This window comes from Phodopus roborovskii, unplaced genomic scaffold (genome assembly GCF_943737965.1).
Source record: "Phodopus roborovskii unplaced genomic scaffold, PHOROB, whole genome shotgun sequence".
NCBI classification, from domain to species: domain Eukaryota; kingdom Metazoa; phylum Chordata; class Mammalia; order Rodentia; family Cricetidae; genus Phodopus; species Phodopus roborovskii.
This window is the reverse complement of record NW_026126436.1, coordinates 3,388,381-3,965,096: the sequence shown is the minus strand read 5'-3', so window position 1 is coordinate 3,965,096 and position 576,716 is coordinate 3,388,381. Positions and strand designations below refer to the sequence as shown.

Sequence of the window (576,716 nt, the reverse complement as noted above, 5' to 3'; positions counted from 1 at the left end):
CACACACACACACACACACACACACACAGGACTTTAATAGACCCCCTTCATGGTCCAGTTAGCTCTTGATGACTATCACTACCCATTTCAGGAGTCCTGGGCCTGCGCCTGTGATGCAGACAAATTATCCCACAAGTCCTAGGTCCAACAAAAGCACCTGCAGACCAACCAAGACAAGAGTGGACCAACCCCCCCAGAGCAGCTCTGCGCTGTTATCTCTCCCCATGCCCAAGACAGACAGACTCTGAACCCAGAAGTCATCTTCAGGGGAACAGAATGTCCCAAAAGGTCCAGCATTTCATCGGCTGTCACAAAAGCACAGAGAAGTACACGTACAAGGTCTGTCTCTGACGTCACCCCCTCAGGATCCACTTCAGTGACCTGTTCTTCTGGTCAGAGTGCCTGTCCCCATCCCGCCATCCCGCCACTTTCATCTCACCTCCCCTCATCTCTGGGAGGGCAGCAACTCAAATATTCCCTCCCTGAAAATGCCCGTGTCCTCCAAATTCCTCTTTCCCACAGCATCTCATACCTGCCCCGAGTGCCAGCTCGAATCTGCCTCCACCGCCTCATGAAGGCTCCCAGATGCCCTCACTAAGGAAGGACTTTGTGAGGAGAGCTGAGCAAGTGGGAAGGGAGGGAGAGAGAGAGTCTTCCCCCATGGACTGCACATGTGTTTTACGTAGAGGGCATGTCAGGGTAAAATCCATACAAATTTTCTAGGGTGTACACACAAGCAACCCCAAACTTGCAACTAAACAGCAGAAATGTGTTCCCAGTTCTAGGGGCCAGAACTCAAAAGCCAAAGTGTCAAGACCCCACTCTCCTGTCTTGTCTTCCCTAGCAACAGAATTTCCTGGTGTCTATGCCTAGCTCTGATCTCTACCTTCATCCTTGTATGGCCACCATCCCTGTGTTGAATGGCCTCTTTTGTCCCTGGGTGTAAGGCCTACTCAACCTGAGATGATGTCATCTCTAGTTAATTACATCCACAAAGGCTCTTCTTCCAAATCAGGTCATATCCACAGATGCTCATGGGTTAGACCTTGTCTATAACTTTTTGCAGCACAGACTTTCACTCTACAGAAGTGATCTCCACCTCCAGGACCCCCAATGCCTCCTCTGTCTTGCCAAAGGAAGTGACTGTTCTCAGCCTTCCCAACCGTATCTACTTCACAGCACCCTGAACACCAGCACAGCTGCTTATGGCTATGGCTGCTTTGAGGGTATATGGCTGATCTAAATCTAGCCCTGTGTCTCCAGGCAAAGGAGAATTATAATTTCTATAGGCTTGTGAGCCATTCCCAGAAGCTAGAGCCACCAGTATCCTGTAAACGGAGTTATAAACTTGTGTCATTCATAGTATAAGAAGTTCTCAGAAGGCTCAAAAGCAATGTTTTATTAGAAACACCCTCTGCCCCTGCTCCCCCCAATCAAAAGCACTTGCTTTTTTGTTTGTTTGTTTTTGTTTCAGAGACTCAGCTTCTCTGTGTATCCCTGGCTGTTCTGGAACTCACTCTGTAGACCAGGCTGACCTCTAACTCACAGAGATCCTCCTGCCTCTGCCTCCCCAATGATGGGATTAAAGGCATGTGTCACCACCTGGGTTGGCTTTGAGAGGAGAAAACAAAGAGTTACCAGAGGGGCTGACCTCTTTTCCCTGTGAACTTTCTCCTGCCAGGCGGCTTGGATTGACCATCTGTGGGTCCAGCGTTGATCTTCCAGGTCCTCTAGAGGGTCCTAATGTGCATGGAGCTGGGGACCCCATGCTTCCATGTCTGTGTGTGTCTTGGGAAGGTATTGTTACACAGCAGTGTCCCCGGTTTTTTCTAGGGTCTTGAGAAAAGGGAGATAGGATTTCCCTTTGAGGGAACACTTCTACTGGCTTCTCTATGTGATTCTAGAAAATATGTTTCCTAGGCAGAATTCACTTCACATCTCTATTTTGTATTCTGACAGCGAATGGGGCATAATCCACCCTCCCTAAAGTGCTAATCAACTTACTTGCCAAGTTCTTTCCTAAACAAACTGAGTGCTTCTTTCTCCACAAGAAATACAGAATCCACTGCTTTGAGCCTTGCTGATGAGCCCTGAGACTTTCATTTCATTATTGGGTGTCCCTGCCCTCCAGGGAGGGCTGCCCAGAATATCTAAAGCTTTCTATTGTTGAAGTTCATTTCATTTCACTCCTGTATACTGCTTTCATTGTGATCCTGAACATGGGCTGTATACCAAAATGCTACCAGACGGGAGAGAAATACATGAATAAGATGATTGTGATGGCAAAAGAATACAATCAGTTTAAAATGCCCACTTATCTTTTCAGATTTAATCTCTCACTCCTTGGTGGTCACCGATGGCTGGTCATAAGGATCATCAGTTAATTTCTCCAGGAATATACGGAAAATTTTCTCAACTGTTCTGCATAGCGTACGTGGCTCGGCTGTTAACACTCAGACAGGCAGCTAGGCTAGTTTGTCTAAGAGCAATTGCTGCACAGGATGAATATTCAGTCTCTGAGAGAGCTAGGGAGGCCTCTCTGGTGGGCTGAGTCCTTCAGTCCAGCCCAGGCCTCCACAAGGCCCCTGGTAAACCCTGTGGATTTGACAGGGCTCATTTGCAGCTTCAAAGACAGGAATCGTTTAAATTTGCAGCCTCAACAGCAGTCGGATATAAGAAATGATGATGACATTGACACTTGCCCCTTTACTCAGCTGTGAGTCAGAACACAAGCATCGAAGTGCCAAAACTTCAAGGAGATGGTGTTCATGTTCTGGTCTGAATTAATATGAGCAATATATATGCTTGTCCTATGCCCCATGACCACTCTGCAGCGATGGTATAATTCATCACTCAAATGCAGACTCCTCTGAGAGCAAAGGGAATATGCTTTTAACAAGTTCAGGAAAAATATTAATTTGCAGGACCATCCCAGGTAATCTGGAAATGTCCAACCATCCAACACCACTTCTCACTTTCCTTACCCTCTATCATGTCATCTCTGGATGTCCACTCCTTCAGACCTTCAATGACCTGGTGGGTAGTGATGACCATGGATGGGGGTAGAGTGGGGATAGTTGGAAGCTGGTGGCTGCTACTTCTACAGTGCCTTCTGCTATTCTCACATTCAGATTCTCCCACCATCCCCACGTCAAACTACATGGGGACTGCTGAGTATGGGCCTCGGCAGGTATGCATGGGACTCCAGAATGGATTTGGGAAACTTGTTTCCATCTTCAGCCTCCTCCTCCTCGTTGCCATGCCCTGCCTCATAACACAATAACCCCACCAGCTCCTACTACCCAAGCGTGTCAAGGAATCTAGGAACATCTGAAGTTACACTAGGCAAACAGTATCAAACACTTCTGGCTGAGTCATGTTTAGCCTTGGAGACAGAAACAGGTTTAAGATCATAGACATGGAAGAACCCTTGAAAAACACAGCTGTCCTGTCCACTAATCCCAAAACATCTAAGTTCAGTCATTCAAAGATTATTCAGGAGAATAAATGATATTGTTAGAATTTGTCTCCAACTAGAGCTTCCTAAAATTATTTCAATAATTCTAGTTTCCCATTTGCTGATCCAGGCGGCAGAAACTCCTTGTGTTTCATGTTCACTGCAACTCAGGGCTTGTTTTTCACCCGTCCACAGAGAGCACTTCTAGGGAGCACTCCCTTCTCTGTGCTCTTTCCTAACACATCTGTCATCTGCTTTGTTTCATGAGGTTTCACAGTAAACATCTGAGGGTTGGTCCAGGAAGAATCCATGGATTTTCTACCTGTCACTTCCACAGCCTGGTGACTTGACTCTGCTGAGACACTAACTGCTGACCTTGTTCGTCTAGCCAATTCCCACCTTTACGACTTGTTTCTAAATACAGAATTCATATCTAGAGTTTGAGAATGCCATATCCTGATGGAAAAGGTCCCTAGGACTGTGGCTTCTAATCCCTTCCTTGGTTAACCTAAGACATTTGGGTTCATTATTACATCTGTATTAATTAAGCCAATTAAGAGGAAATCCATCACAAAGGTAGTTAAGCAGACCTATGAGAGCCTTGTCTTGGGAAAATGTGTAATCTCTTGCAATTACTAGACACTAAATTTGTTTAGTGACTTGAATTTGTTTCAAGCCCAACCTGTGCTTCCAGAAAAAAATGTTCACACATTTGCAGTGTCTCCAGTGAAGACTCTTCCATCACTTACCATGGAGTGAGAACAGGATGAATGGTATCATTAGGAAGGTTTTGCTTCTAGCCCATGCTTGTGATATATGTTGAAGCTGAGGCCCTAGTGTGGACATGAATTATAACCTTAATGAGACCTGTCCTGTGGCCTTAAAAAATTATCATACTTCTTTGGGCTTGGCATCCTCATTCATAAACATGGGCCACAGATTAGAATTAGAGTTGACCTCCTGGATCATAAATGTCATAAATTCCATTCCCATGCTCAGGCAAGCAACACCATTTCCTTAAATTCATAGAACAAATTGTTCACGTGAAATGATCAAAATATACAGAAAACTACAATGGGCACTAAAATATTTCTTTGAGACTTTATGAAGGAAAAATTGAAGAAAAACGGAAGGAGAATGAGGCAGGGAGGAAGGGAGGGAGGAGGAAGGGAGGGAGGGAGGAGAAAGGGAGGGGAAGGGAAACATCAAACAGTAATGCTCAGATGCACATTTGAAAATTTCCCTAGGTCCTTACACTCCAGCAACTCAGACTTAACAGCGTCGGAGCCCCTGTGTGTTATCTCCGTCTTCACTCCTATACTTTGATGATATGGATAGGTGTTTGAAGACAGTGATGGCATTTTGTGTATTGGTTCTAGATTTTTATACAAATGATGTCATGTTAAATTCTCAAGTTCCTCTCACCTCTCACTTCAACTTCCAGGAGCTTCTGAATCAGCACTATTATTGGATGAGCCTGTGAGGTTTCTGTTGAGAATTTATCTCACCTATCAATCCCTTACTCCATTAATCGCTCTTGTTTTCCTCCTGGGAGCTCACTTGGATTTATCCAGCTTCCTCAACCTCTGCTATCACCTGTCATAATCTAACAGTGTGTGTGCTTGAAGGAGAAGGACAAGTCTTACCCAGATTTTAAATATTAAATGAGAGTAGCAGTTATGAAAAATGATTCCATGGTATAGCAGAGCTTCACTAAAGAACTGGTAACAACCTCCTGTTTGCCTGTCACGGAGAGAAGCACTTTCCACAGGATGTAAAGAATGATGGTTTCATTCCATTTATAGCCAGTGTCTGTTGGGAAGGCTCCAAGGATGGCTTACTAAAATAAACACTTGGATGGACTGGTAAATTTCTCACACTTACTTATCAACACTGTTGCTCTTACAAAGGTAAGCACCAGGGAACTCTTTATCTTTTTGAGTGTGGTAGAGAATATCAATGCATAATAAAAGTTCTGTGAAAATGGTGGTGACAGTCTGTTCTGGAAGCAAGGCACTAGGGAAAAAAGGGACTGAGACAAATAAAAGCAGATTGTAACCTTTATTTGGACCAGAATTACACACCCTGTAATCATCAGACCAAAAGAAAATTAGAGTCAGCATTATTAAGTCCCCTTCAGCTAAAAATGGGTGAGGGTGCTAATGACCACTTCCTTCTGAACATCTCACATGAACACAATGCAATAATCCAACATCTGGCAGGAATCTCACTTTCTGTGTTTTATAACTATTACTGTTGTAGGAATACTGAGAGTCCGGGCTATTGAATAAAATTATAGGAGCCAAGCCAAGATATGAGCTCTAATGGAGAGAACAGTATTAACTTCTCAGAGAGGCCTTCTGCCTAGACAACAGGAAAAAAACCCAACACCAATAAGCTATAATACTTCCGAAATAAAGACCAAATCAATTTTCCATCTAGGTACATCTGCCAGTTTGGCAGCCACTCACCTGGGAAAAGATGAACTTTTCTGAGGTTCTAAGAAACTGGAAATGCAGTTTTTGTTGTTGTTTTTCTGATATGAGAATTTAATAAAGGTTTGCTAAATAAATGATTGCATTAGTTTAAACAAAATGCATGGGATTAATTCATTTAACAATTTATATATTAATGTCAAAACATAAGTCCATGTGCAGTTTTTCCTTAAACACTAACAAATTTACATCCTAAGGAACCCATTATAAATTAAAAATATCCCACATCGAAAATGCATGGCACAATGGCTTGGAAACTCAGTGCACTTATAGGAGTACTCTCTTCTCCCCCTCAATCCCCCTATCCCCTGATCATAGTGTTGAGAGGGAAATACAGCCTGATGCTGCTTATCAGACTGGGCAGTGGGGGGAGGGGGTCAGCATTCAAAATTCAAAGCATAGTTTCTATTGTATGTCTCATAAAGTCAAGAACACCTCAATCCAGCCACCCTATGGAGGGGAGAGGGGGGGAGAGAGAAGAAAACACTCAGATCAGAGTCAGGTTCATTATTGAAAAAATGCCAAAAGGCTCAGCACTCTAATTCTGAAAATGTAAATATTGTTTATTATTATTATTCATCTATTTTACATATTAGCTGCTACCCACCCGCCTGTTGTCCCCCTCCCTCCCCCAATCCCCTCCTCTTCTGTCTTTCTCCAGGAAAGGGCAGGTCTCCCATGAGTATCAATAAAACACGGTGTGGTGGTTTGGAAAGCAAAGGCTCCCAAAGGGAGCGGCACTATTAGGAGGTGTGACCTTGTTGGAGGAAGTGTGTCACTGTGGGGTGGGCTTTGAGGTCTCTTGCTCAAGCTTCCCTCAGTGTGAGACTGACACTCCACTTCCTGTTGCCTGCCTTTCAATATATAAGGACTTTCAGCTCCAGCACCGTGCCTGCCAGCATACCGCCATGCTCCCCGCCGTGGTAATGGACTGAGCCTTTGAAACCGTAAGCAACAAACTCAATTAATTATTTTCCTTATAAGAGTTGCTGTGATCGTGGTGTCTTTTCACAGTAATAGAAAACCCTAACTTAAACACATGACATATCAATTATCATCACAGGCTCCATCCACCAACTGACAGAGGCTGATGCAGATCCACAGCCAAATGTTAGGTGGAGTTCAGGAATCCTGAAGAGAAAGGAGTGTAGGAGCCAGAGGGTCAAGGACAACACAGGAAGGCTCACAAAATCAACTAACCTGGGCTCATAGGAACTTACAGAGATTGAACCAACAACCAGGGAGCCTGCATTGGACTGATCTAGGCACTCTGCATATACAACACAGTTGTGTAGCATGGTCCTCTTGCCTGACTCCTAACAGTGGAAACAGGGGTTGTCTCCAGCTCTTTTATTGGCTTTTGGGATCCTACTCCTCATACGGAGTTGCCTTGCCCAGTCTTAGTACAATACATGGAGATGTGTGTTTTGTTTTGTTTTGTTTTAATTTCATTTTACATTCCAACCACACTGAATTAGTGGCCCAGAGACTATGTCAGACAAGGCATCGAGTTACACTGTTAAATGATGTGCTGTCCTCCACCTCAGCCTCCAAAGTCAGAATGCCTTCTGAGAATGTCTTCTGTGAATACCTTTCCAATCTAGCAGTGGAGTGACAAAATGTCCCTGGAGATCAGAGATGATGCAGAGACTTTCTTAAGTATAGAGAAGTAATCTTTACACATGAGTGAGAGTTTCTGGTCCTCTAGAAAACAGGGAAAGGAAATCCACCCTTGGTTTTACTCCCTCATAATTCCTCAGCATCCCCAGCATTCATTACTGCACAAAGCAAGGCTCTGTTTCATTGGTAGAAAGAGTATTGTTTAAAATGATTAAACATGTTGATTTAATCTCATCCTGCTGTGACTATGGTAACGGTTAATATTTATTGACTACTCCCTCATACAAGGTACTGTAGCTAAGGACTTTATATGTATTTTCTGGAAACCATGTTGTCATCCCTGTAATCTATATAAGTAGTATGAAGGGGTGTGAATAGATAACCCATTATAAACTAACTTAGTAAAAAATACTAATAATACAGCCCAAAGTCCCTGGCCAGCTTATGCAGAGCACAGTGCTAAGATTGACTACTGTTGTCTCTCCCTGGCTATACTCTCTGCTTGGCTTGCGCCAGAGAATCCAATCATGCCAAACCTTATTTCTCGTCAGTTTCTAGGTCTAATTTAGGTCTCTTCCATCATTTTTTGCGAATGACCCTGGTTCTGAGAGGGTCACCCTCAGGCCATGGACAGTGCCTTTTTCTCAGGCCCAGTGTCCATGATAGATCCTTGAGTAACAGAATGAATTCCACAAGAGCAACTCAGGTGAAAATAGAGAGGGCTATGCTGAGAAGGAAACTCCAGAAAGCAAGATGGATGCTGGGAAAATGACTGCTGCAAATCTTTTTTTTTTTTTTTTTTTTTTTTTCTGAAAGGCTGAAAATATTCTAGGTGAGAAAAATGGCAAGGTCCAAAAGTGTGAAAGAAAGTAAGCAAAGTGTTACTACCAAGTGAGAGCTGATTACACCAGTAGAACACAGACACTCCGTAGGGGATTGATTACAGGGTCTTGAATACCAAACCCATAGGTGTTCAAGCTTCCAATATGAAATATTGTCATGTTTGCATGAAACCCAACATGTCTTTCTAAACTGCTTCAAATCATCTCTAGATTACTTATAATTCCTAATGTATTATGCAGGACTAAGTATACAGCATTCATTTTGTTTAGGGTATGATGACAAGGGAAAATGCCCACCCAATTATTTTCCAAAAGTACACACACATACATAATATTTTGAGTCAGAGTCTCCTGTATCCCGCCCTAGTCTCAAATTCACCTTATAGCTGATCTTGAACTCTTGATCTGCCTGTCTTTACCTCCCACGTGCTAGAATTACAGGCATGTACCATCATGCCAGGTTTATGTAGTGCGGAGGATTGGACCCATGGCCCTAGGCATGTTAGGCAAGCACTCTACCAAGTAAGCTATATCCAAGCTCTAATATTTTGTGTCTCTTTGGGGGGTTTGGTTTGGTTTGGTTTTGTTGAGTCACAGTCTCTTATAACCCAGGCTTTCCTCAAACATGCTGTATATCTAAGGTTGGTCTTGAATTCCAGCTTTTCCTGCCTCTGCATCCCAAATACTGGGATTACATGCATGTGCCATGAAAAGTTCTTCTCAAATATTTCTGAGTCACAGTTGGCTGAATCTGTTCTGTGGAATCCATTGATAACAAGAGCCAACTGTACTGTGACTAAATAGAAGGAAGCCCCTCTAAAGCAGGATGTCTAAACCCTGAATTGTGTGCCAGAATAACCCTTTCTCCTCTGAGTTGCCTTTGTGTGGGTATTTTGCCATAGCCATAGGAAAGGCAAATAATAGCTTCTGTTATTTGAAAAAGAAACCTTACAGCAGACCCACAGTGAAGCCCCCATTCAGTTAGCAATTGCCATTGTATAGACTTGGAGAAATAAGGTTAAAAAAAAAAAAAGTCTAAGCTTTCTGAAAAGCTTGAAAGATGAATGAAGAGATGTGATTCAAATTTGCCTTCCTGCTCCACCCCTGATGTCTCCACATTACTGATGCTCTTTGGTTTGAGAACAAGGAAAACCAAGGGACTTTTATGACGTCCCTATACAGCCAGGTATGAGGCTGCACACCTGGAATCCCAGTTCTTAGGTAGTGGAGGCACAAAAACCAAAAGGCCATTCTCAGCTACATAGTGAGTCAGAGGGTAGCCTGGAACACATAGACCTTGCCTCAAAAGACAATAAGTTAATTAGCTAATTGGTTAATTAAATATTCCATTAAATGGTAGCTTATTAATGTGGGACCCATTAATGTGGATTCTTCTGAAATAACTCCTGAGACTCAAGGGCATGACCTTGACAAAAACTGTTTTTATTATTGATGAAGGAACCAAAAGAAATTGCACTAGTATGTGTTGTCTGCCTTCCCACTGCATGGCTTCTTGACTCAAGTGAGACTTTTGTAGCTGAGATGGTTTGCACTAATTGTCAACCTAACAGGGTCTAGGATCACCTGGAATATGGGCATGCCCATGGGGTATCATCTTGGTTGCAGCATTTGATGCCAAAAGGAAAATGTCACTGTGCAAGAGACTAGTCCCTCAGCAGGGGGTCCTAACCTGAGTGAAGTATGGAAAGCAAAGCCGAGCACTAGGAAACATTTGTTGTTCTGTGTCCTGGCTGTGGATAGATGCATGCGAGCAGCTGCTTCAAGCTCCCATTGCCATCACTGCCCCCCACCATGATGGGCTGCCCCCCACCCTGAATTGTGTGCCAGAATAAACCCTTTCTCCTCTGAGTTGCCATAGCCACAGGAAAGGCAAATAATAGCTTCTGTTATTTGAAAAAGAATTTCATTGGATTTCACAGCTGTAGATAGAGGCTTCATGACAGAGACTACAAATGAGGGACAGGAGGGAGTTTTCTGCCCATCTACATGCCAACTGTGATATCCATGACAATTGTGACTTGACTGTCATGATTGGCCTCCAGAAAGGGCAGTATGAGGCCAAAGGGAGGAAATGTGGGCTAAAAAGAGAATACTTGCTACAGATTATATAGTTCTTGGTGTAAGAATACCAAAATTTGGAGGAAGAATTTGAGGTATGCTTGTCAACGGAATTCCCAAACTATTTCTTTACATCTGTTTCCTTAACAGGCTAGTTCCAATTTATTCCCAGTAAGCTATTCCAAGGCAAACATTTATGGCTTCTCCTGAGTATACCACTTGTGTGGGTTACTTTTATGTCACTGTGAGAAATGTCTGATAAAATCGGCTTAGGAGAAACTTGTTTGGCTCACACTGTCGGGAGACAAGGAAAGGACAGCAGTTAGGTGGCTCTGCTGTCAGTGGCAGGAACATGATGCCGTGGCTTTTCACATCTAGGTACATCTGGATACAGACAGACCAGGAGCACAGTCATGCTATAACCCTACAGAGCTGCCCCTAGAGGCCAAAGACTTTTTGTCCCAAAGTTTCTAACACCCTCTTCAACAACAGTTCTAGAGAGCAAGTGTTCAAACACATGATGAATATGATGGGGACATTTCTGTGTCAAACCATAACATCAGTTATGGCATCAGGCCATTTAAGGTCTCCGAAGGGAAGGAAGGATTGGGAGCAGGAAAGATTCCTGCCATCTTCCTGGGACCTCTAACATGTAGGAGTCCATGGGTCCCACTAAGCAGAGCTGCTGTAGTTGGAAGTAGAAAGTCATCCATAGACAGAGAAGTCCTCATTTACCCACTGAACTTCTACTAAACCAGGGACATAAATAGATCCGAGAGATTTTAAATACCATCTTCACTCATTGGGAACAAGCAAAAAGCACTTGTCCTAAGCACTGCCATTTGGACTTCTGACCCTATTTTACCTGCAGGGTTTAACAACGTTTAGGTTCCCAGGCCCTAGGGGAGCTGAGAACCTTCCAATGGCTGACCCACCTCCTCCCTATGCCATAAAAAAACAGTCTTTATGCATCGTTAGTTCTCTAGAAACACTGTGGCTGTTCCTAACAACAGAAAGAACAAATGAATTTGTTGGGTGAAAAGTTTGCCTTGTATGTCAGTTGACAATGACAGAACACTCAAGGACGCCTCTACTTCCTGGTTGGTGAAAATTGTAACTATAATTTGACAACAAATGATTTGGGGGCTTAAATATTTGCTTCAACTGACATTTAGGGTCACAGTTCAGCTTCCAAATCTGTTCTACGTCCCTGATCGATCACCCTTCTCTCCTTACCCACTTCGTTTGTGCCTCCCTGCCTTGTGGTAACCTCTTGTGTCTGCTTGAGTTGATTTGGAGCCTCAAACCACACTAATTTATAAAGGGGGGGAAGAGGCCAAGCAGGACACCGATTCTTAGTCAAGAACTGCATTTGGAGTTATGTTCCAAATGTATGTACTAAACAGTGTCCTGGCATGTAGACCAGACTTGGTGATGAATTGGCAAAAACTGTTCTGGAACTAAAAGTTGAGTTTAAATTATGTTCTAATTTTTTCCAGCTTCTGAAATGATAACATGCTTATGTTAGTAAAGACATAAATATTTGCTTTCTAAAACTTCTATTTAAGCACTTGGGAGGCAGAGGCAGGCAGATCTCTGTGAGTTCAAGGCCAGCCCACTCTAGAGAGTGAGTTCCAGGACAGGACAGCCAGAGCTGTTACACAGAGAAACCCTGCCTCAAAAACCAATTGATAGATAGGTAGATGATATGTAAGTAGATAGATAGATAGATAGATAGATAAATAGATAGATAGATAGACAGACAGACAGACAGATAGAATAAAAATAAAACTTCTACTTGAAACAAGTATTAAGCCTGGCACTATAGAGTGCCTGAACTTCTGGGCTCAATACAGTCAGAGGAAAAGAGTGCTTGCAACAACAGCTCAGCTGCAGCAACAAGCACCTCACTGCATGCTACCTCACTGCATGCTTCCAACATGATCTGGATGGGAGCATTGCTGACCAGGCTGGAGCTCTGGCATTCTGCCTAGCACCTCCAAAGCTAGACAGCTTAGAGAAACAAGTGATTGTTATCATTATTATTGTTATTATTATCATTATTATTTAGGGTGTATGTGTTTCTTTGTTTCCTTTCTCTTGGATTTGTTGCCTTTACTTGAGGATTGGGGTACAGTTTCTTCAGGATCTAAGGACCCATGCTCATGAGAGTGAGAAATCAATGTCCCTCCCTGAGTTCCCCTATAACAAATAGGGAATGGTATGGAAAATGACTGTTGTGGAGGTTGTGGGGGGGAGGGGACGGGTATGAGTGAACAGAGATCATAGCACTGAACACCGAAAGAAAGGGAGCATTAATGACTTCATTAGAAAAGATTTCTTATTGCTATTTTTAAATGTGTTGGAAACTTAAAATGGGCTCAGAGCATGGGGACTCTGCCCTCCTAAGTGGATTACTCAATCAACCAAAGGAGTAGGTTAGTATACAGGGCTAGACCCTGATAAAAACATGGAATTCCTTCACTGTCACTTTCCCTTCTGCCATCCACTGTGGGTTGGTGCAGCAAGAAGGCCTTGGCCAGATGTGTTCCCCTCAACATCGGACTTCCCAGTCTCTAGAACGTGCTACTTTGGTTTCTGTCAACTTGGCACAAATCTAGACACATCTGGAAAGAGGAACTTGCCATTGAGAAAATGCTTCCTCAGATTGCCCTGGAGCCAAGTCTGTAGGGAATTTTCTTTACTAATTACTGCTGTGGGAGGACCCATAGCCCCCTCCCCTCCACTGTGGGAGGTGCCAACCCTGGGCAGGTGGGCCTAGGGTGTATAAGAAAGCAGGCTGAGCAAACTATGAAGAATAAGCAAGCCATCAAGCAGCACTCTTCCATGGCCTCTGCTTCAGTTCCTGACTCCAGGCCTCTGCCCTGAGTTCCTTCAGTGATGGACTGTGTTGTAGAAATGTAAACCGAATAAACTCTCTCCCTCACAAGATGTGTTTTGTCATTGTAGGTTTTGTTTTATTTTGTTTTGTTTTATACCACTAGAAACCTGATTAAGATGAGAGTCATTTTACAAACGTTTCTTTATGTTACCCAGGCTTCCACATTGTTTCACAGAACAGACTGAGACCCTTTCAGAGAGAAAACAAAGGAAGGAGGAGTAGCCAAGACCCACTGAAGAGATTGTTACTCAGAACATTATCTCAAGAAGCAGAGTCAGGACAGGCTCAACAATGTGTCTTCCAGGCTTTGTCTGGAGTGGAACAAGTCCCCATATCCATTAAACCTCCCTATGAGGAAACATTGAGCCAGCAGCCCATGCCCCACTAAGATCTACCCATGCCAGGGAAACGAACAGTGGTATAGGAAGCACATCTCAGAACAAACACTGAACAAACCAGTACGGTCAATCACATGGGCCTATTTTCTTCAACCAAATACAATGATCACCTGGAATGCTGGAGTGGCAAACAGGTCAAAGAACCTGGTGATCCTTTGCTGTTCCATTAGGAGCCAGCCTCCACCTGAATCCCCCGATATCCTGAACCTTGTTTTTCAACTAATAGAGCACACCCCCACCAAAAAGGCCCCATGTGCTTTGCATCCTCCACCAATAGACTCTATCCTTATGCTTATCACAGATCCTTCCTCTAGGCTCTGTTTATCAGCCAATAGAATTCATTCTTATTGTATAGATCACAGGTGCTTTGCCACTTTACAAATGATGTAGCCATCCCTGAAGCCTTGCTATGTGAATTGTCCTGTGGAGACTTTGCCCCCTAACATTCTACTATGTCTAAATGTGTAAGAAAAGTAAGCCATGAGGTCAGTCTTGGGGAAACTTTGACCCAGTGCTTTCAAAGATGGTACTGACTTGAGTTTCATCCTTCACCTCACAAGTAAATTGTCTCTCCACAGGCTGTGAGGCTTTTAGAGTTCCCAGCATAGTGGGACAGAAAGAAAAATAACTGAACAAACATAACCAAAATTAGGAATGTATTAAAAAAAAAAAAAAAAAACCACTGGAATTTCCTCCTGGTAGAGAGTTTTCACCATGCCTCAAGATACTATGCAAGCTGAGGAGGGGTTCACCAATGGACTTAATGCAATTCTGCAATTCTGACCTGCCAGGAAAGATGTGCCAATGGGCACTATAGTGGCATGATAGTTATGGGTGCAATTAACTGCTTTCTGGTTGGATTTGAGGCCACAGGAGATAATTTATGCCAGCTACTATAAACTTGGTTAAAAGTTCACAGCTTGGAAGGTCAAGAGCTCCATGGGGGAAACCTACTACTGTTTTGCTAAATAGTTATGTTTATTTCCATAGATTAGTGCCACTCTCAAACTTGGTCAGAGAGCATCTATTGGCAGTGGGCAGCAGTTCAAAACCTATCAGATGGCTGAGAACAAGTGACCCCTACCCAAGGCTCAGGCAGCATTATAGAAGAGGGGGCAGAAAGAATGAAAGAACCAGAAGATGTCAGGGAGTACTGTGACATGCTGTCTTCTGGACATAGCATAGTCATTGTGTTCATGAACTCATAGAAGCTACTATTGCTTCAACAAGACTTGCAGGAGATCAAGCCACTCAACTTTCCATCATGGAGGGACTCAGGAGGCTCTCCCCCCGCCCCCCAATAAGCTACTGGCAATTCATTGCTGTGGGGAAGGGGAAGCCATCGGGGGACAAAATATGATCAAGATACACTGTGTACATCAATGGAATTGTCAAAGAATAAGTAAAATAATTTGAAAAAGAAACATCAATGAGAAAGAGACCACGGACTTCTATAGCACTACCCTCAGCCTGCTGAGAGGAGCCACCACCTCCCTACCATGCCTCTTCACAGAAAATAAATACTACACAAACATAGGAGTAGCTATCCAGGGTGCAATATATCAAGGTTGACAGGTAGCCAAGTCCTCAGCTCCAAGTGTTTAAACATCTAAACTAAAGAAAGCAGATTGCATACAAGGCTATGGGCCATAGGCCAGCTCTGTTCACATGGTCCACAGCCTTTAGGAGTGTGCATGAATATTCCCTAAGTGGGAAATATGACTGCTTCAGTCAAGCCTTCTGGAACAATGATGTAAGCACTAGTCAGATTCCCCACAGAACAGAACCAAAAACTATCCGGAACAATGTACAGCAATCCACAGAGCTCCATAAGAAACCTAGAGACTTCACAGGAAGCCACTCCAAGAGAGGACATTTCTTTCTGGGCTGAGAGTCATAACCCATAAAACTATTCTCTACTAACCATGAGGAAGTCAATGTCTCCCCAATGTCTGCGAGAGTGCTCTGTGGGGAGGGGCACTGCAATCCCTCATGTTGACCCACACACAGCCCATCAGCACAAGCTATAGCTTCCCTTGAACATGTGTTTATCTTAGCTAAGGAAGTAGGACAGGGACTTGTGGAGTCAGAAGTCAGAAATTTGAGAGCTCTCTCCTCTGCCCATTCAGATGTAACTGTTCACTGCTGTCTAAAGAGCTCCAGCTGCTTAGACTGAAAAAGTGAAGTTTAGCTTACAAATATTTTCCCCTCACCTCTCAGAAGAGGCTATGAAATTTAACTGGAAGACATTTATGATTCCTGATGAAAGGTAGTCATTAAGTATAATTGTGATCATTATCTGGGTTCTATTTTTACTTTTGTCGTTTTTTAATGTATAGAAGGTATGCCTGGTCCAGAGAGCTGCACGATTTGCAATTTCCCTCTTCAGCACTTATCTCAACTTCTGTCCTAGCCTACAAGATGGGCATCTCAAAGTCCCAGGTCTGATGGCCGCCTAGCTATTTTGCTTCTTCTGTAGGTAGGGCAAGCTGAAATTTTCATTCCAAATGAATGCACCAATAGTTGGCTGGCTGTGGGTACAATTAGTCACTTTCTCATAATAAGGAGCAAAGGGCTAATTGTTCTGCAAGTGGACAATTGCTGCTGTAATTATTAGCCCCTGCAATTTTTCATCCACACGTAATTGCACGGGTGGATGGGGAGGCTCGGCGGGCCTCACGCATTCCACCCCAAGGCTTCTTTCTCGTGCTTGGGCTCAGGGTTTTTTCCACTCGTCTCTGCCACAGTCAGTTGTGCTTTTCCATGATTGTCCTTTTCTATTCTATGAAGTATAAATGCAAAAGCAATTTTGAAAAAGTTCCCCAGAATAATTTAAATCCTGAATCAGCCCTCTAGTTATGTGGTTTTTGTTAAAAAGTAATTTGAGTGTTTACAAAGGCAGGCTGCTGGCTGGCATTTGGGAATCTTGGAAAAGAATGGAAACTCGGGAGCATACCCTCTCCCCTGCTCTCCCCAGGAACCGGGCTCTTCTCAGGAGCTTGGGGGCCAGCCTCTCTCAGGGGTTCTACCACAGAATACGGAATGTTCCTAAACGAATTCATTCCGGGCGTCTGGGATCATGGTAGTGGCAGGAAGTTAGTTTTTAGTTGCTCTGGGCATGGTGGAACATGTTGTCCCTAGCCAGCAGCTACCTACAGGTAAACTAATTGGATTTAGTTTTACAGGTGAAACTTCAGATAAAATGGTTTTGGAAGCAGCTGATGTTTGTCATGAACTCACATCCTGCATCTCCAAACCCTGAACTCAGAGCAGACACTGGGGCGTCTGAGGGAGCACAGGGCAGCTGCCTCCGCCTAATTTGCAAAGCTGCTTGAGAACGCCTTGTACCAAAGGGCATCCCACTGCTCTTCTTCCGGAGCCTGGCAAGACAAACAAGCTCGCTGACACCCGCAGTGCTGCAGACCTCTCTTTAGAAGAAAAAGCTTTCAGCTTCCTGAGCTCTCATCACACAAGCAGTCACAAAGCTTGGTAATGCGTGGAAAGGCAAAATTGATCTAGAGGATTTGGGGAGAATCATGCCATTAGGCAACACTTTGACTTTTTTTTTTTTTTTTTTTTTTTTTTTCTGCCTTGTTCTTTCACTGGTTTCAAAGGAAAAGGAAGTCCCAGGAAGATACAATCTGGACCTGATGAAACTGAGAAGTGGACTTTGGCCAGATTATTACCTGTATGCTGTGAATGGGGCGTGGGGGGGGGGGGCGCGTGCGTGTGTGCGTGTGCGCGCGCGTGTGTGTGCGTGTGCGCGCGCGTGTGTGTGCGTGCGTGTCCGTGTGTGTGTGTGTGTGTGTGTGTGTGTGTGTGTGTGTGTGTGTGTGTGTCCTGGCAGCCCCAAAACAACCTCAACTGCTCCTTCCCCTTTGACCCCCAAGACCTATGTCCCAAGCTCCCAGGGGAAAATCCTCCTTTTCCTGCTCAAATGGGTAGGAGCCTGAATGTGCTACATTTGCTTTTGTGAAGACAGATTTGCAAGTCGGACAGGTGAGAGAGCAAGTGTTCCAACAGCACTAACAAGAGAGTGCTGATCTGAAGAGCCTCATTTTGTTCACCCACAAAGGAAGTGTGTTTCTTACTAATAATAGAAGACAAGGCCAAAACCAGAATCTATTGATTGTCCAAGTCCAGTGGCCAGGCTGACGCTTCCTTCCCATCAGTGCAGCACACTCAGGAAGACTCCAGCAATCCCCCACGTTCCCATTCGCCTGCCTAATGAACCGGGCTGGGGGTGTCCAACTGAGGGTCAAGCTGACAATGAATATGGTGAAAGAACTACCATTTATTGTGCTAGGTGCTGGATGCTGGTCCAGAGCTTGGTGAGTTAGTGCTAGCTCATCAAGTCGGGTGCAATTCACAACAAACCCAGTGCCACAGGAGGCGATCCTCTATGGTTATGGAAACTAACCACAGAGTAAGAATGTTGCCCAAGACCACACAGCTAGGAAAGGGTGCCCTCTGGAGATGCTGCCTGTGTGTAATGCTGCCCCTGTATCATGGCTGTTACAGGGTTGAAGATGTCATGGACTGATGCATGCCTTCAGTTAGTGTCAAAAACACATAGTAGAGCAGAAGAGCTGTCTTCCTAACCCTCAAAAATGCAGCTCCCCGGAAGGCCCCTTCCGTCACTCAGTGTATGTGTGATCTCTCTTGAATTCTGATTTATAAGTCAGATGTGATTTTTAACAACATAGTTGTGGGCCTTTATCCAGCACAGTGTCTTCCATCTTCACTTGGAGGTCCCTAAACACATTTGCAGTATGGCACATGTGCTAGACAGATGAGCTTGTGATCAAGTGTCTGTCACACAGCACAACACATCAGATGTATAGCCAGCAAGGCCCCAATGTGTCACCTCACCTCAGTGCTGGCTGCTAATCTCTCATGAGCTATACAATGCCATGGGACAAGTAGACCGTGCTACACAAATGTCATTGTCTGACATCTTACTCCTCTTTGATTAGGCCCCTCTGCATTTCCATAGAAAAATGATTGTTCACTATGTACATGAATATTTTATTATTTTAAAACAAGTTTCCAGAGGCCATTTGGGCTTTGCAAAAATTAGATGGTCACTAGTTTGTTATTGTATTTATTTGTCTGATAAATGAAAACAACGAAAAAACAACTCTTAGGCATTCATTTTAATATACTCAGTAGGATCTCTATAGATAATGATCAGAGGGAAAAAAATAAAAATTGACAAGAATCCTAATATGAAGGCCAGGAGACTGTGCAAGGGCTGAGCATATCTGTGTTGTGGCCTTCCTCCTGAAGTCAGCAAAACCCACTGCTCCAGCTGACATCTGCTGGCTGCCTGTTCCCTTCCCAGGATCTGACTATGAAGCCAGAATGCCATAAGCAGCCTTCTCCCCAACCAGCATAAAACAACGGCAACTGGCTGGATTCACAGAATATCTTTATTTGTCAGAGCAGGTTAGACTGAGTGTGGTTTTTAGACCAAAGGTGCTTTCCTCCGTGTGAGAATGAGAGCAGGCTGTAAACCATCTTTCTGCATTCCCAGCCTCTAGCTTCCAAGTCTTTTCTCAACTAATAGTGTTTCTCTTCATAGTAATTAACTCAAGGAGAAGCCAGCAATCTGCCGGAGCTTAACCTTCACCAGCTTCCAAGTAAAAACAAAAGGAAAAGAATCCACCATTTGGCGAATAGCCCAGTCACCATTCCCTGCCAGGAGTCCTCTCAACAGGTGCTGGTGCAGCCGGGGACCTGAAGACACGGATTCTGAGCCGCCAACGCTATTTCTCTTTTGCCTCCAGCTTCCTGGGTCCGGAGATGATTGTGCTTAACCAGTGGCCTACAGATCATAGAGGAGTATTTCTTCTCTTCAAGCAAAGGAAAGCACAAAGTCCGGGCTTATTTTTTTTTAAGGCAATTTCTAACAGTGCTCTAATTAAGTGTTAACCTTTCTGTGAATAATTATAAATTGAATTAGGTCACAAACGTCAACCAACGACATTTAAGACCCGAGCTGAACTTATGCAAGGTTTCCAATAATAAGTGTGTCTATTTAAGTTGTCATTTAAAAGTTCAAAACCTTGATTTGTGGGTGCCACCAAAGAGCAGCTGGGGCCCACACACTGGGGTCTTTGGAAGGATTTCCAGAGAGGTGAAATGCTTTCATCAGAACTGAAACTTGCTTGTGGCCTCAAGGCTCAGGATTTCCATTCCCGCCTCCCAGGTGCTTGGGGAAAGTTAAGCGATGCGATGGTGTGTTTACAGTCGGACCGTCAATTTTACAGTCACAAGCTATAATGCCTCTGTCCCTTCTTAACAAGATAATCCCCTGACAGGCACCCCTCACCCAGGAGTGATGATCTTGCTTCCTCTAATCTCCCAGAGACCTTTCCATCTACTTACCGGGAAGAAATGGCTTTCACTTCTGACAGACGCTACAAACCACATTTGTCACCCCTGAAGTCAGGGCATCAATAACTTCTTTGGAAAAGAGTTGGTAATGATCTACTGGTATAAAATTGTCTTTTAAAGCATGAGACAAATGTAAACCTCTCCACACTGTCAGCAACCTCAGTCAATGTTGCTTTGTGGGTTCTGGCAGCTCCTGATGGCGGGGCACACTCCCTGCCATGTGCACATTAGAGCCTATTGCTCTTCCAGTGCCTCCTCCTGTATTCTGGGCAGTAAAAGCAGCCCCATGATGTGCTTGCCACACCTTATCCCTGAGCAGGCCTGGCAGTCCTGGCGCCTCCTGTCTCAGTCTGCAAATCTGCTGACATGGATGAGTGAATGACTAGCCTCATTCCAGGGATATCAGCCACATTGTTTTTGTTAATGTTCAAGAAGTAAGAAGAAGCAGTGACAAAGAAGGTCCAGCTTGAACTGGGATATTATTGTCACTCAGTTACAACCTACACCAGAGTTTTGTTTTCAAAGATTTACTTTCATTTTAATGGCCTGTGGAGGCCAAAAGAGGGCACAGATCCTTTGGAGCTAGAGTTACAGGGGTCTGCGAGCTATCTGACATGGTCGCAAGAGCTGATCCTGCTCAATCAATAAGCATTCTTAACCACTGGACCATCTGCCCCATCATTGGAAGCTTTGACTTTTAAAAGCAGAGCCTCAGTCCATATTAAAAAGCAGAGCCTCAGTCCAGAGCCCAGGCGGTTCTTGAACTCACTGCCCTACTGATGCAGTCTCCTGGCTGTGCAACTACAGAGTGCACCACCACACTTAGCTGCAAAGTCATCTTAATTAAAGAAATGAACATTTTTAACATTTGTCTGAGGGGTGTGTGTGTGTGTGTGTGTGTGCGTGTGTGTGCGTGTGCACACGTGTGGGGTATGCATGCCACAATTCACATGTGGAGGTCCGAGGACAACCTTTGGGTATTAATTCTCTCCTTCCACCATGTGGGACTCAGGCTTGAAGGTCATTTTCCTGGCCCCAAATGGAATTGTAGGGCCTAGGAACTGGACCCTTTCTTCCAGTCGAGTCTAGGTTCCAGGCAGGACTGCTCCTGGCTTTCTAGATGTTTTCCCTAGTAGCTAATTCCACTAATAATTATCCAAGAAGAGACCTCTTTCCTCTGGATCAAAACTCTCTTGCAGAACTTAACATCTTTTGCTGAAAGTGGCTTTTTCTGTATGTGTTCTCCAGCAAGCATCGATGAGGATAAAGATCCCATCTCCCACAACAGGCACCTGTGAGTCCACATATGGGTGTTTAGGGTATGTTAGAATCTATGTTAGAATCACACACTGGACATGCCAAACTGGTCCACTCTTTAAGAGCTGTTCACTGAGATTTAAGGTTTCATGGGTTTACAAAGATCCATAACTAGAGCAGATTAAGAATAGCTTGCAACAGTTCTCTATTTCATCCAACGAAAGAAGGTCGTACAATAGTCTTCAAAATCTGAAAACCCTCAAGACATACATGCATGCACACCAGCGCACACACATACACACACGTACACACATGCACACTCATACATACAACATTTTCCCCAGTATCCTATTTCTCCTCACCTACCTAACTCCAGCCACACCCTGAGCCCTTTAGTCCACTTTTGGCCACTCCTTCTGCCTGGGACTCTTTTCCTAAAGCACCCTGAGCTTACACCTACACCTGCTTCAGATCTTTAGTGAAAAGCCACCCTTTTACTAAGGCCCAGCCTGACCACTATATGCCATACTGCTACCTCATCGTACCCTACACCCACACCCATGAGCCTCTTACCCTACTCTGTGATATTTCCCCCATATATTAGCCATTCTCCCAACAATTTTGTCAACTGGACCACAGGGTGCTAGATATTTGGCTGGACACTAGTCTATGAGGACAGAGAAAGTAAAGCCGATTGACCTCCTCAGTGTTGGAGAGCCCTGGCACTGGAGGTCCAAACAGGCCCAAAGGCAGAGGAAGGAAGACCGTGCTCTTCCTCCTGGCTGACTCCTCTGTCCAGGGGCTGCGGACACTAAGGATGCTTCTGGGACTGTTAGACTTGGGAAGAACTGCAGCTGACGCTCTTTGCCAGGTCTGCAGCTTCTTTGAAGTCACGAGACTTGTCAGCCCTTAAAACCACGCCCCCCCCAGCTCTCTGTGATGAGTATGTTCATGTAATAGAAATGATATTTAGAAAGATGGTTGCTGATATGGTCTGCCAAAGGCTCCTCTTAGGGAAAGCTGAAAGACAACCATCAGAAGACGGCTGAGCCTAACTTTTTCTATTCTCACTTAGAAGAGTAAAAATTGAGAACTTTGCAAAGCAAAATAGAAAGTCTGGAACCTGTTCCAATGGGGCTGCCCCAGTCAGAGATGCTCTCTCCCCCAGAGGCAACACCCACAGCAAGCTTGGGAGCCAGGGAGGTTACACAGTCCACACTGCACTTATAGCAACAGACATTCCAACCCAAAGGAGGAAGGCTGCAGGCAGAGCAGCAGCCACATTAGCAGGAGGCTCTAGAAAAAAAGCCTGCTGTCCTCAGCCTGGGTACTCAGCACTCTACAAAGCAGAACCCAGGAGGTGTTTAAAGAAGACCCTGCCACACCACCACCTCTCAAGGAACCCAGAGCAGGTTCTATGGGACTGGGTGTTGTCCAGCCAGCAGAACACAGGTAGACTGAGGGGAAGCCTTCATCAGAACCACTGGTGCTCTGTACCTACTGGTGCATATAGTACTTTATACCTATGGCAGATTTGCTCACTGTCAACATTGCAGTAGACAGAGGAAAGGATCACAGATAGGGCTAGCATTTACAACCCATACCCCAAAGGAACACAGGAAACTGAGTAGCATCTGACTCCACCCACTGACTAGCCCCTGTAACTAGATCATTGAAAACCAAGCCCAGAGCTTGGCAACCCCCCCCACTCCCCCCCCACCCCAGGCAGAGGAACCCCTGAGTGAGACTCCTGTAAGCCTAGGAAGCAATGCTATCAGGCCATTCCCTATGTCCCATTTTGTCACCCAGCACTCTTCCTCCTTCACATCTATCCCTCCCTTACACAATGGACACTGTCCATCTAGCAGACCATTTCGGTCTTTTTTTTTTTTTTTTTTTTTTTTTTTTTTTCTTTTTCTTCAATAAGTGGGATAACCAAATGAGCAGATAGTTCTCAAAAGATGGAATGCAAATGACTAATAAAGACATGAAAAAAATGTTCAACCAGCCTCAGAGAAATGCAAATTAAAAGTTCTCAGAGATTCCAGCTCACTGAAGTTAGAAGGGCAGTATTAAGAAAACAAATGATAACAAATGCTGGTGAGGATGTGGGCAAAAGCAGCCTGACACACTGGTGGGGATGTAAACTGGTCCAGCCAGGACAGAAGGTTCTGAAGACACTGAAAATAGACATATAGCATATGACCCTGCTATATCTCTTCAGAGTGTTTATCCAGAGGAGTTCAAGTGAACATAATCATAAAGGCAGTTGCACAGCAATGTCCACTATAGGAAAGTTACAGAACCAACCTAAGTAAGTGCTTGCCAAGAGAGACATGTGTAAGGGTGTGTGTGTGTGTGTGTGTGTGTGTGTGTGTGTGTGTGAATGTGAACTTTTCCAGCCACAAAGAGAATGAAGTCATGCAGAAAAGAGAAATGATGCATTTTAAAGAATCATATTAAGTAAATCGGGTCAATTATAGAAAAATAATATATGTTTTCCTTCATTTGTTGTTCTCAGATTTTACATAGATACATAAAATCATATATGTAAATATATATGTAGAATTAAAACTGTCAGAGGGGACAGAGGGGGTCAATAGAAAGGAGAGGAGAAAGAGGATGGGGGCGGGACATAAAGAATACACTCAGCACACAACCTCCTTATGCACGCACTTGGCCTCGGTGCTCCCCAGATGGAAGACAAGCCATGAGGGCAGAACCCTGGGGTGTGTCCTCACATTGCCATCTTTGCAGCAAGCTAAGAAGTGCTCAGGAGCTGTTTGCTGGCTGTGTGACGTGCCTTGCAGGCTGCTACAGTGGAGGAGGAACTGGAGAAGAAGTCTGTCCTAGGAACAAAAGAGCACCAGGCATCCTCTTCAGACAGCCTGGACTTCCAGAAGCTTCTCAGTTGGCTTACAGTCTGTTGTCTTTCAGCTTGTCACACCTCTTTGGTTTCTCTGGTAATATCTTCCAGCAACACTTATCAACTCCACCCAGTGCCGAGCTAGCAGTGGAGGAAGAAGCTGCGTCTGAAGAATGCTTGCTTAGCCCTTAGCCCTAGCACCAGGTGGCATCCAGCCCATGGGTAGACATTCTTTTCTATTCACACAACAAGACAGCATGCACTGGTAGACAGCTCTGAGGCTCCCACAGAGACACCAGCATTATTGAAATGATTGATGAAACGAATTCACTCCTTCTTGGGACATCATGTTATGATGAAATATTTAGGTCTGGGCTTGGTACCAACTGTCTCAGGAAAACCATAGCCATAGCTGATAAGTTGGGGAGAGTGTTACACAAGTGTTACACTCCTTAATCCACAGGGTACACATCTCCTAATAGCAGCTCAAAGACCGGCATCAGGTCTTTGCCTCCACTCAAAGACTAAAGTGGCAGGCAGGAACAGTGAAGGCAGAATAGAGTGATGTCCCAAGTCCCAGTGTGGTACCTTGTGCCTGCCCATTCCCACCCATAGGCATAAGAATCCCTCTTTCCCATTAACCAGCCATCTCCCAGGGTGCAGGGGATAATATCCTCCCAGTGGCTGCTCCACAGGGACAACATATAAGAACCATCCAAAGTGCAAGGGGATTGACCCTGCTGGCAGCGAGCTTTTGGCTTAATAGGAACAGCTGGTCAGTGAAGTGTTTGCCAGCAATTTAACAAGGCTCAAGCAGCAAGAGGCGTCTGCCGATAAATCAAAAGGGAGCGTCTAGCTAAATGAGGTTTAATTTAAATTCCAATCTCGAACTCAGAGAAGAGCTTATTGTGCCTCCTGGTTGTATTAGCACCAGCAAGGCCTCGAAACCTGGCATCCATGCTGACCCCCCCCCAAGCCCAGCCTCCTCTCACCAGGCAGTGCCCCCCCTCCCCAGGAGTGAACTATCAAAGCCAGCCCACCCTGCTGATAGGAGATGGAGAAGCAAAGGACGAGACAAGATGTCATTTCTTCTCAAAAGAAGTAAGAAAACAAAAGGCTCCGCGTGGAATATGTGAGTCCCTTCATGAATGTCCCCAGTAAACCCAGGGATGCTACAGAGGGCTGAAGGCCAGTACTTGAGCACAGGTGACCCCTCGAAAATGTCACCAGTCAGCCTGCTGTGGGTGACACCCTAAGAAGATCTGCTTTCGTCACAGGAAACTGGACAGACTTCACCACCCACACACCAGCCAAGGGCTGAAATACAGCCTTCCTCCCATGCTGCCCTGCCAACAGCTGGTATTTTCCTATGCAAACACTGATCCTGAATGGATCTGCCACATTCTGCTTTTAAATTGGGGCTCCTGAACTTTCATCAGGGATGAGCCCGAGCTGACTCATCGCCAGGGCAGATGGCTAAGGGGGAACAGGAAGTTGAGCTGCTACAGCTTCCGGTGAGTCCTTCAGCTAGCGGTCGCAGTCTCCCTTCTCCCAGTACTCATCTCACTGGGACCAGCAGTAGCTTCTGGATGGGCAAGGCCCCCAGAGGCACCACTGCATAGGGAGGCTGCCTCTGAAAACTCCCCATGAGGACAGCGGGCAGGGCAGGGCGGGGCGGGCAGGGCATGCCAGCTGACATCCAAAGTCGGTCTTAAAGCTCACATCTAGTCAATCGCCATCCAGAAGGTATTGTGACTATGCCAACTGGGATAGAAGTACAGAGTCGCTGGCACAGGCCTGCATCCTGATGGCAAATGAAGTCGGTGGCCTCCGTGAATATTTCCTAAAAACCAGAAAAAAAGAATCTTTCCTCCAGAACCAATGGGCAAACAATAAGAAGTGAATACAGCACAGGGCAGCTCGGTAGGAGTCCCCAAGAGGAGGGGGCTCAGAGAAATAAGGACCTCAAGTTATGATCTGGTCTGCGTTCTGATAATGGAGATGGTCCTGACACCTGTGGGAGCTTAAACATACAGAACACCAACGCATAGCAAGTACACTGCGTTTCCTTTCCCAGACATTATGTCTATACTAAGTGAACAAGTACTGATAGGTCGGTATTAGCCACTGAGCTCCATCCCTTGTTCCAGTGGAGTCGGCAAGGAGAAGCTGACAGGGACCTCATGCTTGGGACAACCTCAGATTCTTTCAGATATCTGGGGTATGTTAGTCTGAAGGGCTCTCAAGTGCTAGTTGAGGAACTGGATAAATTTAATTGGCCCAAAGTGAGGCAGGGGAAGGCTGCTGGCCAGTGTCTACCACACTGGACCAGGAGCACCTCTGGCTTTCACACAGTGAAAGGCAGAAATTGGTTCTGTTTGTGTGTTTTCTACTTTGAGATTTTATTTTAATTATGTGTTATATGTTCATCCACATGGCTAGGTGCACGTGACTGCAGTGTCCGAGGAGGCTGGAGGTGCTAGGTCCAGATCCCTCTAGAGCTAAATTATAGGTGGTTGTGAGCAGCCCACTGTCTGTGCTGGGAACAGAACTCAGATCCACTAGGTCAATGAGTACTCTTAACCAGTGAGCCCGTCCTTATAATGGAAGATTGTAACAGACTCCACGAAAGCCTGGACAAAGGGAACTCAGGTATTTATTGGGGAATCACTCACGAATAACAAAGCAAATTAGAGAACCACCGAGGTCTTTTGCCCTTAAGCGCTGGAAGCTGCCATCCACTCTGCAACCACCACCCAAGAGAGTGAGCTCGCCTCCTAGTCCACACTTAGCAACTGAGACCCCACTCAGAAGGGGCCAGTACCTCAAAGATTATTGGCTGAATGAGTTCCCACAACAGCTTCCTGTTTGGTTTTATATTGCTTTGTCTTTCACTATGTACTTTTAAAATGTTAGGGTTAGAAGACTTAAAAATAGGCAAGAATCCCCATGTATCTTTCACCCAAATTCCCCAAACTATAACATCTTTAAAAACCATAGGACAGTGGCTTCCAACCACCCCAGACAGACTTCCACATGTTCCTCCAGGTTCTAGCCCAATAAGGGTCCCTGGCTATCAGCTTCTCCCCAATGATCCAGGTCTAGCCCTAGTCCCATATCCAGCATCCAGGAAAAGCTGAAGCCATGCCTTCCTGCTCAACAGCCAACCAATGATGGGAATGTCCTTCTGTATATATAGATGTTTCTCTTATTGGTTGATGAATAAAACATTATTTGGCCAATGAGGCAGAAAGATAGGTGGGACTAGGAGATGTGGAGAATTCTGGGAAAGGTAGGAGAAAAGAGCTCACCAGAATCAGATGACATGTAGCTGCCAAAGACATTCTCCAGTAAGCTAAGACCATGTAGAAATACATAGATTTATAAAAATAGGTTAATAATTAAGACAGAGCTAGCCAGTAAGAAGTCCTAGCCATCAACCAACAGTTTCATAATTAATATAGCTTCTTTGTGTGTTTATTTGGGGCTGAGAAGGGCGGTAGGACCTGGCAGGACAAGAAAGACCCTAGCAACAAACCAACATCTAGATTTCCACTAGGACTGGTCCTCCTTGCAGCCACTCACAGTCACTTTTGCAACACTTCCAACTACCACACCCAACCAGACTATTAAATTCCTTCACTAGAACATAGTCAAATGAGTCTCCCTGACCTTCCTATCCCTGCCTTCTCTGTAGCCTGCCAGATGAAGCAAGGGCCCCACATGCAGTGTGATAGCCTGGTCTGCTCTCCCCTGCCTGCACTGCAAACAATCACTAGGCTTTGACTAGGACCCACACTGCCTATCCACCAACCCACAGGACCCTTCCACAACATACCCAACCTTTTCCCTGGGCCACAACTAATCCCACACTCCAGACTAAAACCAGAAAGCACATCCCTCTGTCCACCTAACTTCATTCCACTCAAACCATTTCCAACTTCTAGGCCCAGCACACCAACACATCCTCTCTCCCACTCCAACATATCAGAACTGTCCACATCAGAACTCACAAAGGAAGTCCACATGCCCACCCATCTTGTGGCAAAAACATCAATAATATGACAGAGCAGGCCAGTATCTCCTCTCCAAAACACACCAGTCATATAAAAATTGTTGCCAATGAGAATTACCTAGATGAACCACAGGACACAGTATTTAAAAGAAAAATCATCAACAACTTCATCCAAGAGGTCGAAGAGCTTAAAGAAGACACAAAGAAACAGCTCAATGAAGCTGAGGAGAAAGAACTTAAAAAAAAAAAGTTCAGAGCAATGCCCAAGAAAACACAAACATAGGGCTGATGGAAATGACAAAGACAATCAGAACAGGAACAGAATTCAATAATGAGAAGAAACACTGAAGAGGACTCCAGTTAAAATAAAGATGTAATTGAAAACCCAACAACTCAACTAGAAAACTCATACATAGAATGAATTAAGCAGAAGATAAAGCAATAGATTTGAACCAAATTTTGCAATGAATACAAACACATGCACACACACACACACACAGAGAGAGAGAGAGAGAGAGAGAGAGAGAGAGAGACAGACACAGACAGAGAGAGAGAGAGAGAGAGAGAGAGAGAGAGAGAGAGAGAGAGAGAGGAAAGTAATACCCAGGAAATGTGGAGCACTATGAAAAAGCCAAACCTTTAAATTATAGGCATCGATGAGAGAGAAGAACCCCAAGTCAACAAGATCATAGAATGTTCTCAAACTAAGGAAAGACATATGAATATAGACACAAGCACACAGAACAAATAGAAACAACCAGAAAATACTCATGGCATATCACAGATAAACAGTAAGTGTGGTGGTTTGAATATGAATGGCCCCAACAGGCTCATATATTTGAATGCTTAATCATCAGGGCATGACACTATCTGAAAAGGTTAGGAGATGTGGCCTTCTTGGAGGGAGTATGTCATTGGGATGGCTTAGCCCATGCCAAGCCCAGAATCTCTCTCTCTCTCTCTCTCTCTCTCTCTCTCTCTCTCTCTCTCTCTCTCTCTCCAGCACCACACTTGCCTGCTACCATGCTCCCCAACATTATGATAATCATAGTGTCTCTTCACGTCAATAGAACACTGACTAAGACAGAAATTGGTACCAGGAGTGGGATTTTACTGTGAAAGGCCTAACCAGGTGGCTTGTTGACAGAATATAGACTTTGGGAATATGGATTAAGAAAGCAGTTGAATGCTTTAAGCAGGGCTTAATGAGCCATGTTAGTAAGACATGGTAGACAGTGGAGCTGAGAGCAATGTAGATTATCATGGCCTGGTTCAAGAGGTATTAGAGAAGAAAAATATTAGTAAGTAGCCTAGAGACCATTCCTATGGTATTTTGGCAAAGAATGTGGATGCTTTTGCCCTTGTCCTAAAAATCTGCCTGAGGGTAAATTGAAAAGTTTTGAATTAATGGTGTTAGCAGGGGAGATTTCAAGACAGCCTGGCATTGACAGTGTTTTATGCAGATCTCTAATGAAAAGAGCAAGTAGAGCAAGGAAAACACAAGATGTACAGTTTAAAGAGAAAAGGAGCAACAGGAAATGTAATATTGGAGACCACAGTCCAGTGCTCAAGATGATAAGTTTAAAGAAAATCCTGATTAAAGGGAGTGGTGACCTCAAGGCAAGACCCCACACAACTAAGCTTCCAACTTGTGAGAAGATACTAAAGAAATGCCAAAGAAGTGAAAGAAACCATCAAAAACAAAAAGCTGATGCAAATGTATTTGAAATAGGGAGCCACATTCCAGCCTCATCAAGCAGCAGAGCTCAGCAGCTTCAATCATGTGGTTCTGGCTTTAGAACTAAGAGTACAAGAAAAATGTTGTAGAGACCAGACATATCCTAGGGAAGTCCTTGCACCAAGGCCCAGAGGAACTGTTGCATGAAGGTGTAAAAGTGTAGCCTGAATTCCATGGAAAGACCTAAGATGTTGGAAAATCTAGAATCATGGGATACCTGCCAAGCACTTTGCAGACTGGGTATGCAACCAGCCTTAGAGGAAAAAAAAAATGTAACAGTCAACAAATCTGAAAGTAGTTGGAGATCTGAACAGCATTTTGACATCAGATATGGACATGTAGAGTTTGGAGTTTTCCCTGCTGGTTTTCAGTCTTGCTTTGGTCAAGTATTTCCTTGTGTGCTCCCTTTCCTCGATTTTGGAATGGTAATGTATATTCTGTTCCATTGTCTTTGGAGTATGTGATCTGCTTTTTAATTTTGATTTTATAGTGGATTACAGTTAAGAGATTGCTATGAGTCTCAGTAAAGACTTTTTTAATTTTGGACTTTGAAATGGTGTTTAGACTGTGATAGTCTATGGGACTTTTTAAGTTTGACTGAATGCATTTTTGCATTATGATATGGCTACAAGCCTATGGAAGCCATGGAGTAGAATGTGGTGGGTTGAATAAGTTAGGACATCTTAGTTTCATATATTTGTATGTTTAGTCATCAGGGAGTGTCACTATTTGAAAAAAAATTAAGAGGCATGGTCTTGTTGGAAGAAGTGTGTCACTGGGGGTAGGCTTTAGAGTTTCAAAAGCCCATGCCAACACCTCTTCCCCCACCTTTCTCCCCCCTCCATATCAGGACATAGCTCTCATCTACTTCTCCAGCAACATGCCTGATTGCCACCATGTTCTTTGCCATGATGATAATGGAATAAAACTCTGAAACTATGAACAAGCCCCCAGTTAAAGCCTTCTTTGACAAGAATTGCCTTGGTCATGATGTCTCATCATACCAATAGTAACCCTAACTAAGATACTAAATATGAATAACAAAGAAAGTGTATTGAAAGCTGCAATAGAGAAAAACGCAAGTCCATAAATGAAGTAAAACCCATCAGAAGGACAGCTGATTTCTCAATGGAAACTTTGAAAACCAGAACAGATTAGAGCATGCAATTCAAGTCCTAAAAGATTATGATGACCAACCTAAAGTAAAATACCCAGCAAAAAATAAGTGCCATACTTAAAGGATAAAGAATTCACTATATAAAAAAAAAAAACCCTGAAAATTTTATATCAAACAAAATAATTTGTATCAAACAAACTGAACCTATAAGAAACATTATTTTAGGTGGAGAAAATGAACAAGGATAGCAGAAACAGTGTGGAAATAATTTTGAAGCCATAATCATTAAAACACAAACTAACACAGAGAACACAAACAACAAAAGAAAAATACAACAACAAAATAAATACAATCAACACATACATTTCAATAGCAACTTTAAACATTAATGGCCCCAATTTGCCAACTGAAAGACACAGGTGGACTAAATGGATCAAGAAACAAAATCCATCTGTCTGCTGCCTGCAAGAAACACATGTTAGCTTTAAAAATAGGTACTACCTTAGAGTGAAGGGATGGACAAACTATCCCAATCAAATGGGACCAGGAAGCAAGCAGACATAGTTATCCTAATATCTGATTAAATAGACTTTAAACTAAAATTAATCAGAAGAAATTCCAAGAAGATGTTACTGTCCTAAATATGCATGCAACAAACTCTCAGGTGACCAATTTCATTAAAAAAAAATTATACTCGATTCAAGGACACAAATTAACATCAATCCATTAATAGTAGGTGATTTTGATACTCTAAATCCTCCAATAAACAGTCCATCCTGGGGAAAAAAGCAAACAGAGAAATATCAGAATTAGTAGACATTATACATCAAATAGACTTAATATATATCAATGGAAAATTCCATCTAATACCAAATAATATAACTTCTATTCAGCAGTACATGGAAAATTTTCTAAGAAGAGCATATCCTGGGACACAAAACAAATGTTTACAAATTAAAAAAAAAAAATTGAAGGCACTCCTTGTTTCCTTTGTGACCACAATGCAATAAAAATTAAAATTAGAAGCAAACAAACCTCTAGTAAATACACAAACTTATGGAGATTAAATAATTCCTTACTGAATGATGAATGAATCCAATAAGAAAACAAGACAGACATAAAAAAAATAACCTGGAAGTTAAATGAGAAAGAAACACAACACAGTAAAACCTCTATAACACACTGAAAGTCATCTTACAAGAGGAATTCATAGCTCTGAGTGCCTATATTTAAAAACCAGAAAGAACCCAAATACATGGCTCAATGATGTAATTCAAGAAGTTGGAAAAACAAAAAACAAAAAAAGAAGGAACTACACAAAAACCCAGTCAAAGCAAGCAATAATATCAGTGAAGAAACCTGAAATACAGAGAAAACAATACAAAAATTTAACAAATCTAAGAGTGTGTTCTTTGGGGTATAAACAAGATGCACAGACCCTTGACCACCCCCCCCAAAAAAGAAAAGAAAAAAGAGAGTACCTAAATTAACAGAATCAGAAACAAACAGGGAAACAAACATTACAACAGACACCAAAGAAATTCAAAATACTATAAGGAGGGCTTTACCCTCCTTATTTAGTTGGAAATCCAAAAAGAAAAAAATAGATTTCTAGATTCAATCAAACCACCAAAATTTAACAAATAGGAAATCAATCAGCAATCTAAGCAGACCAATAACAGATGAGGAGTTTGAAATAGTAATGAAAAGCTTTCCAGCCAAAAAGAGGTGATTCTACCAAAGAAATCTATAGTCAATCTTTCCTAAACTATAAAAAAAAAATTAGGAGCAAAAGAAGTACTCCCAAATTCCTTCTGCAATGCCAGTGCCACTCTAATACTTAAACCAACTACAGACACAACAACCACACATCAATTTCCCTGATGAACATAGACTCAAAAAATACTCAATAAAACACTTGCAACAGAATACAGACATATATCAAAAAAAAAAAAATTATATACCATGACCAGATTGGTTTTACCCTGGAATACAGGCATGATTCAACATACACAAGACAATGGCTTACAAGTATCCCAAAAACTGTTCATTGTCCTTAGTGATTAGGGAACTATAAATCAAAACAACTTTGATATTTCATCTTACTCCAGTCAGAATGACAAAAATCAATGGAACAACTGACAATAAATGCTGGAGAGAATGTAGGGAAAAGGAACCCTCATTGTTGTGATTGCAAACTGGTGCAGCCACTGTGGAAATCAGTGTGGAGAATTCTCAAAAAAGTGAAAAGTAAATACACCATATGACCCAGTTATACCAGTCTTTGGCATATGTCCAAAGGGCTTGCTCTACAGATTCTTACTCAGCCATGTTCTGCTCTCGTCACAATAGCTAGGAAAGCAACTGAAATGTCCTTAGACATGAAAATGAATAATGAAAATGTGAAACATATACATGTTTGCAAAGGAAAATGAGCTCATGAACTTAGTACACACATAGATGGAACTAGAAAAGATCATACCAAGTGAAATCGCCCAGACCCAGAAAGACAAATGCTGCTTGTTCCCTCTTATTGGAGGTTCTAGCTCCAAGTCTTCAGATGTGAGTTCATATCCTGGAGTAAATGCAGAAATCAGTAACATAAAAAAGACCATTGATGGGGTGTGGGGAGCAATAGGAACAGGAATAGCAGGGTCCAAATAACCTGATCAAAAATGGCAAAAGGGGGCTCTTGGGGCAAAATAAATACAGAAAATGTGGGAGGGGTAAAGCAGACTAGCAGGATACAGTGATCTGATAGGGAAATGGGAAAGAGGGTCTCTTTATAAAACAATAAGGATGTCTGAAAAAGTCCAAAAGAAACATACTATTAACTTCTTACCTTTTAAAACCCATAACACACATAATTCTGTGAATAATTGTGCATATATAGTTTAAATGAACCTTTCTCGTCTGAACCAACAATGCTCCCTCCAACAGCAAAAGACCACTGAACAAAAACCCCAACCAGGCATGAGAAGCCCTCTTTGAGTTGTGGGTCAGAGTTGTGCAAGAAGATCCCCAAACATACAGTTTATTGCTACTACCTTGGTTGACTCTCCTCCTCCAGAGGTGAAAGATTAGTACGTATTGCAAGAGACATTATGCACTTCAGACACATGATCCAGAGGTATCTTAGCTGGAATTGACTTGAATGTTTCATCCCTGTGGATTAGCTTTCATGGTACCAGAAGGTGCCATGTAAACTTCCAAAGGATGGAATCAAACAATATTCTTACCAGTCCCCATGATGCCTATGAAGCACAACAATGACCAGCATAGCACAATAACCATACAGGGGCCGTAATGGCATATTTAACTTGGTGGTAACCAACAGCTGTTTAATTGACCTAAAGACCCACTCAACAGGAAGGAGATCATGTCTGGTACTGGAAACCTAGGCAACTATCCAGGGCTAGTGAAGGCATGGATCTTGGAGGAGAATTTAACTCGTACTTTACTAAACTAGCATAATTCCTAAATATATGTTAAATGTTTGTTCTTATGCCCACAGATAAATGTGGTTCTCACCCCTCATCAAGGAAACTACTTTTTACAACAGAGACCATTAAAGAAAACAATAACTAATCAAAATGCACTGTTGTGGATCCTAGTCCCAGTAAATAAACTGCAAAACATTCCCACACCTAAGGCTCAGGGAACATTGCAGAAGAGGGAACAAAAAGGTTGTAAGAGGATAATGGAGTTTGCTGTGAAATCGTGGCTCCTACTAATATCAGAAGCTATACCCACAAAGTCTCACCAACTTGACTGCCCAAACATAGGCTGAACAAAAACAACACAAATAGACACTCCACATAGGCCATGCCTGCCAGAAAACCAGGTATGCTGCCCCAGACCTTCTCCTCCTCTCTGTTCCCCCAAGTCCAGTCCCTCAGTCTCCTTCCTAGCACTGCAACAGATCACCAGCTGCAGCTTCCCCTCCCCACTCCCACTTCTCCTGTGGAACTCACCATTCCCTCCTCCTAATCTCCTTCCCCCGATTTGCTGCTTTGTCCCAGATGCCAACTCCTACTAATCCAAGGGCTGCTCTTCCCAGGACAAGTAAGTTGAAGACAGACCCATATCTTTCCTACTGCTCCTGAGATCCAGTTCCCTTAGCCTCATCCTCACTTTTGTAGCCGGAAACCTGCTATGCTCTCCCATTACTCTCTCAGCCTTCTCCTCCAACCTTCCTTCTTACAACTCATCCCAATAACCCAGCCTCCAACACCAACAGACCACCAGCTGTGAACACCAGCTGAACAGGCCAGGAAAACAGGCAACACACAGCCACCATACTCTCCAAAATTCAGAGAGAAAACACCCACTTGACAAAGATAGATCTAGACCTCAGCACTTAGACCTTTAATCATCTCAAAGCTAGATTCCAAGACACTAGCATAAAAACACAACAGCCGGGTGTTGGTGGCGCACGTCTTTAATCCCAGCACTCAGGAGGCAGAGGCAGGTGGATCTGTGTGAGTTCTAGTTCAGCCTGGTCTACAGAGCTACTTCCAGGACAGGCTCCAAAGCTACAGAGAAACCCTGTCTCGAAAAACAAAACAAAACAAAAAGCCCCCACAACAACAGCCAGGGCAGTATGTTTCCATTAGAGACCATCTATCCTACTGCAGAAAGCCCTGAATATTCCAACATATTCCAAACACAAGGAAAACACATTTAAAAAACTTTTATGAGTATGATAAAGCAGCAGATGGAAACAGATGCAGAGACCCATAGCCAGACATTATGCAGAGAGGGAGTCTAAATTGGAGGGCTCCATCAAATTCTTCTCCTCAGAGCTCAGGGAGTTCCATGGGAGAGAGGGGGTGAAAGAGTGGGAGAGCCAGAGGGGATGGGGGGGGTCACCAACAGAACAAGACTCTCTGAGCCAACTGATGAAGGCTTGTGTGAACTCAGAGACTAAATCAGCAAGAACAGGGCAGGGCCTACACCTGTCTGCACCAGGCCCTCTGCATGTATGTTATAGTTTTTAGCTTAGTATTTTTATGAGACTCCTGATTATGAGAACAAGTGGATCTCTGACTCTTGTGCCAGCTCTTAGGACTTTTTTCCTTCCTGTTCAACTTCAATACATTTTATTATATTTTATTTTGTCATGTTTGGTTGTTATCCCCTAGAAGCCTGTTCTTGTCTAATGAGAGACGGAAAGGGAGTGGGTCCAGAGAGGAGGGGAGGTGGGGAGGAACTGAGAGGAGTAGAGGGAGGGGAAACTGTAATCAATATATATTGTATGAGAAAAGAATTTCGTTGTTGTTTTTTTGTTTGTCTTTGTTTTTTGACACAGGGTTTCTCTGTGGCTTTGGAGCCTGTCCTGGAACTCTCTCAGTAGACCAGGCTGGCCTTGAACTCACAGAGATCCACCTGCCTCTGCTCTTCCCCCCCCACCAAGTGCTGGGATATATGCCACCAAAAAGCCTCAATTTTAAACAAAGAACTACAGGCAGGTAGGAAGTGCTGTGTGGAAGAAATAGTCTTCCTCGGGGAGGAGCACACTCGTTGGTTATCAAATACCCAATAGTTGTTTCTGAACACACATACAAGTAACATTATACAGGCTGAGCAAGTTATAATTAGGAATATATGTATATACATATGTGCATACAATAATGATTAATGACAAAAGAGAGCACTGAGAGGTATATTGAGGGTTTGGGGGAAGGAATGTGAGAATAATGTAATTATAATGTCTTAATTAAAAGAAACAAACACCATATGACATTCTAAAAATCATACAATCCTTGTTAGTGTCACTACTCATTCAGATTCATGGCGTCAGAACATACATATATTCTGTAAATATCATAACTGATAACTGGGTAAATGAATGTCCCACTGCACCACTATAAGACCTCTTATGGTCTTCCCTTCATCTCTAGCCCTTGGTGCCCACTGTTTATTCTCCCTTACTATAATTATGGCATCTTAAGATCTCTGATACACAAACTCACAGCACGCTACCTCTCAGGGTTTCTTCTTTTACTTGGAACAATACTCTTAAGATCACCCAAATGAATGTATGTATCCACATCTGTTCTGAGTGTAGTGTCAGACACAATGCTCAGCGGGATAACATAGGAGAATCATAAGCTTAGAATAGCCTGGGCCACGCAACACAATCCTGTCTCAAAGCATACAATCACGGGCTGGGGAGAGGGCTCAGTCTGTAAAGGCAGTAGCTCCTCAAGTGTGATGACAGACACACGAGGTCAGTTCCCGGAATGCACATCTTTACGAATCCCATGCAGTGTGCTGCATCTGCAGTCCTGGCCACTCCTACGGGGAGATGAAAACAAGAGGATTGCAGGGAGCTCCGGGGGAGGCAGCATACAATAGTCAGTCCAGAGCAGAAATAAGAAATTCTGACTCTGCAAGGCAAAGGTGACAACTGACCACTGAAAGTTGTCCTTGAGCCTCCCTACACATGCAGCCTGCACTCACATTCTGGCATGAACTTATACACACACTGAAGATTTAAAAGGGTGAATCCATGCACACACAATCAATCTCTTCCTCTCTCTTTCTCTTCCTCTCTCTTCTCCACCCTTCTCTAAGGAAAGGGTGTACCAGAGTTTATTTAACAATTTATTACTGAAGGATATCTGGATTGTCTGGTTTTATTATGAATAAGCAGTTAGTATTATGGATGAACAGTTCTGTAGGGCTATGAAAATTTGTGTTTAGGTTGGTATGAAAGTTCAGTACTGTAATCGCTAACTCATATGATATATATATATATACATATATATATATATATATATATATGACTTTCAAGGTAACTGTTTCTCTCTATAGACCAGTCTGGCCTCAAAATCACAGAGATCCTCCTGCCTCTGCCTCCCAAGGGCTGGAATTAAAAGCAAATGTGCCACCCCACCTCGCTATCACATCCTATGTTATATTTTACAATCAGCTTTCACTTTCCATTTAGATCTACCACGCACATTGAGATCATTTTCATGCAAAGTGTGGCTTTGGATGTAGATGGTCAATTTCCCCATTAACATCTGTTGAAAAGACTTCCTTTTTTCTTTGAATCTTGCAACTTTAACAGTCAGTTTTACATTTTCCCAAGTCTACTTCTGAACTCTGCTCTGCTCCTCTGACCCATGTGACTGTCCTTCCCTGTCATTATGGGCACACAGTAAGTCTTAGAACCATGTGGTACTATTGCTCCCTCTTCACTTTCCCTTTTCAATGTTGTTTCTGCTGTTCCAGATCTTCAGTCTTACACAGGAAATTTGGAATTGCTTCGTTGATGGGGGGATGTCCTTCTGTATATATCTTTCTCTTATTGGTTGATGAATAAAACACTGTTTGGCCAATGAGGTAGGGAAATAGGCGGGACTAGGAGATGAGGAGAATTCTGGGAAAGATAGGCAGAGAGAGCCTACCAAAGGCAGTCACCATGTAGATCAACCAAGGAGTAACAGGTCATGACCCTTTTCTGGTAAGATAAGACAACATGGAAATACTTAGATAATAGAAATTGGTTAAATAATTAAGAGAGCTAGCCAGTAAGAAGCCCTAGCCACTGGCCAATAGTTAAATAATTAATATGTCTTTGTGTGTTCATTTGGAGCTGGAAAATGCAGTGGGACCTGGCAGGACAAGAAACCTTCTGCAACAGTTAGTCTATGCTTACGAAACAACCCAGCTGAGTTTTCAACAGGAGCTACCCTGAGCCTGCAGTCCAGTCTCTGAAGAGCTGGCTTCTTTGCTGGATGGCCAGCTATGCCACTCCAGCTCTTTGAGTCAACACTTTGCTGTTTCCAGCAACTAATGCTGTGTCCTAAGGATTTCTGTTTAAGCTATTATAGAGTTTTTGTTTCCAGGTTGATGAGCTTTTTGTGTTGACTTCGTATTTTGTGTCTTAGTGTGGTTCGCATTTTAGTTTTAAGAGCTCTTGTCTGGATTATATCCTTTGTAAATGAGGGAACTATTTTTATTGGTGGTGATATACCATTATTTTCGTATAGATACAAGTTAGCCGTATTTTATTGGTGTGTGTGGCATCTTACCTTCTGTCCCCTACTTCTCCATCTTTATCCTGGTTGGTTGTCAGAGTAATGCTTGCCCCGTGACATTAATTATGAGGTGTTCCCTTTCTACTTTCTGTAAGGGAAGATGTAAAATACTGTGATTTCTTCCTTAAATGGTTGGTAGGGACAGTAAGAGCCTGGAGATATTTGTGTCCAGGAAACCTTAACTACTGGGCTGCTGCTCCAAGCGCTTCTCCTCTTTCCTCTACTGAGTGCGCAGCCTGTGGCTCTGGAGCTCTGGTCCATTTCCTTCGAGCCTTTAGTTCTACTTGCGCAGCATTGTTTGTGCCCTCCCTTGTTATTTCAGAATAGGAACGATCTATGTGATTCCCCCTTTTCTCATCCTGGATATTGGTAATTTGTGTCTTCTATCATTTTTGTCAGGCTTGCTGGAGATTATTCAATATTATTGATCATTTCCAAGAACGAGCTTGTCTTTATAAACGCCCCTGCTCTCACCTTTGGTGTGACCAGTCTCTTCCCCATTCTTATCTTCTTGCTCATTTGCTCTCCTCTGCTGGTGTTTCCAGGCAAACCCTTAAATCGTTGGTTGCGGTCCTTTCCTTTTTTCCACCATGATCTTCCAATGCTCCTAGCCCCTCTGAGCACTGCTTTGGCTGGGCATATAGAGCTGATCAGCTGATCAGTTGTATTTCCATCTCATCCCATTCTCTGTATTCAAAGCATCTCCCGAGACTTGCAAAGGAAGATGTTGGCCTGTTGGGTGATGGCTCTGCAGTATTATTTAGAGCATGCTGGCTGATCATATGGTTGGATTCTCACATTCCTCCCAGGGTTTTATCTATAGTCCTCACATTTACTGAGAGAGCAATGATGTCATTGTTGTTGGGGGGGGGTTATGTTTGTCTGTTAGGGAGGAGGTGGGGTTTTGTGTGTTTGACTGGATTTAGGAGGCTTTTGGAGGGAATGGGATTAAGTATTCACAAGCATGCAGAGGCCAAATGTCAAGGTCAGGTGTCCTCCCTCAGGAACCTTCCCCTTGTTATTTGAGACAGGGTCTTTCACTAAACCTGGAGTCCACCCATTCAGCTAAAGTGGCTGATCAGTAACCCCAAGCCTGTATCTGTCTCCACCTACCCCCACAGTGATGCATTTTTTTTTAACCTATTGCATGGCAAGCACTTTACCAACTAAGCCATCTACCCAGGCCTAGTTTTTTATTTGTTGAGACAGAATCTTGCTGTGTAGCTTTGGCCTCTGGCCTTGCAAGACTCTCAGCTCAAAAAGGGAGTGTATCCTTCGGATATTTGAAATTGTGTGGTGTGTACAGCAAAATAAATATGTCTTCTCACAATTTTATAATACCCTTCTTTTTCTCTGACAGCTTCTTATGCACAGCAGTCTATGTTGCTCGATAGAAACACATTCTGTATTCCCTTTGATTCATTTGCAGCTTTTTTCCCATGCTTTTACATGGGAAAAAAATCCTGTATTATTACTTTCAAGTGATTATCCACAGAAAACATGAGTTAGGCCATGGCTTTTTAATCCATCCTGCTAATCTCTATTTTTTTTTTTTAAACTCTTTGTGTTTAGACTTTACACTTAATGAGTTTGTTGGTATTTTAAGATTTAAATTTGCTTTGGGGAGGTCCCCTGGGTCTTTTTAGAACAGATCCCTCCTTTCCAGGATCGATACAATGGAATTATCTCCACTTTTGCTTTTGAATATGCTACAAACTCAGCGTTCTGCTCCCAGCCCTGGAAACTACATAAAGAGCAATGCACACTCATGACCATGTAGACATTTACTCATTGCTTTCCTTCACAACTAATGTTCCCAGTTTTCTCTGTTATCACTTGCTTTGGTTAAAGTATCCCTTTGTAATTCTTTAAGAGGATGTGTAGACAACAATCTTAGTTTCCCTTCATTTGAGAAGTTTTTGCTTTTTTACTTTACCTTTGTTTCTGAGGGAGATTTGTGAAATATAGAATTGGGGGCTTACAGTTTTGTTCTTTGAACACTTGCAAAGCGTATCACCCTTCTTCCTAACCTTCAGCTTCGGGTGAGAAATATTCTACCCTTTCCATTACTCCTCACCCCATGCTGCATGCTTCCCTGTGGCTGCCTGTGAGACATTTTGCCTTTACCTTACTGGAATTTGATTATGTGTGAGTATGGATAGCTTATCCTGATTATGTTTCTCTTAGCATTTTGTTGTAGAATAATCTTCTTGTACACTGTGAAGATGTATCTCTGCCAAAACACCTTCCTATTGGTTTAATAAAGATCTGAATGGCTAAAAGCTAGGCAAGAGAAAATAGGCGGGACTTCAGGAGAGGAACTGGGGGGGGGGTGTGGAAAATCAGAGAGGGAGAGATTGGTCAGATAGAAACAGAGGAAGTCTGACGTACAGTATGGAGGAAGTAATGAGCAACGTGGGAGAACATAAGTTAATATAAATGGGTTAATTTAAGTTACAAGAACTGATCGGGAACAAGCCTAAGCTAAGGCCAAGCTTTTATAATTAATAAAAGTCCCATGTCATTATTCAGGAGCTGGTTGTCCAAAGACCCATTATAACATTTGACCTATACATTCATCTATTTCATCTAGTTTCGGGAGGGAGGGTGTCTGATATTATTTCTTACAGTGTTTGTTCCGCCTCTTACTTAGTCTCCTCTTCTAGGACTTTGACAGATTCTATCTGCCACTATTTCACAGATCCTTGAGTCTCAGTTTATAAAATACCTTTTTTCCTTGTTCAGTTGGAATCATTGGCCTATGTCTTAGTTTACTAATTCTGTCTTTGTCATCCTACTCTGCAGTTGAACCCCCTGCGTGAAGGTTAGAATTCATTTTATTTTTCATTTCTGTAATTCCTACTTATATATTCTATTTATATATTCTATAATTTTATTCTATAATTCCTATTTGTCCTTATATATATCTGACATGTTTACTGAGAATTTGTTTCAAGGGTGTTCATAATTGATTATTGAGTCACTTTTATAATAGTTATAAACCCTGTAAAAATGTTTTGTTGTCTTTGCTCCTGTTCTTTCTATAAGGAGTTTGTCCTGAAAAGTTGGGGTGTCATGTCATGAGACTCTGGAGCCTAGTTAATATTCCACTTTCATGAAAAGTCAATCTTCCAGGTTCAGAGCACAGATCTTAGGATTCTTTTGTGGGTGTGTGGCTGGTTTTTATTGCAAGGTCTTTGAACCACTTTTCTCCTCTGCCCTTCTCAGATGTTGGGGATCTCTTCAAACACTGTGGCCAGCAAGCAGAGTGTCAATCCAAGGGAGACAAGAAGGAATTTCAATTCAATACAACACAGTAGCCAGTGTTGGTTCACACTTGGAGAGTCTGCCACCAGGGAATTTAGGCATTTGGAAAAAAGTTTCCTGGTGATAATTAACACAGTCCCCATGAGCACAACAAATCTTAAGACATGACTACACTGGAACTCATTTAAAGTACAAGTGACAGCTTCCATAAAGATACTCAATAGATTAAGGAAGATCAAGGTAAACAATGGTTATGGTAAGGACAGAGGTCAGCAAGCTATTAACCATATCCACTACCAGCCTTCTGGGTGAAAAACAGGTTATACATCTCTTCTTCAAAGAGACAGCCCTTCCTGTTTAACATTCCTGGCTTCCTTAATGCTTATCTGTGGGCATAAGGACCTATATGCCTTCTACATTTGGAGTACTTGGGGCTCAGTCTGAAACTAGTGTGGTCTGATGTTGGTTCTCAAACTTATTTCTTGGTTGATTCTGATCATTTTCATTCTTGAAATACTTGAGGCCTGCCCATAGTTCAATAACAGATCTTGTCAATCTCCTTATTCAAAGAAGAACACAAAAAGGTCACAATGATTGTTGTTCTTTTGCTGCAGCTATTGCCTATGGAACACAAACACAAGACTCAGCGCCCACGTGGAGTTTATTGAGAGAGGGGAGAGAAAGGAGCTGGTGGCCAACCGAAAGCAGGGGAAGGAGAGAGGGGGGGGGGGGGGGAGAAAGAGAAAGACAGAAAAGAGCAGAGAGAGAAGGCCAGAGAGAAAGAGCAAGAGAGAGAAGGCCAGAGAGAAGGGGGCCAGAGAGAAAGAGAAAGAAAGAGGCACGCTTGGCGGGCTTGCTTTAAAAGGGAAACCTGCGCCTGCGTAATTGAGTCCTCTGGCTAGGTAAAGCCTATCATCAGGGCCCCGGTCAGCAGACTGCTGGTTCCCAACAATGATGACAAGGGATGGGTATCTCTTCCTTGTGGGAAGATCTTCTTCACTTCGGTTGCTTTGACAATGGCTCACACTGAGGAAGTCAAGGCAGAAAACCAAAGCATCCACAGTCCAGCAAAGGGAGAAAGGGATGTAGTGGTCCAGCCTCCAGGCTGCTGCCACTGACCTTTTCTTTCCTCTCACATGAAGAAAGGGGCATTTGCCATAAAAGGGCACCTCACAGTGGGCCTGAGTCTTCCTACATTGGTAATAACCAGGGCAATCCCCCACAGACATGCCCAAAGGCAGCCTGACTTACCTTTCCCTGGGTGATTTCAGTTCATGTTCAGTTGTTATTTAAAGCCTACCATCACAGTTGAGGAAGGAATAATCCAGACACTTCAGGCCCCACCCCTACTACCACAGCGCCCAGGGAGAAGGGTGTGGCCGTGTGCTATCCTGGTGTAAGGCAGGAACTGCTGAGAGTTCTATCCTGTACTGCCTTCCTTTCCCAGGGCCTCAGCTAGAGAAGCCATATTTAAGAAGTCATTTTTGTCTGAGACCATTGACATTTCAACATCTTGGGCCTCTCTAGTGCACAAGCGAGGATACTCAGGAGCAATCTCTCTCTCTCTCTCTCTCTCTCTCACACACACACACACACACACACACACAGAGAGAGAGAGAGAGAGTGTTGTTTGGCTGCACAGTCTTTCTTGTATAGTATATAATTTTCTGGTAGTTATTTTTTTGTGTATTTTGTCCAGGATTTTCCATTGTAACTAGCAGAAGTAATGGGGTATTCTTATTTCATTTTTCTGGAATCATAAATCCTGTTTTTAATGTTTTCACCAGAAAGTGAAGTGTCAAGGTAAACTCAACCTTGCAAACAAGAGCTACCCTTGACCCATAGGATTGGGGTTTAGCAGTTTCCCTATCATACAGAATACCACCATCTGAGGGTCAGTTTTGTTTTTATAATTTTTATGTTACATCAGAGGAAAGTTAATTAAGTTAATTCTTTTTTTTTTTTTTTTTTTTTTTTTTTTTTTTTTGGTCAAGAAGATAATGCATTAGACACTAGCAGACACTAGCATTGGTGAGACTTGAAGTATGGCTAGATAGACAAAGCAATGAGGAAAATAGGAGTCTCCTCACACTCAGAAGAGGTCACATGAGAGACATTTGTAATGTCTCACTTGCAAACCAAATATCAGCAAGAGGCTGAGCAATGAGACATTCTTCTTTGAAGAGTGAGCTTAGGCTCCAGGCCACATGTGCACAGACCACACACACCACACCTTCTCCAGGGAGAGACTATGTGATTGTCATAAAGCTGCACACTTCCAACTCTGCTGAGCAAGGGCAGCTTGGCTTTGAATTGGAATACAAATTGGATCTAGAAACCCACTTCAGGCAACAGCAAACAAACAAAAGCAGAGAGCCCTGTAGGAGGAAGCAAGCCCAGGCCCTGTGGCTCTGTGGGAAAGGCTGGGAGGGGTGTGAAATGCAGTCTGTCACCTCAGTGTTAACCTGCTGAGGAAGCCTGGCAAAGATGCCCAACCCTTGTGAGCATCAGGAATGCCACCTGCTAGGCAGCGCTGGGGATGCCCCTCTTCTGAAAAAACACAAGTTCTTTTCCTGAGCAGCTGTGGCAAAGGCTGTAGAGGGAAGCGTGAGGCTGAGCTGAGCATCCTTGGCGTGCTATCCTAACAGAACATGCTTTCTCCTCTCTCTTGGTGTTAAGTGAATTTACATTCCTGCCGCTTCTGTATCTTGACAGCCAACATTTTCAGTGTGTTTTTGGTGTGGAAAACGATCATCCCACAATTGGCATGGGGAGATTCTTCCTTAGGCGAGGAATTTCCTTTGAGATTGAATTGCCATTTGTACAGTTTTGTTGTTGGAGACGACACATTGCCTGGCTGCTCAGGAAACAGAACAGTGTAAGCTGACAAACTTCTTCAGAAATGTGAGAACCATTCTCAGGTTTTGCAGAGAGAAAACACTGGAATCAAGGAGCATAGGCAGGGAGCACACATACCCCCACCCTCGCCCACCCCACCCCTGCATGCACACACACACACACACACACACACACACACACACACACACACACACACCCTTCAGTCAGACCCCACGGAACTGTCACATGCCAGTCCTGGTCTTTCATCCTTGCCTCCCAAAGAGCCCCAGAGAAACTTCCTGCTCTGGTGTCAGCCACATTTCAGAGGAATGTAAAATCTGAGACAGACAGAGAGAGAGAGAGAGAGAGAGAGAGAGAGAGAGAGAGAGAGAGAGAGAGAGAGAGAGAGAGAGAGAGAGAGCCTGCCTTCTCTCTGAGTAACTCCCTGAGGTGTTCCATGCTCCTCACTTTCTGGCAATATTGGCTTTCTCATTTACATTCTCCATGGGCTTGGGATGTGTTTCTGGGGGAGCACAGCTGGAATAACCATTGGTTTTTTAAAATACAGGCTCACACATCTGTGAGGGGTGTGACATGAAATGAATTTGTTCTGTGGTACTTGGTAATCATGCCCTTAGAGGTAAAGATTTTAACTCTGAGTACTCAAGAGTTTTGTTTTGCTTGTTTTAATTCAAACCCCACCTCCAAAAGGCGCCCTTGTGGTTCTGCTAACTTTCCCTGCCTCCCCACAAAGTAATGTTCCTTCTGAGATTGCAAAACTGCAGTCCTGTGGAACCGACCAACTCTACAGGCCTTCAAGGTGAGCTGGGCCTCATCACCGACTCCTGCTTCCTGGATGCCACTCCATACAGGTGAGCTTTCCTTCAGTCACAGAAATACCTCAGACTGAGTAAATCACTCACGCGGAAGCTACCCCTCCAGTCATGTGCCAACACAAGGTTCCTGAAGAGAAACTGTATGAGTTACTTAGATGGGTAAATGCCTGAGAGCTATGACAGTTGGGTGAACGAATGAATGGACAGATGGACGAAAGGCGGGAGGATGAATAGAATGGATAGATGAATGTGTGGGAACACAGGAGATGAATGGCAAGGGGGTGGGGTATGCTGCTTTATGGTGCTTGGAAGCAAGGGAACCTTTCAACATTGCTGTCATCAGTGTCCAGTAGGAAAGCCCAGTCCCTCCTTGGCTCTGGTCTTGAATGATAGATGTAGAAATGAGTTGGACTTGGAGCTCTCTCTCCCACGCTGACATCTGTGTCTCTCCTTTGGCTCACACAAGAACATGGCCTCTCCTGGGAAAGGAAGAAGCTCAGTGGAAAAGGCCCTTGGCCAAGCCCCAAGACATGGAGCAATTCCATTCCAAAGCCAAGACCAACTCGTTACCGCTGCCCTATTCTTTAGGTAAAAAGTGAGTCATCAAAGAAGAAGGAAAACAAATCTGTTGTGCTGGCACTTCGTCTCTCTCCCAGTGAACCCCAGCAGAAATGGGAACACCAGTGCTAAGAGTGGATGCCAAGCAGAGCCCCTCCCTTCCCAGCTGTCAGGAAGCATGGCCAAGAGTCTCAGCCTGGCAGTGGGCAGGAGCTGGCTCCATGCCAACATGTGTTTCCTGGCTCTGAGCCTGAGGTCACTGCTTCTGGGATTCTAGACAGCAGGGCCCCAAAGGAGGAACGCAGCCAAGGAACTAGATTGCAGGACTCAGGGTGCTCCTGCCATATAGTGGGTTCTGCAGGGACACGACTATCTTTCTCCAGCTTCGGTGACCATTCCTTCATTGCCATGTGTCATGAGGGACATGCTCTAAGCTGGCAGATAAAACCAGCATGTTCCCTCTGGAGGCTAAGCCACTGAGTCCAGAAAGAACACCCTTGGGATAGATACAGCACTCTACAATTCTAAGTTCTGTCTCATTCTACAGTCCCAAACCCTTTCTTCATGTGGTCTTGCCGGCTGGTTTCTGGGGTGATAAGAAAAGCCTTTCATATTATTCTGTTTGTATTTTAGTCTCAACTATGTGAGATGGAAAGAGCACCATTTCCACCCATTCTGACAAGTCTCCAGGGAGTTCTGTGCGTGTGTAAGCATGCACACATGTATACACACGCACAAACAGACACACACACCAGTGCTTGAATTTCAGAACTGGAGAAGTCTTAATGACCCTGATCTGAGTTGTCATCCCCAGGGTAACCCCTTTACTTCTTTCTGAAATGTAAGCACTAACTGTGGGTTAAGAAGACGCACCCCCCCCCAAGTCCCCAAACACTGTTCCTTAAGCATCTGATGGCCGGTTGTCACCACTATGCCAGGAGACTTCTTCCAGAAACCATGCCTATGAATTCCACATGCGAGGGCTGGAAGACTCAGAAAGGCAAGGGAAGAGGCTGCAAAGCTGTCTCAAGGAGAAGCCAGCCAGTCCTGTCCTCCAGGACACCCATTTTAAGATATGCACTCTGAGAGTTTTCCTAGCCAGGGTAGGTTAGGTGGGAGGTTGATTGAATTCCCAAGCCAAAACTTGTAGGCTGGGAAAAGTGCCTACCTGGATAGTTTCTTAGATGCCCTCTGACTTCGGTCTCACTCTTCCATCTGGTGGCACCTGAGTCCCTTCATGCACAGTGCAGGAACTCAGGAGACACATACTGTCCTTGATGCCAGCTAAAGATGGGGTATGACCAGCTAGAAGGAGACAGACCTCCTCACTGTGGTCAGTCCCTCGAGGCCCAGGTTCTGCTCTCACAGACCCAGGAAGAGCCTTGTTGTTAGCCCTTTGCTGGTCCTTTGAATTTTCCTCTGTTGGGTGGAACACTGCGGGTCCTTCCCACATGTCTGTACAATACTCACAGAACACAATACTCTTTTTGTTGTTGTAGTTGTTTTTTGTTTGAATCTGGTTCTCAAAACATCCAATAGAGGTTGAAGAAAGCCCTTTAAGACAGTCTATTGGTGTGCTCCATAGAGTCCCCTGGACAGAACAGGTGAGGCTTCCAAGTAAAGAATCAAGTAGCAACAGATGGAGGTAACATCGTCAAATCTGTGCTCACAACATCCAGCAAGAGCTGACTAGGGAAGTTAAGGCAGTCAGAGTTAGGGCCACCAGCCCATCCCCAGACAAGAGGTCTTAGAGAGCACTTTGCACAAGCTTATTTGGGTCTGAAGCAGAGGTATGTGGGGTGCGGGGCAATCAGACTTTCAAAGTTAGTTCCTCAGTGAGCTCAAACGGCATGTGACAATGTGCATTGTACCACCCAGCACCCCTCCTGCCCCAGCAGGAGCACCCCTCCTGCCCCTCCTTCCGGCCTCACTTTGCCCTCCAATGCTGCATTTCTCACCTCCACCTTGACCTGTCTTCTCATGAATTCATTTATGGTGGCTATGTCCCAAACAAGGTTGCCACATCTGTTCTCCATACTCTGCAGAGAGGCCTCTGCATTACACCACTCCAGCATTTGGGGTAGAACAGTGTGACCTCCTCTCATTCCCTCTTGGTCTTGCCGACACGGTGACCAATATTCTTTTCCCCAAGTCTCTCTCTCTCTCTTTCATGTCACTGTAGCTTTCAGGTCACCGGGTGTCCTCCCCTTCCTGCTTGCTGTTACCCAGATCCACACCCAGAGGCTTCATCCAATAACCCACTGCCATGAGCCTGCCATTGTAAACCTTCTCTAGCTCTCTTCGTCATGGTTGCTCCTCTGTATGTGCTGCATGCTCCCCGCCCAGCCCCACCCTTCCCATGAGTCCCTCTCACCCATCACTGCCTCAGAAACCACAGAGCCCAGTGGCTCAGCACACCACAGTCACCTACTATTTTTCACGGCCTGACGTTGACCCAGCTTATCTAGCTTGAATATCTCCTACAAGGGACATCTCTCTGATGTCTAACTGTCCTATGGCATCCTCACTGGGTACCCACCTAGGCCTTCCCACATGACTGTGACACAGTGCCTCAGCTGCTCAGGTGTGAAGCCCCAGGAAAGGCCCATGTAGAAGCGAGATTGTCTTCCAGAAACTAATATTGAAAAGTCACATGGTGCTTCTTCTTTTGAACTATGGTCATTGGAAGCAACTCGTTAAGGCAAGCCCGCTTCATTTCTGGTCACAGTCCCAATCTGTATCACCCACATTCTCTTGGGTCCACAAAACAGAACAGAATAACTCCACTGGCTCCTTTCTTCATACTCCATGCAGTGGTACCAAGGCCTGCAGACTCCACCCCCCAAATGCCTCCAACACCTCACCTTTTTCCTGTTCAGCCCCATACTGTCCTCCCAGTCACCTCTGGACTCCCTCCTCCCCTTCAGTGCTCCCAGACACCCCTAGGGTACACTCAGTCCATCCACACTCCTGTGCTTTCCTCACTGCGTCTCAAGACTGCGTGGCTCCCTAGAGGCAGAGGTTGCTGGGATACAGGCCTTCCACCGGTCTCTGCTTGTGGGTGGGAGACAGAGGTGGGAGTGGGGGGTCAGGACTGGATCTTTGGTTGTTTGTGGAAGGCATTCTTCCTCCAGAGACCTAGGATGGTCTCTCAGGCTTTTCAATCCAGGTCTGAATGATGGGTTTTGCAAAGAAATTGTCACTGAGGAAAAAAAAATTGTTGATTTTTAAAATCACTTTTAAAATTCTAACTTATCATTTAAATAGGCATGTCTAGATTTCCGAGTGTCATATCATGAAGGAACTATTCTTGATGTTAAGGAACATCCATGCTAAAATTGTGCACGACTCAGACAGAGGAGATAGACACACAGAGAGAGACTATGTTTTTCTTTTTTTGGTAAGGGTTGGGAAAGCACAACAGAGGGACAGAAAATAGAAAAGAATAAAGAAAGATCAGCACCATGGCAGACAGAAATAGCCAAGAAACAGCAAAGAACTTGATGGGATCCGTCTCCAAGGAGAAAGGATTTCAAAACTGCACGACCATTTAATTATTTTTGCATTTGAAACTAGCCATTTATGCAACAAATAAAATCAAAGAAAATTATGCCAACTGGAGTTGTAGTTCAGGGCTGAAAGTGTGGTCCTTGCACAGAGAACTCCCTCTCACAACATCTGAGGAAGCTCCTGGAGCCAACAGCCTAGATACTTGTGAACTTATTGCTTGTCAAAACTGAAAATGCTGATAAGATCCATGCTCCTCCAGGGGCATTAGCAAGTCTAGACAAGATGCAGATTAGAGGCACACCCAGGGAAAGTAACTTGTGGCATTTTCCTGGTTCACTGTTGGCCCAACTCTGGATCTAAGAAGTACCCCTCAGACCTGTGGAACTGACCAGGGGCTGCAAGAGGAAATGAGCACAGCAAGTACCCCTGGATGAGAGCCAACTTCCCTTCCTACTGCATCCTCTAAAGTGAAAGCCTTCTGCTCATGCACCACCCAATCCGTGGGCAGCCTGAAGCCAAAGGGATAGAGGAGGTCATGGGAGCCTTGGTGAGCGTGTATGCCGAGTTTCCTCTTCTCCACATCGCTGTCCTTTGCCAATCTGGTCCATAATGAGAGGCCAGATGGACCTGTAGCAGGGCCAAGGACAGGTGACCTAAACAAATTGAGTTTCTGCTCTGAATCTGGGGATTCATACCCACTAAATGCCAGAGGCCATGACAGTGGCTACCTTCCTGGACTGCAGTCCAAGTTCAAAAACTGCCTGCCTTAGTGACTACTACCTTTATTAGTACCGGAATCAGCAAAAACATGGGCGTGAGTGCCTTACACAGCAGAATATTGCTGCTGCCTTTCCTGAAAAGATCCCAGAATCTGTTCTAGCAGGTTGAGACCGGCTTCCATAGAACCATCACACATTGAAACAGGCCATTTACCTAACCAATGACTTCAACATCACAAGCTCAGACATCATAGACAGAATATAATTCCCTCCTAAAAGATGTGTGCAACCTGTGAAGACCCTCTACAACTGCACACTGGACTCTAGAATTAACTTCTTCCTCACTAACACTCAGGAGCATCTCTCCTCCCTGGGCCTGGAACACTCCGCCTTCAACTGACTTCTACTCCTGTCCTCTTTGGCAGCCAATATCACAATCAAGGTTTCTTCCTTCCTTTCTGCTTTTCTTTCCTTTTCTTTCTTTTTTTCTTCCTTCTTTTCTTTCTTTCTTTTCTTCCTTTCTTCCTTCCTTTCTTCCTTCTTCCTTCCTTCCTTCATCTTGAGGAAGCACAGACTTCTGTCTGGTGTCACAGCATAGCCGTTAGTGCTGGGAAGGTGGGAAGTGTTCACCCCACATCCCTTTCTCTAGGCCAATGCTGACTGCTGTGGTCCGTTTCCTCTCTGCTTGGCTGGACTTGTGTGGGAAAACTGCAAAGCCAGAGCTGGGTTGAGTGTTCTTTCTGCAAGAGCTGTGAGGCTCCACATTACATCCTTGCCTGGTCCCTTTAGCTCTTGTGAAGGGCAGTGGGGCTCAGGCCCACTGCAACCTGAGAAAAGAACACAGGGCACTCTGTTATTTGTTTGTTGTTGGCCAGGCTGAGAATGGAAGCCAGGATCTTTCAGGTGCTAGATGAGCACTTTATCACTGAGCTACACTCATAACTATCCCAGATCTCACATCCCAAACTTTATAAATATCAGATGATGGGTCAGGAGTTCTCTGAGGGATGAGCCTGAGGCCTGTTGCTCCCTGGGGGATGAGGACCAGGGACATGGAAAGCATGGGGGAGTGTTTAGCAGGAAAGCTATAAGTATCCTGGCACCACCCTCTGTGGGTGCAGCTAGCTAGTAATGCTCTAGAAGTCTGCCAAAGCCATGAGTCCCTCATGCTTCCTCTGTCTTTTGAAACCTTCCTTTGTTTCCCATCAGACTGGGGTTGCCTTTGTCCTTCATTGAGTTAGGCGAGCAGAGACTGAGTCAGGGGACTTGCTGGAGAATGGGACCTAAAGAGAAAAAAGAAAGACAAAAAGGATTTCTTTCCTATTGATTTCCAGGAGGAGTGTCCCAGGTTTATATTCATTGCCTACTTGACACTAACTAGTCACTCAGGAAGAGGAACTTCAATTGGAGAATTGTCTTCATTGCATTGGCCTGTGGGCATGTCTGTGGGGAAATGTCTTGATTATGGAGAGGGGAGTGGTCTGCTCAGTGTGGACAGGACCATCCTTAAGCAGGTGGGCCTGGTCTGTACAAGAAAGCCAGCTGATCAAGTTGGAAGGGTCAGTGCTCATCTGTTCTAGTCTGCTTGAGTTTCTTCCCTGACCCCCTCACTGATGGACTGTAATCTGCAAGTACACCCTGAAATAACCTTTCCTTCCCTAGGTTGTTTTGGTCAGTGTTTTAACCAAAGCAAACTATGACAAAAATCTAGGTACCAGGACTGGGGGTGTTGCTGTGATGACCAGACCATGTTGTTTGTTTTGGGGGTGTTGCTGTGATGACCTGGCCATGTTGTTTTGGGGGGAGCACTGAGAACTTTGGAAAGGAAAACTCATTGAGCACTTAAAGCTTAGTGGGTTCTTCTGCGGTTGCTTGAGAGATAAAAGTTAATAGAAATGGAGACAGGGAGGCCTTCTGATCTATGCATTTCGGAGGGAAGCAAACTCTTTGAGGACCATTTGTGTGACATTTCAAATTAGGAATCTGTGGTTGCTTGTCAGCTGAGGCTGAAGAATCAGACATGATGAATGCAGATCGATGTCAGTGAAGTGAAGTATTCTGGGAAGTATTTCCTCAGGGCCAACACACACACACACATACACACACACACACACACACACACACATACACACACACACACTGCAGTATTCTGGGAAGTATTTCCTCAGGACCTACACACACCCACACACACACACACACACACACACACACACACACACACACTGTACTGATTGTAAAAACATAAAGTGGCCATTGTGGTTGGTCGTTTTTTACTTTTTCCTCTTTGCTCTTTGGGGGCCTGCCACTTGGCTCTCAAATACACGGAGGCTTATTCCTAGTTATGAATGCCTGGCCTTAGCTTGGCTTGTTTGTAGCCAGCTTTTCTTAAGTTATCCTATCTATCTTCTGCCTCTGTGCTTTTATTTTTCTTTACTTCTTTCTCCATGGCTGGCTGTGTAGCTGGCTGGGTGGCACCTGGAGTCTTCCTCTCTTCCTCATTTTCACTCCCGTCACAGACTGGTGTTTGTGGGGCTGTAGTCAGAACCAGCTGGTCAGCCCCAGGTCAGCTCCTGAGTGAGGGCATGTGAATGAAGGAAAAGCTAGCTACAGATGATAAAAGAAAGACAGAACTATAGGATAGGCATCAGGAGGGCAGATTCAGTCCATACTGAATGCACCCCAGTTTATTCATACACCATCTTAAGTAACTAACCAAAAGTGGGGACAATGGTAGAAGATTTCTATTATCATGTATAAAGGGCAAATAGCAATTACTCCCTTAATCCTAAAGACACTCCATAGCTGCATATACTACATTGCATTCAGGCACTCTATAGCTGCATATATTACCTCACCTTCAGGGAAAGAGTAAAACCTACCTGGGCTCGTCTATTGTTATTTAGATAGGAGCCATTCACCAAGGAGGCATGGGCATCCTATAGCCATTAAGCTAATGTCTCAGACTCACCAGGAATGATTTGAGCTCTCTGAAGGGTAGGATGGAATGGATTCCACATATGGGTTCTGACACACTACTTCTTCCAGATTTCTCCTCCTATCCCTTTTGCCTGCCAACCCTGCCCATTCTTTCTCTTGCCTTGCTATTGGCTGTTCAGCTCTTTATTAGACCAATTAGGTGTTTTAGGCAGGCAAAGTAACACAGCTTCACAGTTCAATAAATGCAACATAAAAGAATGCAACACATCTTTGCATCATTAAACAAACATTCCACAGCATAAACAAATGTAGCACATCTTAATATTCCACAAGGGGGCATAGAGAAAAACTGAGGCTTGACACCATGTTGCAGAGACAGGGTCTTGAAGAAAGGCCAGGAAAGGCCATCAGTGAAGGGGCAGTCTCAGATTTAGTGATGACTCCAGGATGTGGGAGATTTCAGGACCATGCGATGTCCACCAAGGGCAGCAGCAGGTGTGAAGTGGAACTGTCTAAGCCTATAAAACAAATTGTAGTGCTAAGGATGGCAGAATTGTAGAAATGGGGATGGCTAAGACCTTTGGATCATCAGTGGATCAAAGGTTGGGCATTGAGCTATCTACACTGATGGATTTTGCTTTGCTTAAATGTGATTGTTTTTTGTCCTGATTCTTCCCTTTTGGAGTAAAAAGTATGCAGTGTTTTTATTATTATTTTACAGGGTGCTACAGTTAAGAGACTTGGGACCTTTAAAAAGACACTGAAATTTTTAAAGACTGTAAAACTTTAGAAGTTCAGTATCTATCTTTTACATCACATCATAGTAGCATGAGATCTTGGGGACAAACAAGGAAGGAAAGTTTATGGCTTAACACTGATATATTTGTGAGTCAAACAAACAAGGAGTGGATTAAAGAGGGCCATGAAGAGAGGCAGATAGGGCCCATATCACAGCAGCCCTGGAGGACATGGATTTTCTCAGGCAGGTGATGGAAAGCCTTGGAGATTTGAGACAGGCTAAAGCCACAAAGTGCTACATTTATCCAGCCACATGTACTAAGGAATGGTGATTCTGTTTCTGTTTTTGGTAAACTAGTAGACTGTTCATGTCTTGGCTTATAAGTTAAAGCCAAACAAACTGGTCTTCCATTTGTTGATCTTTATTCTGTATCAAAGTATCAATTATATATGGACTTAAGAAGTCAGCCTGGTCTACAGAGCTAGTTCCAGGACAGGCTCCAAAGCAATAAAAAAAGCTGTCCGTCTCCATTCCTTGTTCCAATCCCCAAGCCTTGGTATCTTCTATTATCTACCTTCTCTGGGACACATACTTAGGAAATTTCTCACTTCTCTCAGACACAAGCTGCCTCCTATCCACCTTCTCAGTGCCACAGTCTCTGCCCCAGGAAGGCTGAGCTTAATTCAATTATTTCACAGAGCCAAGCTTCTCATGGAAAAGGAAGTTACTGTCATCTCCACTATGTTTTGCTTTCTGTCCTAGGGCTAGAGTGGCAGTGGCTTGGCCTTCTGTGCTATTAACACGTTTTCTTCCCTGCCCTCTCCACCTCATCCACCTTGCACAGCTCCTGCCTGGCTCATTCTGAGAGCACTTCAGCCTCAGAGGGAACTTCCAGGGGCCCTGCTTCCTTGGGCATAAAGAGCAGCACACATCTTTTCTTTTTGTAACGTAATAATTTTGAACTTTCCTGACAAGTTCACTGGAAATAACTCTTATCTTCATGCATACACTGGATTTCTGAGGACACAAAATCGAACCCCATCTTTGGTTTCAAATTTGCTACCGCCTCTATTTTTACCAGACTGATTTATACAATACCCATAAGAAAATGCAGCTGGTATTCATTCCTTCCAGGTGCACAGCAATTTAACTCAACACGATCAAATCCTTCCCAAGTAAAAAGGCATCCTGGTCTTGTTTTAATGAATAGATAAAGCTAATTTGTAATTAGTGTACTCAGTCGTTAATATGCAAATGAAGCCTGCTGTTATCTGTAATTAGCACCAAATACTTGATTGGTAAGGATGCTGCTGAGGTCCTCATTCAGGTCCCCAGTGGCATGAGGACCCTGGACCTCCTCCAGCTGCACTCCTGTGGGCACCCTCCCAGGGACCTGACCTCTCTCTCTTGCCATCTGCTTCTCTTCCCTCCCCCTCCAGCAGGCTTCCCATGACTGGACATAGCACTGTCCCTCTGCAGCCACCCTACTCTGAATCCAGGGGCCTCGTTGCCACCTCTGTGTACTCCCTCAACCATACATGGCCCTAGTTTCCCAGGCTGTGGCCAAGACACTTGGCATCCACCTCCTGTGTTTCCCCAAAGCCACAGCACACTTTCCTAGGAGACTTGTGGGGGAGGTCTCTTTCCTCAACAAGCCTTTAGTTTTGCCATCTTTTCACGTCTGATCTCAACTGCAATATGATTTCCTCTGGAAAGGTGTTGGAATTCCTTCCTACTTGTCATAAGCATAGTGGCCTCCATTCAAGTGAACCTCATATGCCTTTCCCTTAGCCACAGAAGTACTCAGCCAGTTTGCCTGCTGTCTCTTTCCACCCTTAAGCACAGAGTGTGTGCTGCTGTCCTTATCAGCAGACACAGCGGCAGAACATCAGTAAGTGCCTGTGAAGAATGATCACATCTATCAATTTTAACAAGTTAGCTTGGCAAATGATCTCTACCTACCATGCCTTCACTTACACTTCATCAGCTGATTGGGAATTCTAAATCAGGAGACCCTCCCCACTGGGGGTGGGTTGGTTGTCTTTACCTAGTTTTACTCCTGCCTCTAGGTGAGCATTCCTGGTTCGGTCAGAGTTAGAACCTTTAGGGAATCTGAGACCTTCCTCCCTCTGGGCTGTGACACCTCAGACAAGGCAGTGGGCCAACTACCCAAAGCCAAAGCCTGGCCATCTTGGTCATGTTGTGCGTAAGCCTCACATCTGCAGCCACTGGCCCCACAAGCATATTAAGTCTTCTGGCAGCAGCTCTAAAAACAGGAGGAAGATTTCCTCTTTGGCAGGAACATTTGGAATAACATCTTTTCAAGTGTGTAGATCAGAATATGAATAGGATGGGGGAGTGTAGGAAGGGGTTTGGAGGGAGGGGCCGGGCCCACAGCTTGGACCATTCTGAAAGGGCTGGCCAGCCAGGAAGCTTGCTTTCTTTCTCTACAAAATGACAAAATCACTGTGGGGACATTTACAGCCAGAATTTCTTTGACATTTTAAACATCTCTGAAATCATCACAACTGAAAGTGTGGGTGCCATGTGTGCTGGCAAGCCAACTGCTTATGGCAAGGGGCTCATTTGGACAACACCCCTGGGGCCTGCTTGCTTTAGGCAGGTTTGTTGTCTGGGTTTTACATAAGGAAAGCATTTGTCAGTTTTCAGGGCAGCTTTGACTTCATGTAGAAGCTGGGGAGGAGGGCCAACGGTTCATTTACAAGTTGCTCTGCATACATGTCTCCACTCTCTGTTAACAGAGGGGAAGGACAGAAATGGGAATATTGTGGATTCACTAGAGACAGATGAAATTAATGAGTCCAACTGATCTTCATAGTCTGCACTGAAGGCTGTCCTAGACTCACAATGGGCTTAGGGCTTTGGAAGAATCAGTAGCCAATCCCAAATATGGGCTCCCACAATCCCCTAGGACCCTTAACACCACCCCCACATCCCTGAGGGTCCTCCGGTCTTGACTGCCTCCAGGCTTTGAGAGGTGCTGTGCTTTGCAAAACTCAGAACCAAGCATTTGGCCCAGAAGGCAGAAATAAGTTGGCTTCACCCCCACTCCAACCATGGGCCTGCCTAAAACATAGCACCCTACTTTCTGCTCTCCACCCGAGAAGCCTAACAGCCCTTCCCTACAGAGTCTTCCTCCATTTGTCATGTGCTAAGATCAAGTGTAATGTCAACACCTAGCAGCCAGCAGTTAGCAGCACTTGAGGAGGACAACTTCCAGCAAAGATGGTCATGAAAGAGACTCTGTCCCTAGGCTGTATATACTAGTCTTCCTGTATACAGGCAAAGGAAAGGAAGGAAAAGAAGGAAAGGAAAGCAGCCTGGGATTTTTGTGATTCTAACCTCAGAGAACAGGCTCTTCAGCTCAAGTCTGAAGCAACCTCCTCAGCCCAGTGTGACTTTTTCGAGAAGTCCAAGACATCCTGTGGGCAGTTCTGAGGAACTCAGTCCACAGTGCCACACTGTGCTCCACTTTATCTTCAGTGAAGCCAAGCACTGGGACCAGAGGTCACTACTGCAGGCTGGTATATTCTCAAACAGGAAGTACATTAGCTTTGGGACTGGCATTCCTTCTCTATCACTTTTACAGGTGCATATAGAGAGTGCCAAGAATAAGGAGGCTGCCAATCAAAATTTTATCCCATAGCAGTGGCCCATGCAAGGAACAGTTCCACACTTGGGTATGCACAAACACCCCAACTTTATCTATACCCAATTGCTTGCCAAGTCTGGAACTTCCAGAATGGAGAATCTTTAGGGTGCCAGACAAAAACTATACATTGCTTCAGAAAGATTCTGCCCAGAATGTCTCCTAAAAACAGGACCGAGGCTAAGTCACAGCCTTCAGATAAGAGCCTGGCTGAGAACTTGACTGAAATTCTCTCCAAGGGGAGGGTTCTTGACGAGCATATGGCCTCCAAGTGGAAAGGCTGAAATGAACTGGCTTTCTCTATGATTGGCATCAATTGGACCCCCAGGTCTAAGGAGAAGTCAGAGTTGGCCCATCCTTGGCTCTCCTCAGGTGGCTTCTGGACCAGGGTGTGGCCAGTGAAGCTACTGATGGCCTTTAGTGGCGATCATCTCCAATTTATACCTGGTTCCTTGGGCTGACTTTGCATGGTGAAAGCCAAGATCCAGCCTTCAGGTTCAACCTCTATTTGGAAGCCACCCATTCCCTGTATCCCAAATGTAGTATCTGGACCAGTCTCCACAACCAGGTGTTTTAGTTTGCATTCACTATTTAGATGAAGTCAATACTAGTCTTAGAAAATGTTTTTCTAGGGTTGGCCCAAATAGACTAAGATGCCTGTAGGGTGCTGGCACATCCAGAGAGAATGGAGAGGGATGAACATGCCACCTTGTATAGCTAGTGTCCCACTAAAGGGCTGCCTGGCACCGTGCTGCTGTGACCATGAGGTATCTGGTTGCTTTGGGTTCTGCCTTCTGCTTAACAGTCATGGATGCCAGAAGTTCATATCTGAAATGACCTGAGAGTTACCTTCTCTTAAAACCCATGAAAAATGCCATCTTAGGGTCATGTGGAGAAAAACACCAAGTCCCAGCTCCTCAACCATGGATCCTTGGCAAATCACCAAAGACCTCTGAGCACAGGTCTCTTGCAGAAGTACCACTGATAACCTCCCCAGAGTAGCTTACAACTCAGTCACAGGGTAGACACCCAGCTCTCACCAGTGACCAAAGCCCTTCTTCCAAAAAGTGGGTTCTACAGCCATGCAGAGGCCACCCCGCTTCACTTGACCCTCTACAGCAATTCTGTCTCTTTAGTTTCTTGTTCAGGTATGTCAGCAATGTAGTCACACAGGCCATCTACCCCTGACCCTTGGCCCTAACACACACCTCTTGTGTAGATTCTGAGTTTCTAGCATGATTCAGGGTCACACCGGCCTTGCCTGGGCTGAAGCACTGAGTGCTGCACCGGTAAATGTCCAAGCACCAAGGATAAGTGGCAGCCACATGGGTGGAATGGTGGAGTGGGCCAAACTCCAAGATTTCCTCTACAGCAGTTTCTACCAGCAGCGCTTGGCTAGCCACGTGAGTCATTTTAAACAGCCTGCAAAATCACCATCGATTTCAAAGCATTGATTTTCTACACCACAGTAACACATTAAGTCTCTTTTCTGAAAAAGACAAAAGAAAACTAAAAGAATAAACCCTCACTCCAAAGCCCAGCCACATTAATTCAATAAGCTCGGTAACAGTCTGGATGGCCTGAGAAGGACAGTTTGCTTCTGTCCAGTAAGTTCTGTTATCTAACAAGTTAAAGGCTGACCATGCACCAGAAAGGAGGGGATCTGATGTCTCTATACACAAGCTGTGCCTGTGTGACAGACAGTGGGGACACCCCCTCCACTCAGGCACGGTGAGGCTGGGAGGGGGCTGGCTGCCAGGCTGCACCCATATGTACTCACTCCTCCAAATCAGAGGCTGGTATACCCCAGCATCTGGCTTTGTTCTTGAAATTATAGATTTTAAAAAGGAGCTTGGATTTCCATGATGGCTCTCAACTCTGAAGGTGTCTCCTCAGGCAGATGTGAAATCACCATCCACATACCTTCCCAACTCTTGTTTTCTGTGACCTTTGGTCCTCTTTTTTTTCTCAGCAGAAAATACAGCTGAAACATATATATGTATATGTATAAATATATGTATGTATATATATATGTATATGTATGTATATATATATATATATACACACACATTGCCCTTTGTTTTCTATACTGAAAAAAAAAAAAATCCGCTCACCCTATATTGCACTACCCACCACTCTTCTAACCCCCACCCTACTTCTATACATGGTTTCCAGCTCAAGTGGATTTTATTTATTTATTTATTTATTTTTAGAATGCACCAGTTAAATCTGTTCATCTTTTTTGAGTTGAAAGACTGGAAGAAATCACACGTTGCTTCTGATGTGAGATGCGCATGGGCGGTTTGCATCCTGCCCAAAGATAGCTCAACTTCGCCTTGAGATGTTTTGCCTTCTTTGGCAATCAAACTCAAACTTTTCTACATAGGCATGTGCCTGTGGGTTACACAATCTGAATACATCAACATTTATTGTGGTCTTTGCCTCACACCAGATAAACCTGTACACCTCAGAGGTGTGTGCCAGCACCAGCATTCTGGAAAGCCTGGGCTGTTCATGCTCCTGGAGAAATGGGGATATATAATTGTGACTGACTACACCTAGAAGATGACTGTGGGCAGAGAAAAGCATGCAGGAAGCAGGAGAGTTCAGCTTTGGCGTATTCAGGTTGAGGTGACATTAGACACCCCAGCAAAGATGACAAGCTGTCAGTGGGATGTCTGAGTTCAGCATTCAAGAACATGAGATCCATCTCAAATGAACTTGGAAACTTCAATGGGGTGGACAGAGGCACCAAGAGTGAGCAGCTCTCTTGAGACTTTCTGGAGAGAAGTCACCAGCAGATGATAATACCCTGGCTTTCTTAAAGAGCAATTTCCCAGCTGAAGGAATCCCCTCCCCATTCTCACTTTTATTTAAGCAAGGAATAACACCAAACAAGCTGGGAACCAGAAAACCAGTTATGTGACTTCATGAAACTCTCAGGCTGCTCACTTGTAAAATGGGACCATTGTCTCAAGGCTGCAGACAAAAGTAGTCTGGGGCTTTGCTTTTCTCTTGGAAGAACCCAGATATTAGAGGTCAGAAAATGAGCTCCTTCACCACAGACTTCCTCCACTGCAGGTATACACCACCCAAGCTGCATTTTACCTCTTCTTAATCATGTAATTATCATAGTGTTCTATTGCTATGAAGAGATACCATGACCAAGGTAACCTTTTTGTTGTTGCTTTTCAAGACAGGGTTTCTCTGTATTGCTTTGGAGCCTGTCCTGGAACCCAATCTGTGGACCAGGCTGGCCTCAACTCAGGCCTGAGTGCTGGGACTAAAGGCAAGCAGTACCACTGCCTGGCTCCAAGGCAACTCTTACATAAGAAAGAATTTAGCTGGAGGCCCACTTACACTTCAGAGGTTTAGTCCATTATCACCATGGCAAGGAACATGGCAGCACACATGGTGCTGGTGAGTAGCTGAAATACATAGGTCGAGAGAAAGAAAAACACTGGACTAAGGCGTGGGCTTTTGAAAATCTCAAGCCCATTCCCAGTGACACACTTCCTCCAATGAGGCCACACCCCCAATCCTTCTAATCCTGTCAGAGTTCCACACCCTGGTGACTAAGCTTTCAAATATATGAGCCTTTTGGGGCCATCTTATTCAAAGTAATATAAAAAAGCAGTAATAAATCCCATTCCAAGACCAATACAGAAATGCTTATTCTCTAGTTTTATTCTGTGGTTTATTAACATATTTTCTTGAGGCTAGAGAAATACTTCAGTGGTTAAGATTACTGGGTGCTTTTCCAGGGTATCTGAGTTCAATCTCCAGCACTCCAAAGACAGCTCATTCCTGTATGCAGCCTCAATTCCAGGGGCCTGATGCCCTCTTCTGACTTTCATAAGCACTACAGAAAGCACATATGAAAAATATATTAATAAAAAACCCAATAGTAATACTACTAGTGTGTGTGTGTGTGTGTGTGTGTGTGTGTGTGTGTGTATGTGTGTGTGTGTGTGTGTGTGTGTGTGTGTGTAGGGGGATTACTAGATGCTTTTAAGTAAACCCTTTCCAAATGTATGAAAAACCTGAGCCTGCCTTTTTAACATAGCTTAATGCCAGAAAGGCTGCCTTCAAATCCTCATAGTCTCTTCCAATATTTAGCAGTCACTAATGATAAGAAACTGCATGCTGGAATAAAAACTTTAACCATTTTGCAATCTCTCAAAAATGTCAACATTTGAAACTATATTTAAAGAACCATCTTTTCTCATTTTCAAAAATTTCTTGTGATTACTTGTTGACATTTCTTGGATGATTCAAGTGGACTTCTATTCAATGGGCATTTCATGTCAGTTCTTTCAAACCCTGATGAAGCCCTGATGTGCAGAGCACACTGCCATCCAGTAATGAAAATGAAAGCCTCCAAAACCAACCATCATCTGTGAGAGCTGAGGCTCAGAGCCCTCCTAGTCCCCCAGCAGCCTCTTAGATACCCCTTATAGTTTATTGGTACCTGAGCCATGTCTCACTAGCTATTCAGGGTCCCTGCCTAGCCAGAATGGGCTGCAGGTGACTCTGTGGTTGACCTGGTCATCTCCAGAGAGTAGCCCACAAGGCCTTGTGGATTTGACATTGGTCATCCCACTGTGATCTATAGGGACCACAGGCTGCTCCCTGCTCAGTTCAGAGGCAGCATTCTAGGTGAAAGGGGCCGGGCTTATAGGTTGAGAGTTGTAGACACTCTGTCATCCCTGGTGACAAACCACCAATATCCTGAAGGAATGGTTGGTAAGTTTATGTTCTCAGTCAGTATGTTTGTATGCCCAAGTAGTCCCACCACTGGGATGGGCTATCTACTGTAGCTCAAGGCCCATTAAATACCTTTCTTCCTATTTTTTTTTTCTAGGTCTCACTCATCCTCATCACACTTCTGCAGTTCCCCCAGGAGCCAGCCTCCAAGCCCTGTCCTCTGTTCTTGTCTGGCAGGTCTTTCTAGCCTCTCTGTGCACCTTTTCAAGCTTTATTTTTTGACTTTACTTTCTTGCTGCTCACTCTGATGGTAAAGTTTCTCTCCTATCAGCTTACCAAGCTAGGTCCTTCTTTTTACTTCACACCTGTACTGACTAAATCTGGGCCAGGCTACCATCCTTAGCATAACCCCATGGCCATCCCAAGCATGTCCAGCCAACTGAACTCAGAATGCCTCTCTCCAGCCCCATATGGCTTTGCCTCTCATCTCATTTCTGCCAAGGGTGTCACTGCTTCTCCTAGACTTGAACCCTCTGATAGTGGGGTCTGGAGGTCTAACCTTTCTCATCCATCCCCTATTTATATAATTTCCCTAGTCTAAACTTTGACCTCCATGTACTTAATACAACAAACTCCCAACTTGCTAAGTTTGGCTTTCAGTCTAACTTCTGGTTAGACATTAAAAGCCCCACATAATCTGCATAGCTAGATTTTACTTAAGGATTCTGAAAACATTTAATCATACTTAGTGCCCAATAGTCTAAATGCTGGAAATACATCCACTGGTGCAATAAATTATTTCCACATACAGAAGTTGCATTCTAGAGAGGAAATGCAAATGACACAGAAAAACTAACATGTGCTAGTGAAGAAGGAACTGTGAGGGTGAGTGTGGTCACTGAAAGAGCAGGCTGGGGGCCCTCTCACGTTTGCTGGAAGAGCATTTCAAAGCACTGAAATGAGAGCCTGCTTAGCTCCTGGGACACAGCACAGAAACTGGGGTGATGAGTAGGCTGAAGAGGAGCAGGTCATGTTGCTACTAAACTAGGGAATGTTGGGAGATGGAGGTGTTGTCACACTTTGAAGGCAGTGCTGACAACATTTGCTAGTCTTTCTAACCTCTATGTGCACCTTCTCAAGCTTTATTGTTTGACTTTACTTTCTTGCTACCCACTCTGCTGGTAATGTTTCTCTTCCATCACCTTACCAAGCTAGGCCCTTCTTTTTACTTCACACCTGTACTGACTGCATCTGGGCCAGGTGGACTGGGTGGAATTGTAAGAGAAAGAAGAGCGTCAAAGACAATGCAGAAGCAACTGATTATTGCTATTAACTACACCTGCAAGATGATTGTGGGCAGAGAAGGAAGCACACAGGAAGGGGAGAGCTCAGTTTTGGCATATTTAGGTTGAGGTGACATTAGGCACCCCAGCAAAGATGTTAAACTGTCAGTGTGATATCTGAGTTCAACACTCAAGCATTAGTGTTGAATGATTGCTCTAAATGAACTTGGCAACTTTGACAGAGTGTGGACAGAAGCCAACGGACTGCACCTGGGCCATTATAGGTGAGAAGGACAAGAAAGGCTGGGGAACAACAGCCATACCTGGGAGGGAAGAAAATCAAGAGGCCGCAATGGCTTAGGAGCCAAGTACAAGAAGGGCAGCAGGAGGGAAGAGAGATGCGTCTTCTTAAGCAGTCATGTGTTTTTGGACCAGCCAGTGAAATGAATGGCTCCAACATTGTGAGCATCACCAAGTCTGTGGAAATGGTACTTCATTTCACTGTGCATTTCAAATAGCTGACATTTCTCATTGAACAATGAGTACCTGTGTAATGGATGCCTGCAGGCTGTTTGTGTAAGTGCATTTGAGAGCCTGTTGGCTTGAAGCAAAGGCAGAGATTACAGTTCATTTTCTAGCCAATCTCCTTTGCAAAACCGTGAGCAACCCTCATTGCATGCTTTCTTACCCTCAAATATATATATATATATATATATATATATATATATATATTATGTATATGAATATATAAATATATATCCCACCAGGAAGGCCTAGGTCACACCTCTCCTCTCATTCCACCCCCAACAGATATCTCAGGCATTCTAGCTCCACCTAAATATGACACAGGATTTTTGTGGTGATGTGTTCAAATAGGGTTTCTGCAGGCCTCACCTTGTGTTTATCAGAGCATGCTGTATTTATACCAGACAGCAAAGCCACACAAGGATGCCCAGATGGAAGGGAGTAGAACATCCATGGAAACTGTGCAGTTTCTTATTCCTTTAGATCCTGGAAGACATTCAATAGTAGCAACAAGAACAGCTTCCTTCACTTGCTCTCCTGTTTGAAGACAAGGCTGGAAGTACGGACTTACCCAAAGGGAACTGACATTTATTTTTAAAACTGAAAAGTCTCAATAGTTATCAAAGGATCACTCTGTGAAAACATGAGAAAAATGGGTGGGATGGGTAGGCTGAGCCTCCTAGCTTATGACACACTAAGTTCAATGAAACTGCACTAAAAAAAAAGAAAAAAAGAAAAAAAAAAGACACAGTAAAGAGAGACAGAGACAGACAGACAGACACACACACACACACACACACACACACAGAGAGAGAGAGAGAGAGAAAGAGAGAGAGAGAGAGAGAGAGAGAGAGAGAGAGAGAGAGAGAGAGAGAGAGAGAGGAGATGACCTCCTTTTCATCTCCCTTCAAGCATTTCACAGAAAGGAAGAACAGGACACTACCTGAGCAGTAGTCTCCCAGTTCCTATTTTCAGCACAAAAGACAAGGACAGACAAGATGCTGCTAATGGAATTAAACAGTTGCAGCACTAGCTTCAGTGTATCAGCTACAGCGGAAAGGACTAGAATGACACACACAAAAACATTTTTATATGGCTAACCCAAGGGGACAGCAGCACAAACGGACACTTTAATTCCACTACTGCCAAGCACTGTGACCCAGTATCACCATTATGTCTACAGGACCATGTCTGGAGAGGAAAAGCCAAGGGAAGTACCAAATGCATGACTCCCTACAGACATCTGCATTACGGTGATGTCCTTGACCCTGAGATGAGGGAAAGCAGAGGCTCCTAGGCTCAGAGCAATGGAGCACTGGGAACCCAGGGGGCACCGCACTGTTTCAAATCTAGATGGCACAGGATGGAGACACATCAGAGGGCTTCCCTGTGGTGCTGGGGTGCTTTGGGGGTTACTAAGAGAAGCAATTTGAGGTTTTGAAAGATCATTCTGAACTTGTGATCTCAAAAAAAAAAAAAAAAAAAAAAAAAAAAAGACTATGTATGTCACAGGTGTAAAACACGACTTCCTGTTAGTATAATCAAAGATAAAATTTTTTTTAATGTGTTGTGTTTGGTCAAATTAATTTCTGTCCCTTAAACAGCCGAGTTTCAGGGCTAGAGAAATGGTTCAGAGGTTGGGAGTGCCCACATAAAGTATTCCAGGGGAATCTTAACACCCCTGGCCTCCTCAGGCACCAAAACACAAAATGCATACCCCACCCCTACACATATATGCTATTCGCTATTCTGTTGTCTTCAAATTGTTTGACTGCTGAGGAAATAACAACAACTGATAAAAGAAATGCTGCTGAATTAATTCAATTTATATATTTTAAAAATGCTTTGACTTCACAATTTAAGTCTTAGGACAAGTTACTGGGGAAAAGGGTTTCTATTTTTGTTTCCACAGAAAATGAAAAGCTGTGGATTCCTTCCAGACTAATGTGGTTTGATCAAGCCAGACCCCCTGAAACAACGCCCCAGTATTCAAACTGGGGCCTACATTCAAACAACGCCTTACATTCAAAACACTTGGGACAAGCCAGCCTTGAAGACTACAGACAGGATTTCTGCATCTTCTTAGGATCCCCATGACAGCACCCCCTATCAGCAGGAAGTAGTTTGGAAAGAACAACACCCAAATTCCCAAATATTGTTTATAAATATTTGTTTTCATTTAAATGGGGTTGGTTATACATGGTTAATGACCACAACCGATCTTTTTAAAAGTAAAAAGGGGATTATGATATAGATATGAATTCTTTGCTTTGGAATGGATTTTCATTTATTGATACAAATTTAAGGTCAATTTTGTGATATGTATATTTCTCCTCTTGTTTAGGTATTGTGTTTATATAGCTCATTTAGAAATGTAATGTATAATGTAGTACAGATTATAATTACCTATGATAGTCAAGCTTAGAGTTAAGTTAGTTAGGTTTTTCAGTTAGGTATTTGAGATAGATAGGAATTCTTCAAACCTTTCAAAGACCTACAGAATATGGCATTTAAAATGGTTTAGGGTTTTTCTTGACAGTGAGGCATAAATGCTCCTGGCAACACCACCTGCGTCAGAAAGGAAGATGGACATCAAAGAAACGAGTTATGAAGTTTGCTTTCAATATAGCAAGACTAGCTATTTGGACAAGATACTGCTCTTGTCTGGACTGTTTGACTTTATGCTGTATAAACTGGACATGCAGGACCCACAGAAACATAACTGCTGATTCAAGATGGACATTGCTACAGAGTTCCTGCTTCATAGAAGAGTCTGCCAGACAGTCTGCAGGACACAGAGAAAAGTGACTGACAAACTGCCAATACGGGTGAACAGTTTAAAGTTTCCTGTTTTGCTGAAGAGTCTGCCAGACACACTATGGCCTTATGGGCTGAAGATGGAAGATTACAGAAAAACTTCGGGTGACTGACCAGACAATGAGTTGTCTCTGTCATTTCTAGAGTTTATATATTATCTTTCTATGGTCTTTGAGGGAGTTGAAGACAAATAGTTATGGTTATAGTTTTCCTTAGTTAGGATTAAAGATAAGTTAAATATAGAACTTCAGACTCACAAAGATAGGATGATGGAATATTTTCTTTAAATCTCGCTAAATGTTAATGAACTAAATATTGTTAACTGTGAATCTTATTTGATAACTGTTGTGCTATATATTTTGCTATGTTAAGATTAAAACCCTTTTTATTTTACACAGAAGAGATGATGGGAGATGTCATTCTGTAAATATGTTTCTCATACTGGTTAATGACTAGAGCACTGTTGCCAATAGGAAAGCAAGATAGGCGGGTCTAGGAAACAAGGAGGAAAGAGGAAGTAGTAAGGAGGAGTCAAGATGTAGAGTCTGGAGAGAGCAGGACTCCAGCCGGCTCTCAGGTAAGACCACGTGAAAATACATAGATTAACAGAAATGGGTTAATAATTAAGACAGAGCTAGCCAATAAGAAACAAGTAACTGGCCAACAGCATTATATCAAATACAGAGTCTCAGTGTGTTATTTGGGGCTGGTGCAGCGGTGAGAGGAAAAACCTACTCCTTACAATTCTGAACTTGTGATCTCAAAAAAAAAAAAAAAAAATAGACTATGTATGTCACAGGTGTAAAACACATGACTTCCTGTTAGTATAATCAAAGATAACTTTTTTTTTTAATGTGTTGTGTTTGGTCAAATTAATTTCTGTTCCTTAAACAGCCAAGTTTCAGGGCTAGAGAAATGGTTCAGAGGTTGGGAGTGCCCACATAAAGTAGTTCACAACTGCCTGTAACTCTAACTCCAGGGGAATCTTAACACCCCTGGCCTCCTCTGGCACCAAAACACAACATGCATACCCCACCCCCTACACACATAGTATAAAATAAAATTTGGGAAACACTATCAAGTTTCATTCAACTTAGGCATTTCTTAACATAGAGGCAACTCTAGTTTCTACCTATATACAGTTTGCATCAGAGCACAATAGAATCACCTATACAGTCAACCACTGCCGAGTCCAAATGTGACCTTCACTGGTATAGCCAAGAGTCCAAATGTGACCTTCACTGGTATAGCCAAGAACTGTTGCTCCCCTGAAAGTCTCTATGCCCTATTCCCCAGCTATAAGCTGTCTGGTATATTACCAACATGGGTGTTTTACTTAGGAGTTTCTATTGCAACAATAAGGAACAATGACCCAAAACAACTTGGGGAGTAAAGAACTTAATTTCAGAGCTTATAAGTCTATAATCCAAGAAAGTCAGGACAGGAACTCAAGGCAGGAACCTGGAAGCAGAGACCATGGAAGAGTGGTGTTTACTGGCTTTCCACCCAGGGCTTGCTCAGCATGCTTTCTTGTATCACCTAGGACCACCTGCCCAGAGGTGGCACCACACAAGGTGCGTTGGACCCTTTCATATCAATCATCAATCAAGAAAATGTCCCACAGGCTTATCTAAAGCCAATCTGGCTGTGATATTTTCTCTATTGAGGTTCCATCTTCTCTAATGGCCAACACAAAGATCTTGCTAGCCTAGGGTGACATGCAGGTGCAAAGGACAATTATTACAGTAACAAAAGTTATTCTATGTAAAGGCCTCTATTTTCTTGTAAAGTAAGTACTTTTCAGTACTGAATAATGGCCACAAAACTTTGAAAAAATACCTTCCCTTGAAAAATAGCTGGCAAGTCCATCTCTCTATGCATATTCAGAAATGTGAAATCTGGAAATCCAGTGGCCCCAGCTTTATTTCCTTACCATGTATAGTGGTCACCATATCGGGGGAGGGGAGGGAGAGTACACCGGAGTTAAACCAAGGCTAAAATAACCTTTCAAAGTGTGGGAGCTGATAGTGCTTACTTTAATCACCACGGTCCCAATTACAGCTTCAGACCCAGCACTTCCAACATTCTACTTCCCTTCACGACACAGTTCAGTCACAATTACTCTCCTGCTGCCAAGTTCATCTCCTTCACCTGGCAAGAGACAAATGATGCCATCATGGCTAGCAGTAAAAACTCAATGGGGGCAGTCTAAGACCTTGTGGAGGAGGCCTCCACACCCGGATTATGAAGACACATTTAGGCAACAGTTTTACTGGTGTACTAAGATATGCTTGGGGCTTAGCTCAAAATTCAGTCCAGCATTCTGTATCTGAACGTTAGGAAAGGCACTCTTAGCTTGATGTTAACCACCAGTCACAGAAATATGGCTACTATGGTGAACACACACTTTCATACTCCTGGCTATACACAGAATCATAGTTGGATTAGAAAGGTTCCTTTCTGGTCAGGCCCAACCTTGACAGTTTATAAATGGAAAAGAAGATAGAAGAGAAAATAAAACTAGTAGGATACTCAGCCTGCATTTCTTTCTGGAGCCAGCCTAGGGTTTTCTCCACCCACAGGCATTTACTTCCCTATACTGCTCAAAATATTGAATATGTTTAAGGATAGCAAAATACCATATTTTAAAAAAATGGAGCTGGTGATCCTTTGCTCTATGTCTAAAATCCATACATGACTGAGTACATACCATGTTCTTCTTTTTGTGACTGGGTTATCTCACTCAGGATGGTTTCTTCAAGTTCCATCCATTTGCCAGCAAATTTCAAGACTCCACTGTCTTTTTCCGCTGAGTAGTATTCCATTGTGTAATTGTGTCACATCTTCTTTATCCATTCTTCAGTTGAAGGGCATCTAGGTTCTTGCTATTACAAATAATGCTGCTATGAATAGTTGAACAGATGTCCTTGTTGCATGGATGTGGATCAGTTGGTCATATGCCTAAGAGTGGGATTGCCTGGACCTGTGGTAAACCAATTCCCATTTTCCTGAGGAACTCCATACTGATCTCCAAAATGACAATACAAGTTTGCACTCCCACCAGCAGTGGAGGAGTGTTCCCCTTTCTCCACATCCTCTCCAGCATAAGCTATCATAGGTGTTTCCAATTTTAGCCATTCTGGCAGGAGTAAGGTGGCATCTCAGAGTTGTTTTGATTTGCATTTCCCTGATAGCTAAGGACGTCGAGCACTTTCTTAAGTATCTTTCAGTCATTTTGGATTCCTCTATTGAGAATTCTGTATTCAGTTCTGCATCCCACTTTTTAATAGGGTTATTTGGTTTTTGGTGACTAGTTTCTTGAGTTCGTGTATATTTTGGAATCAGCCCTCTCTCAGATGTGGGGTACAAGGAGGAACCTAACAGATTCATACAAGGTCCCTCACAGAAGGGGAAAGGGACAAGATCTCCTGAACATATTGGGAGTGGGGTGGGGGTGGACAGTGAGTGGAGAGAGGGAGTTAGGAGAAAGAGAAGGGGAGGAAAGGAGAACAGGTGGGACCAGGAAGATTGAGTCGGGGGGATGAATAGATGAGAGCAAAAAAATAAAAAAAGAGATACCATAATAGAGGGAGCCATTATAGGTTTGAAGAGAAAACTGACTCTAGAGAAATGTCCAGACCTACAAGGATGACCCCAACTAACAATCTGAGCAACAGTGGAGAGGCTACCTTAAATGCCTTTCCCTGATAATGAGATTGATAACTAACTTATAAGCCATCCTAGAACTTTCATTTAGTAGTTGTTGGAAACAGAAGCAGACACCCACAGCTAAACACTGAGCCAAACGCTTGGAATCCAGTTGCAGAGAGGGAGGAGTGATAAGCAAAGCGATCAAGACCAGGCTACAGAAACCCACAGAGACAGCTTACCTGAACAAGAAGAAGCTCATAGACCCCCAGACTGATAGTGGGGAAACCAGCATTGGACCGACTCAGACCCTCTGAACGCAGGTCTCAGTTAGAAGGCCTGGGCAGTCTAAAGGACCTCTGACAGTGGAACCTTTCCTGCTACAGGAAAGGACTTTGGGAGCACATTACCCTAGAGGCAAGAGGGAGGGCCTAGAACCTACTCCAAATGACTTGACAGATTTTGATGATCCCTCCTGGAAGGCCTCAGCCTCCCTGTGGAGTTGGGGGGGGGATGTGATGAGAGGGGGGTCAGAGGGGTGAAGGAGGGAGGGAGAGGGAACTGGGATGGATATGTAAAATAAAAAATAATAATAAGTAAAATTTAAAAATGCATAGTCTTTACAAGCATTTGATGGTTCATTACTTCAGAACATTAACTACTAAGCATTCTAAAATAAACACATGAAAAATAATGTAAGAGAATCCTCATTTGGTGGACTGCTGACATGGGGTAAATGCACAGAAATATATAAAGTGCCTCCACCCTAGACTTCGAACAACTACTGCCATGTCAAACAAATCTCAGAGTGCAACTAGGCAGATGAACCATACTAGCTGTGACAGACAGCAACAGAGTCAATGCAGCAGAAAGGACTGCCAGTAAGACAGGAAAGACACACTATTATTTTACATTAGTAGTTTTATTACAATACACACTGACACACAATTAGAGAAGGAATGTTCTGGCATTTCTGAGCATTTCATGGAAAGCAAAGGAACTCTGTAGGCAGTAGTCATCCATATTTTTTTTTTTTTTCCCCAAACAAAAAGCAAGCTTTTCCATGCGGTAACTCAGGAATACAGTCTTCTTATTCTTGTCTAGAAAATGTTGGCTAAAGAAAATGGCTATTGTAACATGAGCTGAAAAGGGACAAATTTCCTTCAAGATGTCCAAGTCCTGCCTCCAGGTTTCACCCAACTACCTAAGTGACTGTTATGATACTTGAGGCTGTGTGTTTGGGAACTACATGGGATCTGCTTATTAAGACCAATCATTATAATGCTACCATAATTAAAAGACAAACTGAAAAAGTAAGTCCTATGCAATGTTCTTTTCACAAGATTCACTTGAAATGTTAGAGTTACCACAAGCATTTTAATTCTATTAAGAGATCATTGGTAAAAGCTTGTTATTGTATCTGAAAAAGAACTCAGCTTAGGAGCAGACCATCCATGACATAAGAGTCACTGACCCTCCAGAAGCAGGCACTACACTACTACACTGTCTGGACTCCACAGGCAGTTTCAGATCCAATGTGTAAAAGACAATTTCCTCTCAACAATCACTGTAGCAGTCAGATGTTTAAATTCCTTAAGTGCCCAAATATACAAAAGCAATCTGGGGGGGGGGGCAAAAACATTAAAACAGTGTTTTGAATAAATTTGCTGCACATTACATAACTTAGAAACAACAGGGGCATAAACCCAAGCACAGCCCTAGTATTCTATATAGAAAAGCACTGCAGAAGAAAAAGTTTGTTTAAAAATGTTAAAACTCAGGTTCATATAAATACAGTTTTGGTTCCTCTGTGCTATGTCAAATAAAAATTCCATCACATACTCAGTCTGCTAGGTAACACATCTGGATTTTCATTTCTGGTTGTATCAGTACAAGAATATACACTGTTGCATATACTTTCACATATATGCTTATACATATATAAAAATTCAGATCATGAAAATTTGTTTTAAATACATACACTTAAAACCTGTGTCTCTAAAAATAAATACATTAAGCTGTTTGCTAGTAGCTAATTCTGAGTTCCCTCACACACCAATCAGAACAGTTTCATACAATGTCAGGGACCATTAGCTGCCTTTGAAACCTATTGTCTATAGCAAACACTGAAATGCAGTTGCATCACTAAAATATCATCCCCCAAGCACAGCTGCAACTGAAACCGTGGAAGCAACATCTTCGTCTCCTCCACGATCAGTCTCTGCAATGCATTTGCATTTGTCCAGTGGGTGGGAGGACAGCATCTCCTAGAGACAACACCTTGTTCAGTTTACATTACCTTCTAACTAAAGGAATAAGCTGCTATTGCTTCTGATGTTTTGTTTGAGGGAACTAACACAACACCATTTATGTTTGATATCGCTCCCAGAGATCACAGTGAGTGGTGTGTGATGATGATCCCACTGAGGTAAAGCAGAAGGAGCCCTGGTGTCTGAAAGAAGCAATGTTCCCAGGACAGCAGCACATAAAGGACCTGGAGCTCTATATCTAAGTGCCACAAAGTAACTGAAAACCACTGCCAATATGGGAACACCAGACATCTGACACTGTGGTTCAAACAACAGAAATGGTAAACACTCAAAGTAGTTTCTAAAGAAAGAATAGGATTCATAAAGAAAAAGAAAAAAAAAAAAAGGAGCTGTTACTGTTTTACTTTTACATCCCACCCTCACAAAACAAAACAAAACAAAAACAAAAAACCCTTAAGATGGTATATAGCCAGACCAAAATGTTTAATGTGCATAATACTTGACCTTGTCATTGTTCAGAATATAGCAAATTCAGAAATATAGGAAATCCATGATAAGAGACAATGAGAATTTCTAACACCACTGCCTACATTTTTAAAGAGGAAACTAAAAATCCAACTTCTAAAAAACTCAATGTGCTCACAGTTTCAGATTGCTATGAATCAAATGTAAAGGATTCACATACAAACAAGGCCTCTATTTCATTGACTTGAATCTGATTTAAACCTTTGGATATTTCAATCTTCAGACTCCACAAGGTAAGGCTGAATTTATCAGGTATAAATAAAATATTTAGGTCCATGATGTACTGTAGTTCTGAGAAACCAAATATATACAGGTTGGCTACATGTCTCCCCTTAAGACACATGGCAGTACCAAGCCTTATTTGTCTCTTTAATTTTCTGGCTGTGAAAACGAGGCAGCAGCATTCTTCCCACTCTTCTTTTCTCTGGAGCATTGAGGTCGGAGGCAGGGACTAGGTTGGCCGGTGCAGTCTCTTGGGTGGTGGGGGTGGCATGAGCTCTGTGTCAGGGTCCAGGGGATACTTTCGCTTCTGTCCTTGGGCAGCTGCTGCACATCTGTCAATGAACTCAAACAGCATCTCCTTGGTGACAGGGTTTGAGATGCTGTTGCACACAGCTGTGAACAAAGGGGGACAACATCTCAGGTGATTAATAAAGGCAGTAGCCTCACCACATGCTGGAGGTGGTCTCCATGCAGCTCTATGAAACCCTGGCATTTCACCAATGGGCTTCAGGTCAGGTGCTTTTCTAGTGGTTACTTTTTGCTGGAGTATTAATTTCAAGCAAGAATGCTAAGGAATTTTAGTCTAGTATAGCACACCCCATGAAAGTCTGCACTCAACTAAATCTTATACACAGGAAAGTACAGTTTTTAAGCCCAGAAGGCTGTCCATTCTGTGAAATAGAACAGCACTCGCCCCTGCTACTAGGTATAGGAAGGTTTAATGACAGCTGCCATCCATATTGTTATTTTAATCATTTAGTTGAAGAAAGGACACAAAATATAATAGCCTAATAAACAAAGTATCTTTCCTTGAGTAATAAAAATTTAGAACCAATGCTTTTCATTTCATTTATCTATTTGGCTTTTGGGGGGTGGGGAGAAGACAATGAAATGAACTCATCTTGTCTGAACATAAATCTACTTAAAAAACAAAACAAACAACCTGAATGTGAAACAGTATCTTTTAAAGTGAAAAGTCTCAACTGGCCACCTCTCTCTATTGTTCTGTTTCTCATGATCACCATCACCATCAGAAATGAACACTATAGACAACTGCACAGTCTAGTAATCTATATTCTTCTGTTGTACCTTTTATATATATTTTTAACTACCTCTATATTACAATACCTTATAAACTCAAATGAATTTGTGGTGTTTCTTGTGAAGACCACAAGCATTTCTAAATTCCCAGGCATTCAGCTTACACCCAAAGAACATCCTGAAGGACAGCAGGGCAGTTTTTATGTTTTAAAATGGTTTTCATTTACTTTCTCTTCATTGTTTGTAAAGTTATTTTAGGAACTGGAAATTACATTTTCTTTTGCTAATTTTGTTTCTTACCATCTGGCAAACAATGGTTTTAATAGTTTTGAACAAATCAGAAATTATCATGGCTCCCACTGTTGCTGCCATTCATTACTAGTATGCAGCCACCATCCTGCCCTCTTAGCCCTCTCAGGCACACAGAGCAGCTCCCCAGCCCAGGCAGAATGACTTCCATTTGACTAGAGGTTAGTAAGGTGCTGGCCAACAGTACATGTGGGCTCTGACGCCATAATACTCTCTGAAGTTTAATGTAATGGCCACTGTTCATACTCACCCATGGCTGTGTTGTAGGCATTTGGGAAACTTTTGTCTATTCTCTGCCTCATAAAGACCCAGCTGTTGTTCTCAAATTTGCATTCTATAATTTTGTTGTCGTACTGTTTTAGTTCTTTTGTCACCTGTTTTAAAAGAGAATTGATGAAAATATTTAAATCATTTGAAAGGCTTTTTGCTTCCACTATGTGACAGACACATTAGGAAATGCCAAAAACACCTCAGTAACTCTTCAAGCAGAGCTCTTTGTCATCTCAAGTGTCTAATCAAGCCTGAAGATATGGTGCACACTCCCAGTACACATGCTCATGTATCTGACACTTCAGAGTTGTGAAAATGGCTGTCAATATATAGCAATTAAAAGAAGCTAAGCAGAAAGCTACCACTTCTGGGCCAAATGCAAATATGTTACCATGGGGACAATGCCTGCAATCCTGTCTGTGTTTCTCTGGCTTTCAGAAACTGAGTACACTGCTTAGAGTTCATCAACTTTCAGAAAGATCTTACCATTTAAATTCCTATGCCAAAACCCAAGAAATTCTCTTTACTATGGGTAAAAGCGCTACACATCATAAAAATAAATAAGTAAATAAATAAATAAATAAAATAAAGACTAGCATCAACTTCAGGCAATATGCTTCCTAAATTTTAATTTTCAGGCAATGATAATTAACCTAAACCTACTCCTTAGGCTATTTTTCCCTTTCATCTTTCCAGAGAGTACAGATTTAGAGAGGAAACTACTTTGACTTTAGCTGATGTGTTTCTTGGCTTCTTTACCTCAGATGATTGAATATGGATTACAACATACTCTATCAAAGCCACCGAGTCTCCATGGTAACTATGGTAAGTTTTAAAAGATATTCCATCAGGCTGGGAGAATAGTTTTCATAAAAGGAACCTAAGCTTATCTTTGCACTTTCCCAATCAAATGCCAGTCATGGTAATATTTGAATTCTGTCTTCATCCTTCAGAACTAACAACTCTCTCACACAATATGGTAGATTGTAATCACTAAACTTCATTAGCATTATTTGAAATGCTCCCATTTTCTGCCTACATATTCACTACCACCTAGGAAGATGAAGGGATGCAAAATTTTAAAAGCTGCTTTCAATTCACAGATTAGGGAGGGCGTGTCTTCATAAAAAAAAAAAAACAAACTTTCAAACAGTCTTCCTTCCCTCTAGATGAGTGTTGTTTTTGAACGATCATTTACATTTTCTACACACCTAACAAGTCCAACAGGCCCAGGATGTCTAGCAAATCTGGCTCTCTGACTTGATCTTCTCACAAAAAATGATGCCCACTGTTAAGCTACCTAGGCAGTTGTGTCCTCAAATAATCCATACTCTACTCTCCCTCACTTGACTTAGCATGAGTTCATCTCCTTTTACTTTTGATTCATCACTTACATATAGGCACTGGGCAATTCATTCCATCTCGGCAACCACCTCTGGGCTATGTCCCAAACAAGGTTTAACAGAAGTTAAGTCTCTAAATCTTCTAAAGTCTGCATTTTCTAATTTCAAGAACAAAGGACTTTCTAATATACTAAATCATGGGAAGAAAGTCCTTGATACAGAGTAGGAAATCAGTAAAAGTGTAACTAAATAAAAGACTCTAAGAAAGCCAACATTCTGCCTTAACCATTATAAAGGCACATTTTAGCAATATTAAACACATTTACTACTGTATAGTCAACTTCTCCGATTCATGTACTTTCCAATCCTACAATTTTGCACCTCCTGCATATCTACACCTTCCTATTTTCTGATTGTGGCTTTATAGTTTTTCTACTTTAAACATTTCAAATGAGTAGGATAGCATAGTATTTATGTTTCTAAAGAAGTTTATTTTGCTTTAGCACAACATGCTCAGGGTTCACTCATATTGTAGCATGTGATAGTATTCTTCTTTAGGTTACATAATATACCATTACAGATATGCATTATATTTTCTTCAGCCATTCATCTGTTGATGGACATTCTTTCTACCTCTTTGCTACTGTGACTAATGCTGTGAGAAAATGGGGTATAAATATCACTTTGAGGTATATACCCAGAAGTGAGACTCCTGGATCATATAGTAATTCAAATTTTTTATTTTCCAAGCAACTTTCATATTAATAAACAAAATGACTAAACCGTATCACATCACCAACAGTGCAACCCTTACATGCTGGCCATCCTGACAGGAAACAGATGTTATGATACTATGGTTCATGATAAGACGTGCTTATTGGTTGTACACCTTTTCTGGAAAAATATCTATTTGACTCCTTTGCCATTTGGGGGTAGGTGTGTGAAAGTGGGTCCCACTGTGTGGCCCAAGCTGGCCTTGAACTTCTGGTGTCATCCTGGCCTTAAATGTGTGATCTGCCTTAGCCAAGTGCTGGGATAAGAAGCATGTCCAACTACTTTTGCCTGTTTAAAGAAATTTTTCATTAGCATATGTTAACTATAAATATTAATGTAATTCTGTCAGAGCTTTTCATTTGTGCACATGACATATTTGACTATAACTACCACTACTCCCATTTCCTTCCCTTGCCCCCCTCAGTGGACTAAGGACAAGATACCTTAACATATTTCCTTTAACTTTGATGTCCTTTCCCTCTGGATTGCACATAAGAGAAAACTTGTCATGCCTTTTTTTTTTTTCTACTTACACACACACACACACACACACACACACACACACACACACACACGCACATACCACTAGTTTGAGCCATTTATTATTTTAACAGGGGATATACAATACAGCACAACTGAAAGAACACAAATTTAACAGACATTTATATTTGAATGAGAAAGTATTTCAGTTATTTTGTACTCTTTTTGTTTATTTTTGAGATGGGATGCCTATACTTTTAATCAAGGTTTTGGTATTGTTGATTTTTATGTCTTGCCATTAACTCTCATCAGACAATGTTTATAACTCTTTTCTTTCATCATACAGACCACTGTGATAATTATAAACAACAGTTTTTAAGTTTAATGACCCTGTTTATTTTTCATTTTGCTGACTGTGATTCTGGTGTCACCCAACAAGTTACTGCCAGATCTCTTCCTAAAGTGTCCCCAATTCTTGTTTTGTTTTTAATCCTTTGAGGTTCAATAGTTTAAGGTTTTATGCTTCAGTTTTTAGCCTACTTAGGAGTTAACTTCTTACATGGTATAAGGGCAAAGGTCCATCATTTTCTAGATATCCAGTTTCCTCAGCAGTTTTTTCCTGAGGAAATCAGCTTTCCCTTGTTTGTGTAACCTTGTGGAATATCATTGTCTGTAGGTTGAGAACATATTCCTGGGCTCTCTATTCCACTGACTGCTCTATTGCTTTTGCTACTGTTGGAGACAGAGACTTCCTCTATAGCTCAGCATGTCCCCAAATTCATGATTTTGCTGTCTTAATCTCCCAGGTACTATGAGGTCACAGGTATGTACTAGCACATCTATCTAATATTTTTCCTTTGGAGCTGGGGGCTATTTCAATAGATCCTGTGATCTACCTGTCTGTGTCAATGATGAGTGAGATTTAAACCACTGTAGTTTTGCAGGAGGTGAAAGCCAGGAGTGTAAGGCCTCCAACTTTGCTATCTGTCAGCTATGTAGAATCCCTTGAGAGTTCATATGAATTCTAGCACAGCTTTTCCCCTTCTGTAAAAGTAAGTTAGCATTCTGATAAGGTTACACAGCGTCTAAAGGTTGCTGGAAGTTCTTTGAACATCCTGACAACATTACACTTGGATCCATGACTACTCAATAGCTTTCCCCTTAGTTATGTCGTTTTTTATTTCTTTGAACAAGAAATATTGCCTATTTTCTTTAAGCAACTTTACAAGTAAACTCACTAATGGAATCACACTGACATAAAAAGGTACACTCTGAAAGCAGCTGTCAACAAAATTTTATCTTTGGCATTTTAGAAGAATGTTAACTTGCTTGCTAGTCAACAAGTGCAATTTGTTCTTTTACTGACTAGCAACTGGGGGTAAAGTTTCATATAGCTTATCACTTTTGTGTTCTCAGTTTCAGCCTTGTTTTAAATTATGTGTGGCTTAATTTACTACATCAATTAAGAAACATTACTAACTATCTACTGTAGCTGCTTGGCCAAGTATTAGCAATCTGAGAAAATCTTTCCAGAAAATGCATGTACCTACAACTGCTAACTTAAATTCATGTCCATATTCTACAAGAAATGGTGCTATTTATTGGTTACACATTATATTCACACTACAGGCAGGCTGCAAGGTATACATTTGATTGAATGGCAAATATCTTTAACTGATAAAAATAATATCTCTCATATGTGCACAAACTAAAGTTTTTACTAATGGTCTCATTGAAAAAATTGAATGAGGTACAGAGAGACTGAATTTGAATATCTATATTCATCTTCAGCCAATTCATATCATTATTGACTAAAAGAGGACCCCTGTCGGTCTTCTATAGCAAGTCTGCTATCTTAGTTTGAGTTAATGAGTGCTTAATAGTAGAAAGAATAAAATATTTATAAGTTAGAATTTTACACTGTACCCATTATTATATTAAATTGATTTAATAATCTGAATGGGAACACACTAACAAATCACAAAAGCCATGCTAAATGTTGGTAACTTGCACAAAGTGGGTGAAAATAGTTCTATTTCTGGTAGTACAACAGGAACCTGTAGATAGCTGCCCTGCTGGGTGGCCATATCAAGTGGGCATCTTAGAGAACAGCTTCTGTTTGCTCCAAACCATTAAAAACAAAACAAAATTACCCATATATCAAGAAGGCCGTCAGGAGTTTCTACTTTTTTAACATTTAATTTGGAAAGATTTTAGATTGACAGAAAAGTTGTAAAGGTGGTGGTGGAGGTTTCCTAGTTTCTTCTGCCACTTTCTGCTAACATTTATATTCCATTTATCAGTGTATAGCTATCAATTCTAAAAAAACAATTAATATTGGTATAACATAAAGACTATTAGGATTTCTGTCATTACCTGTAACAGGACTCAATCCAGAAAACCACTTGGATTTAATTGCCACATATTAGTTTCTCCCAATCTGCAACAATTATTCAGATAGTCCTTAGTTTTTCCCTTATTTATTTATGCTCTGTAACCCAGGTTGGCCTTCATGTCACGATAACCCTCCCAGCTAGGTCCTCCCTCCCAAGCATTAGGACTACAGGCATGAGTCATCACACCTAGCTCCCTGAATACTTAAAAAAAAAGTGTCATTAGCTATTTCAAGAATGATGCCCAAAGTTGGATCCCCCCCCCAATGTTTGCTCATGATAAAGAATTTCTGTGTGTGACAAGGAGAGCCTTTTGGATCTTACCCACACTATACTAGCTCACTGTGTTACTGGTGACAGTAAATGTGATTACTTAGTCAGGGTGGTTGTTTGCCAGGTTTTTCTTCTCTATTGGTTGGTGTGAGTCATATGTCTTTTGACTTTTGAAAGTCTACTTCCTGGAAAGGGGTTATTAAACAATTATGTTCATTTATTTTACTTATTTTTGTTTTATGTGCATTGATGTTTGCCTGTGTGAGGATCTTAGAACCCCTGACACTGAAGCTACAGACAGTCTTGAGCTGCTATGTGGGTGTTGGGAATTAAACCCAGATCCTCCGGAAGAGTATCCAGTGCTTTTCACTGCTGAACCATCTCTCTAGCCCCCTATTCAACTTATTTTTTAAACTTCGTGTGTAGGGATGTTTTGCCTGCATGTTTGTCTCTGAGTACCACTTGTGTGCTTGGTGCCAACAAAGATGAGAAAAAAAGATCAGATCTCATGGAACTGGAGTTACAGATGGTTGTAAACAACCATGGGGATACTACAAATCAAACCCAGGTCTCCTGAAGAGCAGCCAGTACTCTTAATGAACAGGTACCTCTCCAGTCACATGTGGAATTTACTAATAACACAATTTTTAAATTTCTTAGGAGATATCATCTGAGGTTATACAAATACTTCATTTCTACAGGGTTTGATCACTGACTTTAAGCACTCATCCATTCACAAACCTGCCCACAATGATTACAAAGTGAAGTGTTTCAGGGGACTTTTCTGCTCCTTTCTTTCCTTACACACTCACTAACTGGACTTCTGCAAGGAAGACGTGCCCATTTTTCTCTAATTGGCTAGTAGTATAGACTGTAGATATTTTTTAAAGTGATGACTTATGAAGCACTGTCTTCATTATTTTGCTGCTCAACAATTCAAGTTTGATCACAGGGATTCTCAGGCTGGTTTGGCTTGTTTCTACCTTCAAGGGGACTCTCCAAGGGAGCTTTCAAAGAACAAATTACTTTTCAACAGTCTAAGCTATGCTAAGGAAGGCCCATCACCATTTGTTTTGGCCACAGAGGGAGTAAAGGACAAGGACATGGGGAAGAGCACTGACACTGTGAATACTGGTTTGTACTTGAAGGTTTCCATCACCTTTTGTGGAGTTAAACTAAAGTGGTCATTTTTTCTTTTCTAAAGATAAAATTCTACTTCTTGATAATTCAAACTTTACCTCTATAACATGACATAAGATGGAATTTTAAAAACATTTAAAAATTTTGGTTTATGATCTTCATTTACTTTTTAGTATTTATAGTAAGAGAAAATAAAAACAGCTCAGAAATGAAAATGTTTTCCATGTGGTACCAAGAGATCTGAATAAAGATGGCTTCCTTTGAGAACAGCTTCGTTAGAGTAGGTTTGCCATGGTGAGATTGCCTTTACAAAACACATACATTTGCTGGAGGAAGAACACACATGGAAAGCTACTGTTTTAATATGCCAGAACCTTTAAATTGACCTCTACTAAGTAAGTGAACTGCTTTTAAATGTCATCCCTGTATCTGCTAGGTAGCATCACAGCAACAGGGGATATATCCTCAAGATTGATGAGGTCTTTAAGCCTTTCAACCAGACCTTGAGCCACCAAGAGTAAACAATTAAAGAGTAAGAAGTTATAAATTTCACTTTGTTTATCTTGAAGTCATTATAGATAGATTACAACTTGATGATATGAAATTCACAGTAAACTACTGTTTAATACCTCCCAATAAACTCAAATCATATTTATTATTCAAAATGTAATCAACTGGTATATAGAATAATTGGACAGGTCAACTGCAACATGATAGCAGTGGTTTCTTTTGTCTTCTCTGTATCTGCTAATTTTCAACGTTTTAGCACTATATATTTAATACATTGTTTTAGTAATGATAATAATGACCAGGCTAGCCTTTGAAACAGAGGTATAAAAACCAAGAAATCTTCACAATTCCCATACAGCAATGAAGACCAAGAGCTGCACCAACTTGTAAGAGAGCACATGAAAGGAAGCTGCATTAACTCACAGGGAGCTGTAGTGTTGTAGAGGAGACCTGCAGCAACTTACAGGGAGTTGCAATAAAGCACAGGAGCTGTGATTATTTTAATGTTTTAGGAAAATACTATGACGCATGCTTGACATAATGCAAACATGCACATTATTCATCAGAAGGAATATATACACATACATACATACATTTGTATCAAGGGTCCTCGGTGCATTAGTAGAGCTTTGCAAAATGAGTAGCTATTTTGATTTAAAAAAAAAAAAAAAGAAGAAGAAAAAGAAAGAAAAAAGAAAAAAAAAAGAACTATATGAAAAAAAATGTGGAACAGGATATGAGGATATTGATATTTGATTCCAAGGCTTGAGATAGTATTTCAATGCATGCTATGCTGTTTGTGCAGAATACAAATGTTTAGCTATCTCAATCTATCTGCTGAATAAAGGGGGCTGTTAGGTATTTTTTTAGACTTACTTAAGTGTCTGTGGGATTGTAAAAAGAGAAAGTGGGATAACTTTTGTCTTCAATTGTTTTTGTTCATCCCTTTCCACATTACAAATCTCGAAATCTACTCATCAATTTATATACAAAATGTAAGGGAAGGCAACTAATAAAGAGGTAACAAACCCTGCTTGAAGTGCTGAGATCATGGCACAAAATGAGTTCCCATCCCTTCATTAGATGACACACAAGTCATGGGTTTCCTTCTTGCCCCAGTGCTCACTAAATGCAAGAGCTCAGCTTCTCAACTAACTAGTACTGTTGACAGCCAGCAAAAGGAAACCTGGGCTAGGGTATAGCTCCACAGTTGAGGACTTGCCCAGCATTCCAAAGCAGGGAAGGAGACAGTGAAGCAGGCTGCAGAGGAGGCTCAGTAGTTAAGAGTGCATGCTGTTCTTACAGAACTGGAGTTCAGTTTCCAGCACTCATATCAGGTGGCTCACAACCAGTTGAAACTCCACATCCTGGATATCTGCTGCCCTCTTCTGGTACCAGCACATACACAACAAACAAACACACTTTTTTTTTTTTAAAGGGAAGCCAGAACAATCTTTAAATCTGTTCATCTTTCCTTTCTTCCTGCTACAAAAGTTGTCAGTTTTAATGTTCTCAGACATACACTGCAGATCTGCGCTCTCTACTGTTCACTGCCTCAGATGGATGTGAGGCACCACAGGCTCCCTGTTGGTAATGGCAATGAAGAACATGCAAAAGGCAAGCAGAGATGGACTGGATCACTTGCTTTTACAACCAACCAACCTACCAACCAACCTACCAACCAACCAACCAACCTACCTACCTACCTATCTATCTAGGTTTCACTTCTGTGGTCCAGGCTTGCCTATAACCACAATGGCTTCAACCTGCCCCAGTTTCCCTAGAACAGGTAGGTGTAAGGCATTACAATTGGGCTCAACTGAGTTATAATCTTAAATAGTGGAATTAATACTATTATCCTTTAATAGGGAAGTCTTACAATGGCTCCAAGAATTATGGAACCTGAAAGCAAGGATCTAAAGCACAAAATGAAAATAAAAACTTCTTGTAATTTGCTTTTACTTATCTTGAGTTTTAAATGGATGTGACACCTTGAATGACAATGGCCACCATAGGCTTATATATTTGAATACTTAGTTACCAGTTGGTGGAACTTTGGGAGAAGGATTACAAGGTGGGAGGTGTGGCATTGTTGGAGGCAAGCTTTGAGGTTTCAAAACCTTATGCCATTACCAGTTAGTTTACGTTTGTGAATATATGCTCTCTCCTTTCATTCCTTCTTCCCTCCCCTGAGCTTGTAGAACAAGATATAAGTTTTCAGCTACTGCTCCAGCACCATGCCTGCCTACCCCACTGCTGCCATGCTTCCTGCCATGGTGGTCAATGGACTCACGCTCTAAAACTGTAAGCCCCAAATAAGCCCTTTCTTCTATAAGTTGCTCTGGTCATGTCTTATCATAGCAACAGAAAAGTAACTAAGACAACAGCCTATTCCAAAAACAAGTAAATGTTCCAGTTAAACACAAAATTTATAAAATAATTACTAAACACCTACATGGTTCAGAGTGCTAACTGACATAATTAGCTCAAGAAGAAGCACTGTATGTGTTTACTATGATGGTGGCGTCTATAGTCTCTCTGAATGTGGTTTCCACTTTTTTACTTCCAGGAAATTTTGTGCTGAGTTATGCAAAGATCTCCACATTTCTTCAAATACATAATACTGCCTCAGACAGTTAAAATTTGCCTGTAAACATTACTCTTTTTAAGGTGATGTTCTTACTTGACCCCTTTTGTTCCTTAATATTTGCTGCTGACTGCTCTATAGACATGAGATGAACTAATATGTGACTGATGAAGGGTAGTGGACACAACACTGCCTGAACTTTTCGTTTTCTTCCCAAGTGTGTATCATTTTGATCTTTATCATTTCTACTGTTTGCTATTCTACATGCAGCACTACCAGAAATCACAGCAAATTACAGGATTTCTTAGTCATTAAGGATTTACAATAGATTAATTTTAATATTGGCTACATTTCACAGCTGCAAAGCTTTTGTTTGATTTTTAGATCAAATAAGAAGACATCATTGGAACAAATGACCTTTCAATGGGAATTGGGAACACCTAGCAAAAAGAAAAGATTCCAATAGAGACAATAGGCACTTCTGGCTATGACCTGTTCCACTGATCGGGTGAAGGCCTAGAGAAAAGACAGTGGGTCATTCATTCAACAGGAATGCCGAATGCCATTTATTGAGGAGAAGGTGCGGGCTTATATACTGACTCAGCATAGTGGAAAACAATCAAGGGCCAAGTGTGCAAGTTCTCAAGCTTAGTTCCTCCCCAGCAGATGTGTGTTAGCAAATCAGGTAGTACCAGTAACAACTCTGGGGCAAGATGTTCCAGGCAACAGCTTCAGGCTTCCTCAAGGTGCCTCAGGAGTCCATGCAGGGCTCTACATTCTGCCAGGTAAGGTTAGTAAGGTAAATAGAGTACTGAGTTCTATGACACAAAATAATGACTCCCTGTCTGTTTAGTACCAAGCATGATGAGAAGTACAAGCAAACTATGAATCTGTTGCATGCTAAAAATAATAAAACAAATAAATAAAAAAAAAAAAAGCTTTACCTTCCAATATGAGGCTACAATACATCATGCGTATCTAACACCTTTTTCATTATAAACAACTATAAGTATAATGACTGGCCTATCTAATGTTACTTGTTTTTTAAAGATACCTTTTGTGAAATCAATATATGTCATTCACAAAGTACAGGATGTGAAGGTGATCTGGCTCTGACATCTGTCACCCCATTGCTTGCCAGGACTGATTTATCTGATCTGGCTGATTAGGCAGGTGTCCTCACCCCCCCCCCCAATGCTCTAAGTGTATCTGCCTGAAGCTGAGTCTGTGGTTAGAGAGGATGACCTTCCACAATACAGGGTGGTTCTGTTGTCAAGAGTATATGCATAACTATGCTTCACTGATAGAACCTAAAAAGTCACTCTTAAGGATATTTGCCATATTGAATTTGATAATTATCCATTTATTTAAAAATTTTCTATGTACAATGTATTTTTATTATATTTTTTTCTCCTCTAATTCTTCCCACATCTGCTGTATTCCCTACCCAACCAATATGTTCATTCTCTCAAAACATAAAACCAAAGGTCAAAACAAACAAAAATATGGAGTCCATTTTGTATTGACTGACTACTCATGGGCATAGGGACTGACCTATATATAGTGTGAGTTTGTATCCAGTGACACTCCATGGAGAAAGCCCAGAAAGCAATTAGCTTCTCAGTTACCAGTGGAACTTTGTATCTATTTCCCCTTCTCAGTGCTGAAATTTTGTCTTGTTTGAACTTGTACAATTTATTTTATGTGCTGTCATAGTTGCTGTGAGTTCATATGTGTAGCAACAGTGTTTCTGGATGACACAGCATCCTTAAGAATCATTTACCACCCATGGCTCTTATAATCTTTCCTTCTGCATCCTCTTTCATATAGATCTCTGAGCCTTGGGGGGATAGGTTTGATAAAGGCATCCCATTTTAGAGATGGGTACTCCAAAGTCTCCACATAAATCACTATGTGCTGCCCAAAGAAGTCTCTGATGAGGGTTGTGTTATGCACTGACCTATGGTTATAGCAATATCATTAGGAATAATTTTATTATTATGTTCTTTAGCAGAGTAAAAGTACTGGGTTTTCCCATAGGTCCATGCCTACTCTCAGGCTCTTCAACACTTCAGCAGATTCAGATATAGGTTTAATCTCATGTAATAAGCCTTTAATCTGACTGAGAAGTGGCTGGCTACCCAAGACATTTGTGCCATTTTTGCACCATGATATTTTGCAGACACTGTTGTAGGTCTCAGGGTTTGTAGCTGGAAGAAGTGATGACTGCTTTTCTCCTCTAGTAAATAGTATACAAAGTAACTTCCAGTATCATGAATGCTAGTCAGTAAGGGTAAAGCTTTTTTTTTTTTTTTTTTTTTTTTTTTTTCAGCTGTGCATCAATTCAATTTCTCCATGTTTGGTGACATAAGTAAGTGGTGCCTTCAGCAACACGCCTTACCATCAGGTTATGAAGGACAATCAATGTAGCATTGATTGGGTTGTTTGGCAGAGTGGGAGGGGTGGTGTAAAGGGACCCCTTTGGACAATGACTCAACAAGATGTGACCATTCCTGACACTAGAGATTTTACTTGGTGACATAAGCTATCTAGTTGGAGCACTGTTTACCCCATTATATTGTGACTCGGTTTAAATTACTTTCAAATATGTATATATTATAGGAAGCTTCTACAATAGCAGGTTTCCACACACCTTTCCAAAAACCTTTGGATTAGTTGTTCTTCCTCATATTCCCTCTTTTATCCTGTTTTCCCCTTCTCCTTCCCCATTTAATCCTTCTAGTCTAGCTTCCCCATCGTATCTTTCTATTCTATTCACCCTTTTTGGAAAATACCCTCCTACTTGTGGTCCTTGACTAGCTACCTAACCTCTGTGGTTATTTTGATTGAAATACATATCTAAAGCTTAAAAGGTAACATCATGTGCAAGACAAAATATTTGTCTTCCAGGATCTGTGTTACTTCACTCACGATGATAGTTTCTAGTTTACCAATTTACCTGCAAACTTTACATTTCCTCCCCGTCCCTGACCCCCCACCATAAGGACCAGCCTCCAGCAGTTCTGGGTTTGAGGGGGAGCCACCGAGTTGTCAAATAAATCACTCAGTTTGGCTTTTCTATCAGAAGGAGTAAAACTTAATACTCTGGGACTGGTGAGGGGGGTTAAACTTAACTCTCTGGGGCTGGCAAAAAAAAAAAAAAAAAAAAAAAAAAAAAGGGGGAAAACATACAAATACAGACATCTCCAACATGGTAGGATCTCACCTAGGGTGCTGATGAATGGAATGGCCAGCCTTCAGCAGGTCACAGAAACTGAAGAGGAGATGCAGAGTAGACAAACTACTGGACAGACAGACACACAAGGACTTTTCTGAGGGCCAAAGCTTAGTTCTTCATTTTCTTATTCTTACTGTTGCTTGCTCTACTCTATTCTTCTGATGTTTCCCTTCTGTCTATCTTGATGCCTTTTTTCTAACTTTCTACATCTTTCCTGGTGATTTCCTTCTCTCATGTGTTAGTTCTTTCCCTCACATCTTATAAACATCAGTATAATCTTTTAAGCAAAATAAAAATTACTGCATGGTTACATTGATGGGGCATGTCCTTGTGCATACTGTGAATATATGTTTCTCTTATTGGTTGATGAATAAAGCTGTTTCAGCCAGTGGATAGGATGGAGCCAGGCGGGAAGTATAGGTGGGGCTAGCAGACTAGGAGAATGCTGGGAAGGGAAAGGCAGAGGATGAGCTAGAAAGATGCATGCTAAGGAAGAAAGAGACCCAGACATAAATGGTGAGCCAAGACCATGTGGAGATACACAAATTAATAGAAATAGGTTAATAATTAAGATAGAGCTAGCCAATAAGAAGCCTGAGCCATCAGCCAGTTTATAATTAATATAAGCCTCCATGTGTTTACTTGGAACTAAGCAGTTGTGGGACTGGGCTGGACAGAAACTTAACATCCACATTAAATTCTATTTTTTAAGTGAATATTTTTCCATATCCCTTACATGATTAATCTTTTTATGTATTGCAGGTAAAAAATAAGTTGTCCCAAGAGCCCATGTACTTCATATCCAAGCAACTTTTAGAGAACATACTATGAGCAAGCAAGGTATTTTTCTTAGTTTTTCTGCTGGCAGGCTACATTTTGTGTTTATAAAGAAAGGAGCAATCATTTTATTACTTATCTCAAAAGGTAATCTTATAAGAAATCCTAGAAGAATCACAAATCTAAACTTTTATATATGAACAAGAATCACTCAGCTCTATTTTAAATCCTCAGGGTACATACCAACTCATCAACAGTTTCTTATATAAGGAGACTGAGGCAGAAATGAGTATAAGGAATTAATCATCACCTTTGATCACCAACCAATCCTACCAAGAAAGGAACATCAGCTGATAATAATTGGGCTGCTCTGTTCCAGTTTTCTGACCTTAAGGAGTCCCTCTCTCAACTATGTGCCTTTCTAAACTTTAGATTTTTTTCCAAGATTTTCTACCTCAAAGCCATTAACAAAGACATCTTAACTTAACTTTAAGTCATATTTAAAGCTTTGTTTTAGCTATGATGCAGACTAAAACCCGAGAACACATCGCCCAACATTAAGATTAAAAGAACTTGAGCTATCTGGGCTTCTGGGGCTCAATTGTCTTTCTTAATCATTAACATAAATCACAATCCATACAGCTCCTCAAGAGAAAACAGCTGCGTAACATTTTCTAGTTCTTATTCTCTATCCTCTGCAGCCCCTGCTCTATCAGAAGTGAAGGCAATACTATATCTTGCTTTTATCCATATTATTTTCTCACTAAACTAACCCTTATCCCTTACTATATTAGACACCCTCAATCATCAAAATCCCATTTAAAGTAACACTATTATTGTATAAAATCACTGTTTTATTTAAACAGTATAGCTTAAGAGGAAATCATCTTCATAATAATCCATAGATAAAAATGCCCAACAGAATAGGATATTTCCACAAAATAATCACACCACATTAAGGACAACGGAGATTTCCCCATGCCATTCACACCATGCCAGAGAAAAACAGCAGTGGCAAACATGCAAAGACACACAGTGTAGCAAGAGACATTCTGGGGCCAAGGCTCTTGGGCCCCTGCCTATCTGAGGTTCACCCATAAGAGCTTTGCTTCTTGGTGAGCTGGCTTCCTGAATTTTAACTGCTACCTGCTACCCCTCTGACATGGCCACCAACAGCCTCCCCCCCCCCTCCTCCTTTTGGAGACATGAAATCACTATGTAGCTCTGACTGTCCTGAAATTCACTACATAGATCAGGCTAGCCTTAAACTCAAGAGATCCAGCTCCCTCTGTCTCTAATCTGCTGGGATTAAAGGTGTGTGTCACTATGGCAGGCCCAATTTCATTTTTCTTAAACAGATAAATAATATTTCATTAAGTAAATGTACCAAATTTTCTTTCTTTCTTTCTTTCTTTTTTTTTAATTAATGTACCACATTTTTATTACCAATTTGTCTTAGGGTTTTTATTGCTATGAATAGATGCCATGACCACAGCAACTCTCATAAAAGGAAACATTTAATTGGGGATGGCTTAAAGCTCAGAGGTTTAGTCCATTAGTGCCATGGTGGGAAGCATGGTGTCATGCAGGCAAACATGGTGCTGGAAAAGCAGCATGCTTCCTAAGGCAGCAGGAAGAGACATTCCCATTAGGCCTAGCTTGAGCATCTGAGACCTCAAAACCCACCCTCCCCACAGTGACCAATGGCATACCTCCACAATGCCATTCCCTATGAGTCTATGAAGGCCATTTTTATTCAAACCACATAATTCATTAGTTGATGAACATCTAAGCTGTTTCTATGAACACAAATGAACAAGTATCTCTGCAGTAAGATGTAGAGTTCTTTGGGTAAAGAATGGTATTGCCAGATCTTGTGGTAGATTGATTTCTAGCTTTTTGATGAACCTCCACATTAATTTCCAAACTGGGTATACCAGGTTTATACTTCTACCTACAATGACCAAGTAAGTGCTCTCCTTTCCTAGCATCCTTGCCAGCATGAGTTTTATTAATGTTGGTCATTCCGACTGCATAAGATGAAAGTCAAAGAAGTTTTAATTTACATATTCCTAATGACTAAGACTGTTGAACATATTTCTAAGTGTTTCTCAGCCATTTGTGTTTCATCTTTTGAGAACTTTCTGCTTAGTTCTGTATCCCAGTCTTAATTGGGTTGTTTCTTGATGTTCAGTTGCTTTAGTTCTTTATATATTCTAGATATTACTCTTCTATTAGTAGTGCAATTGGTAAAGATATTTCCTGATTCTGTAGCCTGCCACTTTGTCAGAATGACAGTGTCTTTTGCTGTACAGAAGCTTTTCGGTTTCACAAGGTACCATTTATTGATGTGCCATCCCTTTTCTGTCTCTCATTAAAAAACAAAGAAGATTCTATTTCTTACAAATCTATACCTGAATCTGAAATCACAAAGATGTACAGAGTTCTTAGTCTACAGCAGCTGTACCCTGACTTTGGTATAAAATAGTCACTTAGAGGCATTTTAAGTCTTTTGATGTGTATGGATCATATTTCTTCTCCAAGAAAGTAATCTAAAGAGTTACAGAGAATGGATACAAATAGATCGAGAGAGAAAGAAAGAGACAGAGACAGAGAGAGAGAAAGAGAGAGAGACAGAGAGCGCAGTATCCAACAAATTCTACGTTGTGTCTATGTGCTCCCTGAACGACAAGTTGTATAGAAACCTACCTCATCCTCCCGGGATACTAGAATTGTCATAAAACACTCAAAGAGGTTTAGAGTTTAAGGCGATTACAATAAATTAGCTACCAGTATCATACTTATGAAATATATTCCTAAATAATTGAAGCATAGCTCAAAAATCTCATAAAATCAAATACTTTAGAACTAGAACTTGAAAAAGGACTTAACAATCACCAACCAGATATTCTTATTCTACAATATTCAAGTACTTTAATGCCTAAAGTGCTCCCCATTATCTCTATTATTCATTGTCAGGGAGTGAGGTAATTAAAAAAAAAAAAAAGAAAAAAAGAGTAATTTCTTTACTATTGATAAAATCCTATTATCAAGATATTAACCAGTTATGGTGGCACATGTCAGTAGTATAATCTCAAGTAAAGGCAAGAGATCACAAGATCAGCCTGGTGGCAGTGAGATAACTGCCATGGGTAAGGACACATGCTAACAAGCCTGCCCACATATTTGATTGTCAGAGCCCACTGACTCCCAAAAGGTTGTCCTCTAACTTCCACTAGTATGCCCCGGTGTGTACACTACTCCCCAGATAAGTAAAAGAAATGACAGGAGCTAGGGATTCAGATCAGTGTTAGAGCACAAGTGTGTAAATGAAGCCCTGAACTCAATCCCCAACTCTAAAACAACAAAGGAAATGACTAAACAGTTAAACCAATGAGCTAATGGATTGAACCAATGTTTTTCCCCACTGCAAACTTTAGGAGACATATGGACTCTAATAAGTCATGTGATGTTCAATAAAGCATAATCTACAACAAAAATTATTTTTTAAAATAGGCTGAAGATAAAGAGGAAATATATCCACAAGCCTTAAGTTCTACATGTTGGCCAGTAGCAAACTTGGACAAAATGATCCCCATCATGTAAACTTTCATCACTCAACTGCTTATTATCAAGTTTTCAAGGTTCTATTGTGAATCAGGGAGCCATGCTAACTTTTATTATTACATTTTAAAAGATTTTTATTTATTTGTGTGTGTGTAGATCAGAGGACAATATGGAGTCTATTTTTCTTCTCCCACTGTATGGATGCAAGGTACAGGTAGTCAGCTTAGTGGCAAATACCTTTACCTTGAACCATCTCTGGTTCCTATTAGTATGCTACTTTCCAGATACATAAAATTTGGTTTGAGCACAATTAAGAATGATGTAGCCTTTTACTTTCCCATTAAATTTATCTAACATAATCTTAGTACTTACTAAAAGTAATGTATCAGATATGTATGAAGAAGGAAGCAATTTATGCTTGATAGAAAGAAAAAAAAAAACAAAACAAAACAGAAAAACCAGAGGCAGGATTCAGCATCCCTGGGGAAGGTTTATGGAATACAACAAGCCATGGATGCCACATCTGAAATCATAGATAATTTTATTTAACAGCTATATCCTGGGCATTCCACTCAATAGGTAAGGAACATATCCTTCAGTGGCACATGGAGCCTTTTCTAAAACTGATCCCATTCTAGACCACAAAGCAAGCCTTAATAAATAAACAAATATAATTTCCTGCATCTTATCTAAAAGTTATTGTACTACAGAGTAGCTCGCCTACAAATGGGAGGAAGTCTTTGTCAGGTGTTCATGCAGGGCTTTAGATCTAGAATATCCAGAGAATTGAAAAACAAACATCAAAAATAACAACTGGCCAATGAATTAAATACAGTTCTCTTTTTAAAAAGTGTTTAACAACTTTAGCTATTAGTAAAATGCAAATTGAAACTACTTTTAAGATCCCATCTCACCAAAGCAGAATAACTACCATAAAAGGGGTGCAGGAGCCACAAATAAATGACAATAAATGCTGGTGAAGATGTAGAGAAAAGGAAATCCTTGTTTATCGTTGATGACAACAGTATGGAAATCAGTGTGGAAGTTTCTCAAAATAGAACTTCCACATGACTCAACTATACTACCTACTTCTGGCATATGCTTCTTCCTAGTTAGCTTTTAATTGCCAACTTGACACAACAGAGTCACCAGGAAAAGGGGAACCTCAAATGAAGAACTGCTTCTATTTGACTGGCCTATGACCCTATCTGTGAGAGATTATCTCAACTGATGATTGATATGGGAGGGCCCAGGCCACTGTGGGCAGCACCAACCTGAGCAAGTGGGCCTAGATTATATGCGACAGCCAGTAAGTTATACAGTGATTTCAGCTGCCTTTGTTTCTTTCAGAATAGCCCAAAAGCAATAATCCTTCAAATACAGCTATCTAATTGGAGTTCAATGAAGGGTCAGGCCTTTTTTCTCTTTAGAAAAAGAACAGGGTTTCCAAACCTATTTATGTTTTCACTGCAATGTCATCACTGTAATTTTTAAAATTCAAGACAGCGTTTCTCTGTGTAGTTTTGGAATCCGTCCTGGAACTCACTATGCAGACCAGCCTGTTCTCAAACTCACCTACCTCTGCCTCCCAACTGCTGGGATTAAAAGCATGTGGCTTTAATTTCTTTTTATAGTAAGTTGATAATAAATTTCTTTAAATCTATAAAGGACTTTTCCCTTCTCCCACTTTTAATGTTTGTTTACTTGAGTACTAGAGGTTGAATCCAGACCCTCTCACACGATAGGCAAGTTCCCTACATTCTCAGCCCTGTTCTGCAACTTTTATTTTGGGACAGAGACTCAATAATGTGCCCAGGTTGGCCTTGAATTGTAATTTTTCTACCTCAGGTTACAGAAGGGGTAGCTTTAATACTAGTTTTAACAACTTCCCATCTTATTTGCAAAAATTTGCTATATTTAGTACATATTTATCTTTTAGGAGAAAGTTTTGTTGTACAATGAAAAAATGTATAAGGCATGCCACTGAGTATTGAAATCACTTCTAAAATGGTGGCTACCTAGCTACTGTTTTTAAAACCACAAACCACATATTTTATAAACTTATGAATTTAACTGTAACTTTAATAGGAATATCAGATTTTAGAAATTCTTTTGTTTTTTTGGGACAGGGTTTTGCTAAGTTGCCTATGCTGGCTTCAAATTCTCTGTTACCTACACTGGGTTTAAACTTGCAATTCTACTGCCTCAGCCTGTATTTTGGGATGGTGGGTATCTTAATCTGAGAACACTAGTGAAACTACCTCATAATCTAATGTAGTTAACTGTTAATAATACTGCTTTATTAAAATTATATTGCTGGAGAGAGGGGCTCAGCAGTTTACAGTAAACCTAAGCCCATTTCCCAGCACCCATGTCAGGTGGCTCACACACTCCTCTAATTCCAGTTTCAAGTAATCTGATGCCCTCATCTGGCCTCCATGGGTATCTTTACATATGAAGACACACACACATACTCATACATTAAAACAAAAATAAACCCATTTTTTTAAAAAACCTGTATTATAATGTACCTTTTCTTGTGAAATCTAATAGTTCTGCTATGGAATAATGTCTGTCTTAACCAACCCCCCCACACACACATGACACAATTAAATCATCTTAGCTATAAAAAGGTGGGAGGGAGACCCCTTTTTAAAGGCCTACAACCTAGTGTTTCCCCAGTTCATGAACACTATGCAGCCGGACTTCATGGCCTGCTATGGTAGCAAACAGCTGAACTCTACCTACTCCCCACTCAATCATGAAGAAAGCATACCTATGCCCAACAGGAGAGAAAAGGCCTGGCCAATCAGGAAGTGACAGAGCAGCTGCAATCTCTCTCCTCCCCTCTTTTGTCAAGACAAAAACTCAGTTAATTTCCTTTTGCTCATTTTGTTCTTTTAGCAACTTGTTCTTTATCTTGCTTTTTTCAAAATCAAGACCCAACGCTGAGAACAATTATACTAATAATGATAGGGAATTTGTTTGCGTTGTTAAATTGAGATTCAAAAACACTTCAATTGACCATACATCTGTGACTGCAAGTAATGCCTATTCTTATACCCATTTTAAATGTTTCCTTATTACAGCTTATTAGAAATGTTAAGTCTGAAATGCAGCACCATGGCTGTTCAATTTCCACGCCACAATTTTATGATAATCACATGGAATATATTCATGTGTCAACAGAGCTGCTAACAATGCCCCAAATGGGCCTACCAGCAGCTCTCTCCCATGACTACAGACAGTGAGAACTCTTGGAGAATTTTCACTTATTTTGTAGCATGTAGTATTTTACTAACTTAGTTAAGTTTATTTGCTACTAGCTCAGAGAATAGACCCTAAATACTCAAAGAACTAGTTTTTCAACCCTCCCTATTTTGGTACCAGGCCCACAGTTCTTATGTTCAATGTTTTACTCAGAGTATCTGCTCTCATGCAGTAGACCATTCACTTGAGGGGGGAGGGATGTAAATGCCAAGAATTATATACATACATACGTACTATGTACGTACTACCTGTGTGCGTGTATCTGTGTACAAGTATTTTGCTTTGGGCTTTAAAAAAACAACAAAACAAACAAAACCCTCTATGATCAAGTTTATTCACAGAATTCTATGAAAATGTTCAATTAACAAAATTCCCTTTTTATACCTAGTTGCGTTTGAGAGAAGACCTAGGCTTGAATCTTGGCTAGAAGGGTGAATGAAAGCTCATCTACACGGACTCTTTTAGATGGAAATCACTAAGGTTTACAGAGTATATAAAAGAGTCTGAAGCATATGCTTCTTTAGGTCTAAGACTTCTGGCATCTTGACTAAGGGTATTGACTTTAGAATGGTCTACGGAACTTCCTTGTAAATAAAAGGAGGAACTTTGCATGCCAGAGTTTGCTTTGTAGTCACAAATGCATTGTCAGAGAGAAACACTTGATCTGGGGTTTCTTAGGCAAAGCAACACACACACACACACACACACACACACACACACATACAAACACAAACACACACACAGCTACTACAGGCACACAAATTTATAAGCTTGTTTATTTATTTATTTGGCTGAATACCTGTAATATCTTCTATTTTATTTCATTAAACAAAAACAAAACAGGGCAAGACCACTACAATGTTTTCAGGACAAATCACCAAAGTTAAGTAAGGTAGAAACCTTAGCTTAAGACCATCACCTCTTGGCCCCTAGACTAACTGCACTGCGAAGAGGTTACCCTTATGGGCAGATCATATCACCCACCTCTTCTGCAGTCCTTTTGCATGGCATACTGGCTAAGTGTAGCTGATGCTTTAGAGACTGCCACATCACCGACTGAACACATAAGTGTTCAATGTTCTCAACTGCTGCATCAGCCACTCCTTCCCTGTGCCAGCCATTTCCCTTTTACCAGAATCATTTCTTCTGGAAGTCTTTTTCTGTCTGCACAAGTTTATGTGTCTCACCAATAAGAAGCCTTATTCTTCTCTTCCTTCAAAATACATTCTGTTGAATTCTCTCTCTTTGACAGTTGCCTCCTTCAAAACTGCTTGTGCTGGATATGGGATATGTGCTTGTAATCCCAGAATGGAGGCCAGACCAGCCTGGGCTAGAGGCCCCGTCTCAAAACAAAGAACTAATAAGAAAACCCTTCCTAGCATGGTATGGTAGTATGTGTTCAGTTAAAACCTTTGTTTGCATATATGAATAACAAATTGCATACTTTTGGTTCAAAACCAAAACCACACTGGACTTGGTGATAGACACCTATATTTCCAGAATTTGAAAGGCCAGGGCAGGAGGACCTTCTTTGATTTTGAAACCAAAGACCTATTTTTAAAAAATCAAATCAAACAAAACAATCCTAAACCACAGAGTATCCTCAAGTTAATGAGCGTAGTCACTGAGAAATCAGAAGTTTCCTGTGTAGAAATCACTGATGATTAGGCTCTCTTACCTCTGTGGATGCATGATTCTAACTATAGGAGAGATGAAAGAAACAAGAGAGGCCAAAAGAAGCTACTACAAGCTAAAAGATCACATAGTAATTAATCAGCCTCATTTCTCAAGATCAACTCATAAGAACTAAGAATCCTTCTGGAGGATTGGATTAAACCAATATGAAGGTCATATTTGACATTATAGTCTTATGAATGAAAATGGCTGTTTCTTGCAGTAGGTCCTTCTAGTAGCTTATTCCTTTTTGGAACAAATTTGAGATTTACTTCCCAGAGTTCAATACCATCTGATCATTTATTTACTGGGCACATGTCTCCCATGTATTTGGAGTTTACTGATTGCATTCCTTAGGTATGTGAGAAACCTGTTCTCCATTACCAAGTCCTAGTTTACTGATTACAACCCTTGGCTACATGTGAGACCTGTTTTCCACTATCAGGTCCTTGTTCCCGTTTTGTATGTAATTGCAGAGATCTGCCTTCCTGCAACTATCTTTATTGACAGGCATTTGGTCAGTGTTTAGGGCACAGGCAAAAGCACTCCATCTAAGACATCCAAAGACATAGAATTACTACAAGCCCAGAGCTGTTGAGTCATAGCTGCCCAGATAGAAGGAAAAAACAAAACAAAAGCATGCTTTAGTATTAACTCACTGTCAGATAGAGAAGAATAACCTAAACTAACCCTGAAATAAACTTCTCAAACTTCTTGCAACTACCCTTCATCCTAGTTTATTAACCCAAGATCTTGGCTCAGAGATTTACTGCTTGTGTAAAAACAAAGATAATCAGCCCATTTGCTCATCCTCAAGAAAAGGTAAACTTTCCTGCCATCACAGAGCACTGGAAGGTGCCAGGTTCTGTTTCTTGTGCAAATACAACTTAGATCCTCTCCTTGACTTAACAACCCTAAGCAATTGATGTTAAAAGCTCCTCTTAGCAGGAAACCATAGCAAAAGTGCAACGGCAGATCAAAAGTTGCTTGCATTCCTCTGTTGTTTACTAGGTTGCCTAGTTACCCAATACTCTCTATATACGCTGAGAGGAAAGCTGTGCCCTGAGTAAAAAGATAACCTTTGTCTTACTCATGATTTTTACTGACTATAAACTTTTAGTTTTTTATCTAACCACTTAAAAATGTAGCATAGCACACTAGTATTCCCTGGTGATTTAATAATCTCTTAACTAACCTTCTTCTCCCTTAAGGAGTTCACCAGACTATCACAAGCCACTCTCACCTTTGAAATGACAGACAGCAATGACTTCCCCTATGTGAAGATTCTGTCTTTTATGATGCAAAAAATTCCCAGCCCTAGAACCTCACTAGGGCTGGAAAATTGCTGGTTGTAGTGATACATAAACTGGAAACATTTTGTTGTGAGATGGAAAATAATAATGGGACATGGACAGAAAGAAAAATCATGTTATAAGTAGATTATTTTTTTCCCTTATATTTTGGTTCCTTTGCTTATTGTGGTTTTTTTTTGAACCCTGAGGGGAAATTTTAGAGGCCGGCCCTCTAAAGTTTTTGATAAGAAGTAAATAGTCTCCTATGTAGTTTTTATCACATGGGAAGCTAACAAAATAATTAAGGCATCCAAATATATCTTGTTCATACTTGAGATGACCAAGGCTTGTCTCTGGGGGGAGAGAGAGAGAGGAAGGGAGGGAGAGAGGAAGGGGGGGAGAGAGGGAGGGGAGACAAGGATGTACTCATCTTTTATCAATTGTAGGGAAAATGCAAAGACAAGAGAAAATATTAAATAAAGATGCATCATGTCCCCCTTTCATCACAGATCTACACAGGAGAAAAGCTAGGTGACACACACTAAATTAAAACACATTTAAATATTGCACAAGACAGGAACACAATGGATTTACAAACACTAATTTTTTCATCCTTATGAACTCATTTTACACAATTCCTATTTTAAACCATAAACTTTAGATTCATGTGTGATGGATGGTTTTAGTTGTCAACTTGGCACAATGTAGAATTACTTTAAAAAAAAAAAAAAAGGAGTCTCAAAGAGAAATTGTGTAGATTATGTTGGCCTGTGAACAAGTCTGTGAGGATTATCTTTGTTAAATTACTGAGGTAAGAAAAAAGGGAGGACTATTCCTTAGGCAAAGGATCCTGGGCTGTGTCTGAGTGAAGAAAGCCAGCATTCTTCTGTGCTTCCTGATTACTTCCTGATTACTGATACAACACTCAGCTGTCTTTGCAGAACTTTCCTGCAAAGACTGACTGTGACCAGGTATTGTGAACTAAAATAAATACTTTCTCCTTGGGTTGCTTTTGTCAAAGTATTTTATCACAACAGAAACAAAACAAGACATCATGTAAATACAAATGAATTGAAAATGTCTCTGCCTTAGTATGTTCATGCTAAAATAAATCTGTAATGCTTGTTTAAATAATTTCTCATAATAAATATTTCCATCAAAATTTCTTACAAAATCTGAAAACAAGAGGGGCCCCAAACAAATTTGTATTGCTTCTTTTAAATAACTTCTCATAATAAAAAATATTTCCATTAAAATTTCCTATAAAATCTGAAACCAGAAGGATCCAGTGGCCTCAGGAGTCAGTGCAGAGCCTGAGCTTATTTCAGTGTGATCAGGGTTTCCTGAGAGATTGGGGCTTTGGTTCTAGTGGTCTCCACTGTGGCCATGAGGTTTAGACTTCTGAAGTTCCAGTTACCACTGCAGAATCCACAGTCCAAACTGGATCATTAAATAACAAACAAATGATGAGCTAGGCTTGGGAAGGAAACAACCAAATCCAACATAGCAACTCAATAAATGCTCAGAACTAATACACACAGTAAGGGAAAAAATATTTATAATCCAGTAAAACAGAACTTCACTGAATAATAGAAAATAGCAAACCCATTTCTACAACAGTCTTAAATGAAATGATCTCAACAGACCACTAAAAAGATAAAGATTAATGGACTGGATTAAAAGAGAGAAACCAATTACAGGCTGCCAAGAAATACAACTTGGCTAACAAAGATACAAAAAAGAAAAGAAAAGAAAGAAGACCCTTAATAACACAGGGTGGAAAATACAAACTAAATGTAAAATGTAAACAAGGCATTTACTGACAAAGTAAACTTCAAGCCAAAACTAACTGAGAGTACACATCAACAAAAAGAACAACTCACCAAGAAAAATGTAACAAATGTAGAATTTTAAGCACCAAAACCAGAGCTCCTAATTTCATAAAAGAAACACTAAGAGGCATAAGAGACCACAGAGGTCCCAAAACAAAATAATGGGAGACTTCAGTAGTCTACTCTAGTTTCTTCTTTCCTCTCCCTCCCTCCATCCTCCACCCCTATCCACCCACCTCTCCCTCTCTCTCTGCTGTTTTCTGGTTGGTTGGTTGGTTGGTTGGTTGGTTGGTTGGTTGGTTGGTTGGTTGGTTGGTTGGTTGGTTGGGTGGGTGGGTGGGTGGGTGGGTGGGTGGGTGGGTGGGTGGGTGGGTGTTTTAAAGATAGGATCTCAATATGTGTAGCCTTGGCTGTTGTAAAACTCTTGTCAGTGGTTCTCAGCCTGGGGGGAGGGGGGTCACAACCCCTTTGGGGGTAGCATCAAAATTGCAATTATAAAGTAGCAATGAGTTCATTTTATGATTGGGATTACCACAACAAGAGGATCTGTATTAAATAAAGGATTGCAGTATTAGGAAGGTTGAGAGCCAGGCAAGCTGATCTTGAACTCACCTGCCTCTGTTTCCAAAGTGCTGGGAATTAAAGGTGGATGTTACCATGCTATGCTCCACACATTCTTATTCATATAGGTCTTCCTAACTAAAAACAAGTAACTAAAATAATTTATAGGGTAACTGGATTTGACAGGAATATTCTACCACAGAGAAAAGAATACACAATTTTCTCAGTAACATGTGGAAACTTTTCCAAAATCAACTACTTCATAGAACATAAATTAAACCTCAATATTCTTTTTTAAATGAGATAAGTGTATTCTATTAGATAATGGCATAAAGCTAGAAACCTGCCATAAAAGAAACTACAGAAGCCACAAAATTTCTTGGAAACTAGACAATACATTTTTAAATAAACAATGGATAAGCCAAGAAAACAGAGAGGAACTTAGAAAATTCCTAAAAACAAATGATAATGAAAACAAATCTTATCCAAACCTCTGGGATGCAGCCAAGGCAGTGCTAAGAGGAAAGTTCATAGTCATTAAGTGCTCATATTAAAAAAATCTGAGGAACAACAAATAAGCAATCAAACTAAGTAGCTCAAGGCTTCTGAAAAGCAACCAGCCAATCCCAAACATAATAGATGACAAGAACTAATTCAGATGAGGAAAGAAATTAATGAAATACAGATTAAAAGAACAATACAGAAATCAACCAAGCCAAGAGTTGATTCTTTGAAAAAGTTCATATAAATGACAAACCCTTAGCCAATATGAAAAGAGGAAGACACAAATCAACAAAATTAGAGATCAAAAGAACATCCTCACAACAGACTCCAATGAAATAGAGAATATTATTAGGGCTTACTATGAAAATTTATACTCTAAAAGGGTGGAAAACCAGAAGAAATAGAAGAATTTATAAATGCATTATCATCTATCAAAATTAAACCCAGAAGATACAAATAACTCAAAAGGCCCATTATAAGTAATGACAAAGCTGTAATCAAAAGCCTTCCCTCAAAAGTCCAAAACCAGATGGATTTACTATTGAATTCTTCAAGGAAGGTCTCATCTCAATTCTTCGTATATTGTTTTATAAAACAGAATATGAAGAAATACTTCCATATTCAGTCTATGATCCCTGTATTATCCTTATAGCAAACCAGGTAAAGACACTACATAAAAAGAAAACTACAGGCCAATTCTTTGATGAACATAGATGCACAAATTTTCAACAAAATACTTTCAAACCGAGTTCAGAAATACATTAAGATTACACATTATGACCAAGTGGGCTCCATCCAGAAAGCAAGGTTGGTAGAACATACATCATACATGTAATATACCATATAAATAAACATAAGAACATAACTTACATAATCATCTCAATTGATACTGAAAGGGTATTTGGAAAACCTCAAAGACCTTCATTATAAAAGTTCCAATGATTTATACATCAAAATATAAAACGTATATACAACAAATCTATAGTGAACATTATATTTAATGGAGGCAAATTGAGAGAGCATTTCCTGTAAGTTCAGGAACAAGGATGCCAATTATTCTCTTTCTTATTTGATAAAAGTCTTAGTTATAAGAATTAGACAAAAGAATGGGATAGAAGGTACAAAAGTAGTAGAAGTTAAACTATCCCTATTTGGAGATGACATGATTCTTTATCTTAAAACCGCTGTAAACTATACTAGAAAATTCTTGGACCTAATAAACACATTAAAGTTGTAGGATTAGATAGATAGATAGATAGATAGATAGATAGATAGATAGACAGACAGACAGACAGATGCCTTGATATGCATCAACTATGTACTACCAGAGAAAAATTAGGAAAAGCATCCCATTAAAAATAAATACAGGGGCTAAAGAGATGACTAGATAGTTAAGAGCACTTGTTGCTCTTTCAGATGACCTGTATTTGATTGCCAGCTCACAACTGTCTGTAACTTCAGTCCCTGAGGACCCAACACCCTCTTCTGGTCTTTGTAGACTCTTCACACACAAGGTACATAGACATATATGCAGGCCAAATACTTAAACACATAAAAATTTTTAACTTCAAAAATTAAGTATTAAGAATATACCTAGCTAAAGATGAGAAAGACCTCTACAATTAAAAAAAAAAAAAATCAAAACACTGAGATGTCATATTTCACAGATCTACAAATATATTCTTTTCTATCTTTCAAGATAGTCTTACTATGTTGCTCAGTTTATTTTGACTCAGGGCAAACTCCCCATCTCACCTTTCTGGGAAAATGTGACTGTGCTATCAGAGCCAACCAATAGTTTCCATACCTTTAAACAGAGACTTTGTGTATTCAAGTGGGTGTAGATGCATGCTTTGTTTTGTTTTGTAGAGGTAAGGTTTTGCTGTGCAGTTCAGGTTATCTTAGAATTCCTGATCCTTCTATCTTAGATTCTCAAGTGTGGTGGTTACACGTGCATGTCACCACACTCTGCTGCAAGCAAGACACTTGATGTTAGAAAAGAGATCCTGATGGGGATAACAACTGTAGTTAGGGAATCATGTTTGAATAGTGGTTTCTGAAATCACTCTTCCAATCTTTCTATTTTCATCCAGAAACTACAAATGTCTAAAGTAACAAGGACTAAAAACACAGGCACACTAATTCATTTGTATGGTTTTCTATTTGCTGCTGGAACAGGGAGCATGTGTGTTACTCCTATACATGTTAACAAGTATGTGTGTAAAATGCATGGGATTATCAAAGAACTAAGGCCAGAGCTTTAGAAAGCACAAAGCTGGTATTTAGATGAAAACAATCCCCAAATTTAGGTTAATAAGTCCTTGTAATTGAGGATGTGACAAGAACAGAAAGCTCATTTTCTAGCCATTCTAAGTTCTAGAAAGATGAACAAATCTCAGTACTTCAATGCATACAATAACACAACTGCATGTGCATAGATGAGACCCCCCCCCCAAAAAAACCCTCATCTTTGAAATTATCAGTCCCACAATCTCTCCTCTATATTGAATTTTATAGTATATACTTTGATCTCATTATTTGAATGCAGGTGATTATTTTTAATTGGCAAATCTGTAGATTCATTACTTGTGATTTCTACTATATATTCTTCTATCTGAAAATGAGTCACAGATTCAATCTTCTGTGGTCCAGAAATTGGGACATGTTTTCCTTTTAGCTCTAGCTAAGACTTCTAGCAATAGTGGAGAGGGTGCCTGAATAGCCCTTCCCCTATAATCAGATTAGTGACTACCCTAATCGGCATCATAGAACCTACATCCAGTAACTGATGGAAGTAGATGCAGTGATCCACATACAGCCAAGCAATGGGCTGAGCTCCTGGAGTTCAGCTGATGGGAGAGAGAAGGGATCATATGAACAAGGCGGGTCAAGACCATGATAGGGAAAACCACAGAGAAAGCTGACATGAGGTAGTGGACTGACAGCTGGGGACTCTCCATGGGACTGAACTAGGCCCTCTCAACGTGGGTGACAGTTATGTGGTTTCATCTATAGGGGAGTGGGGCTGGCAGTGGGATCAGGATCTATTCCAGATGTATAAACTGGCTTTTTGGAGCCCATTCCTATGGTGGGATACCTTGCTCAGCCTTGATACAAGGGGGAGGAACTTGGTTCTGCCTCAACTTGGTAGGCCAGATTTTGTTGACTCCCCAAGGAAGACCTTACCCACTCTGAAGAGTGGATGCGAATGGAAGGGGAGAGAGACATGGGAGTGGAAAGGGGGAGGGGGAACTGAGGTTGTTATGTAAAATGAAAACAAGTTTTAAATAAAAAAAATTTTAAGGCATTATGAAAATAAAAAACAAAAAAGAAGAGATCAAATATTTATACAAGTACTTCTTCAGATTCTACTACTGCATGCACTGTACACTATTCCTCATAAGTCTTGTATTAGTCCGTGTATGCTGCAACGTTGTCTGAGTCTTTTACCTAATTGCTTGTGGTAGTGATCATTTTAAGACAAGATCTCATATAGCCCAGGCTGGCCTTGAACTCCTTATCATTTTTTGCTTCCACTCCCTGGGTGCTGGGATTAAAGGCTTGCACTGTCATACCTAGATATTATCCATTTTAAAGGTGTGCAATCTAGAATACAGTAAATAACCTCTGTAAGGTTTGGTAACTATTGGGGACATTAACTCTTGTTGTGTGCTTTCCTAATATTTCCTGAGTTATTCTCACTCAATTTATGAAACTTCTTGATTTCCATTTTAAACAGCAAGAAAACACAGCTAAACAAACAAACAAAAAACCCAGTACTCACGTGGTTTACTCATACTTACTCAACATATGATTCGGTGTAAAACTACTAGTAGTGGTAAGTGAAGGCAAGTAACAGTATTTCATTTCATTTCATTGTATTGTCAATCTGCAATGGAAAATGCTGGCTATTCTATTAGATTATTTATGAATTAAAACCAAAGTAATGGCTTTGAAATAGAATACTGAGTTAATGTGTTCTTAAACTAAAGTTCTGTGCCAGAGACATCAAAGCCTATACATGTTATCCCACAAACCTACTTTTTCTGGAAAGATAAATCAAGCTCCAGGGAGCCAGAGTATCCTAAAACAGAGACTCAAAAAACATGACCTATAGTTTAGGTTACTCACTTTCTTAATTAGTAATGCCAGAAGTTCTGTTACAAAAGAAAGGTGTACCTGAAGAGCTTTATAAAGTAGCAAGAGAAGAAGATCCTCAACTGTCTTAGGAATGACAGGAACAAAGGAAGCACCATTTTTATATATGACTTTTGGGGGTTTAACATTATACTAGGTACTTTATCCACATTACTCCATATAATTCATACTTTCTATATATTGTCATTCCTATCCTAAAAATAAAATTCCAGAGGACATCCACTACCAAAATTTGCCAGGACCCAACATTTGCTTAGTTTTAAAGTCTGTCCTATGTGTCAGGGATTAGTTTGCTTTTCCACTGAAAGACATAACTTTTTTTTTTTATTGTGTTTTAGTGGATTCACGAAAATCCATCTCTCTCATCTCTTTCAAGATTTATAAAACCTAATTATGAAAATTAAGCCCATACCCCATAAGAGACACCTAGCTAGCTACCTCTTTCCCAAGTGAATCTAAGCTAAAATTGTCTGTGAATCACATCTGTAACAAATCTTGGCTGAACATGTTAATAGTGGCTATTATAATGTATTATAAATATGTAATTTTATCAGTACAAGTGTTAGTTGGTTTCTCATAAGTTAAAAAGAGGTACTTCCCATCTTTATAGGTATTTTAAATACACACTTCCCTCAAAAGCTACATGTAATTTTCCACACAACAGCTGTTTTCCAAGAAAGAAACATAAGCAATAGTGTGAAAGCTTCAATTTATAAAAGACATAGCCTCCTATGAGCAAGAGATGGCATTACCAAAAGTGAGTTATGCTATTTTTGCTATGTGGTAAGATAAAAACTTAAATGTTTACCAATTATTAATGATGTCAAAGATGCCTCCTTACCACAAGAAAACATTAGAGCAGACATTTGGTGAAATCTACAAATGTGCACCCATGAAAGAAGAGTTAGTATCTCTTTTCTTCATTGACATGGGATCCCTTTATTGTATAAGAGGCTGTTAAACAGTTTCAATCAACTGTAAAGCTTTAAAATAAAAAAACCCATGAAGTTTAGAATTTCAGTGCTATTAACCAATAACCCATCTATTTCTTAAATACAAACTTTCATTTCCAACATAGAAAACTTAGTAGTGGCTAGACATATACAATCTTTTAAAAGAATAATAAAAACTTTAGATTTCACAGGCAGTATATAAAGTGTTTGCTGAGTGGTGGCACAGTCATCAATCAGTCACACACACACACACACACACACACACACACACACACACACACTGACTGCTCATGTCAAGAGATTGGTCTCTGACTCCCATGGGCTTCCCTTGTGCGTCTTTCCTTTTTAGTTATCTCAGTACATACCTTAAGCTGCAGTAATATGTTTCACTTTTGTTTTTCATCCTTGAATCCCCACTGCCTTAGTTTCAATTCTGTTGGTATGATAAATATTTAACTAATTATCTACTTTTACAGTCTGTCACTCTGGAAAATTCACAGGGGCAGAAGTTTGAAAGATCACAGAGAACTGAATGCAGGCATGCTCTCTTGCTTGCATTCAGATCAGTCTCTCACTCTCATATAGTTCAGCACCACCTGGGAATGGTGTCCATGGTGAGCTGGGTCTTCCTACCATCAGTTAACTTAAGACAATCCCCTATAGACATGCTCACAGGCCAACCAAAGGTGACAATCCTCTTCCCAGGTGAATCTAGGTTGTGTCAAGTTGACAATTAAAGCTAACCATCATGCCCACAATGTGTTTAGGACTCCATGAACATTTAAATATATACCCCTCAAAGCACTTAGGGTATAGGACAGTTATAGTTAGAGAATCTCACATAGCATGTCAAAGGGCCTGGGCTCAAATCCTAGCAAAGCAAAGTTAGGAAAGATTAATACAGGCAAGATAGCAATAAAGGTCATGAATACCATACCCACTCACGGCCAGACTCTGTTCCAAAAATTTCACAGATATCAAAAAATTGACTGCTGTTAAGGTTAGGGGTTTCCACAGCATCAGGAACTGTATTAAAGGTTGAGAACCACTGCTTTAGGTTGTAAATAGGTGCCCCAATTATGAAAACTGATGAAGCCATTCTTTAAGATATTCCTTTGGACAGAATGGGACATTTGGGTTCTTTTCCTAACAAACTATATACTGCTTCTATGAGTATTTGTAATTAACTTCCAACAGAGAGTTGTGCACAGCATGCTTAACTTGGTGAAAAGGCTCGTAGTTTATATTCAATTGACAATGTTTCCTTCAAGGCAGTCAAAGTGAAGCTGTGACACCATGCACCTCATGATTATTTGCCACAGTACACAGGCAGCAGCAATCAGCTCGGCAGTGAAGAAGGAAGCAAACCACTTACACCTCCTTACAAAGGAATGTGCATTATAAGCCACACCACACTGCTACTGCTGATAGGGCACGGAAAACTCCAGCAAGGGACTGCTGAGCAGAGCAGAACTAATTTAGTTATTTTGCTAAAGAAACTGATGTTCAAGTTGGAAAAAGAATTTTTTAAGTCTCAAACTGTTTTACAATTGGCATTGCTCTGAGTAGCAGTAACAGCAGCAGCTGCCCTGCTGAAGAAACATACTTTTACATTAGAGGCAGCAAGGTCACTGAAGAAACCACTCAAATCAAAAATATCCTTTTAGAGTATAACAGCTGCTGGTTTTTGTCACAGATTTATAGCCAGTAAGTAGCACTATATTAAATTATTGAGGATTACAAATGTATTGCAAGTAATTGACAGAAATAAAATGCGTATCTATAGCCACAACTGTAGGGCTGCTTTCAGAGAAACCACACACACACACACACACACACACACACACACACACACACACACACACACACACACACGGTAGCTATTGAGATGGCCCAGTGATTAACAGCACTGACCATTCTTCTAGAGGAACTGGGTTCAGTTCCCAATAACCACACAGTGGCTCACAACTGCCTGTAACTCTAGTTCCAGGGGTCTGGTACTCTCTTCTGTCCTCTACAAGCACGGCAAGCATGTGGTGCACAAACATAAGAGCAGGCAAAGCACTTACATATACAAAATAAAAAAAATTCAGTGTCAGTGAGTAAATGTGTAAAACAGTTCTACAGGTGAATATAAAGATAACTTTAGGCTCATGGGTCAAATGTTGGAGGCATGGAGCCTACACTCGCACAGATCTGGTTTTATAAACATTAGCACTTCTTGAATTACTACCAGGGAGAAAAAAATTGATGTAGCAAGAAACAAACTGCCAGAATTTGACCTTTAAAAAATGACAGCTGGCATAAAGTCTGCAATCATAAAAGGTCATTATAGGCCATTTTTTCTAGGCAGTAACTGGCTTTAGAGCACTCAAGTTGTCTTATTACAGCACAGAGCAACAGCTAGAAATGATACTACAAATGAAATAAATTATCACAGACTTGGTTTAAAAATGAAATTTCTAATACATAACAACGAAAAATTAATACAATGGCTTACTTTAAAAGCTACGCAGAGAGGCTGGGTAGATAGCACAGTTGGTAAAGTACTTGCCATGTAAGTGTGAATCCACCAGAAAGCCAGGTGGGTATAGGGCCTGTAATCCCAGTGCACAGGAAGTAGATACAAGGAATTTCCAAAACAAACTGGCTAGCTAGACCAGTTGAATTAGTGAGCTCTTAGTTCAGCAAGAGACCCGGCCTAATAAGGTAGAAAGTAAAAGAAAGACACCTGATTGTCAATCTTGGACCTCTATATGCACACATATAATGTGTCCCTACATACATGTGTGCTCATAAAAGTTTGGACATGCATACACATAAGAACACAAGCCACTCACATACATATTCAAATGTAAAATAAAATAAAACCTAAAAATATATAAAAATAAAGGAACACAGAAAACACTTCCATGAGGGGCTGGAGAGATGACTCCATGGTTAAAAAGAGTACTTGCTGCTCATGCAGAGAACCCAAGTTCAGTTTACAGCTCCCACAACTGTCTAAAACTTCAACTCCAGGAGAGTCAATGACCTTTTCTAGTCTCTGTAGGCACATGCACATATATAGACTGTAAATACATACAGACATAAGTAAATAAAACAACAACAAACCACCTATCTGTTATTGCTTCATTGATCATGAGCAAGTTATTTTATTTCTTTGGGCTTCATTTTTCTCATTCATGTGTCAGCAAAATTAGTATTTACTTTATAAAGCTGCTATAAATATTAGAAGGAATAATGTACCTATGACCATATGACATAAATAAAATTACTTCTAATGTGTCAGCATAAGTTATCTTGTTTTCTTCCCTAGTACAATTAGAATCATATAGTTAAATTTATGCCAGATAGGTTTCTAAAACTTATGTTTAATTCAAAATAAATATCTAATATTTAAAATGCTATCCAAGATTTTTTTCTAAAAGAAAAAGGATATATATATATATATATATATACACACATACATACATACATACATACATACACACACACACTCATTTTGAATGAGTCATTGCTGAATTATTCTACTGGGTAGAAAGCATCAGAGTATAAATTTTCATGTAGAAACATGCAAAATGACTGAAGTGATGATTTGGTACATACTATACAAGTGATCAACCAAGGCTACATCCCCAGCTGCCAAAGAGATTGTTCTGTTTTGTTTTATACAGTCTCAAAGGTAGCCAAGGCTAGCCATAAACTTACAATCTTTTTGTTTCTGCCTCCTGAAAGTTGAGATTACCAGGGTGTGCTACCAAGACAGCTGGTAACATTTAAAATTTTTTTATTATATTTTATTTATTCTGTATACATGTGTGTTTATGTATGTGGGTGCTTATGCCACAGTGCACACATGGAGATCAAAGGACAACCTGTGGGAGTTGGTTCTCATTTGATATTATGTACATGCTAGGGACTAAAATAAGGTGACTAGGCCTATTAGCAAACACTTTTATCTACTGAGCTTCTTAGCTTAATGTTAGACTCATCTCATTGCTTTCCCCTCCACACCTAGTACTGGGGATTGAACCTAGAGTTCAAGTATCCTATGCAAGTCTTTACACTCAAATACCGGTTTTAAAAAATAACTTCCTAAAGAAGCTGTGAATGTAACCCTAATGGAAAATTTGACCATTACTAGGGAATAGAATGTGATAAATCTTGTCCACCCCCTACCCAACTATACCCAGACTGATGAAGCTTCTATCTCAGTCTCCAAACTGATAGGATTACAGGGCTATATTTGTGGTGTTTTGAGTGAGAATGTCCTACTACAAAGCTCATGTATCTGAACACTTGGCTTGAGAAGGTTTAGAGGGCATGACCTTATTGAAGGAAGTAGTCACTAGGGACAGACTTTAAGAGTTTATTGCTTTGCCCCATTTCCAGTTTGCTCTCCCTGCTCTGTGTTTGGGGTTGAGATCTCATCGCTCAGCTTCCTGCCCCAGAAGCCTACTGACATGCTTCCTCCACCATTATGGCATCTCTCTGACCTATAAGTCAGAACAAATTTACCTTTCTGTAGGTTGCCTTCATCATGGTATTTTATCACAGCAACAGGCAAGAACTACTATGATTCAACTATACCCAACTAGTACTTTCTATCTTACAATGAAGATCTTTATTTTAGAATACAATCCTCTTATGAACAAGTACGTTTAACGGATAGTGGAATTTTAATCAGAGACCTAGGATAGAAACAAATACAAAATGATATTCTGATATACTAATAGATTGTTGCCTAGCCCAATGGTCATCGGAGACGCTTTACCCCAAAACTGATGGAAACAGATACAGAGACCCACAGCCAAACATTGGGCAGACCTCAGGAATCCTTTGGAAGTGGGAGAGGAAAGATTGTAGAAACCAGAATGGTCAAAAGCACCACACACACACACAAAAAAAAATTCACAGAATCAACTAACCTGGGCTCACAGAGACTGAACTGACAACCACAGAACATGCATGGGACTGACGTAGGCCCTCTGCAAATGTGTTATTTGTGTAGCTTGTTCTTCATGTAGAACTGCTAACAGTGAGAGTAAAGGCTTTCTCTGACTCTGTTGCCTGTTTTTATGATCCTTCCCTGCTACCAGATTGCCTAGGTCAATCTTAATAAAGAGGAGGTACTTTGTGTCACTGCAACTTGATATACCATGTCTGATTGATATCCATGGAAGGCCCGCCTTTTGCTGACAAGAAACAGGAGATGGAATGGATGTGGGGGGAATGGGACTGGGGGGGGGGGCTGAGGACAGAATGCAAAAACAAAAAAAATACATACAACAACAACAAAAAAGATGCAGTTGCCCCCTAGAAATTGTTTTAAATAGGCAACATTAAAAAAAAAGGAAAAATTGTTTTTTAAAATTTTCTACTTTTCAAAACATAAAACAAAACTAACTTAAATAACACCCATGCAAAAGCAAAATCTTGTACAACTTGAATTGTCAGATTCAAGACAGTAATTAGGCATTCAGAAGGATCTACCTATTGCATTCATTTCAAGTCATTAATAATGGTTCAGTATGAGCAGTGACAGAGAGAGAGAAAACAAGTGAGAGACATACTAACTTAAACTATTTCTGTATCAGCTCTACTTCTTTGTTTCAGATAATGCAATAAAAATATAAAAATATTTACCACTTAGGAATCCAGGACTCTCTATTTACTGTCCACAGGCATGCCATTTATTATCCATTTCTTTAGCTTGGATTTAGGTAAACTATATGAAATACTGACTTAAATCACCAAAAAGGGTGATTTCTAAGTTTGGTTCATAGCTAAACATGACTGATTCCTAAACAAATAGTAAAGGATTGTTCCCCACTAGTTTCTCTAGTGGGGAGGTTTTAAAGTGGGGACTCAGGGTAAGAAACTATCTATGTGCAATGGGAGACATGGCTCAGCAATTAAGAGCACCTATTACTTTTGTAGAGGACATGGGTTTGCTTCAAAGCACCTACATGGTGGCCCACAACTACCTGTAGCTCCAGTTTTAGGCGATCTGATGGCCACTTCCAACCTCCACAAGCATCAGGCACATAAAATGAGCATACATACTTACAGGCAAAACACTCCCCATTTTAAAAAAAAAAAAAAAAAACAAAAAACTTTTAAGGCGCTACCTCTGTGGGGTAGGATAACAAAGAAAAGACTATTCCAAGGAGAGAACCAGTAGAAGGAAGGGCATTTAGAAATCACAATGGTGACAGGCCTGAAAAGTGTGTGAAACTGAAAACATGGTTAAGAAAAATCAGTGGGGGGGGGGGGAGGGGGGGAAATCAGCCTGAAAATGGAATTTGGAGTTAAAAATAAACAGAAATGCTAGAAATGAAATAATGAATAAAACAAACAAACAAAAACACAATGTAAGATCACCAACAGACCAGGCCAAACAAGAGAGTATGTCAAGAATGGAGGACAAGTCAACGAAATGTTTCATTCAAACATCAGGTACCTGGGACCAATGTGATACAAAGAGAGAACTGACTCTTCCAAGTTGTCCACTGACCTCCACATGTCCACTGGTGCATTCCAGTCATGCATACATGGGTACATTTGTGTACAGACACACACACACACACACACACACACACACACACACACACACACACACACAAAGGTAAAAAGAAAACATGACCACTACTTCCAAGAACTCTGAGATATTTCAAAAGACCAAACCCAAAAACCCACAAGACGAGCGCTAGAGAGATGGCTCAGCAACTAAGAATACTTGCTGGTCTTCAAGATGATGTGGGTTTCATTCCCAGAACCTGTATCAGGTGGCTTACAAGCACCTATAACTCCAGCGCCAAGGGATAAAACACCTTCTTTGGCTTCTATGGGTATCCATACTTGTTCAAAATACATACACAGAAGTTTAAAAAAAAATCTTTAAAAAAGAATTCATGGCAGAAGAATGGAGATTAAAAAATAAAAGCAAAGAAAATCCATTCAATACTATTACCACAGAAACTTCCGAATACATGGGAATAAGGAGATAGCCAAGAATAAGAGGCATTTAAAATTAGAAGAATCTTTTCACAATACATTACATGCACGATGCCAAAACTATAAAACAAAGAAACAATATTTAAAGGCTTTTAGAGATACAGCTAGGTCACTTAGCAAATATAGGCTAGTAACATCAGTCCTTGCAACAAAAAACTGGAAGTAAGAAAAGCACAGAATAACACTTTTATTTTTAAATTTCAAGCACTGAAAGTAAATCTAAAGGATTATGGCATCTAACAAAACTGTCTTTTAACCTCATATAAAATGAAGGTAGTCACAAGACAGAAGTTTGTAGTTTTAACTGCCTATATTAAAACGTCAGCTATACCTCAAACAGCCTGTTGATAAAGCATCAGAAATTAATGAAATAGAAACAGAAATAGAAATCCAATCAAGAGGATACAAACAATTTAGATCTATAGCAATCAATAAGATTGGTGTTCCAGAAATGAAAAGTGACAGATTAAAAACTACATAATTCTAACAGATCTTTAAAGAAATCTAACAACAATTCTCCTCAAACAGGGTAAGAACACAAGAAAGCTCTTTCAATGAAGACAGTATTACCTTGCTACTAAAACTGGATAAGAACAAAGTCAGCCTGGTCTGCAGAGTAAAGCCCTATCTCAAAACAAAACACTATAGACCAGTTTCAATAATGAACATAAATGTACACACACACACACACACACACACACACACACACACACACACACACACCAAATTAAAAACACTTGTAAAGGATTAGACACCACTATCAAATTCATTTCACTCTATGGATGTTATGTGCATGCATGCACACCCCATCCCCACTACGTACAATACAGTATAAAGGCTCAGACAGAAAGCACATCATTACCTCAAAAGATAAGCCCTTTAACAAAGCACAACACCCCTTCGTGGTAAAAGCGCTGAACAAACTAGGAATAGAAGGAACAGACCTCAGAATAGTAAAGGCTACATTTAGGACAAATCTATAGTCAGCATCATATTAAATGGGGAAGGACTAAACATTTTCTTTGCTTTCAGAAAAAGACAAGGCTCTATTCTTTACTCTTTTAATCTTAGGGCCATAAAGCAAGAGAATGAAAAAAGAGATACAAACAGGAAAGGAGTAAGTCAGATTACCTATTTCACACAGTATGATCCTATATTTAAAGGACTATCAGAAGACTTACATTTTAAAAACAAATTCAGCAAAATGCCAGAATACAATATTAACATGCAAAAAATCAGGAGCTTTTCTACATACCAAGTATATCTGCTAAGAAAAGAATTAACGAAAAACAATTCGTTTTTCTCACACAGTCACAGACACACACACACACGCACCCCTTAAATAAGAAAATGAAATGTTTCAGAGACTGAAGAAACTAAAGAAGACACCCGAAGATGTTCACAGAAAGGCAACATCAATACAGTAAGAATTGCTGCATGGCAAAAAATAAAATAAAATAAATCCTGTAGATTCAGTGTAATTCCCCCACCTCAAAAATTGAATGACATTCTTTAAAGAACCAAAAAGAAAAATACTAAATATCTTGCAGAAAAGTTGGGGATATGGTTCAGTTGATGGATTTAATTCCCCCCAAACGGCAACAAAGCAGGTAGGAGAATCAGAAGTTCAAGGTCATTCTCAGCTACATAGTGAGTTTGTTTAAGGCCACCCTGCTTTACAAGAGACTCCATCTTAAAAACAAACAACAAAAGCCAGCCTCCAGAAAAAGGCCTCTCCATCACAGAGATTATAGCTCCTGTGTGCTAATATCCCTGAAGGCCTTCTAGGTGCTGGGCATGTAGCACAGTGTTAAAGCACTTGCCAAGCATGTGCAAAGCCTGAGTTTAATCCAAGCACTAAAACCAACAACCTTCTAGGGGTACAAGATGTGGAGGTAGCAGGTAATATGATATCCTTAATCTTTACAGACCTAGACTAATGCTTGCATCTTAGATTCTAAACAAGGTTTCAATTGAAAAAAAAAAAAAAAGACTTCTATAGTTATATTTCAGGATATGTACTCTCCTTTTCCTAAATGACTACTAATTATGTATCTAAATCTTTGTTTTAAAAGCACCTTAGGGACAGATGTGGTGGCCTTTAATCCCAGCACCCAGGAGGCAGAGGATCATTAGGGTACAAGACTATCCTAATCTACACACTGAGTTCCAGGCCAGCCTGGACTATATAATGGCAGAGCTCTGGTCTCAAAAAACAAAACAACAAAACCCCCAGAGTTAGAGAGAAGGCTCAACAGTTAAGAATGTGTACTATTCATGCAAAGGACCTGAATTCAGTTTCCAGGATCTCTATCAGGTGGATTACAACCCCACAACTCCAGCTCCAGGGAGATCCAATGCCTCGGCCTCCCAAGAACAACTGGCATTCATGCACTTACACACAGAGACACACATACATGTAGTTTAAACAATAAAAATAAATCTTAAAATGTCATTAAAATTAACTTTGCTTCAAAATATAACCAAGTAAATAAAATATAAAAAATGAACAAGAAAATAGCTTACAGATTAAATAAACAAGGGAAATTTTTGTTCAGTTGCATATGTTTTAAGCTACATGTTACAAGAGTAAGACATTTTTGTAAATTTTTGAAATTGAGACGAGTGACTCAACATCTGTTACCCTAGCCTCTTGGCAGGGAAAGCAGGAGGACTGCTTTAAGTCTGCAGTTACTTGGGACTACATGGGTTCCAGGCTGACTGAGCTGCAAAATGAATAATTAAAAATAGGAAAGAGGGCCTGGAGATTGCTCAGTGGTTAAGAGAAGGCACTGTTCTTCCAGGTGCCCGGAGTTTGTTTCCCAGCACTGACACTGAGTGGCTCACAACCACAGCTCCAGGGGAATTCCCCTCTTCTGGTCTCCGAGGGCAGCTATACACGTGGCAGCCAAACACACACAAATTATAATCTTTTAAAAGTTAGATAAGTCAGAAAAGCTCTTGCTACACAAACTAAAGCAAGTGAGGAAAATAAAAATAACTTTCAGAAAGTTTACAACATGAAGCTGGAGGAAGGGCTCAGTGGTCAGAATATTTGTTGTACTTACATAAGACCTAGGCTGGATTCCCAGCACCTATATGATAGCTCACAATCATCTGTAACTCCAATTTCAGGGGATTTGAAACCCTCTTCTGGCTCTGGAGGTCTATACACACATGTAAGCAGGCAAAGCACTCATACTTAGAAATTAAAAATTAAATGTTTTAATGTATAATATAAAAGGGCTATAAACTAAGATTAATTCAATCTTGAAGAACAAGTTTTTATAAAATCTACAGCAGTGCAATACCCTAGGCTTTCACATTCACTAGTCACTATTAGAACCCAGGAGAGCAGGAACCTCTCACCTCTACCTCTGAAACACTGAGGAACTAGACCCTCACCCAGCCTCTTGCTTTGGCAACCATGACAGGCTGCAGAAAAGGCAAAGGCCCCTGACTCAGCAACATGTATTGAGCTCCCAACCTTGCCAGAAGTTCTAGTCACTAAGAAGTTAGATAAACTCCATGTGGCAAGGAACCAATCAGAAGTTAACTGGTGGGCTCTTGAAGTGCTTTATGGAAACGGGAATGTAGAGAGTAGCAACCTTCCTGAGAAGGCCTCTAGGCACAGCAACCTTCCTGCAGCTGCAGTTGACCAATCAACACAGGACAGGCCCAAGCCCAGAGATGCACCAATCCCGAGACTGTTGCTATGCAACTTGCGGACCCCCAGAAACTCCTCTTGTTCTACCCCAATATATTCCCTGACCCATTGCTGCTGGAAGGCCCCTGCCTGGTTCGGCCTGCGTCATAGCTATCTGTGTTAGATTAACAGGGGAACCAAGTTAACTCATAAAATTAAAGACTCTTTGCTTTTGCATCGGATCGGGTCTCTTGGTAATTTGGGGGTTCAGAGTTTGGGCACAACAACATTTAATAAGGTACTCTCACTGTGTCTCATAAATATGAACACTCCTCAGAGTCTCTGTCATCCTGTCTGTCTATGACATTGGAGCCTGAACACTCCTAAAGCATTAGTCATGCTATTTTTTTCATGGCATTGGTATCTTATAAATCTCTTATCCAAAAGACAGTTCACTTCATCATCCCTTTGGAGGCCCAAACCCTAAACCTTTCATTCATGCTCCCTAAAACCAACTTAATGCAAAATTGACAAATGAAATGTCCAGAAATCCTTAAGTATGAGACTGCTATTATGCTAGGGTGTGTCATGCCTAAAACAGAGACTATCAAGGAGTGAAGGTTCTGAGGAGGTGAGGCAACATGACCTACAACAGGGCACTGGGAAGAAGTGAATGTTGATTGCTGTGGCTGACAGAGCTAACTTTAGAGAAGCCTGGGCTCACATAATGTGGCTCTAAAGAAGGTAATTAGGGACTCCAAAGAATGAATAGAATGCAAATGAACAAAACAGTCTTTACTTATTTCTTCCCAGAGTATAATATTCAATGCTTTTACTGACTTGATAAAACACTCACTCAAGCCAGTGAAGACATTTGAAAATTATTGAACTTTACTTAAGATTTCAGCCATTACAGAGAAAGGTGACTCCTAAAACTGCCTGGGAGGCTGGATGAATGATGTATCGTTCATCAGTAAAGTACAATCCCTTTTAAGACAATTTCCATTTCTCATTTAACTCTATCACTTAGTAACATGTGATGACCCACACGTCATGTACATGTTGCTTTATTTCATTCATCCTTTTGCTAAGCCATCATCACTATGGGAATAGTAGTGCTTACAGCCTTTTACATCATCCTATTACCCCATGCTATGCAACCAACCTACTCATTCTGAAACTTATAAAAAAAAAAAAAAAAACCTGTTCCTTCTCCCCTGCAATTCTGTTATAATTCACTTTGCAGCTAAAACCAGTCCTGAGTTATCAAACTAACTCCAAGACACTGGGGAAAAAACTTTAAAACATTTTCATTCCATCTATGCTCATGCTCAACTTTAAGCTAAAAAATGTAAAACTGTTTCATTGTATCTAGCATAATTGCCATACCCTGTTGAAAAATTCTGCAAATAAGATTAACTTTTTGTTTTATGAATTAATTAACACTCAGATACAAAGGGCATTTGTCTACATGTTTGATTTTCTACCAACTGGCTCTCAAGGAAATGAAATGGATTTCTAGGCTGTTTCAAATTAATAAAACCTTATGACAGCTTTAACCTAAACCCCTTAGATATTAAAAATAATACAGGAGTGCCAGAAACAGAAAATTTTAAGGGCCAGTTTACATTTTGACAATATAGCACTGATGTGGATATTAGGGATGAATCACTTAAAACATGGGTGAGACTGGATATGGGGTCTAGCAGTCAGAAGAAAATGGCTAATACCAGATATCCAGTAAACAGTGACATAATGTTATGCAACTATTTTGGCACTTTTGTGTAGACAAAAATTTCTGTCCCACCTGGTCCTGCAGCCATTCAGTCCCAAACAAATACACAGAGGCTTATATTAATTATAAACGATTTGATTTATTGCTCAGGGTTATTACTATCTAGCTCTCACAACTTAAATTATCCCATAATTCTTATCTATGCTTAGCCACATGGCTTGGTACCTTTTCTCAGTAAAGCATTTTCATCTTGCTCCTCTGCATCTGGCTCCAGACTATTCTCTCTGCCTTCCTCTCCCCAGAATTCTCCTAGTCTGGTAGTCCTGCCCGTATTTCCTACCTGGCTACTGAACAACCAGCATTTATTAAACCAATGCGAGTAACAAATCTTTACAGTGTACAAGAGCACTATCCCATATCACTTTTGTGTGATTCTGTACAACTATGGCCTTGGGGTCAGAGGAGAGGACCCTTCTTTTCTGTTTTTGTCAGTCTTCCTGTGTTTGTGTGCAGGCCTGTGTGTCTGTGGGTATGCCTATGTCCATCTGTGTGCAGCATGCATATGCCAATGTATACACAAGTGCCTGTCATTGACTACCTGATAACCAACTTATACATTGGTGAATAAGTAGGTTTTATATGTTCTCTGCTCCTCACACTATCTTCAGTGCCCAGGTGTTCTGTGATGCTTCTCTTTTCCTGGCACTGGAGCAGGGCACCTGAGGAACAGAATATGCCCTGTGTTAAAACCTCATGCTCAGAATTGCAGAGTGTTCCCCATGGCCTATTACTTGACAGGGGGACAAGTGGGACTCCCAATACTCTCCAAATGTAAATAAGTACTTTGGACCTAAGCAAGTAGGAACCCATGGCTGAGAGTCTCCTATGGGTAGGGCTAACATGTTCAGTTAGTGAGGGACCCCAGAAAACTGGAGACCTTTCTTGTTGAGCTCATTATTCATTGGTTCCCCATCCTACCCCCAATATACAAAGAGTATTTATTACCCCTTGTTGATGCTGGAGCTAACTATACCCTAGTCCGTAGGAACACAAACTGCTTTCCTAAACAGTTGGCACACACAGATGGCTATCATGGCCACACCACCATGGCCAAGCCAGCAACTCCAATCTCAGACATCAGACACTTAAGAGATTAGCCAGTTGACCCTTCAGCCATTCCAATGTTAAGCATCTCCTATAGCTAAATATATTTATTATAGGGGCACACATTCTGTGAGGGCTGGCATCCCTCCAAGCAACCACCAGAGAGTTCAAACTTTGAGTGAGGACTGTGAACACAAGAGAGGGGACCACTGTCACTACCCCCTGCAAGGGCTGCCAACTCCTGGAATAATGATTTTCCATGCCAGTAGTAGATGCTGAGGGACATGGAGTTTAACAAGGCCAATTCATAGTTCTACAATGCCTTCATGGGGCCAATGCAGAAATCAAATAAAATTTGGAAAATGACTGTAGCCCTCCCAGGTGTGGAAATGGCTCAGGTTATAAAATGCCTGCCACAAAAGCATGATGACTGGAGTGAAAAGATGGTGGCCTCCTATAATTCCAGCACCTGGGAACAGAGGCAGAGGATCCCCAGGGCAAGCTGATCAGCTAGACTAGATGGAATTGGTGAGCTCCAGGTTCAGCAAGAGAGTCTGCATCAATAAATAATAGCAGAATGGTGGGGAAAAACAAACAAACAAAAAAAAAATCACACAGCCGTCATCAACCATGCTTCCATGTGCACCTGCACACACATTAGCAAGTAATAAAAAAGGAATGAAGACAAAGGCCCTATATAGGAGCAAAATAAAGGAGTAAAGGCCCTTATCACAAGCCTGATAGTCTGAGTTCAGTCTCTAGGCCCCACGTGGTAGAAGAAGAGGTCAAGAAAGTTGTCCTCTGACTTGTACATGCTTCCTGTGCTACATCCATGTGCATATATGCATACACACATCCACACAATAAATAAATCAGGGATACTGGCTAGGAGAATTATATGACACAGTATATAGTTCAAAACATGATGTTCTGGATACAGAAAGGAAAGTATTTCTAAACTATACTGTAATTAGTTTCCTTGAACAACTCAGAGAGTCACAAGTATTCCCAGTGTACCAGCTCAAAGCTCTTCCTACTAAGCAACAACGAATGCAAACACTCAATTATTAGCTAAGTGGAAGAGGTGAGATTTAGAATACTGAGCTCCTTTATATTCCAACAAAGCACAATAATTCTCTACTTCAACCTTTGTGGTAAAAATCATTTGCCTTTCATCAAGTTACAGAAATTACAGGGATCATTTTGGCATATTATACAAGCAAAAAGAAAGAAGAAAGAAAAAAGAAAAAAAAGAAAAAAAGAAATAAAAGAAAAAGAAAAAAGAAGACATCAAAGAATACACTCTATATGATAATAATTCAACATGAAGAGAAATTAACTACTTTAAAGGAGAATAACTTGAATCTGGGCATGGGTGGTGCACACTTTTAATGTCAACACTTGGGAGGTGGAAGCAAGAGGAGTAGGCATTCAAAGCCAACGTCAGCCTCAGAGACACAGCTAGCTGGAAATAAGCCTCAGCAATAGAAGACTCTGTCATTCATTCATAAATAAATAAATAACAGTATAACACCCTATAAGGGGCAACATAACTGTCCTACACATTAGTTAAGTGCCCTACTCCATATTAGCTGGTCATCAACATATTCTAAATTTGTGAAACTGAAATGCTAAAAGCACCCACACTTTGCAGGTTTGGGAACAAATTTGAATAATGTCAAGCACATACCAATGATCACTATAACATATGTCCACCTGATAATAATAGTAACTTTAAGTTACAAATGTGCTTTGTGTTACAATAGTATTTTGAGGGAGAGGAAGAAGGTCAGCAGATCAAGGCCATCCTAGCTACACATGAAGTCTGAGGATAGCCTTGGCAAACATGAAATCTTACCTCAAAAAACCTTAAAAGTATAGTTACTAACTTTTTATTTTAAGCAAATAATTTATCTTCTTTTTCGCTCTTAGTGAGTTACATAAAATACAAAGAAAAAAGGCCAAATTTCCAAAACAGTCATTAGTTATTACAGGTGAAACATTTCTTAATAAAGTAAGAAAGTACATTAGAAGTACATTAAATTGAAATATTCTTTTACAGGAGCTTCCTGACTCATGAGAAAGATAGTTCCACTTAACCCTCACTAGAAGCCAAGGAGTGACGCTTCTTATTTCTCAATGTCTCAAACTTCACCCAAATTAATTTAAAACAAAACCCCCTTGCTTCTATTTTGGAGACAGGGTCTCATACATCTCAGGCTGACCATTAATTAGCCAGGTATGACCTTGAACTTCTGGTCCTCCTGCAACCACATCCATTTTATGCAGTAAGAGTCAAACCTAGGGCTTTGTGCATGCCAGACAAACATTCTACCAACTGAGATTCAACCTCAGTCCCAAACTAATTTTCTACTGAAAACTGTTCTTTGTTGACTTACAAAAGTTTAAAATATTACAATGTGCTAAGAAGAATCCCAGGATAATTAACCACACAGAACTGTGGTGTGTGTGTGTGTGTGTGTGTGTGTGTGTGTGTGTGTGTGTGTGTGTGTGTGTGTGTGTGTGTTGTCAATATTTTTTAAAAGTTCCCATACATAACTACTGGAAGAAAATTTAAACAAATGACATATGAGTGTATTTAATATATAACTAACAGATTTATTTTTATTTTATGTTTGTGAGTGTGTGTCTAAGTGCATGCATGTGTACCACAGGCATGCAAGTACCTTAGGGAGTCAGAAGAATTCATCAGATCCCTTGGAGCTGGAGTTAAAAGCAATTTTAAACTCTACATGGTCCTCTACAAGAGCAACAAGTGCTCTTAACCACTGAGTCTTCTTTCCAGCCCCACCCCAAAAGTATTTTTGATCAGCAATAATATAGTATTTTAGTAGATGAATGGTCACTTATAAAGCTATTTCCTGAATATGGGGAATTTTCTGGCTTTGGTATTTAAATATTGGTAAAGTATTTAACATATTAATACAATATTTTAAGTATCTAAACACTGTTGCTGATGTATTTCTATGGTAGTCTGAATGTAATTGGCCCCCAAAATCTAATAGGGAATGGCACTATTAGGATGGGTGGCTTTGCTGAAGTGGGTAGGGCCTTGTTGGAGGAAGTGTGTCACTGTAGGAGCGAGCTTTCAGGTTCCCCATGCTCAAGACATGGCCCAGTGACACAGTAGACTTCTTTTTGCCTGCAAGATGTGGCACTCTCAGCTCCAGCATGGCACCATGCTCCCCATCATGATGATAATGGACTGAGCTTCTAAACTGGAAGTGAGACCCCTCAATTAAATGTTTCCTTTATAAGAGTTGTTGTGCTCATGGTGTTTTCTTCACAGCAATAGAAACCCTAAGACAATTTCCAAAGTTAAATTTGTAATACTTTTCCATATTTTACAGCTCATTATGTTTAGCATAATTTATTCCCTGAACTGAAAGTTGTCATTATTTTACTTACAGGCAATCAATTCTATAGACAATGAAATTTTAACACAGAAAATATTTTGCCAGAAGTTTACAGAAATTATTTCATAAGAATAAACTTATTTGAATAATCATGCTATACTTTCTGTTACTGTGATATAGCTCTGACCAAAAGCAACTTGGGGAGAAACTGGTTTAATTCAGTTTGTAAGTTACATTCCTCACCCAGGGAAGCCAAGGTAGAAACTCAAGGAAGGAAACCAGAGTCAGGACTGAAGCAGAGACCATGTAGGAGTGTTGCTTATTGGTTTGCTCTCCAGCTTATATTCAGTTAACGTTCTTATATAAGCCACATTCACTTGCCTAGGAATGTTACTGCTCACAGTGGGCTGGTCCCTCTTACATGATTAGCAGATGTGACCACAGTACAATATGATCAAGGCAATTCAACTGATGTTCCCTCTACTTCCCAGGTGACTGTTGGTTATGCTCATAATAAAAAGCTAATCAAGATGGTATCTCTTTATTCCTAATGCAGAATTTGTTTTTCATTTTTGAGGCAAGGTCTTTCTATGTAGCCCTGGCTGTCCTGGAACTTGCTATGTAAACCAAGATGGCTTCAAACTCAGAGAAGTGTCTGCCTCTGACCCCCAAGGGCTGGGATTAAAGGCATGCACCACCATGACAGCCTATTTTAGAATATTAACATTTCCTCTGACTTACTACATATTTCCATTATTATTATTATTATTATTATTATTATTTTGGTTTTTCGAGACAGGGTTTCTCTGTATTGCTTTGGAGCCTGTCCTGGAACTAGCTCTGTAGACCAGGCTGGACTCGAATTCACAGAAATACACGCCTCTGCCTCCCAAGTGCTGGGATTAAAAGTGTGAGCCACTAACGCCGGGCAGTATTTCCTTAATTTCAATGAGTATAGCAACATCAAACATCTGATGATGCTAAAATATCAATTTAACACTTCTATTATAATTTGTGGCAGTGTATTTCATTTCTATTATGTAGACTGAGTTTGTTGTGGCTCCTTGTAGAAAAGAAGAGAATAATCAAGTGGCTGGTCTTGTTTTGTTTCCTCCAGAATATTCATGCTGCACATACTGACCTATCAGGCATGATACAACAATACAAGCCTATAATCCCAACAGAGAGGAGACAGAGGCTGAATGACTAAGGTAGACACCAGCCTAGGCTACACAGTATGATCAAGATCTGAGGTTCCAGCAGTGGTAGAGCACTGCAAAACCTGGCCTCCATCTCAGTACCATGCACACACACACACACACACACACACACACACACAGAGAGAGAGAGAGAGAGAGAGAGAGAGAGAGAGAGAGAGAGAGAGAGAGAGAGAGAGAGAGAGAACAATAAGCCAAATAATTCTTAGTATGTTTTTCTGTAAAGATTCCAGTTTGAGAGACTGAAAGACAATGTAATTTTTAATTTAAAAAAAAAATCCCAACTTTCCTAATACAAAACAACTTGAGTACTATATTTAAAATGTTCTCAAGGTAATACATTCACGAAATATGCATTTCATATAAAGCTGCTATTGATGTTAATAATAATTTACTGCCACAATCTTAAATTAGAAATTAAAATTAATTTATATTACCACAGAGATAAGCACAACTCAAAATGTAAAAAGGGATTAGAAAATATAGCCAGGTATGGCAGCACTGCCTTTAATCCCAGCACTCAGAGAGTGGAGACAGGCAGATCGGAGTTTGAGACCAGATTGGTCTACATAGTAAATTACATGAATTCTCTTGGGTGTAGGTCTGTGTTGTTTTTGAGATAGTCTCACTATGTATCCCAGATCCTGAAATCTCAATCTCCCAGGAAAGGAAAGTACAGAAGTCTATACAGAGCCACAGTGTTCAAATCAGCCATGATAAGTTCTTTAGTGAGGAAAAACAACAGCAACAGTGTGACGTCTAAGGATTCTTCAATAATGATTCTAACAAATACTCATTTACCATTGTATATGACCTGCAACTGGGCTAAATGCTGAGGATACAGACTTATACAAGATAATTTACTGATAGAAGAATAGAATACTGAGATTTGGGGGTGAGGAAAGATGGCTCAGCAGTTAAGAACATGCAGAGAACTTGAGTTCAGTTTCTAACATCCACTTAACTCTAGTTCCAAGTGATCTAATGCCCTCTCTAGGTTTTGAGGGCACTTAAGTCACACACACACACACACACACACACACACACACACTTAAAAAGTAAAACTTAAGGAATACTGAGATTGACCAGGGTGACATGTGCCCATTATCAGATTAAGAACTTAAGACCATCTTCAGCTACATAGTAAGCGGGGACCACTGTGAGCTATACAAGTATAAGTCTCATAACTAGGAAGAACTCTTACTGTATTTTGAGAACAATGCTATCCAAAGCACTTATGCAGGGGAAAAAAAAAATCAGCATAGTGTACTTTCGAGAACTTTGTTCAACAATTACCATACAATTTGTTCCTAATAATGTGTAATTCTGTGTATATGTGTATGCACATATTCACACCTGTTGGGAAGCCAGAAGTTGGTAACCAGTGCCTTCCTCAATTACTCTACCTTATCATTTTAAGACAGAGTGTTTCTCTCTCTCTCCCTGAATCTGGAACTCCAAGGTTGCCCCAAAGATCCTTTTGTCTTCAGTCTGGAATTATAGGTACTAGTACACTCATTTTTGTTTTTAAATAAAAATTTTGAGGGACTAAACTCAGGTTCTCAACATTTGCATTGGCAACACTTACTGTACTACCTCCCCAGACCATGATGTAAAAATTTTAATATCTACAAAGTAACAGCTCACTTATTGCAGATATTTGAAAAATAATTTAACAGTTATTCTGTGGGAAAAGACAGCCTCAGACCAATTTGTCGTTGTTTGCTCATTTCCTTACTAATTTTGTTTGCAAAATCTAGACAACTACTTCAATCTTTATCACTATAAATCCAAGACATTGAAAATGCTTCCTCACTATTAATAGCTCTATGGAAAATTTAGCCATTATTCAATGAATATGTCATATAAATCTAAATCTTACCCGACTGCTTTCTTTCAAATTCTCACCCACCTTGACTTCTAATTTTTTCATTAAGGGGAGATTTGATCTTTATTTCTTTCCCTATCTTCAAAATACATGAAATCACTTGGAAGACAGAGCAGGTGTAGAAGGCTCCCGTCTGCTCTTTTAAAGTTATGAATTTTGAAACAGAAAAATGGCTTTACTTGGTTTTATAAAACATCTGAACTCAATTCTCATTTATATATCTTCCTGAACTGTCTTCTGCCCTCCCAGCATCTATGCACATCTTTTCTTCTTTTCCTTCCTCTCCGAGGCCATTCAATTCAGGGGCAAGCAACTTCCTTATTGTCACAAATATGGCATTTCCATGTTGGAAGCATATGGCAGCATTAGCTGGAGGAGTCTTATACTGAAGCAGTATTTGCCAAACTGTGAATCAGGCTCAATAGAGAAAATTCCGGGGGCCGAGTCCAGCACTTAAAAATCAAACCAACAGACAAAATGGCTTAGTGGCTAAAAGGCAGTTGCCACCAAGCCTGAGGACCTGAGTTCTATCCCCAGAAACCAAATCATGGAAGAAGAAACAACTCTTCAAAACTATCTGACCTCCACATATGCCTCCATCACAATAAACAAATGGAAATTTTATAATTAAGAAACAAAAACAAACAAACAAACAAACAAACAAATGAAAAAACAAGGAAATAATAGTGCAATATAGCAACTACTCTGAAAGTTCAGTTCGTGGCATATGTATAAGCACATGCACAAAACCTGACATGGGCACATTTCTTTCTCTCTGAGGTAGGGTAACATAAAAAATACATCTTTTATAATCCTAAAGTATGAAAAGCATTTTAAATATTTAAAATATGAGTATATGGACATTAGTTTATTTAAACAATAATAGTACTGATGTAATACATCAAGTACTAAATGCCCATGCCAGCCCTGAAACAGTTTTTCATTCTTTTGATCTCAAACTTGTAGCAATCCTCCTGTTTCAGCCTCTCAAGTGGTAGAGTATGGGCATGAGACACCATACCAGCTCCAAGTATCTTTCAAATAACCACTAGCTGGCAAATTATTTCCATTAGTTTAGTGTTTTTAAATAATAGAATAGTACAAAATTAACTTTAACTTTCAATTTTTAATTTAACCTAAAATTAAAATTGACTTGTTAACCATCTCAAAGGCGTTTTTAAGTAACAACCTCTGAACAAAATACTTTAAAGAAAAAAATATACATACATACATACATACATTCATACATACATACATATATGAAAATATTTACTGTTACTTTTGTGTGCCTCCCACCACCACTCCCCACCAATGCCACATGTCATATGTAGGTGACCTCAGGAGCTAGAAAAGGCATTGGATCCCCTAGAACTAGGCAGCATCAGCTGCTCAATATATGTGTCAGGAGGCATATCTGGGTTCTCAGGAAGACCACAGTGTTCTTAACCTCTGAGACCTTTCTCTAGCCCCAAATGAAAAAGAAAAGGCAGAAGATGAAGACGAGATAAATACTTCTTTTTTACACACTGTATATGTACCCAGTTGCAGAGAACAACCTATATTTCCTCAGGTACAAGAGGATTTTTTTTTTTTTTAAATGCAAGCTTAGAAATTTAGAGTGAGTGACTGACTAGGGGATCTCGTCCCTCAAGAGCCAACTGTAAAAGAACTACTTTAGAGAAAAGAATCCTGAGTAATGCTTACGGCTCTTTTCAGACATTTTTTGAATGGAATTCACATTTAAAACATAGCAGTTTCTTTCTGTAGTGTGATCTGAAAAGTCACACTTAGCCTCAGTGCTTCTCACACCTCCTAGGATCTAAAAACTGGAACAGACAACTAATATAAAATTGTTCTAGGAGTAGCAACCCTGGGGCCTTCAGCCTTTCAGTAACCACTACTCTTGGCTGACTAAAAGCCACATGGACAGACTTTCACCCCATGAGAGTTTATGGATTCTGCCTGCTAAACTGAGTCTTTAAGATAAGAAACCTTGGAGAATTACCATTAAGATTTTGGCCTGGCAATGTAACTCACTTGGTAAAGTGCTTGTACAACATACATAAACCTGTGGGCACCACATAGACTAGGTATAGTAGCTATGACCTGTATTCAAGGTCATCCTTGGCTACATAGTGAGTACCAAGCCAGGACTGGGGGGGAGGAGAGTGGGGGGACTAGAAAAGGAAGCCAGCCTGACCAATAGTATCTATCACAGACTGGCAGGCAAATTGCTGCACAGGAAGAGGCAAAATAGAAGTTTAAGGCTGGCTTGGATTATATCTTAGGGTAAGGATATATATATATATATATATATATATATATATATACATACACATATATATATATATATGGAGGGAGAGAGAGAGAGAGAGAGAGAGAGAGAGAGAGAGAGAGAGAGAGAGAGAGAGTTCAATAAGGGTAAAAAGAAGAAAAAGGTGTAAGATGTAAAATACTACTGAAATTTGAATGGTAGTACCTACAAAATAAGCTCTAAATAACAAGATAGACAGATACACTTAATCTAGATATCAGGCAATGATATGACCAATTTCACCCAATCATAAGAGACATCTAGAAAACTTGTGCCGAGTTAAAAAAAAAATTAGAAATGAACCAAAATATGATTTTAATTAATACTGGCACACACCTTTAATCCAAGCACTCAGGAAGAAGAGGAGAAGATGAAGAAAGACAGGTCTCGGTGAGCTTGAGGCAGCCTCTGTCTCAAAATAACTACTTTTTTTACATTTTTTTTTTTTTTTAATTTTCGTTTTGGTTTCTTTAGTCTTTATGTAGTTCAGACAGTTATACAATTCTTTTGTTTCAGTCTCCCGAGTGCTGAGATCACAGATATAGGTTGTGTTCACTGGCCTTTCCGTTTCTACTTCAAAGACTGCATATAATTGTATAATGAACCATTTCACTTAATTACACCACAAGTTAAGTACAGTTCAATGCATTTAGAAACTTAAATTACCCATGATTACATTTCAAGTTGTTTCAGTTCTGAGAGTAAAATATATATTTTTTTTAATTTTTATTGCAGAAAACAATAGCTCAAGATCATAAAGCAATGTTGTAAATCCTTAAATGATTAATGTTTTATTTAGTTCATTATATTTCAGACAAACATGCGTGTTTACAATCCAAGTTCTTTGTTGTAGAAAATTATTTTAGGGTGCCTTATATTTGTTTATGCTCTGGAACATTTGTTTAAGGATGTAAAGATGTGGTGCTTTTGTTTGACCCTGTTAAGCTGTTTTACTTTACCTGTCTAAACATCTGATGGTCTGATAAAGAGCTGAACATCCAATAGAGAGGCAGAAGAAAGGACACGTGGGGCTGGCAGGCAGAGACTGTAAATAGAAGGAGAAAAAGAGGAGGGGAACCAATGAAGGAGCAAGGAGAAGAAAGAGGACTTTAGGAGCCAGGCACCCAGCCAGCCATGAACTAAGTCAAGGAAAAGGCCCAGAGGCAGAAGGTCTTGGGATAATTTACGATAAAAAAAGCTGACTAGAAACAAGCAAAGCTAAGGCCAGTTATTTATAAGTAATAGCAGGTAACTGGGTGTATGATTCATTTGGGAGCTGGGTAGCAGGCCCCCAAAAGAGTATAGAGTAAAAGAATAAAGCGTAAATAACAGCCAACAACAGTCCTCTGAAAACTATGTTTAGGTATTCAATATATTTTTGGTTAATAGAGGAAAAAAAAAAACAGGAAAATACTCTTTAGAATTCTTAATTTAGAGTCCTTTTTTGTTTTTAACAGGGTCTGCTGGACCTCACACTGATAATGAATTCACACACCTACACACATTTAAAAGTAAAAATAAGTCTATGAAAAAATGAAGGTAGAAAAGTATTAAGAAAGATACTTGGTATAGACATTTATTTTTAAATAAAACAATGCACTCTCATTTTAAAAGGTTTTATCTGGTATCTATGACAGAACACATCATCATTACATTTAGTGTTATGGAAGAAAAAGTAGACATAACAAAATGCTGATATTTCCAGAAGTAAGCACAGACAAGGTAAGAAATTAACCTTAAAATTCAAGCATAATTCATTCAAACTATTTTTGTTGTTTCCAATGAACTTAAACATATTCTAATTAGACAGAGATGCAATTAGTTATAACCAAGGAATTATGAGAGACCTTCAACAATTGTAAGGTTAAGAAATCTTCCCACAGTGAATGAGAGAACACCAAAGGAAAAAGATAACCTAAAATAATGGATTTTTCATTTCAGCCAAGTTAATTAATCAGGTATAGAGAATTAACAAAGGAGTGTCCTCAATCTCACAGCCTGTTAAGAAAGACCTAGATATGTTAATGAATCAGGTGACTGATAAAGGAACTTCCTTAACCTCACACACATGTTGTAATAATGCTTTTTGAGATAACTGTAGTTCATATGCAAATACACATTTGTGTGGGCTCTCTCTCTGCCTCTTCCTCTCCCTTTCCTATTGATTTAACAGAGTGGGGGTGGTGTAGGGAATGAGAGAGGAGAGTGGGAGAGGAGAAGAAAAATGGGAGAGAAACTAGGCTGTCAAAAATGTTCCTGTTGGAACATAGTAAGCTTTCTGACTCTGCTGTTAAATTCCATGCATAGGACAGTGAGGAAAAGTTATAAAAACACTCCTGCCAACCCACTAGTGTTGTAAAAACACTGAAAAATGAAGGAAAAATTCCTGAATGTTTACCATTTCTTAAAGTAATCAGAAAATTTAAGAAGGTACATAATTTATAACACTAATGACAGACTTTGGAATGTTTTACGATAAATTACTATAGTTTTAAAGAGGTGCTGATACCACAGTAACTATAATAAAATTTCCAGTACAATAATGTTGATATTCAAGATGGTGCTGAAAACAAAGAGGGAAGCCCCTGCCCCTCCCAAAGCCAAAGAGCAAAGGCCTTGACAGACAGAGACAAAAGGTACCCAAAATACAAGAGTCTGCAGCTCTGAAGGCAGTTTGTCCAAATACCTTTTGGAAGAACATACACACCATCAATCCAATTCCCTCTGACTACTGAATCTGCCATGAAGAAGATAGAATACAACAACATACTTCTGCTCATTGTAGATGTCGAGGGCAACAAGCACCAGATCAAACAGGCTGTGAAGAAAACTGTATGACATTGACTTGGCCAAAGTCAACACCCTGATAAGGCTTGACTGAGAAAAGGCATGTTTAGTAGGCTCCTGGTCATGATGCTCTAGATGTTGCCAACAAAACTGGGATCACCTAAACTGAGCCCAGCTAACTAATTCTAAATATATACTTTTTCAACTTTAAAAGCCGTTGATGTTGAGACCAATCACCTTGTATATTAAAAGTCTGCATATCCTGTTCAGGCTAAGTGAAGAAATAATCTTTGTTTTTAAAAAGAAAAAAAAAATGCACCTAGAAAGAAATTTAAAATTCTCAAATAAGCAAAGCAGCATAAAAATAAACCCTGAGACAATAAACACTGAAAAAAATTAAACCAAACAACAACAACAACAAAAAACCACACTTCAAGAGCTAAAGTTATATTTTAAGTTTTAGTTGTTGTGCTTAGCTCTATAGAACAAAAATGCCTCTAACCTGTGAGCCCCATTTTCCCAGAGACAGATAACTTCTTGGCTTGGAATGCTGGGAGTTGTTGTTCATATAAAATGGCAAGTTATGTACTTTCCCTTCTATAAACAAGTTTGCATGCCCCAAATGCAGAGAATGTGCTTGATCATAATATGGAGGCATAAAGCAGGAAGTTTGTCAGGATGTATGCTTCCCCACAAAAGGCTGAAGGTGGGTTTTGCCCTCATAAGCACTGGACTAAGGTAATTCACAGTCATTCTCTGAGAATACCCAGTATGGACCTGGCCAGTGTCCATCATTCTGGTCAGTATTTAGTAAAGCTTGTTTCAAATTTGCCACAAAAACAAGGTAGTTGTATCACTATTGCCCTGTGGTATTAACATTTTCTGGAGGACCCTAGTGAGATCAGACCATCCACTCAAATTCTAAAGAGAGATTTTTACTCCAGACTCCAGGACTGAAGAGCCCTCAGGAGGCTCACACCTTGAGGTGTTCCAAGCTTCCTAGCCATGCCTTTGATTTAACATACTATCAGAGTGAACTGCCATGCTGAGAAAAGCAGCAAGCATCTATACAGGCCTCCCCTGGTAAGTCAAAGTCTAGTTCTGTTTTTTGGGAACCCAATCTAGGACATGGATAGGTTTGATGGGACCCAAATTCTCTCCTGTCCTGGGCAAGAAGCAAGATGTCAACCTGCCTGCCTGGTTCTGGATGTTTGAAAAGTTTTGCTTGTCTGTTTATTTTATTTTATTTGGGGGGGGGTCTGTTTCCTGGTGTTTGTAAATTTTGTTGCAAACATGGGAGCCCAGACAGATATGGGTCGGCTTAGATGAATGTATGAATGATAATGGCCACCTCTTGGTTTGTTTCTAACTAGTCTCTTTTGTGTGTGTAAGCTTTCTATATTCTGTGTTTATTGGTTTCGTTTTTGCTATCTGTCACTGCCAACTGCCAGCCACTACTGCTAAAGCCACCATGTCTGCTTTGATGGCCAGGTTCAGAATTTATCTCTGGGCTCTTTGATCACTAGATTCAGTTTAGTAGGGATTCAAATCACAACAAGGCATTGAAATGTAAAAGTTTACACACAGTATAGTGGTCTGAAAGAAAACAACCCCATAGGGTTACAGGGAGTGGCATTATTAGGAGGTGTGGCCTTGTTGGAGTAGGTATGAGGAAGTAAATCACTGGGAGTGTGCTTTGAGGTCTCAGAGGCACAAGCCAAGCCCTGTCAGGGGCCATGAGAGATACAGCAGATGTTAACTAGTGTTTAGCAGGTCGACCCTCCACCAGGCACTTGATTCCTGATGGGATAGCAGCACTTGACAAGGCCTTGGGGTCACTGGCTATGGAAACCACTTGCTCTTGTCTATAATTTTTCTCACGAGTCACTTCCTTTTTCCCAAAAACTTCTTTTATTCCCTAATAGCTTTGGGTGTTTTCCAGTGCTTGGGTATTTATTCCATGAAATTTATTCCATCTGCTAAACACATACATTTGTGGATAGTATAGAAGATGACTTTTCATTCAGCTACATAATTTTGATATATAGAATCTATACTAAGACATGCTTCATAACCGAATCTATTTGTCCAACAAGCACTGTGAATGCTTTAACAGCCTGCCTTGTTCTCTTGCTCAGACTAACTGCACATAATTAGCTCATTTTCACCTCAGAGCAAGTTCAAATTAGACTAAAGGTCTTTTGTAAATAGATCATAAGTTTGAAATCTTACAGCTATGTGCAAGGTCAGAGCTGCAGAAGTCTAACCAAAGTTACTTAAAAAGAAAAAAAAAAAAAAAATGCCAAATTGCTAGTCTACTAACAAAGGGTCTGTGCCTCAAAGTTTCTGCTGGGCACTGTGCCCGCCCCTCATGTTTTATCATGCTTTTGCTCCTATGGCCTTGGATCCTTGTCCATGGTAAATGACTCAACTCCTTTATTTCTTGCTCTAGGAATATGCTTTTGACCAATGAGAGAAAATCCTGTATCACTTCAAGGCTCCTGAAGGAGAAGAGCTTTTAGAATAGAAGAAGCATAGAGAAGTTAGAAGTAGGACAGGATTATTAGAGTAGAAACAGAACAATGAAGAACACATGAAACGAAAAACATTAGCTTGTCTGTGTGAAGTTATTATAGAAATCCTTTACACCCCTGCCCTCCTGAGAAGCGTTTCACCTTTGGGACCCTGGGTAGGAGCTAGAGCAGGTCTCTTAGCCTCTACAAGGCACAGTGTGGCATTCTCTTCCTATTGCCTGCTGATCCGGATGTAGAACTCTCAGCTACCTCTCTAGTACCATGCCTGCCTGCATGCCACCATCCTTCCTGCAAGACAATAATAGACTGAATTTCTGAAACAGTAAGCCAACTACAATAAACGTTTCTTTTATAAGAGTTGCTGTGGTCATGCTGTCTCTTCACAGCAATAGAAACCCTAAGACAGATAAGTAATCTTAAAGGAACCATGTGATATGATGCCATCTTGGGATAAGTGACATGTTGCTTGCTGCCATCTTTGCTGCTGACCTCCATCAGGATGGAGGCAGCCATCTTTGCTAAGGTTGGAGAGGGTGGATGTCATGTGACTTCACTGCCATGTTGATTACAGGTGACCACATGGTATAAACCAAGGAGGAAACAATAGGAATCCAAGATATTTTGGATTAAAGTGCATTTTTTATTCTTGCCCTGAAAACAGTTCTAAAAACAAGGTTTCTTAAGAAGAGAATTTAAAAAGCAATCCTTGTGATTAGGTATTAAAACTACACCTCCGTGTATTCATATATAAGAATGGCCCTCATGCTGGCAGTCAGACTTTGTAATTTAAGACACCTAGGTGGTATTTGTTTTAAAGGTATGAAAGGGTCATAGAGAACAGTTGAGATTTGGCACTGCATAGCAGCATATGAGTTTCTAAAGAAAGACTAGAGAGAGGGACCCCAGCAAATTGGGAAATGCAAGTACCATGTGATGGCCACCAGAAACAATAGTCACAATGAAATGAAGCCAGTTGGGGTCTAGAAAATAAATTGTATGTGCTGCCAAGGGCAGGGCCAGAGAGATGTCCCAAGCCCCTGGGGAGCCCAGAGGATTATGGATGAACCCAGCTACTGAGCAGTGAGTTGATCGCACTGTTGGGAGTTTAGTTTTGTCGTTATTGTGATTGTGTGATTTGATCTAATATCAAATATTTTTGATATTAGATTTTAAACTACTTTAAGAGGAAATTTAAATAAAAAAATCTGGGTTTTTAAAGAACAGTTTATAAAATATTTAAATATAAGGCTAAAGAATGTCTTAAAGTTTTATCAAATATTTTATATTATGATGTCTTTGTTAATGTAATCTTAAAAATAATTAAGTAGCCAACCCTCGCCATCCAATCTGGAGTGCTACCCTGCTGCAAGAAACTCAGAGAAGGGCACCAGAGAAAACGGCTCTATCTCCAGTACACGTGCCCAGGCACTCCTATAATTTCTGTTATCAGAACCTTTAAAAAATATATGAAGATCAATTCAAGATGGTGGGAGCCACCAACTCTAGCCAGACCACAGAGTACCTTGAAGAGGGCCACAGGCATGGGAGTGCAACTGAGTAAGCCACCAGAAACCTCTCCAAGGATCCTGCCCCCGGTTACCCTGCCCAGACTAAACATCACACTTAATCTGGGTAGAAACAGGATATATGAGACAAGTCTCAGCAATAATCCAGAGTTTATGTTCCTTCAGAAACCAGAGACCTTGAACCAGACCTATGACTCACTGCAGTAAGTTTTTGCATGTAAACACACACACACACACACACACACACACACACACACACACACAGTGACACACTGCAGTTTGCAATGCCACTTTGATAAATAAAGGTGTGATGGAGAGGTGGGAAGGATGATGGGATAGGTGTTGCCAAGAATGTGTTCTCCAGCCCCACAGTCATCGTGGCTCTGAGCAATGGCAGGATGTCTCAGAGAAGGATTCATTTTCTGGATTAGAGCTCCTTAAAAAAAACACAGGGCTAGCAGCACTGTGAGCAGTAGCTCAGTTTGCACAGGCTCTGCCCCTTGACTGCCCTCTAAGCAATTACAGGATGTCCTAGATGGACAATGGTTTGGGCTTCCTGAAAAATCCTCCATGGTCAGTGCCGCCAAGAGAGGCCATGTGGATGTTCATGGTCTGTACTGCCAACTGAAGACACATCAATGTCTGTGGTCTGTCCTGCAGCCAGCAGGCATGCAGGTGTCTGGGCTTGTGCTGCCACAGAGGTAATGTCAATGCCTGTAGTCTGCGCCCCTGCTGGAGGTCATGTTGATGTCTGTGCTACCACCGAGGCCATGCTGTTTGTGTTTGTGCTGCAGTCTGGGGCCATCTATATGTCTGTGGACCATCCTATAACAGGGGGCCATGTCCATGTCTGAGCTGCTGCTAGAAGATATGTTGAAGAGTGCGGCCTATGCTGCCACCTGAGGCCATGTTGATGTCTGTGACCTGTGCTGCTGCAGAGGGTGAGGTTGATGTCTGTGGTCCCTGAAGCTGCCAGAGGCATTTTCTGTGGTGTAGCTGGAAGCCAAGTAGATGTCTCTGGTCTGTGCTGCCACCAGAAACCATGTTGATGTTCATGATTCATGCTGTGACCATGTTGATATCTGTGGTCTATGCAACCATGAGAAAACATGGAAGCATCTGTTGCAGTGGTATCAATGACTCCAGGTTCATAATTGAGAATTTGAGAATAAAGATACTGAAGGCTTTTGCAACACCCCCCACCACACACACATCCCTCCCTGTGCCAAAGAAAAAATAAACTATCTAGACAGGAAAGCATTGAGGGGAGTATTTAAAAATTGTGAAGATGCTAAAGTATAGCTCTTCACAGTTGTTGGCTTCTGATGGTGAAGGAAATGGGAAAGGACTCATTTATTTTTAAGGGGCTGGCTACTGAGAGTTTGACCATGCTGCAATTGAGTACATGAGCAACACAAATTGCAGCGTGTGTGCGTGTATGTTGTGTGTGTGTGGGGGGGCTATTTTCAGGGGGAGTCAACTCTGATTAGGATACATTGCCAAATAATAAAAATGCTATTTTGGAAATGTAAGTAAGAGAGAGGTAGAAAAAGAGAGGGAGGAAGAAGGGAGGGAGGGAAGGAGGGAGTTGGGCCACAACTATGTGCACCAAACACTAAACACCAGAAACTGAGATGTTCCTATCTTATGATGCAGCAAGACAATGACTTATAGAATGCCTCTCCTAACCTCAAGTCTATTCAGGCAGAGACTGACTTAAGAATGAATGTCTAACCTCCTTGTCTTTGCTAACTTTTGCATTGGCTATTTTGATAAACTGAGTCACATAAGAAACTGTGATTTTCTATCAAGGACCAGGAAAGTAAAGCTGGCAGTCTCCCTATGGACTGTACCTATGATTTAAAGTTTTATTTTTATACTTTAATTCAGAAATTACTCAAACTTAAGAATGATAAAGTGTAAAATTCTAATCTTATAAAAGGTACTAACTTGCAAAAACTTAAAGATGATTAAGACATGCAAGTTAATAGTTAGTCATTTGGATCAGAACAGATCAAATTCTTTAATGTGTTCAGAACTGTATTTGTAGTCATGGTAAGCTCAAATGTAATTAATTACAAGAATAAGCTTTATTTAGCCTTCTGTGTTTTGAGGTTAAGCATAAAGCAAGTAACTACCTCATGTATACTTAACAGATGATCTTCAAACTCTTCAGAGATTTACTGAATAAGGCATTTAAAACGTTTAATAAAAAAGTCTCCCATTATAGATGGAAACACCATGTCCTAGCAGGAACCCCAAGGTCTCCAAAGAAGACAATGCGTCACCAACTACTCCTCCTGGATTGTGACACAGCTAACCACTGGGATAAGTCCTGGTCCTACTGCCAGGGGCACCCCCAACAGATCAAGCCACATAAGTGTCACCCATATTCAGAGGACAGTTCAGATCCATTCAGGTTCCCCGGCTTTCAGTCCAGAGTCCGCGAGGTCCCACTAGTTTAAGTCAGCTGTTTCTGTGGTTTTTCTCATCGTGTTCTTGAGCCCCCCACCCCCCTTGTTCATATGACTCCTCCCTCTCTTCAACTGAACTCCAGGAGCTCAGCTCAATGTTTGGCTATGTAGGTCACTGTTTCTGCTTCTATCAGTTACTGGATGTGGGTTCAATAATGACAATTAAGGTGGTCACTAATCTCATTATAGGGGAAAGCCAGTTCAGGCACCCTCTTCACTATCACTAGGAGTCTTAGCTAGGATCCTTGTGGATTCCTGAGAATTTCCCTAGTACCAAGTTTTTCCCTAACCCCATAATGGCTCCCTCTATCAAGATATTTCTTTCATTGCAACCCTCTCTCTGTCCCCTCCTTCAACTTAGCCCTCTCAAACCATCATGTTCCTACCCCCAACCCCCTTCCTTTTACCCCCCCCCCTTCCCAGTTTACCCAGAAGATCTTAACAGTTTCCCTTTCCTGGGGCTGGGGTCCTCCATGTGTGTCCCTTTTAGGGTCCTTCTTTTTTAACTAGCTTCTCTGGGGTTGTGGATTGTACTCTGGTTATATATTGCTTCATGACTAATATCCACATGAGTTTGTCTTTCTGGGTCTGGGTTACCTCACTCAGGGTGTTTTTTTCTATCCATTTGCCTGCAAAGTTCAAGGTGTCACTGTTTTGTTTTGTTTTCTGTTGAGTAATACTGCTTTTTCTACAATGTGGGTTTTAGTGCAGATTATAAACAGTGGAAATGCTAATATTATCTATCTAAAACTTTATCTTTTTATAACCTAAAGAATTCATGTAAGCTTCAGGGAGTCATAAAACCCAAATCCACCTTTCATAGGTCAAATGGACTCCAGGTAAAAAACAGCTTAAGTTTCCCTACCTGCCTATTCCTGAGAATGTGAACTCCTCCCCTTCTCCAACTAACAACTATGGGTTTGAAAGTTCCAAATGTAAAATTTCCCTTTAAGTTCCTAAAGTTTAACTTCTGTCCTATATCTGTCTCAGCAGATTTCCACTTAGCTGACAGATACCATCCAGGAAATAGATGCTGACTACAAATTGCTCTAAATGACTGCAATCCATGGATTTGCTGAAAGCTGACATGAACCAGTCCAGCTAATGTGATTGGTCCCTGTTTCTTCAGCCGGGCCAGTCAATCAGATGCTTCTGATGAATGCCCCATCGCCTGAATCCCCTCCCAGTCTTTGACAAGTAGTCCAGCCTTCCTGGGCCCTGACAGACATATCCTAATTTCAGCCAGAAGTAGTTTCAGAAAAGAGTACATCACCCTTTATCCTCAACAGGCTAGAATGTTATGTCAAAAGGAAACTCCTTGCCATAGGGAAAAAAGTGGCTACCTATAATGCCCATGTGCATACCAGGAAGGTACCTATTAAAACAAATGATGTAGCTGTAAGCTTTTATGTGTTTGACCCAGTCCCATAGCTGCTTATAAAATAAGCATTCAATATTAATCACAAACTGTTTGGCCAACTGCTTAGGCACATTACTAACTAGCTCTCATACTTAAAATAAACCATTCCTATTAATCTGTTATCACCATGTAGCCATGGCCTAACAGTAATGCTTTGGCATCTTGCTCCACCACCTTCCTTCTCTCCATATCTCTGTTTGGATTTACCACCTGGCTCTATTCTGCCTGGCCATTGGCCAAATCAGCTTCTTTATTAACCAATGGTAATAAAACCTATTCACTGCATACAGCATACAGAGGGGCATCTCATATCACAAATAGACCAGATCTACCAACAAGTAGATATATTAGCTTAAGCAGTACTACAACATGATAGGGCATTTGACCTGCTCTATGTAGAAGAAGGAGGTTATTGGGTGGCTTTAAGAGAAAATTGTTTCTATACAAAGCCACTCAGGAATCATTTGGCTATCCTCAAATTTAAACACACACACACCAGAAAAAAAGGGGACCCAAGATAAAATAAATGTCTAGTTCCATTTTCATAATCACTATGAAATAAGCCACCACAGGTCTTTGGCCCTTCTGTTTCTGTTCATTTCTATTGGCCCCTGCATCATTAATATCTTAACTAGATATAAAAATTCCCATCTGGGTGCCATTCAAGTGATGTTTACCTACCAGAATAAAGAATTTGACTCAGGATACAACTCAAAGGAAGAATGTGACAGCTAAAATTGTATGAAATTGAAACTAGATTAGCAAAAAACACAGTTAAAAAGAATGAAGCTGGAGGGTTTATACAATTTGATTTTAGAACTTACTATAAAACTACACTAATCCATACAGTGATACTGGTGGAAGGTCAATTGAACAGGCATATGAATCTACCCATGAGAAATATAGGATACTTTGCTATCCACGAGAAAAGAAAGCACACATTCCTACTGAAAAAAACTATAGAAAATGTTGACAGCAGTGCCTAGCACACACTAGTCACTTGGCTCAATTCCCAACACACCTCCCAAAGGATCTGAGAATAGTAGGAAGAGTTAGTGCAACAGCGTAGACGAATCTCAAAATAATATGCTGAGTGAAAGATGAAAATAAGAGAAGGAAAAGAAATGTATGATTTCACTCACATAAATATTAAAGTACATAAATTCCTCTATAATAGCAAGTTAGTTTAGTGGTTTCTAAGGAACAAGATGACAAAAAGAAGAGCAGGGAGAAAAAAACTTTCAAACCATCTGAGTACACTTCTTCAACTGATAGATAAATTTCATTAAGAGTTTTTACCAGATTAAGTATATTAGAATTTATCAAAGTGGATGTCTAATGTACAGTATACTGCTGTAAACCACACCCTAATAAAGGAGAACACATGTCCTGAAAATGTTGTAAAAGTCAACTGTTAGTATGTGCAGAGCTTCAAATGCGAGGTTTGGTATTGTTTTAAGATTTTTTTTTTTTTCCCAGCAGACATTAACAAGTCCGTGAAATAATTTCTTCATATTCACCAACATCTTTGATAAGGCTGATGGTTTTACTAAGTAAACACCAAAGAAAAATATGCAGAAAATGAATAAGCATACCTTGATTTGTGCAAAGGGTCTTTCATAACCTCCAACATAGAGAAGGCCAACATTCTGAGGAAGCAACCTACAAGGTAGGAAAAAGTAAAATAAAGAAAACATTTTATGTATAAAGTACTCTGCCTTTGCAATAAGGGTGTATAATAATAAGTGGGAAGACTGGAGATAGGACTCAATCAGCAAAGTGCTTACTGAACAATTATTAGGACCTGAGTTTGATACCCATAATCCATGTGAAAAAGCCAGGTGTGCTCGCAACAGTCTGTAATCCAGGCACTGGGGAGGTGGAGGCAGGCTCACTGAACAATCAGTCTAGCCTAACTGCCAAGTTTTGGACCAACAAGAGATTGTCTCCTCCCCCACCCCAAAGAAACCAAGATAGATAGCATCTAAAAAACAATACCCAAAGCTGAACTCTAGTTACACACACACACACACACACACACACACACACACACACACACACACACACACACACACACACACGGGGGGGGGGGGAGAACAAAATGTCTCTAATAGAAACTATGAAAAATGAATATGCAATTATTGTCTTCTGTACAATGAGATAGTAATGCCAAATGAATGCTTCTATTTTAAAAATTAAAAAAAAAAATTGTGTAAAATGTTAAGAACGGGGCAGGAATGTAACTTAAGTACATAAGGTATTAGAATAGCATATATGAAACCTGGGTTCAAATTCCAGTACAGCATAAAACTGGATGTGTTGTCACAGGACTGTAATACTAGCATTCATGAGATATAAGCAGGAGGATCAAAGGTAGAAAGAAGAAAACCTCTCAGATACATGGAGAGTTCTAGGCTAGCTTGGGCTACTTGCTTCTATGGCTCAAAAAACTTCATGACAATTAAATATAGAATACACTTAACAATAATTCTAGTAAAATTAACTAGTGTCTCTGGAAATGAGGTAACAATATTATAATCAAATATTTATAAAGATTTAATTGAAGAACCAGTGAATGCATGCTATACCACATATTATAGATGATAATGACTTTAATTCTGTGCTAAAATTTTACCAAAACTTGACTAAATACTCTAAACAAAAAAGTGGCCTTGACCATATACAGATATGTATAAAAACATATCTGTCACTGGAAAGCAATGTGATTATGGAGAGCTAGGCTAAAGTCTGAATACATAGGAGTCACAGCATGAATAAGGAGTAGAGTCAAATTATATATGGCTTTACTCCCTAAATCATCCTTTCATTTCTTCCCATTCAGATCTCTAGAAGGTCCATTATGTCGTTTTCTTTTAGGTATTTTGAACTACATGCATGTCTTGTGCCCACAGAGGCCAAGAGAGGGCCTCAGATCCCCCAGAACTTGAGTTAAGAGAGGGTTGTAAACTCTCACAAAGATACTAAGAGTCAAACCTGCGTCTTTTAGAAGAGCAACCAGTATTCTTGAGCCCTTTATTTTCCTTTCTTAAGACATTCTTACTATGTAGCCCAAAGGGGCTTCTAATTCATAGTGGCCTACTTAGCTTCCCAAGTGCTAGGATTATAGTCCTGTATCAATCAGAGGTCTATCATTTGCACTGAAACTCCAGGTGGGTTTTGTTTGTGGTACTGGGAATTTACCTTAGAGCCTCATATATAAAGGCAAGTGCTCTGTATAGAGCTAAATTCCTATCCCATATTAAAACATTATAAATGAAGAAATACTGCCATTAGAACTTTATAATAATTAAAGAGAAATTAGTAGTGGAGTAAGCTATGGAAAGGACATAAACACTAACCATAGTGTGGGGAATCATGACTTTGGCCTCGCCTAGCTGTCTTGAGAGGCATGTGTCATATGTTTCTCAGGTTAGAGTCCATGGCAGGGGTGAGTGGGTGGGGTTGGGGGAGAGGGAGTGGGCACAATGTGCCTTCCAGTTTCTGAGAGACCATCACACTCCCTCGGGCAGTGAAGCGTTCAAGCTGCTTTGTGTTTCTCTGTATATTCCCTCAGAAATCAAGTAAGCATGGAAGCTTGGCAGGACAATTGGTAATCCTGTGTACCCTATGTAGCATACAAACAACATTCTATGCTGGCAACAACAGCTGCACTGATACTGCTAAGTGACACTATATTCTGTTGCTGATAAAGGTACAAAAAGTCTGATTGTTCTTAATAAAATATTCATAGCCTCAGTTTTGCTGTGTCTCCTACAATTGGCCTGGTTTAATTCCTCACAAACATATCCGGTAACTTCGGCCTGCCTGGTAATTAAACATGGCACTTATCCCATAGTATATCTCATTCTTTTACCATAGTATTTTTCCTAAAAGACATGTAAATAAATGGACATATAACTTCATATTTAGCATTCATATATGGAGGGAAAGCCTGTATCCTATACCCAAAATCTCCATGCACAGATATATCTAAGAGTCTACATGAAGTTAACAGCTTTTAGGACAGGTAACAGAATTGAAATGAGCTGCAGGATAACTATACATTCTATTGCATGAATCTGAGAAAAGAACCCTCAAATATACTTGTTTACTATGTATGTATATATGTATGCTTGTGTATATGTATATAGTAAGCAAGTGTCAATTCAAAGCAAACCAATGGAATCTTCTCAGTGTGCCATACTGGCATAATCTCAGAAAATAAGAATACTCAAGATTATTATAACAATCTCCTTTTTGGGCAGTTTGCTTTTGGTTTTTGAAGCAGAACTATGAAGCTTTTCACTGCACACTCCTGGGATATCCTGGAACTTTCTAACTACACCAAGCTACTTCTACCACCAAGTGCTAAGTTACACATGTATCTCTACAAGATCTGGCATAACTGTCTCTTTAAACTTCAATTCATAGCTTTAAAAACTTGATCTCAAAAGTTTTAGAATCCATATTTATTAATAACATTATTAATAACAATAGTGTGATCTTCAGATGTCACTGGGAACAGACAAGAGATGTTTGTATGATTCTTCTTCACTGGTATGGACTACCTAGTGAGATGAAGAAAGCAAACATCTTAAAGCATGAAATAGGGCAGAATTTCAGTCTCCTCAGAATAATCTCTTATACCCTGTAGGGACAGTAACACACACTAACAGAACATTAGCAGTGACATTCACAATCATGAATTAAACTCATTTAGTCAAATCCCTTTTTACATTAAGAATATAAGTGAAAATATGTCAATAATATACTATAGCAGACATAATAAAGGGCAATTGCTTACTTGATTCAAGTACAAAGTACAAAATATGTCCCGAAATCTCAGCAATGAAATGAGAAAATTCTTGCCATGCTTTTGACAACTAAGAAATTCAACCAAGAAAACCTTGAACCTTTTCTGGTAGCAGCTACATATAGTAATGGTAATTAACAAATGTTCACAAAAAACCTGATAAGCCTCCTTTAAAAGTAAGAATAACCACTATTCATACAAATAGGCAGTAGGAAAGGAAAATAATAAAAGCTGGCTGACATTTAAAAGCATATATATATATATGCCTCTAATTACTATGCACGCACATATCAGGAAGTTTGCCAATATACTGTTTAGTGTGCACCTCCCTTCCACAAATTAATCTAAAAACTACATTTCTTCAGCATTTTCTTAAATGTTACCAGTAAGACTTTGTTTTTAACTTTTATGAACATCTATTATTCTTTATCATATATCGTTACTTGAACAGGGCTTTGCTGTTGTTTAAAACAGTCTTATTGTATAGCTTTGACTCATCTGAAACTCACAGAGATTGCCTCCTGAGTACTGAGATTAAGGCATGTGACATATACCATAATTTCATTTGAATAGTTTTAAATATGTATTATGATTTAAAAACCTTGTAAGAGTATGATAATACTTTGCTAATATAGGTTTCCATTTTTAAAGAGGAATGTTTCTTCTCTTCTAAAAGATTGTTTTGCTAAATTGTATACATAATTATTGCCAAGTAATAAACATCATTTACCAAGACAGAGTGCTTGTACTAGTGTTCATTTTGCTTTTGATTTACCAAACACAAATAGAAACAACTGTCTATACTGGAAACATCCCAAATTGTTCCCACAAACACCTCTCAATGAAAGAAAAGCAAACACTGGGGGGTAACAGAACAAATACTACATGAGCTTCATTCACTGTATGCTGACATCTGACACATACTGACTCATAGTTGTGTACTGGAAGACACGGAAGCATCCCTTCAAAAAGCAATCAAGTCTACACTTACCTCAAATTAAAAAATTTAAGGAAAAATGGGTGTGGAAGCACACATCTGTAATCCCAGCATTTTTGGAGGCTAATATAGAAAGATTGGTTGGGGGAGGGGGAGGCACTAGAATAAGATCTCAAGGGAAACAAAAAACAAAAACAAAACATGAACCTAATAATTTAAAATTGATGGTAAGGGCTGAAGAGATGGCTTAGCAGTTAAGAACACTGGCTGCTCTTCCAAAGACCCAGGTTCAATTCCCAGCACCCATATGGCAGCTCATAATCTTCTGTAACTCTATTTTCAGGTGATCTGATATTCTCTGACCTCTGTAGACATCAGGCACGCACATAGTATACACTCATAGTACAGGCAAAACACCCATACACATACACTATGTATAATCAGATATGATTTCAACCTCCAATAAAATACTTTGAAACAACATTCAGTACTCTTTCATTTTTGTATGCTTTCTGTAGATGTACGATGTGTTCACTTGTGTGAATGTGGTCACATCTGTGCGCAGATATTGATGTAGAGGTCAGAGGATAGGTATGAGTCCCTCACTTCCACTTTGTTTGAGACAGGACCTGTGTGCTTACAGGAACTTTCCTGTCTCTGCCCTCTACCATGACAGAAGCCCTGAGGTCACACAGTATCTCACCCAATTTTACTTGGGTTCTAGAAAGTAGAGCTCAGATGCTCACACAGAAAGTATTTTATCCACTGACCCAATGTTCCAGCCAACACAGGGTACCACATATATTATTTGCAAAATATTCCCACCATATTAAGTCTCACAGGTAAACTGAAATTTATTTAATAAAGACCATACTACAGAGGATTAAAATACTCAAAGTATTTACTTTAAAATAATTAAACTAAGTGGATTTCTAATATGACAATAATGAGAAAAGAAACCACAAATAATCAGAACAGAATCTTTTTAAAAGAGGCGTAGAGCTGAGAAGATGGATCAGGAGTTAAAGTGTTTCCTGTTCTTTCTGAGTGCCAAAATTGAATTCCCAGCACCTAAATTAGCTGGCTCCATGGAATGAAATGCCCTCTCTTCCAACTTTCAAGGACACTTGAAGACATGTGGTATATACTTACATGGACAGATAAGCACACACACAAAATCTTTTAAAAAAAAATAAAATTGTACAAAGAACAAATAAACATAAATACTTATATACCAACAAGCTGCAAAATTCTGAATAAGAATCCTAGGAAAATACAAAATTAAACTGCTGACTATGAAGTCCAAAGCTCCCATAAAGAGTAAAGTTACACTATCTGCAAGAAAACACTTGGACAAAATCATAGTAAGTAAATTAAGCCAGAAAGACAAATATTTTATTTTCTCTCATTTGTGACTCATATATTTTATAAAGACATATAAGTCATGACTGTATTATTTTTTCTTTCATTTGTGGTTTCTGCATTTTGTATAGATACTGTCTGGGAGAACAAAGGTGACTCACAGGAAAGGAAGAGAGAGAGAAGGGAAGGTAATATACAAGAGGTAATATCAACACAAATACATACTTAGATAAAAAATGCCCTTATGCAGCACAGTACCATCTATAATCAAATCAAAAGTTTTCAAAGCTAAGTCTTTTCAGATTTATAGCATTTAGAAATTATTTCAAGAAAACAAAATATTTAGCTAGATTTACCATCAAATTCTACCAAAGGTTTACAGATAAAATTAACTCTAATCACACATAAAAAAAGAAATATGTTCTATTTTATTAGATAGTTAACAGCACAACTCTTGAAGGTTGGATAAGAAGAAAAAATATAAAAAAAAAATAAAAAGCAATCTTAGAACTGGCAAGATGGCTCAGCAGGCAAAAGTACTTATTTACCACACAAGCCTGATGACCTAAATTCAATCTCTAGAACCCTGTAAACAAGGAATGAGAGAACCAACTCTACAATGTTATCATCTGACATATACACACCCAAAAGCTAATAACATAAATTTAGGATGTACAAAATTGACAAGCACTCATACACAGAGAGCAATCTTGGTCGAGAAAGTACAAAGTCTCTGGAAGCAGAGGCAGGTGAGTTCTAGGCCAGCCTGGTCTACAGAGTAAGTTCCAGGACAGACTCCAAAACAACACAGAGAAGTCCTGAAACCCTGTCTGGGGATGGGGGGGAAGGTAAATTAAAACAACATATATCTCATTTCTCACTTATCATACAGACAAAACTTAAAATGTACAGGTAACACATTTATGTAAACAAAAATCTCAGAAGGCCGTCATATATACTGTTGTTGGAAATGCAAACTAAACCATTCAGGAGGGAAATTTGGCAGTATTAAAAAAACTGTCTATACTTAGCTACTAATCTCCTATCTAACAATCTGTCTTGAAGGAGCTACACACCCCAAAAACAAACAACACAGACAAAGCTATGTATTATAACACTCGTATAGTTTCGACATGTTGGAGACATATGTAGTAGAGTGCTTAAATAAGGATAAATCCACACATTGCACAGCTGTGCAATGGAATGTTGGAAATGTTAGAGCACAAAACAGAATATAGAGCACGCCACCCTCAGTACCCTTATCAAAGAAGATGTTCATTTATCAGTTCATTTGTACAAAACAAACAAGAACACTAGAGCAGAAAACTAAAGAAGCTGGTTCCCCAGGGGCAGGGAGTGCAAAGAAGAGGAACAAAGTATTGGGAGAGTGAAAAAAAGACACTTCTGTGAGGCTCAGACAGTAGCTCCTATACATGGAGAAAAAAAAAGAGGAAAAAAAAAAAGAAAGAAAGAAAGAAAGAAAAAGAAAAATTACCCTAAGACAGAAATAATAGAAATATAAATATTACAATAACCCACTTCAGTGGAAGTGGATATGCAAAGAACTTAATTGGAAACAAGTATTTCAAATATATCCTATGTGACCATAAACAAAAACTGGTTTTTGTTGTTCTACTTGTTTATGTGTTTGTTCAAGACAGGGTTTCACACAGTCTATCCTAGAACTTACAACAATCTTCCTCCCGCAGTCTTCTGAGTGCTAGGATTATCTGCATGAGCCACCATACCCAGCTCATATGCTGTTCCTTTTTTTTAAAATTTATTTATTTATTTATTTATTTATTTATTTATTTATTTGTGTGTGTGTGTGTGTGCCTGTGCACACACATATGTGGGCACACATACACATATGTAATTGTAGAGGTCAGAACAGCCTTCCTTTATCAAGTAGGCCCCAAGGAACTGAAACAAGAGTATCAAGACTGGCAGTTATGTGCCCTTACCTGTTGCTCTTAAGTTAGTAATTTGCTTCTAGCTATTCTGCAAACATTTTATATGGGGGTTGGTCCATTTGCAATATAAAACTCTTACTTTGGGGCTGAAGAGATGGCTCAACAGTTAAGAGCACTCACTGTTCTTCTAGACGATCTGAGTCTGATTCCCAGAATAACTGCAGCTCCAAGCAATCCAATGCAATGCAAGAGCATTTGCAACTTGCATGCATGCACCCACATGTACATATACTTAAAGATAATAAAAATGTGTTCTTAATGAATTAAGTTGACTCTAATAATTCTAAGTGGACAGCTGATTTGTTATTTCCTGTGTTAAATGTAAATGAGTAGTTTGAAAAGCTTAGTTTAATAGCTAGCTAAGTCACTGAAATCATAAAGTTTCCTACAAAATTGGCTATTAAATAATGCTAACAACTATTTTATGCCTTACCATACCTATAGAAAGGGGAAAATGGCTTATTAGCAGATTAAACTCCAATCTGAAATCTCAGCTATCATCATATCCATGCATTCACCTCCTCTCTCCTTGACACTAACCTCATGACACTATTCCCAAAAGAATGAAAACAAACACATTATTTTACTGTTGTGGAAAAAAAAGAATATGTTATAGTTTTACTTTAACTGAGGTGAACTGCCTCACTTTAGTTGACTAAAGAGATTATAGCACATAAAGAAAACCCTTCTGAAAACAGTTCTCAGAGCAGACAACAGAAATGTTTGTGCACATACCACATAAAATGTGTTAAAAAGCTACATGAAGTTCATTTCTGGGAATGAGAAAGTCTGAATGTGGATATCAGTTTTTATTCCTCTTTGTTTAAAGGACCACCCTATATATTCTATAGACAAGATTGCTGACTACACAGCCCCATTTTTATCTAGAAAAAAAAAAAATACTGTTGGAAAGCCATTCATGCTACAGGAAAGCATATAAGATGTTCTAGAAACCAAATATAGTGAAATGCAAAAGGAATGTATATAACCTACGGATCAGTTTTTAGTCGAAATTATAATACAATGTGACATGACACAACTTGCTTCAATAATGGCAATGACAGTCCAAGAGATAAATGTTTTAAATTCCCACAATGATTGGGACTGCTATAATGTATTCTAATTTTAAAGGTTTCAACAATTCTGAATTTCAAGGGTAATTTCAGCTTCAAAGAATTCTCCAAAAAGTACTGGCTGTCACCTGAACTACAACACAATAAAAAGAAATGTTCAAATGTCTCATAGATAGAATATATACACTACACTGGACTTTACTACTAATTTTAGTATGAATACTCCTTCTGTAAGCATAGACTATAGAAATATTGAATTATTTTTCATCACAAAACACTGACCCTTATTTTTAAAGTAATTACCACTTTCATGGCTTTAAGTAGAAAACAGCTCATTGAGTTAACAAACAAGCCCTGCCTTAATATTACCAGCACATCCTTTTGTTCAACTAAAGTAACTACTAACTGGCTAGTTTGTAAAGACCTTGAAGGAACTGTGTGTCTAGCTATAAAGTTCATAGAAAAGAATTTGACTACAAATTCTTTTTACCTTTCCTTTGGGGATCAGCTTGCAACACATTTACAAGCAATAACATTAAATGAGAACTATTTTAATTACTACAGATTTAGAAGTAACAAAAACTCATAGAGGTGATTTTAAGAATTTTTGTTTTTAAGTTAGCTATCTGTAGTGATGCATTATTTATGATTATCAAAGCTTGACTGAGGATTCAGAAAGCAAATTCAGCCACAAGCCATAGAAGTCAGGCACACATCTTTAATCCCAGCAGCCAGAAGCTAGGAGATGGTGGTCCACACCTTTAACCCTTGTACTCAGGATTAAGAAGTAGACAGATGGATCTCTGTGAGCCCAAGGCCACCTAGATCTACACAAGAGAATTATAGCTCACACCTGTAATCCCAACATTAGGGAAATATATGAGACAGAAGCAAGGTCTCAATAGATTCATTCATTCTCCACCCATGCTGAAGAGAGGCAGCAGTTTGAGACTTGGTGAAGAGCTCGTACTACAAAAACTGTAACATTTCAGAACAAAATAAAATGATGCATGTTTTTATACATACTAAAAGCATAACAGTTCATCAGAAAGTACACTAAGCAAAGTGTGTTCACACACCTTTAATCCCAACACTCAAGAGGCAGAGGCAGGAGATCTCTTCCAGTTTTGAGGCAATCCTGGTATACATAGTAAGTTAGTTCAGAGCCAGCCAGGGCAATATAGTGAGACCCTATATGAAAACACAGAAACAAACAATCACAAGAGAAAGAATAACAAACTTTCAGCTGCCCCACCTGCCACAGTACTAATCTTAAAAGCATAAATATCCCAAACACATCAGACCAGCTTAAAATCTATCAAAATGTCACACACTAGGCTGATGATGGGGAATCATGAAATGACAGCTTAACTCTTTTACTGGACAGTGCTGGCAAAATTAAACAGTTGGCATAACTTAAAATGTCTTAAGAACCGGAGCTAAAGAGGTGACTTAGTGTTTAAAAACCTATTCTTTGAAAGTCCTGGATTCAATTCCCAGCACCCACATGGCAGCACACAACTGTCTCTAACTCCAGTCTCAAGGGATCCAATACCCTCTTCTGGCCTCCAAAGGGTACCAGGAACACACATAAATGTGCAGAAAAAAAAAATACACATACACATAAAAAATTACAAATAAAATTTAAGAAATAAAAATAAAATGTCTTAAAACCATGACCTGAGTGAAGAGGAATGAGCTACACTCCTTAGTCTGACAAGAATTTGTGAAATAGATCATGATCAATACAATCTGAGAATCTCAAAGTACTCAGCCAAAACAGGACTATATTATCTTTTACTCAAATTAATATTCCTTTGGACACAGCAGAGAAACTAAAACATTGAGCAAAGCAAGAATTAAGCAAGAACAAATATTATATGAGATATGCAGAATATGGAAACTCTTAAAGACAGGAAGTGGAATAAAGGCTATCATGGGCTTGCGAGGAAGAAATAGAGAAATCCTGTTGAATGAGTACAGTTCAGTCTATTTTTCCTGTTTTGCAGAACTGAGGGTTAAACCTGGGGCCTTGTCCATGCTACACAAGGACTGTACCACAAAAGTCTACCTCACTTCCAGTGACTTTCCATTTGGGATGATAGGAAAGATCTGGTAGTGGATAGTTGAGATATTCACATGTCTTATAAAATATACGTGATGGCACTGATTTACACATATTAAAATGATTAAATAGTGTCTCAGTTACTTCTGTTGCTGTGATAAAATATCCTGACAAAGCAGCTTAAGGAAGAAAGTTTATTCTGGCTCCCAATTTCAGAGCATAATACACAGTGTAGAAGCCAAGGTGGCAGAAGCTTGACACAGCTGGCCACACTGTGTTTTGTCAAACCATCAATTGTGCCACTCAGATAGTTTTCTCCTTTTTATTCATTTCAGAGCAACATTTCTAAAACGGTGCAGCCAACATTAAAAGTGGGTGGGTCTTCCACTTCAATTATCCTAATCCAGATAATCTCTAACAGGTTCCCGAGGATCATTTCTTGGGTGGTTCTAGACATTGTCAGTTTGACAAATACTAACCATGACTAATAGTAAACTCATTTTATGTGCATTTTAACCACTCCCCCACTCAGTACAACATAACCAACAATTTTCAACAGCTCTTTCTTCAAATCTTTTAGCCCAATCTCTTTTCTTACATTATCTCTCTCATATATATGTAAATATATAAAGTAAATATGTATTAAATATTTTATATAATGAAAAATATAGAGATAGATTCATTGACTGATTGATTGATTGATTCTTAGCCTTTCTTCTTGCTAACATCTCTCCTGAAACTTCTGGTACTTTTCCAGATTCAAACTTTTCTTTATTCAATAATTTTTTAATTTCTATTTTTTTCCCATTTTGCCATTTAAGAAGTATGGTTACAAGATCAGCAAAAGATATTTTGAAGATAAATCCACTAAAAACCAGCACAGAATGGACAGCATTTGCAGGAACAGTCTATTCCGAGAGAGCTGACTCATTGTAAGGCTTGTAGATGCTTTCTGATAAGGTTATTCTGATGCTGTGAAAAGATGATCATTGAGTAAGGCAACTTCTAACTGTGGTGATTATTAACTGCACAATGATAGGCAACTCATTTAACCCCTCTCTACACCCAGTATTTTATAAAACATTCTTCACGAAGATGTTTTGAGTATTAAATAAAATAAATAAGTCTATGTTTAAATTGAACTAACTAAAAAAGTCAGCATATATTCTTAAGATATATATTTATTAAGTAAGAAAAATTAGTTGCTTCATATGAAATACTGGAGCTTGTGGTCAATGACAGCATTGTTTAAAATTAATTTTAGACAGGCTCCCATAGAATAGCCTTCTTCTGTTTTCGACCCCCATGTACTGTTATTACAATTACAAGACAGCTATTGTGCCCATTTTAAGAGCTTAAAATTATAATCTTGTCAGAATCTATATGGCATATACAGGTCTTGTATGTGAAATACAAAGACTAGAGAAGCAGGTGGCCAAAGGGAACTCAGAAACTCACTGATATAATTAGCAAAGATGAATTCTAGACTAGTGGATTTTCCAAGTCTTACGACCCAGATTTTTAAAAAAGATCATTCACAGTCATCTAATTCTTTCATTCTTTTGTGTTTATTTATTCACATTTTCACAAAGAGGTCCTCTGACAATTGATCAAGATTCCAGAGAAATCTGATTAAAAGTGTGAATTGCAGTTTAGTATCTACGCATATATGAATATTAGTAAAGATGCTATAAATCAGAACTGATAATTATAAAATCAAAAATAAGAAAAACTATGGACTTACACAATTATGGACTTAACACAAACCTTGTACTGGCTACCCTAACTACTAAACACTTTTAAATGGTCAGAGCTAAAGCTTGCATATTCTCTTAGGAACACAGTCATGGAACTACTGGCAATGCTTTAATATTTTAATATTCTTTTAACCACCTGCCATTAGTAAGGATTTGCCCTAGATGGAAATGGTAATGTATGTCTGTGAAGCATTTTAGAAGCTAAAGTAGGAGGACCACCATGGGTTTATGGTCATCTAGGGCTACAGGTAAAACCCTATCACAAAGAAAAATAACCTGGAAAAAAAAATAATAAAAGGGAATGATGACACTCTTTAAATGAATTAATTAAACTTAATTTAATAAATAAATTAAAAGCATGGGCTAGCACTTGAGGGGCAGAGACAAGCAACCTCTATATATGAGTGTGAGGCTAGCCTAGTCATTAAGTTCTAGACCAGCCAGGGCTACATAGTAAGATTGTTCCAAACAGAGAGTTACAATATCAAATTTCCAGTAAACTAGCAGGTAAAGTATCAGGTGATCAATGGATACTTGATATACAGTCTAAAGAGAATCAAAACAAATTTTTTTAAATAACATAACCTTAGAAAAACTACTGTGCTTTTTTTAGTGAATAGATATAAAGGAAATTTATATGTAGATTACTTTGCCATAAAATATTGATACATGAGCAGGGTGTGATGATGCACACCTTTAACTCTGACAAGAGGGTATCTGTGAATTCCCACCAGCTGAGTCTAGACACCAACTTCCAGGCCACACAGAGCCACATAGTGAAACTCTCAAAGACAAACAAATCAATTAAAAAAAAAAAAGAAAAGAAAAGCAAAAAATCCAAAGTTTCAACTACAAGCTAAACAAGGTAAAGACAACCTGAGTATTGGAAAGCCTAAAAGATTTGCATAAAAAAGACAGTGAATGATTTATAAGTATGAATATAAAGCTCAGCAGAACCCTGAAATTCTCTCCTGATCTAGCTTTGGAAAAACAAAGGTATTCATGAAAAATTCAGAAATGTTCTTATATTATATGCTTAGCTGGTAGTAAAACATCTGAAATCATCTTGGCAATATAACCAACAAATACTTGCAGATGTTCTGGTGAAAGTGGCCAGGGTTAATATCTTTAGGATGAAACTTGAATATTCCACTTCATTCCACGTGGTTATGCTTATAGTACTAACAAGCTCCAAACCTTTTACTTTCTAGCGAGTAATATTTAAAATAGTTGATAAGTCTGAGTCTGTCTAAGACTAGAATCTGCTTACAGAATCTAGGTGGACTATAGACAAGAAGACATAAGTTAAATGAAAGACTGCTGGAAAGCCCCCAAATATCTGAAATTTAAACAACATACTTCAAATTAATATGGAAATAAGAGGCTAAAAAATAAAGATATTTTGGATTAAAATTAAGATACAATTTTTCAAAATATGAGATGTAGTAAAGGCAGTATGTCTTAGTTGGAGTTTCTATTGCCCTGATAGAACACAATGACCAAAAACAACTTGGAGAGGGGGGGAAAGTTTTCAACTTTAAAAGCTTGCAGTTCATCATTCAGGGAAGCCAGGGCAGGAACCAAGAAGGAGCTATGTAGAGACCGCAGAAAAGTGCTGCTTACTGGCATTCTCCTCATGGCTTCTTCAGCCTACATTTTTATAGAACCCAGAACTACCAGATCAGGGTGGTACCACCACAGTAAGCTGAGCCTTCCACATTAATCATTAAAATGACCTATAGAATTGACTACATACATGTCAGTATTCTGAACTTTCTCTATTAAGATTCATTCTTCCCAGATGGCCCTAGCTTTTGATGAACCAATGTAAAAGCTATACTACATAAAAGAATATAGTGAGTAGAGAAAAATTTATAGTACTGAAATATTTTTTTTGAAAATATTAAAATTAGTTAAGCTTTCATCTTAGAACATTCTGGAAAATGAGAATTAAGTCTTTAATCAGAAGAAATGACAATTTCAACAGAAACCAATGATTTTGAAAACAGAAAATGAATGAAGACTATCAGTGAAACCATAAGTCTAACGTAAGAAATTAATAAAAAGCCATCAATACTGATCTTAAGGACAAAAAAGGATAACAAAAGAATATTATTGGGCTAGCAACATGGTTCAGTGGATAAAGATGCTTGTGGTACAAGCCTTGTTACCTTAGTTTGATTCCCAGAATCTATATAAATTTAGAAGGAAAAAATTGACTTCATAAAATTGGCTCCTCTGATCTTATACACACAAAAATAGTAATTTTTTAAAAAGTTAATTTAAAAGAATACGATAAAGTAAAAGCAACTAAAACACACAAAAGTTATCACTTCACCTATTAGAATGGTTATCATCAATATGGAAAACAGGAAACTCCTGTACACTGTTGGCATATAAATATAAATTCATATAGCCATGAAGGAAAACAGCTTCAAACATTGCTCCAAAAAGAGAAGTATCCCAAGAACCCAGCAATCTACTAGTAAGTAGTGTCTAAGAGTTCACTACAGACAACAGTAATTAATTAAAGAGTTCAAAAAAGCTAGCAAAAAGGATTTTGGATGCTTTCACCACAAACTTAGTGTTTGATGAGACACATACGATTACTCAGATTTGAACATATATAATCTATATATGGTCTAAAGTATCACATAATACTCCTAAGTTATGGAAAACTTTAACTATCAACTTAAAAATAGGCACGATTTAACAGTTCCTCTCTCTCCCTTAATTCAAACAATAGGGGGAGAATGGATACTATGAACTGCAGACTCCCAAATTCATTAATTTGGATGAGATGAACAATTTTTTTAAAAACATTCAAGGGTATGGATAGAAAGGAACCCTTATTTAATGTTAGAGCAGTAAAAAGATTATGGAAATCAGTGATGGGAGATGCCATTATGTATATATGTTTCTCATACTGGTTAATAATAAAGCACTGTTGGCCAATAGGAAAGTAAGATAGGAGGGACTAGGAGACAAGGAGGAAATAGGAAGTAGGAGAGGGGCAAAGATAGAGAGTCTGGAGAGAGCTGTATGCGGCAGCCGGCTCCCGGTAAGAAGACCAACTGGAAATACATAGATTAACACAAATGGGTTAATACTTAAGACAGAGCTAGCCGATAAGAAAGTAGTAACTGGCCAACAGTATAATATCTAATACAGAGTCTCTGTGTATTATTTGGGGCTGGCGCAGCGGTGGGACAAGACTGGCGGCGGGAGAAAAAAACCCATACTCCTTACAAATCAGTATGGAGATTCTTCCAAATAGTAAATATAGAACTCCCACATGATTTACCTATTTCACTCCTGGGCATACACCCAGACAACCCCACACCCTATCCACCACTGAGATATCCACACACTACATTCCCTACTGCTTTATTCACCAAAGCAAGGAAATGAACCAACCTTGTCTTTCAACAGATGAATAGATAATGAAATTTTGTATAATATATACCATATACATATACATATACATGAGAGATAATATTATTACACTACAAGAAAAGTGAAATCACAAATTTTTCAGGTTATAGATGAATGCAGAATATGTGTAACATGTAAACAAATGTACATGTGCACTAACAGGTAGAAAGGAGACCAGGATAGGATAATAATTAGTTGATGAGAAGAACAGAAGATGATTAGAAAGATGGTTAAGAACACTGTCTCCTCTTGCATATGACCTGGGGTTCAAGTCCTACCATTCGCATGGCAGCTCACTACCATCTGTAACTCCAGTTCCAAGGGATCCCATACCCCCATCTGATTCTGTAGGCACTACACACAAGTGGTTCACAAACATACATGCAGGCAAAGCACCCATACACATGAAATAATTTCTTAAAAAATTGTAAGAGGGCTGTATGTAGGGTAACAGATATTTTAAACATAAAAAAAAAAAGACATAAAGCTAATTGTTTTTCTAGTTTTAACCCTGATATAGATTTTTTTTTTTTCAGGTTTTGGTGGTGGACAGGTGCATAAAACATGTTTGACAGTCAAATGTAAAATCCAGTGTGAAGCTCCAAAGCTTCTAAATCACTATTTTTTTTTAATTGAATAGAAGCTCACTGTAATTAATGTATATATAGGCTTGGGGTTATGTTATTTGTAAGTTCTTTTACAAAAAATGTTTTAATGAATTAAAAAGTATATAAATAAATGTATAGAATGACAAAGATTCCCAAAAGGAGAAATAGGTAATCTAACAAGACACTATAGAACGTGCAATCAATGCAACTGAGAAGACCAGGGTTACTTTATTCACACACACACACACACACACACACACACACACACACACACACACACCAACAACAAATGCAGTGGGTTGATCAACAAGGGACACAGAGAAAGGAACTGTTAAGCTAATGGCACCAAAACTTATGGATTTGAAGTTTTTTCGTTCTGTACAAACTATGAAAACTAGGACTGTTGACAGAACACTAAAGACATGACTGGGTCATTTGCTTGATAAGGGATGATGGAATTAGAACAGTAGAAATATGCCCAGTGTGAATAAAAGGAGATAGGATGAAAATAAAGTTGGTGGGGTACATTTTACAGGGTGGTACTGTAGCACAACCAAGCTAAGAAAATGTGTTAGCTTCTACCTCAACCTCATGGGCTTGGGCTTGTTGGCTCACCAAAGTTCCAGTAAATCATGCCACTGCTACTGGCTGGCTAGTACACTACAGAGACCTGTTTGTTTCAGTCTCCACACTACTAAAAATATGAGACCACAGCATCACACTGGTTTCCTGAGTTCTGGGGGTCAAAGTCAGGTCTTCATGCTCTTATGTTAACCACTTTACAAAACGAACTAACTCCTGTGTCCTCCAAAAATACTCCCCTTCCCCCGGCCCCACCCCGCTACTCTTTCTTAGGCTTTTCGAGACAGGTTCTCTGTGTAGTCTTGGCTATCCTGAACTATGTAGTCCAGATTGGCCTTGAACTCAAGAGATCTGCCTGCCCTGCCTCCCAAGCACTAAGATTAAAGCTATGTACCACTCTATTCTCTCTCTCAATAAATATTTCTAAATGGTAATTTCCAGTCAACTCCTTTTCCACACCTGCCAAGCTCTCATTTATAACACCAACACACCATTGCATTCATGCATGCACGCATGCACACATGCACGTGGGCACACACACAGAGGGGAGGAGGGAAAGAGGGGGGACAGGGGTGCATTAATAAAATCTTAAAGGGGAAAATGATATCAGAAGAGAAGACAGACACATCCACCAAGCTGCATGTATAGGAAGACAAAAGCCTGCGAGATGAGGGAAAGCTCTTTATCTACATCTCCTTATCAGAGGCAGAAGATAGCAGAAGTGGTCTTCTAAGTATAGCTTGAGGCTGTGATTGAAAAGACAAGAAGGTAACTAGCACCTGAATACAGTGTTTGGTGCCATGTTCAAAGCATTGCATTATCAAGTAATTCATCAAGGAGGCCTCCATCATTAACACCAAAGTTCATCCACTTCTTTCATATTCCTGCCACCCTTGCTATGAGGTGCTCCTTAACTTACCTTCACCTCCTTCATCTCTCTTTGCTCCTACCAGGATGTATTAACAACTGATACTTAACTCTACCTTGCTTAAAAATCATTAACTTTCTAAGGTAAGTCTTAATTCTCTGGGTCTGTCACAATCAAGAACTGCTCTACTTTATTCAAATCTCCATTCCCATGAACTCCATGATCACTGCAAAGTTTTGTATTTTCTTGCCCACTACATTTCTTTTTTGACTTCCAACATATTTATAAGGTTCTTTTCAACAAAATCACCTTTGTGTTGGCTAACCAACTAAAACATTTTCCTATTTAATTTTTATATATTCTAAGATACATTTGTAGTACTAAATTCACAGCAGCAGCCTAACATTTTTCCGTGCTAACACTTATTTGTTATTGTTTTACACCACTCATTCCTTCAGGCTGGGTACATGTGTCTTTTGTTCTTTCCTGTACATAACAATACACTGATGGTTCTCAATCGGTACTTAATGAATAGTAATAACTCAGCTATAACTAGCATCTCTACTTACACTAAAAGTTTGAAAGACAAGCAGGAATAGTAATTTTGTTCTTATTCATAAATTATATCCTGAAACAGATGAAAGGTCTTTGTTCTTTAGTAATGAATTCATGTAATTTACAGTTAATTTATTCTAAATTCTCTTGAGACCATTAGCAGCCCTATACTTCCTATAATGAATGCACACTTAAATGTCCATGCAAATTTTAAATATAGATAAAATACATTAATAAGGACACTAATAAAAAGAAATTTTATATCTGAGGATCTTACATAACTACAAATGGTTAAGTAAAATTAATCTAACTTTTAAACAACTTGTCATTCTTAAGCAAATTAATGAAAATGTAATTTTTAAAAAAAGTGTAGGCTACGCTTCTTTTGATGAGTGAAAGATGATTCTGTGATCTGACGTAGATTCTGTTTATCAATATGAGTATAAAGTGTCTTTCAACGGTAAATATAGATACCATAACCCTCAATTTGACATAGGTTTCTAATTAAAAGAACACAAGCCAGTAATTTAATAAAAAACACAATGGTTAAATCTGTAGTGTTCTCACCAGACAACACTGTTGTGGTAAACATGTGCCTAAGAACCAAAGCCTAAGTTCCTACTGTAGTGAAACACAGTTCTTATGAACTTTTTTTAAATAAACAAAGGTCATAAATAGCAGGGACCAATATAACAAAATTAAAGTACTAGAAACTACTAGCTCCACCACTGTGCATAGACTTGCAAATATCTTGAACTTTAACTGCCCCTATTACTCTTTATTAAAGACCTGGCAGTCTAGCTTGCTAAGAGTCTTCTGATGTACATAAAGAATAAAGCAAGACTCTCTAATCCCTCCCCCATATACTCTCCCCTGAGACTCAGAGCTTGATATGAGTTCCATTTCCGAGAGATAAAAGGCCTGCATTAACAATGATGCGCCCTTTCTTTTCATAATAAATTTCCATATTTATATTTTGAAGCTGTCATGTTAGATATTAAATATCCTCTCATAATAACTAACTCTTTAAGCCAAAAATAAATGACTTCATTCAACACAGACATTGGAAGTTAAATGAATATAATTATATCGCCAATTATTTTTGAAACTATTTTAATAATTAAAGCTATTTAACCACTGCTTGATTTTATGTTAGAAATGCACATTGGCTAAAAAATTCAAATCTCTTTTCCTTTTATCTTAAGATATAAACAGGAATTTGAACTTGGGGTATATAATAACTAAAATGTGACTTTGGGTCTAAGCTTAATAAACCAAAACCAGCTTAAATTTTAAATTCCATATTCAGTCATATCAAGCATAACACTAAAACATGGGTTTCACTTCACTAAGGTTATTCTAACAAGTGCTTTTGTAGTAAGTTAATGTAATGCCACAGAAAATTTTTTACCCCTTTAAAAAATTACAGAAACACATTTTAGGAATAAATAGGAACTCTCCACTTTCAAAACCAATATACAAAATAACTTGGTTTGGATAACCTAAAGATTTCTGGTAATCCAAAAGAAATCACTGAAATTCTAAAACCTAAAGACAGAATGGTATTTAAAGTTAACTTACAGGGAAGGAGAGTAAAACGTCTGAATGAAAGCAGTATCAAGATTAACATATCTTAAAACCATTTGCTCATAAAGACTAGAAGCCTTTCCTCACGTGCATGTCTTGTCATGAACAGCAATGATGTGAAAATGCCATACGTGGGCCATGTACCTTCTTACCCCAGGGGTTTCTGGCCTTTACTTCAGCACACAGCAGCCTGATGCCTGCTCCTACTTTGGGGGAGGCTTTCACTGACCCTCTGGATAGCCCACTCAATTCTCTGAAGTCTCTGGTCCCTTCCTCCTTGCAGCTGCACTGCTGGACATGGCAGCTTTCGTGAACCTTAATTGAAAAGGCACAGCTAGAAAGAAACTCCTCCTCCTCTTCTCCAGCCTTCCAGATTTCCTGGCTGGTCGTTTTTCTATGAAAATTTAGAAAACAGTCCCCAAACTTCCTTAAGAACAAGGGCAAGTTTTAGGAGTCTGCTCTTCACTTCTACCAATGGGTATGTGGGGAGAGCGTGGGGTAGGGGTCCCAAAGACAGAACTCACTTGGTCGAAAATGCCTTTCTACACGAAGTCACCTCACTGGTTCTGCTTTTAAATTCTTTTATTAATGATGGTAAGAACCCACAAAAGGGAACCTGAATTCTCCCCAGTAACATTTGGATTTTTATAAAAAAATAAATCAGTATTATAGGGTAATCTCTTATTTCCCTGAAACACAAAGATCATTATACTTTGATGTAAATTAAATTTTGTTAGCAGCATTCTTAGTTTTTAGAATGTCTTTTTAAGTGGACTCAGAAGAAAACTTGAGAACAATTTTAATGGACTTTAAGAGAAAAACAACAGGGCAGGCATGCTACAGATCACAGCAGTTGCAGGGAGGAGAAAGAAGGAGACAAAAAAGAGAAAGGCACGCTTTTGAGGTATGATTGGAGGACCCAGTTAGAAGCAGCAATAGAAGTAAGTCTTCAAGTCTGTAGAGAGTGATACTAAGTAAGCAAAGTCAGGGCAAACAGACATAGGATTTGGGGTACTGTATAAAAAAGGGGGAAAGGAAAGAAAAAGCTATGTTTTCTGAGTCTGAACACAGAAAGCAGTTGGGCTTGCTTAGAGTGAGAATCTATACATACAGCTTTGGAAAGGGGCTACTATAAGTAACATGTCTTTAAATATCATATCATAGCTCTTGAAGATACAATTTGGGGGTAGAGGGGTCTCTGTCCAGGTAATTGATAGGCCCGTTTGATTTACTCTTAAGTAAAAGGGGAAAAAAAAGTTTATCGTTCTGATTTTGATAGGGCACTTCATAGTCTATATTATAAGAAGAAAGATATCTACACATACACAAAGGTTTTACTTTGAACTAGGAGGCACACTGGAAGAATGCAAGATTCAGTAATATTGGTATTTGTAAACCTCTCTGTTGGAGAGTCAGAAAAGGAGAAAACGTCACCATAAATCTCAGTGTCAAGACTGACCACTTGACCAAAGGAGTAAACTAAGCTTTGAAATAACTATGTTTTCCTCTCCTATACCATCTGCTAGCTAAAGATCAGATGAAAAAGAGTGAGGATGGTAATCCACCACCTTCTCTACATTCTCCTACAATAGACTACCACCATTTAAAGAACTAGATGAGCACCAATCAAAAAACAAGAATACTGACCAGTAACCCACAATGAAACAAACACAAGTGATATGTCAGTAAAGCACTTGCTTTTACAGTGTGAGACCCTAAGTTCAAATGTCGAGAATCCACATAAAAAGCTATGTATGGTAACTAATGCTTATAATCCAAGTGATGGCAAAATGAAGGTGGAACTTGCTGCCCAGTTAGTCTACTTGTGTAGTTTTGTGGTGATACCTTGTTTATACTCTAACAAATAAAGCTTGCCTGAAGATCAGAGGGCAGACGTAGCTAACTAACCACAGAGGTCTGGAAGGTCTGTGTGTGATGACTGGCTGGAGAGAGAGATATGAGCAGAATAAGACAGGAACTCAAGCTCTTTCAATCTGAAGATTTCATAGAGGCAAGAGCTCTACTGGCTGGCTGTTCTGCTTCTCTGGCCTTTAAACTTTCACCCCTTAATATGAAACTCCCAGCTTTTATTATTAAGACCTATTAGAATTCGTGTTACACAGTTCCATGTCAATGAAAGACAGAAAGTATCTAAAGAGTAAGTAAGATACCTCAGATTGTCCTCTGACCTCCATATATGCACACATGTATGCATGTACCCACACAAAACATGCACACAAAAGAAATTTCAAGAATTCCATCAAAATTAACCTTCCAGGAACAGATAGGCATCAATTCAGATTAATAGTCTATATTTATATCTAAGACAAATATTCCAAAGAACAAATAAATCTGAGTAAGAAAAGGAAAATGAAGGAAACTAGGAGACAATGCATCTTAGAACATACAAATATTCTTAAACTTAAAATAGAAAATGGTAAGCTGACTGGAAATGTATACTAAGATTTTTTTTTTAATTAAATACACTATGGCTTTAAAAGAAAATCTAAACAAATAAATGCTGGGCTTTATGCCACTTTCCTTTAATCACAATAGTTCAAAAGCAAAGGCAGGCAGATCTCTCTGAGTACAAGGTCAGCCTAGTCTACCCAGAGAGTTCTAGGCTAGCCAGAACTACACATTAAGACCTTGTCTTAAGCATGGGGATGGGGGCTAGGGTTGGGGTAGAATAGGGACTAGGGAGATAGCCTGGCAGCACTTGCTGCTCTTGCAGAAGGAACTGTGATTCTGCTCAAGCACACATATCATGTGGCTCACAATTATCTGTAACAACCATTCCATAGGACCTCAAGTCCTCTTCTGGCTTCTGAGGGCAGTCCACAACAGATAAGCAAGCAAACATTCATGCGTGTGTGCAAATAAATATAGTGCCTGTCACACTAGCTGTTCTTTAAATAATAGAAAAGAAAACCTACTACATAGCCTAAAACAAAATAACTATGAACTAAAGTTCCCAGGGGATGGGGGTAGAGGTGGGAGTGGGTTCAAGGCTAAGAGCTCCAATGACACAGGGAATTAGAATATTGTAGGATGTCATATCAAGAGCTAAAGTATCTTGATCTAGCTTAATCCTTTAAATACCCATTTACTGCTTATCTCATGTGTTTAACATCCCTGTAACTATTTCATAAGTCTTTTAGGAGAATACAAGAACAAATCCATACCTTCCATCATCCCAAAATCTAAGAATATCGTCAGACAGCATCTGAGGCCTACAGAAGTTTTCCTGTTTTGCTGTAAGCTGCCTACCTAATATAACCACCAATATATATGAAAAAAAAAAAAAAAAAAAAAAAAAGGAGAAAAAAAGGGCATTTAATGTGGGGCTCACAGTTCTAGAGGCCATGACCATTATACTAGGGAGTGTTGTGGCTGACAGGCAGGCATGGTGTTAAAGCAATAGCTGAAAGCTTGTATCTTGAAACATAACCATAAGGCAGAGAGAACACAATAGGAAAGACATTGAGTCTTCTGAAACCAAAGAAGTCTACCCAGACTTCTCCTCCAACAAGGTCACACCTCCAAATAATTCTACCAAATAATTAAGGACCAATCATTCAAATACATGAGCCTATTGTCATTCAAATAACCATATAAACTAAGGTGTTAGTTACACTTATAAGGAGTGTTTGGGCTAAAGGTGGCAGTAAATTTTTTAACAAAATGTAGAGGGAATTAGAAATTAATATAAAAGCATTGCTAAGATTTCTTAATTAGAAGGAAAGGCAAAGTCTTAGATAGAGCACCAGGTATGTTGCAGAACAGTGAGCTGTGGGAAAAGAGCTGCTCTCTTACTTTCAAAGAATAAAGAAATATGCATCTAATTATTAGTACAGGGAAGTGAAAGATGCCATTAACTTAATGGAAAGTTCATATAAGTTCCAAGTAAATATGAAGGAAAATGAAACTAACAACAATGTGATCATACAACTTTTAAAGGTGAGGTTATAAAAGGAAAATAAATAATAAAAACAAGGCAGAAGGAATAAAGAACATAGCTTAGCACAATGATTCTAAACAGAAGTTAAATTATCTTGTTAAAGATAAGAGGTAGGCCAGCAAGATGGTTCAGCAGGTAAAGACACTTGAAGCTTGGCAATCTGAGCTCAAACTCTGGTACCCACATATACACCATAGGCTGCATGTGAGCACTCACACTCATATAAATAAGTAAATGTCATTTTTAAAAAGACAAGAAGCTGGGGGCAATGAGGCGGCTCAACAAGTTATAAAAAAAAAAAAAAAAAAAACTTACCATGCCTAGTGGAACAACCTGAATTCCATCCCTGATCTCACACAAAGGTTGAAGGAGGGAGCTAACTCCATAGATTGCTTCTGACATTCACAGGAGCTAGGTTATATACATTTACATTCACACAAGTTTTAAATTTTATATAAGGGGATGGGGAGATGACTCAGTAGTTAAGAGCATTTGCTGCTCTTCCAGAGGACCTGAATTTTGTTCCTAGCACCAAGATGGCTCACAACTTGTACAGAATATGGACTGTAATGAGTCTTCTGAAACCTCAAAGCCCACTCATAGTAACACATCTCCAAAAAGACCACACCTCCTAATACTTCCCAAACAGTTCTACAACTTCTGGACCAACCATTCAAATATATGAGCCTCTGGAGGCCATTGCCATTCAAACCACCATATACACTAAGGTTTTGTTCACATTTACAAGGACTCCTAAGAGGCCGCTGGGCAAGATAACACAGTATATCATCTTGTAACTCTAGCTCCAAGGAATCCAACATCTCTGGCCCCAGGCACCTACATTCACACACACCCACATAGCCATACATACACACACACGACTTAAAAATAATAAAAAATAAATTCTAATTAAAAAAATTAATCTTCAAAACTAGAGGCTATATATTAAGTTAAATAAAGCCAACCACATTTTCACAAACACAGTTTAAGTTACAAAATATTTCCTGGAATAGGAGTTAGTTTTCTATAAGCAGTATAGAGCACAAGCTCTGGGTAAGTTATAAGCTAGACACAATCTGAAAACAAAAAAAGGAAATGACTTAACCACTAGCCTAAGGAAAGAGTAAACTGAGCTCATGCAGATAATAGGCAAAGGTGACCAAAGCATATAACCACTCTTCTTGATCACCTCTCAGTTCCCATGAGTCACTCAAAGGATATGTAAACCACACTGGTTAGCCTACAATATTCTCAAAATATCAATCTCAATAAAGATTATCCCAGTGACTCTACGTTCCCATCTTAAGACTCAAAAGATGTCACTGAGCAAAATGGCACAGTATTCTCCCTCTTTAGAACCACCTCCATCTACTTAAGAGTCTTTCTCACTTTTCTTCAATAAATTCATATTCACATCTTCTCTATGTTTTCTTAGCTTTGTTGGATATGAGACAACAAACTTGGGAGCCACTGTCTTGGGTGCTTTGGCAACTGTAATCTTCTGGCACCTTAGCTCACTAAGAGCTGACAGAGGCTCTGTCACACTCAAAGAACCTTGTTATTCCAAAAGGTTTAGACTTAATGCTTAGAAGAAAAAAATCTCTATGGATTATAAATGAATTATACTTTGCCATACTGTCTTTTAAAGCTAAAATGGCAAGTTAGGGGAACACAGTTTGAGGGTTTTCAGCTGGTTATATATTTAGAACTAAGTACTAGAAATGTGGGGTTAATTATATAGCAGGAAAGTCATGGAAGTGCTAGACAGAAAGGTAGGAAGGGATATCTCTAGCTTATTATGACTCTCATACCCCAAAATAGAAGCCCAGGACCAAACATCTGAGAGGTTTCATTTTGGCTTTTTTTATGTTGGTTTTTGTTGTTGTTGTTGTTGTTGTTGTGAGATTCATTTTGGCTTTTTTGTGTTGGTTCTGTTGTTGTTATTATTGTTGTTGTTGTTATTAAACTGGATCTTGTGATGATGGGAGGAGAGAGGCTCTAAAGTGCTAAAAGAAAGAAAATACAGCCATATGGACTGGTCAATGTCTCTGTGTTTATATGCTTGCTGGATGGACGGTAATACCCAACCCACTCCCACTGCACCCACCCACCATTTTGGACATGGAAACTGACTACAGCTCACTCCTTTCTCAATCTGTGCCAAGTAGTTTAAAGTTCTTGCTTTTGGACATTAATCTTATCAGCCAGTACTACAATAAACTATTTCCTGGTAAAAAGGAGTTTGGGGGTCCTGTTTCTTGGACTAGAAAGCCTGTTTATGGTCTCATGTAGCCCAGACTATCCTTTTAATTTCTGATCCTCCTGCTTCTACGCCTCTAGTACTGAGGTTTGTAGAAGAAAATCCATTCATAAAAGACAAAAACAGAGCACAGGAATCCCAAACTTCCAGCCTTAGAAGCCTGCAATCTGAAAACACAGAAACACAACCCCATGCCAGGACCCTTTGGCCAGACTGAATTGGGATCAAACAGTGATTTATGTAAGCTCTATTTGCATGACAGAGATTACGTAACTAGAAATTACTTGTACAACAGTTCAAGCTAACTTCTCAGAACTATATAGTGCCCAAATTGGACTAATTGAACTATCCATAATTTGAATGGTGTGAATTACAAACCAAGAAACCACATACAAAGAAACTCACCCCAACTGGTTATTGATCTCAAATGGGGACTTCCCCAGCCCATTAGCCAAAGCTTCCGGTGGAACTCTAGTTCCTACTCAGCCTGCTGCCCTCTTGAAAGCTCAAGGAAGTGTTTAAAAAAGAAAGCCTTCCTATTTTAGTATAAAAGGTAACAGTGAATGGATACATAGCCCACTATAGGATGCTAAACGTTAAAATTTCAACCTGTTCAGAAAGAGGTGTCAACTGGTGCTAAAGTAACATGAAGAGGTCAACTGCTTACTGACTGGATCTGAGTCCTCTACTACCAGAAGAATCTATGAATAGCACTGAAAACCTAGTCAAAGGCCTATGGCTTAGAACAGAAGTCACAGGTCTTAGTGTGGAAACTACTACTACTGTTTTGCTAAGTGGACATGTACATTTACAGAGATTTATGCTTTTCTCAAAGTCAATCAGAGACACATCTTTTGTGCTGAGTGCCAAGACTCATAACTGGTCAAAAGGCTGAGAATAGGTGACTACTGAATGCTCAATCCTAAATAGGTTTATAACAACTCAGGACTCAGAGAAAATGGAAAAGAGGGTATAAAGAATATTAAGAGTATGGGAGGAGTGCTATGAAATACTGGTTTTTGAACACATCATGTTTACACTTGTGAACTCACAGCAGTTATAGTTACTTCCACAAGACTGGCACCAGTCAACATTCTAACAGGAATGCAAGAGGGTCTCATTAGGCTCAACCCCTGACTAAGGAGCTATTGGCAATGGATGGATGCTAGTGGGTGGGAAATCATTTTCTTCTAGGGTATAGCCAATGAGTTATAAAAAAAATTACAAAAAAAAAAAAAAAAATGAGGAGGAAGAGGATTAGAAGGAGGAAAAGTATGGAAAGAAGAACCAGGGTTGGATATGAAAACCAAATAGCTAATATTAACTAACAAATTATTACAAACACAGTATTAGAGAAAAGAAAATATTAGTAATGAAGCAGTTTAATAAATGTTACTTTCATATTAAAATCTTACTTGCCAGTGTTCAGGAGACATGGTTGAGCTGTTAACAACACTTGTTACTCTTAGCACCTGCTACTTGTGTGCAGGGACCAAGGTTGAGTTTCCAAAATCCATACAGCAATTTACAACTACCTATGACTAAAGTTACAGGGGATTTGATAGCCTCTTCTGATCAGTCACCAGGCACACATGTGGTAAAGACAAAGTTTCTGTTCCACCCAGATAAACACACAGAGGCTTATATTAATTATAAACTGTTTGACCAATGGCTCAGGCTTCTTACTGGCTAGCTCTCTCTTATTAACCCATTACTATTAATCTATGTATTTCTGCATGGTCTTGGACTTGCCGGTGATGCCCAGTCCCCTTTCTTCCTTGGCAGCTACATGGCATCTCTCTATTCTCCTAGACTGGTAGCCCTGCCTGTATTTCCTGCCTGGCTAGATCCTGCTTGTCTATAGGCCTAACAGCATTATTCATCAACTGGTAAAAAAAACATATATTCACAGCATACAGGACATCCCCCATCACATATAGAGATTCAGACACTCACACATACACATTAAGTAAAAAGTAAATGCATCTTTTAAAAAATCTTACTTTCCAAGGCCAGATCTGTGGTTCACACCTAAAATCCCAGCACTAAGGAGGCTGAGAGAAGCTCTAGAACAGACTGGCTAGAAAGAAGTACTATCTCAAAAAAGCAAAGCAAAGCAAAATATAAGTTTCCAAACAATCATAAACATCTGTTTGTTTTTTTTTTTTTTTTTTTTTTTTTGAAAAATGGCCCCACTAGAATGTCTCCATTATGGAATGTTTCTAAGTATGGTGGTCTCCCATAAGTCTCCATTCTTGCTTGCTACAGTAGAGCCTCCACAGGTAAACAGAATGTTCATACACCAGACATTACATCAGAAAAAAATAAACTTGAGTCAATATTTACCAAACACTTAGAAAAAATAAAGCATTTTCATAAATAGCCTCCCAATCATGCAGCTGTATGTTTGTATATACAAGCTGTTCTATAGTCTAAAATTACCTATATGGGGCTAGCTAGATGGCTTAGCTAGTAAAGATTCTTGCAGCAACGCTTGAAAACCTGTTGAAACACATTTGAAAAACTGACTTCTACTAGTTGTCCTCTGAAAACTGTACACAGACACATACATACACACAAATAAATAAAATTACCTATCTATGGATTAGTAACAAACAAAGAGATCTAATATAAACTCTAGAGACAGAGAAAATTATTTTTTAATTTTTGCTATTGAGTACAGTGGCAAATTAAGTCACAAAAATATAAATTATTAAACAATTGAATTTTAAAAACAGTACTAATGTATATATTAACCAAGCACTTTTCTTTACTTAGGATTCACTATATTACACAACACCCCATTTTTGAATATTTGTATTTTCTTATATTTTTGGTTATGAGCCTAGCCTTTAACAGCTGAGCCATCTCTCTAGCCCAAATATTTGTATTTTCTCAAAAGACTAATTCTTAATCTTTGATTCTGGACTTTTACAATCAATAATATGCCCTTACTTCCATTATCTACAAAGGTGCACCTGTACTTTACCTTTGACAGACAAAACAAAATTTCAATGTCATGTCCTGCAAACTTTATCCCTATACTATCATTATCCTATTTATTTTCTCTTTATTTTTCCTCAATTAAACATTTCCTATTTTGTTGTATTTGCTTTGATAAGTTTTGTTTTTTTTTTTTTTTTTTTTTTTTTTTTTTTTGTGGAAATAAACAAGGTTTTGAAAATACAATTAACATTCATACTCTTTACTCTTTTTGGCTTTTTGAACTCTTTGGGGGCCTACCACTCAGCTCCCAAATAAATCACACTCAGAGGCTTATTCTAAGTTATGAATATCCAACCTTATCCTAGCAGGTTTCTAGCCAGATCTTCTTATCTTAAATTAACTCATCTACTTTTTCCTTCTGTGCTTTTACCTTTCTTGATTCTGCATATCTTACTTTCCTTCTTATTCCGTGGCTGTGTGGCTCGGTGGCTAAGTGGCACCTGACATTCTCTAATTTTCTTGCTGCTCCTTCCTCATTTCTCCTTCTATTTACACTCTCTGCCAGCCAGCCCCACCTGTCCTTGTTTCTGCCTTGCTATTGGCCATTCATTTCTTTATGAGACCATCAGGTGATTTAGACAGGTGAAGAATGTCAGCTTCACAAAGTTAAACAAATGCAATATAAACAAAGTTCACACACCTTAAAATAACATTCTACCACAATTTCACACTAAAGCATCTTTTACAATAGGAGTCAACAGTAACCCCAGGCAGTAAATAAAAAAGTAAATATTATGAATATCTAGGTAAATAATGAGAAACTTCCCCTAATAAAGTATAGACAAAAGCCCTTCAAAGGAAAAGCCCCACTGATTCAGTGACTGTGATTATAAAACCAATGATCTCATATGCAGAGAATTCAATTGATGAGACTTTTAATAAAATCAATATTTTATATTGAAAACTTTAAAATTTACTAAAGTTTTGTCAACAGTCTTAAGCATATACATATGATGCTATATGAAAGAGATATATGTAAAATATAGAATATTTTACTTTCATTTTTAGAGTAATATAAACTAGCCTATAAACAGTGAAGTCTTATATGAAATATGATTTCATGCAAATCAGACAGGGTGTGGGGTGAAACCTCATGAAAACAGGCTCATAATCCTAAGACTTGGGAAGCAATAAGATCTTCAATTTTAAGATTAGCTGGGCCTACAAAACAAGATCAGTGGTGGTAGTACATGCCTTTAATACCAACACTTGGGAGGCAGAGGCATGTAGATCTCTCTGTGAGTTCGAGGTCAACCTGGTCTACAGAGTGAGTTCCAGGACAGTCGGAGCTACTACACAAAAAAAAAAAAAAAACCATGTCTCCAAAACCACACACACTCACACACACAAACACAATATCTCTATTTGAGCCTGGAGTGGAGTACACTTACCCTTCTCCTCCCATTCTTGTTATCTTAAGTCGAAAATCCACAGAGTTCAGACTGGGAGGTTTCCATTTCAAAATATCATCACATCGACCAGGTTTATATTTCTAAAGTGAATTAAAATAAAAGCAATAATTAAAAGGTAAAATTTGGGATTTAATTCATTAAGCATAATATTACTTTACATTAAGCAACACTGCTATCTTTTTTCACTTTGGTTTTTTAATTACTTATTTTGTTTGTTTACGTATATACAGGTAGGTGTTCACATGCTAAGGTTCATGTATAGTGGTCAGACAAAACTTTCAGGATGTTGAGTCTCAAGAAATTCCTTTTCCCAAAGTCTGGCATTTTAGTCAAAAGTCAACATTTCCTCAGAGACCTAAAAAGACAGCTTTTATTGCTTAAAGGAATCATTCTTCTTACTTGTGGAAAAAGGACATATATGGCTCCTCCATTAACCTATGCCCTAGGTGCCTGTTTAATATATCAAAGCAAACACCGGCCACCAGTCTCTCTCAGCATCACCAATACCTGTGTCTGGCTAGCATACCCCACCCCCTAACCTCAGTCTGTTTCTCTTCCCTATATATCCCAGCCATTTTGGCTATATAGGTTCTTGACCTCTTGATCTCCTGCCTCACTCCTGATCTAGTAGCCTCCCTTTTTCCTCTCTCTTTTCTTTCTCTCTCACCCCCCCCCCCAACCTCTCATGGGCTGGTTAAATCTGGACTCTTCTGCTACAAACCACAAGATCACACAGTAACTTATACAGCCATCATATCACGAGATAACTCAGGTGAATTAAGGATTCTTCTGATGGATAAACCAATACAAAAACTGTACTTGGCATTATAATCTTGTGACTGAATTGGCTGCTTCTAGTTATAGATTCTTTCTATAGCTTATTCATTTCTATAACAAACTGGGGATTTACTTCCCACAGTTTAGCAATACCTGATCATTTACTGCAAACAATTTCTCTCACACACTTGGAATTTACTGATGTTATTTGTAAAACCTGTTCTCCATTAACAGGCCCTAGTTTACTGATTATATTCCTTAGCTATGTGTGAGGCCTGTTTCCCACTATCAGGTGCTTGTTCCCCTCTCCAATGCAATTGCAGAGATCTGCCTTCCTGCGATAATCTTTACTGACAGGCATTTGGTCATTGTTCAGAGCTCAGGCAAAAGCATTTCATCTAAAACATTCCCAGATACCTAAGGACATAGAATTACTACATACACATTGTGGATTCATAGCTGCATAGATGGGTAGGAAAAATAGTATGCTCTAGCTTTCCTCACTGGCAGATAGAGAAGCAGTAACCTAAACTAACCCTGCACTAAAAAGATGCTCAAACTTCTTGTTTTATTAACTCAAGATTTTAGCTCAGCAATTTACTGCTCCCTCCCGATTCCCCTGAGAAGATAAAGACAAAGGTAACCAGTCCATTTGCTCATCCTCAGGGAAAAGTAAACTTTCCTGAAAGCCTGTGCTTCCACTGAGGCTAGAGCAATGGAAGGGCCAGGTTTTGTTTCTTGTGCAAATTAAACTTAGACCCTCTCTCTAACCTACAGCCCTAAGTAATTGATGCTAAAACTTCTAGCAGTTTTAGTTTATTGCTGTGTACGTAAATCTTATCTGCCTTGGTGACCCTGAAAAACTCAAGCCTTACATTGTATTGTAAAAAGAATTACTGTTGCAAATGTATATATGCCTGTACCCCCAAGAAAACAGACAGAGAAACAGAACAGCAAGAGAGAGCGCAAAAAAATAAAGGAACATGCAGAGGAGCAATTGTGTGAGTCCATTCCTTATTCCCTCAGATTTTAGTTCCTTCACTTATTTGTATTGTAGCTCCTGTTTATGAACCCTGAGCAAAAACTCTAAAAGCTAAACTTTTAAAGTTTTCAATACTATTCCAGAAGCCTCTGGCTGAATTCTCCTAATACCTGTAACAAACCTTCTATATCACCATACCTAGAAAAGCAGTTGTATCTCCCCCCCCCCCTTTTTTTTTTTTTTTGTACATCTGGTGCCGAAACCTAAGAATTGACATATATGATTTCCCTTCTATGGACTCAGCCACTCCACAAGTAGCTACTTATTTGACTCTCCTAGGGTATGTGTGGATCATTTGTTTCTGCTGGCCCCTGCTACCCATCAAATTTGACTCCAAATTCTAGAGTCCAACTCTTCAGCTGCTTTTTCCCTCTATCTGCTGAAACCCATTTGCCTCTCATCTACTCTTGTTACCCATCTCCTTCCACTGGAACTCTCCCTTTCTCCAAAAGCCTCTCCTGGTCCCCATAGGAGCTGCCTTCTCTTCCTCTTCAGGGGTTCTCTCCTCTCCTCTTCTACTGAGTGTCACCCTGAAGCTGCCTGCTTTGTCTACCAATACTACAAGAGCCACATTGTTGTGTCAGAAAGCTCCTCTCATCCTACTGAGCCCCATGTCACCTGGAAAGAGACACCTCTCCCTTGGGGAAGCCCTGGATTGAATCCTTAATACCACTGACACTTATCCCCTCAGCCCTTTGTTCTCAGATCCTTCCTGGAATTCATCTCACTTTCCTCTACAAGCTGTCTACAGTCCCATAGCTTCTCAAAGACAATCTGGGCTACTGCACTATTCTCATCTTCTGCTCCTCCTGTGAAATTCCATTCCTTTTTTCCTGGAACTTAATTTCCTCCATGGAATCACTATCTTACTATAAACAGTTTGGCTTCAATAACAAATGAGTGGCCAAAGATTTACACACTACATACATTTCCAAATTCTCTCATATGGTAACATCATCTGCTACCACACAAACAAATGATCCCAAAATCTCTTATATCTAAACTTGCTCTGTTCTGCACTCCCAAAGGTATCTTAAAAACAAAAATTCTCCAAAGAATTTATGCTATAAACTATCTCTGGATTTGTAAGTTCATTGGGTACCATTAAAAAATATGAAACAAAATTTAGCTTAAAACTTTTAGCACAGGCTTATAATTTAAAAGTCCATACATAAGTAATCTTAATTTGCTGAAACATACTATATATGCACATTAACTCTTGTTTAAAATAAACTGCATATGTAACTTGGGTTCCACTTTGAATTAAAAAACAGATATCTTAAATAGAAATTATGTGTGGTTTGTGTCCATCTTGGTTGATGACATACAATATAACTTTACCACCATCTTGATTAAAATGATCATGTGGTTAAAAACTAAGGCAGCACCTAGAAAAAACTACTAAGTCCTACTGAGCTCTTGGTTTTTCACTGTATCTCCTTTCTTAGACTAAGGAAACAACAGCAGGTCTCCAAAATATTTTGGAATAGTAAGGATTTTTGTATAATGATGAATTCCTGAAGTTATAAAGTTATATTCATGTTAACAGTAATTAACTTAAAAACAGATGTCTAGCCTCTTAGCAAGATTAATTTCTTTCTCTGGATTTTCATAGTAGTCTGCCATTTTGTATGGAGGGGAAAAGATCATCAATGAGCAGATTCATTGATCATTTTCCTGTTAATAAAAGATGAGAAAATCAAGTTCAGAAAAGAAGTGGCAGGCCATCAATCAATGGTTCAGGGGTAAAGGTGTTTGCCCATGAGCCTGATAACCTGAATTTGATTCCTGTAACACACGTGGTTAAAGGAGAGAACTCAGACTGCTGTGAAGGAAAAATGAGGTTGTGACTTCTCCTAGGTATGGGTTGAGGAGGCTTTTATTGTAAATATGAGGGAAGGCACAGCCAGAGGCATCTGGAAGCCTATAAGAGGAGAGAGGGATGAGAGAAATGAGAGAAGAGAGAAGGGGGCTAAGAGAAGAGCTGCTGACCAAGAGCCCAGCAGAGTATGTAGGAACCGAAAGGGCACACAGTCAAAATGGCTGAGGTTGTATAGGGACCACAGACTGAAGAAAAGGAAGTGAAGCTCAGGAGTTGAAGAGCTTGAGGGTGGAGGTGGGATATGCCAGCCAAGATGACTCTGTAACAGATATTGGCAAGTTGGATGATCTGCTGGTCAGTGCGTCTGATTTGATATGTTAAACAGGTACCTCAGCCATAGGTTAACAGAGGAGCCATATGACCTTTTTGCCAGAAATAAGGAAAAGAACTCATTTTAGCAATAGGAACTATCTTCTTTGGTCCCTGAGGAAATGCTGGCTTTAGTCTAAATGCCAGATTTTGGGGAAAGGAATTTCTTGAGACCTAACATTCCAGCCTTTTTGTTGATGATAAAGAGGTGGCAGAATCATACAGGACAGCATTACATCTTCAGCTATTTGCAAAGGAATGCACTGACCTTAGGCTGCCAGATCCAGAAGGTCTGAGAGATTTTCTCATTGAAGAGGAACCTGGGTAAATTGACTGCCATGCTCTGCCAGGGCAGTCAACCCCACAGTCTCCACAATGTGGGTGGAACCCTGGCAGTGAAAAAGAGTCCAAATATTCTACTCTTCACTGTTTTTGTTACGTTCATGTACAGGGTACACATTTTGTGAAAACCAGAGGTCAACATCAGGTGTGTTTTCATCAATGGCTATGCACCTTATTTTTTAACAGGGTTTCTCACTGCTTCTCAGTCTGCTGGACTGGTTGAACATAGAGCTCAAGGAAAGTCCCCTCATTTACAAGCATGTGCCAGTTGTTATTGTTTTATAGGTTCTGAATAAACTGAACTCCAGTCTTCATGTATTTATTGCAAATACTTTACTGAGTCAACTCTCCATCCTAATGTCATTGTTGCTGCTGCTGCTGTTGTTACTTGTTGTTTTGAGACAAGGTATCAAGAAGGCCAATCTGACCTCAAAATTCAGTATGTAGCTGTGGATGACCTTGAATTCCTGAACCTGCTCCCACTTCCCAAAAGCTCAGATCATGAAGATCATGAGCCATTTTCCTCTTTTTTTTTTTTTTCCTAATGTAGCCAAAGTTGACCTTGAATGCACCAACACACCCACTTTCTGTGCATTTTCTTAACAATTTGTCTTTCTTTTTTACCTCTTCATTAATTTGGTTTTTTGTTTGTTTGTTTGTTTTTAAGGATACTGGAGATGTTTAAACACAGGGCCTCTCAAATGCTAACTCCAGCAATGAGCTACCTCCTATAGCAAAATGCCACACCTCCTAATCCTTGCCAACAGTTCCATCAACTGGGGACCAAGCATTCACATGTAAAAAGAGTATATAATCATTCAAACCACTACATGAAGGTAATGGGAAAAGTGCAAACAGAGATAGGTACTATGATATATATGCATGCCAATGTTCTAATACAAGTCTATTTTGTATACTAAACAAAAATAATGAAAAGGGCTAGAAAGATGACTCAATAGTTAAGAGCACTCGTTCTTGCAGATGACCCAGTTGGATTTCCAGTAATCACGTGGTAATTCATAACCATCCATAAGGATACACAAGGTACACACAGAGCAAAACACTCATACACATAAAGTAAGCAAACATTTGAAAATTTAAATAGAAAGGTATTGCACTAAATTCTTATTTTCACTATTATGCTAATATCAGAAAGTGACCATTAATTTTCACATGCAAAAATGACATTAAAAGCTGAGTGTGGCAGTGCATTCCTATAATGCCAGCACTTGAAAGATGAGGCACTAGAATCAGGAGTTCAAGGCCAGCCCACCCTGAGACCTAGTCTTAAAACAAAACAAAACAAACAAACAAAAAACAAGGGTCATTAATTCTTTTAACTATTGTTTTCACACAAAAAGTATATAAAAGAAATCTGGATATGTGAAAAAGATGCTTCAATCAAGCAAATTAAAGAGTATGCAATAGAAAAAAGTAATGCTGATATAGTAAGATTTCTACAAGCAAAACAATGAAGTTAGAGTCCCTACCACACATCATACTCAGAAACCAAATCAAGAATCTAAATATGGAAACCCTTTTGGAGAATTATCAAAAAACTAAAAACAAATCTACCATAAGGCCAAGCATATTCCCAAAGGTCTCTACATCATACTCCACATATACTTGCTTAGCCATGTTCATTGCTTCTCTACTCACGATAGGTAGAAAATGGAAACAACCTCAGTGTTCTACAACCAACAAATGGATAGTGAAAATGTGGTATATATACACTATTCAATACTACTATTCAGCTGTAAAGAAAATTGAAATCATGAACTTCGCAGATTCATGAATGAAAATAGAAAACATCATACTGAGTGAGTATGATCCAAATCTAAAAAGATATCAAATCTTCTCTCTTATTGGAGGCTCCTAGCTCCAAATTTTGAGATGTGAGTACATGGCCTGTAGTTACTACAGAAACCAGGAGAACGAATGCAAGGGTAGGGGTGTTGGGGAGCAATACTGAGGAGACTATTAGGGTACACAGGTCTAAGCAGAAAAATGGGGTAACAGTGTTCCTTAGGGATGGGGAGAAAGGTAAATACAGAAGGTGGGGGTGAGTAGAATAACAAGATACAAGGATCTAGTAGAGGAAATGGGAAGGGAGGAAGTAAATATAGAAGGTGGGGGCAGGGCAAAATAACAATAAGATGTCTGAGTCACAAGGAATCATACTATTAATTATCTAGGGAAGTGGGGAAAAACTTTAAGGGCTGTGGGGGGGGGTGAGTGGATGGATAGGTGTATGGGTGTGTAGGTATATAGATATGAAGGTGTGTTAACTAAATATGTTATGTATAGTTTTAGTAAACTTTTCTCATCTGGGCTGGCAATACTCCATCCAATAGCCAAAGACCACCTAAAGAAACTTCCAATACCAAACATGAGAAACTCTCTTTTGAGTTGTTGGCCAAAGCTGTCCATGAGACTCCTAAAACAGCCCTGTTGCTGTTGCCTTTGGTTACTCCCCTGATGGGAGATGCCATTATGTATATATGTTTCTCATACTGGTTAATGAATAAAGCACTGTTGGCCAATAGGAAAGGAAGATAGGAGGGACTAGGAGATAAGGAGGAAAAAGGAAGGAGTAAGGAGAGTCAAGATAGAGAGACTGGAGAGACGAGATGCTAGCCCTTTTCCCCTGTAAGAAGACCACGTGGAAATATTAGATTAACAGAAATGGGTTAATACTTAAGACAGCTAGCTGATAAGAAACAAGTAACGGGCCAACAGAATTATATCAAATACAGAGTCTCTGTGTATTAATTGGGGCTGGCGCGGCGGCAGGACAAGACCAGCGGCAGGAGGAAAAACCTTACTCCTTACACTCCCCACTACCACCCACTGTGCAAGGTTATGTCTTTACTGAAGAAGATACCATGCACTTTAGAATCAGGACTCAGACACCTCAAGCTGAAGCTGACCTAATATACCCTCCCTGAGGACTAGTTTTACCAGAAGACACCATGGAACTTTCAAAGGAAAGAAGCAACCAACAGTCCTACCCACCTATGAACCACCCCATCAAGGCCCAACACAGCATGACAACCCTAAGGATATACTAGTATTAGCATAAATACCTCAGTGGTAACAGCTCTCTAATTGGACTTAAGATCAGCTCAACAAGGGGGATACCATGCTTGATACTGTAAACCTACTTAACTACTCAGTGCTTGTGAAGTCATGGTTACTGGAAGGAATCTAGAACCACACATTTACAAAACTAACATAATCCCTAACAATAATCTATAAACATCTATCCTTATACCCCCAGGTTAAGTGTAGTTTTCATCTCACAAAGGAACTCTGCAACTGACACAGACTATTACAGAAAGCCATAATCAATCAACATACAGAGCTGGGGAACCCAGTCCCAGTGGATACATATACAAAGCACTTCCACACCCAAGGCTCATGGAACACTGGGAAAGAGGGGATCAGAAAGACCCTGTGGCTCAGGGAGTTTGCCATGAGAGTTTTGTCTACAAGTAACATCAGAAGCTATAACTGGGAAGTCTCACCAATATAACCACGCAAGTGTGAGCTAAACAAGGATGACACCAATGGACATGCCAACACAAAGGGGAAAGAGTCCATGAGTCCTCAATCCTACACAAAGATCTATAGGAAACTGAAGAACGCTGGGAGCAGTACAGGTGACCTTCCTCAAAGAAGAACACACCAATTAACTGTCTAGTGTCTAATGCTCATCCCTGAAAATACACATACAAGTAACATATGGACCGAACAGGTTATATTTAGGAGTGTGTGTGTGTGTGTGTGTGTGTGTGTGTGTGTGTGGGAGGGAGGGAGGGAGGGAGGGAGGGAGGGAGGGAGGGAGGGAGGAGGATGGGAGGGTGGGAAGGAGGGAGGGAGAGAGGGAGGGAGGGAGAATCTTCATGTTGTAACAATTAGTGAAAATGAGGCCATGAATTTGAAAAAGACAGGGGAGGAGAATATGGAAGGATTAGAGGGAGGAAAGGCAAGTGAGAAATGTGCTTAATGGTAGTCTCAAAAATCTGAAAATGAACAAACCCCAAAATAGAATCTTAAACAGTGGCATTTTTAAAAATGTAGTTTTATGTTTTATCATTTTTAACTTTTAAAATTCATTATGAACATGAATATTTAGCCTGCATACATGTGTGTGCACCACATGAATACCTAGTACCCATCATGCTCAGAAGAAGGTACCAAATCCCCCTAGAATTGAATTAAGATGGTTGTGAGCTACTATGTAAGTGCTGTGAAATGAACCCAGGTCTAAACTGCTGAGAAATCTCTCCAGTCCCTAAATGCCATTCTATTTATTTTAATTTATGTATATGTATGTATAAATGCCACTTGTACAGGCATTTACAGAAGTCAGAAATGGACACTAGAGTCCCTGGTTGGGAGCCACCAAACGATCTCAATGCTGGTCCTCTGAAAGATCAGCAAAGGATTCCTACCTCCCCTGCCCTAAAACCACAATATCTTAGAAGAAAACACAGAGTAAATCTTCATGATTGTAGATTTAGCAAGGGAATTTTAAACTGAACATCAAAAGCATGAGTAAGTAGAAAAGAAAAAAGGAAAGATAAATCAGTATCATTACAGAATCTTTATCCTTCATGGGGAATTTAATAAAAGGAAGACTGGAACTACAATTTAATACCTGACAAGCATTTAACATCTATAATTTTAATATGCATCCCAACAACAAGTCAAGCAACACAACTTAAGGATAGTAAAAGGACTTCAACAGTTTTCCAAAGAGCATATATAAATGACCAGTAGCTAAAATTTTGACAAGCGTATTTTCATCATCTATTCAGACATTCAAGAAGTTTCTACTAAGCTAATATTCTATTGTTACTATGTTAACAACATATTTGGTTAATCTGTAAAAAAAAACAAAAACAAAACAACAACAACAACAACAACAAAAAAAAAACCCTTCTATACTGGTGATAAACTTCACTGGAAGGCTAAAAGTATCCCAAGAACACAGAAAGCAGTGTTTTATTTGAGTGGCTTCAGGCCTAATTATTGAAAAATGAGTATTTTAAGGCTTATAGCAGGAAATAAATTTTAGCAAAAGCACAAGAGCAGAACACAGAATTTACCAAAGAGAACAAATATGTGAATTCAGTGACTATGTAGAATCGGAACGGATCATGAACACATTCAGGAAAGAAAGGGAGCTAAAGGACTAACTGACTTCCTTCCTTTCCTCCCTTTCCTTCCTTCCTTTCCTCCCTTTCCTTCCTTCCTTCCTTCTTCCCTCCCTCCCTCCCCGACATTCCCACTCTCCTATCCCTCCTTTCTTTCATTCTCTCATTTTAAAATGCTGAGACAGGGCATCATGTAGTCCAGGCTGGCCTCAAACTTAGTATGTACCTGAAGATGGCATGGAATTTCTGATCCTCCTGCTTCTAACTCCTGAGATGAACCCTTTACCCTTTTGCTTAGCAGGCAACACCCTACCAACTGATCTGCATCCCCATACCCATTATAAGTATTATTTTCCACAAAAATGCATAGAACAATTTTTATAAACTATAGAAAAACTGCAAAATACCCACATGAGCACAAATTTCAAACCCAAGTCAATATGATGACAATTTAGTATAAATTTTTTGTTATAAAAGAGAAAGCACTGGAGTTTCTAAGAAACATTTCTCAGGCCAGGTGTGGAAGTACACATCTTTATACCCAGCATAAAGGAGGCAGAGGCAGTTGGATCTCGATGAGTAAGGGCTACATGGTGAGAACCTGACTTTGAGGGTGGGGAGAATACATGGAACCCCTGTTCTATGTAGCTCATTTAAGAACAAAATAAACAGGGCTGGAGAGACAGCTCTGATTAAAAGCACTTGTCCTTGTAATATACCTGGGTTTGGTTCCCAGCATTCACATGGTTATAACCATCCCAAACTCTGGTTCCAGGGAACTGATGTCCTCTTACGACTGTTGTGGGCATCAGACAGGCACATGGTGGACAAATATACATGCAGACAAAACACGCAGACATATTTTTTAGATAATAATTTAATAAAAATTTAATTTTTATTAAAAATAATTTAATAAAATAATTTCATAAAAAAACATAATAGAGTATTTTCCCAGGTATTATGATTAAAAGTAAATAAATTTAAAGCCAAATATCTACTGCTTCAATGTGTCAGTGCAATCCATGCCCATATTTGCCACAACAGATTTACTTAGGTGACATACACACTTTATAGTGACTGGAAAACTCTTTAGACTGGCTTTGCATAGAGTTTTCTTACTGCTCAAACTGGAAAATGTTTCCAATTGTCAAATCATCTCTGAAAAGACTATGATTAAGAAAAAATAGTTATTCTTGCTAATTAAGGCTATCTGAGATAAATCTCACAAAATGGATCATGAGGTAACAAAGAGTTAGAAAGGAGTGTCTGCAGAAAAGACTGAGCTGAAAAGTAATGACAGCAAGCCCCTGTGCCTCACAATGCCTATGCCGAGCCCTCCTGAATCTATCCAAGCCCTGGCCAAGGGAATTCATACTTAGAGACAAATAATGATTTATTCATGTTCATTTGTTCGTTTTATGGTGTTGGCAACAACAACAACAAAAAACATAATAAAAAGAATTATTTTTTCACAGTCTCCAAATAGGGCCAAAACAGTATATTAAAAGGGGTTTCTTTTGAAAGTAAATATATATGACTTACCACGTTTGAAATATGAGCTCTTACTGAAGTATACAACTATATACATATCCTAGTGCATAGTAAGGAGTGATGAATTTTAATAACATTGAAATCACCAGTATGCATTCAGATTAAAATCATAAAAACTCTAGTTAACTGATAAATATGGTATCTATAAGTAAATATGATTTTCCCCCCTTGGTTTTTGAGACAGGGTTTCTCTGTATTGCTTTGGAGCCTGTCCTAGAATTCACTCTGTACACCAGCTGGCCTTGAACTCAGAGATCCGCCTGTTTCTGCCTTCCCAAGTTCTGGAATTAAAGGCATGTGCCACCATTGCCCAGTAAATAAACCTGATATTTTAACAAGTAAACTGTTTAAAACTTCTGTTTGCATACAACCCCAATATAAAATCCATAGTCTCTAAAGAAGCAACAATACAATCAACATAAATATTAAAAATATTAGAATATTAGAGGCAAATATGAGAGGCAAAGTGCAATTGAGTGTGGCTATAAGGAAAAGAAAGTCTGAAATCTACACAGGGAAAACTGACAGATAATTGTAATGCTAGAAAACACTGGCATGACAGAGGTATGTTACTGCCATCTAGTGGCACAAGCCAGAAACACCGCTCCAGACCCTACACTGCCCAGAACAGGCAAAAGAAGAAATCACAACATAAAAGTCTGTGAAGAAAGCAGTACCTTTAATTCCTCTTTGGCCCTACTAACTTAATAATGTTAAGGAACTTTAAAGTTTTGCTTCCCTAAAAATAATGTATTTAGACCAAAGTTCTGTATTCCTATATCTCCAGTAACAAAATACAAACAGCCATGTTTGGAAAAATTTTAAGCTTTCCACATGATGTTGTATCTGCTAGTAAGTGGTAAGAAGAGTACTCTTACCACTTGCTGTCATTCCACCCTTTACTTTTAAAGGAATATGTTCTTCGTGTATTTTATCCCCGCCCCTTGTTTTTATTGGTTCTCACTCCTAGAAGACTCCACATGTACTCACAAAATTACTCCCAAATCTTCATTTCTTAATTACTCTCAATGAAACCTAGGTGCTCCTTTATAAATAGGAGTATGTCAAGCACAAGTCCAACACCCTTCAGGTCCAGGCAGCACCCTAAGGTTTTAAATGTAAAATGGAATCACTCATTTGCTTAATCAGGAACCTCCTACATAGTCAGGATCACTTTCTATACAGACCACTCTTGAGCCTCTATACACTCATCAATTACCCCTAGGAATTTCCCTCACTACTGTGATTAATGCAATTGCTATCACTACAGCCAACAGACCCTGTCAAATGGTCTCTCAATGGATTCTCATTGAAGCTGATTAGCTGATTAGTTAGCTGACTGAATAGGATTCAAGCTGCTAAAGCTAAGAGCCAAGACCCCAATCTAGCCTCCTTTGTTTAATCGAGTTTTCATCATCTTCTAGTCTTTATATAGAATAATAAAGATAGCAATAATTTCTAATAACTATCAGTTATTGTACATTTTTCCACGAAGCCAAAATGCTATCAAATCACATGAGTCTTAGAAATTCTATAAAGTAGATTAATTCATCATAATCTACTATCTTCATGAATCAAATATGATAGAAAATAAGCAATGCATCTAAACAGAGTAAATATTCAAAGCAAGATATATTATTCCACATTAAAAATGCATACTAACTACTATAGTGTAATGAGCCAATGGAAAAACAGAAATTCACATCTCTCTCTCATACACACATATACACACACACACACACACACACACACACACACACACACACACACACACCGCTCAAAATGATTAATGATTAAACCTCTAACTGTAAAACTAGGAAAAACCATAGCGGAAAATCTCAAAAAGGATCTTGAAAACCATTTTTTTAGATACAGCACTAAAAGCACAAGCAACAAACATAAACATGAAAATCATGTACCACTGTATCACAAAATGAATCCAAAAAACTGCTAATACCAATATTCCTCAAAGTGTCCCATACAATAGAAGCAGAAAGATCACTGCCAAACTCTTTTTACGAGGCTACAATTACCCTGCTACACAAGCCACACAAAGACACAACTAAGAAAGAGAACTACAGACCAACATTCCTCATGAACATCGATGCAAAAATACTCAATAAAATACTGGCAAATCGAATCCAAGAAATCATCCACCATGACCAAGTAGGCTTCATCCCAGGGATGCAGGGATGGTTCAACTACAAAAGGCCATAAATGTATTCCACCATATAAACAAACTAAAACAGAAAAATCACATGATTATCTCACTAGATACTAAAAAAGCCTTTGGCAAAATCCAACCCCCCCCCCTTCATGAAAAAGGTATTAGAGATATCAGGGATAACAGGAACATACCTAAACATAATAAAAACAACATACAGTAAACCAACAACCAACATCAAACTAAATGGAGAGAAACTCAATGCTATTCTGCTAAAATCAGAGAAGACAAGGCTATCCATTCTTTTCATATCTCTTCAATATTGTACTTGAAGTTCTAGCTAGAGCAATAAGACAACAAAAGGAGATCAAGGGGATACAAATTAGGAAGGAAGAAGTCAAACTTTCACTATTTGCAGATGATATAATAGTTGACATAAGTGACCCGAAAAACTCTGCCAGGGAACTCCTACAGCTGATAAACACCTTCAGCAAAGTGGCAAGATACAAGACTAACTCAAAAAAAAAAAAAAAAAAAAAAAAAAAAAATCAGTAGATATCAGTAGCCCTACTATATACAGATGATAAAGGGGCTGAGAAAAAAATCAGAGAAACATCACCCTTTACAATAGCCACAAACAACATAAAATATCTTGGGATAATGCTTACCACACAAGTGAAAGACCTATACAATAAGAACTTTGAATCTTTAAAGAAAGAAATTAAAGATACAAGAAAATGGGAAGATCTCCCATGCTCTTGGATAGGTAGACTCAACATAGTAAAAATGGCAATCTTGCCAAAAGCAATCTACAGATACAATGGCATCCCCATCAAAACCCCAGCAAAATTCCTCACAGACCTTGAAAGAACAATCCTCAACTTTATATGGAAAAACAAAAGACCTAGGATATCCAAAACAGCCCTATACAACAAAGGAACTTCCAGGGGATCACCACCCCTGACTTCAAACTCTGTTATAGGGCTATAGTCCTGAAAACAGCTTGGTATTGGCACAAAAATAGACAGGTAGACCAATGGAATCAAACTGAAAGCCATGATATTAACCCACACAGCTACAAACACCGAATTTTTGACAAAGAAACTAAAATTATACAAAGGAAAAAAGAAAAGCATGTTCAACAAATGGATACTGGTGTATAGAAGACTGCAGATAGATCCATAACTACCACCATGCACAAAACTTAAGTTAAAATGAATCAAAGACCTCAACATAAACCCAGCCACACTGGGTTTCTTAAAAGAGAAAGTGAGAGATACCCTTCAACGAATTGGTACAGGAGACTACTTCCTGAACATAACACCAGTAGCACAGACCCTGAGATTGACAATTAATAAATGGAAGCTCCTGAAACTGAGAAGCTTCTATAAGACAAGACAAAACGGCAGGCCACAAAATGGGAAAAGATCTTCACCAACCCCACATCTGACAGGGCTGACTTCCAAAATATACAAAGAACTCAAGAAGCTAGTTACCAAAACACCAAATAATCCAATTCAAAAGTGGGGTACAGAAGTAAATAGAGAACTCTCAATGGAGGAATCTAAAATGGCTGAAAAACACTTAAGAAAGTGCTCAACATCCTTAGCCATCAGAGAAATGCAAATCAAAACAACTCTAAGATAATATCTTACTCCTTTCAGACTAGCTAAAATCAAAACCACCAAAGACAGTTTATGCTGGAGAGGATGTGGAGAAAGAGGCACACTCAACTGCTGGTGGGAGTACAAACTCATACAACCACTTTGGAAATCAGTATAGCAGTTCCTCAGGAAAATGGGAATTAGTGTACCTCAAGACCCAGTAATTCCACTCTTAAGCATATACCCAAAAGATGCACATTCATACAACAAGGACATCTATTCAACTATGTTTATAGCAGCATTATTTGTAATAGCAGAACCTGGAAGCAGCCTAAATGCCCCTCAACCGAAGAATGGATGGAGAAAATGTGGTACATTTACACAATGGAGTACTACTCAGTGGAAAAACACAATGGTCCCGAAATTCGCAGGGAAATGGATGAACTAGAAGAAACCATCCTGAGTGAGGTAACCCAATCACAAAAAGACAAACATAGTATGAACTCACTTATATATGGATTTTAAACACAGAGCAAAGGATTACCAGCCTACAATTCACACCACCGGAAAAGCTAGGAAACAAGAAGGAAGGACCCTAAGAGAGACATACATGGTCTCCCGGGAGAAAGGGAAAGGAACAAGATATGTCGATCAAATTGGGAAAATGGAAGGAGGGGGGAGGGAGTTAGAAGAAAGAGAAGAGGAGGGGATAGATGGGCATGAGGGAACAGGAAGATTGAGACAGGGAAAGAATAGAGAACAAGAAAAGAGATACCATGATAGAGGGAGCCATTATACATTTAAGGAGAAATCTGGCACTAGGGAAATGCCCAGAGATCTACAAGGATGAACTCAACTAACAATAGCAATAGTGGAGAGGCTATCTTTAATGACCTTCCATGATAATGAGATTGACAACTACCTTATATGCCATCCTAGGGCCTTAATCTAGTAGATTAAGTATGGAAGTAGAAGCAGACACCCACAGCTAAACACTAGCCAAACTCCTGGAATCCAGTTGCAGAGAGGGAGGAGTGATGAGCAAAGGGGTCAAGACCAGGTTGGAGAAACCCACAGAAACAGCAAACCTGAACAAGGGGAAGTTCATCCACCCTAGTCTGATAGCTGGGAAACTAACATAGAACTGACCCAGACACCTGAATGTAGGTATCAGTTAGGACTGGGCAGTCTATGGGCCATCTAGTAATGGATCAGTATTTATCCCTAGTACAGGAATAGACTTTGGGAGCCAAATCCACATAGAAGGATACTGTCTCAGCCTAGACACATGGGGGAGGGCCTAGGCCCTGATCCAAATGATATGACAGACTTTGAAGAATTCCCATGGAAGGCCTCACCCTCCCTGGGGAGCAGAAAGGGGATGGGCTGGGGTTTGTTGGGGGTGACAGGGGAGAATGGGAGGATAAGGGAACTGGGATTGACATGTAAAACCTTGTTTCAACTTCAAGTAAAAAAGGGGGAAAAAAAAAACAGAAATTCACACTATACACACAAAACACTCAAAATGATTAAACCTCTAACTGTAAAACTAGGAAAACCATAGGGGAAAATCTCAATAGAGATCTTGAAAATAATTTTTTAGATACAGCACTAAAAGCACAAGCAACAAACATTAACGTGAAAATCATGTAGCACCCTATCACAATAAGAAAATTCTGTACAGCAAAGGAAACACATTACAGGGGTAGGGGTCTAAATATTTGAAAACCATGGGTCTACTAATAAGGTATTTAATACACAATATATATAGTAGTCACCTAACTCAAAAATGAAATATAAGTAACCCAATTAAAATAGGGAGAAAAGAACCTAAGCAAACACTTCTCAAAGGAAGAATAGATGTTAACAGGCATATAAGAAGGTTCCTACCAAGCCATCTCCAATCAGCAGGGACTGGAAACCAAAACCTTAGTGAAAACTCACCTCATATCTACTTGGATGAATATGAACAAGAAGACCCCCCCCCAAAAAAAAGCAAGCATTCTTGAGAAATTGAACAAAAAAGAAAGCACTAAACACCTGTTGAAAAGTAAGTTGGCAAAGCACTATGGAAAACTGTGTAGAAATTCCAAATGAAACTACCAAATTTCTGAGTGCATCCAAAGGTGCAGACAATGGGATTGCTGAGAGAAACCTGTGATTCCATATCCCTGCAGGACTGCTCACAATACCCAAAGTACGGTAACACTTAAGTGTCTTTGATAGATGCATATATTTTCTAAAGGTATTAGATAAAGGTACTATATTTACAAATGGAATATTATTCAGCTTTTAAGAAGAAGGTGTCCTGCCATTCTCTACTAACAAGTGGATCTAGAAGACATTCTGCAAAGAGAAAATGTATGTGATCTCCCATGTGCAATCTAAAATAAGTCCTCATGAAAGTAGCAAGAAAAATGGTATTGCCAGTAACTGTAAGGTGAGACAGGCATGATGTTGACCCAACAATGGCACAAAATTAGTAAATTAGAAATGATTCACATTAATTATGTGGAATGGGTTGATCATTTTACAATGGTTATCAGAACAGCAAGATGTATATCTTAAAATATACAATTTAGGGGATGAAGAGATTGTTAAGAGTTGTTAAGACTATTTGCTGCTCTTGCAGAAGACCCAGTTTCAGTTCCCAACACCCACATGATGGTTCACAGACACCTCTAACTCCACTTCTTGGGCACCAGGTCTCCTTAGGTACCAGGCACACAAAATGGGAGCAAAATACCCACGTGCATGAAATAAAAATAAATCTTTTTTAATAATGCACAATTTGTGTAAGTCAAAAATGTCACAAAATAAAGAATTTAAAATATAGTTAAAGGTGTTATCTCTGATATCTTCTAAAGTTCTATATGTTCACAAATGTACAAATTTAAAACATTATAAAGTATAAGGATTACCAAAGCAGAGTACCCCTCCCCACCCCAAGGCTGCTCAGAAGGCTGTTCTGCACCTGGCACCAGCTCAGCAAGCACCACTCCCACAGATACCATTAACTACCAATACTGACCTGAAGTAAGCATCCATTCACTCCTCACCCTCAACACTTAACAACCAGGCACAATACCAACCTCTGCTAGAAGCCAGGCGCATAAAGACAAGAGGGAAGTCCATACAAAAGTTTGTTAAAACAAAGTGAATAATTTAATGACATGAGAGCATAAGACACAACATTGTCCAGAGGACTGGAGTTCCCCAAAGGAAGTAAAATATAAGCTGAGAATTATAAATTTAAAAGGTGGGGGAGGGGGGTAAGAGCAGATACAAACGAGAAAATATGAATACAAATGTATTCAATGTGCACTCATGAGAAAGTGTTCAACGGTGTCTCTGGAAAGCAACCTGTACAGACAGACACCAAAAAAGCAAAGCAACCTCAGTGTCTGCCTGGAGGACACATCTAGTCTACTTAAAAAAAAAAAAAAAGAAAGAAAGAAAGAAAGAAAAGAAATTTCAAACATCACTGAACTTCAATAAATTAAATGCTCTGGGGCCAGCACAGGGAATTCAAGCTTATCTGTTAGCAAGGCTTCTCCAGGGAAGTAACATACCTAGGGAGCACATGAAGGAAACATGAGCCACTTATGCAAGCACATGACTAAACTATTTCAGTTTATAACTCTTACCAAACACAATGACCTACCAACACCATGCACTAATAAAATTTTGAACTTCAAAAGTAACCAAACACAATGACCTACCAACAGCATGCACTAATAAAATTTTGAACTTCAAAAGTAAAGCATGAGGCTGAAGATATGGCTCAGCAGCTAGGAGCACCTGCTGATCTCCCCATATAGCAGGTAAGTGTAACCCCAGTTCCAAAGGGATTTAGTTCCCACTTCTGGACTCCACCAGCCCTGCACATAAGTGATACACAGAATGCAGGCAGAACAACCAAACACATAAAATAAAAGTAAATATAGAAAAATGTCCCAAATAAATACATGCACTACTACCTGAGAGTCTGAGGCAGATAGATCTCAAGTGAATTCATGAGTCAACATAGTCTACACAGTCAGCTAGCTCCAGGCCAGCCAAGAATACACAGTAATATCATATCTCAAAATAAATTAATTTAATCAGATAAAGCAAAATCCAATTTCTTCTTTTAAACTTGTACAATGTTGAGTTGGAGAACAGCTCACAGACTTCGCAAGCACAAGACCATGTATGTAGTGATCCATAGGATGTGGCCACCACGGCAAGTTCACTAGCAGAGCAAGACACCACTAAACCATGTATTCAATCACCAGTCCAGAAGAAAAGAAAAAAATTCATACATTATCTGCAAAATGTTCATTTTTAAAGACCTCCTAAACTGTGGAATTGTCCCAAGCATAAGTGACAGGCAGAGTAAACAACAAGCGCTATCTTTTCATTATAATTCTACTATGCCCTCACAGATGCTAAAAATCTTACCATTAGCAAAGTATATGTTAAAATAGAAATATCTAGATTGAAAACTAAAATGTAAAGTGCAAAATAATAGGAGCTTTGAAAGTGGAGTGGAAATATGAATGCATTAATGTACTAATAAATGCTTAGGTGTGAATAAAGAAACCATGCAAACATAGGAAATAACCTAACTGGAGTTGACGGCATGAGGGCACATGCCTTTAATTTCAGTACCAAGAAGCAGAGGCAAGAAGATCTCAAGTGAGCTTGAGGCTAGCCTAGGCCACACAATGAAACACTATCTAAAACTTTAAGAAAACAATAACATTAATAACTAATGGAGAGGAAAAAGTATAAAGAGGCCTGCCCTACATATCACTTTTGGATTCATTGTTACACTTTTGTGAATATATTATCTAGTGAAAAGTTGAAACTAAGTATACCACTGTAAATTCTTTCAAAATTAACAATAGAGTACCAATTAAAAAAAAAAAAAAAAAAAAAAAAAAAAAGCTACCCAATTCCTTAGGTGTTTAGCTGTCATCTATATAAGAATTGACTTTATATGTTCTGAAGACATCACTGATCCTTTCATTTTCTGAAGTCATTACTTATGTTTACTTCTCCTTTCTCAGTCTCCAACATGTCATCATGGCCAATTGTTTTAACTGTAAAATAGAAGAATATAAATCTAAATCCAGCTAAGAGTGGCTGCAAATTAATCATCTGTAACTGTTTGTCAACAAAATTCACTGGAAGGCATATATTTTTTATGAATTATGAAAACTAAAAAATTATGTTTTTTCCTTTTTCTTCCTTACACCAAGCAGCTAAGAATGGCTATGCTCTGAAAAATGAACAAGAAAAAAATGTTTTAAATGAACAAGGTGTATTTTCTTTCCTGACATTTTCCTATTACAATTCCTCAAAAATGTTTATATTTCTCAATTGAAAAAGCAGCACAGTTTCAGGGTGGGGGTAGGGAGATGACACTTTTCCAGTCTGCCAGGAAACAGAACCCTTCTTCAGCTGAAGACCTATCAAAATATGCAAGCAAATGTCATGGAAACAGAAGCTCTCACCATGGCAACACCACCCTGCTAGAGAGAAAAAACACTATAATTCATCATGTACTTCAAGACATTTAGACTAATTCCAGCTTTCATTTCACAATCTATCTATAACAGTCATTAGACCTAGCAGTAGTAAAAATTTAATAAAAATATTAATATTTTACAAGAATGAAATATTAAAATCAATGCTGACTCTAAATTTACATGCAAATTGATTAATGCCAGCGAATAAAATCAAACTGCCCAACTTTGAAAAAACACATTATATGTGGTTTGATCACGCCAGACCGCCTGAAACAGAGTACAAGCTGATCCTACATTCCAAACAGCTGGACAAAACAGCCCTACAGACTACAGCTAGGATATCTGAATCTTCTTCGAATCCCCCAAGACAGCGCCCCTTACCAGCAGGAAGTAGTTTAGAAAGAACGACGCCCAAATTCCCAAATATTGTGTATAAATGTTTGTTTTCATTTAATTGGACTTTGTTATATAAAATTAAATAAAAAAATAAAATAAAAACCACATTATAAAATAACTGTATCACTACTACTTTAAACACTCTAGACTCCATATTGAAGCAATTAAGTGTTTCACTAACTGCCATATCTTGTACCTACAAAAGTAGTTTTTCTAAAAGTAAACAAAAATACTTGCAAGATTTCTATCCTTACCACAACTATGAATCTACTCTATATAATTATTATGGTTTTTAACTAACTGCATAAAAATTCTTGTCTAGAAATATTAAGTATTTCTACAAGATTAAAGTAAAATCAAGCCAGGCTTGGTGGCATATGCCTTTAATCCCAGCACTGGGAGACGGAGTTCAAGAATATGCTGGTCTGGTCTACAAAGGAAAATACAGGCTAGCCAAGGCTACATAGTTAGACTGATGGATGATTGGTTGGTTGGTAGGTAGGTAGGTAGGTAGGTAGGTAGGTAGGTAGGTAAAAGAATAGTGAAGACAGTTTTTAAAATATTAAATGTTAATTTAATTATTATCACAATAAAAAGTATAATATACTACCTAAATTATAGCCTTAAAATCTAATAAATAAGATTTAATGTTAACATCAACTTTGGAAATTAAATGACCTAATAGATACAAGTAAAAGACCTACTAAATGTCCAGTTACTATTTAAAACAGCCATTCTTTAGTAACAAATCACAAAGTAATGAGTGATTCAAAATGACGATTAAAATGCAAAACTAAAACCATAACAATTAGCAGTCTAGTAGGACCTATTTAATTTGTGACACAGATTGATAACAGCAAAGGGATTCAATTTGAAAATGAACTTTTAAAACAATTTCTGTTTAAAGGGCTGAACTGTAAATCTTAGGCAGAAAAAAAAGTTTATAGTTAAAAAAAAGTCATTTTCTTTTAGAGAAAATATAACTTTTTCTCAAAATATTCAAATGTTTTCTCAAGTATAGCTTTATTTTTAATATTGTAGGGGGTACATGATAAAGTGTAGGCACCTGTGGAGTCCAGAAGGGGACATCAGATCCCCCAAAAGCTTAAGTTACACATAGGTCTGAGCTGCCTAACATGGGTGCTGGGAACCAACCTCAGATGCTCATTAAGAGCAGTATGTATTCTTAACCACTGAGACACTCTCTAGCCTGACATTTCAAATTTTCAAACTAGTATTTACAGATTATTTGTGTTCTCTTCCATTCCTAGAGTAAAACCCTAATCTAAATATGATAGCATATGAAGAGATTAGAAGATGAGACCTTTGGAAAAAGAGAGCCAAAACTGTCCTCTGGCCTCCATATGCACACCTGACTTGTCCTTGCCTGACCCCCCACACAAACACACCCATACACAAAGAACTGAAACACAGGATAAGACCTTTCAGGCAATTAGACAGATGATGTCATTAGTACTCTTTGTGAATGAAACCAGGTCCTTCTCACACCTCAAGGGGCACTGTCAGAAGACAGGTCTCTAGGGACCAGGCCAGGGGCCCTCACCAGACACCAATCTGTCAGCACATTAATCCTGACCTTAAGCCCCAAAAATAAAATTCTGCCCTTTAAAAGCAATTCAGCTTCTAAATTAAGACACACTGTTGGTATATCATACAAGAAAGTCGCCTTTAAATTAAAAGAAAGAAAGAAAGAAAGAAAGAAAGAAAGAAAGAAAGAAAGAAAGAAAGAAAGGATTCTTGAATCAATAACAAAACACATGGGGAAACAAAATGGTAGCGTCTAATGAGAAGAGAGCAAAGAAAACTACCTGGGAGGTTAAGGCAGGAGGATCACGAGTTCAAAGTTTGTCTGGGTTATAGAGAAACTTCAACTAGACAAGCAACTCAGTGAAATCTGTCTCAAAACAAAGAGTAAAATGGCAGGTGAGAATACAGCTTGTGTAGCAGCATACTTATCTGGCATAAAGGAGGCCCTACCTTCTATCCCTGACACCAAAAATGAAAAAGACTGGCACTATATCTCAGTGGTAGAGTAATTCTTACTATATGCGAGGTCTGAGTACCACCCAAAACCCCCACTCTCAAAAGAAAAGAATAAACTAACTCTGCAGTAAGGACAATCAGAAACAAGGAAGGCTAGTTGCTGTGAATATAAAATAGAGATTGGAGGGAGAGACAAGAACGGACAAACCAAGACCAGATAGAATATCCCTGTGGTTCTCCAAATGAAAGGCAATTAACACAAACAGAACTGCAACTGTGACAGTGATGATGGACATATAGAACAACAGTTGGAAGGAAAGCAAGACATGTGTGATGGTAAAAAGGCAGTGTCAGAGATAACATGTATATTTCTGGTTAAGTCACTGACTCACAAAAAGACCAGTTTGTATAGCTTCTATTTTTGCTCAATGGAGAACTAGAGATAAGACTTAGGCTTTAAGTGCATCAATTCACCAATCAGAAAGCAATGTCTGAGTAGACACATACCCAAATCTAGAGTCCATATGGAAGTCACTGGCTGATAGGAGATAACCAAAGCCATGACTGTAGATGTGATTACTAAACAGAAAGAACAAAAGCCTCAAAACACTGAATTTTAATGTTGTAAAAGATGAAGAGCTGAATGAGACAGAAGAAATGGCAAAAGACTAAAAGAGAACCAGGAGCTTGTGGTAACACCTAAAAAATACTAAAAGAAACAGTAGGCATATAGACTAACACTAGAGAAGACCAGTGGTTCTCAACCTTTCTAATGCCCTTTAATACAATTCCTCATGTTGTGGGAACCCCCAGCCATAATGTTATTTTCTTTGATACTTCAGAACTGTACTTACACTACTTTCATGAACTATAATGCAAATATATAATATGCAGGATATTGATATGGATCCCTGTGAAAGGGTCATTCAACCCCATCCTCCTTGACCCACAGGTTGAGAACCATTGCACTAGAGAGTAGAGTTTAAAAAGAAAAAGAAAAAAGAAAAAAAAGAAACTAAAAAGTTGATTTTGATTCTATATTGAAGAGCCATCACTAGCAACCTCTCAAAAGAGCAACCATGAGTGGTGCTACACACAGAACTAAGTCTGAGAGGCTGAGATACTCAAGACTTCTCCCTACTGACTCCATGTGGTAAAGCAATTTGCAGATGCCTAGAATTTTGAAGGTTTGGGACTAATTTGAGAATCAGCTAACTAAATGAATAATCCTGGAATTAACATTTTAATTCTTCCTACAATTTTGCAAAATTTAGCAAAAATAGGACTGTTGTGATGATTAATAACTACTGTGTTTTATTCAAAATCTGATACTGGCATATTTCTTTATATGAATGGAGAAATATTCTAAGCTTTTGGTTTTTTTTTTTTTTTTTTTTTTTTTTTTTTATTAAAACCTGGATTCACCTTTTTCTTATAAACTTTATAAGCAACCCTCTGGATGGCACTTAGTCATATTTCTAGAAGTACTGGGCTGCCAAGGTGGCTCAGTGGGTAAAAGCACCTAGTTCCAAGTCTGATAACCTTAGTTTAATCCCACGGCTCCCTATTGTCAAAGGAAAAGTGAACCCTGCAAGTTGTCCTCTGACCTTCACAAGCATATTATGTTTGCTGTATGTACACACACACTGGTGTACATACACATGCACAAATAAGTAAAATGAAGTTAAAACTGCTCTTAAAACACATTATATCAAAAATTAAACATTTTTTCTAAGCTCACTTTTGCAGCCTTAGACTAATTAGAAATGTTAGTTTAACTTATTAGCATCAATGACAGTGCCTTCCATATTCCATCAAAATTTATAGCAGTTATCTTTTTTACACCAGAACTGACATCTACTATTAAGTGACTCGATACAATAATAATGTAACAGAACAGAAATAATTCCTCGCCACATTTTAAGTAGCTAGCACCAAATACACTGTAGCCAAGCAATTTTTTTTTTTTCACAAATGTGAATGGATGGACGGACAGACAGATGATGGGGTGGGGGCGGGGGCGGGGGCGGGGCGGGATGATAGCAGACAGATAGGATAGACTGCTTACAGACAGACAGACAGACAGACAGATAGATAGATAGATGATAGATGACAGATAGACAGATGGACAGATAAACCGACACAGACATATTACACACATCAATAATATTCATCTTTCAACATTCCCTTGCCTCTGGAATGTCTCTGTGGTACCAGGGGAAACACTGCATGAAGGCTCTTTAGATGGGGAAATAAGACTAGCTCATAGCTGTGCACACATCATGTTAGGTCCAGAATGCCTCCAACCTCCCCAAGTGGCAGTGCTGGTGATATTGTCCTAAACAAAAGGACTTTGGCCAGGTAGGTATACAGAAGGAATGGTACCAGGTAAACAGGCAGGTTTCTGCTAACTAGAAAAGAATGGTTTGGTTTTGTTTTTATGTTTGGTTTTGTTTTTTTGTTTGTTTTTGTTTTTTTCCCCCAACTCTATGACAGGAAGGCAAGCAAAACACAACAGCCCAGGAAAACACACTGTGCGCTTTAAAACAGCTAAAAAATAAAACTACTGCCAACAGGGATTACCTCATACTCCTGCTTCTTGATTTTAACTCTGTAAATACTGCCCTCTCTTATACCTCTAAAACTTTTCCTAAAGTATAAAGTTTATCTCAGGATTTGTAAGACCCCTGTGCAAACGTTCTGTATCTCATGATTTGTAAGTTCATTTGGGGGTAGTTCATAAAATGAAATCTGTAAAATCTGTAATAAAAATTTAGCTTAAAACTTGTAATAGAAAGGATAAACAACTCTATATAGGTTATCTTTCTGTTGTTTTGATTTTGGTTTGTTTTGTTTTTCAAGACGGGGCTTCTCTGTGTAGCTCTGGCTGTCTTAGAACTTAGTTTGTAGACCAGGCTGGGTAGGAGGTAGGGGGGTGGAGGGAGGTGCCCCAAGATGCACCAACTCCCAACCCCAACCCCAAGACCTCTGTCTCCCAAGGACAGACAGCTCTCTTCTGAGCATGCTCCTTGGTCCCCCACCTCTCCTGCCACCCCCTCCTCAGAGGGGAGGGAGAAAGAAGGAAACACCATCTCTCCTCCCTGTGCAGCAGTATATCAAGTGCCAAACAAGGGAGCAAAGACATAGTATATTACCCAAACAGAATTCATAAATGCTTAGAAACTAGCCTAACTGAACTTAAAAGAACAGAAGGCCAGTAAGAACATGATTTAATATTATACTGACTTTCTGCAAAACAAATTCAAAGCTATTCCCACAAAAAATAAATAAGACAAATATTTTTGAAATTTCTGAATATTTCTGAAATAGCTTACTCCATTTCATCTTTCTTCAACCTCAAAAGATTTTTCCTCCTCTATTTAACAAGGGAGGCTGAAAAAGAGCATATTATATCTAAATATTCATTAAAGGTTTTACTATATATTTATGATACATATAAACTAAAAATATATGCCTGTTGTTAAAAGTTACTAGTTCCTTTTCTTTGCTCCAGTTACCTCATTTGATGCCTAACTTCTCAGTAGTTGAAACCCGAATTTCTAAAGACAGAGCGAATGAAAACAAAATGCAGCAAATGGGAGGGTGTTCCAATGTGGAGTAAAACTTCTGTTGAATAAGTAGTTCCTTCAACATTCAGAGAAATTTCAATACATGTTAAATCACAAGCTGCTCGATGCCAGCCCAAGGTTCTATTCAGTACTTGTATCTCTAGACATTTCCTGAGTATGTCAACTGCATGACACATTTTGAAAAACATGGCTGTATAAAGTACTGGTTTTCAAGAGGTGACCAGAATGGAAATTTACTGGGGGTTACTGAATTAGTGAGTAGAGAACAAGAGTACTGCCTAACAGTCTCTACTATGACTAGACAGTACAGCACCAAAGAACCATCAGACCCAACACATCAGAGCTGAGTAGGCAGAGGAAGCTTGCAGTAGAGTACATACCACAGCTTATTCCACATGTGATCTGACCAGTAAAATGGTGAAGGTCCACATGGAGTAAGGACTCAAAACAGCAACTTTTCTTCTTCAATAACCCTTTGAATTTTTCTCAACTACAGCAAATGGAAAGTTTTGAGACACTACTGCTTAAATGATTTAACAAGCCTCAGGAGAAAATAAGTGTTTATATAATGTTATATAATGTTATTGGTATATTTCTAGCAAAGAAAAATGAATTAATATTCACTTCATATGAATTATAAGAAAACACTAATTTCCTTTAAATTAATGATGACACGGTAGAGGTGGCTCAGAGGTTAAGAGCACTGACTGCTCTTCCTAAGTTCAATTCCTAGCAACCACATGGTAGCTCACAACCACCTAACATGAGAACTAATGCCCTTTTCTGGTGTGCAGGCAAACACTGCAGACAGAGCACTGTACATATAATAAAAAAAAAAAAAAACTTAAAAAAATAAAATTAATGATGAAATGTTCACATACACTTGGCACTCACACCCATGCACACACACTCATGCAAACACATGAACTTACTCCAATAGGCTGAAAAATAAGTCCATCCATTTCATGGCTGACTTCTTTGGCAAAATTTCCTTCCAGAAGCTATAAAATAAAAGTAGATTGCTTAGAAATATAAATATAATTCAAAAATTATTTTAACTTCTTGCTAAGATTTATAAAATTCTCTCTGCAACGTGTAAGAACTGAGAAAGAGGGGAGAAGTAGAAACACTGTGATCCAGCTTAAACTAGGGATTTTGGGCCCTGATTTGTGACTTCATCTTTGCTGGCATCTCTTCCAACAACTATAATTTCACTAATGTGAAAGCAGTTTATATTAGAGTTTACACATGCTTATTTCTTATAATGTTAATATAAAGTCTTTTGTTATACTCAGTGATAGGAAATCTAAGGAGGGTTAAGATGATGCACACCAGCGTAAGTGTGTAAGTTCCAGGGTTGTTTCCCTTTGATGCTGGTCTTGAGACAGGATCCCAAGAATCTCAGGCTGACCTCAAACTTCCATTGTTCCTGTGCCCCTCGTCTAACACCCCACAGTCACAGTGCTGAGATTACATGAGCACTCCACCACATCTAGATGAGTTTCAATTCAGAAAAATGAAACAGCTCTGGAGACAGACAGCTATTAATGACTGTGCAATAATGAAAATGCACTTAAGGTTACTGGACTAAGTAGTTAATAATATTAAGATGGTAAATTTTACTATAATGTTCTTGAAATTTCCTTCTGATTTTTGTTTGTTTTGTTTCGTTTCCCCTCCATCAGCAAGTGAGCAGAGTTGACAAACTGAGATTCTCAGAGTCATTATTATGCAGTGTAACCAAATTTTAGAAGTATCAAAATTCATATATTTCTCTTCAATTCTCTCACAGGTTTAAGTGATACAGATGAGGAAATTTCACCTAAGTAAAAATTTACTACGTATTAAAATCTTTGACTTCTTATAAATAAAAAGAAAATAACAACAAAAACCCTCTAAAGTACCATGTGCCAAGTATCTACTTAACATTCATTCTGGACATAAAAAAACAATCTTACAATTTTAAGTAGATATGACACTTTCATGTGAGAGAAAATGAAATTCATTTTCATACTATTAGCACTAGGTAGGCAGACACATTGACTGAGTGATTTGACTTAGCCAAAACAGTTATAAATTAATGATAAGAAAAAGTTAAAACAAAAGCAAATATGTAACTTTGCTAATCTCTATACCATACTATGGAAAGTTGTCCAATGTTCAAAACCTAAATAATGAACTTCTAAGAAATTATGAATAAAAGAAATCAAAACAAACATTTTAAAGCATTTAGAAATGAGTAAGAACAAAACCAGAGTAGAGTTGGTGCACTAAATATATAATGTAGAAAGAAAGAGTAAAAGGAAGTGTTATTTATACAACAGGTTTTTTGGGCTTCTGTTTGTTTGGTTTTGTTCTGTTTTTGAGATTAAAACATCCCATCCTACAGGAAGTTCCTTAAACAGGAAGGTAAGCAACTCAAAATAGCATCAGAAAGTTTCTGAAACTGACCAGCTTCATTAGGCCCCTCCCTGTCACAGTAAGCAATAAAAGCCAAAGTCTCTCCTCCCCCAAAACAGAAGGCAGCTGAGCTATAAACTTCTTTCTTAAAACCAGACCAAGTACCTGGAAGAAGCAGAAACCAGCCAGGCTGCCTGGAAGAGGTTTAAACTGAGTCACTTGCAAAGGACACTCCCCAAACTGTTCAGCTGCCTGTGGGCTGTGCAGGTTGTTCCAAGTTTCTCAGATTTGATGAGCTGCAATCCATGCTGGAATGAGCTTTATTGATACAGCTGTCTTACATACATACATACATTCTCCCCCCCACCCCTCTTGTGTGTGTGTTAAAAACTTCAAACTGGAGAAGATAGGTCAAACCAGTCAGGCAATCTCCACAAGAAGTGTCAGCGTGAAAGACAGGCACTTATTTCTGATATTACATTCATAAATGTCTCTAAGGTCTTTTCTCTCCTTATCTATATTTTAAGTCAAACCTATTCATGAGTTGTCATGGTTCCCTAATGTAAAGCATAGTGACTTTAATTTCCTGGATGATTAACAGCCAAGTAAGGACTGGCGATATAGCTCAGTAGGTCAACCTAAGATGGATTCCAGAACTCCGTTTATTTTTTTTTTTTTTAGTGCATTTTTTTTTCTTTTTAACTTAATTTAGAAACAGTCATATTTTACATATCAATCCCAGTTCCCTCTCCCTCCCATCCAACCATGCCCTCCCACCTAACCTCCCATCCACACCCTCCCCCTATCCACTCTCCAGGGAAAGTTAGGCTTTCCAGGAGGGATCATCAAAGACTGTCATATCATTTGGAGCAGGGCCTAAGCCCTCCCCCATGTATCTAGGCTGAGAGAGAATCCCTCCATGGGGAATGGGCTCCCAAAGTCCATTTGTGCACTAGGGATAAATACTGGTTCCACTGTCAGAGGCCCCATAACTTCCCAGGCCTCCTAACTGACACCCACATTCAGAAGGCTCTGTTCAGTCCAATGCTAGTTCCCCAGGTTTATGACTGGGTCCAATGGCTCCCACTTCATCAGATCAGCTGTTCCTGTGGGTTTCTCCAGCCTTCTCTTGACCCCTTTAATTATCACTCCTCCCTCTCTACAACTGTATTCTAGGAGTTCGGCTCAATGTTTAGCTGTGGGTGTCTGCTTCTGCTTCCATCGGCTGCTGGATGAAGGCTCTACGATGGCATATAAGGTAGTCTCAATCTTATTATAGGGGAAGGGCATTTAAGGTAGCCTCTCCACTATTGCTTAGATTCATAGTTGGGGTCATCCTTGTGGATCTCTGGACATTTCCTTAGTCCAGATTTCTCTTTAAACCTATCTATTTAAACCTCTATTATGGTATCTCTTTTCTTGCTCTCCTCTATTCTTCACTGCACTCAATCTTCCTGATCCCTTGTGTTATCCTCCCTCCTCTTCTCCCTTCTCTTTTTCCTACCTTCCTCCCCACTTCCAACCCTCCCAATTTGCTCTTTGTCCTTTTCCCCTTCTCTGGGAAACCATGTATATCTCTCTTAAGGTTCTAGTTTCTCTGGAGGTGTGAACTCCAGAGGCTGAAGAAATCCAGAGAATCATCAAGTCCTACTTTGAAAGCCTTTCTCCACAAAACTGGAAATTTTAAAGGAAATTGACAATTTTCTGAATAAATATCATTTACCAAAATTAAATCAAGATCAGATAAGCAATTTAAATAGACCAATAACCCCTAATAAAATAGAAGCAGTCATCAAAAGTCTCCCAACCAAAAAAAGCCCAGGGCCAGATGGTTTCAGTGCAGAATTCTACCAGAAATCCAAAGACTAATATCAATACTCCTCAAAGTGTTTCACTCAATAGAAGCAGAACTCTTTTTGCAAGGCTACAATTACCTTGGTACCCAAGCCATACAAACACACAACTAAGAAAGAGAACTACAGACCAATATCCTTCATGAACATTGATGCAAAAATGCTCAATAAAATACTGGCAAATAGAATCCAAGAACACATTAGAAAAATCATCCACCATAATCAAGTGAGCTTCATCCCAGGGATTCAGGGATGGTTCAACAAATGAAAATCTATCAATGTAATCCACCATATAAATCCACCATATAAACAAACTGAAAAAGAAAAACCACATGATCATCTCACTAGATACTGAAAAAGCCTTTGACAAAATCCAACACCCCTTCATAATAAAGGTATTAGAGAGATCAGGGATAACAGGAACATACCTAAACATGATAAGGCACTATACAGCAAGCCAACAACCAACATCAAACTAAAACAAAAAACTCAACTGGATTCCTCTAAAATCAGAGACAAGACAAGGTTGTTCACTCTCTCCATAGCACTTCAATATTGTACTTGAAGTTCTAGCTAGAGCAATAAGACAACAAAAGGAGATCAAGGGGATATTAATTGGAAAGGAAGAAGTTAAACTTTCACTATTTGCAGAGGATATGATAGTTTACATAAGTGACCAGAAAAACTCTACCAGGGAACTCCTACAGCTGATAAACACCTTCAGCAAAGTGGCAGGATACAAACATACTCAAAAAATTCAGTAGCCCTACTATATATAGACAATAAATGGGCTGGGATCCCAGAACTCTTACAAAGGCAGAAAACAAGAACATATCCCCTGAAGTTAATCTGGACAGCGATAGGCACATCATGGCAAGCATGTGCATGGCCCCACACACATGCATGTGCTTGTACATCTCTTACACACAAACACACATGCATCACACCATGTAATATACATATATATATGCATCATACACACATACTACTAATAAAAATTTTTAAAGCTAAATAAAAATTTTCATTCAGCAATGTAAAAAAAAGAAAAAGAAAAAAGAAAGAAAAGAAATGGATATTGGGGATGCTTTGATAATATGTATCAGCCAATGTACCTAATTAATACCTTAATTTTAACAGGAATATTTAAATGTAATGGTGTAAATAAGCCATTTCTCCCTGTCAATCTTTCCTCAAACACACAATCCTATGTAAATTATCTAAGATATATTTAAAGCATTCCAAACCAAAGAATTTTAATTTGTAAATATTTAATTGCTAAACCCTCAAAGAAATTTTGCTGTGGAATATGCAGTAATTTGTCCTAAGCTACTGTGGTGCTAAGTCTAAACTGTCAACTAGACACAATCTAGAATCCTAGGAAGTGTTTCTTAATTAGGAACTATCTAAACACACCTGAGATGGATTTTCTTAATCAGGTTAACTGAGGTAGTTAGCACCATTCCATGGGCTGAGCCGTAGGCTGAATGAAAGGTGGGGAGAAAACTGAGCACTGGCAAGCATGCAAAAATTCATTTTTCTCTGTTCTTGCCTGTGGGTGTGATGTGACTGACTGGCTATTTGAAGTTCCTGCTACCTTGACTTCCCTGCTGAGAGTTGTCTGGGATTGTGAACCTGAGTACACCTTTCTCCCCTAAATTCTTTTTGTCAGGGTGTTTTACCATAGTAACAAAAATGTAAAAAAAAAAAAAATGAAGCCAGCACATTATCATACATTTTATCGTCCCTCTAGATAAAATTCAAAGATAACTAGAAGAAAAACAAAACAGTAGACACATCAAATAGTGTGAATCACAGCATAGTAGTCTTTTATAAATTTTCACTTACAGAACTCAAATTTGTTTAATGAACATAATCTCATATCTTGATTTCTATCTGAAATACAAAAGGCATACAACTTTCCACTGACCAAACATTTAAAGATTTTCTCTCAAAGGATATGTTATGTGTCTATGAATCATTCAGAAACCAAATCACTATAAATGCATAAGCAAAAAAAGACAGTGCTTAAAATTAGAAATATGAGAAACAAAACAGAAGCTGTAAAGTTCCAGTGCATGAAAAAAAAGAATCTTAAAATATTTTTTGAAATAGCAGTGTAAGACTATTGGCATTATCAATTCATCATTAACAACATCAATTAGAAAATGATATTATGTAATACTTAAACAATAAACAAAATAAATTCTAGTTTATTCTACACACACACTTTTTTTTTTTTTTTTCTTGGAACAAACAGCCCACACAGGTTCAGTTGACTGCCTGAGGGAGATACAATACAGTATCTGGTGACTTTTTATGAAACCTCACTGTTCCCCTAAAACCTAAAGTTTAGGATCCCCACAAAATGGAAGTTTAGACTTACCTGAATATTAATTTTTAATGTTTTTCATTCCCCAAGTCTAAGTTCATCCAATTTATCTATATGTTAAATATCTATATGCTAAGCAATAACTATCACAGAAAAATTATCTTTCCTGCTCACCACAAAACCAACATTACTATCTTCTCTAAAAAGGAAGTTAGCTATTAATATTCATACACAGGTTTTACATCATCATCATTACTGGTTTTCTTTCATTAATGTGATTATGATTAAAATTTATAAAAATCTAGTAAATCTCAACAGAAAAGATATAAGGAAATACAGTTCTCTGACTGTCAAATAGGAGGGACCCAGAATTAGGTAGAAATAAACCTCTGCGCATTCTGTGAGATAGTATGTAACTGGGATAACTGAGGTGGGCAGCACCATTCCATGAGCTGGGGGGGGAGGGGAGATCACAAAAATGAATTAAAAAGAACAAACAAACATGGATTGTAAAGAAGCGAGGAATGGATCTGGGAGGAGATGGAGAATGGGAGAATTTATTTTTATGATCAAAATACATTGTATTAAAACTCCCAAAGAGTTCAAAAAATTAAAAATTAGACATGCATATGCAAAAATTTAAGGAACCCTACCAAAACACAAAAAAGCTCAGAGATACATACTTCAATTGCAACATACAGATACAATGGCAATCTGTGAGACTATAAAAATAAAAAATACGCTGTACTCTAAACCCAGTCAGCTAATCAGTTGTAAGAGTACAGGTTTTTCCGCCTGCCGCTGCTGGTCTTGTCCCGGCGCCACGCCAGCCCCAAATAACACACTGAGACTCTGTATTAGATATAATTCTGTTGGCCCAGTTACTTGTTTCTTATCGACTAGCTCTGCCTTCATTATTAACCCATTTTTATGTAATTCCATGTGGTCTTACCGAGAGCTGAGGAATGGCAGTTCTGTTCTCTCCAGGCTCTCCATCCTGACTCCTCCTTACTACTTCCTCTTTCCTCCTTGTCTCTTAGTCCCTCCTATCTTCCTTTCCTATTGGCCAACAGTGCTTTATTCATTAACCAGTATAAGAAACATATACAGAATGACATCTCCCATCAAATCAGTGCTAGTGAAATCATGGTTATTAGAGGAGAATCTACAACCACTAATTTACTAAACCAGCATAATCCCTAAAAATCTATAAGCATTTGTCCTGATACCCACAGATAAGTTCAGCCTTCACCCCTCACCAAGTAACTGCTCTTTGCAACAAACAGCAAAAACTACAGAAAACCACACCAATTAACATGCAAAGTTGTGGAACCCAGTCCCAGCTGATTTATCTACAACATTCCAGGAAACTAAGTCAGGAAACATTGTAAAAGAGGGGGCAGAAAGTTTTTAAGACCAAAGGATCAGCTATGAGCCTATGTTGCCTAGCAACATTAGAAGCTATACCTGAAAAGTCTAACCACATTACTACCTAAACGTGAGCCAAACAAAGAAAATATTAACAAACAGATGCCAAACTGCATGGTGGAAGGGAGAGGGCTCAAGGCCTCAACTCTACACAAAGAACTACAGGCAACTGAGTAAAACTGAGTAGGAGAAGTGGTTCTTCCCAGGAAAGAAAACACCAACAGCTTGTTCAGCGCCAAATGGTCAGCCCTGAATGTATGTATGTATGTATGTATGTATGTATGTATGTATGTTATATTACAAGGACTCACCAAGTTATATTTGAGAATTATATGTGTGTATGTATGTATACATATATTTATGTATATGCACACAAATACATATTTGCATTCAATAACAAGTGATAAAAAAAGAGTTCATAAATTTAAAGGAGAGGAGAAAGGATACATGGGATGGTTCAGATGGAGAAAAAAAATTATAATTAAAATACAATCTTAAAAATAAATAACACTATAATGAAAAATAAAGGACAAAGTGTAACACCTCTCACCTGGGGTGAAAGGACCCAAGATAGATGGTCAGGATAAAAATTAAATAATAAAAATAAGAAGTACAGATCTTGCTAGGTGGTGGTACACGCCTTTAATCCCAGCACTCAGGAGAGAGAGGCAGGCAGATTTCTGAGTTCAAGGATAGCCTGGCCTACAAATCAAGTTCCAGGATAGTCAGGGCTGATATACACACCAAAAAAAAGAATCATCTCTTGATTAGACCTGGCAAAACTATGAATAATATATGTGTTTAAACAGTATAATAGAATTCATCTCCCAACCTAATACTTTTATTAATTATTTAGGAATTTCATACAGTGCACCCCCATCACATTCACTTCCCATTCCTCCCAGGTCCACCCTCCTACCCTTCATTCCCCACCCCCACCAAAAAAAACAAAACACCAAGTCCAATTTGTGTGGCCCATATACTCGTTGGAGCATGGTCAAACTTCCAGTGGCCAGCCCCTTAAAGAAAATTGAGTCCTTCCCCACAAGTCCACTCCTTCCAGAAGGCAACAACTGTGAAGAGCTACACTTCAGCATCTTTATCACAGTTTTTGAGGAGTCTCCACAATAGCTTCCTATATGGATTCTCATATTTTCATTTTATCCCTGCCCCCTCCCCTCTCTCCTCTCTCTCTCTCTCTCTCTCTCTCTCTCTCTCTCTCTCTCTCTCTCTCTCTCTCTCTCTCTCTCCCTCTCTCCTTTCTTTGGAGGGGGTTGTCACAGAAGCCTTCAATGTCTCTCATTCTCAGTTATGAGTCTACAGCCATCAACACCACTGCAATAGTTTCCTTGACCATGGCACCTAGAGGCAACACAGATATTACTTCCAACAATAATTCTAAATACACTAAAAACTAAAAGGAGCTGTTACTTTTCTGACTCAATTCAAAAACAAGTAGAGATATTTCAACTAAACTTTTTGCTCTATGCTTTTAAAATTTTGTCAACCATATTTAATCTATTCAAATAATTCTGCTTTAAATTAGCCTTCAAACTGAAAATGTAACTAGAATCACTGAACTCCCTACCTGTTACAGTGGTGAAAGTTATTTGTAACTATGTATATGAATATAAACAGTCAATGGTTCATCAGACACTCACTGTTGTGGCTGTATTAGACTAAACATGAAGACTATGTTAACAGAGGTAGGCTGTCCTCCTTTCTTCCTCTTCCCCTCCTTTCTTTTTCTTAGTCTTCCCTTTTTTTCCTCTCTTCTTCTAGGGTTCATTCTAAATGACTCAAAGTGAGCTATAGCTTTTTTTTTAAATGAGAGTATAGACCAATGATCAGTAATCACAAACTATTCTAAGAAACGGAAGTACCACGGTGGGTGTTACATGCACACTAAGAACAATGCTGAAGACGAGGCCCTGAGTGTCACCTCTCACGAGCTGAGCAATGGAACTTGAATTACCAACTAAAAGCGTGTGTGTGTGTGTGTGTGTGTGTGTGTGTGTGTGTGTGTGTATACATTACCTTTCTTGAAATATTGATGTCAAAAAATTGTTTAGGTCTGACACTAAATGGTTCCTGTGTTTTGTCAATGAGTCCAGTCTTCATTTTTTCATGCCGTGGACTTATGATTTCACGTTCAATACACTGGAGACGAATATTAAAATCACAATCTCCAACTGGTTGTGCCTGAATGAAAAAACATTTTTTTTAATACTAACAATAACATTATCAGCATAACTGCCAAGGCTACAATACTATACACTATACAAATAGCAATCTTTTGGAGATGTCCTGTGAATAGCACATGCCCATCCCAATAATTAGACTAACAATAGCTATTTTTAAATTGTAATTACATACAGCACCAAGAGAAAATGGAATAGATCTATTATAAGATGGATCATATTTCAAAACTAAATTCATATTAATATAATTACTATATTAACTATATTAGTAAAACTAAAACCCAAATTTAGTAAAGTATAAACACTCAAAAATAGTGATCAGACTTCATAGCATCAGTAATTAGACACTTACTAAATAGATATATCCTCAATCTGAAAACTAGTAGGTTTACATTATGTTCATGTCCTATCCAGCCTCATAGTGTACATAAACATAGAAACACATCCCCTGGTTGACAGTAAGTAATTAACTGTGACACCATCACTCCCTTCTTGTTCCTCTGATCCAATCTCTATTGCTTCACAAGAGGGGCACACATGCTTCAGGATGTCTTTCAGCTTTGGAAGGATGACAACTTCTACACTCAACTAAGAACATGGAGTGAAAACATACTGAGCAGGAGCTAATACAATTTCTAAGATCTGGTGTCAGGAGTGGGATCTGGATTTTCACAGAACCTGGGGAATTAGGTTTCACCCAGGCGGCAGATGCCGCTCCCTTCCTTCATCATCCCAGCTACTTGGCAATCTCTTACAGCTTACTTCCCTGAGTATATATTGTGGTTTAATAAGGAACAGGAAAAACAAATAAGCTGAATAGATGTTTATTCAGGGAGAAATAATTTACAAAAGAGACAGATAAACACCAGCAGGTTCCTGGTCCCAAGGATGCCTCCGGATGCTCTTCTGTCCCCATTGTGTCCCTTCCCCAGACCTAGTTCCCCCAGGTAACGCACACCCCTGTCCCCACCCACAATGGACATGGTCAATGCCACAGGTGTGGACAAAGTGAATATCTTACTATACATTTAGAAGAAAGATGATGGACAACCAAACAGAAAACCTAAGTAACAGAACTAATATTTTTGTTCTTTCACAGACAAGCGCACACACATACATACATACATACATACATACATACATACATACATACATACATACATACGCACACACACACACACACACACACACAAAACCCTCTCCTGAAAGAATCCCAACAGTGAGAATTGTCCTAGAGAAACATATGCATATAAGGAAAAATTTTGAGAGTAAAAGCAAACAACAGAAACCCTGTTGCAAATCAAAACAAAGGATCAATTCTATTATAAAGCATAATGCCTAGCAAAACTTCAAGTGAATGGGTTAACTCTACACACACCAACCAGTAAGTCTCAAGAACCTAATGGAACAATTAAAATTTTAAAAAGGTCACAGAGTATATAACTAACACTAGAAACCTTGTAAAAGTTTGCAATGTGAATTCACAATATACACGAAGGTGGGTAAAATGTTTTTAAAAACATCATGGAAGCAACAAACGTTAAATTCATAGCAGAGGGGTACCCTGAAAAGAGAACTGAGAATAGAATAAGATGAGTGCATACAAGTTTGCTCTGGGATTTATAACTATTTCTTATTTTAAAAAAGTGTAGGGCTGTTGGGGACCATCACCATCCTCACAATCTCAGGTCTCTGAGATAGAAAATGACTGCCTCTTAAAGAAATAAACAGGTGTTCAGCAGAACATTCCAAGGTACAGGCTTGCAGTTTCATAGCCAGCTAAAGAATAGCTAAGGGCTATCTATCTCTCCTGTGGCAATTTACAGCCAATTACAGGTTAGCTAAACAACTTAGGGCATTCCTTCTACTGACCCTCTCACTCTGCCTATGTGCCAGTGCCCATGCCCTGGCTACGTGCAAACCCTGCTCATACCTTGCCCACAGTCCTACATAAGCCTCCTCTGAGAAAATAAAATTTACCAGCTTGATCAGAATACTGTCTTGCTGTCCATTCTTTGTGTCCCTTGCCCCTCATTTTCTTCTAGGTGTTCCCAGTTTGTCGTTGAATGCCCCACGGGTCGGGGCAGATAGGGCTGAGCAGATGACTCAGTAGATAAAATGCATACTGCCAAAGCAAGGTCCCCAGCATCACATGAAAAAGCAAGTCAAGGCACTACATAGCCTGTGACCCTGACACTGGAGGAAGCAAATCCCAGGACTCTCTGGCAGCCTGCCTAGCCGAAACAAGGAGTCCCAGGTTCAGAGGAGCCTGTCTCAAAAACAAGGTGGGGGAAACAAAAGACACCTGACAACAACCTCTGGCCTCCACACTTGCATGCACAGACAAGCAAGGGAGCACACATACATGCATGCACACACACACACGCACGCACAAATACAGAAAAATTAGTATGATTTAACAAATCTGGAACAAGGAAAATGGTACCTGCCACCAACCCTGACACCTAAATCTGATCCTCTGGCCCCAGTAGTGGAAGCATAGAACCAACTCCTCAAAGTTGTCCATAAGCCTCTATACTTAAGGTACAGCATGCACTCACATAAAATAAATGAATAAATGGTAATATTCATATTGTTCTGTACATTTATGCATGACCTAATATTTTTCCTTTTTTTTTTTTTCAAGTATTTCAATCCATTAGCTCAAAGAGAGAATTCCTTCCATGGGCTTATATATTTGAATGCTTAGTCATCAGGGAATGGAACTGTTGGAAAAGGATTAAGAGATGTGGGCTTATTGGAAATGTGTCACTGGGGATGAGCTTTGAGGCCCAGTATCTGTCTCTCTCTGTCTCTTTCCCTCTCTGTGTGAATCTCTCTTCCTACTTCTCTCTCCCTACCCCATCTCTCTGTCCTCCCTCTATCTGCTCCCCATACCATGATGACAATGAACTAAATCTCTGAAACTATAAACAAACTCCCAATTAAATGCTTTCCCTTTTAAGAGTTGCTTGTCATAGTGTCTCTTCATAGCAACTCAAAATCAGAGTTAAAACAAGACAACAAGAAAACAAAGTCACTCACCTGGTCTATAGGTCTAGTTGTAGATCAAGAAACATCATTTGCTAATAGACAGTAAGAGTCACCAATTTTGCAAAGTACTAGTTTTGAAAACTATAAATAGCAATTTAAAAAAAATAGAGAGATGAAATGGCTCAGCAGTAAAAAGCACTTGTTGCCCTTGCAGAGGACTCAGGTCTAGCTCTCAGCACCCAATTCCAAAGAATCTGAAGCTTTCTTCTAGCCTTCCTGAGCACTGCAAACAAGTGGTGCTCATTCATTCAGGCAAAACACTCATGCACAGAAAATAAAAACAAATAAATCTTTAAAAGAAAGAGCAAAATGAAAAGCTGATGTTTCCTAACTCAGTTCTTAAATTTGAAATTTAGTTTTAATTATAGAAATTCAGCCAAAACTTTAAATTAAATGCATTGAAATTATTCAGAAAAAAATGTCCATCAATAACTGGGATTGATGTAATCCTAAATTTTAACACTGTATCTTATTAAAGTAAAATATATTCCCCCTAAAATTGGCTTTTTAAATACTACTATACATCTTAAACTAGTAAGTGCTTTAATTCCAAAAATCATAAAATATTCTCAGTATGGTTTAAGCTAAGTAGCTGTCATTTTTGATTTTTTAAGATAGGATCTCATGAGGATATCATCAAACTCCTGATCCTCCTTCCCCAGCCCCCAGACTGTATCACCTTATCTGACTTTAAATACTTTTCATTTATTAAAAACATTTGTAATTTTATTACTGGAAGTATATAGCTCAATGGTAGAGTACTTGTCTAGTATAAGTAAATCCCCCTAAAACCACAAAAAATATTAATATATATAAACATACACATTATCTCAGTGACAATTCTAATAATTTCATAAATTATAAAAGGTACTTACATTGAATTTAATTATGTCATATATCAAATATCTTGGAACAGCCTGTCCGTTTACTTTGTCAATGATCATTTCCTTGAAAGAAACGAAAATTAATTTTTACTTTAATAGCAATTTATTTAATTTGATTAGAATGTAATACACACAGAAAAAGAGTATAAACCTTCAATATATGCCTTGATGAGACTTCAAAGGGAGCACACTTGTACTTACATCAAACCAAAATTTTTAGCATATCAAAAATCTTAACTATGTATTTATAATATATGTTGAAATAATCTCTGAAAGATTTTAGTTTGCAGGACAAGGATGTGGGAAAGGGGCAAGAGAATAATTCTTGCAAGCGGAATATAGAAGATCATAAAGAATGGACGTTGACATGGGAAGAAAAGACAGAAATTTTGAGAACAAGAAAGGTTACTGTGGTGATGGGGCTAATGGTTATGCTACGCTGATTCTGTTAAATAGGGCTAATAACTGAACCATCAATCTTTTGTGAAATAACTGAAGGCTCTAAATGTACAGCCAAGAGAAAGCCAGAGTATGAAAAAAGTTTCTCACAGGTCTTGGCCCACAACAAGGAAATAGGCCCCCAACCCTGGAACAAATGATTCCAGATGAACAGCCCTGTTTGGGTCACTCCTGGCCAATGGACAGTCTGGGAACTTTCCAAGTCATTCTATGGTTTATCCTTTAAATAAGAACAGGTCATACCTGGGTGATCTCTCAAACATGAGATCATACTTTGTAATCAATCACCTTGTGGCCCATGCATGTATGCTGATTTGTGATCTTCTCTATAAAAAGAGAGCCTGAACCCTTTGGGGGGGGTGCAGCTTTCCCCAAGATTGCTGTCACCCGAGTGCACTCGTTCAATAAATACCTCTTGCTTGTTGCATCTCCTGGTTTTGGTGTTTGTGTCGTGGGGGTCTCCCATTGGCCCATCAGGACCCCAGAATTAGGGTCCAACATGACGTTATCTCCTTGTGTTTTGGGTTGAGGGTGGGTAGATTTTTATGGAGGCAGGTCCTTGCTATGTAGCCCCTGGATAGCCTACAGCTCAAAAGGTAGCCAAAGCTAGTCAAGAACTCTCAGAAATCCTGCTGTCTCAGCCTTCAAAGTGCTAAATTACAGACTTGTACCATCACAACAAGTTCTATGTTTTGGGTTTTTTTTTTTTTCTTTTTCTTTTTCTATAGTTGAATGGCTACAATCTGCTTTATGTTTGGATTGCTAGCAATATTTAAGAGTAAATAACAAAGTTTGAAATTCAACATCTTTTTGATAATTATGTTTAATCACGACTGTTTAAATTTTTATATGCTAATTCTTTTAGTCTTATTATAGACTGAACTCCTACATCACTTTTTAAATTTTCATCCTACAATGACTTTTCATCCTACGATGACTTTACATCCACCACAGTCATTAAAAAGTGAAAACAAATACTTCATGAGGCATAATGGAACACATGTAATCCTAACATTTGGGAGGCAGAGGCAGGAGAATGAGGTTCAAATCAGTACTATGATTATAGGTATATGCCACCATTCCCTAGTTATGCAGTGCTTTGGATGGAATCAGGCAGGGTCCTGTTCATGATAAACAAGTACTCTACCAACTGAGCTACAGCCCCAGTCTCAATTTTGTTATTTTAACCTGTTATTGAAATTTGTGTAATTATTTGCATCTGAACACCTGATGTAATAACAAGGTGGTACCAAGATTTCAGTTAATGGTTCTTTTCAAAAACTGTGACTAGAAAAAGTAAATGTTTAAATTGGATAGCAAAGGATTACAAATTATCTGATAAAATGAGTGGGGGGGGGGGCCTTTCCCTTAATCAGTGATTTAAAAAGGAAAGTGTATTGTCAACAAAGTGTAATAAGTAAATAATGAGCAAGTGTTTTTTGCCTGTTTAAAAACAACCCACAACACAAAACACAATTCTCATCTAGGTTCATCTTTAAAAAGGAATTTATTCACTATAAGTACAGATAAAAAAGTAAAATTCAACATTCAAATAATAATTGTACTTGACTTTAAATTAGACATACTGACAATGACTGCACTACTTAATTTTTAAAAAAAATACATATAAATAAATGACTTACTCCATCCAAAAGGGTATTTGATAAATGCATCCGGAGATCTTTACGAAATGGAAATTCCAGATTTGAAACATGAAATACTGAATTATCTCTATCAATCATAAAAACTTCATTTGTGCCATCAATCAACATCATGTAACTGTAATAAAACATTAAGAAGGTAGTATTAACATATGGTATCAAGTACAGGGTCATTAGAACAGCAAAACTTGTTTTCCCTAGACTGATAACATTTTCATTAGTACAGTCCTTCTCTTAATCATGCAAATTTAAACACCATTTTTTTAATCTTACTTTCTATAAGAAACATAAAAATAGGAAAATCTAATTTTTATGAAGATAATATGATGTCAGGAGTGCATATATGATGTATAAGGAGAAATATTTCTCTAATTTTTTATGTTTATGTCAAAGAATTTCAAAGTTTACAAACATAAACATATATACTGTATTTTACAAATTAGATAGTACCTTTTCCATATCAAAGGTGAAAAAACATTGAACTCAAATTATCCAATGCTCTTTTCTACCATACCAACTGCACAAGTTCTCTTTGAATCGAGAATGTGATATGTAAAATATCAGACTATTATAATTCTTCTCATTCAAACAACAAAATTAAAATATTCTAAATACAGCTATAATTTTTCATTGGCCTTTATCACCAATCAACATATGGGAAATTTATATGCTTAATAAAGTAATCATTCTTCATAAGTCAAGTTAAATATATGATGTCCGCAGGTCAAGAGCAGAGTTCCAGTCCAGGCATGGAGCTCATGTTTATAATCCCATGGTGGTGCACATCTTTTATCCCAGTCATTGGGGGTGCAGAAGCAGGCAGATCCCTGAATCTGATGCCAGCCTGGTATACAGACCAAGTTACAGGAGAACCACAGTAAATAGTAAGACCCTGTCTTAGGGGGAAAAAAAAAAAAAAAATGGTGGGTATAGGGCCCAGCATGGACCCCTGAGGCACCTTGAGCAACCCTGAAGCTGTTGGTTGGAACATTTTGCTCCCCCCCCCCAGTTGTTATTGGTACATTTCCTGTTTCTCTGCCCTCTGGAATTGTTATTGGTACTCGTTCTGTTTTGTTAACACATATCTGCTGGGGAAGAGCTAAGCCTGAAACCCTGTTGTTTTCCACTGTGCCAGGAGTCAGTATATAAGCCCACTCCTTGCCCTCAATAATCAGCGTTGGGCATTCTGACATTCCTGTTGGGAAGCTGGGGAAACAACTCATTCCGTAAAATGCTTGCTATGCAAGCATGAATATCTGAGTTTAATCTGTACTACCTATGGTGACCTGAATGAGAATGGGCACCCATAAGCTCATGTTTAGCAAGGATGAGGTGTGCCCTTGTTGGAGGAGGTGTGTCACATCAGTTTCAAGGTTTCAAATGCTGTGCCATGCCTACTGCTCTCTCTGCCTCCTGCTTGAGGTTCAAGATGTAAGCTCTCAGGAGCTGCTCTAAACACATACCTCCTGTTCTGCATCATGGACCCTAATTCCATGAAATAAACTCTTTCTTCCATAAGTTGCTTTGGTCTTGATTAGAGCGACAGAAAAGTAACTAAGAACCCCTTAAGAAAGCAAGTGTTAAGACACACACTGGTAATAGCAATGCTAGGAAAGTAGAAACAGGTGGAACTCTGGGACTAACTACCCAACCAAGCTAGCCCTATCAGTGAGCTTCATGTCCCAGTGAGAGATCCTGTCTAAAAACACAAAACAGAAAATCAACCCTCCACACACATCACATATACACACATGTACACACAAATAAAAACAGTGCTCAAATTTCACATCACATAAAAATAAAAGTCCAGGAGGTAAAAGTAAAATGATCAAGAGTTGACAGTTTCTCTAGGTTACATAGCAATATCCTGGCAAAAGCAGCCAAGTTATTTGTGTCTGATGTCAGAAAGGGTAGAGGTAGAAAGTGTAGTTCAGTTGGCAAAATGTTTGCCTGGCATACACAGAGCCCTACCACAGAAACCCAGAATGGTGGCAGGGGCTTGTAATCCGAGCACATGGGAAGCAAGGATGATCTGAAGTTTAAGGTCAACTTTGGTTACAGAGTGGTTTCCAGGGGACACGAATGTGGAAGAACATTCAAGATATAACACTGAAAACAGAGGAAAACAATGACCCATCCAACCACCTAGCCAAAGAATACAGTGTGTCAGCAACAAATAAAAGATGGAAGGGAAGCAAACTAAAATCAGGACATCACAATAATGTGTTTACTGTATGCGTTTAGTAAGGTAAAGAGAAATAGGAAAACTGACTAAAAAATAACACAAGCAACAGGAAAAGGAGCAGCAGTGAACATCAAAGGAGCTTATAAATGAGGGCTAGCATGGTATTCCTGGCTGTTCCTAAAATAATTATTCCAGATGACCCTGAGACAGATTGTTCAGGCCCTTGTTACACATGAAAATAGCTACAGCCCTAATAGATGAAAAGGGCAGAAACTAAGAAAAAAAATCAACCTCAGTCTGGAGAGAAGAACTGGTGAACCAAATATGAATCCAGCAAGTTCAAAAGCAACAGGAATACTTAATACTCAAGGCTCTCTTAATATGCTTCTTAAACACAGTAATTCCAAGTATAGATGAAGGAACTAGGCTCCTTGAAAGAAGAAATGTTCTACACTATGTTCCAAAAGAAATTTAAGTCAACATAAGAAAGAAAATGTCAAATAAAGAACAATTATGACAATGTCTACAAATATGCTATACAAGATACACAATCCACCATATTTAAGGTCAAAGGTGTTTAACAGAAAAACAAGTTAGGAAAACAATGTATCATTCTCTTAGAAAGTCAAGATATACATACATATTAGACTATTTTAAATTGCAGGTAAGATGTAGTGATATGTAGTACCAGCTCTCAGAGATATTGCAGAAGCAGAAGATTCTGGAGTTCCAAGTCAGCCTTAGTTATATAGCCTGATCATCAGTATCAAAAAATAAAACAGGCTGGACACATTGCTCAGAGGTTTTCTCTGGCAGAAAACAGGTATTCAATTCTTAGCACCCAGATGATAGCTAACTACAATCTGTAACCTTCAATAACAAGATATCCAATGCCTTCTTCTAAACTCCCTAGACGCCAGGTACTATTATACATAAATTCAAGAAAAACAATCATATAATACACACAAAATAAGATTTTTAAAACCAAACACAAAAAAAAACTTTTTTAAAGAAATTAAATAACTTTATCTCTCTTATTGTACCAGATTTCTAAACTTAACCCCAACTCAAAACTCAAGAAAAAAACAGGCTTTATGTTAATACATTTTCAAATTTAAGAAAAAAATGGTTTGCCTCTTCTGTGCCTAAGGCAGATACTATATTTCTCTTTACTTGCTACTTATAAATTAATGAATTGATGTTAATATAAAATAAATATTCATTTCTAGAGTAGGGATTTACTAACTTGAGAGAGACACAGACACACACACAAATCTATGTATCTTTTGTGCTGAACTTACTTTCTACTTTGAACAGATGTGTCAATTTTTTTAAAAATACTGTAGGGGCTTAAGAGATGGCTCAGTGCTTAAGAACACTGACTTGTCTTCCAAAGAACTTGAGTTCAGTTCCCAGTGCCCACATGGTGGCTCATAATCACCTTGAACTGCAGTTCCAGGGGATCCAGTACCTCTTCTGATCTCCATGGACACAACAGAAACATGGTGCACACACATGATGCAAACACAAAGTAAAAAATAAATATACTATATACATAAAATACTGTGTACCTGTGCATTACCAACAGGTTTAAAAGACCAAAAACAAAAAGGCTTTGGAAGATAAAATTTACTGCAAAGGATTACTCATGTGAAAAACAGCTTTATTTAGAGAAATAAAAAAAAAAAAAAAAAGTTGTGCTCTTTTATTTTTTATTAGTACGGAAAGTACAATTTTTGTCCTCAAATCTAATCATTCCATCATTCCAAATAATACATCCTTCTATTATGTGATAACTACAGAAGAAATGAGAAAATGAGAAGTGCTAAGAATACATGTCAGTGGTTGAGTACTTGGCTAGCACGTACAAGGCCCTGTTAGCATGTAGGTAGGTAGGTAGGTGGGTGGGTGGCTGGCTGGCTGGCTGGCTGGCTGGCTGGCTGGCTGGCTGGCTGCTGGCTGGGTGGCTGGGTGGCTGGGTGGCTGGGTGGCTGGGTGGCTAGCTAGCTAGCTCATGCTCAGGAACAAAGATAAAGAATTGTAGAACGTATTTATTCTCACATCACACCCAAGACCATGAAAGTAAGAAAGATTATTTTTGAAAGAGACAACTACCTCACATAATGCTAGATACTGGCTCAGGACCTAACTACATATCTTCTTTCACCAACCATGAACCACTAGTGTAATATAATTTCTCTTTAGGAAATTATTTCAATTGCACATTTAGTACTCAGAATTATTTATGATCATATGTATTCTCATTAAGACGCAAAATTTCACTGAAACCTTTTCTTTTCCTATCATGCTTTTTGTTGTTAGTTTTTTACAGACCTCGCTGTGTAGCCCAGGCTGAGCTCAGGCTCAACAAGCCTCCCCAGTCCAGGGTTGGGACCACAAACATGCATCACGCACAGTCATAGATTATAGAAAAGTCATAGAGACCGAATGTTTTGCTATAATTCTATGTTTTACTTTAATTTTACTATAATTCTATGCTTTCCAGCTGACTAGAAACAATCCAGTTTTATCTTGGTCAAGTGAAATCCCCAAAATATGCATTAGTAAAAATTAGGAAGTACAGAGAAGAGAAACGACAAAGTTGTAAGCAACAGCACAGTAAAGTCTTAATTCACAATAACACCGATTATCATATTACCAATTCACAACTCTGATAATTTACATTTCAAAATATTTATCTTAGGCTTTGAAAGCAAAGATCTGTCTCTTATTTATTCGTTATAGACCAGGTCTATTTCAATATACACAAGACAATTAATGCTCAAGCCAGGCTATGTACAAGGAAGTTCATCATACTATTTGTACTAATGAAAATTCAATATCCATCCCTGACAAATATACTAAATAAACTCAGCTCACCCATAAAAAAGCATGGTATTCCACTATTTTAAAACATAAACACATCCATTAATATGGAAACGCTATCCCTGATCACCTGTTTTATAAAATTCTACCCATGTCCTCTTTAACCCAAACCTTTTAGATTTCTTCCCAACTTTTAAAATGAACTAAAACTTTAAGCATATTTTATTCATTTTTTATCCTCATCTCCTTTACTTAGTTCCAGTCATGAACTAAACTAGTAAACAAATTAAAATAAGCTAGTGGCATTCCATTATTTGCCACCCAGGAGCTAGAACTTCTGAGAGGGAGAACAAGACTGATAATAAAGCTGTCAAAACACAACATCTTAAGATCACTTCTCTTGGGGCTGGAGAGATGGAAGCAGTTAAGAGCACCAGCCCTTTCAGTGCTCTTAAGTTCAATTCCGTCAAACATATACAGTGGCTCACAACCACCTATAGTGGGATCTGATGCCCTCTTCTGGAATGCAGGTATACATGCAGATATAGCACTCATGCATCAAATAAATAAATAAATCTTAAAATTAAAATCATTACTTCTCCCAAGAGGATTGCAATACACTTCTTTAGATAAATTAGTCAAAACTGATTTGCACCATCAAAACTGCTACTAAGTATACTTGTCTCTCCACCCCATACTAGTTTTATGGGTTTGTCTTTTTCCCCAACTCTCTTCAGCTGAGTAGAAATTAAGTGTGCCTATGACATAACATATCCTCAATACCAAGGATTGTATAATACTAGCTATTTATATAGCATAACCTCACACCAAGAGGCAAGACACCTACATGACATCCTTTGCAGAGACAAGTGCATACGACTAAGTTGAGTTAACCTTCCCTGTGGGTCTTTTCCCTCACAAGACTCCATTACCTAACCACTGCTATCTTTCTATTCACTTCTAATCCCAGTAAACTCACATACATCTTAAAAGACAGTGCAAAGGTTAAGAGTTATTTCACAAAAGACAATTCCGAAACTTTCCTGACATAAGAAAAGTTAGTCAGACCTATTATTCACCAACACCCTTCTCACATTTTGTTCTAAAAATAATACAAAAACAACTGATTTGCCAGCTTCCTTTCTTCCCCATGGAATGTATGCACATTGGGCATCTGTGTCTCTGTTCAGTAAACTCCATCCCTGATCAACTCTTTTGTTTAAAAAAAACAAAAAACAAAAAAAACTATACCCATGTCCCAAACTTCTTTAACCCAAACTTTTTAGATTCTCCCCAACTTTTAAAATAAACTGAAACTTTAAGCACTTTTTTTGTTTGGTTGATTTTGGTTTTGTTTTTCAAGTTTCTCTGTATCAACATCCTTTGCTGTCCTGGAACTTGCTCTGTAGACCAGGCTGGCCAGATCTGCCTCTACCTTCTGAATACTGGGAGGATTAAAGTTGTATACTAACTCTTCCCCCCCATCCTCTCTCCACCACTGCCCCACCACCCCACACATTTTATATTTTTAAATTCTTTGCTCCTCATCTCCTTTACTTAGTTCCACTCTTGAACCAAACCAAGCAATATCTGCATCAAACAAAATAACAAATACTAAATTTTATCCCCTGTAGATAACAGAGTTCCTAACCTGGGAAATGCCTCTTCATCTCATAAAATCATATTTTCCCTAAGAGTTTTTAAAGCATCCAACATCTAAAGTAAGTTTCACTATCTTTGTGACAGATATACAAAGTAGGTAATTTAGCTATCTTAGGAATTAAGTATAATTCATAGGCGAATTTGGTAATCTAATTACTACTTATGCTAAAATTCTACAAAATACAATTTAAAGTGAAGGAAGCACAGGAAAAGAAACCAAGGTAATTCAAAATCTTGTTTCAGATATCTCCACAAAAGAAAGAAGTTGATAAAAATAGCATAATCCAACAAATGAGTTTAAATTCAAACCTGTGACTACTGTGTTTACCTACACACATTACATTTCAGCACCACAGACCAATAACCATGGGGTGGGGGGGATCCATTATTTAAACTCCTAAAAATTCAAAAACTCACATTAAGGTCTTATTTTCTCAAGAAATACATAATACACTAACACCACAGTGTATTAATTAATACCTGTGAAAGTGTGCTCGTGCAGGCATTTGTGTGTGTTCCAGAAGAGGATCTTGAGACAGACAGAGTCTCTCACTGAACCTGGAGCTGGGCTAGCCAGCAGGAAGCCCTACAGTCCTTCTGTCTCTGGCCCCAACTCCACAAGCTGAAGTTATAGGTGTTTTCAACCACACCCAACTTTTTATCTAGGTGCTAGGATCCAACTCAGGTCTTCATGCTTGTGCAAATGATCCCTCATCTCTTCAGCCCAACCATTTTTTATCGCTGCTATTAAGAGTCACTGACAAATACCTTATATTCTGCAAAAACTATCCAAGTTTTCACTGAACATTATTAAAATACTCCAATTCTACAGGTATTTTAATTTTGATATATTGAGTCTACATATACAGCAATATATTTTACAAGGATTAGCTTTCCTTCTATCCTCAAATAACATTTTTAGTCATGAAACAGATGTGATCTGAAATTCATGACAAGCCATTAGCTTCATTCTATTATAGGATGACTTGCATGTATGGAGTGATTAAACAGACAACATGTTCTATTTAATTACAATTGCAAAGCCCATTACCTCCTCACTAATTGAAATATCAATTCTTTCTTTCTATCCAATCTCTTACAACAATCTTACAAAAAACTGCATATTAAATGGAAGGCTAGCAGCAATTGAACAATTTGCCAATATTCCAATTCAGTATTTCAAATAATTTTTATTTCACATTTTGTGTCCTACTATATCTTGGTAAACTTTGTCTAAGGAAAAGTAATTAGACAAAAAGTAACTTTTGTTTCAATTTTAGTTAATTTACAACTAAATAATGAATTTAAAATGCCTACAGTAAATAGCTAAATCTCTAAGCATTCTCAAATGTCATGAGTGTTCTTCTATCAACAGAAATTGATCATTTTCAAAATTATAGAAGCTTCTATTTCAAGAAAGTTCCTTCAACCAGAAAAAATTTAGACTTCTACAAAGCATAAAAATAATCTCTCTCTCTCTCTCTTCCTCTCTCTCTCTCTCTCTCTCTCTCTCTCTCTCTCACACACACACACACACACACACACACACACACACACACACACACACACGAACACCATTGAGCTCAAAAACAGTGAAATAATAAATTTTAATGTTTTAAACTGCCAAATGCTGGGTAACTTTGACACATTAATAAAAACAGTAAGAGAAAGAAGAAATATAAAAAAGTGTTCTATTTCAACAACCTTCTGGATCACAAGCAATAGCCAGAGGCATGCACAGTGGCAGCAATAGTCTCCACAGGCGGAACTGGCATTTTACACATCCCAAGAGTACCCAGACCCAACATAAAATGAAAAAAATGACAGAGCATATGCACTAAAAAAGAAATGCATTTTTAACTAAAATTCTCAAAATTCATACATAAGGCACACAAGTAATCAAGGTGATAGGAAAAAATGGTCCTCTAGAACAAACAGCTGTGTCAAGTTCAAGTCATAAGCCCATAGTCCAAGAGTTTCCAAAAGGCTTTCTTCCTCGTGGCTTTGTAGTTTTGAGTTTTGCTGGGGGAGGGCTTGGGCAGGGGTCAGTTATTTAGCCCAAGCTGACCTTGACTTTGCAGCAGTGTGGGTTCCAGTTCCTCTGTGGAAGGTCTGAGTGATGGCTGTAGTTACTACCACAATAATAAGCACACATCTAGGAACAGCCCTCCTCCAGCAAACAACTCATGTGCTAACCAGGCTGAAAGAGCAGTAACAACTCATGATCTCACTGGAACCCTTTCTATCTTTGACCTCACTTTCAAATGCCTTTGTAAGAAAATCATCTATCAAATCCCTGTATCTTTGAAATATTAAAGTGATTTTTTTTCTCTTGCCATTAAAAAAAGGAATGTGATCTATCCCACTAATCTAAAAATACTTCCAGTAGGGATAAAAAATCATTTTCACCATTTAACTTCAACCACAAAGTGGAGCATGGTCTATAATCCCAGTAATTGGAAGCTAGAGGCAAGAAAATCAAATCAAAGACAACTTCTGCTATTCAGCAATGTAACTGTAAGAAAGAAAAAAAAACTGTTTCTCAATGACAATAGTTGAAAATATTAAAAGTTAGGACTGGAAGAAGTGAGATGGCTCAACAGGTAAAAAGACACTTGGCACCAAGTTTGAAGACCTGAGTTAATCCCAGGGACACACATGATGAAAAGAACACAACTGACCTACATATATGTTCTACATCACACAGTTCACCATGTGCACAGACACACACACACACACACACACACACACACACACACACCAGCAGCAGCAGTAGCAGCAGCAGCAGCAGCATTAAAATCTTTTAGATTAAGTTAGGATGGAAGGTGTTGCCTGGCATGCCCAAGGTTTCGTCCCTAGCTCCACTCAAAAATGTAATGAGGGGTAGGTGTGAGACAGAGGACTCTAGCATCTTTATCTTATACAATGAAGAAGCACTGTAAAGGGTTAGTAAAAGAAGAAAAGAAGGACTAAAAGTATAGCCATGAAGAGTAACAGTGAAATAACTATGATGGAATACTAAAAGCAAAGGTGGATACAGAGAGTCTGGTGAACTGTAACAGCAGCTCATTCGCAGCTGATAAGTAGAAACATAAAATGTAATCTGGAGATTTGGGACACCCTTAGAGTAACAAAACATAAAAATGACTGAAAGCAGTTGCTCTACGAGTAGAACTGAAAAAAAGGAAACAGGGATAGAAACAGACATTTCTCCACTATAAGCTTCCCAATATTATTTGACTTCTTTGACCAAATACAAGAATTAATAAGGAAATAACTTTATGTTTACATCTAACAGAAAAATGCTTAATGAAAAGGAAATAATGTTAAGGACTACAAACATGAGCCACCACATGTGGTTTCCTTTTATTACTTCACTTTATAGCAGATTGAAGGTAAACACAGAATAACTTCAATGATCTGACTATCTGTAATCCAAATGCTCAAAATCTGAGACTTAATGGAGTACTGCTCTGAAACCACACTATCGTCTAACTGCTTAAAGCACTGTATATATTTCCTTTGGAATCATTTCCATGAATCCCATCCCGCAAATCTAATTCTCTATGTATAATGTACACACCACTCTGGCTCCCAGCACTTTAGATAAGGTGTTTACCTATTAGAACAATAAATATTATTTCTGCAAAGACACTGGTCACCCATTAAGTAACAGGTACTGTACAGTTCTAACATCACAAAATAAGGTGCAAGAAAATCAGTAAGGCTTTTCTACAGTTTATTTATAATAAAACAGTACCTATCATTTGCCATTGACATGGAAGATCTGAAAATGAGGGAAAGGAGGTAGGCAGAAAGATTAAGGGGTAGTGTCTGAAGGAAAAAACACCCAAATCTTAATACCATTTATCCTAAGAGATTAGACAAATATCTTCATGAGATGTTTTAATTTCTCTACCTGAGGTTTTGTAAAGAAGAAATTATCAAAAAGTAATAAATATAGCCAAAGGATTTTTCTAAAATAATGAAGATATCACTTGGCAATGTAGAAAACACTGTGACAGGAATCACATGCACATGAGACCCTGGATTGAATTACTAGCACCACCAAAACAAAGAAAAAATAGTTTACATGACTGCATACTAGTAAAGATTCTGTCTGCATTCCAACCCCACTCATGCTGGTTATTATACTTGTATGACCTCAAAAATATTGCCTCCCTTTCTATGTTTCACTCTAAATTATAGACTGGAATGATAATAGTAGCTGTACTAAGAATTAAAGGAGATGTTCTACATAGAGTGCCTAAAAAATGCCTAATACCAAGTAAGCAGTCAATAGTGTTACCTGTCTAAACTGTTTCTACAACTAAAATATGCAATGAACTCTGTAGGCATGTTGCTCTTTAAAAGTACTAATTAAAGAATAATAAATCTTATTATTCTTTTAGTTTTGTGAAAGCTTGTATCAGTGGAAATGACTTTTGTTTTTTAAGAAACGTTCATTTTCCAACTGTCAACTTGGCTACTTTCTCAAACTACCAGTGAGAAATAAAACAGGTACTCCTAGATAACCTTAGAAATGTTAATAACCTTCAGCAAGACTCATTACCATACTCACTATTAGGTGATACTACTCTTGTCATAATCTATACAAACACAGGTATAAAGAAATCAGTATGGTTACTTATAACAAACAAAAAACTAGTAACTTTCTCAATGCCTCAAGAATAAACAAACATCTTGGCAACAATACAGTGTTTTATTTGGTTTTGTTTTTCGAGACAGGGTTTCTTGATGAGAGCATTCAAGTTCCAGCCTCAGTGCTCTCTCTGGGTCCAGGCTCCAAGTTTTTCTAAAAGGAGTCTCAAGGTGAGAGGAAGATAAACCAGCTCCCACAAAAGTTCCTCTCCTGGCTCTTTATTCTTCAAGAAAATGTTCTTCCCAAAAAGTTCTCTCTCAAAAGCTCTCTTTAAGATTTTTCTCTAAAAGCTCCCTCCTCAAAAATTCTTTCTCTAAAAGCTCTCCTTGAGATTTTTCTCTAAAGGTTCTCCTTAAAAATTCTCTAAAGTTCTTTCTTAAAAAAAATAATCTCCAAAAGTTCCTTCTTCTTAAAGTTCTTCTGAGGTCTCTCCCATCCCACAAGGCTTCTAGTTTTTATACCCACAGGCACATTTAACAACTCTCTGACAATATAGGACATGCATATCTCTCAGCGTCAGAAAGGGTCTTGAGAAAAGCAGGTGCCTCACATCTCTCCCCTGGACTTGTAAAATGTCCTGGGCAACTTAAGTCTCAGGGGGGAAAGTGACTTGCAACTCATGCTGTTAACTCATTAAAGGGGACTTTACCCGAGCTACATCAAAGGGGAAAACTAATGAGATCTGTAGGCTGTAGCTCTTACTACTGATGCCCCGGTAAGAAGGAATTTCTTTCTCTGAGGCCTATTTGAGAATACAAAGCACCCAGTATATATTCTATCAACAGCCAAATCCATAGTAACAAATATTCTGGAGTTGATTCCTAGAATAGTAATTGCTACTTCTGTAATAAATGATAGAGGCTCGCAGAAGTTTCTCTGTATAATACTGGCTATCCTGGAACTTGCTCTGTAGACCAAGCAGAGAGATCCACCTGCCTCTGGAATTAAAGATGTGTGTTGTTGCCACCACCACCACCACTGCCACTACCACCAGGCTATAAGATTTATGTTGTGTCTCAGTGTGTACATGCTCAAATGCATATGCTGGTACCCTCAGAGGCCAGAAGCAGATGTCAGACACCCAGGAGCTGGAGTTACAAGGAATTGTGAACTGCAAGTGGATTCTGTCCTCTGGAAGAGCAGCCAGCACTCTTACCCACTGAGATATCCCTCTAGCCTGTGAGCAATCAGGTTTTTAACATGTCATTACAATAGAAAATATCCATGTTCAGATAAAAAGAAGCTGCAGAGGCTAGGCTATAAACTAGTAGTACAACATGTGCCAAGTTACATGCCCAGCCCCACAATAAAATAAAATAAGCCATCACATTATATAGTTTAGTTCTAACATTTTCAAAGAACAGCAAATCTAACATATTCTCTAGCATAAGGCCAAACTTGAATAACCATCAACTGACATGAGGGAAGAGAAATAAATTCAATGTCTTCACTCTATCTTACCTGTTTCTCAGATATCTGGGTCCATCTGCCTACTCTATTTTTAAAATAAAGCTCAGAAATACGAACCAAAGACAGCCATTTGGTGGTGGCACACACTTTAATCTCAGCACTCAGAAGGCAGGAGCAGGTGGATCTCTGTGAGTTCAAGGCTAGTCTGGTATACAAAGCAAGTTCCAGGACAACAGCCAGGGCTGTTACACAGAGAAACCCTGTCTCAAAAAACAAAACAAACAAACAAACAAAACCAAAAAAAAAAAAAAAAACAGGTTTTTTTGTAAAGTATCTCCAAGCTTTAATTTTGCTATCCCCGCAATATAGGCATCTAAAAAATTTCTCAACTAGAATGCTATCGTTGTGTGTAACACAAGTTTTCCTTGTGTTTATTTAACTCTAAATGGACTACCAGATATGAAATAATAAATCTGATTTACATTTGTTTCAAATGCCATTTCAAAGAGATTTTCTATTCAGAACTGAGAAATAGAACTAAAGACTAAATGCTTGCTTGCTAAGTTCTAGACCTGTTCTAGTTTTTACCGCAAATGTAATACAGTTTTATCGTATTTGAGTCCTAAGTTTGTTTGAGATCAGTATCATTGATGAAAATGCAGTTATCCAGAGGTATCTAGAAAAACTATAAGAATAGAGTTAATGTTTATTATCAGTAATTTATGATTTACTGCACTATGGACTACAAAGGTTCTAAGCTTGTACTCATCATCCAGAGCTAACAAAGCGTATATGTATTTGTTTATTTACGTACTTACTTAAACTTGTGTGTTGTTGAGAACTGAACTCATATGCCCAGTCCTTTCAGTCTGTTCCCTAACTGTTCCCTGCTGTTTTTTTTTTTTTTTTCTTTCAGTAAAAACCTTCTACAATGATAATTGTTATCTGTTAATTGTTCTAAAAGGTATCATGATAAACTGAAAAAAAAAATCCCATTCAGAATGTAATGCCAGAAAAAAACTAGGGCTAAGCAGAAATGTGTATTTGAGCTAATGTCTTACTCTAAGAAGAACTCAAAAAGAGCTAGGCGAGCAAATATAAAAGCATTTATACAATGGCTAATTAACTAAACTTTGACTGGGTCATTCTATTTCTACATAGTAGAAAAGTCAGTTTCTACATAGTAGAAAAATGACTGAACATTATCCCAGAGACATCATAAGCCTCTTTAATATTAAATTCTAGAGTCTCATTACCTTATCCACATCATTCGTGTCTGAGCATTTACCTCCACTCACTAGAATAAACATCATATACAAAAATTACTGATGAAATACCTATTCAAGGTATTCAAGCAAACTACCTAGGGTAATTGCACTGCTCTGTACAAAAACAATTACGGCAGCAAATACAGAATCTGTGGCAACATATTGTAATTAGTTTATTCATATAACAGCTAGTTCTAAAACAGGATAGTCACAGGTCACTAAATACTTCTATCAGCACATGTAGCATAAACCAGAAGACACTAAACACCATGTTATAATCAAGCAATAGAACAAAATCTTTACGGGGAAAACTAGTCCTATTTGCCTTTTAAATACACAATTAGTAAGTTACACTTTTAAAAAAACAACCTGGGACTGGAGAGATGGTTCAACAACTAAGAGAACCCACTGCTTTTGCAAAGGACCTGAGTTGGAGTTTAGTTCCCAGCACTGACATGGTGGCTCACAATACCAGCTCTAAAAGAGTTGACACGTTCTTCTAGCTTCTGCAGTCTCCTGAAAATTCGTGGTGCACACTCATGCTAGCACATATGTTCTGACTAGTTTTTTTTGCCCATCTGATATAAGCTAGAGTTATCTAAGAAGAGGGAACCATAATTGAGAAAATGCCTTCATCAAATCCACCTATGCACAAGCCTGTGAGGCATTTGCTTGGTTAATAATTGATGGATAAGGGTCCAGCTCACTGTGGGCAGTGCCACTCCTTGTCAGGTGGTCCTAGATGATAACAAGAAAGTAGACAGAGCAAACCATATATGGTTAGGTACTGGCAAGCTCCATTCTCTGACCTTCAGACAGGCTTTATTTGTATAAGCAAAAATTACCACGTATCCCCTTTTTCTGTCTAAAATTTAAAAAGTTATAATATAAGAAAAACTATATACAATAGGTAAGATACGATATACAATAAATACAGATAATAATATCAACAATGTCTAATTCATTAGCATTAAACAAATTCAGAGAATATACTCCATTATATATTCTTTGTTGATGAGTCCAAAGTTTTATACCTAATGTACTTTCTAATCTAATTTGCATTATCAAATTATCTTTTAATGTCTTTCAAACCTATTAGACTTAACACATCTATAATGAGTTTCTTTACTGATTCTGTTAAGCAAGGAAAACTATATCTATACTATCTAGTCTTCAACTCGCTCAGAGGCCCGAGAAGGAAATAATATTTACTGAGTAAACAGAAAGTACAAGCAAGCGACTTCCAAAAAATGTGAGAAATGACAGAAACAGCTGGCTGCCGGGACAGTCACCCAAGGTTCTCCTGCAACATTGGGGTATCTATCTTCAACCTACAGGCCCAGCATATCTGACAGATGTGTTTATTTATACAACTCTTTTAAAATGTATAATTAAATACAGATCATAGATAGTCACCTATAATATAATAGTCAAAATTTATGTTAGTTAGGTTTTCTAGATATACAGAGATATACTTCAAATGGATAGGTATTCTAGAGAATATGGCATTTAAATTGTTTATTGGGGTTTTTCATGACAATGAGACACAACTGCTCCAGGCAACACCAATTATGTCAGAGAGGAAGATGGGCACTGAAGAAATTCCACGTGGAGTTTACTTTCTTTATAACAAAGGTAAGCCACTGGGAAGAAACTGCCCAATATGCTGTCCAAATTGGGCAAACAGAACACCAAAGAAAGTAACAGCAAACCTCGCCAAGACAAGGTGGTCCAGTCCTTCAGATTATCCTGGTTCACAGAAATGTCTGTCAGATATGCTAGGCCTCTATAGTTACCTAGTGGCTCCATTCTCTGACCTTCAGACAGGCTTTATTTGTACAAGCAAGACATCACCAAAGCCATAAGGAGGAGCAAGTAAATGAGCAGCACTCCTAAATAGGTTCTGTTTCAGTCCTTGCCTCTAGGTTCCTGCCCTGCATGAGTTTCTGTCCTGATTCCCTTTCATGCTAGTCTACAAAAAAAGAAAAACAGAAACTCTTTCCTTTTCAAGCTGCTTTTGGTCATGGATGTTTTATCACAGTAATAGAAACCTGAACAAGACAACACCATACACATAACACCAAATAATTTTTAACTAAAAAAAAAAAAAAAAAAAAAAAAATCTTACCAAGGTGCAGTGGATAACATTTGTAATTCCAGAGGTTGGAGAATGGCCACAAGGTCAAGGTTAGCCTGGTCTACATAGTAAGTTCTAGACCAACCAAGACTTCTAAGAGGAATGTATTCAGTTATACATTTGCAAACTATGACCCAAAAGAAAAAGGTGGCCTACTGCTTTGTAAATAAAGTTAGTTTGTTGGTTTGCTGGTCTTGAGCTTGTTATATAATTGAGGATGACCTTGAACTCCTGATCCTCTAGTCACCATCTCCCAAATGCTGGGATTACAGGCTTGATGGGAGATGTCATTCTGTGTATGTTTTTCATACTGGTTAACGAATAAAGCACTGTTGGCCAATAGGAAAGGAAGTAGTAAGAAAGGAGCCAAGATGGAGAGTCGGGAGAAAGTAGAATGCCGGCGGCCGGCTCCCCGGTAAGAGAAATACATAGATCAGCATAAATGGGTTAATAATTAGGGCAGAGCTGGCGGATGAGAAACTAGTACCTGGCCAGCAGACCTGTACCAAATACAGTCTCTGTGTGTTATTTGGGGCTGGCACAACAGCAGGACAAGACCAGATGGCAGGCGGAAAAAACCCATACTCATTACAAATGGTACCCACGTGACTAGTAAGAACTTCCACTTAAAAAAAAAAAGCTTAAAAAAGGGTTTTAGAAACAAAAGAACAAAGACAAACAAGGTTTCTTGATAGCAGCATTTTTCGTGGTTGAACTCTGCTTTGCAAGAGACAAGCAGATATTCGCGTGGCTCCTTTAAGGGCAGATTCCTGACTCAGCATAAGTGGCAAAAAAAAAAAAAAAAAAACACATGCTTTTAAGAAGCACTGCTAAACAATTTATTGGTGTGTTTGAGAGATGGCAATGGCAGCGACCACATCTCCAAGCCGGCAGCATCCTTGCTGGATGGCAGCAAGCAGACCAAGGTGGTGACCACAGCTCTGAGTGCTGGCGGTAATATAGCCGCCGCCATGTTTGATAAACCACCACAGAAACAACAAAGACTTTCATTTTAACAATGTTGTTGTTTAACAGATAAAGACTCATGGCCAGAAAAAGATAAAGATTTACAGTAAAGACAGATTCATATGAAGAAAAACCTCTAAAGGTTTACAGTGTGTTTTAAAAAATACGTAGGCTTGGGGGAAAAAAAAAACAAACAAACATGGTTTTAAAAAGACAGAGAACAGCTGGATGTTTAATCCCAGCACTCAGGAGACACAGGCAAGCAGATCTCTGTGATTCCAAGTAAACCTGGTAGGCAGAGTGAATTCCAGGACAGATAAGAGTTACACAGTGAAACCCTGTCTCAAAAAATGAAAAAATAGAAGAGAGTAATAATAAAGCCCGGTAAAAATGAAAAGCTCAGAGAGAATCTGTATACTGTATGGCATTATACTGTCTTTATATTGTTTGTCTGCTGAGGAAACAACTGATAAAAGAAATACTGCTGGATTAATTCAATTTATATATTTTAAAAATGCTTTGATTCCAAATTTTAAGTTCAAGGACAAGTTACTGGGGAAAAGGATTTCTATTTTTGTTTCCACAGAAAATAAAAGGCTGTGGATTCCTTCCAGACTAATGTGGTTTGATCAAGCCAGAACCCCTGAAATTGAGGACCAGGTGATCCTACATTCAAAACGGCTGAACAAGGCAGCCTTGCAGACTACAGCCAGGATTTCTGCATGTTCTTAGCATCCCCATGACAGCGTCCTTTACCAGCAGGAAGTAGTTTGGGAAGAATGACACCCAAATTCCCAAATATTGTTTATAAATGTTTGTTTTCATTTAAATGGACTTGGTTATAAATGGTTAATGATCACAACCAATATCCTTTTAAAGGTAAAAAGGGAATTATGGTATAGATATGAATACTTTGTTTTGGAATGGATTTTCATTTATTGATACAATTTAAGGTCAATGTTGTGATATGTATATTTCTCTTCTTGTTTATGTATTGTGTTTATATAGCTCATTTAAAAATGTAATGTATAATTTAGTACAGATTTTACATAGTTACCTATAATAGTCAAAACTTATAGCTAGGTGAGTTAGGTTTTCTAGATATGCAGAGATGTATTTGAGATAGATAGGCATTCTTCAAACCTTTCAAATACCTACAGAATTGGCATTTAAAATGATTTAGGGTTTTTCTTGACAATGAGGCACAACTGCTCCTGGCAACACCACCTGCATCAGAAAGGAAGATGGACATTGAAGAAACACGTTATGGAGTTTGCCTCCAATATGGCAAGACTAGCCATTTGGACAAGATACTGCTCTTGTCTGGACTGTTTGACCTTATGCTGTATAAATTGGACATGCAGGACCCACAGAAAAGTGACTGCTGATTGAAGATGGACATTGATACAGAGTTCCTGCTTCATGGAAGAGTCTGCCAGACAATCTGCAGGACACAGAGAAAAGTGACTGACAAACTGCCAATACAAGAAGACAGTTTAAACTTTCCTGCTTTGCTGAAGAGTCTGCCAGACACACTATGGCCTATGGGCTGAAGATGGAAGATTACAAAAGAACTTCGGGTGACCAGGCAGTGAGATGTCTCTGTCATTTCTAGAGTTTATATATTATCCTTCTGTGGTCTTTGAAGGAGTTGAAGACAGATAGTTATAGTTAGTTTTCCTTAGTTAGGATTAAAGATAAGTTACACATAGACTTTAGACTCACAAAGAGAAGATAGATAATAGAATAGTTTCTTTTAATCTTGCTAAATGTTAATGGACTAAATATTGTTAACTTATTTGATTCTTATTTGATAACTGTTGTGTTATATATTTTGCTATGTTAAGGTTAAAACCCTTCTTTTTATTTAGACAGAAAAGAGGAGATGATGGGAGATGTCATTCTGTATATGTTTCTCATACTGGTTAATGAATAAAGCACTGTTGGTCAATAGGAAAGGAAGATAGGAGGGACTAGGAGACAAGGAGGAAATAGCAAGGAGGAAGGAGTCAGTCAGCATGGAGAGACCAGGAAGACCAGACACCTGTCCCACTCCCCGGTAGGTGAAACCATGTGGAAATACATAGAAATGGGTTAATACTTAAGACAGAGCTAGCCGATAAGAAACTAGTAACTGGTCAACAGGATTATATCAAATACAATTAGGGCTGGCGCGGCGGAGGGACAAGACTGGGCGGCGAGTAGAAAAACCGTACACCTTACACAGGCTTAAGCCACTACTTCTCAGTTTTACTCAGTGCCAGAGATTGAACTCAGGGCCTACCCAACGCTAGGCAGACACTGTATAACTGAACTACATCCCTGACCCCAGAATTAAGATTTATGAAATACATTTAAATAAGAAAACTTAAATAAGAGAAGATATAACTGGCAACTAAAAGATGAAATAAGGGTAATAAAAAAGAGATCCCAAATGTGGGCAGAGGAACATGCCTATAATTCCAATACCCAGGAGATAGAGGTAAGAGTACTGCATGCTCTTTCTAAACATTCAGTACATGCCAAGTGTGATCCCAGTGCTTGGGAGGGTGAAGAGGATTGCTACAGGTTTACCAGGTGTTTAAGGCTAGCCCTGGCTACAAAGAAAAATTCTGTCTCAAAAAATTGAAAAAAAAAACGTTTTCATAAAAACTAACAAAATTCTAAAACCAAAATTCAGCAGAATGAACTAAAACTTTATATAGCTTAGAATACCAATGAGATAAAAGCGATATAATTTTTGAAACACATTTATTTTGCTGTTCAGATCAGAAGCTCACACCATGAGGATTATACACTTTCCCTGACAATAATATTCTTCAAGCATGATAGTTATTTGTGTAATTGTTTTTGAGTAGTCAAACTTACCGAGTACCATCTGCTTTCCAGCTTACTTTATATGGCTTCTGCTCTAAAAGTCTAATATTTTGCTTGTCCATGGAAACAGGTTGTGCTCCAGGGAACCCAGACCTTAAAGAAAAAATATTACTCTGTCATGGCTACAACCCATATAATGCTATCTTTGTGTTAAACCAATCTCAAATGGCTCACATGTTGATCACAATGTTCTTCCTATCATGAGAATAATTTCAAATGCAACAGCACCAGCTGTCACAAAGACTCAGTCAGGAATAATGGTCCATTACTTTAATCTCAGCACTCAGAGCAGAGGCAAATGGATCTCTGTGAGATTGAAATTAAGTTGGTCTACATAGTGAGTTCTAGGACAATCAGAGCTACATAGTGAGACCTGTCTCAAAAAATAAATAAATAAATAAAAATAATCTCTTAACATTTTAGAATACAAGTTTACAAGGTATACTAAACTGCCACTGCTATAATATAAGTATTGGACTAATTTAAAAATGTTATTTGCAGGACTGAAAAGAGAGCTCAGTGGCTAAAATGCTTCCTATGTATGAGGGCTGTGCTACGGTCCCCACGACCCATGTAAAAAGACAAGCCTAGTAGCATGTGCTATAATCCCAGAACTGGGCGGGGAGAGGTGGAAATAGGAGGTGGAAATAGGATCTAGAATTGTTGAGGTAACTAAGCTAAAATTCAAGCTTTTCCTGCTTTATAATTTATATCATTCATACTATATTATGGGGAACGTGTGAGCACTCAGCCCACACATGCACAGTGGAGGCAGAGGTTGACACTGGAGTCTTCCTCTATTCTTCTCCACTGGTAAGACCAGTCCAACATTAACCAGCAACAGCAGAAACAAAGAGATCAAAGAAAACAACTCTGGTGACAACAGTAATGTAGTCTTGAGGACAATGTGAGTCATCTGATCCTGATTCAACTTGACTGTTACAGATTACCTTAAAAAACACCTGACAACCTCTTAAGCACTCAATGTACACACTAACTTTAAGAAACAAACCAAAAAGCCCAGTTAATGTCCGTATCAATTGTGTTACATAAAGAATAAATTTTATTTAAAACTTGAAAATATTCCTTACCCTTCCCAGCCACAGAACTGATGACATTTCTGCTGTACCTCTCCTAACTTTGGTTGAGTTGTTACTTGAGTTACACCTTTAACAGTTATACCTTCCAAGAAAATAGCACCCTTTAAAAAAAAAAGAGAGAGAATAAATGATAATAATAAATATGTATGTATATACACACATATATAATTAAAGGACAAATGTATTTACAAATAAATTAGTTTATTCTCACAAACCTAGGAAACTCAAACTAAACAGAAATAATCTGTTCCACCTGCTATACTAGTAACATCTATAACCTACCAGTCAGGGGGCTCAGGTAAAAAGATTCTGAGGCCACTGTAGGCTATATAGCAAGATCCTGTGTATTCCAAGGAATCCTATAAAATTTTATGTGCTTGTTTTTAACACTTTTTAAAACCAAAACATTAGTCTATGTGTATACTAAATTAGTTTCAGGCCCATCAGAGACCTTCTGGCATCACTTTCAAGTAAAATCTACCCAACAACTCTAACTGATGTCATTAAAGAATAAAAAAACCTGGTCTACAGTTTGCAAAGGTAAACCTTCTGACCAAGATGTGGCAAGCAATCCACTTGAGAAGAGGAAGAAAGACATTCAGAGTTCATCCACATATACATCACTGTCAGGTCCACACGAGTCCTAAGTCTTTCCAGCAGACAACACTCCTACATTCTGCCTGAAACTCAGAATTAATATGTGCAGTCTTCAACTCTGACTGCCTTCAAATAATGACAATGTAGGGATCCCATGATCTAAGGATCAAAGATAACCAGTGCTTTCCAGTTATTCCATTACCTTGACTGAACAACAAAACTTCTGTTTCTAAACAGGGGTGAAGAAAGGCTCAGTGGTTAAGAACACATGCTGCTCTTGTAGAAGGACCCTAGTTCAATTCTGAGCACCCACATGGCAGCTCACAACTATCTGGAATTCAAGTCCCAGGTGATCCAACACACTTTTCATACCCTCATAGGCACCAGACACACAGGTGGTACACATATATACATACAAGCATAATACTCATACACATAAAATAATAAATCTTAAAAATGAAAACACTTCTACTGTGAGTATCATTCCAGCACTATGGAAACCAAGGGAGGAAACCTACAAGTCTAAGGACAGCTTGGGCTACACAGTAAGTTTAAGGCAAGCTAGACTATATACTGACAGCCTATTTTAAAAATATTTTAAAAATAAAGCCATTTCTATTACTAAATACTGAAAATACATCCTGAAAGCAAATCTCTAAAAACTTGTAATACATCAAATAAAAATACCCAAGTGATGCCAATATCCCTATAAGCTAAATTTTAAATATGCCCACCAACTGTGCCTTATACCTGAAAGCCCCTTTTTTTCTCAACCAGCACAGCATGCTTAAAGTCAGTATTAAACATGTCTTTAATAAAATCCCAAATCTGGGGGCTGGAGAGATGGCTCAGCAGTTAAGAGCACTGGCTGCTCTGCTACTCCAGAGGTCCTAAGTTCAATTCCCAGCAACCACGGGATGGCTCACAGCCACCTGATGCACTCTTCTGACCTGCAGGCATACATGCAGACAGAATGTTGCATACATAATAAATAAATATATCTTTAAAAAAAACCACACACACAATCAAACAAAATCCCAAATCTGCTTTAAAAAAGAAATTACAAATGCTAAGCAAGCACTCCAACAATCCCTTGGTGTAACTTTTAAGATTCTTTCCACTACATAGGCATGAAAATAAGTAAGTATATAAATAAATAAGCAAACCTTTAAGTTGTATCTATCTCATTGTGCAAATCAGTAACTATTAAAATCAAAAACTGAAATATTATTTTCAAAAATGTATTAAGCATATATGCTCAAGATTAACATTGCTTTTAAAACCTGTGTTTGAAAAGTAAGGCATGGTAGGACATGACTATAAACTAAGTCATCTATGTATTTCAACTTCCTTACAAAAATGTACCAAAAAGAGCAAGCCAGCCATGTAAGATGGCTCAGGGTGTAAAGGTCCTTTCTACCAAACCTAAAAACATAATCTTGATATCCAGGGTAAGATAGAAGAACAGACCCAACTCCAGGTTGTCCTATGACCTCCATAGGTATAGATGCATGTACACATGTGTGTCCACAGAAAGAATATCCAAAATTTACAATCAGAAAAATAAAAATGGGACATAACAATAGACACCAAGGAAATCCAGAGAATCATAAGAACATGCTTTAAAAACCTGTACTCTACAAAATTAGAAACTCTTAAGTCTCCCAACTAAAACAGAGCCCACAGCCTGATGGTTTTAGTGCAGAATTCTATTAGACTTTAAAGGAAGAGTTAACACCAGTACTCCTTAAATTATTTCAAAAACTAAAAACAGAAGGAACATTGCCCAATTCCTTTTATGAGGCAACAGGCACCTGATATCCAAACACAAAAACAAAACACAAAAATTCAACAAAGAAAGAGAACTACAAACCAATTCCCTTTATAAACATATATGTAAAAATACTCAATGAACAACTCAAAACCAAATAAAAGAACAGATCAAAAAGATTATGCACCATGACAAAGTAGGTTTCATCCCAGAGATTCAGGGATGGTTCAACATAAGAAAAAAAAAAAAAAAAAAATCAGTCAATGTAATCCACCATATAACAAATTACAAAGAAAAATAAAACCATATGATCATTTCATTAGATGCAGAAAATGCCTTTGATAACATCCAACACCTCTTCATTGTAAGTCTTGGAGAAGAGTCAGGAATACAAAGAACATGTCTATTATACATAAAAAAAGCAATTTTAAGCAAGGATATAACAACCATCAAGTTAAATGGAGAGAAACTCAAAGCAATTCCATTAAACTCAGGAACAAGACAAGGCTGTCCATATTCTATTCAATATAATAATTGAACTTCTAGCTAGAGCAATAAAACAACTGAAGGAGATCAAGGAGATACAAATTAGAAAGATAAAAGTCAAAGTATCGCAATTCACAGATGATGTGACAGTATACATAAGTGACCCCAAAAAATTCTACCAGGGAACTCCTACAGCTGATAACCTCCAGCCTACAGGCTGGATACAAGATTAAGTCACAAAAACTAGTAACCCTTCTATATACAAATGACAAGCACACTGAGAAAGAAACCAGGGAAACAACACCCTTCACAATAGTCATAAATAATATAAAATATCTTGGAGTAACTGTTACCAAGCAAGTGAAGACTTAAAGACTTCAAGTTTATAGAAATTTAAGAAGATATCAGAAGATGTAAAGCACCCATGCTCATGGACTGGTAAGAGTCATATAGTAAAAATGGCATTCTACCTAAAGCAATCTACAGATTCAATGCAATCCCCATCAAAAACCCAACACAAGTCTTTACAGACCTTGAAAGAACCATACTCAACTTCACATGGAAAAACAAAAAATCCAGGATAGTTATAACAATCCTGAACAGTAAAAGAATCTCTAAAGGTATCACTTTCCTTGATTTCAAGCTGTACTAAAAAAAAAAAAAAAAACCTTATGGTATTTGTAGCATAAAAACAGACACATTGATCAATGGAGTCTAATTAAAGACCCAGACATAAACCCACACACGTATGGACTATATATATATATATGAATGAAAAAGAACAAAGCTTTTCAACAAATAGTACTGGTCTAACTAGATGTTGACATGTAGAAGAATGCAATTAGATCCATATCTATCACCCTGCATAAACTCAAGTCCAAGTTGATTAAAAACCTCAACATAAACCCAGATACACTGAAGTTGATAGAAAAGAAAGTGGGGAATAGTAGTCTTGAATGCATTGGCACAGCAGACAACTTCCTGAGCAAAACACTGATAGCATAGGCACTAAGATCAACAATTAATAAATGGGACCTCATTAAAATGAAAAGCTTCTGTAAGGCAAATAACACCATTAATAGGACAAACAATAGGACAAAATGACAGCCTACAGAATGGCAAAAGATTTTCATCAACTCCACATCCAATAGAGGACTAATAATAACCAAAATATATAAAGAACTCAAGAAACTAGGTATCAACAAACAAAATAATCCAATTTAAAAATGGAAAACAAATCTAATCAGAGAATTCTCAATAGAGGAAACTCAAATAACCAAGAAACACTTAAGGAAACATTCAACATCCTTAGCCATCAGGGAAATGCAAATCAAAACTACTTTGAGATTCCATCTTACACCTGTCAGAATGCCTAAGATCAATAACACAAGTGACAGTTCATGCTGGCAAGGATGTAGAGCAAGGGGAACATTCCTCCATTACTGGTGAGAGTGCAAACTTGTGAAAAATGGAAATCAATATGGCAGTTCCTCAGAAAACTGGGAATCAATCTATGCCAACACTCAGCTATACCACTCTTAGGAATATAGCCAAAAAATAATAGATGGACATTGAAACACTCAGGAGGCAGAGGCAGGTGGATCTCTGTGAGTTTGAGGCCAGCCTGGTCTATAGAGCAAGTGCTAGGACAGGCTCCAAAACAATACAGAGAAGCCCTATCTCGACAAAAAAAAAAAAAAAAAAAAAAGACAATCCATCCTACCATAAGTGGCCTTATTCATAAAAGCCAGAGACTGGAAACAACCTAGAGGTCCCTCAACCCAAAAAAAAACTGGATAAAGAAATACACAATGGAGTATTACTCAGCTGTTTTTATGTTTTTATATATGTATGTATGATGTGTGTGTATATATATATACACATATATACATATACTTACACATATGTATGTGTGTGTGTGTGCGCGCGCGTGCATGTGTGTAAAATGAAATTTGAAGGGAAATGGATAGAACTAGAAAAAAGAAAATCATCCTGAGTGAGATGGGAGGTAATCCAGTCTCAGAAAGACAAACATGGTATGTACTCACTTATAATTGGATATTAGATGTTAAGTAATGGATAATCATGCTGCAATCCACAGACCCAGAAAGGCTAAGTGACAAAGAGGGTTCTATCAGGGACACATTGATCTTCTTGGAAATGGGAAATAGGAGAGAGATGAGTTGGCCAGGGATGGGTGGAAATGAGAACGGGAGGGGGAGGTTGGAGGGAGAGAGCATGAGGAGAGATGACTAGAACTGGAGGGCACCTGGGGATGGAATGTGGAAACCAACTGCAGCAGAAACTCCCAGGACTCTACAACGGTGACCTTAGGGAGGTCTCACAGTGTGAGAGGATTTGAAACCTGGACTGGTCAGCCTTTGTAATCAGGCAAGGCTATAAGTGGTGGAACTGGGACACTAACCCAGCCACAAAATGATGGGAGATGTCATTCTGTAAACATGTTTCTCGTATTGGTTAATGAATAAAGCACTGTTGGCCTGTTTCTAATGTTTCTTATTGGCTGGCTCTGTCTTAATGATTAATCCATTTCTATTAATTTAAGTACTTCCACGTGGCCTTATCTTACCTGAGAGAGGGGCTGGCGTTCTGCTCTCTGTCCTCCATCTTGACTCTCCTCCCTACTCCTTCCTCTCTCCACCTAGTCCCTTAGTCCCACCTATCTTGCTTTCCTATTGGCCAACAATGCTTTAGTCATTAACCAATATGAGAAACATGTTTACAGAATAACATCTCCCATCAACAAAAGCTTCTGCAAGATGTGCTGGGGCAATGGAGGCACAGAATTTGTGGGAGTGGCTAACCAATGTCTGGTCTAAGGCCCAGGCCATGTCATGGCCCAGGCCATGAAAGGGAAACCATGCCCGAGATCTATGATAGAAAGAGAGGAGGAAAAAAAAAAAAATCAACAAAATGATTCCTAATGATATTCTTATACACTTATAGATTGGTTTGATGCCTAGCCCAATTGTCATCAGAGAGGCTTCTGCCGGCAGCTAATGTGAACAGATGCAGAGATCCACATTCAAACATTAGGGAGAAAGAGAATCCAAACTAGAAATCGCTATCAGGTCCCCCTCTCCTTGGAGCTCAGGGAACCCTGTAGAGAGGAGAAAGAATAACTGTAGGAGCCAGAGGGGGTCAAGTATACAAAGCCCACTGAATCAACTAATTAGAGTTCTTAGGAGCTCACAGAGATATATATTATGGTTGTTAGCTTGTGTTTCTTTTTCTGTTGTTGGTCTCCTACAGGGGAAGTGGAGGTGTCTCTGTTCTCCCTCCTACTAGGTTGCCTTATCCAGCCTTGATAAAGATCTGTGCCTAGTCTTATTATTCTAAGAGGCCTGCTCTCTTCAGAAGAGAAATAGGGGAGAGTCTTATTATTCTAAGAGGCCTGCTCTCTTCAGAAGAGAAATAGGGGAAAAGTAGATTTTTTTGCATATGTCCATTAGAGTCCCTGGAACTAGAATTATAGTTATGAGCTTTGCCTTGCGGATGCTAGCAACTGAATCTGAGTCCTCTATAATTATAGTTTTATTTATTTATTTATTTATTTATTTATTTATTTAATGTAACCAAGTCCATTTAAATGAAGACAAACATTTATAGACAATATTTGGGAATTTGGGCATTGTTCTTTCCAAACTACTTCCTGCTGGTAAGGGGCGCTGTCATGGGGGACTCGACCTCTATAATAATAGTAAGTGCTCTTATCTGATAAGCCCCACTTTGTACATTTTACATGAGTGTTTGTCTGCCTGGCTTTTTTATGTGGTGCTGGGAACAGAACTCCGGTTCTCATGCCTTAACTGAGTCATCTCACTAGCCTGAGAATAAGTTACTTTTGAAAATATGTCTCTTTTAAAGCAATTTACAGTTGTGGGTGGCCTTATAGTCTTCAAGATGGAAATGTGTAAACACAATTAAAGGTTTCCCAACTAAGAATGTAAAGGAAAAAAAAAAAAAAAAAAAAAAACTAAAGTAACAGCTACATAATTGATAAATCAAGGCATTTTTTCCTCCTTGTTTGTGAACCACTGTCAACTAATACATGAGTATTAGTAGTGTCTACTGGCCAACCACAATATACCTTAATTACTAACTTCATCAACACTTGATTTCCTCCACATTTCTGTAACTTTCCCTTGGTCTATACCAAGTATGTCTGTGCACGGGGAAAGAGTACTATCTTCTCAACAGATCTCTTGTCACTGCAGGAAAGAGGAGGATAACTCCACTCTACCGCTTTTAATTAAACACAGGGTCATGTATCCCATCCTCACCTACAACTATACAGCAGAGGGTAGCCTTGAACTCCTGAGTGCTGGAATCAGCATGCATCCCTATGCACCATTTATACAGTGCTGAGAAATGAACTCAATGTTTCATGAGTTCTGGGCAAGTATTCTACCAACTGAGTTGTAGCTACAACACAACTAGTATTTTATTATACTTTTAATCCTAGAAGAATAAGAAACGTTGACTAGGGAAGTAGAGGTCTTCTAAACTGTATATAGTACAAAGGAAACAGCACCTATGGCAAGGGACAGTTACATTACCTATAGGACTATTTTACAGAAACATTCTCACTGGTTATTAGGTAATATACTAAATATACTAAGTCTATTGTTAATACTAAATATAGTTAGTAGTTTATTAGCTAATGTCAATCTAACATCTAAGAGTTCTTTGGTTTACATAAGAAACAAAACCAAGATGAAATTTCTTAACTCCAGCTTTTCTTTGGGGGAGGGGTAGCCTGCTGAGCTACAAAATGGCTCAGCAGGTAAAGGTACTTGTTGCCAAGCCTGACAGCCACAGTTCGATCCCAGAAAGCACAAGATGGTTGGGGAGGAATGAGTCCCTCCAAGTGGCCCTTGACATCACATTCCCACCACAACAGGCAAGCCCCTCTAACCCAAAGAATAAATAATTTTGTAAGACAAAATTTTAAAGACCAATTGGCTGGCTAATCTTTAGAAGTGAGATGTGGTTGGGCAAGCCTATACTCTATCTCAGCATTAAGAATATTACTCAGCACTCTGGCAGGAGAATTGAGAGTTGAGGCAAGCCTGGGCTTCACAGTGAGACCCAACCATACCTGCCTTGAGGTCTCCATCTGGTTCATGATGTCAGGACTTATTCAATGGGTTTCGGGTAGAACCAAAATTAATTTCATAAAATCAAAGGCCACTTTATGCTCTTTGAGAGAGGGGGGGGGGGCCAACAGAAATATGGCCAATAGCCCACAATAAGTTAATGGTATTTGGGCCCATCAGGATGGGCTCCTGCAGTTAGCCTGGCAACCTGACTTTGACCACCAGGACCCACACATAATATGAAAAAAGAACTGACTCCACATGTTATCTTCTGACCTCCACGTGCATATTGTTCCATTCCCTACCAAGGCACATACATTCAAGCATGCATATATACAAAACAAATGAATAAAATACAAAACAAATTACACAAAAGTGTAATTAAAAATAAATTATACTTTTAAAAGAATATTCAGTATTTGTAACATTACCAATTTTAACCGTTCTTTTCTCCTTTTACCAAAGGAAGCACTTGAGCCCGGTTCTGAGTCCTTTTTTCCATCTTCATCCTCATCATCTTCATCATCATCCTCAAAACACCAATCTGGCAATACAGGTGGTGGTGGTGCCTCTTCTATATCACCATAGCGACGAAAAAGTTCCTTCAAATAATCACCCTTATAGATTCCTGGTGGTCTGGCTTGGGCAAACGTAGCAACTGCTGCTTCAATACTATGGAAAACAATCAACACAATTTTCTCACTAGTGTCCATTTATGTGGACTTATCAACAACTCATACTCAACATACCACACAAAAAGTACAACAGGCACATCTCCAAGCCGGAAGCTTATAATACATGGTCCACTATAATATATAGTATTTCCTAATATATGGTACATTATAAATGTCTAAAGCACATTGCTATGAGTGTTTAGGACAGACATGTATAGCCAATGAAAAGAAATATTAATAAAACATTGAAAGTCAAGATCTTATAGATAAAAGATCAGTCAAGAGAATGTGAACAGCAAAGTGAACAAACACACTGATTTTTAAAAAACTACCAAGAGACCCAGGCCCAGGCACCAAGAATACACATCTTGAGAGATAAGCATTAGCTGAGTGTGGCATAGGAGTCTAATGTTATTGTATATAATATTGTAATTTTCAACCAAAAAATACACAAAGCAGAAAACTACTGAGTATATAAAGAATAGAAAACAGTAAGAACCATGCTTTGCCTTACTGTATTCCAAAAAAGGATCAACTGGGTAAAAGGTTTTAGAAACATAAACTATGAACCTAGAGCAATAATAAGAAAATTCAGTCAGCAATATCCAATCCTCACAAGATTTCAGGTAACTAGGTTCTAATCCCTCAAAATCTAAAAATATACTTTACAAGTAACATGTTCAATAAAGATTTGTTTAAATGGAGTAATGCCACCCTAAAATGCTTCCTTCATATAGCATTATATGCTTTTCCTAGTAATTAACAGCTATAAAAGATAAATTTCAAAGGAAAACAGCAGACACTTCTAAAGCTGAATACAAACACAAACACTAGAAGACCCAACCTCTACTAATTCTAAAATACAAGAAAAACATGAAAAGTAAGTACACCGTTTATAGGACTCATAAGCACCATGAACTGTCACATACATTTTATCCCACTATCATAAATCTATATACCTCCAATCCATTTTCTCCACCAAAAAGGCACATATGAGGAAACCAGTACGGTTGAACCCATGGGTGCAGTGTACACCTAGAAGAGAAAGCAGCGTGGGTTAAACTGAACTGCTCCAAAGGCCACATTCTGTTTTAAATGACAACCTGCTTTCCAAACAGTTTAGTTACTTAATTACACTACATAGTTATACATTCTAAAAACTCAAAATATTGCTTTAACTAACAGCTTATTAATGTAAGATGTTTAGGATCTAACTTAGAGCACTCACTAGACAAAAATTCTAAACTAATACACTGGTTTATTAGTCTAAAACTTTATACTGTCTAAAATTTATCATTAAAAATATTCAAGAATTTTAGTTTTAAACACACAGGTCAGAAGAACACACTCAAAAATAAGACACCTATATTCTACAACTTTGATTTAGTTTTTCCAGCCCTCCTTATGACCAACATGAAAAACAGTCATAAAGTCAAAAATAAGACCCAAAAAAAAAAAATACATATAATACATATATATGGGTATAAAATCATCTGGGATTAACAGTAGTTGTTGACTATAATCAACTAAAGTGATTGGCTGCTGTAGTGGTTTGAATAAAACTGGTTCCCATAGACTCATAGGAAGTAGCATTATTTGAAAGGATATGGACACGTGGCCTTGTTGGAGTAGAAGTACCTTGTTGGAGGAAGTGTGTCACTGGGGATGGGCTTTGAGGTTTCAGAAGGTCAAGCCAGGCTCAATGTCTCTCTCTTCTTGCTGCCTGCCATTCCAGATACAGAACTCTCAGCTATCTCTCCAGTACGTCTGTCTGAATGCCACTACACTCCCTGCCATGACAATGGACTAAACCTCTGAAACTATACACCAGCCCCAATTAGATGCTTTCCTTTATAACAGATGTCAATGGTCATGGTGTATCTTCACAGTAACAGGACACTGACTAAGAAAGCTGCAGATAACTGATTGACTCAGTATAGTAAACCTATATTATTTTGAAGTGCTTTATAAACCAACTGAGTGTATCTTCACATTAGGGCTTATACTATTTTAATATAAATTTTTACAAGAAACATGTGAAGAAAATAAGTTTATTTTTCTTAAACCCTCTTTCAGAATATACTCAAGATCATTTTCCTGAACACGGTGATACACCCTGGAATCAAAGCACTTAGGAAATATAAGAAAAGATGGTCAGAAGTTCAAGGTCATCTTCAGCTATACAGCAAGCTAAGGCAAAGCTAGGCTACAGGAGGGAAGGAGGGATGGACAGAGGAAAGAAGAGAATTGGAAAGGATCATTGTAAGTTTTAAGCTTTCATTCATGTTTTCATCCCAGCACTGAAGACCCTGAAGCAGAAAGATTAGTCTAAGAGTAATGCCAGTCTGGGCTACTGTCTCAAAGCACAAAACAAAAGAGTTTGGAAATAGTAATTAAAGCCTAACCACTGCACAGCACTCCATAGGCAGAGGCAGACAGATCTCCTGAGTTCGAGGGCAGCCCCGTCTACGAAAGAAGTTCCAGAACAGCCAGGGCTACACAGAAAAACACTGTCTCAAAAAAATAAAAGAAAAAAATTAAGAATCCTATGGCTTTACTAACATAATATTGCTGCTAGATCAACTGCAGACTCAGAATGAACTCTCACAGAAGCCAAGTGTGGTAGCCCACACCACAAATCCCATTATTTAGGAGAATGAAGCTAGAGTTTGGTGAGACCAGCCTAAGACATAAAGCTATATCCTAATTTTTTAAAAAAAACTATAGGGAGTGAGAAGGTAAAGGTGCTTGCCATAAAGCCTAACAGCATGATAGAAGGAGAGAACCAACTCCTGTAAATAGCCCTCTGACCATCCCATCCCCCACATAACTGCTATGCAGATGTGCACCAAGACACACACACACACACACACACACACACACACAAAATGTTAAAAATGTTTGAATAACAACTAAGGTAGAATATTTAGGCCCTGAGTTCAACTTCCAGCATTGTGGCAAATTCTTATAAAACACAGACCTCAGGAATTAGAAGCAGAAAGATCCTGAGTTCCAGGCCAGTATGGGCTACAAAGAGCCTATCTCGGTAAATACCATTTTCATCTCATTTCTACATATAAGATTTCTTTACAAGTGTTTTTGTTAATTAAAATGACAGTTTTGAAAATGACTATTAGCTAAGCCAAACCAAATATGTCCACATATTCATTCATACTAAAATAAAATCTTTACATGAACAATTCTCATAAACAAGGACACAGAGAAAAGTACAGATAGTAAGAATGTGTTGAAATGTAAATACAGTAATCAAAAAGCACATAGAGCAAACTATCAATCAATCAGTGGCTAGAATATGGGATAGCCTAAGTAAGTAATGCCAAATGAAGTTCAACAAAATCCTCTGGAGGCCAGTAAGATAGCTCAGCAGATCAGTTCATAAAAAGGCTTGCTAGGCAAGCCTAACAGCTTTTTTGTTTTCTTTTTTTTTTTTTTGAGACAGGGTCTCTTTATGTAGATTCGGCTGCCCTAGATTTACTACATAAACTAACCTCAGTCATAGGAAGCTCCCTGTTTGTGCCTCCCAAATCTGGGATGGGATTAAAGGAGAACATAGCAATACACAGGTCAACAATGCCTTTCTAAAGTTACTTTCTCAAAACACAATCTAACAACATTCATATATGGAATTTTAATGTTGTATCATGTCTCTCTAGTTTCTCTTTTTTTCAAGCCATAAAAAGTTTCTTAGACAAAAGTCATTTTCCTGTAAAAATATTCTACATTCTAAAGTCCTCTGCTTGTTTTCTCATGGTATTAATCACAGTTTATATTAAAATGCTTGAGACCAGAGGTGGTTTAGGTCTTGGATTTTTTTTCCCCAATTTTGAAAATTTTATTTTAGGGATAGAATTCATGTCTCAAACATGAAACTAATTTATGTTACATACAAACCTAGCCTGAAAGTAATATTGTAGATAAACAGTTTATAGATTAAAGGTCCATAATCTGAACATCCAAAATGTACAATATTTTTAAACCACACACTTTTTAAGTATAGTTAGGATACCACAAATAGCAAATTCCATCCCATGAAACTTTGTTTAAAGTTTTGTTAAGAGTAGTTCTACAGTATTACTGAATTTAGTCTAGAAACATAATTAAATTCATTTTTGTTCTACAATATTACTGAATTTAGTCTAGAAACATAATTAAATTCATTTCCAAATGCATTCTAACACTTCAGACAGGAATATTGTGTAGATGGCTCTGTGTGCTTCATAGTACACAGGAAACATCCAATTGTTAGGTTTTTATTTTCTTTTTCTGTGTGTGACTGACTATATATGTAGAGACCAGAGGTCATTCCACACTTTGAAAATGGACTGGTTTTAGATAACATTAAGGAATTTGTAACTATTCTGTTTGGTATACTAATTACATGGTGATTATATATTAAAAACCAAAATCCCTTAACAGTTAGATATACTGAAATATTCTTAATGAAATGACATGCCATCTATGATTTCCTTTAAATACACAAAAAAAAAGGTCAGGGAAGACAATCAGTCAGAGAATGCCCTGCATGGCACATGAGCATGAGAGCCTGAGTTCAGATCCCCAGCACCCATATAAAAAGCTGAGGTCAGCACACATCTCTAACCCCAACACCAAGGGATTGAAACAGGCAGACTCCTGCTCACTGGCAACCTTAGCCAAATTCATGTGCTCCAGGTTAGTGGGAGACCTTGTCTTGATCTACACAAACACACACACACTCATATAAACATGTACATATAATACACACTTCTATTAATTAAAAATAACAAAAGTAAATACTAAAGTAAATGAGCAGGAAGATTAAAAAAAAATCAGCAATGGTAATTTCTGAATATTCTGTATGTTTGTGAATGTCCTCAACAGAAAGCAGGCATACTGTCTTAAGGAAATCAAGCATACCTATAAGTTCAGGTGGGCTTCTTTCATTAAACCTTTCACACAGGCGAATGAATGTCTCGGTATTCTCAGTCGTGGGGCATTCACCATGTCTGAGAACACAAAAAGAAGTTGCTTAGAAAAGAGATTACAAACCTCAATGAAAGTTTTCAATGTTAATAACTTACACTTACCCTTTACACTGAAGTTTGATATACTTGATTCCTTCTTTTTCTATGTCATTTCTGTCATAGAATCTTGAAGTATTTGTCAGATCCACCAACAAGCTCATTTTAACCTTTAAAAAAAGAAGGCAGATTTGCTTGTTACTACATTTATTCCAAAACAGATGAGCAAATGACAAGACTAGAGCACATCCACTCCACTAAGCAGGATGTTCATTGCTACCAAGCAGCTGACAGTGAAAAGTGCCTTCTAAACTAAGAATTCAAACATTCCAGAAATAAGCAGGCATGGAAAATAATTCTAACTAAGGAGGAGAGAAAATATAAGCAGAACAAACTCCACTGTCAACCATGTGAATTCAAAGAGGCAGACACTGTCACTGTTTTCAGTATCTACCTCTAGTCCTCAGAAGCCTGAAGCAGGACAGCATTCTTCTGAAAGAGTTGAGCTCTAGCCCCAGGGACACATGACCCAGGTCTGAAGTAGCCACCAAAACTAATACTTATAGCTATTCAATATACTGTATCTCAGCCCTAAAATAGGTAAGAAGCTATTTATGCAACAAATGTGTGCTCCTTTTCTATTTAGTTTATTCTTCTATTTTCTAAAAATACACTAATACCTAGAACTATATTCCTTATAAAGAAGCACAGTTTAAAAAAAAAAAATGAAAACAGAAACCCAGTGTGGTGGCACACATCTCTAATCCCAGAGGAAGACAGAACTCTGGTCTCCAGATGGAGTTCTAGGACAGTTAGGGCCACACCAAGAGGGTAAAAAAAATGAAAACAGACTCTTCTGTAATTCTTATATTCAATTCCCATGCTGAGGAGATGGCTCAGTGGGCAAAGTACTTGCTCTGCAAGCATGAGAACCTGAGTTCGGATCCCCAGCACCCACATAAAAAGGCAGGTGTGGTAACACACACCTGTAATCCCCAAGCTGGGAGGTGGAGACAGGATGATCCTCGGGGCTTTGTTGTCCAGCTAGTCTAGCCAAATCAGCAATCTCCAGGTTCAGTGAAGGACCTTGTTTCAAAAAAATAAGTTGGAGAATGACAGAGGAAGACATCAACCTCTGGCCTCTGCACGTATACTCCTCTTCCTGGATATCAGAAAGAAACAAGATAAGGGTTTGAAAATGAATTAAAATCCTAACTTCATTTTCAATAAAAATGAGAGGCATATATAAATGGTTATTTTTAAAGTGTAGCTCTGAAGCCTAGTGTAGTGGCTCATGCCTAGTACATGGGAGGTAGATAAAGGAGAAACAGGACTTCAAGGTCATCCTCAGGTGAAGCACATGAGACCTTGTCAAAAAATAAAATAGAGGGGAAAAAGAGAAAAGAAATGTATGTCTGAACTGAGAGCTCCAGAAAAGAGTTAATTCACATATCCTCTACAACATTCTGTCATACAAAATTTCGAATAACACGAAAATATAACCAATGAAACTGAAACTGAACTGAGTTACCTACCAAAGGCTTTACATTATCTATGAGTGTAAATCCACCACATAAACAGACAAAGACAAAACCACATGATCATCTCATCAGTGCAGAAAAGGCCTTTGACAACATCCAACATTCCTTCAGGATAAAAGTCCAGGATGGACTAGAGATAAAAAGGACAAGCAAGGCAGTAGCCAAGATCAACATAAATGGAGAGAAACTCAAAACATTTCCACTAAAGTCAAGAACAAGAAAAACAAGAATGTTCACTCTCTATTCCATAAAGTACTTGAAGCCTTAGCTAGAACAATTAGACAACTTAAGGGGCTATAGGAAAGGGACAAGTCAAAGTATCCCTATTTGCAAAAGACATGTTTTATATATAAAAGACCCTAAAGATTCTACCAAGAAACCTTCACAGCTGATGAACACTTTCAGAAAAGTAGCAGAATACAAAATTAACTCACAATAAAAAAAACCCTCCTATATATACAAATGACAGACATACTAAGAAATAAATCAGGGAAATATTACCTTTCACAGTAGCCCCCCCCAAGGAAAAAAAAATATCCATCTTGAGATAACTCTAACCAAGCAAGTGAAAGACTTGTATAATTAAAATTTTAAGACATTAAAGAAATTGTGGAAGACAATAGAAGATGGAAAGATCTCCCATATATCCTTGGGTCAGTAAAATTAATACTGTGAAAATGGGCATCCTACCAAAAGCAATCTACAGATTCAATACACTCCCCATCAAAATTCCAACACAATTCTTCATAGAAATTGAGAAAACATCCTTCAGTTTCATATGAAAATACACACACATACACAAAAAAAAAAAAAAAAAAAAAAAACAGGATAACAAACAATTCTGAATAATAGAATATTAAAAGCACTACTGGAGTTATCATCATCTATCTCAGATTGTACTATAGAGTTATTGCAATAAAAACAGACATGTTGATTGATGGAATTAAATTAAAAACCCAGACATATTTCCACACATCTTTGGACACCTGATTTTTGACAAAGACAAAAAACACACAGGAGAAAACACGGCATCTTCAACAAATGATGCTGGTCACACTTTATAGCCACATGCAGAAAAATGCAGATAGATCCATACCAACCTGCACAAAACTCAAGTCCAAATGGATTAAATTCTTAACATAAGACCTGATGCTCTGAATGTGACAGAAGAGAAAGTGGGGAACAGACCTGAACTCACTGGCATGGGAAAGGACTTCTGAACAGGACACCAACACAACAGGCAGTAAAAACAGCTAATAAATAGGACCTCATGAAACTGAAAAGTTCTGTATGGCAAAAAAACACTGTCTTTTGGACAGAGTAGTAGATTATGAAATGAGAAAAGATCTTTACCAATTATACAACTGATAGAAGGTTAATATATAAAATATATGAAAATAAATTAAAAAAAACCTGAACATCAAGAAAATAAACTAATTAAAAAGTGGGGTACAGAACTAAGTATAAAATTCTCCAAAGATGAAATACAAGCAACTGAAAAACAAAACAATGTTCATTATCCTTAGATATCAGGGAAATGCAAATTAAAATGACTTTGAGATTTTTATATTACACAAGTCAGAATGGCCAAGATCAATAAAACAATGATACACATGTGGGCAAGGATGCTAAAAAGGGGGAATACTAGTTCATTGCTGGGGAGAGTGCAAACTGGAACTGTCACTACAGAAATCAGTATGTCAGAAAGCTAAGGCTCGCTCTACCTGAAGATCCAGCTATACTACTCTTGAGCATATAACCAAAGAATTTTATATCCTACTACAGAGATACATACTCATCTATGTTCAGTGCTGTTCTATTTATAACAGCCACATATTGGAAACAACCTAGATGTCCATCAATGATAGATAATGAAAATGTGATACATTTACACAATGGAATATTATTCATCTATTAAAGAAATGAAATTTGCAGGTAAATAGATGAAGCTAGAATAATTCATCCTGAGAGAGGTAACCCAGAACCAAAAAGACAAATGTTACACTATTCTCTTATATGTGGATATTAGTTTTAAGCTTTCAATATGTGTGCTACAATCTGAATAGTCACAGAGATTAGGTACCTAGTAAGGGACCAGTGAGGAGGAGAGAATCTCCCAAGAAAGAGGAAATAGAATATAGAGTTAGGGAGAAATAAAAGGGAAACTAGGAGGATTAAATGGAGGATGAGGGGTGGGGGAGGGAAGCAAGGGAGGAACCATACACAAGGTTGTCTTCTGGCCTGTACACCCACATGTACACACATCCCTCACAGAACAGCCTTTGAAGGATAAAGCAAGGAGGGGTACTACATTAGTAGCAAAGAGCTTTGCTACTTACTTCTTACCTTCAGACTCTTTAGATAATTTGAGAGCATGCTGGGATGGAACCGGTTTTCTTCAGCAACCTGACTATCGTATCTCGGCCCCAACATCGTCTTCAGAGGTAAGAATCTTCCTAAACATTAAAGTAAATAACAATTTCCATTATTTAAAGAAAGGATTAAAATTCTGTAACTTGCTATTTCAAACCTGCCTTCTTAAAAAACACAGTCTCACATATGCCAGGCTGGCTTCAGACTCACTGTGTAGTTGAGGATGACCTTGAATTTCTGCTTCTCTTGTACCACTGACCTGGCTTTATGTAGCACTGAGTATGGAACCCAGGGCTTCCTGGTAATAAGCAGGTACACCCCAACCTCACTTTGTTAATACCTTAATATGAAACTCAAAATCACTTTCACTCTAAGCAACATTTTAAAAGAACACTACTTTAAAACTTTGAAACACAAATTAATTAAGTTGAATTATTTCTAGAACTGGATGATATCAACAAAGGAAAATTACCAGTGAATGAAACTTCCATAAAGAATCTAACCTTGGGGCTAGAAAAATGGCTCAGCTGTTAAGAGCACTTATTGCTCTTGCAGAGGATCTGGCTTCAATTCCCAGCACCCATATGGTGGTTCACAACCGCATGTGACTCCAGTTCCCAAAGATCAGATTCCTTCTTCTGGTCTCCAGACTCCTGTACACACATGGTGCACATGAACTCATACAGGCTCACACACATATATGTAAATAAAACATAAATGAAGAAATCCTTTTTTAGGAATCTAAACTTTAAATCACTAGAGTCATCTGCTCCTATAAGCAATAAGCCCAATAAAACTCATTAGCTCACCAAGTTGGACTTTGGTAAAATCCTTACTTCTTGTCTATTGTCATTTCCCTACCTGGGATAAGTAGGAATAGATGTTCACATCTACCCAGGAGTAGTATCTCACAGAATATCTCAATCTCCCAAAAGTTGGAGTTACAAGTATGTACCTACACATTCAATTTAACTCAATTTATTTCAATTTCCAAATTTCATGGCTTTGATATTTGGGGGTTTCTTTTTTTGTTGTTGCTTATTTGTTGTTATTTGGAACAGGGATTATCAAGTTTAGCCTCAAACTTGGTATGTAGTTGGGGATAACCTTGAAGTCATGATTCTCCTACTTCAATTTTCAGAGTACTGGGATCACAGATATTCCCCTAACAGAAATTATTTTATGTAATGCTAGGGATCAAAACCAGGGCTTTGTGCATGCTAGACAAAGAACCTACTAACTAAAGGACTTCCCCAGCCCTGGCGATATGTGAGGATTGTTAAGTATTCCCATCTTTGAACCTTACCCACATGTCAGGGAAAAGATCAGGGAGGATTTATTATAGTGTTAAAATGTTAAAACCAAATAGTGTTAAAACCAAAAACACTTGCTAAAGACTGTGTTTGGCGCCTTTTTTTTTTTTTAACAGTATAAACCCAGAGAAACCACCTTAAATAAACAATTTTTAAATACCTATTTGTCATGGTTTAAATTTTTATGACTACTTTTAAGATAGAGCCTCATACTCAGCAGTAGTAGCACTCACCTTTAATCCCTGTAGTAAGGAGACAGAGGCAGGCAGATATCTGTGAATTTGAGTCCAGCCTGGTCTACCAAGTAAGTTCCAAGACAGGTTCCAAAGCTATACAGAGAACCCTGTCTCAAAAAGCCAAAAAAAGAAAGAAAGAAAAAGACAGTTTCATGATGTAATCCGGGCTATCATTATAGATAAAGGGGCCTGAAATAGCAATGAATCTCCTGCCTATGTTACCAAGTGCTGAGATTACATTACAGTTCATCTGTAGTTCTTAAATCTCTCTCAAATCTCCAGTGTTGAAGGTTTATTCCCTAATGTGGCAGTGTTCACAGATACAATATCTGGGAGGTGATTGAATCATGAGGGTTTTGACCTCATGAATAGATTAAGATTAACTCACTCACAGATTACAATTCAATGGGTTACTAGGAGACAACAGAAACACTAGCAGGAGTTGTCTATTTGGAGGAAGTCCCTGAGAGAAGCATATGCTTAAAGGGTATACCTTCCTTTCTGGACACCAAGAAGAGAACAGTTTCACTATACCTTCTCTGTCAAGATGTTCTGACTTACTAGAGATCCCAAGGTCCAAAGGAGCAAGGGTCATGTAACCACAGATTGAAACTTCTCAAATTATAAACCAAAAAAAAAAAGATTCTTTCTTCACCTGAAATGGTAGTACAGGCCTGTAATGGCAGCACTGAGGACACAGAACAAGGACCATCACAAGTTCTAGGCCAACCTGGCTTTATAGCAAGAACATATCTCCAAAAAAAAAAAAAAAAAAAAAAAAAAAAAAAAGCAATCATCTTCTTTTTGTGGTAATATGGCCTATATTTAGGGCTTTGTGCATACTAGGGAAGTATGGAAGTATTCTAACACTGGGCTACATCCCCAATCCTTTTGGTTTTGTTTTTCATTTTGAGACAGGATTATTATGTCATGCAGGCTAGCCTTAAGCTTGTGATCAGCCTCCAGAATAGGTGGGATTGATTACAAGTGCACACCACCAAACCCAGACAACATTTCTTCTTTTTTAAATTATTCATTTTTATGTATGTTTGTCTACATGTATATATGTGCACCACATGATGACTTGGTGTCCTAGGTAACCAAAAGAAAAATCAGATCCCTTGTAACTTATACCAAGTGGGTGCCAGGAACCAAACCTGGGTCCTCTGTAAGAGCAGCAAATGCTCTTAACCAGTGAGGCTAAAACCTTTCTTCTTTATTATAAGCTGATTACCACAGGAATTTTGCCACAGTAATAGAAATATAAATAATGAACTACTTAAACTAATTTATATTTTCAAACATAATATGAAAAATAAGGAGAGCTAACTAAAATGTCATTCACCCTAGCCAGGGGTAGTGGTGCAAGCCTTTAGTCCCAGCACTTGGGAGACAGAGGCAAACGGATTTCTGTGAGTTTGAAACCCTGTCTCAAAATAATAATAAAAAAAAAAAAAAAAAAAAGCCATTTACCAAAGTGTAACATTTTTTTTAATTTTTGTTTTCTATAAAACTCAGAAACACTGAGCATTCCTCCATATGGCTAAATTCAATCATCAAGTCTCATTTCTCAATTTACTTGAACTCTCAGAAATACATAAAACAACGGCCAAGCCTGCTGGTAAAGGCCAATAGTTCCAACTTTTCAGAAAAATGAGGCAGAAGAATGAGAACACCAAGGTCTACCTGGGCTACAGAGACAATACAAAGCCAAAATAGTAAGGAATGCCGATGAAACTCATTGGTAGAGTATTACCTAGGATGCCTAGGTTCAATATTCAGTACATGGTGGGGTGGGAGGGTGTAGAGAGCTGGGAAGTGCCGCGCCTTAAAGATGGCGCTGGCTTCTGCCCTCCACCTTCCCGATGGTGAGTGCTCTCTGTATTAAACAATTCCATATTTGGCTAAAAGCTGAGAATCTGGTTTGCTTCTGTGTATGTGGACCTGTCTGTTTTTGTTTTTCACCGCATGGCATTCTGGGGTTGACTGCCCAAGGGCTTTTAAGCTGTGGGCTGGGCTGCCCCGGGGGTCAGAAGATTATACAAGGTTCCTGAATAAACTGCTTAAAGAAGAGTCTAAACGTTGTATTTTCTTTGCTGGTCAAAGCAGACGCGACAGGAGGGCAACTGATGAAACTTTTTCTTGCACGCACAAGTGCAGTGTGTGTGTGTGTGTGTGTAAAATCACATGTATATGCATATATGTATACATATTATGTGGAGGCCAGAGGTCAACTCTGGTGTTCCTCAGGAGACATCCACCTTAATTTTTAAAATTGTCTCTCACTGAGAACGCTGGTTGTGAGATTGAGCTACAGAGCCCCAGGGACCTGCCCAGGGACCTTCTCCAATGCTAGGATTACAAGCATGTACAAGGCTTTTTAAATGGGCACTGGGAATCCAACTTAGATCCTCACACCTGCAAAAAAAATATCAACTGAGCCATCTAACTCAAGAATGAATTCTTAGATAATTTTGGATTAACTTTCAGGACGTTTTTCCTACACCTCTTATTTTCTCTTGTACCTGTTTAGCATTGCCTTAGGTTCTTTTGCCTGGCTCTATCTGATCTCCCTGTTTGGTCCTTATCGTACACTTCCCTTCCATCTGCATTCACTCCTTTGATGTCCCATCTACTCTCATATGGTTAATAGCTAAAGATGTGCTTTTTTTCCCCCTTGTATCCCTGGCTGGCCTGGAATTCACTACACACAGTGCAAACTAACCTTGCGTTTATATACCCTGATCCTCCTGTCTCAACTTCCTGAGAACTGGGATTACAGGTGTATACTTCATACCCAGTTCTGAGGAGTAAATGCTTATCTCCACTCTAAACCTCCCTCTAGGTGGGCATGCATGGGAGGACATTTCTATAATCTCGCCTGAAAAGCAGAGGCAGAGAGACCTGGATATAGAGTAGATTCAAGGCCAGTATGAGCTACAAGAGACTGTATCAAAAACATAAATTACGGGGGTGGTACACACCTTTAGTCCCAGTACTTAAGAGGCAGAGGCAGGTGGATCTCTGTGAGCTCAAGGCCAGCCTGGTCTACATAGGGAGTTCCAGGACACCCAGGACTACATAGAAAAACTATGTCTCAAAAAAGAAACAAAACATTTAAAACCTTTTAATTCTAGTTTATATCAAACCACCTGTCTTACTGTCTAAATTTAACAGACATCTCTCATTTGGTGTCCAAATTTGATCTTTCAATATTCAAACTGTTCTTACTGTTTTTTCCCCATCTCAGCTAATAATGTATCACTCTTCTAATAGTTTTGTTTTTATTATTTGGTGGGCGGGAGACACCAAAAGATCTGACAGTATCCAGTATCTATTTTTCTTTTCAAAATTTTTCATTATCATTTGTGTGTGCGAGAGGGGGGAGAGGGAAAGAAAGACAGACAGACAGAAGACAGAAAGACGGGGGGGGGGGGCACATGAATGCTGATACATGTGTCACTACACATGTATGGAAGTTAGAAGACAACAGTGGAGGCAATTCTCTCCTTCCATTGTGAGCTCTAGGGATCAAACTTATCAGACCTACAGAGCAAGTACTATTAGTCTGAGCCACATCGATGGTCCAGAACCTAATAGTATCTGTTAGTATTACTTGTTTCCACAACATATTTACTTTTGTCTTGCCATATTTTTATTAAGATGTATTTGTTCTTCTTTTATGTTTACCTTAGTGTGTATATGTGTACCACATGTGTGACCAATACCTTCAGAGGCCAGAAGAGGGTGTTAGAACCACTAGAACTAGAGCTATGGATAGGTGTTAGCCACCTTGTGAATGCTGGGAACTAAACTTCAGTGCTCTGCAAGAGCAGTACATATTCTTACTGCTAAGCCACCTTTCCAGCCCCTTGTTTTTCCTTTAACTTTCCTTCCCATTTCTCTACTACACTCCTTTATCTCATTTTTGTCAGTTTTTTTTTTTTTAACATCTATTTATTAAGTATGTCTATGAACACCACACAACCCTCAGGAAAGTTCCCTTCTTTTCCCTTATAGGCTCCAGGGATCAAACCTAGGTTGTAAAGCTTGGTGGCAAGTATCCTACTCATTCTTTTGTCATTAATTGCCCCCCCTTGTTTTTTCTTTTTTCTTTTGAGACTCTATAACAAGGGTTGACACAGAATTCACAATGTAGCCCAGGCTGGGTTTGAGTCCCTGCCTCCCCATGCTAAGTGCTGGAATTACAAATGTGTGCCACAATACCTGGCTACTATTAAATAAATGTAATTAAAAATTTTAATTGGTAACAGTATCACTTTAATTTTAGTACATATGGAGGTCAAATGACAACCTGCTGGAGTCGTCTTCTCTTTCCACCATGTAGATCTTGGAGACTGAATCCAAGTGTCAGGATTAATAGCAAGCACCTTTACCAGCTGATTTCACTAGCCCCATTATATCAATTTGTAACATCATATTAATACATCATATTTATTGGTGATGCATACTGTCTTGTTGACTTTCACTGTATTTCTCTATCTGGTTTGTTTTGATGTTATTGCTGTTACAGAAATTTTCCTCCTATCTGAGCAGTACTTTAGACTGAACCATCAAAGGTACTCACTAAGACGTCCAGCTGATGGCAGAAGTGCACTTATCACAGCATGGACAACTTGGAAACTCAAGAAACATGAAAAAAGCAGGGCAGCACAATTCCTCCAAAAGTTAGTAACTCTCCCTAACTGAAGCCGAAAGTACTGAAATAATGAAATGGCAAGCAAGAATTCTACATTTTGGCTATTGTTGATGAGAGAACCAATTGTGGTGATTCACACTTGTGTTTGTTTTTAATGATTTATTTATTTTATGTGTATAAGTGTCTTGCCTATGTGTATTTTTGTAGATCTCATGTATACCTAGTACCTGTGGAAACCAGAAAACATTAGATTTCCTGGAACTAAGGTTACAGACAGCTGTGAATTGAATGTGGGTGCTGTGAACTGAACCTGAATCCTTTATTAAAGTAACAACAGATATTTCTCCAGGACCCAAAGCTCAAAGATTCAATAGAGCAAATAAAAAGTACAATGAAAAGCATCACAATAGACCAAATGAAAAAAAATTACTAGATCCAGATGATAAAGAAGAAATGAATGATCATGACCACAACATTCAAGACAAACAACAGAAAACACCAAAGCTAGGAATGTGTACTGTAAAACCAGGAACTCAGATGTAGGCTCAGAAAACACTCATGACAATCCTGGCAGAGCATTTTCCAAAGCTAGGGAAAGAAATGGCACTGAAACATGACACATTTAGAACCCAGAACAGACATGACCAGATAAGAACAAGACCCAAACAAACTCTCCCAGACTGTGCTTCGCCTCCATTCCTCACTTTTCTTTTTCTTTTCTTTTCTCCCCCCCCCCTTCCCTTTTATATGCTAGGCAAGTGCTCAACTATTGGGGCACATCTCCAGCCTACCAAGCACTCAACAGGCTAAGGCAGGAAGATCTCTATAAGTTCTAAATATTGAATACCAAGTTTCATGCCAACCTGGGCTAAATATTAAAACCCTAACTCAAAAAAAAAAAAAAGAAAAAGAAAAAGAAAAGAAGAAAATGAATAGAAAAACTTATTTGTACATGTAAACAAAACTGTAATGACTTCACCTGTCTATAACTACACCTAATTCACACTAATTTTGAGTTCTCTTGCAGTCTAATTATAATTGTCCCCCTACTCCTTTAATCTCTCTCCTTCCAAAGGTGATTACATCCCGGGAGGTAGAAAAAATACTTCTCACAGTTGTCAACAACTACCAGCACCTTAACGTCTCATAACGTCTCAGCAACATTTCATTTACCCAGCAACATAAGGCTTGGAAGTGTGGGCTTCTAACACACACACACACACACACACACACACACACACACACTCACTCACTCACACACACACTCACTCCTGGTTTTAGTTTTTGTGAGATGGGGGGTCTCACTATGCAGCAGCATACACTGGCATAGAAATTGTGATCCTCCAGCCTCAGTCTCTTGATGACTGGGATTACAAGTGGATATCAGACTCTTACTGTCTCAAACTCACCTAACACTTCCAGCTCTTCCTCCTTCATTCCTTAGATCCCTCTTTTATCCTCTACTCAACTAAATGCTAGGTTTCTGTGGATTCTACCCTGTATCTCCTCTATTCTAAATTATATAAAGTCTTCCCCTCTACCGAAGTATAAATAATGCTAACTCTTTACCAAATTATATCTACCTTCTTTTCCCAGGATTCTACTTCTAATTTTTTCTTGCAGTTTAGTAAGGACCAGGCAAGTAGATTCTTCTAGATTCTTCTGTTCGACAGTATGGGACACAATAAGCTATTAACAACTATCAAAGAGATTACCCATTCCTATTCTTCTTCCATGGCAACCTAAGGTCACAGGTAGCATCAAAAGATGGAAAGAGCTTAGTTACCAATGACAGAAGAGTTATCTAGGAAAACTGCCTGGCACATACATACATAATGCACTGTGACATGGGCAAGAAATAAATATGCTGATTGGAACTTCTGAATTTGGGGAGTTATCAAAGAAACTAGCAAAGTTTATTTTTTCGGAACCGCATTATCAACTACATGTCTGTAATAGTCTTTACAGTCTTTCCACTGATGATTTTCAAGTATACATTTCCAGCTCAAATGAAATTATAACTTATAAAAACCTGGGAGGTTGAGGTTGCAGCTTAGTTGATGGAGTATTTGCCTAACATGCACAAAACCCTGGTTTGTTAGCCTATCACCATACAAAGCCAGGTGTGTTGGCACATGACTGTAACTCAACTACATTGTAAATCTGAAGCCAGCATGGGTTTTGAGACCTTGTCTCAAAAACAAAAAAAAAGAAAAAAGAAACCTTTGGGGAGGGTTCACATAAGCCCCCTCCCCTTGCTGAAGAGCTACTGGCAGTTGATTCATGCTAAGTAGGGTCAGTTTTCTTAGAGGTGTGGACTATGCATCAGTGTATGACCCCACATCCATTTGTATATGAATGACATTAATTAGATTCAGTTGGTTATTTAAAAAAAAAAAGTTAGGTTGAAAGTAGGACATAAGGAGGAGCTGAAGGAAGAAAGTGAGAGGCAACTATGATAGAAATGTGTCATATGCATATATAAAATTCTTAAAGACTAAATTATTACCATTAAGTCTACAAACTGGAAAATTAGATCTTGACAGGTATGGTGGTGCATGCCTTTCATCCCAGCACTCAGGGGGTACAGACTAGAGATTTCTAAATTCAAGGCCAGCCCTTGTAGAGTTCTAGGCTTCCCAGGACTACATAGTAAGACCCAATCTCAAAGAGAGGGTAGAGACAGTATTCCAATTGAAACAGAAATCACTAACAACCTTAGCCTAGAATAAGCAATGAAAATGAAGAAGTGGTAGCTCCTCTCATGCCAGCATGGTAAAACACACTTGCAATCTCAGCACTTGGAAGGCTGAGGCAGAGAGAGCAGAAGCCAAGCACTTTCTGAGTGACAGAGCAAGGTCCTTTCTGCAATTAAAAAAGAAACAAGAAAAAAGCAAGGTCTTGAAACAAAGAAAAGCCTAAGTACTGATAGATTCACTGCTGCATTATTCTTTAAAGAACACCAGTGCTGAGCCAGGCAATAGTGAGTACAACTTTAATTCCAGGACTTAGGAGGCAGGCCAGCAGACCTTTGTGAGTTCAACATCAACCTGGTCAGTGTAGACAGTTCAAGGCCAGCCAGAGCTACCTAGTGAGATCCTGTTTCAAAATAAAATTGAACTAAGCTGGAGAGATAGCTCTTTGCAGATAACAGGTGTTCATTACCCAGCACCGAAGGGCATTGCTTTCGGACACCTTTAGTCCCAACACTCAGGGGACAGAGGCAGGTAGATCTCTGAGTTCAAGACCAGCCTGGTCTACAGAGCTAGTTCCAGGACAGGCTCCAAAGCAATACAGAGAAACCCTGTCTCGAAAGACCAAAAAAAAAAAAATCCCAACACCCATGCTGGGCAGCTCACAATCACCTGTAATTTTACCATCAGTGTTCAACACCCTATTCTGGCCTCTGGGGGCACCCACACTCACATGCACATAAACACACACAAACACTCACAAATACATATAATTAAAAACAATTATTTTATTGTTATTTTATTTTAGTCTTTTTTAATTAAATATTTTAAAGAACACTAATAATCCCTGTAATGGCTAGTGTCAACTTGACAGAATCTAGAATCACCTGGAAGATGGGCTTCTGGGCATACCTACAATGGATTACTGAGGTAGGAAGAGCCAACCACTATAGCTGATATCCTAGCTGAGGTCCTGAACTGTGTAAGTGGAAAAGTGTAGCTAAGTAGCAACATGCACTCATCAATCTCTGCAACATGACCAGACAATAGAACAAGCCATACTCTTACCATCATACCTTCCTTCCTCGCTATCATCTTCCCTGACATGATTAACTATATCCCTCTGGAATTAAAAGCCAGAAAAAGTCCTTTCTTCCTTGAGTCACTTTTGTCAAAGTATCTTATCACAGCACAGGGAAAGGAACTAAGACACTCCTCTGTAAGTAGCACAATCAGAATGTTTATCTTACTAATGAAAATTAGTATAGACACTAAATTAATTAGTGTGGCGGTTCCTAAAAAAAAAAAAGAACACCAAAAATAGACCTACCATACCATTCAGCTATCTCAACCTTGAGAATATATCTGAAAGAAGTCAGCATACTCACAGTTTTTGAGACCCTAAGTTACAGAAATAGCCTAGGCCCCATGGAGAGGTGACTACATGACTACATAAAGAAAATGTAGTATATATACACAATGAACTATTTTTGCACCTTAAAGAGTAAATCATGGGAGCTGGCAAGACAGCTCAGCAGTTAAGAGCACATATTACTCTTGAAGAGGACATGGGTTCAGTTCCCAGCAAGCACATGGTGCCTAACAAACTACCCATAACTCCAGTTCCAGGGGATCAAAATCCCCCTCTAATCCCCACTTGCACAAGCATACACATGATGCATATATATATATATATATATATATATATATATATATATATATATATACACACACACACACACACACATACACACAAAAGACTCATACACATAAAATAAGTAATTCTAAAGAACTTTTTTAAAAGGAACTAAATTACAGTGTGAAAAAAAATGAGTGTCACTGGAGTCAATATGTTAGGATAAATAAGCCAGATTCAAAAAGCTAAATAGATGTTTTCTGTAATATGCAAATCCAGATTTTTCTAAAAAACATAAAAGTAGAAATTCAAATATTTAAGATAAGGAAGAAGAACAGTGGGAGGGAGAGGGGAAACAAGACAGAAGAGCAGACCAATGAACATGCTCAAAGTACATTATTACAAAAGAAACCATCATATAAAAAGCAAAGTGGTGGATACCAATAATCCCAGAACTTGAGAAATGAGAGGCAGGGGGATTACTAACAAGTCTAATGTTAGACCTTCATAAGGAAGCCCATTATTTTGCACAGTTTTTATCAGTAAAAGAAAAATATTCACAGTAAATAAAATTACTTTTATAATCACAAAATGGAAAAATATGGAAAGAAATAAGGAAAATGAAATGGGTATAGCTGAGCACCTTTAATCCCAGCTCACAAGAGAATATGGCATAAAAATTGTTGAGTCTGAGAGCAGCTTGAGCTATACAACAAGTTCCATACTAGCTTAGGATATGTAGTAAAAGCCTGCCTCAAAACACAAATAAATAAATAAATAAATAAATAAATAAATAAATAAATAAATAAATAAATAAATAAATGGGTAAGTGGGTGGGTGAGTTAAATAAAATGTAACCTCAGGAGCTGGCAAGGTGGCTAACTGTAAAGGTACTTGCCACCAAACCTGACAAAAGTAAATTCAATTCCTGAATCTACAAAACCAACTTTCAAACGTTGTACTGACTTCTACATTGCCCATGTATAGGCATGTGCACATATGTACACCTACACACACACAATAATGTAAAATAAATAAATAACTCCAGCAAATAGAAGGCAGGTTCAAGAAGGCTCTAAAATGTTAAGAAAAGGGGTTTCAGAGGAAGTGGGAGGGGGATGGGAAGAAGAGATGGAAGGGAGGAATATGGCCAACATACATTACATACGTAAATGAAAATGTCAAGAAATAATTTTTTTAATTTTTTTATGGGCATTTATGGATATTTTACCTGCATGTATATCTGTGTAAGTATGTCAGATCTTGAAGTTACAAACAGTTGTGAACTGCCAAGTGGGTGCTGGAATTTGAACCCAGGTCCTCTGGAAAAGCAGTCAGTGCTCCTAACCACTGAGCCATCTCTCAAGCCCCTTAAAAATATTTTTAAAAGAAGGTCTGGGCTAAAGAGATGGCTCTGCATGTAGAGGTACTTGCTGAGCGATCCTAGAGAACTGAGTTCAATTCCTGAATACCATATAAAGATGGAAGGAAAGAACTGACTCAACAAAGTTGTTCTTTGACCTCTTCAAATGGACACCATGACACAGACATACCATGCACACACACGATCCATGGCACACACATACACCACACACACACCATGCACACACATGATAATTTATCACTTACCTAAATGATTCTTAAAAAGATGACTTAAAGGTGGGACAGCCTAGGTCACAGCACTAGCTTGTCTCAAAAAATTTATAATCACAAATCCAATGCTAGTCTAAACTACAAAGCAAGATCCTTGCTCAAAAACAAAAAAAAAAAAAAACAGCTTGGGCTAGGAAGATGATTCAGTGGATAAGAATGCTTGCTGCACAAGAATAAAGATCTTAGTTCAAATTCCTAGAACTCACATTTTCAAAAAAGTCAGGTGTGGTTGTACCCTATCTGTAACCTTAATGCTTGAGGAAGGGAGAAGTGAAACCACAGTCACTGGGGATTAGTTGGCTACATACATGTTTATAACACACACACACACACACACACACACACACACACACGAGAGAGAGAGAGAGAGAGAGAGAGAGAGAGAGAGAGAGAGAACATTACTAAGTAAATAACTGTTCCTTTATTGGGGGGGGGGGCACAGGCGGTGTTGAGACAGTGTATAGCTCTAGCTATACTGGAACTCACTCTGTAGACCACCAAGCTGGCCTCAAACCCAGAGATCCACCAGTCTAACTCACAGAGATGTGCCTGCCTCTGCCTCCCAAGTGCTAGGATTAAAGTTGGGTGCCACCATGACTATAACTAAGTATTTCTTAAAGACTCAGAATAAAGCCAGGAGGTAGTGGTGCTTGTCTTTAATCCCAGCACTCAGAGGCTGAGGCAGGCAGATCTCTGTGAGTTTGAGACCAGCCTGATCTTCAAAGAGAGTTTCAGGACAGTCTCCAAACCTACATAGAAACCTTGTCTTGAAAAACCAAAAAAAAAAAAAAAAAAAAAAAAAAAAAGACTAACTTCATTGAAGACAATAGGACTATCATTACAACCGAAAATACTTATATAAGTATGGTGAGAATAAAAAGGGTTGCTTTTTAACAATTTTTCTCACACTACAACTTACTCTAATTATCTCTTTTATTCAAGGGACAGAGCTTTTTAAAAGCTTTTTTTTTTTTTTTTGAGACAGGGTCTCCCCATATAACCCAGAATGGCCTCAAACTTTTGACATTCCTACCTCAGCCTCCTAAATGCTAGAATTAAAGGTGAGTGCTACCTATATTTTTCCCCCGACTGTCTTACTAGGATACTGTGTGTTCCAGGCTAGCCTTAAACTCACACCAATCCTCCTTCCTTGGCCTTGCAAATGCTGTGATCACACACACCTGCCATAGTCTCTATTTAAAATCTTTCAAGTCACTTATCAGTTGTTTATATGGCTTTATTAACTGAGGATTTCATATAAAATCTTTAAAAAAAAAAAAAACCCTTACAAAATAGAATCAACATGAACAAGTAATGATAGTATCTCTGCTTCTATAACACTGTAAAGTATGTGTTTAAAATTATGTACACATAAAATCTTGACATTATTTAAAAAAAATGCTTTAATCCCTAATCCCAGCACTTGGGAAGCAGAGACAGGCAGATCTCTGTGAGCTAAAGGCCAGACAAGGGGATACACAGAGAAACCCTATCTCAACACAAAAAAGCAGTAAGTTATAAGTTAGTTAAAATTTTAAACTTTCACATTTTCTTTTTCTATGTTTTGAAGTAGGGTCTCATGCATCCCTGGGCAGCCTGGAACTCACTATCTAGTCCAGGCAGCCTCAAATTCACAAGATTCACCTGCCTCTGCCTCCCTAGAAGTGGCATCTCACCCAGCAAATGTGAACTGTTAAAATAAAAAGACAAGCTACACAATGGAGTTGACAAATTTTAGGAAATATTCTAACAACTCAAACTCTCTTTAAAAACTGGCAGTGGGGCATGGGAGAGGGGAAGCATATCTGTTCCCAACATTTGGGAAATGGAAGCAGGAAGATTGGGAGTTAAAGGTCATCCTCAAACTACATAGGCCATAGTTCAAGGCCAACCTATACAACACACACACATAATAAGTACATGCTGTCTGCCATTTATTAGAAAAATGCATGTCACTGATGATGACAAAAAGCAGATCAACAGTTGTCTGGGAAAGAAGGACTGCAGAAGTTTCACAGGACAACGTACAAAAATACTATGCAGAAGCTGTCATATTATTTTTCCTGTGTCTGCCTGTTGAGTCTATAAGCAGTCACATAGTAGGTTGTATGAGAAAAAAAGTATATTAAAGATGTTTTATGTAAATTAAATGGAAAAATATACCAAGAGCATGAGTTTTACATGTATATGGGCTTCATGTTTAGACTCACTTTTTAAAGGTTTATTTTTAAGTGTGTGTGTTTATATGAGTATATGCCACATGTGTGCAAGTATTGGAAGAAGCCAAAAGAGGGTATCAGATGTCCTGGAACTGGAGTTACAAGTGGTTGTGAGCCACTCTTTGTGGGCACTGGGAACTGAACTTGTGTCCTCTGGAAGAACGGCAGTACTGAGACAACTCTCAAGCCTGAGACAACTCTTGATCCCTGAAGCTTACATTGAAATCTAGTCATCTCACTTGACCATCGCTATAGACTTGGTATTAGGTGGTCACCTGTGCTGTAGACGAATCGCAGTGCCAGAGCTCTTTCCCATTTACTCGTCATCACATAATTGGTGTTGAATGGAATTTCCCAAAATGGGTACAAGTGTTTGGCTGTCTTTTCCACATAACTTAAGCACAATAACATAAAGTAAGAGTTGGGGGCAAGAGGAAACTTTAAATTTAATTACAAATTCCAGATGGTGTCAGAAAAGTATTGTTACCACCACATCCTGACCCAAAACAAAATTGTGGTCTTTCTAGATATATACTAAAATTTCCACCTATACTCCATCCTAAAACTTGCCTGTTTTGTGTTTCGTTTTGTACCACAGTTTTAGTTTAATACAGCTATTTTAATACAGATTTTAGCTCAGAGTTAAGACAGTCGCTCAGGTCAGGCACTGGTAGCAAACGTCTTTAATCCCAACACTCGGGAGGCAGAGGCAGGCAGATCTCTGTGAGTTCAAGGCCAACCTGGTCTACAGAGCTAGTTCCAGGCAGGCTCCCAAAGCTACAGAGAAACTCTGTCTCGAAAAATGAGAGAGAGGGAGAGGGAGAGAGGGGGGAAGGGAGGGAGGGAGGGAGGGAGGGGAGATAGAGTGTGTCGCTCAGAAGAATGACAACCAGAAAGCAAGGGTATGGGCTTCTCAGAGAAAAATCCCAAGTATAAGCACCACCTCCTCAGTGGAGACCCATCGCCCATTGTATTTTGGATGGTACTCCAATAGCTAGCTAGAAAGAGGGAAAGTAAAGTTAAAAGTTCGACTCAGAAACGAAGGCTTAGCAGAGAAGATCTGCAAACAACTTTCCGATGATTATTCTGTGACAGAGTAAATCCAGTATAAACAATTCGTGCATTGCTTTCTCAAGTATATCCCAAAAAAAAAAAAAAAAAAAAAGCTTTTCGACAAAAGTTCCAAACTGCTATCTAACCTTGTTGCTGGCAACTGTGGAATCCGGTCCCTTCGTGCTACCATCTGCAATGCCACACAAATTCAGAGAACGGTGTCTCAGCTCTGTCATGTGTATTCCCTGGGATATGTGTGTGGTCGTGTGTGGTCCAAATGTATCAAACTGTACACTTTTTTTTTTTTAAGTCACCGTCCCTCGGCCAAGCAGTGGCACGCAGGTACTCTGGAAGCTAGAAAAAGAAGTTCTGAAGTTCGAGGGTGAGGCTACCCTATGTCAAACTCAGGATGAAAACATTCCACAGAAGTCCATCTTAAAAAAAAAAACACTGAAGTCCCTCGCTTCCCAGCCTCGCTTCTCTTCAAGCAAGCGTTCCTCAGTCAGAGACTCGCACTCCGCTGCTGTCCTCGCCAAGACAGCGAGACCCGGTCTCAAAAACACCAGAGAGAGGTTCGTTCACAGGTTTGAAGCTCCGGAAGGCCCCCTCCTGTCCACCTCCCGTCCTCACTCCTCAGCCTTGCGGGAGCCCACACTGGCCGCCGCCGGCGCGCGGTCCCCAGGCCCGGCCAGAGTAGTGGGATTCGAACCCGCCCGCAGCCCCCTCCCGGTTACCTGCCACCGGCTGGCCGCGCCGCGGACAGTTCAGCCACCGCGGCGGGATCTTGTTGTAAGCCATGTCGGCGCCGCACACCGCCACCTAGCCGACCGCTCTGGAGCAAGCGGCCCGAACCCCAGCGCCAGCTGCCCCACCCGGCTCTTCAGCGGCGCGCCACTTTCATTCAGGTTCGACTCCGAGGTTCCCGGCGAGCCCACAATGCATTGCGACTTCCGCCCCAAAGGGCCCGCCCCCTTCCTTCCGAGGTCAGGCGAAGAGGAAGCTCCGCCCAGGTGAGCCAGTGAAAGCTGCTGCGAAGTAGAAGGGCGGTTCCACCTGGCCCCGCCCCTCCAGCCCCGCCCCCTAATCCCAAGCTCCGGCCCCCACGCCTCTTTTGCCTTTGTGCGTACGCAAATGACAGGCGTCGTTTTTTAAAAATCTAAACAAGAGAAACTACTAAAATAGAAAGAATCCAAGTTTCTTTCCACCTGTAGGCTGATCTGCCACTTTCAGAGGATATGTTTTACAGGTGAAAGTGCTTTTCTGTTCATCGCAGCTCAGGTTTTGTGTCCTTGTTGGATCTGGGTTTGAAGTGGCACTTGAGAATCCTCCCTTGACTGGATCAGGAAGTCCTGAAAACCAGAGACTAGGTTATTCTTTTTCGGGAAGGAGTAAGGGGACATGATCCTGAGGACCCATTAAACATCAAAAATTAATTCCAGGAGCCTTAAGACTGCCATTTCTGAGGCAGGCGGTTTTGATGTGTTTTGTTTGTTTGATTTGATGGTTTTTAAGTTTTTTTTTTTCTCTATCTTTTTGGAAAGTCGGTCTGGAAGGAATCGCTAATTATGTGTAATTGACAGAGGTGGGAATTGACCACTTGGCTACCACTAGGTCAGTGTAGACCAGGAAGCCTGTGTTTCCCCCTTGAGATTTAAAACACCATATGGAAAGGTTTCGGCTTTATCATGGCCGTGGCCCATTAGGGACAAGCTGCTTCCTCCTAATAGCTTCAGTTGTCAACATAATACACCTAGGAAGAGGAAACCTCAGTTAAGGAATTGATTGGCTTGTGGCCACATCTGTTGTGCATTTTCTTGATTTCTAGTTGATGGGGAGGGGGGGATTGTCATTCCTGAACCAGTGGATCAGAGTTTCTCAACCTTCCTAATGCCTCGACCCTTTAATACAATTCATGTTGTGGTGACTTCCAACCATAAAACTATTTTCATTGCCACCTCATCACTGTAATTTTGCTACTGTTATGAACCATAATGTAAGTAATTTTGAGAATAGAGGTTTGTTACAGGCTTCATGATGCACTGGTTGAGAACCACTGGCCAGGCTGTCTAGGAAAGCTAGCCAGGGATGCCAGCCATTAAGCAGCATCCCTTCAACAGCTGTGATCAGTTCCTGCCTTCAGGTTCCCGGCTATCCTGAGTTCCTGCCCTTGTTTTCTTTCTTGATAGACCAGTAAGCCAAATAAACCCTTTCCTCCCCCAAGATGCTTTTAATCAGTGTTTTATTTACAGCAAAAAAAAAAAAAAAAAAAAAAAAAAACTAGAATACTCTTGCTCAAGTGAATAGAATCTAAATTCTACCTCTGGCTTTAGGTGAATAAAGATATATCATAATCTGTTCCAAAATCTATAATCTCTTTGTGCCATTGTTCCCTCCCTTTAGAGTTAATCCCACTGAGTCTGTCAGTCATGTGACCCCCCCAAGCTAATTTGCCTAAAGACATGCAGAGGAGATGGAAAAAATAATTATCTCCTTAATGAAGTAATGTACTTAAATGCATACCCCAAGTTCTTCCCCCAATGTAATTACTTACAGATTTTCACTAATACTGCTCTGCTTTCTGTGGTTTAATTTAAAAAGCAGATGATATGTTTCTGCCAACACAAAAGGACAGATCAGACCAGATTAAAAACAGATAAATGCATGTTTATTGGTTGTGGTCTCCAAGGCGAGTTCACCAGAGCCAGAGAAGCCATGTGCCCAGAAGAATTCAGGGAGGTTTTATAGACCTTAGGTAATATGCCAGCCAGGAGCTGGGACTATGCCCATATATGGTCAAAAGCTAGATTCCTTGGTGGGCTCTTGGACGCCATTCCTTTGTTCAGAGTTTTCTCTGCCCACACAGGGGTGGAGAAGGTAGGACAGATAGGGTTTTCCAGCTTGTATGAGGGGAAGCTTGTCCTTCTGTCTTTTTTTAAATATTGGCCAAAATCCTACAGTCTTGCCCTGACATTGTGGGCAATCTCATTCCCTCTGTGAAGCCCCCTCTTAGTAAGACAGGTTCCTCAGAACCTGCAATATTCCCTTCAACTTGAAGAATTTGCACCAGAAAGAAGGGGAGGCCCTTGAGCCTCAGCAGGTAAGCACAGTGTTAACTGAAAACAGGAACTTGGAAGCTTACTGAGAGCTGCTACCCAAAAGTATAAAAAGAGGTAAAGCTATTACTGAGAAGTGGAAAAGAGTCTCCACAAGCAAAACAGTGGGATAAAAAGAGAGTTACAGAGTTGCATGGGAGCTACATAGAAAGCTTCAGAGCTGTAGATTTTCTGAACCATTACCCATGTGTGGTAGGCTTTCTGTCCATGCAGCAGCTGCTTTTGAGTTACATTATGCCTGCTCCTTGTCAGTAACCCTCCCCCACACTCCTGTTAGTTAACCCCAATAAAAAGCCTCATTGGTTCACCAAGAAACTGGTATAGTCATTACTCTGTTGTGGGCTCCCCTTTTGAAGTGAATAGATGTGTGTGTTGTGTCTCACCATCAAATATCCATCACACAACACTCCATGATGCATGAAGGTGCTTGCCAGCCTCCATGACCTAACCTTAATGCTGCTGCTTTCTTAATCTTCTTCATGCTGTTCTCCAGCACCCTCCTCCCAGCAACCACTAGTGTTTACAGATTGCCTGCTTGGTTAGTTTTCTCTGAAAGGCTCCTTTAGCTACCTTCAGTGTCCATTTTGCTTGTCTGTTTTTAGTTTTGGGGTGGTGGTGGTTTGGGGTGGAGGAATGGGATTGGAGACAGGGTTTCTTTGGGTAATGCTCTGGCTGTCCTGGAGCTAACTCAGTAGATCAGGCTGGCCTCAAACTCACAGAGATCTGCCTGCCTCTGCCTCACAAATGCTGGGGCTAAAGTCATACACCACCACCACCCAGTGTCCAGTTTTAAACCCATGTTTGCATGGTTGTACTCAGCTCATTAAAGTCCTTTCGGTTAAATAAAGATCCAGCCATAAAATGGTCCCACCTACATTTGTAGGTCTTTCTACTCCAATTGACCCAATGTAGAAAGTCCCTCACAGTCCTGACTACAGGCCAACCTAATCTGTAGAATTGCTCCATGAGGGGCCCATCCCAAATGATTCTAGATTATATCAAGTTGACAAGACTACTAACCATACAGTGGCAAATTAACTGTAATGTAACAATTTGACTTTACAAGCACTGATGCTACAGTTGAACTGCAGGCAAGGCTGTAGAGATGGTTCGTCGGGTAAAACCATTTGGCACCCAAGTCTGACAGTAGACGAGGAGAGCTTACTCCAAAACTTGTCCTCAGACTTCCATATCTGTGCCATTTGCATGCCTACACTCAGATACTCATCATAGGCACAGACACCCTTGAAATAAATCCTTTTATTATAAGGAAATTCTGCTGGGTGTTTATGAATCCTAGAACTTGGAAGGCAGAGACAGACAGATCTCTTGAGTTTGAGGCCAGTCTAATCTACATAAAAAGTTCCAGACTAGCCAGGTCTACACAGTGACTGGAACCAAATATGAGTGACCATGGTCTAATTAGATTATTTAGGTTGCCCCAAATTCCATGTTCTAATGTGGTTAATAGTTTTTACAGTAACAGAACAAAGAAAGTCATAAATCAATGGATTTTTCAAATTCCTGGGTAGGTATCTCAGGTAGGCAGGTGTATTACTTTTCCAGTTGTTATGCTAAAATAGCCTGACAACAAGGCAGTTCCATTCCATGCCTGTAGCTTTCCTTGGTAGGTATGGTCCTAACATCGCCAATATCCTGGAGTCTCCATTGCAGTTGAGGATTAACCTTCACAGATTCTTATAGTGGCCTCTCAATGTCTGAGCCTATCACAAGTTACCTGACTTCAGCTGCACTCTGAAACTATGACAGGACTCCATGCCTATTGAGAGCTGGATCCAGCCAAGGCTTTCTCCAGAATGCCTATGACAGACAAAGGAACATAGTGCTAGGACCTTGCTCAGGAGCAGACTTGGTAAAGTCTGGATTGGGGCTGGGCCCAGAGTCTCCAAGGAGCTAACGTTTCAGTACCTGGGAACTTGACTTTTCCCCCTGAAGAGAGCTACCAGGCCCCAAAGTTCTGTGCTCAGCTTTTGATGCTGTTGAGATGTCCCGTGTTGCCCTTCATGCAATATTGCTTGATTAGCTTCATTCTGACTTTCTCCTATTTCTCTGCTAAAAACTGAATATAAGGAGTTGAATTTTTTAGTAAGTTGCTTGCAAGAGCCATCAGCTTATGTAAAATCTGCTAACCCCAAACCTTCCTGTCTTCTTTATCTTCTCATCTTTTGGTCCTCTCCCATTAAGTACCCTGTCACTGGAGAATGACCTGCTGGTCAAGGTCACATGGCCACCCCAATCTTATATCTTTCATGCTGCAAGAGTACCAACATAGGCAGTGCTGCCACCTTGGTTTGTGCCCTGGCCCCATAGGCCACATTATGTGCTGGCTCTGGGGAAACACATCATTGAGCAGAGGATCCTTCAACTTAGAATTTCTTTCTTAAGATGAATTCTGATCTTCATATGATGGAGCCTCTGATAAGTCAGGACAGCATCCTATTGTCCCAGTGCTGTGTGGGAGGTTTTACTTCCATGGTGTTATGTCTTCTCTCAGTATTCTTAATCTCTGCTTCTTTTATCCCACAGTACCAAGCACTTCCATATTCTAGCCACAGAACAATCCCAAGGCCTAAGAACCACATAGTAATGTGTATCGCATCAACAGCCTCATTTCTCAGCACCACTTTTCTACATTAGCTTTCTTTTCTTGTTGTTGTCATAAAATACCCTGACAGAAACAATTTTAAAGGAAAATATTTTATTTTGGCTCACAGCTCAGAGTTACAGTACATCTTTGCAGGGAAGTCACAGCATCAAGAGCTTGAAGCAGCTGGTCACACCGAATCCAGAGACCAGAAGCAAGGGTGAAGCATGCAGTTCTGCTCACTTTCCTCTTTGTAGGTAGTGGATTAGTCTTACCACCTCAGCCTAATGGGGATAATCCCCATAGGCATTTCCAGAGGCCCATCTTCTGGACAGTTCTGTATCTCACCAAGTACACAGTTGACATTAACCATCACAGCAAAGTGGGGGAAGCTTTGCTACATGTAGGCCTCAGATACCACTATCCAATGACACTTTCACGTTTTTTGGTTAGTGGAAGCTGTCAGGTTAATATATCCCCCAAGGCTTCCTGTGATAGTCATAAATGTTAGGGCAGACACAGAAGTGAGCAATGAATGGCTGTTAAAGGATTTAAAGATAGCTGGAAACAATCTGGCTCTAGATCTTCAACATCCCAACCACTCCACAGTCACTGAAGTTCTAATTAGTGCAGTGGCTCTCAACCTTCCTAATGCCATGACCCTTTAACACAGTTTGTCGTGACCCCCAACCATGAAATTATTTTCCTTGCTAATTCAAACTGTAATTTTGCTACTGCTATGAATCATAAGGTAAATATTTTTGGAGACAGAAGTTTGCCATAGGTTGAGAACCACCGAATGTTTCTGGGATGTTTAGTTCAAAGGTCCTACTCCCCCAGCATCACAGTTGTCACTTGTAAAGGCCAAATGTTATCCTAAATATTATTTCAAGTCCCTCATTACTAGGAAAGCTTGAGACTAAGTCATAGGCAGGAAAGTGGTGTTTGAGAAAGAGGAAAAGCTGGTAAGGCCATTATGGAAGAAAATTCTGGATCATGTTAAGTCTATGAGCAACCACGATCCAGGTCTAGTTTTGTGATGGGGTTCTAAATAAACAAGCAGTCATAACAAAAATACAATTAATGAGAAGAGATATCATCATCACTTGGAGGTCTTTCTAAAATCAAGATTAGTATTATTTTTACCACTTAGGCATATACCTAGCAAAAGACTAAATAGATTGGACCGATTTTCACATCTGAATATATTTAGAAATATTTAGTAACTTGGCACACTTAGCTGTTGATATTGTTGATGATGAGTGCCTCTAGGGCTTCTGAGGTCTATGTGAGCAAGTCCTCAGAAGAAACTGAAACAAGATTGAATTGGGAAATAAAACCTGAGAGTTTATGGCCTGATACTGGCTAGTTAGTTGTAAGAAAGATCCCTTTCTTTCCAGAAAAAGGGAATCTTTAATACAATGATCATCTTTGGGATCTGCCTCCATGAGATCCTTGGCCCCATGTACCTACCAGGAGAGGTGAGTGCTGGGCCTTCTACTGCCCTCCCTCCCTACCCCTTCAACCCCTCAACTCCATTGTTGGCCCTTAACTCTGTCCCACCCACCAAATCCCCAGAGACCAGTTGGCAACCCAAACTATCCAGCATCTGCCCCTATATAAGCCTTGACCCCACACCCACCAGGAGAGAGACCTGGAGAAAGCCCTACACCCAACAGGAGAGCTGCAGCCATGGGAATGTAGGTGTCAGTGAACTTGTAATAGTGGCCACACCTTCTTGGGTGTGGCCTCAGGCAAACTAAGCAGAAAGAGAGGAACATAAGGTGTGGCTTTCTGGTGGGTCAGCTAATCCTAAAGGAAGAGCAGGGAAATGCTCCAGGGGTTCTTTGTATTTTTCTGTGTAATTGTTCCCCAATAAACACCCATTTATCATTTATCTTGGGTCTAGTGATATAATTACATCCTTGCCTCCATTGCAGTCTTGGCCCCACACCTATCAGGAGAGGTCCCACATGCACCCACCAGAAGAAGAGAAGGGAAGATGACTGTATAAGAACACATTCAACAACATAAAGAGTAATAATATGACACCACTGGAGTCTAGGGATTCTACACCAGCAAGATCTGGACATCCCAAGGCAGATGAAGCAGAAGAAATGACCTTAAAAACAACTTTATGAAGATGGTAGAGGCCCTTAAAGAGGAAATAAGAAAAAATCGCTTAAATAAATGGAAGAAAAGACAAACAAACAAACAAAATGCAAGAAATAAACAAATCTTTTAAACAAAGCAAGGAAAGCAAAGAAAAAACAATCAAACAGGTGAAAGAAACAATTCAAACAGTTCAAGACTTAAAAATTGAAATAGAGACAATATAGAAAACACAAACTGAGGAAATGCTGGAAACAGAAAATCTGGGTAAATGGTCAGAACTACAGATGCAAGCATAACCAACAGAGTACAAGAGATGGAAGAGAATCTCAGGTGTTGAAGATGCACTAGAGGAAATAGATTCATCAACAGGACTACCAGACAGAAACTTAAATGAAAATGAAAACACAACATACTCAACTTATGGGACACTTTGAAAGCAGTGCTAAAAGGAAAGTTCATAGCACTAAGTTGCCTACATAAAGGAACTAGAGAATAGTCACACTAGAGAATTAACAACACACCTGAAAGCTCTAGAACAAAAAGAAGTGAACTCATCCAGGAGTAGATGCCAGAAAATAATCAAATTGAGGGTTGAAATCAATAAAATAGAAACAAAGAAACAATACAAAGAATCAATGAAACAAAGAGTTGGTTCTTCAAGAAAATCAACACGATAGATAAATCTTTATCCAAACTAACCAAATGACAGAGAGAATGTGCAAATCAGCAAAATCAGAAATGAAAAGGTGGACATAACAATGGACACTGAAGAAATCCAGAGAATTTTCTAGTCATACTTTGAAAACCTGTACTCCACAAAGTTGGAAAATTTAAAGGAAATAGACAATTTTCTGGATAGGCATCACTTACCAAAATTAAATCAAGAACAGATAAGCAATTGAAACAGAACTATAACCCCTAATTAAATAGAAGCAGTCATCAAATGTTTCCCAACCAAAGAAAGTCCAGGGCCAGATGGTTTCAGTAAAGAATTCTACCAGAAATTCAAAGAACTAATACCAATACTCCTCAAAGTGTTCCAAAAAATAGAAGCAGAAGGGACATTGCCTAACTCTTTTTATGAGGCTACAATTATCTTGGTACCCAAACCACACAAAGACACAACTAAAATCACTCTTTGGTTGGGCAAGGATGCTTTTTCATCTCTTGGGGAGCTCACTGTGCAAAGACTATGACCAATACTGCTATTTTAGTTATATTTAAAAGCCCCGTATAATAGTGTAGGATTCCCTTTGATACAGCTCATATTATTTTAAATTACCTTTTATAAGACACTGAGTACTTATTTTATAAGGAGATAATGAATGTTTTCCAAAAGGGATAAAGACTTAGAAGAACTAATTCAAGTGTCTTAGACTATAAAAATCAAAGGCTTTAGTTTTGCTAGTTGTTTATTTTCTTTCTTTCTTTCTCTTTTTTAATAGTGCCATCTGTTCACTCAACCAATCCAGAGGATTGAGGATTGTAAACCCAGTGGTAATAAATAATAGGCCAAATTTTGCTGATAGATTCAGGTACTAGTTCAATAAAACACGTTTTACAGCATGATGTGATATATCAAGGCCCAGCGTTCCTAACAGAGTGGTGGTACTGCCGAGGGGTGGCTTCCAGAAAGGGAAAGTTCTAACCCAATGGGAAAACATGTGAACTAGCATTTGAATAAAATCTCATCACAAGTTTTAAATGTTTCACTTAGTAAAAGGTTAAAATAAAATCCATAAGTTTTTTGTTGTTTTTTAAATGTCTTTTTAAACCATTTACTGCTTTCATTTATTTATTGTGTGTGTGTGTGTGTGTGTGTGTGTGTGTATGTGATGTGTAAACATTAGAAGACAGCTTGCAAGAGTCAGTTCTCTTTCTCCTCTGTAGATCCCAGGGATCAAACTAAGTCATCAGGCTTGGCAGCAAGCACCTTTACCCACTGAATCCTCTTTATCACTAACCCAAATCTTCTTTTTAAAGCCAGTTGTTTGTATTAAAAAACATTACTAAAAAAATTAATGTTCAAGAAAATCTTGTTATAAACAGGAAACCAGGCATTAGTTCATTCTCAGTGTTTTGAGCTTTAACTTTAGGAGTGAAATGCCATTTGTATATATGTCACCTCACTTTATGTTTTAACTCTCACATACAACATACTTAAACATTCTTCTAGTCTTGTCTTATCTATTTTAACCTTTTTTTTTTTTTTTTTTTTTTTTTTTCAGAGTCTCACTATGTAGTCCTGGCTGGCCTAGAGCTCATGCAGATCAGCCAGTTCTGGATCTCTGAGATCTGCCTTCCTCTGCCTCCTGTGTGATAATATTAAAGGTATGCACCACCACACCTACCCCCATTTTAACAATCTTTAGGACCAATTTTCTCCATTAAAGCCTTTCTCATCTAAAAACCTAAAAGCATATCCTTTTCCTTTAGCCATCTTTAACAAAAAATATGTTTTATTATATCTATAACCTTTGTATTTTTCTTTTGGTTGTTGTTTGTGGTGATATGTTAGTTAAGATATATTAAAGCTTGCCTGAGGATTCAGAGAGCAAAGTCAACCACAAGTTATTGAAGTCAGGCAGTGGTGATACACACCTATAATTCAGCAGCCATACTAGCCAGCCAGGCAGTGGTAGCACACACCTTTAATCCCAGGACTCAGGATACAAAGGCAGATGGATCACTGTGAGTTCAAGGCCACCCAGGGCTGTATGAGATTGAATCCATCTAAAAGAGTAACAGAGATCATGCCTTTAATCCCAGAACGCATGAGAGGTATTTAAGACAGGACAGAGTCTCAGAGCTGGCATTCATTCTCCAGCCACATTGAGGATAGGAAGGCATTGATTCTCCAGCCATGCTGAGGAGAGGCAGCTGTCTGAGGCTTGGTGATAGCTCATGGAGACAGGATCAGGGCTTTTAGCCTGAGGTAGAGGTAAGAGCTACTGGCTTGGATGCCTTGCTTTTCTGATCTTCAGCTTCAAGCTTGAACCCCAATATCAGTCTCTGGGTCTTTTATTTTTCATGTTATATTTGCTTGGGGTTTTTTGGGGGGTGGGTTGTTTTTTTAAGACGGTTTCTCTGTGCAACAGTCCTGGCTGTCCTGGCACTCACTTTATAGACCAGCTGGCCGCAAACTCACAGAGATCCTCCTGCCTCTGCCTCCCGAATTCTGGGATTAAAGACGTGGGCCACCACCACCTGGCTGTATTTTTTTTTTCTTTCTTTCTTGATGGTTCTTGTCTTATTTTTCTTTACAATGTTTAGAAAATATTGCTTTCTTTGTAAAAGAACTCTATTTTAAATAGAAACACAAGCCTGGCCAGTTGGTCTCCTAGTCCTGCCACCGTCCCTTGCCTGCCATGACAGACCCAACCCCTGAAACTACACAGTGACCAGTTTCTTCTTGCTCTGGCTGATGTCCCTTCCCTGCCATGATGGACTGTGTCCCTTGGAACTATGTGCCAGAATAAACACATCCTGGACTTTTATTATAAAGAGGAGTTGGATGTTGTCAAAGGCCTTTTCTACACTGATGAGATGATCATGTGGTTTTTGTCTTTCTGTCTGTTTATGTGGTGGATTATGTTTAATGATTAATGTATGTTGAACCACCCCCACATATCCAGTAGGAAGCTAATTTTATAATAGTAAATAACTTCTGTTTCACTTATTTTGTCTTGTTTTTTGTTTGTTTGTATTTCTATGTTATTGATTTCAGCCTTCAGTTTAGTTATTTCTTCCCATCTACTCTTTTTGGGCATTATTTCTTCTTTTTGTTCTAGAGTTTTTGGGTGTATCATTAAACTACTAATAAGAGTTTTGATGTAGGCACTTAGTGCTATGAACTGCCTTCCTGTGTCCCATAGGTTTGGGTATGTTGTGTTCTCATTTTCATTCAATTCTTAAAAGTTTTAAATTTCCTCCTTCATTTAAGTCTTGACTCATATTCAGTAGACAGTTGTTTAAATTTGCATATTTTCTGCCATTTATCTTGTTATTGATATCCAGCTTTAACCAATAGTAGTCAGATAGGTTGCAGGATGTTATTTCAGTTTTCTTGTATCTGTTGAGACTTAATTTGTATCAAGTATTTAGTTACTTTTGGAAAAAGTTCCATGAACTTCTAAAAAGAAAGTTCATTCTTTTGTTTTGAGTGAAATGTTCTGTAGATGTTTTCTAGGTCTCTTTTGTTTAGGTTTTGTCTGGATGCCCTGTCTATTGGTGAGAGTGGAATATTGAAGTCACCCACTCTCACTGTGTTAGGGTTACTGTATGATTTTTATCTGTAGTGGTGTTTCTTTTATGAACTTGGGTGCCCTTGTTTTTGGTGCATAGATGTCAAAATTGCAGTATCTCCTTGATGGACTTTTTTCCCTTTAATGAGTATGTAGTATCCTTCCATGTCTCTTCAGATCTGTTTTGGTTTAAAGTATATTTTGTCGGTATTAAAATGGCTATGCCTACTTGATTATGGGGTTCATTTGCTTGGAATAGTCTTTTCTACCCTTTTACCCTAACGGGTAAAATGTGATGTCTATCCTTGATGGTGAGCTGTGTTTCTTGGATGCAGCAGAAAGATGGATCCTGTTTTCACAGCCACTCTGTTAGTCTGTGTCTTTTTATTGTGGGAATTGAGACCATCAGTATTGAGAATTATCAATGAACAGTGTTTACTGATTTTTGTTATTTTGTTGTTAGGGTGTGAAGGTTCCCCCCCTTTTGATTTACTGTTCTTGATTTATTTATTTCCTGCATCCTTTTGGTTACAGTTAACCTCTTCAGACTGAATTTTTCCTTCTAGTGCCTTCCATAGAGGTGGATTTGTTGATAGATACAGCTTAAATTTAGTTTTATTATGAAATATTTTTCTTTACCCATCTATCATGATTGATTATTTTGTTGATTATAGTAATCTGTGCTGACTAGCATCTGTGGTCTCCTAGAGTTTGTAGATAGTCTGCGCAGGTCCTCCTAGCTTTAAGACTCTCCACTGAGAAGACATGTATTATTCCAGTGGGGCTGTCTTTATATGTCACTTGGTCTTCTTGCCTTGCAGCTTTTAATATCCTTTTTTTGTTCTGTACATTTAGTGTTTTTATTATTAGTGTCTAGATTGAGGAATATTTTCATCTATGATTTGGTTAAAAAAATTATTTTCCTGTGCCTGGTTTTCTTTCTCCATCCCTGTTACTCACAGGGTTGATCTTTTCTTGGTTTCCAAAATCTCCTGGACCTTTTTTGTTTGTATCTTTAGGACTTACCTTTCTCTTTGACTAAATTATCTATTTTTTCTTCCTTGTCTTCAGCAATCTCCCATGTCTTTTAATCAATTGGTGAGGCTTACCTCTGAGGTTTATGTTTTACATCCTAAATGTTTTATTTCTAGTTTTTTTTTTTTTTTTTTCCTTTCCTTTTTTTTTTTTTTTTTTTTTTTAAATATTCTACTTTGGGGCTTTCTTTCTTTAGTGATTCTATTTCTTTGTCAAATTCCACTTTTGTGTCTTTAAATATTGTTTCATTATTTCATTCAAACTTTTGTGTTTGTTTCACAGTCTTCATTAAGATATCTATTCATATACTTTTACGGTTCTTGAACATATTCATAATTGCTGTTTTGAAATCAGTGTCTTGTGCTTTAGCTAAATTGCATTTCTCAGGGTCTGTTGCAATAGAGTTGCTGGCTTCTGGAGGGGGAATATTGTCTTGGCTGTTAGTGTTTGGTTTTGCCCTGGAATCTAGGCATCTGGAGTTATGAAGTTGGAAGTGTTTCTTGGTGTAGATATCTGGTCTTGTCTTTGTTAGAAATGTGTTCTGTTCTGTGGTTTCTGTTGCCAACTGTAGATCCTAGGCAAGTGTGGTGGCCATGGGGGTCCCTGGTAGAGATTATCTCTGCAGGTAGGTGGATATCACAAAGGAGTAGAGATGGACCATAAAGAAAGGGGCTGTGGGAAAGAACTAGGCAGACCCTGAGTCCTCACCAAGAGGTAGAGTCCCCAGGCAATGAAGATGTGTTGGGAGGAGAGGATCCTGTGGGCAAGTTACAACGGGATTGATAGCTAGTCTAGAGAGACCAGAATGAAAGACCAGAAGGGTACTGTCCCTCTATCTTTATATATATAGTAGTGGTTTGAAAGAAAATGGCTCACAGGAGGATCTCTGTGAGTTTCAGTCCAGCCTGGTCTACAGAGCGAGTTCCAGGACAGGCTCCAAAAGAGAAACTCTATCTGGAAAAACCAAAAAAAAAAAAAAAAAAAAAAAAAAAGAAAAAAAGAAAGAAAGAAAATGGCACCCAAAGGGAGTAGCACTATTAGGAGGTGTGGCCTTGTTGGAGGAAGGGTGTCACTGTAGAGGTAGGCTTTGAGGTCTCATATATGCCCAAGTTATACCCAGTGAGCCAGTGTACTTCCTGTTGCCTGCATATCAATACGTAGCAGCATCTTCTCCAGCACCATGTCTGCCTGCATGCTGTCTGCCATGATGATAATGGACTGAACCTCTGACACCAAAAGACATCACCTCATTTATGTGTTTTCCTTTATAAGAGTTGCCGTGGTCATGGTGTCTCTTCACAGCAACAGAAACCCTAACTAAGACAATAAAGTCTCCTTATGTAGCCCTGGCTGGCCTAGAGTTTAATATGTAGATGAGGCTATCCTCTAACTCAAAGAGATCTGACTTACTCTACATCCCAAATGCTAGGATTAAAGGTATAACCCATCATTACTGGTTTTATCATTAAGGAAAAAGCAACAACACAGTTTTGCACAAGCTAACCTTAACTTACTCTGTAGTCCACACAAGTCTTGGACTTATGGTTATGTACCTATGCTTCAAAGCAGCCATAATTACAAGCCTTTGTTTCCAGACCCAGAAGCCATCTTATCTTCTGTAAAGCAACTTAATCTGGATTCTCTGTTAAATTCCTGATGCACAACTAGAAAACCTCAGTTCTGTCACTCTTGGGGAGCCTGTCTCACTTCTATCCCTATAATTAAGAATGTCATACATAGTTCTATATACTCAAACCATTTCTAACAAGCTCATCTGCTCACGTGGATTGCACTGTTCTGGAGCATGGCTCCCTACTGCTTGCTTTTCAGCCACACAAAGAAAGAACATCTTTTATAAGGTTCAAAATCCTACTGGTCCAGCCTTCCCTTGCTGGATGACCCAAGTGACTCCTCTCCAAGGTACTTCAATCAAAATCTGCATTCTAGAGGACTATTCCATTCCTTCCTTCACCTATCAGACAAAGGGTGCCAAAGATGCTCTTCAATTAAGAGCACCTGCTAGTTTATAAAAGGACCAGAGTTCGATTCCTAGTATGCATGCTGGGTGGGCACCTACAGACAATACACATAAATGAAAATAAAACCTTTTAACAACAACAGCAAAGCCTAAGCAGGAAAACTCAAATGCAACGTTAAACTAGTACCAATGACCTGAAATCTGAGAAACTCATCCTCTTAAGACTTGGTGACAGAATGGATTCAACAATGATATTATTGCTTTCTTTTTAAATACATTATATTATGTATTCAAATTATCTATGTACCCTGAAGATGCCCTTGAACTTCTTACCCTCCTCCTGCCTCTGCCTCCATGTCTGAGTTAAGCAGTGCTGGGATCATTCCCAAGGCACCATGCATTTGAGGCAAGTTCTCTCAACTAGCTCCATCCTCAGCCTGGCTATTGCCTTAAATATCACAAACAGAACCAAACTGTATACATCGAATGCAAAGAAGTTGGATATAATCACATGAAAATAGAAAACTATAGTTCTCCTTAATTCCCCTACCATGAAAACAGAATATTCCCCACATGGCTCCACCAGATGGTGCTACAGCCCAAAGAATCCATTTTCTACTGCTCTGGCACTCAAAAGAGGTCAGCAAGTCAGGTTCTTGAATTCAGTTCCAATCTGAATGCTGGTTTTGACCCCATCACCAAATTCAGAGTAAAAGAGGTCAGCCTAACCTACCTCAATTAAGTAGCCATGACTAGTCCAGTACTCTGCTATCCAGCTCATGCCAGTAGCTTCATTGCAAAATACTCATGATTATTGGGGGAAGGGGCTTTCTAAACACTGCTGTCAAGAGATCGAAATTACCATTAAAAAAAAATGAGTTCAACTGATTTCAATGATACGGATGCTGGTTGTCATTTGAGAATACCACAAATTTTTCATGAACTACTGTTCTGAGATTATCAGACATGAGGTGGTGTGTGACCATTTGGATTTCGTGAGGAGCAGGCTGCGCAGGCCGGGAAGGATGTGCAAAAGTAGATATTGCTAGGGAACCTTCCAACCCAAGCTCTTCCACTTAACGTGTTTCAGTTTTCTTTCCTCTTGAGAAAGGACTTGACTATGTCACCAAGCTAACCTGGAACTCCTCGTCCTCCTGCCTCAGCCTCCTAAGAAACAGGATTATAGACATTCTCCACAAGGCCCAGTTTTATTTTGGGACAGTCTCTGGTATGCCAGGTTGGGACAGCTGTAGACTCCTTATTCTCCGGCCTACACCTCTCAAATGTTGGGATTATAGGTGTGTGCCACCACACACAACTTTTAAAATATCAACAAATTTATTGATCCTCAACCTGGATCTATATTTCAGTTTGCTGGGAGTTCTGTGTTTGTTTGAGATCAAGTCTCATAGATCTTGGTGGGTTTCTTATCTTCCTGTGTCTGCTTCCTACATGCTAGGATTACAGTCTTACACTACTACAAGCCAGAAAGTGGGCGTGGACTTCTTATCTCCCTGTCTCTGCTTCCTACAAGCTGGGATTACAGTCTTATACCACCACATCCAATTTTCATTTCCATACAATCTTTCCTTCCAATATTAAAGTAAGAATGGCCTCATGAACTTAAGAAGTAGAAAGAAAAGCTAGAAAATAGTTGACCTACATCCTGTGGCTTACGGCTGCCTGCTCAAAGCCCCCAGTTTTCTATGGAATTGCTCCAACTACTCCTTGAGTTGTGAAAAACTCATTAGGAGGCTTCTGCTTCAGAGAGACAATTCACATCCCTTAGGGAAGATTCCGTTTAAAAAAAAAAGAAAGAAAGAAAAAAGGCAGTGTTCTATGAGGCATTCTTAGAGTAGTACTAGCATTTTCTTGAATAAGCTTTTGTAATAGGGAAAATTATAATTCCAAAACACACGCTTTGGAGACCTGTTAGCACATTGTGGATTGAGTAACCCTTGGAGACCAAGCAATCTACTGGCTAGACAGCCTGGAAACAGCCCCTGGACCAATCAACTGCCTGGAAACAGTTCTTCGTCCAATCAGATACCTAGGAACAGTACCCCAACCAATCAGCTGTTTTCTAAGTATTATTTCCCCCTAAAATCTGCCCCTGTTGTCTGACAAACCGAAACCAGAACAATAAAAGGTACCTGAATTTGCTTCTGCACTGACTTCCTCAGCCCCTGATGGGCTGTGGCCAGCTTGACAGACAATAACTCTGCCCTCGGTGGGATTCTTACTGCAACAAGTAATTTTTTTTTCTCTTAACCACATCATATCATTTTGGGATGAGGTAAGACATAGATTTCAAAATACATCCTTGTAGTTGTTCCTGATGTGGGTTCATGTGAGGAAGTTTTTGTCTGGGATGCAGTCTTGGCTATCTGTGAGAATGAGCATGTTTGAAATTCCTGGTACCCAGACAGACTAAGTCAATTTCATCTTGTTCCTTGCTAACTTCAGCAGGTGACTGTGTGAGGGTTCAATAGAAAAGCATCACTTCACTCAGTCTTAGCAAGAGCAGCCAGCACCCTAAAAGGTGCTTCCTGCTTAGTTTGCTTTATCTGTCTTGTGTTGCACAGTCAGTTTTTTGCCTGTGGACTGCAAATATGAAGGAAGTTACAGAAAGGCACCAAGGACTTGGCAAAGGCCAGGACTGGGTCATTTGAGCTAGATGAGGGAATATGACGTAGTGGTGAGAGCTTACAGTTGTAGTGTTGCAATGTTTTTTACCCTTTCCTTGGACTTTCTGTTATAACACCATCATTTTATACTATTTGTTGGGGACACCTGGGTCTATATTTGAAGTTGAACTCTATTATTCACCTAAGGTCAATCAAAATGGAGGAGTATCTGTTTTGGTGAGGTATGCAGCTAGCTTCCTCCTCGGTATGTTCACTATAGACAGCAAGCTAAGAGTTAATACAAAATGGTTGGGATGATCCAATTGCAGAAGCAGACATTCCTAAGAGGTGGTTAGTAAGGTGCAGTGCCGGAGCCTGCGACAGAGTGTTCAAATGCATCTTTAGGCCTGTTACACAACTGAAGAGATTGTAACCTAGTCACTTCTGTAATTTGAGCTTTTCGGGTACCACTATAGTGAAAGGTGTTGCTGGCTGTGTAGACTGGGAAGTAAACTCCAGAGACAGGGCAGAGAGACAGTCTCTGCATTTCTGATGCCATATGAAGAAGAGACATCTCTATGAGGGCTGGTCGCAGAGGGGGAGCATTCCTGAATTATTGAAATGATGAAAAGGAAAATGCCTCTATACTTACCCCACCCGGTGATATCTCTGGACCTTTTTGGAAATAGGAACTCCTTGAGGAGTATCAAGCCTGATCCAGTCACAACCTGGTTCTGGTGCTTGCCAGGATGGAGCAACCTGGTCCTTAAAACACTTCCATTAGCCGGCCATGGTAGTAGATTACCAGTGATGATGAAGCAGATGGATCTGTGTGAGCCACAGGCCAGCTAGGGCTGCATAACAAGATCTGGTCTCAGAAAACAAAACAGGGCTGCCAAGATGGCTCCATTGTAAAGGCTCTTGTCACTAAGCCTGACAACTTGAGTTTAATCCCTGTAATCATATAATGGGAGATGATCTACTCCCCAAAATTGTCCTTTGACCTGCGTACAAACACTGTGGCAGGCACCCTACCCCTTATGCACACACACACATACACACACACACACACACACACACATTTTAAAAATTAAGACTAATGGTGGGGGGAGTAGGAGGATGAGAGGGAGAGGGAACTGGGATTGGTATGTAAAAATAAGAATGTTTTTAATTTTAAAATTTTTGAATAATAAAAAAATTAAAAGCAAAACAAAACAGTCAAAGCACAATATACAATAGGAAAAGATTTTTTTAATAATTTTATTTTTGAGACTATAATTTTATCATTGTCCCCTTCCTTTTCTGCTTCCATACCCATTGCTTTCTTTCAGATTTGTGGCTTCTTTTTCTTTAACTGTTGTTATACACATGCATGTGAACACATACACACTTAAATGCATGAAAACAACCTACTCAGTCTGAATAATGTCACTTGCATGCATGGTTTTAGGGCTGACTATTTGGCTTCTCCCACTCTGGGAATTCCTTAGTTGCCTGTAGTTCTTTGTGAACATTTCCTGGGCTCCACCCCTCATCCATGTTAGCGTTTCTGTTGTTGTCCTTGTTCTGCTCCCCATCAGGCAGTCATGTTGGTGACCCTTTGTTAAATGTAGCTTCTGACATTACTGGGTTGCACAGTCTCACAGCAAATTTCCTTTTGCTCTGGCTCTTACAGTATTTTCCCCTTATCTACAGTGATCCCTGAGCAAGAGTTGTGTTGTAGATGTACCAGTTGGGACTGGGCTCCACTCTGCATTCTGATTGGTTCTATTTTTTCTGTAATGGTCTGTCTGTGTCTGCTGCAAGGAGAAGTTTCCATAGACAATGATCAGGACTTTTTTTTCTTTTCATTGAGACAGGGTCTTTTGTAGCACAGGCTAGCCATAAGCTCTCCATGTACCTGAAGATGAACTTAACTACTGAGTTTCTGTCTCCGCTTCTGAAGTTCTGGAACCACAATACCCAGCTTATGCTACCCAGGGGCAAACCAGCTGAGCTACATCCCCATGCCCAGGAAAAGGTTTCAAAACTTAGTACATTTACATTTATTTTGATTGGTATGAGTTTTAGCCTGCTTGTATGTCTGAGTATCACATGCATCCCTGGTACCTTTGAAGGAGACATCAAACCCCTGGATTAGAGTTATGGGATGTGGTAATTTCACATCATGCACCCCAACCCCGCTCATCTTCATATCTACCCTCCACCCTTGCAACCTCCCCCAAAAGAAAACAAGAAAGTTAGGGGGAAAAAAAGTCTCACCATGGTAGCTGCTGTGTGTCACAAAGTATACCCTTTTGTCCAAACAGCTTTACTTGCAAATGTTTGTTACAATGACTCATTGGTCTGGGTCAAGGCGTCTGGCTTCTGTTGCATTATCTATACTGGATCCTCACTGGGACCCTATGTCATGGAGATCCTGTACCTTTAGTTTTGCCGGACCTTCCCTTCACACTCTCCAGCAGTTCTTAGATGGGGTGGACGTTGGGATGGGCCAACTCAAAGCCCTGGATCTGTATCCCGGTGGCAGCTGAGTTGGTCAGCCCGCCCACTCTCCAGAGCTCCCTCCACCAGGGCGGGCTCAACCTTGCTGCCCAGGTGATGTTAAGGGCATTGTCCTGAGCTCTGCTGCAAGCGAGGAGCAGGTCCAGCTTTCCCACTCTCGTGTCTAAGGTCGGGGCCAGCTCTCCTGAGTGGAGTGCCACAGCGGTGAGGGGCAGGGCCAGCTTGGTGCAGCTCTTGGACATCAACATGGCCCAGGCAGCAATCCAGACCAGGGACATCCACATGGCCTTTGGTGGTAATGAGGGCCAGACATCTACCCAGACCCTTGATGCTGCAGGGCCTTGGATCCAGACATGGCTCTTGCCAGCGGCACAGGCCAGGACGTCACCATGGGCTCAGGGGGCAGCACAGGCTAACTCACATTAGGCTGCTTGTTCTTCGCCATCCTCGAGTCTCTAGTTCTGCCTCTTCATAAAGCACAAACCATTCCATTTCTCCTCAACCATCTTCTACCACATGCTTGCTCGTCGTCGTGGCACCCGCCTTGCCCGCACCTCTCTGGTGCCTTCTGTCCTGCATATACATGCCACATGGTATCGAGCAGGGCCTTCTCAGGTCTCCTGTCTGGCCTGTGCCTTGTGGCTGCCAGTGGGAGGCTTTTTGTGTCTCCCACACTCGGCCCATGCCTGCTCTATAAGCTTTACCTGTAACTAGTGTACCCTTCAGTCTAGAAATTTTGCACCTTTTGTTAACTGTATTTATTCTGAAGTATTTGTTTTGATCATTTAGTATTACTTTAAAATGTTATATATGGACCAATGATATTGAGCAGATCTTGACTCATATAGAGCTAAGGTAATGGGGCACACCTATAATCCCAGTGCTAGGAAGGTAGAGGTGGAAAGATCAGAAGTTCAAGATCATTCCTGGCTACATGACAGGTTTAAAACTAGCCTGGGCTATCTGAGACCCTGATTATCTATATGACTTATCAGGCCAAGAGGATAAGTATGCTATCCACATGTCTACTACTTCATATTGACCTTTTGTTTGTTTATTTCCTCATTCACTAAGGGGCAGTATTAAAATCTCCAACAAGTTTTAGTTCTTTTTCTCTGTTTGTTTATTTGTTTGTTTGTTTTTTAAACCCTGGCTTTCATGTACTTTGGGTGTGCCTTTGTTAGAGTGTTTGGGACAGGATCTTATATCCCAGCTGGCCTGAGGGTGCTATTTAAAATGTCTTTACATTTATTTACTCATTTATCTGTTATTCATGTGATGTGTATGTGTGTATGCATGTGGTATGCACCCAAGCCACAACACCTGTTGTATAAGTTGTAGGACACCTTTCAGGGACTGGTTCTCTCTTCCACAGTGTGCAACTGAGGTTCCCTAGGGCTTGGCAGCAAACACCCTCTCACTGACTGGAGGATGATCTTGAACCTTGAACTTCTGGTTCTGCTGTTTTTACTTTCCAAGAGCTAGAATTATAGGCATGTGCCACCATACTAGGCTACCTTCACATATTTTGATGTTCTGTTATAAAGCATGTATATATGCTTCATATACATACATGAATATGTATAAGGTTGTTATATTGTTTATTTTTTACTTTTTTTGTTTTGAGACAGAATCTTCTTATGTAATCCAGACTGACTTCATATTTATAATCCTCCTGCCTCCACTACTCAAATGCTGGGATTGCAGGTGTGAACTACCTGTGTTTGGAAGGATTGTTATGTATTATTGATTAATTAACATAGTTCTTATTACAAAATAATGTTTTGTTTTGGCTTTTTGAAACAGAATCTCACTTTGTGGCCCACATTGGCCTGGAATTCACTTAGATTCTAAAAGTATTTTAATTTTCCAAGTACTCCTTGTCTCTTAAGTCAACTTTTCTTGGTATGTAGAAATACCAGCTTTAAAAACAACAAAACTTTTTTTGAAACTGTGTCTCATGTAGCCCAGGCTAGTCTTACCTTCTGACCATCCTATTCCTACCTCCCATGTGTTAGTATTACATGTGTGTGACACTCCTTCTGATTAGTATTAGCTTTCCTATGTTTAGTGTTTGCATGAGATAGACTTTCCCAGCCTTTAATTATCTATGTCATTATATTTAAGGTACCTTCCTTGCATGCAGTATATAGAGTTGGGTCTTTTTTTGTGATTGTTGGCTAACAGTCTCAGCTTTTTGTTTGTCTTTTGACTGGTAGTTCATTTGTTGAGCTAGGTCTTATTATGACCTAACAACTTACAGTCTTCTTGCCCATACCTGCCTAGTACTGGAATTGTAGCCAGTTACCATCACTGTTGGCTTAATCTCTGGCTTTTAATTCAAAGACTGACTATATCAATCTATATTTGATGACTTGTGCCCTGAGTAGATGCATCCACTGTCTTGCTAAGTTTTGTTGACTGTTGTTTTGTCTTTATTTGTCCTCTCTGTCCTTTGACCTGCCTCTTTGCCCTTTTTATAGTTTAGTTTGTTTGTTTTCCTGTAGTTGCCATCTGTAGTAGCCCATGTTTGTTTGTGCCCCATGTTACGTTTCCAATCTATAGGAACCTGTCTTTGGTAGGGTCATCTGTAGGGACTCAACTTTGTGGGGCTTCTGTCAGATCCAGCCAACTTGCCCAGTTCATACCCAAGGGGGGTGGTTGTAGAGTGAGAAATGGCAGGTAATGATATTATGGAAAAGATAGAGACATAGAATAGAATCGGGAGAGCAACTACTGAATACTGAATATGACAAGTTTATTCTTCAACATTCTTATATACTCCAACCAAAAAGGGGGGAAATGGCAAAAGACTTCTTTATCATGGTATAAGGAAGAAACAGACTTTTTTTCCTTAATTCTCCAACCATTTAGTAACCAAGCCTTAGACTAAATCATTATCTGGCCTTGAGGGTTAAGGGTTAAGAGTAACTGCACCTTAGACCAAGCCTCTTGTTACTTAGACAAGAAATCCATGCCTAAGACCAAACACCCTATAGTAGCCATGCCTTAGAACTTTAGGTCTTATGACTTTAACCTTGGAAGAATAAGGATAGTTTTGAACTCTGTGACCTTGAGTCAAGATGAATTGAAGCCATTTTTATGGACCCCAACATATTCTCCTCATCTAGCTCCTTGGCTTTTAAGCAAAGGTTTAAAGTGATAACTAATAATTGCCACATATATTCTTCCTGGGTGTTGTGGCACAAGCCTGGGATCCCTGCAAACAGGAGGCTAAGGCAGGAGGATCTAGATCTAATGTTACAGGCCAGCCTGAATTATATAGTGAGACCATGTTCCCCCCAAACAAAGGTCTGGGAATGTAGTTCAGTGATAGAGTGCTTGCCTCACATGTGCAAAGCCCTGGTTTCATTGCCTAGAGCTATAAGAAAATAAACACAAAGCTGGATGTGTTTATACACACCATACCTGTAATCCTAGCACCAAGGAGGCAGAAGCAGGGAGGGGGTGGTTTGTCTGTGAGTTCAAGGCCACCTAGGACAGTTAGCAAGACCCTGTCAAAAAAAGAGAGAGAGAGAGAGAGAGAGAGAGAGAGAGAGAGAGAGAGAGAGAGAGGGAGGGAGGGAGGGAAGGAGGGGGAGAGGAGAACAATAGATAGTAAAGGACAAACTTCTAATTTGAGATTTTTTTCTATGTTAATTATATAATTAAATTTTATGAGGGGAAAAAAAAAACACCACAAAACATGCACTTAAAATTGGTTCTGATAATTGAAGCTCACCTGCATGCCTCCTCACATCTGGACCAGCCCAGACTCCTGACGCTTCTGTCTGAAGGCCACACATCTCACCAGGGTTCCATCCCACCCAGCTTCCCTCTCCTGCTCACTCAGCACCTCAAGCAGGCCACTTCCTCATGTCTCTACATGGACTGACCTATATTTTGGCTTGCCTAAATCTAACCTTCTTCTGGAAAATCCCACCTATTATTTCAGACCTCAACTTGATGTCACTTCACTGGTGAAGCAGTATCTTGCCTCCAAGTTAGTTTCCTGCCCTAGAGGAACTACGGGAAAGCACCTCACAGAGGCTACAACCCCTAGAGTCAGAAAGGAACCATGGGACTTCTTCCCTTTCCAAGAAAGCAGATGTCATTAATAGGCCGTGACCATTGTAATTATTCAGAGAATGTGTGTTCCCTCTCAGAGACAAAGAGCAGCATGCATATCCAAAAATCAGAAATAAAAAGCCTATTTTGAGTCACAAATGGTGGCACATGCCTGTAATCCTGTAGAAACAGGAAAATCAGGAATTCAAAGTCATCCTCAGATACATCAGAGAATTTCAGGCTAGCCTGAACTACATGAGACTCTGTGCTGCTATTTGGGTCTACAAAATCACATTTGTTTGGTTCGAGTGCTGTGTAAAAACACAAATATGTTTTCTCAATGTTCTACAAATGGTAAAAGAAGCTGGTATCTCACGCCTGAAATCTTATACTTGATGGAGTGGATCATATCTGTAATCCCACACTTCAGAGGCAAAGGCAGGAGAAAAGCAGCAAGTTCAAGGACAGTCTGGTCTACATAGTGAGTTCTAGGCTATCCAGTTCTAGGTTACATAATGAGAAATTTTTTCAAAAACAAAGGGAAATGAAACAAAAAGAGACTAAAGAAGTCTTCTCCTACATTACTACATTACCTGGACCCATGACTATTTCAGGAAGTCAGTATGATAAGTCAACACACACACAAACACACACACACTCACATGCACATACACACCAGCTAGTCATAGTAAAACTCCTGTAGAGTGAAAGCGCTTCCTAGGTTAATAAAGAGTATAATAACTCGGCTACAGTTCCCCATCATTCCCCAGACTGCTCTTTGTAAAACTGATATATGGCCATTCTTTCTTCAGTGTTCATGGCCCCCATCAGAATATAAACTCTATGAAGGCAGAACATAGACAGACCCAATTATCCCAGCACTCAGGGGGTGGGGACAAGGATCATCCCCACAAATTCAAGGACAGTATGGTGAACATGGTAGATTCCAGGCCAGTTGAGGCTACATAACAAGACCCTGTCTCAACAAAACAGAACAAGATGGCTAAAGAAGTAGCTCAGTGGACAGAGTGTTTTCTTAGCGTGTACACAGCCCTAGGTTATATGTAGCCTGAAAAATAAAAGACCCGGAGACTGATATTGGAGTTCAAGCTTCAAGTTGAAGATCAGAGAAGGAAAGCAGTCAAGTCATTAGATCTTACCTTTACCCAGCAGAAATGGCAATCCTGTCTCTACAAATCCTCAGAGGCAAAAAAAAAAAAAAGCTCTGATTTCTGTTTCCTTCTCAGTATGACTGGAGAATGAATGCCAGCTCTGAGACTCTGTTCCTGTCTTAAATACCTCTCATAAGTCCTGGGATTAAAGACATGAACTCTTGTTTCTCTTTTAGACTGATTCAATCTCTTGTAGCTCTGGGTGGCCTTGAACTCACAGAGATCTGTTTGCCTCATTTGACTTTGTCTCCTGAGTCCTGGGATTAAAGGTGTGTGCCACAATGCCTGGCTTCTATGGCTAACTAGGATGGTTGTCTTTGCATCCTGAACCCTCAGGCAAGCTTTATTAAATCATAAACAATTTATCACTACAATGGAAAAGTTCAAGCCTGAAATGATATGCAGTGAAGATAAATCCAAGTGAGGAAGTGGTTTGGGGTGGATGTCCATAGTAGGACCATTCTGAGAAATGGCATTTGCTTTGCCTGCAAGTGGATTGGATAAGCCTGTGTTTACAGCGGTGCCACAAAACAGAAAATAAAGGCTAGAAAAACTCAGGGTGTTGTGTTGAAGGTCAAAAATAAAATTTGACAGACTGATTAAATTAAACAATACTGAGAATAAAACAAAAGTAACTAGGAAAAAGATGTCTGTCCTGATTCTTATGGTCATGCATAGAAGGGGGGTTTGTTTTGTTTTGTTCTGTTTTGTTTATTTTTGCCAAGATCTCAGCCCACACTGGCCTTGAACTTACCAGCTATTAGAGGATGGCCTTGAACTTTTGATTTTTCTACTTCCACCTACCAAATGCTGGATGACAAACATGTGCCCACATTTCCAGCTAGCATGACTGTTTAAGAGTTTCTAGTATACTTGAGACCCCTTCTTCTTTCGTTTCTTGTTCTGAGACTCCATCTCACTAAGTAGTCTCAGCTGGTCTGGAACTTACTATGTAGACCTCAAACTCAGCTATCCTAAAACTCAAAGACATGTCTTCCTGTATGCCTTCCAAGTGCTGGAATTAAAGTCATTTGCTACCATGCAGTTTATAAAAGGCATACAAATAAAACATTTAATACACAGCTGTGGAATAATCCTTTTGTACACTGTGAGTATGTATTGCTCTCATTGGTTAATATAAAGCTGACAGGCTGGTAGCCAGTCAGGAAGTATAAGCAGGACAGCCAGACACAGAGGATGCTGGGGAGAGGAAAGGGTGGAGTCAGAGGAGTCACCAGCCAGATGCAGAGGAAGCAGGAGATGAACATGCCATGCTAATAAAGGTACCACCACATGGCAGATTGTGATAAGGAATGTGGGTTAACTTAAAATGTAAGTGCTAGTCAATAATAAGCCTGAGCAATAGCTCAGGCCAAGCAATTATAATTAATATAAACCTCTAGGTGGTTACTTGGAACTACTGGCCAGGAAAGAAACATCGGCCTACAATAAACAAATCATAGAGAAATTAATTTAATTTGGCGTGCATCGGAGGACAACTTCCACTATGTGGTTCCTGAGGATCAAACTGTCATTGAGTTTGGTGACAAGAAACTTTACCCAATGAGCCATCTCATGGGTTTTTGTTTTTAATTGTTTTTCTTTGTTTAGCTTTGTTTCTTTTTCTTTTTTATATCAACCTGACACGAGTGAGAATCATTTTGGAACAAGGAAACTCAGTTGAGGAAATGCATCCACATTTCTTGATTGACAGGGGAGGACCCAGTCCACTAGGTATGTGCCATCCCTGGACTAGTGGTCCTGAGTGCTGTAAGGAAGCAGGCTGAGCAAGCTGTAAGGAGCAAGCTAATAAGCAGCATTCCTCCATGGCCTCTGTTCCAGTTCCTGACTCCAGGTTCCTACTCTGCCTTGCATTCTGTCCCATCTCCCCTTAATGGACTTGTGACCCAGGGATATGTAAGCCAAATAAACCCTTTCCTTCCCAGGGAGATTTAGGTCACGTGTTTGATCACAGCAATAGAAACTCTAAGAAAGACACTATCTCATTGAACCTGGAGCTCACGGGTTGACTAGAGTAGCTGGCCTCAGGGCACTTCCTCTGTGCTTCCCAGTGCTGGGAATAGAGACTTGCATGACTATGCTTGGAGTTTTATAATAGCTGCTGGGTACCCAAACTCATTTCCTCATGGTTGTACAGCAAGCATTTTACCTGCCAAGTCATCTAGCCAGCCCCAAGAAATATATTTTTGTATTGTTTAGTATACATATAATTTTAGCATTTACCAAAAGCAAAGGAAAATTTGCACACCAGTAAGATAATGTGCCTATTTTGAGCAACTCTCCAATGAGTATTTGAGTCTGCAGGACAGAAAGCATCTTCAGTGCTTTTTTGGAATTGGTTGCTATATATTTTTAAAGTTCATAATTTTATTCTGATTTTTAAAAACTCCAAATTTACTGGTAATACAAATTCTTATAAAGTTTGCTATGCTATCATACATAAGAAATTAAAGAAACCACTAAATGTTTAGGACCATTCAACATCAAAAGCTTTAAATCCAGCTGTACAAAGTAGCCCCTCAAGAAGCTACAAAGTGTGTTTTCTTGCTTGTTTTTGAGACTGGTTTTCTCTGTGTAGCCCTGACTGTACTGGAACTCTCTCTGTAGAGCAGGCTTGGCTGGAACTGGGAGATCTACCTGCCTCTGCCTCCCAAATACTGGGATTAAAAAGCATGGGACACCACTGTCCGGCTCAAAGTGCATGCTTTACAAGTATTTTTTTTTTTTCCTACAAAGAATCGTATTAGCTATAGAAAAATCTGTACAGTTTCTATATTGAAGCTAAAGTTGTGCTAGACTTGAATTTCACATTCTTAGCAAAACAATTTCCTGAGCTCATGGCACACATGCTCACACACACTGTAGTATTTAGGACAGCTTTCTTCTTCATCTTCATCTTTTCTTATTATCTTCAACTTCCTCCTCCTCCTGCTCTTCACTACCAGGGCCTTCTCATTCCTGCTTCACTTTTGCCCTTGGCATTTGCAGCTCTTCGTGTGTCCCCTCTAGTTCAGCTGCTGTCTGCTCGTGTGGTTGTTTATCTTTGTCCGACTATTCACACCACTTCTCACGCAACTGTCATGCAGTATCTCCAATAGACAGGGTGATGGTCAGAACAAAGGGAGCAGGCGTTAGTCTTTCGAGAACATTGGGGGGTCTTTTCTTCTTTTCTTTCCTGTCACCCTGTCATCTCCCTGTCGAAATGAGTTTAGTCAATCTTTGCTCTGTCTTCAAACATCAACTTTCCTTGGCAGACATAGTCTTTAAACTCTCAGGAGAATTTCCCTAGAACTCTGTGGCTAAGTGACCAAGGGGCCAGGGTGCTATCTCTTGTGCTTTCCCATAGTCTGCACAGGCCTATGAGAAGTTTAACCTTTGACACTCTGGGATCTCCTTGCCCATGCTCACCCAACATAGATGCATATATTTGAACACTCTGGGAATGGATTAGGGGGTGTGGCCTTGTTGGGGGTAGTGTGTCATTGGGGATGGGCTTTGAGGGTTCAGAAGCCCAAGCCAGGAGTGGCTATCTCTCTGGCTGCTGCCTGAGGATCCAGATGTGAGTCTCAGCTGTTCTCTAGCACCATGTCTGCATGAGTGCCAACATGTTCCCTATGGTGGTGACAATGACTGAATGGCTGAAACTGCACTGAACACCAACTAAATGCTTTCTTTCCTAAGGGCTGCTGTGATCATGGGGGCCCTTCACAACAACAGAGTACTAAGACAACCTAGTTTTATTAAATTGTTCACAACTACTACATCCAGTCACAGGATATCATATGCAGTCATGACCCACAGTTTAAGAAACATGGCTGGAGCTGGGTGGTGGTGGAGCACACCTTTGATCCCAGGACCTGGGAGGCAAAGGCAGGCAGATCTCTGTGAGTTCGAGACCAGCCTCATTTACAAGAGCTAGTTCCAGGATAGGCTCCAAAGTTACAGAAAAACCCTGTCTCAAAAAGAAAGAAAGAAAGAAAGAAAGAAAGAAAGAAAGAAAGAAAGAAAGAAAGGAAGGAAGGAAGGAAGGAAGAAAAGAAAAGAAAAGGAGGAGGAGAAGAAGGGCTGTAAAGTATAACCTCAATATATATTTGGGCAGAAATGGAATCTGTTTCTTTTCTATGACCCATTTGTATGTTTCAAGAGGATTATCCTACAAGCCATCTTATTGTTACCAGAAATTTGAGGGATGTTTGGGTCTCTTCTTAGGATTCTTGGTGTTGTTAATTGGTAGTTTCCTGCTAAAAGATTATACTTTCCAACTTCCCATGCAGCCAGACCAAGCAGTTCTAGAGGAGAGGAACTAAGTTATTTCTGCTCCTACAAGGGGCACATCTCATCTTCTTCTGTAGGCATTTTGGTCATCCACACAGTGACAAAATGCTCCCCTGCTGTGAATGAATATGGTCCCACCAAAGGTCAGACCAAGTCTCTCTATCTTCTGTTTCTCTACTACTGCTTTTATATAATGTAACATTAATAACAGAATTTAAGAACAGAGTTAGAAGAATGCCCCAAGACAATTTTATTTGGGTTTAAAAGAAAACCTTGATGGCAGGCAAAATGTTAAATTTTGTCCCCTTACCAGAAGTAGACATTAAGAGAGAGAAACATGCACATGACTGAAGGCAGGGTATATGTGTGTGATCAGGAGAAGTAAGGAAGTGATGGAGAAGGGCCCGTGTCCAGGAAAGTATGTCCATACTTCTGTTTATCCGTACTTCTCTTAAGGGTCTGCTGACCATATGTTAAGGACATCTGCTGTGGAGAATGATGACTCACTGAGACCTTTTAGGAAATGGGAGTAGCTAATCTCTACAGAGGTATGGTGGAAGATAGATTTAGAAGTAGTCTAAAGACAGGAAATCTCTCATGAGGCTACAGCAGAAGCCCACAGGCAGAACCAAACTCGCCAAACAGGCAAATGTTTATAATGTTTAATATTAATAGAAGAAAAGAATATGGTAGGGCTGGAACGAAGACATGGCTCAGTGCTTCAGAGTACTGGCTGCTCTTCCAGAAGACCCACATTCAGCCCCCCAGCACCCACATGACAGCTTACAATTGTACTTCCAGTTCCAGGGGATCTGGCTATCATGGGCTCTGGGCACATTAGCGGTGCATACACATATACACAGATAAAATGCCCATTTACATGAAATAAAAATAACTTTTTTTTTTTAAGAAAAGAACAAGATGGGTTCAGTGCATGCTGTTGAAACTGACAATGTGGCTTCTGTTCTAGAAACCCATAATAGAAGGAAAGAGCCATTCTCACATATCCTCTGACCTCCATGTTGTGGCATGTGTGTGCTCTCCCACACCCACACCCACACAAGTAAAATGTAATTAATTTAAAAAAAAAAAGAGGGCTAGGCATGGTGATACATGCCTTTCTTTACCCCCAGCACTCAAGAGGAAGAAGCACGTGGATCTCTGTGAGTTGGAGGCCAGCCTAGTCTCATAGTGGGTTGCAGGCCAATCACTGCTATATAGTGACATTCTGTCTCAAAAACAAACAAGAAATGAAACCAAACAAAAACAAAAACAGACATATCTCTGTGAGTTTAGGACCAACCTGGTCTATATAGCGACTTCCAGACTAGCCAGTGTTACATAATGAGACCTTACATAATGAGAAAAGGCAAAGAAACACACACACACACACACTAAATTTATTGAAAAATTTAAAACCCTAGAAGTACCTTTCATAAGAAATCTCCTGTGCTGGGGTAGGGTTAGCTTCTGTGATGGCTCAGTGGTTAAGAGCACTGAGGACTGGGGTTCAATTCCCAGCAACCACATCAGATGAGTCACAGGAAATCTGACCCTTTCTTCTAGTCTCCCCAGACACTTGCACTGACTGGCACATATTCATATACATGCAATTTTGTTATTCTTGATTTTTCAAGACAGGATTTTTCTGTGTAGCCTTGGCTGTCATAGAACTCACTCTAGATCAGGCTAGCCCTCTGCCTTCCAACTGCTGGGATTAAAGGCATGTGCCACCACCACCACCAGGCAATAAAATTGTCTGTGCCAACTTCACAACAGAAACACAAACTAGGAGCAGTTTCTAAAAGGTCAGCAATCTATCACATCAGAAATCTGTTCTTTTGCTGTTTTCAAAGTAGCCATTTAGAAACAATTAATTTTTAAAAGAACACAGAGCACTTCTAAAAACGATTTACTACCGATACAGATTTCCTTTTTTAACTTAATGACTCACCAGCAAAATCCTCTAAAACTGGAAGTATTTGTACTGTTCCAGAGGGCCAGTCACTGCTCTGTTCCCCTGAATGAATCTGAAGAAGCTTCTGTATCAACCTATAAACTAGGACTCTTTGAAGACCATGTTCTCCTATTAATGGTGCCTAATCGTGAGTTGGGAGTTTGAGCTGCTGGCCCTGTGCTAAACTTCTAGACTGAGCCTGCATCATGGGGAGTAGGAGCTGGTCAAGCAGGGGTGGGGCTATCAACCGGACCCTTAAAAGGCAAGCCTAATCCTGTAACCACAGCAACAAGGCTGATGCTTGCAGACCTGTGAGTATTGCTATAGTTCTTGCATTTATCACACACACAAAAAAAGAGACTCTGGGAAAGAAGATAATTATTTATTTATTTATAACTACTATTAACTTGTTCTTGTGAGATAAGGTCTCATGCAGTCAGGTTCATCTTGAACTCCTGATCCTACTGCCTCCACCCCTCATGTGTTAGAATTACAGACATGTGCCACCACACCTTTATCTACCTACTTGTCTATCTATCTATCCATCCTTCCACCCACCCACCCCTACCTGCCTATCTACCTACCTACCTATCTGCCTGTCTGTCTATTTTGGCAGGGTCTTATAGAGCCCATGCTGGCCTTCATTTGTGACTGTATCCAAAACTCGCCCTATACTCCCAATTCTCCTTTCTCCTCCATCTCCTGAGTGCTAGGATCCCAGATGTCTACCATCACACCCAGCTAGAGATATTTTCTTAAGATGTGATTACAAAGCTGCATGTTTTCTTTTGACATTTTCAGACATACTTAGTTTTGGTTTGTCCTACACTCACTCCCTCCTGTCCCCCATCTCTCTGCCCCCAACTCTTACTTAAGCCCTTCCCCTTACAGTTTCCCCCTTCCACTTTCGTAGCATGTTTTCTAATATTCTCCTGCTCCTTTCCCTTACAGCATCCTTCCCCTTCTCCTGGTCCTAATCGAGTTCTCAGGTCCTAATCTAGCACACCACACACACACACACACCATAAACTAGGATCTGCATATGACAGAGAACATGCAATGTTTGTTTTTCTGGTCCTGGGTTGCCTCAATTGATATAGTATTGTCCAGTTCCAGCCACTTATCTGCAAATTTCATATTTTAAAAAATAATTATTTTATGTATACAAATGCTTATCTACATGCAGGTATATGCACCTTGTGCATGTCTGTGCTCACAGAGGTCTGAAGATGTCAGATACCTCTGGAACTGGAGTTAGAGATGGTTATAAGCTGCCACATGGGTACTGGGAACCAAACTTGGGTCGTCTGCAAGAGCAGTAGGTGCTCTTAACCACTGAGCTATCTCTCTAGCCCCTTGTCTTTCTTTATTGTAATATGTACCACATTTTCATTTTCCATTCTCCTGATGGACTTCTCCACCGGTTCCATCAACAGTGTGCAGTGATGAATATGGACATGCAAGTATCTGTAGTTGGACGTAGAGTCCTTTGGTGTATACCCAGGAGTGGTACACCCTAGTCATGTTTGCTTTAGTTTTATTTTTTAAAGGACTTCTACATTGATTTCTATAGTGGTTGCACCGGCTTATTCCATCACCAACAGTAACTAGGGCTACCCATCCCCACTTCCTCTCCACCACTTGTTATCATTTGCTTCCTTGATACTAGTCATTCTGACAGGTGAGATGAAATTTCAGAGTAGTTTATTTTGCATTTCTGTGACAACTAATGCTGGTGAACACTTTCAAAATACTTATTGGACATTTGCATTTGTTTAGAAACTCTGTTAAGCTGTTTAACCCGTTTTTATTGGGTTCTTTGCTGTTTTTTACGATTTATTTATTTTATTAGTTTATGTATATTAGTACTTTGGCTGCCCTCAGAGGTCAGAGGAAGGCATTGGATCCCTTTGGAACTGGACTTACAGATGGCTGTTAGCAGCCCTATGGGTGCTGGGTCCTTTGCAAAAACAGTAAGTGCTCTTAACCACTGAGCCAACTCTTCAGCCTGGTTCTTTGATTTCTTTATTCTGGAAATTAATCCTTGGTCAGATGTATAAGTTCTCTCTGTGGACTGTTATGTACTTGATAACGGTGTCCTTTGCTGTATAGAAGCATTTACATTTCACAAGGTTCCATTTGTCAGTTATTGGCCTTACTTGCTGATAGAATCCCTTAAAGAGGTGCTACTGATGCATAAGAAATTACTTCCAAAAATACGATGGCTGGTGGTCAGCGAAGGCTGGAAGTAGAACAGTTGTTTGGTCAGAGTTCTATATGCTTATAACTGTAGTCTGGCTCTCCTGTTCTTTCTCTGTGGGCATGCTAGGGGCCAGTCATGTGGTCCAAAGCTTGGACTCTCTTCTGGTCACTTCAGCAGGACAATAAATTGTTCTGTGGGTTGGTCCTAGTTTTCCAGGCATTCAAAAGTTCAAAGCCATCAACTTTCATAAGGCATTGATCTAAAATGGCACAGCCTCTTGTTGGCTGACTTCAATTGACTAATAGTTGTGGGAGCCTGCAATCCCAGCACATTTGAGGATAAAACAAGAAATCTGCCAGATTTCCAGAAGGTCCAGGCCTGGGTTACATTCCCTGATCTTCATCCCATAATTTCACCTAAACTTTCCTTACTGATGAGAGTAGGAAGAAAACTACTTAGAAAGGAAACTGATAGTGACTACAAGTGGAACACTTCTCTACCAGCTTCTTTTCCTAACAGTGGAAAGTCCATCCTGTAAAGGAAGGCCCATCCCCCCATCCTGTTCCACCCCACCTCTGGGGGAGGGGTCGGGGTAAGTGCTCTGCCCCCACATCATGCTTTTTCCCCTTCCCTGATTTCATTTTCACTTCTGTATACAACCTTGACATTTTCCATTTACTTTGAGCCCAGCATTTAAAGCCCAACTCAGGAGCTTGAGGCAGGAGGCTTTGAAAGACCCACAGAGGTCATGGACCCTCACAACCCAACTCAGGAAAGGCACCCCCCCCCAAATCACTCACAAGAAGCGGTCTTGATGCAAAAGTATGAGGTCTTTTATATTCCAGTGCACTGGGGTCCGCAGCCATACTCCACGTGGAAGTAGGGGACTGGGAACCCTAGGTACAGGATTTAGACAGCTTTTATAGGGTTACAACAAAGCCCGAGCATCATAAACCAATCATCTCATAGCATCCAGTGCGGACCAATCAATTTGAACTATCCAAGCCCAGGAAGTCTGCTTTCACTAGGGCTTCTAGGTAGTGTGACAAGGCTCATTTCTTGTGTTCACTCACCCACAGGTGCTGTTGTAAACAGCCCTGTCATAAACAGTCAAGAACGTGACCTTTTGCCTACTCCTGGGGTCAGTGGAGAGTTAGGCTAAATTTTTCCATCCTTACAGCTTGCCACAAGTTTCAAGCCAACCTGGAATATACACTAAATTCAAGTTAGTTTGGGCTACAAAGCAAAACTGACTCAAAGTTTTTTGTTTTTTTGTTTTAATCCCATTTATAGCCTAGGGGTACTGGTGCATGCCTTTAATCTCAGCGCTCAAGGCAGGCAGAACTCTGTGAGTTCCAGGACAGCCTGATCTACTGAGTGAGTTCCAGGACAGACTTCAAAGCTATGCAGAGAAACTCTGTTACAAATAAACAGAAAACCAAAACAAGACAAAAACCAACTCCCATTTACTGACACTGAGTATGTAAAATCAAAATATTTGAAAAGAGTAGAGAAAGAATAGGGTAATTAATAACAGCATTGAGATGATTCATTTGGAAAACAAACTAAAATTTGAAAATCAGGAGTGCTGACCTGCAATCTTAGCAGGAACATCAGGCATTCGGGTTATCCTCAGCTACACATGGTGTTGAAGGCCAGCCTGGGCTACATGAGACCATTTGGGATATATAGGCACAGACCACCAGTCTCACTAATGAACTTGTTATGCTCAGATCTCGCAACCCCAAAAATCCACCACTGAGGAAGCAACACACCGAATGTAAAATCCAAGGTTTCTCTATTAGGAGTTGCAACTTGAACCCGACCTGTTCAGGAACAAGCAGAGTGCTGTTTTCTAGCTGAGGGGATTTTTGAAGGGGAAAGTTCAAAAGACTTTTTGTCTTGAGATTACAAAGATTTTATGATAGGATGAAACAATACCTGTATGTTTAGGAAGGCTGCAATTAAGCAGGAAGCTGTAGAGGAAAATTTTGTTGATTATCTCCTAGGCAGGGACTTTTATAACTATGAATTGACAACTATCAGGTCTTCTTTAGGACAGAGAAATGTTGGCACAGCGGGGTGTGTGTGTTTGTGTGTGTGTATGTGTGTGTGTGTGTGATCTGTTTCCAGGCCTCTACCCAGTTCTTTATTTAGCCTTATCTGTTGAGCTGCCTTTTTGGGAACTCAGAGAGGCTTGGAAATTTTCTTTTTCCTATATAGGCTTTGGAGTGTAAGTTTTAGATTTACTAATTTTTCCCTTTCAAACTCACAAATGAAATACACACACACACACACACACACACACACACACACATTTGTTTGTGGTGAGGAGGTGGTTCTTTGAGACAGTGTCTGACATAGCTCAGGCTAGTCTCAAAGTCCTATGATGGTTGGTGTTGACTGGCACCTTGATAGGATCTAGAATTGCCTAAAAGATGAGACACTTAACATGCCTGTGGGGGATTTCTTACTTATGTTAATATATGGGAAAACAACATCTTAATTATGGCTGGGACTATTCCTTGGATGGGATACCAGACTGTGTAGAGAGGGGGCAGGGCAGTAACAAGTGTGTGTAGCAAGAATGATTAAAACAACAGAGACAGATATTGGGGTTCAAGCTAAAGATCAGAAAAGCAAAGCAGCCAAGCCACCAGAGAGCTCTTGTAAGGAGTATGGTTTTTCTGCCTGCCGCCGCCGTGCCAGCCCCAAATAATGCACAGAGACTCTGTATTTGATATTATGTTATTGGCCAGGTACTAGTTTCTTATCGGCTAGCTCTGCCTTAGTATTAACCCATTTGTGTTAATCTATGTATTTCCACGTGGTCTTCTTACCCGGAGCCGGCTGCCGCATACTGCTCTCTCCAGACTCTCCATCTTGGCTCCTTTTTTACTACTTCCTATTTCCTCCTTGTCTCCTAATCCCTCCTATCTTCCTTTCCTATTGGCCAACAGTGCTTTATTATTAACCAGTATGAGAAACATATACAGAATGACATCTCCCATCAAGCTCTCATCTCTACCAAGGCTGGAGTGGTCCTGTCATCATCTTGGCTGAAGACTGAATAGAGATTGAGACTCTGAGCTCCTGTCTTATATTCCTCTCTAGTGCTGGGATTACAGGCATGCACCACTACCATCCAGTTTCTAAGGCTCACTAGTGGGCTTAAAGGTGTGTACCACCACTGCCTGGCCTCTATGGTTGTGGCTACCTTTGCATTCTGATCTTCAGGACAAGCTTTATTAGATCATAAACAAAACAATATCACAACTCCCCATTTTTGTCTAATACAAAAGAAGGTTATAACTAATATAAGAAAACTATATACAAAAAGTACAATAACTATATAAAATATATACAGGCAATAAGTATGTCAACAATGTCTAGTACATTTGCACTTGAAAAATTCAGAGGAAATACATTATTATCCTATTTTAGTGAGTACAAAAGGTTGTACCTAATTCACCTTCTATTCTAATTTGTATTATCAAATCATCTTTCAATGTCTCTCAACCTTTTACACTTTACACCTCTTTGGTGTGCTTCTTCTTCTCTGAGTCTGGTAAACAAGGAAAACCAACTACAACTATCTAGTCTTTAACTCCCTCAGAGACCCAAGAAGGAAATATTAACTGAGTAATCAGGAAGAGAGAGCAAGCAACTTTCAAAAGATGTGAGAAATGACAGAAACAGCTGGTTGCCTGGACAGTCACCCAAGGTTTTTCTGCAACATTGGGGCTATAGGCTTAGCACAGCCTTTTCTGTGAAGCAGGATTTTTGAAGGACGTCCCACATTGTCTTGGCAAGGTTTTGCAGGCACTTCTTTTATGTCCTGCTTGTTCAATTTGGACAGCACACTGTCAGCAATCAAGGCAAGGGCACTTTCTTGCTCAGTGGCTTACTTTTGCCCCAAAGAAATTAAACTCTATGTGAAGTTTCTTTGATGCCCATCATCTTCTCTGTAGTAGAGTGGTGCTGCCAGGAACAGACATATTTCATTGTCATTTTTTAAAAAAGAGACTGTATGTTATTAAAACATCTGAAGTGCTATATTATGTAGATCTTTGAAGTGTTTGAAGAAGATCTGCCTTTCTAAAATATATCTCTGTTTGACCTTGAAAACATACCTAACCTGCATTTCCTTATTATCCTGCACAGTTGGTAATAATAAACTTCAAGGATTAACATTTACATTGTTAAATGGGCTGCACAGGTACAATACCTTGAACAAAATTAGAATTGTATGGACAGTATGTCTTAACCAACTTCATCTCAAATTTGTATCAATGTACAAAATTTGTACACAATATATAAAAGTCCAATCCAATGTAAAACATTTAAAACTAGTAGTGACTTTTTAAAGGTACATCCAATAACTAATACTTTTATCATATCTATATTCTCCCTTTTTTTTATTTTCAGAGTAGATTCAATAATCTACCTTTTTATCCTATCACATCTGTACCCAGCCCCCCTTTGTTTTCAAAAAAAGAACTCTGAATCTAATCCTCGTTGTTCAACTTTCTTCCTGATTGTAACCAATAACAACTTGTAATCAACCCTCTAAACAAAACAAAAAGCTATTTATTATTATTATTGTTATGAGCATTTGCCTATGGGTGTGAATGTGTACCATGGGTGTGCCTAGTTCTGATGGTACCTGAAGAGGACGTCCAGGCCCTTAGAACTGGAGAACAACTGAATCCAAGTCCTCTGCAAGAGTAGCAAGTGCTCTCTTAACTGCTGAACTATCTCTCCAGGGGCTCTCTCTCACTCATTCTCTCTCTCTCTCCACTTCTCCCCCTGTGTATGTGTTTTGTCTCCTTATCTCCTCCTACTCCTCCTCCTTCTCCAGTTATCTTTTTTACAGCTGAAATATTTTAAAGATTTACCTTTTATCTTTTAAAAAAAGCAGATTTATTTATTTTCTGTATGAGTGTTTTCCTGCACATATGCTTGTGCACATAAATGCAATGCCTGAAGAAGCCAGGAGAAGGCAGAAGATCCCCTGGGTCTGAAGCCTCTATGTAGGTGTTATTGAGCCTGTGTCCTCTAGAAGAGCAGTCCATGCTCTTAACTGCTAAGCCATCTCTCCAGCTCCTGCTTTTACTTTTAATTATGTGTATGTTGTGTTGGTTATGTGAAGGTTTGTACACATGTGTACAGGTGCCTTGTGAGGCAAAGACATTGGACATTGGAGAAATTGGAGTTATAGGAGGTTGTTGGGAACCAAACTCAGGTCTTTTGGAAGAGCAAACTGTGTTCTCTTAACTGCTGAGTCATCTATCCTCCTGGAATCTGTTTTATTTTTACCACCAAACAATTCTCTCTGGCCTTGATAATGATTAGTGTCATTCTTTAGCTTTTTCTAACTTTTTTTTTAAATATTGTCAAGGAGCAAAGACTCATAAAATAGTCATCATTTAGATGGAGGTGGGCTGTATAGATGATTCAGCAGTTAAAAAAGAACCTAAAATGTGGTAAGAAAGAATCTGGGAAACGATAGACTGATGGATGTTTATTCAGGGAGAAACCACTTACAACAGAAACAAATGACCATGGCAGGTTCCCATCCCAAGGATGCCTCCAGATGTTCTCTGTTTCAGACCAGGAAGTAAGAGAGTGAGCTGGGGTCTGGGACCCCAGACCTAGTCCCCCCCAGGCCATGCCCCCACGCCCCAATGGGCATGGTCAGTGCAACAGGTGTGGGTGGGGTGGATATCTCACTACAAGGACCCAGGTTTGGTTCCCAGCACCCAAGTTGGATGGCTCACAACCACCTGTAACTTCAGCTCCAAGGAGCTCTTGATGCCTCTAGCCTCCTCAGGCATCTGCGCGCGCGTGTGTGTGTGTGTGTGTGTGTGTGTGTGTGTGTGTCTATGTGAATATAGCTAAGTTGGGAGAGTGCTTGCCTAGTGTCCTATCAAGGATTCTATTGCTATGATAAACACTATGAATAAAGGATAGGGTGTGTTTCAGTTGTAGTTCATTATAAAGAAAAGTCAGAGCAGGAACCTGGAAGAAGGGACTGGAGCAGAGGCCATGGAGGAGTGCTGCTTACTGGCTTGCTCCTCATGACTTGCTCAACCTGTTTTCTTATGTGTCTGTCTTAGTCAGTGTTCTATTGCTGTGAAGAGCCGCCCTGACCACAGCACCTCTTATGAAAAAAAAAAAAAATTTTTAATTGGGGCTGGCTGACAGTTTCTGAGATTTAGTTTATTACTATCATGGCAGGAAACATGAAAGTAAGCCGGCAGACATGGTGCTAGAGAGGCAGCTGAGAGTTCTTCATTCAGACCCATAGACAGCAGGAAGAGAAAGACACTGGGCCTGCCATGGGCTTTTGAAATCTCAAAGCCCACGCCCTAGGGACACACTTCTTCAACAAGGCCCCATCTACTCAAAAAGGCCACACCTCCTAATCCTTCCCAAGTAGTGACACTCCCTGATGATTAAGCATTCAAATATATGAGTGAGGGTAGGGGAGGAGGGTGGTGCATGCCTTTAATCCCAGCACTTGAGAGGTTGAGGCAGGTGGATTTCTGTGAGTTTGAGGTCAGTCTTGTCTACAGGGTGAGTTTCAGGACATACAGAGCTGTTACATAGAGAAATCTTGTCTCAAAAATCGTGTGTGTGTGTGTGTGTGTGTGTGTGTGTGTGTGTGTGTGTGTACATACATACATATACATCCATACACAAATATACAAATTATATATACATATACATATATATATATATATATATATATATATATATATATATATTTGCATGCTTATAGGGACCATTCTTTTTGTTTCTTTTTTGTTTGGTTGATTTTTTTGAAATAGGGTTTCTCTGTGTAGCCCCGGCTGTCCTGGAACTGGAACTCTCTCTGTAGACCAGGCAGGCCTCGAACTCACAGAGATTCGCCTGCCTCTGCCTCCTGAGTGTTGGGGCTAGAAACATGTGTCACCACTGCTGGGCTATCAAGGACATTATTATTCAAACCACCACGATGTCCCAGAACCACAAGCCCAGAAATGGCACTGCCCCCAGTGTACTGGGCCCTCCCACATCAGCCATTAGTCAGTGCCCCCACAGACCTGCATACAGACTAATCTAATAGACTTAGGAGAGGGAGGAAGGGGAGTCAGGAGTTCAAGGTAATCCTCAGCTATTCTGAGCCATCCTGGGTACATGAGACCCTGTCTCAAAATAAAATAATAAAATGTTCTGGGGCCAGGTGCTCCTTCAATGACAGTCAACCACCTTTTTATATAAAATCATTTTATAAGCATACAACATGGTGAGTTTTAGATAACATTTTCATTCATGTGTTCATATCAGCTCTCATTTTCTATAATTACCCTTAAATATGTTTCCAATCAGGTCCCCTGACACATTTGCCAGAGAAGTGCTTGCCAGAGTCTGAACCTTATTTGATTTGAGAATCTACATATGGCTCCTCTACTTCATTTTTCTTTTAAAACATTTCTTCACAGTAATCTGTGTGTGAACATGCATGTGCTTGACACGTGTGGCCCAGTGTTCATGTGAAGATCAAAGTACTCCTTGCACCACGTGAGTCTCTGGGATCAAACTCTGATCTCCAGGCTTGCTAGCAAGCCACTTCACAGCTCCAGTCCCTCTGTTTTCACAAGAATAGAACCCAAACAAGACAGGGACCGCACGATCTCATAATCCTTTAATTTCTGAATGTTTATTGGGCTTTGAGAAAGTGCCAGGCACTGTACTAGGTATATGGAGGAGCAACTAGAAGGTGATTTCTAACTTTAAGAAGCAGCAGACAATTAAAAACACATTCTGGGCTCCTGGCATGGTGACACACACTTGTAATCCCAACACTGGGATGAAAGAAACATTTACCTAATTATGTGTTTATCAATAAAAAAAACTCTTAAATCAAATATCGGGTAAGAACCCAATTGATCAGAGAGGTGGACTGGAGAAGTGAACAGTGACCTTCTCTCTCTTTCTCTCCCCTCCATCTAAAAAGACCCAGCATCTTCCTAAGCCCCTCCCTACAACTTTCTGTGTCTCTCTGTATGTCCTGGGTCCTCCAAAACCTCCATGGCTAATTCTGTCAGCTAGTAGCTAGCTCCCCACTCTAATTCAAGGTAAACTTTATTGGCAGTCTCTGGAGTGTCAGAGTGCAATCGAAATATTCTGGAACACTAGAGGCAGAGCAGGGAGACTGGGCTACATAGAAAGATGCTCTCTTCAAACATTCAGTCAATTGATCTCTCAAGAAACAAACAAAAATTTGAAAATAAGGAGAGCTTTTTGTTTTTACTTTAAGGTTTTATTTTTAACTTGTAATCTTTTGAGAATTTCATAGAGTACTATATTCACAATATTCATCCCTTTTCCCCTCCAACTCCTCCTGTGCCCAAACTCTCTCTCAAATCCATCTTTATTGTTATTGTTATTATTATTGTTACACATGCGTGACTTACTGAGTTCATTTAGTGTTACTTGAATGTACGTGTGTTCAAGACAGACTGCTTGGATTGGATAATCCATCAGGGAACTCATTCGTGCAGTCAGTGGTTGCCATTGGTAATGTCTTGCTAAGCCAGCCATCATTGTGGTTCATAGGCTTTACAGCTAGGTAGAAGTAGTACGGACTATTTTCCTTCCTCTGCAGCTTGCATAACCTCTTCAGATACTTCCTTGGGAAGGGAACATATAGATCAGTTCTAGTTCAACTCCCCCAAGCCAGCCAGAGGTCTTCTCTTCAAGTTTGGGGAGGCATCCAAGGGCAACAGCCACAGCCTGGATTGTTATGAGTCTCTTGGATTCCCCTGACTCACAACATGAAGGGAAGTTTCCCATGCCAGGCACCCGGGATTTTGTTAGTCTATGGCTCTTTACAGGAGTATTATGGGAGTATTATTACTCCTGTAGAGTAACTCCATTTAAAGTATGTATTTCAGCTGGAGAGATGTCCCAGAGGTGTAGAGCATTGATTGCTTTTCCAGAGGACTTGAGTTTGGCAATATTTCCCTATGGCCTCAAAATATCATTAATGTTATTTATCCCTCTCTCCGTCCCTCTCGCTCTGTACTATGCCTCTCCCCACCCCCATTTTCCCATTCACAGCACCTGTGCCCTACTGCCCCTCTTGAAAGTGTGCTCTGTGGTCTTTTTCTGCTTTCCTGGCTTCTATGGTTACTTCAGGTTTTGAACTCACATCCCAAGCCTCAGAAGAAAGACCCACAAATGTGGTGTTTGTCCTTCTGGGTCTGGGTTACCTCACTACTATGTTTTCTAGTTTCATCCATTTACCTGGAAATGTCATGATTTTATTTTTCTTTATAGCTGATGAGTATTCCATTGTGTATGTGGACCACATTTTCATTTTCCAGTCATCTATCGAGGCAATTGCTCGGTCATAGGTTTAAACCAATAGAAAGTCTCTATTAGCTGACCAGCAACTCTACTGGGTGCTTGGGATCCCACTGTAGTCCTGAGCCTTTCTCAGGTTGAGCTTTTAAGTACAAAAACCATATTCTGGCTTGACATACTTCAGATAATGAGAACAGTTAGCCAGAAGCCAAAAGACAAGTTTAGTACGTTTTAACTTTCCACGCATATGGACTTGGATGGGTTGGGTCTTTGTTTTCATTTTGACAGGTAGTGCTGTCTATACTTTACAACAAGAATGGCACTTCTATTATGTTAATTATGTTAAGGTCTCAGGGTTTACTAATATCTGGGCCTTGTAAGAACAGGCATCTAAGCTGTTTCCATTTCCTAGCTATTGTGACTCTAGCAGCATGGCTGAGCAAGGGTCTGTGGAGTAGGATGTCAAGCTCTTTGGGCAAATGCCACAAAGTGGTACCACTGGTCACATGGTGGTTCCAGTCTTAGTGCTTTGAGAATGCACCACACTGATGTCCACAGTGGCTGCACAAGGTTAACATCCCACCAACAGTGAATGGGGTTCCTATTTCCCTGCATCCCTCCAGCATTTGTTGTCAGATGTTTTCTTGATTTTAGCTATTCTGACAAATGAGATGTAATCTCAACGTAGTCTTAATTTTCATTTCCTTAATTACTAAGGGCATTGAGCCCTCTTGAGGAATCTCTTATCCATTTTTATTTCTTCTTTTGAGAGTTCTCTGTTCAGGAACCTAGCTCATTTTTTAATTGGGTTGTTTTCTTGATTCCTTGTGTTTTGAGTTCTTTGCATATTCTAGATATGAATCCTCTGTCAGCTTCATACAGCTGGCAAAGATTCTCTTCCACCCTGTGGACTTCCTCTTGAGTGTTGCTTTTGCTGTACAGGAGCTTCTTAGTTTTATGAGGTCCCATTTGTCAATTATTGCCCTTGATTCCAGAGCAAATAAAGTTCTATTTATAAATTCCTTTCCTGCACCTGCATCTTGTAGGTATGCTTATGTTTTCTTCTAGAAGTTTCAGTGCTTCTGGTGAGAGTTCACATGGAAGTCTCCTATCCATTTAGAGTTAATTTTTGTACAGAGTAATAGATATGGGCATAATTTCATTTGTCTTCTATATATGGATACCCCGTTTCCCCAGAAGAATTTGTTGAAGATGATTTCTTTTTCCTAGTGTATATTTTTGGCATCTTTAACATCTATCAGATGGTGGGTTGCAGGTCTAACTCAGTGGCAGAGTATTTGTCTAGCATGCACAAGGCTCTGGGTTTGATCTCCAGTACCAAGAAAACAAAAGTATATTTAAGTCAGGTGTAGTAGTTCACACCTATAATTGTACCACCTGGAGGCTGAGGCAGGGGGATTGTTATAAGTTTGGGAGCAGTCAGGACTATATTATAAGCCTGTGTCTCACAATTTAAAAAAAAATGTCTGTGTATGTTTTGCCTGCATATAATTATGTGCATCTTGTGCATTCCTGGTGCACACACAGGTCAGAACAGGGATCCAGTACCTGGGAACTAGAGTTACAGGTGGTTGTGAGCCATCATGTAGGTGCTGGGAACAAAATGCAGGTCCTCTACAAGAGCAGTCAGTGTTCTTAATCTCTGAGCCATCTCTCTAGCCCTCTGTCTTAGTTACTGTCCTAAGTACAATGAAGAAATTTCATGACCAGAGAAACTCTTACAAAAGAAAGCATTTAATTTGGGGCTTTCTTATGGTTTTAGAAGGTTAGTCCATAGTCATTGTGGCAGGAAGCATGGCAGCAGGCAGACATGGGGCAGAGAGCTTGCAACCGGATCTACATGCAGGCAGTAGAGAAAGATAAAAAGCCCACCATCAGTAACACACCTCCTCTAACAAAGTCTCACCTCCTAGTCCTTCCCAAACAGTTCCACTAACTGGGGACCAAGCATTCAAACATAGGAACCTAGAGGGGCCGTTTTTGTTCAAACCACCATACTCCTTCAAAAACTGTTTAATAAACTAACTGATTAAAATTATTCTTGTGTCAGGAATATTCTTGAGTGGTAGCAGTGGCTGACGCTTGTCAGACATGTGCTGTGTCATCACATGCAGCTGTCAGAGATGCCAGTTGTTATTCTCTCGACTTTACATGAAGTGTGGAGGCTTGCATAACTTTCCCAATACCCAGGCTAGCAAAAACAGAAAATAAGAGAAGCTTGAGGCAGCCTGGCCGTGCTGGCACTGGCACAGGCCTTTAATCCCAGCACTTGAGAGGGTGGGGCAGAGGAAGTCAGATATCTGTGAGTTTAGGGCCAGCCTAGTTTACAGAGTGAGTTCCAGTACAGACAAGACTACACAGGAAACCCTGTCTAAAAAAAGACAAAACCAAAAACAAACAAACAAACTTGAAGCTCTGAGGATATTGGTAGGAGGATACCAGAGTTGGGAAGAGAAGACAAGGACACCATAGTGATGGGCATGATGGTAGTGGTGGTGGAGGTTCTACAGTCAATGGTGATTTATTAAAGGGTTTTTTGGGTTTTAGTTTAGTTTTTTTTTTTTTTTTGAGACAGTATCTCACTGTGTGTCTTATTAGTGTTTCTATTGCTTTGACAAAACACCATGACCAGAAGCAAGTTGGGAGAGAAGGGTTTATTTGGCTTACACTTTCTTATAATTAAAGGAAGTCAGGACAGGAACTCAAACAACAGGTCAGGAACCTGGAGGCAGGAGCTGACAGAGGCCATGGATGGGTGCTGCTTACTGGCTTGCTCCTCAATGTCTTGCTCAGCCTGCTTTCTTATAGAACCCAGGACCACCAACCCACAGACGGCACCACCATGGGCTGGGCCCTTCCCCATCAATCACTAATTAAGAAAATGCCTTATAGCCTGATATAATGGAAGCATTTTCTTAATTGAGTTTCCCTCCTTTCAGATAACTCTAGCTTGCATCAAGTTGTCGTAAAGTAGCCATCATATTATATAATATGTAATGTTGAACCTGGAACTCTATGTAAACCAGGTTGGCCTTGATCTCCCAAAGAGCCACCAGCCTCTGCCTCCCAGGTATTGAGAATAAAGGTGAGCACCACCATGCCCAGCCATTAAAGGTGAGGCTAACAAAATGATTCAGTGGGTAAAAGCAGTTGCTGGGGAGTCTGAATTTGATTCCTGGGACCCACATATTTGAAATAGAACTAATTCCTCCAAGTTGTCCTCTGACCTCCCCACTGGTTCCTTGGTACTCAAGTCCAAACACAAGCAAACAAATGGTTTTTTTTGTTTTTGTTTTTGTTTGTTTGGTTGTTTTTTGTTTGTTTGTTTGTTTTTTGCTGTTGTTTTGGTTTTTCAAGACAGAGCCCTGGATGTCCTGGAACTCACTCTATAGACCAGGCTAGCCTCGGAACTTACAGAGATCAGTCTGCCTCTGCCTTCCAAGTATGGGGATCAAAGGAGTGGGCCTCCACTGCCTGACTTGTAATGAGTTTTTAAACAGGGTTAACAAAAAGACAGCCCAGACATGGCAGAGCATGCCTATAATACTAGCACTTGGAAAATAGAGACAGAAGGTCAAGAATTCAAAGCCAACCTGGACTACATGAGATCCTGGCTCATAACAAAACAAATCTACCAACTAAGTTTAAATTAAAGTTTTAGAAAGAGTGGATATAGCTGGGTGCCATGTGCAAACTTGTAATCCTAGTATTTGAGAGGCAGAGGCAAAAGGGTTAACATGAGTCTGAGGCCATCATGGTGTACCTATCAAGTCTCAGACACAGACACATTGAGAGCCTGTCTCAAAACCAACAGACAAAAAGGAAAATATAAATCACAGGCAAATACGCTTATAAGTGGGTGATGTCCTGTAAGGTGACTCTGAAGCTCCAGATAAGATGTAACAGAAGCCCAAAGGAAAAGATGACATGTGACAATGGGAAAGAGGGACGAGATGATGAGTGAGATACAGTATCCAGTCTTAGGAAAGATACTTTGATTGCCTACAGCCAAACAGACACCCTAAAAAAAAACTCCCACTTCGTGGGGACACTAGGAAGAGCCAGGTTATGAGGTCTGGAGGGATTCTCAGAAGTAGGGCTGCAGGAAGACACACTAGGTTGAACTGCTTCATGGGAACCAGATAGGGTGGTTCATCCTATATAATCTGAGGGGCTGAGGGGTTTACCATAAATTGAGGCCACCCTGGACTAGAGAGTGAAACCTGAGTCTGAAGATCGGTAGGCAATGCTTGAAGCAGGTAGGTTAGGATAGAAGAGGCCTGAGAATGGCTGGCTCCCTTGTCTTACTTAGGCAGGACCCATTCTGAGGGGGACTTGGGGCTGGCCTGTCACTGCTTGTTCTAAAAGCATTTGAGCCCTGACAATCAGCATCAGCTCAAGTTAAGCAACATAGTGTAAGACTGGAATATTCAACAACTGCTCACCGTCGTGAATCATGATTACAGAAGATGCTGAGTAGGGGTAGTGACTCAGCCAGGCTCACCTCTGTCCACTCATGGACTTTCAACGGAAATCATGCCAACAGAGCATTCTAGTCACTGCTCAGTCTCAGTCACACCCCAGGTTCACAGTGTCACTGATGCAAGTGATGCCCAAGTGTGACAGTCTGGCAGGATGGTTCACATGTAAATTCAACTCCACCTTTTTCCTGTTGGCAACCTTCACTGTTATGGCCTTGCAGCTGCCTGCCTACTTTGGTATGAAAAACAGCCACACCCCAGCAGTAAAGGGAATCCAACTGGCTGGAAGGCTAAGCAGAAGTGAGTAACTCTGGACTTTGTCTGGGAGGGAAAGGGCAGGTCAGGCAAGAAATGTTGCAATTCAGGAAATGTCTGGCCTTGTGTGAGCTGCAGTCACCCCCAGCAATGTCATAGTCTGACTTCCGGTTTGTATTAACTCACACTAGAGACCTGCAACGAGTGGCCCAGTTCTCTCTCAGTGGATTTTCTTTCATGAGAGTGCCTCGGGGCTTCCTGATAACTAAGTCACTACTCACAGCTACTTTGAGCCTCACTTTGACTTTAAATTTCAAATATGCCATTTCAATTTGATAAAAGCAGATTCCATTTTTGGTGTAGTCCGATTCCCTCCCTCCCCATCTTTCTTTTTAAGCAGAGTTGAGTTTTATTAGGAAGAAAATTTAGCTAGGCATTTTAGCACATGCCTATAATTCCAGCATTTGAGAGGAAAATCAGGAATTCAACATATCAGCTGCTACAAAGGGATCTTGAGGCCAACCTGGACAACTTGAGGAGGAGGAAGAAAGAGGGAGAAGAAGGAAAAGAAGAAGAGAGGGAGGAAGAAAGAAAAAGTAAAAGAAAAAAGAAAAGAAGAAAAACAGGGTGAGATGGCTTAGCAGGTGAAGGTACCTGACACTAAGCCTGATGGCCTGAGTTCAGTGCCCCACACACACATACATACATGCACACACTAAATAAATGAATAAATACATGTTTGAACAAAAATTTAAGGCAAATAGAAAGAGGGGCTTAGTGAAAGGGTAATACACACCCAGGTATGGTTCTAGGTTTCTCAAGGAGTTAGCATTTTTCATTGTATTTTGGGAAGGGGTATTTTATTGTTATTGTTTTAAGGATTTCTTTTTAATTATGTGTCAATCTGTGTGTGGATATGTGCAGTTCCTGCAGAGACCAGAAAAGGGGGTCAGATACCCTGGAACTAGAGTTAGAGTCAGAGTGTGAACTGCCTAACATAGATGCTAGGAACCAAACTCAAGGCTTGTAAGAGCAGCAAGGGCCCCAGCTGTCCTAGAGTGAAAGGGTTGGAGCGAGTAGTATTACAGGTCTTGGGCAAAAAATTTACTAACCTCTCATCCTTTCAGTATCTCTTCCACAGAGAGGGAAACATAACTACATTATCATAAAAATATAGTACAGATTAAATAAGAATCTGTTAATTCTTTGGGGGTCTGTGTTTTATTATTTTGTTTGAGATTGGGTTTCACTGTATAGCTCAGGCTGGCCTTGAACTTGAGATCCTGGCTCAGCTCCCCAATGCTGGAACCACATTATATTATTTCTCCGTGCATGCATGTGTGTGCCTGCATTGTGTGCGTGCATGTGTGTGCTACAGAAGGTGTGCAGAGGTCAGAGGACATTGCTGGGTATCAGGCCTTGGTTTTTACCTTTAGACAGGGCCTCTCTTTTGTTGTTGCTGCTGAATATGCCAGACTAGCTGGCCCAGGAGCTTCTGAGGATGCTCCCGCCTTCACCCCCCATCTCCAAAGGAACCTTGTAATTATAATCACACACTGCCTCACCAGCTTTTCCTGGGTTCTGGGGATCCCAGCTCATGTCTTCACACTTGCTTGGCAAGAGCCAATTCTCCAGTTCCTATTATTTAATCTTTATTTATTTGTTTATTTATTTTGGCATTGCTAGGGATTAAACCTCAGTCTTTGCACAGGGTAGACAAATACTCTACTGCTGAGCCCTAGAAATTACTGCTGTTATTACTCTGTATTTTTTTGATTTTTTTTTTTTTTTTTTTTTTTTTTTTTTTTGACACAAGATTTCTCTATGTAACAGTCCTGGCTGTTACTTTGAATTCTTAAAGAGATTTATTTTAGCCTTTATCTGTGTCTGTGTGAACATATGCAACAAGAAAGGCCTTTGGAGAGGGAAATAAAAAGTCTGAACTAAAAGGGGATTTTTTTTTTTTTTTTTTACGTATTTCTGCTAAATTAAAAAAAAATCATTATTCAAAAATACTGGAACAAAAATAGACAGTTGTGCTCAAAAGTACACGGCCTAAAGCAGTGACTATAGATCTGGTTTAGGGAATCTCCCCTCCCAGGTGTGTGTGAGAGAAGACAACTTCAATGACACAACACAGTCAGGCATTCACCTGTATGCCCGCCCAGCAGCTGAGGTAGGAAGATCAAAGCAAGTCTGTTTCACAGACTGCATTCCAGGCCAGCTGGGGCACAAGAGCCAGGCAAGGGGGAAAGCATAGCAAGTTCCAGTATAGCCAAGGATCCTGTCTCAAAAATCTAAAACCAATCCCACACCCGCAAAAAATACGCAACAAAACAAGGGACTAGAGACAAGCCCTTGCTGCAGCTGCAGAAGACCTGGATTCAGTTCCCTGTGGTACACAAGTGCCTGTGACTGCAGTTCCAAGGGCTCCACGCCCTCTTCGGACTTCATGGCACCCCTGCTTGACCCCAGACTCTTAAAACTAGACTAGAATGCCCATTTCTCACTCAGCTTCCAGCTTCTGCTTAAACCGCAAATGCTCAGTAAGGCACAGAACAACAGCCACTTGGCTCGACAACCCTGGGTAAGAGGTAAATTCCTAGTGGAAGGGTGGTCTTGGGTGAAAGGGAGATGTAATACGAATCCTAGTTGGTCTTAATAATAAAAACCCAGAGAAAGACATTGGGTTTAAAGCTAAAACTCAGAAAAACTAAGCAGCCAGCCACTAGAGAGTTCTCACTGCTACTACCAATGCTCAGACCAAAGGGCGACCCTACCTGTTTGCATCTCTAAACTCACTGCTCCTCGGACTGAGCTCCTGTCTCCTCCCGCCTCATACAGATTCCTCTCTAGTGCTGGGATTACGGGTGTGGGATCCCAAGTGCTGAGATCACCTTTGTGTGAGTTTTGTTTCTCTTTTAGACAGATTTAATCTTGTGTAGCTCAAGGTGGCCTTGAACTCACAGAGATCCATCTGCCTCTGTCTCCCAAGTGCTGGGATTAAAGGTATGTGCCACCACTGCCTGGCTTCTATGGCTAACTAGTGTGACTAGCTTTGCACTCTGATCTTCAGGCAAGCTTTATTTGTTAGATCATAAACAAAATATCACTGCAGGGAGATTGATATCCCAGCAAAGAGGAAAGGGAAAAAAAGCTAGTCAGATGTGAGAATTTTGAAGGATGTTGGGATGGGATTTGTAGTCTGTGAAATAAAAGCTTCTAAATGAAGGATCAGAAAATCAGACCTGAATCACCTTCTGGCTATGGAAGGAAAAGTGGCCTCCAGACTGGCATGATCTCCCAAGCCGCTGGGTAGATAACTACTTGCTCTAGGCTCCATGAAGCTCTTCTGAACTTCATAAATTGGTTGCACAGCAGGAGGATTCTGGTAAAACATTAGTCCATGAGAGGCTTCACTGACCTCCCTTCTGAAAAGCCAGTGCCAATCATTGGAAGACATGTAGCAATCACTTGAACAGGACTCTGACCTGAAAGGCAGGTTTTGTTTTCCCTAGCAGAGAAGCTGGCACAGCCCCTGTCTGTGGTCTGTGGGTGGTCTCTTCGGCCATTGTCACTGCTATCTTTGAAGTGACCTCTGCCTGTCTCCCCCAGCACATTCTGTGTGTGAATTCTTTTCAGAAATTATGAGGGGAAGCTGGGGTTGAGCCAGTAACAAAACCACATCACATATCAGCAAGCAGAGAAGACAGGCTAAAGTGGGGGATGGGGTACTGCTGCTCAGTGGTACGGGATTTGCCTACCTGCTACCAGCCCCTACTCCCCACCCCCACACAGGTTAAAGCCAACAAATCTGCCTCTGTGCCAGTGTTTGCACTGAACAAAGAAAACAGGTAAGGAAGGTCAACCAGCCCCGTGTACTGAAGGAGCCAGTCCTCAGCCTCGGGAGTGTCTCAGTGAATAGAGAGACACAGCCTTTGTCCTTGATAGCTTCAGAGGCTTTCTCGTGAATGCTAATAGATGTAGCTACTGCACTTGATATTGATGAGATAGGGTTTACATCACTGCTCTACCTAGTCCAATGCTGGAGAGATGGGATGGCTCAGTGGTTAAGATTTCTTGCTGCTCTCTCAGAGCTCTTGAGTTTGACTCCAGAATCCATGTCATGAGTAAAATATAAAATAAAAACTTCAAAAAGTGTCTTTGGGCTGTGAATGCCAAATCTCAAGTATGCTGTAGCGTTTAGTGTACAGGAGGTTTTAGTAAGTGAATATTTGTAAAACTGAAAATTTGTGAAAAGTGTGTGCCTTTGATCCCAGCACTCAGAACACAGAGGTAGGTAGATCTCTGTGAATTCAAGGTCAGCCTGGTCTACAAAGCAAGTTTCAGGCTAACCTAGCCAGAGCTATACAGTGAGACCCTGTCTCAAAACAAAAGAAAGAGAAAGGAAGGAAGTGTGGATGGATGGTCTGGTTCCAGAGCTCTTACTAAAATGTGTAAGAAATACATGAATGTGCTTTTCCTATGCCACCTCCTTTAATTAGCCTGTTCATACAAGGCAGGTTCCCCCAAAGCTGGAAGCAGAAGATACATGTGAAGTTTTGTTTTATTTCATTTTGTTTTGAAGACTATCCACTTACCATCTTACTACCACCCCATCTCCACTTACCTTATGATAAAGATTCCCAAATCCTTTAAAAAATTTTTTTAAAGATTTATTTTATGTATGTGTTTTGCTTGAATGTGTGTATGTATGTGCACCATGTATGTGCTTGGTGCCCACAGAGTTCAGAAGAGGGCATTGGATCCTCAGGAACTGGAATTACCATGTTGTGAGGTACCATGTGGGTGCTGGGAACCACCAACTTTGCCAACACACCTCTGCCCACTCAAATCCTGTACTTGTTTCTTTCTTGCCTTTTTTTCCTAAAAGGTCTCACTATAAAGGCTTGGTTATCCTAGAACTCCCATGTAACTCAGACTAGCCTTGAATTCATGAGCAATCCTCCCTTTTCAGCATGACAAATACTAGGATTACAAGTTTGTACCTTCATAGCCAACAAGACACATCTTTTTCATGCAATAATTTGTCTTTTTTTTTTTTTGCTACAAAACAAAACTTGATTATTATTTTTTGCACATGCATGTGTGGTTTGTGTGTATGTATGCTTGTATCGTATGTGTGCATGTATGTGTATGGTATGGGTGCATATTTGTGTGTGTGTGTGTGTGTGTGTGTGTGTGTGTATGGGAGTATGCATGCAATCTTAGGCCTGAGGTTGGTATCAAAGTCTTCCTCAGTCACTCTCTATGCTTTGAGGAAGAGTTTCTACACTGAACCCAGAGCCTGTTAGTGCAGCTCTCCATATTCCTCTCTGATTTCTGGGGTCTGGAATTACTGTCAGGCCACCACACCCACCCTGGAATTTAGATGAGTTCTGGGTACCCAAACTCCTGTCCTCAATATTGGGTACTTTATCCACTGAGCCATCTCTCTGTAGCATGAACTCTAGTTGGTCTTAATAATAAAAACCCAGAGACAGACATTAGGGTTCAAGCTGAAGATTAGAAAAGCAAAGCAGTCACTAGAGAGTTCTTACCTCTACCAAGGTTAAGACCAAAGAGTGGGGATCCTGTCTTCAGCGTGACTGCAGACTACAGTGCTCTCCACCAAACCTCAGACTGCACTGAGACTGCACTAAGCTCCTGCCTTACATTCCTCTCTAGTGCTGGGATTAAAGGTGTGTCATCCCAAGTGCCAGGATCAAAGGTGTGAGCTCTGTTTCTTTCAGACTGATTCACTCTCTTGTAGCCCAGGGTGGTCTGGATCTCACAGAGATCCATCTGCCTCTGTCTCCTGAGTGCTGGGATTAAAGGTGTATGCCACCACTGCCTGAACTCTATGGCTAACTAGTGGCTTAGCTCTTAACTGGGTGTGTGGTTAACTAATAGCTTAATTCTGCATTCTGATCTTCAGGCATGCTTTATTTGTTAATTACAAACAAAATATCACTACATCTCTCCAGAACTAGTTTTATCTTTTCTTTTAATTCCCTGTATTGGCTTCCTGGTAGAGAACATTTCGGGTTTCTGGTATAACATGTTTGTTGCTTATCATTGAAAGAAAGATTCCAGCTGCTGCTTTGCTTGACCATCTGTGACGTAAGCAAGTGAGATTACACATGAAAGCACAGGAGAAGCAGGCCAGGCTCCACATCACTTCCAGCCAGAGGATCTCTGTTATTACCTATTTAAAATTCAAAAGATTCTATGGCTTTTTACCTCAATCAGGAAAGTGGTGCTGAGGGAAGACGTGGAATTTAAAGGAAAAATCTTGATGTTAAAATTATGGATGAACCAGGCATGGTGCACATACATACCTGTAATCCCAGGACTCAAGAGACCAAGACAGAATTGCTTCCTGGCTAAGGCAGTGTGGGCCACATAACACATTTCAGGCCAGTCTTCCCAGGATTCACTGTTATAACATATAACAGCATTCCATTTCTTTCTGTAGTCAAATATGGTTAGTGGTGTTGAATATACTATGCATGTTTGTCCATTCATTCTTTGGTAGATATTGGGTGTTTCTTTTTTACTATTGGAAGTAACGCAGCCGTGAACACTGTGAAATGGGCTGAGGTTCAGTAGTAGAGTGGATCCCTAGCACTGGATAGCTAAGGATGGCCTTGAATTCCTGGTCATCCCCCACCCCCCCCCAAATATTGAGATTACAAATGTTGGCTACTAGGTCAAGCTCTTAGAATATATTTTTAAATTTATTATAAATTTTATTTTTATTATTTTTAATTCTGTATATGTGTCTATGTATGGATATGTCTAAAGTAGATACCTAAGGAGGCCAACAGTGTTAAATACTCCTAGAACTTGAGTCATGGGTGACTGTGAGATGCTTAATATGGGTGTTAGGAATTGAACTTTCTTTTTTTTTTTAATGCATGTGGGGGTTTTGCCTACATGTATGTCTGTGCACAATGGGCATGTCTGGTGCTGATGGAAGCCAGAAGAGGGGTCAGATTACCTGAATTGGAGTTAAGGATGGATGTGAGCTGCCATGTAGCTACTGGGAATGGAACCCAGGTCCTCTGCAGAGCAGCCAGGGCTCTTAAATGCTGAGCCATCCCTTCAGCTGAAGATGTGGCTTCTTTGACCTGTCTGTATCCAGGATCACACTCACAGATAGCCATCCACATATATGTACATACTCCCTTCCTACTCTTCCTAGTATGGATATGTCATAAATTTGAAATACCTTGACATCTGTTTCTTATACTTCTGGTTGTCTTTCAAATTAAGTATGGCTGGACATGTAGTTCAGTGGGTAGACTGTTGGCCTGGCATGTATGAGGTTCTGGGTTCGCTCCCTACTAGTGAATAAAGCGCCTATGTTGGGGCAGCACAGCATGCCTGTAATCCTGGCACTTGGGAGATGAAGGGGGGAGATCAAGAAGTCAAGGGGACCCTCAGCTACTTCATAAATTTGAGGTCAATCTGGGCTATGTGTGACCCTGCTTAAATAGGATTAATTTCCCCGCTCCTTTCCTTGGTTTTGTTTTTCATTTATCCTTCATTTCTTTGTCGCAGAAGAGTCCATCTTTTTTTTTAATTCTTTCAAACAGACTACAGACTCTATCAGTTTAATCTTTTTCTTTGAACCCCCCCCCCCACTCTAGCAACCATCAATTCTTCTGCAGCCTGGCCTAGTAGCTCTTTAGGCCACCTGCACAGCTGTCACACTAAGAGCAAACCCTCTTACCCATAAACCTTTTCATTCATTTCCTGAGTGGAACATTGTCCTTTCTCTTTCTGGGTTGGTCTCTGCAAATAGTAGCATCATAAGAATGACTGAATGAGAGCAAATTTCTTAGGTTTTATGTGTTTGAAAAAGTTAGATTCTGCCCTTGTGTTTGATAGTTTGGGAGAAACAGGCTTCAAGCTTCTGTGTTGGTATTCACCTCCCTTTGGAATGTTGAAGTCATTTGTGTATTGTCTTCCAACTTCCAGTTCTGGTGATCAGATGATACTCAGTTTTAATGCTTCATGTGTGACCTGTTTCTCTCTGAAGGGATTCTTTCTTTCCTTTCCTTTTTTTTTTTTTTTTTTTTTTTTTTTTTTAAGATAGGTTTCTCTATGCTGGAACTCACTCTGTAGACCAGGCTGGCCTCGTATTCACAAAATTCTGCCTGCCTCTGCCTCCTGAGTGCTGAGATCAAAAGCTTCTGGAGGGATTTCAGACTCCTCTCTTTCTGACCATGTTTCTTGGTGTAGGACTATTTTCAACTAGTGTGCAGAACAATGTGTGAGCTTTCTGCCTGGAGGTTCACTACATTCTTGATACTCCGAGATAATTTATTAGAGGGAATTATAGTTAGGGTCCTGAATGTCCCCCAGAGACCTGTGTGTTAGTTCTCAGCCCGTGGTGCCTCTGGGCAGTGGAGCCTCTTGGGATAGAGCCGCAGTGGAGAGAACATAGGCTGAGGGCATGCTCTAAAGAGGAGCTGCGCACAGCCTCCTCCTTTCTCTCTTGCTCTCGCTGTCATGGCCTCTTGCTCTGGTACTTTCTGCCACGACAGGTCTAAAGCAAATGATCAGGAACTGAAACCACGAGCCAAATGAACCTTTCTTCCTTACAGGAGAATTTTCTCTATGCATAATTTTTGTCACAGTGACAATGAGCTAACACAAAGGCAGTCCTGGAATGTTTTCTTTTCTGTTTTCATATCTTAAAAATTCCTGTTCAGTCCTCAAAAAAATCTCATGACCCAGCTGGGCATTATAACTCAGAGATCATTATAAAAGGACAGAAGAAGTAAAGGAAATACAGTCAGGTATGGTGCTGTGCCTGTAAACCCAGCAGTTGGAAGGCTGAAGCAAGAGGATTAAGCAATCCAGGACAGGCTGAACTAGACTCTGTTTCAAAAACACATAGATAGGGAGGGAGGGAGGGAAGGAGGGAGGTAATATATTTAGATCTATTAATAGTGAGGTCTCATAGCAAAAAAAGAAAATATTAGCATCAATATTTAAACTAATCACATGTTGTATACCTGTACATATTAAGAATAACTGTTAAAAGCCAGGCAATGGTAGTGTACACCTTTAGTCTCAGCACTCAGGAGGCAGAGGCAGATGGATCTCTGTGAGTTCAAGACCAACCAGGTCTACAAGAGGTAGTTCCAGGACAGGCTCCAAAGCTACCCTGTATTGAAAAACCAACCAACCAACCAACCAACCAACCAACCAACCAACCAGGCAAACAAGCAAACAAAAAAGAATAACTATTACATGCTAACTTACAAGTTGGGTTAAACTTTATTCTCTCCTGAAACTCAAAATGATAATTACATAATTTTAGATACTGCATTTATAGCAATGATTCATCATCAAATACTGAAATGTGACCTGGCAGAATGCCAACATGAGCAGCTCTTTCTGTGGGTGTCCTGAAAGAGCTTTCATTTGGTCTTTAGCTCTATAAGACATGTGGTTGGTCTTTCTATGCTCTGTTAGGTTTTTGTTGTTGTTGTTATTTGAGACAGGGTCTTATACAACCAAGGCTGGCTTGAACTCATTATGTAGCCGAAGATGACCTAGAAATCCTGATCCTCCTACTTTTATCCCCCAAGTTGCTAGGATTACAGGCATGTGCCATTATATCCAGCTCTTGTGTTTAGTTTTTTAAAAATTATATAACTTAGACATTTTATTAATTTATTCATTTATTTTATTTTACTTGTTTTTGGTATGTATGGGTTCATGCTGATACCATGGAGGTCAGTGGCTATGGGTTCTCTCCTACTTTTACATGCTGTTTCAGGGATTGAACTCAAGTTGTTAGGGTTGCAACATCATGCAAGAAGCACTTTTAACCACTGAACAATCTCACTGGCCCTATTTATGTTTCCTGAGTTATTTTCCTGACAGATTTTACATAATTAGGAGAAAATACTGAATTGAATATTCTAAAATCTGAAACATAAACAAGATTGGCAGGGTGTTTTTAACCCATTTTTCTTAGTTAATTTGCTTTCTTTTAGTTTTTCTGTGATATTAGAGATTAAATCCAGGTCTTCACACAGATCAGGCCATCACTTTACTACTGAAATCCTTGGCCATAGTTTCATTTGTTTGAGACAGAGTCTCATTTAGTCTAAGTTGTCTGCAAACTTACTGTCTAGTTCAGGCTGGCCTTGAACTCCTGACCTTCTTATCAATACCTTCTTAGCAATAGAATAACAGGCATATTTGCTCTTTTATTTTACACTGCTTTGAAGCAGTTTCTTGTGAAATACAGGCTGCCCTTGAACTCACTCCTGAGCCCTCGGCCTCCACCTCCTAAATGATGGAATTGCAGCTATGCCCAGGTTACACAGTACTGAAGAACACCCAGGACTTCATTTACGCTAGGCAGGTACTCTACTACTGAAGTACAGCTACAGACCCTCTTTTAATTAGGTACTAGATCTCACTAAGTTGTTCAGGCAGGCCTGGGACTCATTATGTAGCACAGGCTAGCGGCTAGCATTTTTTTTTTTTTTTTTGCTTGTTTGTTTGTTTTTGATTTTACAAGACCAAAACAGCATTTCTCTGTATTGCTTTGGAGCCTGTCCTGGAATTCTCTCTGTAGACAAGGCTGGCCTGGAACTCTCAGAGATCCACCTGCCAAAGTGCTGGGATTAAAGGCATGCACCACCAACACCTGGCTAGCACAGGCTAGTTTAAAACTCATGGCCATCCTCCTGCTTCAGCTTCCTTGTTGCTGTGATTATAGGTGTGTTCCACTATACTCTGCTCACTTAATTTATTTTAAATTTCTTGGAAATAATTGAACCTCATTTTTCTGAAGATATCAGATAAAATCAGAAAATATGACTGTAACCATTAAGCTTTTCATAGGTCATAGACATATATATATATATATATATATATATACATACATATATATATATACACATTATTTGAAGATTTTTTTTTTTGTTTTTGAAAAAGAAAACAAAAATATTAAGCAAGGAATGTTAAATACATATCTATAATCCCAGCATTAGGAAGGTGGAGGCAGGAAGATCAGAAATTTCAAAGCCAGCCCGAGTTACAGTAGTACCTATCTTAAAAAACAAAAATATAAGTTCATTTGCCTTTAAAGGAAAACGAAAACCACCCTGGATGGCCGTGTTTCCCCCCCCCCCCCAGTCTGGATGCTCTGTCTATAGAGATGATTGCTTAATGTTAATTGGTAAGACCCAGGGGCCAGCCCTTTCATTCTCTTCTTCCTTTAACTTTATAGGGATGTCTAGTGTATTTGCCTTAAATTGGTTCAGAAGGAAAACAATGAGCTAAGCACAGGCCTTACTTGACTCTAGCCAATTTTTTCTTAACCATGTGATACAGTCTGAGTGTGTTCCCTCACTTTTGTGTGGTAATTGAATCCCAGTTGTGAAATTTTATGTGGGTACAGGCTTAATCTAGCTACAGTGCTTAGAAGTGGGACCCCAAAGCCAGGTGTAGTGGCTCAAGTCTTTAGTTCAGGAAGGAGGTTGAGACAGGAGATTGCTACCAGTTTGAGGTCAGCCTGGGGTACATACTGCATGCCTAGCAAGCCTGGGATACAGTAAGACCCTAAAATACAATAAGTACAAGGTTAGTCTTAGTTACATGATGAGTTTGAGTCCAGTTAGGTCTACCCTTGACCCTCTCTCAGGAAACCAAACAACCAGAGAATTTTGAGAGGTGACTGGGTCATTATTGTGGAGCCGCCCCATGATTAAACCTGGTGGATCTGTAAGAGGGTAAAAGCTGGATGTGGCAGTGCATACCTTTAATCCTAGCACTTCAAAGGCAGAGGGGGCAGATCGCTACATGCTTGAGACCAGCTTGATCTATATAGCAGTTCTAGGCCACCCAAGACCACACAATGAGACACTGCTACCTCCTCCCTATCCCCCCATCCCCCCAAAAAAAACCAAAGAAGGCAAGAGACCAAAAGAGACAGGCACATGCATGTGAACTCCCAGTCTCTTGTGTCACAGCAGGTCTATGCCAGCAAGGCTACCACAGACACAGCCCCAATGACTTTGCCCTTTCCAAATCATGAACCAAATAAACCTGTTACAATAGTAAAATATGAACTACTACACCAGGGTTAATAATGTAATGTAGTGTTTCTAAAAATACATTTTTCCTATAGGAGCCAGAGTTCCCCAAAGTTTCTCTAAATTCTTCATTTTTTTTTTTTAAACTTCCCTTACACTGGTAGAGGTCAAAGGTTCAAGGCAGTGTTCTAACCTGGAGGGAAGGTCCAGCAATGTACTTGTTGGAAACTCAGCATTCTGCTGACCCTGCCTCCTAATTATGAGCAGGACACGTATGCCTGGCATGGCCACGTCATGGCTACATCACCAGTTAGGGGTCTACGTAAGGACTCAGTATGAATGTGCAAGCTTCCCCTTTTAAGCAAATGCCCCTCACCCTCCTCCCCTTTCTCCTGTTCCCAGTTGGCCAACATCTACCCCTCTTCTTTTCCCTCCACCAATAAACTCCACGTGGGTGTTGAGTCTCATGTTTGTGTTTTATTGCCTGCTTGTCAGTTCTGGTGAGGACTTACTTCAGAGTCATAGACTACAAACTTGCTGTGTTCTCTCACTCAGCACCAAGGGTCTTTCTGGGCTCACTATCTGCTGTGTGAGGGCTTCCATACAACAAATCACCTCCCAGAGGACTCACCTCCTAATACCTTGAGAGTTAGAGCTGTGTGACAGTGTATTAGTCATGGCTCTCTAGAGTAACAGAATTTGTGGAACAAATCTCTTTATATATAGAAAGGAGATTTATTCATCTGACTTACAGTCCAGATAATCCAACAATGGCTGGTTATGAAAGTCCAAGAATCCAGTAGTTGCTAGGTCTACAAGGCAGGATGTCAGCTGGTCTTCAGTATATTCTAGAATCTGAAGAAGGGGTTCTAATGCCTGTGGGGTAATGAACTTGATAGCAAGTAGAGGGAAGGCAGGCGAAGAGCAAAAGCTTTAAGAACGTGTGGCCCATATTTAAGGTGTGTCTTCCTACCTCAAAGATCTGCAGTAGAAATGGATCTACCTACTTCAAATTAAGCAAAAATCCCTCACAGGTGGAGATATTTGGTTTTTGTTAATTCCAGATGTAATCAAGTTGACTCCAAAAATAGCCATCACAGATGCTAGCCTAGCCTGTCAAATTGACTACTAAAATCCAAGCAGCTGGGCATGCCAGTGGAGGGTTTTGATCATTTGAGGTGAGAAAATCCATCCTATATCTGGGCCACACTTTAGTGACAACCCACATAAAAGGGCATGGAAGAGCCAGGAGGTGGTGGTGCACGCCTTTAATCCCAGTACTAAGGAAGCAGAGACAGGCGGATCTCTGTGAGTTAGAGACCAGTCTGGTCTACAAGAGTGAGTTCCAGGACAGCTTCCAAAGTCACAGAGAAACCCGAAACCCTGTCTCATAAAACAAAAAAAGCAAAAACAACAACAACAACAAAAAGAAAGAAAACACACAGAAGGAGGCTGCTTTTGGCTTTTGCCTTCTTGCCCTCATACAAGCAAGCTCACCTATTCTGCTATATAACAAGACCCTCAAAAAACTAAAAGCAAAACAAAACCCAATAATTTAGTATGGCAGACAATACAGGTGATGATCATCAACAAAGTGCTTTGTTGTTTTTTCTTTTTCTTCAAGATAAGGTCTCACTGTGTAGATCCTCCTGCCTCTGTCTCCCAAGTGCTGGGATTAAAGGTGTGTCCCACCACCTCAACCCCATCCCAGCCCCACCATTTCAAAGCTGTGCTTTGAAGCTAGAGCCTTTCCAGTATGATGATGCACACCTTTAATCCCAGCACTGGAGAGGCAGAGGCAGGCAGATCTCCATGAGTTCAAGCTAGTCTGGTTTACATAGTGAATTTCAGGCTATATAGCAAGACTCCATATAAAATAAAAATGTTTTCCTATTGTTACCAGAAATTTTGATGGGCCTCTTTTAAGATGTCATATGCTACCAGGGAAACTGGAGTCCCCTCTCAGGGTTCTTAGTCTCAGTAGTAAGATAATTTAGAACAGACTCAAACAGAAGCTCAAGGACAAGTTTATTAGAGATTTGGGCTTTTTGTTTGTTTTTTGAAGATCCTAGAGTGGAAATGCTGTAAATCTCACAGCTGCCTGAAAGGCAAAAACAGAGAAAGAGAGGAAAACATGTCTTTGGGTAAGCAGCCAGAGATCAGGAAGGGTGGTTAGACACATTAGAGGAGAAAGCATGACCAACCCAAGTGTCCAGGAAAGCATGTCTGCATACCTAAGCTCTAGCCAGTATCTGAAAGAAAAAGAGATCAAAAGAGGTTTTAGAATGTCATCTTTTTACCCACACTAAGAGGTAGATTCTATCCTTTTGACTAGGAGGAAATAGCTTTTCCCTTAAAGGGCTTCACCAGAGCCCAGATCAAGGCAACTGCAACATTGCCACCTCAGAGGAGGTGACCTTAAAATCATCTACAAGGAGGGCTGAAATCAGGGAATGGATAGACCCTTTTACAGTGAAAAGCTAGAAGCTTGTATTTAAATCTCTTCAGGAATTAGTGCCTGAATTGGAGTTTTGGTCATATCCTATCTTATATCCTCCATGTGAGAGTGGTTACTTAGAAAGAAATGAGAAATCAGAGCTTCCATCTAGTGTTCCTGGCCTGAGAATAAGGACATTCCCTACTTTTGGCCAAGGACAATAATGAAACTATTCCCTGCCTAGTCCATCCCCATCTTCTGTTCTCCAGTGTGGGTGGAGGTGGAGGTCAGAGTGGGGAGTGGTATGCCACATGGAGCGGTTGCAGATCACAGGGCAATTGTGTGGTTTTGGTTCTCTTCCATTTTTATGTGCCTTCCAAGGACTCAGACTGCCAAACTTATGTAGCAAGCACTTTACCTACTTGCTGATCCATCCAGTTGTCCCTCTTTATTATTTTGAATGTCATTAAATTTCCCACACTAGAACTCTCCATCCTCCTTCCTCAGCCTCTCCAGGGGCTAGGATCACAGGTCTGTGCCACCAGGCCCCAGCTTCAACTCTGACCTTGCCAGACCTGGATTTCTGTGAACTTTTTAAATGATTTATGTCAATTTTTTTTTTAGCTTTTTTATGTTTTAATTCCCTTTCTGTAAAGTGAGGATGAAAAAAATAGTCATTAAAGGAGTATGTTTCAAACCAGATGAGTTACAGGATTAGTTCTGAGAACCTACTTGTTTGGTAACTAGTGGCTATGTTCTTTTCTGTATAAATTGTGAGGAGAGTTCTGTTAACTCACTTAGTTAGGTAGCAAACTGTAGCAGGGCTGGTTTTCTCCTTACTGGAACAAAGGCCAACTGGTTTGTAGCAAGCAAGTATCAGGGGCAGTGTTAGATCTCAAGAGCCCCTCCCCCCAAGTCTTTAGCTATAAAAGGAGTAAAAATTCTAAGGGACATTTTCGGAATTACAGATAACTTTTTGTAAATCTAGGAATCCATCAGTAGCCCTTTCTTATTTTCATCACCAGAGTTAATAAGCAGCGCCACAAACCGAATAAACTGTCGGTTAAATGGTGGTAGGCAGATCTTCATCCGTGCTATGGAATAAATTCTTAGTATGCTCCGTGATCTCTCTCTCTCTCTCTCTCACTCTTTTGGTTTTTTGAGACAGGGTTTCTCTGTATTACTTTGGAAGCTGTTCTGTAGATCAGCCTGGCCTGGAATTTAGAGATCTGCCTTGGGAGTACTGGTGTTAAAGGCAGGCACCACCAACGCCCAGCCTATAATTTACTTGTTTTTATTTTATATACATTGTTGTTTTGCCTGCATGTATGTCTACGTGAGGGTGGATCCCCTGGTACTAGAGTTGGACAGTTGTGAGCTGCCATATGGGTACTGAGAATTGAACCAGGGTCTTCTGGGAGAGCAGACAGTGCTCTTAATCGCTGAGCCATCTCTCCAGCCCCCCTCCCCCAGATCTCTTAAATACTAATTTTATGTTCAAATGAAAACAAAAAATTATGAAAACAAAAAAAGACCCAGAGCAGCTTTTCCTCGAGGTCAGCGGCTATCTAATTCCTTCAGCTTCCTCTTCGCCCTCCACCCACACCTAGCAAGAGCCTCAAGGGAGGTGAGGTCGAACTTCATTGTTCACGGGACACTCTCCCTTAGAGCCCGTTGGCCGCGCCTGCGCACCGTGCGCTCTTTGTGCAGGCTGCAGCAAGCCGCTTGTTTGTGTCTTGCCTCCGGGCGCGGAGGCGGGGCCAAGGGCGTGGCCTAGCAGGCTGGTTCTGACTGGGCGGCCGCAGGGAGGTGGGCGGGCACGGGGCGGGGCCTCGGGTAACAACACTCTCAGCGGCGGCCCGGGCTATTTGTTGCTGCGCCGCCTCGCCCGAGTCATGGTCCTTGCTCCGAATCTTCCAGCAGCAGTAACAGAAGCAGCAGCCTCGACCGTCGCCCCGTGACGCCTGCTTCCCGTCGCCTGCCGAGTCCCAAGCCTCGCCGCGCCATGACCGTCGTCTCCGTTCCGCAGCGAGAGCTCGCTCTGGGCGGCCGCCTAGCGCCGCTCGGCTTCCTCGGGGCCCTCCCGATGGTGAGCCCGGCCCCGCCGCCCTTGCCGCGCCTTCCGGACCCGCGCGCGCTGCCACCCACCCTCTTCCTGCCGCACTTCCTCGGGGGAGACGGCCCGTGCCTGGTCCCCGCGCCTCGCACCGCTGCGCCGACCGGCTGCAGCTTGGTCCCGGCGGATGCCCCGCGGGCGGCGCCCAAGAAGCGGCGGAAGAAGAAGGTGCGGGCCAGCCCGGCCGGGCAGCTCCCCAGCCGCTTCCACCAATTCCAGCAGCACCGGCCGAGCCTGGAGGACGGCCGCAGCCCGGCTCCGGGGCCAATCGCCGCGCAGGAGCAACGGGGCCCAGCGGCCACAGCCCTGCTACACAGACAACCCCCGCTCGCGAAGGAGGTAGGGCCGGTGGGGGCGGGGCGGCTGTTTACTCGGGAGGGAAGTTTCCGTGACGCTCGCTGGAGTCCGGGGCGGAAGCGGGGGCAGGGCGGCTGCGCTGGCGCCGCCCATTGGCTCCGAAGCCAGCCAATGGGAGGAGCGGCTGCGGCCCAGCAACAGCCCGCTTTTAGAAGGTTGGCGGCGTTCCAGGGGGTTTCGGCGTTCAGGGCTCGCGGAGGGATGACGTCAACCCGCTACGTGCGGTGCTCTGGGGCGCTCATGAAGGCGGTGCTGGGTGGGGGCGGAGGCGCAGGCGCGGTGCCCAGTGGGGCACTCGGGCCCAACCCACGCGCGGCCTGACCCAAGGAGTCGGACCCGGGCTTTTGAATATTTCGAATATTTCCCAGCTCCCGTGCTGTGAGCGGTACCCAGAATGAGTTTTAGAAGTTATCAGTTGAGCCACGCCAACTGATTTGGATAGTATGGATAAAATTTCGTCGGGGTTAGAGGGATTTGAGCGTTTGCTTTCTTTTGTTTTTTGTTTTTTTTTTGGGGGGGGTGTTTTGAGACAGGGTTTTTCTGTAGCTTTGGAGCCTGTCCTGGAACTCTGTAGATCAGGCTGGCCTCGAACTCACAGAGATACACCTGCCTCTGCCTTCTGAATACTGGGATTAAAGACGTGGGCCACCAACGCCCTGCTATAGCAAAAACAAAACAAAACTTTTGCGTAAATTTGAAGTATTCTTTGTTGATAATGACACAAAAACGGTCATCATACTGAAATTTGTACTTGATCAAGGTTTGCCCATGGAGGGGAATCAAAATTTTACGCTTTTAAGGATTTTTATTATTACTATTTTAGTTTTAGTTTTTCACTTACCTAATCTATATTTATAAAACTCACTATGCCGGTCAGACTAACAGATAGCCCCCCCCCCCAAAAAAAAATCAGCGATTACAGGCATGCCGCACCACACTTACTAAGATTTCTTTTCTTTTTTTCTTTTTTTTGAGAAGGTTTCTTTGTGTAGGTTTGTAGACCAGGCTGACATGAACTCATGCCAGCCTCTGCCTCCCATAGTACTGGGATTAAAGGTGTCTGCCACCACTGCTCTGCTGCTAAGATTTCTTCAAGTATTAATCTGAAAGATTTTATTCAAAGGCAGTGTTGCAAGTTTAGTCTGCACTACCCTTATGACTAGCTTTCTTTCTTTCTGTGTGTGTGTGTGTGTGTGTGTCTGTGTGTGTGGCTGTCATGCAGTATCAGAAGGATCTAGTGGTAGAAGTTCACATTTGACCAAAATATCTGTAGGTTCCACTTTTGGTTAGGAAAGTTTACTACAACGAGCAAAAGTTTTTGTTGTTTGTTGGGCAATGGGTCAGGGTTTAATCAAGTAGCCCAGGCTGTCCTAGACTTCCTGCCTCTTGGCTGGGCTTTAAAAGATTTTTCATGAAGCTGGTGAATCTGAAAAGCAGACAAGAACATTTTTCTAACCCACAGTTAGAAAAGATGGACATGGTTACCTTGAATTTTTTAAGTTGAATGTTTTACTTTATTTGTATGCTGGTAACAGCATTGACTGCATGTTTTCAGTAGCAACGTAAGAGGTGTGTATTGAAAACCTACTAGCAAGCACACCCAACACATAAACTAGATTAATTCTAGAGGAATAAGAAAATAGGTAAATATATATAAGATGTCCTTTAAAACTGTTCACTTTTGTGTTCCTTTGTAGGTTTTAAAATCAAAGATGGGAAAATCGGAGAAAATTGCCCTTCCCCACGGCCAGCTTGTGCATGGTATCCACGTGTGTGAACAACCAAAGATAAACAAACAGAAAAGCAAATATAACTTGCCACTGACCAAGATCACCTCTGCAAAAAGGAATGAAAGTGACTTTTGGCAGGACTCTGCTTCCCTGGATAGAACACAGAAGCAGGAAAAAAAGCCTTTTAACAATACTGAGAACATTAAAAGTAACCATTTGAAGAAATCCACATTTCTAACAGAAGTGAGCCAAAAAGAAAATTATGCTGGAGCAAAGTTTAGCGACCCGCCTTCCCCTAGTGTTCTTCCAAAGCCTCCGAGTCACTGGATGGGAGGCACTGCTGAAAATCCCAGCCACAGCAGGGAGCTGATGGCAGTGCACTTGAAAACACTCCTCAAAGTTCAGACTTAGATGTTAGTTTTCAAGGTGTATGTTTAACATAGATTTCCCCCCAATTCCTTTGTCTCTAAAAGGAAATGGATACAGCAGTGGAAACATGCCATGTTGCAGCATATGACAGGAGATGAGCTTAAGTCACACACAAGCAGCCTGTATTATATTTTATATTTTGTAAATACTGTATACCATGTATTATGTGTATATTGTTCATACTTGAGAGGTACATTATAGTTTTGTTATGAAAGTATGTATTTTGCCCTGCAGATAGGGTGGGTGTTTTGTATATACAGTGGAGCTATTTTAAGTGGGTGCTTAAGGCACATAGAAGACTGTTGCACAGGTACTGAAATTTTTTTAAGGACAGCTGTCAAATCTCAAAAGTGAAGATCTCAATGTGAAACAATTTACTTATGTACTACTGAAGGTTAAATCTGGCACAATCACTGTAAACATGGAGTTTGTGTTTCTCTAAATTGACTTGCCTTTTAATCTGTAATAACTAGAAAATTCCCTATTTTCACCAAACTTGATTTCTGGATACAGTATATAGCCATTATTGAGATTTTTTAAAGCCTCAAATTTTAAATGCCAACAAAATTGGTTGTAATCAAATTTTAAATCAATAATAATTTGGCCTCCCCCCTTTTAAGCTAGTCTTGGCTTTTTGTGTATGACTGCTGACTGAATGTGTAAGCCAGTGAGTGACTTTATGATTGGACTTTGAAAATTATTGTCTTTTTGTCACTATGCTAAAATGCCAATCTTTCTACAAAACATAATTGTGAATTTAAAGTTAACATACTAGAGATGGATGAGAACAAAAATAGGGCTGGTTATAAATACAGGAAACTAAGGTAGGATCTCATAGTGCAGGCTGTCCTAGAGCTCAGATATAGTTCTGGTATTACTGGCATGCACCCCACACCTCACCCCCAGTTGAAGCTGTGCTAGGGCTCAGACACAGGACTTTGTGCATCCTAGGCAAGCAAGCTTACTACCAGTTGAATGTACCCCTAGCTCTAGGATACATAGTTTCTCTTTTTTTGAGTTTCTCAAGCTGTCCTTGAACTCATCTCACAGTCCAAGTAGGCCTTAAACTAGTAATATTTTTGCCTAGCCCTCATGAGGAGCTGGGATTACAGGCAAGACTTAGAATTTACTTAAATATGAACTATTACTGCTTGATTTACAATTAATTTTTAATTATGTGCATGTGAGTGCAATGCCCTTAGAGGCTAAGTAATCCGATCTCTGGAGCTCAGGTTGCAGGTGGTTGTGGGCTGATTGCTGTAAAGTGAGCTCACAAGAGCAGGTGCATTTAACTGCTGACTCAGCTTTGGTGTGCCATTACATTTGTCAGTGAGGAAATGATGGGGGAAATGGCTCAGAGGGTAAATGAGCTTGCCAGGACAGTCCTAGTTTGGTCCCTGGAACTCAAAGGTGAAAGGAGATACTACTGTATCCCTATCCATCCCCCCAGGAGATAACTCCAGTTCAAGGCCACCCTGGGTTACTTGAGAGTCTAAATGAGAATCAGCTCAGCTTTGATTCCAGCATGTGGGCTGTGGAGAAGAGAGAGGAATAGAGCTCACTGCAGTCTAGGTAGTCTGAGGAGCCTTACAGTTTGGAGATATGATCAAAGGAATCCATCACCCCCTTAGGTCTGAGCACTGGTAGAGGTAAGAACTCTCTTGTGGCCTGACTGCTGGTCTTTAGCATTAATCTCTGGGTTTCTATTAACAAACTACACTGGGCCCTCTCATAGCAATCAAGAAAAACACAGATGTAGCCACAGGCCAGTCTGATGTGGGCAACTCCCTCAGATGACCCCAGACATGCTGTGGGGGTACCTGCTCCACCTCAAATCTCTGCCAAAACAATCTCCCACAAGTTTCCATCTCAGACCTAAGAGACACTTTGCCAGTCTGCTTCGTCATGTATCATTGTCTACCAAACCCACCACTCACCAAAAAAATTATTTCTGTTTGATTTTAAGCCATAGTCTAACAATTACTGTAGTCCAGAGTTTACTGTGAGGCCTGCCTCATCCTAAACGTTGAGATCACATGCATGCATCACCACATCCAGCTCTAAAAAGACAATCTGAATCTATGCATGCATGCCTGCGAAGAGTGAACCCTGGGCTTTGGGCATGATAGCAGGCATGGTACCACTGAGTTCTATACAAACCTTTGATTTTTCCATTTGAGACAGGTCTTTCTGCTGAGACCAGCCTGCTTTGAGTTTGTGGTCCCGTCTGTGCTTCTAAATTATTTGCCAGACACAGTGGTGCATACCTATAACCCCATGCCTTAAGCCTCTCCCATACACATACTGAATATCCAACCTACATTTTCTTTTTAAATGGGTTTATCAGGTCATATGTGCATCATTAATGAAAAAGTACCTGTAAATATTACAGGCAATCTTACAGAGCTGCTTGTGTGTACACAGGTACTTCAATTACAAAGGATTCTTCAAAATTAGAGTTTGTTAGCCTGACAGTCGGGCAGATGTGTTCTTGGCAGCCTCCTGTGTTGGGAGAAAAGATGGCAGGTCAAAAATACTTTCATCTTCAGAATTTGTTGTTTTAAAATTCCTAGTTTTGTGCATGGGTTTGCCTACATCTAAGTCTGTACATTGCCTAAATGCCTGCTGCACAGGAGGCCAGAAAAGGGAGTCAGGTGACTCTGGGACTAGAGTTACTGATGTCTGTGAGCTGCCAGGTGGGCAATGGAAATCCAGTCTGCTTTTCTAGAGGAACAGCCTGAACACTACCCCTGGGTTTTTGTCTCTCTCTCTTTCTCTCTCTCTTTCTGTGTGTGTGTGTGTGCTGTTTGTTTTTGTTTTTAATAGGTTCTTGCTGTCTAAATTGGCTTGGAAAGGTGGGCCTCTTCACTTCCTAATCTCTGGATTACAGGCATGCAACATGCCTGGCTATTTTCTGTTTCATTTTTTATTTTACTAACAAAAACTTTCCCCTTGTATTTTGGTTTTCTGATTTTTTTTTTAAGTAACTAAACTTGTTTTTTACACTTTGTCTTATTTATTAGGGACTAGTCCAGGCTAGCCTCAAACTTATGCTCCTGCCCCTGCCTTCCAAGTGCTAGGGTTGCTGGCATGTGCCACAGTGCTCGGTTATTTTTTTCCTGAGAATAACATTTTGATGGCTTGATTATCTCTAACATAGCTCAGCTGTAGAGTACTTACCCACCGTTGAAAACAAACAGCACCCCCAACACTCCACCTCCTGTGGGAGGCTGTCTTTGCTGAGCTGCAGTTGGAGCCAGCCAACTTGCCCAGGTTTCGTACCTGAGAGGGAGTGTGGATTAAAAAAGACTAGCTAAAGTCATTAAAGGAAAAAAAAAAAAAAAAAAAAAAAAAGACTAGCTAAAGACATTAAAGGAAAAAACGGAGACACAGGATAGATGTCAGGAGGGCAATTCAGTCAATACTGAATGCTACAAGTTTATTTTTTTACTATTCTTAAACACCTTAAACAAAAAGGAGAACATGGTATGCATACAGAACAAACAGACTTTTCCTCAATTCTCTAAGGATTCAGTAACCACACATTGAGGATCAGGAGTAACCACACCTTATACCAAATCTGTTGTTATTTATAAGACACCCAAGGCCAAGGTCAAACATCCTACTGTAGCCAAGCCTTTGACCTTTAGGTTTTATGACTTACTGAGTGAGGACAATTATTCTCTGACCTTTAGACAAGATGGAGTGGACCCATCAGTCCCCATCCCAAAATCTATGTGAGGGGACCACATTTTGCCCAAGATATTTAAACAGTGGATTTTGGATGATGGTGGTGGTGGTGGTTTTTGCTGTTGCTGTTTTGTTTCTGTTTTTAATTTTTGAGGTAGAGTCTTGTTATGCACCCCAAGTGGGTATTACAGGCATGGACCACCAAACCCAGGTGAGCAGGAAAGAATTTTGGTACTTACTTGAAAACATGAAATCTTAGAGGGCTTTGGTTTTGATCCTGTCAAGGCCTGGTAGCTTATGTCTGTAATACTATGTATTCTGGAGGTTGAGGCAGGAGATCAAGGCCTACCTAGAGGACATAACTGATTAAGAATTAGCAATTTAGCAATACCCTTTTGTTTTGTTTTGGGTTTTTGTTTGTTTGTTTTTCTTGAGACACAGTTTCTCTGTAGCTTTGAAGGCTGTCCTGTAACTAGCTCTTGTATATACCAGGTTGGTCTCAAACTCAGAGATTACCTGCCTCTGCCTGAGTGATGGGATTAAAGGCTTGTGCCACCAGCACCTAGCTGCAATACCCTCTCTTAAAACAACAAAAAATTAAATAGGGCTGATAATGTGCTCAGTGGTGGAATTCTCCTTTTACGTATACAAGGTCCTCAGTTCATTCTTCCATACTATCCAAAACAAATACTGCCCCCCCCCACCAAACCTTGGACAAGTTACTGTTGGGGGTTTTATTGTTACAAAACAAGGGTTACACTGGTTCTGTAAGAGAGGTTGACCCCCTTGAAATAGGTACAGGATACAACCAGATACCAAATTCTCAGCACAAAGGAGATTTATTATCCAGGATAAGGAAGTGGGGTATGGGGAGTGTGGGGAGGGGGCTTTGCACAGGCAAGCAAGCAAGTGGGTTTTTTTTTGTTGTTGTTGCAGGTATGGATTTTTAAGGGGAAAAAGGGGAGTCTGTGCTAGGATGAGTTAGTAAATCCTGATTGGACATGTTAGATAAATAATGAATAGTGAATTTTGATTGCTGGACCTTGGTGGTTTGTCTCAGGAACCAGTTGGTAACAAACAAGGGAATGGACTTTGGGGACTATCTTTGGGGTTTAGCAAGGGAAAAGAAGGGTAAAAGACAAACCCTGTAGGTGCCAAGTTTGCCATGCTCAGACCTGTTAAAAGCCCTCAGGTTCCTTGCAAAGATGAACAAAATAAAGTTCTTCAAATATTAGGCTGCTCTTAAATGGTAGAAGAGAACAGTCTCAAAGCTGGAATTGTCTCTCCCTACCTTCCATGGCTCTTAAAGCCACTATGCATTTAGGCCAATACAATCTCCTTAATCCTGTGTATATTTGTGTATTTGACTTTTGTTTTCTATTTTTGATTCAAGTTTCATGTAGCCAAGGATAGCCTAAAATGCTGGAGGTATCTCTCCAGTGCTTGGGTCAAGGTAAACCTCACTCTGGTGATTTCAGTAATAGCCCCTAAAGGCTTGCCCATCAGGGAAAGGCACTGCTGGAGAGGAGGTGTGGCCTTCTTGAGGGAAGTATCTCACACGGTCCCAGTGTGTCACTCTTCCTGCTGCCTGTGGATCCAGATGGACTAAACCTCTGAAACTGTAAGCAAGCCCCAATGAAATGCTTTCCCTTACGAGTTCCTGAGTCTACTCACAGCAATAGAGCACTGACTAAGACAGCCACTATGCCTGACCCTATGATATAATCTACAATGATAGGAGGCAACTTTCCATGATATACAGCCAACTTTCACCCAGGACCACAGCCCACACTGAAGTCTGAGGGCATTTTAAAATGTGTTTATTTATGAGCATGCCTACCACAGATCAGAAGGCAATGTTTTTTTGAGTCAGTTCTCTTTTAATGTGGGCCCCAAGCATCAAACTTGGGTCACCAGGCTTGCACAACAAGTGCTTTGCCCACTGAACCATCTTGTGCTCCCCTCCCCAATGCATTTCCCCCCCAATTCAGTTCTCTGGTTTTCCTCTAGCCATTGTTTGTTTTAAGGTTATTTTTTGGTTGTTACTCTGTTTTGTTTTGAGATAAGACATAGCACAGTGCTTAGGGAAAGAACTCTGAATGAACCTTCCTTCAGCTTTGCAGTTGTGGCCATGTGTGCCCTGTCACTAATTCTTCTGCATCTTAGTCTTATTATTTGGAATGGTATTCTTTTATGACATGGTCAAAAAACGCGAATGCATAACTTGAGAGCAATTCCAAGCACACAGTAATGGTCAAATGTAACAGAAGGAATCCCCTAGGAGTCAGGCCTCCAGGCACACTATGGGGGATTGTTTAGCTTCTGCGCTTGCCAGTCCAGAATTATGTTGACGAAGTTAACTGAGGAAGAAAGGCTATATAGTGGTTTGAATGAGAATGCCCTGCCCACCCAATATGCTCATATATTTGAGTGTTTGGTTCCCAGTTGGTAGAAACGATTAGGAGGTGTGACCTTGTTAAAGGAGGTGTGTCAGTGGGAGTAGGCTTTGAGTTTTCAAAAGACCAAGCCTGAAGGAAGGGTATAAAGATTTCACTAGACCCAAGATAAATGATAAATGGGTGTTTATTGGGGGAACTTACATAGATAGTACTAAACAACCACGGGAGTGCTTCACTTCTCTGCCCTTCCTAAGAGATTGGCTGACCCAAGAGAAAAAGGAGACCATGCCTCACACTTCCATCTTTCCTATTTGGTCTGCCTGAAGCCACGCCCAAATGGGTGTGGCCACCATTACAGGTTCACTAGCAAGACAGGTCTTGCTGGAGCAGGAATTGAGAACTCCTGCCATGTCTGCCTGCCTGCCACCATGCTCCCCACCATTATGGTCCTGCACTAATTCTCTGAAACTGTAAGCAAGACCCCAAATAAATGCTAACTTTTAAGTTTCCTTGGTCATTGTGTTTTGTCACAGTGATAGTGAACAGTAAATAAGACAGAACTTGGTACCAGGAGTGAGAGATTGCAGTGGCAGGCCTGATCATGTTGTGTGTTGGAAGAATATGGAAGACCTTGGGATTTGGACTGGAAAAGTGGTTGAATGCTTTAAGTGGGGCTTAATGGACCATCCTAGTAGGAGCATGGAAGGCAGTAGTGCTGAGAGCAAAATGGACTGTGGAGGCCCAGCTCAAGACATTCTGGGTAAGAATATACCTGCTTTTTGCCCTTGCCCAAAAAAAGTCTGACTGAAGCTAAACTGAAGAGTTTTGAACTAATGTCATTGGCAGAGGTGATTTCAAGGTAGTTTTTTGTTGTGGTGGTGGTAGTTTTGTTGCTGTTGTTTTTGTTTGTTTTGAGACAAGAGTTTTTCTGTGTAACCCTGGTTGTCCTGTATACCAGGCTGGCCTTGAACTCACAGAGATCTGCCTACCTCTGTTTCCTAAGTGCTGGGATTAAAAGTGTGTACCTCTACTGTCTGGCAAGACAGTCTGAATATTGACTAGGTCCTGTGACTATTAGTGATCATGCTTGTGCAGATCTCCAATGAAAGATATATATGTGTGTGTGTGTGTGTGTGTGTGTATATGTGTGTGTATATATATGTATATATACATACATACATACATACATACATACATACATACAAAATCAGTTTGAAGAAAAAAAGAACATCGGGAAATGTAATACTAGAGCCAAATCCTGTGCTCAAGAGGATGAGACATGTAAAGAAAATCCCAGAGCTTCATGGAATGAAGGTGCCCTCAGGGTGAGCCACCACTTTTGGAGTCAACTTCTGTCTTAGGTAGGCTTACTATTGTGTGACAAAACACCATGACAAGGCAACTTTTAAAAGAAAGCTTTTAAGTAGGGCAGAGTCTGTGGTGGCAAACAGACAGGCATGATGCTGGAGAAATAGTTGGGAGCTCACATCTGGTCCATATGGTGTGTTGCAGTCAGCAAAGCTAAAAGGAAAGGTAAATACAAAGAGCCATCTAATAAGCTCTTTGTCATTAGGTATACCCCAGTTGGATTTGGAGTTTGCCCAGCTGGTTTTAGTCTTTCTTTGGTACAGCAATTCCTCATTAGTCCCCTTTCCTCCCTTTTGGAATGATAATTTATATTCTACTTTTTGATTTTATAGGGAGGGGCTTATAGTTAACAGATTGCTTTCAGTCTCAGAAGAGATTTTGGACTTTTAAACAGTGTTGATACTATGAAGAACTATGGGGACTTTTAAAGTTGGACCAAATACATTTTGCATTATGATATGGCAAGAGCCTATGGGGGGCAGGGAGTGGTTTCAATGAGAATGGCCCCCATAGGCTCATATATTTGAATATTTGGTTCCCAGCTGGTAGACTATTTAGGAAAGGTTAGGAGGTGTGGCTGTTCTGGTTGGTTTTGTGTCAACTTGACATAAGCTAGAGTCACCAGAGAAGAAGGAGCCTCAGTTGAGGAAATGCCTCCATGAGATCCAGCTGTAAGGCATTTTCTCATTTAGTGATCAATGCGGGAGGGTCCATTTGAAGGCCATGCTCTTCCTGGGCTAGTGGTCCTTGGTTCTACATGAAAGCAGGCTGAATAAGCCATGTGAGCAAGCCAATAAGCAGCACCCCTCCATGGCCTCTGTATCAGCCCCTGCCTTCAGGCTCTGCCCTATGCAGGTTATTGTCCTGATTTCCTTTGGTGATGAACAGTAATGTGGGAGTGTATGCTGAATAAACCCCTCCCTCCCCAAATTGCTGGAGTAGTTGTGTCCCTGGGGGTGAGCTTTAAAGTTTCAAAAGCCCAAGCAAGGCCCAGTCTCCCACCCATACCCATTCTGCCTGCAACTTTCAGGTCAGATGTGAGCTTGCAGCTATTATTCCAGTGCCCCACCAGCCACCACAAGCTCCACCATGATGGTCATAGATTAATCCTCTGAAACTGTAAGCCAGCCCCTAATTGAATGCTTTCTTTTAAAAGTTGCCATGGCTGGCCAGGCAGTGGTGGCACATGCCTTTAAATCCCAGCACTTGGGAGGCAGAGAGGCAAGTTCAAGTTCAAGATTTCCAAGTTCAAGGCCAGCCTGGCCTACAAAGTGAGTTCCAGAACAGTCAGGGTTACAGAGAGGGACACTTTCTTAAAAAACAAAGCACAACACAACAAAACAAAAACAAAAACCCAACTACTCCCAAAAGTTGCCTTGGTCATGGTGTTTTGTCACAGCAGTATTAAGCCTAACTAAGACAAGACCAACAGTAAAAGTGGGTGGCATTATCCCTTGGGCTTGGGTTTCAGACTATGAAAAAAAGAAAACCAGCTGAGCACAATCACTTATTCATTGCTTTCTGTTTCTGTAACCATGATCTCCCCACCGTGATGGACTGTGTCTTAAACTGTGAGCCAAAATAAATCCTACTTCTTTTGCTTGTTCTTCAAGATAGGGTTTCTCTGTGTAGCTTTGGAGTCTGTCCTAGAACTCGATCTGTAAACAAGGCTAGCCTCAAACTCAGTGATTGGCCTGTCTCTGCCTCCCAAGTGCTGGGATTAAAGGCGTGGCCCAGCATAAATGCTACTTTAAAATAGTAAAAACAATATTTTAAGAGGCTGGAGAGTATAGAGCCCAGAGCAACTTGATACACACCTGCCGCTTCACTGCACTGCTGCCGCACCAAGGCTCAAGTCGGCCTGAGTTTTCAGTTTACCCTAAAGCAGCATCTGACTCCAGGAAAAGACAGACTACAGACTGAGACCACCCAGGCACCACCCAGGAAGGGACCATCCTAGGAGAAAATACCCAATGTTTCAAAGGAAAATTCCTAATGTTCCAACCATTGTAGATAGTTGAGGTCCCTTAGCCCGGCACAGACATACCCATCCCCTTGCACCAGACATTCCTAGACAAATATCAGCCAATCAGGTGTGCTGACCTTAGAAATCCCTTACCATAACTTCTGCTTTGATAAACACCCCACCCCAACTGAGGATCTCTGATGATGCCAATGTGCTGGATACACGAGAGCCCAAGTTTGAACTTGAATAAAGGCTCTTTGCTTTTACATATAAGATGGTCTCCTTGTTGATTTTTAGGGGACTGCATGATCTGGGCATAACAGAATAATGGTTCAGTGATTAACAGCACTGAAATGCTCTTCTTGGGGACTAAGGTTCAATTCCCAGCACCCATATGGTGTCTCACAATCATATATAACTCCAGTTCCAGGGATATGACACCCTCTTTTGGCCTTCTGGGGGCACCTGGCAAGCATGTAATGCACAGATATGCATGCAGGCAAAGCACCCATACTTACAAGAAAAATTTAAATTAAAAAAGTATTCAAGCCATTATCATTCTAGATTTAATTAAAACTGAACAGTGTCCTCCTCAGCATTGGGCATTGATGAACCAGCCTACCTCTATCTTGGGCTTAAAAGCTATCTTTTTATAAAGACAAACTAGGTTTATTCCTGTTTATGATTATACCTCTATTTCTTGAGGATTGGGCTTGAGGGTTTGCCCCACCTTTAACCTTAACTACAAATGATTCTGTACTGCCTATTTCAAAAAATGGCAACCATGCCTTTTTCAAAAGGTAATATGACCACCAACCACAAACCTGTAGTTAGGACTATGTTGTTATGACCACATTGTAACCATGTCTTTGCTTCAGGAGGTCATTATGACGTCTTGTTATGCTTATGATCTACTTCTGTAACCTCACCTATTCGTCTGCCAAATCACTCTTTTGGAAAGCTCCTACCCCTCAGCTATAAAAAAAAAAAAAAAAAAAAAAAAAAAAAAAAAAAAACACCTCTTCACATCCAATGGTGATCTCTTGAACCTTGACTTTAGGGGGAAACAACCTGTGTACATGAATAAAAAAGCTTGTTTTAATTAGTTGCTTGCTTTAATTTGGCCATGATGGTTTGAGTCAGTGTTCTTTCTCCCTGAATCTTTGTGATTAACAGTATAATAATGGAAATCCAAGACAAACATAGTGGAAAATTTAAATATGTTCAGAAATGCATTAACTTTTTTTTCTAAGCATTATGGAATGCTGTTATCTGGTCATGACATGACCATTGCCATGTGGAAATCAGAGCAGGCATGATTACATCATAGGACCCTCTGGGCCCACTGACATTCCCTGGAGAAAGGGGAGGAAGCCCCATGAGCCAGCACTCAGGACACAGAAACAGTTGTTGGGGAAGGCTGTTCTTCCACAGAACAGCTGCCTGGAAGCTGTCCATGCTTCTGTAGGCAAGCTTGCTTCCTGTTCATTAAGCTAGACTGGGATGGAGCAATACTTGTGATCTGTTGTTAGCAGCCTTTTTGTGGTAAGTAGAAGTTATTCAAGTTTCCCCAGGAAAAGTCATGCACCCTTGAGATGATGATCCCTTGATAAAATAATCCATAAGTATAAAGACACTGTAAAAGTACAGTTAATTCCCTGGTTCCCTACCCCCACCCCGCAGTGCTGGGATTGAAGAACCCAAGGCTTTGCATATGCTAGTCATTATTGAAGATGACAGCATATACCAATGCACCTGTCAGGACAGCACTTAAAACTCCCCCTGAAGTTTGCAACAGTCTCCCATACTTTTATAATTGCTTTATTATTGAGGAACATCAGAGTGAAGTTTTGAAATAAATTTTTCTATGGTTAAATAGAGAAAATATATCTAGAGAGTATAATATACATTAATTTGTGGCACTTCTCCAAATATCACCTACATACAAATTATTTTGTAAAGTTGTTTCACACATAAAGAATTTAAAATGCAAAGTATATGGAACTCTATATTGGAAATTAATGGAAGCAACATGGCTCCAAATATTGAAAATGTAAGACAGGGTTCTTAGGTAATCCTAAGCATAAATATTAGCTGTAAGGGCTGACAGTGAGTTTCAGCAATGTGATTCAACAAAGTAAATCTGTAAACATATCTCCTATGACAATCATATACAAACCCTTGTATCACAAATTTACCAAAACCCTCTGAGATGTAAACCTCAAACACATTTTAAAAGAAATTCTGAGTTACAACAACTACAAAAGCAGTAACTTTCAACAAAGTTATTTGGTTTTTAAAATGTAGAGTAGTATAATGTAAAAATCAAATACCTCACCTCAAAACTATTTTTATGCAGATCTTTTTCTTTTCTTTGTGTGTGTGTGTGTGTGTGTGTGTGTGTGTGATCTTAATGTTTCCCAGGCTTGTCTCAAGTTCCTGCCTTGGCTGCTTGAGTTCTGGGATGATAGGCATGTGCGTGTGCTACATGTCTGTCTTGAAGGTATAGTTTTAAATTTAAGCTTTTGCATACGTGTGTGTGTGTGTGTGTGTGTGTGTGTGTGTGTGTGTGTGTGTGTGCACATGCCATAGCACAGTATGGAAGTCAGACACGCTTTGCAGGAGTCAGTTCTCTTTCCACCTTTAAGCTGGTTCAGGAATTGAACCCAAGTTGCCCAGCTTGCACTCAGGCTTCCAGGTGTGCATGGTGAGTGGATTTACTCACCATCACATGTCATTATCCTTCTTAGTATAATGTATTAAATGTTTACTTCTTTTTTAAAAAGACTTTGTATATAATTAGGATATTGAACTAGAGCTCTAAAAAGAAAAAAATGCAGATGAAAATAGCTATATAGAAATAATGGTATAAATATGAATTTATACAAAATGTACTATACTTCAAATATGTAAGGCTTAATATGAGTATTTGTGGATTCTGAGTGTTCCACACCATACTTTTTAGAGTAGTCTCATACCATTCTGTATCTAGTACTTCTAAAATGGTTTCACTTTTTAAAAGAACGTTAATTATTTACTTTTAGTCAGGGTCTCATATAGCCCAGTCCATGCTGGTTTTGACCCTCTTACCTCATCTCCCAAATGCTAGGATTACAGGCATGTGCCACCACACCTGGCTTTGTTTTCATATTTTAAGCAAACATGGATATCATTTCATGCCATCTGGTCTATGCAGTTGCATTAAAAAAAAAAAAAAACAATGAAATGTTCTTTGAGTTGTCTTTTGAACAGTTACAGAATCTCTATATAAATTTTATCTTTTGAGATTTTGGATTGCTGTAATTTGAACTAATATCCACCAAGAATTGGCCAAACTTCAAGAGAAGTCACAAGAAAGACATAAATGTCAAACAGTTTAAGTCTGGCCTATGCACTTACATATAGTCACAGTTACTTTTTATGTGAAAAATGCTTTAAAGTAAAAAATATTTTTGTAAAGGTATTATTGATAACATTTAACATCTAAGTAGAATTTCTGTATTGGTTCCATTTTTCCTGTTTCCTTTGGGAAGTAACCCCTTGCTACAATGTGAAGAAAATACAGCCTATACAAGGGAGACACTGTACACACAATCATTTGTGGATAAGCCCTTAAATCAAGATCAATTGTTTATTAATCAAAGTTAGGGCAATTTTATTCCTTCCACATGCCTGAAGCAACTAACACCAGTCACATGTCTATAAGCCTTGAAGAACTTTAATCACAACGAGGTCTAGTAACTTGGAGCAGAGCTGTGGCTCCTCTGGAAGTTGCTGTTCACCAACTGTTTTTATGATGATAGCTCCGAGATCTGGAATGTGACCGAAAATGAGAATGCTTTGCTGTCTGTGTCTTGGTTCCGGAGCTGGTGTACCCTCTGGGAGACTTGCATGGGGATCTTGCTATTGTGTCACAGTGTCGTCCATGTGATCTTGATTTTGCTCCTGAGCCAATCTGCTTTTGAGGTGAGCGTGAATGTGATTTTTCCATTGTCTTGGGCCTTTTTGGTAAGGACTTGGATCTTGACCGTCCCCTAGATCCAGAATTCCTTCTTGGTGTTCTTGACTGCCTTGCTGAGGTAGACTGCCTTGGTAGTGATTTGGAGCGAGACTTGGACTGACTGTAAGATCTCCTGTGTCGAGACCTGGAAGCATGTGTAACATTAGAGCACGTACTTTATACAAGATGGCAGGTTAAGAGACAGTGCTTCCTGACATGCTTCACATCACACTGAATATGTGCTATGGCTTAAATATGAAATATACCCTACAGGGGCTGTCAGAGTGGCTCAGTGGTCAAAGGCACTTGCTGCTCTTCCAGGGGATGTGGTTTGAGTCCTAGCACCCACACGGTCAGCACACACAACTGTTTGTACCCGCAGTTCCAGGGGATCTGGCACCTTCTGAAAATACTACATTCATGTGAGGCACAGGCATACATGCAAGTAAAAGTCCCATACTGATAAAATAGAAAAGAAAAAGAAAAATATCTTCCCCAGACACAAGTATTAGCAGTCTGATTGACAGCCAGTGGTCTTAAGGGATGTGACTAGATTCTGAGGGCTCTGACCTAATCAGTGGGTTAGTCCCTTGATGGACTGACTCAGTGTATGGTGTCATCAGGAGATGTAAGATGTCATCAGAAGGTAAGCCTTTCTTGAATGTAGTGTATCCCTGGGAGTGCCTTGAAAGCTGTTTCTTTCTTTCCTTTTTGGTCTTTTGAAACAAGGTTTCTTTGTGTAGCTCTGGCTATCCTGGAACTTGCTTTGTAGACCAGACTTGCCTCCTGAGTGCTGGGATTAAAGGCATGTGCCACCACTGCCTGGCAACAACTGTTTCTAATCACCTGCTCTTTCCTCCAGTCTTATGGTTTGCCATGAATCGAGAAGCCTGCACCATAAGGTCACTGGGCATGATAGTCTGCCTCACCTCAGGCCCACAGCAATGGATTTAGCTTCCTGTGGGCTGGACCCTCTGAAACTCTTAGCAAGATAAATTTCTCCTTCCTAAGTTCTTCTTGGGGGTATTTGTCATAATGATGGGAAGTCTGACTAACACATTGTGTTTTAATATTTTAATAGATTAATGACAAGATGCTTTTTTCTTTTTCTTTCTTTTTTTTTTTTTTTTTCAGCACTGGGGTTGTAACCCTGGGCTCTTGTGGAATATTATTTTAAGGTGTGTTACATTTGTTTATACTGTGCGCCATCTGTTTAATGATACAAAGATGTGTTGCATTCTCTTATGTTGCATTTGTTTAACTCTGTGAAGCTGTGTTACTTTGTTTAAAACACTGATTGGTCTAATAAGGAGTTGAACAGCCAATAGCTAGGCAGGAGAGAGAAATAGGTAGGGCAGGAGAAATCTAGGGAAGGGAGTGAGGAATGAGAAAAGGAGAAGGAGAGAAGGACACCAGGGGCCAGCCATCCAGTCACACAGCCAGCCACAGAGTAAGAAGGAAAGAAAGATATATATAGAATAAACAAAGGTAAAAAGCCCTGAGGCATGTAGTAAGATAGTTACTTTGTCTCCTTCTGTGGAGCTGACCACGGGGGGTGGAGCCATGGGCGGAAGTGACCTGTGGAAGGAGGACCGAGGAAGAGCCAGGAACACTCTCTGGCTGGCCAGACTCGGACAGGAGAGCATCGAGTGGAATTTGTCTAGGTTGTAAGTTATTTCTCCCTGAATAAACATCTATTCGGCCTATTTATCCTGATTCTTATTTAACCGCAATAGAGGCAAACCACAGTTAAAGAGAAAGGGATAATTTAAGTTAGAAAAGTTGGCTAGAAACAAACCAAGCTAAGGCTGGGCATTCATAAGTAAGCATAAGTCTCCATTGGGTAGCTGGGTGGTGGGCCCCCAAATAGTAAAACATAAAGAACAAAACAAAGCCCTACACAGGGTATTGTGTTTGCTAGGCAAATATACCAAACCATACCTCCATCCCTAAAAGAAATAATTCTAATTTTATTATTCATGCTTTTGGTTCAAACATAAGTAACAAGTCTGTAATATCCGTTGCATTAGAATATATGTTCCAAATATTTTTACTTTGCGACCCTATATGTTCTGTATTGTTAAATTGGGTTAAGCATTCTCTGTCTCTCTCTGCTTTCTGAGACAGAGTCTTACTGTGCAATCCAGCCAATCTTAAATTTATGATTATCCTGTCCCATACCCAAGTGCTAGAATTACAGACATGCAACCCAACACCCAGCTGGATTAAACAACTTAACAGGAATAAAAATCAGAAGAAAAACAAAAAAAAAACCCTCCTCACAATATTTATAATCTGAAAGCATTAGAGAACAACCAACATAAGCAAAACTTGAGTTACAAGCCTCAGAGTTCAAAGCCACAAAAACGGCTGAGACTTAAGAGGCAAACATCCCATAAATGAGGGCATTGTAGACCAAAACCTCCTAGAACCTGCCCACAAATCCTCCTGAAGTAAATGGTTGTCTTTATTTTAAATTGTGAGTGTGTGGGGGGGGGGTTGTGTGTGTTGGTGGGATCGGTGGCACCCATGTGTAAGCATGCAGAGGCTAAAGGAGGGCATCAGGTGGCTTTGCCTATTACCCAAGGGTTATTAGCTTTCTTCAAATTCTTAATGCATAGGATGTGACCCCAAGAGATTAGCAGAAATGAAATTCAAGAACTGAATTTAAAATTTAAAAGACAGAGACTGAAATTTAGGCTGCTAAAAGGTCAAAGGTGTCAGGTAACAGCCTAGGTGTTTCTCTCTCTCTCTCTCTCTCTCTCTCTCTCTCTCTCTCTCTCTCTCTCTCTCTCTCTCTGTGTGTGTGTGTGTGTGTGTGTGTAACAAGGGAATTGCATACATTTAGCAAGTGCTGCCTCTGAGTTTTACCAGTAGCTCTTTTTTTTTTTTTTTTTTTTTTTTTTTGTAATTTTAATTTTGACACAATGTCTCACTAAGTTGCCAAGACAGCCTTGAACTCATGATTCTCCTGATGATTCATCCTGAGTGTGTGCCGGCTCATGCTCCATATTGTGCTAATGTGGGTGTTCATGCATGTAGGGCCAGATGTAGACACTGGGTCTCCTTTGTTTATTTGGCTTTTTGGTTGTTTTTTTTTTTTTTTTTTTTTTTTGGAAACAGTGTTTCTCTGTGTTTCTTTGCCTGTCCTGGAACTCACTCTGTAGGCCAGGCTGACCTGGAACCCAAAAAGATCCTCCTGCCTCTGCCTCTGGAGTGCTGGGATTAATAGCATGTGCCACCACTGCCCACCTTGACACTGGGCATCTTACTCTATTTTCCACTTTATTTTTGAGATAGGGTCTCTCACTGAATCCAGCTCTCACTAATTCGCTGAACTTGCTGAACAGCAAGCTCCAGGGAAATGCCTGTCTCTACTTCCTCTAGTGCTGGGGTTACAGATACAGGCAACAAGCTCCAGCTTTTGCATAGTGCTTGGGGGTCCAAACTCAAGATTCTCATGCTTGCATGGTAGGCACTTTACCAACAGAGTCACCAACCTAACTCTATCATACAACTGTTCTCTCTCTCTCTCTCTCTCTCTCTCTCTCTCTCTCTCTCTCTCTGTCTGTGTGTGTGTGTGTGTGTGTGTGTGTGTGTGTGTGTGTGTGTTCAGCTTTGGACACATGTGGCCCTGGCTAGTGTGGCAGTCTTTATGTAGCTGAGGGTGGCCTCAAATTCAGGAGCCTCCTCCCTCTATCTTTCAATTATTACCACATCCAGCTATTTGGATTCTACTTTAGGATCAGAATTCACTTTAAAATTCCACATGCCTGTAAAAAAGTTAAAGCACTGAGCCATAAATACTTAAGAGAGTTTAGGCTTGACAATCTAGTTCCAATGACTATTTCAGCAGCATCACTATTAAATTTCCACTGTGATTACTATTTTTCTAATAAAATAGATACTGATTCCTAAATAGAAAAAAAAGGTAACTTGCAGAAGTCTTTTCTTAAGAAATTCACTATTTTTTTGGTCTCATTTCTATAATATAATCATAGCTGGAATTGATTCTTAATAATAATCATAACACATTATCAATTTATAAGATTAAATTGCATTTGAGAAACAGAGGCAAGCTGTTCTCTGAGCTTAAGGCCAGACTGGTCTACAGATCCAGTTCCAGGACAGTCAGGGACACACAGAGAAACTCTGCTTTGAAAATCAAAACAAAAAAGAATAAATTGATTTAATTTTAGTCAACCTCCATCCTTTCACAAACAACTGTATTATAGTTTTTGAGTTTATTCTTCTTCAGAATCAAGATTAGGAATTATTGGGTTCATTTAGGAAAATTTTACTTATCTAAAATTCTCAACCTTCTTTGTTGAGTACATATTATTTTATGTATTTATTTTGAGATAAGGTCTGTGTGTATTGCCCCAACTGCCTTAATGCTGGGGCTTAAGATCCTGCTTATTCTATTCTTGAGTACTGGGGCTACAGAGTATGTTTTTCCCACTTTGTGGAGGAGGGGGTATATATTATCTTTCTTCTTTTTGGTGTGAACCTTTTAAAGAGGCGGAGACATCTAAATATGCATGAGTTAGTCCGACTTTGAATTCTAGATCTTCCTGCTTCTACCTCCCAAATGCTGGGATTACAGGTATGTACCACTATGGCCAATTTCATAGTATCGATATATTTAAAAAGTATCACATCCCCTGATACTTAAGACAATTACTGAAAAGTCATGGAATATATCCAATGAATCCCAAGTTGAACAACAATAAATGATGTATATCTGTAATCCCAGTACTTGGGAGGTTGAAGCAGGAAGACCATCTCAAATTTGAGCCCAACCTGGGAGAAATAGTGTGTTCAAGGCAAGCTTGGATTGTATAGCACCTTTAAAAAGTTAGGAGACAATGATGCCCATCTGTAAACTCAGGGATAGGGGGTGTGGTGGGGTAGAGAAATGTAGGTTCCAGTTCACTAGCTAGTCAGCCTAGCCTCCAGGATGAGCTTCACATTAAGTGATAGACCCCGTTGCCAAAAACTAAGGAGTGATCAAGAAAGACAGCCAATATAAACCTCTAACCATACACAATGTGCAACCACATGCATACATGTGCACACACAGACATAAGCATGTACTTAAAACACACAACCAAATAACAACAAGACCCTGTCTAAAGCTAAAACTTTTTTTTTTTTTTTAAAAAAAAAAAGGGTGGTGGTGGTGCTGGGAAGACAGCCTCAGTGCATGTGTACAGGTATAGTAGAGTACCTGCCAGCCTGTGCCAGGTCCTGAGTTCAACCCCACTGTCCAGGAAAACACAGAACCAATATACGATAGAGAACAGCATCATTTTCACAGAAGCTTGTTTGTGCATAGTAAACAAAATCATCATTTAAGTCGCCCCTGCACCCGTAATTCTTCAAAACGTTTCCCAGAAAAAGTAGGAAATTGAACTGCACTGTTGTTTCCGGTTGCTTCCAGTACTCACTCTTTCAGGCTGTCTGACCGCCTCCTGTCTCTTCCCCATGATGAACTTCGACTTCGAGATCTCCTCTGGCTGGGGCTTCTGGATCTCCTGTGGTCACTTGGGGAGCGCAGGTGCCGCTCTTTTGACTTCATCTGGCCTGGTGCTAGAACATGAAGGACAAGGCTTCTAACAGTTCACTACCTGAAAACCACGGGAGCTGCCACTCTGTCGGTATCATTTTCTGAAGAACTTTAAATAACATGCTACTGTTGCCGACACTCTGTAACAGTAACAGTCCTGCCAAGTAACTGAGATCTAATGATCATTTACACTTACTTTTTCGATCACCTTGTGCAAACTGTATTTCAATTTGCCGGCCACATACCCACTTCCTATTGAGGTTATAAAGTGCATCTTCAGCATCTCGAACATCTTCAAACATGATCAGCTGTTAAGGACACTTTGGACATAAGATGGTCAGTAAAAGTATTTCAGTTATTATTTATATGTGAAATTAAATTGACAAGAAGACCAAATTCTGGCTCCAATATGAATAACGAGAAAAGCTTTTATATTTTATTATGAAAACAAATGCCCTCTTGTGATTTAGAAATATGAATATAAAAATAGAACAGTAGATACAATTAGCACAATTTGAAATGTGGGAAAAGAATTAATCTCAAATTAGCTGGCATTATAAAATAAACTATTTAGGGTTTATTGTCCCCCCCCAACCCATTTCAGAGAAAGGACCCATTAGGGTTTTCACTGAAAATATCAGCATGTAGAAACTTTTATTTTGCAAGTAAAAGTACTCTATCAGTAAAAGTCTACTTATGAAGTTTAGGAGAAATGACTCATTATAAACAAAACTGTAACAATAAAAGTAAGCTAACATAAAGGACTACTTTGGTTCTTTTAGGGCAGTGCCCACCTTTGAACCTACTACTTACAACAGTCTCCCCTTTGTGTTATTACTGGGATGTAAGTATGAAATAACAGGAAACAGGTCTCAAAGAAGCCTGGGAAATGGCTGAGTGCCTATTAACATATGAAAGTGGACACTGGCTGCCAGGCTCTCAGCATTGCATTACATGTTCCAGAGTCATCCTGGCTGGCATACCCTACCCCCTACTCTAACCAGTCCCTGAGCTTCCCTTCCGGTCCCCCAGCTTTCTTCCCTATGTAAGACACCAATTTTGGATATATGCTCTCTTGGGCCTCTTGGGTCCTACCCCTGATCCCCATGGTCCAGTTCAGCCTGGGCCCTTCCAGATGCCTCTGGTTGTCTTTTCTCTCATATCTACAAGGAATTTTTTTTTCTCAAACGTATCTAGGAGCAGTCATGTCTGTTTTTCATTCAAAAACAATCCATGACCATCTGGAATCACATATACTGATTTGAAATGCTCCACTAAATTTCCTTACCTAAGCATATGGTCCCAAGCCTTACTTTAATGGACAGTAGGTGTGTAAAATGGAAATAGCTGTATTTTAGGAAGTTATTTACTCTCTCTCTCTCTCTCTCTCTCTCTCTCTCTCTCTCTCTCTCTCTCTCTCTCGTTTTGTAGTTTGTAGTTTGGCTGGCCTGAAGCTCCATATATAGAACAGGCTGTCCTTGAACCAACAGAGATCCCTCTGCTTCCCAAGCTAGGACTTAAGGTATGAGCCACCATGCTGGGCCTTATTACTAGTTTTCTTAAAATAGCAAATAAACAAGCTCAACTAATGCATACAAAAGGAGGCTGGCAATGACCTCAATGACACTGGCTCTTGAACATTGACATCTACATTTTAGAACTTGCAGGGTAGACTTGATCAGAGATGTAGAACCAATAAAATCAGACTTGGATTTGACTCCAGAACTCTAAATAAATACAGGAAAGCCAAAGTCTCAAAGACTAATCCATCTTTTGCTCCATAAAGGCCTCATTCTTCCAGGTTTCACACCTGTGTCTACCCTCCTCTTTACTCTGTGCTTGAACTTGGATGCCTTTTGCCATGCTGCTAGGCTTATGGTTGGAGTCTAGCTAATAAGTGGAACCAAGCTGGGGGTGGGGAAGCCATTGCCAGCTACTGTGGACGGTTTAAGATTCACTGAGATAAAGAAACAAACACATTAGATAATATTGATCTAATAACATACACTCCTAAATACATATATGTTCAAGCACATGTATGAAGTGTGTTGGCATGCATACATGAAATAAAGGATATTGAACATAAGCGAATCCTCTGGGGCGGCGAGTGTAGAAGTCAAGTGGAATGTAAACATCTACTATGGGGCCGTATCGACCAAATTCTCGGCGTAAATCCTCAGGCCTGGAGTGTTACAGAAACAAGGCAAATAAATATAAATAGCTGGAATATACACTTTGCTACAGAAACCCAACTGAAATTTCAAAACAAAGTGTATTTTTGGGCCCATTGAGGAGGTTCAGCTTATTTGGTAAAGACATATGTACTAAGCCTAAAGACCTGAGTTCAAAACTATAAACCCACATTGTGAAAAGAGAACCATCTCCTGCAAGTTGTCTTTTAATCTTCAAGCATGGAGAGAGATGAAGAGGAACAGAACACAGAGAGAGGCCCACACACCAATGAAAGTTAAAAAAAAAAAATGAAAAAGAGTGTATTGTCTAAACTCCATTTCTAAAACAGTTTCTGGTAACAATTATCCATATGCCTTTCTTTTGTGGGGTGGGGAAAATAAGACTTGCTATGTAGACCAGGCTATCCTTGAACTCAATCCTTCTGCCTCTGCCCCCCAAGTGCTAGGACTGCAGGTTGCACCATTATGCCTAGCTTCTTTGAAAGGAAAACAAAACAAAACCACTCTCAGTCCTCTCTCTCTTAGAGACCCTAATTCAGGGAGCCTGGATTAGGGACCCAGGAGTCTGCATTTTCACAAGCATTTCAGATGTTGTTAAACTTAGTTTCAAAAGAGCTGGCCTGGGACATCCACCCTGGATGGGTGGTCACAAGACTGGGTGGTTTCATTTAAGAATACCTTCACTTGCCTGCCTCTGATACCAGCACTGGGAAGGCAGAGGCAGCCAGATCTCTGTGAGCTCCAGGACAATCAGCGCTGTTACACAGAGAAACCCTGTCTCAACACCAGCCCCCACTACATTCACTTTATCACTATAACTTCATGTTTATTTCAGTTTTGTTTTCAAAATGTAAGAGTTAGAATCTAAAGCAGTCTCAGAATCATTTCTTGGATTTTTAACAACAACAACAAAAATCTGTGTTTTCCCATGTACTCCAAAGTAACTGCTTTATTCTTATATTTGATGTTATTTTGAGTCTCCTGTATGTCTTCTACCATTAAAGGCATGGGGCTTACTTGAGAAAAAGATAGGAGGGGAGGGGAGAGAGAGAGAGAGAGAGAGAGAGAGAGAGAGAGAGAGAGAGAGAGAGAGAGAGAGAGCAGCCAGAGGCATCTGGAAGAGTTCAGGGCAGAGAGGGAACGCAGATGGACATGGCCAGGGCTATCTGGGAGAGGGAAGAATTGCAGGGACAGAGGACAGAGAAGAGTGAGAGGATCGGGGACAGAGTATAGAGAGAACATAGCAGGGTGGCAGGAAAACAAGTAGCTTTGGGGAGGGAAGCATGTGAGCTAGAGGGAATCTGCAGCTGGAGAAATCCTCCTATAGTCCAGGCTCAGCTTATTTCTGGATATTTGGACTGCTTTTTAGAGTTTGGAGAACTGGAGTTCCCTTTGAAGTTGACAATAGCATCATCTGTCTTTGTGGAGCTACAGTTTAACTGCAGGCACAACAGGGCTAGCTGACAATCACACACACAAGAAGCTGTTCATTTGAGGATGATTTAATTCCCACCACTGTGGTTGTTTACAGTTTAGTCTGTCTGTAATGTAATGCTAGCAAGTGATGAAGATGGGACCACACACATGTCTGTCATTAATCACCATAGCACACGGCCGGCCCTAGGGAGTTCACAGTGGCTCAGCCTTAAGTTCTAGTTTAAAGCATGGCTCTAAAGAAAGAAGAATGCTTCAAAACAATGCAGGGAGGGGGGACTCCAAGGTAACTGCACAGCTCCTGGCTCCAGAGAATGGAAGCTGTTAGAATACAGCTGGGTGCAAGACAGACAGAAGAGCTTCCAGTGCAGAGCTGCAGAAGGAGACGTGATATGTTCAGAAAGCCTGTGGGCAGGCAAATGTGTAGTGATATTTTGTTTGTGTTTTAACAACTAAAGCTTGCCTGAAAATCAGAGTGCAAAGTTAGCCACAGAGACCAGGCAGTGGTAGCACACACCTTTAATCCCAGCTCTCGGGAGGTGGAGACAGGAGTATGGCTGGATGGAGACAGAGAATATAAGGCAGGGGGAGGAGGAGGAGAGAGACAGACAGACAGACAGAGAGAGAGAGAGACAGAGACAGAGACAGAGACAGTCTAGGCAGAAGGCAGTCTGAGGAGCAGTACAGTGTGAGGACAGGATCGCCCCTTTGGTCAGAGCATGATAGAAGTCTTTAGTGACTGGCTTTGCTTCTCTGATCTTCAGCTTTAAACCTAGTATCTGTTTCTGGGTTTTTATTAATAGTAACAATTGGAATTCATGCTACACGAGTGAAATCAACTATTTCTTCTCAAGACTAGATAATAATGTCTGATGTTTAATTAAATTTGTAAATTTTAATTTAAATATCATTGCCTGTTTGTATGTATGATGTGAGTCCGTGAGTCTGGGCCTAAACTGCCAGGCATGTGAAGGTCAGAAGACATTTAAGAGTTAGTTCTCCTGTTTCACTGTGGGATCTGGCGATCAAACACTGGTTTTCAGGATTGCACATGGAATGCCTTTTCCTGATAAGCTATTTTGATGGCACAATATATCAGTAATTAAGGCTAGAGATGAGGATCTAGGAGCTATTTTATAAAGATTCAGTTAACATCAACTAGGCATCCACTATATGCCCCAGGAAGCGTCTAGTTTATGATATACTTTATTTAATGTTGCTTGGCTGCCTTCTCAAATAGTCTGATAGTGTGACAATGTCTTCTTTTCTTTCACCTCTTCAGAAGGTATGAGTCTTAAAAAAAAAACAAAAACAGAAACAAAACAAAACAAACAAACAAAACTGGCTTTTGTCCCCTGAATGCCAGCCATGCTATCCACAGCATTAACCAAAGACCATGGGGCATCCCATCATGAAACCTGGAGTGACCTCAAGACTGAAAACCAAGTATCATTCAACTGGTTCACAACAAGTTGGGGAAACAGCAAGCAAACACTCAACAAGAGACCAGATATGCACACCAAGAAACACCTCAAACAACCTTATTCCAGATGCCTCCATCCCATGGCAAACACATGAACACCATGAACAACCGTGGCAGGAAGTCTCCTTCAAAAACCAGCACCCCCACTAGAGTATTCCCTGAGGCAAGTAACTTAGCTGATGCACAAGATAAGGACTTCAAAATAGCAGTTGTAAATAAGTTCAAGGACCTCAAAGGACATGTATAAATGCCTGAAGACCATGAACAAAACAGTTGAGAAAAAAAAAAAGAGCATAATTCAAGATATGAAAATAGAAGTTAAAAAAGAGGGAGAAATCTTTGAAGAAAAACCAAAGAGAAATAAGTTTTAAAAATTCAGCAAGCCAAACAATGAACTCAGTGGAAAATATCCCCAAAACATTGGATTAGAAGAGAGAACATCAAATCTTGAAGACAAGGTAAAAAGAAATGGGTCGCTTAATCAAGAAAATTCTAAATATAAAACAAAACAACTAAGACTAAATCCTGTCTCAAAAAAAAAAAAAAAAAAAAAAAAAAAAAACCCAAAACAAAACAAACAACTAAGAACAGAACATCCAGGAAATCTGGGACACTATTAAAAAAAAAAAAGATCAAATCTACAAATTATAGGTATAGAAGATGGAGAAGAAACTAGGTCAAAGGCAAAGAAAATATTTTTAATGAAATCATAAAAGAAACTTTACACAATCTAAAGAAGGAGGTGCCTATCAAGGTACAAGAAGTATATAGAACACCAAATAGAATCAGGTAAGAAACTCCCCACAACACATAATAACCAAAACACTAAATGTAAGAGAAAAAGATCAAATCACATATAAAGACAGGTCCATCAGAATTACAGTAATTTTTCTTTAAGATTTACTTTTATTTTCTGTGTAGAAGTGTTTTCCTTACATATATGTAGGTGCATTCCTTGTATGACTGGTGCATAGAGAAGCCAGAAGAGGGCTTTACAGTTCCTGAAACTGGAGTTACAGATGGTTGTGAGCCATCTCTTGGTGCTGGGAATTGAACTTAGGTCATTTGGGATAGAAGCCAGTGCTCTTAACTGGTGAGCTATCTCTCTAGTCACCAACACACTGATTAGTCAATGGAGAACATCAAACCAAGAAGGACCTGGACTGACGTTCTGCAAGTTCTGAAAGACAATGGATGCCAACCCAGCCTGCTATACTCAGCAAAATGAGGCATTGCAATTAAAGGAGAGATAAAATATTTCACGATAAAAACAGATTTAAGACATTTACACCCACTAAACAAGCTCTTCAGAGGATAATGGAGGGAATACCTTAGTCTGAAAGGAAGACTAAACACACTCAGGAAGGCACCAGGTGTCAGAAGTCAGAGAAAACAACACCACACTAACAAAACAAGAATTAATAAACATTGTTCAACAACAATTCTCACTATTAATGGTCCCAGTTTCCCAGTAAAAGCATACAGACTAACACTACCCATCTGTGTGCTGTCTCTAAGAAACACACCATGTAGAGCAGATAGAAAAAGGAATTCCCAAGCAAATGGAACCAGGAAGCAAGTATATTCTACTGTCTGACAAAACAGACTTCAACTCAAAACTCATGAGATGAGATAAGGAAGGATACTCCATACTCACTTAAGGAAAAGTCCACCAACTAAATATTCCAATCCTAAACATGTATGTATCAAAAACAGGGCAACCATTTCGTAAATTAGCTCTAAAATTACATATTGACTCTCACACAGTGGTGGTGGGTGACTTTAATACCCAACTCTCACTAATAAACAGGTCACCCAGACAAAAACTAAATGAAGACACTCTGGAGTTAAATTATATTATAAAGCAAGCATATCTAAAGTATCTACAGCACATTCACCCAAACACTAAAGAACACATAATCCTTTCAGCAGCTCATAGAACTTTCCCCAAAACTGACCATCTATTAAGACCAAGGCAAATCTCAACAAACAGGGAAACTTAAATACCATTCTGTAGTCCATCTGACCACAAAAGAATAAATGTATATGTATATCAACAACAATAGAAAGGTCAGAAAGTACACAAATCCGTGGAAACTCAATCAACACACTATTTAATGAAAATTGGTTCAAGGGAAAAATCACGGAAATTAAAAACTTCCCAGAATTAGGACTCAATGAAGGTAGTCCTAAGAGGAAAATTTTATTAAGTGCCTTCATCAGAAAGTTTGGGCATTCTTATATTAACAACTTAATGGTAAACTTGGAAGCTTTAAGAAAACAGAAAGAAACAACACTCAAAGTCAAAAAAAAGCTTTTCCATTAACATCAGGACCAGGTTAAGCATGTCTACTCTCTCCACTCCTGTTCAAAACAGGACTCAAAGCCTTGACCAAAGCAGTAAGACAAATGAAGAACATACAAGGAACACAAATAGGAAAAGAAGAAGTCAAAATATCCTTACTTGCAGATAATATGACTTTATACATATAAGATTCTAAACAATCCACAGGAAACCTCTACAGCTGATAAATGCATCTAATGAAGTAGCAGGATACAAATTAATGCATAAAGTTAGTAGCTTTCCTATATACAAACAACAAACACACTGAGAGAGAAATGAAGGAAACAGTGCCACTCACAAAAGCCTCAAAAAATATCTTTGGAGGACTGGAGAGATGCTCAGTGGTTAAGAGAACTTGTTCTTCCAGAGGACCTGGGTTCTATTCCCAGGAACCACATGGCAGCTCACAATTGTCCATAACTCCAGTTCCAGGGGATCTGATGTTTTCTTTGAGTTCCTTGGATATCAGGTATGCATATGGTGCTTAGACATACATGCAGGCAAAACACTTGTACTCATAAAATACAATATATAAACAAATCTTAAAAAATAAAAAAAACTTGAGATAAACTGAGTGATGGTGGTGCATCCTTTAATTCCAGTATTCAAGCAGATCTTTGAGTTCAAGGTCAGCTTGAATTCCAGACAGTCAGGGCTATAGAGAAACCCTGTTTCAACAAAACAAAACAAAAACCTTTGGATAAATCTAACTAAGGAAGTGAAAGACTTACATAATCAAAACTTTAAGAAATTGCAGAAAGAAATTGAGAAAGATACCAGAAGAAAAGACTTTCCATGCTTATGAAATGGTAAGCTAACATTGTGAAACGGTTATTCTATCAAAAGTCAACTACAGAATCAACACGATCCCCAGCACGATTCCTCACATAAACTGGAAAAAAAATCAAACTTTATATGGAAACATGCAAAACCTAGAATAATGTTTTTAAAATTTTTAAATTATTATTTTATGTGTATGGGTGTTTTGCCTGCATGTTGTCTCTTGATACAAAATAATCTCAGTTTTGATTACCTCCCCAGGGGTGGGCTAAAAAGTGATGAAGGAACAGAAACTAGAATGAGTAACTCTCAATTACTAGTCTCAGCACTCGGTGGAGGGTTACATGAAGACTTGCTCTTATTTGTTTTACTTTATGTCGCTGGGGACAGAACTCAAGGCCTCATGAACACAAGGCAAGCAATCTACTGCTGAGCTACACCCCCAACCCAGATGTGTTTTATTTAGTATGCACAATGTTTGAACATTATAGAAATATGAGATAACCAATGTTTTATAGCTTCCAAAACTACAAAAATGAGAATTCACATTATTCAACTGAATACACCTTTATTTAGTTATTGTGTGTGTGGATGTGGCTTATGTGAGGTGAGAAGACAACTTGAGGGGTTATTCTTTTTTCCACCACCATCTGGCTGAACTAGTTTGAAAACGCTGGCAATATTAAGTTGTAATAAGGCTTCATGAGTAAAGATGTCTGCCTGGAACCCTGAGGATCTGAGTTCTACCCCTGGGACCTACATGGTGGGGGGAAAAAAAGTAGCAACGTGACTTCCCCATTAGATGGTAAATGCTCATTTGCTGTAGTCCATACTTTCTATTAAGTCTTAGAAGCTGGCAGCTTCACTCACCTGGATTACTCTGCCTAGCTCTTGTGGCCATTAGAAGTGGAAATCTCTGAGGTTTCTTTTGTGAACATGCTGTGCTTAATGTTCCAGTTGTCTAAGTGTGAGGTTTTTTTCTTTTTTAAAGCCTATCCAAATGTTACATTTTGCTTCTCTGTGAAATAGTGTATTGATAAACAGGTCAGGAGAAGAACCATAAAACACAGACACCTTAAAATTCTATTGATTCGCTGTATATAGTTGTGACATATATATTTATAATGATCAAATCTGAAGTACTTAATATCTCTAAAAGTAAATTACTAGCTTAGTGGTGGCACACCGGTGATCCTAGTACTTGGAAGGGAGGGAGACTCAGTGGGATCAGAAGTTGGAGTTCATTTTAGCCTATGTAGGGGATTTGAGGCCAACTTGGGCTAGATACAGAGCCTTTCTTAACAAAATAAAACTTAAATCATGATTACTCCAGAAAACTCACAAAGAGAGAGAGAGAGAGAGAGAGAGAGAGAAGCGCTGGCTGAATAGGGTTGTGGCTGTTTAGGTCTGGCAACTCCTTAAAACCCTTGAACTAGAACTTTTCCTCAAGTGGACAAGATTGTAGAACTAGAGAGCAGACTAAGTAAAAGTAAGGTGTCTATTAATGTCCCCCTCCCATTCCCTCTGGCTCTTGTTAAGGGAAAAGTGCTATATGAAGGGGGGCAGTTCTTGTTTGTTTGTTTGATAATTTTTTTAAAATTTAAATTTGAAACAAGCTTGTTTTACAGGTCAATTGCAGTTACTGCACCCTCCCATCCTCCCCTGTTCCTCCCCACAAACCTCCATTCCATCCTATTTCTGTTCCCCAGGGAGCAGACTTGAAAAGGGGCAGTTCTAAAGCTGTATGCTTGTCATCATCTAGACAGAATTTTCAAAGAGGGCTTGAGGGGATAGACTCCCAGGATTGAAACTGCCTACTAACCATGATGAATGATAAAAGAGTGTTTCCAGCACTCAAAGGAAAACATATACACCAAGTTGATTATATACATACATACATACATATACATATATACACATACATACATATATACATATATATACATATATACATATATACACACACATATATACATACACACACACACACACACACACACACACACACACACACACATATATATATATATATATATATATATATATATATATTTGAGATAGGGTTTCTCTAGGGTTTCCTCTGTGTAACAACTTTGGCTGTCCTGGAACTTGTTTGTAGACCAGGCTGGCCTTGTATATTACATTTGGGCCGTAAGCACTGTCTGAACAGCGCAGAGGAAATTGCAAGGCCTAGGGTGCAAATCCTGAGATGAGATAGCCCCAGTTCCTCCGGAAGGTTAGTGGGCGGCGTCAGCAGGACGCAGTGACAACAGGGCCAGCATTGCCACCACAGCCCGCCAAGGCCCGCACCTGGACACCCGGCCAGCATCCTGTCATCATGACAGCACCCCAACACCTGGTCACCTCTTATTCCGGTACTCCGACACCTGTCCAGCACTCCAATACCAGGCCAGCACCCTAACACTCGACTGGTACCCCCCAGACAGCCTGCAACCTGGCACCGGGGAACCCGGCCTGCATCCGACAGCCAGACAGCCCACAGCCCAGCCTGCACCCAGACACCCCGCCGCCCCAGCACGAACTCCCGCGGGGTCCTGTCTTGGCTCACCTGGTGGCGTCAGCGACGTTCCTGACGAACAGGGAGGTGTTGGGGGGTCTGGTGTAGCGAGACATGCCTCTGGCCGCCCCGCTCCCAGCTGCCCGCCGCGCCCCCTCCCGGGCCGGCCGCGCAGCCGCAGATGCGGGCGGGGGGCGCGGGGCCTGAGCTGCCGCGCAAGCATCGACCTGGCCATTGCCTTGGACGCTGGAGAACAGACCCAATACCCGCCCATCCAGGCCAGGAGACATACCTTACCCAAGGAGCCCCAGAGGAGATCCCGGGCAGGGCTTCGACGCGAAAGTGTCATGAGCGAGGGACAGGACCCCTATTGAGGGTGTGCAAGCTTAGCCTCAGGGTTTCCCTGGGGAGATAGACTCTGTCCTCAGAGGAGAACAAAAGTACACTCCCGAGTAGGGAAGAACAGCTATAAACTGGCAACAAACTGGGTAAGCATCAAAGAAACTCAGACAGGAGGTCTTTTGTTTGTTTGCTTGTTTGCATTTTTGTAACAAGGTCTCAGGCCTAGAATCCTTTATGTATTGTGGCTCCACACCAGACTCCAGCTGGACTTAATAATAGCAAAGTTCAGAGTACTTTATATTGGTTACCTGGGCTGCTGTAGCAAATGCAAGACATTTTGTGGCTTCATGAAATTCATCCACGGGCTGGGCCCGTGGGCGGTGCGGTTTAGCTCAGTTGGCGGAGTGTTTGCCTAGCATGCAGGAGGAACACTGTTCCAGTATCTTATAAAACAGGAATGGTGGTGGCACCTGTAATCCAGTGCTGGGGTAGGTGATGGTAGAAGGGTCAAAGGTCATCATCTCCTGCAGAAGGAATTTGAGGCCAGCCTGGGCTAAGTGAGACATGTTCTCACTGATAATTGCATATATATATACATATACATACATACATACATACATACATACATACATATATATATATATATATCCTTTCAGTTTCCAGACATGTTCTGAAGCAGCTAAGTATCTTTTTCAATACAACGGCATTCTGTTTGAGGGCCTACAGCAGGACTACTTTCAAGTGTAGACAACTCAGTAATCTTACAGCGGGGTGGGGGCTGGAGAGATGGGTCAGCAGTTCTGAGTGCTTGCTGCTTTTGCAGTGGGCCCAGGTTCTGCTTCCAGTGTCCACATGGTAGCTTACAGAGTCCTTAGCTTCAGTTCTAGGGTATCCAACACCCTCTTCTGGCCTCTGTGGGCACAAAGCACACATGCCATGCACATACATACAGGTGGGCAAAACACTTCTACACATAAAATAAAAATAATAATTTGAAAAAAGGAATACTGCACTAAACTTGGCTAGTGTCTTATCCAGAAGTGTTGGGTAATTGATGAAGCTGTGTTTTATCATTCTTTTGATGTTTTATGGTACTCCTAAAGGTCCAAACTAAAAACCCTTCCTGTCCAAGATTTTTAAAAAAAAATCACATTTACCAAAATTCTAGGCTTTATAAGCAAAAGTACTGATTTATCAAATCATGTCTTCAAGGCATGAAATGACACTTGTCAGGGAGTATAGTAAGTCTAGTGACTGGGGAGATGCCTCAGTAGATAAAGAGTACTTGCTGTATAAACATGAGGGCCTGAATTAGAATTTCCAGCACCCCTGTGTTTGGGTGTGTATGTGTGGGGGGGAAACTAGGTATAGCCACATACCGGTGACCCCAGCATGGTGAGGACAAAAGCTCACTGGGCAGCAAGGCCTGCAAAAATGGAGAGGTCCAAATCTTCAGGTTTAATGAGCAACTCCATCTTCGGAGAGGTAGAGGTAGAGTAGAAGATGGCCTACAGCCTCTCTGGCCTCTGCACAAGCACACATCACACACATCACATACATACATGACCCCTCCCATTCAATTACAAACATTTTAAATTAAAAGAATAAAATGTTAGTCTAGAGTGATAGTGTGCCTAGGGACATCTCTCCTGTGGAGGACATACGATTTTGTGGATCTCTTTGCCCATCCTCACCTTCAAGTCTCTGAATAAAACGATTTGACTTGAAAATTTGTATTCTATTTTCTCCCAAAAACAGGACTTATATTTTTAAATATTTTAAGAAACTCTTGTGTCTTTTCTCATGTAGACACTATAATTATTTTGCTTTTCCACCTTGGAGACAGGGTCTCAATATGTAGCATGGGCTGGTCTGGTACTCACTGATGTAGCTCCAGTTAAGCTTGAACTTACAGCAATTCTCCTGTATCAGCCTCTGTAGCACTGGAATTACAGGCATGCACCACCATACCTTTCTGTGTCATTTAGGGAAAAAAAAGTTAAAAACTTATAATTGAGCTAGGTGTAGTGGCACACACATTTGATCTCAGAACTTGGGAGGCAGAGGCAGGTGTAGCTCTGTGAGTTTGAGGCCAGCCTGATCTACAAAGCAAGTTTCAGGACAGCCAGGGCTATTATACAGAGAAACTCTGTCTTGAAAAACCAAAAACCAGCCAACCAAACAAACTCAAAACTTGTAACTGAAATCAACACAGAGCTGGAGATATAGCTCAGTATGGCAAGGCACTTGCCTACTGTGTATGAGACCTTGGGTTTGCATACCAGCACAGTTATAATAACACGAGGAAGAGGAGGAGAGAAAGAGGAGGAAGAGGAGGAGGAGGGGGAGGAGGAGGAGGAGGAGGAGGAGGAGGAAGAAGAAGAAGAAGAAGAAGAAGAAGAAGAAGAAGAAGAAGAAGAAGTTACAGATCTGCAAAGAGTATTGTAAAAAGAATAAAGTCACAACCCCTTTCAACTGTTATAGCTTGTCTTAATGAACAAATAGTTTTTTCCTTTTTTCTTGAGATAGGGATTCTCTGTGTAGTCCCAGCTGTCCTGGAACTCCCTCTGCAGAGGTTGGCCTCAAACTCAGAAACTGGTCTGCCTCTGCCTCCTGAGTGCTCAGATTAAAGGCATGTGCTACCACCTCCCAGCTGGACAAATTCTTAAATCATTGTGTATGTTCTATTGAAAGTAGATGGTGGCTGGTAAGATGCCTCAGTAGGTAAAGGTGCTTACCACCAAACCTGTAACTTGGTTTAGATTCCAAGGGCCTACATGGTGGGAGGAGAGAAAAGACTCCAACAGTTGTTCTCTTCCCTTCACATGTATACATAACACAAATCAATCAAAAATAGTTACAATATTGAAAAAGAAAGAAAACAAAGGTACACAGGAAATTATATCTGATGTTTGTAGGACTTGTCTCTGGTGAGCTAAGAGCAGTGGTTGTCATTTTCTAAATGTAGGATGTAGCTAAGGCCTTTCTGATCATTCTGTTTGCCCGCCTATACTGCCACTTCAGAGAACCTCTCCTAAATAGTACAAGAGAAAGCAACTCTCTGATTTCTTTTTGTTGTTGTTGAGACAATTGTAAGGAGTATGTTTTTTCCACCCGCCGCCGCTGGTCTTGTCCCGCTGCCGCGCCAGCTCCAAATAACACACAGAGACTCTGTATTAGATATAATTCTGTTGGCCAGGTACTAGTTTCTTATCGGCTAGCTCTGTCTTAAGTATTAACCCATTTCTGCTGATCTATGTATTTCTCTTACCGGGGAGCCGGCCGGCATTCTGCTTTCTCCAGACTCTCCATCTTGACTCTCCCTCTACTTCCCCTTTCCTCCTTGTCTCCTAGTCTCTCCTATCTTCCTTTCCTATTGGCCAACAATGCTTTATTCATTAACCAGTATGAGAAACATATACAGAATGACATCTCCCATCAGACAATATCTCAATCGGTACTCCATGCTACCCTGGAACTCACTATGTAGTACAGCCTGGCTTTGAACTCATGGCAACCCCCCTACTTCAGGCTCCAAGTATTAGAATTATAGTCCATAAGTCACTATGTGTTGTGTGACACTATTTCTAGGGTGTGTGAACAAATGTCTACTCACAACAAAGTATAGATCTCACCAAAGTTCATTTGAATGGATGTGTTTATAAGGGTTAACTACAGGGATATGGGGGAGGGGTTACTTACAGGAATGACTCAAAGACAATTGTGGCACCAAGGTCCAATCTGGTATCTGTAACAGCTCAGAAAAGCTGGGAATTATCTCACTGAGAAACTTACAAGTAACCAAACAACTTGGAGAGTATCTTCCGTGCAACTCAGCTGGTCTGAATCTCTTCCGGGGACTTAGCTTGTCTGAAAGTGTCTCTCAGCAGTCTTATATGTGCTTGAGGAGGGAGAATCTTTGTGTATCAAGTTAGTTTCAGGAACTTCCTGAAGCATTTGAATTGTCCACCCCCTGAAATTAAGAAGCTTGCTATATAGCTCAGGCTGGCATTGTATCTAGCTTTGGCTTTGAGTGTCCTAGTGGAGAACTATAACTAATTAAGAAATTAAGCTGTGCTTGGGCCTGTGTGCATGACTTGAAGCCTGTGTGGTAATTTAAAGGGTTAATGTTGCAGCTCCCCAGCAGGTGGCCTTAACTCTCCTCTGGCAAGAGCTGCCACAAGCTACCTCAACAGGGTCATAACCAGGAAGTGGAAGGTGATGGGGAAACTTGGGTTTTGTTTGCTGGTTTTGTTTTTACTGCTGTATTTGATTGGTGCAGTACTAGGGACCGAGCCTGGGGTTTATGACTGCCAGTCAAATGCTCTATGACAAACCACACCCCCAGAAGATAGATTTATATAGGATGAATTATAAATCTCCCCCCTCTATTATCCCACACTTTTATAAAACACCATTTTATATACTTTAGTTGGAGAACATGTGATTGCCTCCTAATATGAATTTAATACTTAAACAATGTGTAGGAAATATGTAAAAGCTCATTCTCTGGTAACCTAAGTAGGAGGGGTAAGTTATCTCTTTCAGAAGTCAGTATGTTCCCTAATGTGAATCTATATCTTGAATGTGTTGGGTGTGGGCGTTTCTTCATTTGCCAATTTTTAGGGTTGATTACTGTATTCAAAGTGACAGATGCTTCTAGCTGTCTGGGGGTTCTTATCTTTTCTTCCAGTTTTCTGCTTTGTTCATCTCTACTTGCCCATCTGCTTACCAAGACCTGTTCTAGAAGCCACACTACACATCCAAAGAGATTATATCTGTCAACCTCCCTTGCCGAGGTGTCAGCATGACTGTGTTCTGACCAAATACTTATAAACAGAAATGCTCCACAAGGATGGTATCCGAAAGGGATTTTATTCAGCTTTTGTCCCATTGCCTGGAGTTTGTATGGATAGCTGGAATGCTGGAGTATATTGGACTCAAAAGGGTTTCTTGAGGAAGAAATCACAGCAGAATGGAAGTATACTAACTGATGGCGGTGAACTTGTAGCTAACACTAGACATCTTTTATGTGGAATTCTATCTTATTAAATTATGTGTTATTTTGAGTAATTGCTGCTGAATTTTATTTACTTTTGAAACGAGGTCACACTATGTAGCCTTGGCTGTCCTAGAACTCACTCTGTAGAGCAGGCTGGCCTTAAAAGAACAGATCTTCCTATTTCTGCCTTCTGTGAACTGATGTTAAAGATGCGTGCCACTATACCTCACCATAGCTTTTTCTTAAGGGGGGTTGGGTGTATGCAGCGGCTCGGATGGAAAGGTACTCTAGCACTTGGGAGCCAAGAAATGCCACAGGTCACAGCAGCTGTAGCAGCTCACAGCCCTGCTCCAGGGAAAGGCTTCTCCAGTGTAAGAGCTCAGCTCCAGCAGGGAAGGGATTCCCGGTGGTACAGTTTGGCTCCAGTCCCCCAGAGTGTAACAACTCTGCCTTGTTAAAGGAAGCTGTTCCTCAGGCTCTGGAGAAAAGTTGTTCTCTTCTCCCCTCCATTTCAGCAAAGGAAGGTCTCACCCAAACCTCATTCAAGAGATTTATTAGGAGGGAAGAATCCAGGAGAGTGGCTGCCTCTGCCAGGGTGGAAGGAGACAGTTGGACAGCCATAAGCTGAACAGACACAGGGTTTATATAATGCCTCTTAGAGGCAGAGTTTTTCTAGGGAGATTTCAAAGGTGGGGATTGGTTAGATTTCAGTCCCTCAGATTGGCTAGATCTTGTGTTCAGGGATTGGTTGGTTTTCTGCTCAGGTCAGATTTGGCTCTGGTTTCAGAGCCAAAGTAAGTGTGTGTGTGTGTGTGTGTGTGTGTGTGTGTGTTTGTGTGTTTCCCCCACAGGTCCTTTTTAGCCTTTTGGCTCTAATTTTATGACCAGGGTATATTTCACTGGCTCTGATTCCAGGAACAAAGTGTGTTTCTTTGGCACTGGTTTCAGGCTCAGGGTGCATTTCTTTGGTTCTGGTTGCAGGGCCAAAAAGTGTCTCTTTGGCTCTGCTGAGGGTGTGTTTCTATGGCTGGTTCCTTTTCCCTACCCATGTGATCTTGTGGATTCCTGTAGTGAGATATTCACTTTGTCTGCACCTGTAGCACTGACCATATCCTTTGAGGTTACCTGGGGGGATCTAGGCCTGGGGAAGGGGCCCCGGAGCACTCTCTACTTGTAGCACGGAGACAGAAGAGCATCCGGGGGCATCCCTGGGACCAGGAACCTGATGGTGTTCATCTGTCTCTGTTCTAAGTTATTTCTCCCTGAATAAACATCTATTTAGCCTATTTGTTTTTCCTGATCCTTATTAAACCACAATAGACTGTTTCCTGTGATCTGTGCTGGTTTTGAATCTGTAGGTCAAGTATCCAGTGTCTGCTAGAGCTATCTTCTTTGCATACAGGGCTTCTGCTGACCATACTTTGCAGAATGCAGGCCAGGCAGATTCTCCCACATTCCCAAGATTCCCCAGTTTATACCTCCTGAGGTAGCTAATGAATGGTCTAGCTTGAGGGTTCCTCCCAAGTGTGTCGGGAATGTGGGGAAAAACCACAGCTTTGAGATCTGAATAGGTGGACTTGGCTTCATACTTTCAAAACTCACACTGCTGGAGGCATACAGTTGTCGATGCCAGGCATTCAGTTAGAATCTTGGAACTTTTCAATTGTGTATCAGTGAGTCTCATGGAAGGCAGGCTCAGAGTTGTCAAACTCCATGTTAATTTCATTTGATGCATTCTGCTCTTGGACCCTGAGATTGGGGTTACCATTCTCTGTATCATCACTTCCTGGGCCTAACCATTCCTTGCTTGTCCTTTTTGGCTTGTGAGCATCAGCCCATGTGCTCTCTCCACAGCCTCTTCCCAGGCTGGCTGTCACCCCGGGCCTGAGGCAGGTTGACTCTAGGCTGCCAGGATGGTGACCATTCCATGTTCTCAAACCCCTCAGGTAGCTCAGTTTTAAATAGCAGATTTCATGTCAGAGTGGCACCAACAACAGCCCTCTGAAATCTGGGAAGACTTTCCATAGCTGATCCATCCACCTGGGGAAATCACTGTCTCAGCAAGTCTGGCAGCTGGATTTGAGGCTGGAGAGAGCTGTAGACTTGTCCCACAGATGGGACTGGTGGTCTTCTGCCACCAGGACCACCAGGCGTATCTTTGGATAAGGCTTATTTCTGCCCCCTCCTCATCCTGGAGAGCCACACTGGGGCCAGGCTAAGCCCAGCTTTCTCCTAGCTGGTGCATTGCCTTTTGTGTCTCACACTTAGCAACTGTCCTGTTACTCCTTTCATGGATTTCTTGAAGCTTTTCCTCTTTTTTGAACACAATAGAAATAATTTTTTTTTTTTTTTTATACTGGCGTTTCTCTGCTGGATCACATGGAGGAAGTCTGCCATCTTACCTGGAAGTCTTGAAATATATTTTAAAAAATAGAAGTAAAACAAAGACATGGAGAAAGGAAATAAATCTGAATATGCAGCTTAGGAGTGCTTGCCTTGTATACCTGAGGCCCTGGATTCAGACCAAAAAATGGGGTGGGGTGGGGGTGGAGAGAACAAAAGAGGTAAAATGTGGACGTGTTGAACCCTAATTCTGGGGTCCGGATGGGCCGATGGGAGAGCCCCAGGACACAAACGCCAAAACCAGGAGATGCAACAAGCAAGAGGTATTTCTTGAACGAGTGCACTCGGGTGACAGCAATCTCGGGGAAAAATCCACACACCCCAAAGGGTTCAGGCCTTTTTAAAGAGTGCAAAGTGTCATACATGCATGGGACACAAGGTGATTGATTACAAAGTATGATCTCATGTTTGAGAGATCACCCAGGTATGACCTGTTCTTATTCAAAGGATAAACCATAGTATGACTTGGAAAGTTCCCAGACTGTCCGTTGGCCAGGAGTGACCCAAACAGGGCTGTTCATCTGGAATCATTTGTTCCAGGGTTGGGGGCCTATTTCCTTGTTGTGGGCCATGACCTGTGAGAAACTTTTTTCATACTCTGGCTTTCTCTTGGCTGTACATTTAGAGCCTTCAGTTATTCCACAAAAGATTGATGGTTCAGTTATTAGCCCTATTTAACAGAATCAGCGTAGCATAACCATTAGCCCCATAACCATAGTAACTTTTCTTGTTTTCATAATTTCTGTTCTCTCCTCTCATGTCAATCCATACTTTATGACTTTCTATATTCCATTTGCAAGAATTATTCTCCTGCCCCTTTCCTACATCCTTGCTCTGCAAACTAAAATCTTTAAGATGGGCAGGGACTCCCCAAATCTAGAGTATACTTACTTTTTGTTAGTCCTATATACTTTTCCATAACCCTATCATATCCCCCACTGTAATTTAAATTACAGAAAAAAAAGGAACCTAAATTATGTGAGTCTGATTGGATAAGATCTAACTACTGGGACTGGAGAGATGGCTCAGAGGTAAGAGCACTGACTACTCTTCCAGAAGTCAATTCCCAGCAACCACATGGTAGCTTAACAACCATCTGTAATGAGATCTGGTGCCCTCTTCTGGTCTGCAGTCAGAACACTATACATAATCAATAAACAAATCTTTAAAAAAAAAAAAAATCCCTTATTCCCATTGCTACAGTTAAAAGCATGTTTTGAAAATGCAGACTTAGAAGGACTGGGAAGCAGTTCAGTAATGTAATCTGTCTACTGTATGCATGCCTTACCCCCACACATGACGTTTATCTGTTTGTCTATCATCTATCTATCTATTTAATTTCTTTTTATTTTTTTTTACTTTCTTTTCTAAATACTTAGGCTCACTCATTCAAAACAAAATATGTGGCTCTTTCAGGGTATAGCATGAATAATATAGACCCAGAGACAGATATTGGGTTTCAAGCTGAAGTTCAGAAAAGCAAAGCAGCCAGCCCGTAGCCTCTACCAAGGCTAAAATGGAGATCCTGTCTTCCCTGTGCCTGGACACTGAATCTCATACAAGACCCTTTGCTTCTTTTTATACCTCTCTAGTGCTGTGATTAAAGGCATGAGCTTTGTTACTCTTTTAGACTGATTCACTCTCATGTAGCCCTGGGTGGCCTTGAACTCACAGAGGTCCATCTGCTTCTGTCGCCTGAGTCCCAAGATTAAAGGTGTGTACTACACATGCCTGGCCTCTATGACTGACTAGTGTGGATAGCTTTGTATTTTGATCTTCAGTGGTTTTATTAGATCATAAAAAAATATCACCACAGGAGAGCACTCTCTAGACTGTATATTGTGTGGCTGTTTCCTAGGAGATTGAAATATTCCATCTCCCAGAGAAGCTCCATTGGAAAGTATACAACTCAATACAACTTGAGGAAGACCAGATTCACTGGGCCTGTCCCTCCCAAGAATAAACAATAAAGACCGCTGAGAGGTACTCAGCAGTAACTGAGTAACTTAGCAAGCCCAGTAGCCTGAAAGATGCAGGGATCAGCTGAGCCACCTGGAAAGGAGGCTGTCCAACCCACTGAGCTGCCTGCAGGCTGTGCAGTGCGCCCCAGTTTCCTATTTTGTGAGCTGTCACCCATGCTGATGTAGACTTTGGTGATGCTGGTGTCTTCAAGTCATGTCTGCTCCTATAAGAAACCCCTCACTCATATTTCTTTAAGTCACCCCAACAGAACTCATTCGTTCACCGAGTTGGACTTCGTTGGTATCTATACTTGGGTCTGTCTGTCGTGGGTTCTGTATCTGGGGTGAGTAGACATGTTTATGGTGCATCTCCCCAGGAAAAGTCTGTCACAACACTGTACAACCCAGGCAGAAAGTGAAGGGCACTATATGCAGAAGGGTTTTGGGAACACTGTAATATTTTCCTAATGGATGTTGCTGGAAATCTCAGGTTTCCCCCAGCTATTAGAGTAATGTCTATAATAGCTGGATGTTTATACAGTTTTATTTATTAATAACTTCCTTTATATCTTTTTATAAAAATCCTTTTGTAGAAATCTTGAGGATTTTAAGCAGCCTGGTGGCCATTCATCATTCATTCTTACTAGTGACTTCAAAATGTGTACCACCCAAATGAGCAGGAACTGTGAGAGTAAACATTAGTACTGGAAAATATTAACCAACATATGCACACATCAAGCTACATGCATTGGGGATGGGGAGATGACTCAGGTAGTGAAGTGCTCACCATGGACATGTGAAGACCTGTGTTTGAATCCCTAGAAACTGTATGAAGACCAACATGGTAGACTGCTACCACAAGATGGTAGTAAAGGCAGGACTGTCCTCAGTAGTTCATGGGCCAGCTAGCCTGGCAGATGCTTCAGTGAAAAATGAGTGACCCTGTCTCAAGTGAAGTGGAAGGCAAAGACAGTCAGTCACCCGAGATTTAACCTGCACATGTGTGCTGTAGCATGTGCATGCCTGCACTTACATACATGGATATACACATGCACACACGCACACTGTCTGTATGTTGCTTGGGAGATCAAAGCAGAGAGCTGTCACAGGTCTTTTGGGGTGCTGCTCCCAGCTGGGTTTTATATTGTATCAATTGGATGAGGAGCAATTGACATTTTTCACTCATGACTCTTAGGAGAGAAATCTTATCCACCACAACCAAATGCTTGTGTGTTGGTCATGGGGGATCAGCACAAAAGAGAGGCCTGTCCCTGGATGCCCGTTTACTCTCTCAATTTCCAGGAATGGCTGTGGCAAGCAGAGCAGCTAATCTCACTTGGCAGGAGAGAAGGGAGCCAATGGGAGCTTCAAGTCACTGAGCCAGGGCATTGAAATAGCTGCTTTCCTTTTGTGGGTCATTTGAAAAAAACTGTACAGAGAAAACCTGTAACAGATTGTGCTGGCTAGTTTTACATTGACCTGACACACACTAGAGTTATCTGAAGGAGGGAAACTCAGGTGAGAAATGCCTTTGTAAGATCTGGCTATAAGGCATTTTCTTAATTAGTGATTGATGGGGAGGGCCCAGCCCATTGTGTATGGTGCCACCCTTGGGCTGGTGGTCCTGGGTTCTATAAGAAAGCAGGCTGAGCAAGCCATGATGAGCAAGCCAATAAGCAGTGTCCCTCCATGACCTCTGCATCAGCTCCTGCCTCCAGGTTCCTGCCCTGTGTGGATTCCTGTCCCGACTTCCTTCAGTAATGGGCTATGATGTAAACCAAATAGTTTCTTTCCCAACTTGCTTTTGGTCATAGTGTTTTATTACAGCAACAGTAAGCCTAACTACTACACAGACCCCTACCCAATTTGAACATGAGTCTGTGAAGTGTTTTTGTATTTTCCATGGTTTATTTCTTATCCCTAATTCTTCTTTTCTGATTTCTTTACTCTCTGGATGCTTTGCTTATCCTCTGTGTACACGCATCCTGAATAGTTAACACAGAGAAATGTGCTTTCTAATGTGCTTGCTTATCTCGTCTTGGATGACCATGTCCACCACTTCTCCTGATGTCCAACACACACACACACACACACACCAGCTTGTCCTTCATCCCCCTATTGCCCCAGTTTTCTTTTTAAATTTTATGTTATTTGTAATTATTCTATTTTTAAGATAATAGTCTAATTATATCATGTCCCCCTTTCCTTCCTCTAAACTCTCCCATAAACCTGTCCTTGACTTCTTTCAAATTCATGACTTAGTTTTTTTCATTAATCATTGTTACATATATACATGTATATTTCTAAATATATAAGTACAACATGCTCTGTCTATATGTTACATTCATACACATACATGTTTTCGGGACTGGCCATTGGATAACCAATTGGTTTTCTCCCTAGAGAATATGGTTTCTTCCACTCTCAGCATCCCTTAGTTGCCTGTAGTTCTTTGTGTAGAGTTGAGGCTTCCTGGGCTTTCCACCATCTAATTTGGCATTTCTATTGTTCTTGTCAACTCACGTTTAGGTAGTCGTATTGGTGAGACATTATGTGTGTAGCTTCTGACATTACCTCCCCAATCCTCTGGCTCTTAAAATCTTTCTGCCCCTCCTTCTGCAAGGATCCCTGAGCCTTAGGTCCCGGAATCGTATTGTAGATGTATAATTTGGGACTGGGCTTCACAACTTGGCAATTTATTTGGTTGTGGTTTTCTAGTGTTTTGTTTGTTTGTTTGTTTTTTGAGACAGAGTTTCTCTGTGACTTTGGAGGCTGTCCTGGAACTAGCTTTTGTAGACCAGGCTGGTCTCATACTCACAGACATCCACCTGCCTCTGCCTCCCGACTGTTGGGACTAAAGGCGTGCGTCACCACCACCCAGCTTGGTTGTGGTTTTCTATATGGTCTTCATCTATTGCAAAGAGAAGTGTACTTGATTAGGGTTAATGACTACACTTACCAGGCTGGACCCAAAGAAGGATCATCATTGTTTTCTTTAATAACTTTACCATCCATCCAACTGCTAACACTAGAAACCTGTTACAGTTCCTCTGCAGTGTCCCTGTCCTAAGAAGCAGGTATTCAACCAGGAGTCAGTTACTGGAATTGTTGGATTTATCAGGAGCCTATTAGTTTAAATTTCTTCTGTTTCCAATTTATCTTTCATTTAGTCTCCAATTAGTCCTGTAAACAAAATTCTGATAAAGTTTAACATATCCAGTGTTCAATTGTTGGGGGTGAGGTTACTATACTAATCCTAAGTAGCATGTACAATTCTTTCATGTCCCTTGTAGTGGTTTGAATGGGAATGGCCTCCATAGGCTGATGTGATTGAATGTTTGATCACCAGTTAGTGGAACTGTTTGATAGGATTAGAAATTAGGGGTACGTCACATGGGCTTTCAAAAGTCTATGTCAGCCCCCCTTCTCTCCCTCTCTTCCCCTCACTTCTCTTTCAGCCTGCAGACCAGGATGTAGCTCTCAGCTATTGCTCTAGCCGTGGAGAGCATGATGTCATGTTCTCTCTCTACCGTGATAATAATGTACTAAACTATAAGCAAGCACCCAGTTAAGCACTTTTATAAGATTTGTCTTGATCATGGTGTCTCTTTACAAAAATAGTGTGTTACAGTAAAGAAAGGATTTTGTGGCCTGGTATTGGGCTTCTTTCTTTCTTCCTTTCTTGTTTCCTGTTGGATAGCGCCTGGCCCATTCTCCTGCTTCAAGGGCCTGGAAATGACTAAGGCCCTTAGAGTAGTCTGGCAGGTGGGGTCTAGCCACTCACATGTGTCTAGAAGCTGGGAACAGCCATTAGGCCATTAGAGAAGTGGGAGGTAGCTGTTCTGTTCAAGCCTAGAGGGGCTTACAAATGGAACAGTGGCTAAGACAGAAGTTGGTCCCAAGGACTGTGGTATTATTGTGACAGGCCTGATCATGCTGTTTCTTGGAGGAATATAGGAGACTTTGGGATTTGGGACTGGAAAAGCTGTTGGGCACTTTAGTCGAGGCTCAAGGGGCCATCCTAGTAAGATGGTAGATAGTGCTGAGGATGATTTGAACTGTGAAAGCACAGATCAATAAATTTCATGAGAGGAAGAATATTTGTAAGTGGCCTATGTTACAAGTAGTTTTCCCCGCCGCCGGTCTTGTCTCACCACCACGCCAGCCCTAAACAACACACAGAGATGCTGTATTTGATATAATGCTGTTGGCCAGTTACTTGTTTCTTATCGGCTACCTCTGTCTTAATTGTTAACCCATTTCTATTAATCTAAGTATTTCCACGTGGTCTCATCTTACCGGAGAGTGAGGCTGGCGTCTGGTCTCCCCAGTCTCTCCATGCTGACTCCTCCTTATTACTTCCTCGAATCCTCCTTGTCTCCTAGTCCCACCTATCTTGCTTTCCTATTGGCCAACAGTGCTTTATTCATTAACCAGTATGAGAAACATATTTACAGAATGACATCTCCCATCAGACCTACAGACAGTTCTTGTGATATTTTGCAAAGAATATGGCTACATTTTGCTCTTGTCTTAAAAAAAAATCTGCCTGAGGCTAGTTTGAGGAGTTTTGTGCTATAGGGTATTTGTACACTATGTGAAAATGTATTGCTGTGTATTGGTGAAAATGTATTGGTGTAGTGAAAAGCTGAATGGCCAATAGCTAGTCCGGAGATATAGGCAGTACTTCAGGGCAGAGAATGAACTCTGGGAAGAAAAAGGTGGGGTCACCAGCCAGATGCAGAGGAAGAAGCATGAGCACTATGACCAGATGAGGTAATTGAGCCATGTGACAGAAAGTAGATTTTAAAACATAGATTAATTCAAGTTACAAGAGTTAGTGAGACGAGCCTAAGCTAAGGCCGAGCTTTCATAATTAAGTCTTGCATTGGTCCAGTATTTCTTCCTGTTCCTCCTTTTGGAATGGTAATGTGTATTCTGTATGGTTGTATGTTGGAAGTATGTGATCTGATTTTTGATTTTGGTTTTATAGGGGGTTGCAGTTAAGAGATTGCCATGAGTCTCAGAAGAGACTTTGAACTTTAGACTTATAAACAGTGTGTTGAGACTGTGGTAGACTATGGGGACTTTTGAAGTTGCTCTGAATGCATTTTTGTATTATGCTGTGGCTACAAGCCTATGGAGATCTTGGAGAGGAATGTGGTGGTTTGAATATGAATGCCCTCCTAGGCTCATATATTTGAATATTTTGGCCACTGGGGAGTGGAACTGTTTGATAGGATTAGGAGAATTAGGAGGTATGGCCTTGTTGGAGGGTGGGCTTTGAGGTTTCAAAAGCCCATGCCAGCCCCCCCCCCACTCTGCCTGTGGCTCAGGTTGTAGCTAGGAGCTACTGCTCCAGAGCCATGCATGCCTCTATGCTTTCTGTCATGATGATAATGGACTAAACCTCTAAAACTGTCAGCAAGCCCCTAATTAAATACTTTCTAAGAATTGCCTTAGTCACTGTGTCTCTTCACAGCAATAAATTAATGACTAAGATGTCGGAGCCTGCTGCAAAGAGTCAGCTGGGTTACCTGAGTAGGGGTGTGAGGACTGAGAAATGGCAGATAAAGAAACAAAGACAGAACACAGGATAGATTCAGGAAGACTGCCCGGTGCATGCCTTTCAGCACACCGGGCAGCCCCAAGTTTAATTTAGATCTTGCTTATATACAGACTAGAGGCAAAGCAGAACAAAGAGCAGCATAATCAGTTAACCAGCTCCCTACACTGTCCTTGAATTGAGGAGCAGCCAGGCTCACTATCCATCATGTGGGTCCTACTAGCAGCAAGCAGCTTCATTCCTTATCTCTGTGTGCCAACAGCTGGCATCAGTAGCTCATTAGAGAGAGAATATACTCTATCCCATGGGCTTAATCAGAACTTTCTCATGGCTCTCAAGGAGACTAGAGCAAGCAAGCTTGAACTCTAATGTCTTATGAATCAGAATAGACTCCAGATGGAAACTGAGTCACTTGTGGGCTTCCACACTAAGGCATCCCTCCACCGCCCCCCCCCAATCAAAATTCACCTTTCCACTGACCTATTCCCTTAATTCTCTGCTTTCTGCTGTGCGGCAGCTAACTCTTCCAACACCTCAGCCCACGTGGCTTTTTAAAAATTGTATGTTTTATGCTTATTTCAACTAGCCATTCTAGGGATAGTAATGTGCACTGGGGATTGGTTAGGAAGATTCTATCAACAATATTCTGTAGTGATACAGCATTTCCTTCTCTGCATTCAGGTAATGGCAGCCCCCAAATCATGCCATGGTTCCACTTCATTCTAGACAGAATTGTTCAGGTTCGAATCACTGTAACTGAACAGAAAGGAAGATTACTATCTACTTTTGGAAACATTTTATTTCCTATTTTGTTTTGGGAGGACATAGCTGCATTTTCTCCACGAATACAGTCTTTTTCCAGCCTTCTCTACATAGCTCCCACCAGAATTTCTAGTTGCCTTTACTTTCACCTTAATTTCCTTCATCTTTCCACCCATTCCATCCCACTTTCAGTGATCTCATTTTGCTCACATTTTGTCAGTCTGTTGGGGATTTCATTTGGGGATTATTTTTATCCTACCCAAACACATAAACCATACTGGAGCCTGTCATTTGTCAGAAGGAGGTCTGAATCTGAAGCTAGAATAACATGTAGAATAATTTGAGTGGTATTTCAGCTTTGTTTTTCCACAGTAACTGAACTTTCTTCTCTATTTTTTTTCTAGTAAAGAACCCATTTGTCAGAATTTCCTGTTTCAAAGTTATCATCTCCTGTGATGGGGGCTTGTTATGTGAGTAGCCTGAGAGGAAAGACACATTTTATACTTTAAAACTAGATATCACTTAAGAACTATTTCTTTTTACCCCAAATTCTTTCCCTCCAAAAAAGGAAATAAACAATACTTAGTAGTAAATTCTGTGTTGTTTCTTTAACTACAACACCAGGTAGAGGAAGGGAGTTTTTCTACATTTTTGTTCCTAACAACAATGACAGCAACAAAAATTCAGTGTCCTTAGTGGCATCATAGATAGGGTAGACAGTTGTTTGAATAGTAGATATGGAAAGAAAAATAATAGTAAAAAGATACTGAGTTGATCAGATTTAAGAATGCCACATGTCCAACCCCATCTGTAGGAAGATCATCTTGAGCTCATAAGATGGCTCTGCAAGCATAAGTTTAAATCCCCAATGACCATGTAAGAAGTTGGCAATGGTGTGTGTACCAGCTCTGGGCAGGGGTAAAAGGCAGAGATAGGTGGATCCTGAGAGGCTGGGCCAGCCAGCCAGCTTAGCCAAAACAGGGGGCTTCAGTTCAATGAGACCCTGTCTCAAGGCAATAAAATGAAGAGCAATAGAAGAAAATACCTGGTCTGGGTGCTGCGCGCGCGCACACACACACACACACACACACCAAACAATAAAAGACATTCTTTCTTTGTAACCAACTCTAATCTTAAGTAAAGGTCTGAGAATCTGTAAAGTTGCATGGAGTTGAGGTGTCTGTTGATAGATCTGTGTAGTGTAATGGGTAATACTACCATTATTGTCAAGAAGAATAAGTACCCAAGAACTATTTACTGCCACAGAGGAAAGGATGTCTTAGCCAGTGTTCTGTTGCTGTGAAGAGACACCATGACCATGGTAGCTCTTATAAAAGAAAGCATGTATTGGGGCTGGCTTACAGTCTCATAGGTTTGGTCCATTCTCTTCTTTGTAGGGAGCATGGTGACATGTAGGCAGATGTGGTACTAGAGAAGAAGCAGAGAGTTCTACATCCAGATCCATGGACAGTAGGAACAGAAAGACAATGGGCCTGGCTTGGGCTTTTGAAACCCCAAAGTGCATTCCCACTGACACAGTTCCTCCAAAACACCACACACACACTATAACAAGGCCACAATTAATCCCTCTCAAGTAATACCTCTCCCTGATGACTAAGCATTCGAATATAAGAGTCCATGGGGACAATTCTTATCCAAACCACTACAAGGGATGTACCATATCTGCTGCTAGGAGCTAGAAAACAAAACAAGAAAAGAATATGAAGACTGGAGAGAGGATATACATTCAGCAAATCATCATCATTTATTAAAGAGGTTCAAGAGTGCACATGGTGCCAAAAGTAGGAACTGAATACATATGTGTATGTGTGTGCATACATACTCAGGAGGAACAGAACGAAGAATTACCTGCCCTTCTACCACCTCAGATGACAACACTGTTAATTTATGGCAGGCAACCTAAGTAGCAGCTTGTATTTAAAATTTATATACAAGCCTTCTGTAGCTGTTTAGGATTGCCTAAAGAGAACAAAAAGGATTTCTACTGCTACTGGCAGAGTTGCTGCCATAAAATTTATTCAAGATGATTCTGTCCATTATGATGTGAATAAATGCATTTATGAATTCAGATGTCTGTTTATGCAAGCAATCAAGTCCAGCGACTAAATACTGTCTTCCATATAAATCTATGCTTGGTATTTAGTAGGCTGTGTAACCTTGGATACTCATCTGCAAATTGAAGATAAATGGTCATGTTAGTAACCTGATAGGTTGAGATGAGAACTAAGTATTAACATTTAAAACACCTGGAAGAGCATTTGGTACAGAGGAAGTGCTCTTATCATTATTCTGGCTTTTAGACAACCTATAGGAAAAATTAGTCTCGAGTCTCATAGATGTAGAAGCATTTCTGTTAGATGTGTATCAAAGTTTATTAAGAAAAATGAGGGTGGGACTGGGGAGACAGTTCTGGAGAGATGGTTCAGCCAATTAGTGTTTGTTGTTCATGTTAGAGGACCAGGCTTCAGTTCTCATCACCCATGGGTGGTGCCTCACCCATGTATATCTACAGTTCTAGGAGATCTAATGCCTTCTTCTGACCTCCTCAGGCTCCACACACACATATGGTGCATATGCACACATTCAGATAAAACACTCATACATATGCATTAAAATTTAAATGTTTTAAAACCGTTTTAAAAAAGAGAAAAGCAAAGCCATCCAAGAAATTAGTATCACATTTATTATGTTCAGGGCTGAAGTTTTGGTCTTTTCCCGTTAGAATGTGACTTGGATTCTGTTGTTGTTAGGATGTAAATTAGTAAAAACCTATCAGTTTCTTTTTGAGGTAGAGTTTACTCTATGTAGCCTCAGCTATTCTGGAAATCACTCTGTAGACCAAGCTAGCCTCAACTCAGAAATCTGTTTGCCCCTGCCTTCCTCTTGCTAGGATTAAATGAGTGAGCAACCTCAAGGGACCCATTTTCAAAGGTTCAGTTGTCTCTTTACGTTATTGATTATTTTTTAAGAGTATATATTGTATCTTATTTCACCCAGTTGTGGCAAATTAAGAGATGGAAGAGTGGGAAGGATTGGCTGAAGCTTTGAAGTCGAAAACCGCAGATCACTAATTATTAGGCTTATCATCGATAACAATGTTTCGAACTTAGAATCACTTTGGAAGAAAACAAGAGTGTGCCTTCCTGAATTTCTTCATTAGGTAACTTAGACCCGCTATGATGTGAACATGAGCTGTGTATATCGTGTTACTTGGGCTTACCGTCGATCAAAATTTTAGGTGAAACTTGTGTGAAATTCCTTTTCATAAAGGAACCACGCTCCAGATCCACGCCCGGCCGAGAGGCGGAGCTGCAAAGCAACTCCTGGCCTGAAGGGTTACACTTAGGGTTGGGGTTGTGCAGTATGGTGGGTGAGCGCCAGACGCCACTGCGTGCAGCCTAGGATCGCCAAGGGACAGCCGAAGCCCGAGCGCTGCCGAGGACTGACAGGGACAGCCGAGTGTTTCCGAGGGCCGCCGAGCGCCGCCGAGCCTGGCCGAGGGCTGACTAGAGCAGTGCCTTGTACGCCCGCGCCATGGGTCCGGTGGCCCCGCTGGAGCTGCTGGAGCTGCTGAAGCAGCGCGCGGCCGAGCGCATTGATGAGGCGGCCGAGCGCCTGGGCGCGCTGAGCCGCGCCATCTGGAGCGCGCCGGAGCTGGCCTACGAGGAGCACCGCGCGCACCGAGAGCTCACGAGCTTCTTGGAGCGCGAGCCTCCGGCCAAGTCGTGGGCTGTGCAGCCGCACTTCGGGCTCGCCACCGCCTTCCGTGCCGAGTGGGCGCCGCCGGAGGCCGCGGCGGGGCCCGGCGCACTGCAGCTGGCCTTCCTGTGCGAGTATGACGCTCTGCCCGCCTTGGGCCACGCCTGCGGCCACAACCTCATAGCGGAGGTCGGGGTGGCCGCGGCGCTGGGCCTGCGCGCCGCGCTGGAGGCTGTCGCTGCTCCGCCTCCGGTCAAGGTGAGCCACGTCGGACCGCAGCGGGGTCTGGCGGGGCTGCGGACACAGCCCGGAGGACCAGATCAGTTGTTTTTGGTGGCAGACAGCTGCGGTTTGCTGACTAAGTCGTGCGATCTCTGGATGAAGTAAATTCTGTAGATTCAAAGATTTTGATTTGAGTAATTGGTATCGTAAATTTCAGTCTGTAGAGATACCAGACTACCAAACCTCTGCAAGAGTGGAAATAACGGAGAAGCGAATAAACATTTACTAGGTAGATGTGTTCATGGTTAAGTGCTAATCTTTATTTCACAACTACAAGAAGCGTCTCTGATCTTTAAGCAGAATGTCGTGCGTGTCCGTTTTGTGTTACTCTTCTCTCTTCTGTCACTCAGCCAGGTCCCCCCACACCCAGTGAAAGTAATCCTCTAAAACAGTTCATCTCTTGTGGCCCTTTCTCTTTAGCTAACTCCTCTTTTATGCCTCTGGGTTTTTGTTTTGTTTGGGAGGGTGTGAGATCCTGGACAGACTTAGAAAAAAGTTCTCAGCCGTCGACAATAACCCATTAGATTGAGAGAAGGGAGTAGTTCAATGGCCAGGCCTGGTGGAGCTCTAGGACAGTAGGGATTACATTGAGAGACCCTGTCTCCACGCCTGCTCCTCACCCCACCCCCACTTTTGCCCCCAGCAATTCAGTTTAAGAGTTTGGATAAATTTAAAAACAAGCACAGCCAGACTTTGAGAAATATGCCAACTTCAAGTGGTTATGGAATATAAATGGATTCCCTTTGCAAGTAAAGCCCCCCCTTCTTTTTTACCCCAGCTTGTTTTCATTGTATTTTTATACATGACCTTGATAGTACATTACTTTCATGCAGATAATTTTTCTTTGCTTTAAAAATTGCTTGAAGAAGTTAAGCTTAAATATCAAAGTAAAATGTTTATTCTGTAAAGTTCTCTTTTGTTTGATTAGGTGTTTGGTGACCATTAAATCTTCCTGGTTGAAACTGGTGGAATCGAATTAGTAAGTTTGTGAAATAGTTGGCGGTTTCTAACCATGGTACAGAGATTGTTTAACGCTCGTGGATGAAAGGTTAATGAGTTAGGACTTCTTAAGTGGTTTCTCAGTGAGGAATGAGAGTTCCAAGCTGAAGGCCTGGACAGCCCTCTAAGTTAACTGCAGCTCTGAACTCTTGCTCTGTAACTGGGGAGGCCCAAGCCTCCTTGATCTGGTACAGACTGCTCCCCTACCTCGCAGGGGTATTGTGAGGATCACAGGTCACGTGCAAGCTCCTTACCAGTAAAACTATGACTAACTATATACCTTTACCTGTCACATAGTATGCTAACAGGCTTAACGTGAAGAGACTTTAACGGAAAAGTCCTAGAAATGTTGAAGAACCTAAGTATATAGAATTCTACTTTTTTGTCTTTGTTATAACTTAGCTAGAATTGAGTTACAAAATTGGGGAAATTTTCCTATAGCATTTCTAGCATACATTTATACCAGATTACTGTAACAATACAAATTAAAATTTGTGATTCTGCACCATATATTTTTATTCACTGAATAAATGTTGAAGTTTAAGGGCTTAAGTATATGTTCTGAATGAGTATGTGCCAAAACCCGTTTTATGTTTTCCTGTTCAGAGTCTCTTTGTGCTAGCATATGTATTTCCTCGTAGGTCATTGTCCTGGGGACCCCTGCAGAAGAAGATGGTGGTGGCAAAATTGATTTAATTGAAGCAGGTGCTTTTAAAGACCTTGATGTTGTTTTTATGGCTCATCCATCTCAAGAGGATGCCGCCTATCTACTGGATGTGGCCGAGCATGAGTAAGTAATCATACTGAAGATAATTTCTGGGTGGACAGCAGACTGATGAGAACTCAGAGCTAGGGCGGTGAGACGGAGTGAGATGGTTTAGTGGGTAAAGGCACTTGTTATGTAGGCATGGGGACCCAAGTTCTTTCACCAGAGCCCATATCATATTGAGCAAACAGAGTTATCTACTGCATGCACACCCCACTCTCCATCATACACAGGCATGATTTAAAAAAGAAAAAGAAACTAAGCTGGACACTAAAACTCTGCATTTAGACATCTAAAAAGTGAAATGGCCTGTGCATGCTGCTACTCACCTATCATCTCATTGCTCAGGAGGATAAGGCAAGAGGAGTTTGAGTTTGAGTCAGTGTGGACTGTACAGCAGGACCCTGTGAACTGAATGGTATGATGTGACATTTGATTTACGTTGAATGACTTTTGGCAATCATGATTTGTTATTATGGTCACAATTGAACTATTGAAGGAATATTAAACAGGGATATTGAACTATAGCACAGATTCTCTTTGGTCTTAATAATAAAAAACCAGAGTCAGATATTGGAATTAATGCTGGAGATCAGAAAAGCAAAGCAGCCAGCCACTTGAGAGCTCTTACTTCCATCAATGCTCAGACCAAAGGGGAGATCCTTTCCTCAGATTGCATCCCCAGACTGCATCCTCAGACTGACTGCATCCTCAGACTGACTGCATCCTCAGAATACACTACTCCTCAGACTGCCTTCTGCCTAGACTGCTGCTCAGACTGCACTGAGCTCCTATCTCCTCCTACTTTATACTCCTCTCTCCACCCAGCCATATCACTCCTGTCTCTATCTCCCTAGTGCTGGGAATAAAGGCATAGTATCCCAAATTCTGGGATCACCTTTGTGTGAACTCTGTTTCTCCTTTAGCTAATTTCATGTGGGCCAAGGTAGCCTTGAACTCACAGAGATCCATCTGCCTCTGTTCCCAAGTGTTGGGATTAAAGGTGTGTGCCACCACTGCCTGGCCTCAATGGCTAACTGGTGTGGCTAGCTTTGCACTCTGATCCTCAGGCAAGGTTTATTTGTTAGATCATAAACAAAATATCGCCACATCAAACACTTGTGTTCTCTTTTGAATTGAGTTTGGTTTCTGGATAACACTTGTCCTTTCATAAGGATTGTCTTTACAAGGGACAGTTTTGTTAGACCTGGGAAGAAAGCACTTCTCCATACTATTTTTAGTTTGATTTTATGGAACTGGAGGTTACTCTTTTGTATCTAGAAGAATGTGTCATTGAACTGGTGTGGATTTTTAACCACAAATGACAGTGAGAGAAGTTGTGGTGTGTTTAGTGGTCCAGTCCCAATGAGCCACTGCTAGGCCGTGTCAGCTAATTTCTGTAGTGTTTGAGACTCTGGGGAGTGGTTATAGAACCATCCCTACAGTGTCGTTGTGCTCAGAAATTTCACCTCTTTGAGCCCCACAATACCTTGTTTCAAGGGTAGTGATTTTAATTGTTATATCTTCATTCTTGTCAATTTGGAATCGATATTGGGAGAGTAGAAACAATTCACTTTTTATGGGGTGGAGGTGGATATAGTTTTATCTGTTTATTTCAGGAAAATATTTGAGATTCCAAATCTTTGCTAGCACTTCTGGCCTGAGGGGTCCTGTAAGCTGTAGACAGGTTTCCAAGAGTTTTAGGATTAGGTTTAGGCCTCATTGGCTTGATCTTAAAGTCAATCTACTAGGTTCCACATACCCCACCCCCTCATTTATGGTCTGATATATATCTCAGGCTTTTGCCTGAAACTCACTATGTAGCTGATGTTGTGCTTGAACTACCAGTTCTTCAGCCTCTACTATCCCAGTGCTGGGATTGCAGGTGTGTATCTCCATATGTCTTGTGTATTTCTGGGGAATGAATGAACCTAAGACTTTATATATGCTAGATAAGTAAGCACTCTGTCATTTGAGCTATGTTCCCAGCCCAGCTTTGCTTTTTTGAGGCTAGCTTAGGTTAGCCTCAAATTTGCTATATGGCTGAGGATGACCTTGAACTTCTGATCCTCTTGCCTCCCAGTGCTGGGATTTCCAGTTTACACCACTATATGTGATTTTATGGAGTGTCAGAGATTGAGTCTTGGGCTGCATACATGATAGTCAAGCATTTTACCAACTGAACTACACCTTTGTGGTTTTATATACACAGAATTTTAAGAGTGTACTATGTATCTGAGTAAATAAAACTAGTTTTATATAGAACCACCCTACACACACACACAGACACACAGACACAGACACACAGACACACACATACATACACACACACAGACACACACACACATACACAACTAAGTGAATTCTTATTTTAGTGACAATGGAAGAAGTAATCTCTGATGATTTCTCCTTTTATTTTCTAGTGTTACTGTGAAATATTATGGAAAGGCATCTCATGCTGCTGCTTACCCTTGGGAGGGAGTCAATGCCTTAGATGCTGCAGTTCTTGCCTATAACAATCTCTCTGCATTAAGACAACAGATGAAACCAACCTGGAGACTTCATGGTATGCATGCAGAATATTTGTACAGTAAATGGTATTTCTATATCTTAGTGCAGTAAAATTATGTGATACTATATATGTATTGTTGGGGGTTGGAAGCCTGGTGTTGGTGGCACTTTAATTTCAGCACTCAGGAGGCAGAGGCAAATGGATCTCTGAGTTCAAAGTCAGCCTGGTCTACAGAGTGAGTTCCAGGATGGCCAGTGCTAAACAGAGAAACTGTCTCAGGAAAAATGAAAAACAGAAAACAATAATAAAAATTGGGGGTTGGGGATATAGTTCATTTAGTGGAATGCTTGCCTAGAATGGGTATGATTCCCAGCATTGCATAAAACCTGGCACATGTCACATACCTGTAATTCTAGTACTTCAAATCACAAGTTCATGATCATCCTCAACCACGTGTGAATTTGAGTGCAACCTAGGATAACTGAGATCCTTTCTCAAAAAAACAAAAACAAAAAACCCTCAAAAAACTAGTTTTATTTACTCAGATACATAGTACACTCTTAAAATTCTGTGTATATAAATATAGTAGTATAGTCTTTTCTTAGGGGTACACATTTCCTTTTTCCTAGTCTGGGATTGCAGGCATGAGCCACCACACTGATTTACAACCTACGTACTTCTTTCCCTTTCTCCATCTTCTCTCCTTCCCTCCCTCCTTTCTTCAGTTTCTTTATGATCTGGGAAATTGTACTTTAATCTCTACTTTTTTACTCAATATTGCTATATGCTAAAATTGTTTTGTAATTGTGTTTTTGTGAGTTTCTTGTCCTAATTATTTTGGTATGGGTAGCAGTTGGTTTGAGATAGGCTCTCACTATGTAGTCCAGGCTGCCCTTAAATTCAGGCAGTCATTTTGTGTCAGTATCCTGTGTGCGTCCAGCATACAGGCCTAACCCATCTTGCTGCTTGCCTTAATTTTATCAAAAGGGATTTTTAAATTAGGTGATGGGGAATTCAATTCTCTCTATATGTATGTATGTATATTTATAATATATATATATACACACACTTAAACATATGTATAAACATATACATATGTTTAAGATGAGGTCTCCTGTAGCCTAGGCTATAGACAAGGATTATCTTGAACCCATGATCTTCCTGCCTCCTTCTCAAGTGCTGGGATTATAGAGTTGTACAACTGACTGGAATTAGACACTATGTATCTGTTTTTGTTATAGGTAGAAACAAATAAACCTTCATTTTGTGTGGACCCCCCAAATGTGTGTTTTGATAGTTTGTAGTATTCAGGGGTCTTTGTTTGACTTTTTTCTGTACATGATTGTAGCCAAAAGGCTGAGAAGTATTTCTCCACTGCTAAATGTCATTTAAAATATTTGTAGGAGTTTTCAAATAGGATGGTAGTTATAGAACCTAATGCCATTGAAAAAAAAATTGTATCAGGTGTTTATCAAATTGCACAACTGTAACAAAGCCTACCAAGATAAGTGTCCTCCAGAAAGTGTAAGATACTACTGTTTGGTTTTGTGGTTATATAATTCTGTATTTCTTTATAATTTATATTATAATCTTTCCCTCTTCACCTCTTTTTTTTTTTCTTTCTCTACAGTTCTGGAAATTAAACCCAGACTCTAACACATGCTAGTCAAGTGCTCTGTTGTTGAACTTTTACCCTCAGCCCTAATTATAATTTCTTAACATTAAATATAGTCCTTAGAATAAAGTACATACAGACAGTTTTCCCTTATTAGCTGAGAAATAGGACCCCTCTGTGGAAATGTTGTATAGCATGTCAAAATCTTTGGTTTACCAGCGAAACTAATAAGTATAAATTAATTTTCCTGTTTGTACTGGCTGCAAAACTTTCTTTAAACAAGTCATTAAATTTAACTTCAGTGATTTGGTTCTTTTTATAGGTATAATAAAAAATGGTGGTGTGAAGCCCAATATCATCCCCTCTTACTCTGAATTAGTCTATTACTTCCGTGCACCCTCAATGAAAGAACTTCAAGTTTTGACCAAAAAGGCGGAAGATTCCTTCAGAGCTGCAGCTTTGGCTACGGGCTGCACAGTAAGAGTGTTTTGGAGCTCATTGTGATGGGTTACATGTGGCCATGGCTGTTTGTGTTGCTGCATTAAAGCCTACCCTGGTTCTTTTTTCACGTGGTAATTTGTTTGTGCCAGTCATGGTACCGGGGACCCGTCTAAGGGCCTTGCCCTCACTGCTGAAGTCTTGAATCTATAAATTGAGTTGGCTAAACTTTTAATGTGAATCCTATAATGAGCATTTGCCATTTAATTCTTATACATTTTCTTCAGTGCCCGCAATAGAAAGTAGTACAGGTCACCTCACTTAGACAGTAGCTGAAGTACTTAGCATATCCCCGCGCTAGAATCCCTGTCTTTTTACACCACATTGTGTAATTCCCATAAAGGGCATTTTTATGACAATATTTGTATATCTCTTTGCCAAAGATGTGATATGAATGTGTGTTTGGCTTGCTGGAATGGAAATTAAGAGACTCGGAACAAAGGAGACTTTGTGGTCTGGAACTGTGAAGTCAGGAACATTTCGCTATCAGCCCTTTGTGCTGCAACATGAAGTTCAAATATTGCAGTCAGGTTGGAGAGACAAGATCTTAGATGTATTTAGAGAGAGACAAGACCCATGTGCTTCTAGGTCATTATAAGCATAGTATCTCTGGAGCTGTTTCTCTCTCAAAAGTAAGGGTAAAATGTAGACAAATGAAATAACATTTGTGAAGAGGTCACTGCCTAGCCTTTTGTTCTGTCCTTGGTCTAACAGTGCATGATTTGTTCACATGGTAGTAGTGTCTCAGCAGTAACACTCATGGTGTGTACTTCTTGTCTTAAGAATGGACAGGGTTGGGAGGAACAGAGTAGTTAAGAAAGTATCAGGTCAGCCTGGCAAACACAAGACCCTGGGTTCAGTTCAGTTCCCAGGTGGTCGGATGGGAAGCAGAGGTTTCATGGAAGACTGCAGACCTAGTGAGCTTTACAGGATAATTATACTTCAGATATGTGAACAATAGGGAGAGCTCAGGCAGGGAGTGTAGTTGGAAAGATGAGAATGTATAAATACAACTGATTTTTCTTTTTTGTGAATAGATAAATACATACATAAGTGTAGAAGTAAGGATTTGTCCTCTTAGGCCATTTGCAAAGAGATTTAGTGTATAACTGTAAAGCTCCCATAACCCAGGAAAACAACACACTTATTCCCTTATAAATAATTTAAATATTTTTAAGTTAGACACGTGAACTCTCATTAGTTAATATCAAGGTATTTCTCTAAGCTAGTGCTTAGGGGCTGGAGAGATGGCTCAGTCAGCAAAACACTTGCTTTGCAAGGTAGAGACCTGGGTTTGATCTCCAAACCCCACTTTAAAAAGGCAGGTATGGTGTAGGATACTTGTGACCCCAACTCTGAGGAGGCAGATTTCTGTGCCTCACTAGCCAGTCAGCGGAGCTTTTGTCTTGCACATGAACATACATGCATGTAAACAAAAATAGGGTTCATTATTGGATTTAAATTTATTTTAAGTATCCTTTTACTATTTCTATTTTGGGTGATTTATAAGAACTTACTGGGTTGCCATTATTCCTGACTTACAGTTGCTAAAATTAGTAAAAACTTGATCTCTGCTGTTTGATAATTAGCTTTTGCTTATTGAAAACAAAAACTGTTAAGTGCACTTACACAGACACATAGAAACTGCTTCTGTATCTTCACATACTCACGTCGCATCTACAAGCCAGGCCCATCATGAGCCTGCCTCACTGAATTGTCTGTATTGTCTGAGGGTGATATCAGGGACAGTTTTGGCTTAAGTGTGCAGACTTGCTTAGATGCTCAGCTTTTTCCTTTTAGAGACTGAAGTATAAGCAGTGTCCACCAAAGTGGTTCGGACTGCCCGCATCAGAATTACCTGGAGGTTCAGGTTTTTAAATGCAAGTTTCTGGGCACTTGCTATACCCTTTCTAGGTGACTGAAGTTGATTCTTGCTGGCCAGGGTAAAGTTTAGTGACAGTCTATGGTATGGTACTTGTGTGACAGAGCGAAAGGGGAATTAGGAATTCTAACTTTATAATGCACTGTTTTTAAAGGTAAGAGATTTGTGAGAGTTTATAGCTGGTATAGAAGTGCCCATCCTGAGACTTTTCCTGTTAGAAACCTCCACTGTTTTGGATATAGTGAATCTGAGTTTTTAATTTGAGCTTTGTTTTGTCGTTTTTTTTGAAAGGTGGAAATTAAAAGTGGAGCACACGATTATTACAATGTTCTTCCTAATAAGATACTGTGCAATGCATATATGGAGAATGGGAAGAAGCTGGGAATAGAATTCATCTCAGAAGACGCAGTATTGAATGGGCCTTCAGGTAACTAAGCTGCCATAGTGACATGTTTGAGCAAGAAAAATGCCAAATTAGGTTAAACAGTCTTAAGAGGTAAGGAAGAACTGCTGATGAGTCTGTTTCAGGCGGGGTCTTGGTGTAGCCCAGGCTGGCCTCAAACTCCATACGTAGCTGACATTGACCTTGAGCTTGACTTGACCCTTCTGCCTCTGCTTCCCAAATGCAGGGATTATAAATCCATGCTACCACATCTGGGGTTTATTAGATGCTGGGGATTGAACTCAGGCCTCCTGCATATTAAGCAAGCATGCTGCCAACCCTGATAGTTTTGAAAAATGCCTGCCTATGTATATGCATACCATCAGCTTACCTGGCACCCTTGAAGGCCAGCAGAGGGCACTGTATTCTCTGGAACTGGAACATGGCAGTTAGGGGCTGCCATGTGGGTGTTGAAAACCAAACCTGGGTACTCTACCAAAGCAGCAAATGTTCTTAACTGCTGGGCCACCTTTCCATCTCCCTGATGATATTTTTAATGATATTCCTTCACACTTAGGTTGAAAAGAAACTAATGAACTCTTCAGTGAGTGTAGGGTGTCATAATAGCATCATTGTTTTTAAACATGGTCAGTCTGCTAGGAGTATTCTTATAGTCGGTGTTTGCTTTTGGGCTGCCAACCAATTTCCAAGTAAAGACACGGAGACTTACTATTAATTATAAATACTTGGCCTTAGCTTAGTTTATCCCACCAGCTCTCTTAATTTAACCTGTCTCTGTTCATCTGTGTTTTGCCTAGGGCTTTTAAACCTTTTCTTCATTCTGTATGTCCTACTTTCCTGCTTCCCCCATGTCTGTCTGTCTGGCCCCTGGTGTCTCTTTTTCTTTTTTCCCAGAGCCTAAATTTCTCTTCCTACTTACTCTCCTTTCCCAGAAATCTCACCTATACCTCCTCCCTCACTATTGGCCATTTCAGATTTTTATTAGACCAATCAGGTAACTTAGACAGGCAAGGTAAAACAGCAACACATCTTTAGATAGTTAAAAACAATATTCTGCAACATATCTTTACATAGTTAATCAAATATTCTGCAACATATTCTAAACATTTCTTGTGTTTAAATTTAATTCTGCATTTTTTTGTTTTGTTTTGTTTTTTCTTGTGATACTAGGGATCAAACCCAAAGCTTTAAGTATGCTAGGCAGGTGCCCTCCACTGAGCTATGCCTCCAGCTTTTACTTCTAATATTTAAATAAGATACTAAATGGGAAACAGAAGTTTATTTCATTTCAGTTCATCACAGTAAGCAGGCTTTTAAGTATTTAGTGATCTAGTGCATTTTCTGATTCTACAAGTTATTTATATTTGATGTTCATTTATTCATTGAGACCAGGTGTCTTAGTTAAGGTTTCTGTTGCTACAGTGAAGCACCACGACCCAAAAGCTGAGGAGGAAAGTTGGTCTTAGGGTTTTTATTGCTGTGAAAAGACACCAACTTTTATAAGGAAAACATTTAATTCAGGGGACTTGCTTACAGTTTCAGAGGTTCGGTCCATTATCATCATGGCGGGGATGATGGCACTGTGCAGCCAGACATGGTGCTGGAGCAGCTGAGAGTTCTACAGTGACAGACTTCCTTCAACAAGGCCACACCTCCTAATAGCCACTCCCTTTGGGGGGGCATTTTCTTTTAAACCACAAGGGTTTATTTAGTTTACACTTCCACTGTTCATCATGAGGGAAGTCTGGACAGGAACTCAAACAGGGAGCTGATGCAGAGGCCATGGAGGGATGCTGCTTACTGATTTGTTTCACATGGCTTGTTCAGCCTGCTTTCTAACAGACCCCAGGACCACCAGCCCAGGGATGGCCCCACCCACAGTGGGCTGGGCCCTCCCCAACTAGTCATTAATTGAGAAAATGACTTACATTTGGATCTCATGGAGGCATTTCTTCAGCTGAAGCTCCTTCCTCTGTGGTGACTCTAGTATATGTCAGGTTGACACATAAAACCATGTCTTACTGTATATTGTCTAGGCTGGCCTTTGCCTTGTGGTCCTCCTACTTGAGGCTTTTGGTTTCTGGGATTACAGGTATATGCCACCACACCTAGCTTTTTAGAGCGTTGCATGTGTGAATCATGTATGTGCACTATGTGCATGTAGGATCCCTCGGGGGTCAGAAGAGGTCATCAGATCCCCTGGAACTAAAGTAACAGGTAATTGTGAGCTGCTGTGTGGGTGCTGGGAATTAAATCCCAGGTCTTCTGCAAGAGCAGTAAGCAATCTTATGTGCTTAGCCATCTCTCTGTCCCCTATTTTTAAAGTTTTATTATTGTGTGTATGTGAGTGCATGACGCATGTGTGTGATTGTGCATGCCACAGCATGTGTGTGAAGGTCTGTGGATAACTTTGTAGGGTATTCTTCCTTTCATGTTCCATGTGGGTTCCAAAGATCAAAGTCAGCTCATCAGGCCTGTGCAGCAAGGGCTGTTATCTCTGCATTATCCTGCTGGCCCTTAGTTGATGTTATTTTAGGTTCTTTCCTCTTTTAAGCACACTACTAATAATATTTGAATATAATGAGATGTTGACTCATCACCATGAAGACTTGGTGATAAAAATGAGTGTCATTGTCATCACTAACACGAGCACTTCTGGAATCATATGGGCTATAGTAAATTATTAGGGTGTAAAATTGAACTACTTGTAGGATTTCAATGTGGAACTGTTCAGTAGCCTGAATTTGAGTTTAGAGCCCTCCCCCAAAATGTCTAGGCTGGAGGTTTAGGGTTTGCTGATGTGTGGGAGTTGAATGACGAAGGCACAGATTTTTAATACAGTTATCCAAATATATAGAGAAGACAGAAATTAAACACTGAAACCAACATTCAGGGGGAGATAGACAAAGCAAGGAGAGAAAGCTAGATAAAGTGAAGACAGCAGATGCTATAGAAGTAGAGTAAGTATTGTTCTGTGTTGGTTGAACCAGATGTGGGCTCTTATGGCTCTACCCACTCTTCTGGTGAGACAGAACAGATAGCCAAAACACAAATAAATAAATAAATATTTTATGAAAGTTAGTTTAAGCAGCTGAGCATAGTAGCTCATGCCTTTAATTCGGCACTTGGCAGGCGGAGGTAGGAGGATCTCTGTGAATGCAAGGCCAGCCTAGTCTACATAGTGAGATAGTGAGTTTCAGGACAGCCAGAGCTACATAGTGAGACCCTGTCTTGGGAAAAAAGGGAGGAGGAAGAGGAGAAGAGGAAGAAGAAAGTTAACTTTAATTGAAAACAAAGAGTGGATGCAAACAGAAAAGAAAAGATTTTTATAAGAAAACTCCAGATAAGTAGATGCAGCAAGCTTCAGAAAAGACAGTAAAAGTTCAGAGGCCCCCCTCTGTTGGAAATGGTTGGCACAAGGATTGTGGTGGAAAGCTAGAGGGTTAAAGAATTGAGTGCTGGCTTCTGCATCACACAGACTAAAAATGTAAAAGACATTAGCCAAATAACTCAATTAAGTAGTAAACTAAAACTGAAAAGTGGTATTGTGATTATTGTACATACTGTAAAACCCTCCAGTAGAGAAATTGGCCTTACCAGGGAAGTGGAAAAGGCTGGCATAGGGAATGATAGATGATAAGGTAATAGCAGGACTGGGAATGTAGCTCATTTGGTAGAATGCTTGCCTAGCATGCATCAAGTCCTGGTTTCTACCCTGGGATTGTATAAACCAAACATAATGGCATCTGGTGTAATTCGGTGCTTGGGAGAGAGAGGCAGGAGGATCAGAAGCTAAAGGTCATCCTTAGCTACATACTGAGTTTGAGGTAACCCATGACCACGTGATACCTTGTCCCGAAAAAGAAATAGAAATTTAAAAACACATGAAGAGTACATGCAGAAATCCTGCGGTGAGCAGAGCATGGTGGCTGTTCAGAGCAGCTGTAGAGGCTTGGTGGGACTGTTGGCATGAGATCAGCTTAGAAAGGTGAGTGGTGTCAGATATGATTCTGCTGGAGACTGTTCCTAATGGGCTCAGGCAGAAGCAGGTATTGGTGATGGAGAACACATGAGCCATTTGGGAGGTGTTGTTAGCAGGTGACATGTAACAGGACATGATGATAATGAATCTCTAGCTATGTTGAGCGGTGATCTACTGTAAGACACCCATGGAAGAACTATCAGGTGGGCAATAAGATGTGTAAGCAAGAGGGTTGGAGGTGAACTGAGAATGCATGATGAGGCAGTAAATAGGGAAGAGTCTGAGGATATGGTGTGAGAAGAGGAAAGGACTGGCATCAAGTCTCAAGGAACCAATCTTCCACAGACAGAAGAGGGTCTGTAGCCTCAGACAGGAGGAATCATCGGAGTTCACAGTGGGGCACTAGTGGGGCAGGTTTTGTGGCTGGGCAAGGACCGGTGCAGAGATCCCTTTGGGAGAACAGCTTGGCCATGGTGGAGATGGGAGTGAGTGTGAGAACCAGCAGACAGCTCTCCCTGTCCTAACAGGCCTGAGAGCCATGACCCAGTACAGGACTCTGGTTATAACTTCATCATTCAGAATGTTTAACCAAACATCCTTTTCTTCCTTCTTTGTTTCAAGGCTCTACTGATTTTGGAAATGTTAGTTTTGTGGTTCCTGGGATTCACCCGTATTTTTACATTGGGACTGATGCCTTGAATCACACGGAACAGTACACAGAAGCTGCAGGTGAGCACTGCCTACTGGGTGCTGCTTTTCAGCCTGTTATTCTCCACCATTGCTTTAGGAAATACTGTCTTGTGCTCAGAAGTAGAGAGGCAGTTTAGAGAGGTAACCCGGGGAATTAATTAATGCATTTTAATACATATAGAGGTATTTTAATTTGTTTTCTTTACCTTTCAGGATCACAAGAAGCTCAATTGTACACCTTGCGTACAGCCAAAGCTCTGGCAATGACTGCACTAGATGTCATCTTTAAGCCCGAGTTGCTGGAAGGTATCAGAGAGGAGTTTAAATCGAAGCTTCAAGAAGAACAGCTTTTAAATACACCAGCATAGAAGGAGGACTTGGAAACTGCTCAGGAAGCACTAAGTTTTGATGTTTGCTTTTCCCTCTTTAACTGTTTGAATACAACAGGGTATAGGGAAGACACTAATGGTGTTTCAGGCATTGATATGTGATGACATTTCTTAAGCTAGAAGGTATGTGATTCTCTGCCATGGTAAGGTAATGTTTTCTAAGTGTGTCTTTTGTATAGTTTTACAAGTTCCACAGGTTTCAAAATTTAACACTCATGGACTCTGTGTTCAGAGTAGTGGGTGTCTTCTCAGCAGTTTAAAGTTGGGGGGTTAAGTCTAACTGGATCTGCTTTGGTCTAGGGAGAAACTTAACCATAGGCTTGTGGGACACACCTAGAACACCCGGTACAAAGAATTAGCTTTACCTTTAACCTTAAAAACAAAACAAAACAAAGCAAAAGAATGTTCTTTATTTTCATGTAATTATTCCAAGAAGTGGCATAGCAGCAGTATAACAGTTAATAACAGAAAAAGTGACAAAAAGGCAGGATTGGGCTTTTCCAGTAGGGTAGGCTGTTGAGTGGTACCCAGCATGTTACAAGAGCTGGGAGAGGAATACAGGCTGGGTGTGCCCTGTCCTCCAGTGTCCTGCACTGGATCCCACCACCCAGCAGCCTGCTGCCCTCCCTGCAGAAGCCTTCCTAAGCCCCTGCTGGCCCAGTAGTGCGGCCTCTGTGTCCTCATGCTGTGGCTTAATTAAGTTTCTAGCCTTTTCTCTGGACCTTCTCTTTTGCCTTCCCAACGCACTTTCTGTCTTTGTGTCACCAGAGCATTTGTAGAAGTACAAAAAAGAATTCTTATTATGAGAAAGCCAGGATTTTACCTAGAAATTTGAAACATCTCAGTGGTTGTCAATTAAATCACTGTCAACAATAACCCTGGAAAAGATAGGGAGAGAGTCGCAGAAAATCAACATTTTCTCATGATTCTTACTTGGGCATGCGTTTCCTTTTGGTAGGACTGAGTCTCAGACAAGTTATCCTTTTGCTCCCCCATCTTCCCTTTCCAGCTGCAGTCCCAGTGCCGCTGCCTCTCCAGTGCTGGGGTTGTAGGCATGAGCATGGCACACCGCCATGGAGGGGGACCTTTTTGCACATGATAAAAGAGTGTGAAAAGGCTGGTAAGGCAGACTCTTGGGCACTAGTGTACTTTATTGTAAATCCCTCAGAGCTGGGGAAGCTCTCTAGAAATGGAAGTGGAAGGAGACAACTCCCTGAGCGCTCTCACTTGGCAGGTCAATCTCCTGCAGTCCTTCCTGCTTGATGGGTAGTTTGAGGGTTAGTGCCTGGGAAGTGTTTCTGCTATACCCTGATTTGATCTGGAGCTAATGTTTGCTTGCTTACTTGCTTTTGTGAAGCTAGTATACTAAGAATACTTTTTTTCATTTTTAGAGTTAAAAAAAAAAAAAAACCAACCCACTACCACAAAACAAAGTATTTGCTGTCTGGCCCTCCACAAAACAAACACACTTGGCAGCATACTCAATTGGACTGTTTCTTATTTCCATCCTCTCGGATGTTCTAGGTAAAACTTCAAGCCTTGTATTGAAAACACTTGAGAGTGTAGATGGGACTCCTTGAAGTAGTGATCTGGATTGATCTACTCTAAGTTTTGTCCTTCTAAACAGAAGCCTAGTACTGCTCCCCTCATCCTGTCCCAGTAAGTCCTCAGACTCTACTCTGCCCACCACCAGCCTTTCATCTGCTCAGAGCGGCATTGAGAACTCACTCCTTCATGACACCCTTTGTCTGGATATTCACACTGAGCTAATCATATTTGGTATCATTTCATATAAAGAGGAGTATCCATGAAAGCTGCGGTCAAAGAATAAGATGTGGTTTATATGAAGTTTATCTCCTCGGTAAAAGGTTTACAAAGTACCTCACATCCTAAGGAACAGGTTTTCTTCTAGTTGGTTTGATTTTGGTTATTGTAGTGCTGGATACTGAGACCAGGGCTTTGCTCATGCAAGACAGGAGCTGATCTGCATACCCACCCAGCCCAGGAGAGGGCATTGATCTCACACCCTAAGACCTTGACAAAATTAGAGAACAGCGGTTATTAGTAATATACCCATCCTCTGCAGATTGTCACAGCTGTGTGTTCTGTATTTGATTTACCTTTTTAAAAGTAAGATTGAATTTACTCACGTATAAGCAATGTCACTTTTAGCTAAGGAAGGGAAGACTCTGGTTTTTCTTTCTATTTGTTTCTTGGAGAGGTTGCTGTTGTTTTACATAGGGCCTTGCTTGCTGCCTTGACCAGACTGGCCTCAAACTCTCTAGCCCAGCCTGAGCAGCTGGACAGAGGGGTGTGCCATTGGGCACAGCTTAAGCTCTTTGTTCTCAAGAGATGAATGCTTGATTTTAGAAAGTTGATGACACTTAAATGTGGAGTGTTGTGGTTTTGTTTTTATTTTTTTTTAAGAATGCAATCAGGTTTTCTCCTGGTGTTAATTTGATGATACTTAATCATTTAATAGAGTCTATAATTAATGTATTTTTATACTAGATTCTATATTTGAAGTCAGTGTCTGTGAGGTGTTTGAAACTTTTCATAACTGGCATAGCTGCTAATTTTTGGATCGACTGCCTACTTCCTTGGAATCACCTAGGGTCAGCCAGCTTTCTTTAGACCTCTGCAGTCTAATGACACAGCTTAGGATATTGTGTTTAGGTGTGTGAGATGTTAGTATTTTCAGGTAAGCAGTTTCTGCTATCATGATTGTAATAATTTTTAATAGATGCATGTATAATTTTTAATAGATGCATATTAAAGTTTATGGAAAACTATAAAAGATCTATCTTTAATAGCAGTTATTTTTAATGACATACATGTATCAAAATAGAGATTTCTTAAAAATAAAGCATAAACACCCAAATACAAGGTTATATACTATTTTCTTATTCATAGGATTGTGGAGTTGGTTTCTTTCTCATCTATGTTAATATTTATATAATACGAATTTTAAGGCTAAGTCCTTTGTTTAAAAATGAGTGTTTAGGCTGGACATAGTAGTCATGCCTTTATTCCCAACAAAGAGGAGGCAGAGGCAGGTGGCTCTCTGTAAACTTGAGACCAGCCTGACCTACATAGTGAATTCCTGGACAGCCAGGGCTACAAAGTGAGATCCTGAAAAAAACAAAAACAAAACAATAAACCAAACTAAAGTTGGAATGGGCGACTAGTGCATCAGTGTGTCACACAGGCAGTCCACCATTGTAGATGGAAGATTTTGTTACTGGGTTGGTGGCTAACTTTCATGTCTGGTAGTGTGCATTCAGAGTTCTCCTTGGTCAGTAGGGGCGTAGTCTCCAGTTAAGCACCACTTGGCTTTCTGTGTTCAATGAGACATGTAAGCAAAGCACAGATTTCTTACTCTAAGATGACAGTAAAGGTGTTACAACTTAAAGGGCTTATTAGAGTTCATATCTGGTGTGTCCTCCAAAGGCAATATATTGAGAGCTTGGTCTACACTGGGGTGAGGTGGTGAAATATCACTTTCTACCTATGACGCTTGCCAAAGAATTGAAGTTGAGTTCAAGATTCAGCAAAATCAAGGGACTTAAGGTCCAAGGTGTCTTTACTGGCATTCTGTGGGGTTTTATTTTAGATAGTTCAAAGCTCGAAGCAGAAACTGTGAAAACATACAGACTTTGTCAACACTATCCCCAGATGTGCTCAGAGACAAGTGATGGGAGATGTCTTGTATGCTGTGAATATATATTTCTTTTACTGGCTTATGAATAAATGCTGATTGACCATTAGCCAAGCAGGAAGTATAGTTGGGACTACCAGACTAGGAGAATTCTGGATAGAGGAAGGCAGAGAGGAGCCGCCAGAGAGATGCCATGTAGATTCCAAGAAGATAGGATGTTGGGCATTCTTTAGTAAGGCCATGTAGAAATACATAGATTAATAGTAATGGGTTAATAAGAGAGAGCTAGCCAGTAAGAAGCCTGAGCCATTGGCCAAACAGTTTATAATTAATATAAGCCTCTGTGTCTTTATTTGAGAATAAGGGGCTATAGGACCAGGTGGGACAGAAACTCTATCTACAGACAAGATCTCAGAGCCGAATGGAGGCTGCTTGCATAATGCCCTTGAACATGTAAGAAGCAGGCAACACAGCTGAGGGGCAGGAGGAAACGTTTTACCTGACACATTCCTTGGGCAGGTGGAGACAATTCTCTCAGGGAAGTAAAGAAAATCCTGTGGTAATAGAGTTAACACGTCAGGGTATGAAGGAACGTCTATTATATATAGGCCACAGTGGATTCTTTATATTTAAGGCCCAAGTGGAGTAAGTTAGGTTACCAGGATCATGTACTTGAAGGGACATTGGAATCTTAGCCCTTCTTCTGCTTGTCTCTGCTTCCCAGATGCCATGAGTACAGAGGGACTGTGTGCTTGTCATGATAAGCCATGCTGCTATAGTCCCAAAGAGAAAAGGCCAAACCACTGTGTCAGAAACTGTTGACCAAAATAAGCTGTTCTCTTATCGATTATCCTCAGATATTTTACCAAGGTGACAGCATATTTAAAAAAGGAGTGATACACAACCATAAAGGATAAAATGTCTCTTACTCTTTCTGTCTGTCTGTCTGTCTGTCTGTCTGTCTGTCTCTCTCTCTCTCTCTCTCTCTCTCGTGTGTGTGTGTGTGTGTGTGTGTGTGTGTGTGTGTGTGTGTGTCTGTGTCCATGCACATCTGTGGAGGTCAGCAGAGGGTGTGAGACAGTCTGTTTTATCAGCTTCATCCCCTTGAGACAGGGTCTTTCACTGAACTCAGAGCAAGGTTGTGGTCAACAAGCACCAGCAACCTCCTGTTCCTGCTCCCACAGTGCTGGAGTTACAGGTGTAAGCATGTGACCATACCTGGCCCTTTATGTGGGTGCTGGGGATTTGAACTCAGATCCATACATTTATATAGCAAGTTTTCTTACCTACTGGTACATTCCCCCAGTCCCCTGAATTTTTTTATGTCTGAAGTATCCCTTTGGGTCCTGGTCATTAAAAAAAAAAAAAAAAAGTACACATATTTGTGACTGCATGTGTGCCATAGCACACATTGTGTGACACACTTTTCCTGGGGGGATGCAAACAAACATTATTCACCCCAGATAGAGAGCCGATGACAGACCAAAGAAAGGATACCATCAAAGTCTGGTTGGTGAACTGATGAGTTTTATCAGTCACTTTTGAGCAGAAATGACTCAAAGACAGCTGCGTCACTCAAAGCCTGTACCAGCATGGGTGACAGCTCACAAAGCTGGGAACCTGGAGTGCACTGCACAGCCTGGAGAGTGTCTTCCAGGCAGCGGGTCTGGTCTCTACTTCTCTGATGCAGCTTGGCTGGTCTGAGCCTCTTCCTGGCAGCTTGTCTGAGGATCAAGGCAGCTCAGCTTATCTTGTAGGCAGATCCTATCTCTTTCAGGTGGTGCTGTTAGCATTTACTTGTGCTTGGGGAAGAAGGCGCCTTGTGTATCCTGTCAGTTTCACTGACTTCCTGTATAAAAGTTGAGTTGTTGATTTTGTGATCTTAACTAGCATCTCTGCAGGTTGGAATGTTTTAACTCTCTTTAGAACATCCTATGTCTTAATAATGGCTTCCCTCTAAGAGGGACAGGAAACAGCTACACAACATGTAGGGATCAGAGGACAACTTTCCAGGAGTTGCTTCTCTCCTACCTTGTTGTGGAAGGCTTTTTCCTTGTTTCTGCCACTTTTGTCCTCCAACCTAGCTGACCCACAAGCTTCCTGGTGATTCTCTGCCCCCTAGTGCAGCCCCACCTTTGAAATTTTGAGGTATGTTAAATCTGGAGTTTAGTGTCACATATAAGTAGAGAAGGACTATCTTACTATCACAGTCACCTACCAAGAAGTAAAGAAAGGCATTGTGATGGTTAATCTTGTCACTTTGCCAGGATCTAGAATCCACAAAGACATGTCTTTGGTTGGTCTTTGAGAGCATTTCCAGAGTAATCTACTGAGGAAGAAGAACCTCCCTCAGAGTGGGTAGAACCTTCTAGCTGCAGCCTGGATGTAAAAAGAGCCAAGCAAAAGGCCACCTTGCCTGCCTGCCTAGGTTCTTGATGAGCATATTGCATACATCACTGTTGTTACTGCTGCTATTCTGGCCCCTTCAGAGGCCACCAGCACTCACCAGGAGCCTTTCGTCTGGCCTTCAGTGCCAGATGGGACTGCAGAGTTTATGGACTGTGCAGTGACAGGTTCTTAGCCTCTCCAGCTTAGAGATGACCATTGATGGGCTTGTTCAACTTCTGCTGTATAAGCCACCTCAGCAACCCCATTTTATTATGCATATTCTGTTCCATTACTCTAGAGAACCCTGCCTAATACCAGCACTATGATGTTCAGAGAGTAGAGGGGAAAGCTTTTATCTCCTTTATTTACACCAAAGATCCTCTGCTTTCTATTAATTTCTTGAGTATTTTGAGGGACTCCTGCCAGGGAACCAGGTATAGGTGGACTACAGATCTTCATCTTCCTCTGTTCCTCCAGACCCAACCCCTCAATCTCACCCCAGCTCTGTACCAGAAATCCTGCTACAGCCTTCCCTGCCCCAGCCCTCATCTACTGTGCATCTCACAGATCTTCCCCCCAACCACCTTTCCCCACTGTGGTGATATATTAAAGCTTGCCTGAGGATTCAGAAAGTAAAGCCAGTCTCAAGCTATAGAGATCAGGTAGTGATGATACAGATGATAATACAGGATTTAGGATTAAGAGGTAGATGGATCTCTCTTAGTTCAAGGCCACACTGACTACACAAATTTGGTCCAGTCCTAAAAGAAACAGTTCACACAAAGGTGATCTCAGTATCTGGGACTGCACACCTTTAATCCCAGCATTAGGGAGGTATATAAGACAGGAGCAGGGTCTCAGTCTGAGAGTTAGTCTCTAGCATGTTGAGGAGAGCATAGCACTCTGAGTGAATCTGAGGAGCAGTGAAGTCAGGGGCAGTTTGAGGATCACCTCTTTAGTCTGAGCTGAGGTTGAGGTAAGAGCTAGAGGCTGGCTGCTTTGCTTCTCTGATCTTCAGCTTGAAGCTTCAATCCCAGTATCTATCTCTGAGTCTTTTATTTATTGTGCTATACCCCACTTATTGCTTTATCTCACTCTCCAACTCTGCAGGCATACCAGGGAAAGCAGATAGGCTGACTTCAGCTCTTCTCCTCTCCTTCTGCCCCTCCATTCACACCCTGCAACCCCCACCCCAGCTCTGTAGCAGAACATCTGCTGTGGTCTTCCTTTTCTCTCCAACCCCATTCCCAAGGACCACAAAGACCTTCTCTTCCAACCTTGCTTCCCCCAACACATTCCAGTATCCCAGCCTCCAACACCAGCAGGCATTATTCCCTAAGCCCTGGGGTCTGAGGGCATATCCCTCAGACTCCTAGCCTGTCCCCATTCTTAAGTGTCAGCTCCCAATATCCAGAAACACATTTTACCTGGAACTCTCAGTGGCCACAACTCTCAGGTCCAAAGAAAATTTACCACCAGGCAACACACAGTCATCAAACTCTCTAAGAATCTAGAGAGAAAACAGAAACCAAGGAACAAAACAACCATCCGACAAAGACAAATCTAGAAACCAGCACTTAGACTTATTGTCATTTCAATCCCAGATGCCTAGAGGCCAGTATAAAAACAACAATAGTAACCAGGGCAGTATAATCTCCATATAGTTCAACTATCCTACCACAGCAGGCCAAATTCCAACAAAGTGAAGCACAAGAAACTAACTAACTAAAACTGCCTGTATGAAAGGGAAACAAAGAAATCCAGGAAAACACAAACAAACAGTGAAAGGAAATGAATATAACTATTTAAGACCTGAAAGTGGAAATCAAATCAATAAAGAAACCCAAAATGAGGCAATTCTGGAAATGAAAAATTTAGGAATTCAAACAGGGACTACAGAGGCAAGTTTCACCAACAAAATACAAGAGCTAGAAGAGAGAATCTCAGGTGTTGAAGGTATGACAGAAGAAATGGATATATTGGTCAAAGAAAATGTTAAATATAAAAAAAACTCCTGACACAAAACACCCAGGAAATCTGGGACACTATGAAAACACCAAACCTAAGAATAATAGGCATCAAAAAAGGAGAAGAATCTCAGCTCAAAGGCCCCAAAAATATTTTCAGCAAAATCATAGAAGAAAATTTTCCTAAAGAGGAGATTCCTATAAAGGTCTAAGAAGCATACAGAACCCAAATAGACTGGAACAGAAAAGGAAGTTCCCTTGGCACATAATTATCAAAACACTAAATGTACAGAACAAAGAAAGAGTATTAAAAGCTGCAAGAGAAAAAGACCAAGAAACAAATAAGAGCAGACTTATCAGAATAACACCAGACTACTCAATGGAGACCCTTAAATCCAGAAGGGCTTGGAGAGATTGCTGCAGGCTCTAAGAGACCACAGATGCCAGGCCAGACTACTATATTCCGCAAAACTTTCAATCACAATAGATGGAGAAAATAAGATATTTCATGACAAAGGGAGACCCACAGCCAGACACTAATGGGAGACATATAGGGGATAATAGGTTTAGATGGGGGAGGCGGGGAAGGACTGGAAAGAGTAGAGGGAGGGCAACTCATAATCAGGATATATTGTGTAAGAAAAAAGAATATTTCCAATAAAAGGAAAAAAGGAGTTTGGAGGGCTAGAGAGATATAGCTCAGTAGGTACCTGATTGTTGCAAGCATGAGGTCCTGGTTAAAATTCTCAGAACCCATAGGAAAGCTGAGTATGGGAGTGTTGCATGTAAGCCCAGTGCTGCTCCAGAGACAGGAAGATCCCAGGGCCTTCCTATGCAGCCAGTTTAGCCAGAAAACACACTTGAAGTTCAATGAGAGACTGTCTCCAAAATGTGGGAAGATGGGAAGTGATTGGGGAAAGACATCCCAGTGTTAACTTCTGGCTTCTACATATCGATACAGACAAGCACACATGCATACACACACACACACACACACACACACACACACATGCACGCACACACAAAGACACACACGCACGCACACACACAAAGATACACACACACACGATTACCAAATGTAGTTGGGACATCATACCTACTACAGGGGTCCATTTATTCAACTAACTTTGATAAAACATTATTGATAATAACACACATTAGTATTGAACATATGCAGACATTTTCATGTGTGCATGGTGTATGCATATGTGTATGGTGGCTTCACACGTTTGAATGTGCACTCATCAAGACCAGAGGAGACTGTCAGGTGTCTTGCTCTATTATTGTCCACAGATCCCTTAGAGACAAGGCCTCTTTCTGAATCTAGAGCTAGGCTAGAGGCCAGAAAGCCCCAGAAGTTCTCCTGTCTCTACTTTGTGCTCCCTCCACACACTATAGCGCTAGTGTTGCAGACATGACCACACACAGCTTTCTGGTGATTTCAACCTGGTTTCTTAAATTTGAGCATTAGTGCTCTTACCCATTGAACCATCTCTCCATTCCCCAGATTTTTTTTTGTTACTCCCTAAATGATATAAATATTTATAAAGTATTAGGTGTATTGTATTGCAAATGGATTTCCGTGGGCATGATGGTGTTGTGTGACACTGTTCCTATATGTATCTGAGCAAACGTGTACCACACCAGATAGGAAATCAATGACAGACCAAATTAAGGATACCACCAAAGTCCAACTTGGTGAAGCAATGAGATTTATTGGGGTTACTTCAAGGTACAGAAATGATTCAAAGACAGCTACATCACCAAACCCCCCCCATCATGGGTGAAAGCTCACAATAGCTGAAAAATCTGGAGCTCACTGCATGACTTGCAGGCAGCTGGATGGGTTGGAAAGTGTCCCTTCCAGGTAGCTTGGCTGGTCTTTGCCTCTGCCAGACAGCTTAGCTCACCTGAAAGTGATTCTTGGTGGCTTCTATTGCTTATATATACTTGGTGGAGGGCAATAGTTTTTAATCTATTTAGTTTCAGGAACTTCCTGAAACTTTTGAGTTGCTTGCTTTCTGAGCATACTTGAATAGGCCTCTTCTCTGTGGGATGGAGGGCACCATCTTCTTTTAGCACATCCTAAGGAGCTTCCCTCCAACTTGAGGAGATTGCTACAGAACAAATGGTTCAGAGACAAGGCTTCTAAAGAAGTAACTCATGTTAAATGAGGCCATTGATGTGTGCCTGACCGAATATAACTAGGGAGAAAGGTATCTGGACATTGGTGGGTACAAAGGAAAGAAGGCAAGGACTCATCAAGGTGATAGCCATAGGAAAGTCAGGAGGAGAGGCCTCTGGGGAAACCACATCTGCCAGCGCCTTGACCTTATCCACTAGTCTCTAGAACTTTGAGAGAAGTAATCTCTGTTGATCAAGCCATTTGGTCCAAAGTCTTTTGATATAGGAGGTTAGCAGACTAGTAGAGCATTCTACTAGAGCATTCTACACACTGCCTCAAATGCTATGGTATTCCAAACAGTAGGTAAGGTTTAGTTTATATCTGGAAACCTAGACAGCTCAGTGGCCCTAGTGCTGAGGGAGAAGACAGTGGCAAAGATGTTGACTTTAACGGTAGTTGTTTCATAAAATAAAAATGAGAAATCAATCTTTCTAACCCTCACATAGTTCATGGTTGGCCTCCAATATGCTATAAAGCTAAGGCCAGCTTTGAACTCTAGGTCCTCCCACTTCTACTTTCCAAGTGTTGAGATTACAGGAATGTCAAATCATGCTTGGCAAAACAGTCATTTTGATATGATATCAATGATAATTAATGGTGTAATTTATGTCCTTATAAGTTTACTACTTGAGTTTGCAAAAAGCTTTTGGTGACCTTTTATTGGGGTAAATGAAAGATTATCTTCTAAGTAAGGCTTTGCAAACAGTTCTTTTTAACATCAGAATAAAATATAGCCGTGCATATATTTAGTGTTGATCCGTCCAGGTAACTTTGAAATGATGGGAGATAAAAGGACATATATGAAGAGAAGTTTCCTAACACAGAGGACAGTGTGTCTCTTAGACAACCTCCATATTTATTAATATGTTCCACAATGTTAAATTATAACTTACGTCTCACTAAACTCTGAACACAACCACAGTTAAAGGGCTGTAACTAAGGTAAATTGGCTTAGTGGCTGCTGGGATGACTAGATACCTCTATGAGTGAAAGATGTGGCCCAGAGAAAAGGCCATACTGTTAAATGCTGTTTGGGCAAATTTGGTTGCAGTTGTTATATGTCTTCTAGATAAACAACATGAATGCTTATTTTTTAAATATTATTTAAAAATAATACATCAAGTTATAATTCATGACTGGCATCAGTTGTCACTGGGTCACCTTATCTGGTCACTTGTATACTCAGTCTAGATGACCTAAACAGTGCTGGATCTCACTGGGTAAAATGCAGATGCCTGTCTGTTTTGCTTTTTCATGTTATTCTCTCTCTCTCTCTCTCTCTCTCTCTCTCCAGGGTTTCTCTGTAACTTTGGAGGCTATTATGAAACTTGCTGGCTGGCCTTGAACTCACAGAGATCCGCCTGCCTCTGCCTCCTGAGTGCTGAGATTAAAGGTGTGCAACACCACCTCCGGGCTTTTATGTTATTTTCTCTTAAGAAATTGTGTGCTTATCATTTTCATGAGCTATAAGCACCCCCAAGTTTCCTAGAAATGCTGATTATTTGGAAGAAATTAATACTTCTTCAAGCTCCTCGGGGATAATATCATGCTACTGAGAAAAGATTTCAGTCTGAAGAAATACGTGCTCCATGTAGAGAGGTACAAAACAGTGACTAGAAAGCAGGGAAAGAACATGCTTCTCTACTAACCTCCGCAAAACAGACAGAATGCATCACGTATCCCTGCCTTCAGTGTTTCTCTACCAGAGAAGAGTCAGAAGTCTAAAGAGCATTTCCTATAATGGGAGATACCCACAACTTGTTAAAGAGATCCTGTGGGCTTCACTGCCTTTCATTAACTATGGGGGAATACAGAGCAGGTGCATAGACAGACTGAAGCATGACCTTTCATCAGAATGGGTTTATGTGAAGGTGGGCTGCATGCAAGTGAGTTTTATTCAGGTACTCCCCAGTTCTACCCAGTCTAAGCACACAGTGCCACCCATGATGGAAGCCCTCCGTGTGACCAGCATCCAGAACCCCAACACTGAATCGCAGCATGTCCATATGTGATCTCTGTGCTCTTCCTGGGATCTAGGGACAACTAATATCAGTTTCTACCATGACAAATTCCTGCAATGCCTCGTATAATGTTGTGTATACAATTGATGCTTAACACATGCAAAAACGGTGTCTGTTAGTGCAGCATTGGACAGCTAAAGAAAGGACAGTGAAAACCCAGGTGGGCACTGGGGTGGTTTTCAACCATGCTTTGTCATTTTACAACAGTTTCTGTGGTGTATAGAAATCATGAAGAGGGTAAGAGGTACAGAATTCTAAGAGAAAATTGACCAGTATATCAGATTGAATAAGATGTAAGCAGCTGGGAAAATGATCCTGGAGTACTTATCAATGGCATGGGTGTTGATCCTCATGCTCACATAGCTGCCTCTCTGGCTTTTCCTCTCTGAGGCCAGGGTCAGCTGCACCATCATCCTGTCGGGCTTCTCTCCATTCTCGGGCATGTAGCCACTCAGGTCATTCACTTCCCCGTCACTGTAGCTGCCATCCAGCATCACTCCTCGCGGCTGGGGCAGTCCGCAGGTGCAAGAGATCTGCAAACACACAGGGCTGTGTGAGCTGAGCACTGTCCCTCAGATGCCTGAGAAAGCACTGTGCCTCTTTTAGTCTCAGTTTGGGGGGAAGATAAAAGAAAAAATGATGATGGTGGTCACTGTGAGCATCCTAAGACAGCTGTGAGCCAGGCACTGTATCAGAGAGCTTACCAATAGCTTCAAGAGGGTTGACGCATCAGCATGGTGCTGAGAATGGGGTCATGAACAAACATCTATGCATTAACTTGTAGGAAAGAGCATGACACTGCACCAGAGGCCAACAAAACCAACACTGGCTTGCCCTGTCCTCCATGAAGTTGTAATCCCTGAGCTCATACCATGTCCCCTTTGGGGACAGTGGGGACAAACTCAGGGCCTTGTATATGTTAGACAAGGGTACTGTACTGAGCTACACCCTTTTTCATTTTTCATTTGAGACAGTCTTGCTAAGTTGCCCAGGCTGGCCTCCAACTTGTGACTCTCCTCCCGAGTAACTGGATTATAGGTTGGTGACATCACACCTGCACCAAATCTTCATAAAAATGTTTATAGATGATGTTATTTGGTTGGGATTGAAAGATGGCACTTTGGGAGTATATGGTAAGGCATTGATAGGAGAGAGGGCCTCTAAGTTGTGGGCTGGGAAGGAAAAGGAAGGGCAGGAGGAAAGATGACAAGAAATGATGGGAGATATGAGGTCATATAAGAAGGAAAGTTTCTTAGGATACAGGATGGTTGCTCCTGGAGGGACGTTTTAAACCACTCCATATTTGTTAACAGTATGTCCCACAGTGTTAAATTATCATTAATGTACCTCCTGGAATTCTCTCACTAAAATGAACACAACCACAATTAAATGGACCATGCCTTAATTTGGTTTAGTAGCTGCTGGCATGCACACACTGAATGGATGCCTTTATTGAACGCAAGATGTAAATGTCAAATATTAATGGCCATGGCTGGGAGTAAGCTGAGATGAGGAGAACATCACAGCCTCATTTTAAAATCTTCCCCCATTCCAGCGGTAGCCCAGTCTATGTCATGGTAAAGTCACCTTCTCCCGGAGCTTCCGTTCCTTCCGCTCCTGCACTGTGGTCAGGTAGTTGACGGCTGCGTACTCCAGCACTGAGAGGAACACGAACACAAAGCTGACCCAGAGGTAGATGTCCACGGCTTTGATGTAGGACACTCGGGGCATGGAGGCGTTCACACCCGTGATGATGGTGGACATGGTCAGCACCGTGGTGATGCCTGCCATGAACAGTGAGAAATAAGCACATGCTTGCTTTTGCCAGACACTGTAGACCTTCTTCCTCGGTGGCTCTGCCTTTTGTTCTGCCTTGGCTTGGATGGCAGTGCCTGCTCCCTTCTGGTGAGTACCCTCCTGTCTTCGAGAGCTAGCTATCACAAGTCTCTACCTGCTCCTCTGCCCCTTGTCCCTCCATACGCTGACATATCCATTACAGCACCAATCACATCCTCTCTGCAGAACATCCCAGACACTTTGGCATGAAGGAATTTCCTTCCACTGATTCAAGAAAGGAGATATAGATATAAGCAATCATGTGGTGAAGGAAGGCATAGGGTTTATTTCAACACCATGTCCTTGATGTCATAAACATTCTATAATCCTGGGCCTGTCTCTTCAGCTGACGGCCACCCCATACTGGACCTGTGTGCCCCTCCAGCAGGACTACCCTAAGCTTCTTGACATACATTTCACCAGGGTTGTTTTATTTATAGGAGACAGATGTTATGAGAGCCCACAGGCACCCAACACAGTAGCTGTTGGAATGACAACTAACTGCTGCAGAAAAGGGCATTGTCTGTGGAAATTGCCCACGACTGCAAATTAAGCTCAGAACATTTGCTTGGAAAACATTAAGTCACAGAGGACTGGCCTAAGGGCCAGCTCAAACCATTTCACCGAAGCCTGATGGGTCACCGTGTCACTTGGAACCTGTGCTGTCTGAGCTGTAGCAGTGGCTGTGACTAAGTGGGCTCAGTGTCTAAGATGAGAACATTTAATGGAGTACTGAGAAAGGGAGAACGTGTATGAAAACTCGGAATTCTGGCTGAAGATACCATGGGACCCAAGTCTTTTCATTTTTAATAATTCCCTTGAGAAACATTGATACAGAATACATTCTACAGACCAGCAGGGAAAGCACCCAAAGACCAGGGGCCCCCTGCCCCTGCTGCTTGGAGGGACAGCCACAGGGGTCTGGACAGATTTCCATATGGCACTTAGATTGTGTGGTGCTACTTGAATCCATGTCTTGAAGCATTTCCAAGTCATGCTATAAAGAAGAGTACAGGGCCCGCTTGAGAAGCCTGAAAGGAACGCCTTGGATTTTCAGACGTGTAATACAGGCATGAAACAGTCCTTACCTAAGGGGACTCTGGCAGGCACAGCTCTGCGGTCAATCCAGAAGGACACCCAGGACAGCATGACCATGAGGGTGGCAGGGAAGTAGGTTTGGAGCAAGAAGAAGAAGATATGACGACGTAAAGTGAAGTTGATGTATAGACGGTTGTACCAGCCTGGGGACACAGAAGGAAGACAGAGCATGCCACATAGCTGCGTGGCTCCTTTGGGAAACATATTTGTAGAATCGTAATTGTCTTAGGCCTCCACTGAAACCATACCTCAGTGGCAGTGACATGTGGTAACCCTCACCACCTATGTGAACCCACTGTAAGGAATCTCTGTCCCCTTCACAAACACAAAGGGAACCCCTTGAGAGGGTCATTTAAAGTCTTGTTTCCCAAAATATGGCCCAAGGCCCATCAGCCTCATGGTCACATGGAAGCTTCTTAGAATTTCAGGCATTTTCAGGACTTAGAAAGTTCAGAACTTTCGGAAGACTGAGACCTAAACAACCAAGCTCAAGTGTGAGAGAGGCATCATTTGAGTTGGGCTAGCACACTAAATTGGGTATCAGTGCTCTCTAATGGATCAGGATGAGCTTACAAGGTGAAGGGCCAGCAAGAGAAACTGCAGAACCTTCTGAGAAGCAAGGATGGAGAGTGTTAACCCTTAGCTGTCTACCGGTACAAGCCAGCAGCTGGGGAAGGCCACAGAGCACAGCCTCAGGCAATAGGAGGTGAAGAGGCCATTACAGACCTTTAACTTATGTAGTCACAGCCTGATCCACATGTTGACCATGGGGTATGGATAGTAGTGGTGTACCCTGGGAGACAGAGAACAGCAGTCTGAATTGAAACTTGTTTCTTGTTATTGAGGAGAGACTCTGATGAGTATTTCAGGGATACATTGCCAACTTAACAAGGCAATCATCTCAAATAGACCCACTCACATGGCTTCCCTTGGAGCCTTGACTAATATTTCCTAGGGTATTATCTCCGATACATTAGTGGCTCAAAAATTACCTACAAGCCAGCTGGTAGTGGCACACGCCTTTAATCCCAGCATTTAGGGGGCAGAGACAGATGGACCTCTGTGAGTTTGAGGCCAGCCTGGTCTACAGAGCTAGTTCCAGGACAGGTTCCAAAGCTACAGAGAAACCCTGTCTCAAAAAAGAAAGAAACAAACAAACAAAAAACTACCTTTAAAGCTAATTGCCTTGGAGCACACCTATAACCTCAGCACTGGTGATACTGAGCCAGAGGCGTGACTTGGATACATAGCATATGAGTTTAGCAACTGGGATGCATAGTATATAATAAGTTCAACAGTCTGGATGCATAGTGTATAATGAGTTCACCAGCTTAGATACATAACGTATAATAATGAGTTCACAAGCCTGGCTACATAGTGTATAATAATGAGCTCACAAGCCTGGCTACATAGTGTATAATGAGTTGAGTGAGGGTAGCATGGACAATGGAGTGAGACCCTGTCTCAAAGGAGAACCACTCACTAGACTTCATTTAGGACTCTGGCCTTTTGTTTCTAAGATCTGTGCACTTGATGTGACAACCAAATCACATGCTTTCTTAACAGAGCCTGAACCATCTGGCCAAGACAATGCCTCCCCGGCACTCACCGCATGTTCTGGGCTCACCTGTACTGCTGTAGAAGGCTAGTTTCGTGGTGGTATGAAATTCCTGAATGAGGAACTGAGAGAGAGAGATCCTCTCATCTGTCTTTAAGGAGTCGTTGCCTTTTTTCCAGTATAGCATGAGGTCATCTTCTGTGTAGGCATCTGGGAAGAAGGGAGCCATGGTCAGGCAGAGGGCGACAGAAAAGCCAGGGCCATCTGCGGGGCCCTGTGACACTGTGTCCTAAGCCACATAGACTACTTGGCTTGGGGTAAGATAGCAAACTGCAATCTAAGCAATACAGACAGACAACTCCAGTTTATCCTAGTTTCTCAAAAGTTATCAGAGCAAGGCTTCTGAGTTAAAGGGCTCATGGTCCCAACAAAAAGCCTGACCCTAAATCCAGCTGCAATAACTGTAAATGATAGTGCTGCTTGTGGGATGGAGACAGTTAGATGCTGGCAAGATTTCATATGGTTCCACTGTGGCCTGGGACCCAATGGGCTCTTTCTTTTCTTGCACTGGGTTCATCACTTGAGGGCTAGGTCATGACCCACTCTCAGGCAGCTCAAGTGAAAAGGGGGTTTATCCTCAGGCCAGTTGTGTTCATTTCCTCAAAATCTGGCAGACATAACCATGGTCTCACCCACTCGGGGCTTCCATGTGCCAGCACATGGCATTCAGGTGAGGCCACTGGGCCCAACCACACAAGCACATTTGCTGCTGAACATAACTGAGGTGAAACCTCTTGGAGCAGCAGGTCGTATCTGCCTATGTGTGAGCTATTCTTCAAGGCCGGCTAAGCCTTGGCTGTGTGACAGGAGACCTCACGTGTCAACTGGCTAGGTCTGGTACACATGTATTGAACCAGACACTAACCCATGAAGTGACTAGCATTTCAGTGAGCAGGCTTTGGGTAAAGGAGATTCTCCCAGGTCACCCTGGAGAGTCTGATGCCAGGAGTGAAAGGCAGGAGGGTAAGAGCAGAGTTCTTGGGAGACTGTCACCTGCCACCGGGAGAAGTGTTTAGAAGCGTTGGCTGCACCTACTCACAGCTTTCAATTTCCAGGGAGCAGGTCTGCGTGTCCAGGGGAAACCTGCTGAAGTCCATGTTGCACATCGCTGTCACTGTAACTCTAGAAACAAAAAGACACAACACAGCGTTTCAGCACCTGCTGGGGACAGATGAGAAATGATGAAGCAGACAGAAAAGGCCCTGCTTCCTGGCTCCAGTTCCTAAGGAGCGTGCTGACATGCTTTCAGAGTTCTCTCTAGTATTTATGTTTAACATTAGATGTGCAAGGCAAATGAAGACCTCTGCTAACACCAGCACATTCCGAGGATCTGGAGATATAATGCTGCCAGTTAGTATAGCAATGTAAAACACACACACACACACACACACACACACACACACACATACACTTTTAATTTATTTAAATGGTTGTTGAAAGAAATAAGTATTCCCCAAATAGAAGTGTCCAGATATTTACTTCACTAATAACTAGTCAAAGTTCACTGCTTGTTAATGATATTAGCAAACTTCATGGTTTGCTCTGCTCCTGCGGTTGATGTCATCTACTGTTCTGTGAGGTAGAACACTGTGGAGCAGTGGACCCATGCCTGACACTGGTCAGAGGTGGAGAGCCTGAGACCAGAGAGGCCACAGGCCCAGGGGAAAACTTACTATTATGCTAAAGGAACACAACAATAAAATGACAGCTGAGGACATTCTGCCATGCACGTAGATCAGGGCCTCAGTCCTCACTGGAGAAGCTGGCAGTGATAGGGGTTGACAGAGTCCCACAAGCAATGCACAGAGAGGGGCAGACTTTGAAGCACTCATCCCTAAAAGGAATTTGTGCTAATGTATTATTTATGATTTAATAAAGCTTGCTTGAAGGATCAGAATACAAAGCTAGCCAAAGACATAGAAGCTGGATGGTGGTGGTGGCACACACCTTTAATCCTGGGACTCAGGAGACAGAGGCAGATGGATCTCTGTGAGTTCAAGGCCACCCAGAGCTACATGAGAGGGAATCAGTCTAAAAGAGAAACAGAGCTCATGGCTTCAATCACAGCACTAGAGCGGTATATATAAGGAAGAAGCAAAGGATCTCATGTGAGACTCAGTTTCCAGTCACAGGGAAGACAGGATCAGCTTGAACCCCAATATCTGTCTCAGGGTTTCTATTATTTGTGCTACAGCAATGTCTTTATCAAACACCCCCACCTCCCCACCTCCTACTCCATTCCCGCCCCCCCCCCCCGCACTCAAGGCTCCTCATGTATCTTTGCAGAAGAGACTATAAGAGGCAGAGTTATGGGTGACTCCAAGGAAATAGTATTTTCTAGACATAATAGAGCAGATCCACGTATAAATTCACAGAGACCATGACAGCACACGTAAGTTTAAACCAGACAAAACCCCATCACTGAGAGGGAAGAGGGCAGAATGGCCTACCCTTAACCAAGGAGCTGATACCTGCTAGGAAACTCACAACTGATGTCTGCTAGGAAAGGGAAAATCAGTTTTCTCCAATGGAGTGTCACTGAATATGTCACCACACTTCAGGGCAGGCCCCTTACCCAGGAGTAGTTGGCCAACACAAAACAGACCTTCTGTATTTTTGTGTGCTTTTTGTTTCGTTTTGGTAGTTTCTGTCTTATTGAATTTTGTTTTTATTTTATGGCTATTGTTTTGTTTATAGAGAGAAAGAACATGAAGTTGGATGGGTCGGGAGGTGGGGAAGATCTAAGAGGAGATGGGGCAGGGAAAGAATATGACCAAAATATATTGTATGGAAAAATGTTTTTTATAAAAAAAATAAAAACAAATAAGCAGGGGCTGGAGAGATGGCTCAGTGGTTTAGAGCACTGATTGCTCTTCCCAGTTCAATTCCTAGCATCCACATGGCAGCCCACAGCTGTCTTTAACTCCAGGACACCCTCACCCAGACATACATGCAGGCAAAACATCAATGCACATAAAAAATAAAATATAAAAATCCAAGTATACAAAGAGTAAAACATTTAATGTGTGTGTTTAAAGCCATTGCTTTGAGAACAATATTCAGGAATTTCTCATCCAGTATTTGAGAGCTGCACCCACATTGGCAAGTAGAGTATGCATACCTTGGACAAGAGGTTTATTCCTTCTCACTTCTTACTTAATAACATTAATAAAAGCATCAGTCTACACTAATTTGTCATCTAAACATGCAAAGCAGATTCTTGTTATGTTTACTGGGGTCTCATTTTGCAGAACTTTTGTTGATGGAAGAATTATAAAAACTGGGAAATGGTTTCACATAAAATAGGAAATCAGTGTTTGTGTTAAAAATACATGGAAGTTACAAGAGTACCATGTGTTCTATTTCACTTGTAGATGATACACTTCTGTCTTAGTTCTGTTTCCCATTGCTGTGGCAAAATACCTTGACAAAAACAGCTTAGGGCTAAGGGTTTAGTTTACTTGGCTCTCGGACCTAGGTTGTCTCCAGCCCTGTGCAGAAATCAAGGGCAGGAACGTGAAGCTGCTCGTCACAGCAACCCACAGTCAGGAGCAGAGAGCAATGAACAAATGATGTACCTTAGTGCAGATAATTCTCTTTTTATTCAGTTCAGGACCCTAATCTCTGGGAAAGGTGCTGCCCACAGTGGTGTGTCTTCCCGTATCAGTGAACATTAATTATCTAAATAATTATCTTAATTAGATAAGCCCACACACCCCAGCCTGATCCAGACAAGTCCTCACTGAGGCTCCCATCCCAATGATCGTAAATTGTGTCATGTTGATGATTAAAACCATCACAGCATCCTTTATATCAGCAATATTTATAATAACTCATGTGCACACATGCATGCACACACACACACACACACACACACACACACACACACACATCCTGACAAGCAGTTGATAAACATTTACTGGTACGCCAGTGGTTATAGGTGTGATGGTCTGGTTCTCTGAAATTCTCTAGGACTGTAGGGCTGTATAGGTTTGTTGGAGAATTTTATCTTGAAATGAGGTGTCTTAAGATGCTCAGAAATGAGGATTCCAGAGAGAACCAGGCTGATATTGCTAGAGAAGGAAATGATGATCCATGAGATCCCCAGGGACATCCTACAGGAGATGTACTTCCAATCAAGGGAATGAAAATCCCGTGCCTGCACTGCTTAGATCCCAGCCAGGATGAGGACTGAGGCATCATTACAGATATCCCTGGGACATTGAGACGGGAAGTAACTAATTAGTATATGGGTTTGTCTTTGCAGTTCTTCAGCACCTGAGCAAAGTATGTCATCCCAAAGCACACCATCCATACGGTATATGGGAGCCAATCCCAGACAGTGACCACTCCCTTCTGGGAGTCTGAGCTTGCTCCACCCCAGGGAGGTGAGGACCTCCTTCTAAAGCTGTCCTTGTACAGGGCCTCTGTGGAGAGCAGTGTCCACTGGCAGCTCAACACTCCCAAGGCATCTGGGCTCCTGAGAAATCTCCCTCCTCCCTCCCATCCCCCTTCCTTCTTTTTCCTTTTTCTTCTTTTGGCAGTACTGGTGGGATCCAGGCCTCACACTTGCTAGGCAAGCATTCTGTCACTGAGCTGCACACCCCCAGCCTTAGATTTTATTCTTGACACTGCAAACAGGACACTCAGAATGACACTGTCATCAGAGTCCCATGGTGTTTCAGGATGAAAATTATGTTGGTCAGGCAAGGCAAATGAGTCTATTTAAACGTTAAGTTCTAAAGAAGTACTCCAACTGAGGGACTCAGAGAGAAGACCTGTGTCTGAGAACATGTTTTCTTTCTTTCTTTCTTCCTTTCTTTCTTTCATTCTTTCTTCCTTCCATCCTTCCTTCCTTCCTTTCTTCCTCTCTTTTATTTCCCAAACTCTTACTAGAAAAAGAAACTTTTTTTTTTTTAATTAGGCAAACTTTCAGGCTGGGAAGTGGCTAACATTACTGGCTACTTTAGCAGAGGACTGAATTTGATTCCCAGTATCCACACAGTGGCTCCCAACAGTCTGAAACTTCAGGCCTAAGGAATCTGACACCCTCTTCTGGCCTTTGCAGGCCACATGCAACCAAAACATCTATATGAATAATACAAAATTTTAAAAATTTCATTGATTAAACTTTTAAAAATACTCAGGCAAGACTGGAGTTCTCAATGCCAGGCTGCCTTTGTCCCCACCTGAGGCTGTACAGCACCTTCCCATCTGGCTGTACCCGCAGCATGACGTTGTCTGTGGTAGTATCGTGGATGAAGGAGCGTTTGGAGTGCACAAAGAACATGTCGGGAACCCAGATCTTCTTCACAAGCCGGCCATCAAATGTCATACTGAGATTATTAGTGCTCGGAAAAGACAGTCTCTCATCCTTCCAATAGTGCCTCAGGTAGAGGGTCATGGTGAAGTCCTGTAGCGGGGAGGCAGAGTAGAAAACAGATAGCCACACACTCGGGAGCCATTGGCAGTGGGAATGCAACTGAAGCCAGTGGGCTGAGCACTGCCTCCTGAGAAGGCAGAGGAACCCAAGAAGGGGCCTAGAGCAGACTGCCCATGAACTCTACCCACCCACGACATCTACCATCTCCATGACGGCTGCCCTGCTGACACCAGCCACTCAAGCTGAAAGTGCCAGAGTCAGAGGCGTGAGTACCTCAGCTGGGGAAGCCCAGTTCAGTCTCCAGGCCCTGAGCTGGGGTGACCTGGGCTGTGTTCATCACTGCTCCAGGAGAACGCTGTGGGGGGAGTGATGTAGGAGTGGTTTGCTCCAGAACACCATGCTTTTTGCTCGCTTCCTTGTCTCACTGTCTCCTTCTGTCTTAGCATGTTTCTGGGAGTAGTTCCCAAGTATACACTGGGCTAGAATACTTCTTTCTGGCCTGCTTCTTGGAGGTTCCAAGCCAAGGCAGACATTCAAAAAGTCCCCTAACTTGTAGAATGCTCCTCACCCCCACCCATGCTACCTTTAAATTGTTTGCGATAGCGTTCACTGTGTATCCCAGACTGGTAAGGGGCTTCCTCTATAGAAGACCAGGCTGATCTAAAACCCAAGATTATCCTTCTTCCATCCCTTGGGTGTTGAGTTGAAGACATGTACCACCATGCCTAGCAGGCAGCACTTTTTTAAATTGGATCCCACTGAAAAGCAAAAAGGTTTCCAGAGCAACATAGGCTGCAGAAATACGAGGACCTACATCTCACAGAGTGCCCATGTCTGCGGATACAGACCAAGTTTGTCACCTGAGTCTGTCTCAAACCAGCTGGGAACAATGGACAAATGACAAGATGTCTGTGAGTCATCTATAAAGTAAGTGTGACAGTTCCCATCTACCAAGGAGTTATGAGGGAATTTGGTGGTGTAGAGCTGCTACCCAGACAGATCCATATAAGCCCCCATTGTCTGGAGTCCTGGTCAGAGAAGCACTCACCATGTCAACTTCTGAGATGCTATCCAAACTCTCCACTTGCACATCCACACCCACCGGAATGGCCGGGCCTGGGAACAGCATGACAGGGGTGCTCATTTATTCTCTCTGTTCTTCCCTCCCTCTCCCCCTCCCTCTCTCCCTCCTTTTCTTTCCTTTTCTTTTCTTTTTTTTTTTTCTCTGACAGAGCCTTGCTATGTAGCCCAGGCTGATCTCAAACTCTCAATCCTCCTGCCTCAGCTTCCAAAGTGCTAGGGTTATAGGAGTAAGCCATCACATCCAGCTGAACATTCTTTTTGCTTGAACATCTATTATAGAAGAGGCATGCAAAGGTGTGTCAGTCATGTCAGAGTCAAACATTTGAAGGCTTTGTCATACTCACCTACAGTCAAATAAGAAGTAGAAGAACAGGTTCATGGGTTGGCTCCTTGGAATATCCCCTACCCCACCCCACCCCCAAGTAATAAAAGTGTTTTGTGGAGTAATGTGGTTAGATTATTTTATTTTATGTGTACAAGTGTTTTGCCTACAGGTATGCCTAGTGTTCATGGAAGGCAGAAGAGAGCATCAGATCCCCAAGGGCTATTATGAGCTTCCCTGAGGCTCTAGGAATCCAACCTGGGTCCTCTAGAAGAATAGCCAGTGTTCTTAACCACTGAGTCATCTTTCCAGCCCCAGAATGATGAAGTTAGCACAGACCATTCCTTTCTGGCTCGACATGTTCTTCTGAAGCAGTGCTAAAAACCTAGGCTGAGTCAGGTCTGGTAAGGAACAGCCAACATGCTCCTTAGCATGAATTTTCTCCATTTGCACCCCTTTCCTTTCGGAAGCCTTTGGCACCCATTAAACATGAGATTTCTTGATTTCTTGATGATGGCACCAGAACCGGTCATATTCAGATCATTTGTCCTGCCCACAGATCTGTATCTTTGTCACAGCTTCCAGCAAAGATACATCATGCCAAAATGGTCTTAAATCAAAACATTACATTTTTGTTATTTTTTTCCAGGCCATTAAAATTTAGTATTGACAGAGAATAAGAGCTTGCTTGTGGGTTATGTATAGGGCGTTCCAGTTACCATGACACAAAGAAGTGAAATTGGATCCAATAGCTACCTATGACAAAGGGAATAATGTCCTTTCTAGAGCTTAGGGGCTTGGTTTGTTTCAGGGGGTGGAGGCAAACATGACTAAAGAAAATGAAAGGCATGAAAATTATTTCTAGGGGCTGGAGGGATGACTCAGTCAATAAGCACCCTGGCCTTGCCAGCATGAAGACCTGAGTTTGAATCCTGGAACCCATATAGAGATACTAGAAGTGGTGTTATGTGCTAGGGAAGCAGAGGCAGAAGGATGCCTGGGGCCCATGGGCCACCACTTTAGCCTAATTTGTGTGCTCTAGCACAGTAAGAGACAGTCTCAAAGGAGGTAGACAGTATTCCTGCAGATGGCACATAAGGTGTCCTCTGATCTCTGCATACATCTACACCCATGCCTAGTACATGTCTTTGCATACATATGAACACATACACACAGGTATAAAATATATTTTTCTCCAGAAAGAAGCCAAAGGTAGGTCAGTGAGATGGTTCAGCAGGTGGGGATGCTCACTGCCAAACCCGAAGACCCTTGAGTTGGATTCCCAGAACCCACATGGTGGAAAAAACCAACTTCCAAAAGTGGTCCTTGGTCTCCACATACTTTCTCATGTACACACAGCACCATCCCAAAAATACATAAATGTTAAACACACACACACACACACACACACACACACACACACACACACACACGGGGGGGGGGGGGCACACAGACAGAGAGAAAGGGGAGAGAGAGAAACCTCTTTGACAGAGAGCTGAAACCTGGCAGCTGCTAAGCCTCTGTTTGGGCTCTTCAGTGAACCCTCACTTTCTCAAGCTATTTTCATTTCATTAAACCCAGCATACAGGACTCTAATGTGTAAGGAGCTCATCCACCAACTCCCGTCGAGAACAAATGCAGCTAAGGTTGCTGCATGGGATTTCAGAGTATCCTCAGGAGGCAGCCCTGGCTGCATCTGTCTTCCTGGGGCAGCCTCTGTCTCACTGACCTTCAGTGAGACTTCTCACAAGCCCTGCCCTGGGACACCAGGTTGGCCTTTCCTTGCTACACGACAGCAGGTACTTGGCAAATGCCCGGCAGAGCCAGGGGCATGAAGGCCAGATGTTCAGAAGGTGCTCAGCCCACCAAGCACAGCCAAGGCAGATACAATAAACAGATGTGGGTGCAGAAAATGAACCCCAGTAAAGAAGAGGAGTCCCCTCCCACCCTGTCCGTCTCATACCTCCGAAGCCAGGCCGCATGCTGAAGTCATGATCATCTATCCTGAGTAGCTGCTCTGACTTGGTGAGAGGCGACTTGGTTATATCGGAGCTTCGTTTCAGAATTGGGCTGCCACAGAAGGAAAAGCCGGTTAATCAAACACGCTAACCAAGGCTGGTCAGAGATGTAGCTGTCTATGTTCTTCCTGCTCTTGGCAGGGTTCATAGGATGTGCTTTCTCTTCTAAGAGCCACTCAGCTGCACCTCTTCCATTTCCAACTTCTAGATAAAGAAACTGACCTGGAAATTCTAAGACTGCAGCCCCCAGCCACGCGGAGGGGTTTCTCAAGTAGCAGGGCCAGTCCCTCCCTGCCTCTGACACCCTGATCAGCATCTGGAAGCTGGTATGTTTTAATTAAAGGGGCTGGAAACTGGTGTTTTTTAAAGTTTTCCAAGGGTGGGGTGTAGCTCGGTGGTGGAATGTTTGTAAACATAGGCACAGCTCTGGGTTCCATCGCTAGAACTGGAGGGAAAAGGAACTCCACGATTTCATGCATAACCAAACTGACAACTGCCAGAGCTGGTCTAAATGCTAAGATAAGATTCCTTCAAAATGCCTGAGACACTGAGAGAAGGCTGACTGAGGAGAAGCAAGTGTGTATGGCTGAGCCTCACAGCCATGGCTTTCTGTGGAGAGTAAACACCCTCACATTGTGTTTCCAGGGAAAGCACTTCTGGACTCTCTGGACTCTCTCTCTCTCTCTCTCTCTCTCTCTCTCTCTCTCTCTCTCTCTCTCTCTCTCTGTCCTCTCTCTTATGCAGGTAGGGGCTGGAGAGATGGCTCAGCAGTAGAGAGCACTGGCTGCTCTAGCATTGGACCCAGGTTTTATTCCCAGCACCCACATGATACTCATAAACCTCCAGTCCAGAGGATATGACTCCCTCTTCTGACCTCCACAGGCATTACATGCACATGGTGAAAAGACATAAATTGAGATAAAACACTCATACACATAAAATATTTTTTAAAAATTAAACATGCAGATCATTCTACTGACCTACCCCTCACCCACAGAAACTTGTCTTATTGCTTCCTTGACTAGACAGTCTGTTACAGAAATATGGAAGTACAAATATGTAGTATTATTTTCTCTCCTTATATAGTAAATGTTACATGAATGCTTCTTTATCTTTCTTCTTCCTCATTTAGCAATATGCCTTGGATTTTCCCACATGGGAGTCCCACCACATAGTGCCTCATCTGATGAGTCCTCTTACGGACACACAAGTTGCTCTGGGTCTTCTGTCCCTACAGTAAGTGACACTTGAAATTCTTCACTACCCAACAGTGTAATCCTAGGATTCCTCATAAGCAACTAGCCCCCTTTCAGGTGAGGGCTCAGAGAGAACTTCCCATATGCCCTGCCCCCAGTACAGACAGATACTCGCTCGATAGGGGCTCGTTGGACCCAGATTTCTGGCGCATAGGCCCTTGTGTATCTGATGCAGGGGTCCGGGCTGAAGCTGCCGAAAGACAGGAGGTGATGCCTGAGAGCCCCACTCAGCGCACTACCCTGCCCATGGTGTCACGTGCGCCACACTCCTGTCTGCTGCCTTCCAGAGGCTTGCTCTGCCCAGCTCTCAGCCCTCACGATCTTCTTCCTTGAAAGAAAACTAGGGTTCAGGAGAAAACAAAAGGTCAGCCTCAGGAGACTAGGGCTCTTTCCCCCCTTCAGAACCTGGCTGATTTAGACTATTAAGCGACCAGGTTATTATCTGAAAGTAGTTTTCCTGATGGGAGGAAGGCTTTGAGTGGACCATGGGGTGTGCAGGTTGAACGGGACACGTGGGGAACTAGCACACTTGCTGAGCAGAGGAAGGAGCTGGGCATGGACAGGAAAGCCAGCTCTTCCTGATCCTGTCAGTGAGGGCTGAAAATTGCTGTATTTGTATGCTGGCTGTTACCATGGGCCATACCTGCCTTGCTTGTGGACATCGTCATGTGCGCCTCGTCTCTGCCTCTGAGGTCTGCTGTGGAAACAAAAAATAAAGATGGTGCAGAGACTGTCCTGTGACTCGGATCATCAAAGCACCCTGGCCTCTGTGCATACTTCAAATCTAGCCAGAATCAAATGGGGGTGGGGAGGGAAGAAGGCTCACAACATTAATCTGGTCTGATGAGCATTTTCCAAGTACTCAGGGAACGAGGATTAATTATTTAGAAGGCCTGATTTGCAGAGATCTGACTTAACCACACCCCCACCGGATGCATGTGCATATACACACATACACATCCATGCACACTCACACAGTATTATGCACACTCATGCACACATATACACACTCATACACACGTGCACATTCATGGGCATTCAAGCACTCACACACACATTCACATTCATCTGTATTTATATACACACTCATGCACATTCACACGCACATTCATGCACACTCTCATGTACGTACACACATGTACTCACACAGATGCATGCATAACACATACATATTTTTGTGTATGTACACACACTCACACATATTCATACATGTACTCATGTGCACCCAGGCTTGAAATTGAGCCTGAAAAGTTAATTGCACACTCTGACTTGGATCCACTATGAAACTGTGGCAAACAATGCTGCCAGTGAGTTGTGCCCTTCTGGGTGTACTGGCTGGGGATTCGGCCGAGTGGGTACAGCAGAGAGTGAAGGAGAGAGTGAGGCTGGAGCATCTATTGCCATTTGTTCCTTCTTCAGAGCTGGTAACTAGCTATGCCCTGTGCGTCTGCCTCAGGCAGACAGGCATCCCGCTCTTCCTCATTCTAGGCGGCATCAACATGCCTGCTTTCCTGCCTTGAAACTGTTTGTGAGGAGTGCTTGTTTTTGATTGGTTAAGTCCTCTGCATGTAATGCTGTTTCCTGAGAGAACTGCACTGGTGATGGTGACAGGGACAGGGATTATGTCGTCCGTAGTCCAGTGAAACAGGCCAGGCATGAGCTTGCCAGGTGAGGGCTGAGATTTGGGAAAGACAGGTGCGGGTCACCAAGGACAGAGTTCTGTGCATGTCCAGGCCAGGGCAGGACTGGACGCAGGGGACTTTTAGCACTGGGTAGCTGGATGAGAAGGGACTAAGTGCCCTGTACACGAAAAAGAGCACATGAGAGAGACAGAAGAGACTGAGTAAGGGGTTTGGAATAGAAAACCAGTTGTCCTGTTTGGACTTTATCGCCAGGCCAGCCTGCAATACAACCATTCACCAACCAAAAGGACTGTCAAGCTCCGAGGTACCCTTCAGTTACCTCTGCAAAGGTTAGACTCTAGCCTTGAGGGCACAGAGAAAGGTCCCTAATGTCTTCCCCATTATCCTTAATTCTTGAAAGAAAAAGTTCTTGTTAATATACCATATACACACTGGAAAGTAGAGCAAACATAAAGCAGATAAAAGTAATTCAGAAAATGACCCTGGCATTTCTCCCACATTCTTAACAGAGCCCAGGGAAAGCAAGTAGCCGGCAACTTGCTTGGGTTATGGTATAACTAGCATGGAATGTTTTCAGCACCTTTTTACCAGCTACTGACATGGTAGCTGTTAAAATTAAGCACAACATCAAACAAGTAGTATGAACAACTGGCACAGCTTGAGTAATCACCGTTGGCCAGGCACTGTTCATATTCATTTTATGATTAATTCGTCACTTCTCACAGGGCTTGTAGGCAGACCTCCCCATTAGCTCCAATTCACATGTGAGAAAACCAAGACAAATACTGGGAGTTCAAGCAGCTTTTAAAGCCACAGAGCTAGGCACCGGACTGGTGATCTGGATTCAGGGCTTAGAAGAAGTGCTGGCCACATCATCTTGCTGGATGATCTCCCTCTCTCTGCTGGACTTCGGGTTGGTCTCCACACCTATTTATTTACTGTTTGAGCCAAGGTCTCTCACTGAACCTCATGGATTTGGCTGCCATGTCCAGCCTTTTATATGGGGGCTGGAACTCTTTAACCAAGCCACCTCCTAGGCTCAGGAATTAGGAGTGGGAGATGTGTGTCACTTCTCTCCTGGCGAAGTTAGCAGGGGCCTTGTGAAAACTTGGAGCTCAGCAAGTGTTTACTGAATGGCCCCGACCCCACCCCCACCCCTGGAAGGATATGAAGAAAGCACAGACATCCCCAAGATGATGCTGGGCTGACAACTGAGGTGTATTTGGACTGAGCAGGGCACGGTGGTTTGTCTTCATTTTGATGGAGAGAATTTCTAGCCAGTGGGATGCCTGGGTCTGCTTGTTGTTATTCTTTAGCAGTTTGTGTAGAGGGTTTTCCTTCAACAGCTCTCTACTTCCCCGGCGGGGTCTGAGAAGACAGAAGGCTGCTTGCTAGAAGGTCCATTCAGTCAACAGCACAGCACTTGTACAATTTGGTTCACTTTGCTGGCCATATTGCCTCAGAGAGAAGAGCAAACTTCATTTTGACAAGGCAACAAGGACTGGCCAACAAAAGCAATTTAGCCAAGGAAAGGAACCTTTTATGTAGCCCACATAGCCCAGAACCTTCCAATGCTCCCTGCGATTCTCCCTTCCCTTCCCGCTCTCTCCTGTATGTCTAACACTCACTCCCTGGTTAGAAGCATGTTTACTCAAAAGGGAGACCTTTTCTCATGTGCATAAGGCCCAGAACAGGACAACCAGGGTCACAGCCCCCGGCTAGATCTGGCTAAACCTCTACCTTAAAATCCTGTTCCCTGTTCTGCGCTCTCCATCCCCACCACCTTACAAACTGATTCCCGTGGTTCTTGACAAGAGCCAGCACACTGTCCTTCCTGTGCCTTGCCTTTCTGCTCTAGCCATCATACCAACACTGTAGAGTGTAAAGCAGACACGCAGTTTCCCACTGAAAACCTTTCTTTCACCTTCCATATCTAATTCTAGTCAGACTTTCGTCGGGACCATCGGCTCCCCAGTAATGACACCAAGACTTATTACTAATTTTGAAAGCATGGCTGAGGCTTGTTTCTAACGAGCTCTTAGAACCTAAATTAACACATTTCTTTTAATCTATGCTCTTTTACATGGGTCAGTTACTTTACTCTGTAAAGCCCATGCTGCTTGCTCTGCATCCTGGCGTCTCCTTCTTCTTCCCCTGTGCCTGGAAATCCTGCCTAGCTATTGGCCATTCAGCTTTTAAATTAAGCCAATCAGAGTGACACATCTTCACAGTGTACAAAAAGATTATTCCCCAATATCAAATCCATAGAAATTGGGCAATAGGCTCATCGTAACCTACTGCCCATTGCCAGCTCACTGAATTTCACAATAGTTGAAGTACATATGCATTGGTCCACACAATCCTGCCAACAACCAGGAAGTGACTGTGCTGGTTGGTGTTTTGTAAACTTGATGCAAACCTAGAGTCATCTGGGAAGAGGAACCTCAACTGAGAAATGACTCCATCAGACTGCCTGAAGGAAGTCTGTCGGGCATTTTGTAGGTCAATGATTGATATGGGAGGGCCCAGCTCAATGTGGGGGTGATGTCACCTCTTTGCAGGCTATATAAGGGAGCAAGTTCAGGGACTGGAGGGTAGCTCAGCAGTTAAGAGTTCTTGTTACTCTTCTAGAGGACCCAGGCTCAATTCCCAGTACCTACATGGTAGCTCACAAGCATCTGGATCCTCTGGCCTCAGAAAGCCTCAGGCACACATGTGGCACTCAAAATGCATGCAGGCAAAACACTCATATACATGAAATAATAAAACATTTTTTAAAAACAAAATCTGAGCAAGCTATGAGGAAAAGCCAGTGAGCAGCATCCTCTGTGGTCTCTGCTTCAATTCCTGCCTTGAGTTCCTGCCTGGATTTCCCTGCATAATGGACTGTAAGAAGGAAGGAACATTTCTCCAAGTTTCTTTTGGCCATGGTCTTTATCACAGCAATAGAAAGCAAAGCAAAACAGTGACAGATGATCCATTCTGCTGTACAGAAGAAAGAGACTGGAAGCTGCCAAAGGACTCTTCTGAGGTCTTTGGTAACTTTGTAGCTGTGCCAAGTCTCAAATCCATCCCTTCTTATGGTTCGGAGACTCTCGTCCTACCATTGCTCCATCCATTTGGAAGTCAGATTGATTCCTATTGCCTACGATGGTTACATCTGCATCATGTTACACAGGGGCTCCTCAAGGACAGCCAAAGCTCTATCATGCCTTGTAGGCATGTAGACTCTGGCCAAGACAATAACCTTGCTCCCTCTGAAGGAAGGAGCAGGTGCTGAGACAGTTGTTTTATGCATGTGGCTTGAGAAGCTTCTGTGAGAAGGTGACAGTTACAGAGGGATAACGTGGATGAGAGGACATATGGTGCTCAGGCAGAGGCACAGAGTGGACAAAGGCCGTGAGGTGGGTGAGATTCACTATTCTCAAGAACAGCCGGTGGCCAGCCTGGTCATACTGGGGCAGAACGCAGAGCAGGGGCCAAACATCAGGGTGTGCTCTGTGGCTCTCTCAGGTCAATCAAGCACCTACTCTGGCCCCTAGTTTGGGGTATCTGGCTACCAAGGTAGCAACTGTGCATTGTTCTTGGGTGTAGTTGCTGGAAGCAGTGAGCTGGGGCAACAGGAACCAGACCTTGAACCCCATTTTTTCTGACCTGGCAAGTATCTGCTTAGCTGTGAAGGGACTGGAGACATGCACGATGTGGAATCTGTAATCCCAATACTCAGGGGGTCAAGGCAGGAGGGTTGGTGTGAACTCAGCCTGAACTGCATAGCAAGAGCTTGTCTCAGCCCTTCCCCAGCACACAAATAAAAGAAGTAATGAATTGGGATTCAGGATGTCACTGAGGGTGTTGGTGTCTGTTGTAGGAGCATCGCTGGAGGTGAGAGGCGCTTGAAGGTCTCTTTCTGCTGCCTGAGGCCATGTTGGATGGGTCAGTCACCTGCCAGAGCCCACCAGAACCTGCCAGCTGCCCCATGTACTCCATTCATATACTGTCAGGGTGCTCATGGGATGTGGTGTGTCCTGGAGCTTATGCATGTTCCATATGTTGAATGTTCTGTGTTTCCCTTCACAGCTAAATAGTTTGTCTCCTTTGATTACTTACTAAGTGACTTTGAGTACTAATAATCTACTTCTTGAGTTATATATTGCCTTAGTCACTGTTCTATTGCTGAAGAGACATGATAACCAAGGCAACTCTTATAAAGAAAGCACTTGAGTGGGGGCTTTCTTATAATTTCTGAGGCCTAATCCATTATCATCATGGCAAAGAACATGATGGCAGGCAGGTGTGATGCTGGAGAAGTAGCTGAGAGTGACATGCTGACCCAATGCAGAGAGAGAGAGAGAGAGAGAGAGAGAGAGAGAGAGAGAGAGAGAGAGGTGGGGCCTGGCATAGGCTTTAGAAACCTCAAAGCCCAGTGTGAGTGACCAGACCATACTTCCTAATCCTTCTAATCCTTTCAAATAGTGCCAATCCCTGATGACTAAGCAGGGCAAACTGGCTAACTCTGTATCTCCATGTCTGAGGTCAAAAAGCTCTTCAGCTCTCTAACTCTGTTCAGCTTTGTTGACTACAGCACATTTCGTTCTCTCAGACTGGTTCTACACCCAGTCTGTAGCTTTCCTTGGCAGGTATCCCACATCTCCAACATCTTGGGGTCTCCAAGGCAACCCAGGCTCCACTTTCACAGCTTCATGCAATGGCCTTTCTGGGCTGGCATGCAGGGACATCCCTGACACGTACTTGGCCTAGCAGTTTTCCTTAGCCAGGAGGAAGTTTCCATACTATCTTTCTTGTATTCTTGATTCTAAAGCCAGAACCACATGGCTGAGGCTGCCAAGTCCTGCTGTTTGCTGGGCCTGGAACAGCATGGCCCTCTCTTTCAGTTACACCTGCATCAGCTTTCTGTTGGTGATGGTTTCCTTCACTTCTTAAGTTTTTCTTTAATTTCTTTGCACAAGTTGGAAGCTTAGCTGGGTGCATCTTGCCCTGAGGTCACCACTCCCTTTACTTTATTTAGCATGGGGCTTTTCTTTAAACTTTTTATCTCCCTGAGCACTGGGTTTAGCTCCGTTACACTTCCTGGTGCTCCTTTTCTCCTCAAAATGTACATTTTGTATTTTTCCTTTCTCATTTTGTCTTTTTCATTATGGGTCTGCATAAGAGTGACCACTAATAACCAAATGACACACTTGATACTAGCTTGTCTTGAAATTTCCTCTGTCAACATCATTAATTCAAAACTCTTCAATTTAGCCCCAGGCAGACTTATATGGACAAGAACAATAGCTACATTCTTCACCAAAATATCACAAGCATGATCTCTAGGCCACTTACTAACATTCTTCTTCTCTAAAACGTTGAGCCAAGTCATCATAATCTACATTGTATTCAGCACCACTATCTTCCACACTGTTACTAGAATGGCCCGTTTAAGGCTTCAACTGATTTCCTAGTCAAAAGTCTCAAATTCCACATTCTGTCAACAGGCAGTATGGTCAGGCTTGTCACAGAAATATGGCATTCTTTGATACCAACTCTGTCTTAGTCACTGTTCTATGCTGTGAAGTGACACTATGACCAAGGCAACTCTTATAAAAGAAAGCATCTAACTAGGGGCTTGCTTACAGTTTCAGAGGCTTAACCAATTATCATCATGTTGAGAGCATGGAGGCAGGTAGGTGTGGTGGTGGAGAAGTAACTGTGAGTTACATCCTGATCCATGAACACAGAAAAAGAGACTGGGGCTACCATGGGCTTCTAGAACCTCAAAGCCCACCCACAGGGATATACTACCTCAACAAGGCCATATTTCCCACTCCTATAATCTCTTCAAATAGCGCTTGCCATTCCTTGACTAAGCATTCAAATATATGACCTTATGGGGACCATTATTATTCAAACAACCACACATATTCTAGAATGGTCAATGGTAAGTTTTATGGAAACTTTCTAGGCTAGGTACATAGTTTTCCATTAAACATCAGTTTCGATGTTTGTGTGAAGGTATTTTTTTAAAGATGTGATTAACCTCTAGATCAGTAGGCATCAGGTAGATGGATCTCATTCAATCAGTGGAAGGTATTTAAAACTAAAGCCTTCCAACCAAGAGGAATTCTACTTTCAGATTCCTTTTGTAACTCAAGACTATAGCATCAGCAACTGAAGTTTAGGCTTGACAGCTTCATAAGTTGCTTCATTCATTCTCTCATTCATTTGTTCTTTCCTCCTTTCCTCTTTATGTTTTGTAACACTGGGTTGCCTTATTTTCTAGCCCAGACTAGCCTCAAATTCACCGTGTAGTCCAGGTTGCCCTAGAACTCATACCAATCTTCCTACCACAACTTCCAGATTGCTGGGATTACAGGTGTGTGCTACCATGCTCATCCACCACAAATTTCTGAAAGTCAACTTCTTTTTTAATTAATTTATATTTATCCCAGTTTATATGTATGAGTGCTTTGCTTGCCTGTACGTATCTGTATGAAATTTGTGCCTGGTGTCTATAGCGTATAGAAGAGAGAATCAAATCCCTGGAAACTGGAGTTATGGATGGTTGTAAGCCACCATGTGGGTGCCAGAAACCAAACTTAGACAGTAAGTGCTGAGTCATCTCTCCAGCCCAAGAACTTTTAAAAATAAATTTCTCCCTTTCCCATGATGGGTGGATGAGTAGAGTGAGAGGTCGAGATAGATTCATAGCCATACGTATTGTATCTATGAAGGTCCATGGCTCTTTTTACATGTGACCACTCTGAACATTGAGGTCTGCACATGGAAGGAAGGTTTGCACTGAGGCTAGACTAAAAGGCAACCTGGTGTTTGCTGCACTTGCCTGTTGCTCTGTCTTGTCTTGGAGTCATTGGATCAAGCCATCCTTCTGCTACTGTCATTGATAACTCTTCCCAAGAATCTGGTGGGGCCCTAACACAAAGATCTGACTCATTATCCTTCCATAAGAAGTACACATTTAGAAGATTTTTGTCTGTCTGTCCCTCAGGCAGAGTCTCTATCTAGGTCATTCCTATTTTGTCAGTTCATGTTTGAATATAAGTTCCCTCTCCTCCACTTCTCCATTTAAAGCTTTAGTGTTTTCCCCCATCTATTCTCTTTGACAGAAGCTTCAGATTGTATTTCCCCCAATTCCCTTGGAAAGGCCTTTCTTCTGTGCAGCTATATCTCCAATATGTACTGCAACTTTTGGGGGCAACTTTTGTTTAGTATTTTCATTTTTTAAAAACGATTTTATATGTATGAATGTCTGCATATATGTATGTGTACCACATGTGTGCCTGGTGGCCAAGAGGTCAGAAGAGGACATCAGACCTGGAACTGAAGTTACAGTTGGTTATGAGCTACCATGTAGGTGCTGGGAACTAAACTCTACAAGAAAAGCAAGTGCACTTAGCCACTGAGCCATCTCTCCAGGCCCAGCAGTTACATCTTATTCACTCCATGTTTGTGTGACTTTGAATAGGTGGGATCCTCACTAAGTGAGTGAAGTTCCCACAGCTGATTATAGAAACATAAAACAGAAGTATGTTTGTCATGGAGAGAGCCTGCAGTACAGTGCTATCAGGAGAACCCGATGCTGAGTTCTCCACCTGGTTCCAGCCCCACCCCTGCCACAGGGACAGAAGTGATAAGCTATAGACTTGTCTACCTAACCACTGACATCTGCTCTTATGAAGGTATTAAAGGTAGGACATCCTATATCCTATATCACTTAGTCTTCTACCTGACCAATTCTAGTCTTGGTGTAAACTGACTGGGTTGATCATTCCCTCCTTAGGAAACCATTGATACCTCTCTAGGATGCTTGCTAATCTGAGGCCCCCAGAGGGCTCAGCCTCCTTAATAGTAACACAGAAGCTGGTAAACCACCACTCAGTAACTGCTATAACAAACACGTGAAAGCCATCAAATGGTTCTTAGTGTCCTTGACACCTCTCTTCTCTCACTCTACACTCACTTCTCTGGCCCTTAGTTACACTTCCTTCACAGAGTCTCCTTCTCAAAACTCTTCCTTTTGTGGAAGTGTGTGGAACTGGGGGTCCGTACTGAGCAGTAACCCATACATATGTATGCTAGGAAAGCATTTTGTCAATGAACTCTCCCCCTAGCTTCCCCTCCCAGACAAGGTCTCATGAAACCCAGGCTGACCTCAAACTCATTATGAAGCTAAAGATGACCCACCTCCCAAGTGCTGGGATTATAGGCATGTGCCACCACACCTTGCCCCAAACCCCTTTCACCAAGTTGTTCACACTGACTTCGAATTTTGCTATGTGATCCTCCTGCTTCAGCCTCCCAAGTAGCTGGGACTACAAGCCTACATGATGTACCTACTTCCTCTGTCTTCTTAAATGTTCCTCTTCTGCCTTTGTTCCTGCTCTTATGTCATGCCATTTTCTCTCTCAGGGTTCCTTGACTACTGCTATATTTAAAAATCCCAATAATGGAAAGGTAACTGGAAACTCACCACTGGTGATGCAATAAACCAATAAACCAATCAGACCGAATTAATAAATCCAGGTTTAATCTGAGCCCCAGGGGAACAGAAACTAGGAACGGGGGTGAATTCAGAGGGAGTTAATGCCCTCAGGGGTGGAGTCTGGACTGAGGTTGACTCCAGGGGAGGGCTCACCCCTGGCACCTTGAGGCAGATGTTTGGAACTGGCTACCAAACAACTACCACAGCCCTTTGAGTGTACATTTTCAGTCTGGTTCTTCCTGAGCTACCCACCTCTCCCTGAAAAGGTCCAGGTGTCCTCCATAGCCTTTAAGTGATCCAGGGCCACTGTCCTTCACTCTGCCCCTCTCACTGCCCTCCTGCCCCTGACATGACCTCTCTCCTAGACAAGCAACCCAAATGCCCGCTGCACATTCACCTGAAACCGCCTTCTCACCCTAATGCCGCAAATCCTGGCAATTCTAAAATGCTCTGGGCTCTACCCCTCCAGCCCTGCTCATCCCACTGCTATCCCTGGCCACTCAATATCTCTCCCCTGGTACAGGTGTGACCTCTGTTTATTTTCTCTGTTTCCCTTCCCACCCATCCACCATGTTTCCTGGTGTGCAAGCAAGTCTGGTCTCTGGGATGGAATTCTACTGAAGTTATCTGGGTTGTTTTGCCTTTGGAGGAAGTGCAGGTTTTAGTACGGCAAGAAAATATGTAACTAGTGGGCTCCAGTTCATGCAACAGAGCCTGGGCTGGCATCCCTAGGGCCTGTATAGTACTTACATCTTCCCAGTCTTCCAGTGAAGAGAGGAAAGACAGTAGGTATCAGTCCATTCTAGAAACTTTGTCCAGTGCCCTGTGTGATCCATGAAGGTAAGTAACATTTGGATATGCCTTCAGAGAGATTTTTGGAATCTGGGTAAAAGTTTAGGCAAAATGAAAACAAAACTTAACTTGGAGGATGGGATAGAAATTGGATCCACTTTCTGTTTTTAAAGAAATGTAGTCAAATCTACCTAGAGTTTTAGTGTGTGTGTGTGTGTGTGTGTGTGTGTGTGTGTGTGTGTGTGTGTTGCACACACAATGGTGTACATGTGGAGGTCAGAGAACTATGTGAGGAGCTGTTTCTCTCCATTTATTTTGCAGGACCCTGGTATGGAACTCAGCTCTTCAAGGTCAGCAGAAAGTACTACCCACTCAAACATCTCCAGGCGCACACCTAGAGTTCTGTCTGCATGCTGGTTGAACCCGGACACTTTCTATTTTATTTATCGGTTGTTGTTGTTCTTCTTCTTTTGAGATTGGTCTCACTGTTTGTTCTGGCTGTTCTGGAACTCACTCCGTAGTGCAGGCTGGTCTCAAACTCACAGAATTCTGCCTTTGTTTGCCACACACCTATCTGATCCAGGACACTTTCAAGAGTCTATCCTAACTAAATAACCATTATAACATGTGTAATAATAGGGTTAGAGGAATGGCTGCTCTTACAATGACTCTAGGTTAAGTTTCCTAGGGGTTCCCATATGGTAATTCACAATCTTCAACGCCTTCTCTAACTCACAACCTTCAATGCCTTCTCTAACTCACAGCCTTAATACCTTCTATGACCTCTGGACAGTGTATGTACGTGGTGCCCATACACATGAAACACTTGTACACATAAAGTAAGAATCAATCAATCTTTTAAAATAGATTGATAGTAATAAAGAGGAAGAAATTAAATGCTAATAAAGAAAAATGCGTGCATGGTGGTGTATAATGCATATTATACATTATTATGCAGCTAATCCAGTGATATTTGTATGAGCTAAAAAATAATATGTAGGCAAAATCATATTAAATATAATAAGGTAACAAAAATATATTCACAGAGTAAAAATTGCCATGTTGTATCCCATAATGGAAAATGAAAAAGTTCAAAAAGTAACTTTTATAATGAAAGTCTATTTCCCTCTCTAGGAGTAAGGTAGATATGAACACTCGTGATCACTGTTCAGTTATAGTACTACTTGTTCTTGCTAGAGCAACTGGTGCTTAATGATAACATGATCCTATGACCCCAGAGTCTACTCAAAACTGTTAGGATGGATGGATAGTTAGATAGATAGATACATAGATAGATTCATAAAGTAAAGCTAGAGGGCACAAAAAAGCATGTTTCTATACACTAGCAATGAACTGTCCAAAAGAAACGTCAATAAAACAGGCCCTTTCTAATAGCTACAGAAAATAAAATACTTATGAACAGGTGACACTGAGCAACAGAGGCCCCGAGAACACACACTAGGAAAATGACAGTCTGCTCCATTACAAGTTGGGGAAACTGTATATACACATGCAGAAGGATGGACTGCACTCTTATCTCACAGCTAATATAAGAATGAACTCAAAATGGGACAAAAACTTACATGTAAAACCTGAAACTATGAAACTACTAGTAGACAACAAGGAGAAGTCTGTGCCATTGAGCTTGGTGACACACAAATGCTCATGCAGCAGAAACAAGACCATGAGATTATCTCAAACTCACAGCTTCTGCATAGTAAAGAAAGCAATTAGTTGACTGAAGAGGCCAATCTGGGCTAAAGACCTATGGGCTGCAAGAAAATATTGGTAAGCAAGGCCTACATCTGACAAGGGCCCCACCAAAATTCACAGGGAATTCAACTCAATAAAAAAGCAAATAAGTGGATTTAAAACAGAACAAAAACATGCCTCTGCCTGCCATTTTTCTCTTTCAAAAGAAGCTGTGTAAGTGCCACTAAAAACTGGGAAAGTGTGTGTCAGTTAGGTGTGAAGAAGGCGTAAATCCTCTGCATTGCTGCTGAGGGTGTAAAGCCATATAGTTATTCCAGAGAAGCATGAGGCTCTTCAAACAGCAAGTACAGTTATCCTGCCATGGTATTTCAGGGCTTATATTTAAATGTTTTTAATTCAGTCTGCATTTTGAACAGATGTCTGCATTTCCACATTCACCACGGTACTGTTCACAACAGCTAAGTTACAGTATGAAGGGGATGCAGTGTGTTTTTAATAAGACAGTAAGCAGCCCTTTACAAAAGGAATGTCTGCTGTTTGTGATGACATGAACAAACCTGAGACGTTATTCTAAATCTAATAAGCTAGACACTGGACAGGTATCTAATGCTAATGATTCTCAATCTTCCTCATAGACCCAAATTCTGACCCAAGTCTAATTCCCTATTTTGAATTGCCAGAAAGAGATCTCCATGACATATAAAAACCAATTCATTTCTCCTTCTCTTCATCTCTCCTACCCCACCCCTTCCTCCACCCTCTCTCCTCTCCTCTCTACCTCCTGCCTCTTGTTTTGCTTTGGGGAAGGGTTTCATGTAGCCCAGACTGGCCTCATAAGTTTGAACTTATATATTTGAGGATGGCCTGCCTTGTCCTCTCAAGGGTTGAGGTCACAGTGTGCTCTTAGACACAATTTCTTAAATGGACTGCACATCTTAAATTCTGCACATCTCACCTGCTGGCAGAGCCTAAAACAACTGAAGTCACAGAAGCTGAGCAGGACAATTACTCAAGCCTGGGGGTTGGGAGCTGGGTAAAGGGCAGACAGCTTCCTGCCGAAATACTGCTCAGCAAAGTGACTGTAATTATTCTGTGCTGTAGATTTCAGAGCTGTCAGCATTAGTTTCAGGTCTCCTCGCCCACATAAAATCCTAAGAGGACTGGAGAGATGGCTCAGTGGTTAAGAGCTGCTCTTCCAGAGGATCCAAGTTCAATTCCAGCACCCATAAGGCAACTCACAACTGTCTGGAACTCCAATCCCAGGGGGTCCAATGTCTTCTTCTCACCTCTGTGGCACTAGACACAGACAAGTGTGCAGACAAAATACCCATACACAGAAAATAAATAAATAAAATTTATAAAAAAGACACCCTAAGTACCCAAGATGACAGATATGTTAACTAGTCTGATTTAATTATTCCATGTTTATGCCTATATAATACTCTGTACCCTGTTAATAATCAGTTTATAATACTTTAATTTTTAAAAATTAACAAAATTTTTAATTAAAATTAATTTTCTAAAACAGTTTCTGTGACTTCTCTAAACAGGTTGCCACCCCAATTGTGTCTTGAAAAAAGTCTGTGAAGTTTTTGGTGGCATCAAGATTGGTTAGTTTTAATTCCTACAAGCACATTTGGGCCAAGCAATCCCTGCGTTTTAAGGCTACATCACTGCACAATTCCATTTTCCCAAGCAAATCCTGATGCTCCGGACACAGTGGTCCTCCTCCATACTCCAGGCTTACTGTGAGCAATGGATGTCTGAGTACCGGGTTGTGTGACATTGTAAAACTAGCATGGTGAGCACATCTGAGCTGTGAAGCTGGTGTGTGGAGCACTCAGACCTCAGGAAGGAGCACAGGGGAACAAGACAGGGACCTACTTGGTGCTGACTTTCTCTGTGGATTTACATCCAGCTTGATTTACTCAGAAGCTCAGGTTGGACAGGAAATTAATGCTGATGACCAAAAAAGAACATGGCTTCATTCATCTCCTCATCAGTAAAGAGGGAGGGCTGGGCCTGCTTGTCTCCAGGGCCTAATTCACTGACCAATGCAGGTCGGGTCAGTGTGATAGATGCACACCAAGCCAATGTGGCCTTGGAGACAGGCGAGGCCTCCAGCTGCCTAAGCTCCATCTGCTAGGTGGCTACGGCTAGGATAGCACGTATGTATCATCCTAGCCTCTCACAGGCAATCTACTGAAGCTTCTAGCTGCATGCCCGAAGAAATCATTTTTTTTAAAAAACAAACTGAAAAGAAATAATTTGTTACAAAAATCATTCCCCCAGATCAAAACTTTCATCAATACCTTGAGAATTTGTTCAGACATCAGTCATCCTTGGTTTTCAGAAGATGTACAATATTTTCTTTTCCAGAGTCTTTTTTACTCTGAGATAACTAATAACAAATTTAAGAATATATGCAAATACTGTCAAGTGTAGCTCCATTACCAAGAAAAATCCCTTCATAGTTTCCTGAAAGGGAAAGAACAGGAGGGGGAGGGGGAGAGGCATCTGCACAGATGTGGCCACGCTGCTTCCTGAGCCTGGACCGTGCACAACCTACTTCTCATCCTTTCCCCAAGACCTTTGCCTCCATTACTCACCTGCCTTTCCTGGATGGCTCATGAATTTCTCTTCCTGGCCAGTGCACTGTGCTCTCAGCGGCCAGAATCCATCCCCACCACAAAAGGAAGATGCCAAATTTCATATTCTGGGCAGCCAACATAGATTTCCAAGTCAAACAGTTCTCCCAAGAAGCCGTGAGAAGGAGCCAGTGAGGAGCCGCTGTCAGTCCTCCCCTAAGGCATCATTGCTGTGTTTGTTATTAGAGGGATGTTTACCCCTGCAAAAATGAAGCTGCAGTCTGTAATCTGGCCAGCGGGAGAAAGCAATTTCCACTAACCCCACAAATCCTCCTGCGTCAGATGTCAGGGATTTTCTGAACTGAGGTTGAATTCCCATATCCTGTGGGACTGTTCCTGGGGCTGGTCTAAATTAGTTCATCATCAAATGTTGTGAGCGTGCTGGTGAGGGTCTGGATTTTCAGGGCGGCTGAATAGAAAGAAGAAAGTAAATGTGAAAAGACAGGGGCACTGTCTGCTTACCGTGACCCTGCCCCGATCTATCTGAAGCTTCTAGGTGCTTCTAGCTCACTCGTGACTTCTGTTACTTCAGGGGCAGCTATGGTTGGCTGAGGCTAAGAGCGCAATGGGGGCAAGGCTCCGTCATGGTGTGCAATGTTCCTGTCCTCAGCCTCACTGGGCTTTTACATTCAGAAACATCTGGAAATAAATGAAATGCCATCAAGTGTTATCCTTTGATGCTTGCTCAGAGTTCTTGGCCCAGGCTTCTGTCTCCATCACAGGACAGAGTCAGTCAGAGTCACATGGAAAAGGGCTACATCCAGGACTCCAATTTATTGACTCTGTCAAGCTGAGCTAACACAGCTGAGAACTCTCAGACTGTACTGGCAAACAGCGTCAGGATTCCCAGAACTCCAAGACTGAAAAGGCTACCTGATACTCAGGCAACCTGGGCTGGCCTTGGACTCCCCATGTAGTCAAAGCTGTTTCTGATCTTAAGATCCTCCTGTCTCCAGAGGGATAGAATCTTTAAGAGGCCAGGTGATGCGGTGCACAGCTAAAATTTCGGTATTTGGAGAGTCTCAGGCAGAAAGATTATACGTTTGAGGCCAGCCTAGGCTGCATGACAAGATTTCATTGATTAAATGAAAAGGAGGAGTAACTAGAGGAGAAGAAAGATGAGAAGAAGGCAGAGGAGGAGGCAGAAACTGCTATAAGATAATTAGATTACAGGGAGGATGGCCCACTTTGATCAGATTAATGTAGCTCTCAAAAAAACCTTGTTCATTTCTAAGTATAAACTCTCACTTAAAAAGCAAAGGTATTGCCAAGTCCAACCCTCTACCCCTAGATCCTGCACATCTTTCTCCAGAGTCTCCCACTGAGTCTGTTTGACCCTCCCCTGCTATACCCTCCCACTCTGCCAAATCTAGCCAGTCCCATATCCAGTGCCCTGGCCCAGACACAGCCATCAGGAACCATCCTGCCAGTCCCCAAATCCACAGGACCCTCCCATACCAAATCCACTCCCACACTCCAGGCCTGGCCCTCCATCCACCTGACTTCATTCCACCTAAGCCATTTCCAACCTTTAGGCCCAGTCCAACCACATATCCCTTCTTTTGCCCCTACCTGCTCTCTCCATGTCAGACTTAGAACAAAAGAAATCTACGTACCCAGATCTCATTGCACAAATACAAACAATTTGAATGATCAATACAATACTTTCTCTCCCAAACCTGTAGAAATGTTTGACAGTGAGAACTACCCAGAGGAATGCCAGCACACAGAATTTAAAAAGGATAGTAATAAGCTTCATCAAATAATTCAAGCAGTTTAAAGAATATATAAGGAAGAGCTTAATAATATTAAGGAAAAAAAAACTTAAGGAGAATAAATGCCTGAGTAATTCCCAAGAAAACACAAACATAAAGCTGATAGGATAGGAATGGTGAGGACACTCCAGGACTTGGGAATGGAATTCAATAAGGAGAAAGAAATGCTGAAGAGGACTCAAGCTGAAATAAAGATGGAATTGGAAAACTTAGTGACCCAAATGGAAAACTCAAAATAAAGCCTTAGAAATGGAATGGATCAAGCAGAAGACAGAATACCAGGACCCAAAGATAAAGTAGAGGGTTTAGACCATGTAAGCAAGGATTATGAAAAACATTTACAAAGGAAAGAATCATACAGGAAATGTGGAGCACCATGAAAAGTCCAAACCTGGAATTACAGGCATAGATGAGGGAGAAGAATTCCAAGCCAATGATATAGACCAGATCTTCAACATGATCATACAAGAAAACTTCCCCAAACTAAGGATAGACAAACCCATATGAATACAAGAAGCACACAGAATTCCAACTAGATAAGACCAGAAAAGAAAATTCCCACAGCATCTCATAGTCAAAATGTTACGAGTATGTTTCCCCCCCAGCTTGGTCCCTCAGCAGCTCCAACCCCAAATAACACACAGAGATGCTGTATTGGATATAAAGTTGTTGGCCTGTTACTGGCATTTCTTATTGGCTAGCTCTGTCTTAAGTATTAACCTATTTCTATTAATCTAAGTAATTCCCCGTGGTCTTATCTTACTGGAGAGAGGTCCAGATTTCTGCCCTCTTGGTCCCACATGTTGACTCTCCTCTTACCTATCCCTCAGTCTTCCTTGTCTCCTAGTCCCACCTATCTTGCTTTCCTATTGACCAACAAGGCTTTATTCATTAACCAATAAGAGAAACATATTGACAGAATGACATCTTCCATCATCAAAACACTAAGTCTATACAACAAAGAAAGTATATTGAGAGCTTCAAAGGAAGAAATACAAGTCATATATAAAGGGAAACCCATCAGAATAACAACTCAATAAAAACTTTGAAAGCCAGAATCTGAGCCTGGGACAATGCATTCAAAGTCCTAAAAATTCATGATGGCTAGTCGAGACTAACATATCCCACAAAACTATCTACCATAGTTCAATAAGAAATAAAAAAACTTTTCATGATATAAAGAGCCTTAAAAATTACATCCAAAAACCAAACACAGAGAAAAAAACAGAAAACAATATTTTGGGGTGAAGGGAAGAATAAGCACAGCCAAGAGACCATGAAAAGATATACAAGCCATGATTATTAAAATATAAAATATCACTACAAACACAAACACAGACAACAACACCAAAACCAAAAACACGGTGACCATGATGTGACACACACATTTCAGTGATAACTTTAAATATCAATGATCTTAATTCTTTAATCAAAAGACATAGGCTGACAACATGGATCAAAAAACAACATCTGTCTGTTGTACACAAGAAACACACCTTAGCTTTCAAGATAGAAACTGCCTTAAAGGATGGGCAAACATGCTCCAATCAAATGAGATCAGGAAACAAGCAGTCATTGTTATCCTAATATCTGACAAAATACACTTCACATTAAAACTAGTTAAAATAAAGAGAACATTCTTTTCATTCTCATCAAGGGAACAGTTAACCAAGAAGACATTACTATCCTAAACATATATACACCAAAACTCTGACACCCAATTCCATGAAAAAATGTACTACTGGATTTAAAGACATAGATTAAATGGAGTCCATTAGTAGTAGATTATTTCAATAGCCCACTTTTTCCAGCAGGTTATCAGGACAAAACAAAACAAACAAAAACAAACAAAACAAAAAAAAAACCCAGAAACATTAGAATTAAATCATATCATATCATACATCAAATGGACTTAACAGATACATAATATTCCATCCAAACACCAAAGAATACACATTCTACTAGGTAACACATGAAAGCATCTCTAAAATAGACCACATCCAGGGACACAAAACAAATTTTACACATTCAAAATATTTAAATAACTTTATGTTTCCTATCTGACCACAGTGCAATAAATCTTAAAATAACAGCAAACAAATCTCTAGTAACTAACACCCACATTGAGGGGTTTGAGTCAGTCCTATGCTGGTTTTCTAACTATCAGACTTGGGTGCATGAGCTCCCCCTTGTTCAGGTCAGCTGATTCTATGGGTTTCTCCAGCCTGATCTTGACCCCTTTGCTCATCACTCCTCCCTCTCTGTAATTGAATTCCAGGAGTTCAGCTAGTGTTTAGCTTGGGTGTCTGCTTCTGCTTCCATCAGCTGCTATATGAAGGCTCTAGGATGGCATATAAGGTAGTCGTCAATCTCATTATTGTGGACGGGCATTAAAGGTAGCCTCTGCTATTGCTTAGATTGATAGTTAAGTTCATCCTTATAGATCTCTGAGCATTTCCCTAGTGCCAGATTTCTCCTTAAATCTACAATGGCTCCCTCTATTACGGTATCTCTTTTCTTGTTCTCTTCTTTCCCTGTCTCAATCTTTCCGTTCCTTCATACCCTCTTCTCCCCTCCTCTTCTTCCTTTCTCTTTCTCCTAACTCCATCTCCCCTCCCTCTATGCTCACAATTTGCTCGGGAGATCTTGTCCCTTTCCCCTTCTCCGGGGGACCATGTATGTCTCTCTGAGGGTTCTCCTTGTTTCCTAGCTTTTCTGGTGGTGTGAATGGTAGGCTGGTGATCCTTTGCTGTATGTCTAAAATCTATATATGAATGAGTACATACCATGTTTGTCTTTTTGTGACTGGGTTACCTCACTCAGGACAGTTTCTTCTAGTTCTATCCATTTGCCTGCGAATTTCATGATTTCATTGTTTTTTTTCCTCTGAGTAGTAATCCACTGTGTAAATGTACCACATTTTCTCCATCCATTCTTCAGTTGAGGGACATCTAGGTTGCTTCCAGGTTCTGGCAATTACAAATAATGCTTCTATGAACATAGTTGAACAGATGTCCTTGTTGTATGAATATGTGCATCTTTGACCCACCTAAGAGTGGAATTACTGAATCTTGAGGTAGACTAATTCCCATTTTCCTGAGGAACCACCATATACTGATTTCCAAAGTGGCTGTATAAGTTTGCTCCCCCATCAGCAGTGGAGGAGTGTTCCCCTTTCTTCTCTCCAACACAAACTATCTTTGGCATTTTTGATTTTAGTCATTCTGACAGGAGTAAGATGGTATTTCAAAGTTGTTTTGATTTGCATTTTCCTGATGGCTAAGGATGTTGAGCACTTCCTTAAGTAGCTTTTAGCCATTTTAGATTCCTCCATTGAGAATTCTCTATTTAGTTCTGTACCCCATTTTTTAATTGGATTATTTGGTGTTTTGGTAACTAGCTTCTTGAGTTCTTTCTATATTTTGGAGATCAGCCCTCTGTCAAATGTGGGGTTGGTGGATATCTTTTCCCATTGTGTGGGCTGCTGTTTTGTCTTATTGACTGTGTCCTTTGCCTTACAGAAACTTCTCAGTTTCAGCAGGTTCCATTTATTCATTGTCGATTTCAGTGTCAGTGCTACTGGTGTTATGTTCAGGAAGTGGTCTCCTGTGCCAATGTGTTGTAGGATACTTTCCACTTTCTCTTCTAAGAAGTTCAGTGTGGCTAGATTTATGTTGAAGTCTTTGATCCATTTGGATTTAAGTTTTGTGCATGGTGATAGACATAGACCTACCTGCAGTCTTCTGCACACCAACATCCAGTTATGCCAGCACCATTTGTTAAAGATGCTTTCTTTTTTTCCTATTATATAAATTTATCTTCTTTGTCAAAAACCAGATGTTCATAAGTGTGTGGATTAATATCAGGGTTTTCAATTAGATTCCATTGGTCTACCTGTCTATTTTTTTTGCCAATACCAAGCTGTTTTCAGGACTATAGCTCTATAGTAGAGCTTAAAGTAAGGGATGGTGATGCCCCGGGAAGTTCCTTTATTGTACAGGGTTGTTTGGGTTATCCTGGGTCTTTTGTTTTTCCAATATAAAGTTGAGTATTATTCTTTCAAGGTCTGTGAAGAATTGTGCCAGGATTTTGAGGGGGATTGCATTGAATCTATAGATTGCTTTTGGCAAGAATCATTGCCAAACTCTTTTTATGAGGCTACCCTGGTACCCAAGCCACATAAAGACACAACTATGAAAGAGAACTACAGAACAATATCCCTCCAGAGCATTGATGCAAAAATATTCAATAAAATACTGGCAAGTTGAATCCATGAACAATCAGAGAAATCATCCAGCGCCAGGGATGCAGAGATGGTTCAACATACGAAAATCCATCAATGTAATCTACCATATAAACAAACTAAAAAAGAAAAACATGATCATCTCACTAGATGCTGATAAAGCCTTTGACAAAATCCAACACCCTTTCATGATTAAGGTCTCAGAGAGGTCAGGGATAACAGGAACATACCTAAACATAATAAATGTAATATACAGCAAACCAACAGCCAACATCAAACTAAATGGAGAAAAACTCAATGTGATTCCTCTAAAACCAGGTACAAGACAAGGCTGCCCACTCTCTCCATCTCTTCAATGTTGTACTTAAAGTACTAGCTAGAGCAATAAGATAACAGAAGGAGATCAAGGGGACACAAATTGGAAAGGAAGAAGTCAAACTTCCACTATTTGCAGCCAATCCTTAAATACTTAAAAACGGAAATAGGAGAAGCACTCCCAAGCTTCTTCTTAAAAGTCAGTATCAGTATAATATCCAATCCAGGTAAAGACACAACAAGAAAAAAAATTACAGGTCAGTATTCTTAAATGAACATAGCCTCAGAGTGTTAATAAAATACTTCCAAATTGAATACAGATACACACCAAAAAGAGTATTCACAAAGTTGGCTTTATCTCTGAAATGCAGGAATGACAAAGTCATCAAATGTAATAAACCACACAAATAGAGTTAAAGACAAAGATCATTGGTCATCTCAATAGATGCAGAAAAAGTCTTTGACAAAATCCAACATGTCTTAATGATAAAAGTCCCAGAGAATGTGAGCCCACCTCAACATAATAAAAGCTATATCTGAGAAACCAACAGCCAACATCATTGTAAGTGGAGAAAAGCTTGAAGTAATCCTGCTGAAGTCAGGACAATCAAGGCTATATATTATTGTCACTTCTTGTCAATATTGTGCTTGAAGTACTAGCTAGAGCAAAAAGTCAAGAGAAAGAAATTAAAGGGATATAAATACAAAAGGAAGCCAACCATTCATATTTGTAGATGACATGATATTACACATTAGAAGGAAGCCAACCATTCATATTTGTAGATGACATGATATTATACATTAGAGATCCCAAAATTCTACCAGAAAACTACAAATGATAAACTGAGCAGTGTGTCAAGATACAGAATCAACTTACACAAATCAATAGCTTTTCTATTCAGCAACAACAAACATACAGAGAAGGAGATCATAGACACACTTCCATTCACAAAAGCCTCAGAGAAAATAAAATATCTAGGAATAAACCTAACCAAGGAAGTGAAGAGATTCTACTGTTGTGCCCAAATTTTGAACCCCCAAATCACCAAGAGATCCATTTCAATGCAAAAGCAAAATATCTTTTATTGTTTAACGAGTTAATTCCTCTGTCCATCTGACACAGCAGATGGAGCAAGAAGGACCCAGAGGGACTAAAAGGCAGGGAATTTATTGGGGTGAGCAAAGGGAGTATCTAGGGGTCCACAACAGTCTCAGGGTTGGTGTACTTTTGAGCGTGGACAACCTGTACTGTGTTGATTGGTCAACTGGCTGCTGTGGCCTATAGGCCCTCCCAGGGTGGTTGCTATGCTCTGCATTCCACTGTTATCATAAAGCACATCCAGAGCCCACCAGGCAGCTTTTGGTTGCTTCCTTGCCACATGGAGGATATCTGGCTCCCTAGGGACTAGAAAGCCAGGCAAGGGAGGGAACTCAGCACATGTAGCTGAGTCAGGGGTCTTTGTCTTGCTGGGTCTTTTCTGCAGCCTGTCATGTCTGCCAAAGCAGAGGGCTGGGTGAGGGTCTGGTCCCTTCACTACAATGAAAACTTTAAACCTCTGAAGACAGAGATGAGAAAGATGGAAAGGCATCCTATGCTCATGGGTTGGTAGAATGAATATTGTGAAAATGACCATTTTACCAAAAGGGATATACAGATTCAATCCAATTCCAATCAAAATCCCTATCTCATTCTTCACAAAAACAGAAAAAAAACTGTCCCAAAATTCATATGGAATCACAAAAGACTATGGATAGCCCAAACAGTCCTGAGTGAAAAGAAGAATGCTGATGGTGGGAGATTACCATTCCAGATCACACACCCCTTCACACACACCACACATACACACACACACACACACCACACATACACACACACACATATCACACACACCACACACTGCACACATACACACACATGCATATACCACACATCACACACACATACCACACACTACACACAGACACACCCCATACACACACATACACACACACAATCAAACACACCACACACAAACACACACCACACATACACACACACACCATACACCACATACCACACACGCCCCATACATACACACACACACATACACACCATACACACAGACACCATACCATACCACGCACACACCACACATGCACACCATACACATACCACATATATACACACCACACATAACACACACACATCACATACATAACACATACACAACACCACCCACACACATACACATCACACATACCATATACACCACACATCATACATACCACACATACACATGACACATACCACATACACACCATATACACTACATACATACACACCACACATAACACACATATACACACACACCACACATAGACACTACACATATACATACACAACACACCCCCCACACACACCATACATAAACTCACACCACACACACATACATACCACATATACCACACACATATCACACCACACACACACATTACACACACACACACACATTACACACACACACCACACACATGCACACACACACACATTACTCAGCCATAAGGAAGAATGAAACTTTCAGGAAAGTGGGTGGCACTGGAGATCATCATGTTGAGGAAAATGAGACAGACTCAGAAAGACACATGTCACATGACACAGAGCCTAGATTTTTAGAAGAAAACATGAAAGTGTGAGGGGGATTGTTTGGGAAGAGGAAGTGAGCCGGGGATGAGGGAAGAGGCATAGGAAAGGGAATATGATAAAGTTTGTCATGCACATGTAGAAAATGTCACAATGAAACCCTTATTTTATATGATTAATATGTACTAATAAAAATACTGAAACTTAGCCTAGTCTCCCTACCACATTCCCAATCTGTTTCCTCGTGTTACACGTAGCTGTGTCCTGTAAGCTCCTGTTGTGCACAGCACTGTCACATTGTGTGAGCAGAAGGCCGAACTGCAAGGCTACATCTTAAGTTTCAATTGTTATTCTTATTATGACTACATGGGTAGGAGGGGTTAAACACTCCTACTTTTCCAACTGAATTTAGGTTTCAGTTCTCTGAGAGGGACAAATAGGTATGTCTCCCAACAAAGGGCCATTTATCAACAAATTACCTTCAGGGATAAGAGAAAGAACAGGAACAAGGCTTGAGTTAGCCCCACAGTGTCTCAAGGACAAGCTGTACAGTAGCTCCCCTCTGGGACATGCCTGAACTTGCCCACGAGTGTACAAATACGCCCAAAGATAAAACTTCAGTCAATTAAATGTATACTAATGTAACTGATGCTTGCTTAACCAATACTTTGAGAAGACCTAACTATCCTCGAAAAGCCTATTGACTGTGTTTAAAAGGAGCCTGCATGCTCCACTCAGCCTGGTCATTTTGTGCAAGTGTATGACCCCATATATGTGCTGTATAGTAAATTAATGCTCTTTGCTCTTACATACTATTTGAGGACCCTACAATGTGAAAAAAATTTTATTAAGTTATTTTATTTATAAAAATGAATGTTCTTGTATGCATTTATAAGAGGGAGGAGAGAGGGAGAAAAAGAGACAGAGGCAGAAAAACGTGCTCATTCGGTTGCTTCTCTGTTGGTGTTTTTATTTTGTTTTGGTGTGTGTGTTGTGCTTATTATGGTTAGATAATAGATGTTTTATACATCCTGAGAGTAATTATGCAGTGACTGAGTGGTTCATTAGACACTGAACCTCCTTCTCTGGAAGATGAGTACTTTTACTTTTTTCCCATGAGGCATGCCTTATGTCTTACTTTTCTACCAGCAGCCAAAGGGCTTTGTAAAACGTGGTCTCTGATGAGAATTAATCAAAGATTACAAACACAAAAAAGCCATGGGGCGACAGCTGGAGAAACCATATATTCACCTTATCCCTGAGAAAGACAGAAAAGAAAGATAGCATGAGAGAGTTCTATTTATTAATCCATCCATGGCTTGCTATTTTGAATGACTTGAATCCTGCCCCACCCCCACCCCTTAAATTAAACCATTTCTAATACTGCCACAGTCTTCTTGGGTGGTTTGATCTGTTTTGAAGAGCTGTACTGTCATTTCTTCTCTTGGAGGTAAGTCCCTCTGTGGTCGTTTGAAGGAGAATGGCCCCCATAGACTCACATGTGTGAATGCCTGGCTCCCAGTTGGTGGAACTGCTTGGGAAGGATTAGGAGGTGTGGCCTTGTTGAAGGAGGTGGGCTTAGAGGATTCAAAAGCCCACACTATTCCCAGTTCTCTCTCTCTCTCTCTCTCTCTCTCTCTCTCTCTCTCTCTCTCTCTCTCTGTCTGTCTCCCTACCTGTTGATAGGATGTAAAGTTCTCAGCTGCTACTCCAATGTCATGCCTGTCTGCTCCTCACCATGATGGTCATGGACTAACCCTCTGAAACTGTAAATTAAATGCTTTCTTTTGCAATAGCTCTCCTGATTGTGGTGTCTTGTACCACGAATAATAGAAACCCAGAGAGACAGCTACTGGGGTTCAAGATGAAGATCAAAAAAGCAAAGCACCTAAGCCACAAGACAGCTCTTACCTCTACCAAGGCTGGGCAATCATGTCCTTGTTGTGACTGTAGACTGAGTACTGAGCCTGAGACCCTGAGCTCCTGCCTTATATTCCTCTTAGTGCTGGGGTTAAAGGCGTGCTCCGCCACTGCCTGGTCTCTGTGGTTGTGGCTAGCTTTGCATTCTGATCTACACCATCGCGTCTCATCCCAGCAACAGAGCAGTAACAAAGACACCCTCCAAATTATTTAATCATCTAGCTCTTAAACAGAAAATATTTTTAAAGTGCTGGCCAATGATACAGAACAATATGAAGTCACAGGAATGATGTGAACTGAGCTGCTTCTTCAACAGGTGACCCGTGAGAATAGACAGCTTAAAGATGGAGCAGCCACAGTTCCAACACAGCCCACTGTGGGATGAAGATCATGATCAACTCTGGGGAAACTGAAAGGAAATCATCACTTGTGAGCTAAGATAATTTTATTTGCAACATCTTTTGTGAGAACTCATTTAGCCAATAGCATTTGAGGTACCAGCTTCTCTGGGCAGGGTCTCAGGTGCTAAGCAAGCTGGCTCCCAGCATCTCTGGGCAGAGGACCATGGAGATTCTCTACTTTGTCATTTGTGAGTGACTCCCCAATAAATATCTGACTTCCTTTTATTCTGGGCTCTCCTGGACTCTATTACAACCATCCATTTCTAATATCTAGAGGTATAACTCAAAGAACCCTACTTAAAATGGCCTTCCACACAAAAAAGTATTTTCTCATAAAACAAGAATTCTAGGCTATTGATGGTCTGATTTCAGGATCAGTGGTACAATAGATATCTGGGTTTCTTCCTTCCATCCTTCATGTCTGTTTTTTCCTTTGGCCATTTTACTCTTGGTTGCAATATAGATGCCAGCAGCAACAAATTTCCTCATTCAGATCTAGTAGAAAAGACTCCAGTGTAATGGAAGATGATCCCTTCCTTGTCCTGACCAATTAGCTCTTCCAGGAGATAAATGTGCTGTGATTGCCCTGGGCTAACCAGAATCTCCCTGGAACCCAGAGTAGGACACATGTGAAACCAATTCTGTTCCCATCACGATGCAGGCAATCAGAGTGGAACAGAGGCAGTCACTGATGGCTCCATTTCAGGTACAAAGCTTTGTCGATTGCCTGAAAATGTAATATTTCCTGGCCACTCTTTCCAAAACCCTCCCTGGACCCTGAGGTCACTAAGCCACAATCTGGTTTTGGAAGTAGAGCTGAATTTGTAGCAGCCATGGGCCACAAGATGCTAAAATGATGGCTACATCATACACTAGAGAGGGGAGGGCTACGGGAGGGAAAGAGGGCAAGCTGGCTCTTCGGAAAGCAGGCTTCTCGGCCTGAATGTTCAGCCTTGTCTCCCCCTGCTGGAACCACAAAGCACCCCCAGGCACTCGCAGGCCTGCCTTTCAAATTCACCCATGGGTTCAAGTGTAATTTCACCCAAAGCCTCCAGTTTCTTGGTGATGGGACCTATGTTTAGCAGGACTCATTCCAAATGCTCAGGACCGTGAGGGGGTCTGTGAGGAGCACTGTGCAGAAGAGACGTGTGATGAAGAAGAGTTGTCCGAGGACCAGATACAAAGAGACTTCTTCCTTTGCGCTCCACAACAGTCAGCAGGCTGGTTCTCAATGAGGATGGCTTGCAGCTCAGAGGTTCTTGGCATTTACTTAACAGTTTCACATCCTAGCCTCAGAACAGGTGCAAGGGGCCCCAGCATGCAAAGCTGTATGGCCAGACCACACAGCTCAACTCCATCCCCACAGGAAATGGTGATCTGTAAGCAGTCTAGTCATGTTGCCATTGCCCCCTAAAAGCTTACAATTGAGCTGGGACTCTGTCCATAAAAAGCTCACCTGGCTTCTCTACCCTCTGCCCCAACCTTCTTACTGTGGCCATCTCTCTGTATTATTTTCCCATGTGCAGTGAACCCAGAGGCCAGAAGAGGGCGCTGATTTATTCTCCTAACAAAAGCCCTCCTTCCTGTAAAAGCTGCTGTCATGTTTGCCTTTGGTGTTCTCTCTCCCATCTTGTGGCCTGACCATGGTCTCAAGGCCACTTCTAACAAACCAAATTTTCTAACGGGAATAGATTATGCATCAGCTTTCCTATCCTGACCTAGGCTGCTCTTTCCTCTATTTTAAAGAGAGACCAGAGGCCTGCTGGCCCTCCTCCAGGTGAGGCTACAGTGTGCTCATTGTCCTAGCCAGGTAGGATCTATCAGCCCCAGAGGTGGGACTTCCAACCTTCAGACTCCAGATGTCAATGCTTGTGTGTGAAGACGCCAAGCCTGAGTATTTTGTCACAGCTGTGGGAAGTCCTGATAACACTTGATCTAGGGAAACCACCAGTGTGTGATTTCATCACAGACACCACCCACCACCTAGCACTTTCGGTTTCAGGCTGGCATGATTCTGTATACAGTGTTTCTTTTGGGGAGCCCCTACTCCTAGCACAAATGGAAAGGTCTGTGAATGGTTTCCTCTGCTATAAAATGGAGAAATAAACACCCACAAGGAGTAGTTGTCTCCTCACTTGTAAACTGCACCACAAACCATGCCTGTTTTCCTTATTTGATTGCAACTGGTTTTTACCAACTGTTAAAAATTGTTGGGGAAGGTATTATTTTGGGCTTTATGCTAACCAATATTTTGCCTTGTTTGGCTCAAGCCTGTATCTATCCCAGGCAGGCTCAAGTTGTGTATGTGTTGTAGAGGGCAAGAGATCCTGGTATACACGGATAAGCACTGCAGAAACCAGAAAAATTAAACACACAGGTTTGTCTCTTCAAAGGAAGGAGATGTTGCCCTGCCTTCCCCCTGGGAACACTGGGAAAGGGTGTAATTATAGCCTGGTGAACCTTTGCTATCTGTAGGGCCAGGCTTCACCCCAACCCTCCAGAATATTATGTTTGTTCATCCCAGACTTTCTCCCCTAGATCTTGAGTATTGCTTCTCAGTCCATAAAACCCACCACCCTTTGGAGAGACATCACCTGCATTTTACAACAGCCTAAATAACTTCTGTGTTATCTTAGGGTCAGGCCAATCCTGACTAACACAGACGTTATATTTACCTCAGTCGTTCTCCCTAGACCGTTATCTTGAGCATTGTTTCTAAATCAACAGAATCCATCCTTATGAAAGAAGCCAAATGTACTTTGTAAAGAACTCCAGTGTCAACGTCTTAAGCTTTGTTGTACATACAGGACTGAGGCAACTGTCATCAAAAAACTTTTTTCCAAAATTGCCCTGTGCTTGAATATGGCTAAAATAAACTGTCTGAGCCAAGTATGGTGACTCATGCCTTTAATCATAACTTTTGGGAGGCAGAGGCAGGTGGATCTGTGGGAATTCAAGGATAGCCTGGCCTATCAATCGAATTCTAAGACAGCCAGGACTGTTACGCAGAAACTCTGTCTTGAAAAACAAACAAACAAACAAACAAACAAATATCTAAGATCTTATTCTAAAAGTTTGAACCAGTACTGGCTAAGTCATGATGAACTGAATTTCATTCTTTCGGGGTTTTTTGTTTGTTTGTTTTTGTCTTGTTTGTTTGTTTTTTATGTTTGTTTTTTTTTTGTTTTTTTGTTTGTTTGTTTTTGAGACAGAGCTTCTCTGTGTATCCCTGGCTGTCCTAGAACTCACTCTATAGACCAGGCCGGCCTTGAACTCACAGAGATCCACCTGTCTCTGCCTCCTGAATGCTGGAATTAAAGGTGTACAACACCACTGCCCTGCCAGAGTTTCATTCTTGTCTCTATGTGGATTGCATCACTGTCACCCCCCACACACATACAATGTGTCACCTCTGGGTCTTCACCAAGAGTATCTATCTACTGTGACCCTGTTTCTGTGCCAAGATGTACAAGTCACACACCCCTGCCACTTTCTTAGAAAGTTAAATGCATGCCTGACCTAAATATAACCTCATAAGCACAATCAACCAAACAAAAACAGATAAAATGGACTTCATCAAAATGAAAATGATTGTGTTTCAGTAGTCATCATAATAAACTTAGAGAATCGGTTGTCTGGAAAAAGTATTTGCAAAGCATAGAATTTGTATATAGAATATATAAGCCACCCTCAAAACTCAGTGACAAAGAGGCAACCAGCTTTAAAATGGGCAAGCAATCTGAATAGGCATTTGCCAAAAAAAGATACATAGAGAGCCAATAAGATATGGTAAAATGCAGCACCCTTGTCAACAGGGAAATGCAAAACCAGGTCACAAAGAAACTACTTCATACCTACTATGGAGGCTACCTTTAAAAAGGAGACAATAAGAAGTATTGGTAAAGACTTAGAAATATTTTTTTTTAAACTTCATGTATTGCTGCTAGGAATATAAAATGTTGCCTGCACTTTGGAAAAGAGTTTAACAGTTCCTTGAAGAGTTAAGTACAGAGTTAGCATGTGACAAAAATTCTGCTCTTAAGACATTGTACCCAGAAGAATTTTTTAAATGTCTATATAGAAACGTCTGCATGGATATTTATAGCAATATGATTAATAATAGCCAAAGTTGAAAGAAACCAAGTGCCTACCAATGACGGATGAGTAAACAGAACAGAGCATATCTACATAATAACTATTATTCAGTGGTTAAAAAGGAATGAAACACAGATACGGGCTGCGACATGGGTTAACATTGAAAACATTGGCTAAAATGAGACTGGAGATTATTGCGGTAAATAAGGATCAGGATAAACAAATAGGCCGAATAGATGTTTATTCAGGGAGAAATAACTTACAACCTAGACAGATGAACACCAGGAAATTCAACCCGATCCTCTCCTGTCCGAGTCACGCCAGAAAAAGAGAGCCTTCCCTGGCCCCCTCCGACCTCCTTCCACAGGTCACTTCCGCCCATGGCTCCACCCCCCAATGGGTGTGGTCAGTGCCACAGAAGGACTATCTCACTACAATTCCCCTTTTAGTCTAAAGAAAAGATTTAGGCTTAATACAAAACTATATACAAAACAGTGAATAACAAGTGTGCTCCAAGAAAAGGAAAATCTAGAACAAAATGACCTACATATCTAGTCCTAGGGTGAGGGCATAATGGAGTTTACAATAGAGTTGTCCTAAGCTGGAAAACATAAGTCTAGTACCTAATATATCTAACTAGGAAGAGAGAATAATAGTTGTGATAGTTTAATCTTCAACCTCATCAAGACCTGAGAAGGAAATTAACAATACTAGAGTAGACAGGAAATGCGGATGGACAACTTCCAAAAGGTGCAGCAAGGACAGAAACAGCAAGCCACCTGAACAGTCACCCTAGGTCTCACAGGGACGTTGGTACACCCAGATTTGGCTAAGGCCAAGAGAACTTGACAGACCACAACAACAGCAGGGAAATAGAATGGCTGTCTTACCCTGACTTGGCAAGGTCAAGCAGTCTTCTATATTTGTCTCCTGCAAGCACATAGGACTGCATGTCCAAATCAGTGGTCAAGGTGGGGGCAATTCTATGCCCAACAGGCCATTAGCTGAGGCGAGATTGAACTCCAGCAGGAGCAACAACAGTGTCCAACATATTTTCGGGAAAGTGCACGGTGCTGTCAGGAGCAACAGTGTCTCATGTCAATGGAGTACTAATATTAAAACATTTAAATGCCATGTCCTGCATGTCTATGAAGTGATTGAAGATTAAGCATCTATATCTGACTAATCTCATAGGTACAGGAAATGTGAGTGAAGATAATCTGTAATACTCGGGAATTTAGCTAAAAAGACTGATTAAAACTTTCCTGAGTAAAGCAGGAACAAATACTTAATATAACTATTTACATATACCTACAGGAGATATAGTGCGTTATAACTTAATTGTAAAACTTTTGTCTGACTTTTGCACAGCCCTGGGTTCAGACACAGAATGCAGAATTAGCCACACTAGTTAGCAATAGAGGCCAGGAAGTAATGGCACACACCTTTAATCCCAGCAATCAGAAGACAGAGGCAGACAGATCTCTGTTAGTTCAAGGGCCACCCTGAGCTACATAAAATTGATCCAGACTAAAAGAGAAACAAAACTCACACAAAGGTGGTCCTAGCACTTGGGATCAGATGCCTTTAATCCCAGCACTAGGGAGGTAGAGACAGGAGTGATATGGCTGGGCAGAGAGAGGAGTATAAGGTAGCAGGAAACATGAGCTCAGAGCAGACTGAGCAGCAGTCGGCAGTCTGAAGCAGTCTGAGGAGCACTTAGTCTGAGGGTTCAGTAGAGGTAAGAACTAATAACTGACCACTCTGCTTCTCTGATCTTTCAACTTTTGACCCTGATACCTGACTCCGGGATTTTATTATTAAGACTAATTCGATTCATGCTACACCACAGTGCTGGAAGAAAGACAGGGACAAAGGGAAGAACAATGAAGGGGGAAAAAATATGACACACCCATCTCCAAGCTCCATGTATATATAATACAAGTTCATTACAGGGCAACAGAAAGGCAGCTTTGAAGGGGAGGAATGGGAAAGCCAAAGATGAAAGGACGAGAATTTTCTTTTGAGGGTAAGGAAATGTTCAAAACTTGGTTGTTGTTGCAGTTACGTGACTCAGAGTCTACAAGCCACTGCGCTGCACATTTTGACAGACAAATTGTATGCTGCTGGATCACATCAATACAACGATTTCAGAACTGCACTCTGGCCCAGCACCCAGTTTTCATTCACTCTCCCCTGTAATAACACATTCACAGTCTTATGCTAATGTTCCTACATGCAGTTATAGTTAATTCGTATTGTTGCAGCTTAGTAGAAGCAGCTAGACTTGTCCATCAATAGGAGAAATCACGGTTATTCACACAGTGGGACACTGTCTAGCAAAAACAATAAAAATTTCATGACTGCAGTGTTTACATGCAGGAACAGATCTGCCATGCTGAGAGGACAAAGCCTGGCATGAAAGACTACATGCCTTATGATTTTGTGCATCAGTTTAGAGATGAAAATAGGGACAACTGAGGACAATACTGAGTTAAGAGGGGCGGTGAGGGCTGATTGAGCCATGAGACATACAGAAGGAACAGATGAGAGCCACCTAAACACACACCTAGACTGTTCACGTTACTGCATGTTAAGCATACCTCAGTGTAGATATTTAATACTAGAGCATTGAAGGTAGCCTTCCCAGAAAGAGACATGATTGCACACTCCAACCATTTAGAGGCCTGTCTTCATAACAAGGTGTCTGAGAGGAGGGATGGAGCAAGGGAGATTGGATAGCTAGCACCCTGTCCCTTGGGCCTACACTCAGCAGGTACCATCAAAACATCTAGCTATGATCTGCACTTTCCTCCCCTCCTGCTTCCTCTTTTTTCTGGAAATTCCTGTTTTCACATAAATATGCACATGACAAGAGTAAAAAATTTGCAGAATTTGTTTTTCATCTGGATGTTATCAGTAGGAAGTGGGTTGTTGGTTGTTTTTACTCTTTGCTCTTTGGGGGGAGTTCACCACCCAGCTCCCAAATAAATCATACAGGAGATTTTTTTTTTCTTACTTATAAATGCCTGGCTGTAGCTTGGCTTATTTCTAGCCAGTTTTTCTAACTTTAATTTTTCCATCTACCTTTTGCTTCTGGGCTTTTACCTTTCTCTTACTTCTGTATATCTTACATTCACTCTTACTCCGTGGCCAGCTATGTGGCTGGCCTCTAGCACCCTCCTCTCCTTTTTCTTGCTCCTCCCAGATTTCTCCTCCTATTTATACTCTCTGCCTGCCGGCCACACCTAACCTTTCTCCTGCCTCACTCTTTATTAGACAAATCAGGTGCTTCAGACAGGCAAAGTAACACAACTTCACAGAGTTAAACAAATGCAACATAAAAGAATGCAACGCACCTTTGCATCATTAAAACAAATGTTCCACAGCATAAATAAACATAACACATCTTAAAATATTATTCTACAACAGTGGGTGGCAGCTTTCTGGAAACTTCCTTTGACTGGGTTTTCTTAGGAAGAATTTTCACATACTTCAAGATCAGACTTTTGTAATGGGTCTTTGTCTTTCCAGCCAACTCTCAAATAATGGCATGGAGACTTCTTGTTAATTATGAGAGCTTGGCTTTAGCTTAGGCTTGTCCCACTAGCTCTTATAACTTAAATTAACCAATTTAAGCTAATCTATGTTCTATTACATGGTTTTTACCTCTCTCCCATTCTGTGTGTTCAACTCCATGGAGTCTCCTCCGTGTCTTGATTACCTCCTTCTACTTCCTCTCTCTGCCTGGAAGTCCTGCCTATATCTGATGCCTCTGCTATCATAAAAAAAAATATGAAGGCAGACATTCAAGTAACCTTGTGTAAAGGGCCAAGTATTGGGCACATTCCCTGTCCTCAGTGCTGTAGTATGTGTTCTTCCCTTGTGTCCCCTGAGCTATGCTCAGCTCTGGAGGAACATGAATGAATCACCTGAGGGAACTTCTTGGAAAGCATTGATGAGCTCACTACAATGTGCACTGTATCTATGCAATTTTCATCAAAAGGACAGACCCATGCCACTTTAGGGAGCTGATCCCATTTTGCAGATGAGAAAATTGATACAGAGAGACTCCATAGCTTGTTTAATGCTGGTTAGTGTATAGAGAAAAGGGCTTCCTCACTTACTCTTTGTTAGTTATGGAGCTCAGGCTACTTCACAGCAGACAAATCACTTGAAGTTGGTGACACAGAGGACTTCACAATCCGGACATAGATTTCATTCCTCAGCCTTCTGCCCTTTGGAATGTCTGTGATAGCTCCCCGAAGTTAGAAGAAAAGCTGAGGCAGGGTCTACCCACCTCCTTGCTCAGTCATGTTTTGGGACAGCATGACAGTACAGAAGGCCCTCCATCTTGTATTGCTGCTGAGGCCATTCTGGATTTAACTAGAATCTGAGCACCTTGAGGGAGAATCCTGTGGAAATTACCCAGCTCTATTCTAGAACCTGAGGCTGTGATGCCCTGCTAACTTATCCTGGCTTCTGTTAAACTGCCTGCTCGTGCAAACCTCCCCTGCTGCTACGGAGCCAGACACCAGGAGATGCATTTGGCTCCTGAATACCGGAGCAAAGTCCCAGATAACTGAAATAAAGACTTTTAGTTGGCTATGAACTGTGTCTGAGTGGTCATCTCTGGTGGGCTCTCTGTTAATGTTTTTTTTTTTTAATCATGCAATTAGGGCTGGAGAGATAAGAACACTGGCTACTCTTCCAAAGGACCAGTACCCACATGACAGCTCACAACCGTCTGTAACACCCATCTCAGGGGACCTGGCACCCTCACACAGACATACATGCACATAAAGTAAAAATAAACCTTTAAAGAATGTTGCCTGATATCATTGAATTCCACCAGATGTATGTATTTTCTTTCAGCAACCTCTAGGATGTCTACGGGTGGAAAGTTTGCCATGTATAAGGTCCCGGGTAGGATACCTGGCAAACCACACATACACTCACCATGACTTTAACAGAAACACAAGAGTGGATACCTAAGGATGTGCACTATGTTCCAGAAAGTCCTCAACTGTTCCTAGCTCACCCCTCACTTCTCTAAAGGTAGAGTGGCCCTTGATTTAATGAATGTTACAAGAGGGTAACATTCACCACTATTTTTGCATTTGAGGAAAGTAAGTCTACCCAATGTGTGGGGGACAGAGGCTAGCACAAATGCTCCCAAGGCCTAGGTAGGGATCTGATGGCCCAGTTAAAAGTACTGTTCCTATACCACTGCCCTCCATCCCAGCACTATTTGTATTTATTTATTTATGTTGTTATATTTTTTTATAGTTTAGGGGAACCACCATTGAGAAGACAACTTGCATTCAAAACAAGTATGCCACTATGTCATTTTTTTTTTTAATTCTCCAAGAGTATAAGAATCAAAAACAGCCCTCCCATAAGTAGCATTACCCTCTGAACATGTTTGCTGTGCGGTCAAGGGGAGGGTCTTCACTAAGGACTGGAACTTGCACTGAGCTCCTGCCAACACCTTGCCCTCCGAGCAGCCATCACCCTTCTGGGTACGGCTGGCACCTTTCCCAGTGTGTACGGTTGTTGCTTCAACCTGTCTCTGCTCCCTTCAGAGTCCCCTCTCAGCTGTGACAATAGTCTTCTGTCGCCGATGCTCCTTTACACATGAACTCTTTGCTTAAACCTTCACAGCCCCTACTCAGTCTAGTAATCTTTTTGTTGCTGTCGGTGTTTTGTTTTGTTTTGGTTTGGTTTGGCTTGGTTTTGGTTTTATTCAAGACAGGGTTTCTCTGTGGCTGTCCCAGTACTCCATCTGTAGCCCAGGCTGGCCTATGTACTCACAGAGATGCCTCTGCCTTCCAGGTGCTGGGATTAAAGGCGTGAGCCATCACCGCTTGGCTTGTCTAGTAGTCCTAACTCTATCACCCTGTTCCAGGCCAGCACTTAAGGCTTTTTTATTTGACACCTCCATTTTCCTGTCACGGTCCCCTCCTCCCCCATCCTCCATGCAAAACAGTTATTTTGGGCTGTGATTTACACACAGCTGAACTTAGCATGAACTTTCCCTATTATTATGATTTTTTTTTTTCTTCAATGGTTCCCTTGCTTTTAGAATTCATGGTCTTCTTTCCACGGATGTTTATAGAAAAGTTAAGCCCAATAAACGTAATTTTGAAGGGTTCTATCTCCTACACATAAACAAACATGAGCTCTGACCATCTTCCACAGACAGGGCCCAGACAAGACTTGTGAAATTCCTTTCCTGGGTTTAGTCTGAGTAGAGGGACCCTTCCCACCAGCATTGTGAAACTAGAAGTTGTGCTCACAGACTACAGTCACCTCCCTCTGTCCTCCCGCCCACACCCAGCAGAAAAGAAAGCCCATTTGAAGTGGTGAGAATAGAGAGAGGCTCTGAGATGATTGTGGGGGGATTGTAGTGTGCCCTGCCTGTAAGTTCCCAGCCAGGCTTGTCGGCTTCCATTCTATGAGCCCTTTGGTGTTTTATTTGCACCATTTTTTGCCATTAACACCTAACCAGGATTGAAATACAAGTTTATATTCTTTTTTGTTTGTTTGGTTGGTTGGTTGGTTGATTGGTTGGTTTTTGAGACAGGATTTCTTTGTATTGCTTTGGAGCCTGTCCTGGAACTAGCTCTGTAGACCAGGCTGGCCTCGAACTCACAGAGAGCCACCTGCCTCTGCCTCCCAAGTGCTGGAATTAAAGGCATGCGCCACCAATGCCGGCTACAAGTTTATATTCTATTGGCAAATAAATTACCCAAAGTGTTTGCCCTACTCAGAACCCTTCTTGGTCCAAACTAGTTTTCAAATCTAATCTCTTTTGCATATTATAAAGGGCATCTATTTTCTGTTCTTCTGAACATATGTGCACTCTCCTTCTGCCATGTCATCTCTGCCCTGTAATAAAACCGTGCCTATCTATTGCTGAAAATTTACCATCTGGTTCAATCCCAGAGTCCAGCACTGCCCCACCCTTAAAAACCTGCAAATATCACTCTCTAAGTCCAGTGTTCTTTCCCTCCTTCCAGCCCACTCTCTGTAGTATACACTCTTCAGTGACTCTTCAGACACTTTTCCACTGACTTACCCCCATCTCATTTCCAACATAAACCTTTGAAGATAGTGCAGAACTCTTTGGTATCTGTTGAAATGTGCTCAACCATCCATTTTTTGAATAACAGCTATTTCTTTTATTATTCTAATATAAATTTTCGCAATTTAATATTAATCACTGGCATGCCACATACAATTAGCAGCATTATTTTCTTTCTTAATGGTACAAAAAATCAAAGTGCATATCATATCTGATTACATCTTAGATTCCATGAAATAAAGCACCAATCAAATGCCCCATAACCAAGTTCATTCCTCTGTCTTCTCAGTATTTCCTTGGCGACATCCTCTGTTCCCACCCCTGTTCCCGATTCACCTCCTTTCATTTTCTCAAGTAGAGTCATGAAACACAAGTGTGTTGCCATATCATAACCCCACACAATGTTATCACTTAGAACTCTAAACTTTGCTGTAAAAGTCATCCTGGTTACCAGTAAAAATATTCTTCATTTGTTCTATGAGCAGGCAGCTTGGTTGTGAGCCACAGTTTATGAGGACAATGTAGTCAGAAGAGAGCAATGTTAGGACTCAGTGACTTTTAACCAAGGCAAAACATCTACTCATCATATCCAGAGATTTAAAGGTTTCAAGACAAACCCAGAAGCCCTATGCCTGAAATATGGTTAGCGCCACTGAGAAGCAAGTGTCAATTTTATTTAACTTTAATTAATTAGAATTCAGATATGCTGGTGACACATGGCTACCATATCAGAGAGCATGTGAATGAAAGAACCACCACAACCAAAAGCCAAGGCCCTGATGTTGGAGGCCAGGTCCAGTGGGGTTCAGGTCCCCAAGAGGAGGTGAGGAGTCAGCAAAGGGAAGGAGGAGACTGACATGATCTGGGGGTGGATGGGGATGGCTGCCCTTTTATACATTTTCATCCTTGAACGCCTTCACAAAATGTCCCAAAGGAAAAGGCATAAGGGAATTCCCATAACACATAGTGAAAAATCATTAAAACTCAAAGCAAAAGGGGGCCAGGGAGTTGTTATCTACAAAGTCAAAATGCTAGAACTTTGCCAAGCAGCAATGGTAGCCATATGGTCCGTGCCACCCTAACCTGTACTCAGAGTTCCAGGAAGCAGCTATTTGGAGATTTCCGAAGCAGCTGACCCTGACCCCAGACACCCAGTGGTTACAAAAGGAGGCAGCAGACTGTGAAGTCTCAAAAACAGTTTGCCTAAGGAGCACATCAGCGTCCCCAATCTGCCCTTTACAAAGCTCTCTTCCCCCTTCCCTACCCTTAACAACAAAAACCCCAGCCTATGGCTTGTCATATGCGTTCTTCTGAGTGACTGGGTCCTATGACCTGATCATGGTGTGGCCAGAACAACTGATGTCACCTCTGGCCTTAAATCATGCTTTCCTAGCTGCAGGTAACATCAGTCATGTGGGCAATCAGCTCTGCCAAGCTCTCCTAAACCTTTGTACACCTTGATGAGTTGGCTGAGTTCCCCTGGACTTTTTACACATCATTGCTGGGGAAACAAACACTATCTGTATAGGTGCAAGAAGAGAGAACCCTTTCACGTTCTGCACCTGTCCTCCCAGCCCCTCCCCTGCACACCTCTTCCTTTGCTGATTCTCACTTTACCTTATAGTATAATACATCATAACCATGAAGATAATGGCTCTTCTGAGATCCATGAGTCCTTCTAGAGAATTCTTAAGTCTCGGGGTAGCCTTGAAAGCTTACTGAGCTTGCAAACACCTAAGGTAATGCATATCACAGTGGTACGTGGACCATTCTGGCTGAGACTACTCTATGAATCCCACTCTATCACACAGCCTCTGAACTGGTGGGCTAGAAGTTATAGCTGAAGTCAGGGTTGGTGGCTAGAGATGATTAATCTTTAGTATGGGCAAAGGACCATTGAAATGACTAACCAGAACCAGCTGACACAAGATGTACATAAGGGGATAGAGGATGCGAGGTGGGGATCGGTCCTGGAGAAGGACCAGAGATGTGAGAGCCAATCACATTGAGGGAGAGAGAGCATCAGGCAGCTGCAGCAGGCCCCTCCCTGGCTGGGAATTCACAGAGGTTCTGGTATTCATGTGCACTGGTCCTCAGCACTTCTTGTCCTGGAGTTGTGTGCGATGGAGAAGACTCTGCAAGCCCAGAACTTACCTAATCTCAAGCAAGGTTTTGCCCTACTTCTGGGATCACTTTTCTGCTCTTGACTAGCTATCCAGGCCCTTACAGGAAGCTGGAGGGGACAGTGAGAAAGAGGGCAAAGCCCTGTCCTTCAGTAAGCAGGGAACTGAAGGGGGGTGTCCCTTTTGACTCCTCAAAAACAACCTTCTGACCCCAGATGCTCTAACTTAAAGAACTTCTTGACAAAATGATATCCTTTGTGCCATCCAAAATTCTGGTAGAGATTGCCTTAAATTTTCTAGCAATCTCCTACAATGATTTAGCTAGTGTCAGCTAAATGGTCAGATTACCTTCTTAGCGCTCAATCAGCAGCAGTAGAAGAAAGAGCCACTTGTAAAAGCAAGGGGAAAGTCACTCTAGGGTGTGGGACCCTTCTGGTTGGAGAAGGTGGGATCTCTAGGGTGGGGACACAAGGATAATGATAATGATGATGATTAGGATGATGTTTTGCTGAGGGAGAAAGGGAGGAACCTGAAACAGGAAATGGAGGTATCTGATTATATTTCCACTGCAGATGCAGGTCCCCTTCTCTCCAGTATCACACTGTGGTTCATTCCATAAGGATGCCTCAGGGAGAAGCACTGAGCTGGCTCAAGAACCTAGGAAGGCTTTTCTAGATAGACCTAGAGTAAAAACAGCAGGAAACTGCATGAGTCTGTGGGTGAGTGAGGTAGAGGGGGAACCAGAAGCAGAAGTACACTCTGTATGTAAAGGATGTAGCTTAGAGAAGCTCAACCGAGAAGACTAATCATTCATTTCCACAGTTAATGAATGATTGAATGACTAGGGGAATGAGTAATTTCTCTAGCATTTATAAAATCATGTCATTCACCACTTTTGTTTAGGCCAAATCATGTCCTGTCCCTCCGTTCTAAGAGTTTTTTTTTTTTCCTTCCAATGTAGGCACGTACTCCAACTGTATAAGATCACAGATTTTCACACCCAGTTTCTTACCCAGAGTGCCTCCTTAGTTTGTCTTTCATTTTCTTTCTTCCCATACTGATTGTCTCAGAACATCTGGGAGGCATTTGAGTCTTTTATTAAGTAGGTGTGAGGGGAGTTCTTATGAACAAGTTCACATACAGCAAAAGACAGCTCTGTTGGGAGAGGTGGGAAGTGAGATGTGGAACATAGCATGAACTAGGAAAAGGCCCATGTAGATGGGGCGAGGGCAGCTGGAGGTGACTGGACTCCTCCAAGGCAGGAGAAGCTGCTTGACTTGGTGAAGGACGTGTGGTCATTAGGTCCATGTGTCCACCAAAGTTTGTCCACACCTTTCCTAGACACAGCCTTGGAATTCCTAGGAAAATACTGACCAATAAATTATGTTGAAAAATATATAGAAGGCTGGAAATATCAGCCTGGAGTATTTGTCAATGGCATGGGTGTTCTGGAAGATGTAGAGCCCCATTTGGCCTTTGAGAAGGCCTTTCTTTCTGGAGGATGTCAATTCGGTATTGAGGGCCAGATGGACCACTATTTTGTCTTGCCTTTCTTCTTCTGGCAGAATATGGCTTCTTGGGTAGCCAGCCAGGCTGTTGGCCTCAGATTCACTGTAGCTTCCATCCAGCATCATGGTCCTTGAATGAAGCATTCCACACATGCATGGAAACTGCAGGCAGCAAAGAAAAGGGCTCAGTTAGATCTTGACAATGAGAATAGAAGCTAGCCTGGTTACAGAATGACCACCCATTGCTTCTCTGTGATCCAGGGAGACAGAAGGACGTCCTAGGAAAGCACTGAGTAGAATAATTCTCTATATTGGTTGCACGTTAGAATCTCCAGTACCACTTGCATACCTGTTCTATGCTGGTTTAAAACTTGAAATGGTCCTGCTATTGTGTAGCAGTTTCCTGGCAATTGAAACTTTCCATAGTTCAGGGAGGCTCATTAGACAGTGTGGTGGTTTGAAAGAAAATGGCCTCTGAAGGGAGTAACACTATTAGGAGGTGTGGCTTTGTTGGAGTAGGTGTGGCCTCTTTGGCAGAAGTGTATCACTGTGGGGATGGGCTTTGAGGTCTTCTATGCTCAAGCTATGATCAGTGTGGCCCATAGTTGCTTCTGCTGCCTGCAGATCAAGATGTAGAACTCTTAGCTCCTTCTCGACAGCACTGTGTCTGCCTGCATGCCACCATGCCACCTCCATGACAATAATGAATTAAACCTCTGAACTGTAAGCTAGCCTCAATAAAATGTTTTCCTTTATAAGAGTTGCCTTGACCATGGTGTCTTTTTGCAGCAATAGAAAGCCTAAGCAAGACAAACAGAAAGTAAACAATTCAAAATGGCTTCAGGAAGTTCCTGAAATTGACCAGATTCATCAGGTCCCCTTCCTCTCCAAGAGTGTATGAGCACTGGAGACAGCTGACAAGCCAAGCTGCAAAGAAGACTCTGAGACAAGCTCAGCCACAGGCAAGAAGCAGAGACCTAAGGAAGTGCCTGGAAAAAACAAAACCAACCCAGCTCCCTGCAAGAGGCTCAGACTAACTGGGCCACCTGGAAAGGGCACTCTCCAACCTGCTGAGCTGCCTGCAGGCTGTGTAGTGTGCTCCAGGCTCCCAAACTTTTGTGTGCTATCATCCTTGGGTAGGCTTTAGTGATGCCAGTATCTCTGAGTCATTTTTGCTCCTGTGTGTAACCCCTTATCCATATTCCTGTAAGTAATCCCAATAAATCAGCTCACCAAGTTGGACTTGCAGTATCCGTATTTTGGTCTGTTGTGGTCTACCTATCTGAGGTGAGCAGGTGTGTGTGTGTGTGTGTGTGTGTGTGTGTGTGTGTGTGTGTGCGCGCACACGCGCGCGCTTTGCATCTGCCCAGGAAATGTCTGTTATACAACAGCTGTGCAGCCAGAACTGAGAACCACTGATCCAGCCCAATTAATTTCAGAGGTGAGGATAAAGATTCAAGTGCTGCACAGTTCTCCTGAAGCCGGTAGCATGAGATTCAGGGCTTTGTTTTATTCATTTTGTTTGACAGGATCTCACTGAAACTTGCCTAAAACTCTCCAGTTTCCTCTTTCTCACTCATGAGTGCTTAAACCAGGAGCTGAAATCTATACGTTCTGTATCTAGTGCTGGGATCTGCCTTTATTTTCATGAATAAAGAGAAGCTGGGAAAGTCACTCAGAATTACAGCGCTTACCTGGCATGTGCAAGGCCCTTAGTTCTGTCCCCAACATGAAAAAATCCTTAAAACAGGGTGCCCTTACTGCAAAGCTGCATTTAAGTAAGAGTTAAGGGTCATACGTGGACATAGAAGCACATGCATGTAATCCCAGCATTCCAGACACTGAGGCAGAAAGATCATAAGTCTGAGCCAGCTTGGACTACTTGTGAGAGACCGTGTCTCTTAACAAATATAAAAACAGCAAAAGAGTTCAAGTTTATGGTGCCTACACAGCATTGTAAGATAACTAATTAATTTGTATGTGGTGGGTACAAGCTCGTGAATGCACATGCAGAGTTCAGATGAGGACACTGAGTATCTTCCTGTGTTATTCTCTACCCCATTTGTTCATTCATTCATTCGTTTTGATGCAAGGCTCACTATGTAATATTGGCTGGCCTAGAACTCACTGTATGGATCAGACTGGCCTACAACCCACAGAGATCCACCTACCTCTGCCTCCCGGGTGCTGAGTTTAAAGGTGTGGGCTATCACAGCCAGCTCTTTATCAACATCATTATTATTATAATTATATATTATTACATACTATAATTACATAGCAGTAATATGTATTTTTGTGTCTGCGTGTATGTTCATGTGAGCAGGTGCCCATGGAGGCCAGGGGGTTGGCTCCTCTGGAGCTGGAGTTAGATAACATGGGCACTGAACTCCAGTCATCTACAAGAGCAGTACACATTCTTAACTTCAGAGCCAGCTCTCCAACCCTCGCTTTAGTTTTTGAAGCAGGGTCTCTCACTGAACCTGAAGTTCACCATTTCAGCTGGGCTGATGGCCAGCAAGCTACTCGATCCTCCTGCCTTCTTCCTGTAGTGCTGGAGTTGCAGGCATGTGTGGTCCTTTTCCTGTCACAAGCCCTTATCTACGAGCTACCTCCATAACCCTAGATAGCTCAACTGCACCAACCAAAGCTGGAAAAGCTCAGTTCATTTGCAGGGCAGGTGGTGGGAAGACAAACACCTCTCCTGCTGTTCTACCCAGAAAACACTGCTGATTGTTAAACTGGTCCCAGTGTGGTAGTTGAGCAAAATTAGGTGAAGGCTTGGCTAGCTTTTAAAACTGAAAAGTGAAAGATTATCAAACAAAAGTATTTAAATAGGGTCTGAGTATTTAAGAGCCCTTGTTGCTTTTGCAGAGAACCCATATTCAATTCCCAGCACCCACATGGTGGCTCACGATAGTAGATAGGTCCATAATTCCAATTCCGGGGCATCTAATACCTTTTCTGACCTCCTCAGGTACCAGGCATACACGTGGTGTATAGACATACATACAAGTGAAACACTCCAACATATAAAGCAAAATAAGTAAATCTGAAAAAGAAAAACCATGTAAAAAGTATTTAAGTCATACTGGAGTGGTAGCTTAGTGATTAAGAGCAACCTCATGCATCTGGAGACAGTGTGCGAACACTTGAAAGGGGTAAATCAGATATGATGCTGAAAGCCTGTCTCCATAAGGGAACATGTTCCTTTCCTAAAACTTAAATGCCCTTCTTAGTAAGGGGTCAATGGTTATCTGGGTGAATACAGATATGGCATTTTTTTTCTTTTCTTTTCTTTTTTTAACCTATACCTTTTAAGTGACTGCCATGTGGACTGATATAATTGTCAACCTTGTGTTGGTGGTGATGACACAGGAAAAAACGGAGAAATAAGTTGATGCTAGAACTAAACTTGCTTAGAAAATAATAAGTTATATAAAGTAGAATTTGGCTAAAGGAACATGCCTGGTTATCTTATCAGAAAGCATGATTCTGCCAGACAGACAGGGCGACCCTGACTAACAGCTGCCTGGGAATACAACCCTGATCTGTCCAGGGAAAACTACGACAACATATTACATTGTAAATACTTCCATTTGTCCAAACAACCAAGCCTTGGAATTTCTGTCTTTATGAAATATGGTTAATTGTTCAGTCCATAACTGGACCTGGGGCTTAAAAGGGCTCTGCAGGTGACATCACATATATAATAACCCAAACCTAGATAAGCCCCAGATGATTTCTATATAAAGGTGGTTCCCTTTAGGCACTAGCCAAAACTGGACACACATGGTTATTAGGGAGCTTTTCCTGAATGCTGAATATGAAGTGAGTTCTCACTGGGCACTTATTTCTCAGCTACAATAAGCCAGAGAAAGAGAGAGGTGTTGCCAGGGAACAGAACTCAGGGCTTTGTACTGTGATTAATACAGCATTCCTGTAAGGAGTAAGGTTTTTTCCTGCTCGCCACTAGTCTTGTCCTGCCACCGCGCCAGCACCAATTAACACACAGAGATTCTGTATTTGATATAAAGCTATTGGCCAGGTACTAGTTTCTTATCGGCTAGCTCTGTCTTAAGTATTAACCCATTTCTGTTAATCTATGTATTTCCACGTGCTTTCATCTTACTGGAGAGCCTGCTGGCGTCCTGCTCTCTCCAGACTCTCCATCTTGACCCTCCTTACTACTTCCTCTTTCCTACTCATCTCCTAGTCCCGCCTATCTAGCTTTCCTATTGGCCAACAGTGCTTTATTCATTAACCAGTATGAGAAACATATTTACAGAATGACATCTCCCATCACATAACTATATGAAACATCTTATTGCATTGCATGTTACAATACACCATACTGATAAAATGCAGTATTGGAAGTACAGCATTTTTGAGGAATTCAAAGGGTAAATATTGTTGGTACCCATAAAGATGGCTGCATTCCATCTTGGCACAAGGACAGAGAATTCAAAACTGTCCTCAGCAAGTCATGAAACCTAAAGGTCAAAGGTGTGGCTACAGGAGGGTGTTTGTTTAGCTGTCTTGTTCTAAATAACAACAGACCTGAATCTGAGGTGTGGCTACTCCTGACCTTCAAGGCTAGGGAACAAGAAATTGAATCTAAGGTGCAGTTACTGAACCCTTAAAATAAATGAGGAAGAAAAGTCTGTTTGTTTTGTATACATGATACCGTGTCTCCCTTTTTGGTTAAAGTATATGAGTGGTGAAAAATAAACTTGTGGCATTTCAGTATTGACTGATCTGCCCTCCTGACCTTTATTCTGTCTCTCTGTCTTTTCTTTATTGTCTATAGCTAGCCTTTCCCTCATCCACACTCCCCCACTCAGGTACGAATTTGGGGCCACTCGGCTGGTTCTGATTGTAGCCCCACAGACAGCTTCCAACAAAATACTTAGCCTTAACTCATACTTGGCTAATATTTACAGAGCATCAATCATTAGGGGAGCTTTCGGAAGCCTGGGGGGGGGGGGTGTAGCTCATTGGCTAATTACTTACCTAGCACAGGTAAGGCCCTATACAAAAAATAATAAACAAATTAATAAATAAAGGAACTTCTTATTTCAGAACACAACTTCTACCTCTTCTGTTCATAGATAAGGAAGCCTCTAACTTGGGTGTGTTAACTAATAATATATATTGTGTGTCTAGAATGCTTCGTTTCAAAACAGCTTTCCTATGCATGACCTCATGTGACCTTTACAGTGACTCTAGGAGGAAGGGGAACAGGGGTTCTACAACCCATGAGGAAACTGAGGCAGAATTCAGAGGGTAGGGGTGGACCTAAACTCAACTTTTCCTGTTCTTATTCTTTATCCAAACACTTTAAGCTTTGTTGTGGCAAAAAGCTACAACATATTCTCAAAAAAGATCAGCCTCTTCGAAGGAAGAGGAAGGCTACTTCTGAAGGGACCAGGCAAGTGTTAAAGACTGCTAGAAATCACTACTGATGGTAATGATGTGTTCTTCCTCCTTCTGTGTCCATTTTTCCTGTAAATAAGAAAGGGTAGGGAACGGGAGTTTAATCCATAGTTGACATCAACTGGACTTCCTGTTGATACCTGGCTGCCTTAAGCAAAAGCATCACCAGTCTGATGGCCAGACGGTACCCTTATGCCTGCACCAGCTATAATGAGTACTCTATATGGCTGTCATAAGGAAACAACATGGTGCCTGCAGCTGCTTGTGCTGGCTCCTGAAGTGCAGCCAACACCTGGACTATTTCAAAGTTTGTATCTTTTCTCTATCACGAGTCTTGGTGATATCTTGGTGACCTTGAAACCATTTCCACTAGGTCAGGGGGGCAGTTCTTCCCCTAATGACCTAGCAGAGTGACCTCTGTGATTAGTGCAGAGGGACAGTGCCATGACTAGTACAAATACAAGCCTTCATTTGCATTCACGGTTTGCTGTGATTGCATGAACACCCCTTCTCCGGCTGTATAAGCTATATAAGCAGGCTGCTCAGCTCAATTTGGTGAGATAACTGGGAGATGCCTTTCCGTGTTGCCGGCACTGGTGTTGCAACAGTGTGCACCCCCAGCTTCTCAAGCGGTCTTTTATTTTAAGATTGATTTATTTATCATGTATACAGTGTTCTGCCTGCATTTCTGCCTGCACACCAGAAGAGGGCACCAGATCTCACTACAGATGACTGTGAGCCACCATGTGGTTGCCGGGAATTGAACTTAGGACCTCTCACAGAGCACTGAGCCATCTCTCCAGATCCATTTTTTTATTTTTTTTTTTTATTTTTTATTTATTTATTTATTTTTTTGAGTAGTCTTATGAAAATGGAAGTAGCAGAGACAGGGAACAAAGGCGGTGGCCGATGAGGGCAGCAACAGCAGAGTAGCCAACACGTGGGGCTGCAGAGGCAGCTGGCTGACAGCTGGAGGAGCCACAAGGCTGGCATAATGCAGGGGGCACACAGCAGCAAAGACAAAGCGGCAGCAGCCAGACCTAAATAGTGACCTAAGAAGCGCGCAAGGCAGGGCACGGCTGGAGAGGGCAGGAGCAAGGGCGCAGAGAAAGTAGAGAGGACAGAGTGGAAACTGGTGCAGGGTCGATGGCTGTAAAGAGAAGAGGGATTGCTGAAGATTTCCTGACAGCTGCCAGTCCATTAGGGCCAGGGATCTCAGATCCCACACCCAGGAGCTGTGCCAGTGGCTGCTTGTCAAAAGCTAAGGGATCCTGACTCCCTAGGCCTCTGTGAGAGCTATTAACAGTTTTCGATCTTACTCCCTGGGGACTCTGGCTCAAGCTTGGTGCAGACCCAGCGTAGCTCTTTCCCATTCTTTGTGTCAACCACCAATCCCAGTGGCCATACTGGGTTGGAACTCAAGTGGTGTCTCTCACTGTCTTTCCTGTCCTCTGTTATACTCTCTCCAGGCTGGCTTCTTACCCTGTAGTAAGCTGCTCACAGCAGGCTGTCCTCCACCCCAACCCCATTTGATAGGGCCTCCATCTGTTGGTGCAGACCCAGGGTTCCCCTCGCCCTTCCATCCCTGTCTGGAGAGAAGCGCTTTTTGTCCCTATTGCAGCTTGCTTGCTGGAGCCCCTCCTTCCACACCTGCAGGCCCTGGGGACTATCTCCTGGTGGGGACCAGACCCCCCCACACACACACACACAGCTTTTCCCACAGCCCTTTGCAGTTTTTCCTCCTAGCCCATTTCCATTCCTTTCTGCTGCCCACCAACCTGAAAAGGCTGTCTCTACCAGGGACCCCATAGCTACCACACTTGCCTAGGATTCAGAGATGGCAACAGCAACCAAAGAAGAAAGCACCCAACAAAGACAAGACCAGATATCAACACCGAGAATCACTCCAAACACCTTAACTCCATACACCTAGATTCTAGCACAAACACACACATGAATAGGCAAGAGAATATGCCACCACTAAAACTCAGTAACTATTAGAGTAGCCCTGAGAAATGCAATATAGGGAAAGCATATGACAAGGTCTTGAAAACAGCAATTATAAATATGTTCAGGGACCTTAAAAAGAATATATAAACCAACAATTGAGTGAAATAATGACAGCAATTCAAGAAAATAGGATTTAACAAAGAAATAGACTTATTAAAGGAAAACAAAACTGGAAATAAAAGTTCTAGATTTCAAACACTCAGAGGTAAGCATCACCAACATATTACAAGAAATGGAAGCGAGAATCTTAGTTGTTGGAGACAAGGCAGAAGAAATGGATAGTTCAGTCAAAGTAAATGTTAAGTCTAAAAATACCCAAACACAAAACATTTAGAAAATCAAGGACACCATGAAAAGAAAAAGAAAATCAACCTTGTGAACAATAGGGATGAAGGAAAGAGAAGAAGCTCAGGTCAAATGTCCAGAAACTATTGTTAAACAAAAATCATGAAAGAAAAAATGTCTCCCAAGTTAAAAATGGAGGTGCCTATCAAGCTACAAAAAGCATTCAGAATACCAAATAGTCAGGACCAGAAAGAAACTCCCCTCTGCACATACTATTTTTTAAAAAAAACTAAATATACAGAATAAATAAAGGTTATTACAAGCTCTGAGGCAAAAAGATGAAGTAACATATAAAAGTAGACCCATTAGAACAGTATGTGACTTCTTAATGAAGACTGAAAACCAGAAGGACTTGGACAGATGTTCTACAAACCCTGAGAGACCACAGATGCCAGCCCAGACTACTGTTCCCAGCAAAACTATCAATCACTATAAACAGAAAAAGAAAAGCACTCCATGATAAAACCAAATTTAAGCTATTTCTGTCTACCAATCCTGCTCTACAGACACACTAGGAGAAAAACAAAATCTGTCTAAAGACGTTAACTGCATCCAGGAACACACAAGAAATAAATAATCCCAGAACAATAAATTAAAGAGGGGCACATCGTAATAGCAACAACAACAAAAATAACAGGAATCAATAAGCATTACTTACTGATTATTTTCAATACTAATGCTCTGAATTCCCCCAAACAGGGCCCACATGGCTGCTGCATCCAAGAAACACCCCTCGCCATGAAGGATCAACATCACCTCAGGTGAAAAGAATGGAAAAGTAATTCTGAGCAAATGGATCCAAGAAGTAGGCATGTGTATCCATTTTAATGTCTAATAAAATAGACTTCAAGTCAAAACTAATCAGAAGATATGGGAAAGGATACTACATTCTCATCAAAGGAAAATTCCACCAAAAGGATGTTTCCATTTTAAACACCAAACACAAGGGCACCGGAGTTCATAAAAGAAACAAACACTACAGCTTAAATCACATATTGGCACAATCTCACCAATAAACATTAGGACAAAGCATAAATAGAAAAATGCTGATTTTAAATAATGTCACAAGTCAAAGGGAGCTAACATCTTCAGAGCATTTCACCCAAACTCAAAAGAAAAATTTTCTCAGCCGCTCATGAAACTTCCTTCAGATTGATGACACAAATCAAGTCTCAACAGATACAAGAAACTTAAAATAGAACCCTGCATCCTATCTGATCACCATGATTAAAGCTGGCTATCAACAACAACAGAAAGTATGCAAACATGGAAACTGAACAACTCACTGATGAGTGACAGTTGGGTCAAGAATAAATCAAAAAAGAAAATTAAAAACTTCTTAGAATTGAATGAAAATGAATACACAGCATACCCAAATTTATGGGGCACAATAAAGGGAGTTCTAAGGGACAGATTCAAAGCACTAAGTGCCTACTTAAATAATGGAAGAGATCTCATATTTGTAACTTAACAGCACATCTGAAAGCTTTAGAACAATCAGAAATGCCACTCAAAAGGAGGAGACTGAAAGAAATAATCAAACCAAGGGATGAAAACAGTAAAAAATGAAACAAATAACACAAGGAATTAATGAAACAAAAGGTTGATACTTTGAAAAAAAATCAATAATGTCTGATCTCAGAGGCTAAGCAGGGTCTAACCTGGTTAGTACTTGGATGGGAGAAAATCAATAAGACTGAAAAACACCTATCTCAATTAATTAAAAGGCAGAGGGAGAAGCTCCGAATTAATAAAATTAGAGATGAAAAGGACATTATAACAGATACTGAGGAAATCCAGAGAATGATGACATACTTTAAAACTCTGTACCAAACTAGAAACCCTAAAAGAAATGGATTAGTTTCTTGATATATAAAACCTACAGAAGTTAAATCAAGACCAATTAAGCAACTTAAACAGATCCATATCCCTAGTTAGATAGAAGTAGGAAATAAAAGTGTCTCAACCAAAAGAATCCCAGGACCAGATGGATTCAGTGCATACATAATTCTACAAGATTTTCAAAGAAAAACTAATGTTAATACTTATCAAATTATTTTTCAAAGTAGAAATTGAATGAACACTTACTAATTCTTTTTATGAAGTCACTATTACCCTGACACCAAAACCACACAAAGACCCAGTCAAAAAATTTATACTAATATCCCTTATGAACATAGATGCAAAAGTTCTCAATAAATATTTTCAGATTGAATCTAAGAACACATCAAAAAGATTATCCACCATAACCAAGTAGGCTTCATCCCAGAGATATAGGGATGGTTCAATATATGTAAATCAATAAATGTAATCCATTACATATACAGACAGAAAGACAAAAACTATATGATCATTAAAAAAACAAAAACATTTAAACAAACAAACAAAAAGCCTTTGGCAAAATCCAACATCCCTTCATGATTAAAGTCCTAGGGAGATTACCGACAATGGTCATCCCTCAACATAATAAAGGCAATTTACAGCAAACTCACAGCTAGCGTCAACCTAAACAGAAACTCAAAACAATTCCACTAAAATCAAGAACAAGATAAGGTTGTCCATTCTCTCCATATGTATTCAATATAATAGTTGTAGTCTTAGCTAGAACAATAAGACAACTGAAGTTGCCAGGCAGTTATGTCGCACGCCTTTAATCCCAGCCCTTGAGAGGCAGGGGCAGGTGGAATATCTGTGAGTTTGAGGCCAGCCTGGTCTACAGAGTGAATTCCAGGACAGTCAAGTTTACACAGAGAAACCTTGTCTCAAAAAACAAAATGAGAAAAAAAAAAAAAAAAAAAAAAAAAAAAAAAAAGACCTGAAGTTGGTCAAGGGGATACAGATAGGAAAGGAAGAAGCCAAAGGTGGAAAGATCTCCCATACTCATGCACACTCATGAATTAGTAGGATTAAATTAGTGAAATAGCTCTCCTATGAAAAGCAATTACAGATTCCACACAAACCCCATCAAAATTCCAACACAGTTCTTCATAGATATTGGGAAAAAGAAAACAATTTCCAGCTTAATATAAACAATAAAAGAACTGCTGGAGGTATCACCATCCCAGATTTCAATACTTTCGATACCTAATTTTTAACAAAGAAGTCAAAAGTACATACTGGAGAAAAGATAGCATTTTTAACAAATGATGCTGGCCAAACTTCATGGCCATATGTAGAAAAATGCAACCCATACCTATCACCCTGTACAAAACTCAAGTCCAAATGGATCAAGTTCTTAACATAAGACCTGATGATTTGAATGTGACAGAAGAGAAAGTGGGAACAGACCTGAACTCACTGGCATGGGAAAGGACTTCTGAACAGGACACCAACACAACAGGCAGTAAAAACAGCTAATAAATAGGATCATGTAAAACTGAAAAGCTCTGTGTGGTGAAGGACACTGTCTTTTGGACAGAGTAGTAGGTTATGAAAAGAGCTTTGCCAATTATACATCTGATAGAAGGTTAATATCTAAAATATATATAAAAAAAAACTAAAAAAAAAGACCATCAAGAAAACAACACAGTTTTTAAAAGGTGAAACACTTAAAGAAATGTTGGACATACTTAGCCATCAGAGAAATGCAAATTAAAAGTACTTTGAGATTTCATCTTACCTCAGTCATATTGGATAAGATCAATTAAACAAATCATAAGAGCTGAAAGGATATCTTCAGTGGTTGAGAGCACTGGCTGTTTTTCTAGAGGACCAGGGTTCGATTCCCAACACCCACATGGCAGCTCACAACTGACTGTGCCTCTAGTTCTAGGGGATCCAACACAGGTACAGACATACATTCAGACAAAACATCAATGTACATAAAATAAAAAGAAATTGAAGTAAATAGACAAATAAACTGACAGTTCTTGCTGGTGAGGATGTGGGGAATGGTGAACAGGTTATTCACTGCTAATGGGAGTGCAAGTTTAAACAGCCACTATGGAAATCAGTGTGGTGGTTCCAGGAAGCTGGAAACAGCTCTACCTCAAGATACAGCCATACCACTCTTGGACATATATCCAAAAGATTCCACACCCTACTACAGAGATTAGCTGATCATCCATACCCATTGCTGCCAGAAATTGGAAATAGCCTAGATGTTCAACTAATAGATAGATAACGAAAATGTGGTACATTTACACAATGGACTATTATTCAGTTGTTAAAAAAATGAAGTTATGAAATATGTAGGTAAATGGATGGAGCTAGAAAAATTCATTTTGACTGAGGTAACCCAGACTCAAAAAGACAAATATTGCATGCTTTCTCTTATACGAGGATGTTAGCTTTTAAGCCTCCAATATACATGCAACCAAATAACCGTAGGGTTTAGGTAACTTGGTAAGAGACTAGTGGGGAGGAGAAGGTCTCCCAAGGAAAGGAAAATAGAACATATTTTTATGAGAGACAAAGAGGAAAATTGGAATAGAATTAAATAGGGAATGGGATAGGAAAAAAAGAGAAAATAAGGGAATGTAGGAATGAACAACTAATACTAATTGTCATTTGAAAAATCATGTGGAAACCTATTACTGTAGAAGTTCCCTAAAATAATACACATATAAAAGGAGTGTAAATGGAGTCACCAAATAATGATGGAAACAATGTTCCAACTAGACATCTTAGGCCACCAAATAAAACCAGTACCAAGAATGAGTTACATCTTTTATAGTCATTGTCCACAGGGGCCCCATGAAAACCCCAAATATCACAGGCTATTGGTTACTCTCCACAACCAGATGGTAAGGCCCTATTGCTAAAGACAACACATATATCTCATTGGATGTGGAGGAATCTGGTTGATGCCCAACTAGAAGTTTCACCCTTACTGACTAGCATTCATGGTACTAGAAGGTATTGTGCATCTATGAGAGAACAAAGATAGCTATCAACCTAGCTACAAATGCTGTGACCCACAAGAGTGACCCACCTACAAGATACGTTGGTGCGATAATGGCACAATAGTTACAGAAGTCCTCAACAACTTTCTGACTGGGTGGATTACTTGACACTGCTAAAGTGACTAAGAACCTGAAACTAGATTTGCCATGAGCCTGGGTTAAAACCAAATACTATTATCCTGTTAAAGAACATAACAATAAAATGAGTCCTAAGGACAGTCTTCTGTATCCATAGAGCAGTGCCTCATTCCGCCATCATCAGAGAACCTTTTTCTTGTAGTAGGTGGTAATTAACACAGAGACCCACAACAATGTACAGATCGAGAGAACACTAAGCCCTAAATAGGATGTCTTCGTCAAACCTCTCCCCTCAGGGCTCAGGGATCTATGTGGAAGAGAGAAGGAGAAAAGGTTGTAAGAGCCAGAGGTGATGGATGACTCTAAACAAACCATGTCTTCCAGACAGAAAAGGACAAACACACACATGAACTCACAGAGACTATGGCAGGATGCACATGGCTTGCACAGTTCTAGCTAGACGGGGGACCAGCACTGAAAGGGGAAGAGGACAGGGGTTCCTATCCCTAACTAAGAAGCTATTTGTAATTGATACCCATTGGCAAAGAAAAATTAATTTTCACCAACGGAATCTCACTGGATTTATTAGCCTCTTATGACTAGCAGTTGATGGCCTACATAAAATGAATGCAATGGTAGTTTTGTAGACTTCTTGTTTCATTTTTCTTTGTCTGGGCATTTTTTTTTTCTTTTGTCTTATTTGTCTTTTGTTTGTATATTATGGTTTCAATTTTTTGGGGGGAGTGAGGGTGTATTTGTAGTGGGATATTCACTTTGTCTCCTTCTGTGGCACTGACCACGCCCATTGGGGGTGGAGCCATGGGCGGAAGTGACCTGTGGAAGGAGGTCGGAGGGGGCCAGAAAAGGCTCTCTCTTTCTGGTGTGACTCGGACAGGAGAGGATCGGGTTGAATTTCCTGGTGTTCATCTGTCTAGGTTGTAAGTTATTTCTCCCTGAATAAACATCTGTTCGGCCTATTTGTTTATCCTGATCCTTATTTACCGCAATATGTATTTCTTGTTTTTATTTGTTTTTTATTTTAACTGTTGTTTGTCTGTCTGTCTGAGACGGGGTTTCTATGTGTAGCCCTGGCTGTCCTGCAACTTGCTTTGTAGACCTGCCTGTGTTTGCATCCCAAATGCTGTGATTAAAGGTGTGTGTCACCACTGCCTGGCTTTGTTTTTAAAAGGGGAGGGGGGAATTAAGTTGGGTTAATAGGGCGGTGGGGGGGATGGGGAAGGGCAATCCATGATCAAGCTATATTGCATGGAAAAGAAACAGTTGCAGATCTATGAGTTGGAGTCCTAGACGGTGGCACCTGCTGCTTGCTGCTGGCACTTGTTGCTGTCAAATGTTGAGGGATGCAAAAGCTACCACAGACCAGCACTTAAAGAGCTTCTTGCCTACCCTCAATTTCTGTCTGAGCAGGGCAAGAAGAAAACTGTTCACACTTTGGCATTAATGTCTTCCTTTCCACAGGCATTGGCCCCTTCCTACCCATCCAAAGAACTCCTTCTCATCCAAACACTAGCACAGCTTACAGGAGAAAAGGGATGACGTCTCCTTACCTTCTCTCGGAACTTCCGTTCCTTCTGCTCCTGCACTGTGGTCAGGTAGTTGACAGCTGCGTACTCCAGCACTGAGAGGAACACGAACACGAAGCTGACCCAGAGGTAGATGTCCACTGCCCGGATGTAGGACACTCGGGGCATGGAGGCATTCACACCGGTGATAATGGTGGACATGGTCAGCACCGTCATGATGCCTGTAAAACAATCATAGTTCAGCTACTGACCTACCCCAGAGCCCTGCCCACTTCTCACAGTCACATTTAACTTTCTCTGTCTCCTAAATCAAGTGAGAGATACCCCAGACATATTTCCACCCAATAGAGGTGTGAGGCTCTACTCCCTAAACAATCAAGCCTTCCCTGACTTGCCCATTCCAGAATGTCCCCCAATGTGCCTGTTTTCAGTCACCTTGGGAGTCTGAGTTTCTGTGACATGTCTGACAAGGTCATGCCTCATAAGGGGTCACTTACGATGTGGAATTAAAAACAATGACTCATAAGATCTCCCATTTATCAGGGTCCATCCTGACTTTATTCAGATTGTAACACTAGATTGTAAATTTTCACTCTGGAATCCAGGGCCTGGGAAAGGCCAGAATGGCAGCTCTGAAGAAACACAGCCCTTACCCCAGGAACCACAGGTCAGCACCTGCCTCCAGCCTTGGGCTGTACAAGCCAGCAAGGTTTTAGAGTTTACAGAACAATTTGTCAATCATTTGTTTACTTTTTAGTACTGCACTCCCACACTGCCTTGTTCATATTCCAGATTGCCTCCACCTTTGGACTGATACAGACTGAGGGGTGCAATGTTAGTTGTCCCAGATTTTCATGACGTGGTACCTCAGGCTTCATGTGGATAACGTAGGCAAGAGGCAGAAAAGTCCTCCTTTGACTCACAAGCCTACCAGTTAAGAATTCTAAAGACTTACTTTACTTTTTTTTTTTTTTTAAGGTTGCTACGTAGCCCAAGTTGGCATAAACTTACAGTCCTCCAGCCTCAGTCTGAGTGCTGGGATTAGATGATTGAGCCACCACACCCAGCCCACGACTTTTAATTCTCCATTACCTAGTGATCAGCTGAAAGAAAAACCAAAAGCATCCTACCACACCTTATCAAATACTTTTACCCAGTGAAACTCTGGCAGGCACAGCTCTGTGGTCGATCCAGAAGGACACCCAGGACAGCATGACCATGAGGGTGGCAGGGAAGTAGGTTTGGAGCAAGAAGAAGAAGATATGACGATGCAAAGTGAAGTTGATGTATAGACGGTTGTACCAGCCTGGGGACACAGGGAGAAGGAATGAGGTCCCAGGCAGAGCTTCCCCCAGAGCCCTCTTCCCAGGTCCCTCATCAACCACAGAAAGTAAGTTCAGTGGGCTTGATACAATGCCTTCCCTCCTAACATGTGAGCCCCTCTGCTATGACCACCTTGTCCATATCTAGTACCCTTTCCTATGGAATCTGAGCTAACTTTCCCCATCAATTTGGGGAAAAGGTAGGAGGAAACATACAGATTTTACTTGGTAGTTTGTTGTTTATCACTTGCAAACTATGACCATAGCTCCTTAAGAAGGTAGACTGGTTCCTTCTTGTTGAGGCCAGTATTGCTGAGTCAGGAGCTGGAAGAGTTGGGCTCCCACGCTGGCCCTCTTAATGGCTGAGTTGGCTAGCACTCACTCCATCACACCAGCATAGAAATAGGGGGTTCACATTACTCAGAAGCCTGGTGTCACTTCTATTCCTGACACTCCATCAGTCTCCTGGGACCCTTTACCTTTCGGTGGAAACCCGATGCTGTGGTGCTGACTCACTGTGCACTCCGAGAATCCCTGATTAATAGTTGTAAAAAGAGCTTGAGAGTGTGAGGTCTTGGTGACCTATAACCACTGTGACACACAAAGGTGCCAAAGGCAGTGAGTCTAAGCTAACGCTGTGTGCACCCGCAGCCCCTGCACCTCAGCTCAGCACTGTCAGGCATCTCGAAGTATCACATGATGTCAGTGCAACAAGATGCTTTGGGTGGGGGTACAGAAGCAGGGTTCTTTTTCCTCCCGTGTGTTCATTACATTTAATGTATCTTCTTTTGTGGCAAGTGACACCAGCTGTCCATCCATTATAGGTATGCAAATTTCCCTTGCCAAATAAAGTACAAAAGGTCAACTGACTTAAAGAGAAATGTTAGGTTGCCAACTGCAAGGCAGCATATTAGCTAAGACAAAGATGGCTAGGGTGTCCTGCAAGGAACTGTGGTTGGGGCTATCAGAATGGTATTACTTGTAACACTAAGGAATCGAAACTCAGAGACTGTCCCAAGACCTCCTGATCTAGGAGACTCAGGTCACTTAGGGCTTTCAGTTCAAGGCCAGGACTTGGCTCATACAGTGGCTTTAGTTGAGCAGGTATTCAAACACTTGAGGGAGGGGGTATCTTTAGGATTTTGTTAGAATTGTAGATCCTTACAGCCCACATGGGCCCCATGGATGAGGGATACTCCCTTACTCAAAAACAGGTGTGCGTGTAGGTGGTGGGGGAGTATCCCTGAAGGATTGGTTAAATACAGGCTCTGCCTGAATGCAACCTGAGAGCCACAAAGGCCAGAAGCAACAGCCTTTGAGTTCTCATGTGCACAAGAAGGTCTGCGGGATGCTTAGCTCCTGTCTACTCCCACCCCGCTCTGACTCAGGAGGCCTGTCCCAAGGAACTCTGATTGTCAGCACCTGGCTTCAGGAGTGTGGATGCAGATGGGCCTCAGGCTGCATCCCTAAGGCTCCCCAGAAACATTGGGGAGCGGTCTGGCTAGAGCAGGAGGTAAATACAGAGCAGGGAGAGGGTCAAGCCAGGAGGAAAGGTCTGGAACGACAGGGTGTGTTCAGACAGGTTTGACCCCTGGCTCCTGAGGTCTTCCGGGCTGTCTGAATGTGTTGGTGCTTTTCAGGAGATGGACAAACAGAAAGTAAACTTCAGGAACAGGAAGAAACAATCTGCTCACCACTTCCTGCCTCACCCCACCTTTGCTGTCTTCCCCACTCCAAATGGCATCCGTGAAGGAAATCCCACTACTCGAGGTTTCACAGAATGTTCCTGACAGCTGCCTCTGTTCCAGTAGAGGCTACTCTATCATCCTTGACTCCACTCAAGAAAAGCGGGGACCTTGTATTGAGAACACAGGGACAGAGAAAAGAGCTATGAACATGTGCCCTGTGTGTCTCCCGTGTGAGACCTCCACTCCCACGCATGAGTGCAGAACACAGTGAATACGGATACAGAAGATGCATTTGAGTCTGAGCTCTAGAAAGGCTTGAGTGAGAAAGAAAATAGACATGTGTACTGTTACAGCACAGAAGCCACCAACAGGAGCAAACATGACCTCTTCCTGCTCTGAAACCTGAGTCAGTGGGAAAGCTTCAGTTTCCCAATCTGAAATCAAGGAATAATAATATTGAAATCTTAGTTTGTAGGGTAGAAATAAATTTATACAAAGTGGCACATAATAAATGGTATATAAGAATTTTTTGTTTGTTTTTAGAGACAGGGTTTTTCTGTGTAGTTTTGGAGCCTGTCCTGGAACTCACTCTGTATACCAGGCTGGCCTTGAACTCACAGAGATCCACCTGCCTCTGCCTCCTGAGTGAGTTCTAGGATTAAAGGCATGTGCCACCACAGCCTGGCAGTACATAAGAAATTCTTAGCAGTGAGTTCATTAATTTGGATTTGGTAAGGATATATGAGAGGGCTGGAGAGATGGTTTAGTAGTTAAGATCACTTACTCCTTGTCCAGAGTACCTGGGTTTGGTTCCCAGCACCCATATGGTGACTTACAACTCCAGTTTCAGGGGATCTGATACCTTCTTCTGACATTTGATGACACCAGACACACATATGATACACATATATACATGCATACATGCAAGCAAAACACTCATCTACATAAAATAAAATAAATATTTTTTTAAAAAAATGAAACAAGATAACAGCTGTAGTGAATAGCTAAGGGAGTCATGTGTGTCTATCAGAGTGAAGGGGAGATGAGGATGAGCCCCTTGCGCAGACACTGAAGCAGGCGTGTGGCTGTCCTGATGCCCACACAGCGCTAGGTGGGCCTGTGTTCTTCCAGTGTTCAGTTCTATGAGAAGGGGACTGGGCAGATGACTGGCTAGGAGAGCAAGCAGAATCAGGAAGGCACACAAAAGCTTCCCACAGAGGGGCTTGGGCGTCTTGGATGTGGGACAAGTGGTGATGAAATATAATCCCATTGGGAGCCTATACCTGCAGTTCTGTTGAGTTGTACTTAAATGGAAGTCTTAACTCCATTTAGTAGGACTTATTTAGTAGGACTTTATTTAAAGACAAGTCTTTGCAGATCTAATCAAGACAAAATAAGGTCGTGCTGGATTATACCCTAACACAGTGACTGTGCCCCTACAGAAGAAGGAGGTTGGACATAGATACACAGGAAAGACATAAAGTAGGACACAGGGGAACATCACATGGAGGCCAAAGCAGGTTGGAGTGGCACAGCTGCAGGTCAAGGTTGCAAGTTATTGCTTGCAGAGGGTTCTTCCCTCCAGCCTGCAGGGGGACCATGGCCCTCAGACCTCTGGCCTCACAAATTGTGACAGAATAAATCTCTGTTGTTTTAAATACCCAATCTGTAGAATTTCATTATGGCAGTCCTAAAAATCTAACCAAGGACTTTAAGGTGAGACCAGACAAAGGTTGGCAAATGGATCCCCTCAAATTTTCACATATGGCCTGGGATCTAAGAGGTTAAACAAAGTGCTGAACTGTGACCCTCCTGGGGCCAGGGGAGTGAGTCAGAGGTAGCCCAGAAGGCAGCACACAGAGTGAGCATGTGTGAGGCCCTGGGTTCAGCCACCAGCAGGGAAAATAAACCAAAATACAGTTAGGATATAGATAATAAACATTGTTCCTTGCCTCACTATGAAGCAGGACAGGTGAGGTTGCAGAATAGCATGCCAGACACAGCTCCATCCCTATGAAATCCACAGCTACAGTAGGATGCTTTGAGAGTATTTACTAACTTGTGTCACCTCTGGGGTGGGGCCTCAGAAGATGGCAGTGTTTTGACTCTATTTCCTGCTTTTTAAAAGTGCTATTTTGAGAGCCAGGTGGTTATGTCACATGCCTTTAATCCCAGAACTCCTGAGGCAGAGGTAGGTGGGTCTCTGTGAGTTCTAGGCCAGCCTGCTCTACAGAGAGAGTTCCAGGACAGCCAGAGCTACACCATGAAACCCAGCCTTGGGGAAAAACAAAAACCATAATAATAATAATAATAATGTGCTGTTTGGGACTGTGCTTTATTTGAATAGTAAATTATATTTGTTGGAAGTGGGAAGGGCTAAGACTGGAGAACTCAAATGTGCTGCTCGCACGCTTGAGTCTGCTGTGAGAGGAATTAGCTACCAGTACTGCTGTAGAAGGCCAGTCTGGAAGTCGTGTGAAATTTCTGAATCAGAAACTGGGACAAGGAGATCTTGTCATCCGTTTTCAGGGACTCATCCCCGTTCTTCCAGTACAGCATCAGATCTTCATCTGTATATGCATCTTGGGGAGAGGAAAATAAGTGAGCTGGCATCTCTACTATGTAAAGCAACAAGGAAACCCTGTTCCAGGATGAACAGCTCCTGGCACAGGAGGCAGCCCTCAACCTCATGTTTCTCTAGTGGTACAAAGATGGGAGAGGGAATACAATGAAGGTATGAAAGCCATGGATACTTACAACTCTCTAGCTCCAAAGAGCAGGTCTGGGAGTCCAGGGGGAAGTGGCTGAAGTCCATATTGCACATGGCAGTGACGGTAATTCTGCACAACACAGACACGAGCTGGCTTGAGAGGGAACCATCAACTCAGGCTCTACCCACACTTAGGAAGACCCAGTACACTGCTTAGGATGGCAGTAGCCTCCTGGGTCACCGTCAGAAGTCAGGCATCTAAGCTTCGGAAACACAATTAGAGCTTTGTCTTCTGGAACCTTGGTGGGTCTTTTATCGGGCTTGCTGTCCCCTAGCTGATGGAGTGGGGGGGGGTATTGCCTGCTAACTGTCCACCCTTGCACCCTCCTCTTGTGCCACCTCAGCCAGCAGGGCTGCCTCCCTCGGAGATGCTTGGGAGATGAGGCCTGCACCATTGTCCACCCAAGATAAAAAGATATCAGGTACTAACATTAATTCTGTGGTGACTCACATGAACAGACCAGGAATATGGACCCTTGAAACTGCCAAGTTTGCATGAAAGCCAATCTGTAATAGCACTTAATAAACAGTAGCTACTGTTATTAATTTTAAATCTTTATTGCCAATCAACTAGAGTCATGGACTCTAAGGGATAAAAGGTCAATGTTCCCATCAAGCTTGGACCAAACTAGTCTTTTAGCTCAACTGTAAAGCAAAGAAGTTGCTGTCTGCAGGGGTGGCATCAGACTGACCCACATCAAAAGGCTTGTGCTGACCCATAGAGCCTACTACAGAGACAAACTCATCAGGGCTAAAGGATCTGGCAAGATATCCTGGAATGACGCTGGGCAAAGGAATAATGTTCAAAGACTGTTACCTCATGCTGTATAGCACATGGCCATCTGGGAAAACTCTCAGCATGATGTTGTCAGTGGTGGTGTCATGAGTAAAAGACCTTTTGGAGTGGACAAAGAATACATCAGGAACCCAGATCTTCTTCACAAGCCTGCCATCGAAGGTCATGCTCTTGTTGCTGGTGCTGGGGAAGGCCAGCCTCTCATCCCTCCAGTAATGCCTCAGGTACAGAGTCATGGTGAAGTCCTGGGAGCCAGGGAGGAAGCCAGAAGTTCTTAAGATAAAGAGGCTTACATAGCATCCCTCTATGTAACTGACCCATCATCCTCTACTGCAGAATACCCCAGATTCTGCTTCCAAATATAGAGTCATGGCTCCATGGTCCTCAACACAATGGCCAACATGACAGCACTGTGGCAATCAGGAAGAGAGTGGCTCATGTTTGCAACTGAAAAAACAGCTATGGTGCCACACCCTGGCCACAGCCAGCAAGGTGTAGTGCTTCCAAAACCATGGTGTTTTTCATGAGGTCCCTGTGCACAGGGTTCCTTACTATAATAAAAGATGAGCAACAACAGTCAGTTTGGAAAGGAAAGTGTCAGAATTCCCTTTGGTGAATTTTCTTAGAAGGAAAGGGCCTCAAGGCCATGACTAAGGCTCAAGGTTTGAGGAAGAGTATAAGACACAGAACAATAAATGGAGATCTAAAACATGATGGGGTCTTAAATGGAAGGGAGGGGAGGCTTGTCTTTAAAACCTGGACAGGAGCTTCATTAAGAGGATGAGAAAGGGAAAGGAGAAGGGGGATGGGAAGATAGAGAGGGTGGGAGGGGGGCCACCTTCCCAGAAATCCCCCTCCAAAGTCTCAAACCAACCCCCTGAACAAAGGAAAGACTTAACCTTTAGGAACCCTTGAAGGTGTGGGAAGTTTCATATCACATGATTTAGATCAGTACAGAACATCTGATAATGAGCATGAAGAGCCAAGCATCATAAATTGAGATCTGTCAAGTCACAAAGCAGACTGCTTAAGTCTCTGTCCCAGAGACAGCTCTAGGAGATGCAGCTGGTTTCAGGCATTCCGACACTACCTCAATAGGTAGGTTTCAGATGACTGGTCAGTTACAGAAACCTGGACAGTCAAGTGTCCCTATTATAAAGACTTCTAGCTTTGGACTTTAGAGGTCCTTGAAGGCAGAACTGTGTTGTTCACACACTCAGTTACTATTCACCACTGAATTTAGTGGCTAGCAAGGCCCATGGTAAGTGCTCGGTACATGTTTGCTAGATGGGGATTGGAGGTGTAGCCTGTGTAGAGCACTTCTCTAACTCATGCAAGCACCTAGGATCAATCACCAGAACCATTAAAAATATCTTCTCAATGGAAAACTGGGGAGATACCTGTCTGAGGCAGCTGTACATTTACTATGGCTTCAGTTTGGAAGCTTGCCTTGTTAAAATGTGTCTCCTGGCCTGCATACTGATGCCTTCAGGCCTTTACACCATAAGCCAGAGCTAAGACACAAGTTACAAGTCGTGAGGAAAGTGCCCGGGAGACTTTCTTCTGGAAGCAGATCAAGAAGAGAGTGAACAAAGAGCACACTGCGGACTGGAGGGGAAATCCAAGAGCGGGCCTTTGTGAGTCTATTCCTAGACTACCCAGTTACCAGTGTTTCAACACTTGCTACAAACTCCTCTTTTGTGCACAAAAAAAAAAAAAAAAAATAGCAGCTAATGTGTGAATGGGAAGGGACCAGCTGGATGTCCCCTCTGGCCACACAGCTGCAGAGAACATGCTTTTGTGGACATTTTGGAGTGGGTAAGAGTGCTAGAATGCAGACCCTCAAATACCAGCTGTATGACGTCAGCCTGTATGGTCTCTGTCTGCCATTTCCTTTTTGCTGGAATCCCACTTTCCCACTGACTGTGGGGTCTCTAAGCAGGGCAAGCCATGTGTCCTGGTTGGTTTTCTGTCAGCTTGACACATGCTGGAATCATCTTGGGAGGGGAACCGAAATTGGGAAAATGCCTCCATCAGATGGCCCATTGGCAAGTCTGTAGTGCATTTTCTTAATTAATGATTTATATGGGAGGGCTGATTGGAGAGGTCATTCTGTAATTATGTTTCTCTTATTGGTTAATGAATAAAGCACTGTTGGCCAATAGGAAAGCAAGATAGCCAGGACTAAGAGACAAGGAAGATTTGGAAAGAGGTAGGATTGAGTTTCAACATGTAGGACCAACAGGGTAGAACTCCGCATCCTCTCTCTGGTAAGATAAAATCACATGGAAATACTTAGATTAATAGAAATGGGTTAATATTTAAGACAGAACTAGCCAATAAGAAACACTAGTAACAGACCAACCGCTTTATATCTAATACAGTGTCTTTTGTGTTATTTGCGGCTGGTGCAGCTGTGGGACTAGGACGGCAGGCACCTGTAACAGAGGGCCTGGCTCACTGTGTGTGGCACCAACCTTGGGCAGGTGCTCCTAGGGTGTGTAAGAAAGCAGGATGAAGCTGGGTGTGGTGGCATATGCCTTTAATCCCAGAAGTAAGGAGGCAGGGGCAGGTGGATCTCTGTAAGACCAGCCTGGAACACACAGGGAGAGCCTGACTCAAAAAAAAAGAGGAAACAAGCAGACTGAACAAGCCAGGAATCAATGTTCCTCCATGATTTCTGCCTGCAGGTCCCTGCCCTGACTTTCCTCAGTTACCTGGGAGTATAAGCAAACTAAATAAACCCTTTCCTTGCCAAGTTGCTCTAGGTCACCCATGTTTTATCACAACAATAAAAACCCTAACTAAGACTTCACTCTAGTCCCTTCTCCCTAGGATATCAATCTGAAGCCAGGCTTGAAGGAGGGCAGATGGCTCCTCCTAGCTGGGCTTAGTGTCTGACATACTGCAGTCTAGGGAAGCCAGGCTGACCTCAGACCCAGCTGAACCCAGCTGTTGGAGACAGGAAGGATCTGGTCTCCAGTATCTTGGAGACCTTCCACACCTAGATCTACTCCTGCCAGGAGCTGGAGCTGAGGAGCATAATGTGTGTACTTCCTCAGCTCTGCAGCTCTGCAGCTCTGCATCGGGTGAGGGGGTGGGGGGCTCAGTGCTAGAGGAGGAATGGAGAAAAGGAAAGAAGGGGGTAAGGGGAAGGAAGGGAGGGAGAAAAGGAAGCTCCAAAATAAATCCAATAAATCCAAAGCACAACTAGAACCAATTGTGTAAATTATGAAGGAAAAACAGAGCCTGAGACCCGGAGCTCAGATGAGCTTCTGAAGGACTTTTGAGACATGAAAAACAAGAAGGAAGCCTCCTGTGGGGATGAGGGGAAGGCCACACACAGAGGGAGTTTGTAACCTAAAAAGCAATGGACCAAACACAGGGAAGACTGAAGGCACCGGAAAGGTGGGCGGGCTCCCCTTCAAGGTGACTGAGTCAAAGGAAGAGTGCAGGGGGGAGGGGCTTCTATGGAACTGGGGTGGGGGTGGGGAAAGCTGTGCTCACACAAGAGTAGAAAATCAGAGCATTGAAGGATTTCAATCAAGACACCATCTCTAGCACTCCAGTGTGATTCATTGGGCCCCTTGCATTTTATTTCCTGCAGCAGGCCTTCAGAAGGCAGACACAGGCCTCAGTCCCCCGCTAATTTTACTGTTGGAAACAATAACCCTGGCCTAGATGTTGCAGTACATGGGCCAGCTATCCCAAGATCCAATCTGGTCGCCTTCTGCTTTCACAGCCACATCCAGCACCCCAGAGGCCACCATGCTCTCAGCCTCTCAGAAGTGCGATCCCTCCCTGAAGCCAGCCTGGTGCAGTGCCTACCATGTCCACCTCGGAGATGCTGTCCAGACTCTCCACCTGCACGTCCACACCCACAGGGATGGCAGGGCCTGTGGGAGAGCAGAGACAGCTGAGTAAGGAAGGCACAGTCCTCTCCCCTTGGGGCTGAGACAGCCCAGCACCTTCCCTGCAGTGTGAGGGCTGGCTGGGGGAGGGGGAGTGAGGCAGAATTCTATGCGGGGTGTTTTCTGCTCCTTCCTGATGAATAAGGTACTTTCTGCATCACAGAGGTCAGAGACTGGGTCTGCAGTACATGCTGTTCCCACACTGGAGGAAATGCTCTCTATACTTCCTGGGTTTCGAGCTGGACTACACTTGTGTCTAATGCTGTGTCTGCAGGGTGGGTGGAAGTAACAGTGTGGTCACTGACCCAAGGTTGGATGGATTGTCTTCCTATAAAGAAGCTATTATACAACTGGAGCTCGGCCCTCTAGTAGCTTTCAGTATAGCAGGAGATGAGGTGGCTACCAAGACACCACCGTGGAAGCTGAAGGCACACTGGGTGAGAGTTTATGGCCAGATTTCTAAAACTGTCTCTTGAGCTGGATGATAGTTACACTGGTGAGTTTATTTAGTGAAAAGTTAGTGAGCTGAACACATATTTGTACACTTTTTAATACACTTACACTGCAGAAAAGAATTGTGAGTGATTTTGGTATTAATGATGACAGGCATAGGGGTGCATACCTACAATCCCAGCTAGTTAGGGTGCTAAGTCAGGGAGATTGAACTTGGAGGCCAGCCTTAGCAACGTAGCCGGACCAGGTCTCAATTTTTTAAAATAAATGATTAAAATAAAATGTTTTTAATATTAAAAATAATAAAAGGAGAAACAAATAAGAACTTGGCATCTGTCAAGCATATTTAACAACTTTATACTCATAGCCTAACAGCTACTCTAAAGAAAGAGGCAGATGAAATTGAGTCTGCAATTCAAACCTTTTCACAGAGAAAATAACAGGTTCGGATGGCTTTACCAGCAAAGCACCGATGGCTTAGGAGGAATTTGCATCATTCTATAATACATTCTCCTGGAAGATTTAGAAAGAATGTTTAAGAAACCAAGAGAGACATACAAAGACACCAATTTATTTCTGAAGTGAAAACAAGACATGAAAAGGCAAAATTACAAGCCAGCCTCACTCAGGACATGGAACCTAAACTCCTAATAAGCCAACAACAGCATCCAGCACTAAACTTTAGCATTTGTTTGTTTTTATGTGCATGTGTCTGTGTGTGGTACTCAGAATTGAACCCAAGGTCATACACAGGCTGAACAAACCCTTGAACACTGAGCTGTAAACCCAGCTCTATCGTTGGAAAGAATCAAGGGATTTTATATCCAACAATAGGAAGCTAACCAGTGGTGCAGAGCAAGCCCAGGGCCTCATCTAAGGAAGCAAAGAGCTTTGCCACTGACTTATTGCCCAGTACACCTTCTTTGTGAAGGTCTCTTAACAAAGTCACGGGCTTATGGGGGCAATGTTAGAGGGAAACAAGGACCAAAGAGGAAGTGTTGTTGGTGTTTTTACTCTTTGTTTCTTTTGGCTCTTTTTCTTTGGGGGCGGGGGCACCACCCAGCTCCTAAATAGATCACATAGAGGCTTATTCTTTCTTATGAATGTCTGGCCTTAGCTTAGCTTATTTTTAGTCAGATTTTCTTAAATTATCCCATCTAGCTTTTGCCTCTGGGCTTTTATCTTTCTCTATTTTATGCACCTTTCTTTACTACTTACTCTGTGGTTTGCTGTGTAGTTAAGTGGCTGACCCCTGATGTCTTCCCTCTTTTCCTTTTCTTGTTCCCCAATCCTTTCTTCCCAGCTTTCTCCTACTATTTATTCTGCCTTGCTATAGACCAATCAGTTGTTTTAGACAGGCAAAGTAACACAGCTTCACAAAGTTAAACAAATGCAACATAAAAGAATGCAACACATCTTTGCCTAATTATACAAATATTCCACAAATGTAACACATCTTAACATAATATTTCTCAACAAGAGGGGCCTGGCGTTAGGGTCTGCTTCTCACTGGGGGGGTGAGCTTTGAGATTTCAAAAAGGGCATGTCATTCTCAGTTAGCTCTGTCTTGTATTTGTGGGTCAGGATATAAGTTCTCAGCTAAATGCCTCAGTGCCAAGCCTGTCTACCTGCCTGTTGCCATGTTTCCCCCAGTGATGGTCATGGACCCTAACCTTCTGCAAGTATTAAGTGAAAATTAAACATTTCCTTTTGTAAGTTGCCTTCGTCATGGGTTTTTGTCATGGCAATAGGAAAGTGACAAAGACAGACACTGATATGACCTGAAGTATATTAAGTATACTCCTGTATACAGTACATTAAGGTGAAATTCTATTCACTACCAAGGTGTGGTCTTAGGAAGGTAGTATAAACAGCTACATTGTTGGCTCTGGACTCTTGTCTCTTTATTGAGCCCCAAGAAATCATCTAAAGCACCACATGTACCCCTCATTCCCTCTAGAACTGACAAAAAGGCTGGATCTCAGCCTTTATACTGTGTCTTCTCCTCTACAGATTTAACCTTTGGGTCAGGGGATCTTGACCTAAACTTGCCTAACCTCTTCATGCTAGGATAAAATTCACTAAGGCAGCATCTCCTTCTAGTCTCTATATTATCGCCTAAGAGTCTCCCAATCTTGCCCATGACCTTCTCCCCCTAAACCCACCTCCAAAGCCTGAGCACAAAGCTGACATTCCAAAACAGTCATCTTTGGCAGTGGCCTCTCAGCTTTTGTTACCTTTCCCAATATATCTTTGTCTTGGCTCAACAGTTCACCCTCAAGTCATTGGCCTTTTCCAGTGATCAATAAAGAGTAGCTGCTGTTCTGATAAGCAGTTACGTGAGCATGCCATTGTCACTCTGGTGGGTCTCATTTACCTTACTCCTCCTGACACCACCCCAGTGCTAACTGAATAGAAGAGATGGCCTACAGAGGGTTTACTCCATGCTAGAGAAAATACTGTCTTGGTTGACCTCCTGGCACTGTACCTGGATTACTGAGGGGACCACACTGAATATCTGGTTCCCAATTATCTGACAGGCATCCAAAGTGGATCTCAATACTACCTGTGGTGCCTGGAGTTCCCCAACAAGATGCCTGGGTCATCACTGGCCCTGGGCTCCAAGGTTGTGTGGTAGAGGATGGTTTCCTCAGCAGAATGGACAGAAACAGGATTGAGACCATACACAGAACATAGCAGAGGAACCCAGTGGCAAAATGCCATGGGCTGGCTACTCCCAAGCATTGTTAGCACTGCATGTTCCTATTACCATGGAAACTGAAAAAGAGTATCTGTGAGAGCCTAAATTTCCTGTCAAGAAGTTGCCACATCAAAATGAATAAAGAACTCATTGAGGGTTATCCAAAGGCGAGGAATTCTTCAGGCTCCTTCACAAAGCCTCTTTTTACGATGGGATGTTCTCAATTAGTTAAAATGAAAAACAAAACTGTAATAACAACACCTTAGTGGTTGTCTTAACTTGACAGTTGGAGTATCAGATTGCTAAAGAAATAAATCATGGCTGAGAATATTACTTTATAGTAGAATATGTGGTTAGCACATGAGGAACCCTGGTTTCAACCTCAGCTTACAGAGAGAAAGACACAGATCAGAGGCAAGAAGGAAAGGGAATGGGAGGAGGGGGAAGAAAACAGAAGAAGACTAGATAGCTCTGTTGCTTAACTTGAGTAATCCCTCACCTGTGTGCAGTGCCTCCTGCATCCACACAGCTTCACTGACTGACCAGCCAGGTTGTAACATTCCATACTGATGACTGATGGGGTCTGCTACAACAAGCCCCAATCAGTGCAGCCAAGTTCTGGAGGTGACTGTTGTGCTTCCTGTCTCCAGGAGCTTAGACCAATGAAAGGAGACTCGCACAGAGTGATGACAGGTATGCCCCCATGTGCAATTGGAGGCTAGAAGAAGGTCTACTTAACTCCAAATACAATATAGAAATTCCAAATACCATATAGGCAATATAGAAAACTCCAGGGGCTGGAGAGATGGCCCAGTGACGAAGAGCATATATTGCTCTTCCAGAGGACCTGAGTTCAACTCCCAGCACCCACTGGACTACTTAAGGCAGACCTCAGATGTGAGTGGCCCAGGCTGATGCTGATGCTGGCACTCAGCCTGTGTAGCCCTGTATCCCCTGAACCCCTGCATCTCCTGCATCTGCCTTGCTGCTGAGACATTTCCTAGGTTCCTTTTCCTTTCTGGTCAGCCTCTTCCTTACAATCCATCACCTCTGCAGTTTCCATGACACAACTTGCTGTGTTTCTCCTTCTATGAGAGTAAGGTCCTTCCTTCCTCAACAGACACTCACTACTGCCTGAACCAGCTGTCCTCCAAAGCAGCTAATGTAACCTCTCTCCTGGGGTGGATCTCTGGCCCAAATAACACAGTTGAATTGTTTCTAGAGGTCTGTCCAGTTTCTTCAATTTTATGCCCTAGACATTCATACCTACTATGTGAATCTAAAATAAATCCGCTGTGGCTGGTGAAATAGTACTTGCCACACAAGCCTGATGACCCAAATTCCATCCAGAACCCGTGTTAAATACATTGCCTTTTAAAATGCAAAAGCCTGTAAGATTAATTAATTTCTTAATCCTTCAACAGACACACGAGAGGAAGGTCTGACAGCTAGACTTTCTGTGAGGCTATGAATGAACATGTGTCAAGGGCTTTACATATATTATCTTTGATAGCCTGGATAGAACCTGGTATATTGATTACAGTTCCCATTTTATAAAGGAACATCAGAGGCTCAGAAAAGATTGCCTGAGGGTATCCTAGGGTTTGCTGATGCCTTGGGAAAAATGTGATGGGAGTGAAGGTCATCCCTGCCCCAGGAAAATGGAATGGAGGTCCTGTTGGAAGGCAGCAGTAGCAGCAGCATGCCTGGGTTTGACCTGGTTGATCTCCAAATGACCCAGCCTGACTTCCCTCACATGGGTGTGGTTACCTGAGGGGGGTGTCTGTGTACTCTGCTATTCTCTGTCCTCAGGAGACATGCTGACTCCTTTCCCAGCTGCCCTGGCCTGTATGCGTTTGCTCCAACCACAGCCCAGGTGATGCCATGAGGGAGTGGGTAATTAGATCAGGGACATGGAACCCTCTCTTGAATGAGAGTCATACTCTTATAAGTGGGGTCTCAGAGAGACCCCCACCCATTCACTGTGTGAGATATGATGGAGGTGGGAAGGACTAATGGAGACACTTTTACATTGTGTTTTGAGGGCACTTGACATTGCAGAATAGAATCTTCACACATACATTGTAAATAGCTCAACACCGGTGTGCTATAAAGCTACTAATGGTTTGCTTGTTCTGAGTCGACTTCTAGCCTGGTAATGCTGCAGAAGCATCATTCGGCCCCAGGCATGGGAGCATGCAAGCCCCCTGTTGCCCAGAGAGCTGCTGACACCAGTCACTCCAAAGCTCAACCTGGTTTCCACTCACTACCTATTAGCTGCTGCCTGGAGAGGAGACATAATTCACTGTCTTGTCCAACTGCCAGCTTTCTGAATAAAGTGCAGCTCAAAGATGCAATGCTAGTCCTATGACATTGCTCAGCCTAGGAAAGAAAGGTGCCTACCAACAAGGCTGACAGTCTGAGTTTGATCCTTAGAATACACATAGTGGAAGGAGAGAACTCCCAAAAGTTGTCCTCTGATCTCCACACTTGTACCAGAGCAGAAGCACACTAAATAAATAATGAAATGTATGTGTGTGTGTGTATTTATATATATATATACATACATATATATAAATACACACACACACACACACACACACACACACATATATCCCCAGGGGTTGGGGGGCAGTGAGATAGTTCAGTAGGTAAAGGCACCTGCCACCAAGCCTAATGACCTGAGTTCAATATCCAGCACCCACATGATATGGCATTAATACACCCATACACATACAAACATGGAATAAATAATGTAATTTTGGAAGGGTTGTTTTTGTTTTTGTTTTTTTGAAACAGGGTTTCTCTTTGTATAGCCCTGACTGTCCTCAAACTTGCTCTGTAGATCAGCCTGGCCTAAAACTCAGAGATTCCCCTGCCTCTGACTCCCGACTGCTGAGATTAAAGGCATGCACCACCACTGCCCAGCTTGTAAATTTTTAAAAACAGACACAATTTCTGTCTCTGGTCATTGCATTTGTAATGACATAATGCTGGCAGTTATAGTGAGCAGATGTCACCTATGAGCCAAAAAATGATCCCTCTCCAGACACAAAACCTGTCTAGTCTTGAGTTTTTGCCTTTGGAACTATGAGAAACAAGTGTGTGTGGTCTCTGAGCCCCCTTGCCTGTGGTACTTGGTTTTGTCTGAAATGCAGGCCCCAGTGAGGCAAACCTCCAGAGCCTGAGAGCCACTTGTCCCCTCCCTGACCTCCGAAGGGGACAGCCACGGGTGCAGCCGGGTGTAGAACCATGAGAGGCGCGAGCAAGTTCACCCCAGCTGGCGGTGGAGTGACCCGTAATCCGGCTGGGGCTGGCCCACTGTTGTGGAAAAGACAGCCTGCTCCCCTGTGTGAAGGTCAACAGTGAGTGCCCTTCTGTCAACAGCCTGTACTCCCTGGGGCCATTTCTCTTCTTAGAGAGCTTATGTCTCTCAGGGGCAGGGGAGATGATGAACTGTGGCTGAGGGAACAGTACAGGCTCAAGCCTCAGTGCAGCAGCAACAGGTGAAGCAAGACGACAAAGGTGACCAGCCCACCCGTGAGGGAGGAAGCTCTCTTACCTCCAAAGGCCGGCCTCATGGTGAAGTCGTGGTCGTCGACTCTGAGCAGAGGCTGAGGTTTTCCTGTCCGGATCTTGGTCACATCGAGGTTCTTTTTATACATGTGACTGCAAAAGAAAAAAAAAAACAAAACAAAAAAAACCATGTTTTCTATGGCCCACCAAGGCACTGGAAGAGGCCGCAGGGACGGGTGGCTCCCTGCAGGGTCCATCTATCACATTTTCTCTATGCTGACCCACATGGGAAGGAAAAAGGCTAAAGGAGTCTCCCCACCGCCCACACCCTCACAGGGATGTTCACTTGAGGACAGGCCCTTCCAGAACATTTCTGAGAGCAGATGTCTTTCCATGAATATTATCCTACCTGGCAAGTTCTAAGTGAGTTGTGAGTGATGAAAGTGGTTACCTTGCAGCATGGTGAAGAGTACCAAGCTTTTCTTTTTAAAATATTTCCCAAAGTTGAGCATGGTGGCATGGTGGTACATTCCTTTAATCCCAGCATGGGTGGCAGAGGCAGGAGGATCTCTGTGAGTACAAGGCCAGCCTGGTCTACAGAGAGAGTTCCTAGTTGGCCATAAACAGGAGGATGGATAAGTGATACCACTTCAGGAAGTTCTGAGTGCCATAAAACCACAGAACAGGGTAAAGAATAAGGGAGAGGTGGTTTGGCAGGGAAACTATTGTCAATGCAAAGTCTTCTGAGACCTGGAGGGAAAGAGGAATGGGTGGATCATGCCAACAGAGAGCAGGACCAGGGGGACATGGGACACCTTCAACCCAGCACCCACTTACCTGGCACAGTCCATCTGATTCCAGCTGACCCACAACCAAGACTTTTGACTCTGTCTGTCTCCAGGAAGCCCCCTGCCCTGTATTCACTTCCTTCTACTGTGAGATTCTGAGGTAATCGGGCTCACTGAGGCATCTTGACAGAGAGTCCTGGAACTCTGCCCTCAGTCCCCAGCTCCTCCCTCTGCCATGGCTCATTCCCACGAGTAATTAAACAGGACTCCAATTTCTCCCATTTGGGAACAAAGGCAAGAGGTCCAGTGAAGGCCAGCCTGCTCTAGCTGCACCCTGTCAGCTTTTACCGGAAGTGACAGCAATAGTCATGTGTTACACTCCTTTTTGTTTTCCTTTATAAAACAATGGAGTTTACTTTTCTGAGCCAGCTTTGGGTTCCTCTCTGTACACAGATTCCATTAGCCACATACAATCCCACTGCAGGACCTTTTTCACAATGGGTGAGCCTACCCCCAGCATGTCACTGCCACCAGAGTTCATGTTGACCCTAGGGGTCACTCTGGTGTTGGCCATTTGAGTAAATGCATTTGAGTAAATGCAGTGACATGTGCCGTGACAGTACCACACAAAGTAGTTTTGTTGCCCCTACCCTAAGACCTTTTAGTCTCAATTTTTTCTTCACCCCAAATAGATAAGTGAATACATGGATAAATACTATTTCTCCAAAGAGCTGAGCTGTATGTGCTTCAGCCTTCTCAGTACTCGGGAGGCAGAGACAGGTGAATCTCTGTGAGTTAAAGGCCAATATGGTCTCAATAGTGAGTTCCAGATCAGCCACAGATACACTGTGAGACCCTGTCTCAAAAATAAATAGATAAATAAATAAAATCAAAGACAAAAATACTCTAATGAAACAGCAATTCATGAAATTGCATGTGTATCTATGTTTAACACAGCGTGCTCAAGAAAGTTTGCACTATGCAAATGAGCCACAAAGGCTTGTGCTACCAAACATGAAAGCCAGCTCCTTTTGGCACTGCCACTCTCTGAACTACCGTCTTGGTTTGCTTTCTGTTGCTGTAATAAACACTATGACCAACATCAACGTGGAAGGAAAGAGGTTATTTCATCTTACAGCTTACAGCTCATCACAAAGGGAAGTCAAGGCAGGAACCTAGAGGCAGGAGTGGATACAGAGGCCATGGAGCATGCCTCTTGCTGCCTGGCTCCTCATGGCTAGTTCGGTCTGCTTTCTTATATACCCAGGACAGCCCACAGGTGCCACTGCCCACATGCGCTGGACCCTCTCACATCAATCATTGATCAAGAAAAAAACGCTCCAGACTTTCCCAAGTGCCAATCTGATGGAGCGCTTTCTCAATTGGGGCTCTCTCTTCCTAGACAACTCACTCTAGCCTATGTCCAGTTGACAAAAATCAATCAACACAGCTAGTGAACTTTCTCCGCTGGAAATGGTTCGGCTTTTGCAGCTGCATCGCTGCTCAGTTCTCTGCTCCCGGACGTAAGAACCGGGAACCTGGTCCAGGGCCACCGAAGCACAATGTCCGCCAATATCAGGGCCATAAGCTGATCCCTGAAAAGACTGCAGGGGAGGTCGCCTGAGGAGCTCACAGGGCTTAGCAGACATTAACTGTGCCCTCTGCCTCCCCGGCACAAATCCTTCCTCTCAACACACTTTCCACGTCTATCTAGGGAAGCATTAGTGAACCGGAAGTGGCAGAATACTGTCACTCCAAAAGGATACAGCAAGCTTAAATCTGTTGCCATTGAAGCTCGGGATTTTTTTTTTTTTTTTTTGGAGGGACTAGTTGTTTAATGACTGGAGTCACTGAGATCTCCCTGGGCTCTGAGCTATTTGTAACGAGGGGCGCATCCTCCACTTTTCTCACACATGATCCTTAGTTCCGGACTCCTGAGCCACACCCTCATAGTAAGAAGTCAAAACTGGTTGGGTGGTGGTAGTGAACACCTTTAATCCCAGCACTTGGAAGGCAGAGGCAGGCGGATCTCTGTGAGTTCGAGGCCAGGCTGGTCTACAGAGTGAGTTCCAGGACAACCAGAACTGTTAAACAGAGAAGCCCTGTCTCAAAAAAGAAAAGAAAAAAACAAAAAAAAACCAACAACAAAGTCAAAACTGTTGGGTGACCTTAAACCTGGCAATTTGTGAAAAGCATTATATATATATATATATATATATATATATATATATATATATGCATGCTTGTGGTGGCATTGCTCCATGCAAGCACTCAACTGTGAACTTTAGACACTTTAGACACTTCTCATTAATCATCAAACCCCTTCAGTTTGAGAAACTGAGGCTCAGCTTCCCTGGCCTCTCAGCTCCCTGTCCTGGGCAAGAGTTGCTTGGGGGCAGGAGATGAGGCTGGGCCTGATCCAGCAAAACAGAACCATTATGAAAACCACCAGAGGCCGAGGCTGGAGATGGGAGCAGAGAAGACAAAGAAAGCCCAGGCTCAGAGACTGGAGGGGACATAGGCGAAGCTGGGCCTCTGCAGGCAGGAAAGGGAAGCAACTGGGGGGGAAGGAGGCAGGGAGGGTGGGCTGGGGCAGGAGGCAGAAATATGGGAAGAACAAGAAATTGTTGGATGAGAGGAGCAGACTCAATGGACAGCAATTCAGCACAAGAACACCAATGACCAGAAAGCCAGCGGCAGGCTTTCAAGGGCAGCTGTGGAGCAGGCAACTGTTTTGTGTGGGCGGCTTGCCTGCACATACAGAAAGGCCATCAGGTTAAAAGGCATGTGATTGTGTGTGTGTGTGTGTGTGGTGTGGTGTGTGTGTGTGGTGTGTGTGTGGTGTGGTGTGTGTGTGTGGTGTGATGTGTGTGGTTTATGGTGTGTGGTGTGTGTGTGGTGTGTATGGTGTGTGTGATGTGTGTGTGTGGTATATGGTGTGTGGTGTGAGGTGTGTGTGGTGTGTATGGTGTATGTGTGTGGTGTGTGTGGTATGTGTGTGTGGTGTGTGTGGTATGTGTGTGTGTTTGTGGTGTGTGTGTGTGTGTGTGTGTGTAGATAAAAGGGAGGGCTGGGGATCTGAGGTACAGTTTCCAGAAACTGTTACCAATAACAGTACATGGCCAAAAATGTTTGAAGGCCACTGACCTAGACAATTTGCCTCGAATGCTCAAGGTCCTGCAAAAAAAAAAAAAAAAAAAAAAAAAAAAAAAAAAAAAAAAAAACAAAACAAAAAATAAAAACAAGCTAACAAAGACCCTCCCTATTTATTTATATTTAAAGCACATGTTCTCAGAACACCTGGAGGAACAGGTGCAAACCATTTCACACAGGTGTTCATGTCTTCTTCATGCCCAATAGACCTTATGCCTCCGAGTGGAGAAATTTTTAATACAACAGTTTTCAGCACAAATTCTGGACCTAACCAGTAATTCTTGGATATGTCCACAGCCTTCACTGCTGTTGAACATGTACTGCGGACAAACACTTTCTCAGGAATTCAAAGTAGTACCACCACAAAGCCTGCTGACATGATCAAGTTCTTCCCTGGTAATTTAAAGGAGACTACCCCAATTACATTTTGTCTGTTTCTGTCATGCTTGGGCTCCAGCTTTGGGCCTCATTTGTGCTGCAAGCAACCTGCCATGGAGCAATCCTTCAGCTCTACCTGTTTTGTTACAAGGTCCCATTGAGACCTTATACACTTTCCCCTTCAGTACTTGACTGGAACCCTCTGGCCAACCTCCATGTTCCCCAAAGGATATATAGCCTGACAGAAGCAAAGCATGAGAGAGGAAACATGAGAGATTTTAACACATCAAGTCTGAGCCATCTACCAAAACGCTCTTGATGCCCACAGGCTTCAGAATTAAGGTTGCCTATGGCACAGTGCCTAGCACTTTGGGGAGGTGGAAGTCCCTCTAGCTGGGGTATTTTTTTTTTAAGAAACCTTAACTAAGACACAAACCCATTCATGAGCTTTGTATTTCTCATTCATATCTCTCCATTATCCTTAAGCTACAAGTAGCCATTTTATTTTTTTTCGGGGGGGGGGGGGGAAATACAGTTTAGGAATTTTTTTTTTTTTTTTTTTTTTTTTTTACTATATTTGCTGCTGGAAGTATTAGGATACAACTAAACACTGAGCCGAATTCCTGGAATCCGGTTGCAGACAGGGAGGAGTGATGAGCAAAGGAGTCAACCCCATGCTGGGGAAACCCAGAAACTGCTGACCTGAACAAGGGGGAGCTCATGAACTCCAGAGTGATAGCTGGGAAACCAGCATAGGACTGACCCAGAACCCTTGAATGTGGGTGTCAGTTAGGAGGACTGGACAGTCTATGGGACCTCTTGCAGAGGAACTAGTATTTATCCCTAGTGTAGGAATGGACATTGGGAGCCCATTCCCCATAGAGGGATAGTATCTCAGCCTAGACACATGGGGGAGGGCCTAGGCCCTGCCTCAAATGATGTGACAGATTTTGATGATCCCTAGCTGGGGTATTCTAACACTTAAGGAGGTACCCATTAGTCCTTTTGGGAAAACCTACTGGGAATACCCACCCCACCCAGCAAACCTACCTTTGCTTGGGCATTTCCAGCTGCCCTGTCCATCTCTTCCTCCTGGGCTTTCTGCAGTCCACGAGAGCCATCAGGCAAAACAAGAATAAAGCGACTCTCATAAAATAAGGCATTCTGCAAATGTCTATGCTGTGATGGGCAGCTGTGCCCCCTGGCTTGACCATGGATCCTGTCTCCAGCCTCCTGTCAGTGCTTCTCGGAGGGGCTGAGAGGGCATGGCTGGCAAGGCTGAGTTTCCCAACCTACTAATTGATACTGGTGCCCACTCCCCACACACACACACCTGGCCATGACACAAACACCAGGCTTTGTCCTCCCCTCCGCTTAGAGATTGGCCATTAGTCAAGGAGTCTGTCCTCCTGGGAAACTGGGATTCCTCTGACCCCAGAACAGCTTTGGCTAAGGCTGTTATATAAAAAAAAAAAAAAAAAAAAAAAAAAATTAAATCTCTTGAACATGCCAGCTTTTTGCTGAGGTCATTAATCCATCTCTCTGGCTGCATAAAGCCAGTCTGTCACATCCAGCATTCAGTCAGCTTTGTTTCGGAGTGGATTTGCATGTGTTTGGGGAAAGCTAAGAAAAAACACTGATGGTTCCAGAGGGCTCTTTGATCTAAGGAAACATGTTTGGCCTATGGCTGAGGATAACAGCTTTTACCTCAAATGTGTATCTTTTTATTTCCACCCCAGAAAAACCATAAAGACCTGAATTTTCATTTTGAAGACTAGCACGAAGCAAATGAAAGTCGTGATTATGTAACCGCTTTCTCCTACTGTGAGCACTAAATTATCTTGCTCTTTGACCCTGAAATGTGTAAAGTCAAACATCATCAATTAGGCTGGGTCTCTGTCTTTTGAAATGGAATTGTGCACACTAGAAGTATAGAGAGATATGAGGTCATGTTTAACCTGCTGTACAATGCAATGTGTTTAAAAACTACTTAAAGCTTGGTTGCTGTGTATGGGCAATGAGTTTAGTGTGGTAGAAACAGGTCTGTGGATGGAGGCTAGATGGACAAAATTGGACTTTTGTTATGTAGAGAAGAAAGAATCAAAGGCAGGAAAGAGGAATGGCATGACCATCTTATTTTATAAGGGTTCCTGTTTGAACCAGTTGTTTCAGGAATCAAAATACCAAAGATGGAAGAAGGTGTTAACCCCAAAGATGTGAGGAGAAGGACCACTGACCCAAAGAATCATGGCCAAATCAATTAAAGCATTTTTTAAATTCGTGTATACAGGCTGCCTCCCACTAAAGCATGGTAGGTGGCTTCCAAATAGGAGATTTGGCAGGCAAATAGGCAGGGTTACAGAAGCAGAACATAGCAAGTTGGTCCTAACCAGGTGGTCATATAACCTTTTGAAACAAAGGTAAAGTTGCAAGATGCTCATAACAACTTTTTGAAACAAAGGCATGGTTGGCATTTCCTGGAACATGCAGTACAGAACCATTTGTAGTTAAGGTTACAGGAGGGGCATGACCCAATCCTTGAGAAAAAGAGATTTAATCATAAATAGGAATGAGTCTAGTTTGTCTTTGCTATAAGATGGCTTTCAAGCCTAAGATGGAGGCAGTCTGGTTCATCAAATCAGTATTAGAATCTACGTCTCACTGCTCCCTGGGCCACAGAACCTGCAGTTCCCTTTCCCTCTTACTGATACCAACAAGCACCTGCTGAGGATGCTAGAAATGCATCCAGGGCGTCAGGCCCAAGTGTTTCAGCAGGGCAAGAAGGTCAGCTTCTGCAGAATGAAGGCTGCACAGCTGCGGAAACTGAGTGAGCAAGCCACAAGTACCAATACAGGGATCCTGTGTCTCACCTGACAGGTCAGAGCCTGGCCCTGAGCCACTAGCTAGTACAGAGGGACACTTTCTCTAAATGCTTATTTTTATTTCAGGAGCTACTCACTCAGGAGGGACTCAGATTCTGCCACATGGTCCCTGATTCCTCTCCTCTGGGTCCCTGTCTGTCCCTGGTGCTGGGGCCTGGACTCTCTTTAGAGCCCCTGCTGTGCTGTTAGCTGACTGTCCATAACATACATACTCTACTGTGCTGTTAGCTGTCTATGGCATTACTATATCTACTGCGCTGTTACCTGTCTGTTCATGGCATTACTATCTCTACTGTGCTATAAGCTGACTGTCCGTGGCATTACTAACTTCTAAGGTGCTGTTGGCTGACTAAGACTGTCCATGGCATTACTAACCCTGCTGCACTCTTAGCTGACTGTCTATGACATTACTACCTCTACTGTGCTATGACCTGACTGTCCGCAGCATTACCACCTCTTCTCATAAACTCCATAAAGCATCAACAACCTGCCTCAGTGTCCTGGAACCCAAACCTGAGACCTTTCAGAAAAAGTATCTCCTTAAAAGAAGGGAAGACGAAGGAAGATGGAAGTGAAAAAGTCAATGGGCATGCAGTGGGCATTTGATGCATCTTCGGAGGATAGGAAGACAGGGAGGATGATGGGAATGTGGGCAGGAAAGCATGGCCTGTTGGTGGATAGAGTGAGGAAACCTCTGAGACAATAGCATCTCACCAAGAACAGTGAACACACTGCAGATGTACAGCTGACATTGTAAAACCTTGAGTTTCTGGAAGCCGGTAAGCTTCTCAATTAAACAAAAACCCCATAGATCCACCTTACAACCCTGCTTACAGAATGAAGGTCTCTGCCTTTCAGCCTTGCACTCTTCACCCACTGAATAATGCTGTGAAAGGGAAGGAGATTTCTCAGCAAACTTTACAGATAAAATCCTACCTACACCCATGGTAAAGACCTCTCTGGAGACACCAGCCCTACCCCCACTTTCTAATAACCGCTGGCCTTAAGATATATGTTAAACTTTATTTAGTAAATCTTCAACTCCTCCTCCTCCTCTTCTTCCTCTTGTCTGAATGGAAGTTCCTAAGGGAAGATGCAACTCCAGGTTCTTGCAGGGTATGCATTGGAGCTGTGACTGTTTTCCAAAGTAAGAAAATAAAGAAGCCAACAGTTATATTCAGAATTCTACTGTGGCATTAAGTGGGGTAGTTTAGTGGGTACACTGTTGTTTTTCTGTTGGCCTTAGCTGTGCATGAATCTACTGGTATCTTAATTATTGTCTGCCACTCCATGGCCACTCATGCTGTGACCTTGTGGGGCTTCCAGTCCCATGGCCATAGCTCTCTGAGGCCACAATCTGTAGGTTTAAATTAATTCTCTATCATTCTATTTATGGGTAAGACTCAGAAGTCAAAGGCTGGGGTGACAACCTGCTAGCTCAGAGAGGATGAGTAGCAACTAGCTGACCTTGCTTTTTGGCTTTTGCCTTTTTGGCTTTTGGTTGGTCCCAGAACCAAGAGAGCTTAAACTCCAGACCTTTGCTTCTTGTGCATCTTCTCTATCCAAATTACTGGCTTTTCTGTGACCAGTCAGCTAGTCACTAGCTCCCTCCCCCTCACCTCGATTCAAAGTAGAGCCTTATTGGGCAGTCTCAGGAATGCCAGAATATAATCAAAATACCCCACAAGAGTACACCTTGAACCCATACTCAAAGCAGGCAAGTGTAGTGCAGAAAGGAGATAAATTTTGACTCCTAGAATTTGTGTGGCCATTGGACAATGCGGCAACCAACAAACAGAATAACAGCCTAGATGTGAGAAACAACCAGAATGACCAGCTGTGCCGGAAACTGGAAACCATGGTTCCTAGAGCCAGCATCTGTGTTGTGTCAGCACTGTGCCGGGCCTCCTGCTGCTGCTGACACCCTGATACTCTTCTTTGCCTGTTTCAGTCAGCTGGTCCTTCCATGCTTCTGCTCTGGCATTTTTTTCTAATGTAGGTGGTAACTGTGTTTCATCCCATTGTTGGGAGCTCAATCTCACAACCTGACACAGCTGGCTAATTCATAATTGGCACAATGGAGAAAGATGTGATACTCAAGTCTCAGGAATGTCCAGGAGCTGGGCAAACAGGCATGTAACAAGAGTTCACAAGATGTGGGAGGTTTATGGAATACTGACCCTTGGTGGGGTAGCCACCTTGATAGAAAAGGAATAAAAAGTTTCCCAAATGCTAGAACCACAGGTTGCACTATGACTTATGTGGAGTTTATAGTCTAGTTATGAGCACCCTAGCTGTACTTGTGAAGTGGTATCTCAGTATGGTTTGATTAGCTATTTCCCAATAGCTAATGATATAAAGCTTCTCTTTATATGCACACAGGCCATTCATATACCTTTGCAAAAATGTCTATTCAAATCTGTTGTCCGTTTTTTGCTTTATGTTTTGTTGTTTTACCATAGTGTCTCATATAGCTCAGGCTAGTTTTAAACTCATTAGGTAGCCAAGGACTTTGAACTCCTGATCCTCCTGCCTTTATTTCCCTTATCCTGGGATTACAGACATGTGCCACCATGCCCAGCTTCTAATCTGTTATCATTTTTAAATCAAGTTCTTTTTTAGTATTGTCTTTTTTTTTTAGAATTTATTTTGAGACAGGAACTCACTATACAGCCCTAGCTAGCCTAGAACTGTCTATAAGGACTGGGCTGCCTGGAGCTCAAAACAATCCACCTGCCTCCTGAGTGAGACATATGTCACCAAGCCCAGCTATTACTTTATTTTTTTTTTTACTTTTTTTTATTATTTTACATGTCGATCCCAGTTCCCTCTCCTTCCCTCCATCCCTCCTTTTTACCCTCTCTGCCCCCTCACATGCACCCTGACCACCCTCCCCTCCCATCCCCCCCACGTGTAGGGCAATGCCATCCAGGTGGGGTCATGTAGATCTAACAGGTCATGTGAAGGAGGGACTAGGACTTCTCTCCTGTCTCTAGGTTAAGGCAGTTATCCCTCCATGGGGGATGTGTTTGCAAGGTCATTTGTGCACCAGGGATACATCCTGGTTCCACTGTCTGAGGTCCCTTAGACTGCTTGGGAATCCAGCTATTACTTTCTTAATAGAGGTTCTCTGGAAGAGCAGCCAGTGCTCTTAACCTCTGAGCCATCTCTCCAGCCCCTTAATAGAGGTTCTTCAAAAAAAAAAAAACCACACACACACACACACACACACAGTTTATTTCAGTGAATTATAGCATCCCTTTCTTTGGTTCCTCGTGCTTTTGAACTTATAGTTGAACCCAAGGTGACAAACAGTTTCTTCTATATGGGTTTTAGTTGTAGCTGCTGTTTTGATATGGGGTTTGGGTATGTAGCTCAAGTTGGTCTTGAACTCCAAATCCTCCTGCTTCTGCCTGTCCAGTGCTGGCATTTCAGGTGTTTGCCACTAGCTATAGATCTTATATTTAAGTCTGTAATCACCTTTGACTTAATTTTTGTTTTTGGCATAGGCTATGAACAGTTTAGCTTGGAATGCTGGCTCACTTGAAGACAGAGGGGTCAAAGTCCGTGTGCCTGAATCCAGAGACTGAGAGGCTCCAGCAGCATTAGCTGAAGCAGGACATGCATAGTAGTATGGCTTCCATAGGGTTTAGGCAACGATAGAGGCAGAAGCAGGTGTATGGAATGAAGACTGGCTGTTTATAAAGAATGGCATGAGACTGGAAGAGAACCAGAAGTAACTGCACAAGTTAGAAAGTGGCTAATGAAAGCAGTGGCAAAAAGCACAGAGAGAAGAGGAAAGATGCAGACATGGTACTCAAAGGAATATGGACAAGAGGTAAGATTAGATGGCAAAGAACACAACCTTTGGTCAAAAACAAGGTATGAGCATAGTCACTGGTTTTATTGGGCAGTTCAAACAAATTCTGAAAACACCTGTCCAAAGGTATTCAGACAGCTTTTGGGCTTGAATGGCTTCCTGCCAGTTTCACTGGTTCTGGTATGTATTCACTACTCTTGGTGAGTTGGTGTAGTATAGCTATTTCCTTCCAATCAAAACACTCTTGAAAGAAGAATGGAGAGAGAGGAGGGGGGTCTTTAGAAGACTCAGGGAGTAAAGGAAACCTGCAAGGGTTAGGAAGCTCCTGAAGCAAGATTCACAAGGCCCATCCCAAGGTCACAGAAGCAGCAAGTGCTTGGTGAGACTCCAATCAGCTGAGCTGCCTGTCAGTCTTGCAAGGTGCTCCAGGGATGCTGTTCCCTGAGACGTCACCCAAGCTGAGGTAGGCTTTTCCTTGATGACACTGCCTTTAATTCACTCCTGTGAGTAACCCCAATGCACTCACTGTTCACTATCATCATCTTGGGTAGATGTTTTGTGGTCTGGGGGAAGTGCCCTGTTTGAGGAGAATAGATGTTTGTTCTCATGGCCTCAGGAAAAGTCACACAACTGTCAGGGTCACTATGTGTTCACTTGATACACTCATTTGTGGGTAACAGAGTACTTCACCCTAGGTGCCCATAAGAACAGATGTGTGAAGTGTAGATTACACAAGGTTTCCTCATAAACCAAGCTGAATAAACAGAGTTCTTATTCTCCTGAAATAGGGGAATTTGCCATTTTCATAGTAAAACCAATAAATAACTTATGTTTTTTAATTCACTGAGAAGCTTGATGAAATCATTTATTTCAGTAGAATAAAACAATCAGCAGCATGGAAATGTAAAGTGCTACATACATCCCCCCTCCCCCATGTACAGAAGATTTGAAAAGCTCATGGGCTTAGATTGCTACAAGCAAAACAGGCATATTTTTCAAGCATGCTATTTTAACTACCTTGATGCATAGCCATATGCTATGCTGGTCAGTGACAAAGCCTTGAAATCTGAGAACTGGAGAAATGGGGACCCTAAGACTTTACCTACCAGCTTCTACATGGTTTGGGCCTTATGCTAGGATTAAGGGGCTAAACTCAGGCTTTAACAATAGAGGCCCTTCAGTGAGCTCACTGGCTCCAAGGTGCCGGTAAGAAGACAATTTTTACATAGCATATAAGGGAAAAAGCAAAATGTACCACTTTGATGTGTCTATCAGATGCTAAACAAATGCCAACACACATAAGGAGGTAGCCAGTTAGTGACAGTGAGGGAAGAGTGGATGAGGTCACAGAACAACCTAGTGCTCAGCACAGGTGCCCACGGAAGATGCAGCAAGATGACAGAGCTCCAAAGCTACCAGTCTGACTGGGATATGACCCATCTCAGCACAGGGTGATGGTGTAGGGTTTCTCTCCTATTGGGAGACCCCACTGACCCCATGTTTTTCATATCCGGTATTATAAACTAAGGCTTCAGAATATATTTTTTCATGTCAAGAAAATTAAAAAATGGTAACCTACAGTCTTCCTGACATGAAGTCATGACAAAGTTCTTGGGCTTTTTATACTTTACCAATTTCATATATAGACATAAATAATCTGAGTAACTATAAAATGCTAATCTATTAAACTATAAGATTATATTATAGTATATAGTGCCTTTTTAAATTTTAGATGTGGATACAACCTACCAAATAAAACTGGAAAGTATGTTCAATGTTTAACAGACCCCAAATCACATAATAGTGAAAATTAAACTCACCTTTAAAATGATTTTGTGAGCTGTTCTATCTTGCCCATAATTATATTTAGTTAAAAACACATGTGGACTTACAACTACCCTCTCACACATACTTAAAATACATATGAGCTAATTAACCTTGTGGAATGGCCTAGAATCCAAAAACCATTTATATTCAGTTGTCTTAAAAAAAAAAAAAAAAAAAAAAAAAAAAAAACGCTTATAAATGGGCTTTGAGAGCATGATACATTTAAAAAGCTAGGGACTGCCTAGTAATACAGGGCCCTCAAGAATTCCCTTGAGGTTGCTGAAGGAACATGCTGAAGACAATAATATTGCCTTAAGTGGTCTCACTAGGCACTGTGATGACAAAATTGGATGTCAGCATCTGGGGGACTGGCTGGCACTAAAAGACAGATAAAATTTTCATTGAAATCTTCCTTGGGCTTGGTAAGTGAACAATTCTAAATAAAAGTTTGTTTTTAATCTCTCTACCACTGTTACTTAGGCCCTGAGTTTTTCTATTAAAATTTGATTATGTGTATTCCTAGAATAACTAAAAGCTATGGTGATTACAAAGCTGAGCATAAAACATAAATAATTCAAACCATATACAAATGAAAGTAGAGCAAAGATTAAAAGTTTATGATCTCCTCACCTGACTTGTGAAAGAAAATCAAACTATTTCTTGGCATGGACCCTTTCTTCTGTAAGACAAGGTTATAAAAGCCTGTTTGCTTCTCATTTATGTGCATATTGGAGGTGATAACAGCATATCAAAGTGGCTACAAAGTCTTCCTCTTCAAGTAATATCCCAAAACAAAAATATAACAAAGACCTTTATAAATGTCTGAAATAAAATTATTGTCACTGAACAAAGTTTCAAATACAAAGATCACAGAATGGGCAATCCCAGTCTCTCTTCTATAAATGACACTTTTCAAGAAGCTGGTGAGCAATTTGCCCTCCCTCTGCCATTCTTTATTACCTCTCAGTCTACATACCTAGAGATAGTACTCAGTGACACTGAGTTACCAATAATACTCTGGTGTGAAAACACCACCTTTTATCTGAAAACTCCCAAAGGACTACATAGAAAAGCATTGAAAAAAATCTATGGAAAAGCAGCTTGGGTCTGAGCAACCACAATAAGTTACTTGTTTGTGAAATAGATTAAATAGTAAGACAAGGAACTATGGCTTCCAGTCCCTTAATCTAAAAGCAGGACAAACTGTTGAATCACAGCCTGAATGTCTATCTACAGCACAATGAATTTATAACGATAAAAAAGTAATGAAGGGTAAATATAAAATAATCTTTTTGTAAACAATCCTTAGGTTATACCCAATGCAGAATGTTTAATGAAGCAACTGAGTCTCAGCTCTTATGTCACAAACCAGCATTATAACTCAAAGTCAAATATGTACTCATTGGCCAGATATATCCGTCGGAATATAAGAGCTGCCAATGCCAAAGTGAGGATGACGATGAGCATGGCAGACCCGCCGTGCTCAGTATTGTTGGCTCTTGGCTGCTGGCCTTGGAGCACATCGGGGGAAGTGGAGGACCTTCTCTGACTCTGCTGCTGGGCCCGGCGCTGTCGAGGGCTCATGGAGGTATTCTTAGGAGCTGGTTGGGTAGGTTGTGGCAAGGGTGCTCCAGATGGATTCTGGGCTCCATACTAGGGAATAATAAGAAAATCTGTTTGAAATTGAAAAAAAAAAAAAAAAAAAAAAAGACCAAACAAAAAAACAAACAACAATAAAAGCCATTTTGTATATGTGCTTGTTAATAGAGTATTAAATATGACTAAGGTAACTGTACCAAGACCCATATGAATGTTGAGACTAGGCACCAACCCTGATTGAGTAGAGTTATCCTGAGCACTCATGAGGTGGAGAAGCCTGATTATCAGCAGACACAGGCACTGCAGCTGTTTCTCTCCAATGGTGGATGCAACAGCAGTTTCTACCAAGCATCTGGGCTCTGCTCTTCCTTTCAGAAGATCCAAGGAAAGAAACAATCTGTTCTCTACTTTCAACTTGAAAATTACCCATTGCAAATAGTAGAAAGAATGTTTAACTCCAAGCCATATACCTTCGGTGAACCTGACCTCTTCCATATTACCTTAACTTGTCAACATACTTCCGTCAACCATAGTAAGAAAATAATTTTAAAACACAAATTTCCATATTGCTATTGTAAAAATGTGCTGTTTTCAAACTCAGCTTATCCTTTTCATAAGCCCAGACAAGTGAGCTAACACAAGTCCAAAAGCATCTTTTACAAAGCAGTGCTGGGTATTTGATGTCAAGAGTGCCCTGGGTATGGCTGCCCCCCCCCCCAAAGCACTGGATGGTGGCATCTTCCAGTTTCCTAAATGACTGTTCATTCAGGGGACAATCATATTGTGACACAAGGGTTTCAAAATCTCAAGTTTGCCTCAGAGATAATAAAACTGGTACTAGCACATTCAAAGAAGCCACACAATGTAGGACTACACTCAGCCTCCTTAACCTGCCTCGACTGCATCAATGGCCTTTTTACTGCTTTCACCAAGTACTGTTACCACCAGACAAACTCACACTTTCAGACAAGAAATAGGAATGAATGTTTTACTCAGGATAATATGAATAAATTCAAGATGCTTCAAACACTTTCTATAACATAAACACTTAAAAGAATCAAATAATACAACCCAAATTGTTTTAATCATTAAGGGTATAAACTTTGTGCTGGCAACAGCTCTAAACATGAGGGGAACCTGCTGGTCTGAGCTACTTGTGAATCTCCACTTGAAGACTGACACATTACCAGATGCTAGCCGGGTGTGGGATCTCCCACCTGTAATAGCAGCACTCAGGAAGACAGGAAGATGCTGAATTCAAGGCCAGCTTGGGCTACATACCAAGCAAGACTACCCATCTCAAAAAACAAAGGTATAGGGCTGCCCCTCTAGTGGCAGAGTACTTTCTCAGCATCCACAAAAACCTGGGTTTGATCCCTAGCATAAGAAAAAATTTTACATAATTTGAATTTCTTAAAATTACTCTTTGGAGTTTCTTAAATGTAGTTAACCCATAATACAGAGTTATAAAAAAAAAAATAAACTACTGGTAAGTTTAGTACCAATGTTGAATTAAGAGCTGCAGAATCAGACTTGTGCAATCTAGGATTCCAAGGGACAATCTGCCCATTGAAGAGTGCAGATACATAATACACAATGTTGTATGGTGACATGTCTTCACAAATGCCATACAGTAAGGGAACCAATAGTCAATGAATGAACTGAGTTAAGAGCAGTCAATACAGAAACACTACAGTCTAACTTCTGCATCCTTCTAATGCTCAGCTAAGAGCATAAATGTATTTAGAAGCTCAAGGGCTGAGGCTTAAAGAGAACAAATATCTGGTAACCCAACTGGCCTTGAACATGTGATCCTCTTGCCTCAGCCTCCCTGATGCACCAATCCCAGCAAGGTACAAGGAACAGGTTCTTTTTTTTTTTTTTTTTTTTTTTTTTTTGTTTTGTTTTGTTTTTTTGTTTTTGTTTTTAGACAGGGTTTCTCTGTGGCTTTGAAGGCTGTCCTGGAACTAGCTCATGTATACCAGGCTGGTCTCAAACTCACAGAGATTAGGAACAGATCCTTAAGGGGAAAAATGATGACATTATCACTATAGTTTAAGAGATTGACTCATACTAAAGGGGAGATTATCTTGCCCATAAAACTAACAAAACAACGAGCCTTTATCAGTTCTAGTCTGGCTTTGCCAGTTATTTAACCTAGGTCTCAGCTCCCATCTGCACAATGGTGATAATGTCCAATTCAGCAGTTGTGAGGATTAAATGGATTAATACTATAAAGTGCTTATGATACACAATTACTTAGTAAATGTTACTCACTACTAATATTGTTACTATTAACATATCCTTTTGGAGGCATTCAGAGTTAGGTTCAAAAACTCAGTTGTAAATTTACCTTCTTATTAGTGTGATTAATATATTTAGAAAACAATCCCTAAAAAATGCTGTGATCTCAGCACTTGGAGGCTGAGGCAGGATTGGCAAATTCAAGGCTAACTCGAACTACATAGCAAGACCACTAATAGCACACCAGTACATAAGACAGTAGGTTTAATCGCTGTTACTACAAAATTAATTAACTGATGCCCAATATTTTAGTACATGTGCTTTAACAAAAATGCTTATATACTGTTTTATTTAGGTTTCTATATTTCAGCTACCTTTTGGGCAGTAAACATTGGCTAAATACTGATGAAATGTTATGAAATGCTAAAATAAATTTTTCCTATCTAAATAATTATAGTCATAATTATGTGCCTAGCAATATACACTAATTTTTCCATACTAACTTAGAATACATATTGTTTGAATTTTATATTGAATAGAACCTTTGAAATGTTCATTACTTATTTATGTATTTACCGTGGTACACATGCACATGATATGAGGGGGCAGGTGCTGCTGTCACACTTGTGGAAGTCAGAGGACAACCGTGTGAAGTCGGTCCTTCCCACCTTAATGTGGGTTCCAGGGACTGAACTCAGGCTGCCAGATTGTGTAGCAAATGCCTTTATCCACTGGGCCTGGAATGCTTTACCTACCAACTCTGGAATGCTTTTTAATACAAAATAGAATGGTTTATCAAACTTCATTCCCTGGGATCAGGAAACGGATAGACTGAGGAACATAAGCTACCATTGGGTAATTTTTCTAGACCACTTACTATATAAAAGCAGTAAACCAGACAACTGACGACAAAACGACAACTAAAATAAGTGTGACAGGAATATGTACTAAGACACCTGACAGTAGATTTAAAGCATCCCGATGTGCCCATCTTACTTCCTGGAAGAAAACCACACAGAAAAACTTAGTACTACTTTACAGTAGATTATTCTTTTTCAAGTTTCTGACCTTGAAGTTCTATAGGGCCAATGAGATGGCTCAGTGCATTGAGGTACTTGCTGCCAAGCCTCATGACCTCAGTTCAGTGCCAGGTTCCACATGGTAGGAGAGAACTGATTCCCACAAGATGTCCTCTGCCCTCTACACATACATGGTGGCATGTGCATAACTGCCTCAATAAATCAATAAACGTCTTCTACAAACCAGAGGGGGAAACACAAGATGTGGTTACCTAGACAAATAATCTGTAATAAAATTGACTCCAAAAGAGGTAAGTTCATCACATATACATGTTAAATCAAGGTACTTTTCCTTCATAATCCTCATTTTTAGCACAAATCCAGTAATATTTTTAACCTGTAATATTTGATCACCTGTGCTGACCCACTTTTTGAAGCAATGGGTCAAAGCAGAGCTATCTCTACCATAAGACATACTTATTCTTTCATCTAACAATTCCTGGCCACTTACTCCACACAAGGCAGCATTCAATAGGGCTGCTTAGAGGAGTTTAAGTTCTGTGTCTATGCTTCTAAACGGAGCTGCCAGGCATATGCTACGAGTGCCTAGAACATGGCTAGTATGCCTGAGGGGCAACACTGCTAACTTCACTAAATCTTCATTGAGTTTAAACTTACGTAACCATGTGTGACTAAAGTACTATGTAGAACTACTCCAAGGCAAGTTTGCAGCTCAGGGAATTATCAAGTCAGTACCTAGTATCTATTAGAGGGTTGTAACTATTCATGTTTTATTTATGTTAGCACTATGTTAACACTAACTTTAAAGAAGTCATAGCATTCTGAAATGACAACAGGACTTAGAAACTATTTCATCCAACCCCAGTTAACAAAAAAAAAAAAACAAAAAGAAAAAAAAAAAAACCTAAAGCCAAGAGAGATTTGTTCAAAACAACATAATTAGTAAGGTAGCTGGGCTAAAATTCTACTAAGAAAAAAAATTTTCAGTATTTGATCTAGGAGGATCTTACCTTACTCCAAACAATAGTGTGTATTTGTGTGTGTGTGCAGGATGTGTGTATGTGTAGATGTGGGGGGTGGGATGTGTGTGTATGTGGAGTAAGTGTGTGGGGGGGTGTCACGTGTGGTGGGTGTGGTGTGTGGGTGTCTGTGGTGTGTGTGTAGTATGCGTAGTGGAGGGATGGTGTGGGTGTGTATTAAAAGTTAAGAGCCATACCGATGTGCCGGCTGTAGCACCCTGGAATGTTGTAGGTAAATCATCTTGTGAATCATTTAGTGAAAAAGAGTGGTTTAAGTCTGATTCGGCGACAGTCTTTCCAGATGAATTGACTTCAGCCTATAAATAAGATACATCCAAGAGCAGTGTTATAAGAAAAGATGTATTAACAATCGACTAATCCCCTCCTGATGTACCCTCACTGCTCCTTTCGTATGTACTATCAGTCAGTTAGCTTTGAGCATATTCACATCTGCTCTATGCCAGGTATGACTGGGAGAGTCTGTACTCTCAGAGAGCTGCTCCCTGCTAAAGGACAACTACAGCTCACAATCTACAGTTCCAAGAATCTCTGCAACTAAGGCTCTGGGATGACTTTTAGATAAAATCTGACGGAATTATGTGAGACTAGCTTGGGCTTTCTCCAACAATAGTAAACAGTCCCAAGCTGACTGACTTTACAGAGTAACTCAAATAAGCTGTATGTATTTCCTCAAATCTGATCTTAAAATCTGAAAATTTTAGGTATAGTGGGAATCCAAAAAAAGAATTTTATACTTCCTCTTCTAGGAACTACTATAAAACATAAGGGAAAAAAAATCCCAAGACTTGGACCAGGGGCACAGACAGAGGTGAGAAAAGCAGGTAAGAGGGAGAAGGCAGCACACTACTTAATACAGGGTAATTAAATTCCAGAGACATGGGTGTGCTTACTTAAAGTATTAAGATATTATATAAGTTTTATATTTGGGTAAAAGATGCAGGAAGGAGAAGTAAAGGGAAGATATGCTGACATATTAACAGCAGTTATTCTTGGAGGTGAGGTTACCTGCTTTGTTCCAAAAGAACCAGAAGTATGGTAGATGCTGTGGGTGGATGGGGACAGGGGTTGTGGAGGCAGAAGAGTACTGGGAGAGACAAGTGGAGCTAGAGGGCATTTCTGGGGTGAGGTGGAAACCTAATGCAATGAAAACTTCCTGGAATTCATGAGGGTGACCCTATTCAGGACTCCTAGTAATGGGGAATACAGAGCCTGAACTGGCCATCTCCATAACCAGGTAAGGCTGCTATGGTGCAATTGGGACATCAATATAGCCACAAAACCTTCCACATACAATTTGTTCTGGCTGCAAGATGTGCTGGGCTAATGGTGGTGCTAAACTTGTGGGAGTAGCCAACCAATGACTGTCCCAACTTGAGGCCTACAAGAAGCAGCCCATCCCTGACACTGCCTGGATAGCCAGGAACCAGAGGCTGGATAGCCCAGAGACCTAGGATAGAACCAGATAGGACTGGCAAAAATAAAAGTCAATGAAACGATTCCTAACAATATTCTGCCATACTCACAGATTGGGCTTAACCCAATAATTATCAGAGACGCTTCATTCAGCAACTGATGGGAGCAGATGCAGAGACCCACAGCCAAACATTAGTTGGAGCTCAGGGAACCCTCAGAAGAGAGGGAGGAAGGACTGTAGGAGCCAGAGAGGTTGAGGACACCATAAGAACACAGCCCACAGAATCAACCAAGCAGGGCTCACAGAGGCTCACAGAGACTGAAGCAACAATCTCAGAGCCTGCAAGGGTCTAAGCCAGGATCTCTACATGCATCTTATGGTTGTATAGCTTGGTGTTCTTGTGGGACTCCTAAAGTGGAAGTGGGAGGGGGGTATCTCTGACTCTTTTGCCTGCTCTTGAGACCCTTTTCTTCCTACTAGGTTGTCTCACCCAGCCTTGATATGAGGGGTTTATGTCTAGTCTTACTGTTTCTTATTATGTGTTCAGCTGGTATCCTGAAAGGCCTGCTCTTTTCTGAAGGAAAATAGAGGAGGAATGGATCTGGGGGAGAGCAGGGGTTGGGGAGCAACTGAGAGGAGTGGAGGGAAGGAAAACTGTGGTCGGGATGTAATGTATAAGAGAAAAGTAAAAAAGGGAAAAAGAGAAAAGGAAGAAAGAAAGGAAGGAAACTAGAATTTATTAAGCTCTAAGAATACCTTTAAATGCAACTATACTTGTGGTGTATGTGTTAACATATCCTGTCAAAGTCTGATAGGGAAGTACTATTATTATTTGTAGGAGTAAAGGGACACATGATAGTAATGTACTATATCTGACATGTCAGCCAGTAAACAGCAAAGCTGAGACCTGAATGCAGTCTTATACTCCAGTATAGCTTTAACTGCTATGCCCAAATGCCTGCATGAGTCTGACTTATACCTTTTGTATTTAGAAAACATTTATAAAATCTCTTGTCAATAGAAGTACTTACTTTCCTATTTATCTATGATTCAGCAGTAAACAAAGTACATAACCGGATCTGTTTAGGAGTTTATAGTACCTTAAAACTAATTTGTCTAGCCAGCTCTTTGGCTTCTTGGTCAGCCTGGCTTGAATCACTTCCAGATTTTAAAGGTAATAGGACATCCTTCATGGCAGAGCCACAGCCTTCACAACAGAAATCTTGTGATCTGGAAGGAAACAATGTTATTCAATGAGCACTAATACCCTCTTATTATAATACTCAAACAGCAGGTAGAGAGATGGTTTAGCACTTAAGAGCACTGAGTGCTCTTCCAGAAGACCGAGGTTCCATTCTCAGCAACCACATAGCAGCTCACAACCATCTATAACTAGAGTTCCAGGGACCCAATGCCCTCTCCAGCCTTCACAGGTACCACACACACAATGCACAGACACACATGCATGTAGGCAAGACACCCATAAATATAAAACAAAAATAAACAAATCTTTGTTTTTAAATATTTAAAGATACTCAAATATGGAATAACTAAAAGAAAAGAACACTTATAAACTTCATAATACAGTCCCTACAGGCTGTGAGACAAGTGTTCATTAAAAAACCGGCTTAGGTTTCATTTTAAAAGATAATTTATCTAAAGAAAGATAAGCATCAGATCTACAGTGGCAACATATTTATGTAAATTGTCTATTACACTCTGTGATACTATCCTGAAGAACACAGATCATGAGCCTATTCAAAGTCTGTGAAAATGTCTAACATAAAACTCCAATTATCTCTTGGTAGAAATATATACAATAGGAAAGAAGTTGATTAAAGATAGAATTTATGGCAGAGGCAGAAAGATCTCCATGAGTTCCAGGCCAGCCTGGTCTATATAGTGAGTTCCAGAATAGACAGAAAGGAAATGGTATTTGAATTGAATGAATTATTACAATTATATAGATAAAAATACACCAAAAAAGAAAAGGGGAAAAAAAAAACCCTAAGAAAAGGCAATATCCCCCATCACTACCTAATAAAAATGTCCTTTATTTTATCACAGATCATTTATTTAATATCTGATATATGCTATATAAGTTCCAAAAAGATAGAGTGGGTTCCTTTACAAGCCCCAGGAAAATATCTTACAGCTACATATAAATACCATCCGAAATGGGACAAAAGGGCCAGTAATGCTTTCTAGAAGGTATGTCTCCCACTGGAGTAAACCAAATATACTACTTTATTTTTTAATTATTATTATGTGTATGGATTTTGCCTGCATATATGTCTGTGTTCTTGTACCCACAGAGAGCAGAAAAGGAAGGTAATTGGATCTTGTAGAGCTAGAGTTACAGACCATTATGAGCCATAATGTGGGTCCTCTAAAAGAGCAGCCAGTGCTAACTGAACCATCTCTCCAGCCCATCAATTAATTTTAAAAGAATGAAAAAGTTGGGTTAGTAACACAATTTAGTAGAAGATTACCTGCCTGACATGGGGTGAAACCTTGGTACTGATCCATTAATACTATAAAAAAATCATGAGATCAATTTTTTATATTCTGATCACTCCAAGGAAATTGGCAGAACTGTATTTCTATAATGTTAAGGCTGGATCCTTAGCCAAGGTGACTGTAGAGAAAGAGACCTAACACCATTAACCACCAATACCACTCAGCCCTAACAAGGAACTTACTTTTTGGCAAGTGCTCTTCTCTCCTCTGGTGTGTAATCTAGAGAACCTATGGCTCCCTCTCCTTTAGTTGGCATAAAACCAATGATGGCCAGCAATGCTGTCCTTACTGAAACAGAAAATGAATGTCAATTCAGTGAGAGAAGCGGGAGTTAAGAGGTGGGTAGGAGCTCAGCAGTGCAGCACAAGCACAGGGACCCAGGCTTGATCTCTGGCACTCACACTCCCTGTGTGTTTGTTGTAAGAAAGGGAAAAAAAGAGCAGGTAGACCCATCAGTGTATACTCTAGCCCTTTCTTGGGAAGTAGAGACGAGAGGCTTCCTGGGGCTTGCCTGAACATCAACAAAATGTGGAAGCTCCAGGTTCAGTGAGAGACCTTGCCTCAAAAAATAGGGCAGAAGGGAATTAAGGAAGATACCCTGCAACAACTGCTGGCCTCCATACACATCTGTGTGAGGGTACACACACACACACAAATTTTAAAGGGAACTAGTTTTATTCTGGAAAAAAAAAAAAAAAGATCTGAAGGTTTTCAGGAGATGCAAGTGAGAGGTTATTAAAGTACTGTACAAACCTAGACATGGAAAAGTGTTTTTGTTAATTTTCCAATGGTACCACATATTAACCACAACATCTTTATGAAGAATGTATTATAATTCATTATTATGAGCTGAACAAAATGATGGGAGCTTGTGTTCACTAATACTCACTGCTCCATGAAGGCTGCCAAGTTTCAGGATGGTGCCCTGAGATGCTTAGGCAGATCTTCTTGCCTACTTCAAATCGTCCATTAGCCTTAGAAAGAAAGAACACATTTCAAAAGCTGCCAAAAGTCTATTTAACACCTGCTTTCCAATAACAAATATGTATCATATTTATATATAAATAATTTTAAAGATATTTAAAAGAATTTAACTCTAAGGGAATAGTTTTTTTGTCATCTTATAAACATTCAAAAATATTTGTTAAATACTAAACAAATAATAAAAGCTGTTTTTAGAAGGTATATTAGCACCTTTCTGAGACTGAGCAGCACAACTAGAATCTAAATAATTATTGTGTAAAGGTTTACTGATGCTATGTCCTGTGCCTAACTTTGCATAAAGAGAAGACACATAAGAGACAAAAGTCACCTGACTAGCTGCAGGAGACTTGAGACAGGAGCATTTTTTCAGAAGGTTGATGCCATTAAATTAGAAGAGCAATGACCATTACTTTGGTTTGGACATGGATCTGACGGCTAGATAGGAAAGCTACCAATGACCTCTAATAGGAAGGCAGAAGTAGAAGCATGCTGATGTCATTAAAGGTTAACAGACTCTTGGCACCTCTCCTTTCAGAAGTACCCACTGAAGTTATTTCATGCAGATAAAAAGCAGCTGTGATCCTAAGCAGGTGAAGTAGCCACAATGTTGAGGAAGAAGGTAAAGGAAAGGCACTAAGCAGAAGCAACACTGCACTGGGTGGGTGGAGACTGACTCAGTCCTGGCTCATCATCATGCCTGGGTCATGTTCATTAAACATCTGCTGAATCACAATGGAAAGTGACCTCTTTTTTTTTCCAAGACAGGGTTTCTCTGTATTCCTCTTTGAAGCCTGTCCTGGAACTCACTCTGTAGACCAGGCTGGCCTTGAACTCACAGAGATCTGCCTGCCTCTGCCTCCCCAGTACTGGGATTAAAGGTCAGCACTACCACTGCCCAGTGGAAGTGACTTTTTTAAAAGGAAGTGAACAAGAAGGTAATACTGACTACTGAGGAGGGGAGAACTGCTTTTCAGTGCGGTAAATCCAACTGATCCACTGGTTAACTACTGGTAAAGAGCAGCTGCCTACTGAGCAAGGCATGCACGTGTGCGCATTCACGCACACACCCACACACCCTAAGCGTGCACATACACCAGCCCCTTCCCCCCAGTTAACTGAAATGAGTCCTGGCATGGGAGCCTGAAGGGCTGCCCCTGCCATCATACCAAAAGCAACAATTAGCAGTAACATCCAGTGCTTGTTAAGCAGCTTCTAGATGCCAGAAACTTTAGGATATGGCTGTATTTGCCACAAGCGACACTCCATTAGAGAGAAACAAAACTAAATTTCAAAGACAATATATAACCAGCAGGCGGTAAGATGAAAAGAGCACTGCTAGGAGCACTGAACAGATGATCCCAAACAAACACCTTCTGCATGTGCCAGAGGACAGCTGCAGCTGCACCAGTCTGCTGTTCTGGATAACACCTGTCAGAGTGCTACCCGGTGAGTCAGATAAGATGACAGATGGAACAGAATGAATTGAAGACTGAGAAGCCATGGCAGTTCTCAGATAAGTAGAAAAAGCATGTTTCAACAGAGAACACTTGTGAAACTGTACTGTAATAGCCTACACAAGAGTAAGGTTATCAAAAACAAAAGTTCTGTGTGTGTGTGTGTGTGTGTTTCACTTTTCTGGGTTAGGATAAAATTAAACACAAGTGAGGGTAGGAAAGTTTAGCAATAAAGAGTGTTAATATATCAATAGTCTCCTTTCACATGAAGGTAGAAATGCTAAGATATAAACAAAAGACATCATTTATTAAGGTTTCTGTGGCAGGCCCTATTCTAAGAGCTATTACAGGATACTGATCTTTCATTTCCATGTCAACTTGCTGAGACAGACATTTAGGTTCACTGCAAATATGAGGAAAGTGAAGAAAGTAATATGAAATGGACAGAAGAGTGGACAAGATGTGGTTCTGAGCTGTACTCACAGTATGACTACGTGCCAGGCAGCATGCCTAGCTCTCCTCACACATTAACTCACTGAATCCTAACAACTGTGCTATGACATTTATGTATCCAATAACATCACCAGTGCTTCATAGATGCATCAGCTTCCTTGGAATTATTCTGAGGGGAAAATATTGCACTTCTATGGCCTAGGCTCTGAAGGCAAAATAAGAATGATATTCTATTTCATTTCTTATAAATATGCTGACTACATTTGTAGAGAGCTGGAGAAGTTAACCTGAAAGCACTGTAAAAAGCCAAGAGCTCTTACTGTTAACAGAATAATGCTTGGTGGTTTCATGGGGTACTCTGGTGGCAGCACTATTCGTCCATGATAAACTCCTCCATCAAAATCGGAATCTGGGGGCCCTCTAACTGTGAAGTGCCATTCAAAAAGGTTATCCTAAACAAAAACAAGAATTATCATTTTTATTAATAAATAGTAGCATTACAAGTGTCAGGTGAGAAAAATGAAATGCTACCTAATAGTGCTATAAAATGTCTCATGTTCAAAATTCCTCAAAGTCATTCATAAAAAGGTGCTATTTAACATAAATTTTGTTTCATAAAAGCTGAAATATTTTAAATACTTAATTTGATCTAAAATTTAAAATTAAAATGTGTAAGTCCTATTATATATTTATAAATAAGATTCATTTAATTAAATTGGAAATTAATGCCTCAAAAATATCAATTAGTCGAAATAGTCAAATCATTAGCATAAATTTCATTATGAATAACTTCACTATGTATAACTAGTTAGTAATATTAACAGACTGGCTATATGTCACTATACAGTTACCAAGTTAGTTTTCAAATTGCAAAGTTCTTACACATCATATTATTTCTTCACTATTAGCATGAGAACCTGATATGCACAGTCAGCATCCTCCTTTCACAGCCAGAGACAGGTAGAGATGCTTGTGTCAAAGCCTAGGATGGCTGCAGAGACCGCTGAAGGGTCTGAGTCTTAACAGTATAGTGCATGGGGTTCTTTCTAGTTCCCTCCCTCCCTCTCTCCCTCCCCCCTCCACACTGAACACCAAGTTAGTTCTTAAGTCGGGCTGCCTGAGGAGCCAGACAAAAGGCTAATGAAACACTCCCGAAACAGAATAAAGCAGATCAATAAGCAACCTCAAAGGCATCAACAACTCAGAGCAATGGAAGTGTAGTTCTGAGCTGTCTCAAGACCCTGAAGCACTGCAACGTCAGAAACTGACCTCCAGAGGCTGGGCGTGGTAATGATCTGTTGGATCTTTCAGTTCTGCCGCTTCTTTCATCAATCGTTTAACAGCTAAAAGAAAATCCACAACACGGAGATATTTAAAAACATACTTTTCCAAGTGATCAGCACAGGCTAATAACCTTTCTAGTCAAGTGTGGTATGGCTTGCCTTTAATCTCAGCACTCAGGTGGTAGAGGCAGGTGAGTCTCAGTGAGTTCGAGGCCAGCCTGGCCTACAGACAACAGATAGAAGAAAGCAGAGGTCAGGTGCCTGCCCTTGAAAGAAAATCAGGTAGCTTTAAAAACAAGCAAAGAAAAAGCAGGTAGCTCTATAGATGAGTAGGAACAGGTAGAGGAGATAAAGGGACCCATACACAGGATAGGTCAGAGTGTGGTAGACACACATTAATGAGAAGCAACTCCCACACTGACAACCGGATCAGTCTGCTTCTGCTTTTCAGACTATTTCATTTGAGTCTAGAATTTCTTTTAAATCTAGACTTTAAGTTCCTATCCAAGAGTGATGACACATACCTTAACCCCTGAATTCAGGAGGTCAAGACAGAAAGATTTCAAATTTGAGGCCAGCCTGGGCCACACAGCAAGACTATTTCAAGCAACAAAAACTAAATTCTTGAGTCACTATTCTACTTCATAATTGTCAATATTCTTTTCCATCTCCTACTCTAAAGTGAACCCTTGTAGTCGAGAATTTATCCACTTATCAAATACTTCAAGTACTTACTAGGAACTAGATGTAACAGCTACAATCATAAAATTCTGGGTCATCAAGGAGCTTAGAACCGAAAGGCAGTCAGTATTATTAACTCAATGTGAAAACATCTGTATTAGAAACATACACATTTGACACAACATCTCTTTCCAAATTCCAGGCACTCAACTTTGTTCAGTTCTCAAACACACCCACCTTCTCTCTATTCCAGACCTCCTTAGTGTCTCCTCAACATGCAAAGCTGTTCTGGTACTCATCACCATCAAGACTAGCTCCCACACTTAAGCAATGTCTTTTGTTACTGTGACCTTGTTTCACTTTGGCTGTTTTTTTGAGACAGGGTCTCACTATGCAAGCTTGGCTGAACTGAAACTCTCAGAGAATTCACTAGAACTCACTTGCCTCTGCCTTCCAAGCACTGGGATTAAAGGCACACATCACCATGTCTGGCCTCTAAGTATCTTCTTCAGGAAAATCCACTTGATATTTAGCTGTCCTTCCTCAAAGGGACTAGAAATTCTCATCTGGGCAAATGAAAGTAAAGTTTCTGAGATAGGACAGAGACTAGAATGCCTCTTCAAATGATCCTAATGGCCAGTCACATTGGTAAATGCCTGCCCATGGGACCAGCTTGAGTCTCCTGCGATGTGTTCTTATCACACTGTTGTAAGGATGCAGGTATTATGCTGGTCTGCCCCTGTCACCTGGCAGAATGAGCTCAGGCAGTACCCTGGTCAGCCCAGGGTTCCATGGAGGTGCAAAGGACCTGTTTAGAGAAAGACCCCAGTGGCTTATCTCTTTCTGCTTTTTTCTCTTTCCTGCTCCTCTCTCTCCTGTTCCCCTGGGGCAGACCAGACTTTTCCTGTCTCTCTCTCCTCTCCTGTCCTATGTCTGTGTCTCTTTACATCTTTTCCCTTCCCCCTTCCATCTCTGTTCCCAGTTGGCTCATGTTGAGTTTTGTGGTTCATGTTTCATCGCCTTCAGAAGCTGCAGCAAAACAACTGTCCCTGCAGTATCTGTTTAACCCCTGTCTTTTCTGCTAAGTATTTAAAGGCTCTGCTTCACTGTGGCATCCTCAGAGCTTAGAACAGAAAGTATGCAAATATGATGAATGAATGTTAAAGTCTTCCATCATTTTTCTTCCAAAGAATCTGAACTGTGACTGGTTTTTAAATGAACTTGACAAGACAAAAGTCTTTATTCAAAGAAAAGCTTAATGAGAACCCTGATATGAAAAATAAACAATATGTATCTGTTTTGGTTGAAAAGGTCAGTGTGGAAAGGCCCATGGAGAGGAACTGACGGCTGTTAGAATGACTCAGCACATCTTAGTTCAATCCCAAGATTCATGTACCCAGCACTACTGTGATAAGACAAGGTGGAGACAAGAAAAACACCAAGAAACATGCAAGTCAACTACAGTACACAGCAGAAACAGCAAGAAAGAGTCCACATCAACAAAACGGAAGCAAGAACTGATTCAGGAAGGGTGTCCTCTGACCTCCACACATTCACCTTGCTGCACACACAATAATAATACTAATAATGATGCTAATAGTAACATCTCAGTTAGGGTTTATATTGCTGCAATGAAACACCATAACTAAAAAGCAAGTTGAGGAGGAAAGGGTTTACTGAATGTACACTTCCACATTGCTGTTCATCACCAAAGAAAGTCAGGGCAAGAACTCAAAGGCAGTTCTTGGAGGCAGGGGCTGATGCAGAGGCCATGGAGGAGTGCTGCTTATTGGCCTGCTCCACCTGCTTCCTTACAGAACACAGGACCACCAGCCCAGCCATGGTATCACTCACCACCATCTGTCCCCCCCCCACCAAACTGATCACTAGTTAAGAAAATGCCTTACAGCTGGATCGCATGAAGGCATTTTCTCAATTGAGGCTCTTTCCTGTCTGATGACTCTTGCTTCTGTCAAGTTGACATAAAACCAGTCAATACAAGTATAATAACTTTAAGGAAATGGACTGGAGTCCTCTTGTATCACTTTTCCTGCTGCTATAATAAAATCCCTGGCAAAAGCAATTTAAAGAAGAGTTTATCCTCGTTCACAATGCACAGTTCTTTGTGGTAGGGAAATCATGCAGCAGCTGGCTGGGTACACTACATCCACAGTCAGGAAACAGAGATGAGTGCTAGAACTCAGCTCATATTTCCTTTTTATATCAATCCAGAACACTAGACCATGGAATGGTGCCTCCCGCAGTCAAGGTTAACCTAATTTATACAATCACTCACAGGAAATGCTCAGAGTTCCATCTCCAAGGTATTCCAGATATTGTCGGGCTGACAACCCAATATTAGACGGTGATTTTCAACTATCAATTTGGTGAAATATAGAATCACCTGGGGGATAAACTGGGAGATTACTTGCTCTGATTGTTAAAGTGGAAAGACCCACCCACTGTGAATGGCAATATTCCCTAAGCTAGGATCCTGGACTTGTGTGTGTGTGTGTGTGTGTGTGTGTGTGTGTGTAAAATGGAGAAAGTGAGCAGAGAGTAAGTATTCATTACTTCTGCATTTAGACTTTAGATGCAATGTGACTACAGCCTCAAGTTCCTGCTGCCATGATGTCCCCACTATAATGAACTGTGTCCCTGAACTAGGCCAAAAATAAACCCAATCTCCTCGAAGTTGCTTTTGTCAGAGCATTTTATCACAGCAAAAGAAAAGTAAGACAGAAATTAACCATAACATTCCTGTTTTAAAGCCACATAAAAGTATTGATTCCTAAAGAGATGTGTCTTTATGGAATGTCAAAGTACAAGATGCAGCCAGGCAATTAGTGTTAGAGCAGCCTGTTCCTCCTGATAGCCCATCACTTGCTTCAACCCCTGCTCCTCTCTCTTTGCAGAGTTCTCTGACTATAGGGAACATCAGTCAATGAAGGGAATGACAGCTGCATCCAACTCTTAATCTTAAGTCTTACTTTTATGGAGGCCATTTGGTCTCTCTGGATCAAGACTTTAGGCTCCATGGGCCCCAGCATTTGCCTGCTTCTTTTGCCCAGCTAGTTCACTTTACTTACACGAAATTTAGGACCAAAAACATAAAAATAAAGGGACCTTTTGTAGGTCACTGTCTTCCAAATATCAATTCCTCTTGGAAAGTCCCTATGTTAAGATTTTCAGTTCCCAAGATAAGGTGAATTTCAGGAGGTAGGGTACATTAAAAATGTAAACTCTAAACGATGCTCCCAACTGCCTCTTCCTGTTCTCAGAATGAAGGCATCAGCAAAAGTTTAAGAACTAATGTTTCTGCTTACAAAGATACTGCAAAGGTATTTACTTTAAAAAAAATATTTTGAAGATGTGCCAGAGAGATGCTCAGTAGGTAAAGGCACTTGCCAAATATGAGTTTGCTTTCTGAGTCCCACAAGATGGAAGGAGAGAACTAATTCCAGTGATATGTCCTCTGATCTCCATTTGAGTGTTGTGGTGCCTATACACACACTAGTTAAATAACTGCTAAAAACTAAAAACAAGACAAAACAGAGAGCTGGAGAGATGATCAGCAGGCAGGAGCACTGGCTGATCTTCTAGTGGACCCAGGTTTGATTCCTAGCACCCACATGGATTACAATCCAGTTCCAGGATGTCCAATGCCATCTTCTTGCCTCAATGGGCACCAGACATACATACATAGAGCACAGACATATTCAGGCAAAACATTCCTACACATAAAAATAACTTTAAAAATTAAAGCAAAACACATTTGAAGAATGGGTGGAGAGAGAAAATGGCTAACTTCCTGCCACAACAAGTTTATAGCAATTAGAAGACTTGGAAAAATATTACAAGGCAATGACAGTATTGACCAGGTATGAGTAAGTTTAAGGACTACCTAGCCTACATAAGGGAGCAAGAGGGTTAACCCTTATAGAAGCTTGAATTAGTCAGTAAGAAATAAAGATATTGTTTTTTAAAAATAAGATTAAGCAATTTCCTGACAACATTTCATGAGGCATTATTCTCTGGACATTGGCCCAAGTACCTGTGGTGATATGGCACAACCATGTGACTAATGAAGCACTGTACATTTACCACACACTTTTGTTTTTCAAGTTCAACTAATTCAACCACTCTGGCATCAAAATGGTAAAACTCAAGCATTTCTACTTTCTCTGACTCTGTCTTCAGCCCATCACTTAAAACCTGAAGAATTAGAGAATGTGGTCCCATTAAAATCCAGCTGTGTAAATGTCATTCTTGCACAGGCATGGCCAATTTTTAAATGAATCTCCTAAAATATGACAGCTTCTGCATGCAGTCACCTAGGGACACTTACTTGACAGTTTTCAAGCCAAAAACATTCTGTTCAGTCAATATCCTTGGGCTCTGCATTTCTATATTCTCTATTTTTTTTTAAACAAAATCCCATATGGATGTTAGTCTTAAAAGAAACAGTGTAGGAAAGAAAAACAACAAAAACAGCGGCAAGAGTTTTAGTTTGAAGACCATCAATACTATAGGGTTTATTGTTCAAAGCTAACAGGAAGTTTCTTCTGACAAATTATCAAGGGGCATTTAGAATAAATACCATTTATAGAATCCAGTAATTCGTGTCACACTTGCCTTAGTATTAGACAACTGATTGTGGGGTTTCTTTTTTTTTTTTGCAGAAAATAACTGGAGGCCGGGATTGTCAGGGACATTAAATGAAGGGAAGAAATTATCTTCGTCAATTCAGACTCGTTGGCAGTTCACCCCACCCCCCCAAAATCGTGGTTAATTCTCAAGTACACAGCTCAACTAGCTTAATTAGAGGACATTTTCGTTATTCGCCTCCAAATACTGAGAAGGGGTATTTCAACCACAGACCCCTCAAATGAGTCAAACACCTAACAAAAGTTAGTCGGCAGCGACGCAGGGGGTACTACGGATGCCGGTACAGCCAGGGGGTGTTCAGTACTGCACGCTGACGTCACCTTTACACCTGCCCTTGACATGACTGAGACAGTCCGCCGCGGAGTCTGGAAGGAGAGGCCGGGAGCTAAGGGGCGACAGCAGGTCTGCGGCTCCGCAGCTGCCGCCCCGCCCTGCGGCCTGCACCCCGGGACCCGCAGCGGCCTCGAGTAAAGCACGAACCCGGAGCAGCCGCGAGGGCCGGCGGACACGAGCCGGCCGAGGCGACGCTCCGGGACTCCAGGGCCTCCGCCGCCCCGCCCGCCCGCTCGCCGCCCCAGCGGGGCTCACCCGGGCTCTTCAGGTTGTAGCGGGTCTCCATGGCGGACCTCCCGGTGCCGCTCCCGTCAGCGCCGCGGCTGCCCGGGTGTCGCGCGGCGGACGCGCCTGACGAGGGCCTCCGCTGACACCGCCCAGTCTGGCCCGACTCCGGGCGAGGCGCGAGGCGCGGGCCGCGGGGTCCGCCTCCCTGAGGGCCGGCCGGGCGCCGGGGCGTCACCGAGCCGGGCGCCGGGCTACGGACGGCCTGCGGGGATGACGTCAGAGCCGACGCGCCGCTGCGTCACCGCCCGCGCCGGCTCTGTGAGGTCGGCCTGACGTGGCGCTGGCTCGGTGGCGGCCAGCTACGCTACCGCGCCCGGGGCCCTCCGGAGCCGGGAGGCACCTTCGTCGTCCCCTCAGCCCAGCCCCGGAGGCCCTTCAGGGGTCCCCTCCCCGGAGCTCGCGGGATGGCTGGGGGAACGGCGCGCCCGGAAGCTGCGGGCGGGCGCCGGCTACCGTGACGTGCGCTTCTCCGAGCCAGCTGTTTGTCCGGGTGCGAGGGACGGGAGTGGACTTGTGTACTGCGCAGTGTGACTAGCCAAGACACCGTTCTCGGGGTGCAAAGTGAAGCCAAGAGGTCGCGTGTGACTTAGTAAAGGCATATAAATATGACAGGCCAGACTTCAAAGGACACGTGCGTGTGTCGTTGTCGAATGTCGAATGTGTAAGACAGAGAAAACAGGGTTAATGAGCAAAGAGGACCGCGGGACAGGAAAGGAGGGGCAGAGGGACCGGGTCCCAGCAGAGGTTAGAGGTTCTAGGTGGGGTGAAGACACCTGGACAGGCTAGTTATAGAAAAACCTTGTTTGATTTTTTTATTTTCAAAGTTGTCTGTAAGCGAGTTTCGTACTGATTTGTCCCAGATCGAAGTGAGAAGAAAAAAGCGACATTTAAATGGCATCTTCTAAGCCATTCAAAGGTGATATTTTCTGAGTAGTAAACATAATCTGATGAAGAGAAGCAAGCAAAACCGAACTCCAGCGCACTTCATCAACCCGTCAGTTTTGTGTTCCGTCCTCAAATTTATCATCCAATACCTTCCTCTGCCTCCACTCAACCAACCTCATAACCAGGCTTGTAGGCATTCCCAACCTACCACCAGTCTCTGGGTGCGCTCTCCGCTGGGGCTCCCCTTTTCTTCCAAACAGTAGAGATAAGGATGTTCCCCTTTTACTATTGAAGCCACCATCACCAGGTCCTTTGGGGCTCTCCTTTGTACAAAACTGGCTCTGTTGGAATTACAGCCTTGCCTTAGTTATAATAATAATAATTGGCATTGAGTTATGGACACATGTCAAAGTTTAATTATAGTAGCTGCAAGAGAAAAGCCAACTCCAGCTTTTCTTTAAATTGAAACATGTACAGAGAGGAAAATATATTGATAAAAAGAATGATGCTATTTAAAGGTTACTAAATTCTTGACTGCTAACTGGATGAGGAAGGAATTAATTTTCCCGGGAAATTTAGGTTTGTCAAAAGAACATTTTGTTTTGTCAGAGACAAATGTCTTCCTAGAAGAAAGTTGCAATTTATAGAAGACAAAAGATCCTATCCCATATTAAATTTGGAATAATTTTTATCTTATTCTTGGTAATAGTCCTAAAAGGAACATTTTTAACCCCTTAAAGTCTCAGAAGCTACCACAAATGATAAAAAGATGAAGTTCCAGACCCTTCAGTCTTTATGTTTGTTTTGTTTCTCCAAGATAATGTTTTTCAGTGTATCTCTGGCCGATACTTCAGAATCTTGACGGCTTTGAGCTACCATCCCTATGTGTTCACTTTTGCTCCAGAGAGCAATCAAAGAAGCCTAGTACATGGTCTGCTGTGTATTGAATGATTGATCAATTCATCTATTTATTCTTCCTAAGTTAGTCTTCATATTCTTGAGTGTTGACAATATTATTTTTATGGGCAAAGTCTTAAATTAAGCACAGGAGAGCCAGGGCTTAAAAAAAATAAGCAATCCATTTCTGTTTTATTTGGGCACATTACAGTGATTATCCTATTGGTATATTGTTACTGTTGTAGTGCAGGTGAAAAGTTACAGACCACCACACATACAGGGTCAGATTACAGCCCTTTAAGCCAGAGACTAAGAGCAGACTCCTACCCCAAAGAAACTCTCAGCACCAAATCTCAGGGTACAGCGTTTCTAAAGAGAAACTACAGTGACCTTGTCAGGTATAGGTCAGGGGAACCTGTCGGCATTTATGTTGAGGATATATTCAGATATTTTGGTTTTGCATCTGAAGCATGGAAAGTCCCAAATGTGCTGCCAAGGTGGACATGACTGCTCAGATCTGGTGATGGCTGGAAACTGCCCAAGCAGACACAAAATGGAGTCAGGTTAAAATCAGGGCAAAATGATGCTACCTTAGTAACTTCACTCCTCATTTCTTTTAGTTATTTTCAAATACTTGACTTTTATGAAGGAGCAGGTACTGAGAAACAGTTAGTTAAGCAGAGTCGTTATTACACCCAGCACAAAGATGCAAGGACCAATGAGCCTGTACTCACGTCTTAGCATGGATTCCAATTAAACCAACTATGGAACCAGGAATTATTGTCCTTTTTTATTTATCATTTATAAGGGCCAACTGTATTGGATAGTTAGTCAGGCCTAGCTCATTAAAGAAATCAGATAATTTTTTTTAAGTTACTTATTTTTTAGATGAAACAAAGCTAATCAAAGTTTGTACCAGAGACCACTCTCGGGAAGCCTTTGGAGGCAGCTCTATAGGAAACATGGCCAATATTAGGAGAGGAATTAGAAGCCAGGGTAAAGGGCATGGCCAGCTGAACTAGTGTGCAGGTCCCATACCAGTAGATGGCAGGTACAAGGTTTCCCCATTTACCACAAACTCAAATGTCAGTTTGAGTGAGAGACATTAAGGGCAGAGCAGTTGCTATTTGCCTCTCTATTGTTTGAGAAATTGAGGATGTGAATTAAGATGCTCAGATCATCCAATGGGCAAGAGAATCCATTCCCTGTCGTGTGAGAGGAATAATTCCATCTTTTTTAAAACAACTTTATTTTTGTTATTAATTTTTTATGTGCATTGGTGTTTTACCTGTGTGTTATCTCTGTGTGAGGATGTTGGATTCCCTGGAACTGGAGTTAACAGACAGTTGTAATTTACCATGGTGGTACTGAGAATTGAACTTGGGTCCTGTGAAATAGCATCCAGTTCTCTCTCTCTCTCTCTCTCTCTTAATTTCAAATGTCTATTTATATAGGAAATTTTGTTACCTATTAAAAACAAATGTCTGTCAATTTTTCAAGCTTATCTGAAAAAACAATCATCTCTCTTTATTACATACTGACATGATACAGGGTACAGATGTAAAAGATAATCACACATATGCAGCCTTGGATAAATGGTTAAAAATACAGACTTAGCATCCAGTTCTCTTAACTGCCGAATCATCTCTCCATCCCTGTAGTTCATCTTTTATATGATTAAGAGGTTTGCCTGGCCTGGCATACACAGACTATGAGCAGCAGACTTCTGGCAAATCTTACTTCCCTTACATATTTATCTTGTAAAATGAAGCTACCATTCCATTTACTCTGATGGGGTTTATGTCTCATCTGAGAGAAAGGGTACTGTGTGACACTAGGGGTGTCCTGCCATGTAAGTGTATTGTAAATTTAACCCAATTTACTCAATTAGTTTTCAAAAACCAGGGTTGTTTGTTATTGTTGTTGTTTTTATGATTTTTCAAGACAGGGTTTCTCTATGTAGCCCTGGCTGTCTTAGAACTCTGGTCTGTAGACCAGGCTAGCCTCAAACTCAGTGATTTGCCTGTCTCTGCCTCCTGAGTGCTGGGATTAAAGGCATGCTCAAAACTCAGGTTTCTTTATATTATTTCACATTAAACAAATTTTAAGTTTACTTTAAAGTTGTTTAGATTTACTTTAGGCTTAACTTGAACAACATACACAGAAGACTATATAAAGAGAGCTATAAATTGTACTCTTCCTCCAAGCTTGAAATCTGTAAATGAATTTCATTGTACTTAGCATGACTACAAACAGAATTTATGTTTAGGAGTGAAATAAGCAGGTTAGATTCCATCTCCTGACCTGCTAAAAGAGCATATGAAAAAATTTAAAACTGTTATCCACACTCAAAAATCATTTGTTTGTCTATAACTGAGAAGTAGAAACAAAAACAAGTCTCTGGACTTCATGAGGCAGAAACAAAGGCAGACCTTTGACATAGGGCAAGGGAGTTCCCCTCCCCCCAAAAAAAGGATACAGGCTTAGAGACCTCACAGACCTAGCATAGCTTTTGTCTTCAGTCTCCTGCCCAAGCAGGACAGCTAGAGGGACTCTCCCACACAGAAAAACCAATATCCTTAGACACTCTGGAGTCCTGGACTAATGGACTGCCAAGGTTGCCAGAATGCCTGGGGTCTTCGTGGAGATAAAGACTGGGAGGGGCTGCTGTTCTCCGGCCCATATTGCAATTCTTGCTCTGGGGACTTCCACTGATAGATAACACACACCCTGTGCCCCAACAGGGACCTTACCAAGCATTCCTTTGGCCTAAGGGAGCCTTTTGGGAGGAGGGCCATGGTTAACTAGGTTCTGGCTCTTTAGGAGGCCATCAGTGCAAACTGAGCAACTGGGTAAAGAGGGTTGAGATCAGACTCTGAGAAGAGCCTGAGAGAAATAGAGGAGGGTGAGCTGGGAAGTAAGGACCAGGTGAGGAGAATGAGGGGCAAGGAACATGGGAGGGAACAGAGGGAAACAGATGGGGAATCCCCAGACAAAAGACAAAACGAAAGACATGCAATCAGAGGACAGAGTTTGCTGGAACCACCAATATAATCCCATTTACAGAATCACTTTTTCCTGTGGCTTTTTAATTTGTATTTTCTTTGAAACTCACTTTGCTACTATAGTTGTGAGCTAAGTGTCATCACCTCCCCCCTCCCTCACACCTAGTACTGCAGAATCAGGGATGAGGGAAGGGCCCTGCTCAGAATTGTGTTTTTGCTTTATTTACATGGACCATGTTTGTTGTTTCATTTAGTTTTACCCTTTACATTTTGAAGTTTTGTTTTTTGTTTTTTTTTTTTTAATTAGTAATGGACTAGAGTTAATCAGCAACTGGCTAAGCAGTTCAAAGCACTGGCTGCTCTTGCAAAGGACTGGGATTCAGTTGGAGGCTCACAACCATCAAGCCCACAGGCTCTTTGGATGTCCAGTAGTACCAGGCATGCATGTGATACATACACACATGCACACATAATACATAAAATAAGTAAAATAGAAGAATTATTTTAAATTATTAATGAAGATTACAATCTGGCTGAGTGATCCCAGCACCTGGCAGTCATAAGCAGGAGGATCTCTGAGTTTGAAGCCAGTCTGGTTTACAAAGTGAGTTCCAGGACAGCCAGAGCTGTTAAACAGAGAAAACTTGTCTTTAAAAAAAAAAAAAAAAAAACAAAGAAAATTACAATCTGTAGCCTCCTTTCTCTCAGTTCTTATGAACCAATGGATGGGTTTGGGTAGAGTTCTCTCATCTTCTAAATTTGGCTCTAAAGGAAACACCTGCAGCGGAGATAAAAGTGTCCTTTGTGACAGACAGGGAGTAGAGGCATCCGATGTGCTTGCAGACAGCTGGACACTTCTGTGTCTTGCCTTCTGACACCTCTCAAGAGCTCTTCATGCAGTGTCCCTCTGCCATTGTCTGTGCCCTTTCCCTCTTGTCCCTACCCTGTCACTCCAGTCTCTTACTCCCCAGTTCCCTAGCCAGCTGCTGATTGATGAAGCTTGGTAGTCTTCATACCAACTTGAATAGCTTAGAAAGCTGCCCCTGCCTCAGCAGGTGCGTCAGTTTCTACTCACCAGGGAGCTAACAGTAAATGACTGTGTTCAACACTTTTAAGCAGATTTTTATTTTAGTTTTCACTGTAATAGCTACCAACTTTAAAAAATAGTTCATAAATACATGTTGCATTCTTCACTCTGCAGACAAAGGTCACAGCATACAGGAATTATGGAGCGTCTGAAAGCAATGCTGTGCCCCTGGCGTTCCAGGCTATAATTATAGTATCCTTAGCACATTTGTAACACTACAATGCTTTCCCTCGAAACTCAGTTTACAGTATGGGCAATGTGGGAAGCTGTCTTTGTGGGGCTGCAATCAATTGAAACCAGCTGAGCAACCCCTAGTGACCCCAAGTTCATACCTGACTGGGGGAGTGTGGATGAGGGAAAGGCTAGCTACAGACGATAAAGAAAAGGCAGAGACACAGAACACAAGTCAGGAGGGAAGATCAGTCAATACTGAATGCCTTGAGTTTATTTTTCACCACTCATATACCTTATTCAAAAAGGGGAAAACAGCATCATGTATATGGAACAAACAGACTTTTCTTCTTCACTTATTCTAAAGGTTCAGCAACCACACCTTAGCCCCAACTTCTTGTTCCTAGCCTTGAGGGTTATGAGCAGTTATGCCTCAGATTCAGGTCTGTTGTTATTTAGAATAAGAGAACCAAACATCCTGCTGTAGCCATACCTTTGACCTTTAGGTTTTATGACTTGCTGAGGACAGTTTTGAACTCTCTGTCCTTGTGCTAAGATGGAGTGCAGCACTCACAGGACAAAGCTTGACAGACTAATCCTGAACTTCTGCACAGCAGCCCCACCTTCCCCATAGCTCACTCTCAGCACTTAGCACCCAAGAGGGCCACAATCTGCCTACCTTTTAGTGTCCTGTGAGAAAATATTGGCACAAATTTTACTTTCCCAGAGACTTGAAGTAGAATTGAGATGCAGATGTTTGTAAACAGTAATATATCCGTATGTGGCAGAGTAGGAAGTAAAATTTTTAGGTTTCCAGCCTGTTTTTGAATAAAATACTGTTCAGGAAGACAAGATATCTTTTAAAATCCTGAAATGGTAGGGATTTTCTGTTAAAAAAAAAAAAGTCACTCACATTAGTCAGTGGGTGCAGAGAGGCAAAGACATTAATCATTGCTGAGGGCATGAACTTGGGAAACATGCAATGGTGGTCATTATTAGAAGCTCTTGCTTGAGTGATCAAATGAAGAATCAGTAGCCGGGTGGTAGTGTTGCATGTCTTTAATACCAGCACTGGAAGGTAGGGGCAGGTGGATCTCTGTGACTTCAAGGCCAGCCTGGACTACAGAATGAGTTCCAGGATTCTAGGATGGCCAGGGCTCTTATACAGAGAAGCCCTGTCTCAAAAAAAGAAAAGAAAAAAAGAAAGAAGGGAGGGAGGAAGGGGCAGAGGGAGGGAGGGGGGAAGGAACAAAAAGAAAGGAAGGGGGGCTGGAGAAATGGCTCAGGGGTTAAGAGCTCTGGCTGCTCTTCCAGAGGTCCTGAGTTCAATTCCCAGCAACCACATCATGGCTCACAACCATCTGTAATGAGATTTATACTCTCTTCAGATATGCAGACAGAAGACTGTATACATAATAAATGTCTTCAATTAAAAAAAAATAAATAGAAGTACTTATCTGTGGAGAGCACCAGTCTGCCAAGGAAAACAGTCTCCTGGGCTGAGGGTCTCTTAATGATAGAGCGCTTGCCTAGTGCAGCAGCACCCTAGTGTAGATCCCAGCACTGGGTTCCCAGATCCTAAGTCAAGCATGGTTGCACACCTGTAATTCTGAAAGTTCCAGCATGCCTGTCTTAAAAAAGCAAATTAATATTCAAATTAAAACCTCCACTGACAGTGACACACTAAATTTAAAGTGTGTATGCTCAGTTAAATCATTCAAAACATGGTGTGGAATATTCCTTTACACTGTGTGAATATTATTGTGATTGGTGTATTAAACAAGCTGACTGGCTAATAGCTGAACAGGATACAGTTAGGCAGAAAAGCCAAACTGAGAATGCTGGGACGAGAAAGGGCAGAGTCAGGAGTCACAAGCCAGATAAGGAATATGGGTTAACTTAAAATGTAAGAGCGAGTTAGTAATAAGCCTGAGCTATCAGCCGAGCATTTACAATATAATATAAGCCTCCGTGTAGTAATTTGGAAGCAGCTCCTGGACGGGAAAATTCCACCTACAAAAACATTCTGACAATGATGGAGGAACTAGAAGGTGAGGTGAAGAACCAAATGGAATTTGTGGGAGGAAGACAATTCATCTAAACAATATTTTACATCATTTGTGGTATAAGTGCAAAGATTTAAATAAATAATTTAAATGGACTTTGTATCATTTACATGTATAGCAGTATACATTAAATAGTACTGTTATATTTTTTCTGGAAGATTTCTGCATGTAGATACACCATGTGTATGCAGTGCCTATGGAGGCCAGAAGAGGGCATCAGATTCCTTAGAACTTGAGTTAAGGAATAATATAGTTATATTTATATGAATGTGCTTATATTTGTGTGTGGAGGATTCCAGGAAGCTTCCCTGCATTATTATAATCTCCATCCACCACAATCTCTCCTCCCTAGCTCTCTTAACTACATGGAAAACAAGGTCCCCCAATTTAAGAATTTCTTAGGGCACATATTTAAAGTACAGATCCCTAGATGACTTCTCACAATTTTGATCCAGGAAGGATGAGGTAGGGGTGGGAATCGGTCATATTAAACATCTTAGGAAATGGTTAAGGCCTAGACAATGAAATCAACAGTACTTTGTGGGCTGGTGGTAGTTCTTCACACTGAGCTAGTCCCACTCGATGGACAGACAGAGGTCTCTCCAGATGGGTCACTTCTCTGCACTGCTTGGCAGGAAAGAAGCAGAAGCCTAGTCACTACCTTATTAAAGGTCCAAGCCCAGGATCACCACCTGCTTACAGGCTACCGCACTGGAGAGCTCATCTTCCTGCAGGGCTGGAAAGGAAGCTGCAGGCAGCCTGCGAGGGTTAGTTTGGGGTGGAGGTCTGATTGCCCGGCTGTAATTGAATGACTCCAAAAGAGGCCCCATTCCTAAGAAGGCTATTCATTTAGTGATTCTGTTTTATAGAAATTAGGATAATTCATCTGCCACAGAGCTTATTGGTAAAGCTCAAGGAAGCAAGATAGCCAGTGTTGGGAACCAGCAGTCTGCTGACCCCGCCCCTCCCTCCTCCCCCCAATGATGGGCTGAACGCTCATGGCCATGTCTTTTCTATGGCATGACTTACCTGGCTGCTCAAACTTTACCTGGCTCAGTTACACATGTTCAAGTTTCCCTTTTAAAGCAAGCGTGCCTGTCTCTTGCTCTCTCTCTCTTGCTCTCTTCCTCTCTTCTCACTCTCTCCTGCTTTTGATTGGCCACCAGCTCCCCCCCCCCAACACACACACTTTCTCTCCTCTCTATCAAACTCCACGTGGGCTCTGAGTCTAGTGTTTGTGTTTCTTAGGCAATAATTGTAGCAAAAGAACAACAGTCAGTGTCTTGGAAGCTGGAGACATTAATGACTCTACCTTCAGTGTAGCTCAGTGAACTGCCATAGGAAGCTAGTCCTCCTGGTTCTTGGGGGAGGCCAAAGTAGCACCAGAGGAAAACTCGTGGATTCTTAGTCCTGGAAAGATCAACGTCATCTGAAATAACGGAGGGCCTCAGACATTCATGCTTTTATGAGCCAATAAACTCACAGAACAGCTCATGGTCAAGAATAGTTCTACAAGCCTAACAGGCATGTCTAAAAGGACTAAAAAGGCTGGCACACTTGCCCAGTATGTGTGAGCAGGCCCTAGGCTGTACTGATGCTGAAGAAAAAAGGGATTAAAATGAAAGTATACATTCAAGTTTGGTGTAATGGCACATGCCTTTTCTTCCAGCATGCAGAAGACAGAAGCAGACAGACATCTGAGTTTGAGGACAGCCAGGCCCCCCCCCAAAAAAAAAGTGTTCTTCAACTTACACAATGATTTATCTTCATTTGCATAAAATTAGAACTGAATGATCAAGAGAGGTTTTGCTCAGCAGTCAAGGCTGGCTATATAAGCCTGTAGTCAAGCTGCAGAGGGGCCAAGGCAAGAGTATCTGTGAGCCCAGAGGTTCAAGACCAACGAGTAACATAGAAGACCTACCTCAAAAGGTGTTTTTTTTTTTTAACTTTTCTTCTTAAATGGGCCTAAAATAACCAATAAAACAGTGATTTTTTTTATATTTTTTTTTACTTCTTATTAAATGGGTCTAACAACCAATAAAACTAATATACATATACATGTATGTGTGTGTGTGTGTATATGCAAATATGTGTGTTTATATATTCTACAGGTATATAGGGCAAACATCACCTTAAGAAAGGCCATACTACTTTCAAAAAGAGGCCATTCTTCTCCCAGAAAACTAAGCTATGAAGCTGTTACCAAGCATACAAACATGCTTCTAAATTGGCAGTTAACATCCATGATGTGTGCTAATAGTGGTTATAAATGGTATACTATCAATAATAAAACATACAGTGTGCTCGACTACAAACTACACCCAGTCTGTTTGTTTAGTGCATACTGGACTTTAATCATCACAACAGTGCCATTGTTTTTATGAATTCTGTTTCAAACAGAGTTGGCATATAACCCATACATAATAGTATTGCTGTGATTTTTAGTCACTTCATATTCAAGGATCCAAAATATACTATGTTCCCAAAATAACACTTGGTAAATAGTATTCAGCTTTTATTTACATTTCTTTGAAAGCACTTCACGTTCTCAGGCCCTAAAACCAATCGAAAATGTTCTAGTGCAGCCACTGTAGCCAGGAGTCTGACATTTCTGTTTATAGTCACACGAGCATAAACACGAATCTACACAATGGATTAACTCCCAAATCTACGATAAAATACAAAACGAATGTGAAGATATGTTGCAATTCTGGTCACAGACGTGAAAACCTGCTTCTTTACTGCTTTAGAGTCATTGTCACACAAGGCTTGAGGCTGTAATCATCACTAGCATATGAGTAACTGAAGAGTGCATTTATGATCAGGTAGTGGGCCCTACGTCATAGAGTTGTTTCTGCCTATCCCCCAAAGAATCCTATGCTCTTGAAGTGATAGGCTTTTAAGGCACATTTCTACAAAAACCCATTATATAACCAGCTTAAAAATGGAAGCTCCACTTCTATATGTTAATTTTATGGGGTTTACCCGACAGGCAAGTGTCTTATCTTGAAAATAGTCATATTAAAAAACGCAATTCTGTCTGCTCAAAGAGAAATGCTTTGTAAAAAACTATTAAGGAGCCAGGATACCAGTCTAACAGAGAGCCTGCCCCACATGCACAAAGTCCTGGGTTCCTTCCATCCTCAGCCCTGGATGAGCCAAGCATGCTGCTGCATTCCTGTAATCCCAGCACTTCAGGATAGTAGAGACAGAAGTTTGAGGCCAGCCTGGGTTACCTCCTGACACTGTCTCAAAAAAGCAAACCGCGCTCTCTTGTTCTCCTTCCTCCCCCTCTGCAACTCTTCTCCATTGTCTCTGTTGTATACACCTGTGGAGATTAGACTTTTAGGAGTAGCCCACCTCCATCCAGCCTGTTGGTAAAGGCCCATCAGGGAATACCTTTGAAAACTGAGGAAAACAGCATCTTCTCTGGGACTCCAAGTAACAACTCATTCTGGTCTCTGCACAGGGATCATAAGGAAGGAGCCACGGTGCGTAGAGATTGTTAGAAACCCCTTACTACTGCACAGAAAATTGGGAGGCTCAGCTCTTGACCAGTCAACATCTCATTTCAGTTAGCAGCTTCAGAGGACCTGTCCCAGCAAGGCAACACATGCCTTTGATCCCAGCACTCGGGAAGCAGAGACTCATGGATCTGTGAGTTCAAGGACAGCCTGGTCTATATAGCTAGTTTCAGGACAGGCAGGGCTACACAGTGGACCCTGTCTCAAACAAAATACATACATACATACATACATACATACACACACACACACACACACACACACACACACACACACACCAAACAAAAAAACAAGTATAAGACTTGGGGAGGGGAAAACAAGATGGGGAGACAAATGGGCCTCAGGGACAAGCTGCTTTAGACACATCATATATTTTTGCAAGAGCAGCTCTTGTACCTAGGAGATTTTGCTTTAAAAAGAATCGTTTCTAGTATCATGCACACCCGACAGTGCTAACCTTTGGAATGGTTTGGTATAGGTCTAGATTTCAGACTCTGAGTTTCTGCTCATCTACAACAATGAATCCACGGCTAACTTACACCCTCTTTAGGCCTTCCTTTTCCCACTGGCCACGGCTTTCCTGTGTCTGCTGTCTTGAAGAGCAAGTTAGTGGCACGCTGAACTCAGTAAGAACAGGTGGACAACATGAGGCATACTGTCACAGATGAAAGGGTGATTCCGGTAACAAATGGAGTTACCAAGGACTAAACTTGTTAGTGAAGATGGAAGATCTGCTGCAGCCTGTCGTCATGGAGCATTAAAAACTGATCCAGAACAAACACTTTAAATATAGCGCAACAGCAGGCCATTCACAGGGGCCACACACACAAGTACACAAGTGTGTTTACACTGAGTGGCCATCCTGCTTAGATCCAGGAAACCTCTTGGCTCTGGTATTTTAGCCGCCTTAGCAGGTATAGATGTACCTCCAGAATTTCCCCCAAAGAGCACATGCTACTTTTCCCTATCTTCTCAAACACTATATATCTGTATACTGATTGGCATCATTTTAGAAATCTGGTCCCAAGGTTTATTTGAATAATGCAGCAAAAATAAATCATCCATCTGAATAGAGTGACTACAAAGATGTGTGTTGAGGTAAAGAGTGTCAAAAAGTCTGGGTGAGTAGGAAGGCATGGACACAGGGATGTAAGCCTGGCACTATTATCTTTCTACCAAATTCCCATTTACTCTTATTACAAACAGGAGTTCTTACTGCTCTTGCCTGGAGCTCCCAGCCCTGATCTACTCCTGCTCTACTGAAAAATGATGTCCCCCTCAACGACTGGTAGCAAAGATTACCACATTTACGAAAAGTCATTACCAATGTATTACTTGGGATAGATTTCTTATCACCATATGGGCTACAAGTATGCACGTTCTTGACACCAAGTGCAGAAAAAAGTAGAAAAGTCATCAAAGTTCATCTCAGTGAGAAAAAAAAACATGAAAAAGTGCAAAATATGTACAGTTTCTGGCAGTTCTCACAGGGGATTTTTCTGTCAACATAAAAGTTTACATTTATGTAGTACAGTGGGGGTTCGCTTTATTGTTATTGTACAGGTTTTTGCTCATTTTATTTTAAAAAGAGAGTATTCTTTTTCTTTAGCGTATTTATGTCCGTGTGCGAGGCCCCTCCTTCCTGTAGTGCAGTGGGGCTCAGCACCCCCTTCACACAAGGGTTCAGGCTCCTGACAGCACCCTACAGCAGCACTCTAGGGGTCCCATTAGGAGTAGCTCCTTTCTTCTTCTGCAACCGACTCTGGGCTTTTCGAGATTTCACCATTTTCATTCTCACCTCAAAAACTTCATGGATGGCCTTCCGGAAGCAGTGAAAATTATAGTCAATAAGGCCTGTGGGAGAAGACAAAAACACTTTAAATGGCACTACAAACAATCTGTCATTCTTGTCACCCAAAGCCAGTAGGGGGCGGCAGAGGCCCAACCATCATGTAACAGGCCTAGGCCTCAGGAATGGCATTATGAGGTAGGTGTTTCCTGAAGACTATTCCAGAAGCTTCCAGAGTTTTTGCCACATTTCCAAAGGTGTCCATCCCCCAAAAAGATTAGGAAAGATACTGAACTTCACTAAATTCTTTTAATCATTCAGATTAAAGACTAGTTGTAATTAAGATTAAATCCAGGGCCGTCAAGATGGCTCAGCAGGTGTTTGCTACTCCAGCCTGATGATATAAATTCCACCCCCAAACACAAATGAAGGTGGAAGAGAACCAACTCCACACACTCAATAATAGCAGTAAATATCATTTTAATTTTCAAAAATGGGCTGGCTTCACAAACCTAACAACCTAAATTCTCCAGAACCCATTTGAGTTCTAGGCCAGCCAGGGCTACATAGTAAGACCCTGTCTCATACATAAATAAATAAATAAATAAATAAATAAATAAATAAATAGATAGATAGATAGATAGATAAATAAATAAATAAGGTGAGAAACAATAGAGAAAGACACCACCAAATGCACATGCATACACACATTAAAAATGAGCTGAGAGGTCGGGTATTGGTGGCACATGTGTTTAATTCCAGCATTTGGAAGGCAGAGGCAGGCAGAACTCCTGAGGTCAAGGCCAGCATCGTCTACAGAGTGAGTGTAGGACAGTCAGGGCTATTACACAGAGAAGCCCTGTCTTCATGAAATTTTTGATTTGCCTATTTCCCTACATTCCTTAGTTATAGCATTAAACTCAACAACTAGGTTTATCATATTTTACAATACCTGCCTGCCATTAGAGATTGTGGTTTCATAATAATTTGCCAAAGACTGTATGTTCAATTCCTACTTAAACTTAGTCTCACACAGTCAGATGTTAAAGTTAACTACACACATCCAACAGGCAATGGAGGCAGCGCAAACTGAGGTGGCTCTTTTTAAAAATCACACCAAAAATTACCTTTTCTTTCAAAGCTTTCCTCTCTGACAAAGCAAACGAGCGCCAAGAACTTTGTCACCTCTTTTAAATAAAGAACTGTTGTATTATTCAGCTTTATAATGGCTGTGGATTCCTTGTCATATGGGGCTCCTGCTCCGTCTTCTTTGAGACTAAAGGGAGACAGAAACCAAAATGTATTTGACCTTCAAGAAAGAACTACAAATTGCAACTCAGTGACAGACCCCTGCCACCCCCCCCCCCACTTCAACACACAGAAAACTATCATTTATGCTCGGAGTGCCTTTGGGTAAAAGGTCCCCGTAGCATAAGCACCGGATGTGTAGCACCTCTGACAACCACTCTCTTACCGACATGGTGAGTGGGTACTGAGGCTGCTGGGCCCTTCTCGAGGTGCCTATGGAATGTGAATGGAGGTAGAGGCTAGCCTGCATGTCTCTATAACCAAAGGCATCTTGTTTTTATATAGTGGAACACCTAGGCTGCCGAAAGCAAGGGCAGAAAGTTCCAAAGAGAATTCACACAGACCAGACAGGTGAACGCTAGGCTTGATTTGAGCCAAAGGAAAAACTGATAAAAAACAGAATTAAGAGGGTGTGGATATACAGGGCAGTGGTGGCACATACTTTTAATCCCAGCACTTGGGAGGCAGAGGTAGGTGATCTCTGTGAGCTCAAGACCAGTCTGGTCTATATAGTGAGTTCTGGGAGAGCCAGGGAGAGAGATAGAGAGAGAGAAAGTGTTAGTCTGTAGATGTAGGTAACACCCCTGTCTACCATGAGTGAGGCCCTAGAGTCCATCCCCTAGCACCACAAAAAAAAAGGCAATACCAGAGAACTACTGGTAAAATTTGAGTATGGTAATATGTTAGATTACATAATAGAGTATGTTAGACATGCTGTATTTGCCTCATTTGATAATTAAACTACCATCCAGCAAAAAAGGTGTCCTTGTTCTCAGAAAATACACAGAATCAACAGATCTGCAACTAATTTCCCAGCAGTCCAGCTAAAACACAAACAATAGATGTGTATCAGGAAAATAAAAGCAAATGTGTCCACATGCTTAAAAATGGGCAAATCCCCACGAAGGACATATAGTCTATTGTGTAGCCATTTTCTGTAGAGTCAACATTTTCAGGTATGGTCTATGGGGAGAAGGCCTGTGTGAGCTTGAAGATGCTAAGAAACTTTAGGCCTCGGTCTCCCCATCTGCATACCATCAACACTTCCAATTTCCTGTTGGGAAAATGACGTGATCCATCCACAACCCTACAGTGAGAACATGCAAAATGCAGCTAGCTAATATCATGGCTTTAGGGATCAGAACAGGACCTGCTCAAGACACTGGTGTGATTGGTTCTGAATCCTTTCCTCACAGACAAAGCAAGTGCCTCTGTACCTTTTTCCTTTATCTGAAACTATGTAAAATTTCTGGTGTATTGTCCAAATTCATGAATAAGTGACTAGAAATTTGTCTCAATTGGAATTACACTAAGTCTTATCAATTTCACCCTAAAATTACTGTGTAGTAAACAGGAGACCATGCCTACTTCTGATCACTCACTAGCTGCAGGGAAACCCTCTAAACAAGACAGATACTGAGGAAAGTTGGGCTGGCAAAAAAATAACTTAGGCAAAACTAATGACAGAAGTAAACAAGGATCTAAAATCCAGATCTAACCAGCATCGAGGCTGATGCTTTAGTCTTATAGAGATAAAAAGGGCTTGGGTAGCAAGCTTGACACAATGAAGAGCCTGAACTATATTTTCAAGAAAATATGGAGGGTTTAGCTTGGAAAAAAACTTTAAACTATTATCTCTACACTTAAAAGTAATTTACATTTCTATTATGTGAGCTCAGAAGTTCGAGGCAGCCATAGACAATATAACAAGATCCTACCAAGAAAGGAGAGGAGGGGAGGGTTTCTTTTTCAGCGCTGGCCAAGAGCCCAAGCATACTTTCTACAGCTCTGGGCTTTCTCATTCTTTCTCTGATGCCCCCTCCCATGCCACACAGCTGCCTGCTGACCTCCGTGGCTGAATGCAGCAGGTGTCTTGGACCCTAATTCAGGAAGGCATGTCCTACTTCTCATCTCCTTCCCCCAGCACTGCCAAGACTTACATGTCCCATGTTACTTTCAAACTCTAACAAAATGGTCCTCAGGCCTGAAACAAATTATGGAAATTAGCTTTTGAAATAATCAGTGAGCCCATAACCTTCAAACATTCAAAACTACCTCCCATACTAGAATCTGAAAGTAGGAGTCTGTGCATGCTAGGAAAAATGTCTACCACTGAGCTGTATCTCCAGCCGGCTCTCATGAAAAATCTCCTAGTGTAAGAGCTCAGATGTTTGAAGATGTCTTAACAAAGTTCTTAGTTATTATTTAATTATTATTTTTAGTTCTTATTTATTTATCTTGAGACAGAATCTTGCTATGTTGCACACATGGTTTGAACCCTGCCCCCTCCTGTCTCAGACAGCCTCAGATAGCTGGCATTTCAGGCAAAGACCACATATGAGCTTACTTGTATTTTTAATACAGAATTTCTCTTGCTAAGTCATTCCCTAAGAAGAATAAACAGAAATTCTTACATTTTTTTATCCACTGAAGAAAGGCTGGGTTAAATTTTCTTCAAATAAATATTCTTGAATATATAGATTCCAAATATTGCTAATTACTAAATAACATTTAATAGCATGGGTAAATTCACAGATAATATTACATGAAAAAAATAGCAGAATGTAAAATTATTTATAGTGATTCCCTTACCCTAAAAATTATAACTAAAAGATATATAAAATGCAAACAGTGGGGCTGGAGAGATGACTGGGCAGTTCAGAGCACTGGTTGTTCTTTCAGAGGCCTGAGGTTTAGTTCCCAGGACCCACATGATGGCTCACAACCTCAGAAAACTACAGTTCCAGGGCACCCAACACCCTCTCCCAAACTCTGAGGGCACCACCCATGCATGCGGTACATACACACATGCAGACACAACATAAAACTTTCTAAATGTGCGAACAACGGCTGTCTTTACACAGTCAAATCTAGTGTGTCCCCCCACCACGTCCCCTCCACCCCCACCCCCTCATCCCACCCCAGCATCCAGCAAGTCAGGCAGGGCCCAATCACTGAGCTTGAACCCCTGATCCCAGGCTAGTTTACTTTTTATGCTTGTCATAAGTAGGTATTGCTTTTACAACCATAACAGAGTAATGCAGCAGACAAAATAGAAGAACAACAAAAAGTTACAAGAAGAAATTTGTGAAGTTTTACAACTGAAACTGTTGGACAGTTCATTTTTTCATCTACAAGCCAGGAAAGCATGCAAAGGTGGAGAGTGAGTGTGTGTGTGTGTGTGTGTGTGTGTGTGTGTGTGTGTGTGTGTGTGTGTGATTATGTGTGTTGAGCTGCTAACTATACAGAACCTTGGCTGGGAGAGTCCTGAAGAAACAAATCACCTGGTCTCCAGTGGGCAGCTGATAAGGGGCAGTAAGACCTCCTGACCCAAGGCCACCTGCTTCCTGGGCTGCCTACAAGGGCCCTAGTCTCTGCAGACATTCCAGCTCCCACCTTGCTGGTTACTGGGCTGGCTCATAGCTGCTCCAGTAAGCTGAATGTCTTAGGGGACTACTGCTGTGATGAAACACCATAACCAAAACCACTTAAAGGATAGGGTTTATTCGGCTTACACTTCCATATCATTGATCATTATAACAGAAGTCAAGACAAGAACTCAAACAGGGCAGGATCCTGGAGTCAGAAGCTGATGTAGAGGACATGGAGGGTGCTACTTACTTGCTTGTTGACCATGGCTTGCTCAACCTGCTTTCTTAGAACCTAGGACCACTAGCCTGGGGATGGCACTACCCACAAAGGGCTGGGCCCTCCCAAATCAATCACTAATTAAGAAAATGCCCTCCAGGCTTGCTTACAGAGATATTTTCTCAATTGAGGCCCCTTTCTCTCTGCTGATTCTAGTTTGAGTCAAGTTGATATAAAACTAGCAAGCACATAGAGGAAACTCTAGAGCCCACAAACCACTGTGATCCAATCCAGTTCTTACGGAATCCAGTGGGTCTCAGGACACCAGCACTCTACCCATCTCTGTCGACGCCTGACACCAGCACTCCACTACAGAAAAGCTGTCTCTGGCAAAGCCCGACTCCCTCTCCCCTCGTGTTTGTTTTAGTTGGTGAAAATATCTCTGATTAACATCATTTACCCAAAAATTCACCACTTATGTCTAATTACCATATGGTATAATAATGAACATGCATATCATTAAATATGTGCCAGATATTTGTGCTGTTCACTGTACTTGATTACCATAGCAACTGAGACTGTAATCAGAGTCACTCAGCTTCCAGGCCTAACTCAGGGTCATCCACTAACTGCTTATAAATAATAGACTATCACAGGGTCATCATCATGAGGAAGGTAAAGCTGGCTGTCCATGTCAGATGACAATAATAAATTATGGAAAGTACACTTTATCCAGGCTCTATCAGGGCAGGAACATCACGAACCTACTTATCGCAGTCTTAGGAGGTATGTTTGCACGTGCATGAATATATATGTAGCAGAAAATCTCACTGGACAGGCAGAGAATTTCCAAATGTGGAAGACAGAAGCAGCCAAGCTTGAAACTTCTGGAAGCTAACAGAACAGGCAGAATGTCAGGGGGTAAGAGGCAGAGAGGAGATGAAATACATGATCTGAGAGACCAGCGAGCTACATGCGGACAACACTGGGTAACAGCTCCTCACACTCCAATGTACAAACTTCTCAGCAGATCCCCAAGCATCTAGATGGTTTCTATATCTAGTAATACAACTTTTTCCACTCAATAACACTATTTTAAGCATATATAGGAATTTCTGGTTTCTATGAATGTTAAGGCCAAAATAAAAACTAGCAGATGTTATTTGCCTAGTATAATTCTCTGCTACCCAAACAATCAAAACCAAATTTTAAAAAATACCGAGCAGGTATTTTATGTAACAAACAGGATACTGGAAATGTTTTCAATGGCTTGTGGATCTATTTTTACCCCATGGGTGCACTGTGTTGCAGGTTTGTCAGCATTAGACCATGATCACTTTGAGCAGGGTTCGAAGTCTAGTCTAGTCTTTTCTTGCTGACAGAAAAAGCAGCTGCCAGAAATTTCACCTTTCTAAAGTCTGTTGCTGTATCTATAAAATAAGTATGGTAATTCCTGCCTCATGGAACAACTGGATTAAATTAGATGATATGTGCAACAAAGTTTTAATAATAATAAGCATTTGCTCAACAATTACTTGTTATTACTGGCATTTTAAATGGTTCGTTTATAGATTCCAGTCACTTAAAACAAAAGTGCAAAAGTCAAGTGAATGAACACAAAAAAGCCCAGAAATTATGAAAAGGAAGGCAGGTAAGCTGGTCCTCCCCCTTTCCTGTCCTCCCTCTATTTACAGTGTAGATCTCAGGACTTGTTTCATAACTAAGCCACACTTCCAGCTCTGGGAAGGACAGCGCAATATGGTCTTTAACAATGTTTTATTTGGGGATGGGAAAGCATAATCAGAATATACTGTCTGAAAAAACAAACAAACAAACAAACAAAACCAACTTGTTTCAATTACAATAAGAATGTTTTGCTTACCCATAAATACAGGAGATGTCAATCACCACGTCTATCATATCACAGCAGAGCTCGTAAGTCTGCATGTCCACCGGAGTACTGTCGGTTGCAATGTAAATCTTACTGACCACGTCAAACAGAAATGCCTTTTCAATTCCAGAATTCTGAAAGGGGGGGAAAGACATGCCTTAAAGGAACAGCAAGTTCAGACCACTTCATGGTTACATAAAACATGATATTCCATTCCACAAGTAGGGAAGAAGGGCAGAGGGGGAGGAATGGCAGGGGGTGGGGTGGGGTGGGCGCACAGTCGATAGACAACCTTATAATAAAGTGATTTCTTTAAAGATTTAAAAAATTATATGATATCCCAATGTCATATATAAATAAGACAGAATTATCAGGAACTCCTATTGCACCTTTTCATTGCAACTTAAACTTTACCATCTTTCATTTTATGGGTTTGAAAAAAAAATGAAAGGCAGAATTAGCCTAAGTTATTTATCTTTGGTAAAGCACTTGGGCAATGGTTCCTAACTCTTGGCCTGACCATTGTAGGACTCAAGCTCATCACTCTCAAGTGTTAAGTTAGTGCATATTCAAATACAGACAAAACCAAAGAGGTTTAAAGAACTTTTCTTATATTTATTTATATATTTTTTGTGTTTCTGGGATAGTTAGGACTCACAACAGCACAGACGCAGATGTCAAAGGATAACCCTTGGGAAGGAATTGGTTCTCTCCTTGTACCATGTGGTCTGCACTAGACTCTGGTGGTGAGGCTTGGAAACAGGTGCCTTTGCTGTACTAACTTCCTGGCCCCAAAACAAGGCTTTCTGCTCTATCCCCAAGGTATGGCCCCGTTAATACTGATGACCTGCTCCTGATTGAATATGCAATCTGAGTGCATCAGGGAAACAACATTCCCAGAGTTAAAACGTAAAGGCTCTAAAACAAAACGTAGGGAAAATCTTCAAGAGTGATGCTAAAGTGGCCCTGAAACTCGGGCAGCTATTACACTTGTCACTCTTGCCATGCTACTCTCGAATTCTGCAAGTGGCTTGAGCAGGAGCAAACCATCTACTTACTGAGATAAAGATATTCAGCAGGTTCTCCAGCGTCGGGAGCTGTGGGATCAGTTTCTGGACCACTTTACTGAAGGCTTCAAATATCGAATGGTCATATATGCTTGTCAGATAAAAGCTGAAAGAGAAGGCAGTTTCCACCACACTCCCTCGGACTAGCAGGTGTCTTGGGTTCTGTCACCAGCGCTAGTAATCTTAGGTACAATTTTAACACACAAGCACTAATCCCCTTCAGAATTCATAAATACCTTGGTCAAAAACAAGTATATCCTCCAAGGCAGCCTCCACCCCTCCCTAGTGCCAGAGCCATGCCCAGTCTGCACTGTCTGGCAAGCATCAGAGTTTGGCCATCCTTCTTCATGTGAGCATCCTTACATTCCACAAGAGATGCTGCGCTCATCTCTACACAAGCCTCTTGCCAAATTAGTAACTTTCACATTATTAATTATTATTAATACTGAAGCATGCCATTTTTTCACTTTCCAGTTTGCAAAGTCAAACATTATGCACTAAAATAGATGGGAGAAATTGTCTTCTGAATTCCTATCCTAATGATTTTAAATCTCATCTGTCTGAGGTTATAAATACCATCCTATTAGCAGTGACTATTATTGACTACCAGTTAGCATCCTGGGTTAGAGCCATGAGTTTTGTTGTGTTTTTCTTATGAGATGAGAAGTTTAGCTTTGACAACTAGTTGGATATAAAAATAAAACAATACACTATTTTCACCAGAAGTTAGCATTTAACAAGTACAAAACATCTTTGACCCTATCCCAGCACAAAACAGGTAAACTAGTAAACTGCCATGCACGCTGTCCATGCTAGCCAGCCCACACCCAGCCAACCGTGGTGGCTGAAACCCAAGCCTACTTGCTCCAGCCTGTCTTAGGACCCCAACCCCTGGGCAGGGGACGGATGGGCTCTTACCTCAGGTGAATTTTTTCTAATCCAGCATCTGCAAGGTCATCGTTTGCCCTCTGGTGAATGTCTCTTTGGGTTTCAATTTTGTGATCATCTGACAGTCCATCCACTTTATGAATGAACACCTCGAAGTTAATGTCAGTGTTTACTTTGTAGGCCCTGGTCACTGTGAGGTGCAGCCTGCCCAGAGCTTCCATATAGTCATCCTGGAACAGAGTTCATGCCTTCAGCTCTGTTTCCAGAACCTTCCATACACACTCATCACCTGGAAACACATTATCTACAGTCTCCAAAAATGTGTTGCCAAACTCCCAACACCCCCGACAAAAAAATTCCAGCTTCACAGACTTTGAGTATACAAAGTTAAGTTTGTTAACAGGGAGATGAGAAGCTAAGAAAATGCCACTGATTTAGGTAGTCACAGTGTAGGTGCTGGTATTCCAGGAAATGGAACTGAACCAAACCTAGGTCCTCCTTGGAATAGGATGCTCCCAGCTTCCTAAGGGCTCTCAAGGATGTGATGGAGACTACAGATAGAGACACTCTAAGGCTGGGTAGGAAGATGGGTAGGAGTTTAATTCTAATCCAGAGAAGTCAGCAAACCACAACCTGCAGCCCTCCTGCTGGCTTTTGTAACCAAGTCACATGGGAAGTCAGCTGAGCCATGCTTGCTGTCTGTATGCTCTCGGGACTGCAAAGGAGTGGGGTCTTCCTCAGAGACTCCCACAGACAGTACAGTCCCCAGAGCCACCACTCCAGCCCTGTACAGAGTTTGAGACTTCTGGTTTAGAGCAGTTGTTTCAAACACAACAAAACTATGTTCTTCTTCCTACGGCTATATAATAAAATAATAAACACCTGTGCACCCATCTTTCTGTTTAGCAATCAAACTATCAGTGTCAGGAATGGTGGCTCACCCCTGCAATTCTAGCAGTGAGGGATGGGGTGGGGAGACGAGGCAGAAGGATTGCTATGAATTACAGGCTAGCCTGGGATATTCTTTGAGATTCTGTCTCAAGACAAATAAACAAACAAATAAAGATGGAGCTGTAGTTCAGTGGTAGTTATCTTCCTTGTTTAGTGTTCATTAGCATTTTGGCATTTGAGAGCCAGTGCAATAAAATAAATAAATACATAAATAAATCTTTTAAATAAGAAAAGACATTAAGCAGTGGTGGTGCCCTTTAATCCCAGGGCTCAGAGGCAGAGGCAGGTAGATCTCTTGAGTTGGAGGCCAACTTGGTCTACAGTGTGAGTTCTAGGACTGGCAGTGCTCCACAGAAAAACCTGTCTTGGGAGAAAGAGAGAAACAGAGAGAGAAAGAGAGAGAGAGGAGGAAGAGGAGGAAGAGGAGGGAGAAGAAATAAAGAACTGAATGGTCACTATCAAAGCCCCATCTGTCTGTTTCTTCACAGCCTCCTAAGTAACTAGTATTTGAGCACATCTACCCCACTCATCTCTTTACACTACAATCAACGTATGTATCCAGACAGTATTTACATTGTTTAGAAAGTTAGAAGTATGTTGAGTTGCTCTTGGTTGGGGCCATCCCCACCTAAGCAGGAATTTAAGTCTCTGTCATGATCAGTGCTAGGCTCCAGCTTGTTCTGTACAGAAGCAAGCACATGCTGGGGGTATGGCAGGCTCCTGAAGATGACCAGGGAAAGTGACACTGGCGGTCCTTGCTAACATCGGCCTAGCTTCGAGAACGTCTGGAATACAATACCATGCTGTGTTGGCCAAAGCTGGTGTCCCTCTCTACAGCAGCAATAATACTGAATCAGGCACACCATGCTGAAAATACTAGAGCATGCACACTGGCAACTGTTGGCCCAGGTGGTCCTGTACTATTAGAACCCAGAACAGACTGGGGGAAAGTAGACCAGAAAGGATTTCTTTTGTAAATGCTTTCCAAAGTTTGTTTTTAAAAATAAAACTACAGAAATATTAAGTTGTAGGCTAGCAAGAAAGCAGAATGGTAATTCAATCATGCCTGATGCCCTGAATTCAATCCCCAGGATTCATATAGTAGGAGAGGAATGACTCCCTCAAGCTGACCTCTGACCGCCACAGAAATATGGCACGTGCCCTAAATGAATAAATGTAAAAACAAAACCAAAATGAATCAAGTTGTATATATGTCTTTTTCATTCAGTGTTATGCCTGATATTCATTCTGAAATTTTGTTTTATAGATGGCCCATCACATATCACATATATGACCTGTTGATGGAAATTCAAACATGTCCAATGACTTGTCAGTAAAGGGATGTCACATGAATACACAGCTTGCCCCAAAGCCTGCTATGAGGTCACAATTGTGTGTCTATGAATGGTACAGACAGTGTCTCCTGCTTCAGTAGACTCTCACAACTCTGGCTACTCAGATCTCTGCATTACGGCTAGTTTGAAAGTTGCAGTAATGTCTTATTTTTACAGAAAAAAGAAACCAAAAGAGCCAGGCATGGTGGCACACACCTTTAATCCCAGCACTCGGGAAGCAGAGGCAGGCCAATCTGAGAGCTGGAGGCCAGCCTGGTCTATAAAGTAAGTTCCAGCCCATCCAAGGCTACACAGTGAGACCTTGTCTCGAACAAAAAAACAAAACACACACATATACACACACACACACACACACACACAGAGAGAGAGAGAGAGAGAGAGAGAGAGAGAGAGAGAGAGAGAGAGAGAGAATGGCATCTGTAAGATGGACTCTATAACATATGTTATGACTCCAAACCTCCAAACCTAGAAATTATACAAAGCCCAGATAACAAAAAAATGAGGGTTTTAAAAGTTTGTTTGTTGATGGGGTGGGACGTTTTGATTTTGCATGTCTATTCTCCAATCTCTATCAATAAAAATAAAGCCTTTGTAAATGAGTTAAAATATTAAACATATGAGCAGGAAACTAACAGGGCACAAAAGTAACAAACAGACCCTTTCTCGTCCTCATTGCTCTGTGCCATGTTTAAGAGAAAGAGACATGCTGGGCAGCAGGCCAGAGACTAAGCATTCAAATTTAAAGTTATACCCAGTAGCTCCAAATACCTAAACTTCTAGAAAGGCAGATAATCTACAGGGATAAGCACAGCTATGGTTTCCTGGGGCTGTGCACTTGGGGGACAGGATGTGAAAAGGACCCAGGGAGCCCTGAGGACAGAAAGATCCTGTCTTCAATGTGCATGGTTGCATGGGAGATACGTTTTTTTAACCCTTAAATTATGTCCCAAATTGTTACCACTCATATGTTTAACTAAAGAGAAAGCCACTTTAAAGGGCAGGTCTGAGGCAAAGTAGCCCAACATTCAAAATACTAGAATATGCTAAACACCCTGTTTTTTTTTTTTTTTTCTTTTTTTCTTTCTTTTTCTTTTTCTTTTTTTTTTTTTTTAAGCAGGGTTTCTTCTCAACATAGGATAGGCCTGGCTGTCCTAGACTATGTAGACCAGGCTGGCCTCAAACTCAGGAGAGGTCTGCCTCTCTGCTTCCCAAGTGCTGGGATAAAGATGTGCCACCACACCTGGCTCACACTAACAGACGAAATAATCTACAGCCTTAGTGATTAAAAATGAGGAGCTGGAGGGGCTGGAGAGATGGCTCAGTAGTAAGAACATACATTGTGACAGACATTGTAGTACATTGCTATCTACAAAGATGAAGATGATGATTATTAAGTTGATTCTATCAAAGTTTTTTGTTTGTTTGTTTGTTTGTTTTTTGTCTATAAAGCATTTAACCCCTCTGTACACAACTCCTTTTAAAGGAAAAAAAAATGAAATGTAAGGCTGTGTAAGATTTGTTTTTAAACCATACAGTGTCTTTTTTTTGTATAGTTAACACACTACCAAGTGTGTCTTTTCAATAGCCACTAACCATACCTGATACAGTCTGGGGGGTATAAACTGGCATGAAAATTAAAGCAGATTCATATTTGTACACAGTACAAATTAGTTTTATATGTGAGGATGGTAGTTTTTTTGTTTTGTTTGGGTTTTTATTTTATCTTCAATTGTCTCTGATGCAGGTTATATGAAGATAATTGTTCTGTTAACTGAATACCACTCTGCAATTGAAAAAAAAATTGCAGCTGTCTTATTGACATTCTGAATGCATCTAAGTAAATATAATTTCTTTATTTAAAACAAACAAACAAAAAAGAACATGTATTGCTCTCAGGCTCAATTCCCAACACCTGGATGGGGAGGCTTATGACCATCTGTAACTTGAGAACCAAGGGAACTGACTGACAATGTAGCACTGTGGCAGACCACTTGTCTAGCACACATAGGCTCTAGGGTCACCACAAGTACCATAATTACTAGAAAAGAAGATTACAGACGCTTTCCCTCCCAACCATTGCGTGCTTGCGTTCGTGCATGCGCGCGTGTTCCTGTGTGTGAGCTCAGTGTATGCACACATATGCATGGATGAGTGCATGCACCCTTACTCTGTCACTCTACCTGATTCTGTGACAAAGTCTCTCATCGACTCTGGAGCTATGCTGACAGCTAGCAAGCCCCAGTGACCTTCCTGTCTCTGTCAGTATGGTCTGAATGGCCCTCCTGACATCTATTCTCTCATTCTCTTTCTCTCTTCCTGTCCCTCTCTCTCCCTGTTCCCCCCTCTCTCTATCTCTATCTCTCTCTCCATCTACGAACTGTGGGTGAGTTAGCTGGCTCTGACTGCAGCCCCGAAAAGACAGCTTCCCACATATGGTGAAGCAACATGGGGCAATACAGATGGTGGTGACAACACACACACATGCAGACCCACACAATGAGACACATGTACACATGATTAAAGTTAAAATAAACAACAAAAAGTAAAAATAAGTAAATATACCTATTTGGGGCTAAATTATAGCCATATCATAAATGCCTTACACAGATTTGCAGTGGAGCTGCTATACATCACAGTATGCTATCTGAGTATTTACCAAGCCATCACCTGAAATGATATTTTGCTCTGATTGGAATCCATTTACTCATAGGCAGCTACTTAAACAGCTACAAAAAACGGCATGGGTTTGACTCAGGAAGACAGAGTTCCCTGCCCAGCACCCTGATTTACAGTGCTGGCAGACAGATGGGGAGACAGGCCAGAAAACAAGTCAGTACAAGTTGGAGGGAGTACCAGGAGACAGCCCGGCATGTGAAGAAGGGTCTATGCACAAGCTCTCATGGGCCTGGTAAACCCACCACAGGTCTGGCATTGGATTTCAGTCTCTCCCTCTATAGACCTCCCATTAAAGGAAGAATGAGCCCCTGTATTCAGAACCCTGTTCTCAGAGCTGGTCATACAGTGCAGCCTCCTGAATCAAGGATTTACTAAAGATGCTCCAGAATTCTGTATTCCACACGCCCTGGAAGACTGACCAGACAGCAAGGGCAGTCTATTTCACAGAAGTCTCTGACACCCACCCTAGACTAGGGTTGGCACTCTCTACAGAGCCTGCCCCCTTTGGGCCTGGGAAAGCCTCCAGCCTACACCACAGTTTTAGACACCCTCTAAGGCCCCAACCACACTCACCTTCCCCAGCACTGTCCAGCCTGATCTTCCCTCCTCCTCTTCCCATTGAGCCCAGTGGCAAGCCCCAGGTAGAGAGGATGGAGAAATTACTAATGGCTGGGGAACGGGCTCCTCACCAGCCAATGGCTCCCTACTCTTCGCTTACAACAAGCTGAAGGAGGACTACACAGGACTGTTAATAAACTATTAAAAAATAATTTTTAGGACAGAAAACTGGATAATGCAGGACACACACTTGGAAGGATTTTAAATTCTTGTGTAAATGCTACAATAAAACTCACTCTACATCCCCAGCTTGTCTATGTGAACACAATTCTCAGTACTCACAGCCACAGAAGCAAAGAATGAAAACAGAACTTGTTATTCAAACACAGACGTGAACTGTGGAAAACAAATCAAATCTCCATCTTCCTATAAGATACCTACCTCCCATTTTAATAGTCACTTACAAAATATATAAGAGTTATAGTAATCAAGTATATACTACTAATAATAATTTGATTCAAGGGCTGAAGAAATGGCTCAGTGGTTAGGAGCACTGGTTGTTCTTTCAGAGTACCCAGGTTCAATCCCAGCACCCACATGGCAGCTCACACCTGTCTGTAACTCCAGTTTCAGGGGGTCCGACATCCTCTTCTGGCCTCTGCAGGTACCAGTTATATAGGTTGTTCACAAACATGCATGTAGGTGAAACACCCAACCAGATAAAATGATCAATTTAAAATAAAATAATACTCTGATTCAGAAGATTTTCACTTAGAATTTTATCTACTTTGAAAGTAAATATTGTAATATGTAACCTTCTAAGTAAACTTTTACGGCAGAGAAACGGTCATCATTCCATATGTCTTCTGGGATCTGCCCTATGGCTATGAAGTTTCCCAGGTTTCTTAGTTAGGGTTTCTATTGTTGTGAAGAGACACCATGACCACAGCAGCTCTTCTAAAGGAAAAGATTCAATTGGATGGTTTACAATTTCAGAGGTTTAGTCCATTGTCATTATGATGGGACATGGCAGCATGCAGGCAGACTTGGTGTGGAGAAGCTGAGTTTTACATCTTGATATTCAGGCCAACAGGCAGTAGTCTGAGATACTGGATGTGGCTTGAGCATATATGACACCTCAAAGCCTGCCTGCACAGTGACCCACTTCCTCCAACAATGCCATACTTGCATCAACAAAGCCATACCTCCCAATAGTGCCACTCTATATAAGCTTATGGGGGGCCAATTATTTTCACCTACCACACAATATATATGCTCTTATGGGATAAGTGAGTTTGGGCTATGACTGGACAGGGAGCCTTTTCTCCTATAAATTCAGAGAGCAGTGAGAAATCCTTGTTTGATGGAAAAGCCTATTGTAGATTTAAAACCTAAACACTGGGCCAGCAGTATGACTCAGCAGGTAGAGATGCCTGGCTCAGGCCTGACAACCTGGGCTTGATCCTCTGACTCCTCAGGTGCAGGAGAGAAGACTCTGGAGAGATGCTCTCTAATCCCACTCACAGGTGGGCTATGGCGAAGGCACACACATTTGTATGTGCATCTCTCCCTCTCTCTCTCTCTCTCTCTCTCTCTCTCTCTCTCTCTCATACACACACACACACACACACACACACACACACACACACACAAACAAAACCACTGCAAACGAATGTGGGGAGGTGGCTCTGCCTAGGATGAGACTCTACATACCTGAGAGTCGATGACAAAGATCAGTGCTCCCGTTCCCCGGAAGATCATCTCATAGTCAAAGGTAGGGTCAAAAAAGTCAATTTGCCCTGGGAAGTCCCAAATCTGAAAGTTGACAAAGGAGCTGTTGGAGACGTCTTCCCTGCAGATCCTGTTAGTGCTCTCCAGGAACAGGGTCTCACTCGGGGACATTTTGTGAAAGACGACTTTCTGTATGGATGACTTGCCACTCCTCCTGAGACCCATGAGCAGGATTCTGGGTTTCACCTCGGTGCTGAAGGGGTCACTGAAGTCCAGAACTGAAGAAACCACAGGACAGGGCAGGGTGAGTCCTTCACAGCGTCTAACTGGGAGTGTCACCTCCACCTCAGATGTCTTGTTACCCAGACCCTACTCTTCCAAATGGAGAGGGACAGTGTGGGGACATAAGAACACTGAAAACTACCCTAACTCCCTCACACACCCTGGAAGGGCAGAGTCCCATTGTATGGCTTGGCATCCCAAGCAGGGCCTCTGGATTACCAAAGCAGAGGATTCCTGGAGCTCACTGCCTGAAGATCTCAGGTCTTTAGCCACACCCTCCCTACCTGGCCATCAGAGTCTATGCTCTTGGTAACCCTCTCCTGGCTGGAGTCCTCCTGGGCCTCACAGTCTAGAACACAGGAACAGACCAGAGGCCTCCTACTCAGACTGTGTGAGAGCACATGAGACTCAGACCTCTCTTCCAGGACTGTCCACTTCAGCTTCCATCATTTGTATGATAACCACACACAGCTATTAAAGTTCAAATTAAATGAAGCTGGAGAGAGAGCTCAGTGGTTGCTCTTACAGGACTGGTGTAGAGTTCCCAGTTGGTGGCTCATGCACCAACTCCAGGAGATCCTGCCTTCTCTTCCATACAAACCCTCACTGACATACATATCTCATATACACAAACCCACTCAGACATACATATCTCACATGCACAAGCCCTCACTCAGATATACATATGTATCTATAATTAAAAAAATAAAATTATCCTTTAAAATATCAGCTTCAAAAATCCATAAATTGTAATTGATAATGATAATAAACATGTCTCATGTCTGTTATGATAGTTAAATGAAATCAAGGACCTGAAATAATTAAGACTCAAGCAGGTGTGATGATATACACCTATAATTCCAACATCTGGGAGGCTCAGTCAGGTGGATCACAAGACCAGCCTGAGCTACAAGGCTTGAAGACTCAATTAGTCAAGGTTGCTGGGCCAACTGTCATCTGTGTGCAAAGACCCTTACCTGAGACTGCATACAGGTTAACTCAAAATGGACCAAACACCTCAACTTAGGAGCTAAACTAAGCTCCTAAGAAGAAATGTAGGTAGACCTTAGATTAGACAGTTGTTCCTTAGCTGTAACTATGCACAAGTAACCATAGGGGACAAGGGACACTAACTACATATCATCAAAATTTTAAAAAGATGGGCACTGGAGAGATGGCTTAGCAGTTAAGAGTACTTGATGCTCTTTCAGAGGACCAAAATTCAGTTCCAAGCACCTAGATCAGGCAGCTCACAATCACCTATAACTCCAGCTTCAAGGGACCTGAGACCCTCTTCTGGCCTCTTTGGGTGCCCGCACATACCCACATGCATGCACACATAATAGAAAAATACAACAACTCTTTTAAAAAAAAAAAAAAACAATTAAAGGAAATGAAAAGATAACCACCATAATGGAAGAAAGCATTTGTGAGAGTCATTATGAGACAATGCTCTAATGTCTGAAATGTTTGAAGATCTAAATTGTGAAACAACCCAAGGGAAAGGGAGCCCAAGAATCCAGGTGTCTCTCCAAAGAGGATGCACATACATGGTTATATCATTACTATCTACAAACATATGAGAAGATGCCCCACATTATCAGCCACTGCGGAAACATGGTGAACCATGAGGGAAAGTAACAAGTATAGGGAAGGGGCAGAGAGTGGACATTGCTGTTGGAATTGTAAAATGAATTTAAATATGGAGCTGCAGTATGACCCACCAATAGGAATATGGTTTTGAAAAGGGCATATGGTGGAACACAGTGGCGACCTCCTTTGACCTCAGCACTCAGGAGACAGAGGCAGGCACATTGGCAGATTTCTGTGCACTCCAGGCCAGCCAGTGAGTCTCTCTCTTCCTCAACAAACACCAAATACTTGAAAGTTTACCTCCAGACTTTGAAACTTTGTTTTTTGTTTTTTGAGACAGAGTTTCACTATGTAGTCCTGGCTGTGCTGAAACTCATTATGTAGCAGAGTGAACTCAAACTCAGATACTATGGACAGTATTTGACCTACATTTCAATTTAAAAATTAGTCAATTACATTTCTTCATCTATGGGGAGGGGCATGGTGTGCAGACAGAAGTCAGTTCTCTCCTCCTTCCATGTGGGCCCAGGTGGCAGACCAAATCCCACTTTAAGTGACAGCTCACCTCCCCACACACACCTTGCCCTCACCATACACCTCCCCTACGCCATGCTGTACAGTCTCCCCCAAGTCAACAAACGGCTGACATACATGATATAAACTGAATCTAGGGGAGGAGGAAATACACCTAAAAGGCATTAGGTTCCTCCCTCATCGGTGACCATGCTTTCACAGGGCTGTCATGACAAGTCTACCTCAGGAAGTTAGACCACGGACTGAAGGAACAGGACCTAGGTCACATGTTAGTGCCTTCCCAAACAGAATCCCTAAAAAACAGAAGGAGTATGCAATTATAAACAGTCATGAGAAATCCCAGAGTCCTGCAGGTCGGGAAACCGGGTAATAATTCTTACTACAGAACAAGGGGCCTAAAACCGTCTGAGGCAGAAACTGTCATCTTCCTTCTGGACATTCCCTCAAATGATGGACATGTTGGAAATGTTCTTTTTAAAATGCCGATTACAGAAGAGAATGTAGGCTTGGTAAACAGAAGAAGCAAGTTCACTAAAGACTCAGAACAAACCCCCAAGTTACAAAGATGGAATCTAGAGGAAAGAGCACTCATCGCAGAGCACAAACTATCCAAGAAAGGGACATGGAGACTGGAAATAGAAATACTGTGGGGACAAGGCAGACAGGATGAAAGGTGGACTCAACACCGACCAGGAGGGCAGGAAAGAACCTGTAAATAGGAAGAAACACTGCTTTTCATCCCAGCACTTGGGAAGCAGAGGCAGGCAAAACTCTGAGTTTGCAGCCAACCTGATCTATAGCTCAAGTTTCACAGCCAGAGCAACACAGAGAAACCCTAAATCAGAAATCCAAAAAAGAGGGCAGGGAAGAAAGCCCTGGACGATGTAAAATAAACATTAGTGGCATCAGGAGTCCTGCTATCTACCAAAGAAGTCCCCAAAAGGGCAGGGCACACCTAAAAGCCCAGTGCTCAGGAGGGGGCAGTTTAAGGCCATTTTGGACAATCTGGGGCCCTGTCTCAGAAAACAAAAAGCAGCAGGGGTTGGGTTTGCTGTTCAGTGGTAGAGGGTAGAAAACTTGCCTTGCATAGAGAGCACCCCCATTCAATCCCCAGTAAAGTAAGACATTACAGAAAGAGCCAGTAGGACTGAACAATGCAATGAGCCCTCCCCAAGTACAGAGAAAACAAAGTAAACAGGTTCACTAAACAGAAAGGTTAAACACCAGGGACGACAAGTCCTTAAGACTCTCAGGAGGGGCTGAAGAAGGGGGCTCAGTGGAGGAACTGGCTGCTCTTGACGAAGACACAAGTTCAATTCCCAGCACCCACATGCTCATTACTGTCAGTAACTCCAGTTCCAGGGCAACTGACACCACCTTTGGGCCTCTGTGGGCACCAGGCACACATAGAACCAGACCCTCACCCAGCTCCCTGCTTTAGCAGCCCTGACAGGCTGCAGAAAAGACCCAGCAAGATGCAGGCCTGACTCAGCAGCTTCTGACTTTGCCTGACCTTGCCCCAGCCACTAGGAAGCCAGATAACCTCCATGAGGCAAGGAACTAATCAGAAGTTAGCTGGTGGGCTCTGGATGTGCTTTACAGTAATGGTGTACAAAGCATTGCAGATCCCAGACACTCCCCTTGCTCTACCCCTGCCCCAAGGTCCCTGCAGGTCTTCTTGCTCCACCTACTATCAGATGGACAGAGGAACTGAGTTAATACAATTAACTGGTTAATTAAATAAAGACTCTGCTTTTGCATCAGATCAGGTCTCTTGGTGATTTTGGAGTTCCGAATTTGGACATGACATGATACACAGATATCCATACAGATAAAACACTAGCTCACATCAAAAAAATAAATAAATCTTAAGAAAAATGAAAGCATATGTGATATCCAAAACTTGCACAATGGACTAGAGAGATGGCTTGGCAGTTAAGAGTATATGCTCTTGCAGAGGATCCAAGTTCAGTTTACAGCACCTATAACTGCATCTCCAAGGGGATGCAGTGCCTCTGACCTGCACAAAAAATCATCTGGACTGGGCATGGTGGCCCACACCTTTAATCCCAGAAGGCAGGAGGCAGAGACAGGAGGATCTCTGTGAGACCAGTCTGATCTACAGAGCAAGTTCTCTGTATGCCTCTATGCATAGCAACCTTGCTGCAGCTACAGCTGACCAATCAATTCAGGACAGGTTGCCCATGCCCTGAGACTGTTGCAGACCCCAGAGACGTCCCCTGCTCTACCCCAATATATTTCCTGCCTCATTGCTGCTCAAGGTCCCTCCTAGTCCTCACCTGCTTCACCCACTGTGTCTGATGGATGGGGGAATGGAGTTAACTCATAAAATTAAAGACTCTTTGCTTTTGCATTGGATCAGGTCTCTTGGTGATTTGGGGGTTCAGAGTTTGGGCACAACAATACAAACTATTTAAAAAATGTAACCCCAAGGAAAAGAAACCGAATGAGCTCCAGTTGCTCTTATTACTACCTCCCAAACAGTGAGTGTAAACTGGGGGCAATGCTCCTGAGGCAGCCTGGGAAGTGAAAGTGCTGGGGATGGAACTCAAGTCATTGGGCCTGGCAGTAAACACCTTTATCTGCCAAGAGGTCTCACTGGCCCCATCTACTGATCATTCTTCCTGAATACAACCCTTCTTTCAATAAACAAACAAACAAAACACAAGAATTACATGCAATGTCCACATGTTGTAAGTCTTTCTGAACAGGTAATATTGCTAGATTTAGGTACAGTCTTTAGCTGAGTCTATAGATCTAGGCTGGAGTGTCGCCTCTCAGGGGTGGGGGGGCAGGGCAGCAAAGGAGTCTTTGTGAAGAAGGAAGGTGTGCAGGTTTAGAAGTGTTGGCTAAGTAAGTGAAACAGACATGCAGCTGCCACTGCACATGGAGCCAAACGTATTTCCCTCCTGTCAGGATCCAGCACACACTAACTAGAGTGGAGGAAGGGCAGCCAGGTCCTCAAGATGCCAACAGTAGGGACCAGGGGTCCCTGGAGGCCTGTGATATATGTCATGACTTCAGTTAGATGTCTAACCACATGCTGTGTGCCAGGGACTACTTTGCCACTTCTGCAAACCTTTCCCAGCTACTGACAAGCACCCAGGACATCTGGGTAAGGAGCCTGCCCAGATCACAAGGCTGGATATGGTAGTCCACTCAGCAGAGTCTCCACCACATTAAAACCAGACCATTCCTAACCATGTCCTACAAGGTGGCTTCATGTCAACCATATGATCTTCCAATACCAAAGATGCTATGCTCATAATTTATAATAGGACACATCTGTCACAGGTATAACACTGCTTAGTGAGATGGGTTTATTTACATACATGTGCTGGTTCCTGATGTAAATATGCTTTATTATTGTGAGTTACCACTGAAAACTGAATTAGCATGCCAGTGCTGAAGCTTGAAAGTACTGCTGACAAATTCACCCCACAACTCTCCCACCCACCTTTCTTCTCCTTCACAGTTCTTTTTTGTTGTTGTTTTGTTTGTTTTTGTTTTTGTGTTTTGTTTTTCAAGACAGGGTTTCTCTGTATGTTTTGCAGCCTGTCCTGAAACTAGCTCTGTAGACCAGGCTGGCCTCGAACTCACAGAGATCCACCTTCCTCTGCCTCCCGAGTGCTGGGATTAAAGGTGAGTGCCACCAACGCCTGACTTCTCCTTCACAGTTCTTTTTTAGTTTTTATTCATAATCCTAAACTTAACTCTGCAATCCATGTAGACTTGGAGGGACTTCAGTGAGAGCAGGGTTATGGGGTATTTCAAGCAGATCTGGTGGGGACACTCTCCTGTGCTACAGAAGGAGAAAGAATTAGAGCTGTCCACAGTCAGCAATTGGTAACCTTCCTATTGGTCTTGCAATTCCTGGACCAAAATGCTCCATGGCTTCCACGATGCTCACACCTTCTTCCACCTTCCTTAAGACCACATTCACCATCCAGCCACTCAGTCTTGGCTGTGCAGATGGAAAATGGAACAATTATGCTTGGTCTAGCATTTGCCATGGACAAGGTGCTGGGACTTGTACGCTTCAGGATGAAGCTCTCATTTTCAAATTTCTCCCCATAGACAGACATGCTGCCAGTGCCATCGCGGTGAATAAATTTAGTCACCCTGGTGAATAAATCCTGGGATAATTTTGTGAAAGGAGGAACCCTTATATCCAAAATCCTTTCCCTCCAGTGCTCAGAGCATAAAAGTTTTCTGCTATCTTTGGAACTTTGTCTGCAAACACCTGGAAGGAGACAAGGCCAACGGCTCACCACCAGCCACAATGTTGATTGGGCTGATCATGGCTGCAGCAAACTCCCTGTAGATTGGATCATGATCTCAAACTCCTGATCCTCCTACCTCCTAACTGCTGGTATTACAGGCTTGCACCATTGGTTTATGTGGCCATAGGAATTGAAACCTGAGGCCCCTGCTTGCCTGGCAAGCACTCTACCAAACCCCTTTCTGTCCTCTTCAAAATCTGCCTAAGAAGCCCCTAAGGCCTGAATGGCATGATAAGCAGAGTACATACACATATATGTAATATATGTAATATACTTGTCCAGGTTCAAGTCCCTTCCCACAGAATGCAGTTCTGAGCACCCCCAAACAGCCCCCATCTCCACAACACTAGGGAGCTCCCAGGAAGAAGGCGAGTGCCTCAGCCTCCTACCGAAGGGCTTTCCACCACAGCTGCTCATCATGTAGTGGTGCAGCATGAGTCTGGGGAAGACTGAAGGCCAGCAGGTCCTCTATGCAGTACAATAGTACAGGCTGGCTACGAGAAGAGCAACAGACAGGGAGCTTCACAGAAGGCTCTAAAAGTGGCCTTGGAGACTGTCACTGACATGGGATTGTTCTTACGTCATGTCCTGAACGCCTCTCCATGTGAGGCAGAGACTGATACAGAGACCCATCACTATCAGGAGGGGCACAGAGACTTGAGAAAGGCACATAGCAAGTTCAAAGCCTTAGAGAGGAACTGTGGAGACAAGGATGTTCCAGGAAGAGACCTGAGCAAGTTACAGAGATGGAAGGGTCTGAGAAACCCTGTCTCAAAAACAAACAAACAAACAAACAAACAAAAAACCAAAAACACAGGGTTTCTCTGTGTAGCTTTGTAGACCAGGCTCACCTTGAACTCACAGAGATCCTCCTGCCTCTGCCTCCCAAGTAGCAGGATTAAAGGCATGCACCACCACTGCCTGGCTGACCCTGTCTGTCTTAGTTAGGGTTTCATTGTTATGAAGAGACACCATGACCACCAAAATACTTATAAAGGAAAACATTTAATTGGAGCTGGCTTATAGTTTTAGAGGTTTAGTCTATTATCTCTATGGCAGAAACACAGCACTGTGCAGGCAGGCATGGTGCTAGAGAAGGAGCTGAGAATTCTTCACCTTGATTTGAAGGCAGAAAAAAACTGTACCACCCTGGGCATGGCTTGAGCATATATGGAATCTCAAAGCCTACCCCACAGTGACACACTTCCTCCAACAAGGCCACACCTCCTAATAGTGCCACTCCCTATGGACCAAACATTCAAACATATAAGTCTATGGGGACCTTACCTAGTCAAATCACTGTCTCAGATTTTTAAAAAAAAAAAAAAATTTGGGGTATGGTGGCCTGCATTTATAATCTCAGGAATAGGGTCATGTTGACAGACAGACCCCTGATGCTCCCAACCCAGACAGCCCAGTCCATTTGGGGAGTTCCAGGACAAGTGAAAGTCCCTGTCTCAAAAGACAAAGCACCTGAGGATTGACACTTGATTGACCTCTGGCCTCTACACTTATGGGAATGCTCACACATATAAACAAACATACACACACACAACTCCATGTCTGGAGCTCAGCAACCACATGGGCTCACAGGCATCTGTAACTCTAGCTCTAGGGGATCCAACACCTTCTGACTTCCATGGGCACCAGGGACAAACGAAATGTACATATATACATGCAGGCCAAACACTCATACACATAAAAATAAAACCTTTAAAAAAATAAAAAAGAAAAGAAACAAACTTTATGTCCAGCTCTGGCACTTGGAACTGTGTGATGTGTGAGTGAAATCACCATGGTCAGGGACACAGATCTTCTCATCTGCCACCTGGTCCTTCCTGGTCCTGCTCAAGTTTCCCAAACAGCCCAGCTGATGAACCAGACAAATGAAGACCCTCGAGGACCCTGTCACCCCTTGCCAAGGAACAGCAACTAGGGGAGTCACCTAGCTGGGATATTATCACACTTTAACTTTGCAGACTGGTTATTTAATCTAGAATTATCCAGCAGAGCCCTCCCCAAACCTAAGCAGCCTTGCAAAAAGAAGATGGATGTGTGCCATGAGGACAGGGCTCCTACTGTGCCTGGCTGATTTGCGGGTTGGGAATGCTCAAACCATGACTAATTAGCCAGAACTGAAGACAATGAGACTGGAGTGTCTGGGTGCATTTCTTCACACAGAACTTCCTCACAATGCAGCCCAGGCTCCATAGGTCTAGAGCCATGGTTCTCCATCTTCTCATGGAACCCTTTAATACAGCTCCTCACGTTCTGGTGACCTCCAAACCATACAACTATTTTCATCACTACTTCATAACTGTGGTTTTGCTAGTTATATGAGTCGTAATGTAAATATGTGATATGCAGGTATCTAATATGGGATAACTTTGAAAGGTCGCTTGACCTCCCAGAGGGGTAGCAACCCACAACTTGAGAACAACTATGTAGTTGGGATTTTTCTTTCGGCTGCCAACCAGCTCCCAAATAAAGACACAAAAGCTTAGTATTAATTATAAATGCCTGGCCTTATCTGAGGCTTGTCCCACTAGCTTTTTAAACTTAATTTAACCTGTTTCTAGTCACCTATGTTTTGCCTCAGGGTTTTTAAACTTTCATTCTGTATGTCCTACTTTCCTGCTTCCTCCATGTCTGGTTAGCTGGCCAGTTCCTGGAGTCTACCTGTCATTTCCTTTTCTTTCTTCCCCGAGCCTAAATTCCTCTTCCTATTTACTCTCCACCTGGAAGCTCCGCCTATACCTCTTTCCTAGCTATTGGCCATTGAGCTTTTTATTAGACCAATCAGGTGCCTTAGGTAGGCAAGGTAAAATAGCCACACATCTTTACATAGTTAAATGCAAAACATCTTTGCATAAACAAATATTCCACAATACCACTGGTCTAGGGGTTCTCCCTAGGGAAACAGGGAAGTCCTCTGCATGAACTCTGGCTCATGACAGTGAATCCTTTGATGGTGATCTCTTAAGTTTGAGGCCAGGCTGTCCTACATACCAAGTTCCAGGTCAACTAAGACTACATAGTGAGACCCTGTCCCAAAAACATCAGATAAAAAAGTTGTATGTAGAGAAAAAAAAATTTTTTTATAAAATTCTCTAAAAGCATACTAGTAAGGAACTGAAAAGCATGAATGAATAAATAAATACACACACACATCTCCAGCTATCTCTCTAATGTGATTTACCAATTCTTAGGAACTTTTCTGAACTGCTTGAGAGCATCTCAAGGCTGTTTTTAACACAAACCTCTTTTACACACTGAGAAACAAGTGACAATCCTCAGAGATCTGTAAGACACATCAATCAAGGAGTGGAAAACCTTGTGAGAGTCACAACAAAACTAGGGAGAGCCATTGTCACCAAAGTGCTTTATAAGGTTTGACAGAGGAGACAGAATTTTAATATTTTTAATTTAAAGGGATCCAGGTCTGGGGCCATGAGTTTGGGTCCCTACAATCTACTTACAGCCTGATGCAAACCATGCATTTGTATCCCAGTGACCTACTGAGAGATGGGAGTCTGAGACAGTGGGATCCCTGGTGGCTCCAGGTTCAGCACTAACAAGTCATGCTGCCTCAAGTAAGGAAGAAGGCCGGGACTGACGCTTGAGGGTATCCAGGACTGATGTGTGAGCTCAGTACACTTTTTTTTTTTTTTTTTTTTTTTTTTTTTTTTTTTAATGAAAAGGACAAAAGATGCTAAGGAGACAGAAACAAGAGGTGACTTGGGAAGCAAAGCTGCCCTGCACTGCCATGGGACGGGGAGTGTGATCTAAAATTAAGTGACACCTGGGACAGGAATCTTTGAAAGACAAGACCCTCTTTCACTCGAAGAGCCCATCACTTGTCTACAACTTGCTTATGCTTCCTTGTGTTTCCAATACACTACTCTTTGTTCTAATAATAGAATGGGAGAGGTGGCTAATAAAGTACAGCGTCACGTGCAGTTGAGGCCTTGGACTGGTGATCCTGTGCCCCAGGCTCTAGAGTACTGAGATTACAGATTTATATCACCACACCCAGTTTATTAACGGCTAGAAGGTGGGGCTTACTGTATTCAGCACCTGTATATCCTTCAGGAAGTATCACCAGCTCTCCCAATGGTGACTCCAGTAATAATCAAAACCCTCAGACTCAAATGGGGCACAGCCCCCTGTGAAAACACAGACCAGATTCAGGCAGACTGGGGTGAGAGGCTATCTTTTCCTGAAAATTGGGGACTTCAGGGAAAACCTTTGACTTTCTGATTACGCGATGGGAGAGCAGATAACAACAGGTAGATCTTTTAGTCTCCTTCCTTGTCAGTTTTTAAAACATAGTAACAGTAAATTTAAAGTCTAGGTGTCAAAAATTAATCATTATTTGTGGTACAATTATGGGTTTATATGGGGGTGCTGAGGATTGAAACCAAGAGCCAGGACACCTCTAGCTCTATGATAATTGGGGGGGGGGAGGTTGGTAATGTGTGTGTATGTTGGTGTTTTACACGTTTGTGGACGCCAGGTGACTTCATGTGCCTTCCTCATTCTATACACCTTTTATTTTGTAGAAGGATTCCTGTCTGAACCTGGAACTTGCCAACTTGTCTAGACTCGTTATAAACTGCAGGGGTCTCTTGTCTTCCTCTCCAGGGCTGAGATTACAGGTACAAACCCACCCCGCCTAACCCCTCACCCTTAAGTGGATGCTGGGGTCTGAATTCTTATCTTCATGCCGACATAGCAAGCATTTAACCCACTCTGCCCTATCTCTAGCCCCTGTTTAATTGTTTTTAATGAATGGTTCAGTCATTGCCCCATCTCTGGAGTTTGATTTGGGGGCAGCATTTGAAGATGAGGTTTGCCTTACTGTGACTGATTAACAAGGAACGAAGGGTTAAGTAATGTCTCAGTGGGTCCCCAACAGAACCAAGCTGCTTGAAAACACTCCTGCTGCTCATGAACAAAATTTGGAGTGAGAGCCAAAGGAGACACACATGTAAGTAACACTTTCAAGCTTTACCACATGTTAAAATTCACATGGTATTCAGGTTAGAAATGAGATCAGGGCACCACCATGCATTACATAGCCCAGGGGCAGTAGGAGCTTTCCATCTTCAGTCTACATTCCCCTGCACATCGCCTGACAAGTTGCCTCAACTAGCAATGCCAGCCAACCCAACATCCCACTTTCAGGCTCCCAGGATGGACCCTAATGGGGAAAAACTCCCAGACCTCCACTAAACTTCACCCACTAGTAAGAAGGGAGGGAGAAGAGTTCACTAGAGTGTTGTTGCACCCATCCTTTATCAGATTAAAGAAGTCCCTGTTGTTTTTCACTCTCTTAAGTTTGACAACAGATAAACACAGAATTTCCAAAATCTAAATGGGAGTATGTGCTACAGAAATGGATGGCTAACAAAGCACTTGCCGCTCTTCTTGAGTATCTATGCTGGGTGGCTCACAGCCTCCTGTAACTCCAGCTCCAGATCTGATACCCTCACCTGAGCACTTACATCATGCAACACACACACACACACACACACACACACACACACACACACACACACTTTAACACCTTAAAACCATCCAGTCTTCAGAAGGACATGGCCCAGGATATCTAAACTCTTGGCTTCCCCTCTCCCATCCCTGCTCCCTGAGATGGAGTAAATTGGCAGGAAGCACTGACAGAGGATAGAGCACTGATAGAGATTGTGCTTTAAGGCCTAAACTTCCAGGCTGAAATTAGGAAAGGAGGGAAAAGGGAAAGTGTTCATAGATAAAGGATGAGAGAAAGTAGCAGACCACCTGTGCACAATAGAAAGCAGAGCAAAGCCAAGCTTCTGTGGTGTCTGCCAGAGCAGAAAAGAACGTGCGTGCTTCTCACCACGTGAGAGTACTGTATCCTTTTATAGCAAGATTCCAGGATTCCGCCTGATCCGGAACTCCCAGTAGGGGGCTTATTACTGAAGTCATCAAAACAAAGCGGCAAGCCGGGTTGCATTTAGATTAACAGCACTGGGGGGGCCTCCCATTCCTGGCTCTGGAAAAGCCTTTTGTTTCTGGAATTCTTCCCCTCGGGCAGGGTTTTACTTTCACTTCAAATCTTGCCAAATCAAATTTCAAAAGTGCCCCCAAGCACCCCGATAAAGACTGCAGGGGAAGAGAAAAGGTTCTGTGCCCTACCGGCAAACTCTAGCCCCCCGGACAGTATCAAATTACCGACTTCCTCTGGAACAGGGTCTTCTCTCTTTAAACTACCACACAAGTTCCCTATTACACACCAACTTTTTCAAATACCTTGCAAATACATCCCTATTCAGCCTTTTCCTGATTGCTAGATTCTAACAGATGCTATTTAAGTAATAATAAAGTGACTGAACAATTTAATTAAAAAAAGAAAAAGTGGCTGAGTTATCCACTGTGGGACCAATTAAAGGGCCCGCAGAAGAGGGACACGCACAAGCGCATACACCAATTTAAACAATGGAGAACCAGTCCTCTAGAGAAAAGCAGCCAGGAAAAGGGGTGACTTGGGAAGATGTTCCCCTTCCCTTACTGGTTCACTGAAGTAGTCCCTGCCAGATACAGAAACAAAACTATCTTCCGAGAAAGGCTTTGTAGAGAGAATTTAAAGTTCAGTTCAATGAATTCTCAATAAAAGTTCTTAAAACTCCTGTTACAAGTACTTTTATTTCTCGGTTTCTTCAGTGTGGGACATTTCAGAGATTAGTCCTTTCTTAGAGACGTTTACAACACACATGGAGAATGTTAACAACTGCATCCAACTGACCTTTTCAAGTGACCTTCCGCCTTGGGGGGCGGGGTAATTAAGAAAAGAAAAACAATCGGGAATCCTAAACTCAACTTCTTTGTGTCTCAGGAATGAAATGCAGGCAGCCTGCATCTGAAGGGCTAACTCGGGCTCCTTCTCCAAGAAACAGTTGGCTTCAGTAGCCCACGATCGCTCTCCCCGCGCCCACTCCCAGGGAAGACATAAGATGCACTCCTTTGAGTGTCTTAATCTCGGGGACCCCGAGGTCTCCTGGCGACGCGGATACCACCTGCAGCGCGGGCCCCGCCCCAGCGCTCTGGTCCCACGCCACAGACCCTCTCGTGGCCACGGCGGGGAAGAATGACACGCGCAGCTGTGGGCGACCCAGCAGGCACGCTGCCTCCAGCTGCCTCTTTTAGCTCGACATCCGATCCCACTCCCCGCCGGAGTCTGCAGCCCGGCCTCGCCCCTCCCCCACCACGGCTCCCAGGACCCGCGCGCCCCGCATCGCCCAGCACAAGCGCCCCAGGGACGGCGAGCGCACCGCCGGCCGGCTCACCTCCCTCCTCCGGCCCGCTGTCCAGCTCGGCGTCCGAGGACCCGGGCCCGTCCTCGTAGCCCGCCAGCCCCACCAGCTCATCCTCCTCCTCGTCGTCGCCGCCATCCTCACCCTGCGGCTGCGGCTTGCCCAGCACCTGGCTCATCACGCCCACGCTCGGCTCCAGAGTCCCGCGTGGGCCGAACCCCTCCCCCCGCACCTCCCGGGGCGAGCCTGGTGCGCTGGGGGCCGCAGAGGTGCCCAGCCCCCTCCCCGCCGCTGCTGCCGGAGGAGCCAGCCGGAGCGCGGCAGTTCTCCCCGGGAGCGCAAGGGAGCGACTGCGTGACCCGAGTCACCTGACGCTTGTCACACACACGCACCGCCGGGCGCGCGCTCGCTGGCCGCAGCCACCGCTTGCTTGGCGGGGCGCCAGCCAGGGCCGCACACATTCTCCCCCTGCACAGCACGGGTGTCCAGACGCGCGCTCGCCACCGCCCTCTGCGTGGCCCCGCGGACACCCTTGTCGAGGACCAACCCAACTGCCTTCTGCACCACCGTCTTCGAGTTTCCTACCCTCCTAAACCGCCTCCAACCCAACCCTGTGGTACCCAGGCCCCCACTTCACAGCCTTGTGCCATAGACTCCCGAGGCTCTGATAAATGCACAGTAGCTGGGTAGTTTCCTTAACAGTTTCCTCTTAGGTGCCTTTTAAGATTCCACCAATAATACTCCCAAACTCTTTT

General features: G+C 41.1%; 8 protein-coding genes across 10 annotated transcripts; 2 read left to right on the top strand and 6 right to left on the bottom strand.

Moving 5' to 3' along the window:
• Nucleotides 1-72,193: 72,193 nt before the first annotated feature.
• Nucleotides 72,194-270,248, bottom strand: Rngtt (RNA guanylyltransferase and 5'-phosphatase). 2 transcript variants are annotated; one of them, XM_051187498.1, is made up of 16 exons: nt 270,032-270,248; nt 253,808-253,917; nt 249,987-250,090; nt 249,817-249,905; nt 245,859-245,934; nt 244,657-244,897; nt 236,243-236,352; nt 235,143-235,244; nt 215,140-215,275; nt 213,029-213,100; nt 208,936-209,100; nt 199,821-199,889; nt 172,529-172,629; nt 141,891-141,957; nt 75,908-76,031; nt 72,194-74,700 (listed from the first exon to the last, which is right to left on the bottom strand). In XM_051187498.1, exons 1-16 carry the CDS (start codon nt 270,093-270,095, stop codon nt 74,537-74,539), a joined length of 1,794 nt encoding a protein of 597 aa, XP_051043455.1. In that variant the 5' UTR covers nt 270,096-270,248; the 3' UTR covers nt 72,194-74,536. The 2 variants fall into 2 exon arrangements, with proteins under 2 accessions (XP_051043455.1, XP_051043456.1); XM_051187499.1 differs by lacking the exon at nt 270,032-270,248 and adding an exon at nt 250,907-251,006.
• Nucleotides 270,249-333,697: 63,449 nt separating this feature from the next.
• Nucleotides 333,698-337,085, top strand: Pnrc1 (proline rich nuclear receptor coactivator 1). Its single transcript, XM_051187496.1, has 2 exons — nt 333,698-334,289; nt 336,005-337,085. Exons 1-2 carry the CDS (start codon nt 333,840-333,842, stop codon nt 336,446-336,448), a joined length of 894 nt encoding a protein of 297 aa, XP_051043453.1. The 5' UTR covers nt 333,698-333,839; the 3' UTR covers nt 336,449-337,085.
• A 12,013-nt stretch (nt 337,086-349,098) lies between these two features.
• Srsf12 (serine and arginine rich splicing factor 12) lies at nt 349,099-366,448 on the bottom strand. The gene is made up of 5 exons (XM_051187497.1): nt 366,261-366,448; nt 357,536-357,640; nt 355,655-355,758; nt 355,340-355,481; nt 349,099-350,034 (listed from the first exon to the last, which is right to left on the bottom strand). The coding sequence occupies exons 1-5, from the start codon at nt 366,323-366,325 to the stop codon at nt 349,668-349,670; spliced, it is 783 nt and encodes a 260-aa protein (XP_051043454.1). The 5' UTR covers nt 366,326-366,448; the 3' UTR covers nt 349,099-349,667.
• A 19,325-nt stretch (nt 366,449-385,773) lies between these two features.
• Nucleotides 385,774-400,787, top strand: Pm20d2 (peptidase M20 domain containing 2). The gene is made up of 7 exons (XM_051187495.1): nt 385,774-386,223; nt 387,888-388,036; nt 390,436-390,578; nt 392,462-392,616; nt 394,811-394,946; nt 399,526-399,633; nt 399,808-400,787. The coding sequence occupies exons 1-7, from the start codon at nt 385,801-385,803 to the stop codon at nt 399,960-399,962; spliced, it is 1,269 nt and encodes a 422-aa protein (XP_051043452.1). The 5' UTR covers nt 385,774-385,800; the 3' UTR covers nt 399,963-400,787.
• Nucleotides 400,788-412,399: 11,612 nt separating this feature from the next.
• LOC127224451 (gamma-aminobutyric acid receptor subunit rho-1) lies at nt 412,400-442,458 on the bottom strand. Its single transcript, XM_051187470.1, has 10 exons — nt 442,074-442,458; nt 427,460-427,510; nt 425,506-425,612; nt 423,186-423,253; nt 421,944-422,167; nt 417,794-417,876; nt 416,764-416,904; nt 415,127-415,279; nt 413,790-413,986; nt 412,400-412,735 (listed from the first exon to the last, which is right to left on the bottom strand). Exons 1-10 carry the CDS (start codon nt 442,193-442,195, stop codon nt 412,457-412,459), a joined length of 1,425 nt encoding a protein of 474 aa, XP_051043427.1. The 5' UTR covers nt 442,196-442,458; the 3' UTR covers nt 412,400-412,456.
• Nucleotides 442,459-467,996: 25,538 nt separating this feature from the next.
• Gabrr2 (gamma-aminobutyric acid type A receptor subunit rho2) lies at nt 467,997-500,734 on the bottom strand. Its single transcript, XM_051187469.1, has 9 exons — nt 500,508-500,734; nt 499,717-499,823; nt 492,918-492,985; nt 489,111-489,334; nt 488,281-488,363; nt 487,965-488,105; nt 483,667-483,819; nt 482,538-482,734; nt 467,997-468,361 (listed from the first exon to the last, which is right to left on the bottom strand). Exons 1-9 carry the CDS (start codon nt 500,519-500,521, stop codon nt 468,050-468,052), a joined length of 1,299 nt encoding a protein of 432 aa, XP_051043426.1. The 5' UTR covers nt 500,522-500,734; the 3' UTR covers nt 467,997-468,049.
• A 13,089-nt stretch (nt 500,735-513,823) lies between these two features.
• Nucleotides 513,824-532,720, bottom strand: Ube2j1 (ubiquitin conjugating enzyme E2 J1). 2 transcript variants are annotated; one of them, XM_051187492.1, is made up of 8 exons: nt 532,487-532,717; nt 526,536-526,609; nt 525,587-525,718; nt 523,265-523,349; nt 522,558-522,663; nt 520,956-521,085; nt 518,618-518,737; nt 513,824-514,171 (listed from the first exon to the last, which is right to left on the bottom strand). In XM_051187492.1, exons 1-8 carry the CDS (start codon nt 532,515-532,517, stop codon nt 513,893-513,895), a joined length of 957 nt encoding a protein of 318 aa, XP_051043449.1. In that variant the 5' UTR covers nt 532,518-532,717; the 3' UTR covers nt 513,824-513,892. The 2 variants fall into 2 exon arrangements, with proteins under 2 accessions (XP_051043449.1, XP_051043451.1); XM_051187494.1 differs by lacking the exon at nt 518,618-518,737 and having other exon boundaries at nt 532,487-532,720.
• Nucleotides 532,721-545,485: 12,765 nt separating this feature from the next.
• On the bottom strand, nt 545,486-576,321 carry Rragd (Ras related GTP binding D). Its single transcript, XM_051187491.1, has 7 exons — nt 575,995-576,321; nt 561,939-562,234; nt 554,716-554,915; nt 553,789-553,903; nt 552,722-552,864; nt 547,071-547,219; nt 545,486-546,008 (listed from the first exon to the last, which is right to left on the bottom strand). Exons 1-7 carry the CDS (start codon nt 576,137-576,139, stop codon nt 545,857-545,859), a joined length of 1,200 nt encoding a protein of 399 aa, XP_051043448.1. The 5' UTR covers nt 576,140-576,321; the 3' UTR covers nt 545,486-545,856.
• Between the last annotated feature and the right edge of the window lie 395 nt (nt 576,322-576,716).

Coding starts and splice junctions, on each gene's coding strand:
- Srsf12 (XM_051187497.1), bottom strand. CDS start 366,325: ATGTCTCGCTACACCAGACCCCCCAACACCTCCCTGTTCGTCAGGAAC. Junction 355,759..357,535: donor AGAGGATTCGCTTATGTTCA/ATATCCTTTATT, acceptor ACAGCTGATCAT/GTTTGAAGATGTTCGAGATG. Junction 350,035..355,339: donor CGGTCAGACAGCCTGAAAGA/GTGAGTACTGGA, acceptor ACATGCTTCCAG/GTCTCGACACAGGAGATCTT.
- Gabrr2 (XM_051187469.1), bottom strand. Junction 489,335..492,917: donor GCATCTCCGAGGTGGACATG/GTAGGCACTGCA, acceptor CCTGGCTCCCAG/GACTTCACCATGACTCTGTA. Junction 488,106..488,280: donor CTCTTTGGAGCTAGAGAGTT/GTAAGTATCCAT, acceptor CCTCTCCCCAAG/ATGCATATACAGATGAAGAT.
- Rngtt (XM_051187498.1), bottom strand. CDS start 270,095: ATGGCTTACAACAAGATCCCGCCGCGGTGGCTGAACTGTCCGCGGCGC. Junction 250,091..253,807: donor ATTATCTAAAGAGTCTGAAG/GTAAGAAGTAAG, acceptor CTTTTTTTAAAG/GTTAAAATGAGCTTGTTGGT. Junction 215,276..235,142: donor TGGAAAGCAGATGGTACTCG/GTAAGTTTGACT, acceptor GTTTTATTACAG/TTACATGATGTTGATTGATG.
- Pnrc1 (XM_051187496.1), top strand. CDS start 333,840: ATGACCGTCGTCTCCGTTCCGCAGCGAGAGCTCGCTCTGGGCGGCCGC. Junction 334,290..336,004: donor AACCCCCGCTCGCGAAGGAG/GTAGGGCCGGTG, acceptor GTTCCTTTGTAG/GTTTTAAAATCAAAGATGGG.
- LOC127224451 (XM_051187470.1), bottom strand. CDS start 442,195: ATGTTGGCTGCCCAGAATATGAAATTTGGCATCTTCCTTTTGTGGTGG. Junction 416,905..417,793: donor CTCCCTGGAAATTGAAAGCT/GTGAGTAGGTGC, acceptor CCTTCTTCCCAG/ATGCCTACACAGAAGATGAC. Junction 415,280..416,763: donor AGCCTTCTACAGCAGTACAG/GTGAGCCCAGAA, acceptor CTGTGTCCCCAG/GCTGGTACAACCGTCTATAC.
- Rragd (XM_051187491.1), bottom strand. CDS start 576,139: ATGAGCCAGGTGCTGGGCAAGCCGCAGCCGCAGGGTGAGGATGGCGGC. Junction 554,916..561,938: donor TCTTTGTCATCGACTCTCAG/GTATGTAGAGTC, acceptor ACTCTGTTCCAG/GATGACTATATGGAAGCTCT. Junction 552,865..553,788: donor TGCTGAATATCTTTATCTCA/GTAAGTAGATGG, acceptor CCCCCCTTTCAG/AATTCTGGAATTGAAAAGGC.
- Ube2j1 (XM_051187492.1), bottom strand. CDS start 532,517: ATGGAGACCCGCTACAACCTGAAGAGCCCGG. Junction 522,664..523,264: donor TTGGCAGCCTTCATGGAGCA/GTGAGTATTAGT, acceptor TTTCTGTTTCAG/TAAGGACAGCATTGCTGGCC. Junction 518,738..520,955: donor CTAGACAAATTAGTTTTAAG/GTACTATAAACT, acceptor TCTTATTTATAG/GCTGAAGTCAATTCATCTGG.
- Pm20d2 (XM_051187495.1), top strand. CDS start 385,801: ATGGGTCCGGTGGCCCCGCTGGAGCTGCTGGAGCTGCTGAAGCAGCGC. Junction 388,037..390,435: donor CTGGATGTGGCCGAGCATGA/GTAAGTAATCAT, acceptor TTTATTTTCTAG/TGTTACTGTGAAATATTATG. Junction 392,617..394,810: donor CTTTGGCTACGGGCTGCACA/GTAAGAGTGTTT, acceptor TTTTTTTGAAAG/GTGGAAATTAAAAGTGGAGC.